The following is a 576,716-nucleotide window of genomic DNA, read 5'->3' on the forward strand; positions in this document are numbered from 1 at the left end:
AATAACAATAAGAACTTCTGAAAAGGTCATGAGGAATATTTCTATTAGCTATTTACCTTTTAAAAAGCTATAATACACTTAAGTCTGTATGTGAACATTCAGATATCGTTTGCATGAGATTTTCTTACATGGGCTGATGATGTTCCCTCTAAGAGCCATGTATCACCTAACAAAAATCCAACACCAGGCATGAGAAGCCTTCTTTTGAGTTATTGGTCAGCATTATCCAAGAGACTCCCAAAGCATACAGGCTAGTGCTGTGTGGTACCAGAGGGCACCATGCAAGCTTGCCAAGGAGGGAAGCAACCAAGAGTTCTACCCCCCTGTGACGGCCATGAAACACGACAGTGATGAACATGGTACAATAACCCTGCGAGTGCAGTAGAGGCACACATGCCTTGGCAGCAACCAACAGCTTTCTAATTGGATTTAAGACCTGCTCAACAAGAGGGAAATCATTTCTGGTACTGGCAACCTGTAGTCAGGATCGTGGAGGAAGACCTACAATAGCTTCTTTACTAAATCAGTATACTCCCTAGCAACAATCTAAAAACATTTGTCTTTATATCCACAGGTAAGTGTAATTCTCACCCCACCTCAAATAAGCTCATCTTTGTAGAAGACGGAGACCATTACAGAATATACAACAAATCATACAACTGTTGTGGAGAACTGTCCCAATGAATACATCTAAAAAAACAACTCTTGCCCCTAAGGCTCAGGGAACATTGCTGGAGAGGGAGTGGAAAGATTGTAAGAGCCAGAAGATGAGGAAGTTTGCTGTATCTGTGTCTCCTAATAATGTCAGAAGTTATGCACAGAGTCCCAACCTAATGTCAGAAGCTACACACATAGAGTCTCACCACTATGACTGCCAGAACATGAGCAGAACAAGGACAACAACAGCAGGTGTGTCAAAGTGGATAAGGAAAGGCCATAAGGCCACAGCCCTGAACAAAGGATTACAGGCGACCAAGGAATACCAAGAGCTGAGAAATAGCTTTCCCCAAGGAAGAGCACTCCAACTGGTTATCCAAGACCAAATGCTCAACCATAAAAATACACACAAATGACATTATACAGACTAAGCAGATTATATTTAGTGTGTGTGTGTGTGTGTGTGTGTGTGTGTGCTTACAAGTAGCAAAGCTAATGCAAAAATGGCCATGTATTTGAAAAGGAGCAAGGAGGAATATATGGGATAATTTGGAGGAAGAAACAAAAGGGAGAAATGATAGAAATTATATTATAATTACAAAAACAGAAAAAAATCTAAATATAGTAACAAAACCCAAAAAGACAGAAAAGATAACAGATTTTATATGAACCAAAAAAAGACACACAATTTGACTATAATTATCTTACTGACAATTTTGCATAGATTGCAAACAAGTATACATAATAATATAACCATTTGTAGTACATATTATGCATACAATTTTTCAACATTAAAAACAATTCAATTATTGCTTAGTTTTACCACAGGTGTCAGCTCATAGTAATTGAACACATTAGTTGGCGTCATCTTATTTCTATAATGTATGTATCCTGCTCTGACTGTACCACCCTCTCTCATCATATTTCTATATTAATGTATGTATCCTGCTCTGATTGTACCACCCTCTCTCATCATATTTCTATATTAATGTATGTATCCTGCTCTGACTGTACCACCCTCTCTCATCATATTTCTATATTAATGTATGTATCCTGCTCTGACTGTACCACCCTCTCTCATCATATTTCTATATTAATGTATGTATCCTGCTCTGATTGTACCACCCTCTCTCATCATATTTCTATATTAATGTATGTATACTGCTCTGACTGTACCACCCTCTCTCTTGATGCTGTCTTATCCTCTGCTTGCTCTTTCCTCCCAAGTGAAGAACACCTCATGGTGCACACTTCCTCTCATTTGCAAACACTACAAACTGACTCTTGGAATTTTATGGAAGGGGGTGGACATTAAAAGTGGGGTAGACATCCTGTACATAAACATCTTTTTCTAAAAGCATCCAAAAGGAAATGTCAAAGGAAGGCTAAGTCCTTAGAGGCAGAGTGCTCAGCTTTCGCTGTTGCTTCTCCAAGCCAGGATGTGGGACATGTTAATAAGAAATTACAAGTGACTTAGTGGTACATCTTACTATCAACTAATCTAGAACTCCTTGAAAGCCCACTTCATGGCAGCAGATAATCAGATAAATGTGATTGAAATTAAGTGCTTGCTCTTAACTTTCATTTTAAAATGCTAACTTTATATTTTTCTGTGTAAGTCATGTATCACTGTCTTAATCTCCTTCCTGTTGTTGTGACAAAACACAGTCTAAAAGCAAGCTGGGGATGAAAAGTTCTATATGTCCTAGTGGATATAGTCCATCATCCATCAAGGACAGTCAGAACAGGAACTCAACACAGAAACCTGAGGAAGGACCTGAAGCTGAAACTTTGGGGGAACTCTATTTGATGGCCTGCTCCCCAAGGATTGTTCAGGTTCCTTTCTTATACAGCTAATGACCACTTGCCCAGGGGTGGCACCACCCACAGTGGGGGTGATCTTCCACATGAATCATTAATCAAGAAACTGCCCACAGGCCAATCTGAGGGAGGCAATTCCTCAAGTAAGGTTTCTTCTTCTCAAGTAATTCTAGTTTGTGTCTATTTTAAACCCATCATTGTTTAGTCATCTCTACCCTCAACAGGCTGCTACACTCTCTCCGTTATTTTGTTTTGAATGAGCATCTCACTCTTTAGCCTAAGCTGTTCTGAAACTCACTATGCAGGTCACACTGCCCACAAACTCACAGCAACCCTCCTGCCTCAGTGGTCTGATTACTGAGATTATGAGCATGAGTCACCACACCCAACTTTATGCACTTGTTCAAAAAGAAGCATGTACCAAAATGTCTGCATGTTCACTCAGTCTCCCATATGTGGAGAGGACAGATATTCAGCTCTCCTAGGTGCCAGTGATTCAAAACTTTATTTATTAAAAATAAAAATTTCTCTCTTATTGTACCAGCTGTCTTCATTTTTCTTACCTCTATTTATTTTTCCTTCCACTGAAATTTACTTAGATTCCTTCAATCATTTGGGTCTGCTCCAGCAAATATCAGGAGTGAACCACAATCCCTGAACCCACACTGACCTCAGTTCTCTGTGCTTGATGTCTTTTTTTATTGAATCTGTATCTTTTTTTTATAACTCTAAAGTATACCATAAAAAAGTTAAGATGTATGTACTGACTGTTCTTTGTGTCTCAATTTGATACAAGCTAGAGTCATCAGAGAGGAAGTAAACTCAGCAGAGGAAATGCCTCCATGAGATCCAGCTGTAAGGCACTTAGTGATCAATAGGGTAGGGATGTGGGTGGAGCAATCCCTTGGCTGGTGACCCTGGGTTCTATAAGAAAACAGGCTGAGCAAAACGGGAAAGCAAGCCAATCAGAAACACCCCTCCATGTCCACTGCATCAGCTCCTGCTTTCAAGTTCCGGCCCTGTTTGAGTTCTTGAGCTGACATTCTTCAGTGATAAACAGCAATGTGGAAATATAAGTCAAATAAACCCTTCCCTCCCCAACTTGTTTTTTGTTCATGATGTTTCATTGCAACAAGCGAAGCCTTAGCTAAGACAACATAAAGAGTGAAATAATTACTATATTTGAGCACATTACCCATTTTCAACTTCCATAATAACTTTTATTGTGGTAATATCAAATCTCATTCCATGAATTGTGCAATATGGTATGATCTATATTCTTCATCCTAGGTATCTTTAAGTTTAATTTCTAGTGTTTTAATTCAAAATAATTATATCATATCCTTCCTTTTCTTCGTTCTTCCCCTCTCATAGCTCACTTACTCCCTGTGAAATCCATATCCTCTTCCATTATTAACTTCACATATGTGTATATAAATACATAAATATATAAACACAACCTACTAACTTAGCTTCATTTACTGTTGTTTTTATGGATATGATTTTATGTCTGACTACCCAGTATTGGATTACCATTTGCATTTTTATCAGTTAAGATGCAGTCTCTTTCCAACAAAGGAAAACGCAACTAAAATTGGCCTACATAAGAACGAAGTATGAGTTAAAGCAACCGAGATTCCTAGTGAAAGTTGATTTCAGATTTGATTTGATCAGGCAACCCACTTCTTTCCCTTCTCTTCTCTGCTATCAATTTCACTTCCTATTGTAACGTTACCTACCTCACCTTTCTGAACACGAAGATTGCCATTCGGGAGATTTTTCCCCCAGAAACCTCAAGCAAATTTCCCATCATGCCTAATTACATTTAATTAGGTCTTTGCCCCTTCCTAAACAAATCCCATCTCTCTGAAAATGCCATGTTCTGATTACAGTGGGCCTTGACTCAATTCTTACTCTAGCAGGATAGAATTACCTTCTATTACCATGCCAGCGCATCCCTGTAGCTGGGTTTGAATAGGTTTCATAGGAAACATGCCAGCGATGTGATGGGAAAATATACCAAGACCCCAATGAGAATCAAGGTGCTGTCATGAAGAGGAGTTGAGAAATAGCTTTTTGTTGATAAGGACTAATGACAGTTGTTACAGTCTCGGGTTTTTTTTTTTTCTCTCTTACCACAAATCATATTCTGTGGCTTTCTACAGTTTCATATGTGGGGTATTTCAACCTACTACCCTAAAAGTTTAACTAGCAACTATATGATGAACACTCTCAAATTTATATCTGCAGTCTCAATTACTTTTCTGCAACCTAAACTTTTATTTCTAACTGTGAGATAGTAACTTTAGCTTAGTAATGCTACACACTTAGGTTATCTAGGAGCTTAAGACCTGTTGTCAGGAGACCAAGTCAATAACTTCAGCCTGCCTACCCTTTATGCTCAATGCATGTCTCACCCACAGACTTGATAACCATCTTTGCATCCACAGCAAATGCTTGGACATCCTTTATCAATATACCTACCATATCGAGGTACCTGAGAATTTTGCCAAGGAGAAATTTAATACCAACTACTTCTTTCTAATGGTATTTTTTGTCTTAAAAGTCTATCCACTTTTACAATGTCAAATCAGCAAGGCAAGCAGATTAGCAGTGTGGGAAAGTGAACGTCATCATGCCCTGTGGTAGTTCTTCCTTGGGGCAGAGTTATTCAACTGCAAATACCATACCTCTTAAAGTCTTTCTATCACTGTTCATTATTTATGCCTGGAATATTTTCCCTTTGTGCTTGATGTGAAATCTTTATTTCCTCACCTCTAATCTGATAGTTACTGTATTTCCAACCTTAATTTTTCCATATAGAAATGATGTGTTCATGTCCAGATATACCACATCAAAATTACTCAGTTATTCGTTTTGTCTTCTTCCATAGCAGACAGTGATGCCCATGTTGAATAAGTAATGGTGCCATAAATATTTCTAAGAACAGAAGGAATGGAAGGAGGAATATGTTGTGCAATAAACATGAGTTCTATACTCTGTCTCATACAGCGTTTACCTTCAGCTTTGTGGACAGAGGCTGCATGATAGAAATGGGAATCATTCAAGAATAAAAACAAGGATCTGAAACTCAATCGTTCTGTTAATCACGGCATGTACTATAGCCCTTAGACCAGAAAAATCCCTTTCCTTTCCAGGTTCAATATCAATGATTTACAATCGTAGGTGATCTAATCAGTAAGAATTTGTAAGTTGGCCGTGGAGCACTGTGGGCGCAGTTCAATGGAAACGTCACAATTCAAACGAGGCATGCATATTACATTGGTAATACGTATCTAATTTCATGTACCACACATGGTTCTTCACAGATACTAAATTAGACAGAAAACTCACAAGAGGACAGCAGATATCTTTCTGCCCCATTTAACAAGCACAGCTTTTTCTTGTTTCTTGGAGATTGACCCTTGTTCCAGCTTCCTTGTGCCTATCAATCAGCTCGAGAAGACACTTACCGTTGTGTCCCCTTCATGAAGATGGAAACCCTGGCAGTGGTAGCCAACTCTCATCTGAAAGCTCTATTCTAAATTACCTTTGTCAGCTTATGTAGAAAGCTGAAGGCATGTTGCAATCTTATTTGATTGAATCGGAAGATACACCAGCCAGGGAAAAGAATGGAAAATCCTTTTCATTTACATGCTCCATTAACTGCACTTCACTGAAAAAAATCAATCTTGGGGTAATTCTTTACCTCTGTGCCTCTAATTGCCACTTACAAATTCTTTCCCTCAATCATGCTGGGCCTCATAAATCAGGAAGCAAAGCGTTTGTAGCTGAGTCGCGGTGTCTTATTTAACATGATATGCTTCTATTCCACTATTGTGCCAAAGACCAATGGTATACCAAGTCACCATGGAAACTGGGGCATATCAAGGTGAAAAGTCTCTCTCATACAAAAATACATGAGACCACAGAGTTCTGTGTTTCACCAATGCCAAGAGCCTGCTATTTTGGCAAAGTACTCAGACTCAGCCTATCATTGACTCCAAAGAACTATTAGAACATTCTATATACTCTGAAATTTAACTTGTGTTGTTCCCCAGACCCCTGCAAGGGAAAAATTGCAGGTTGATTATATCATTCTCGTAATAGAATATTCACTTGATATTCATCTTCGAGAAACATGGCATATTGCAAATATTAAAAGAACAACTTATTAGAGGGATCAGCTGAAGGTTGACTGCTTTCTCTGAATTGCTTTATTTAATTCCCCAAAAGTCTCACAGCTCTATAAAATGCACTTCCTAGCCCTTAGGTCTCTACAGAACACAGATCATTTCTAGACAGAACAGTGCAAAAGTGGATCAAAAGTAAAAATCAAATACTTCTATAGTCATTTTTTGTGGAATATTATTTTAAGGTGTGTTACATTTGTGTATGCTGGAGAACATTTGTTTTAGTCATGCAAAGAAGTGTCACATTTTTTATATTGCATTTGTTTAACACTGTGAAACTGTATTATTTTGCCTGTCTAAATCAACTGATTGGTCTAATAAAGATCTGAATGGCCAATAGCAAGGCAGGAGAAAGGATGGACAAGACTGGCAGAGCCAAAGAACAAATATGAGGATAAATCTGGGAAAAGAGAAAGGAGCAAAAGAACAAGGAGAGGAGGACACCAGGGGTCAGCTACCCAGACACACAGTCAGCCATGGAGTAACAGTGAAAGTAAGATATACAGAAGTAAGAAAAGTAAAAAGTTCAAAGGCAAAAGGTACATGGTATAATTTAATTATAGGAAAGCTTACTAGGAATAAGCCAAGCTAAGGTCCAGCATTTGTAAGTAATAATAAGTATTTGTGTGTGATTTATTTGGGAGCTGGATGGCAGGCCCCCAAAAGAGCAAAAAACAAAGAGCCAAAAAAGAAAAAGAGTAGGAAACAACCAACAACACCTATAAATCATAAGGAAGGCATTACTCTATTTTTAGAAAAACAACGCAAGCTAGAAAGCTTAATTTCATTGAGGACCTGTGCCTAAATTCTTTATATTCAAGGGAAGAACATCCATCTACTCTTCTATACCTCAATCATTTGTCTTATCCTTTTCTACTGAGGCTGTATTTCTTTGGTTTGGCCTAATGTTAACAGAGGAATGTCAACAAAAAGAAAAGAAATTGGGTCTAGAGATGCAGCAATGGTTAAGAGCACGTGTTACCATTCCAGAAGACCCAGGTATGTTCCAGCATTCCCATGGTGTCATACAATTGTGTCTCGAGTTCCACAGAGATCTAATACCCTTTTCTGACTTTCATGGGCACCAGGCATGTATATGGTACACAGGAATACATGTAGGAAAAACATTCATGCACACAAAAATATATAAATAAAAAATTAGACATCACATTCTGCTCTTCCAGAAGACTCAACTTCCCAACACCCACATCTGGTGGCTTACAAATCACCTGTAATTTTAGTTCCAGGGGATCAAATGCCCACTTCTGACTTCTACAGGTATCTGCATTCACATGACACACACATGCAAAGGTACACATACATATGTGTTAATAATTTTTTTAATTTTTCCAGAAAAGAAATAATTGGATATCTACCATAGAAAATATTTTTGAGAGGTAAAGAAGAAAACACAAGCAAAAGAACCATGCTAAGATACTTGAAATATAGAGCAGCCTTGTAAGAAAGGTTGTATCATCTGTATCTTCAGTTTTGAATAATAGCACTCCTTTATTTTTTCTACACAGTTTAGTTACATGACTTAAAGTGAAAATCAGTAGTCTCTTTTATCACAGTTCTACATTTTAAGTCCTAAAATCAGTGCACAAATATTATTACTACTAACCAGGAAAGCTAATCTTTGTCATGCATGTTGTTGGGTTTTTTGTTTTGTTTGTGATCCTAACTCCTGATAATAGTCTAGGTTTTACTAAATCCACAATCTGTGTAGAATATTTTGGGCCGTCTCTTTTAAAGCCATGTGCACATTAATTAAAAATTAATTCTGAAGACTGGAGAGGTGATTCAGCAGTTACAAACCCTGGTTACTCTTCTAGATGAGCCATATTTGATTCCCAGAACTCACATAGCAGCTAACAACCATCTGTAATTCCCGTTACAGAGGATACAATACCCTCTTTTGGCTTCTGTGGGTACCAGACATGTGTGTGGCTCACAGTCATACATGCACAAACAGACAAAAATCAAAACCATTCTTTTCCATGCTCTTTTACTTGGGCTACTAGCTAAAAGGTTAGCCAAAACTTATAGTGGGTGGTCTCGCCTAAAATGATCCAATCAAGGAAGTGCCTGATAGTTTGCCTAGTGGCTTGCTTGGGGTTTTGTTGATTCCAGATATAGTTCATATTTAAAAGTGTTCAGTTGACATAAAAAAAAAATCAAGCTGGTGCTGACTAGAAAGCTCCTTTTCTACTGGCTAGTTTCCATAGTACCAGAAGTTGCTATGAAGATGGCAGGGGGAGCTGTCAGCAGTCTTATGCAGCTACAAATCTGCAAGCTACAGTCATTACCATCTTAGAAAGACATGTCCATCAGTGTGATGCATATATGTCATGGGGTAGCCAATTGATCTCTGATTGGATTCAAAGTCCATTCCATGAAAGGTAATACGTGTCTGGTACCATCAATCTGGCCCAAAACACATGGCTGAAGAGTGCATTGGACCTAGGGATGAACCTAGCACTAATATTTTGCTAAACAGATAAAATATCAAACTTCCCTCTAAATTTGTATCTCGATACCCACTGGTTAGTACCGCTGTCAGACCCACCTCATCAGAGAAGATTGTGTGCAGTTGATAGCTAATGTAGAGATTCGTAACTGATTAAAATGCAGAGAATAAAAGTCACAAATGAAAACATCTATGACATACATAAACACACACACACTATCAAGGGACATTAAGGAAGAAGGGCAAGAAAAGGTTCTAGGAGCTGGAAGTTAGCAAGAACACTGAAACAAAATAGTGTCTTCTGGAGAAGATAAACCACGACACTCATGAACTCCCAGTAGCTGTTGTCTGACAAGATCCACACAAGATAGAGCCAGTCTACATTCCATCCATCGTGGAAAGGGGAGACTCAGTAGCCCAGACCTCACTTGGTCTTCAAAACAATTCTAGCGCTGGTAAGACACCTCAGCTAGGAAAGTCAATTGTTGTTGACTCTTGTTGACTGAGGTTTCTGTCCTACCAGATTGCACATCTGTTTAGTCCCAAATAAACACACAGAGGCCTGTATTAGCCACGTGGCTTGGTAACTTTTTCAGTGAGGCATTCTCATCTTGCTTCTTCTGTGTCTGGATGATGACTGCAGACCACATCTTTCCTCTTCCCACAATTCTCCTGTTCCCATTGCCCCTCCTCTACTTCCTACCTGGTCACGCCACCTATACTTCCTTCCTGGCTACTGGCCAATCAGCATTTTATTTAACAAGTACAAGAAACAAATCTTTACAGGGTAAAACCACTGTTCCACTGCAGACCGTGTGCCCATTTTCTTCATTGGCTGAGTAGCAACCTTGACAGGCCCTTTTCTCTCCTCCCAGGCCAAAGAATAGAGGCAACTTCTTGCAGAGCCCAGCCAATTTCAGTAACCATGTGAATGAGAGTGGGAAATGAACCTTTGGTGTTTGAATCTCCTAAACTTGGCGTGTGTTTATTATTACACACTAATTTTCTCCACCTCACCAGATACATACAATACCAGCCAGTATTGAAAACAATAAGATCATCACCCATGCTGCCTGGACTCAGAACCACCACCACTGATGTTAGCCCTAGTAAATTTAGTTTAAACAAAAGAAGTGTACATATGTTATTATGTACCATGAACACTCAAGGACTAATATTGAAACCCAAGTAGGCCAACTCATAATTAGATTACATTAGGGAAAACAGATTATAAAATTAATATATTTTTAAAAGCATTATTTTGTCTGATATAAAGATATTTTGTAAATTTTAAACTCTAAGTAATTTTAAAATTTTTTAGAGAGTTCATTTTGAGGATGTTTTTACCTCCCCCAATTCATGCCAGATCCTCCCCACTCTCCGACCCACCCAGCTTCATGTTTGTTCTCTTCCAACCAAAAAATAAAAACAAAACTAGAAAAATAAAACAGACAAAAACTAAAAAAGACAAAAAAAAACCAATACTCTAAATTTCTATGAGAGTAAAAAAATATATGATTTTTTATTATTAGAAATACCTTATCATCATATTTCATCCCTTTCCATAACTGGAATAACATGCAATTAAGACTCTCCTGTTTCTGATATTCTTCATACTTTGGAGTACATACTCAAAAAAAAAATGGGATGTGATTTTCCGGTATGTCACTTTGGCATAGTTGGTAATTTATTCTTTATTGCTGCGTATCATGCTTATAAGCTTTGATAGGAAAAAAGGCACATAATTTGTTCAGGTAATTACACCCTGCATGCTTTCAAAATAATTTAGATAGCTCAAGAAATTCAGGGCCAAGAAAAAATCATGGGATGACAGGAAAGAAGGATGAAGTCAGGCCTCCTGCCTGTTGGACTGAGGGCAAAACGTTGAATCCAATAAGAGGCTGCATGGCTATTAAAATTTGTTTTAAGTTTTAGCTTTGAAATTTCTGATATCCGAAGAAACGGTAGAAACATAATGGCTTATTATACATATAATGTCCAAAAAATTTTAAGGTCAATCATTCATGAGAATCATAACAGGCCACGCTTTAAAGCTTGTCAGGTGTTTCTTCTGTGAGTCCACACAAAAGGGGGACCTTGAGAGTGAACCCTGTGCAACTTTCTTATCAGCAGTCCTACAAGAACAACAGCAACATCCAGAAGACTTCCCATTCTGCGTTCGATTAAGCCTCGTATTTCATCGTATGGTTAGAGGAAATAGCCAGTCTAAGACTGTTAGCTCTCCCCAGTTATGTTGTTACATTGAACTCACATAGCCATTTAGGCAATGTCAAGTTCACAGGCAATATTTCATGTGACATTCCGAACCAAATACAAAAAAAAAAAAAGGTTAAAACTTTACTCATTGTTACAGATGTTTCCTGGTGTATGCATTGCAATTTCTTTATGTCTAGATATTAAGAAAACATTCTAGTTTATCTGTGAAAGAATTTTACGTCCCCATGATTGTATTCTTTTATTCAGTGTGACAATCTATACATCTGTTTCTGTCAACGCTTTTTTTTTCCTATTGTCATGTCCAATTCCATAGTTATTTCTGATTCCGATTCTCTGAAGCTCTTCTTCACTTTGAAAATCCATCACTAGCAAGGCAATTGATTAGATGTGACAGTTACATGGAACCAGCACAGACTGTTATGTTCCTAAATAATAATAAAGCTTATCATGGATACATCACGTTGCTGTTCATGTAGACACTCTCCAATAACATAGACATTGGACATTCCCTAGATAGTTCCTGGCTTGCTATACAATTCCCTGAATCTGCTGGTCTACCTATATAAGTATCAATTATTTTTTATAGTAAAATTGTACCTTCTATATTTTATCAATTCTTTGAGAATTTCATAAAGTAAATCTTTTGTTTGTTTGTTGTTTTTTGAAACAGGGTTTCTCTGTGTAGCTTTGGCGCCTGACCTGGAACTAGCTTTTATAGACCAGGTTGACCTCAAACTCACAGAGATCCACCTACCTCTGTCTCCCGAGTGCTGGGATCAAAGTTGTGTGCCACCTGTCTTCATAAAGGAAATCTTAATCATATTCACCCTAAATTCTTCCCAGACCTACTACCATCTCCCCATTATCCAATGTTGTGTTGTTCTTTGAACAACATTGACTCCAATATATGTTGCTCATATGCTCCTAAGTGTGGAGCCATCTACTGGAGCATAAACGACCTCTTCATAGTCACACTCTTAAAGCAAATTGATCCTCCATCCTCCATAAAACATCAACTACCCAAGTCCCTCTGATATGACGAAGATGTTCATGAACCTTTCCCCATTCTGTACTAGAATGTTAGTTAGCTTCATCTTGTGCAGGGCTTATACAAGCAGATACAGCTCCTGCAAGTTCATGAATTATGCCTAGAAGACATTGATTAGCTCTGGTCCTCCCAAACCTTTGGCTCATATAGTCTTCTCATCCCCTCCTTCTTATACAGTGGTCACTGAGCCTTGGGAAATGGTGTAATATAGATGTCCCCTTTGTGGCCAAGAACTACACTAATACTTATTCTTTGCACGTCTGAACACTTGTGAGTTTCTATGCTAACCACTGTTCACTGCACAAAGAAAGTTCTCTGATGAGGTGGTTCTGAGAGCTGCAGTAATCTACACATAGTTTTGAATTTGGAGATCAATATACAGTCTGGGAGAAGGAAAACATAAACACAAAAATAGTGAATAGATTTAAGTACTTTTTGGAGATCTCAGATTTCAGCTTGTGAACCTGATTTTTCAAAGTCACTGTAATGGGATGATATGAAAAGTCCTGTCTTACACTTGTAAGATCATCTTGGTTTGTTCTTTGTTTCATATTTCAAGTTGGAAGCTAATATTAGAGGTGCTGCCTGTAGTCCGTAGGTCTAAGAAAGTCAATTGATGCTGTGAGGGTCTTTCCTTGTCATTATGACAGAGATTATAAGAGCCCTACATGGAGTCTTACAAAAGTTAGATGCACTAAAATGTAAGCATCACTTTAAGACACACTTGGCAAATGGGGATATGACCAGGTGTCTGCTGAGATAATTGATATTGAAAAAACTCTTATCATTCTTGCAGTGCTTCTTCATAAATTGTTAAATAGTATAAAAGGCTGGAAATGTGTACCATAAAAATTAAACACAGTATTCACTTTTAGATGAATTTTAGTTTCTGTCACATTTGGAAAAAAATAAGACATATGTTTTCTTCTTTTTATACAAAATTTGAAATATTTCAACAATAAAAAAGACTTTTTATTGATAATGTCTCTTTAAAACATAATGCTTACATCATGAAAAGACCAAACTTAAGAACAATAGGGATAGAAGAAAGAGAAGAACTCTTAACTCAAAGGCACAGAAAATATATTCAACAAAATGATAGAAGAAAATTTTCCCAACTAATGGAGCCAGCCTAGATACTCATCAGCAGATGAATAAGTAGAAATAATCTCCTATATATATACAAAATGGAGTCTTATTCAGCCATAAAAGTAAATACAACATTTGGGGAAAAGAAAAGGAACTATAGAGCTATTAAGCATACAAGTCATATTCAGATAGCCAAGCATAAAGCTTAATCTTTTATGCAAAAACATATGACATGGAAGTAGAAGGGCACTGTGCATGTGAAGAAGGCATGGGGGAGGGCACCAGAAAGTACTGAAAAAGAAAAGCAATAAAACATTTGCTCTTGTTTTCAGAATTTAGATTTAGTCATAAAATTCACACATATGAATATGGTACAGATGTGGCAGGAAGGCAGCACGGGACAGGAAAGATTATCCAAAGCAGTAGGACCAAGTAAGAACAAAGTACATGATGAGTGTGTATGAAAATGACATAATGAAACTTTCACCCTTACTAAAAATTAACTTTAAAATAAGGCATATTTAAAATTAATAGTGTCTTAAAAATTCTTAGAAGACCTACAAATATATAAAATATGAATTCACATATTTAGAATAAAAATATATGTGTACTTGGCATACAATGAAATAATAAAAAATAACTTTATAATAATCACACAAAATTCATATTCTGTCTTTCTTCCCAAAAGGATATTGTCAGAAAAACTAAAGAATTTTCAACTAAGAAAATAAAACTGAGCCAGATGGTGGTGGTGCTTACCTTTAATACAAGCACATGGGAAGCAGAGGCAGGTGAAGCTCTGTGAGTTTAAGGCCAGCCTGGTCTACACAGAGGGTTCCAATACATCCAGTACTACACAGAGAAACCCTGTCTCAATGAACCAAAAATAATAAAATAGAATAAAATGGAAACAAGAAAATAACTTCAAAGCAACAGAAGGTAACTGTCTTCCAGATGATTGTGGTAAGAAAAGAAATAATACTTTTTTATATTTATAGTGATATTTCATTTGTTTTAATAAAGTTTGCCTGAAGATCAGAGTGCAGAGCTAAGCCCACTAAAGGCCAGGGAGTGCTGGCACACACCATTAATCCCAGGACTCAAGGGTACCCTGTGCTACATGAGATTGAATGTGTCTAAAAATAGAAAAAGAACACAAAGGGAGATGATCCCAGCACTTGGAAGTCACAGGCCTTTAATCCCAGCACTAGGAAGGGAGGTGGAGACAGGACTGATGTGGCTGGGAAGAGAGAGGAATATAAGGCAGGAGGAGACAAGAGCTCAATGAAGTCTAAAATTTGATGGACAGCATTGCCGTCTGCAGTCACTTTGAGGACAGGATCGCCCCTTTGTCTGAGCCTTGGTAGAGATAAGAACTCTCTAGTGGCTTGACTGCTTTGTTTTTCTGATCTTCAGTTTGAATCCCAACATCTATCTCTGGAATTTTATTACTAAGACCTATTAAAATTTGTGCTACATACATTTAATCACAAACATGCTTTCTGAGATCTCCAATTTTAAAAATATAAAGAAAATATATAAAGAACAAAACATCTTGAAAATGCTGGTCTGGGGTTTTCCAATTTATACATTGGCTTGATAGGGTCTTGAATACTAACACACATAGACAATGCTAAAGGAAGTAGGGAAAGAAAGCTTAAAACAAATGTTTGAATGTTCATTTATCATACTGGAAAGAGATTAAGGCTTTATTCAACCTTAAAGTTCTATAGAAGAAAATAATGTGTGCAAAGATCAGTAAAAAACAATAGGCATTATAAACCAGGAGCAACCTGGATAAAATCTATACAGCGGAGATCAAAGAGGCTTGACAAGGGAGGATAAAAATAAAAGCCCACTAGGCAAGAAACAAAGCAGAATAAACCCATGAGCAAATATTTTTTAAATGGTAGATATATTTCCAAATATTTCAGTTATTAAAATAAACATAACTGGTATATGTTATTAAGAGACAGTGTTGTATTGACCAAAAGGAAATTGAATATAAGTATTTATTTCATCTTTGTTCCCAGTCTGGGTAATAAAGCAGCTCAGAACCGCTGAAAGAGATGCCTCTTATATGCAAATAAGATGAGCCATGAGAAAGGTACAAGACAGTTCAGGGACTGGAGATTGCTGCCAGAAAGACCAGACAGAGTCGATTCCAAGCCTGAACTCTAGGAAAGAGAAGGATGAAGGTTGACAGAGTGGCAGTAGTCAATGATTCAACCAGTCATGCCTACCCAGGGAAACATCCATGCATGATAAGGGTTCAGGAGATGTAGTAATAGGAGCAGCGGGGCTGCGTTCCCAGCACCCCGGCCGCCTGGCTAGCTTATGCCCCGAAATAATTACACGGACACTGTATTCTTTTAATCACTGCTTGGCCCATTTCTATCTAGCCTCTTCTAGGCTAACTCTCACACCTGGACTAGCCCATTTCTAATCATCTGTGTAGCGCCCCTAAGTGCGCTTACCGGGAAGATTCTAGCCTACGTCCATCCTGGGTCGGAGCTTCATCGCGTGTGTCTGCCTGGGAGCTGGGAGCATGGCGTCTCTCTGAGGCGTCTGCTCCTGAGAGGAGAGCTGTGGAGTCTGAGCTCACTTCCTCTTCCTCCCAGCGTTCTGTTCTGTTTACTCCTCCCACCTATCTTCTAACCAATGAGGGCCAAGCAGTTTCTTTTAATTTAACCAATGACCTTCCTCCATCAAGGAGACCTTCTAAGTCAAAGAAAGCAGCAAGCAGCTGAAAGGAAAGCATCCTGGTAATTGTGCATGCTTTTCTGACTTCTATACCCCTTCTCCCAGCTGTTTGTTTATGTTCTAATAAACTGACAATAGTAAGTGAAATATTCCCTGAAGTTCTTGAGCCTTCCTATCAAGTTAACAAAACTGAGGCAGTCATCCTGAAACCCTGAAAGTCTGGCTGGTCTGAAGCTCTGCAGGTAACCAAAGCTATTAGAAGGCAGGAGATGCGCAACAGCTAGGTGCTGCCCTAAGACGTTGGTAATGAGCTCTTCCTTAACCTTTGGCTCTTACATCTCCCCACTTCAGCTATATTCCCTGAGCCTCAAGGTGAGAGACCAGGCTCACTGATCTCTCACAGAGATTTGATCATAGGGAGAGCTCACTGAATTATCAAATGAGCCCACATTTATATGAAGTCATAGAAGCAGAAGCTCTGGGAACATTTCCCGGCAGTGCCAGAGGTGTGGAGACAGATGAAGAGGCAGGGTAGAGAAGACAGAAGGATGGCCTACTGCAATTGCTTCTTTGTGCCCACAAACCACAAAAATAAATAGATAAATAAATAAATAAATAAATAAATAAATAAATAAATAAAAAATGGTGACCTGTAGAAACCGACAGCAACACCCAACTAGCAGCAAAATGGAAAATGAACATTTCCTTTCTACTACTTCTAGGACATGAACTCGTCACAGACTTCGTCAATTTACTGTGAGATTTCAATTTGTTTAACCCATGCCTTGTATTGCACTTGCTAGCCAGTTCAAATTCATAGAGGTTGGGTGAAGAAGATTACAGTACAGAGACCTCCTAGGATGATACTTAGCATCTATTAAATATCAATATATAATATATATGTATTCATCATTTGGTTCACTAGTTCATAAAGAGTAAAGGAAAACTATTCTGGTTTTACAAATAACAGCTCTTTAGAGATAGATTCAAAGTGCCACTGTGGAATAACAAAGCAGTATTTTATAATTAGATGGAATTTATAAATTAAAATAATCTTAATATATCTCATTTGACACACATCTATAGTAGTAACCACTTCATAGACTTTCAGAAAGTGGTAAATTGAAGCCTTATGGTAGTTTGAATAAGAATGGCCCCACAAGATCTATATGTTTAAATGCTTAGTCATCAGGAAGTGACATGATTTGAAAAGGATTTAAAAAATTAGGATGAAGAGCAGTCCAGATTCCCTGCTCTGCGGGAAGTCCAAGGTCCTCCCACTTCTATCCAGGTCCGGGAAGATGAGCATCCAAACAGGCTAGGCTCCAGGGGAATGGAGTGGGGGGGAGGGGGAGAGGAGAGGGGGAGGGGAGTGGGGGGGAGGAGTCGCTGTGTGGGAGGAGGGGGAGGGAAATGGGAAACGAGGAGGAGGCGGAAATTTTTTTCAACAACTAAAAAAAAATAAACAAAGAAACAAAAAATAATAAAAAAAAATTAGGACGAGTGGCCTTGTTAAAGGAAATGTATCCCTGGGATTAAGCTTTGACATTTAAAAGCTCACACCAGGTCAACTTCTATGTCTTTTCTCTATCTCTCTCTGTCTCTGTCTCTCTCTGTCTCTGTGTGTTTGTGTCTGTATGTCTCCACTTCCTCTGGGAGAGTCTAGTGGAAGTTTGCAAGTGTTAGGCAAGCTCCTGGTCATCAGCCTGACTACAGCTGATTGTCTTGACAGTAGGAACAACATAAGCAGAGCAGTACTGGTAATTCATACGTACGTTGGTCGTAGTCAGTTGGTCCAAGAAATACCTAGAATTAGTTAGTTGTGTTAGTGTAGACACTACACTGAAGAAAACCTCACCTGAAAAATTGTCCTTCCTTCTTCTACTTAAGACTATATTAAATATTAAATCATTCTATTAGAGTGTTATTTAGCATGTAAATTATATTGCTATGCATGAAATAAATTTTGGTTTAATAATTTTTAAAGAATATAGAAGAAAAAACTTTAATATTTATGTTTGACAACTTCCAAAATTTCACAAAAAAGACCAATTTTTCTGTGCAACAAGACAGGAATTTTGTTCATAGTGTAGTCAGATGTTTCTATTTATTTTCAGAATGGAGAATGTGTGACTGATGTCTGAAGTCCACCAGATATTGTCCACTAGAAATGCAACATGCAACCAGTTACAACAGACCTTTGAATAAAGATTCACATCTCACCGGCCATTAACTCAGATTTGGCAGCATTATGGACTGTTACTCTTCAAAACCAAAGCTACATTTTGCCTGTGTGAGCAGCTGTAGCTATGTAATGAAAACTCTCTAAACTATATTAGAAGTGGCAGTAATCAAATAAAAGAATAACACAGCTGAAGAAATATGTGTGCTACTCAGACCCCACCTGCAATTTAAATGGCATGAAACAAATTGATCGCCCGACTATGTGACAGCAATCTGACAGAAGCAATAGTGCCAGGAGAGGGACATGTCCAAATATATTCCTGTCACAAGCTCTTAGACTCAATACAGGCAGAGAAGAAGCCCAGCGTTTTCGTGCCTATCAAACATTTGACACATTGCTTTCATCCTGTTGCTGATCTCGGCCCTAGAGTGCTCTGCTCTTTATGTTAGGTTTATAGCGATGGTGTATCTCTAACCTGCAAAGGGAACTATCTGAGCAGGAGCAGTGCCCGATGATGCAGATGTATGGGACCTTGCCTGGCACCTTCAAAGTGTTTAGTAACTTATTGTTCAATATAGGAGTATCCAAACTAACCAATGGTTTCCAGTTATTATACACTTGAGACTTTTTTGTATACATTTCACAATATTTTAATTAGTTATTAACATACAAACACCTTGGTCAACATATGAGAGTAAAGTCATTCTTTTCTTGATCAGATCAGTTGGCTTCTACCATGACTTGAATTTAAAGCACAAGTTTCTCAGACTCTGCCTGATGTGTCTGTCATATGCCACTCTGTGTATTTGCAGAAGAGTACTGCTGAGCCACAACATCCTCCTCTGGGTGGTTTTAATATTTTAATATGATAATATTTATAGTTTTTAACAAATATGAGACTGTTTTACATCTGTCCCAGAAAATGATTTTTCATTAGAAAAGCAATAAATAAACATCATTGTGCTTACATGCTTAATAGTTTAAGCATAATTTCCTGAAAATGCATACTTAGAATGAAGTCTCTCAAGAAAAGACAGAAAACATCAATATTCTAGTGTGCCACGGTGTAGGTGTGTGCGTGCGTGTGTGTGTGTGTGTGTGTGTGTGCTGGCTCAAAACCCTGCTCCTGCACCCCTGGAAGCCAGAGGTGGACATAACTAGCTCCCTCTTCAGTTCTCTCTTTTTGTGACAAGATCTCTCTTGAACCTAAAGCTTGATATTTTGACTTGGCTGGTTGACCAACAATATCCGAGGATCCACCAATCTCTGCATACCTGATACTGAAGTTACAGGTAGGAGCCACACAAATTTGTTTTTGGGTTCTGGGATCTGAACTAGCCCACATGCTTGGAAAGCAATCATTCTACCCACTGATACAGCTACACAACCCAGTAAGTATTTTTAAACCACACAGGAAATTATATTGTTAGTTCAAAATCTAGTAAGGTAATCCAAAGCATGTGAGACTATATTCTAAACGAAGCATACTAAAACAGTGAATGTTTTGTTAAAATCCCCATAAGTGTTTATAGAGAAAGGAAGAAGAGGGAAAGTTTTTTATATTATAACCTTAATGTTAATATTAAAGTTTGAAAAGTCAGCTTTAGAACAAAATCACAAATAAAATAGAGAAATAAAAGACTAATATACATTTGGCTCCTTTCATGGTAACGAGAAAAAAATTATATAATGTTACTCATATAAGGAATCTACAAAACGTAGTCTTGTAGAATTGAGTAAAGAAGTATTTTCTAGAGGCTGGTAAAGATGAAGAAGCATCTTTGGGCTCGTGATCCTGCTGCAGCTGGGATCGGGGATAATGTCCTGGGCCCGTGATACCACAGGGGAGTCACAGAAATCATTTATGTGGAAATTTTGGGGCTGTGCTGAGACAGCCCCACCCTTCACCAGCCCTGGAATAACTGGTTCTGTCCTTCATTGGATACTGTGGCATCAAAGCTGGCCCTGCCTCTCAGGAGGAAGCTGACCCCACACATAGGCATAGGCACAACTTGGGAACAAAGGCCCCATTCCCCACCATGGGTGTGCATCTGGACTGGGTAGCACACTATAGCTGACCCTGTTTTCTGGGGACTCAGGTGAGCTGACCCTGAGGCCATGAGAGCAGGAGAGCCCACCCTGAACTCCTCGGCCATATGGTAGCACCGATGAGGGAAAGATGCCTCTGACTTGCTACCTGCAGTGGGTGAGAGAGCTGGCCCTAGGGTCAGGGGGAGGAGAGAACTAGACTTCTCCTTACCACCTGTGGGCCACTTCAGAGCGGGCCCTGCACCCCACCTGGACAGCACAGGAAAGCTGACCCTACTGTCTGGGGTGCAGGTGAACAACAGGAATGTTGACCCCAGCCCCATTTTCGTATGTCCCCTACAACAATCAGAAGAGAGTGCTCTGCACCTCGCCTAGACAAAACCTCAGAGCTGGCCTTGTTGAGGTGAGTCCGGGCGAGCTAGACCTGAGGGCCTGAGTGCAGGCGCACTGGCCCTGCTTCTTGCTTCAGGCTGCATCAGTGAGTTTGTCAAAGCAGCAGTGGAGAGCTCTCTCGGGTAGTGTAGATGATGGAGAGCTCTCCCAGGTAGTGGCCATGAGGGCAAGCTGGGGGACTGGCCAACAGAGCTACCACCCAGGTCCAGAACCAGAACTACAAGTTGGCCCACCCCAACAACCACCTTATCTATGCACTGTTGGAGCAGGCAAAGGGATCGAACCTACAGATCCAAAACTGCAGAATCTCCATAACACAGGACAACAAGAGGATATCCTAAAGGAGTCCCATTGAGAGCCCATTATCAGTAGCCTAGCAGAAGCCAAAGCCTTGAACCACACCAGTGACTCATGGCAATGAACACTTCCAAGTAAAGAGGAATGGACTAAAGGGTAAACTGTGTGACTCACTATATTACAGCTTCCACAAGGAGATTTTTCTTTTTTCCTTCCTTCGTTTGTTTGTATCTTTCTTTCTTTCTTATTGTTTTTCTTTTACATTCTGTTTGTTTGGGGGGGAGGTTGCAAGGGCAGAGGGCAGATTTGAGGGGACAAGGAGATAAGTGGAATCTGAATGCATAATATGAAATCCACAAAGAATCAATAAATTAACAAATTTGAAAAAACAAAGTGCAAAGAACACCATAAAATGACCAGACAGGCAGAGTGACAGAAAGTGAAAGAGAGAGCTGGGATGAAAGCTAAGTGATAGCTCTTATGAGACAAGTTTGAGCATTTATTTAACTGTTATACATGGCAAAGCTTCCTCTTCATTTTCTTCCTCTTTATCAAAGCCACCTTGAGACAGTTTTCAAATTCCCTCATCTCTTTTTCTCCTGGTACAGCTCTGTCGTTACATGCAAGTGAAAATGGATCCAGCTATTAAAAAACTCTTCTGCATTTAGTGTTCCCATGGTTTTTCTTACTCTTACAGAAGGCTACAATCCCATAATAGTAACTGAGCTGTGACCCTCATAAATAATCACCTAGATTGATTACAGATTGAGGACTCAAGTTTTATCACTGGACAGCCTGGAAAACATTGGTATGTGGTAGAGTCATGTAGTCTAACTCGTAATAAATAAAATGCAGCATTTAGATTTATTCTAAGACAATTGAGGTATTAATTATAAAAGCACTAGTCTATACTTGGTTCAGAGTAAGTACACAGTAAATTTTGTTTTCAATTTGTTTCTTTTTGTATATAGAGTTTCAACTCTAACTATGGACTATTATCAACTAATGAGTGATGTCTACATGAATGTTCTTGTTGGCATTAGCATCTTGCAATCAAGGCATTATGGAGTTTGCATGAATTCTGTTATTCTGATGGAATAATCAACCAGAAATGCGTATTTACTAAAGAGAGCTTAAGGTATCCCATGATAAATTGAATTCAGATTTATTTTATAATGCCTAATTTACAATAGTTTTGATGGAGTCTAAGTCAGTAAATTCCACAGGTTGTAACCTTCTACCTTTAATGTAAGACTTGAATAAAGTGAGAGAATATTTTATAGCTATGGAATGGCTTACATGTTCAGGATCCATGTTTTTAAAATGGCTTCCTTAAAACTGAGGCTCCCCTGAACGTACATGAAAATTGATGTGAGCTTGCGCTCTTCTAGCAAGTGTTCCTTAGTTCTTGCAAGATTTCAGAAAATACTAATTTAGAAGATTGAGCAAAGACAGCTTTCCTTGAACCAATTCCTATGAGCAATTGGCCACAACCTGGAGGTTCCTCTGTGGTGGTCTTAGCATTCTGTCATTTACAAGGTCCTTGAAGTCACCGAGCATTGATGCATCATCTAATTCACACACAGCACAACATCTCTTCTGTCAATCAATGTCGCTGGACACAGGCTGAAGAGAACACATCTATACTACTAAAGGTAGGATGAACTACTACTGAGAGAGTAAAATAGTCTTACTATATGACACCTAGATGTAATTATTAAAAGTATTGGTGTTGAGGTTTGAATAGTAATTGTCATGCTTGCCATAAATATGATTCAAGAATTGCTGAAGAAAAGATACACATTCCATAAGGCCTTCTCACCTTCTTAAAGGAACTCAAGAGAAGCATAGCCCTTCTTTCTAGCAGTTGAGAAAAGAGCACTGATCAATTGATATTCAGAATTCTTTCTACTGACAGAACCTAGCATTTCCATAGAGCAGACATTTAATGAGGAGGCACATGGGACCAGGTATTTGAAAGCAAGCCATTCTCTATCTATACTGTGTTTTAAGAGAAAGCAGCGGTTCTGTGACAACAATATAAATAATCACTTATCATAATAATGCCCTTTCATAAGTCAAAAGACCTGAGCTCTGAACAGAGGCAACATCTTTTAAAGTTCAGATTCCCAGAACTCCTAGTTCAGATTACCAAACTAACTTTGTGATTTCCATAAATGAAGTATCTTGTAGAAATTTCTGTAGTTAATATATGCATGTTTTAAATGGAAAGATGTTTGCTATGTTTTTCTATGTCTATCCTCAGTGCAGTAGGAATGCACAAAAATAAGAATGTAAGCAAATTTAAGTTTCCATGACAGTTAAAATGTGGCAAATAATATTTCAATGAAAACACAGCATTATTCTGAATCTAACATTAAATAAGAGCCCACACAATTGATTAAATTTTAGTGAGGTGGGACTCTTAATGTGAAACTCAACTAAACGGATAGAACCCCCAAATTTATAAACATAGTATAGCAATAAACATTGTTAGAAAGCAATGAAGATATAATGTTTTATATCCAAATTTATAATTATGGAAAAATATGCTAAGTAGGAAGATATTTTATCATGTGAAAATCTCCTCTGAGAAATCCTTTTCTTTTAGAAAGTTTCTAAGGCTTTAAGTAAATTGAATTAATGTGGATATCTGATGCCAGTCAAGGTTAGGTAAATACCACCAGAATCCACCTAATTTAGGAATAAAAGTCCTCTTGTTGAAAGGATTATATTAAAGAAAGGCATTCAACTCTATGATCTGGAAGGGGAATCACTCTAAAGCAAAAGCACCCTCGCTGCAAAAATGTCGAATGAGCCTCATCCTGCTGAAAGCGCTGGTGGGCTCACCAACGCAGATCTTCTGCAGCTTGACATGAATCAAAGTCCAGCCAGAAAAGGCCCATGGGGACACATGCCTTACTCAGAGCTCAGTCTCACCGTATGGAGGAAAACCCAACTGTGTGCCAATCTCAAATGGATGAGTGGTTTTCATTTGGCTAAAAAATGCGATTGGGCAGAACATGAGCTGGGAACACACTCTAGCCCGGTTCCCATCCAAAGCCCAAATTCAAAAGAATCCCTCTCAGAATTAACTCACCTGCTACAACAGAGGCTCGGCTAAGTTCAGAGAAAGCTGCGGCATGACAGACTAAGTCAGTTCTCCCTAGTGGTAGAGCTGGTGCCAAGAAGTTGAGATTTTTATTGCATAAAACCAGATCCTGCTTGTACTTGCAGCTGCCGCTGATACACAGCAATCCCTTCGGAAGTCTTAGGCAAAGGTTTATTTACCATTCTACTCATGAGCATGCAAGCAAGGTCGTATACAATGCCAACTCCAAGTTTGATATTTCTGGAACCTTCTCTAGTTGTCCACACTGTTGGGCAACCCTGATTTCCACTCTGCTAACAGTGGCTACTCTCTTTAGTCGGGTGCGGGTTTCGAGAGAGGACCTGCCCATGCTTTCCACCACCGGACTCTCTATCACCCCAAGCCCCTGACAGGTCAAAGCAAAAGCTACTTCTCATGCAAGCTGAGTTCACCAACTACACTGCTCCTGAAGGAGAGACAATTTAATTTCTCTCCAACTCACGCTTTCGTTTATGAAAACAACATTTGGGACTTTATTGGGGCACCTCATAGAACAAGAAATGCAACCTCATTTGCTGCTTTCTCTAACCACCTGCTTTTTTAAATTTTAGCGAAATTTACAGAAGGTTAAGACCCCAGTGGCTGCATTAGGAATGCATTTCCCCTCACGTTAGCTGATTACAGAGTGGCATCTGGCTATTAAAAGTTATCTTGAAAACAAAGGTAATTCTAAAACATTCTACAAAAAGTAGAAACAGGATTATTGATTTATAGATAGACGTGGATATTAATGAAATCAAGTAGTTAATAATTTTAAACGCTGTGAAAGTGGGTGTGAAGCACAGTATCCCCGGGCAGCGGCAGTGTTCCTTCTCATAGACTGACATTTTGGTTCATGATGTTGTAATACAAGTAGAAGCAGAGCTTTTCACAGTAGTTAACTTAGATGCCAGGTCAACTGGGCTGAGGATGCCCAGATAGTTGGTCAAATGTGCCGTTCTGGGCACATTGAGGACAGTTGTTTTCTAATAAGACTAACATTAATTCACAGGCTGTATAAATCAGACTGCCTTCTCTGATGCCAGTGGCTGCCATCCAAAACGCTGAAGGACCAACTAGAGCCGAAAGACTAACCTCTTGTGATAAAGGATGCCATCAGTTAGGCTGTGTTGAGTTGGGACGTCAGGCTTTGTCTGCCCTTCCAACGTGAAGTGAAACATAGATCCTTTGGGGGCTCAAGACAGGAACTATCAGACTGGGGCTTCCATCCTTGGCTCTCTTGCTTCCCAGGCATTCAAATTCATGACGGAACTTTGCATATATTCTCATAAGTTTGCACATCATCTACTGTTGATATTGAGACGCAACATTTGTTATTATTAAAGGAAGCTAGGCGTTTTTTGTAATGGAGATGTGTTCTTTATCTTATTTCTCTAGATATCCTTGACTATTGCACACAAGGAAAGCATCCAAAATAATGATAAAACCACCAACAGTTATAAAATTTTGACTTTGGGATACAGTTCTAATTGGACAAATCTTTTGAGTAGCTTCAAGAGCAGAGAAGAAAAACATAGCAGTCTAGTGAAAAAAAGAGGGCTTACTTTCCAGCTCAGGGAGAAGAAAACTGTTCTATAGATAAGAAAAGAAAAAGTGCTACTGAAAGGGGCAATTGTGTTTAAAAAAAAAATACAATCAAGTGCAAAACGGTGAAGAATGTAAATAATTCCTTCAGTGTGTAAAGAAGATTTAGGTTGATTAATGTTGATGTGGGCTTATAAAGTAAAATTATTTTGCATCTTCACTTCACACTTAATTCAATTTTTTATGCTCTTGAAATCTGAATATCTCTCAGTCGTGTTTGTCAGACGAGAAGAGAAAAGTCCCCTGCCTGAACAGCACACTAGTGCTGACCCTGTTGTCTGGGGCATAGGTGAGCCAGCCCTGAGGGTGCCAGAACAGGAGAGCCAATCCCGTCCTTGTCTGCCCCGAGAGTGATTAGGAGACAGAGTTCTGCACCTCACCTGGGTAAAACAGTGGAACTGGTCCTGCTGGTGTGAGTGTGGCTGAGCTAGACCCGAGGGCCTGAGAGCAGGAGCGCTGCCTGCCCCTTGCTTCAGGCTGCATTGATGAGCTAGGGCTCCTGTGGGTGGTGATGATGAGGGGAAGCTGGTGGGTTGATGAGCTCAGCTACCTCCCAGGCCCAGAACCAGGGCTCTGAGTCAGCCCAATCCAACATCCAACACATCTGTGAACTGTTGGATCAAATCTGCAGACCTAAAACAGCAGGATCTTCAAAACACAAGAAACAACAGGATATTCAAGAGGAGCCCCAGTGAAAGTCCATTATCGATAGTGTGCCAGAAGCCAAGGGCCTCAAACTAGAGAGATACTCATAGCAATGAACGCTTATAAGTAAAGATGAATGGAATAAAGGGTAAACTGTGTGACTCAATAAGGAAGATTTTCTCTGTCTTCTCCTCTCCTCTCCTCTCCTCTCTCTCCTCTCCTCTCTCTCCCCACATTTGTTTTTTTGTCTTTCCTTTAAATTTTTTTTGTTTTGGGGGGTGGTTGCATGGACATAGGGCAGAAGCAAGGGGATGGGGGATAAATAGTATCAGGATGCATCAGGATGAGAAATTCATAGAGAATCAATCAGTGAAAGTTGAATGGGTAAAAAGATAAAGTGAAAATTCAAGTTGTTAGGCCTCCTTAGCCTTATTTCCCAGGGAAAGGTGAATGGTGTACTGTCCACCCATTCCGCAGCCCCACTACGCACGACAATCAGATCTGCAGCCCCATGATGCAGGACAATCAGATGCAATAGGGAGTCAAGTCGAAGCAGGAACTCAGTTTATTACTGTAAGCGTCAGCTTATATATGTTAAGTAACATGGTGTAATGTGGGGGTACCTCCAGCCAATGAGAGACAACCAAGCCCTCCCTCTGGCTGGAGGGGCATCTACCTAGATTTTGCTGTTTCATCCTCATTAGCTCTGAGACTATCCCTCAAACTCCAGCCAGGCTTTTCTCTGTCCTACAAGCATTGAGGTACAGGCCCTGAGATAATTTTGACCCAACCCAAGTCACAGGCTCAGGGTGGGGGGAGGGATAACAAACAACAGTCTGTCAAAGTATTTATATCTTGAGAACAAAGACTTCCTATTGAAATTTTGAAATAGGGAAATTACTTGAATATATTATGAGAAAAGATCATATAATGCAGTGGTACATATCCCAGCTTGTGGAATGGGAAGGAGAATGCCGTCAGGGGTTAAAGGTTGTCCTCACTACCCAGAAAATTTAAGGGCAATTCAAGCCACATAAGATCATGACTCAAAAAATAAATAAACAAAATATCACTACTGGGCAGTATAAGCCATGATCAAGAAAATGGTGCTTAAAATCACACTGAGATACCAATGCATACTCAATAGAAGAGCTAAAATTTTTAGGCAATGATTGCTTATGGCTATCAAGATACGGTTGCTTAAGTATCCAAACAATGATGCTGGTAATTTAAAATAAATTAAAATTATAAAAAGAAAACTTTGGGAACAGTTTGACAGCTTCTTGTAAAATGAAGCGTACATTTATGTTTGAACAAACAAGACTTAGCACCTCTATATCTATAAGAGGAACAGGGCTATATGCCTTTAGGAAGCCTTGTGCTATATATGTTAGTGGAAGAAACTAGAATAAATAACCCAGATCTCCATCAATGAGTCAACATAAGCATATGCCGCTGTTTATATAAAATACTTTTTACACAGTGTGAACACGGCACAGCTACGGAAAGAGGGATTAACTGCCGAGATTCATAACTAAGGAGATATGAATCAATAACAAGCAAATCATACCGAGAAAAATAAACAGACACCTAGGAATGCATTCAGTAAGATCATTTTGACAAAACTCAAGGAAGATAAATGTAACATAGGTATAAAATAAATCAACAATTGTCTGGGACTAAGAAAAGGTCAGAATGAATTGCGATGATACAGAAGCATGGGGAGATAGCAAAGATACTTTGTATTTAGATGGTAATGGTGACAACAGTATAGAAATGGATACATATTTAAAATTACCAGTTTCACTGGGAACAGTGGCTACATTGTTTTTATTTTAATTTTGAAAATTCAACAGGTAAATTTGTTCTTTTCCCAAAATAGTCACATGAATACATTCTAATCTACACTAAGTATTTGTTTAATACTTTCTCTTTAGTGTATGTATTTGAGCATGTGTGTGTACATGTGTGTATACATGCATGCATTCATGTGTTGTGCATGTACGTGTGTGTGTGTGTGTGTGTGTGTGTGTGTGTGTGTGTGCACATAACCATGGGGAAGCTAGGTGACTCAGGTGCCATTCCTCGGGAATCATGCACCTTTGTGAGAAGGGCTCTCTCCCCAGCTTGGCACTAATTGATCAGGGGACAGTGGCTGACCAAAAAGCCCCAGAGTCCTTCTGTCTCCATCTCTTGATTACTAGGATCACAAAAGTGCATCCTTGAACCCTTTTATATGCAAAGTAAGCATGTGACCTGCTGATATAATCCTCCCAGCCCTCAAATGCCATGCTGTCATCAAGGATGGCCCTGTTACTCTGTTTAAAATGTCTTTCCTGCTTCCTGACCTTAATTATCTCTGATCCTGTATTAGCATATAGTTTCCATCTGTTGCATAGTTCATCGTTTATTATCTACTTTCTCAGATGAAATCATCATAAATGACTTCCTGCTTCTGTGTCTTGTTCATTAATGCATATTGTTCCCTGAGGTATCCAAAATTGATACACAGTGAAAAACCATCATTGAATACATGAAATGCTTGAGAAAAAAATCTTTCCAGAGTAATGTAATTTTAACAAATCAAGATATTAAAGTATTTAACCTTTGAATGCATCTTATTTTTCTGTATGGTCATCCAAGAGGTATTATTCACACACGTTCTTTGTGTTATTGGTGACTCTCAAGCCTCCTTAGACATTTCCATTACTAATCTTATAAAACGTAATGAGGCTTTACTTACACATGTATATAAAATATCTATGCTCATCAAACATTAACTAATAACATAAAGGAGTACATTTAAAATTACCCTCTTGTACACAAATAATCTTACTAATCTGTAAACGCCAAAAGGAATTTCAATTCTGTTGAGATGTATATGCTCATCTGTCTAATATAATACATTACAAAGTTGGACTGTTTTGATAATTACATACAGAGGATTGATGGTAGAAACATATTAAAACTCTTTGCTTCCCATTATGTCACTATAGGAACAGAAAGCTTTTTAGTTGAGTAAAACATACATTAACTCATAATATTCAATAGTATTAAATGCATGACCACATGCACACTATGGAGGATGCATGTCAAATGTTCAGAACCAAGAGTGCAGCGATGTCAGACAATGCAACAGGGGTCACCAGTGACAGAAGCAACTCGGATCCATCATGCATTTGTTTTTAAGTTATTTTCGGTTGTTTCTCATTAAGAAAACTTTTACTGTTGCTCATTTTTCATCACCTCCCCCCATTCAGTTGCATGATGGGTACTACCTACAGGTGGAGAAATTCTGCTGAAGAGGCAACAGATGCAAATGTCATCTGGGTATCATTGCAGATACAGCAGAGCTGAGGAAAGTGTTCTAAAGGCATAAAGGCTATCATATCATACTCGGTGGCAGCTCAAGAATGGACACAATACATCCAGCCAATTGTCATTGTAATCACATTCTGCCTTATGAATGCTTGAGAGGTTAATTTACTATCAGGCCATTTAAGTAGATTTACTTGCTTAAGTTTAAAAGAAACTTTATTTTATTTACTGTAATCAAATTATCTAACTATATTGAATTGTTTTCCCATTTGGAAGTGGAGTTTTCAGAGTAAGTAGAATTGCTGAAGTTTGGAGAAACATGTTTGGTTTCTAAACAGTGTTTTGTAAGTAAAGTTGGATTTTGGTAATTATTGCCCTTTTAATTTTTTTCCAATAGCAAATCAGAACATCACAGCATTGGAAAGAAGGTCCACTGATTCCAGGTGATCCATCAACATCCCCAATCTAAATTGTTCCACTTAACTTTTGATTATATAATTATGTAATTATATAATATTACCAATGATTTTATAATAGCCCAAGTTTCTCCTCCTTAGACTCATTCTAAGCAGTCACCCAAAATGCTTGCCACTGAGAGTTCCATCTGGTTAAGAAAACAGTCCTTAGAAGTAGGGGGTGCATGAGCTAAGTACAAATGTGTGTATATGTGTGTGAAAATATATATACATATGGCAAGTAGGATGGCAAACACTGATAATGTTTGCACTAATAATTGAGAAATTTTTAGCTATTTGAATAATCTACCCTTGATTATATTTTGAGACCCATATCATATGGTCACATAGAGTTCCAGGCTGTGTAACAGAAAATAACAGTATTTAAAAAAAAACAGGATAGCTAAAACAATTCCGTACAATAAACAAACTTCTGGAAGTATCACCATCTCTGATTTCAAGATCTACTACAGAGTTATAGTAATAAAAACAGACAGGTAGATAAATGGAATTAAATTGAAGGTGCAGACATGAATCCACACACCTATGGACACCTGATTTTTGACAAAGACAAAAATTATGCAATGGAAAACAGAAAGCATCTTCAACAAATGGTGGTGGTCTAACTGAATATCAGCATGTAGAAGAATACAAATAGATTCATATCTATCCCCATGAACAAAACTCAAGTCCAAGAGGATCAAAGACCTCAACATAAATCCAGATACACTGAACTTGATTGAAGAGAAACTGGAGGAATAACCTAGTAAGCACTAGCACAGGAGACAACTTCCTGAACAGAACTCTGATAGCTTGAGTACTGAGATCAACAGCTAATAAAAGGGACTTCATCAGACTGAAAAACTCTATCCAAAGAGCACCATCAATAAAACAAAATAACAGCTTAAAAATGGGAAAAGATCTTCACCAAGCCCAAATCTGACAGAGGGCTGATTTCCAAAATACATAAATAACTCAAGAAACTAAATATCAACAAACCAAATAATACAATTAAAAGTGGGATATATGTCAAAACAGAGAATTTTGAACAGAATGATCTCAAATGGTTTATGATAAACACTTAAGGAGACGTTCAACATCCTTAGCCATCAGGGAAATGCAAATCAAAATGACTCAGAATGCCTAAGATTAAAAACACAAGCACCAGGTCATGCTGGAGAGGATGTGGAGCAAGAGGAATAGTTCTCCATAAGTTTGATGGGAGTACAAACTTATACAGCCACTTTGGAAACCAATGTGGTGGTTTCTCAGAAAATTAGGAATTCGCCTACCTCAGTTCCCAGCTATACTGCCCTTGGGCATATACCCAATGGATGCACAATCATACCACAAGGACATTTGCCCAACTATGTTCATAGCAGCTTTATTTGTGATAACCAGAACCTGGAAACAACCTAGATGTTCCTCAACTGAAGAACGGATAAAGAAGCCAGGCGGTGGTGGCGCACGCCTTTAATCCCAGCACTTGGGAGGCAGAGGCAGGCGGATCTCTGTGAGTTCGAGACCAGCCTGGTCTACAAGAGCTAGTTCCAGGACAGGCTCCAAAACCACAGAGAAACCCTGTCTTGAAAAACCAAAAAAAAAAAAAAAAAAGAAAAAGAAAAGAAACTGTGAAACATTTACATAATGGAGTACTACTCAGCTGCTTAAAACAAGGATAGAAGGAGATGTAAAGGCAAAGGTTAGAACTAGGGAAAGAAAGCATCCTGAGTGAGGTAACCCAGACCCAGAAAGATAAACATGGTGTGTAGTCACTCAAAAGTGGATAGTAGCTGTAAAGGAGAACCGTATCACAAGTCATAGACCCACAGAGGCTAGGTAACAAGAAGGGCTCAAGGGGTGTCACTAGGATCTCCCTAAGAAGGCGAAATAGAAGAGATTTTGTGGGTGAACTGTGAGTGGATGGGGATGGGAGCATGAGGGATCAGGTAGGGAACTGGAGAGGGAGAGTACTGAAAGAGAATACTGGAAGGGGGAGGCATTTCAGGGTCAGCTAGATACCTGGTGCAGTCAACCTCCCAGGAACTGACAAGGCTCCTATCCCTAGTTAAGAATCCAAGCAACAGGGGTTACATAGCCTGAAGTGGCCATCTCTTATAACTAGGTAATCCTTTGAGTGGAAAGACTGGAACACCAACCCAGCCGCATAACCTTCAACCTACAGTCTGTCCTGCCTATGGGATGTGCTGGGATTGGGATCCATCCCAATTCAGCAACTGATGAGGGCAGATGCAGGGACGCATAGTCAAACGTTAGCCTGAACTTAGGGAATCCTGAAGAAGAGAAGGAAGAAGTATTGTAGGAGCTAGAGGGGTCAAGACCATCACAAGAAAACCCACAAATTCAACTAACCTAGCTCATAGGAGCTCACAGCAACTGACCCGATAACCAAGGAGCCTACATGTGACTGATCTAGGGCCTCTACATTTATGTGACAGTTGCATAGCTTGTCTTCTTGTGTAAATACTACAGTGGATGCAGGGGCTGCCTGTCTACTTTAAGACCATATTCTTCACACTGGGCTGCCTAGCCCAGCCTTAATACACAGGGAGGTGCTTAGTCTTACTGCGACTTGATATGCCATGTTTGTTGATATCCATAGGCCTTTCCTTTTCTGAAGAGAAATGAAGGAGGAGTGGATAGGAGGGGAAGAGAGAAGGTGAGGGAGAGACTGGGAAGAGAGCAGGGAGGAGAAACTGCAGTTGGAATATAAAATAAATAAATGAATATTTTTAAAGATAAATATATTGTCTATTCACTTCCCATTTGTATAAAATATTACAAGAGATGGATGTCTATGATTCAAGGTATTCCAGCTGAAGCAGATGAGGCAGAGTATTATAAATATTAACTAAGAGAGTGCTAGTCATTTGATATCACCAATGGCTAGAAAATTTACTAAATGACATCGAGGAGACTGGGTATCCATAAACAAAAGAATCAAGCTAGAATCTATCAACGGTATATTGAAAGAGTATCAAAGACTTAAATATAAGGTCTGAAACTTGACAGCTTCTAGACAAAAAAAGTGAAAAAAAATCAATGACATCAATCTTAGAAATGATTTTTTTCTTATAATCCAAAAAAAGAAAATGAAAAAAATCCACAAAGGAGATTACAGAAGTTTTAAAAGCTTCTGCATAGCTGAAAATCAATGAGCATCAGGAAGAGATACCCTACAAAAAGATAAAATGATTACAAACATATATCCAACAATGGCTTAAAGACTAAAATTTATAAAACATCCAAACAAATGATAAAATAACAACTGATTCTATCTGAGCAAAGAACTAAAAAGATATTTCTCAAGGACATATAAATGACTGCTATTTGCGTAAATATCCTTAAAATCACTAATTATTTGAAAATCCCCACTTATATCCACAAATAGACTAACCCATTAGAATGCATGGTAAATAAAAGTTGAGTAATAAAAAAAAAGCTTGCAAATTTTAGGTGGCCATGTAAATAGCAAAACTTTATGGAGAAAAGCATGATGACTCTTCTTCGTCAGTATCACGAATAGCACCTTCCAGCACTATGAAAGGTAGCCAATGAGAACAACTCTTCCAAGCAAATACCAGCTTGAACCTTTCTGCAGAAGACGCTTTCTAAGAAAGAAACACACTACTGGCTAGAAGACAATAGACTGTGGAATATTCAGCCATAAATGGGATCTCTGCATCAAAACCCCCTCCTAAGGCTCAATAATCATTGCAAAACAACGACAAGAAAGATTATAAAAGCCAGAGATGACAGACAACAACACAGCTAAAGCTTAAGAGAATACATAGAATCCTTATTCATTCGAGAAACTATTGAGCTGGGCAGTGGTGATACACACCTTTAACCCCAGCACTTAGGAGGCAGAGGCAGGTGGATCTCCATGAGTTTGAGGTTAACCTGGTCTGCAAAATGAGTTTCAGGACAGCCAGAGATGCTACACAGAGACACTCTATCTTGAAAAAACCAAAATTTAAAAATAAAAAGAGAAAAGGCAGAAGAAAGAAGAAAAGACTCTATTGAATAAATTCACACATAATGTATCTGACATTATTCAATTTAAACACAAGAACTATTTTAACCTTTATAAAAACCTCATCATGTTACTGTTTTTCCCAATTTGCTTAATGAGTGGAGACACTGACATTACTAACTGATCTCTATGAAGTGGTTGGAAAATAAAGGAACTTCCATTGAGCTGAGGCTGTCTGGCACCAGACAGTTCATTCACAAATTCCCATAGATATGGAATTCAGTAATTTAATAATCCTAGTTAATAGGCAAAATGACAGAAGACAGTTGTGTTATAGGAACTATATTAGTCCTGAGAGCAATAACTCTATTTTGTTGTTTGGTTTTTTTTCTCCATCTGTATAGATATTTCTTGGAACTAGGTGGATATGTGGTCTGTCCAGATTCCAGGATATATTCTCTGGTCACGACTTTCCGTGGATTTCCTTTCTGCAAGCTGACAGTTTCTCAAATTCTTCTTTTATGTTTTTGTTTTGTTTGTTTGTTTTTTGTTTGAGTTTTGTTTTTGTTTTTGTTCTTTTTCTCATAGTTACCATTGTCAATCTGGCTAAAAGTTTCTAGAAATGCCTACAACACCACCTGAATGCTTGACACTTTCCCTGCAGAATTAATCAGTCATCTTTTTTTTTTTATTGAGAAAAGGAGAAAAAAAAAAACAAGTTTCCACCTCCTCCCAGCCTCCCGTTTCCCTCCCCCTCCTCCCACCCTACGCCCCCTCCTCCCATCCCCCCTCCGTCCATATCTAGGAAGGTGAACATCCAAACTGGCTAGGCTCCCACAAAGCCAGCACATTAAGTAGGATCAAAACCCCGTGCCATTGTCCTTTGCGTCTCATCAGCCCTCATTGTTCGCCATGTTCAGAGAGTCCAGTTTTATCCCATGCTTTTTCAGTCACAGTCCAGCTGGCCTTGGTGAGCTCCCAATAGATCAGCTCCACTGTCTCAGTGGGTGGGTGCATCCCTCGTGGTCCCGACTTCTTTGCTCATGTTCTCCCTCCTTCTGCTCCTCATTGGGACCTTGGGAGCTCAGTCCAGTGCTCCAGTGTGGGTCTCTGTCTCTATCTCCATCCATCACCAGATGAAGGTTCTATGATGATATGCAAGATATTTAATCAGTCATCTTTTAATGTAGCTTCACACAAACTCCCAGGACATGGTCAAAATGTACACAAGCTTCAAATTATGACTTAAACCAAACGGTCTCTATCCCAGCTCCCAGGTGAGCTGCTAGTTCCCCTCTGCAAACTCGTGAGCACAATATTTACTGTGCACATCTCTATCTGTATCTTTCTCTTATCTCTCAGCAAATTCCCCACTGTGCTCTGCTTGCAACATTCTATGTGTTTCCTTTTTGTTGCCTACATCTTTTTTTTTTTTTTTTTTTTTTTTGGTTTTTCGAGACAGGGTTTCTCTGTGGTTTTGGAGCCTGTCCTGGAACTAGCTCTTGTAGACCAGGCTGGTCTCGAACTCACAGAGATCCGCCTGCCTCTGCCTCCTGAGTGCTGGGATTAAACAAATTCCTACCTCACATAATATCTAAGAACTTCTGAACCACATTGTCAGGCACAGCCAGAGAAAAAAGCTGACTCCTTATACCAAGGTTCTCTATTAGTAAGCTTTATGTCATATGTCAAAATACTCAAGCTTGGCAACTTGAAAGAGAGAAAGGTTATTTTAACGATTTCAGGCTTGGTCTCCTGGACCTGTTACTTCTGACATCATAGTGGAAATAGAACATCATGGTAGGAGCATGGTAGGTAAAGGGCTCACCTGTGGTGGGCAGGAAGCCACAATGCTCCATCATTTTTACATGTAAAGGAAGCCCAGAAAGAACAGCTTTAGAATCACTACTCTGTGCAAAGAAAGCAATATATGCAGAAGTTCATATCTGAAAAATGATATAACCCTAGCTTGAAAGCTGAAAGAAATTTAGTATAAAGACAAAACAGGATGAGAAGAGCTCTACAGGTAGAAAGAATTAGAGAAAACATCTCTCAGTGTGGCATGACACTCTCAGGAGTTTGGGTATCTCCTCCTCCATGAAAGCCTTGAATTTTCAAAGCTCTTTATGATGAGATGACATTACTAAAACAACAGTTAAAGAAAAATATAAATTATAATAAAGATATTTGGGGGAACCATTTGCCTCCTCTCCATCTCAATTCTTTAATAATATACAAATGTTGAGAATGCAATGGAGTCTTACTGAAAGAGGAGTGATTGAGTGGGACAGAAATGCGTGCGGTTGTTCGATAAACTGAGCATTATGACAAGAGGCAGACGTGAAGTGCATCTGCCACTTGATTCAAATTACATAAAATGATTTAAACTACTTATAAGTTAAACAACTTCTGATATTTTGACGTGGCTTAATTTGAGCAAGGACAGCTGAAATGTCAGCACCGAGCTGACATTTCTCTCTTTGCGGTACACTTAAGCAAAAGTGATGAGTGGGGACTAAATTGAGGGCTGCTTTCCTTGTAGGAAAGTAAAGATAGATCATTGTACTATAAAATAAAGGTATCTTATTCTCCTACATGCAACCTCTATAAATCTGGGCAATGAATTATAATCACAGTATATTTTAACCAGAAACTTTCTGTGGTAGTTTGAATGTAATTGGCCCCGTAAGCTCATGAGGTGTGGCTATTAGAAGGTGTGGGTTTTTTGGAGAAAATGTGTCACTGGGGTGGGGGGGGCAGGCTTTGAGGGTTCCTATGTTCAGGGTACCGCCCAGTGAGTCAGTCAACTTCCTATTACCTCTGAGTCAAGATGTAGGACTCACAACCCCAGAATTATGTCCGTACACACTACCATGCTCCCCACCATATTGACAGTTGACTGAATCTCTAAAACTGTAAGTGAGCCATCCCAATTAAAGGTCCCTTTATCAGAGTTGCCGAGGTCATGGTGTCTCTTCGCAGCAACAAAACCCTAACGAAGACACTCTACGTGACCATTTTGTTGTAAGTGCCATTTTGAAAGGATATAGTATCCATACTGACAAGCAACCAAGGACACTATGTGAAGATAACTCATATGAAAAGCAGAGCAACTCTGCGCCCTAAGGAAATTAACTCAGGAGAAAATTTAAAATGGTAGACTGAAGTACTCACATATATGAACTTTCAACATGATGAGTTTATTGAACATAGAATCCCAGACTTCCTGTTATTTAATGATAGAGAAGTATTCTATTTAATTGATTTATGGTGCTCTTATTTTCTTGTCCTTTTTAAAGTTTTCCATTCTCCAACACTGTATATGGTACTGTGCTACAAAAGGGCATGTCATAGGAGTATCTTCTGTGCACTGAACGTCTTTAACTCCCATTAGTATTTTATTCTTCTTAGTGACAAAACATACAGCAAACACACATTAAAACCAGAACCCATGACAAATAATTGCCACATCCTTGTCTAGAAAGCACAGAATTAAAACACGTCCGTGGTACCATTCTCTTGCTGAATGAGTTTGATGGTTGCCAGCTTTTCAACCAAAGCTACCTTTGTCTAATTCTCTTTACTCTTCTTAAGAGAAAGAAAGATCTCTTTATTTCCATATAGGTAATAAAGTCAAACACCTCAAAATGAATTAATTCCTCAGGAGAATTAATGGCCATAGTGGTTTCACGCATATGACACACTAAAATCACTTGAGCACTTAAAAAGAGAGAGAGCAACAGCAACAACAACAATCGTTTCATTCCTACATTTGATGTACTTAGTCTTGGAAGATAGCTGATGGAATGCTGGTACTTGCAAGCAGTGGTTCTCAGTCCCTAGGTTATTTCAGAGTCTCATAATGAGCAGTTAAGCCATGGAATGGCAAGCCTAGTGCCAAACTGACTCTGGAATGATATTCTATCCCAGCTCTTCACAAAAGTTGGCATGTGGTGGCAGGGAAGGCGGTTCAGTCAATAAAGTGCCTGTCCCCGTAAGCCTGAGGACTGGATCTTAGATTCCTAACATCTACATAAAAGCTGAGTTTGGTGACACACATCTCTTACCCCAGTGCAAGCAGAGACAGGCAGATTACTGAAGCTCACTCACCGGCCAGTCTAGCCAAACTGACCAGATACAGGTCTAGTGAAAGACTCTGTTTCCAAAGATCAAATAGAGACCAACTAAAGAAAGAACCTGGAACTGACTACTGTCCTTCATACATACATGCACACACATGTTTGTGTGTGTGTGTGTGTGTGTGTGTGTGTGTGTGTGTGTGTGTACAGCATTCATTTCTAGCTGGGAGCTGAAGTTATGAACTTCTCACAAATGATTTCCCAAAAACTTGCCTGTAGCAAAACCCCCTATGAAGAGATCAGCACTGCAGCCGTATGTTGGCAGAACATACTGTATTCTGCATATCTGTCAATAAGAACTGTACTGTGGTGAGATATATAGAACATAGTGGAGCTGTCGTTTCTGAAGGTCTGGACAAGTTAATATGCCCTAAACTCAGTGCTGGCACATGTCATGGTATACTTGAATATCATTATTTGAGAATGGAATTATAAAGACTTAGAATTCCTGAGGAAAGGCCAGAAATTAATATTACATAAAAACTAAATACAGTAATCCAAGAACTCAAAAAAAAAATGAGATGACTTCTAAGAGGGGCTGCAGTCAAAATATAGGAACATAAAATGCTGGGTCAGAGTGAAGGCTGTATGGTATACAATCTCTATTAGCGTTTGTTTCTCTGTGGTGACCATTCTTACTCAATATAGCTACAGGGAAGTTCATGTCAATATGCCATTCTGTGACCTGGCTACTCCCAGGGTGGCCCTAGGATAAACAGCATCAGCATCACATGTGGCTTGTTTAAAATGGAGAACTTCCTAACCCACACCAAAAGCAACCTCTGCTGTTGGTTCAGTCAACCAAGTGAGAAGAATTCCTATTCTCAACCCATTGAATGCCTCCTGCTGTGTGTCTATGACATTGTAGTGGAGGGGGTGACTTACACTCCATAGCCTAAGTAAAAACCTCTCCTTGGGTCGACAAAGAGCCAAGAATGCTTTCTAAAATTTTGTAGAGGAGACCAGGTAGTGGGACTGAAATATATTGATTTGAAAAATCAAGAGCCTATGGCTGAAGCTATGGGTCAAGGATGAGAAGAATTTATTGCTAATCAAGAAGACAAGAGTTTCGTTTCCAGGACTTGGGCTAAGCAGCTAACAGCTGTCTAATACTCCAGATCTGATGCCGTTTCCTGGCCTCAATGGGTGCCTACACTTACATGTGAATAAAAACAGACACACATACACATAACTAAACATAAAATAAATCATCTTAAAGTCAAGAGCCTGCTCAGAGAACAACAAATCAAAGAACTTGCAACTGTATAGGAGGGCAAAATGATGCTATAATTTAATCCGAACCTCTATCACAGATTCCCTGGGAGCCTTTTCTAAAAGTATTTCCAGCACTGAATCACAGTGATTAAGCTAAAAAATATTTTTAATTATTTTTATTTTACTATTTTTTTGTGTATGTGTGTTTTTCCGGTATGTATGTCTGTACACCACATCCATGACACGCACAAAAAGACCAGAAAAGAACATTGGATTCTTTGGAACATTCTTAAACCATTTAACAATTCTAAAGGTTAACAAAGTTTTTTTTCATGTATAGATAGGGATAAGATAACTCTGACAATCCCTACTGAGAAAAGGACATGACTTGGGAAAAAGACAACAATTATCATAATATATTAGTCTTAATAGAGATGAAGTACTTTTTTAACTTTGTCAAATCCTACTTTATGCATGCTCACATATGCCAAGAGTAAATAATAAACACTATGTGGGTATAAATATGAATGGAAATTTTCAGTTGACTTTGCTGTTCTACAAACCTGACCATGGAAAATTGAAATCTGATTACCACGAACTGGAGGAAGGGAACAAGTTCTCACTCACCAGGCTGTCAATGCAAACACAGCTAACTTCATCATGGATAAACGTTTAAAGTCCAGAAGGGAACATTTTTAAGGTTAAAAACAGGAATAAGCATGTGTCAATGACCCTATATCACAGCTCTAGGAATTAAAAATAAATAAATTAAATAAATAAACAAACAAATGGACTCTTCCTACCAGAAATGAACAGTAATGCCTTAAATGTTATGCTCAGAGGTAGTGTTGTATGCTAAGACTGCCCAGTACAAGGTTGCTTTCTCAGAACTTAATGTTTCCGTTGCTGCTTTTTCCTGTCTACTGCATACTGAAGTATGATACATTGTTCCCAACATGATAGATTTTTCTATTTCTCTTTGTGATCCCGTAATGTTATATTTGTACATATTTGGAGGCCATGTTTTACACTTCAAACTGTTCTTTATTTATTAAATCAAAGATTTTAGTCATTATGGAATTGCTATCACAAAATAACAAATTGATCTGGAGTTAAAGTTAGATCATCTTTCTTTAAATCTATTCTGGGGGCTGGAGAGATGGCTTAGTGGTTAAGAATACTGGCTGCTCTTCAAGACCCAGGTTTGATGCCACGAACCCACATGGCAGCTCTCAACCTTCCTTAATTAGTCCCAAGGGAACTAGCGCCCTCTTCTGGCCTTTGTGGGAAACAGGCACACACATGGTGCACAGACGTAAGTGCACACAAAACACCCATACTTGTAAAAACATTAAAAAATACTTTTTAGAAAGTACATTTTGCCCGACATTAGTTCAGTTATTCATTTTTAATTCATATATTTTACACTACCTTTTATTAATATTGTTTTAGCCAGATTTCCTAGAAATACTATGAAGTTGAAATTTTAATTTAGCCATAATTGTTGTATTTTAATTAAACATTACATTTATTTTATAATTTAGCTTAATTATAGTTAAGTGTTCAAACCGTTTCTACCATATTTTTCCTTTTATAGTAACAAATTTTCTGTTTCTCTTTCTCTAGTCGTCAGTTCAATGATTTGGTTACTGTGCTGGTGGGTTTTCTTCTTAACTTGACACAAATCTTGACATATCTGAGAAGAGAAATATTAATTGAGAAAATAGTTTCTTTTTCTTTTGTTTTATTTTGTTTTTTCAAGACAGGGTTTCTCTGTGTAGGCTTGACTGTCCTGGAACTCTCCCTCACAGAGATCTACCTGCTGCAAGTCTGTGCAAATTTTCTTTTCTTTTTTTCTAAAATCTTTTTTTAATTTTATTATTTACCTCTGCTTCTCTCATACATTAAATCCTGATTATAGTTTCCCATTTCTTCTAGTCCCTTCTCCCAACCTCCCCTCTCCCCTAGATTCATGCTTCTTCTATTTTCCCTTCAGAAAAGAACAGGCTTCCTAGGAATACCAACCAAACATAGTATTACAAATAACAATAAGACTAGGCACATACTTCATAAGAAGACTGGCCATGGTAACTGAGTAGGAGGAAAAGGGTATCATGAGTAGGAAAAGGAGTCAGAGGCACCCATATTCCCTCTGTTAGGAGTCCTACAAGAACACCAAGCTACACAACCATAACGTAAGCAGAGGACCTAGTTCAGATCCATTTAGGGTCCATGTTTATGGCTTCAGTCTCCGTGAGCCCTCTGAGCCCTGCTTAGTTGATCTGTGGACTATGTTCTTGGGATGTACTCAACCCTCTGGTTCCTACAATACTTCCTTGATGGGGGAGAGTCTTCTGTTTTGTGTTAATTTTATTGGTTAAATAAAGAGACTGCCTTGGCCCTTTAATAGGACAAAAAATTAGGTAGGTAGAGTAAACAGAACAAAATGTTGAGAGAAAGAAGCCGAGTCAAGGAGTCGCCATGATTCTCCCACTCCAGACAGACACAGGTTAAGATCTTCCCTGGTAAGCCACCTCATGGGCTACACAGATTATTACAAATGGGTTAGATCAATGTATAAGAACTAGCCAATAAGAGGCTGAAACTAACGGGCCAGGCAATATTTAAAAGAATACAGTTTCTATGTAATTATTTCGGGTATAAAGCTAGCCCTGCGGCCAGCCGGGCACCAAAAACGTAGCCTGCCACTCCTATTACAACACTTCCTCTCCCTCTTCCATGATTTCTCCCTACCAAAAAGTTGTCAAGGAAATGATTTCTCATGATATTCTGCTGTATTCATAGATCAGAACCTAGCCCAATAGTCATCAGAGAGGCCTCATCCAGCAATTGATGGAGCAGATGCAGACACACAGCCAAACATTAAGCAGAGCATTTTCTTGATTGACAATTGATGTGAGAGGTCCCAGCCCACTGTGGGTGGTGCCATTCTCTATGCTGCTGGCCCTAGGGTGTTTAACACAACAGGCTGAGCAAGCCAGTAAGCAGCATGACTGCATGATCTCTACTTCACTTCCTGCATCCAGGTTCCTGCCTCACGTTCCTTCCCTGACTTCCCTTCATAACAGGGGTGAACTGAGTGATGTAAGATAAAATAAATCCTTTTCTCCCCAAATTCCTTTTATGTGGTGGTGTTTTGTCACAACAGTAAAAACACTAACCAATAATATATTTTCTTTGCTTTGTTTGAATTCATTTATTCCCTCTCAATTTATAAGCTGTGCTTTTTCTTGAATGGGTTCGGCACAGAAAATCTAGACCAGTCTAATCTTACCTAGCATCTGTACTTTCTCTTATAAACTGTAACACTCTTTAGGACCTTTTTATTTCAATGGCCTACTAACTCAGGTACTATTTTCCCCACTGTCTTCTTTGATTAATATAATACAGATTCACTGGTATTGGTATTTCACTGTCCTCTTTCATAGAACGCCTTAAGAGTTATATGTTCTAACTTTTCACATAGTCAAAGAAACTTCAGATATACTCAGGTCTTTTTTCACAACAGATGTATATTTAAATCTTTATCCCATTTTTAGTGATAACTTGATTATAATAAAATCTTGACTCATCAATTATTGCATCTATTTGGACATAGTAAGTTTTGGTTTTGGTAGTCAGGACTGACTTCCCAGAAGAAGCAACTGCCACATACATAAAGATCCTCAAGAAGCTTCAGATGGTCGGACAGACAGACAGGACATACTAATGAACTGAGGGATGAAGGAAAACCGATCATGACACAGCTTCTTAAATGGTAACCAGAATTTCACAATCTGCCAAAGGACAGTGGAATTCAGAAGACGGGCAGGGAAATGCAGAAGTGCCAAAGTCCCTGCCACACATGTTTCACTGGAAGAAAACTGGGCTGGGATTACAGCATCATGAGCATGGGGATGGTGTCACCTGTGAGCCCAGGGAAAGGAAGAAGGAATGAAGAAGCAACGTCTACCCCTATGAGATACCAATAACTAGAGACTGGATGTTAAATACCAAGAAACGCAATCAACCACCTTCGATGAAGAAACGGAGTCAATGAAAAATGACGTATGGAACAAAATTTCCTTTGTAAATCTAACACTAACCATTGCTTCTTATATAAATAAGTCCATGCACACTGCCACTGGACCAGAGCTTTGCCCGCTTCGCCTCAGTTCCTGCAAGACATGGCCAAGATGGTTGCCACCTGGCAGAGAACTTTTGAATATGCTAAGATGCCAAGGACAGCAAGCAATGGCTTTAGATCTGATCTTCAAATAGAGAAACCACAAATGCAGACACCTGCGACGGGGTGAGAGACTCTGTGTGGAGCAGGGGCGGGCAGGATGGAGAGTAAAGCAGAGACAGATGTGTAGCGATGTCTGGGATTCCCCTGAATGACTGGGAAGTCAAGCAGCCTTGCGGCTGTGGGGAAGGTCATCTGTCAACTTCAGTCTGACGTGATCTGTGTTCACCTTCCTGACACTGTTCAGGCTGCTGCCCCGTGCCTCGAGCCAGATGAGGGAACACAGTGGGTGCTTCGGTTTGGAGAGAACCCAACAGAACCCGCAGTTCTTGCATGTCATCTTGGGCAGTAAATCATAACTTTATGAGCCTTAGATTTCTCATCTATGTGTATTTTACTCTGTCATTACAAGAGTTAAGGTTTCAGGGGCTGTAAATCACATAAAACCATGGGGTTGTTCAGGAGGCTCAGGGGATAGGAATTCCCTGGACTCACTTTTCTCTTAGCTCAGGTGTAGCGTGGCTTGGGAGGAGGGGATGATTTTTTTTTCTTAAATTAAATTCAAAACAATATGATTATTTTAAATACTCAACATAATTTTAAACAATACATCCAAATTTTAATGAAGTTCATTCTAACGAACCAATTTTATTACTTAAAGAAAAACATGAATCCTATTAAGGTCAGATCTCTTGTTTTTTCATAAAGTGCTGACGAGCAAAATAAAATATTTTCCATATGTAAGCCCTTGGTAGAGATTACAGATGTCCTGGCGTATGGTACATAAGAGCCACAGTCATGCCTACAGGTGGAAGAATATAAAAACAATTGATGGATGGAGTCAGAGTTTATGGTGCTTGGAAATTCAAAAATGTCCCACAGGCATGGGCAAGGTCCTTTGAGTAACCTGCAGGTACCCCAAGAATTCTTCCCTGGGGACACCGAAAGCCCTGAACACAGAGCCTTTGTCCTTGCTGTTCTCCAGGGGATATGCTCTGTTATGGGGTTCCTGTCACTGAAGAGGTTCCAAAGAGAGACATATAAAGGAGCAGGACATGTGTTCTTAAGTATCACTTCTGCAAGGCCAGTGAAGCTGAAGCTGATGCAGACATTAACAGTGCCATGTCAACACGGATGCAGAGACATCATTTTGCCAACATGAAGAAAACTGAAGAGCAGTCAAAACAGGAATTCACATTCTGAAATCTGCCTTCAGAGAACAAGAGGAAAGTAGATGAAGCAATGGGTTTTGAAACAATAAGGCTGGCCCAAATAAGACAGTTCACTAGTGTGTCCTTGAGGTGAATTTATTTTAGGCCCTCTGTGTCTGTGTGTGTGCAGGGGAAGAAGTAAAGATTTGTTTTAAACAAAAAATGTTTCCAAAATCACACTGAAGAGTAACAAATCCACCTTGCCCCCAAAGTTCTGCCACTACGATTCGCACAACTCAGGTTTAGCTCCGCTTTTGAGATAAAAATAGGAAGTTATGCTAACAAAGTATTTTGAAAAAAGGAGCCAGGTTATCAAGAAATAATAATAGTGCCACCTCACCAAGAGTCCAGTTTTAGAGCTACCTTGAATCCAGTGTCAGGCATGACTCCACTAATTGACACTAGGAGACTCTGGATACGTTTCTTTTTTTCTTTATTTCTTTTTCTATTTTAAGTTTTCATTGATTCCTTGTGGATTCCACATCCTGCATACTGAGTCCACCTATCTCCCTGGCCCTTCGCATCCACCTTCTGCCCTTGTGGATTCCAAATCCTGCATACTGATCCCACCTATCTCCCTGTCCCTTCGCATCCACCCTCTGCCCTTGTGGATTCCACATCATGCATACTGATCCCACTTATCTCCCTGTCCCTTCGCATCCACCCTCTGCCCTTGTGGATTCCACATCCTGCATACTGATCCCACCTATCTCCCTGTCCCTTCACATCCACCCTCTGCTCTTGCAACCCGCTCCCACACACCACCCCAAGGCAAAAGAACTAAAATGAAATTTAAAAGAAAACAAATATCTCATCGTGGAAGCTGTGGTGTGACACAGTGAGTCACATAGTACACCCTTTGATCCACACATTTTTACTTGCAAGTGCTCATTGCAAGAAGTCATTGGTCTGGTTCTAGGCCTCTGACTTCTGCTACACTATTGATACCGTGCTCTGGGATTTCCCTTAGATATTCTGTTGCTGCCCTGTGTCATGGTAATCCTGAAGCTTTGGGACCGCAGGACCGGCCCCTTCACTTGGGCCAGCAGATAATAGATGAGTGGATGTTGAGATGGGCCAACTCGTAGCCCTGGTTCTGAGCCTAGGTGTTGGAACGCTCATGCTCTCGGGGCTGGCTTACCTCCCACCCCACCTCGCCCCCACACAACAGGGTCAGCTCTACTGTGTTGCCCTGGTGAGGTACAGTGCCCACTCTCCTGAATGCAGCTATTAGTAGGGGGCTAGGCAGCTCTTTTGCCTACCACAGGTGGTGAGGGTAAAACAAACGGCAGACAAGGTGTGTGGAACCTGTCCTACCATCCTCACACCATCAGAGAAAACTCCTCTGAGCTGCTGGCAGCAGGGTCAGTTCTGTTGAGTGGCCCAGGCGATCCAGAGATGACCCTTGGCAGCAGCCCTGGTCCAGGTGTCACCATGGCCCTGGGTGGCAAGCAGGCCAACCATCTCATTCTGCTCCTCACAATCTTCATCTCTTCAGATCTGCCGCTCTCCATAGGACATAAACCATCCTCTCTCTGTCTCTCTCTCTCTCTCTCTCTCTCTCTCTCTCTCTCTCTCTCCTCTCCGCTCCTCTCCTCTCCCTCCCTCCCTTTCTCTCCCTCTTCCTCTGTCTCTCTCTCTCTCATACCCTGCCATATATTGGCTCACCATATTAGTGCCTGACCACATGGTTCTGCAAGCCACAGACAGGCCGGTGTTTTCTCCTTGCCTTCCAGGGCAGAGAGTCTGGGGTGAGGGTGTGGGTGGATCTTCTTCTCCTATTCAGTCTTAATGGAACTGGACACACCCATATTTTCTTCTTGCTGGCTCGGGCAGAGAGCCCCAGGTGAACTGCTTTTCTTAACAGATACCCTGAATGGGTGACTAGTTGGCCTCTCTATACATTTCTCTGCATAAGAGAGTCATGCCAGACCTGTTATTTTAGGGGTGGCAGTAGTAATAGCAGTATAGTAGTCGTAGATCTATTCCCATTCTCAAGTAGATCTTGGACTGAAATAGTACAGTTCACTCTGACTGTTTTATCTTAGTCGCTCTTCTCTTGCTGTGAAGACACACCATGACCAAGGAGCAACTCTTATCAAAAGAAATCAGTTAATTGAGGGCTTGTTTAAAGTTTCAGAATTTAGTCTATTATCATCATGACAGAAAACATGAAAGCATCCATTGTACCAAAGTGGTAACTGAGAGTTTTATATCCTTATCCACAGTCAGGCAGAGAGAGAGAGAGAGAGAGAGAGAGAGAGAGAGAGAGAGAGAGAGAGAGAGACAGAGAGAGAGAGAGACAGAGACAGAGAGACTGGGCCTGGCAAGGGCTTTTGAAACCTCAGATCCTCTCCTAGTAACACACTTCCTCCAACAAGGCCACACTTCCTAATTCATCACAAACACTTCACCAACTGGAATTCAGTTATTAGGATTTATGATCCTTCAGGGGCCCTTCCCATTCAAGCCACTACACATTATCTGTTCAGTTCTAAAATTCTATGAATGCTTATGACTTGTTCAACTTTCAAGTGTTTATACAAAGCAATATGCTTAGCAGAGAAATTACAGCTGGTGCATATTCATTTGTCTGGGGAAGAAAGAGTAACTGTTCGTTGAATGTTGGTCTTGTGTTTGAGACTAGCGTGGCTGCTTCTCTGGGAGTCGAGGATACCATTTGCCTTACAAGGTCACACTCGGGAGAATTTGATGCACTTATGTATCTGATGAAATAAACTAATGCTCGCCATCTATTTTCCTGCATATAAGCATGAGTGTGTGCCCAATGGCCTTTCATAGGCTGATGAAATAAAACGACCAACTTTACATTTCCTAAGGTGCACATCACTTCTTATTTACTTTCATGCATTTCATAAAGTTCAGAATTTTTGGATATTTATACTCATTGGAAAAATATTCATATACTACATTATGTTTTGTGTAAGATATTTAAGGTTGTATCAGGCTCAAGAAAACTCAACGTAAATATATCTAAGTAATTTTAGCATATGTGTCCCCAAGCTATAGGCTATAATGATTAGTTACATATGTTCTAATGTTTTAATGTACCAACAAAAGGCTATAATTTAAATCAGTTTGGAAAACATAAATCTCAAACTTTCCAATTAAAAAGCTATTGTAGCATAGGCTAAGCCAAACAAATCTGTTTCTCGTGCCTCTGGCCAACCGTTGATATTCCTCCATGCAAACTCAGAATTCCTCCCTTCTTTCTTCATTTCTTTGGCAGCCATTATTGCTTTCTAGGTCAACCAAACCTCTGTCCAGGTCTCCATCCTCCCTCAGCAAGTCTGTCTGGCTTTCCTTTATCTGAAGTTGCTGAGAATTTATACATGTGAAAGATGTTTTCATCAAAGCTGAACTTTAAACATTAACATGGCATGTGTTTGGGGACATCCACAGGCTGTGGTCTGCCATCAAAAAACTAATTGAGCCATAAATGAAATGAGGAGGTTTTCTTATAAACAAAAGAAAATGTTACAAGAAAGGCTGGGCTGTCTGATTAGAAACACTAAAGAATATCCTTCAGCCAGATAACAACAAAACTATAGAAAGGAAAAAAGGAAAAAAAAGTATGTGTGGTTAAAACTGTATAAGGTTTATATATAAAATATATATATATATATATATATATATAGAGAGAGAGAGAGAGAGAGAGGGTATACAATTTGGAATAACTATATATTTTACCTATATGAAGTTTCTATATAGCTATGTACATCACACGATATTTAGATCACTATATAACTTTACATGTAATATATTGCTACATAGTGTATATTACAAAATGGAATTACTTAGAGGAAAAAGAGGACTTGAGATGTGCTTTCTGACCAATCAAGATCATCTCACCTTCCTGTATATTTCTTTGCTAATTCATCTTCACTAATCACTATTACAAAAGAAGACAGAAACCCAATTCTGTTCATCATCCACATAAATAAGTCCATAAATGCCCGACTATAGTTTACTCATTGCTAGTTAAAGGGCTTCCTGTGGTGAGAATAACATCCTCCACCTGAATGCTTCAGGAGAAATTTCAAAGGATTGGTGTATGCTCTTCAAGCTGTTATTCATAGCTTTATAAGTCACATTTCGTATTCTCACATGAAGATAGTTTAGAAAGTCTTAAAATAGGGTGGAGGTGGGCGTGCTGGCACGGGCTGTAATCCCAGCACTTGGGATGCCGAGGCAGGAGGATTGCAAGCTCAAAGGCAGCCTGGGCCACATTATGAGATCTTGTCTCAAAGAGAAATGAAAAAAATGGAGAAAAGACAGAAAGATGCAACTGATGCTTTCGCGTGAGATTTAAAATAAATTGATAACAGTCATTTCAATGCTTCCTTTATAATTATTTTGCCTAACTTTAACAGTGTTACACGCCAGACCCTGGTCTAAGAATAAGCATTTTCTGACATGTGATCTTATCGCCACCACAGTTCTAGAAGCTAACAGTCTCACAGACAGGAAAACTAACTCAGAATGAATGACTCCCCGCATCTCTCACTGTGCAAGTGATGGAGATGGGAGTCCACGCCTGGACCAACTCCAGGGATGGCGTTCTTCTCCTATTACCTTCTTCAATGTAGATGAGTGGTTTCCATGCTTCTAACACCAAAATGCACACTTTGGTGATGCATGTTTAACTCCTTATTTGCCATTACATAGAGACATTAAAAAGAAAGAAAGCAATAGAGAAAGTATTTAATACATAAATATACTTTTATATTAACCTCTCCAGCCCCAGATGTGATGCACTTTTATCCCAAATACCATAAGCAATATCCATATAGGGGTGGATAATGATATCTGCCCGGATGATAAAGAGGTAAAGTTCCAAGTAAACTACAGTAGGATTGTTCTCTGCTTACCTAACGGTTGCATTCTAGAAAATCCAGTTGCTATTAAAATACAAAAAAAGTCATGTGTTTATATGCAACAACAAAATAATCTGTTATTTCTTTCAGGTGAGTGTCAGTTATTTGGGGGACATAGCCAGAATACTTTCTTCTACAAACACGCCTAACATCTGGCTCGGGTTGCAAAGAGATGGCAGTGTTTCTGGAAACTATGGCAAAGACCCTAGGTGTCTGCTGCAGACACACTGAGGGCACATGCCAGACTCATGGGGAGTTCACCCTAATCTGCTTGTGGTACTGTCACTCTGAGGTATGGAGGAACCTTGACAAAAGAAATTACGAAGACTTTGTCCCACCAGGACCCTCCTCACCTCTTCTTCCCATGTTGGGAGAGTGATGTGGAGTACATGGGCCAGACTTGCTCCTTTACATTGCAGGATACCCACATGTAAACCCTCTCCCCCACCTGGCAAAGGCATCTCCAGAAAGGAACAGCGATGTCCCAGTATTTCCTATGAGAGAAGAAGGCGGGCAGCGTGTTGCATGCATCCCAGTTGCTGCCAGGGACATAATGTACCAGCCTGTTTCCTGCTCTCTGTGCTCTGGCATTGACGAGACCACCCAAGATTGCTGGCATTTACTCCACTGGGCTGCCATGGTGTCCCCAGCCCTCTAGGAACTGTGGTAAAATGCAGCAGGAACAGCACACTCTGCATTAGGAAACCCTTGCTTGCTACACTTTGGGAATACTTTCCTACCTGAGGTCATAGGGGGAGGAGCAGGACCTTAGGGGTAAGAAAGTTCAATGAGATCTCATTTCTAAATTCAGACAGACACTTAGGGTATCAGGAAAGGCAGACTAATACTCATCCTGGAAAGTTGGAATCCGGGCGGGAGCAGGGTGTCTGCCACACAGCCCTTGAGTTTTACTTGGCATTTCCTTGAGTGCAGCTTGGATTTTGGAAGTGAGAACCTGTTACCAAGTTGTCTTGCAAGTTGAATTTTAACTGGAATTGCTTGTTTTTAAATGGCTCATTCAGCACTGAGCCAGAGGCACACAGCTGTAGACTAAGTGTTCAGGAGGCAGGAGCAAGAAGAGGGATCCCGTGGCAGTTTAAGACCAGCCAGACACAGATTGAGTTCTGCATAACAAGACCGTATCTTAAAACATCATTGAAAAGCTGATTCCTGAGGCAGGATGATGAGTCCATCTTTCCCAGACCAAATTGCTAATGTATACAGACCTTCCTGGAACCTTGGGAGAGCCCTGAGTTAGTCCTTCAATTGCCCCCGAGCAGCAGCTGTTTTGTTTGAATATTTCATAGATTTTCTTCAATTATTTAATAAGGAAAAACAAATGCATTTGCTTTTAAAAAAGGAACATAAAAGGACATTTTGACCTAGTACAAAGACAGAAAATGCCCGGGTATTTTAACCTTCTGTAGAAACATCAGAGGCAGAGCCAGGATTCCACAGAAATAATACCTAAGTCAGAAGGAAACCCAAGAGTTGAAAAAGGAGGTGTTGAGGTGAGAAAAGTTTGCTTCCAGCAGGGTATTAAATTTAAATGTTTCACGTCAAGACAGCTTGCTTTCACGGAGAAAAAAAAAAAAGCCACCAACATAGCTCCGCAAGGGGCAGGACTGAAGTGATGCCTAACACAACCAGACATTTAGAAGACTCAAGATCTCACTGGGTTATAGGTGCCATTCGAAATAAACTGGAGTTTACTCTGAGGGCACAGTACCCCCTCTAAGTATTTCCTTATGAGATTTGCAGTTGAGAATAACTATTTTGGTCCTTTGTAGAAATTAGATGAAATTCGGGTAATGCTAGAGAGGTATGGAGACCAGTAACATAAAGCATGAGGGTAACACATACACAACATCCACATACACACATGTACACACATACACGTATGTACACACATATACATACATTCATACACATACACACATGCACAATTTTAGTTACACACGCACATTCATACACACATTCACACACACATACATACACATACATGCACACTCATGCACAGGTTTACACACACACAGTACATTGGAGAAAGACTGCCCCTTTAGCAAGTAGTGCTGTGAAAACCAGATACCAGCATGTAGATGAGTGATGCTGAATCCTGTGCCTTTCCTTGTACAAAGATCAACTCCCAGTGAACTGAAGGCCTAAGGCAGAGACTTGAATCTGTGGAGGGAAAGCGTTTACAGATCTGGACACCACAAAGACCTTTCCAAAGGCCTTCCAGAGCTCAGGAAATAATATCAAGAACTGACATATGGGGTTGCATGAAATTCAAAAGTTTCTACGTTGCAGAGCAAGCAATCACCAGAGTGAGGAGAGAATATCCAAAGCCAGAGAGAATCTGCTGGCAGAGAACCGATACCTAAAATATATAAGGAGTCTATATGTATGTAAGTATATATAAATATACATATGCATACCCAAAGGACCTAATCAACCAATTGTCAATGGAATAAACAGATAGGTCTCAAAAATAAAGTACAAATATCCAATAATTATGGGAGGTGTTCAACATCCTCAGCCATCGGAGTTTTAATTGAAATGAAGACACTAAATAGGTGAGTGCTTTTTATCTTTATGTTTCTCTTGTGGAACTTTGTAGAATCAGGTACTTGGATACCTCTGCCATATATTCTTTTTAATTCAGGGTTTCTTTTTCTATTCAGGGTCTTTTGTGAATTTTAGGATTTTTAAAATCTATTTCTATCAGAATAGTTATCATTAGGAAAACACTTAACAGTCGGGTGGTGGTGGCACATGCCTTTAATCCCAGCACTCGGGAGGCAGAGGCAGGCAGAGCTCTGTGAGTTCGAGACCAGCCTGGTCTACAGAGATAGGTTCAGCAAAGGCTCCAAAGCTAGAGAGAAACCCTGTCTCAACAAAAAACAAAAACAAATTAGCCTGGCCACTACCAAACTCAGGACAGGTGAAGACCTCGGAGTCAACACACCACCTAGACACTGGTTTATTACAGCACTATTCACAAAAGCCAAGTTCTGGCATCAGCCGAGGGGCCAATCTACATATAAACAAAGATAATATTGCATATGTAGACAATAGGATTCAACTTTTAACCACAAAACAAAACTGTTATTTGCAGTTTAATGCAACTGGAGAACATCAAGTGAAATGACTAAACTCAGAAAGACAAAGATATTTTCTCTCATCTGTGAATTCTGGGCTTTTATAGATATATAAGATTACTCATCATACATGTGATGTGTGCATATGTGTATGTGTGTGTGCATGTTTCTCTGTGTGTGTGTCTAAGTGATGACATGTTAAGGAGACTGGGATAATGAGGTAAAATATTTGGAGATATGTCTTCGCTAGGATTTCTACTGCTGTGACAAAACACCATAAACAAAACAACTTTAATAGGCGTGGATTTATTTAATCTTACAACTTATAAATCCACCACTGAGGGAAATCAGAGCTAGAATTAAAGTTGGAAACCTGGCACCAGGAAGTGATGTAGAGACCATACAGGAGTATTGTTTACTGGTTTGCTCCTCAGCCCACTTTCTTATACCACCAAGAAGCATCCTGAGAAATGGGGGTCCCTACTTCAAATACCAGTCAAGAAAAAGAACACCAATGCTTGCCCACAGGCCAGTCTGTCTGGTGAGGGCATTTTCTCAGCTGGTGCTCCCTCTTCCAAAATGACTTTGGCCTGTGTCAAGAAGACCTAAGAACTAGCCAGCACAAGATGAAAGGCTAGAGAAAGCGAGCATGTGGGGGTGAATGTGGTGATTATAGCACATGACATACTTTTGTGAAGACATTATTAAATCCATCACTACGTACAATGAATGTATTCCAGTGAAATTTAAAAACTAAGAAAACCTAGAGAAAAAACAGTGCACGGGGGAGAAAGCAACTTAAATTCGTATCACTGAGACTGAGTGACATAAGGAAGAAAAACCTGGAATGAAAATCATCAGGCTTGCCTGCTGGTCATCTGTGTCCTTGCAGATGTCCTAGTGTTATGATAGTTGGATCTCGGGTACTGAAGGCAACAGAGTGTTTGACAGAGAGTGATTGCTCAAAAGTGCCTCCTGTCTCTCATGCTAGTGAACTCAGTCCTTGAGGGAAGACTTCCCTGAGTAGAAGAGCGGGGTAATGATTCTCCTAAAATTTAGTTTTCACTGCACAGGTTGAATTCTCAAATTGGGCAAAATTAGACATCAAAGTCTGATATGACAAAATATCCATTAACCAGGCAAGTTACTTGAATGTCTTAACGTTTGATATCCTAATCTGTAAATGTGGAGGTAGGACCTACCATGTCAATCAATCCAGATACTATATGAAATGACATGGGAAAAATATAAAGTGATCATTGTCGTGCAGTAGATGCTCAACAAATCCTCAAGGCAGCACTTGAGGTGGGATTTTGCTTAGAAATAAGCTCAACATGAGAGTTTCTCGTCAAGTCTGGTACACAGGCGGTAACTGCCATATCATTGAGAATCAGAAAGAAAGATGGATCAAGGATGCATCTGCTTTAAAGAAAATTGGAAGGGAGACAAAAGAAGGAAAACGGGGCCAGAAGTTAAAGTCTAGCAAGCACTGACAGTTCACAGGGGAACTAGGGGTTCATCAGACAACCCATGAGGCAGAGAATTAGGTCACGAGAGAAACCAAGGAAAGATGCTATCTGTGGAGAACAGAGCTGGCTTCTCATGAGAGTAAGCCACCGCACAGTAAAGAAGTTCATAATACACACTGAAGATGGAATATTTCTGGTTTCTGCAGATATAAATGACTGTTTGGGAGATTTTTTGAGAAGGAGTTCTTGTAGGAGGCCAATGTTTGTTCCTGCTGCCCAGACTCAAAATAACCACTCAGAAACTTTATTATTTAAATCACTGCTTGGTCAATTACTTAAGTGTATTGCTAGGTAGCTCTTATATCTTTGGTTAACCCTTTCTATTAATCTGTGCATTGTCACATGACTGTGACTTACCAGGTAAAGTTCCGTCTGGCATCTGGCATCTGTCTCCGGCAGGGCTACATGGCTTCTCCTTGACTTTGCCTACTTTCTCTCTCTCTCTCTCTCTCTATATATATATATATATATATATTTCAGCCTGGCTATATTCCGTTAATCCATTGGCCAAAAGCAGCTCCTTTATTCATTAACCAATAAAGCAACACATAGACAGAAGGACTTCCTACACCAGAGGGTGATTTTGTTTTTACTCTTCCTTGGCCAAGAAGGATTTTTTTTTTTATTTTGAAAGAATTTTTAATTAACTGCCACATACTTCTATTAAATGTAGAAGCAACGCTATGTCCATTTACATCAGTTTAAAATTTTTCATAGTTTCTCCTGTATGAATGCCAACCTCTTCATACATGTACTTATTAGGCATCTTTGCCCATAATAATTATCTTGTATTTTATTGATAATTCAAAGAAGAGAGTTTATAAAATTTGAGTGCTTTTCCAATATTTTAGAAGTCTAAATATTCAATATAGCTTCAGACACACACACACACACACACACACACACACACACACACACACACTTCCAGTCTTCAGGTTTGAATCTTCTGTAATTTTAATATCCCTTGTGTCTGTTTTCTTGTCACTAAATGGAGAACTCTATTTGGGTCAGGTGGTTTCCGTGAAGATCATCCAAGAGAACTCAGGCTCTGCTTGTCCCTTCATGTCCATGGCCATAAAAAATTTACCTAGTATCCACAGTCATTCTCCCATGACAAACGTGTACATTCCCAATGGGGAATGCAGCAGATGAGCTCATTCTCCGGGGTAGCAAAGCCCCCACTTCCTCTGTAGGAGGCACTTCCCAGAACAAGCACAGCAAATCAGTAGAAAGGTTCCCTGTGCAAATTCTAGAGCCCAACAGCCCATATTCTATTGGAAGTGTTATCATATAAAAGTTTTCTTATCTACACATCAGCTTTGTGGAAAGCCCCCTGGAGCTGTGGTAGAAAATAAATCCTATAAGCTTCAATTTCCTTGTCTATAAAACCCAAGAGGACTTTTTTACTTTTCCAGAGCTGTGGAGATAAAATGAACTATGAGATACAAGCACTTGGAACCATGCCTGAGTTGTAGTTAGTGCTCTGCTTGCTACTTTTACTAAGCATCGGATCACAAATGGATTGTATGAATTTCTGAAGGCCAGGCATTTCTTTGTGTCTCGTGTTCATGCAGGAACAGAAATCAGATGGAAGCTGAAATACAAAGACACTCAGGTAGTGAGAAGAAAATCTCAAAATGTTCACTGTCCACATCACCCTGAAGAAACTGTTGTGCAGAACAAAATCCTCTGGATGTACCATCTGAGACATCACAGTCGCATAATTTTGTAAATTTCTGGATGTATATTCATGTCTTTAAAAAGTCTCACATCAAAACACGGCCACAATGATAGACAGGGTCTTGACACCTGGCCAGCAGCGAACAATAATAATTAAAAGCAACAACCACTATTATTTGGAATTTGAGGCATCTGGTAGTCTAAAGAAGCACACACATGGGAGAAATGAGTGGGCAGGTGAAAGGTTGTCAGTCCTGCAGCAGGAAGATATGAGATGAACTGAACAGTACATAGGAAAATGCCCACCACATTTCAGAAATACAACAGAAAAAAAAAAGTAGGTTACAAAAGACATAAATACCCAAGCCCACATCTCAAAGAACATTGAAGGACAGAATGGGGGCACTGCCTGGCTCAGCACTCACATGGAGAGGTCATCTGTGTCCCAAGTGCCATGGAGGTTCCAAGTGCCCAGATATAAACAACAGCGTGAAGGGTGTTGCCCTTTGCCCATGAAAATGATTCTTTACTGAAATAAGTAAGGGTTATAGAGGTTTGTGTTGATACAGAGGGAAGGAATAAAGCGGAAGTCTGATATCCATAGTGGCCCCAAGCACAGCCTATCCTGTTCTGGTCATGCTATTTGATTCACAGGGTAAAAAGTCAAGGACAGCACAACTGTCCAACATGTTCAGCAACCTGTTCTCGGCTTGAGAAGTCCCCCTGTTGTCCCTTTATAGTCAGCACCTGTCTTTTTTTCTCATAGCTACAGAGTTTAGGAAAACTAAACAAACTACTGAATGAAATAGAACATGACCTGTTGATACTAAAGGACTGAAAGACATCCCCTTCTTTATGTCCTTTCACCTCAAGTGTGGCAATTATAAGATGCCGTTTCCTGGCCGTTTGTTTAAAATAATTTCAATAATGGGAATATTTCTGATGAGCATTCCTGTCTCATCTGAATCATCTGGGTAATAGCCTCAGTTCCTTTCCTTTTAGGGGACGCCAGTGTTCCGTCCTCCATTTCATACTTGTCCTGGCATTTATCCTCTTAGTGGAGGGTGAGGTGCAGTTCTCACAGTGTCCTCAGGGTGGCAGGCAGGGACTTACACTGCCTTTCACAGCGTTTGAGTCTCTCTAAAAGCCAACATCTCTCTCATCTAACAGTCACCAACTCTCTCTAAACGCATTTCACATGTTAAGGGTTATACTGAATTGTGAGGCTCAACACTACATAGTTAAGTGTACCTTAATGTTTTTAATGAGTTTTTTCTGGGTATTTTTTTTTTTGGTGGAGAGACTTTTTGTTGTAATTTTTTGTTGTTTGTGAGGAAAGTCAATATTTTTAATAGTATAAAATACAATTAGATAGTAATTAAGCTGTAATTAAGCACCATGGAAGGAAGGCAACATGGAAATTGAGTCAAAATATTGAGAAAATGATGCTCTCTTCTAATCGTTTAAATCCTACAAAATTACTGCACACAAAAAGCATCTGAAAAAGAGATCAAAACCAAGTGTCTTTCACTTTGAAAAAATATTTGTTTATAATAATAAATTGTCATATAAATGATAGGTACATAGATTATAAATAGCTAGATAAATAGATGATACATACACACATACATAGATGAGAGAGATGCTATAGATAGATAGATAGATAGATAGATAGATAGATAGATAGATAGATGATAGATAGATAGATAGATGATAGATAGATAGATAGACGATAGATATAGAGAACAAAGGAGTTATATTAAGAAATAAATCTCCACTGTATTGCAAAGGTAAATAGAACTACGGTTTAAAACAAATGACATTTGAAAGGTCAAGTGTTGCTAGAGATAAAAGTTTCTTTCCCAGAATCTTAAATTGTAATCTAGTAATTTTCCTTCCTCCATTCTGGTAAGATATTCAAACAGAATTAGAGTCAACTGAAAAAAAATTGTATAATGTAGACCCTTTCCCATTAATATATTTATTTAGTTCCAGCATCATCTATAATTCAAACCAATTATTAAAATTAAAGTCATGAGAGAAAATTTAAGAATCATATGCAAAGTAAAAGAAGACTGAAATAGTATGCTAAAATGTAAGACAGTATCATAGAATCAGGGTTGGAAGAGGAAGAAGCTGGCAGTTAGTGATATGAATACCTGTGGTTTTGTCAAATAAGCCCTTGCTAGTGGGTATGGGGGGCGGGGGAGGGGACTAAATTAGTGTTACAAAGGAAGATTTTATATTTACAGATAAGAAAAAAAAATGAGAGAAAAGGAGGAAACTTAGGAAAGATATTCTGTTTCTTATAAAAACTCATTTCCCAGAAGATCAATTCAGAACCCTGATACAAGCTGAGCCAACACTACTGATAGGTATCACCCCTGGCTATCACCTGACCACCCAGATAATAAATGTTACCCACAAAGGGCTCCTGGAGAGGGGAGGCTAACAAACCACCTTCCGTTTATTATACAAAAACAATGTGGTACCTTCCTGTCGGTTTCTAAGAACCGAAAAACTAGATCATTTTCTTAATCATGTTAGAGTCTTTGTAATGAAACATACTTCAGTCCCAAGAGGCATAAGATATATTAGTGGCAAAATCTGTGTCTTTTAAAATAGAGTTGACTGACCATCTAGAATTTCATAATGAATTGTATAAGCATTTGGTTAGAAATCATGTGTCATCAAAAATCCAGTTAAATAGGGTGGAAATTTTTCAAAGAAAAGTAACCAAAGAAGATACGTCAGAAGATAGAGAGTGCTAAATTTCCAGATGTGTAGGTTTATACAGATGAGGATAGAAAAGCAACAATGCAAGACTGTGGAGAGTTCATGAATTGATTGCTGAAGAGCCAAAGTTTTCCCATGAGGACCCAATCTACTCACCAGCTATCACTGAGCACTGACAGGTAAGAATAAGGATCAGAGTGTTTGACATCTTGAATGCCAGCATGTCACCATTTCCTGGGTCCTAAAGAAAGGCATCCTCTCACACTAACACAACTTGTTTCTAGAAAGAGAATGAAGTCCTTGCAAATTGGACTGGTTACAGCGGACTTTTCAATTTTATTCTTGCAGCTACACATATTACTGCGGGTTGTTGGAGATATATATATTCCAAAATGTGAAAGCATGTGAGAATAGACAGCACCAAAATGCTGTTAGCCATTGTCAGTGGAGGAAATGAAGACGTGTTAGTCAGGTAGAGAACGTCAATGAGCACAAAAGGTCATTGTTTCATTTAAAAGGGATTTTTATTGTCAAGATGTTTGAAGCAGTTAGAATATGCCAGATTCAGAATACTTCCAAGGAATGGACAACATGATCTGTAAAGCAAGACCAGCTGAGCTGTTTTAGACTCACCATACACTCATCTACATTAAGAAATAACAGCCGGGCGGTGGTGGCGCACGCCTTTAATCCCAGCACTCGGGAGGCAGAGGCAGGCGGATCTCTGTGAGTTCGAGACCAGCCTGGTCTACAAGAGCTAGTTTCAATACAGGCTCCAAAAAAAGGATATAGAGAAACCCTGTCTCAAAAGACCAGGAAAAAAAAAAAGAAACAACAAATATTCACTTCTATAATGGTGTAGATATGTATCTTTCACTTTTTCTATTTTGATATGAGGAGGACCCAATGCGTGTTTTTCAGCTGAATCTTTCTCTTAAATGAACAGGGATGGATTAAAGTTATATGAAAATAGAAGAGTCTACTTCTGGAGAGGTTTTATGCACCAGCGAATGAGTTTGTTGGGGTTTTGTTGTTGATTTTTCTTTTAGATACAGCTTCCCAAACTGTGACCCTGATTTGACCAACTCCTCCTTCCTCCTTGCCACCTCTGAGGCTGCAGCTGGATACCAATGCACCAAGTGCAGGGGAGACTCAGCCAATCACCTTGCTTGCAGGGGGCGGGGCCCCCCGAGGATATTTTTTACTTATAAAGATTACTGGCGTGCTCCCCGCCTTCCCTTCTGCTTTCCTGTTCTTCGCTGGAACTTCTGGTTCTGTAAGTCTATTTCCCAATTAAAGCTATATATATTATTACAATCTCTGACTGAGTTCATTATAAGCCGCTACAACCAAGTTTACTAGGCACATTTATAGCTCTTCATTTGCCTATGGTCCTTCTTATATCCATATGGATCAAGCACCCCTACTGTATTCAACAACTTATGGATGAGTAAACATCAGGACAGAAGCTTGCCCAGAGACCCATGTCTATGAGGCTTGAGTGGTGAGATTTGAATCAGGACACTCTGCATTCAGAGCAACGCTCATAACCTTCATACACAAGCTTCTACATAGCCATTAGGATTTTATAGGATAAAATTGGTTGCTTACAAGTTTCTGCCTTGTTGAGACAACAGTATTGAAAACAGCTTTCATGTGGGAGATGCCAAGACCAAACCAGAGTGGATCTTTTAGAGAAGATTCAATGGATTTTTTAATCTACTTGGCAAAGCAAGAAATGATTAAAGACAAGCTGAAAGCCAATTTCACTCTATTTATGTTATATTGGGAAATGCCAGAAACTACAGTAAGAAACATCTGATTCTTATTTTATCCCCATAACATTCAAAACTACTATTGGGCCATCAAGACTCACCAGGGAAAACCTTCTTGGATCACTACTGGCTGCCTCATGCACCTATGTAATGGGTAATAGAGCTGTACTAGTGTTTTCGAGGAACTTGATGTCTTAGTAATACTCTTAGATGATTTTAAAAGCATGTAATAACTTGACAGTAACTGTCTTATTTTCTTAAGAATGCCTTTCAGAATCAGGAATTCTAGGAAAGTTATTACTAGGTCTTAAACAGAAGGTTTCACGTGGAGGCCTATTATACCAAACATGAAAAGCAAGGTAATCTCATTGAATGGGCTGAAGAGTTCAAGAGCCTATGCCTACCACACAATCTCCATTTTCTCTCTCCTTCCCCAGAGCCTGTAAGGTTCTCTCTGAAACCCCTCAGCTACCAGACCACAATTTGAAAACATTGACCACAAATGGTCAGCACTTCCAAACTCCAGCAGGGATACACAATGATCTCTAAAGGCCAAAACACAAAAACACATTGAGATTACTCTGTCAAAGGTAGCCAGTAAACTGACTTCCCAGAAGGGCTTGATGAGAATAGAAGAGGAAGAAAGAGGAAAAAATCACTTACATAGACATTTTCCTAAAAGTTCAAACTGCCCAATGAAATAAGATAAGCCAGACATGAATTCATTTTATTTAGGGTATGAGGAACATCTAAATTTAAAATTACTCAGCAGAAAGAAAGAATCAAATTGAAAGAGAAAGATTATACATAAAGTCATTGCAGAATACCAGTGTATATGTGACAAAATTGTTTCAACTATTTACAGAGACAAAGAGTAAATAATTACTGATTAATGGAGTAAATAAGAGGGTGACTTCTAACAGTAAGAAGTCTGAAGAAATAATGCTACCTGGGAAAAGACTGAAAATCAACATAGGTTTCTTTGAAACTAGGAAGCATGCTAGAAATAGCAAAGCACATTTAATGGTAGTATTTTAGAACACCCAAGAGGTTTTTTTTTTTTTTTTTTTTTAGAAATTTATTTATTTATTGTGTATACCGTGTTTGGTCTACATTTTGCCTGCACACCAGAAGAGGGCATTGGGTCTCATCATAGATGGCTGTGAGCCACCATGTGGGTGCTGGGAATTGAACTCAGGACCTCTGGAAGAGCAGTCAGTGTTCTTAACCTCTGAGCCATCTCTCCAGCCCACACCCAAATGTTCTTAACAAGGGAAACTGAACATATATAGTGTAGTGTTTATCTTACACTTATACTACACTATGTGAATAAAATGAAGGAAACATGGCATAAAGATCTAAATCTAAGTTTCAAAATTATATAATTTGACTCCAGACAGGGAAGCAGGTAGGCTAATTGCAGGTCTTCACCTCTCCCTTTGCTCGACCAAATCCAATCCCTTAGTCTCAAGTCCAGCTGAAATAGAACATCTGCCACGGCCTCCCCTTCCTCTCTGCCCTCCACTCCATGAAGGACCAGCTCTTCCCCACCTAACTTCTCCCTCCACACATTGCTTTTTCTCAGCCCCACGCCCAGCAGGAACTCCCTGTGAAAACCACAGGCCCCTCCAGCCAGTGAAGCACAGTCTAAAAGCTGATCTTCATCTCTTTCCCCAGTCCTCCAAGGCCAGTCCCAAGCTTCATCTCCAGCTCTGTACCAGACCACCTGCTGTTACCTCTTTTCATTATCTGTCTCCATTCCCATGCGACTAAATAGATTCAGATAGGACATTCTGCTTTCCATCTTCCTGTGAACCCCCTCAGACACCTCCCTTCTAGACAACCCAATATCTGACTACCAGCTCCCAATGTCTAGAAATACAGTTTACCCAAGACCACCAGTAGCCACATGTATAAGTACACCAAAAGAATTTCCTACCACAAAATACGTAGTTAGTACACTCTTCTAGGAACCAGAGAGAGCAACAGAAATGAAGGAACAAAACACCCACCCAATGAAGACAAGACCAGACATTAGCACCTAGAACTATAGTCGTCTCAGACCCATATGCTTAGACACCAGAATAAAAACATAATAACAGCCAGGACAGTATGTCTCCACTAGAGTCTACCACCCCACCACGGTAGGCCCAGAGAACAGCTGAACCACCAGAAAAAGACTTTATTTTTTTTGTAAATGTGATTTCTTTTTTATTGATTTTTATTGAGTGCTACATTTTTCTCTGCTTCCCTCCCTGCTTCTCCCCTCCCCTTCAATTCTCTCCCAAGGTCCCCATGCTCCCAATTTACTCAGGAGATCTTGTCTTTTTCTACTTTCCATGTAGATTAGATTTATGTATGTCTCTCTTAGTGTCCTCTGGGATTGTGATTTGTGGGCTGGTTTTCTTTGCTTTATGTTTAAAAACCACTTATGTGCAAGTAACTTGAAGAAAGAAGAAGAGGGGCCTTGGGCATATGGTGGCCATAGTGGGCCATTGTACACCTATCATCAGAGCATGGCCCCCGAGACAAGTAGATACTTCATACATCAAGAGTCTGATGAAAAATTCCTGCTAAAATAGTCATGTATAAGTTGAAAAGCTCCAAAAGATTTACTGAGATGGTGATCTTCCATGTAAAACATGATTAAAATGAGATGATCTGGGAAGGAAAAAAAAAAACCACTTATGAGTGAGTACATGTGATACTTGTCTTTCTGTGTCTGGGTTACCTCACTCAAAATAATGTTTTCTAGCTCCATCCATTTTCCTGCAAAATTCAAGGTGTTTTTATTTTTTTCTTCTGTGTAGTACTCCATTGTGTAAATGTACCACATTTTCCTTATCCATTCTTTTTTTTTTTTCTGAAGCTGAGGACCGAACCCAGGGCCTTGCGCTTGCTAGGCAAGCACTCTACCACTGAGCTAAATCCCCAACCCCTCCTTATCCATTCTTAAGTCGAGGGGCATTTAGGTTGTTTCCAGGTTTGGCTATGACAAACAAAGCTGCTATGAACATAGTTGAGCATATGTCCTTATGGTACAATGGAGCATCCTTTGGATATATACCCAAAAGTGGTATTACTGGGTCTTGAGGAAGGTTGTTTCCTAATTTTCTGAGAAATCACCACACTGACATCCAAAGGAGTTGTACCAGCTTGCATTCCCACCAGCAATGCAGAAGTGTTCCCTTTATCCCACTGAGAGAAACAATTAATAAATGGGACCTCCTGAAAATAAAAAGAAAAAGACTTTAAAATAGACTTTACAGATATGATAGGGGTCCTTAAAGAGGAAATATATAAATCCATTAAATAAATCTCTGAGAATACAAATGATAGTGGCAGGAAATGAATAAACCTGTTCAACACCTGAAAGTGAAAATAGAATCAATAAAGAAATAAAAGCTGAGGCAAATCTGGAAATGAAAATTATAGGAACTCATTTTTATATGAACTGCATATAAATAAGAGTAAGACATATAAATAGTATGTTGTAACAAAATAATCTTAAATATGTATCAATGTACAAAAATCCTTTTAAACAAGAGTAAAGACACATAATTCAGGTAATATAAAATAACCTTAAATTTATAATAATATACAAAAATGCCTTAAACACGAGTAGAAACATATATACAGTATATTAAAACAAAAAGTAACCTCAAATTTGTATAAATATACAAAAATCCAGATCAATGTAAAATAGTTTATATTAATGATTGCTTTTAGTCTGAAACATTTTATCCCATCCTTCCTACATGTCCCTCTTTCTTTTCTCAGAAAGAAATCCTCGAATCCAACCACCCTTGTTTAGTGTCCTCCCTTACCATGATCATTAACAATTTACAATCAACCCCCCTAATTGATGACAAACATCCATAACCCACCAAACAACCAAAAACCTCTTGGGAATGTGGGCATCATATTCTTAATAATACTTCCTGTTGTCTGGTGGTTATGGCATCTTTTAGGGAACTTGAGAACATAGAGATAATGGTCAAGTTCTGGGAAAGCCAGTTATAACATTTGTTGTCCAGCCTTGAGTCATAGAGGAAGCAGAACAGGTGGCATGTGACAGAAGACAGATTAATAGGAATGAGTTTATTTAAGTTATGAGAGTCAGATGATGGTAGCACATGCCATTAACCCCAGCACTCAGGAGGCAGAGGCAGCTGGATCTCTGTGAGTTCAAGGCCAACCTGGCCTACAAGAGCTAGTTCTGGGACAGGTTCCAAAGCTACAGAGAAACCCTGCCTCAAAAAAAAATATCAACAATTAATAAATGGGCCCTCGTGAAACTGAAAAACTTCTGTGCAGTGAATAACACCATCATATAAAAAAAGCCCACAGAAAGGAAAAATATTTTTACCAAGTACACATCCAACAGAGTGTTAATATCCAAAACATAGAAAGAATTAAAAAACTAGACAACAAAAATAATCCAATTTAAAAATGGTTACAGATCTAAATAGAGAATTCTCAAGGTGAAAATTCAAACAGGTGACAAACACTTAAAGAAATAATAAACGTGCTTAGTCATCAAGAAAACGCAAATCAAAACTACTTTGAGATTTCATCTTACTCCCATCGAAATGGCTAAGATCAATGAAACAAATATCAACTCATTCTGCCAGGGATGTAGAGTAAAGGAACACTCATCCGCTGATTAGGGAACTGCAAACTTGTACACTCACTATGAAAACTCCTCAGGAAGATAGGAATCAGTCTACCTCAGGATCCAGCTATACCGCTCTTGAGCATATACCCAAAGTATGCATCATTCTACAAGACAATGTCTCAACCATGTTCATAATATCCTGAAACTGGAAACAACCTAGATGTTCCTCAACAGAAAAGGGTAAAGAAAATGTGGTATATTTACACAAAAGATATTACTCAGCTATTTTAAAAAATAAAATCGTGAAACTTGAAGGTAAGTGGATAGCACTAGAAGAAAAAGTAAAAGATCACCCTGTGTGAGGTATTCTAGACCCAGAAAGACAAAAAGTATATTTTCACTTGTATGTGGATATTAGCCATGAAGTCAATGATAACCAAGCTACAATCCATAGAACCACAGAGGGTAAGTATAAAGTAAGAGACTAGAAAGGGCAGATATGTCTCCCTAGGAAATGAAAATTGTATAGATAGTTATGAATGGAAGGGATGTCAAAAATGGGAGGATCAATTGAGTAGGGTTGTAGAGTAGGAGAGAATATAGAAAAAGACAACCAAAATTAAGGGACTATTGAGGAGTAGTATGGAAACCTAATGTAGTAGAAGCATCCTACAATGTATGTATATGAAAGTGATATAAATGAAATTGCCAAATAATTGGGGAGACAGGACCCTCAACTGTCCATCTCTTGTCACCAAATGAAGGTTGCAGTACCAGAACTGGCTTACATCTATTGAGTTAGTGGCCAAACCTTTGCTTTCAGATAACAACCCGTAGTCAAGCAGAGAAAGAGAAAAGTCCATTTTACTTTAGCTTTTTGTTTTATTTAGAAGTTATGACAGCTCAGACGGACTGAGAGTAGCATCTACCTTTTCTCAAAGCGTCTGCAATGTTCCTTGCTTCTCCCAGAACCTTTCCCTGCATTGAAACTTCTTGTTTTTTTTTCCCACTTCCTCCCCCCACCTAACCCCCATCCCCACCTACTTTGTGAGTTTTCGTCCCGGAATCTTTACTGATGTGTCCAGACAATTCACTGATAATGGCTGGTATATCGTAAGACCCTGTACTGAAGTTCTATAAGCGATATATTCATGCTAATGCCTATTGACATATGATTTTCTTCAAACCCTCGGGGCCCTGTGTAGCAGATGAACAAGAACTTCCTTCCTTACTCTGAGGGATGCTGGAAATAAATATTTGACATGGGAACTGGATGTTAAGTGCAGAAGTTTTGGCAAGAGACCTTGCTGTGCCATAATAATGGCATCTCCACCGTGGGAGCCTTGTGAAATTTGGCACAACTCGTATGACGCACTTAGCACTCTGGATGAGCTGGAGCAGCTGCTCCCTGACTGTCTGTTCATCATCGTATTTGTCATTATAGTAAAGCTATGTTCAAATTACAGAGGATTATATAACTCTGAAATAGAAAAAAAAAATCTTTAGGACACTGGATATTTGGACTTGTGAATTGTCTCTTGGTTGTGATGCCAAAGATTAATTTTCAATCAGCACGTCTTATAATATCAAATCTAAAGAAAGTGAAAAGTCACTCACAGAGCAGAAGAAAACATCTGCAGATCATATAGCTGATAAAAGTTCTTTAGTTCTTCCATACAGTAGGCCTTAAACATTGGATAATATCAAGACTCGATTTATGTACATGCTTTTAAATGAATATATATATATATATATACAGTAGGTTGTGTATATCAGTTAAGTTTGTATGCTTATATATAATCATATATAAATCAGATATATATATAGAGAGAGGGTTCCTATATATCATAAACGTATTCTAAAATTCACATATATATAAATGTATATATGAATTGAAAACACATATTATACAAATTTTAATAGTAGTCTACTGAAAGTAGCCAAAAGGTAGAAATAATCCAAAACCTCTTAATGAATAGATAAGTCAATCATTAGGATGCATATGTCCTGGAAAATTATTCACTAATAAGAGTAATGCAATAATATACATGTCGAGAATCATCAGAAAGGTACCTTGAGACCAACTGATGGAGGAAGGTCATTGGCATGGACAGGTTTTACTCAACCATAGACTGGTATGGGGTTTGTAAAGGTCCTGCAATATTTTAAATAGATGGTTAGCAGGTATGATGTCTAACCAATACCTCAATACCTGGGGGGGGGACACATTAGAATTGTACAAATAATGGTAATTCTCCTGTGCTTTTTTAAGGAAGCTAAGATTAAAGAAAGAAAAAGGAAGGAAGGGAGTGAGGGAGGAAGGAAGGGAAGGAAAGAGGGAGGAGAAAGAGAAAATGAAAGGAAAGAAAGAAAAAAAGAAATAACAAAAACACACTTCTAGTAAAACTTTTGCAAATTCCTCTTACCATAAGCAAAAAGTTGCGCAGTGATCATCTCAATAAAACAGTCTTAAATCCTTCTCCTATAATACTTTTACAGAAAAGTATGGGGAGGACAGTCTCCATAAACAATTAGTAGATTAAAAACTTAAGCCCCCTTTTTTTTTTTTTAAGCAAAAAATGTTTCTCTTGCTCCCAGGCAGTCCTGGAGCCTCCTTGGAGCTGTGGGCTGATCCCCATGTAAGAACAAAAGCCAGGGTTGCCAGCATTTCAGGGCCAAAAGTCAACTCTGCTGCCTGCAAGTCTGACACGTAAGGCATGTAGATCTATCTTTAATAAATAAAAACCACAGACAGTTGGCACATTGGGCATGCCAAGAATGCGGGCAGGAATTCTCTATTGTCCAGCCCTGGCTGACAAGCACACATGAACACCTGATGTTGAGAGACTCCTGAGGTCTACGACTCTTTACTCATCCAGTGAGTCCAAAACTGCCCTATCATAAGTCAGAAGATGGCCAACCCCATACAAAGGCCTCATTGCATAGCTCCACCTTTGCACAGCTGACTGATTCCTAAATTAAAGCTAAAACATTCCAATTCAAAGTCCAAGTAAGAACTATTTTATTTTAAAATGATCTGCACAACAACCGGTGGTCATGTGTGGCCCTTTATGCACTCCAGATCATCCCTGTACCCCTCTGGACTATCTGCTTCTCTTCTCATGGTCTTCACATTCCCTGGCTTATTGTGTCCTTGCTGGCATGAGAAGTGGTAAGTATACAACAGTAAAAGTATTCTTCCTGGCTTCAAGCTGCCACCACTGCTGCACAGACAAACAACACACTGTTTCAGGGACTAGCTTTCAAATGTGTCATTTCCCAGCCCTGTTTTAGAACTGGCAAGACTCTGTGTCAAGCACTTAACATTAGAGACACTGTTCTGTTCTAAGCAGGCTCTAGCTTTGTTTATTCAAAATAGGTGAACATTTAAGAGAAATAGATGAGGCAAAGGGGTGGTTTATACCACCAAGGTGAGTGCCAGCAGTGTTGAAATAACCAGGCTAGCTATGGATAAAACAATTATATTTTATTTATTGTAAGGAGAAAACTCATGAAACAGGAAATGAGATATCCAAGCACAGCAATGTCCCACGGGGAAACGATGCAGAGAGCACGCACACAGAGGTGCACACCTTTTACCTGGGTCCCAGCGAAGCCATGCCTTAACTAAGACCCACCTCTTAAAGATTATTGGTTAACAAGGCTTTCCCCATCACCAGCAGCATCCAGAGTTTTACAGGTCTCCCCTTTCTCTGAACATGAATGTATGCAACCTCCTGCCTAAGCAACCCAGTACCCTACCAGCTTATATAAAAAACACGGTCACTCTTCATGACCACGAGAAGGAGGTGATATTCAAAGGCAAGTATTTTCTCCTGAGCCTTCAACGGTACTATGACATCACGATCTTTAACTTCCTTTCAGCCATTCACAAGCAGGTCTCTTGGGGAAGTGTTGTAGAAACAAAACATTATGCAAAATTTGTGGACATAGGAAGTCTTGAGACATTTTACAAGGTGAACACATTCTTTCCTTTTGTGTATAATAAGTCACTGCAAAATAAATCCTATACATTTAAAATGCAGGTACAAATTATCACTCCTAATCTGATTCCTACTAACTGAGCAATGAGATAAAAATCACATGTGAGTGTCAGGAACTCTTACTGACGTTCCATAGTAAATATGACACTGGGTGTCTAGACAGACTTTTCTTTGGGCCACCAGCTCACAAAAGAAATGACATGGAGACTTATTAAAAATTATGAAATTTAGGCCTATAATTCAGGCTTCTAACTAGCTCTTATAACTTGAATTAACCCATATTTTTTAATCTACATTCTCCCATGTGCCTGTTACCTCTTCTCCATTTTGCCCATCCTGTTTTCACCATGTCTGACTGGCAACTCTGCATTTCTTTTTCTTTATTTTATATTTAAAAAACTTTTCTTTCATTTTACATACCAACCCTAGTTCCTCCTCCCTCCCCTTCTCCTGCCCTCCCCACTTCCCTATCCTACCCCTCATCTACTACTTGGAGGGGACAAGGCCTCCCTTGGGGGGGGGGGTCAATGAAGTTTGCATACCAAGTTGAGGCAGGACCAGGCTTCTCCCCCCACCCCCACCCTGTGCATCAAGGATGAGCAAGGTATCCCACCACAGGGAATGAGCTCCAAAAAGCAGTTCACAGTTCATGCACCCAGGATAAATCTGGGTCCCATTATCAACCCCACCCAACAGATCAAGCCACATAACTGTCGCTCACTTTCAGAGGGCCTATTTCAGTCCCATGCAGACTCCCCAGCTGTCAGTTCAGATTCCCTGAGCTCCCTCTAACTTGCGTCAGTTGTCTCTGTGCTTTTCCCCATCATGATCTTGACCCCGCCCCCTTGCTCATATGATCCCTCCTGCCTCTCTCCTACTGAACTCCAGGGGCTTGACTATGGGTCACTGCATCTGCTTCCATCAGTTACTGGATGTGTAGGCCCTATAAGGACAATTAGGGTAGTCTCTAATCTAATTATGGGGGCAGGCCAGTTCAGGCACCCTCTCCACTATTGCTAGGAGTCTTAGCTGGAGTCATCCTTGTGGATTCCTGGGACTCTGTCTTTCTTCTTCTCAGAGCTCTCTCTGTCCAGAAGTCCTTGCTATACCTCCTGCCTAGATGTTAGCCAGTTAGCTTTCTATTAAACAAATCACAGTAACACAGTGCAAAGGAATATTCCACAACAATGGCACTGGCCTCATAGAGAATGACTCATATGCCTTTGCTGTTTAGGATATAAGATAAATGTTCAGAGTGACCTAGAAACACCCGGAGAACATGGCCTGGAAACAGTTAGGCATGGCTATGTTCCTTCATTGCTGTTAATGAGCTCAAATGGGTATAAGAAAACCCAGTCTGTCTTTGTGGGGTTTGATCTTATTTGAAAATGAGAGAGTGAGCATAGCTTCCAAGACCCCTTTCCTCTCTAAAAACTGATTTTTATGTCTACCTGCAATGCATCGCCCACCATTGTCAGGCTTTCCTCTAAACTAATAACCCCAGGATTTTTGGACTGACGGTTATATCTAAAATCCTAAAAGCACTTATCAGTATAAGCCTTCAGCTGGGGAATTTAGCAGCCACTTCAAAAAGTTAAAGTCCTATTTCAGCAGAAAGACAACAGTTCTAGTCCCTCATCTGAGCTCCCAAAGAAAAGGGCTCACTATGTTTCACCTGGCTCACTTGGAATCTCAGTGAGTTTCTCAGCGGAACTCCTCCTCGCTGGATTTCTCAGTGGGACTATTTTCCCCCATGCCTGTTACCTCATTCCTATTTACAAAAGTGACAATTAGAATAAGCCAATACATTTTCAAGCAAGCTCATTTTACAAACTAAAATCACTCTGACATTTTGCATCAGAAGCATCACTAAATATGCCTTTCTATCAATCCAATCCACCTCCGTGTAGCTTCCATGCTGATGGAATGGAAATACATGAGATACTTAACTGGATCTGAAATTCAAACGTCAAGTTCCTGGGTTAACAAAATGCATTGTATCTAGTAACCTTGAATAAGTTTTCATTCTGACCAACACCAACACATACTCCATAGGGCTTTAATGAGAGTTCACTGCATGTTCTGCTTATCCAGCTTTCTCAAGGAGAACCCAAGGTCTAAATTTGGATGATGGTTAAAAAAAAAAAAACAAAAAAAAAAAACAAAAAAAAAAACCTTCTAGTTTTGTCTTAATTACCAATCAGGGACCCCAGAGATTTAGGCTAGAAAAAAAATAAATTACTTTTCTGTGTCTTGGCCTGTTTCATATCTATTAGTACGCAGAGCAGAACAAGGATGATTAACTAAAACCCTGGGAGCCAAAGGACTTAGAGGGCTCAATTTCGGAGAGAAACTTTCTTTGTGACACTGAGGACAAAAGAAAGCCATCACAGTGACTGAATGGTGATGCTCCTCCAGCTCTTCCTCCCTGTAAAGATACATGAAGCCTCCAGCTCTGTAGGCAAGTCCGAGTCTAGAACCTGTGGCATATTTTCTTTTGTTTTAAGCACAGGTCTTCTGGAAGAGCAGCCAATGCTCTTCACCACTGAGCCATCGCTCCAAGCCCGAACTAGTAAATCTCACACACCGTCTGGTCTCTAATTCTCTCCCAAGGAGTAAGAGGAAAATTCCATGAAAGTAGAAACTAGAAGTGCTGTGGGAAGAGAAAAGGATGGGCAGGCATATAAGCTAGGAAACAAATTCAGCTTCAAAAATAAATATTTGAGGAATGAGGAACTGGAGCAAAGAGCAACAGCACCATTGCTGTACCTCCAAAGCTAAAAGCCGTGCCATGGGGTCAAAGAGCTCTAGACAGGACGCACAACTTCCGCAAGAAATGACAAGTTCTGAGATCCAAACACACTTCGCAAAAAGGAGACACCAGGCTACCTGCTAACCACAGTGCGACTGACTCTTGGTCACATCACATAAGAGGCCACCAGGTGTCAGTGCCAGCTAGGAAAAGAAAGCATCTTCAGGGGCCTGGGAAAGTTTGTAAATTATCGTGAGGTTATACCATATGCACATTTGTGACTCAAAAAGTAAAAGAGACCCTCACAAGTAGGAGCTCACAAGCACCGAAGAGATTGTTAGGAAGCATAAGAGATGGACTCCCGTCTTCTTCATGAAATAGGAGCATACACACTGGGAGACAGAAGCAAGGATTGCAGAGGACAGTACATCGTTTTAATCAACCCGACTGTCAGGAACAGGCAGTCAGGAACAGCATGAGTATGACGTGCAGGGGCAGCTGTCTGGATACATGAACACTGAATAACTCCAAAGGATGTGAAGGCTTTCCCACATGTCCCACGCTAATGACCTTTCTTCAGGGATTTTGTGTGTCTGCTGGGCTTTGTTTTATTGCTTTATTTTGTCTGATGATTGAAATAGCACCGGTGTATTAAGAGAGTAAAAGGCATTCCAGAGGGTGGGAGTGTGATAGTGAGCGGGAGAGATGGCAGTCACTCGAAAGCCCAGCACAGGGAGTGTTCTGACTCCTTAGAGACTATTTCCATATCATTTGTGAAGGCTGTGTTAGACTTTTTCTAGGTGGGAATGGATTCCTACCCTCCTGCCAGTTAGGTTTTTTTTTTTTTTTTTTTTTTCATTTGTTTGGTTTGTTTGCTTTGATTTTGGGAGAGTCTCACTATTTAGCCCTTGCTGGCCTGGAACACAATAGTACACCAGGCTGGCGTCTAACTCTCACACGTCCTTTCAGTGCTGGGAGACGTCCTGATGTCGCCACACCCTCAGCTCCTGTGCTCAACTGCTGCTCTTCCTAGCCCCACAACGTTCCCCTTTCCCAAGAGCTGTGGTCTCGGAAAGCTGTTTCAAGAAGCTGAAAGTTGCTTCAGATTCTTAAAGAAAGTGGAGAAAAATTCAGTTTATTTAGAGCATTGCCTCTACCCTAAAGAGTCAGATAAAACAGTCCATTCCACTTCCCCATTTGGAACCTGAATTTACCATACATAGAACTGACAGACATTCCAAGAAGTAATTTCATGTGCTTCTATTTTAGAGTTCAGTGGGGTCATAGGGAAACCTCACCTGTGTTTTGGGTAGGGCTAGATTTTTCATAATCATTCACTAAAAAATAAAAACAAAACTATCTCCAAGGAAATAAAAAAAAAACCATTGGTACTATATCAGCTTACATGTATCCAGCATGTTTCCTGTTGTTCTTTTGGGAAAGCAGTTGTGTTTTGCAGTGATATCCTGCCATCCCCACAGTGGAAGTGAGGAGAATGAAGCCCACGCCACAGTGCCTTCATCTGCTAACCTCAGCTTTCCATCCATCAAAGTTGCAAAATCAAGTCTAAGAGCAAATGCAAATAAACATGCCTATGCTACTAAAAACAAACTGTTTCCAGAAACAACCACTACACAGTAGTAACAAAGTTTCCAACTGAGGCAACTGTGTCCCATTTTACCTAAGGAGAATACATCAGCTGCAAAGTTACAGTACTGTAAGCAAAATAAAACATCCGTTATTTTTTTCATATCCTTGGTAGGAGTGAAGTATGTTAAAGCCTGTTATATTTAGTTTTGATTTATAAGTATTAAATTTATATTTTCCAACTTTATTATAAGAAAATAATGTAGAGAAAGTAAAAGCTATAGATATGTGTGAAGGCATCTGGTCAGAAAAACCAGTTACACAGCTGGCTTCTGAACTGGAGCAAAGCTAGGTAGCTAGGCTGCAAACAGTTTCATCAGGGAGACTAGGGATTAAGTGAGGGGAGGCTGTGGTTGCTAAATTATGATCTCACAGTCATCCAGAACAGGATCAAGATGAGGAGAACACTGCAACAATTATAGGAATTTTTACAAGCATGAGGGTCTGAGTCTGGGAGTGATAACAAAGAGGAGAGAACCGCAGAGGCCCTGCTGTGAAATAAGGTGCTGCTTTGGGCAGCTCGCTCCTCCTCTAGCAGGAGCTTCTTAGGGAAAGCATTGAGAGTCCCCGGGAGAGAAGTCTGCATCTTGCAGGTCACTTCTGTTTGAGGCCTGCTTCTAAGAATATCAGCTTTTAGCCTCAACTCATCACTGTCCAGCTTGTTTTACGGACAGAGCAAGAAGGCTTCCATGACTAGGAGATGCCACCATCGCCACCCCAGCCTTCATCGCGCCCTGAGAAAAAGTGCAGGTGTCTGTAATAAGCAATGGTCTGGGTATAGAGATGGATACTGGGAGATGAGAAAAGATGTACTGAAACATATTGTGGCCATCAAATAGCAAGCAACATAGACTACACGGTGCCCCAGCGCAGGCACTTAGAGTGAACGTTGCCACGTGGCCAAGAGCAGATCAGACAGAAGACTTTCCTGAACCAAGGACACACTGACTGAACTGTACTTGCTTAGTTTCTCACCCAAATTCAGATCAGAAAAGATTGAGAGGGCAAAGGGAATCACAAATATACTCTTGATAGAAGTAGGGAACATAAAATTTGCCAACATGGAAAATTCTAGAAGAGAATCATTCAGGCAAGAAATGTATGTATTTGAATCTCCTAGAATGTTTACACTCACATTTGAACCTCTTGTTCTTTGCCAAAAAATAGTTACCTGAAGAAACCATATTGTCTGGTTTACCTTAAGTTTCAATAAGAAGTTAGCACATTTCCGCAGAAAATCAGCAGGTATTATTCAGGTTGTCAAGATCCAAAATATATACATTTGAGAGAGAATCAATGCATGAATTCTAGCTTCTCTAATATATGTCCTTAAAGAAGAAAAAATCATAACTCAGCTATTCAGTAGTAAAGTCAGAATAAGGCAAAGTATTTTAAAACTCCCAGAGACTATAAATCAATCGAAATGACAGAAAATGAAAAGCAAATAGGCAAAAGTAAATGCTGTCGACATAAGAAGGCCCCTGTAGAAGCTGCCAAAATGAAAAAGATTGTTGGATTCCAGCTTATTTACATAAAGTTAAATAACATCTGGATATAGCAGGTCAATGCACCATCGATGTATTTGCTACTTATTAGGAGATGGAAGTCTTTCTGACACGAGACATATTCAGTAGCCCAAGTATAGTATAGTGTGTGTTTGGATATGCATTTTTATTTATATACCATTGGCATTGAACGAAGATTACATAATAACCTTTCTAATCTATGAAAAGGTAAGATCATCAATGGACCCACAAAATCCTCCTACAAGAGCGAGTCCAAGCTATGAGACATAGTGGGTGCATTGAGGATCAGGAGAATTTATTAACTAAGCATTGACTAGACGCCTTCAAAATAGACAGAAGATTATGGAAAAGTCAGCAAAGGGATTATATTTATATCTATAGCTGTCTCACAAATTGACAGCTTAAAATAACAGGAGTCAGCTTCTTCACAGAGCTTCTGAAGGTCAGGAATCTGGCCGGGAAAATCAGATCTGCAGTGAGGTCACATTACAGGCCTGAGCCACAGCAGTCCCCATCTCCTTCCAAGATCACTCACAGGGCATCTGGCCACATCATAGTCTATTTTCGCCAGGTGGAACTTCTTCATAGGACTCCTCACAGTGGGGAGCTGCTTCTCGGGAAGTACATGAAATAAGAGACACAGCTGCCAAGAAAGCCATGGTGATGTTTAGCATCAAAGATAAAATGCCACCATTGCATTCCTCAGGTTATACAGCGACACATATCAGCCCTGGAACAGTGTGGGAAGGAACTTTCACGTGTGCTCACATTCACACTAGTAAGGAATAAATTAGATTAAAACATAAAATATGGTCATACAATAAGTCTTTACCTGAGAAATTCCCTACTGTGGCCAAAGAAGTGACTTCCTCAGTCACATCTCACTGAAGCTTCTGATCCCTGAGGCAAGATCTAAAGAGGATAGGAAAAAGCCTGATGCACTGCAGGAAGTAAGACGAGTCCCTAACAAGAAAGAAAAGAAAATGGTAAAGGAGGAACTTGGGTGGGAAAGCAATCATGGTGATTGATGGCAATCTAAGAGTTCAAGGAATATGTTCTAGAGAAAACAATCATTCTCATTTAAGACATTTTTCTATCTGCTCCTTAGAAGGAAAGAAAAGACGTCCGCAGTTTCTTTGCCTCCCAGCATAATCCTTCCCCTAATCTTTGTTTCTACAAAGTTCTGGTGGCTTCCAGCTATGATCCCCACTGGAAACCTCAGGACCCACATAGCTGGAGAGGTAGAGACCCATCAGCCACAGACCTATCAACTTGTTCCAAACAGACACAAACCCTGAAGGTCATTATTAACAATCTCCACAGCATAAGTGATGCATGAACAGTGACTCACACAATGTCACCATTGAGAACTGTATGCTGCAAACAGAACATACGCCTGAAACGGTTCTAAAGGCAAATTGTGTTTGTTCTGGTCACTGACCTAAATTGCACGTTTGACCAGGACCAAAGTATTTGGGGTTTGTCTGTACTGAGACGAAGGCTTTAAAAATGAAGTGTGACTGTGGTGGCTTTAAAAGGGATCGGCAAATTCTATGATATTTCTGCTACCGGGACTACAGTGGACTCCCTCTTGCTTGAACTATAAACCAGGCTTCCTACCTCCAAACAAGCAAAATAGAGCTAAAGTGGCATTCTGTTCAGGTTTTATGAAAGGACGTGACTTCCACTTGACCATTTTGTGAACATGTATCCAGAACCTTTGGGCCTGACTTTTGATGTCCAGCTACCCTGAAACCAAAAAGAACTCACAGAGAGGTCAACAAGGTTCAAAGGCAAAGCTTGGAACAGGTCCTGAGATGATGGCCACCTGGCCCTCAGTGAATGTGAGTGTAGAATGTTAGCTAAGACCCTGACCCCATCACTGGGACATGATGGTACCCTAAGAGACTCTGAAGAGACCATCTCCCAGCTCCTAATGTCCTCAGTATTCTCAAAGAGAGTGAGAAGTGATTATTAGTTTACATCAGCTTCTGAAACAGTCCTTGCCAAAGTGAAAACGTCATCAAACACATATTACCAGAGAAGGGATTTCAAAGAACATATTTACTTGTATCTAAAGTTCTTCCATGTGTTTTTTACTTGAATTTTGGAGTCCCTGAAACCCAATGATTAAATTTTCACTTCCTCTCTCCCTTTTATATGCAAATCTCTTCCAGAACTTTCTCATGTGCAGAAACTCAACTATGTCTAATCTTTCCATGACATGACTAATGAGCCTCCAGTCCATCTATTTTGAAATTCTAGTAGTCATCAGTTGTGTGATATTCAATCACACTGTGAAATCCAAGTTTGCATTTGTATCAGTTAAATAAAACCAACCTTGGGACAGGAGACAGAGCCAGCAACTAGTGACAAAAAGTAATTACAAGAGTCAGGGGTCAGAGAAAGTCCAGAAGGTGGATAGAGAGATCTACAGGAAGTGAGTAGTAGGGAGGGACTTTGAGTGTGCTGGTTTTTTGTTTTGTTTTGTTTTGCTTTGACAGAAGTATATATACTCCCTTTCTGAGATGCTGAAGAAGAAGGAAGGTCAGCTAGTTGCTCCTCAACTTCTCTGAGCTAGCAGGTTTTCACCCCAGCTTCTGGCTCCCAAGTCTTATTGATAGATAGAACAATAGAGATTTAGTTTAAAAACTACATTTGGAAGCAGAGGCCGGAGGTGGATCTGGTAGAACGTAAAGGACTACTGGCTGAGAAGCAGGCCCTGAACTGTGCAGCCACACTTGCTGGCTGAACCAGCAGGAGATTCAGCTGCAGCCACTGTCCTGATGGAAAAACAACATTTTCCTGACCCAAAGTTGATTTTTATTTAAATTAATTAATGCAGATGCAGGCTCAGGGTTCACAGTGTGATCGAATATTCCACAACAGTGATCACATCGGAAAATAAACATCTTGAGAAGAGAATACACTAAATAATCAAAATTATGGTATTTTCCTGGAACATGGCAATATCAAAAGGACAATTTTCAACATTGCGCTAATATAAACTTGACTAGTCTTTTCCAGCAATGTTGAAGAACCATATTAAACACACAGGTAGTCCTTTTCCAGATCCAAAGTGTTTCCCATAATGAAATATAGCCAATCCAGGAAATGATCCCAATGAGCTTGTTCCCCAAACCTAGTTTAGAAAGTGCTACACATACAGACATGGACATGGCTTCAGGATGACAAGTATTTGTCCATGTGAAGGAAGTCCCCAGCACTGTTGTCAGGATGGCCTTGAGAAGAAAGGAGTAGAAGATGGACGGTGGGCAATGAGCGAAGTCTGTGAGCCGGGATGACGTCGGACATCTGAGCTCCTAACTCAAAGGACCATCAAAGGTTTCTCCTAAACATATGTAATCCTACCAGCAATGGTGCAACCACACATGGCAATTCTGAAAGCAGTGTCCCTAGATTCTGAACTCAGTGTCCCTAGTCCTTCTCTAGTGTGTGTGAAGAGAGTCAGAAAGTTTTCCCGAATGCTGTTTTCTCTGTAGGACTGAGGAGCTATTGCATATTTCTGCCATTGTACACTGGCCTTTATTTAAAGATTATCTCTTTTGATGATGATATATGCAATATAGGAATATAGTCCTATCCTTTCAGGCTCACAGTTACGCCACAGGTAAACTTCTGGTCCTTTATATAAGTATAGAAAGATAACTTGACATGAAACTATCTTTATGTCTTAAAAACCCTACCACCGGACTTCCTTGTGTCAGGCTAAGCTGGGTAAATGACAGGAAACGATTAGAGGAAATGTATATGCTCTTTATCAATGTATCTATATGATTGGGGCCTTCATCTGCATGCTTGATGATCATCAGACCTATAAAAGTGGTCCCTGTGTCTGCAAGCCCAGTAAGATTGTTTGGAAAGCCTTTTGAATGTACTGATGCCAAGCCAGCCCAGACAAATTATATCTAAACCACTAATGAAAGGGTCCAGGCACTGGAGGTGTTAAAGGCTCCTGTAATGATTCTAAAGTGGATTCTAAACCCACTTAGCTAAGTGGATTTCTGATCTATATTATTTTCATGTCTAACCAGCTTTCCAGTATTTTCATAATAACAGCTGTCCATACCTTTTGGTACTTCATGGTTCTCTGTTTCCATAGGTCATCTTTAATACTACAGGTAATACTGGGAATGGTTCCAAATCTTCACTATAGGACATTTACTAGACAGACCTAGAACTTAGAAAACCCCTGGAAATAAAAGGGCACTGAGGAGAATTTGTCGGTCTTGAAAATGAATATTCTATAATCAATATTATCCTGAGTCTACTCATTTGACCTCAGGGATTCGGTAATGTCTTCCAAGATTCTTATGTAACCTGGTTACAACTGGGTGCCCTCTAGACTAGAATCAACATCTACTGCAACAAGAAGACAGCTAAGAAAGTCTTCCAAAATAGCTCAGATCATTAGCGTCAAATTTACATTTCTTGAAAAGTGACAGAAAAAAAATGGAAAGCAGAATAGGCTTAAATATACTATCTCCTCATAACTGTGTATCACAAATACCAGATACCTGTCCATATCTCTCCAGAAGACCCCGTCTTTAAAAATGCAGCCTCCTGAGGGTTTTCAATTTTCCCCTTTCCTTTACAAACCTAAGACGTATGCCTATATGTGTAGCTTTCTATCGCTTCATTTTGCCAGTGATTCACATCCTTTATTTTTCACATCCTGGACCTATAATTCCTTTTCTTCCAGGTTTAATGAACTTTAATTAAAAATAAAAAGTATGCATTATCTACCAATACCAGGGCTTTCTTGTGCATGCTTATATATGTATACATGATGAGATGATCAATTATACCTATTATATATCTGATCCCTCACATGCTTATCACTTTGTAGGATAACTACAAAGAAAAGGGAAAACTCAAACTTCCAGCAATTCTCAAGTGGGTATTTAGTCATTAGTCTGCACAAAACCCTACAGAACTCACTCATTCTAACTGAAATACTATAATATCTCCCAAATCTTGAGTAGCTCTAATTGTTTTTGGGGGGTAATAAAAACACTTCTAGAGTAATGCCCAATTACTTTGATAGTATCTCTGAGCAACAGACCCTGCCATCATCTTTAGTCAACAGTGAGCCCTTTAGCACTAGAACCTTCTCAGCCAGGCCATAAAGGGGACAGTGGAACATTCCAAGAAGGTTTATTCCAATAGGCAAGTCTGCATCATTTTCTTCTGAGGATACAATTTAGGAGAATATATAGATCCATAAAAAAACAAAAAGTAGAAGTTGTGGACAGAAATAAAGTGTGCTTACATGTGATAGTATCACTCAAGTTTGTTAATTTCAAGTCTTCTAAGCTGATTTTATGCAACCTAGCTGTTTTTTGACAAAAGCTATACTGTGTGACTCACAGAGAAGGCATCAAATTACTGTAATTAATATTGAATAAGTTTTCTATCATCTGAAATGGAAAACATCTAATACAGAAGCCAGGCAGTAGTGGTGGGAGACAGAGGCAGATGACTCTCTGCGAGTTCAAAGCCAGTCTGGTCTACAGAGCAAGTGCCAGGACAGGCAGGGCTGTTATGGTGAAAGTATGTTTTAATATGACAATTCTAAGAAACTCAAGTTGTCAAATGGTTTCTGATCTTCAATCTAGTGTATCTGGAAATATTATCGAATGCTCCTAACAAGATTGAAGTACTGAGAAACTTTGTAGAAATCCTCTAGAATCTGGGGCTGTGACAATTCTCCATGGGTCCCTCACTGAGGTCTAGCAAGAAAAGGAACTTGGTTTACAAAGAACACCTCTACCTCCATCAAACATGGACACACAGAGGGAAGATCATAAAGCTTCACCACACTGTAAACCTTTCTGCCTACAAGGAATAGAGAAGGTTTATCTTCTTGCTTTCAGGATTAGAGAGACACTAAAGTCTCCCTTCCAACTTAGCTAGAAGCGGGGCTAAAAGTAGAGCAGAAGATAAGATAGGCACCTTTGAGGAAGCATCAAACATTTTCTTCCCCTGACTTTTTCTAACTACTCAGAAGTGCGACCTCCGTGACCACAAAGGAGACAATGAACTCAGGGGAAGACTTGTGGTTGGCTTCAGCAAAAGTAAAATCAGACTTTTGAACTCAACTGCGATTCAGACACCGTAGAGACTGGAAAGCTACTCACTGCTCTAGCACCCATTGGCTAGACAAGACATCTGCTCTGTCTAGGACCCAATGACTAGACAAGATAATTGACTTTGTCAATTTTAAATTTGCAAGCCCACTGAGCTTTAAAGGGACTTGTGGTTTCAAAAAACTCTGAGTGCAGTCTTCCTTTCTTAGTTAGCTATGCATTTTGAGAATGGGCCTTCCAGTACATACTGGATTACTAGCTTCTGTAAGTGGTCTTTCTTTATGTAAAGTTTCTTTGGTTTATCCCTTCCACTATTGCTTACCATTGGGAACCGCATGAAGACTGATTCACTGAATATCCCTGACTATACCTTTAGTAATAGGGTTAGTTTTGTTTACCCTTTTTGCTTAAAGCACGCCTGCTACTATGAAAATAGTAACATGGCCTGATGGATGACTTTTAGAAATCAAGCAAGGACTTGTGCACTAAGGGTCCTGATGGCTCTCTTAGCACCACGAATGTTGAGTTTCTTGCCGAATCTGATGTCTCATTAAACATCCTCCCTACAGAAAACACCAAGTACCTTGAAACAGTAAATCTTGGTCCAGGGCTTTTGCAATGAGAAGGCAGACCACCAGGGCAGGGTCACACCCGGTCTCCCCTTCCTCCTGCTGGGTCTGTCAGAGCTCCACGCTCTCCTAACACGCCAGCAGCGTGTTTGCTTTTCATTTGTTTGTGGCTTATTAAAGCCACAGATGTGGGTGGGTGGCAGGAACTCAGCACTTTTCCCTCCTCGACGATAAGGCCGGCCATGAACAGTGCACACATGGCTCCTATTAGAGTAAATGGAAGGCACGTGTCTAATTTGGAGGGTAAAATTGGCAAAATTGAAACAGCTGCAGCTAGTGACCCTCCACTCTGACGCTGAGTGAGGTGAACAGTTCAGTCCCTTCTAACCTGCGTGTGTGACTTCCTTGTTGCATAACTGCCATCGCTTTCTATTTTGTTCCCAAGGCCTAGGATTTTCTCTGAGCTTTTGGAGGGTTAGTATCCATTTCTTTCTTTCCTATTATGAAAGAATTTGGGAAAGTGCACTTTGCATTAAGTCTATTAATACCAATGATAACGAACAACACTCTGGAGCCAGCATAAAGGGTGTAACCAATGAGCAAGACATTGTTAAGGGACCCAAATATGTAATTGAGGCGCCAGAGTAAAAGTAAAATTCATTTTGCTCTCAGTTATGCATGGTTGTTGTATAACTGTTAAAACAATGATAGCTGAATGAATAATCCAGTGAATGTTCTTGAACATCTCAATATGCCAATAACCAGCAGAAACAAAAAATTGTCATTCTCTAGAATTTCATATTATGGAAATACGGTCAAGACAATTGTCTCATACATAAAACCATGGAGACATAGATGTGTTACTACTTATTGTTATTCTGTCTGTGCTCAAAGTTTACTGGCTGCATGAATAAAACTATTACAATTTATGTGAAAAGGCTAACCAAAGCCAGGGGAAGCAAGCTGTAGAACTGGATTGGAAATAATAGCTCATCAGACCAGAACTTAATGTCAAAACAAGTGAGACAGACCAGGAAGGATGTGCGCCGTCTGGCTAGCGTGAAAGAGGCTGACCTCTAAGAGATAGACACAGGGCAGGGAGACATCAAGGCATTCTCAGAGATGTAAAATGAGGAGGAAGAGGAGGAGGAGGAGGAGGAGGAGGAGGAGGAGGAGGAGGAGGAGGAGGAAGAGATGTGATGGGAGAGGAGACCAAACTAGCCTGCTTAGTAAACCAGGGCCCAAACTATCTAACACTAGAGGAATATCTTCTTTTTTTTTTTTTTTTTTTTTGGTTTTTCGAGACAGGGTTTCTCTGTGGTTTTGGAGCCTGTCCTGGAACTAGCTCTTGTAGACCAGGCTGGTCTCGAACTCACAGAGATCCGCCTACCTCTGCCTCCCAAGTGCTGGGATTAAAGGCGTGCGCCACCACTGCCCGGCGAGGAATATCTTCTTGATTCATCTCTGTGGATAGAATTTTCCCTTACAATCCTCAGCAAGACCCAACAAAGAGAGTGGCAAAGTATCACCTATGCAGGCCACATGTTATTTATGCTTCATGCTTCAAGTGGGACAAAAGGCATTATGTCACTAAATAAGACACTGCTAACCGTTCCTAGTATTCAAGAAAGTTAAATAAGTTAAACATAATATGTTCTCAATTTTGTTTATCATATGCTCGAACTAGATTATAAGCATCTTTCTGTACCTGTTATCAAATGCTAGGGGAATAAAAAATCATAAACATGCCAGAAAATGTAGAAGAAGTTAATGATATTGTTTCTGTGATTGTACTTCATGTATGAAAATTGGTTTCATGTTATAAATTTAAGTTATAATCTTAGGTTGTACCAATACTTATGTTTCATGGTATTTTGAAAAGCAGCATAAAGTTTGGATTCTCTCTCTATCCTGAACAAATTTAACAACTGACCAAGCAAATTGATTGTCTCAAATTAAGGAGACTCCTAAATTGTTATTTATATACATGTCTGTTGAAGAAAAAAAAAAAGAAGAGAAAGGAACAATGGATGATGAGGTGCTGAAACTGACCAAAAAAAAAGTACTATTTATGACTTTCACTTCTTACCAGAAGTCTTACAGTGAGTTCAGTGTGGAATGTATCCTCTGATAAGAACACAGAATTCTATCTTGATCTTAAAATAAAATGTTTATTACCAAAGAGCAGAATAATCTGAAGTGGGGCATGAATCAACCAGGTGAGACTAGTGAAGCTGGAGACCAAAGAAAAGAATGTTAAAAATTTTAGTAACTATTATATATAAAAATGCACACACACATACATACACTCCACATTAATATTCTCAAAGTAGCACAAGTAACATACACGAGTTTTTCAGGATTCCCAGGGCTGTTAAACTACTATTTAAGTTGAACTGCATTGGCTTCTGGGTTCAGAGGTGTCACACCATGAATTTTAGGCTCATACAATGTTATTCACACTCACCCCACTGCCTACGTGGTCAGGGGACTTTCCTCCTGATAGATATATTCACACACATCATCCCATGTGCTCCAAATTCTGGCTTAACTCTTTAGTTTGGTACTAAGTTTTAAAATGAGACTTGGTATGTTTCAGCAACAGTCATGTGACCCATTTATTGATCATACCTAAGGGAGGCTAGATACTATGTTCCCTGGAGGTAAAGGCTCTCTAATAAGGCAGACCTATGACGAAGACACCTGAGTGCTATCATGGTGACTTATGTGAAAAAAAAAATTCTCCCTTTGGAAATGATCAACTCTTACAGTTGTTTATGTTAAACAGGGGGAAGGGTGCTGTAGAATATTAATTTAAGATGTGTTGCATTTGTTTATGCTGTGGAACATTTGTTTAATGATGCAAGATATGTTGTACTCTTCTTTGTTGCATTTGCTTAACTCTGCGAAGCTGGGTTACTTTGCCTGCCTAAAATGTGATTGGTCTAATAAAGACCTGAACGTCCAATTGCAAGGCAGGAGAAAGGATAGGAGGAGCTGGCTGGCAGAGAGAATAAATAGGAGGAGAAATCTGGGAGAAGAACTAGGAGCAAAAGAAGGACTACAGGGGCCAACCACCCAGCTATACAGTGAACCATGGAGTAAGAAATAAAGAAAGATATAAAGAAATAGAGAAAGGTAAAAGCCCAGAGGCAAAAGTAGATGGGGTAATTTAAGAAAAGCTGGGTAGAAATAAGTCAAGCTAAGGTTGGGCACTTATAAGTAGGAATAAGACTAGGTGTGTGTGGGATTTATTTGGGAGCTGGGTGGCAGGCCCCCCAAAATGCCAAAGAGTAAGACAACAAACTACAGAAGAAAGCACACACACATAAGACAACAAACTACAGAAGAAAGCACACACACATCTACATCTCAAAATAAGCAGTCTCTCAGTCTTTGGCAAAATACTGAAGGGAACAGAGTCTCCTCAGCCCCAGTGAAGAATGACTCCTTTATCACTTTCACAATCACTTTCTCTACCATCATCTACAGGAGCTAAGCAGACTTCCTACTTTTCCACCTTTGGAGAATGCATAGACACAGAATAGACTTATGAATCTGGACAACTTTTGCCACCTACACAAAAAATATTTCTCACATAGCTACTCTCAGCTGTTGCCTTTTCCTGACAGAGTATCAAAGGCTCTGGCAGACAAATGCTCCACCCCTGTGGCAGCCTAGGATGCTGGCATTTGTAGAGCTGCATAATCTGCCATCACCCGTGAGCTGAGCACAGGCGAAAGCTCGTATGTGTTGAAGGACAGGCAGCTGTTGTTGTCTGCGGGAGAAAATTCAGCTAAACCCTTTAACACACAACCTCAGCATCTCCTTTCCGAGAATAAGAGAGAGCTGGAGAGCTAAGGGGGTGGGGGCTTCTGTCGTGGGGTCTTGGACCTTGGACCACATCTGTGCTCTGACCAATAGCCTAAGCAGAAGTCTGAAAGGTCAGAGACAAATCCTATTCTGCCTCTGGAGTCCTGTCTCAGGTCGTATTCAGAAACCGCTTACTTCGACTTTGTGTAACAAGGTTTCGAGGTGAAAATAACCTCTAACATTTTTTTACACTGTGTAGACGTAGGGTGAACCTAAGGCAGCAAACAGAAACAAATGTGAAGACCACGCCTTTCCCGTGGTAGTGTGTGCTTTTAATCCCAGGACGGGAGAAGCAGGTGGATCTCTGTACATTTGAGGATTGCCGTGTCTACACAGTGAGTTCCAACACAGCCAGAAGAAAAACGTTCCCCAGGCCAGATATTCTCAGCCTTCCTGTGACTGATAACTTGAGCTGCATAATTTTTTGTTGAGGTTGGGGGTATGGGGTGTTCTCCTGTGTATTGTAGGGTTCTGTGCAATATCTCTGGCTTCTGCCTAGAAGCGACCTTTGAGATTTAATAATTAAAACATCATCTAGGCATTGGCCTGTGGCAGACTAAAAAATCAATTAAACAATAAGAGCTCTCAAAACACCTTCTCCTCTATGTTGAGGTCTACATCTCTGGACAGCACCTTGCTGCTTTGGAGGCTTGCACATCCTGGTTCTAAGAAATGTCTTGCATGGAAACTTTTAGATATAAAAATCCAGTGTTTTCAGCTGAGAAATATACACCAATAGAACCCACCAAGTCTAGGCCTTTTCACTCCAGAACATGGAACAAACAGAGTCAGAGACTTGAATACCCACGTCCAAGTGATTTAGGTATCCAGATAATCTTAGAAAGGTTCTATGAGTTTGCCTCCACATTTAATACCAAACCCCTTTGCATGAGTCAAATGTTTCTCCTGGCAAACCTAAATGAGCTTCTGAGGCTTTACTTGTAAGAGCATGGTTTGACTTATTACAATATATAACCATGCACACATGACTTCAAGTTACACAACACAAGCCCACAGACAAGGGTGGGAGGCCAACACAGAATCACTGACCAAGTAGGGGATGCGGGTCTCCACACAGCTAAATTAAATTAAAGATACTGAATGGAATTCCTTATCCACTTAGAAGTCTCAAATAGAAACAATCATATTCTTTTACTCAGTGGACAAGATGTACCATATCCTTAAATTCAGGCTGTGACATGCATAAGAAACCAAAGGTTATCTATTCTTCTCAAATACAGTAATGTTCTAAAAATAGAGAGTGATTTGGGAGCTAAACAAAGTGGCCAGCCTAGTTGTTTATATTCTGTAAATAAGTCAGCGTATGACTTCAACTGTTACCAATTTGAAAATGAAGACTTCAGGCTAGAGAAAACGTGTAACCTCTCATCATGACGAAAGTAACATAAATTAATACGGCAGGTGATCTAATCTAAGTTTCTAATATCTATAGAAAGTCAGGTGGGATTTGGGGGATGTTTCTCTCAAACTATTAATAAAATCTGTTGAGTCTGACAGACCAAAAAAAAGTCAATAAAATTATTCCTAAAGCTATTCTGCTATACTCATAGACTGGGGCCTAGCCCAATTGTCATCAGAGAGTCTTCACCCAACAACTGATAGAAACAGATGCAGAAATGCATAGCCAAACATTAGGTGGAGCTCAGGGAACCCCTCAGAAGAGGGGAGGAAGGATTATAGAATCCAAAGGGGTGGAGGACACCAGGAGAACATAGCCCACAGAACCAACTAAGCATGGCTCATAATGACTCGCAGAGACTGTGGCATCCCTCACGGGACCTGCATGGGTCTGCAATAGGTCCTTTGAATAAATGCTATGGCAGGGCATATGGTGTCACCAGAGCTGCTGATCAGGGACCATGGGCTGGACGGTGTCACCAACACAGCTGATCAGGGACCATGGGATGGATGGTGTCACCAGCACAGCTGCTCAGGGACCATGGGATGGACGGTGTCACCAACACAGCTGATCAGGGACCATGGGCTGGACGGTGTCACCAACACAGCTGATCAGGGACCATGGAATGGACGGTGTCACCAGCACAGCTGCTCAGGGACCATGGGATGGACGGTGTCACCAGCACAGCTGCTCAGGGACCATGGGATGGACGGTGTCACCAGCACAGCTGCTCAGGGACCATGGGATGGACGGTGCCACCAGCACAGCTGCTCAGGGACCATGGGCTGGATGGTGTCACCAGCACAGCTGATCAGGGACCATGGGATGGACGGTGCCACCAGCACAGCTGCTCAGGGACCATGGGCTGGATGGTGTCACCAGCACAGCTGCTAAGGGACCATGGGCTGGACGGTGTCACCAGCACAACTGATCAGGGACAGGCAGTAACTGTCCCTATGCCTTGTCTTCCATCAGACAAAAAGCTTCTGGGAGTCTCAATTCTCTTTAGAGAAGTCCCACAGATGAGGTACATTTCACAGTGTGGTCTCTCAGCCCCCTGTCAGCTCCGCAATCCTGAACCTACCCTTAGAAGCAGTCCAGTTGGGTGTGCATGCGGAATAATGACTTCAGCTGGGTGTGTTATTCTTCAGGCACTGCCTTAGCAAGAGGGAAAGCTCAGTGAGGAATGAGTTGGTAAGATAGGATGTCCCTTCCATGACGAAAGGACCTCTGTCCTTCCCTCCCCTTCCAGCAAGGATTTGAATGGAACGGACATCTGGAATGACAGATACCAATTCTATACCCTTCTGCTCTCGATTGCCAGGTTGTCTGAGGTAGGAGAGTGGGAATTGTGTGTAGCTGCCACTGTGATCAATGCCGTCTCTTTAATCCATACTTAGTGTCCTTACTCACACTGGGCATCACGCAGTTTAGTAGTGATAATAGAGGGGCTTTCTCAGACTTCACTGCTTAGCCACTACCTGTTAATTATGTTCCCAAAGGGTTTTGTGGATCTTCCAGGCCTACAGCCTCTTTTATTACTACTGTGAGCAATTTTCCTGGTGACATTGAAAATATAGCGAGAGAGATTTTTGAACTTTAGGATGGTTGAAATACTTACCCATAAAATGGTTTGTTGTTTGGGATTTATTTTAACGTCACCTGATAACTGAGGGAAGTGGGCACATATGGTAAGGTAGAGAACAGGCAGGTAAGACAAGCTTGACCACTGGCTAAAATTGCTGAGACTGGATGATGGACATCTGGAGCCCACACAAGGTATGCCATCAGCTCCATTCTCTCTGAATCTAAAAATTTTCCCTGTAAAGTCTTAAAGGGCATAAGTAGCCATAATATAAACTAATAGAAAGCTTTAAAGTATCTGACATTCTTTAAAAGCCTTTGATAAAAGGAATTCACACAATGAATAAAAGCACATGAGATTCATGGTGAATTCAGCAAACCCAAGACTGGTTTTTTTTTTTTTTTTTTTTTTTTTTTTAAGTTTTTCGAGACAGGGTTTCTCTGTGGTTTTGGAGCCTGTCCTGGAACTAGCTCTTGTAGACCAGGCTGGTCTCGAACTCACAAAGATCCGCCTGCCTCTGCCTCCCAAGTGCTGGGATTAAAGGCGTGCGCCACCACCGCCCGGCCCAAGACTGGTTTTGTATAACCTTCAGCTGAACAAGGGCAAGTGAAAGTTTTGGCTTACAAAATTGAAATTACATCATGTCCAAGGAGGTAAAAAGAGCAGAGATGGTAAGCCCTGTGCATTCTCTCTTGGAAACGATACTACTGGGTTTCCCAGCAGATAATCAGAATTGACTATAAAGGGGCACATTTGCTTATTTCCAAAGCTTTCTGAGTTCTAGTCTACTGAAGGACCGAGGTAGCTTCAAGTACCCTCAGACCTCTTAATGCCCCTGGATACCTGGGAGATAACGTAAAATCTGGGAGCCATTCTTTCTATCCTGTTGATGGCATCTTAGAACAAAAAGCAGTAAGCATCAATTTCGTTGTTGAAGGGACTAGAGATATTCAGGTTTAAACCAATGTTTCAAAGGTATGGAAGATGGAGAAAGTTGATCCCAACCATACAAACTCTGCTCATTCCTAATCCCACAATACAAGGAAAATGGTGAACCAAGAGTTTAGATAGTGCCATGACCCAGTTCCTAGGACTGTATTCAGAAAGACCACACCAGCATTTGAAAATATAAATGAAATACAAACTCTGAAGGATGCATCCCAAATTCTGCTGAGGAAATGCGTACAGGAGCGGACAGGTGTGACTGCTGCACGCATGTCCCAGCCAGTCGCACGGAGGATCAAAGTCCGAGAGCCAACCATGGAGTGTTGCTGATATCCCACTGCAGGCCTTTGAGCATCCTTCCTGCTCCCATTTTACAAATTAGGCAAAGCAACGTTCTGGATGTTATCTGAATCCACACAGGCTAACAAGGATAAGTGGCTAAGCAGGGGTTTAAAGACAGATCTTCCTGACTGCAGAACTCGTGCCCATTGGGACCAGACAAGCCTATTTTATTTAGAACATTACAGACTAATGGAATAGATCAGAGCCCATGCTCTCTCTAGCACTGACCAAGTAAGCACATGCCATCTTGTTGATTCATCAGACAGCTCTTCCAGCTATATTCTTAACCCGCTTAGTCTTAGTTCCCTGGGATGTGAGCGTCCTTTCCCCCAGGAGCACACAGGGATCCAGTGTGGGTCCAGGCTCATGACTAAGAGCTTGGCAATAAAATGACTCCACATGGCATGTTGTTATCACCATGAATGAGTATACCACTCAACCCCAAACCAACCACGGATCTATTAGCAATTGATTGTCTGGTATAATTCTGAGAATAAAGGAAGCAGGTTTAATTTAAAAATAGTTGTTCCAGTGAAGAAAAACAGAATTTCCAATACAATATAAAGAATCAAGATCTTTCCAAATATGTTTGTTCTTTAGACCCTAAGGTGGGACTAAAATGTAAGAAGTGCATGGTTTATAATTTTAAAATGTATTTTTGTTGGCTTTCATTTGTACCAGTTTTATTTAAGTCAATGTCTGGCTGCCTTAGGTGAAAAGTTCTCCCATTCAACATAATTAAAAATGACAATTTAATCAATAGTACTTGTCTCATGTTGACCTTGGATAATACCTTGACTTGTTCCTTAATACTCAGTGTACTGCTGTTTCCTTTCCATATTTCATGGACATCTTATGTTTAATCTGAGAGCCCCAAAGGCATTCAGAAACATGACTGAATTTAAGCCCTCCTCTACTGAGGTGTGGAGTCCAAGTTCTTCACACATTTAAGACACATTAGATGTACATAAAGTATTTGGTGGAGGCTCACCAAGAACACTAGCTAAGCCATCGTGCTGGATTATGTTTAAATATCAGTTAGAGGGCTGCCTCTCTGGGGTCCAGCAGAGATGCGTGCTGAGCAAAGCACCTGGTCGCTGGTAAAGTAAGCAATAACAGTCTGTCTGTTGCCATGCAGTGTGAAAAGAGGCAGCTGATAGGCAAGCCTGTCCCTAGAGTACTTTGAAGAATACAAAGGCCTTGTTATTTGGCTATATTTTTAGACTAAAGTATAGCAATTGTTCTTCAATGTCAACCCCAGTAGAGGAATTTAAAAAGCAGAAGGTGAGATCATGCTGTCTAACTGTTACCTCAAAACTCATGATGTAATTTGGGGGATCTGCTTTTGTATCAGAAAGACAAAAGCTCACCAATGCATTCACCACAGGGACCTGAGAAGGCTAATGTTCTACACAGAAAGCTTTACATATAAAATGTGGATTAGGGATATGAGAGTCAATTGGTTCTTGGTGAAGAAATATTCAAGTGACATCAGGAAGAATAAGCTTGAGAGTAAGCTGTCCACGGTAGCATTTTTGAACAGCTGGTGCTAGAGACACTGACATCTACACTTTAGTCTTCATGATGGTTTGAACAGGAATGGCCCCTATGGGCTCACATCCAAACGCTTAGTCATCAGGGCAGGGCACTATTTGAGAAGGATTAGGACTAGGAGGTGAGGCCTTCTTGCGGTAGGTGTGGCCTTGTTGAAGAAAGTGTGTCACTGGCAGTGGACTTTGAGGTTTCCTAAGCCCACACCTAGCCAATTGTGTCTCCCTCTACCTCTGCCGAGGGAGCAGGATGTAGCTCTCAACCCCAGCACCTGTCAGGATGCCATCATGCTCCCTGACATGCTGCTAATGGATGGATGAAACCCCTGACACAGGAAGCAAGCCTCCAATAAATTATTTCCTTTGCTTAGAATTGCCTTGGTCACTTGGTCACATGGTCACGGTGCTTCTTCAACGCAATAGGACAAGACCGCAACAGTCCGCAATATTCTTTTCTATTGAGGTCCATGACAGTGGAGCATTCCGACAAGATGGGAAGGAAGAGAGACGTCTCCAGCTGAAATGTGACTGCCACCCTGTCATGTCTTTGTAAGAAGGGGCAGGGAGAAGGAATCATTGACAAATGGTTTAAACATTGGTTCCTCGTCTTCTATCTGAAAAGAAAGGACTCAAGAGGGTTATCTAACTCAGTTTATAGACTATGTATACACCAGTCAAAGGCTCTTCTTTTCCCCCGTGTTTCTTAAGCCATTGTGGGACACCTAGTAAGATCTGTGGTTACAGGAGCAAATGCTTGCATTTTCGGAAAGCTGTTCTGATAATATTTCTGATCTCCTCCAATTACTGATTTAAAGCATACCTAAGTACTCTGCTTCCTGCCTAGCTCTCTCTCCTGTCTCAGCAAGAGGGTTTTTTTTTTAGCAGAGCAAATGAGGTATTCAGGTTTCCAAACCAAATAGCTCTCCAGGCTGGAAATTTACAGAGCAGAAGTAGATTAACTGATGTTTGAGTAGGCTAAAACGAAAACAGGGAAACACTTAACCGAAAATTTTCACAGAAAACACATCGTAATCCTTTGTAATACGCCCGCAGGTCACACGAGTCACCAAAGTCTCTCCAGCATCACTGTGACTTACTCAACAGCTCTATCCACTAGGACATTCAACCCTGAAGCATGAGGACAGTGTGAGCAGAGTCCCAGCTTGGCCCTGGAGGGGTTGCTATGCACTAGGTGCTAACCTTTAGCTTCTGGATCTGGGACGTCCAGATGTCCTTAAGCAGGTTAGAGTGTTGGGCATCAGTGTGGTTTACTCAAACGTAGATATTTCCTCACATTTCCTGCTGAGTCTGTGAAGCTCTCACAATTATTACAAGTTTAAGCAAGAAAACAAATATTTCAATTTTTGTACCATTGTAATATTTCTTTTATGATTTAGTTATTCTCATGGGTCTTAGTCTTTCTTATATAATATTTCCCATCCTCAGTCCAGACATCAGTGTAAAGAGTGATTATGGAAACTTTTAGAAGGAAAAACTGACAGCTAAAAGAATATTGTTTTCTAGTATTATTAATTTTAAAAATATTCTAAAATAATTTTGTCTTTTAACTTTCCTAACATAATCTATTCAAAATGCATACATATTACTTAATCTGGATTCAGATTTTTAAAATGTCATACCTTTTAATATTTTTACCAATCTTATTAGTATTGCACGTGGTTTTAGAAGTTACTATTATTGTGAAGAAATATCAATAACAAAAAGCCACTTGGGGCAGAAAAAGGCTTATTTCACTCCATATAACAGTTCGTTGTCAAAAGCAGTAAGGGCAAAAACTCAAGCAGGGCAGGAACTTGGAAGCTGGAGTTGATGCAGAGGGCATGGGTGGGTGCTGCTTACTGACTTGTTCCCACGGCTTGCTCAGTCTGCTTTCTCATAGAACCCAGGACCACCAGTCCATGGATGGCACCAACCACCAGGGGCTGGGCCCTCCCATATCAATTGCAAATCAAGAAAATGCCCTACAGGCTTGCCTACAGCCCAATCTTATAAAGGTGTTTTCCTAACTGAACCTCCTTCCTCTCTGACAACTTTAGCTTGTGTCAAATTGACAAGAAACTATCCAGCACACATACCTGGGTATTATTTAGTTTTGTTTACCCTTAATAATGTTCTAAAGGAATGCTTACATAGTACCATTTATTTTACAATCTGCAAAGCAAGTACTTTCGAAAGTGTTAAAAATAAACTCTAGAGTTGTGTTGCAGAATGATCAGTTGGTACTAGGTACCACACACTCACAGCACTTAAGAAAGAAATGAAGAAGCCAATTCCTTTCAATCAGTTTATGCTTGGCTTTTTACATTCCTTCCTTTGCCAATTAAAGGTTTAGGTTTTGTTGCTACTGTAAATGTGCTGTTCTCACCTTAACCCACTGGGGAGGTGTCAAGAGTCATGAAAGCTATAAAATTAAACCATGTATTCATGTTAATGTGATAAATTACTATCTGTCTTTGTATTTTCAGTGGTGTGGTTTTCTGTAATGCATATATTGCAAAGGAAGTTCCTTTGTTAAGGGGGTGAGAATTACATTTTTTAGTGGGGTAAAGGGGTAAATTTTTAGAATGTGGTTAGGAATCATGCTGGTTTGATGGAGGTGGGTCTTGTATCTTATCTGTTGCTTTCATTGGTTAACTAATAAAGAAAACTGCTTGGCCCTTTAATAGGACAGAAAATTAGGTAGGCGGAGTAAACAGAACAGAATGCTGGGAGAAAGAAGCCAAGTCAGTGAGTCGCCATGATTCTCCCTACGGACACAGACACAGGTTAAGATCCTCCCTGGTAAGCCACCAGCTCGTGGTGCTACACAGAACATTAGAAATGGGTTAGATCAATATGTAAGAGCTAGCCAATAAGAGGCTGGAACGAATGGGCCAGGCAGTGTTCAAAAGAATACAGTTTCCGTGTAATTATTTCGGGTAAAGCTAGCTGTGCAGGCGGCCAGATGCCAGGAATGTAGCCCGCTGCTCCTATTACTACACTGGTTTATCCACTCCTGTAAACTAAGGCTCAGGAAACGTGAAAGAGGAGGTGGAACGATTGTAAAAACCAGAGAAAAGGGATGTTTACTGTGAGATTGCATTTTCTAGAAAATGCCAGGCAAGCTACACCCATGACGTCTTACCAAATATGGCTGCCTAAATAAGACCTGAACAAGGACAACATCTGGAGGCATGTTAACAAGGAGGGGGAAATCTCATCAGGATCCTACTAGACAAAAATTATAGTCAGCAAGGAATACTGAGCACAGGAGAAAACATATCTCCCCAGAGAATAACCTTCTAATTGGTTGTCAAATACTATGCGGTCAGGCTTGAAATTTTAAGTCATATACATAAAAGTTACATGATATAGATTTATCAGATTTATTTGCATATGCAAATGTAATGACAATTAAAGAAAAGGAGACCAGAGGCCATAGGTTTGAGAGAGAGAGCAAGGGAGTGAGGGTTACATGGGAGGGGTTGGATGAAGGGCAGGAAAAAGTGTAATTGTATTGTAATTTAAAATAAAAGTAGGTATATATATTCTCTATAGATATATTGAATACTACTGCAATAAAAGTAGCTAACTGTAGTGGCCATGTAGAAGCAGAGCATATTAGAAATCGAGAGACTTGTAATACAAAAAGAATAAACAGTTGATAATACCTGTATGCAGATTCCTATACATTGCTTGAGACACATTAAATCAAGATTATCATGTTAAACTGATTAATAAGAAAATACACAGATACTCTATCATATTAACATGAATATATGGTTCAACTTTCATACCTTTCATGACTCCTGACACCTCCCCAATAGGTTAAGACGAGAACAGCACATTTACAGTAGCAACAAAACCTAAACCTTTAATTGATAAAGGAAGGAATGTAAAAAGTAAAACACGAACTGGTTGAAATAAAATCGCTTCTTCATTTCTTTCCTAAGTGCTGCAGAAAACACTTAGGGGGAAAAAGGTCATGGGGGTTTGGTTGTGTAGCAAAGGATACTTCATGAAAGTCAAGGTGACTCAAGATTGTTCAGTTGGCAGGGACCGAATGTGCATGTCCTTGGTAGAGTAAGAAAAGTCTACCTGATAGAGTCGCAGACATGACTCGGTGGGTAAGCACTCTTGTTGCTCTTCCAGAGGACCTGAGTTTGGTTTCTAGCAGCCAAATCAGGTGGCTCACAATCTCCTGTAGGAAATCTAATGCCCTCTTCCCATCTCTGTGGCTACTGCACTCCTATTTGGCCTACATTTGCACAGACACACACAGAAAAAAAAAAAAGATAAAATAAATCTTTTTTTCAAAAGCACCCCTGAAAGAACATTGAACTTTAAAACATAGAACATAGCAGCAAGGGACTTGCAAATACAAGTAACCTGAAAGAATGTTTTAACTAAACACATCTAAATAGAATCCTAAATGTGACATGCAAGCCACTCCAATATGAAGGTGATGCAGGCACTAGTAGAGGTGGCAGGATGCTCCAAAAAATAAGTGCTTGGCACTGTGTGGCATGTGACAGTTCAGGAGAAGACAAAGGCAATTGACAGAGGCAAGACTAGAGTTCATCTCATATTCTAATTTCATTGTCAGTATGGCAGCAATAGTGCCATCCAAAGGCTCAGAGAGCTGATGTTGCTTTTGATTTGTTTGTGCCTGCCGGGGAAGTTATAATCAGGACTCTTTGACCAGTTCCCAAAGTTTCTGTCACAATGAAGAACCTGGATGATTCATTGATTGGCAGTTTCAGAGAGGCAGACAGAGAAAAAAGAAGCATGAGTTGAAGTTATGGTGAGAAATGTCTGTTTCATCCAGTCTACCCTCTGCGAGCCTGTCTCACATCAAGAACTCATGGTGCAGTGAGAATCCAGGCTTGAAAACGATACTGAATCTCTAAACCACAGATACCCAGAGTCATGGCGTGGACGAACCATACCCTCATACTTTACCTACTCCACTTAAAGGCGGACATTTTCCCATTTTAAGTAGATAGATTCCTACTGGTGAATGAATGCGACACAAGAAATGGCACTGATCTAGCCCACATTATCACAGAAGCAAATTCATGAGACACACTTAGTATTCATCTCCTGGAAGATCATCTATGTAAATTCAGCATGTGTGTCCTTGACATTGATTTATGATGACTACACTGGTTCAGCTCCATAATAGAGCAGTTTTTAAATTGCAGAGAGTTATAAATCATGTGATCCATTCTACCTGGTAAATATTATAATACAACTAACTGAGCAACTACTATGTACTATGTACTACTAAGCACAATTTTAAATCCTTTATGAACATTAGTTATTAATATGCATAGTATCACCATGGTTAGTTAATATTATATTCATATCCTTTTAACTTTTAGATAAACGTAAGTTAGAGAGAAGGTAAATTGTCCTAAATGCACGAGTTTTCTGTTACTGAAACATTAACGATTTAAAACAAGACACATTAACTTACAATTTCTGTAGACCAGGAATCCAGGTCATCTTTAACTGTTGATCTCTGGAGGCTGAACTAAGGAAGAGTGTGAGCCCAGCCTTAATCAGGTCACAGACCAAAACCAACCTTTGCATCTACAGGATGAAGGGCCCTGCTTGTTGCTTGCTGCTGACTGTTGGCTACTGACTGCTCTATAAAGGGTCCTGCTTGCTGCTGGCTGCTGGCTGCTGGGTGGATCCTACCAACACACATCTTCAAAGGCTTTTCCTTCACAGGAACCATTTATTTCATCAAGCTGAAGAGTCTATCATGAAAGGTCCAGTCCCCCTTCTAAGTTCTATTTACCTGATCAAGTCATGCTGATACTAGGTGTGTGCCCTTTAATTGAAAATTGAGAAATTAAATTCATCTGCAAAGTTTCTCCACTCTTGCCATATTCTGTTGGACAGAAACAAGACCCAAGACCCACTCATAGTGAAACAGAGGATGTTACATAAAGGGAGTCACTCCCAGTCTGTCTGCTAAGTAGATCAATGCTTCTCAAATGGGAAGGTATATTAAAACCATCTGTAAACTTATTACATGCAGATTTTGGATCAGTAAGTCTGAGGCTTGAGAGTCTACACTTTCAACAAGTTCCCAGGTGAAGCCATTGTAAGGGGCTAATCTATGAGCCACTAGGGCCCCATAAAGATGGAGTTTGGATCAGCTGTTTGAGCTCTTGATTGTGTTCTCTCAACTACTTCCATACGCTTGTCAAATCTCAGGGCCGAACCTTGATGGTTGCCTACATTGGGTCTAGTTTTATATTTGTTCCTGTATTTACCTTGGAATCCTAAGGTGATCAATGTACTTGCCTCTTGATTTCTCCCTTTCACTTTTATGGAGTTTGGAGAACACACTTTACCACTATAACTTGACCTTCCAATCAAAGATTCAGACACATGTCAGGGAGTCAAAGAGCAATGGTTAATCAGGATTGTTGAGTCGATTGGATGAATGATCATCTAGTTGAAAGATAAAGCCCACCACTTGGTCTGTCTATGACTGCCTTCTCCAGAGACAAGACCATGATGGCTTTGGCCTGAAGAATGGGTCAATACTCTGATGGATTCATAATATTATGACATTATTGGAAACGGTTAAAAGTGGGAGATGAGAACTCATGGGAGGAAGCAGATCAGTGGGGCTGTGTCCTGATGGCTGTATCTCCCTCTGGACTCTCCTTCATTCTTTTTTCTCTATTTCCTGTCTACCATAATGTAAACTCTCCTGCACTGCCACACTTGCCTCTGGATAGAGTTCAGACCCTTCCTCCCAGAATCCATGAACAAAATACATCTCATTCCACCTTAAATTGTTACTTAGATACTCTATTCACAGCCGTTTATAAGAAATTAACATATCAAGTGTCCTTCAACCTGCTTCCTCAAATTATGACCTCTACCTTTGATTAAGGGTGATACTCCCTAAAAGATGATTTGCCTGAGACAATGGTGGCAAAGAACTTCTGGGAGTGTCCAACCCATGACTAATCCAACTTGACACGTAGGCCAGGAGAGGGAATCCATGCCTGACACTGAAGGGCCAGGAACCACAGGCAGGACAGCCTGGAAACCCAGAACAGAACAAGACAGAACTTCAACAGACAAGCAAATAAAGTCATTGAAATGATTCTTAATGATATTCTGTTATACTCATAGATCAGAATCTAGCCCAAGCATCATCAGAGAGCCATCATCCAGCAACTGTTGTGAGCAGATGCAGAGACCCATAGGCAAATACTAGGGGAAAGGGAGAAAGGAGGGACAATAAAGGCCTCCAGGAGAACATGGCCCACAGAAGAGCAGATCACAGAGACTGAAGCAGCAAACATATACCCAGTATGAGTCTGAACTCTGCACATGCCTTATGGTTGTGTAGCTTGATGTTCTTGTGGGACTCCTAACAGTGGGAGAAGGGGCTCTGACTCTTTTGCCTGCACTTGGGACCCTTTTCCTCCTGCTGAGTTGCCACACACCAGATGTGCTATGAGAGCTTGTGCTTAGTCTTATTGCATCATGTTCTGCCATGCCATGTCCAGTGGATATCCCTGAAAGGCCTGTTGTTTTGATTCTTTTTTTTTCCTTGAAGAAAAACAGAGGAGGAGTTGATCTGGAGGAGAGGGGAGGTATGGTGGAGGGGAAACTATGCTGGGGATGTAATGTAAGAGATGAATCAAAGTTAAAGATGTTTGTATAAAAAGATGTTTGGCTATGGATATACATTGTGAAATCCTTGTAGTCGCATACATGTGGCCATGAGAATATTCTTACTGACTTTAGAAGTCAGGCTCCTTTGGGAATCTTTATTCAGTATTTAATAGGAAAGCCTTTTGTTTACTTATGTAAAAGAAAATAGGATAAAGGTGATGGAGGAAGGTCATTGGTTAAATAAAAAGAAACTGCTTGGCCCTCATTGGTTAGAAGATAGGTGGGAGGAGTAAACAGAACAGAACGTTGGGAGGAAGAGGAAGTGAGCGCAGACTCCACAGCTCTCCTCTCGGTAGCAGACGCCTCAGAGAGATGCCATGCTCCCTGCTCCCGGGAAGACGCACGCCATGAAGCTCCGACCCAGGATGGACATAGGTTAGAATCTTCCCGGTAAGCGCACCTAGGGGCGCTACACAGATGATTAGAAATGGGCTAAATTAATATGAGAGAATTAGCCTAGAAGAGGCTAGATAGAAATGGGCCAAGCAGTGATTAAATGAATACAGTTTGTGTGTTGTTATTTCGGGCCTGAGCTAGCCGGGGTGCTGGGGACGCAGCCCCGCCGCTCTTATTACTACATAAAGGTTAAATATTCCCTGGTTTTTGAAGAGGTAAATGTTCTTTTTGAAGAAATAATTTACCAGGACATAAAACATCCTAACTGAGTACAAAAATTCCTCCCTGGACCTGGGTGGTAGGAAAGAATAGTTCTCACCAAAAAAATAAGAGTTAGTAAATCCAAGATTCAGCAATCTCTCCCAGGCAGGAAGCTGTTATCTGTCCCTTTCAACCTGTGTTTAGACCCTTAACAGCTTAAATTTAGCTCTCAGGCAGCCTCTCTTGTCCCCCATGGGTCTGAGTGGTGTTAAATGACTGGCAGATGTGAAACAAAGATACCTCCTGACCACAGCTTCCTATGACTTTTTGAGTAAGCTCTAATCTCTGCTCAAGGTGGGGAGGGCTGGCAGCAGATAAGTCAGTCAGATGGCTCGGAATTAACATAACTCAGACTTTTGTCCTGTGTCCTAAATCTTAAAATAGTGAATTTCCAATTGTTTGTCCAGGCAGCTTGCAAGTCTTTGAAGCAAGGGCTGCAGGCTAGCTAGCGTCCTATGGAGAGCTGGCCTGTAGTGCTTACTCAAGGCCAGGAGGCAGATAAAGGTGGAAAGAATAGGACACACAGTCTCCCTATATCACTGCCCATTGAAAACCTCCCTGGTGTGTCCTGTTACAGAAGCCAATTGAGACGATCTCGGCCTGTTACTGAGCTGTCCCAACATTACATTCTGTGCCTCATTTAATCTTTACAGTGATACTGTCCAAGGTGTATTCTAGGGTCTCCCATTTGGGCAGAGTGCTCAAACAGGGAGATGTTAAGTGACATACCCACGATCACAAAGCTATCGAGTAGGGCAGGCCTAACTCAACCCAAGACAGGCCTAGAAAATACAGAGTGAACATTTAAAATAAAATGCAGGGTGTTGAATCATACTTTAGTGTCTGACAGCCTTTGCTATCAGTGTCAAAATGTTATTACTATCATTATCATCATCTTCGTCATTATTATTATTATTTTACAAGGACTGATGAAATATTAGGCCTTATAGCATAAGGTGAGAATCAACTATCATTTCATATCTGTTACTTTAATTTGATATAACCTTTAATAAGGTGCTATAATCTAAGGAAATATATATATCATACTATCTCTCATATATAAGCTATCCAGTGAAATCTTGCTTCTCACAGACCATTCATTTATTAAACAAATATTTGTTTAGTGTATGTCTTATTCTTGCTTTTTGAAGGAATAAAGGAGAGACTGGTATATGCTTTCGTGGTCTTCCCATGGCCTGAGCTGAGGCATGGAGTTTAGTGCTGAGAGAAAGGCAGACTGGCATGAAGTTAGCTAATAGGTGTCTTCTGCTACAGACTCTAAGATTAGTGTTTTGTCCTACCTTCCTGAAGCCTCATGGCTTCATCTATAAAGGTGTCCCATATTCAAACATGTGTGCTTACTTTCTGTTCCTTTAGTGTAAGACACATTGTATACAGTGAGCTTTTTTCACTATGAATATCATGGTGCTTCTTAAAGTTACCCTTTCTGTACTACTGAGACTGTCGATTTGGTGACGAGGTGGTGACCGGATCAGCCTCCTATGATAAATTTAGTTTGTTCTCAGTCCTCCACCATCTGCAAAAAGACATTGTAATGTATAACTTTGTACAAACATCATTTGAAGCCCTTGGATAATTTCCCAGAAGAGGAATTTCAAGGATATATGTGTTAAGTTTGACAAACGTTGCCAGATCGCCTTTCATCATGATCTTGCTAGCATCACAGGGACAGGGCAGGAGAGTCCTGGTTTTCCCACAGGTTTCTCAGAGAGGCAGATGTCAAGGAAAACATTGTGTGGGTTTGGGTCACTCTGATTGGAAGAATGATAATTGCATGTAATTTTTAATATCACTTGCTTTCCTGAGTAATAGTGAACATTGCTCATGTGTTTAGGAGTCACACGTAATTCTTTCCCAATGAACTCATTATTCATATTTTTGTCCAATTTTCAGCTGGGAAGTTGGCCTTTTCCTCATCAGTTTCTGTTGGCTCTGTATGTCTTATGGGAGCTTGTTCTCTTTTAATTAGGTAGATGCATTCTCTCAAGTGTGTGGCCTTTTGGCTTTAATGATAGTTTTCTCTTCCCACATAGATATTTTTACATGTATAACAGAATTTACCTTTTTTTTACAGCTTCTGAATTTTGAAAGATAGTCTCACTCCATATTTATAAAGAAGTTTTCTCTTCTAGTGTGGTTATGGTTTTTATATTTTACAGATAAGTCTTTGATCTATTTATACTATATTCTGCTGTACAGTTAAAAAATAAGTCTAACTTCCAACACCTCCCAATGATTCCATAACGTTTAAATGAATATATATGTCCATATATATATATGTATAATTTCTTTTTAACTGAAACACAAAATCATAAATAAAGTGAAAAGGTGCCATGTAATGTTTCAAAACACATGCCCATGGTATACTGCAGAAGTCCAGGTAAATATATCTTTCTTTGCAACAACTTATCATCCCTTTATGGTGAACTTAGAAAACTTCTTTTAATTATTTAATATAATACTTCTCAATTTAGTCTTTCAGTCATACATGCATCCAAGGTATTTTTTTTATCATTTTTCGGCCGCTCCAGCATCTGGAAATGCATATCGTGGCTTTCTACAGCCACCTGTTTATGAGATTCCACACCAGAACTTCTTGTTCCTACCTTGAGTAGCTTAGTACCCAATGAACAACAGCCCAGCCCTCTTTCCTGACACACCTATCCCGGCATCTGAAACCATCAGCGTACACTCAACTTCTGTATGAATCCATGGGCATCCTTTGAAACTCTGTTTTCCCCTACTTATTTGAGAGGACCAACTCGAGAATATTTTCATATAGGGTGACTATTTTCTATGCATGAGGCTGTATTTGCCAATGCATGTAAATTTAGTAATGTTCAATAACTGAACATTTTCTTTTTCAAATGTTTCTCTGACCAAGCTGTTTTCTCTTGCTCTTTTTCCTTTTTGGTCACTGTGGTTGTGCTGAGTCAGGAAGGGTCTGTGCTGGGCAATTCTCTCCCTTCCATTTCCACAGGCTTGTGTTGTCAGATGTGTGCCACTGTCTCTTCCTCTCCGGCTAGTTTGGATTGTTTGATTTTTCTCATGGCTTTTGTAACCAGGGCACTTAAACTAGGAAATAGTTGACATTTTACTGGAATAGAATTAAACTTAGTGTAGAGAGGAATCCGAGGCATTAAACCCTTCCAGGTAAGAATAGCATTTCTCTTTTCTTTGTTCAGCTGTATTTATTTCTTCTGAAGCACGGGATGGTCTTAGTTTAGTTTGGGGACCTATATTGGCTAGCCTTTTTCACAGGTATTTTGTCCTCAGTACTGCTATTACAAATGTTTCCTGTCTTCCATTGTGTCTTCGGATTTTTGTCAAATGTGTACATGATATGTTTGCATATTGATTCTCTGTCTCACCATCTAACTATATTCTAGTGTTTTCCATGTGATGCAGTCAGATTGTTGTAATTCATAGTACAGTCATCTCTTTCTTCCCCACTTTTCTGCCCCCTTTCTTTTCTCCAGCTATTTTTCCTTTAATAAGCCAGCACTTTGTCATTTCTTCCATGGATTCTCATATCTGCTTCAGGCTCATCTTTCTTCTTTCATAGAGGTGTTTATATTTAATGTCACGTTGCATAGTTTCCTGAAAAGGTTTACTGCAACTTTTTGGATGACTATTTCTGATACTTTTAATGTAGTTCTCCGTGTTATTCTTAGCATCCTTAGGCCGGTATTCTACGTCTCAGAAAACATTATCTGCCATTGAATGATTTGTCTATGAGTTTAGGAAAGTTACAGGAGGGCAGAAGGTGTCCAGTTGTCCCAGCCACCTTTTGAACTCTGACACAGATCAACTGTCTCCTTCCAACAAGGTACTGCACACACCATTTGTACAATGCTGCTACCTCTTCATCCTCAGGCCTACCCAGCTCTCCCACCAAGTCTCCCCACCCACAGGAGCGAGGAAGCCATACTTTTTCCACCAGAAAATGAACAGCTTCTTTTCAAAATATGTGCGTGCTGTTGCACTCCTTCTGTAACCATCATTTCCAGAATCTCTTAGCATCCTTTTCGGCTTCCTTCTACAGGAATTCTAACAGAGCTTGGTTGATTTTCAGTGGTCATTACATATTTGTTTAAATTTACTACTTATCCATGCCCTATACTTCTGAAGATAAAGTTGGAGTTTCTTTTGTTTTGATTGTACTGATAACATTTTGAAGGTTCTAAGATATCAGGAGAATGTGGTATATAAAGCCTTATTGAGACTGGGCTTTGGTGGCTCACATCCTTAATCCCAACACTTGGGAAGCAGAGGTAGGCAGCTCTTTATGAGTTCAAGGCCAGGCTGGTCTACAGAGTAAGTTCTAGGAAAGCCAAGGCTCCACAGAGGAATCCTGTCTTTGATTAAAACAAAAAAAAAAAAAGAAATGAAAAGCTAAAGAAAGGAAAGACAGAACGAATAAAGAAAGAGAGAGAGAGAGAGAGAGAAAGAAAGAAAGAAAGAAAGAAAAGAAAAGCATTTTTTTCTCCACTCAAAATGCAGCCCTACACCCAAAGGAATACAGTCAAGCTTTCAGGAGAAATGCAACTCTGTTTGAAATGCGTGTCTCTGTAGGAGCTCCAGAGTGTGGCAACTCATGAGAGGTCATTTCTTTCTGGCCTTTCAATTGTTCCCTTTCTGGTATGATTCTGTCTCACTGAACACACATGTGCACAAACACACAGTCATATGTTCATGTACCTGTGTGCATATATGTGTGCACGTACGTACGGACACGATTATCAAATATTATAGAAGACTTAAATCAGTTGAGAATAAAAATGTTCTTTTGATTTGGGGGTGGGGCAGCCACCTGTGGGTAGAATGCCTTTGCGATGAAAGCGAGAATTTTATTGGGAAACTGAGACGTGGACAGGAGGCTTTAAGGCGTGCAGAGTGTGTTTCTAAGACACTTGGCTAGTAAGGAAAGGAAAGTTTTATAGGATCAAGTTGAAAGTCACGGCTAAGAAAGTCTATATTTAGATCTTCATAAGAAACTTGTTTAGAAAGTGGTGTCACAAGCGTGTGCAGTCCCGTCCTTCAGGGTCCGGGAGGAAAGCAAGGAGAAGGGAAGGAATTTTCTCAGGCCACAGCTGTCAACGGTTTCACTATGGAGTCGCCGTTCATGTGCTTGATCCTTTGGAACTCTTGCTTGGCTCTGAGACTTGAGTAACAGACTTTCTGGTGCTAAACAATGAACTTATGCAATACACTACCACCCTTCCCATACTACTGAACTACTTCCCCTGGATGTCCTATGGGTACTTCAAAAGCAATATATCCAAGTCATAACTCAATAACTTGTCCAGTTCCAAAGCTTGTTTCCTTTATGTTAGCAATCTTAGTGAATATATAACCATTATATATCTAGAAGCCCTAGCAAGTCATCCATCTCAGAGGCCTCCATTTCTTCTTATATTCGCCATCTAATTCTAAATGGCTCCTGCATATCTAATTTCACTTGAAGCACTCCTGTCCATTCCCACCCTAAGTACCACATTCTTGGAGTAGGCTGTGATCAAGTCTTGTTTACACTGTTGTTACCATTGACTAATTATTTTCTCATCCTCTACACATCCAAATACTATCCTTATATCACCCTCCACACCATGAAAAAAGTGAATTTTTCAAAATGTATTCTGACCATGTCATTCTGCAGGCTAGAGCTTTATTTCATACTAAGACCGTATACTTCAAGAGACTGAGTGTACCTATTTACCTCTCCTGCTTCAAACTGCACTGTATCTGGATACCTTAGTCTCCATTTCAGAGAGAATGGGTTTTAACCAGACTATGTATTTTAGAAGAAAGAATGTATTCCTGCTGAAGAGACTGTCCTGTTTAGAAGGCAATTTTATTGAATATGCAAACACAGAATCTTAAGCTTTGTGGAGATCATGAAGGCTAAAACAAAGGAACCAGGGTATGAGTCTTGAAGCAGGTTCAAGTTAAAGTCATTGTGATTGAAGCCATACTAAGACAAATGGCAGGCATTGAGGGCTCTATCTAAAGAGAAGACAGAGAATATTGCAGATCACTGTGAGGCATTTCTGTTGTTGTAGGTAAGATAAAGCCAGCAAAAGGTTTTGAACAAAAAGATATGATCTATGTTTATAAAGGATCTGGATAAAGAGTCCATTGTAGACATGAGAGGGAGCAGAGAGACCAGCTAAGTAAACTGTGTAATAATTCATGCAAGAGTTGATGTGTGTGTAGGGAGATGGCAAGTCACTCCTGCCAGTAAAGATGGTAAGAAGTGGTCAAACTCTGAATATATCACATGATAGAGCCGAAAGGATTTGCTGGATGACTGGATGTGAAGTATGTGGGAAAAAAAACAACAACAAAGTATTACTCCAAAATAGTTGATAGAATAAAGTTGACTTTAAGCTGTAAAGAGAATACTCAGTTTAGAACAATAATTTTATCATTGCTGTTTAATAATGTTGAAACTAAGGCTGAATGAGCCATTGGACAGTTGTCCGGTAAAAACTCCTAGCAAACTGTTGAGTGTAAAAGCTAGATACATATGAAAGACATCACCTTGGAGATCCTTATTTTGTAACTGTCATCATAGAGATAGCAGCTGAGCAATGAGGCCACCAGCGAAACACATGTAGCCTGAGCTCTGCTCACCCTAGTATTGAGAAGCTGAGGATAAAGGAAACAAAGAAGTAGTAGCCAGTGGTGTAGACAGAAACAGCAGAATCCCAGCAAAGGACTTGAAAGAGGAATGAGTGTTTTATTGGGTCAGAAGGTGTTGATAGGACAAGTAAATTAAGGACAAGTAACTGATCATCCTCAGATTTAGCAATGTGGAAATCACTGATGACAGGGAAGTTTTAGCAAATAGTAAAGCTAGCACCTGTTTGGATAAGGTTCAGGGAAAATAGGGGGAAATTGGAGACAGGCAGTCTATATATTAATTACTTCAAGACATTTTGCTCTAAAAGGCAGAGTGGACAGGCTCTCAAAGTATTAGAAGGAGCTATGCAAGCTGCCTACAGAGAAAAGCAATTAATAGTGCTATCTATCTGTAATACTTACAATCCCCAATAATGAACAGCATGGCAAGATTTTCCAGATGATGCAATAGTGACCTGCATGCTAGGGTAACCAATAGCTACCTAGCTGGACTTAAAGCCCACTCAGGAGGAGGAATTCCTGCCTGGAACTATACACTTAGCCAAATGTTTGTGGCTGGTCCCAAAACCCACCTTCTGGTTCTTCATTAATAATTTAGTAACAACAACTTAACATCATATTACGGCTTAGGCTCACTTAGCGATTCTCAGGTGATCACCACTAACTGCTCAGCACACTGTGATTACAACCACCAATAACATCATCTTCTTTCTTTAAAAGCATTTCTTTTTGTTCTTTGGGTGTTTACTTTTAACCCTTTTCCAAAGGTCAAAACCCAGCAATGTACACAAAGAGTCCAATTGGCATTTAAAGAATTGGAAGGGTAGACGGGGTAGCTCAAAGGGTAAGGTACTCATCACCAAGCTTGATGCCCCAAGTTCTGTTGCTTTGTCTCACAAGGTGGTGGAAGAGAACTGGCTGTCAAAAATTGACCTTTGATTTTCATGTGTGCTGTGCACTATGGCATTCATGTGAATGCATGTACAAACACACACAAATTATAAGAATTGGAAGAGTTCATATAAAATACAGATCTCTTACCTTTTTGATCTTTATTGTCTCCAATCCTATTTTATGGACCTAAATCAACTGATCTCAATGTCCCATTTCATAATGACATAAAAGATTCCTTTAACTAAAATGTGAGAGATTCTTATAAAACTATCTGTTAAACAATATTTAAAGATTAAAAACAATAAATTAAGATCTATCCTTGTTCATGGATTAGGAGAATTAATGTCACTTTAACGTCCATGCTACACAAAGACAATACAGTACAGCTCCTATCAGAATCCTAAAGGCATTCTTCACAGTAGGGAAAAGACAAATATTAATTTTGCTCTACAAAATCCAAGGTATCACACTTCCTGATCTAAATCACAAAAATAAAGCTACTGTAATCAAAGCAGACACAACCAAAACAGTATGTTAGTGACATACAACAGAAATATTGACCAATTGAACAAAAAGGTGAGCTTAGAAAGTTTCATGTATCATCAGCTAACTTTCATGAGACCACCAACAGCAACAGAGCAAAATAAAAAGGCCAGTCTCTTCAATAAAACAGACTTGGGAAAACAAACTTTCACATATAAAAAGATGAAGCTGCATACTTCCCTTAAAAATACATAAAGTTAATTAAAATGGACAAAAAGCACAAATGTAACCTCTGAAATCATAAAGTGTTCAAGGGGGACATAGGGAAATACTCCTAGATATTTGCCTCAACAGTGATGGTTGAACAGCTGACCAAAATTTCCGTTTGGGGACTACAGCACGTGAAATAGCTTCTACACAGCAAGAGAAACACAATGAATTGGCATTTCTGCCAACTATGTGTCAGGTTAGACGTCCGTAGCCACAACTTATAAACTGTTCTTAGAACTCACTAATAGTAAAACAAATAATGAAATTTAAAAAAGAATGAAGAATCTGAACAGACATTTCTTCAAAGATGTCATAAGAATGTATCATACATATATGAAAGCATTAATAACCCTCTGATAAATAAAAATTATAATGACTAGTGGTTATAATACTGCACCTGTTAAAGAACTAACCAAACACCCAGGAGGTAAATGTTGGTTAGGTTATTGATAAAGGAATCTTGTCAGCTATTGCAAGATCACGGACAGGAACCACCACTATGGAAAATACTGTGGAAGCTTCTAAGAAAATTAAAAATACAACTACTATATGACCCCAAAATCCTGGATGTACACCCAAGGCAGATAAAACAACACTCTCATTAAGATATATGAATTCTTAAAACTAAGAGACTTGGAAACCCTCAATCATAAATGAATTCTCTACCACGCCTTCCCCTCAGGGCTCAGGGATCTATGCAGAGGTGAGCATGAAGGATTGTAAGAACCAAAGGTGCTTGATGCTCTCAAGGGAACTGTGTTTTCCAGACACAACAGGGTGATGCATTCATGAACTCATTCATAGAGACTATGATTGTGCCCAGAAGTCCTGCTTAAGCTCAAGACAGACAAATTCCCAGCATGGAGGAAAAGTGGGGTGAACATGAAACTCCACCTCTATCTAGCCAAGGAGCTACTGACATTTGACTGTTGCTGAGTAAGGAACAGTCAGTTTTCTTCAATTGGGCGACAACTGATATCTTGATCACATTCCAAGGCAAGTTCCAGACCTCGGAATTGTCAGCCGATATAAACTGGATCTTACGGTTTTTGTTTGCTTGTTTTTTTAAAGATAGAAAACTTGGAATTAGGTGAGTAGGGGGTGGGAGATCAAGGAAGAACGTGGGGAGGGGAATGAGACGATAAAAAACACTTTACGTAATTCTCAAAAATAAGCAAAACAAATTCTTTAAAAAAAAAGAAAAGAAAAAGGCTATCTGGGGGCTGGAGAGATGGCTCAACAGTTCAGAGCATTGGCTGCTCTTCCAGAGCACTCAGTTCAATTCCCAGAACCCACATGGCTTACAACTGTCTGTAACTCCAGTTCCAGGGGATCCAACTTCCTCACACAAATATGTATTTGACAAAATAAAAATAAATAATCTTTTGGAAAAATAAAGCTGCTCTGTCATACTGCTTATAGTATTATTCATAAAAGTTAAGATATGGAAACAACCTTATTGTCTCCCCATGGATAAACTCATAAACATTGGCATAAAGATACAGCAAAGTATTTGTGAGCCTTAAAAAATAGGATCCTGCTATTTTATGCTATTTTGCTTCACTATACTAATCATTGTTTTGCCTGTACATATCTAATAATTTTCTATAAATCTCAAGCAAATATAAGAGTTTTTAGAAACTGTTTTATATATGCTAGACAGATAAGGATTTATAAAGCATCCTTACACTGCTGGCTGTGAGGATGCCCCAGATCTGATTCAGAAGGGAGCTGTGCACAAATATCATTTTGCCCTTTCTATGACCATTCATATAATCATATAATGACTCAATCAATATTAATTGTTTGCATGTGTTTAAGTGCCTGCATTTAAGTAAGTTCACCACAGGTATGCTTAGTGCCTGTGGACACCAGAGAAAGGCATTAGGTGTTCTGGACCTGAAGTTATAGACAGCTGTAGCCTGTTATGTGTGTGCTGACAAGTAACCAGGAATACTCCGCAAGAGCAACAATTGATCTACGCCACTGAGTCATGGCTCCAGCCCTGGCGACCAATATGTTTTTAAAGATGCACTTGTGGTAGTTTGAATATAACTGGCTGGCATAATCTTGTAAAGAGAGAGACACTATTAGGAGATATGGCTTTCTTGGAGTGGGTATGGCCTTGTGGGAGGAAGTGCGTCTCTGTGGGGGCTGGCTTTGGGGTTTCCTATGTTCAAGAAACCACCCAGAATCTCTGTCAACTTCCTGTTGCCTTCAAAATGTACACTCTCAGCTCCAACATCACATTTGCCTTCAAGCCACCAGGCTCCCTGTCATGATGATCATGGACTGAGCCTCTGAACAATTAAATGCCGTGGTCATGGTGTCTCATAGCAATAAAAAACCCTAAGACAATATGGCAAATTTCATAAGTAATAATGATTTGAAGCCCCTATCTCCACCAGCAGTTTTATTTCATAAGGATTTCATTATAAATTAGTACTTACTCAAATCTTTGTCATTTTTTATTTTTGTTCTCTTTTGAGCATGTGATTAGAGTATCTATAATTACTAAGAATTTGGACCTTGATTGAGAACATGAATCTAAAACTTTACAATAATCAAAATATTGATAGCATGCAGACCTTACTTAAGGACAGGAATGCCCAAAGTAGACAGGAAGAGGAAAAGAATTTTAAAAGCCTCTGTAAATGTCTGAAGGGCTGCAGTTGCCATCAAAGCCAAATCTCCAAGGAATGAACGGATCTCTTTAGGAGCTACTCCTGCCCCCAAGACCATCTGCTGATAGCCTCAAACCTCAGGCAGCTGCCTGTGGTGGTTGCTAACTATGAAACCCTCTTCACAATCCCCTCTACATTCCTCTTTATCAGGGGGGAACCTGAGCAATCCTCTGCAAGCTGGAAATTACCCCGACCCTGAGCGAGGCTTCTGGATGTCTCAGAGGAGCCCATTTTGTCCAGGACTGCCCAGTGGGAGGAATGGAATCCCACTGAACCCACCAGTGTGTAATGTATCGATATTCGAGGAAGGAAGGGCAGGAATGTGGGCTCAGATTTTCGTCTTTGTTTATAATAGTCCTCCACCCTTGTGATCCCATTTCCTCCTTAATTAATCAAGAGGGATTCTGTGCCAGTGTTGTCGATGCTATCACACGCTGCTGACCTCAGAGGACACTTCTGACAGATTTCCAGAGAGGTTTTTCAAACACTTCCAAAATTGTTTGACTCCTAGAGCACAAGTAACTGACATTATGAAAAACTCACATTTTTTTTTTTGAGTGATTGTGTCTATCAGAAGAAATTAACGTTGATACTTTTCATAGCGCTCACAGGCGATATTTTGCAATCAGTCTGTTGAATACATGTCAAAATTGGGGGAAGGGATAGACTTTAAAAACCTAAAGCAGTGGCGAATAAAAAAGAATTTCTATTTGTCTTACTTCAATAAATTATTCAATGCTGAGCTCTGCACCTTTTTATCTGGTCTAATGGCATGGAGCAGACAGCTACGTCTCTGTCCACACGACTGATCTTTGCAGTTCTAGAAACATTTCTTTACTTGATGTTCTGAAGGTTCAAACAAATGTCTTTGCCTGTTAACGAAGTTCATATTATTAAAAACAAGGAGAAACTCGTGTTTTCAAGGCTCATCATTTAGTATTGAATAACCATCGATGAGCAGCTCTTCCCAGGGGAAGAATATTTCTGTTCTCGCATTCCTTAGTTGCCTGTAGTTATTTGTGTAGGATTGAGGCCTCATACAAGTAACATTACATAGACTAGCGGGTTGTACTTGTTCATGTAGCAAACACACACACAAACACACACATACAAACACACACACACACACACACAAAGTGTGCATGTACCAATTAATGAGAAAAGAGACCATAAATTTGAAAGAGAGAAAGTAGGAATATATAGGAGGTTTGGGGGGGAGAAAAATGATGTAATTATATTATAATCTCAAAAATAAATAAAATAATTTGAAAATATTAATCAAACTAATAGTCAGTCATTAAAAACAACAAAAAAAGGGAGCCCAGTGTAGTGGTACATGCCTGTAAGCTTAGCACTCACTGGACAGAGGCAGGAGAATGAGGGCAACCTGTTGTACACAGCAAGTTCCAGGCCAGTTAGAGCTACGTAATGATACTTTGTATAAAAATAAAATAAAATAAGAGAGCATGCCTCAGAGTGTCCATTGATTTTGTCTTTATATGATTAGACAGTTATAGATTTAAAAAATGTAGATAAGTATATAAAAAGATACATACTAAGATGTGTAAAATATAATTTATTTTTTGTATCAGTAGACTAGTTTACTGACTTAATATACATTGTATTCTAATGTATTTTAATAGGTTTTCTCCCAGTATGGGGATAGAAAACAATAATTAGCCTTTCACCATCTGGATCATATTTCCTCTGGGTTTCAATGTTTCCATCTAGAAATGAAGAACTGATCAGACAATTTTCTCAGGGTTCTCTCTGACAGTTATAGAAGGAAAGGAGGCTCAAGCTGCCAATCTCTCGGAACATTGTTATTACCTGCAGGAAAGTAGAGATCTTGTCACTCGTCTATGAGATGTGACCAAATAGCAGCTCTATTGAGGGCTACAGATGTTTACCTGAGAGGAAGCCTAAGCCGCTCTTGGACAATTTGTGCACACACTGTATGCTCCTATAAATGGTAGGGTCATCTTTTAAGGTCAAGGAAAGCAGAAAGCTGAGCGCATGACGCAATCTAGTACTTTCCATCCTGGCACTTGGAGAAGAGAGGAAGAAACATACCGGTGTCCTCTGCCACCAGAGATGTCCCTCTGCTGTGATGAAACGGGGTCTGTCAGGGTTTAAAAACAGAACACCGTCACGGAGATGGCACCGAATCGTGGCAAGAAATGCTTTGAATAGTTTCCACCCTCACAGGCTCCTCTTCCCACTCACGCCCTGCTTCTATTTAAATCCCATGCGCCTCTCTCTCACACACATTCCCTCCTTAGCCAGGACCCAGACTGCCTGCAGAGAAGAAACAGGTAGCATGGCTCCGGGAGAAAATGAAAGGGAGGCGGGGCCCGCCAAGAGTGCCCTCCGGAAGGTACGCACAGCAACTCTGGTTATCAACTTGGCTCGCGGTTGGCAGCAGTGGGCAAATGAGAACAGCACCAGGCAGGCCCAGGAGCCTGCAGGCTGGCTGCCTGGAGCGACCAATGACCCACCGCACACTCCTAAGCCAGTGGCATGCCCCACTCCCCACCAGCATGCCCCCGAACCTCCATTTCCAAAGCCAGATGGACATGGACGTGGACAACCCTCAGAGGACGCCTCCGAGGTCTCCCACATCAAGAGGAAAGAGGTGACCAAAACAGTTGTCAGCAAGGCTTATGAGAGAGGAGGAGATATGAACTACCTGAGCCACAAGTATGAGAACGAGGGGGGTCCACCTGAAGCTGTTCAGCCGGAGAATGACATTGACAGACTTCTCAGCCATGACTCGCCAACGCGGAGAAGAAAATGCACTAATCTGGTGTCCGAGCTGACCCAAGGCTGGAAAGTGATGGAACAGGACGAGCCCACGTGGAAGAGTGACAGCATAGACACGGAGGACAGTGGCTACGGAGGGGACATGGAGGAGAGACCCGAACAGGAGGCGGTGCCAGTGACTGCTGCCAGGATCAAGCGCCCCTTGCCCTCCCAGTAAGTGATTGTATCCTCTTCTCATTGTGCCTCAATTATTAAAGAGTTCCAGCCAGCAGTAGAAATACGGAGGGAAGGATTGCTAGTTAGACTGAGTCCTTTAGGGCAGGCACACCTCTGGCCTGGAAGGAGAGTGCTAATTTAGGATGTGTCCCTTCTGATCCGTGCTGTTTACTGTCTCACCAACAAGTGCGAACAGAAGTCAGCACTATCCTCCAACTTTCTGAGTTCAATTTGTATGTTGACCCCTTTTCTGATGTGTATAGTATAGGGTCAGAAAAGAAGACACCCAGAAACTAAGACACACCAAAGTCACAGGAACAGTAAGTGGGGCAGCAGAAAAGGCTGAATCTGAGCTTTGCCTTAATGCATTCCCTTAGCATAAAGCCAGACGTCAGCTTAATTGATCTCAATGAACTCCAAAGTACAGGGTTTTAGGACAACTATATTGAAGGCTTTTAAAAGAGACAAAATAATGGCTTTTGTGTGTGTGCATGTATGTGCGTGTGTGTGTACGTGCAAGCCCGTTTGCACACAAACCCCTACACGGGGGTGTGGAGGCGGGAGAAGTATGCCAGGTGTCTTGCTCTGTGGCCCCTTTCTATACAAGACAAGGTCTCACTGAGCTGGAAGCTCGTCTGGCTGGCCAGCGAGCACCAAGAAATCTGCCTGTCTGCTTCTCAGTTCTGGGATTACAGAATTGGCCATGCCTATATGTGTTTTTATTTTTATGTGATTCAAGCTCAGGTCTTCATTTTTTTGCATAGCAAGAACTGTTACCCACTGAGCCATCTCTCCAACCTAGCTTGATGAATTTACTCCCTGCTCCCTCCACCCATTCTAGTAAAAATGCTTTCCTTGGACTTTGAATTGGTTACCAATTTGTAGGAAGAATCGGAGGCTTGTTAGGAGAACAGAGATCATAGCTGCTGACCAGCAACAAAGGCCCTGTCTTTTACATAATCCTGGCACGTGTGATCCTGATGACCCACTAATCAACTACTGATAGTCCCTGGGTAGTGCCAATGCACAGAGGAGCAAGCCTCCCCAGCATTTCCCTGTGTTGTGGGCCAGGGAGCCTAGGTTCTAAGACAGTAGGGCGCTCGCTGCCTGTCTGGTGGGGGCAGCACACCCATCTCTCTTCATAAATATCCCAACTGTATTCATAAATATTTCAAATGTGGGCTAGGAAATTCACTCTTAGGCCCCGTGTCATATTGAAGCTGGGATTCGGGTGAAGGACATTTATTAGAGAACTTTCCAGAACCATTCCATTAAAATAGATTATATATAAAACTCCTGGTCATTTTATTTTCTGTTCATTTTATTGCCATTTAATAACTTATTCAAATAGTTACTCCCCAAAGGAGAGAACCATGGTAAACTTGGCTCCCACGTTGACACTACACAACTAGTGAGCTGCATTCAGGTAGGAAAGCAGCATTCAGAGCAAGCTGCTTTTAGAGTAGACAGATTAGGAAGAATGTTTCCAAGGTACTTTGCCTATCACATCTGGTACGATTAATCATTTTGCATATTCTCAGAGAGGAAATAATTGTTGGCTATGAGAAACTGCACAGGCCGAGAACATTTGAGTGAGTTCAGTGCTGGTCTTCTAAACTATGGGTGGCATGGTAATTTCCTTGTTGTCCATTTAGACTGTATTGTCTTTGCAAAGATCAACCTAAAGCAGGGTTGTCAGCCTTCCTAATGCTGCGACCCTTTAATACAGTTCTTCCCATTGTGGTGACCCCCTAACCATAAAATGATTTTTTGTTGCTACTTCATAACTGTAATTTTGCTACTGTTATGAGTCAAAAGGTGTTTTCTGATGGTCTTAGGTGACCCTTGTGAAATGGCTGTTCAACCCTCAAAGGGGCCACAACACTCAGGTTGAGAACCACTGATCTAAACCCTTTTCACCTGAAACTTTAAAGCATACAATAGCATGATATTATTGTATTCAGTGACCTAAAATATACCTAGGACTTCAGAATTTCTAATTCCAATTTAACCCTGGCCCTTTCATACTTTTAACAGTTCAAGATACAAAACCATCCATACAAGATGTTGTTGGCATGGAAAAGATCCTATGCAGCATATGCCTTCCAAGTGTTTTACAATTTTAAAATAGACTTATTTATTTATTTAGTTTTTGAAGGCAGGTTTATCTGTGTAACAACCCTCCTGTCCTGGAACTCACTCTGTAGACCAGGCTGGCTTCGAACTCACAGAGATCTGCCTGCCTCTGCCTCCTGAGTGCTGGGATTAAAGCAGTGTGCCACCACGTATGGCTATACTTCTTTTCTAATTTTTGTTTTGTTCCATTTTCTCTTATTTCGGGGAATCACAATATGACAATGAAATGAGATTTAGAAAATGCTTCATTTAAAAGATAATGGCTTTTTCATAGATTTATTTCCAAACCAACATTAACTCTTATTCCAAAACAATATTAAGTTCCAATACTTAGGGCACCTAAGTTCCAAAATCAAAGAAGAAAACAGAAATTACATCTTAAAAACCAGAAAGTCATAAAACATGAAGTTTAAAGAAATTGCCTCCTGATGCTAGCATAAAGTTTTCTACTATACCTTTTCCCTTTATAAAAATTACAAAATAAGGATACCCACATAAGACTATTTAAGGAGGTCATGAGTTCAATTGGCCACCTGGATGTTAATGTAATATTTTTCATTTGTGCATAACATCACTGAATTCTTCAGCCTGGTGCCTCTACACTTTAGTTGCAAATGCAACTTGATGTTACATGGATTCTCTTGGCAAATGTCTTTTAGGGTGCATTTCCCATTATCCAACGGCTACCCAAAGAGCTTAGGTGGTATCATTAAGGACAGATGGAGTAGCTAAGCAGCCAGGAGTTAGCTTCCAAGTTTGTGCAAATGAGACTTTACTGCATCACACCTTCAGAAATATCTCATGCGTTGTAGCTGGATGGATCCTCATTTTCAAATACGCCAGATTTTTTTTTCTTTGAGCTAGCTATGATCATTAGATTACACCTGTCTTCACCACTGAGCTCTCAGGGATACGTTTACTGTTCCAAGATTTTGCATTCTACACTGGGAAGGCTAGCAGGCAGCTGATGGCGTAGGGGTGACAGCTCTCTTCAGTGGGGCTGAGTAAAATCTAGTCCACTTCAATGTGGTGCTACTTTTAGAACTGTTTCAAACTTAAGGGACTGCAATAAGCTTGTGTTGTATAGTATTGTTTGCTGCTTTCCCCAGTTAACCTTGCTGCATGTTCTTCTCCATATGGCTATGAAAGTGTTACATCAGAGCCTTCCCTTCCAGTCCTAAGGGACAGTGAGACCAGTCACAAGACTTTCTGAAACATCAACGTGGGAGTTAGTGAAATTTCGCCATCTAGTGGATGCTGTTTCTTTCTCTGATGACTTTATTGTACTTAAACAGATCTGGTGAGATTCATGGTGGGCTGCATCAATCTCTTCCTTATGGAAGGAGAGCAAACATTTGTCTCCTGGCACCAGGATGATGTGATGAGTGTCATCAACTCAGGGATATCCTGACATAACAGAGCTTGGGACCACAGGGGAGGGGACTGGAATACCTTAGAAACAGTTACTGTGATTCACTGGTCCATTTGCCATCTGAGCAGAATTTAGCAAGTTTGTACATTGACAGATAAACCTGGTGCACTCTCGAGTCGAGAGCAGTGAATTCTGAGTGCTCAGAGTCCTGTCAAGCCTCTGATAGAGAACTCATATCTTCAGTTCCTATGCTTCCAGACATGAGGCCACTTAGTGCTCCGCAGAATAAAGGTGGCTGCCTTAGGAAGATGGGGTAATTTTTTTTTTTTTACAAAGAAAAACAAAGTGATAAAGTCTACTAAATTGGAGATACAGAAGCAACAGAGTTTTTCAAGTACAAAATTTAGCGATTTGAAAACTGAGTCTGCATCTTTTATCACAATGCATTGTTTCAAGAACTGGGTTTGTAGTTCTAATGAAACAATGCATTCCAAAATTCAGGGGAACACACACACACACACACATATATATTCTCATCTCCACCCATGCAGACACACACACACACATGCACACACACACATATATCCTCATCTCCACCCATGCAGGTATACACACACACACACGCACACACACACACGCACACGCACACGCACACACACACACACACACACATATATATCCTCATCTCCACCTATGCAGACACACACACACACACATGCACACACACACATATATCCTCATCTCCACCCATGCAGGTACACACACACACACACACACACACACACACACACACACCCTCATCTCCACCCATGCAGGCACACACACACAGTCTTTGAAAATCAACCATCTATTACATGCTATCACTAAATGCTGGTGGCATATCACACTCATTTTTAGCTTCGGTTTTGCAGAATTCTTCCTCTGCTATACACTAAAGCAGTTTTGTTTAGTTTAGTTTCTTTTTCCTGAGACGGGGTTTCTCTGTAGCTTTGCAACTCGTCCTGGAACTCGCTCTGTAGACCAGACTGGCCTTGAACTCACAGAGATCCTTCTGCTTCTACCTGCCCAGTGCTGGGATTAAAGGCTTGTGTCACTACCGCCCAGCCTCAAGTAGTATTTCTTAAGAGTTTCATTCTGACCTCTTGTGGTGTCTTAACTTGGCTTCAAATTCCAGCTTTAGTCTTTCATCTAATAGTTTTGTCTTTAGGGCAGTCTGTAATCTTCTTGGCTTCAGTTCCCTCATCGCTACAGCTGACTGAAATATTACCCATCATTCAGTATTCTTACTGTCAGCAAGTGTTTTCTGTTTGTGCAACCTGATGTCTTAAAAAATTGTGTACATTACTAACATGCATGTAAATCGGCTCTCAAGGGGAAAATGCACACAATTCTGCAGTGCACAATGCCTATGCACTACCATGCAGTTCGCAAGCTTTGGTCGAGGGGCTGGAGGTTGAAACACACACACAGAGACAGAGATATGGACCTCTAGTCACCGGTAAGAAGCCCTTTCTTCAATAGTATCATGGAGGCTTAATATATCCAACAGTCAAGTGGGCCAACAGGTGAAAACCTTATCCTCGGATCCTCAAGGCAAGGCAACACGTGCTCGTGAAGCAGAGCTGGTAAACAACTTTGACACAGCTTTCAGTAACTCAAATCAGAAGGAAAGTAAAGATCTCTAGCAGGGAAGAGCAGCTGGAGGCCAGGCCTCCAAACGGTCCCAACACAATCCTATAAAGACTCCAGTCTGCATAGTAGTACCAAATAAATGTTTGGGAAATAACTAGTTTCAGAAGCCCAGAGAACTGGTTCCAGCTCAGGAATGTTCATAACATAAAACGTATTAGAAACATACTTTTATACTATAGGTGAGCAAGGTTTTGGGTTTTTTTTAAACATGAGTTTATCATCATTAGTGTTTAATCTATCGATGTTACAGAGAAAACAGCCTAGGATATAAAGTAAGAATGATGGAAAATTTTCCCTTTTTCTTTGTAAGTAGTAACATGCATTTTTGTTATAGCAGGAACTATAAAGACTTAACACGCACAAAGGGAACTGACCCTTGCTGTTCGTGTGTCAACCTTGCTTCTCTACCTTCTCTCCTTCAGGGCGAACAGATACACAGAGACACTCAACTGTAAGGCCCACCGGAAAAGCAGCCAAGTGGACAGCCTGAAAGGGAGGTGGCAGCAGTGGGCCGATGAACACATCCAGTCGCAGAAGCTCAATCCCTTCAGTGAGGAGTTTGACTATGACCTGGCCATGTCCACTCGGCTTCACAAGGGAGACGAGGGCTACGGCCGTCCCAAGGAGGGAAGCAAGACAGCCGAGAGGGCCAAGCGCGCCGAGGAACACATCTATCGGGAAATCATGGAGTTGTGCTTCGTTATCCGCACCATGGCTCGCCACAGACGCGATGGCAAGGTCCAGGTGACCTTCGGAGAACTCTTTGATAGATATGTTCGCATTTCAGATAAAGTGGTGGGCATCCTCATGCGTGCCAGGAAACACGGACTGGTGCACTTTGAGGGGGAGATGCTATGGCAAGGCAGAGACGACCATGTTCTGATTACTCTCCTTGAGTAAGTTCTCAGGGAAATCAACTTAGTGAAATAATGTAGTAATAGTAAGGACAAAGGCAAGCTGTGCTGGAATGTTGTTATCAATATTAAATGATTTTTTACAAATGGCTTTTGGTACTATTTCTGAGGTTACGACATAAAGATTGCAATAAAACACACTCAGAACATTTTAGAAGTATACAGACTTTAATACAAACACAGTATATTGATGTTTGAAATTTCACTTACCTTTTTAGACAAAAATATTTGGCCTTCATTAATGAAATTATTAGATTTAAAAATACAGGTTTAAAAAAGCTGACCTTTAGATACCGTAGAACAACATCATAATAGCAATCATTTTTATGGGCAAAATTCATTTAAATTGGATAAAATTTAATTGCCTTTTTTCTAAAAAAAATAAAAATAAAAAGATAATCATTGGGCTAAACTAGCATCAAACTCTCAAACTCTATTTCGCTAAGGGTGACTTCAAACTCCTGATATGTGGACCTCTCTTTAGTGCTGGGATTAAAGGCTTCTATGTGAATATTCCCACTTTATAACATGTGAGGACTCAGACCCTGAGCCTCAGACCTGCCCAGGAAGCACACTCTTACTTACCAGAATATTCCTCAGTCCTTTCAAAAGTTACAGGATCACCTTTGGTGCATAAACAAAAGTAGGCACTCACTAAGAAGTTCCTTCAGTCAGCCTTTCTCTTTCGACTTGAGCAAGTCGCATAGAAGCAGATGCCATCGGCGACCTCATGACTAACAAAGACAGCACATGACCAGGGAGTGGAGGTGGGGGGCTCAGCTTCATCAACAAGGTTGATTTTTGCCTTGATGAGTAATGCCTGCTTCCATGATGCAATAGATGCGCAACAAACAAGAAACACAGAAATTCTATGAAGTGGATGTTCACTGGAGAAAATCTTACAGAACCACTGAATTTAAAACTGATACATTTCCCCTTTCTGTACCAACAAAGAAAAGGCCACAAAACAAAAGTCTCTCTCTCTAGAAAAGGCCACAAAACATAAGTCTCTCTCTCTCTAACTCAACACACACATACACACAAACACAAAACAAAAACCAAAGAAAGCTGCTAAAATTAAGTTATACTTTGCGTTAAATACAAAAAGGTCCAATTATATCTCAAAATAACAGGAATCCATAACTGCTCCATGTTAGACAAGCTGCAGATTAAACTAGAGATTGCCAAGAATGATTGCTTCAGAGAATTCCAATATTTTAAAGGAAACGTATACCTTTTTTCTGTACTTTCTGAGTCATTAGTCATGACTAGTATTAGTGAAATTCCCCATGCACGACACACACGTGTGTTGTCAGTGGGAACCAAGTCAGAGCTGAGGAGAACACAGCGGAGTAAGAGCTGCTACATCTTTTGTTATTTTGTATGATTATTTGGATTAGATTCCAAACCATTTCTTTTGTTGGGAATAAAACAAAACCAGAGTTGAAGCTGCGATATTCCTAGAAGCAGCATCTCATCCAAGGCTTCAGCTCACGTCATCAGCTCTGCAGGTTACAGGTTGGCAGGATTCAAAGGTCTACTTGTATGAACTCAAGAATACCCTGGGAACCCTTTTCCTCGTGCGTGGCAAAGTGAGATCACATCCATACCCTGCTTGGCTTCTGTCTTTCAAAGACGTTGCTTTCCTGATTCTCAGCATTTCTCATGGTACAGGAATCACTCTAGGTGTGCTGGGATTCTGTAGGACTGAGAACTCTTACCCCTTCTGCTAAGAAAGCAAAGTCATTAATTCTTCTGAATAACGCTTAACGAGTCAGAAACTAGAATCCTTGGAGGGAAATGCTATGCGTCAGGGGCATCTGGGCAGGCAGCCTGCAAGGCTTCACCACAGTACTCTAGCAACTTATTGGGTTAACTATTTGTAGACTTTTTTCTTACCTTATTCTATTTTATTGTGCTTAATACTGAATTCTAAGACCATTAGTCCTATAATTTTTCCTGACATTAAATTAAAAAAATATTCTCTCTAAAGGACAGGGAAATTCAGACTTGAAAACTTATAAAACATTTTCACCAAAAAGAAAATATGCTAAGAAAGCTCAGCAAACAAGCAACTTATAAAGGGAAGACCTATTATAATAACAAAGTCTATAAAATAATTGTATCATATTGTATATGGTTCTAAATCCCTAGTAGCATGGACTTGATCTCTCAAACCCCAAGGATTTCCTTTCGGTTTTCAGTCCTCCCTAGTGTCTGTACCGACAGGCCCTCTATGGCCTCCACCTGAGTATCTGCAAGTTGCTGATGCCTGGTTCCCAGGCTCGTTCTCCTGCTCCCTCTGCTCATTCCCTGAGAAGGGAAGCTCCGAGCCTGGGGTCATTTCTCCTCCCATGTTTAGCAAGATGAGATCGTAGCCACACTCAGTTTGTTTTTGGTTTTTTTTATTCCCTTTGAAACACCAGCTGCTGTCCCAATTATCAGCAGAAAGAATGTAGAATTATCAGAGCCATTTCTTCATGGTAAAGTTATAATTCTCTGAAAGCTAGGATTTTGTTACAGCCCTTTCTGCTCAGTCACTTCACTGGGTCATCGTAAGATAAGCCACATAGCCCGGGCTGAAATGGACCCTCAACCCAGATGTTCCCAAATTTCTACTCCTTTCTCTTGAAGGTAAAATTTAAGTAATAGAGAAATACTTATGTGTAGTCAGAGGCCGCTCGTTCGTTTCCTGGTTGCACAGACCCAAAATAATCAGACAGAAACTATATTAATTACAATATTGTTTGGCCAATAGCTTAAGAGTATTCCTGGCTAACTCTTATATCTTAAATTAACCCATTTCTATTAATCTGTGCATCACTATGAGGTTGTGGCCTACCAGCAAAGTTCCAATAGGTTCCCACACATATCTTTTTCCTTGGATGGCTACATGGCTTCTTCTCTGACCTTGCCTATTCCCTATATATATCTTTTCCAGCCTGGCTATATTCTGTTAAGCCATTGGCCAAAAGCAGCTTCTTTATTAACCAATGGCAATAAAACATTTTCATAGCGTATGGAGAGGAATCCCACATCACATATGCAAACTAGGTTATATGTGTGTAAATGTTCATCAAGGTATTTTGGAAATAAGGGCATTAAGAAATAATAAAATCAACTTTACGCAGAAATGAGAAGACACTAATGGAGAGAGGAGCTGATCCCTTACCAGAATGTACAAGAATATACCAGCTTTTAGTTTCGACTTTTAGAAGCTTTTAAACCTCCACCACCAAAGCTTGTAAGGTTTGAACACTTTGGTCTCAGAAAGGAACCTTTTTTTCATGCTGGAGGGCTTTACCTAAGCCTGGCATTAATACTTAAACACCTAAAATTACCTACCTGGGTCTGGAAAGGAAGCTCTTGCACATTAGTTTTCAAAAAAACTTTTCTTACCAGGCTCCCAAATGATGCTTTCTGAAGTGTTCCTCTATTTCCCATATACTGCCGAGTTACCAATACAACGATATTCACAGTATCCTCTTACCTCTTGATCTCTGTTAACGCCACTTTTATTCGTTTAATAGCAATCTTTTGTTCATGTTAATTTTTCTAATAAGCAAAACTGATTATTTTCAAATTGTTTTGTATCCATTTAAAATTATATTGATTTTTTTTTGCTCATATATTTATTTTGTGTCACCTGCTCTAGGTCCAATTTGTTTTTTGGTTCTTTTTTTTTAATAACTAGAGAGGGAAGCTCATAGCCTTTTCTTGTGTTGGTTAATATTACTTTGATGAACAAAACAAACAAAAACCAAACCAAAAAAAACCTATTTCAGGAACCCTATTTTAAATCAGGTCTACAATCTCCAAGGGCTTTTCATCCACAGCAAAATCATGTTGTTTAAAAACTTAAAATTTTGGAACATCGAATGTTTCTTTAAAATTGATAATTTCTCATACTTTACTAGGGGCTAGGTTCTGTGGATGTCAACACCTACATATGAATTTTTCCTCTTTATACACTGGCAACTTGATGATATTAATACAAGAGAGTTCTTAAGTCAAACGTTAAGGATAGTCAAGAAATTTACCTATATTTTGGGGCAATATCTATCCATCCATCCATCTGTCCATCCGTCCGTCCGTCCGTCCGTCGGTAGATAGCCATAGCTATCTTTGATCGCCGACCCCAAGCTGGCAGCCAGCTCTTGTGCAGCCCGGCTCTTACACTTCTTTCAAATCTATGCTTCTTGCTCTACCGCCATTTTTGTTCTTATTGAGGCCTCACTGTCTTCCCCTCTAGAGTTTACAACACACTTGCTTCTTTTTCCCACCATCTTTAGCTTTTACCTCTATTAACTTATTTTTTCACCGAGATTTTCCCCAAAGCACACACCTCTCCATGTTATTTCTCCATGCTAATGTTCTCAAAAGCTCGGTGAGATTAAAAAATAAGAAACTGTTTGGTGCTGTGCACAGGGCTCTTCATGATACTGAGATTTATGCTATGCACTCTCTACCCTCCCCCAACACTTCAAATCCCTTGTACTACTGCTAATAAGTGACTCTCCATTCTAAATGCAGTGCTACCTCTAAATTCGAACCTCTGTCACTTCCTGTTGCCACATCAACACAGCGTGCTAGCAGGGCACTTGTCAGGAGACTGTGACATGCTTATGACCAGTTCTTAGATATGGAAATAACTTGATTATTGAATAAATCCAAACTCATTTGCATTTATGCATTTAATTTTATTTGGTATACATCTCTATGACCTTGTTGTAGCTGAAATCCATTACAGGATGTTTTAAAGAGTTACGATGAGTCACCTCCACAAAGACATTAATACTGCTGTGGATGACCAAAGGGGAAAGGATACATTTATTTCCAGTTCCCGACATTATAAACATTTACCCTAGATACTGTTACCTATTATGTAACGAGAGCTATACACAGATGAGGAAATGATGTCCTGTGTTTCTATTCATCTTCAGAAACCAGAGATTTTGATTAGCATTATGCTTTCTTTAGATAATTATCTAGACTTTTCCCAAAATAACTAGGTATATTTTTTAAGTTATATAACTAAAACTACTTAAGCCAATATACTTGGCCAGATAATTTCATTTTCAGAATAATTTAAAGTGCTATAAGCAACCTGGCAGTCAACACTTTCTATAATAACAAAACTATCTTTAAACATCAATTTACAAGATATACAACGTTGGTGTGGGACAGCTGAGTTCAGCACACGGTCACTGCCACATGTTTAACAGCAGGATTTATTCTTTGCATAACATGAAGCTCTGGAATTGAACTGACAGATGTTGCCATGATGGCTTGTTGTTGGTTTCCTACAAGAGAAGATACAGCTGCTAGTTTATTCTATCTTTTCTGTTTTTTTGAGGCCACTTGACGTAAGCTTACACATTCACCACGTCTACTGAATTACAGTATTGTCTACTACAGTCACCGCCCTTGTACAAGAGCAGGTGCTAATGGGAACTAATAACATATACCACTTTTAAAAAACAAGGTTTTATTTCAAAACATTTTTTTTCCTTTGAGGATAAAAAAAGAAAACAAAACAAAAATGTATTTGGGGAGCTGGTATGCAACAAGGTTAAAACAAGAGAACCGTGAAACAGTGTATCTGACACAATGTTGAAGAAATATGCAGGTTTTAGTTTTTGTACTTATGATAATGCCCTATTAAGCTACAAGTATGTAAATAGTATTAATTGCTTAATATATTAAATCCAATAGAATCATCAATTTCTCCTCTGTCAATTTGTAACTCTTTATCTGATAACTCAGTGATGAAAACATGAGCCCAAACCTGCATATCATGTGTGCTGTAGTCCATGCCAATCAGACTTCTCTTCAAATTTCATTGTCTTCAAACAAAATTGAGAATGGTTACATATGAGTAAAGAGAATGCTGCAGTGAATTAGAACTAGAAGAGGTCTAGGAAGCAGATATTATTTTGGCATGTGATAAGCAGGTCCCAACGTCACTTTTGTCAACTCACCAGATACAAAGTACCTTGACCCCATTTCCTCACTGCCCCAAGTGCACTGCTCTATAAAAAGAAACACTACAGATTAAAAAAAAAAAAAAGCTGAACAACAGAGCACCATTCAATTGGGAGACTGAGAGAACAGGAACCAAAAATGTGGTGGCCTCCATGATCAAAATGCTGCAATATGCTGACCAAACTCCACCCAGCTGTCAGACTACGGGAACCCAGGCCATGGTGCGAACAGAAGAGCTCTGGGACAGAAACATGATTCGAAAAATAAACTCCAAAATTATAGCTGCAGTAAATGGCAAATGACTGACTGGAAAGCACAGTGACATGTTAATTGTATTGCTTCTTGAACATTCCAAACAATGCTTTGTCAGTTCAGGTTTGGGCTGATGTCCTGCTAAGACCGAGAGCACTGCATTTATTCAAAAGCCCAGATTTCAATGTCTTGGATAAAGAAATCTTCCTTCTTAGAAAGCGTATGATTCCCAAATGTTTTACAGGAATGGCTTCTTCCATGGTAGAGATCTCCATCAAGCCAAAGGGCAAATTCTCCGCTGAAACACATCAGAACAACAACTATTAATACTTACAGCCTAGATTATAAAGTGATCAGTGTGCTTTTAAAAGTCCACCAGCTCCGGGACCGGGACCTTCTCTAGACCTCCACTATTCCTTTTCCCTATGACACACAAGCAAGAATTCTGTTCTTCGCTCCATTGTAAAACCACTCATCATACACATTAGGGAATAAATTAAGCACACTAAAATTTACTTCATATACAATTAGCTTTGGGCAATGGTATAATAAATATTTCTTTTCTATTTTATTATTGTATTTTATTTTAATTTTATATTTTCTTGGGGCAGTGTTAGGTTCTGAATTTTAGGTGAGCACTGTACCAATGAACTACATCCCGAGTCATTTCTCCTACATGGACAGTTTGAATCTGGTTCTTCTTGCAGGTGTTAAAATTTATAAAATGAGAGTTAATGTTAAAGGTATAGCAAAAACACCTCATTTATTCTAGACACTTAGAAGTATTTTAGAAGCAACAGGAGTTTCTGTTGGCTACTTCTCTAACATGATAACTGTCGGAAAACAATGCTGGTAGATTTTTCAAATGCAAGCAACAGAAGAAGACAAAATGGACAAGAGACACGAGGCTGATATCCTTTTTCAAGCACTGGGAACACGCGGAAGGCAGGTGTGCGAGGACGGTGTGAGCACTACTGAGAACACACGGAAGGCAGGTGTGCGAGGATGGTGTGAGCACTACTGAACACACGGAAGACAGGTGTGCGAGGACGGTGTGAGCACTACTGAACACGCGGAAGGCAGGTGTGTGAGGACGGTGAGAGCACTACTGAGAACACACGGAAGGCAGGTGTGCGAGGACGGTGTGAGCACTACTGAGAACACAGAGAAGGCAGGTGTGTGAGGACGGTGTGAGCACTACTGAGAACAAAGGGAAGGCAGGTGTGCGAGGACGGTGTGAGCACTACTGAACACACGGAAGGCAGGTGTGCGAGGATGGTGTGAGCACTACTGAGAACACGCGGAAGGCAGGTGTGCGAGGACGGTGTGAGCACTACTGAACACACGGAAGGCAGGTGTGCAAGGACGGTGTGAGCACTACTGAACACACGGAAGGCAGGTGTGCGAGGACGGTGTGAGCACTACTGAACACAGGGAAGGCAGGTGTGCGAGGACGATGTGAGCAATACTGAGAACACAGGGAAGGCAGGTGTGCGAGGACGGTGTGAACACTACTGAACACACGGAAGACAGGTGTGCGTGGACAGTGTGACCACTACTGAAAACACACGGAAGGCAGGTGTGCGAGGACGGTGTGAGCACTACTGAGAACACAGGGAAGGCAGGTGTGCGAGGACGGTGTGAGTACTCCTGAACACATGGAAGGCAGGTGTGCGAGGACGGTGTGAGCACTACTGAGAACACGCGGAAGGCAGGTGTGCGAGGACGGTGTGAGCACTACTGAGAACACAGGGAAGGCAGGTGTGCGAGGACGGTGTGAGCACTACTGAGAAAACAGGGAAGGCAGGTGTGCGAGGATGGTGTGAGCACTACTGAGAACACGCGGAAGGCAGGTGTGCGAGGACGGTGTGAGCACTACTGAACACACGGAAGGCAGGTGTGCGAGGACGGTGTGAGCACTACTGAGAACACAGGGAAGGCAGGTGTGCGAGGACGGTGTGAGCACTATTGAACACACGGAAGGCAGGTGTGCGAGGACGGTGTGAACACTACTGAGAACACACGGAAGGCAGGTGTGCGAGGATGGTGTGAGCACTACTGAGAACACGCGGAAGGCAGGTGTGCGAGGACGGTGTGAGCACTACTGAACACACGGAAGGCAGGTGTGCGAGGACGGTGTGAGCACTACTGAGAACACAGGGAAGGCAGGTGTGCGAGGACGGTGTGAGCACTACTGAACACAGGGAAGGCAGGTGTGCGAGGACGGTGTGAGCACTACTGAGAACACACGGAAGGCAAGTTTGTGAGGACGGTGTGAGCAATACTGAACACACGGAAGGCAGGAGTGTGAGGACGGTGTGAGCACTACTTAGAACACGCAGAAGGCAGGTGTGTGAGGACGGTGTGAGCACTATTGAATACACGGAAGGCAGGTTTGTGAGGACGGTGTGAGCACTACTGAGAACACAGGGAAGGCAGGTGTGCGAGGACGGTGTGACCACTACTGAGAACACACGGAAGGCAAGTTTGTGAGGACGGTGTGAGCACTACTGAACACACGGAAGGAAGGAGTGTGAGGACGGTGTGAGCACTACTGAGAACACAGGGAAGGCAGGTGTGTGAGGACGGTGTGAGCACTACTGAGAACACGCGGAAGGCAGGTGTGTGAGGACGGTGTGAGCACTACTGAGAACACAGGGAAGGCAGGTGTGCGAGGACGGTGTGAGCACTACTGAGAACACAGGGAAGGCAGGTGTGCGAGGACGGTGTGAGCACTACTGAGAACACGCGGAAGACAGGTGTGCGAGGACGGTGTGAGCACTACTGAGAACACGCGGAAGGCAGGTGTGCGAGGACGGTGTGAGCACTACTGAGAACACAGGGAAGGCAGGTGTGTGAGGACGGTGTGAGCACTACTGAGAACACAGGGAAGGCAGGTGTGTGAGGACGGTGTGAGCACTACTGAGAACACAGGGAAGGCAGGTGTGTGAGGACGGTGTGAGCACTACTGAGAACACGCGGAAGGCAGGTGTGCGAGGACGGTGTGAGCACTACTGAGAACACAGGGAAGGCAGGTGTGCGAGGACGGTGTGAGCACTACTGAGAACACAGGGAAGGCAGGTGTGCGAGGACGGTGTGAGCACTACTGAGAACACAGGGAAGGCAGGTGTGCGAGGACGGTGTGAGCACTACTGAGAACACAGGCAAGGCAGGTGTGCGAGGACGGTGTGAGCACTACTGAGAACACAGGCAAGGCAGGTGTGCGAGGACGGTGTGAGCACTACTGAGAACACAGGGAAGGCAGGTGTGCGAGGACGGTGTGAGCACTACTGAGAACACAGGGAAGGCAGGTGTGCGAAAACGGTGTGAGCACTACTAAGAACACAGTACAAAGGTAACAGAGGAGGCTACCTTTAAACACCATAAGACTAAACAAACTTAGGATATCAGAATATGAAGAAAAGAGGGTTTTTGTATCAGTTTTAGGCTGAAAGAGCAAAAGTAAATGGGCAGATTCTAATGAAGAAAAACAAAAACTCTGAAGATGGTGCCGCTAAACCTTATTACAGGAAAATAAAACTTTTACAACTGTGTGAAATACAGATCCAAATTATGATCTGAGCATGCAAGAAAACTGCAGCTTTCCCCATACAATGAGAGACAACAGACTGCCATGTGTACTTGAATATTTGAGACATTAGGGATTTAGAGTAGTTACATTTCAAATTTCAAAGATCCAATCTATGCACAGTAAAGCAAAAGATAGGTCCTAATGGAAATCAGCTAGCCAACATTCGAAAATAAAAAAATGCTTTACCAACTATATAAAGTATTATACTAAGTACCTTAAAAACATAATTTGCAATAATATTCAAGTGTAGATTCTAATGTCAAAATTTCCAAAGATAACTTCTTTTGTAAATAATATAAACATATTCTTTAAGGATCTCCTAGTGAAATGTTCATGAGACTTACCCTCCACCACCAAATGCTAAGGAATCCATGTCTCCTTTGATAAAAAACATATTATCTCCTGTCCACTTAAAGACCTATATAGACAAAAACAAAGATGTTGAATATATAGTGGAAAACAGTCTCCAGTCAGCTCTCCGAGACTCAAGGGAGTTTACACAACAGACACAACAGCATCAAGGGTCAGCAGGAAAGGCTCTAGTCCTCCGGGTTTCAGTGTTTCTGATTCATTTGAAGGTCCATGGGCGGCTGACTGCACCTAACTCTCTACTGCTATTCACACCAGGGCCCTTCATCCACACCTCTCTTCTGACACTAGCTTTTTTTCTAACAGTGAACACAAGTTTGAAAATCTCTATAGGGCGAAGATCTTTCTGGGGGCACAAATTTCCTGTTCATTGTTTTTAGATTAATGATATTTATGGTTTTCCAAATTAAAACACTTGAGAAATCTGAAAAGAAAACTAGACAGCAGGGGTACATGCATGTTGAGGGTAGAGCAATGTATCAGGTCTCTTCCTCTACGTCTCAGCCTTATGGCTCTGAGGCAGGGTCTTTCAGTAAATCAGAAACTTACCAATTCACAAGACTGGTTGGCCACCATGATGTCAGGAGAGGCCAAACTGTTTTAATCCTCTGCTGTTGAGGTTATAAGCACGTATAGCAAGCCCAGCTTTTAAGAATGCTGGGGGTGCAAACTCAGATCTGCAAGATTGCCGAGGACCTTAACCATTGAACTGTTTCCCAAACCCCAACAGTCTTCAGTAACTTGCCAAAATGACGAATGCAAAGGCAAAGAGGAGGCTTTGGTAGCTTTTAGGAAACATGGAGGCTTTCCTTTGTCATGTATATGCAAATCTGCAAGCAGAATATTGTAAGCTTCAGGGGAATGGGTACTGTTTGTAAGGCCAGTGAATGTTACCATCATAAAACTGGAAGACGGCAGTGTCACCCAGCAAGACATGGCACTGTCGAAAGCAACGAGCTTGAGATAAGATTCTTGAGAAGAGAATGGATGCGAGTGAGCATGTTAAGCCTTCCGAGCATTCGTCATTTTGGCAAGTTACTGAAGACTGTTGTCACAAGTCTCATGAATGCTTTGACATTTCGGCTGCATGTGATGAATAAATTATCACATCTATCAGATGCTATATGTAACCAAAATTTGAGCATAAGCACAAATGCAGATGAAATCTGTAACAATTAAGAATTTATCAGCTGATATGATCTACCAATTAGCCTGCATGAGTTTTCATAATATCTCCTTTTTATATATTTGTAATGTTGAAATAACTTTTCTTACCTCAAATTCTGGACAGAAGGTAAAAACAAAGGTTTCTCCAGTGCCATAGAAGCCATCGCTTACTTTAAATGGCTCGGAAGCTAGTGCACCAAAGACCTAAGAATAAAGGGGTACACTCAGTGTGTGAACCTCTGACTTATTTCATCTGCATAAGCCCATCACATCCCTTACAACGCAATGTACGACCTAAGTCACTAGTAGTTTCCACAACTTCTCGTTAAGGGGAAATGACAAGTTCCTGTGCATGTCACATTCCTATCGAGGACAAGGCACAGCGGCTTCCCAACAAGTCCTGGCTTAGAAGTCCAGAAAGGGTAAGTGGTTGCACTGAGGACAAAATGCACAGTCTGTGTAGAGTAAATACACGCCTCTACTGGATCACAGTGTTAAAAAAGTAGAAGTTAAAAAGGTACACAATACCCTCTGTTTCCCCTTCCTGCATCATTACATAGAACACACCTTAAGGGTACACTTTGGTCTGAAAGGCTTGACATTGAAAGTCTTCATTTCATACCATGACAAAAATCAAACGAAGATGAAACTTGAATATTTCAGTGCTCTGAGCCCAAATTTTTTCATATAAGGACAATGTAGCACTTATAACATTCATGTTAAAAGCTCACATACAAGAGGTTATTTTATTAAAAGGAATGTGCATAGAATATAAAGTGTAGTTCAATTGAAATGATCATAAAGTCCCATATAACAGACTCAGACTGAACTAGGGAGCTTCACCAGGACATGTAAGGCTCTCTGTGTGCCTCTTCCCCACTTTTGGGGGAAGCTGCTATCTGACAGCATCATAGCTTCATTCTGTTTACCCTGAGTTTTCTATGAATGGAATCAGAAGGAAGGAACCCTTTACTCACTCTCTTTCTCTCTCTTTCTCTCTCTCTCTCTCTCTCTCTCTCTCTCTCTTTGTGTATGTATGCATGTGTGTGTGTGTGTGTGTGTGTGTGTGTGTGTGAATGTGTGTGTTTCTCAAGACAGGGATTCTCTGTGTAACAATCCTGGCTATCCTGGAACTCACTTTGTAGACCAGGCTGGCCTCAAACTCACTGAGGTCCACAGGTCACTGCCTCTACCTCCCAAGTGCTGGGATTAAAGGAGTGTGCCACCACTGCCTGGTTTAATGTGTGATTTTAAACCAGTATTATGTTTTCAACACATCCATATGCTATGAGTAATAGCTGGCTCATTTTCATTGATTCTCATATGTCTTCTTGGGTTTATCAGCTGAGGAAAGTTAACTCAAGTATAAAATAGGGATGACTATTAATCTGCAGGCTTCTGAAGAATAAGCAATCGCTGGACAATTAGTTAAATATCTGATACATACCAAACACAGGTAAGGTACTAGCAGCATACTCATTATCTTTAACTGATACTTCTTTTCCATTCTCTCATTACTGTCAAATGCTTTTCTTTTCTAGCTGTGATTTTGCTTCTATTATTGTGCAATGACCTTTAACTCCTAAAACCACCTATTAACTACTGATGGGGAAGGAGTCATTTTTTTCATTGGTGTAGCCACTGATAGGTGGCCCATAACCCCCAGCTTATGCTGATGCAAACAGCCCTAATTAAGTACAATGTGACATACAACCCACGTCTCCCACAAGATGTGAAAGCAGAAGGGGACTTTTTGGAAAGAGAAAGGAGTACGTGCCATGCAGATAGCAGTGGCTGGACAGAAACAACACATTAAAAAGGTACTTTTGAATTGTCTACTCATTCTGAAGAGTCTGCCAACCTTTCTTCTTTCTGTAGGCCTCACTCTTACCTCCAGACACCAACCCCTTTTCTATGCTCCTGGCATACCTAGCATTCTGTATTCACATTTAAGGATATTGATATGATCAAATGGTCTCTACCATATTATTGTTTTCTCTCAACACAGAAACTCTTACTTATTAGGTTTACATTTAGCTTCTAGAATATTCAGTATTGCCTTGTACAATAAAACAATACTTAGAAATTATGCACTAAAATACACTTTATCCAGTAAGTACACTAAAATTATTGCTGAAGGACAAAGGATCTACACAATTAGCTGTCCATACCTGTCCATCACTGTCTTTAATCACCATCAGCACCGGAGTGTCTAAGCCTGCCATTGTTCTATAAAGGGTTTTCAAACTTGTGCCATGCTTCCCAGTACCATACACGAGTGTCCATGGATAGCCAATGGTTCTTGGTGGAAGATGCTTCGTAAGCTTAGAGAAACAAAGGTTAGTGTTTACTTGACTACAAGTAGCAACAGATGGAACTTAATCACACATATAAAATGCAGACTAAGAAAAAAACATCAGATACTGTCTTCTTACTGATTTTGTAATGTTTCAATAAAAATCACATACTTCTTATCAAGAAATATCATTGTCTACTAGAAAATGAGTCATGCCAAACCAAAATGTCAACAGAGATAAGAAGGATGGCTTACTTATCACTGGTGCTGTACTGAATTAACGGAAATACTGGATCAACTTTTAGCTTGATTATTCAAATGGAATATGGCGTCAGATTATCAAAGCTTGAAAATCTTTTATAGTTGCAGGGCACTGAACAAATTAATGTCTCTACATGAAAATTTTCTTTACCTACAAAAATATGCCCAATAATAACTTCTAATTTCTAGAACTTTGATAACAAACGCATAAGAAAACACATAGACCATGTAACTAGGCGCAGGTCAAATCTAAGATCACCAGATGTGGTGAGCATTAGCATCCTAGCACTAGGGCTAAGGCCGGGAGCCAGGAGTTTGAAGTCTAGCTCAGCCTCCACACTAAGACCCTGCCCTAAAAAGCAGAACAAGAAGCAAACACTGGCCACTCCAGTTTCTCGCCTAACTTTACTTTAGCATCCACTGCAGGATTGCAAGCATCAGCTACTCCCACGTCTCACCCACACTCTGTGTCTGCTGCAGCTGCAGGGGTTGCAGGCATCAGCTACTCCCACGTCTCACCCACACTCTGTGTCCGCTGCAGGGTTGCTGTCCTTTGCCCACTTACTCTTCATGAAGCAGAACAGCAGCAGTGGCCCTGCAGCTGGAGAGTGACTGGAGGCCGCTCCCTCTCACCGCACACACTCAGACGCAGCAGGTGACATGGCATACCTTTTCAATCTGATCAGGCAGTAAGAGTTCACTGGGGTCACTTAGGTTTGGTCGGAAAGATTCAGACTCCAGGTCTGCTTTCGCTGGAGTAGACTGCTTTGAGTTTATGTCTTCCTTTGTAGTAATCTAAAACAGCAAACAGCAGCCGTGTGTTAATACACATTGTGATACTCTGCGAATCCCAGCCTTTTGATTAAAGGAAACCTTATTAATCACAGGTGGCTAAAGATTTCAAAGGGCAAAGGACAAACAGTGTGCCCAAAGTACGAGAGTTTAGAACAAGTATGCTTCATCCGCCACACGAGGAGAGGCTGTCGAGAAGTGCTATGGCTCCTGTTTCTGGGGGACAGGGAGCTTTACATGCACAGCTGAGCTTTAAGGGACGAAAGGGAGCCAGGGAGCTTCTTAACAAAGCGCTCTTTAAAGTATGTGCTCGTATCTTTTGTCAACACAAAATACAAAAGTTGTCAAATTTATTAACAGGATTTTTTGCATTAAAAATGTAAAAATGGTAGACTAGAAATGATAACTCTTTTCATTGGGCTGTATTTTTTGCTTCATTGATGCTACCATTCTGTAAAACTGCCTTTTATTATTGACTTATTAAAACAATTACTTTCCATCTCGTGGAATCAAACAATATTAAAATGAATTTGCTCATGAATAAAGGTTAGACTAATTGGTTACATTTATTTGATAGAATAAGCTCACTGGTATTCATAAAATGACAAAAATGGTAATTAAAAACTTACTTTATAATCTATTGCTAGGTCTTACATTTTGTATTAATTTGAGGATACAAACACAGTATTCCTAACAAATAAAGACCACAGCTATTGTTGATGAAACATTTAAACCCACGGAACCCTACTGGAGCAGATGGCTAAAATGCAGCCGAGGGCAGAGACTGACAGCATTCGGGAGCGGAATCCTGGCCCCCCCAGCAGATCTCTTGCCGAGTCCGGCCGGGATGGATTTTCAGCCAATACATGTTCTACAACTGTATTGTTTCTGATGAGAAGCCAGATATGATATGAAGACTTTCACATCACCACATTTTACCTTCATTTCAATGATGTGAAAAGTTAAAACGGAACAAAACAGAAATCCAAGGCAGCATTGGGAAAATTAAAGAGAACTATTCAGTCAATCCAGGAAAGCAACAAGAGCAGAGCATACTTTCATAAAAAGGAAACGGAAACCGAAAAATGAGTTTTCAATTTCATTACTTTGTTTTTCAACAATGCAAAGATTATTTCAGAAAATTTAGCTAATGTATCTAGCTCAGAATAGGCTTTCCTATTCTACCCCAAAGTATTTCCAATACCAACCCAGGAATGCCTCAAGAACAAAACCAATTCGTCTCATTAAGATTTTATTCAGTTTCTACAGCTGAAATAGCCTTGAAGATGGAATACCTAAGCCTGATTTTCCATTAAGATTTTTATAATTTTCCTACTGTCTGGCATCTTTCAGATTCTAGTCAATAAAGGTTCATTCACAAACCAAGGGTTCTCCCAATGTCAAAATTAAATGAAAACTCATAGCTCAAAGAACTACATAGTGATGAGAATAGTTCTCAAGTGGCTGAAGATTGCTGTGAAAGCTTTTCTAGTGAAAAGAAGACAGCAAAGAGACATAATAAATAAATAAATAAATAAAGTAGCTCTCCAAGATAAAACCATCCTTTAAGACGAAAAGGAATTTTTTTCCTGGTGGCTTATTTTAGTGCTTCATTCAAGACAAACTCATCTAATGTGAGATTTGTCTTGAGGAAGGACACTAAGAGCAGGGCGTGGTCACTCTGAGGAAATTTAGACCGCAGAAGGGGCACCTGGAGACGTCTGCAGAGTGTGCGCAGCTCCTCAGTGTTTAGCGCATCGATCCTGCGGTGGTACTCGGCCACTGACACTACCTGAGTGTGGAGACAGGAAGACAGTGACTCACTGACAGCTGAGAAGGGAGTGCGCGCATAAACAGAAGACAGGAGGGAAAGACAGGGAAAGGGAGAGGCTTTAATAGAGGAGAGGATGGTAAACAAGGTATCTCTTCCTAATCCACACTGGAAGTAGAAGAAATTCATAAAGAAACCAGTTAAAATACACACAAGTGAGTTTCACCGGTACGTCCACCTGGTAGAAAATAAGTTTGCGCTCTTGACTATTTAACACAGACTGAGCTTAATTTAAACGTGCGTGTTAAAGGGTTGAAGCGATACCCTGCTTTCCTAACACAGGTGGCATTTAATCAAAACCATCTTCCAGTTGCCAAAGGGAGTGGTTAGCGGCCGTCCTGTCAAATGAGCCAATTTCAAAAGCAGCACACTAACAGCCATGGTCCTAGAACTTCTCTAGGTTCATGAGACAAGCACACCCACCTGTATCACAGAAGAAAGGAAAGAAAAGGCAAAAAACAAAAAAAAGTAAAATTCATCTATGAAAAAGAGAGAAATCCAAAAAAAGAAGAGTGCTCTCAAAAGCATGTTTAATTTAAAAGCTCTTAGATCTGATACATTAACTTGGCCACAGTAAAACGGATGCACAATACGAAAAACAAAACAGAATACAAACAATTTCCAGCCCCAAGTGCACTGAAGGTATTGCCTGCTACACTGTGACATTTCTCTTCTGCCAGGTCCGAGCACACAGCATCTGTACTTCCTACCGTGCTACCACAGCAAAGGCCTCTGCTCCGACTGTCTGTGTGAGGATCTGCAGTGTTTCAGCTGTGCACACAATGGCTTCATTATGGAAAGCATAGTTGTAATAGGCCTCGACCATCTTCTCTCAGCATAGGCATATTAAATTAGTGTATCCCTGGATTGTACTATTAGACATCTTTATCTTAAAAACTGCTGTATGAACAGCTGACAAACTTTGCACATACTTGCACACATTCACACCCTCAGTAAAGTTTTGCTAAGGATTAGGGCAGAAGTTCCAATAACTTTTGAAATGTCCCTAAACATACTTTTGTCATTTTGTATTAATATTTATGTGGTGTTTTCAGAATTGACAATTATAAAATCATTAACCGAAAAGTGCTGATATTCTATGTCCTATATTAATAAATATTCAGCAAGATTTAATTTCTTATGCAAAAACAAGCACATCTATCTCATTAACATGCAGATTGCTTTTGTTTTTGATACGTTGCCAAAAGATTATTTTAAAATAAATTTCTTTATGCTCTGTTGTTGTTAAATTGATTTTTAAACCTATTTTATATACCCATATATTGGGTGTCATGTAAAAATTCCTGGAGTGGCAGAACTACTCACACAGTACCCCGTTCAATTCACATGCTCCTCCCTCTCCACCCTGTGTATGTGGTGAATGCAGGTGTGCTCATGTGTGTGTGAACATGTAGAAGCCAGAGTCTAATCTGTCCTTCTCTCTCTCCATCTTGTTTTGTGAGACAGGGTACCTCTCTGAACCTGGAGCTTACAGCTTCAGCTAGCCTAAGACCCTGGGATGTTTGCCCCATCCTACTACATCCCCTCCCTTCTGTCTTCTGAAAGGACTGCTCCCATTCCCAGGCTTTCCTGCTTCTCTTTCACTTGTCTGTGGTTTGTTCCATAGCTGCTATTCATGACAAAACCTTTACTTTCCCACATTCTGAATTCCTATGTGATAGTCTTAATCTTCTAAATCTGTCTCTGCCACTCCTCCTACTTGGAGCTGAATTTGAAAACCATGTATTACAGGTAAAAGCTATTAGGGTAAACACACACAAAAACCTCACAAGTTTCCTTAGGTCGACACGACAATTACAGATTTTGCAGACCACAATGTAACTACAGAAACTTCCCACAGCACAGCGAGTGTAGAGACAGCACACACAGGTTGATTCCTCTGAGCGCTAACACTTCCTGTGAGTCACCTCACAGGTCACATCAGAGGCTGGGGCTACAAAATGCAGTTAAGCTAACTCACCCATAGAGGGACAAGACTTCAAAAGCTGGCTCTGAAAGGCGCTTGCTTTAGTTAACTAAAATGAGTTGGCTACCACTAAAGCTGTGCAGTGGTCGCTGAAAGCTGGGCAAGACTTGAGATTAGAAAAAGTGAAAGAAACTAGGCACATCCTAGTGCACAGTTGTTAGCATCTTGGCTTCTGCTAAGCAACAATTCACGGGCTCTGGTTGACGACTCCACTTACAGATAAAGATGCTGGCAGCGCCCAGCCTTAGACACTTAGCTACAACTGAGGTTAATGAGACTACAAACAAACAGGAGGTTTAAGAAAGCAAACGAGGACTGGCTTCTAGAGGACTGAGTAATGACCAACACTGTCTGTGAGAACTCCATTGCTGCGTTCAAATCTTACCACTTTCTGCCAGTTCCTTAAGGATTAGAGAGGTCAAATGGTCCCTTACATATTTGTGGCTTTTATTTTAGGTTTAAGATAACTATTTTATATATTTTGGATGACAGTTATGCAATTAAAAATTCATTTTCAGACTGACAACAATAAAGATCTACCAATTAAAATAATATTTTTTTTTCTTTTTTGAGACAGGGTGTCATTATGTGGTCCTGGCTGGCCTGGCAGGCACTATATAGCTCAAGCTGACCTCAAACTCACAGAGATTTGCCTACTTCTGCCTGTCAAGTGCTGGAAATCCGTGTGCCAGAATGCCAGAAACAATACAATTTTTTATGAGGATAAAAGAAAATTTAGATGCTAAAAATTAAAAATCATGGCCTTGCTATACTTTCCCACACTCTAAATTCCTGTGCTATTTTGTGACCAAATGCGTTGCTACATTTAATCATGAGTCTCCTCAACAAGAAATCTCAAATCATGAGACAAATCTACTCTGGGTTCCTTCTACCCCACTAGTTAACACTATTCTTACTGTTATTTAAAAATGTTACTCCTTTAGGTATTTGTTAAGCACACTTTCTAAGTAGTAGTAAAACTGAATTATGCTCACAAAAGGGATGGGTTTTTTAAAACCTGTTTTATAAACACTGCAGAAAGTAGGAGTCATATAATGAAGGACTGTCACTGAAAGTCTAAGCAAATCTGGTAAAGCCTATCACTTCTCATTCATACGTTATTAAAGTATGTGTGTATGTTAGAGAGAGAGAGAGAGAGAGAGAGAGAGAGCGTGCACATGTATGCAAATATAGAGGACAGCTTGCAGATGTCAGTTCTCACCTTCTACCATGTGAGTACCAGGGACTGAATTTAGGACAACATGCTTGGCTGCAAGTGACATTTTTTAACTGAGGAGCCATCTTGCTGTCCCATTCACACACACACACACACACACACACACACACTCACAGACACAAATACACACACACACAAATTTGTATTCCTTCCTTTCCAGGCCTTCATTAGTTTCTCTCTTTCTTTGAAAAGCTCTCCTACAGCTCAGGCTAGACTCAAACTTAGTACGTGGCTGAGGATGACTATAAACCCCTTATTTTCCTGCCTCCATTTTCAAGTACTGGGGTTACAGAGGCCTCACGTGGATTCATGTTTCTTTAAATACTAATATATACGTATGCTATGGGGAGAGAAGATAAACAAAGCTGTCGTCAAGTCTGTAAGGTAACAAAAAAAAAAATGAAACAGTATAGAAGTGTATTTCTTTTAAAAAATAGCTAAAGGTAAGATAAAATTTTACAACATAGATACTGAATTAAGACTTTCACTGATTTTTTTTATGGTTTTGGTAATTCGTGATCTATTCGCAGATGTTACTAGATGATTCAGAAGACCAAACCTGATAGAAATGACACTTCCATCTATTCCACATCACACTATTGGCAGTTAAAAGCACAAAAGTAAAAAGAGAGTGGAAAACAAGAATTTGCATTTAAAAGCATGCTCATTCTGGCTAGCATGCCTTGAGTAAGAAATGGTCTGGATACAAGAAGAAGGCCAATGCGAAGGAAGCATCATGTCCTCCCTACACCACAGAATGAAACACCATCCTATAGTCTCTCTGGCCTTTGAAGGGCCTTCAGGGGCAGAAAGCAGTTTCGTAAGCTTTTATTTCCATAGCTGTCAATGTAGATGCCCAATAAAACTTATACATCTCCATTTTAGATGGACAGAGAGAAACAACACTAGCCAACTAGAGAGTAGAGAAAATAAGATCCAAAGTTGCTCTCAGTCCCAGTTTCTTGAATGAGAGCACATTCATATACCTGCCAGTCTACCTAAGAGACAGAGCTAAAAGGAGTCCACTGCAGATCCGAGGTCAGAACGCCTCTAACCTAACTCCAGAACAGCCTCTACTTGGAACAGATGGGGACATAACGCGGAGGACCGCAACCACTCAAAGTGCCGAGAAAACGGCTCCAGAGTGCTTGGCTTTATCACCACTCTGCCCTTCATGGCGTAGAATCCTCAGGGAAGAGGAGGCAGGAAATGTTAAGAGCCAGAGGTGGTGGATGACTTCCTCTCAACCTTGTTCTCCAGACATGACAGGGTAGCTAACATACGAACTCAGTGAATGTTACCCCACACCACCCTACCCATATGTTGGAATTTTGCTTGGCTTGAGCTTCTTTGCAAACACTGTAACAATCACTGACTCTCCCTCTTCCGGAGCTAGCAAATGCTTCCAGCTCCTGAGGGGCAGAGTCAGCTTTCTTCAATGACATAACTTTGGCTGGATCTATTGCAGTAGAAGTCCCACTTCCAAGATTAAGTAGACAATACAAGTGAACTTGATTGGAAGAAGACACAAACAAATTAAAAACAATAAAAAATTAAAACTCAAAATCTGGTGGATTGCAAGTAAGAGTGAATATGGGAAAAGCTGAGGGAGATATATCAAAATATACTATGAAAATCTTGGAATAATAAAAATATTATTAAAAACCCAGTATCTTCTTGGCTTAGTGGTTCTTTTGGAATACTGATGTATTTTTGTCCGAGATGGCTCCCAAACTAATTCTTCCACATGTTATTTTTTACTTACTTCCTGAGTTTACAAAAAAAATGTAGTAAAATTAAAAATATTTCCTACGCATATACTTTGGTAGCTAAAATACGTTTTAAAAGAAAATATAAGTTTCAGTTTTTATAGCTAACAAAAATGAGCAATAGCAATATTTCTAAAGCCATTTAACTTGTCTTTCACTATAATCCATTATTTTAAACTGTCTTCATTACAAAGAAGCCCTGTTCTACTTTGTCTAACAAAAACTGTTGCTTTCACAATAGCACTTCATGGAATTATAATAAAGGTTATAAAAATAGCAAATAGGTAATCACAACTTAGAATACACAATCATCAGGAAGACAATGGCAAATGCAGGATAAGAAACAAACAGAATCTGTAAATACAATTCTCTCAGGGTAGCTAGGAGGCAGAGGACTGGGGAGGAATGGTTTCTCCAAGAGGCAGTTTGAAACTTTCGAATGCTAAGACTGTAGCTGGCAATTCTCAAACTACTTGTGACTACTAGTTTAAAATAAACCAAATAGACTCGTAATTAAAAATGAACCAAAAAAAAAAAAAACCCAGCTTGTAGCCTTAAAGTGGCCACAAAGACAGCTAAGGGATAAACGGGTATGAGTAAATAGAATTATTTGTCTTCCTGGTTCAAAGAGAGCAAAAGGTGAAGCAGAAACTCACAGGGATAAATTCAGTGAGCTATCTCCTACTGCATGCACACACTTTCAGCTTTGGGCCAGACAGAACAGGATGGAACTCGCTGCACAGCTAAACCAAGAGTTCAACTACTGCTTTCTTAGTTGGCCTCGGGGTAAAGCAGTTCCCATGCCCAGGCTCACCTCACCACGGAGAGAATGAAAGCCTGCACAGATGGAGCCCCAGTCAGACTACATCTCTATTCTTTCCCCACTCTGCAGGACTCGTCTCCCCTTTTCCCAGATGCTGGTTCCATTTAAAGACCCTTTAGCCTTTCTTCTGGTCCGTGTTTTTGGATGGGTGTCTTAACTGCAGGCCACTTCACCCAAAGTCAAGAAGATGCTCCTTCACCTCAGGCCACATCACCCAAGGACTGGGGGGCTTTCCAGTTCTCCTCTAACAGTTCCGTAGGAGACAGTGTCACAGCCTATGGCCCAGGCTGGTCATTCTCAATCCTCTTCCTCTCCCCTCCTCACTGCTGCTGGGATTACAAAGTAAGTAGGACCCATAGAAGTAGTGACCTGAACCAGTCTCCTACAACTCAGGAGCCAGAGGCAGATGATCTCTGAGTTTGAGGTCAGGCTGGTCTACATGGGGAGTTCCAGGACAGCCAGGGTTTCATAACGGATAGACCCTGTTCCCTCTGCCACCCTTATTCACATACACACACACACACACGTGCACATGCACACACATACACACAAAAAGATCAATTAATTAATTAAACAAAACTGACTTCTTAATCATATTTACAGATAACTCAGATTTTTTCAACAATGTAGAAAATTCCTGAAGCCTTTCAATTATAGAATATGTATGTTGTAATAGCTTTTAGGAATGTTAATGTAAAAAGCGAGTGTCATAAAAGGGGTAATTCTTATTTATACCACATTGGGAGAAAAGAACACCCATTCACATTATCTGTTGTCTCTTAACGTCTGTGTTCACAGAGCAAGAACACAGGTCTCAAGGAGTATAAATATTCAAAGTTCTGTTCTTTGGAAAATGAGTGTAGATTCACTGAAGAGTTAATAAGGTTTTGTGAAGCTTAAAATTTTTAAACACACCTTTTCAAAGGTCTTATTTTATTAGTACATGTGTGATTGTGTGCGCATATGTTATGTGCGCACACATGTGTGGGCCTTCACGCTGCGGCACATGTACTGAAACCAAGGAAAAATGCTGTGGTCAGTTCTCTCCTTCCACTTCACGGGTCCCAGGGACAGACCTCGGATTGTCAGGGTTGGTGACAAGTGCCTTGACCTGCTAAGCCTTCTTGCTAGCCCCTAACACGGTTCTTTTATCAAATATCCAATGATATTAAATTACTGATCCTTTCCACTGATAAAGTTCATCCAATCGTTGTTTCTGACTTCAGCTAGCCTTTTCAGTCGATCTGCTTATGCCATTATCATTTTAATAAATCCGTACCTGTGAAGGTCAAGGTGATTCTTCCCAAGGACTAATTCAGAACACCAGAGCTGGCCTTCTGACACTGAATTTCTAGGCATACCATATCTGAATCTCAAGAGGTAGAATCCTAAGAATATGACCATATGATTCCATTCATATAACATAGTCTGCCAAGAAGAAACTGTCTGAGAAAGACAACATGCTCAATTCAGGACCTCAGGACTCTCAGATTGAGATAAACCAAATATAAGATCATAGTAAATGAAAACCTAGCACACCAGCACGTAGCCCTAATCAAGTATACAAAAATACTGCACCAACTCTAGATATTGATTTTATCAGACAGAACTTATATGTTAATTTTTTATTTTTAAAAACAAACAAACAGGAAGAGATGATTAAAATAAGCATATCTGAAAAAATAAATAGGAATTTTATACAATAAATGTAACTTTGTAACAAACAATTATGTAAAAAAGGCAAATAATCACTAGTAACTTAGCAAACTGGGGCCCCACCTGAAACTACCCAGGGCGCACTCTTAGGAACGAAAGGCTGACACACCGCAGAGCAAAGCACACGGGTTAGACTAGCAAGAGACAACTGATTTCAATAAAGTCAGCTAAAGAGAAAACACCTGAAAGGGAGCTGCTGAGAATTTTCAAGAACTGATTAAAGACAGAGCTATAGATCTGAAAACATTCCATTCCCTAAGCAAGAAGTACATATACAACACACCTAGTAAAACACCATGATATTTGGAAGACACGGTTTATTATTACTGTTTTATTATTAACTAACCAGTGAGAAAATGCACAGATCTCCAAGTGGAGGCAAACTGTTCAAGAGCAGATGCAGACCCCTGGGAGTGAGGAGTGACAGTCCTGAGGACCGGCACATCAGCAAACCTAAGCCCAGAATAAATATTAGTAAACAAAAGACCACGACATGGCAGAAAACAAATGGCCAATCTAGAGTTGTTTATCCAAGCAAAACTATTTTGCAAGATGAAAAAAACGAGGAAAAAAGGGAAAAGAAAACCCCCAAACAAACAAACAAACCAGGGTTGTGCCTCCACTATCCATGAGGAACTGGGTCAATGTGGAATCCTGAACCCCAGGCACCTACTCAAGTCCCTGACACACATACACACCCATATGCTAGAAACCATCCAGGATGCCCTTCAAAAACCCGGCACAATGTGAATGCAAGATAATAACTACTTGTTATATTGCATTATTTTAAAATAATAACAAGAAAAAACTACATATTCAGCACAGAGTTCTCAACTTTTCATACACATTTTATTTTCAGAGAGACAAACTAAGAGTGCTAACCATCAACAAATCTTCAGAGAAGAAATTCATACAACAAATGTCAATAAGAAGGGAAGAAATAATCCCCGGAGATATGAGATATGTGCAGTGGAGGAACAACTAAGATGGCTAATGTTTCTGTATTTAAGCACTGTCTCAGTAAAATAATACACGCATGATTTGTGAGCAAAGAAGAACGAGTAACTGGGAAGAGGTGATGATAAGCAACAGAGGTATCAGGGATTCGTTTTATTACTCAGAAAGGAAAATAAATATATTAATAAGACTTTTAAAGAACAAAATTCTGGGGATTCTACAAAAAGCATAACAACATCAATAATAGAACCTTAGTACCAAACAACAATGCCCTCCTCTCAGGCTGGGGGAAAGAGAAAACTGGCAGGAGATACAGCATAGTGTAGCTTAGAAAGTGGATAAGCTAAACGATGAGTCAGAACAAATAATTTCATATCAGAAAGTGGAGGGAGAAGAAGGGATTCCTACCTTAGACTATGCCATAAAAATATACAAATAGTAGGGCAAGCACTAGAAAAAGCTAAAATGAGTATAACTGAAATGCTAACAGGTGAAAACTATGAAATCATAAGATGTTTAATTAAAATCAGAGAAGGTGGAAAAGAGTGGGAGATCAATTCCCAAAAGACATAAACCAGTAAGTGTCACACAAGAAGAAACAGATCGCCTGACTGGACCTATCCCATAGACAGAATCCAGGGTTAACCTTCCAAAACAGAAAGCAGCAGGCCCATATGGATTTACTGATAAGTAAATGCCAAACATAGAAGGAAGATATGGAACTAAATCTCCACAGTCTCTTGTAGAAAATAGAAGCAGAGGAAATACTTACTAACTCATTCTGTGAGGCCAGCATTACCCTAATAAAAAAACAAATAAAGACATTACAAGAAAAGAAAACTACAGAACATTATCTCTCATGAAAATACATGCACACATATTTAACAAAGTATCAGCCAGTGCCATCAAATACATGAAAATAAACATACATTAATAATCAAGTGAAATTTATTACAGGTATACAAGGCTGGTTCAATACTTGAAAAGCAATTGCTATACCCCAGAGGCTAAAGAAAAAAACTGTGATCACAATTATCAACAGTGAAAATCTAATATTCATTTGTGATGAAAACAATCAGCAACCTAGAAGCACAGAAGATAAAGAACATATAAAAAGAATAATCCTATAGTTATCATCATGAACAATAGGGAGATCCAAGATTTTTTTTGTATTAAGACCTGGAGAAAGGCAAGGAGATCCCCCTCATCTATTCTATTCAACAGCTTACAGGATATCCTCAAAACACAATGAGATAGGAGACATGCAGGTAAAAGAGAAAAACCTGTCTTTGCTTTTAAAAAATGCTATGGATTGTGAATAAAGAAAATCTAATAACAACTGAACACTTCTGGGGTTAATAAACAGCAGCGGTGTTTCCAGCATACCAGGACAATTTACAAAAATCAAGTCCTTGCCATTAACATCATTTATTTTAGTTCCAAGTTATGAAGTACTTAGGCCTAGACCTAACGATGAGCATGGAAGATTGAACATGAGGGACAGTGTGAGATCCCGATGAAGAAAAGGAAGGTTTAAGCAAATGGAGATGGTCTGTGTTCATGAGTAGAAAGATACAGTCAAGGTCACTAAGATACCCACCATTCCCCAGTTCAGCTACCGTTGCAACACAAGTCCAATTCTAATTAAAACCAAGTGATTCTGCAGCTACAAAGTATTCAAAAGTTGACCTGGAAGGTTCATGTGGAAAGACCCAAAACAGCTGAAAAACCAATGGCAAACACCTGGAGCATGGATTCTTCTCTCTTGGATGCTCCTCTCTTTAGAGACTTGTCATTAAATCACAGGAAGCAAGAGAATACGGCTAGCAGCCAGCAGACGCTCCATGGGAGAAACGGAAATAAACCCACACAAATATGGTGACTGATTCTGGCGACAGAGGAAGGGAGAGAATGAAATGAGGACGGTCACTACCACAGAGACCAGGCTGACAGAAGACGAGAGAAAAAAGTTCTTGCCTTTGAAAAATTCAACAGATTAGCGACCCAAATGGAAAATGCAAAAGTGTAAGACTCAAGGTAACCAAGGGTTTGAAAAGTTATTTTTAAATGGAATACCAAAAGAATAATCATGAATCAGAAATTTTAGGAGTTAGATGATTAAAAACTAAAGCTTTTATGAAGGCAAGCCACAAACAGTATCCTCTCTCCAATATATATCACTGTAAAAGACCTGTTATCAAGAATAAGGGAAGTATCCAACTTAAATAGTAGGTACCAGTATGTGTTTGTAGGGATGGACAAACCCCAACAACAGGATTTGCACTTACTGCTGGATCAGTTCCAAATGGGAGGGCTTCTCTCTCTGGTGTTTTCTCATAAAACTGAACATACTCTTGCCCCGATTCGGGCTCCCTGTGAGACTTGAAGACGTGTGTACACAGAATCTGGAGGTTGGCTGCGTTTGTGATAAGTGCTCACGGCACACAGCACACGGCAGAAGCAGTCAGCGAGTACAGAAACTCGCATATCCATACGATGGAGTATTACGGAGAGGTCTTAAATGCATATCGCTAAGAATCCCAACTATATTATTTCCACTACATGACTGAAAAATACCAACTTCCAGCAACAGTAGGAAGGTTACTGGGTGCCAGCAGTTTCGAGAGGGAATGAAGCATGAGTATCTACCTCCTCAGCAGTTTCTAGTGCAGTCAAAGTGTACTGCGGTTCTGTAACTCCTCACTTGTAAACACCCATAAAATACACAGTGCAGAAGGGAATTCTAATGACACCCATACACTTGGGCTCACCATAACACGTCAGTATTACTGCACTAACTTTTAGCTAATGTGCCCACCAATGACATGCAAATAGTGGGGGAAACTGAAAAAAAAAAAAAAAGAAGAGTGTATGAGAACTGCTTCCTGTTTTTCTATAAACCAAAAAAATCACTGCCTGCAAGATATGCTAGAGCGATGGTGGCCATGAAGCTGGCAGGAGAAGTCAATCAATATCTGACTCGACTTAAGACCCACTCCACCAGAGGAACTCATCCTTGACATCCCACAGCCTGGGAAGACAGGGTAGAACAAAATACTACTGTTTAAACAATAAAGGGCAAGAAATGACTCTTAATGACACTGTGCTGTGCTCATGGGTGAGTGCTTTGTTCAGCCGGCATCAGGGAAGTTCTCCTGCAGCAGTGGGAACAGAGACCACAGCCAGACACTCTGCAGAGTGGGAGAGCATGAATACTCAGTCCCAATGGTATGCCTCCACCAAAACCCTCTCCTTGGGGCTCAGGGAACCCTAAGGGCGAGGAAACAGAAAGAGAATCCTCTGTGCATATGTTACGGCTTTCAATATAGTGCTTTTTATGGGACTCCTGAGTGTGTGAACGAGTAGGTCTGTTTTTTGTGCCTTCTCTTGGGTTCTTTGCCTTTTATTTGTTCTGTCCAATTCTCATGTGCTAGTTTTTGTTTTATATTATTGCATTATATTTTTATTATATTTCATTTATAATTGTCCCAAAAAATAAATTTGGGGAAGATGACATGAGACACAAAAATCCCACATAAACAAATGTAATGAAAAAGTGATACTATAATTTTAATGTTGGTAGAGAATCAGATCTTTATTTTATCCTTATGCTATATAATGTATAAACCTAAGATATACTTTTCAACTACTTAGTCCAATGCAAAAGTCCAATGCTAGTATGAGTGAGTTCCTTCAATTAAGTTGTGACTGTCCATAAAGCAGAAGACGCTTTAGGGACCGTACGGTGTATGCTAAGTAGTTCCCATCATTACTGGTGGGCAGCACGACAATGCAGAAAGAATACTGGTTATTCTTTATAGCTTCTTATAGCTTTGTGAACTTGAGGAACCTCAATCTACTTCCTGGTTTCTCCAAAAGGAAATAATATTCAAAACACATCTTCCCGTCTTTCTACTCTGAAACTGTGAGCAGGAAGAGCAGACACTTCAGGGGCATGGACAGGGCACCCAGAGTGAAGGCCTCACTCTATGCTGAACCGTTGTTGTAAGATGTCCCTGATTCGTGCATAAAAGAGACGTGATAGGTTAACACTTAAAGGTGGTGCACAGATGACAAAGGGCAACTTAGGCTGGGTACTTAGAATAACACTCAAACACAGAGCTGGCTGCGATCATTATCACCATCACGACGACAATCATTCCAGTCTGCGATGACAGATTTCACACTGATGTGCGGCTACTTTGGGAGTCAGTGTGTGAGCTAAGTCTTAGATATGTCAGAAATTCATGAGCAGCTTCTGCTGTGGTTCCACATACAAAATACCAAATTTTAAAAAAAAACTGTCTTTTTCACATGAGGACAACCTAAAATAATCAAAATGGTGAAAATGCATCATTAATAAAAATAATAATACTAATATATAATGCTGAAGATGAATTAAACTAAGCCTAAATTTTTATCAAATACTTTCCAGTAAGTTAAAGTTTACTGATAGACATCAAAAAGGTAAGAATTGGCACAAGTGTCTATCAAATACATAAATAGCTCCAAGCAAATCAATGACTGGAAATTAAAGTTGAAGATGACAAGCATGAATTTTAAAAGCAGCCTTAAGGCTAAAAAAAATTAAAAGAAATGAAAGGAATAAAAATAAAAGCAAACATAATTGAATATGATTCTCATGGAAGCTAAGTCGCAAAGGGTTAATTTTATCCCATACATTTTGTCTGAGGCACCGTCTACCTACTATTTTCAATGATTATTAAGATAATGTTTATCTACCTTGCATATATATGAAGGTGCCAGGGTGCATGTGTGGAGGTCAGGGGAAAGTTTTCAGTAGTCAGCCTTCTCCTTCCACTGCATGGGTCCTGGAGACTAAAGTCAGATCACCAGGTTCTGCAGCAAGTGTCTTTACCCACCGAGCCATCCTGTCAGCCCTGGTAAAATGTGTGAGTTCCATTAGCTCATTCATAGCATCTGGTTAACTTTAAGGTCAAATTTGACAGTACATATACCAGTATTTAGAATACTGTCACTGCTGATCTAAATATATGACCACATTCTTAGCAGCTCTGTAAGACAGTTTGTCACTGAAGTCCCTCTGTTTAATATCAGATGTGGAAAAGACAGGAAGCATGCTAAGGAGCAGTGACACAGAGGGAAGAGACGTCAGCTTTCCTGTGTTCTGAAACTGTTCTCTCAGAAGAATATGTTTGTTCTGCTTTCAGTTTCGACACAGAAGTGCCTTGATAAGAAGTCAAGACTCTCGGCCACCCCTTACAAACCCAAAGCTCTTCTCCTTTCTACACTCCTAGATCCACCCGACTCAAGCAGGAAAACTGGGCACTGAGCTTGATACAAGTGAGGACACACGCTACTACCTAGAAAACTGTCCCTAGGTGAGCTGGAGAAGTGAAGCCTCGCTAGCTGCGGCTGTGTCTTGCCACCAATTTCACCTTAGTCCAGAACACTCCACGCTGGCCTCCTCAGCTCACTGGTGCATGTGTGTCCACACCACAGACACAGGGAAGCTGAGGACCAGTGAGAAACAGAGAAAACCACCTGAGTTAAAAATCCCCAAAGGTGCTTCTGCCAAGCAGAAGACTTTGTGATGTGGGGCATCATGCTGACCTAGGAAGTTCAAAACACCACGGTTTCCCTAAATTTATAACTTAAAATATTTTAAAAATTAATGGTAGGTATCATTTAGCTTAAAAATTAAATGGTAAATGAAACATTATGAATACCTTTATTGCTCTTACTTAAAAACTTAAAAGACTTAGCTAAATAGTTAATCTGATAAGTTGGATCACAAATTTAAAAATTAATATTCTGAGGTGTTTATACCATTCAGAGCTGATGTAATAGAAAATGAAAAACCTGCCGGGCGATGGTGGCACACGCCTTTAATCCCAGCACTCGGGAGGCAGAGGCAGGCGGATCTCTGTGAGTTCGAGGCCAGCCTGGTCTACAACAGCTAGTTCCAGGACAGGCTCCAAAGCCACAGAGAAACCCTGTCTCGAAAAACCAAAAAAAAAAAAAAGAAAAAAGAAAAAAAAAAGAAAATGAAAAACCTGAAATTATAATTAAAAACATCAATAAAGGGGTTTTGTCATTTCTGACATGCTTATCATTGAGGAAGTACAAAGACGCTTCCTGAGTCGCTTTACAAACCATTCTTAGACGACAGAATAGCAGCATTTTCTCAAGAGCTCCCAGTAATTTATAACAGAATCCATTAAGTAAAATTTAGTCTCACTCTCTTCTCTTAAACAAGGAAAACAATTCAGAGTCCTTTCCTACAAGATTAAGTTTAAATGAAGAAAACATTAAGGCAGTATTAAATATTTTCTATCTTGCTTTTTAAGTGAATAAAAAAATCTACTTTTAACAAAGCAAAATTCTAGCAACATATTAATCCCCTTTTGAAAGATATTTAGAATTCCTAACTATATCTTAAAAGTATTTTCGCAATCATATAGTTTTTACTCTATAAATACTGTTTATGCAGTCGAGCACTAGGTAAGTTTGTATAATGGCACTAATACAAGACTGGCAGAGAGAGAAACTGCAATGATTGATCAGCATTTACCAGGGTGTATTTATGGTTCACTGGCTGATGTCTTCTCCCCTTTTTCCCATACCAGAGACGGGACATTTCCTTCCCAGGTCACATTAAGCTTCAGCAAATCACGGAAGACCTGTTCTCAAAAGCATTCTTCCTCTGTCAAAGATACATTTTCCAGCACCAGAGCCCTGCCACAGTGACAAAACAGTTCGCTGGCAGCACAGACGTGATTGACATGGCAGAGAGCTAATCACTAAGTAGTATCCATTGAACAGATAGTCCTGAGTGGAGACTGTAAAGCTGGGGAGGGAAGACAGTGTTTCCCATGCTTAAGTTTGGTTGCACTGCACCCAAGTGTGCTAAGAAAGGGCTCAAAAGTTTAAAGACACAGAGCACATATTTCCACAGCACTAACAGATACGCTGAGTACAAGCAATGCATTGTGCACAACATCCAGACTTCCTCCCGAACCGCACATGTGACTGCAGTTAACCCTGCACTGTTCGTTCATAGAGTTCCACAATTCTTTCCTATTTCCTTTTGCTAGACTTTTGTTCTTTACAGCTAATAATCCTATAAAATTTAACTTTATGGGGTATTCATAGATAAGAAAATCATTTTAAAGTGTTTTCTAGCATATTATTTACTGAAAGATAATTGTATTTACTGTGTCTACATATGCTACCCTTCATTAATAAGTAGTATTATGGAATATAAGTAGAAGCTTATTTTTTAAAGATTAAGTACAAAGTATAACTACATTTAATTTAGATGTAAACTAAAATTACCTGGCATTCAGTTTTATCTATACTATAATGGTAATGTCCAAATATTTCTTCCATTTTAAGGCAAACTTGCTCTCCTACTAATGGCTATGTGTAATACACAATGCCATCTCCTCAAATACGCGGTACTCGAGTACACACAACGTGTGCCCCACTGAACCCAGCACACCCTGCAGTTATTACTCCCCTTCTCTGTATGCCAGCCGCGCCCTCCCTTTACTTTCCACCACACCCCTTAAACATGAAATACGCTGTGGTCACAGTCCATCCCCTAACACCACTCCCCAAAACAAAACCATCAACAAAACTGAAAAAAATCAGGGAATATTTTAAAAACCTGCCTAACTACTAGACAATCTTTCTCAAACATGAAAACAGGTGCTTCAAAATGAAGAGTGCCCTGAAAAACAAAGCCCAGCCCAGCACAGCCGGTTCTGTGGCTGTCCATTACACAGCCACGCCCAAGAATGCGATCTCCCGTGTTGACTGCAGACATAAAGACTCTCTTATTTTTTGACAGTTTCAACTGAATGTGCATTTTGATAACGAGGCTGAGAAGAGATTAGGAAACCTTTTTGCTTGTACTTTAATATACTAACTCAATTTTAATATACATGTAAGTAGTTCTTTAATAACAATAATGAGATGCATTTAGGAAAATAAAAATAATCCAGCTGTTTGGCAGATACCATGTTAAATATGCAGCTTCAGTCCTCTGCATGGTTTTTATTAGAAGCTGCAGCAGTATTAAAACAGTGTTTTTCTTTGGAATATCTAATGACTACAGTGATAACTCTACTTGATGACGGCTGTGCATACAATAGGAAAAGAATCCAGTAATGATATAATCAAGCTTAATGGTGTATAAAAAAAACATTAGGTTAAATATTTACATGTATATAATCAAACTGGAGAACACTGGAAGTTATAATCAAAATCAACATACAAATAATTTGAAAATTTAAGCCAAAAGGTAGGTAATAGACTGTTCTGAAGAATCCTTTGGGAACTTATGTCATAAGCACACAACTTATTATATTTATACTAAAATGAATGACTTGACCTTTGAGTGATTGAGAAATTCTAAGTATTATCAAACACCGGAAAAAGAGAATCAGGATCTAATAAACCAAACACAAAATGAAACAACAATTTATCAACACTTAGGCAAGGGATAAAAGTAGAGAATAAGCCAGAGCCTTTTCTTCTAACAACAGTGATTTAAAAAACGAAATCTCAGTTATGGAGATGGGACAGTTGGCAAAGGTGTTTGCAGCCTGACGACTGATTCCTGGGACCCACATGGTGGGAAAACCAACTCCTATAAATAGGATCGATGATACTTCTCAGATCCCTTTCAATAATGCAGTGATTACTCTGATGTATAGGGGATCTCACTGTCGAAATGTGGCTCAACTTTCCCCCTTTTGTTGGAGAGGTGTTCTCCTGGTCAGCTTGCCTAACTCACATATAATCTCTAACACTGCACTTTCTTCCTAACGTTCCCATACTTTTAATGCTGAAATCCCTGCCTTTTCTTGTTGAAGCTCTTTTAAGATGTCTTTAAAGTTTTCCTATCCAAACTACACATCCCAGCAACTTCGGGTGCCTTGACTTACAATCATTTAACCAACCCTAGAGTAATGCTGAAGATATCGAAAAGGTAAACAGCCAAGTTAAGGGAAATCGTTCTGTTCTGGGAGAAGATTAAAAGCAAAGACAAGTAAGTCTTTCCACAACACAGTCATATGTCCAAAATTGGGCTTTTTGTTATTAATATTCCCTACAAGAAGGAGTAAAGGTGAATAGATCAAAGCCAGTAACAAAGAACTCCTAACAGACTTACAGGCCAGCAGTTTTCTATCACTGATCTTAAACAAGAGACTGGTATAAGATGCAAAATGAGAAAAACCAGGCGGCAGCAAAGTATACTTGCTAGCTTATGATTTCATACTCAGATTTCATAAAGTTTGTGGTTGAAAAGGATAATCGTGCATACAAGTTGTCCAAGTAGTCTGAAAGAAATCTGGTAACAGGGTGAAGAATCAGCTTTCCAGTCTGAAGGCTCCTCTTCCTTAGTCACATTACCCACATTCAAGACCTCCACAGCCACAAACAAGAGGTAGCTGCTGCATTAGACCACTCTTTCCAGACGGTTTACAAATGGAACTTTTCCTGCTACTTTTTGTTTTTTGGGGGGAAAATTTTCCTAGGACAAATGAGGAGATATATAAACTTTAAACTGTAAGTTATAATTCTCAATGTCCCCCCAGAAACTGAAGCCATTTCTTTGATTCAAAACAGTCAGCAGTGAGGATGGTAAGATGTAGCCAGGTAAGGTGTTTGTTAGGTAGAAAAAAAAAAAAAAAACCTAACTAACTAAATTTGGGAGCTTGGAGCCTCAGAAGCCATATAAGGACCAGGTGACAGTGAGGACTGCCTGTAACTTCAGCTTCAAAAATTGAGATGGGGATCCCCAGAGCAAGCTAGGTGTGGACGCAAGCAGTGTCTGTGAACTCTGGGTTGCACCGAGAGGTACTGCCTTAAAGAATGAGATAGAAGAGCAGTCAGAAAATTCACATCAACCTCAGCTTCTGCATATACATATTCAAACACAGTCCACACATATGCAAACATCCACACATTCACATACAAGCACACAATACATGCTTCCACATGAAAAGAAGAAAAAAAAAGTGTCAGTAGTTTTCTATTTCTAAACTTAAGTGACCCAGCCAACATTGGGAGAAGTTCTCGATTCTTTTTCTGGATTAAAAATACTGCCACTGACCATTTTACTGCCCCGTTTAGAAACTTCGTCATGGCCTAGCTGCCATTAAATCCTCATCATTTCTTAGCATCTTTTACCAACTTATTTCCTCTGTGGTAACCTACTTTCAGCTGCTGCTACCTTAAAACTTGTACACATCTTTGGAATTCTGGACACATTTACCTTCTGAGACTAAGAACACAGCTGGAACCTGTGGTAACCATGTGAACCCACCTACTATAAGTGGAAACATGTGCCCAGCACTCTCCAGAGATTTCCTTCCTGCCTCCTCCCTATGCCTCAGTTTCCAGGAACCATGAGTCCATGGACTTCAGCTACTTCTGTTCTTCTGACATCAGACCTTCCTCTGTATTCCATCCATTAGCTATGGCATTCATCCATGCAGCTGCTTACATCACTAGGCTGTGATTGGTCTATTACTTAAAATTTGATAAATATCTGCAAATTTACCCATCTATTCTGCTGATAGTAACTCAGGCCATTACTAATTTGGAGCTAGAATTAAGATTAATACTTTTTATTTAAATATTGAAATAAATGTACACTATACTATTTTCTTTCCCTTCATCATATTGATGACATAGTAAATGAATGTTGTACATAACACACAATGTTAGACAAAAAATCAGGAACACAGCTTGAACAAAAGACACACCATGTACATTTGAACCCTTATACATGCTAAGGGCATGTATACCTTAATCATTATACATGCCAAGTGCGTGCACGGTAAATTCATATTACACAAATAGTCACAAGCTTTAACCAAATGGATAATAAAATACAACTCTATTTATTATCACATTTTAGCATCTGCTCTGTTTTCTAAAAACATCAAGAAGAGATTAAGATAAAAATACCAAAATAATAAAAACGTTATTCTATCAACGTTCCAAGATAAAGCATATAAAATCACATAATCTTAATACTTTTTAATCTATGGGAGGCTTTTTAAAGAGTTTATCAGTATTAACTTGGACACTGCTTAAAAATTCATTAAATTTAAACACATAAAAACTTTTTTTAATATAAAATTAGCACCAACTTCCTGCTGTCACCTTAGTATCACTGAATTCAGGTCAAGACAATGCTTACTTGGTGTTAAACTTGGAAATGGCAGCTAATTTTTCTAAATGCACTAAATGAGCATTCTCTCATGTATAAGAAAAAAAAGACAGATGAATCAAACAGGAAATTTTTTATGACAGTATAATAGCAATTAATGTTATTTCTATTTTAGCCATGTTGTCTTCCTTTAAATATGTTAAAATACATCTAAAAATTACTTTATCCTTAAAGATCCAATATTTTAATGTAAAAGCAGAGTGACAGAGAGCATTACGTTACCACTCAGCTTCATCAGAAAACACGTATGTGCATGGACGGTCAGCTAGGCCTTCAAAACCCTGCTTTTGTGCCATGGGTTCTGCAGTTTGTGGAGTTCCGTAAGGCCATGAGTCACACACGGCACAGGAAGCCAACAGAGCTGATGGCGTCTCACTCTTACCTCCCATTCTCTGGCTGCTGCGTCAGCTGCAGGATCTTCGTTTGCTTCAGACTCCTCAATCTTCTTGACGACTATGAACCCAGGCTCTCTGGTATATTCACCAGTATCTTCTGCATAGATTTCCGGACTCCACTGAATGAAGAAGGCATACAAGTGCTCTGTCCTGTTAGAGCGAATGGTTATTAATAGGCCTAGTATTATCTGCTACTAGCAAAAGTTAAAAGACTATATTTGTAAAATGTTTTGACAGGAGTTGAAGACTTTATTAAATAGTAAAGCCCACTATCAGGAAGACATTGTCTTTGAAAATGGATTTCGCTATCAATTGTCAAGTTCTAAACACATATCGCACTAAGACTTTCATTGGAAGGCTTGTCGCTATACCAACTGCAGTGCGATGCTTTCCTATGTAAAGACACTAGTAGTGGGAAGGAACTCACACAGCATCCAAACTGAAGCGGCAGGACACAGTAAATCCTTGCTTCAGCGGTTGATGATCTAATCTTCCCATATCTGCTTCCTCTTTCTGGTATTTTTATAACTGCAGTCAATTGTACTGGCTGCTGTACTATGCAATAAACATGTTCAAAGATCAAACGTCTATGTGCTTCCTGGCTTTAGTTAGCATGGAGAAGTAAACTACAAAACTGAGCTAACATGGACCAACCAATAGCAACGGCTCTAAGAAGGATGCATCCACCTCATGATCTAAAATGTTATGTGACACCTGACATATGAAGGGGCAGCAAGTTTTACCTTCCAGGCAATTAGTCACTATCAACAATTCTCTTACGTTTTCTGTCTATGATAATGCCCAAAATTCCAATAATAATAATATTAATAAAAGCCAAGGTACATCTTAAGTATGACTTGCAATGAAATTTCTAACCTGGGTACTAAGATGGTGATGCAGTATTCGTATTAGGAGGGCTGACAACCTTTTCCCCGTTAAGGTTACAACACTTAGGTCTGGAACCAAGAACAACACTAAAAACAAAACTACATCTAAAAATTAAGAAATAACCAAGAATAATAAAAACGAAATTTTTTATGTTAGATTTCACTAAATAGTTACATTTTTACTATAATCACTTTAATCCCACTCTCTTATTCTCTAGGATCTGTTTCTTTAAAGTAGTAAATTGTGCAAATCAAACTGTTTTAATTACTAAACTCCCATTTTAAAAAGGAAGCACACATTATCTGGTGTATCTGGCAGCTGGGAAGGAGGGGAAGTACGGACTATGGGATTTCCAAGCCGCACCATTCCTCCTGCACCTCCACTTGATTAGCTCTCCACTGGCAGGGATGCACTACAGATAACCCAACCTGTCTTCTGCTGCAGGGGTGTTTTCCCAACCAGGAAGTAAGGGAATACCCTAACACATTCAGTTTCTTTAGGAGAGCATTATTAAAGTATAAACACTCTCAGGCTTATCAACTTTGGCAATGATGCTAGGAATAATTCTACATAAAAAGTCTTTTTTGTGAAACCCTGTCTCAAAATAGGAAAAAAAAAATAACTATACATCCTTCAAGAAGGCTGTGTTGATACATTCATGAATCATCAGTCTAAGATACTATATAAGTACTTTACTGTTAAAATATTCATGTTCCAATGTTTTTCAGTAAACTAAATATGAAAATTTTAAAGGCATAAACTAAGAAGTATCAGATAGTAGCTGATTTCTATAGATTAAAACCGCCTTGCTGACTTATAGCAGAGGACGGCCATGACCGTGCAGGGACCAGGGCAAACTGTCCCGTCCCAGCCTTTCTGGGCTGGAATTAAAGGTGTACACCACCATGCCCACTTACTTTTAGTCAGGAAATGGAGGCTTTTAGGACTTTGATTCTGGTGTTGTGATCTACAAAGGAATCTTGTAGGAAAAGCAGAAGTTTCAACGTTTTTAACTTACCTTTCTTGTGGCACTGCAAACCAATATTCATGTTTCTTATCTCTCTGTGCATACTGCTGCATGGTAGCACTGGCTTGAGACACAAAGGTTTTCCTCATCGGCTTTCCAACTCGGAGACACAAGAATTTGTGTAATCGATGCCTTCTCTTATCCTTTAGAAGTGAAGACCCTGGAAGGGTTATGTAAGCAGTGTCCATTCAGTCATAAAGTATACCCAAGTGTCTCAGATGAAGTAATTTTACATTCTGGTTCCGGATTATAAGATAATGTATTTTACTGGTACTTGCACATATTCAATTAATTAACATTTACTTATTTATTTATTGGCATAGAAGATCTAGTTACTGAAATAGCAAGATTAACTGAAAGAGTCAAGTTAGTGAACTAAAATTTTGCTGAGGGCTATTAGGAAAAATGCAAAATCTCAGACTTTTCAATAAGTTGTTAACAACAGCTATGCTGAATTACATGTATCTGTAAAGCATTCTGTAGATTCTCTGTTAATCTTTTAAAATTACACCTAGGTCACTATACAGAATGTATAAATGGCTATTTTAATATGGCTTTTCAAATATAAAAATTAATGTAATTTCCAGTCTTTACATACAAAGGTGTGAGAAATCAGCACTATACTACTAGCTGCAGAGCAACATTGGACGGCTCATTATGTCTAAGTTATCTCCAACCAGAGGCGTACGTTATTTGGAGTCTGACAGTAGGATTAAGTCTGTGAACACGGACATTGATTAGCTTGTTTCAGCGCAGCGACAGCAGGAAAGTGCGCTGGAGAGACATCCCCTGCCCCGGCAGGAAAGTACAAAGTGCACAACCTGCCTGTCCCAGCTTGAGCCACTGGTTAGAAGGAGGAATGTTGGCCGCTCCTGTTCTTTCCATTACTGTATGCTACAGTTTACTATTTATCACAATGATTCCATCTTATGAAATAATAAACTTCAAAAAGCTTTAATATTTCCATATTATACACTATGGCTACTAAAAATGGCCATTTAAAACTAATGTTTTATTAAAAAGAGGAAACCAATGGTACAACTCAAAGAAAATTATATCAAAGTGCCTACTTATTTTCTTCTTTTGGCATGTGGCTATAATAATCTATTATATATTAATTCTCATAGCCTATAAAATTATATATTTAATATATTTATATATTTAATTGAACAGAAATTAGTTTCTAACCATTTTCAAAGATTTAAAAAAATACATAAACCAAATACTCTATATAAAGATCTTAATGCCAGTGTTACTTATACCAAAGGGAGTAGCCATCTGAACAGTCTGAATTGCTAAGAACAACAGGCAAATGGCTGGATAAATGATAAGACTGATAAAACCACATTTTGACAAAACTATAACGTAAATACAAAAGTGAACACCACACAATGTTAAGTGAAATGAAGCAGGAAATAGCAATACATACAGTACAATCCTGAGTTTATACTCAAATCTGTATGTACACATAGACTCAATTATCAATCAAAACCAAAATGCCTGCCAAAGACCTGTAAGGATGTTAATACTAGTTGATCATCATTGGTAATAAATTCCAGATAATTTTATAAATTGTGTTATAACTTCTTGTATTTGACAATGTTCCTAATAAGTGTTCATTGTGTTCTGAATAAAGAAAAAAATACTGTAGAAAAAAGTTCAGCCTTTAAAGAAATTGTGTTGAATAAATGCATTTCTTAAAAACTAATAACTATAATCTTAGGTTTTCAAAGTATCTCAGTGGGATGATACAAAAAAAAAATCAGTATTTTAAAAGCTGAATGTTGAGTCTGTAGCACATGTGTTGGAAGACGGAGGGAGAACCAAGTCCTTCTGGGACAGAAGAGACCTTATCTCAAAGGAATACTCCTATTTCTTAGGCTTTTGAGACATTCCCTTGCTGGGCAGACGAGGCTGGCCTCAGCACTAAGGGAGTCTTCTTGCCGCTGCCTACAAGGTGCTGGAATTACAAACAATTACCAGGGATGTGCAGCATGTCAGATCGGGCCAGACCTCCATGAACTGCGGGGAGATGAAATGACACACAGCAACTATGGAAAACAAGTGGATTCTCAGAAAAGCAAACAGTTGTGTGATCTGGCAATTCCTCTTCTGGTATATGGGAATTACTGCCCCCTCACAAAATAACCATCCAAAAACTGAAAGGAGGGGCTATAGTGATACTTTATTTATGTTTTAATAAATAAAGCTTGCCTGAAGATCTAAGCCACTAGAGGCCAGGCAGTGGTGTCACACACCTTTATAACCCACGATTTAGGAGACAGAGGCTGAGGGATTTCTGTGAGTTCAAGGCCACCCTGGGCTACACAAGAGCAAAGCAGAAACAGATTCAGGTGGTGGTGGCTCCCACCTTTAATCCCAGCACTAGGGGGAATGTAAAAAATGGGAGGAAACAGAGCCTCAGGGCTCAGTCTGCGGCTGCCCGGCCTTGGTAGAGGTAAAACTTCTCTAGTGGCTTGGTTGTTTTGCTTTTCTGATCTTTAGTTCGAACCCCAATATCGGTCTCTGGATTTTAATTATTTGTTTATTTGTGCTACAAATGCTGACCAAACATTTCGCAAGTATTTCTACATTAAAAAAAAAAAAGGATTCTAAACAGACAAGAACAAAGTCAAACATGGCTTTTTGGTAGCAGTATTTCTTGGGTGGGCTCTGTTTGCTGGTGGCAAGCAGAGGCATGGCTCCTTTAAGAGAGGCTTCCTAAGTCAGTTTTAGCAGCAAAAACCTCGCAGTTCTTTTAAGAGGCTCTGCCACCAAACGGTGTTTATGAGCAGCCACCATCAGGCTTCTTTGGACCTAGATACTCCACAGAGTTGCGGCAATAAATGTGACTTCTTCCAGTACCTCCACCATGAAGCTCGACTCTCAAAAAGCTAAGAAATGGGGTGGAGCTAGCAGCCAAAGCCACAGCTTTAATCCTAGTCATATCACTTTAGCGTTTGGTCAGAAAAAGACATATACAGTAAAGGCAAAATAAGACAAAAGAAACAAAACAAAATAAACCTCTAAACAGTTTATACTGTGTTTAAAAATATAAATAGGTTTGGGAGAGAAAGTCCTTAAAAGAGAAACAGAGGAAGAAAAAAAGCCACATAAAGATGGAAAATATACAAAGAGTCTGGATACTGTATGTTATTGTATTGTCTTTGAATTGTTTTATTGCTGAGGAAGGAGCAATAGCAGCTAAAAGACATTTGACTTCAATGCTGGTAGATTAGTCCAAACAAAATTCAAAAATTAAAAGTTCAAGTCAAAAGATATGTCACTTTGGAGAAAAGATTTTGCTTTTGTTTCCATAGAAAATGAGAGGCTGTGGATTCATTCTGGGTTAAGAAAAATAAGGTTTGGTCAAGGAAGACCCCCTGAAAAATCTCAAATGGGGATGAATGGCCCTGATGATCCAAGTTTCAGAGCATCTCTGTTGGAGTTTCCTCTGAGTTCTACAGCCAGAGCAGACTCAAGACTGCTGGCGTAGATGGTCCAGCCTCATAGAATACTAAAGTCAGGACCTGATTATAATCTTAAATTTTCTTGGACTCCCCATAGGAATATCAGCTCTCCGAATCAGCAGGAAGTAGCCTAGAAAACTATGCCCACATTCCCCAAAAATGGATTACGGATATTTGTCATTGTTTAGAGTATTAGTTACAAGTTGTTATGAATAATGATCAAGGAAAAAACTAAACAAAGGAGGTGAGATTCAGAGTTCTTGTGTTGAAAAGAAAAAAATGAGGGAATGCTGTGGAATAATCCTCTTATACATTGGAGAGATTTGTCACTTATATTAGTTTAATAAAATACTGACTGGCCAGTAGCCAGGCAGGAAGAACAGGTGGGGAAACCAGACTAGAATTGTGGGCAGAGGAAAGACAGAGAGAGAGTCAGTCACCAGCCAGACACAGAGCAAGCAAGATGAGAATGCCTCACTGAGAAAAGGTATCAAGTCATGAGGCTAAACATAGACAGGAATTATGTATTAAAATAAGTTGTATGATCTAGTTAATAATAAGCCTTAGCTAATAGGCCAAATGGTTTATAATTCATATAAACCCCTATGTTACTTTGGGTCTGAACGGCTGCAGGACCTGACAGGACAGAAACATTCACCTACAAGGGATTCCTTTTTATACAGACTTTATTCACTGCAGGATGATTTGCAATACTATCTATATGACTGGATTTTCTTAGCATTAATCAGAGACACCCTGAAACTGATGGCAAACAACATTTATATGCAGAAATGTTAATTCTTTGGACTTCCAAGAAAAGGAAATTTTTCTTACACACACACACACACACACACACACACACACACACACACACACATTCCTGAGTACATAAGTATAACCTACCCAGTCTGTATACAGCAATTAATGGGAAGAGAGGTCATGACTTTAAAAGAGAGCAAGAAGGAGCATAAGGGAAGGCTTAGAGGGACGAAGGTGAAGGGGAAAATGATGCAATTATATTATATAATCTCAATAATAATAATAAAACATAGGAGATATTCAAGCACATTTATAATAGAGATGAATGGTGAAAGCATGATGCTGAATGAGACGTAACACAGAAACTGTGTGGCTCTCTTATGTGAATGGCCTGGAGTAAGGAGAACCCTGAGCGCATATTGGTGATGACCGGGGAAGGGCAGGAGTGACAGTTCACTGCTCAGTTACAGTCGTGTTTTCATAGATGCTGAAAGCTCCCAAGATGCATGCAGTGAAGAGTGTCCAACAGTACGAATATGCTGATGGCCACAATTTGTAGAGCTCAAAATGGTTAAAATGGTTAATTTTATGATATGTCTATTTCATAATAAAAAAGTCAAAATGGTAAATTTAGCTTGTGTATTTCAGTAAATTGGTAAATTTAACTTTTGTATTGAAGTAGAATAAAAATCTGAAATTAAAGTAGTAACTAGAGTTCATATGAGAATTTATAAACAACTCTGCAACAGAACTGAGAATGTAACCAAGTTATCTGAGCCACAGTGTATGACAGATGGGCTCAGTACATTTGTAACAGAAGCTACTATGCTAATTCTCCTATCAACAAAAACCTGAGCCAAGGAAGGAAGCTGAGCACCCTGCATGCTTGTTTTTAAAAGAAACCATCTAAGCAAAGAGAGGCAGGATTTTTATGTGGACAAAGAATCCTAACGGTGTCCAATGTTGTTTTCTAAAAAATTATATATTAAAACCTTGGCAGTTATAAACTGTAATTCAACTGTCAAATATGCAATGATAAAATCATACCAAGACCTTATGAAATTAATCAATGTGTTACACAAGGCAGGTGCACATCATAAGGCAAACTACAGAGAATGCAGAGAGTTAAACAAAAGGATGTTCAGAGACTAGGCCCTGCATCAACACGCCCCCCCAGAGTGACGTCACTCAAGGACCCTCTGACAGTCATTCTGATAGAACTAATCTGCAGCCTTTGGTCAGAGAGGAAGGAAGAAAACAATGTGCAGAACACCAGACTGAATTCACACCTCCCTAACCCTTACCATCCACACGTCCGTCCATGGGTGCACCTTGATGTTTCCCTTCTTTCTGGGACGCCTGTTGGATGCTGTCTCTTTGCTGCTTGGCTCGCTGCATCGAGTGGCTTTTCCAGAGTTTACGCAGCTCCTCTACTTCCGTCTCCGAGTCCCGCTTTTGCTGTTTCCCCTGTCTCTCCTGAACAGTTTGCTTTTCCTTGAGTTCCACTGCCTCTCCAGAAGGTACGCTCCCTTCCCCTCCCTCTTGCTGTAGTGCATTTTCATGACGGAAAGAAGAATCCCGGTCACCATGACTTTTTACATCTGTGCTTTGCTCTTTGGGGCCTGAGACTTCAAGTTTTTCCGTAGCCTTATCTCCTTCCTTAGTGGCGAGTTCAAGACTACTTAAATCAGTTTCATGAGATAAAGCCTCTTGGTTTGAAGAATGTTCAGTATTGGAGTTAATGCGGTCAGGAATGTTAGGAGGCTCTGACTTGACTGCCAGCGACTCCACTTCACTCTGACTGACGGTTTGCACAGACTCTGAGGACGCGTCGGACGACTTATCCTGCCGCGGCTCGGAGAGGAGCTCCTCCCGGATGGGAGAGAGTTCTGACTCGGTGAAGACGTCCTCGGAGAGAGACTCCTCGGTGCTCCTGGGAGCCGTGCTGGCACTCTCATTCCCCGGATCGCGGGCTCGCGAGTCCGTTTCCTCAGCAGCAAGGCCTGTCATTTTCTTAGAATGGCAGAAGTCCTTTCCTGACAACTCATCTAGTTCTCTGTTATAAAATAAAATTAAAAATTACTAGACATTAAAACTGTAACATTTTACATTCCACAACCAAATAAAAAATATCACAGAAAAAGCATTTCAAAATACGCAAAGTGTAGTCCTCAACCAAAATAGAAATATCATGTTTTTCACATACACCACATACTCACATCAAGAGTTTTCATCAACTGTTTACTATTGGGGAAACATCAATGGAAGATTTCTCTATAAATAACCTCAACCAAGTTTGATAACTTAAATTCTTGATGAACTTATAATAGTGAACTAAAACTTTTATTGGTAGCACATAGAAAACTGGCTATTTCAGCCTATCCCATTCATATGCAGTGCTTATTTATAGGAAATTAAACTAAAATACAAACTATAACGCAAAGGTTAAGAGCAACCTGAGGCCCAACATTTAAAGGAAACCCTAAGCTAGTAACTCAGAATAGCTCTAAGAGAATCTGTTCAGGTAAAGAACGAAGAAGTCAGAGGTGAATGCCTTACAGCCAGGTCTCATTTTCACCATCACGAGCATCTGTCAGGTAAATACCAATGTCCACAAGTGCGAAGTTGTAGAAATAAGCATCATTGAGTAAGTCAGCAATTTAGACTGATGATTAAAGCTGCTTCATAATAACTGGAAATTATTTGAAGTCTCAGCAGCAAAGCATCAATATTTGACCATATATGGCTAGAGAACAGAAATATGCCAGATAGAAAGACAAGAAAGTAAATCAACACAGAATAAGTGGCCTTCTGTGGATATTAAAGCTGATTAAGTCTCTTATTTAACTCTTGTGGTTTTCAAGTTTTTGTAACAAAACATATATTTTTCCAAGTGAGATGTGTAAAATGTCATTATTTTAAACATTTCGTTCAAGTGCCTTCTGTCTCTACTGGATTCATCTTTTTGTTTGGTTTTTCAAGACAAGGTTTGTTGGATTCATCTTTTAAGAAATACTACATGTACTGGCTTTTTGGGATCCTAGTCTATTTGGATGCACACCTTCCTAAGCCTGAATATAGGGGGAAGGGCCTTGGACTTCCCACAGGGCAGGGTACTTTGCCCTCTCTTAGGACTGGAAGGGGGTGGGGGGAAGGGTATGTGGGGGAGCGGGAGGAAAGTGAGAGGAGGAGAGGAAGTGTAAACTTTGACTTGTATTATTTATAAAGTAATAATAATTAAAAAAAGAAAAAATATTTTTTAAATTTCAAAAAAAAAAAAAAGAAATACAGGCAGCTGACGATAATGAATGTGAAATGGTGCCATCTATTGGTGATTTGCTTAAACTGCAACCACAGGGTCAAGTAACTGGACACAAGCTTCAGGAGATCTTGTTGATACATTTAACAGAACCAAGAGACTAGCTGTTAAAAATTAAAAAAAAAAAAAGTATTGAGGTCAATTTTCTAACCTGCTATTAATATTCTGAATGGCTAAACATTAATGCTAGTGGCACTTAACAAAACACAGTTCAGAACAGCACCTTAGAAATCAATTCCCCAAACATTACAAAGAGGCAAACCATTAGCATCTTCGACTTTACTTCTGTAAACAAAATACTACCCTGCAAAACCATTCGCTGCACTCATCTTGCCTGAAGCCAAACCTTGATTTTAATTAACACATAAGCCAAGACTTAAGGGTATTTCTTCCCAGGTAATGTGTTGATTGATAAAATGGTCATTTAAAGGCAAAGAGCACTTGGTCTTCCTGCAGCGCAGCCACACCTTACCCAGAAGATCATTCAGAAACTCAGTGTCAGGACAAGATGGCACCACTGAGCGGCGTTCTTCCTTCCCTTCAGAGCTAGTCCTTTGATCTGTGTCATTTCTACACTGAACCTCAGTGACTGTGGTTTGTTGGAGGTCTTGTTTTTTTTTCCTGAAATTGGCTTTGACTGACAACTTAAAAATACAACCAGTAGTTTAGAATATTTTTTCTAGAAATTATTTGTTTCTAAAGATTATTTTACCAAGTCACAGAGCACTTGAGGCTGAAATGGACCCTTTTCCAAGACGGGGTTACCCTAACAGCGTTCACACTACCCGAGAAAAATAATTGCTCTCTTTTCCTTTATAATTCCTTTTTTAAACTGGCAATAAGACTGTAAACCATCTGCTACCAGTTAGGGTGAAGCCGTTTTCAAGTGGTTGCCAGTCACGTGCGGAGTGGGTGGGACTTCCTTTCTGTTACACATCAACCCTCTTACTCTCTGCTTTCCCTCGAATGCTCTATCTCCTTTCTCTCCAAGTCTTTTACATTTCTGCCGACTACTTGTATACACATTGCTTTTAAAGGCTTTGCCTAGAAGTGTGGTCTCACATCTATGTTATTCCATCACACTGATTCCCACATCAGGACATCCCCAGCTCAACTCTCAATTAGTGCCACCTGTAGTTGTCTCTTTCGCGGTCCGCACTCCAGAAGGACAACCGTAACCGTACCGTAACCGGCTATTGCGATGCCAGGCCTCATCCATGCCACACCCCAAACCCAATGCTATGCTTTAGGTCCCTTCATGGACATTAATAATATACACTAAGCTGGATTTTTTTTATTTTGTGCTAAATAACAGAGCTGAAAAGCATTGAGTTACATGAGTACTACAGCTTACTTGTCAAATATCTGGTTCTTTGACCAAATAAATGCAAATACAACACAAGTACTAACTATATACCAGGCACACTAAGAACTGACTAGTCATTAGTGCTTAAATGTGGCTTCATTAATGAAAAAGAGAATACCATCTATAATAAAACTAATGAAATAAGAATATTTGAGAAGGGTCAACTATCTAGATGCTAAAAAGAAGACAGAAAAGAAAAGAAAGAAAGGAAGGTAGGAAGGAAAAAGAAAAGGAAAGGAAAAGAAAGGCTCAGTGAACAGCACACCAGCACACTTACGCGGGCAAGGACTCCTTTATTTTGCTATCCAAAATTTCTTTGTACATGGCAGCTGACATCACCTCTTCCATGGGACACATGATGCCGTACTCCTCACAGCCATTCTCTTGAACCAAGGGGTCTGTTTTATGTGGATCGAACATTATATTATTTGGTGTGACTAGCAGCACGCCACTGACGGTGCCCTAAGATGGAAAAACAAAGAACTTTTCAATCTTCAAAGTTCGCAACTTCAAAACAGAGTCCAGATGCCTCTGCTATTTCTTCTCGGACTTTTGGCCATCTACTTTATACACAGTACAATCAGGGCTCCAGTTTTCCACCCACTACTGGAAGGGTTTCTAAGTTGCTTCTACTTTCTGCACTAAAGTAGGTGACACCTTCCCCACTGGATTAATTAATCTGCGTTAACTTTCTTAGAATCTCTCCTTAGGGCCTAAAAGGATGTCCAGCTAAAACTGTCAGACTTCTTTCCTCAAGGTTAATTTTATGAAAATCTCAAGAATTGACCATTTCAAATTCATCTGACTGAAAGTCTAAAATTGTACACCCTCCACAAGAAACACACCCTACAAAGACAGCCTGAGGGTACAGGAAAGGACAGACCATGTTAACACTTCCCAAAGGAGGTGGAAACGGCTATAGCAGTATCCACGACATGGACGTCAGACAGGGCACAGATCCTGAGGTCAATGTCAGCATTTCACCATCAGTCAATTCATCAGGACAGTGCAGGAATCCTAAACAGTTCTACATTCCTATAGCACACTGAAATTCACGAATTATAAACTGAAAGCAGAACACATTTGTAATGAAACAGTTCCACATCCTTGTCATTAATTTAAAGAAAAAATAAGAAATCAATAGAGATACGGAAGTATACTAGCATCACCTGACTTAATTTCATGGATATTTTAAAATATTTTTCAAAACTGAAGCAAAATGTATGTGTTTTTTAAGCATACACAAAAGATTTGTCAAGATATTCTGGGTCAGGAGATAAGCCACCCTAGAGTAAGCCTTCACATAGGATTAAGGATGTTCTCTGACCACAGGGAAACAAATCAGAAATGAGTTAACTGAAACCTACACTTGCCCCAAAGTAGGAATGTTTATTCCTGTTCTAACAGATTGAAGAACACACCTAAATACTTTTTATCATGTAGTATATAGTGAATTTCAATTTCTGTATTATACTAAATTTCAAAAGCTAGCACTCCTACTATCATCAATGCTGCTGTTTTAAAGATATGTTTAATATTCTAGGAAAAACCATGACATGTGCTTTGTCGCAGTGAATTTATGCATATCCCACGACCTTTAATATCTGCTACAGATCATCAGACTCTAACTAATGGGCAAGGTCCATTCTAACTCAAATCCTTGTACAAATACTCACGAATAGCTGACATTATTGACTTAAATGTACACGTCAAGCTTTCATAGCTTAGTAAAAACTACGATGCAGTTCATTACCTTGCCATTGGTGATATATTTGCAATTAATTTTGAGAAATTTCTCAGTAAATGCTTCTTCTTCCTCAGAAGTTGAAGACACAACCCTTGCAGGCCTAATACTGCTGGCAGTAGATGAGGGAGGTGCTTCTTTTGGATGGACAGCATCAGGAGTCTTAAACAAAGCAAAATAAAACACACACACACACACAACAATGTGCGTTAGGAAACTAAATAAAGGCATAAGTAATGGCAAATAAATAACCTTCCCAGTAAGTACTAGTCTCTTTTCTTCTTACCACATTCTTTAGATAAATTCCCCAAAGTGTAACAATAATGGCATTTTTACTTTTAATGAAGATTTTAAATACATCTTAAATTTCCATTTTAAATGCCTATAATACAAGGATGAAAATGAATTATACCTACCTGTATATGTATTATATACACACACGCACACACACACACAAAAAAAAAATGACATAAAAAGCATTAAATCTAAGTGACTTACATCCCTCCCAATCCCAGCATAAATGTGCAACCGCTTGTGAATTAAACCACTGGTTTTGATATCACCAAGGTGGCATCCATGAGATGTGTATGCCAGCGCACAGAGACGGGGAAGAGCTGGACAGTGATATCTAGATATAGCAAGCAAGAAGACAGTCATTGGAAGGATATTTTTCCACTGTGTATATGGTTGTGCGTGTGTGTTACACATGGAAGTTTGCAGGTACGTGGGCACACTCGTGTGTGCACATGTGTTACTTGTGTATATTGAGCTCTGAGGCACAGGGTTAACAAGTCATTCTCTATTGCTTTTCCACCTTATTCACGGAAGACGGATGGATGCCTCAATCAAACCCAGAGTTCACCCAGGTGTCTGGTCTTCCCTTCTCTTGTTTGTGCCTTCTGTGGTGGGAATTACATGCCGAATTAGCATCTAAGTAGGTTCTGGGGACCTAAACTCTGGTCCCTACACATGAACACTTGAGCTACACCCCTGCTCCAGAAGCATACTTTAAACTTCAAAATCAAAAGTCCATCTGTGCCCATCTGCAGCGCATCAGACCACAGTTCAGTCTGACTATGGGTTATTTCTGCAACTAATTCATGGGGCTCTTCTCAGCTGAGTGCTTAAAATACAGAATCGTGAAGAAAAGCAACTATATTGAAACACAGACATAGCAATACTTAAAATAAACTGGAAATGGGTGATAAGGATACTCTTTCATAAACACACTCGACAGTAACAAGTAGCTTTGACTCTGACGGCTATGTTCTCTAGAACCATTGTCTAATGGCTGATTCCAGTTCTAGAGATACGAAAATAGGACCTGCGCTACTGAGGACAAAGTTCAAAGTATACCCTGTATTACTTTATGGTTTGCTGCATGCGTTGTTGCTTTTTAAAAATTTTATGCTTACTTAAAATGTTTATTCAAGTTCAAAGACACTTTAAGTGCTACTCACAAGTCCACCACATAAAAGAAATAGATCCTAACAGCTAAATGGCATGTTCAATTTATCAGTTAACAAAATATTCTTAACCTTTCTATATCCTTAAACAATTTAATAACTTTATACATATATCACTGTCTTTGTTAGTTATCATATAAGATAAGTAAACAAAACAAAGCAATTTCCAATCGCTTTAACTATTGTGAGTTCAGAAAGAAAAAAGCAAACTTCTGTTTGCCTCTGCATGGTTTTAACCACCCTTCAGAATCAGCAGCCAGCAATACTGTCATCTTTATTTGGTTGATCAAAGTTTTGTACTTTTTACCACATATCTTTTTACCTCTAAGAACTTTCTAGTTCTGCAACCAGTGACAAATATTTTAATCTTAAATCACAAGTGATAGCTACACAGTAGTGGTTCTTGTTAGTCCACACAGTGGATATTATGGCAACACAAGGGGATGATGAAGTAGTTTGAGTAAGAATGGGTACCACAGGTTCAGTATTTGAATGTTTGGTTACCAGGGAATAGTGCTATTTGAAAAGATTAGAAGGATTAGCAGGTATGGCCTTGTTGGAGCAAGTGTGTCACTGGGAGTGGTTTCAGAAGCCCTTGCCAAGTCTAGTGTCTTTCTTTCTGCCTGTGGATTAGGATGTAGCTGTCAACTACCTCTCCAGCACCATATCTTCCTGCACGCTGCCATGCTTCCCACCATGATGATAATGGATTAAACCTCTGAAACCATAAGCCAGCCCCCAATTAAATGCTTTCTTTTCTAAGAGCTGCAGTGGTCACCATGTCTCCTCACAGCAACAGAACACTGACTAAGGCAGGTGGTTAAGAATCTACCCCAAGATCTAGACCTAGACAGTCAGGGTTTAATCCTCAGCTTTTTCATGCAGTCACTGTGACATTACATAAATTACTCAGTCTCTGCTCCGAGCCTTAATTTTGTTTTTAAAAGGAATGTTATAAGCACTGAAACTTAAATAAAGCTCTGAGGTTTTTGGATGACAGTGAGGAGCAAGTGGTTTTAAGAAGAAGGCAATAGGAACGATAATGGTTCTACCATTTACATGTAATAGGAATGATAGTGGTTCTACCATTTACATGTAATAGGAACAATAGTGGTTCTACCATTTACATGTAATAGGAACGATAGTGGTTCTACCATTTACATGTAATAGGAACAATAGTGGTTCTACCATTTACATGTAATAGGAACGATAGTGGTTCTACCATTTACATGTAATAGGAACAATAGTGGTTCTACCATTTACATGTAATAGGAACGATAGTGGTTCTACCATTTACATGTAATAGGAACGATAGTGGTTCTACCATTTACATGTAATAGGAACGATAGTGGTTCTACCATTTACATGTAATAGGAACGACAGTGGTTCTACCATTTACATGTAATAGGAACGATAGTGGTTCTACCATTTACATGTAATAGGAACGATAGTGGTTCTACCATTTACATGTAATAGGAACGATAGTGGTTCTACCATTTACATGTAATAGGAACGATAGTGGTTCTACCATTTACATGTAATAGGAACGACAGTGGTTCTACCATTTACATGTAAGAACACGGAATACGCTTGCACTCTGCTATCACCTCTGCTTTTTCCTTTTAAGTGCCAAGGTCTTCTCTGGGATCTCAACATCATTACAGCTATTTTTCCTTAGTTATGCAGAGCTCCTAACTCCACTGCTATTCAAGTATTCTACTCCCACCATCTCCTACACTGACTATACTATGAAGTGTTTTGTGTTAAGGAAACAGTAACTACCTGCATATTCAATCTTCAGTTGAATATACTTCAAAATTACTCCATTTCTCCATATTATTATTTAAATATTTTCTCTTTGGGTTTTGCCATATAGTTTTAATCTTCAATATTCTTATCACACTGCATAGACTTACATTACAAAAGAGAAACCAAAGGAGCACAAAACAAAACCAGGTTCTATATCTCTAAAAGAACGTGAAATGTAGAACTCTGTTCTGGTTAGTTTTTATGGTTACCTGACACAGCCTGGTATCACCTGGAAAGAGGGACCCTCAAGTAAAGAAATTGTCTCTATCAAATTAGCCTGTAGCCCAGTCAGTGAGGGATTGTCTAGATGGTGACTGATAAGCTTAGGATAAGCAAGTCCCAGGCTGCATTCCTCCATGGGATTCCTTCAGTCTCCTGCCTTGAGCTCCTGCCCTGACTCCCCTCAATGAAGGATTATTGCCTGAAGTGTTAGTCAAGTAAGCCTTTTCTTCCCCTCACTTGCCTTTGGTCAGGGTGTTTTATCACAGCAACAGACCAGTTGCAGAGATGAATGGTAGAAGGTAGCAGCTGTCTCCATACCCACTAACAATTCCAAGTATTACTTCTCTCTTTGGGTAAAATTAGTTACTAAATTGAGAGATCAATTTCCAGAATAAAGCAGTAGTTACCATTAAGGTAGAACATAGGTCTAACTTAGAACATAGAAACTGAGTCCAGATGCTGATTAGTTAGTATTTCCTCTATAATTCCTTCCTCTATGCAACAGATGTAATATGTATTGGTTATGCAGACACAGAAACCAAACCCAGTTACTGAGTGATAGCACTCAAAGTTAACAAACAAGAAACCAAGAAAAGGAGTAGGTCTACTACTACTGACTAATCCAATTGTTTACAAGAGTCAGGAGGGCATACACCAGTCTAAGGTGAACAGCAGAGGACTTTTATGAGCCTATCCCTAAAGGAGAAACAGACACCAGACTCAACTCAGGAAAAACTCTAAGGGGAGGGTTGTCTGGTGAGACCCTGAAGGATGTGGCCATTTCGTGATGACTTTCTACAGGGAGAGTTAGGAAAACACCGATTTCAGTTAGGTCTCATTTCTTCCCTCTCATTTTTGCCAGTGTTCCAGAAATACCCACACCAACAGAGGAAAAATGTGAAGGGGTTTCAAAGACGCATTCGAGACAGAGGGCCAGTGAATCTACAGGGGACAAAGATGCATGGGGCCAGTGTTTCACTCTTAAATCTGAGGTCAGCAGTGAATAACGGAAGGACACGGGACTGCTGGGAATACACTTTAACTGGACAGTGCTTACCTAGAATGCACAAAGGCTGGAGTTCAATCTCAAGCACCCACGAAACCAGGCAAAGTGACATACACCTGTGACCCCAGGACTTGGGGATGGGCCAGGTGAGAGGTGCAAACAGGGGGATCAAAGAAATTCAAGTCATCCTTGGCTGCACAGCAGTTTCAAGGATAGCCATGGCTTTAGCAGACTGTTTTAAATGACTATGAATGAGCTTATCATTTACCTAACGTAGTAAATTCTAGCTACTTCCATCACATTTACTCTATGGTTTCTTATGCTTCTTCATCCACATGTGAATAAAAAGGAATAGTTTGAATGTTTAAATTTTCAGAGATAATATTTCTATGTGAAGCAAATTATTTAAAAATATAAATAAAAACTCATATATTAACAAATCCATAAATAAAGTATTTTAGGCTTATACATAGTGTACTACACAAAACTGAACATTCAGGAAGCCAAACAATATTTATTTTAAATACTGAATGAAAATTTCTGCAATAAACATATAGTAGCTATACTAACAGACAATATTTAACATAACGCTAATATGTATCATACCTAACCAAAGGTAATACTCAAACTTAATAGTCTTTCTTCTAAGACTATATATTATCAGAAATGTAATAGTATAGAAAGCAAACAGTAGTTACAATGCAGAAATGTAATCACCTCAGATAAACAAAAGTTACATAGGAAAAATATCTCAGTTCAGTAATAAATTCAATGTTATGCAAAGAATACAGTTACAATTTATAAAAATCACTGTTCAAAATAATGTTCTAGCTGTGGAATGCAGACTCTTGGGAAGAAGGTGATGCCTGCCCTCGGCTGGAGAATGCTTCATGGCTCTTCTATTTCTTAACTAGTCGAGGAAGGGAAAGATTCTGGACCACACCTGAGACAGCTGAGTCACTCGGGTTAAGGGGTCACTCACAAAGCTTTGTTATTCCATCTTTCCCTACCTGGCAAAGGACAGATGGTGGTGACCACTCCCATTGGGAGGGTATCCGCTCAGATGACCACTCCCACTGGGAGGGGATCTGCTCAGGTGACCACTCCCACTGGGAGGGATCTACTCAGGTAATCACTCCCATTGGGAGGGGATCTGCTCAGGTGACCACTCCCACTGGGAGGGGATCTGCTCAGGTGACCACTCCCACTGGGAGGGATCTACTCAGGTAATCACTCCCATTGGGAGGGGATCTGCTCAGGTGACCACTCCCACTGGGAGGGGATCTGCGTTTTTTTCTCTCTCTCTCTTTTTTTGACTGATTTCCTTTTTTATTTCAAACATTCAAATTAGGCCAGGAGACAGACAGATGTGGTCTGAAGGGAATCCCACAGGTTTCTGGGAAAGTTCCTGCTATTTACACAATTCTACTTTAGGGCTAGAAGCCCAATCTAAATCAACCTCTGACTACATTTATTTTTTTCTTTGCTATTTCTCCTTCTGTATCAAGGTTGGCACATCCCCTGTTGATTGGTAGAAACATGTTTAAAGTTGTTGTGTTCTTGTCTCCGATACCCATCATTAAACTCTGACTTCAGCTTTCACTCATCTTATAGATTAGAATGAATGTAATGCAGACTGAGCACTCTCAATCCCCAAATCTAAAATGCTGTGAAGTCAAAAACTTTCTCAACAGTGTTGCAAAAGGTCAAGCAGCAAATTCCTGACCTTGGGTGATAGCACATGGGAAAGCAGTGTGCAAGATTATCCATCCAAAAGTGTCCACTGCTAAGGCGTGGGAAACACAATTTGTATTTAGGATTGTTTCTAGTCCCAAGTTTCCATCTCCCCCACTTTATCCATTCCTCTCTCTCCTTCCCCCCTCTTTGTAAAAACACGTACATAGACACCCACATCAGCAGTAACACACACATACACACCCTGAGATGGGGTACTTTGTATAAACACGTACATAGACACCCACATCAGCAGTAACACAGACACACACACACACCAGGACAGGAGAACTTGAACACTAAACTTAGAAAATACAAGTGGAATACTATGAGTAGCATGTATACTCCATGAATTCTACAGGAATAGCTGGAAGTAGGGTACTCACAGTGGTTTTATCAAACTCAGCCTCGGAGGATGTCGGCGACAGAGGACTTACTGGGCTCAGAGATGGAGAGCTCTCAACACTGGAGACATATTCAGGATCAGGAACATATAAAACCTGTAATAAAATATTCATATACAGATTCAGAAAAACAAATATCAATGGCCAAATAATGTTCTATAAGGAAGCATTATTTGATACTGATCTTTGGCAATAAAAAAATCAGATTATAAGAGTAGAACAGTATATCATATGTCGTAATAAGTATGAAAAAATAAAAATAGACACTTTAAAACTAATTTCACAAATTAATTTATAAATGGGCATTAAAACAAGCACATAGCACAGAAACAAAACTCTATACTACTGTATGTGGTCATTTTAAAGACAACTTGGCAATTACTAGAGAAATTAACTACACATATTTCCTTGGCCCAACGGTGCTATAGATAAGAATTTATGCTGTGGCATGTATATAAAGCGGACGCAGACAGTGTCCGCTGCAGCAGTGTTAACATGAGCAGCAGGACAGCAGCGACACTAAGGCTCACTGTGGGTGACTTACACAGGGACATACCAGTGCAGCCATCATTACAGACGAAGAAAGCTGTCAGACTGCTGTACTCACGCGGGGCATTTGCTAAGGGTCACAAACTTAAAAACAAGCAAAACCCCCTGATATACACTAGGCAGTTTCCAAAAGATTCAATTTGTTAACTTGCTTACAGAAAGCAAGTTAGACTGAAAGACAGCTTACCTTTAAACATATTGAATTCTGTCAATTTTCATGAACTGTTTTAAGTCTTTTTAAAACTTCTGAAGTCTAGCCGGGCGGTGGTGGCGCACGCCTTTAATCCCAGCACTTGGGAGGCAGAGGCAGGCGGATCTCTGTGAGTTCGAGGCCAACCTGGTCTACAAGAGCTAGTTCCAGGACAGAAACCAAAAAGCTATGGAGAAACCCTGTCTTAAAAAAAAAAAAAGAAAAGAAAAAAAAGTTCTGAAGACTATATTTGAAACACAACTTACGATTATTTTCAATTGTTTTAAGAAAGGCATTAATAGATGTGACCTGCACTTTTATCTGGCTAGCAGGATTTATTCCAGGAACACAAAATATTATGCTCATATTTTCTACATTGTTAACTACATAAAAAATGAGTAAGTTCTACCTAATAATTTCAAACATCAATACATTTAAATAATAACAATACCTGCCCAGTCACGACAGCTCGGGAGAATAACTTATTTAACTGAACAAGCTCGTTCGGTGTGGTATCAAATTTCAGGGCTATGCTATTCAAAGAATCCCTTGATTCAACCTGTTTAAAAGGAAAAACAGATTACTTTCAACTGTTAACACAGAAAAATTAAATTATAATATTAAGTGATTATGTAATAGTAATACATCTTGAAAACAATCTTATGTTTCATTCATAAATGGTAATTTCTGAGAAAAACACTAAAAATATCACATTCTACAATGATCTCGACCTACTAAGACACAGAGCATGGCAAAATGTGTGCTTTGCCGCGGTCCATATTGGCCAACAACTGATGGGGGAGTATCATATATCAATCTGTTGATTTCATTGGTTAAGCAATAAAGAAACTGCTAGGCCCATTTGATAGGCCCACCCTTAGGTGGGTGGAGTAAACAGAACGGAAGTCTGGGAGAAAGAAGCTGAGTCAGAGAGTCGCCATGATTCTCCCACTCCAGACAGACATAGGTTAAGATCATTCCTGGTAAGCCAGCTCGTGGGCTACAGCAGATTATTAGAAATGGGCTAGTCCAGGTGCGAGAGCTAGCCTAGAAGAGGCTAGATAGAAATGGGCCAAGCAGTGTTTAAAAGAATACAGTTTCCGTCTAATAATTTCGGGGCATAAACTAGAGCTAGCCATGTGGGCGGCCAGGTGCCAGGGACGCAGCCCCGCCGCTCATATTTCAACAAACAACTAGAACAGTTTCCAAATACAAACTAAAGCTTTAAAGCATGTTCCCTTTACGAAAGCAGTGAAGTAACTAGGTAGAGCTGCCTCACTGCTTAGGCGCTTGGACTGCTCATGCATAGAGCCAGAATTTGAGCTTCAGTCCCAGGTTAGACTGCTCCTAGTGATCTGTAACTCCAGCTCCACAGTCCTGAGTTAGCTTGCCTCGTGAGTACATGCTCCCATCACACACAAGTTAGAGACAGGAAATGCAGCATCATAGCATGATGGAAGAGCTGCAATTTCCCAAGCAGGAAGTCACAGCAGAAAATGCAAGCATCCGGGAAGTCAGGGACAGAAAAAAAAAGTGTGCCATAGGTCAGGAAACTAGAAATGACATGTTAAAGAGGAGATAGGGATCCTAAGGAAAAGCTGGGGAAAGAGGGTACAGAGAATGCATGGGGGTACTATTGGAAGAAGGGAGGAACTAGCCAGAAGAGGGTAAGGGGTGCTTGAGGAAGGGAAACCAATCAGAACAAAGACAATAATGACATATATGCATGACAATTGCATCATGAAGCTGATTATTTTGCAGGTCACTTGAAACTTTAATAGAAATAAAGGACAGAAAAAGTAAAAGCCAGAAGGATGAAATGATCAACAGCAGCAAAAAGAAAAAGCCAATGGATGTAATAATTGGAAAATATTTCAGTAGAAACATATGCTAAATTATTAAAAATGACAATATATAACATTCTGAATGTGTTTATAGAGTTTATAAACATACATGTATCTGTTTGTCTGTACATATGTGTATAAGAATGTGTAGAGGACAGAGGTCAATGACCAGTATCCTCTATGAATGTTTTTACCTTGTATTTTGAGACAATCTCTTGTTCATATTAGAGCTTATTAAAGTACTCTGGCTGGACACCAAGTTCCAGAGATCTGCCTGTTTCCATCTTCCCTCTGCTGACTTACAGACACATGCTCTGACACTGTCACCTGGCTTTCCATACTGTTCTAGGGATCTAAAATAAGATCCCCAAGCTCACAAGGCCAGTGTTTGACCAACTGAGCCATTCCCAGACACTTTGCCTGTAGAACATTTTTATGGCCCCACTTTAATTCCCATTGAAAGTGATTTTACAATTAAAACTGTATTGTGTGTGTTCTGATTTTAACTCTTAGGTGACTTAAAATACAATGATTAACTTTATACTATGGAAGGTAGTATTGGAAATATATTAAGCTAGATAACATTTATTTTTCAAATGGCTTGTCAAAGTTCCTAGAACTCTTGGGGTCAAGCAACTCTGCCTTGCCTCAGCCTCCAGAGGGCTGGGACCACAGTTGCGTACAACTACACCAAGTAAGGAGCGTAAGTATTGTAAAGGAAAGAGCTTGAAGAGTACATTGTGCTCTATGTGCTCTAAGAGAAATCCTTGCAAATACATTCCGCAGCCAGTACAAAGATATGCTACGTGAAGATTTGATAGATGTTATAAGTAACAAACAACAATATCTAGCTTTGAATTTTATGTTTCCTACACTTTATAATTTGACCTGTGTGATAAATAAATAAGCTCTAGTAGATGTTCTATGGTTGCTGGTCAGTATGTGAGTTTTGAAAGAGTCACTCATGAAGAAAAGAATTTTTTTTTCAGATTTTTATTACCTGCCCTCACTCCACAATAAATGGTTCTTATTTTAATTTTGCTTCAGGTGTCTTATTACAGTCCAAGAATGGCAAACTCCTAAATTCAAAATCAACAAAATCTTACAGTTCATGAACATCAAAAACAATTATTATATACATCTTTGTGGCATAATGATATACCTTATGCCTCAAGTTTTAGCTTTATAAACATTTAAGAATATACTAAATATTATTACCTAATTATTTACAATTTGAACTTATTTTCTCACCTCAACCCTATAGACACAAACATACATAACTTAGGGTTGTAATGGGCTTTAAAATCCAATTTTTTTGACAGAAGTTAATTTAATCCTACTTAATATGTTGTTTCTAGCCTTTTGAAAATACTTAATGACAAATTTTAACTACACAGTATATACTTATGCTTATATATATATATATACACCGTGTAATTAAAATTTGTCTCATATATATATATATATGCATAAGTCAAATTTTGATAATGCTCAAGAATTCACAGTAGGCCAGGCTCATGTTGGAAGGTCCGAACAATGAAGAAGTTGAAGGTTGCTACTTTCTCCTTAATACAGTCATAATGTGTTAAAAAAAAAAATACCAAGTAACAAAATTAATGTGACTTCATACATTTGCCTTACAACATGTTTAGCACCATCTAAATCAATCACGTTTACATCCAGCCAAGTAAGTAAAACACTACATTCCAAAATGAATTAGTCACTTCAGCTGTCCACAGTACCCAGAAAAGAGGAAAAACCAAAATCTCAGAGACCTGAGGTAGGTTCAAGAACAGACGAAAATCCTGCCTTGACAGCTGAGGAACTTCACCCTCGCCTTAGTTTGTGAGGGTTTCACCTGTCATCAGCCCCGCTGGGAACCCAGTCAAGCACACATCCCTAAGATGGCAAGCATCTTCCGAAAAGCCTAATTAAATAAAATGATTGCGAAAAAGGAACTCTGACTCTAAATTATCATCAATATTAAATGTGATTTGCCAGAATAACGGTCTTTGTAGAACACAGCAAGAAAAACAATTATAAAATGCAATAAAAAAATCAAAGGACTATTACTAAGGAAAGTTACACAGAAGTCTGATTTTTTAAAGGAGGCAATTAACAATACTTGTCTCATCTGCAGCCAAACAGGAAATGCCTTTAGAAAGATTGTTACAAAGATAAATTGCTTTGCTATAGTAACTTACAGTATACTCAATAGTTCCTTTAGGCTTCTGGAAAGACATCCTTCGTCCATCTTTCTTGTCTAGGTTCTTCTTTTGGCCAGTGTCTACGAAAATCAAAGCAAAATGCCTGTTAACTCATTTTCCTACAGAGTAATGCCAACAACTGCAGGAAGACGCTCACTGCCAGCCATACAATCTACTGATTCGGAGAGCCATTACGATAACTGCTATTACTATTATTAATTAATCTCTACAAAAGATACCATTAATCTGCACAGGAGAAATTCTCCATAGGTCATAGAGACAGTCAGCTCTATAATACAACATGAAAATGCTAATTTTAGATGAAATGTTAACTGTTTTTCTCATGCGGCCCTTTTACCATCAGCAAAGGTGAGCTCCTGGCCTCAGTCTGAAATCTGGGCCTGTTAGGCTTCCCTGTACCAGTGCCTACATGTCCTGAAGTGGCAAACACCACATTATCCAAATGTCTTCAATGAGTAATGTGAGAACCCCTACAGTACTAGTTCAAAGTTTCAGAATTAAACAAGCTAGTGTATGTGGGCAGGTACTACAATGAACCAAAATTAAAACCTCTCCAAAAGAGATTAGATCTGAAACTAACGTCTGTGAAAATGCAGGTTTTGTGGCTCTCCCACTAACCAAACCTACCTGGCGCAGACTAGACTGGATTGCACTTACTTATAACCAGTACATCAGCTGCCAGAGGAACAGTCTAAACATAACAGATAGCAATATCTGAATTCCCCAAAAGCCAAAGCAGAAAAGTAAAGCTGTCCTAAAGTTTGCTGATAAGCAAGGCCAACCACTGCTATTATTATAAAACTTTGCACCTTCACGTCATCTGTGACTTTAATCTCTCCCACTAAACTATAACCTCCAATATATTGGTTTCCTCACTCTACAATCTCCCTTCAGTACCTAACAGAGGGTATGGAGTATGGCCGACAACTAATTTGGACAGACTAATACCCTGACACAACAGTGTAAACGAGTGCTACTATTCCAAGTCTCATTGTGGCAAATGTTAAATAAGGAAAAGCTAGATACGGGCTCAGCAGGTACAGACACTTATCTCCAAACCTGGTGACCCCATCTCTGGGACACTGGACACAGAGGCGCACACACACATACCATGATTAAAATAAGATGTTAAGAGGTTAGATAAGAAGTTGCCAAGTATACATCACAGAGGAGCAAGGGCACGGGTGTGTGCACACACAGAAAGACATCTTCACTTCTCTATCTCGAACACCTGAAGAACTTGATGTGGGGGATATTAACACTGGCAAAAGACGAGGTCAGACAAGTCCCAAGGCAGTGCAAACAGGCCTTTATACACATTCAGAGAGGCCGAGTCCACAGACAACCAGGAAGTGCAAATTTAAATCAGTGAGATTTATTTCTCACACACCAGATTGGGTAAAAATTCAAAAGCTTAATTACATACTGTCTGCAGGAAAACTGGAAGGGGCCCCTATTTCAGCGGTGTGTAAAATACTAAAATTCTTAAAAAGTATGTTAATTTTGCCCATCAGAATATTATTTTACCCTCCCATATACATCTGAAGTACATAGCAATTGCTTGCCTGGAGGAAAAATAAATTCCCTCCACAGCATCAGAAGCAGTCAATAGAGGGAGCCAAAATGACAATGGGAAAGACATCTATAGATGTCTTACGTCACATCCCTCCCGGTGGGAAATAACAAAATAAACTTGATCATTCTTGTGTCAGACACTGACACGACTTCCTTTGGCCAACTAAACAGGGATAAAAATGTCTTCCCAGTAGATTAAGGTAGAGCTGGCATTTTAAAATGTTTATTCTATGAGTCTTTTACACCATGTATCGTGATCCCGTTCATTTCTCCATCCTTACCATCTGCCCTCTGCCCTGCACTTTATCACCCACCCCCAAATAAAACAAAATTTCAGAGAAAAAAGGACAAAAATTCAAATCTCCTAACCGCGGCTGCAGTGTAACACAGTGAGCCAGGCTGCACTCCCCTCTGTCCATACACGTTCATTGCAAGTGCTCACTGCGAACAGTCATCTGGGTTGAGGCCTCTGGCTTCTACTACTCTACTGACACTGGCCTCTCACTAGGACTCTTGGCTATCCTGTAGTTGCCCTCTGTTGAGGACACCTGCAGCTTTGGGTCTGCGGGTCAGGTCACATGCTCCAGCAGACGATAGATGGGGTGGATGGTGGGGTGGGTTGGGTCATAAGCCCCCCCTGCCCTCCCCAGTTATTTCAGTCCTGCAGCAATGAGCGAGGGGTGGGGCCAGTTTTCCTCTTTTTATACCCTCAGGATGGGCTCTCCCTCACCTGCACCACCAGGGCCAGATCTATTGTGTTGCCCTGGTGAGGTACAGAGGCACTCTCCTGAGCGCTGTAGCTGGTGAGGGATAGGGACAGCCGTCCTGCTCTTGTGACCCCAGGGCCAGCTTCTCCACCTGTCTCAGACACTGATGGGCTGGAAGCAGGGGGGGGGGGGGGGGCATCTCTCTTCAGCCCACACTACCACATGTCAGATGAGTAAAGGGGACACAGAGGTGACATTTTTTATAGCTATCTTTTTCTTGACTCTCACACAGGTTGCTCCTCCACCAACACAAATCCTGGAGAAAAGAAGTGAGTCCTAAAAGACTACTCTACACCAACTGTATGCATGCCCACAAACCTATTCCTGCTTTTGTCCCAGATTAAATCACTGTGCATGAAATATCAAAGAGTTATTCAATAATTCATGAGTGAAAGGCAAATTAAGTAGAGGAAAAAGTGAACAGTCTGGATTGCACACATATGAAACTATCATTTGATGCCACAAGACTTACATCAGAGCAGTCTTATCAAAATGAGAACCGCAGAAATAAAGAACATGCAATAAAAGAACTACTGATCCAAAATACATTATAAAAAGGGGACTAGTAAAACTAAATGTGAATGTTATAAACACACAAAGTGTAAAAATACCAATGAGTAATACCAGGTTATAAAAAAATAGAAGAAACAGCTCATCATAAAAACCATAGTTAATATGTTCCACTAAAAATTGGTAATATTCTAACAGAACCAACTTGCTGATGCTTTGAAATCAGGCAGCCCTTTCATGTAAGTATCTTTCACTAAGCTCCGCCCTTTTCTAACTAGGCACTAAGAAGAGATTCCAGCAAAATGCTTATTCCAATAATAATGTCTCTCAGGTTAAATTGATTTCCAAAGTGCAATCTTCAGAATATTACAGCGTCTCCCTAGATGGATCAGTTCCACCAGGAAAAAAAAAGTCTCATACACGCACTTCTAAATCCAGTTCCAGGACTCTGCTACGTTTGTTTAACAGCAGAACAGGATCCTCCAGCTCTGGGAAGAAAAGACAGGGATCCCCAGGATAAGATGGCTAACCAGATTAGCAGAGATTGCGAGCAAGTGGAGAGGCAATGAAGAAGACGCCAACATCAACCTTGGGCCTCCACACACTTGAGCCCACGCAGGCAAACGTGCATACTTACAGGCGCACACGTCATACTAAATAAACATGTAACAAAATAAAATAGAGCTTTCAAAGTTGAAATCTTAGAGCTATTTTTCGGTGTTTTTTGTTAATTTTTGTTATCTTACAGAGTTTCTTCTATTTATTCATAAAATAAGGAATAACTGAATTGTGTTTATCCTGGATGCCCAATCAATAGGCTGATCTTTTTCTTAGGGATACCAATTTATATCAGACCACGCCTTGCTCTTTTGAATAACTGCAAGTAAACAAAAACAAATATTTAATCTCTGACATTTATACTTGTTTTTAAAACATGTTCCCTTGCCTACAGTAGCACCAATCACGTAGTAAAAACTGTGGCGAAACTCTTAATGATAAGGCTGCTGGTGACTACACAAAAGGACCTTTTATGGGGTGCCCTCGTCCCTTATCTGAGCTCTCAATCTCTGAGGTACCAGTTCTCCTCTGCCAATCACAGTCTGAAAACGTTTAGTGAAACAACGCAAAACTTTAAAGCGGGCTACAAGTTCCAGGCCACTCTCAGTAGTGTAATGAACTCTATGTCACCGTTCTACGGAGATTCCCTGTGCCCAGGGCACCTACCCTGCAGACAGCACTCAGGCATAGTCATAGCCATGCAATCGCATCAACTGTCACTGAATCATTATTTAAGAGTGGCCAATCAGAATGCAGAACACAGGCTGGAGTTAGTAATATTTCACGGCTTGTTTCACACTGATGCAGTGAATCTGAACACGAACCAGCCATACAAACAGTTCTCTTGCAGGTCCATGATTCAGCAGACAGGATTTTAGCAGCTGAAAAGTGAAGTAGATCTTATCACAGAATTTACTGCAGCGACCTTGTGGTTCAAAGCCAAGGGAACGAAATATAACTTTTGGTTTTGTTTCTCAAATCAAGCACCCTTGACAGTTAGGGGAACCATTTCATCTTAGCTCTCTCTATATTTCCAAAGCACAGATATAAAATTCTGTAAAAACTTTAGCAAACTGAGAGACAAGTTAAATACTCAAGTCAAAACAATCAAACAAACAACTTTCTGAAACAGAAGCATTGGGGATGAATCAATTCAAAAGCTCTGGGTTATTAGTCACCCCCTTTTTTATCAGATCTTTTTTCTCTTCAGCTCTATATATACACAAAACGTTATAAATGGCTCACTGTCCAGTTCAACAGCACGCAGCTGAGGTCTGTGAACACTACTAAAGCCAAACATGACAAGAGCCATTTTAGCAAAAATGGTTACATGACTACCCCCACTTCTGCTATCCTCTACGATTCACCTTCCCAGCCAGGGGAAGTGAAGGACTAAGATGGACAAGGGAACCAGCTTCAAAGTCTTCTCCCAGGCCAGGTCAGAGTGCTGAGCTGTGAAGAGGGAGAGATTTGGGAGCCACACCCTCTTTCCATTTCAAATTCAACTGATCTAGGAAGTAGCCACGGTAGGAAGATAGGTGGAGCTCTGAAGTGAACAACCAGTACAATGTTTCTTCAGGGCTGAGCCCTGAATTCAGGCAGGCCTTGGAGTACATTAATCAAGCGCTACACTCCTGGACTGTGATTGAGCTTTTAAAATAAGGACAGCTAAATTAAACATAGTCTTTTAGGTCTAAAAGGTAAATGAAAAGAAAAATCAAATGGAGCTATTTAAAGGACACTGTCATCAACCGGGCAAACAAGACTGATGAAACAGAGTTTTGGCAAAAGTTAATGCTTATATTAACTTGTCAAGTCCACTGATCTGTATTTACTGACTACGATATGATTTACTAAATGTTGTTAACATGTACGCCAGTGGTCCTCAACCTGAGGGCTGCAACCTCTGTGAGGCTGAACGACCATTGGAAAACACAGACATTTACGTGATGATTCACAACAGTAGCAAAATTAGAGGTGTGAAATAACAATGCAATTCTATGGTTGGGGCCAGCACACCATGGGGAACTGTATTGGAGGGTCACAGCATCAGGAAGGCGGAGAACCACCCGTGTAGGCCGTTGTCCTAATCCCAACAAGAACAGTGTCTAAGGAAAGTGTGTATTAAACTATGTTGCTTCTGTAATTTTTGTTGAGAACAATGTGGCGGCGTCCTTACTGTGCCTCAACTGTGCTTAAACTGCCATCTTCCTGAGGAGATTTAACTCAAAAGCCAGAAGCTGACAAATGGGAAGGGAGCTGCCCTGAGAGGAGTCGATGCAAAAGAACTCGGCAGCCTGATACATGGGCTGTTTGCAGAAAGTGGAAAATCAAACTGCGCAACATAAGTTTTCTCTGGTCTCTCTCTAAACTGTCCATGGTAAAACCAGGCCACCATTACCCTTAGAAACCTGAAATGGTAAGAAGCAAGGTCTCCAACAACAAACAGGGCTCCTGGCTGCAGACACATATAGGAATGTCAGTGTCTGTAGGTAGAAGACAGACATGGGAAATGCTGGCTTGTAAGAAACAACAAACCTATCTCAAAGAACAGCAGAACCTAAAGGACACAAATGCAAGAATGACTCTGGCCCAAATCCAGTTGCAAAGTTAAAACTCTCACTAGAAACGAAGACTGCTCAGAAATCTTAAAAGTACAGTTTGCTGTAGACAAACTTATGCATGCTGCTTCTCAGAATCAGGAAAATGTAGGGAGCTACATGTATGCTGGTCAGGTGTTCCACCTAGAAACTGTGTCTACAGCAACCTCTCACTGTAAGGCTGAGAGTAACCAAACCTTTGGTGAGACACTTATTTCTGTCTTCAGAACTCTGTATCATAATTTCAGAGACATACCCCATTTTGAACATGCTATTTCCTAGCTTTCTCGTCCATCAATGTCACAAGTTTTGCTTCCAAATGGTAAGACTCGATAGAGCTGAGACCTGAGATTATTTAATCCAACCTCATTCACAAACAAGGAAACACAGGCCTAAAAAAGGGATCTGATAACTTGTCTATGTTCTTTGAGAAGTTATTGCTAGGATCAACCCACCCACTCACGGTGGTCACACTGCCATGGCATCTCAAAGACTCTTTACACTGTGAGATTTGGGGCAGCATAAACCTTAAAAAGAATGAACAATGAATTCAAAAGCAGTTTCAACAGAAGAGACATTTGGATAGCTTCTGACACTGTAATTATGAAGGAAAACATCAGACCCAGTGGGGCTCAATGTATGTTCAGGAACGAAGGATCTGTAAGAGTTTGTATCTCTGAGATACTAATTACATCGCTTTCTCATTTGGTAGCCCCACATATTATATCATCACCCATTCAGGGGCTGATCAATAGCAACTGTCTTCAAGTAGGAGATTGAGTTTCATTTTTAAAAACTAACTTTACTCAGACATTTCAAGTACTGTTCATTCCTGGTCTCCACTTTAAAGGGATTCTTAATCCAGCCAGTATCTTTATAAAATTACAGCCTCCACAACCTTTAAAGTTTTCTCTGATTTCAAAAACAGGAAGACAAGAGTTCTAATGAAGAGACAAAGAGGACGAAGCAAGGAAAGACGTATTTAAAGGGACATGCTGAAACTAGATTTCCAAAGTCCAGTTTCTTCAAATTCCATAGCCACAAGACAGTGAGTGATGGCCACTCCTTCCTTCAAGGTTCAAAATGCATACTCCTGCGGGGTTATGGATCAATTCTCGGTGCTTTGTGCTTTCTCTACTGTTGAAACTGAAGTGCACACCCTTTAAAGCACCTATAAACATGAAGACAAGCTGGATAAAACTATGAATGGCTGATCCTACAGAAAGCCAATAACGCTGGGGAAACAACCATATGCATTACACCAAAATACATATGCAGCAGCATTTCCCCTTCTTAAGGATGAGTAACATGCCATTATAAGGTCTTTAAAGAGTAGCCTACAGCCGCTGGCATGGTCGCAGAGAAGGAACACAAAGTTCCGTGCAAGTGAGAAAAGTTTCCAGGTTGGGCCTCAAGAAAACACACGGTGCACACAAAACTCACTTATGTTCCCAGATGAGGGAAGCGCTTTCGATTACAAAGTACCATTTGTTTTGCTTTGGTTTGGAATTTTTTTTTTTTTTTTTAAGTTAGGAAATGGGTCCTCGCAGCTGGCACGCACCAAGTAAAGGGAGTGTGGCCAAAGCCAGGGCCAAGCAGAGACAAGGCGTTCTGGAAGTCTAACTCCGTGGACGTCACAACTGGTTGGAGGAGGCAAGGGAGAGGAGGAAGGATCCCACACGGAACCGGGACAAATCGGTGGCGCCCGTCCCGCGTGGGGGGAGACCAGGAGAGGCCACCACGAAGCCGCTGCGAGTCTTCGGGCAGCTCGCACACCTGCCCGCGCCCCCTCGGCGCGGCGCCGCCTCCCGGTCCCCGTCCCCGTCCGCGCGCGGGGAGGCGAGGCACCGCAGGGACGGGGGACTCACCGGGTCCCTCGGGGCTGACCGGCGAGGGCGGCCGATGCTCGGCGGGCCCGCAGCCGGGGTCGCCCGGAGCCGGCTCCCGCAGGTAGTCCTCGAAGCGCACCTGCCGAGCTTCGCCGCCGCCTCCGCCGAGACCCCACAGGCGGCTGGCCGTGCCCCGCAGCAGCCGGCCGCTCTTGCCGGTGAACGTGGTCAGGTAGTCCATGCCGCCGCCCGTCGCCACGGTTCTCTGAGGGCCGCGGCCGCCGCGCGACAGCGCCCGCCCAGCCTGCCGAGCCGGGGGCGGCGGCTCCGCGCCTGCAGGCGAGCGGCGCGGGCCGGGCCTCCTCAGGTCCGGGGCAGACCATTGGGCCGCTCGTCGGGGGAGCCTGCGGGCTCCGAGGGACGGGAAAGTGCTGCTTCGCGTTCCCGCGCTCCGGTCCGGGCAGAGCTTCACTTCCAAAAGTTTTAGTCGTCGTCTTCGATGGATCCAAGGTTGGAAACGCCTGGACCTTTAAGTCTCCCGCGCCGGTGCTCGCCGCCCTCCCCCACCGTCCCGCCGCGGTGGAGCAGCCCGCTCCCCCCTCCTGCCCCGCCCCGCCCCGTCCCGGAGCCAGCCGGACTTTCTGGACCGCCGAGGAAGGGAGGACCCTTAGCCTCCTGCCCGAGGGCAGCGTGGGGCCCACAAGCCGCCTGGACGCTCAGCTCGGCTAGACTTCAGGGGAGTTCTAGGGACTAGCAAAGTTTTTACTAAGGTGTGTGTGTGGTGTGTGTGCGTGTGTGTGATTAAACCTAGCAAAGTTTTTGCTAGTGGTGTTGGAAACGTGTGTGTGTGTGTGTGTGTGTGTAAACCGCGTAAATCCTTACCCCTTTAAAAGAAAATTTAATGACAAAGTGATGGCTACTTTAAAAGTTAAGATCGCAGTGGCCATGTGGTAAAGTTCGCCGGGAGTTTATGAACTTTTGCTGAATTGACTTTGTAGGAATCCAGCGCAGTGATGGCTCAGAAGAGCAGATCTGCCTTTTTAGAAGGAAAACAGGGACTGGAGAAAGAACGGTTGCTTTAACACACACTTACTACTTACTTACTACCCGGTTTTGTTTCCTGTGAGATCAAGCTAGTCTTTTCATGTCTGTTAGCTTCGTTAGTTTTCCCACAAATTAAACAAGCCCTCTTTTGCCAGTATAGGGATAAATTGTGAATTGCTTAGGACATTAACCGGCTAAAGACTCTGAATAATGGAGTCCAGAAAATGGGGAACTTACTTTGCCGGGTTTTAACCCCATCTGAGGCCGCTGCCCTCTGATCGATGTTTGAAATTTGTTGACTCATCTTACTTTCCATGCCAGCACCATTATCAGTTTAAATTTCTCACTTGATTGGATAAACTTTAGGATCCCAACATCGGCATCAACTTTACACCTGGTTAAAAATATAGAACGTGTGGGCAGTGTCCCCAGAGTGCCTGATTTACAGTGCTCAGGAGGAAGAGGCCAAGGAAATTGCATTCTCAGCAGGCAGTCTTAAGTTCCAAAGTGTTGCTTGGCTTAAAAATTGCTCTAGCCTTCCTTCTGTATCTCTCTCTTTTTTTATTTAAAAGTTTTTTTTTTTTCATTTTACATACCAACCATAGTTCCCCATCCCTCCCCTCCTGTTGCTCCTCCCCAACCCCCTATCCAATGCCCCCATCCACTCCTCAGAAAGGGTAAGGCTTCACAAAGTGAGTTAGCAATGTCTGGCAGATCAAGTTGAGGCAGGACCAAGCCCCTCCCCCAGTATCAAGGTAAGTAAAATATCCCTCCATAGGGAATGGGCTCCAGAAAGCAAATTCATGCACTAAGGATAAATTCTGGTCCCATTGCCAGTGACCCTACAGACTTCTCAAGCCAGAGAACTGTCACCCACATTCAGAGGGCCTAGTGGGTTTTCCAGCTGTCAGTCCAGAGTCAGAGAGCTTCCACTAGTTCAGGTCAGCTGTCTCTGTGGGTTTGATCTTGACCCCTTTGCTTACACAATCCCTCCTCCCTCCCTTCCACTGGACTCCAGGAGCTCCGCCCAGTGTTTAGCTATAGATCTCTGCATCTGCTTTTATCCTTACTGGAATTAGGGTGGTTATTGATCCAACTGCTAGGGAAGACCAGTTCAGGCCCCCTCTCCACTACTGCTTAGAGTCTTAGCTGGGGGCATCCTTGGGAATTCCTGGGAATTTCCCTAGCACCAGGTTTCACCCTAACCCTCTAATGACTCCTTCTATCAAAACATCTCTTGCCCTCCTTTCCCTCAGTGTCCCTTCCCTAACTCAACCATCCAGCTCCCTCATTCTCCTGCCCCTCCCCTTCCGCCCTCCCTTCCTCCCAATCCACTCAGGAGATCTTCACTTATTCCCCTTCCCAGGGGCATCTATGTATGTATCTCTCTTAGGCTCCCCCTGTCACCTAGGTTCTCAGGGGTTGTGGATTGTAACCTGGTTATCCTTTTTGTCACATCTAATATTCACTTATGAGTGAGAACATGACATGTTTGTCTTTCTGGGTCTGGGTTACCCTCACTCAGGATGTTGTTTTCCAGTCTCTCCTAAGGACCTCTTGGTTAGGCCATGTAATCAACAATGTTCGTCATCCCCCACACTCAGCTGTTCAAGTCCTAATCCCCACATGTTGGTTTATGGAGGTAATTAAGTCATGAGGATGAAATCTTCTTGAAAGGGACCAGTACCCTGGTAAGATCAACCTCAGTGAGCTCTCTGATCTACTTCAATGTAAGGATCCACAGCTAAGGGAGTCTGTAACTAGAAAAAGGGACCGCCAACAAAAGCTACTCTTGCTTGGCATGCTGATTTTGGATCTCTTGACTCTATGAAATAGTTTTGTTATTCATAAGCTACCCAAGAAAGGTACTTCCTTTTAACATCCTGACGGGGAACAGAGGTTTTAGTTTGTCTCATTTATATCTGAGAATTACATTTCAATAGAAGCCATCACTAGGTTACTGCCACTGAGTTCTTTTGAGTCTCAGTATGCAAGCCAGGTTTGATGAGCACAGGCCTGCATTCTGTCTGTCCTCTGCACAGTAGAGGACAAAGAAGATGAGAAGTTCAAAGCCAACTTGGCCATTTTACCAAGACCTTGTCTGAAAATAAAATTTAGGGGAGGAGGATAGAGAAGGAGAGGAGGTGGGGAAAGAGGGTGCTTCAAAAATATTTTTAAAGAAAAATCTTGATTCTTGATAAATTGAAATTATTTTTCTAAGGTATGTCTTTTAGTGTCTTACTAAATTGATTTGCTTTGTGATTACCATGAACAAATAGTGTTTGAGTTCTTACTACCCAGGTAAACTTGTGCTTTTACATCCACACAGTAGGAATCTGCATACTACCGTTTCAAAGGCAATTTTGTATGATGTTAACGCCCACCCCCACTTTTTCTGCATCTGTATCAGAGAAGGCGAGGGCTGCTGGACAAATGGTATACCTTACTGACTGAATACAAATTTGATTTAAAGTCCATTAGACCCTCATATTTCCTGTAAGTCAACCTCCTGTTCTATGTTCTTCGTGTGTTGTCTCAGCTGTCACCGCTCCAGTGAAGTGCCAAATTTATCACTCCAAAATGTCACATTGCCTTCTACATGCCCCAGAAAACCATAGGCCATCAAATACAAGTGTTCGCTTTCCTTCTTTTCTTCCTCTTACCTTCCCAGACAAGTTCCTTTCCATACCGTGACTCAGAAAGAGGTCATTATCCTGTCCGGACCTCCCCTTAAAATCTACTTTTGATCTTGGTCTGTGTGGCCTGTGACATGCCAACCTGTGAGTCTTCCAATTACACTTTCCCTCCAGCACCTCCTTAGCTCTTACCTAGGCCAGCAGCATAAATCTCTGTTGTCAAAAAAAAAAAAAAAAAAAAAAAAAAACTTTCCTTGCATACCTTACTCATTTGTAGATTGCCTTTTACCTCATTTTTAATGTCTGCTTGCTAGTGTATAACTTACATACCATAAAATCCACCCCTTCAAAGCGTACAGATTGAGAAAATATCATGAACAACTTTTTCTTTAAACATTCCATCATGGAAAATAAGCTTAAGGTTAGACACTCCCCATTCTACCCGCTACCCTAAGCCACCACTAACACACCATCTATGGACCTGCTTTAATAAGCATCCCATGTAAAGAAATTGTGGCCGATGGACTTCAGATCCAGCTCTTTTGCCTCATGCACTAGCCCCAGGCTGTTTTCATCTGCAGGCGTATCTGTACATCCCATAATGTTTCCCTGGACAGAGACCACATTTGGACATTGGGGTTTTCCTGATTCGATGATTACTAATAATGTTGTCACCATCTGTGCATCTAAGTTTCTTTTCTGACCTATTTCACTTGACTATATTCAAAGGAAAGCTAAAATTACAGTTTTTAATCTACATGTTGAAATGTTCCATATTAAACTTCCAACTGTTTTCTTTGCAGTAACGGAACAATTTATCCTCAGGTTCATATGACAATTCAAGGTGATCCAAAGTGACAATTTAAAAAGAACGTAAAAAAGAACAAAGATCAAGGTCTTGTATTGCCCAATTTCAAAACATAAAAGTTACAAAGTATATATTGGCATAAAGTCAGACATAGATCAATAGTACAGAATCAAGATATATATATATATATATATATATATATATATATAAACTCAAGCACTAAGAAATAAAGTTTTAATGGTATTGGTTTTCAACAGGGATGCCAAGGACATTTAATTGGTGTATGTGTGTGTGTTGGGGGGTGCTGTCTGCAATAAACAGTTCCAGAACGATTGGTAGCCACATACCAAAGAAAGAGCTTAGATTCCTCCCTCATACCAAACACACGAGTTAACTCAACATGGCTCAAAGAAACAACTGTAAGAGCTAAAACCATCGAACTCTAAGGGGAACATGGGAGGTGCAGAAAGTCTCCACGGTCTCGGGTTTGACAAGACTTAGACGTGACGGCAGAAGCTTCATATATACATATACATATATATGTATGTATGTATATACGTATATATGTGTATATATATATATATATATTTGAGGAGGAAAGTAAGGTTCAGAATACCTCTGATGTATGTTTCCATTTTTGAAAATGGAACAAAGTATATGAATTCACATATAAAGTTTTGTTAGCACATGTAAGAAAATAGTAGCTAGCCCTACCCCTGGGGGTTCAAGACTGTAATCTTAGCTACTTGGGAACGCTTGGGCAGGAAGGTGCAAAGTTAAAAGTCTGTCTTACAGAATGAATTCAAAGCCAAATTGGACCATTGTTGGAACTATCACTCAATACACACACACACACACACACACACACACACACACACACGCAGGGCCAGGGAAGAAACAGACAAACAGAGATAGGGAAGGAGAGAGAGAGAGAAAAAAAGGAGAGAAAGGGAGAAACAGACACACACAGAGAGGAGGAGAGAGAGAAACAGACACACGGAGGAGAAAGAGACAAACAGAGAAAGTGAAGGAGAGAGGGAGAGACATACATGTATGTAAAGGAATGGGAATATGGCTCAATGGTACAGTGTTTGTGCAATGTAGGAGGCCCTCAGTTCAACCCCCTGTGTCTAAGTGAGAAAAAGTGGGGAGAGAAAGGAAACTTGTTGCTTTCTGACAGGAGTAACTTACGTTACATGGAAAAACTGAACTTTTATTGCTGTACAGTATGAATGCAGAGCTCATTAGAATGCTTTTGTAATTTAAAAATATTTCAAGGACTCTATTCTGTCTTCTCGGAAGTTGTGAGATGATGCAATATGAAATAAACTACTATTACTCGGCTCTGGTTAAAATAATATTTTCAGATAAAAAGCTGCATTTCTTAACCACCAGTTCTTACTGCACCGGTGCAGAACATCCTTTCTCTCCAGGGGTAATCTATCAGTTTAGGTCACTGGAACATCGTATATATGGCTTGGCTCAGCCTCATTATTAAGAACACGGGCCCCAAGGCCTGCCATAGGTTCTGTCGTTCCCACTGCTAGTGAGTGGTGTAATAGGAAGCAACTGACTGAATCTCTTAGTCCTGTGGCCTGAGAAGATTTAACAAGAAAGGAGGGGGCATGGGTGGGGAGATAGCTCCGTGGTGAAGTGTGTGCTGTGTCAGCATGAAGAACTCGGTTCAGTCGTCAACATCCATGTAAAGAGCTGGCCACAGTGACACACACATTTAATCCCAGTGCTTTCATTGACAGGTAGATCCCCAAGGGGCTTGCAAGACAGCAAGTTCAACCTAACTGAGGAGTCCAAGGTTCAAGTGAGAGACCCTGTCTTTAAATAAAAATAGTGTGCAGCTCCTAAGGAAAAACTCCCACCCTATTACACATGTGTGAACATGTGTGCGTGCGCACACACACATATGCACACACACACACGCATGCACACACACACATGTTTTCCATGTGCCTAGATGACTGCCTAAACTATATTAGTACCTTAGAATGTGAGTTCTTTTATAACTTTTATTATAACAATTATTATCTTGCTCAATGCCAGAAATAATTGTATGGGAAGCTAATACAGAGTCTGAGATGTCTCAGCAGTTAACAAAGCTTGCTTTTCTTCTAGAGGACCCAAATTTGGCTTCCAGAGCCCATACTGGTCATCTCACAACCAACCTTAACTCCAGTTCCAGTTAATTCAACGCTCCCTTCTGGCCTCCAAGGGCACCTACATACATGTGGCATATAACACACACACACACACAAACACACAAATAGAAACAAAATCTTTTTTTAAAAAAAAAGAAACGAATAAGAAGACATTATGTTGGTATTCTGTGGATCCAATTTAAAAATAATTGATACACATGTAAAATTTCCAATTAGGAAAAAGTTGTAAAAATGTAATACATGTTTTCATCAATCAGACAGTAAATTTTGCCCTCTTACCTTAAGTCTCAAACACAATCACAATGTTTTACTTTTAGAAAAGGAGTAGTTACTCGGCCTTTTCCTTAGTGATGTCTCGTCTCACTGAAATAATTATTTCACAGCTTTTTAAAAGAAAAGGGAAATACATACATATGATAAAACAAAAGTACAAGGAATATAAAAAACTATATAGTGGTAATTTTTCACCTCTTTGCAAAATAAAGGCTCCGTGGTTTCTTTTGTAGTGCACACATGTTTATGTGCACTGTTGTGAGCACGTGTGCATGTAGATACACGTATCCTTTCATTTTGAAGCACAAATGGAAGTTTATTGTATCCATTGTTGGTGTGAGAAGTCCTTCTATCTATGTGTTGCTTTTATTGGTTAATGAATAAAGAACTGCTTTGAGCCTATGACAGGGAAGAACAGAACTAGGCAGGGAAAGCTAGGCTGTATGCTGAGAGGAAGAAGGGCAGAGTCAGAAGTCATGGAGTCACTGGAAGTAGACATACTGAAACTTTGCCGGTAGGCCACAACCTCATGTTGATATACAGATTAATGGAAATGGGTTAAATTAAGATTTAACAGCCATTGAGAAACTAGAGCTAATCAGCCAAGCAGTGATTTAAATAATACAGTTTCTGTGTGATTATTTTGGGTCTCAGTTAGCTGGGCCGCCAGGAAGAGCAAGTGGCCCTCTCCGCCAACACATTGTTTTACTTAAATTTATTTATATCAAAGCCTTTTTATACTAAAACATGTTAGAGCAAGTTCATTGTTAACCTAGTTTTGGAATTGGATTTATTGTAATCTGTTGAACAAAGCTGTTTTGTGAGTTCCAAGAGTATTCAACTCCATGGCATTTATTTACCCAAAGTTATGGTGTGAAAAACTTCAGGAAAGCACTTTGCTCATTGGCTGGAACTGTGTGCGTGCATGTACTGACATTATTAGCTAATTAAAGAACAGTTCCCTTAGATCCCAGAATTTAAGGAAAGTCTCACCTGACACCCTTACTCTGAGCATGCATCATTGTTCTTTTTGATTTTGAAAACAATTGCAGTATCTATTGCTTAAAATAAGACCAGTAACTAAACTACCTTTAAACGTGAAAGTTTCAAGTAATCCTTTTTTTTTTGTTGTTTTCTACAGATGTCTGTGAATCAAATCCTGTGTCTCTAGTTCATGTTAGCAAACGCTTTACTACTGAGCCAGATCCCTTAGCCCACCAAGTAAGACAATTTTTGCTGAAAGTAGAAACTTGATTAAAAAAATAAATAAAAGACAAGAAAACTGGAAAAATCACCCTGATTTTATTATTATACCCAAAAGTGATACATTCAATCATTTAAAAACAACCAGAACTATATTTCCAAAATATATCTGTTTGTGCTTTTCAAATTGTCCTACTGGGTTATTTACATATTAAGGAGACTCTTGTCCAGTTGGAAAGCTTGCTGTGGCCGATGAAGTCCTGGTTATTATTGTCTCTGTGTGCCTTTCCCAGCTCCCACCCAGATCAGTCTGTCCCACTTTGCCAAGCTCCCCCAGTTCTTATCTTTTTGTAAATCTGCCATCACGTGACTTTTCTATTAATAACTCTTTCCTGGCATTCTTCCTGGCCCATTGCAACTGTGGAGAAAGATTCACACTGTGTGCATTACTTTTGTCAAAATACTTTCTAATGCCAGCGAAATTACTGGATCTTGGAGAGCTGGGATTTTACCTGAAAGCAGAAAATCTAGACCGTTTTCTCAAACTGAAGTACCTGAGCGGTGGGCATCTGATGGCAAATCTTTACACAAAATGGTAAAAATGCAATTCATAACCTGATTAAAAGGCTAGCCACATCAATAAACAGCGATAAACACCTGGATCCTCAAGAAGTCAGACTACGTTAGAGCATCTACCTGGTAACTATTGTGGCATAGAAATATCAGCACTCCATTTCTGATGGGAGAAGCAGAAAACAGCAAAAGACTTAGTGAACCTGACACTAAACAAAGATGTTTCAAGAGTGTTAGGAAACAGGGAATGCATCTCTTGCACAATCAGTACATCAAGATCTGACAGTTAGCCTACAGCCTAACTTGGCACAGGGCCAGACTCTGGCTACCCGGGACTTTAACTGTTCTTTCCTTGTTCTAACAACTTCCCCCCTTTTTGTGAAATTCAAAGCCTTAGTGCCTCTCTAGCCACAAAAAGGCTACACTTCCAAATCAGGAACCTTCCAGGGTATCAGAGTACCAGACAGGAAGATGATAACATATTCAGCTATGATTACAACACTAAAACCTTCATATGATCTTTCAGTAGAGGAGGGATGGACCCAACAGCATTGCCCTGCGTTTATAATCATCATCATCATCCCTACTATATATAAAGTAACTTTTCCCCTTAATTCTGAATATTAAAAGTTAGTTCCCACACTTATCAGAAAACCACTTCCATGTCAGTATAGCAAAATGGGGACCTAGCCATACCAACATTAAGAATTATAATTAAAACCCAGGTCACAATAATTCACATCAACTTAAACATAGAATTATTTTACATCCTACTGAAGGTAGTAATTACAGTTACATAATGACAGCCTTAAAGACTCCATCCCTGGAATGAGGCAGCTTCTGGGGCTTCTGGATCAATTTCACTCAACTGCTTGAGTGAATGCCAAGAGTATTATGATATCTGCTTGCAGTTGTGAGAACCCAAGAAAGGAGTTTGGGAACAGGGCTATCAGAATCTCCAGGGGGTAATCTTAGATTGTGGAGGCAATTCTAATTCTAATTAGAATGAAACATTCTAATTCTCCTTCCAGCACACGTTTCTGCCTGATTCTTTGTGGTTGCAGTAGAGAGTGTGTCTGGCAGGGGACTGAGCTCACAGTGAGCTCCCAGCCTCCGGATCCTTGAGGCCCTTTCTGCTGCTCACTGCCACAGTGCTATCCCAGTCTCTGGATCCTTGAGGCCCTTTCTGCTACTCTCGTTTCATTTCTTCTGCTCTCAACTCTATAGTAGGTCTTTACATACTACTCTGACTCACTCTATTTATTAATAAAATATCTATATTCTTAAAAGGCTTAGGAAAGCATTTGTAATATATTAAATACCTCATTTTAATGTTATTCTCAAACACTTAGACATTTTAAAGTCATATATTTATATTTAGAGATTATCTAGGTTAGAATTACTAAAAATAATTTCCCTGTCTTTGAATTTGTATTTTTTTAGATGAAGAATAGAAAACCAGAATGAGAAGTGTAAAATAAAGGGCACTTATAATTTGGGGAGACCCTAACTCTGTTGCCAATTATTACGTGTTTTTATGCAGAAATCCAAGTTTCCAGATTCCCACTGTAGGCCTGAAGCCCTTCCCTCCCTGCTTCAGGGAAAGCAGTCACGGAGATGGGTGGATTCTGAATCCCATGATCTCTCAGCCCTAGTCACACTGGAGTGTAACAAAGAAACAAGAGCCTGTCTTTAAGCCTGCCCATCTCTCTCAGGGTCAGCGCAGAGTCGCTAGATCAACGTTTTATCAACATGCCGCCCAGCCGGGCTGCACCTGCAGCAAGCTGACAGAACCGCCTCCTTTCCTAAGGGTAAGGGGCATGCCCCGCTCCCCACCACACCACTTGAGAACCGAGCTAACAGTGTCAGGTCAACGCATTGTAAATGTCAGCATCCAGGAAAAGAAACCCAAACCTGGACAGGTATCCTTCAGTGATCTAGCCGTGCCTAGAGAACTTCGATTTCACAACGAATCAGGCACTGGCCACTTTCTGCTATTCTAGACGTTGTTTTACTTCTCAGTCTCCCCAGAAGAGAGTAGACACAGCAATGTACCACATTCAAAGTCGCAGACGGTGGTACTCTAAGGCACATAAAGGTAGCCCCCACTCTTTGGCTACCCCATGAGAGAAGCAAGCAAGGCACCCACACCCATCCCATCCGTTGCCAAGGCACTCAGGTGTTAACACCCGTGGCAATTATTGATTGAACTGGACAAGGACTCGTCGGCCATCACTTTACACTTGTTTGCTTAGTTGCTTAGGGATCAGGAAGGAAGGGGTGGGGATGAGAATCTTAAAATATACAGAGAAATTAAAATATTGTTAGGACACTGCATTTGAGCTAGCCCTGCTAACATGCAGCAGGATATGTGGACACACACATGCATGCATTTTCTCACTAAACACCATATAAAGTAAACTTTGCAGCTTCTAGCTTCCTCCTCTTTAGTCCAGCCCAATACTGCAGACACAGTAATCTTAAATTCTCATTTTCTCTGCATTAAAAACACTAGCTCACAGTACTTCCTGTTGATAATGAGAATCAGCTGTGGGACATTTTAAAGAGCAAATTCCCCAGCTATCCACAGACACACCATTCCTAGGCTGATAGAGTGAGAACTCCCGAGTCTGTACTTTTTAGACTATTAGCCAAGTTTAAGACGCTACTTCGCAGTTCTTCCAAGTGATTTCACATCTTCGTTTCAATCATACACTAAATTATAAAACTAATTCTGGCAGTCACTGAGCAGAAATTACATATATGCCTTATACACATGTGTGGAAAACCATCATTTTACTCCAGAGCGGTAGCTCTTAATATTTCTAATGCTGTGACCCTTTAATACAGTTTATGTTGTGATGACCCCGCCACCATAAAATTATTCCATTGCTACTTCATAACTGCAATTTTTACTACTGTTATGAATTATAGTGTAAGTACCTGACATGCAGAATATCTGATATGAGACTCCAAGGGGGTCATGGCCCACAATTTGAGAATATTGCTGCCACTGCCTCAGTACCCAAAAGAGAACATGTGTCAGATGGTGATGCTACAGAAGCAAGGTGCTGGATCATGAGCCTAGATCCCTGAGTAGAACTAAATATATAATCAAGAAATTCATTAAGAAATTAAGACCTATTATATAGCAAGTCACTGAGGGGTAGGACTCCATTTAAATCTGTAACTGAAATCTAGCTTACCCAGAAGGGTTTTAGCAATGTTTAGTTTGCATTATTAAATCCTATGCAAGTCTGATACACCAAGGACAACATGAGTGATATTGTCAGGCTAATACATTGGTTTTTTTCAGGCACCTTCTGCCATTTCTGTATTTTGAAGAATACTCTGAGATTGCAAGACAGAAACTGGACTCTCATGTGTGCCAATGAGGATTTTCTTTATGTAACATAACCAGGAACAAAATGATGATGAAGCAAAGTAAAAAGGGTAGAATGCAGAGGCACTAAAGCTGAAGAAATGTATCAGTTATCTGTGATTTACATTTTAAAATTTTAGTTTCAAATTCTCTCAATTCTCTCAATAAATAGCTTTTCAATCAGAAAATATGAAGTTATAAAACATGTTTGCTTACAAAATTCACATTTTAGAGTTCACATATTTGTTTCATCTAAAACTATAGCAAAAAGGAAGGGTTTAAAGGAATTGCCTTTCAGAAGTATAAAGTCTCAATTCTTTTTTTTTTTTTTGTGGCAGGTAGGTTGGGTCCAGATCAGGAACCTAAGGTCTTCCCTACATTAGCGGCAGCCTTAACCTCCTGCCTGTCTGTCTAGTAGACAGGGCCCGGGAAATAAGTGCAGGGCATCTCCATTGGGATTTAAGTAGAGTATAGAATTGAGGTTGTCCCCATAGGAGTGTTCCTACATCAATTTCCATCTACATTTTACTCAGGCATTAGCTGTTCCTCTCCCAGTCCACTCAAACACTGCTGAAGTACCAGGAGGACCATGCTTATCCAACTGTGAGATCCAGCTGCAACTGTTTTTGGTGGACTGGTTGACTGGAGGTTAACTTTTATGTAAAACAAGAGCAGATAATACCTATTTGGGGTTTTATATGTGAAAACACAGACCATGATAGATATTATGGACGGGGCTAGGCACCTTATGTTTTTGGACTGAATATATTTAGATGTATTCTCTTCTGGCTTTAGCTGTTGCTCTGTACCGAGAGACAGAAAACTATGGTCTATGGATCCAGTCTGGTCTTCAATAGTTATTGTAAACTGCATAGTATTGTAACACAACAGTGTCTGATTATGTGTTGTCCTTGGCTGCTGTGGGGCTTCAGGACAGAGACAGCAAGCTGCAAAAAAACTTATTACCTCACAGACTGAAAATCTTTGCTTTTCTTCAGAAAAATTTTGTCCGAATGTGGCTGACAATGGGGGTGGACTGAGAAGCCATTAATAAAGGCACTGGGACTTGTTTCTACTGCATGTACTGGCTTTTTGGGACCCTAGTCTATTTGGATGCAAATCTTCCTAGGCCTGAATATAGTGGGGGAGGGCTTTGAACTTCCCACAGGGCAGGGTTCCCTGCCCTCTCTTAAGGAGGGAGGGGGAGGGTGGAGGGGGAGTGGGGGAGTGGGAGAGGAATGGGAGGAGGGGAGGAAGTGTAAATTTTTGAATGGGAAAATTAATTAATTAATTAATTAATTAATTAAAAAATTGTTAACTTATTCATTCTGGCTTGCTGAGATCTGTTTGAAACTACTCCACCCATAGTGCCATTTTAATGTCCCAATAGACTGAATCAGCCACAAATATGCCTCTATTGTTGTGGTAGATATTTAATCAGATGGGAGGGGAGTTATAAGAAACAAGATGAAAAAAAAAACTACTTCTGAGGTTGAGAGTGATTTCCTTGCATTGAATACTTTAAAGAAGTATTAGTCTGCTAGATGATGTGTAGCTGAGACTGCACATTCATTTGCTGGCCGCCCAGACCCAAATCAGTAATTACAACACTGATTGGCCAACGACTTAGGTGTATTTCTAGCTAGCTCTTACATCTTAAATAACCCATTTCTATTCATCATTGCATTGCCACTAGGTTGTGGCTTGCTGGTGGGTGCAAACATGGCAGTTACATGGTGACTCCTTGACTCAGCCTATTCTCTCTATCTCTTCCAGCCTGGCTATATCCTGCCCTCCCATAGGCCATAGTAGCTATATCCATTAACCAATAAGAATAACATATATACAGAAGGATATCCCAGGTGGGCTTTATTTTTGAACAGTGCTGCAGATTTGCTTAATGTCTTCCTACCATGTAGAAAAAATTAAGGTTTAGAGTGTAAATAATCACTCTTTTCCTCCCCACAGATTATTTCAAGCCTACAATGCTTCCATATCCTACCATTTCAATTCAACACCATTTTCTGAAAGTTGATGTTTTGGTTTGAATGTTCAGTATTGCCCATAAGCTAGTGTGTTGCTGGTCTCTGTTGAAATACGGAGCGGCGGGCTGTGTCCCGCCACCCGGCTAGCTTTATCCGAAATAATTACACGGAAACTGTATTCTTTTAAACACTGCCTGACCCATTAGTTTCAGTTTCTTATTGGCTAGCTTTTACATATTGATCTAACCCATTTCTATTAATCTGTGTAGCCCAAGAGCTGGCTTACCAGGAATGATCTTAACCTGCGTCTGTCTGGAGTGGGAGAATCATGGCGACTCCCTGACTCCGCTTCTTTCTCCCAGCATTACGTTCTGTTTACTCCGCCTACCTAAGGGTTGGCCTATCAAATGGGTCTAGGCAGTTTCTTTATTAATAAGAAATCACTCCCACATCATTTCCCCTTTTTCTGTTTAAACAAAAAAGAAAGGCTTTAACTTTAACATAGTAAAATTACATATAGCAAAACAGTTATCAATCAAGAATTACAGTTACAATATTTATATCTATCTTATCTTTTATCATAACTAAGGAAAACTATAACTATCTATTCATTCTTCAACTCCATCAAAGACTCCAGAAGGATACAATACTACCTAAGTAAACAAGAAATAAGAAAACTCTAGAAATGACAGAGACATCTTGCTGCCTGGACAGTCACCCAAAGTTCTTTTGTATGGTTGGGGCATCCATCTTCAGCCTTCAGGCCCATAGTATCCAGCAGACATTTCCATGAAGCAGGAAATTTCAAAGACAGTTCAGTCACTATCTGCTGTGTCCTGCAGAAAGTCTCGCAGACTCTTTCATGAGTCATGAACCCCAAAAGACCGTCTCACCTTTAGGCAAGTTCAGCAGTCCTCTCTCTGCAGGTTCTCTGTGTCCATTTTATGCAACAGTCCAGGCAAGAGCAGTTTCTTGCCCAAATGGCTATCCAACTCCATAAGGATCCTCTTCGATGCCCATCTTCCTCTCGAAGTAGATTGGTGCCACCAGGAGCAGATATGTCTCATTGTCATGAAAAGTCCTAAGTTATTAAAACATTAAATGCCATATTCTGCAGTCTTTGAAAGATATGAAGAATGTCTATCTAACTGAAATGTATCTCTATATATCTAGAAAATCTAACTAACATGACTACAAGATTGACTATTATTGATGATTAACCATTAACCTATATTTCTTAATTATACATTACATTTTTAAATGAACTACACAATCACAATACCTTAATCAAGATCAGAAATACATATACATATAACAAAATTGACTGTAAAATCCACACCAATGCAAATTACTCATACCTATATCATTTCCCCCTTTAAATGTAAAAGAACATTTACAAACAATATTTTGGGAACATGGGCGCAGTTTTTTCTCTCCAAACTGCTTCCTGCTGAATGGGGGCGTCGTTAATTAGGTCTTTCATGGTATAACCTGTGTGCTAGTTTCATCTCAGTTGGCAGTTGAGCGAAGCAATTTTCTGAAGATGTTCACAACAACCTTTCAGGAGGGCGTGGTCTATCATACCAAATTGTAATAGAAGAAATCCACAGGGTCTGGTCCTCTGTGAAAACAAAAGAAGACCCTTTCCAAAGCATCATATTCTTAAACCCAAATTTTGAAATCGTAATACCCTTATATCCATTCTGGTTTAGCTTAGCAGCCCATGTAATGAAATGTCTCTCTGTACTTAGCTCCTTTACAGTCAAAAATTTTAAAGAAAGCACAATGTACATAATCCAGACTCTCTGTGAATTTTCCATTTTTACGTGGCTTATTTTTCTTTATTTCTTTTAATCTTTTAACTATCTGTACTCTGTCTCTTTAAAGACTTTACCCTTTTTTTTAAGACATTTGCGGGAACACAAACATCCAGTCCCATAAAATCCATTGAAATGCTTTAAAGCCAGAGTTTGCAGTGGCGGCACAGTCCCAAGAAGCCGCACTTTAAAATGACGCAGCTTTTTTTTTTCTGCTGCTGTTGCCGAATCAGGAAATCTCTCTACAGCACGCCACCAAGAAACAGGAAAAATCTGTGTTAAAGTCTCTCTCCCTTATTTTTAAGCCTTCTCAGGTTTTTAAGTGGATTTAGTCCATCACGTCGGGCGCCATTCTGTTGAAATACGGAGCGGCGGGCTGTGTCCCGCCACCCGGCTAGCTTTATCCGAAATAATTACACGGAAACTGTATTCTTTTAAACACTGCCTGACCCATTAGTTTCAGTTTCTTATTGGCTAGCTTTTACATATTGATCTAACCCATTTCTATTAATCTGTGTAGCCCAAGAGCTGGCTTACCAGGAATGATCTTAACCTGCGTCTGTCTGGAGTGGGAGAATCATGGCGACTCCCTGACTCCGCTTCTTTCTCCCAACATTACGTTCTGTTTACTCCGCCTACCTAAGGGTTGGCCTATCAAATGGGTCTAGGCAGTTTCTTTATTAATAAGAAATCACTCCCACATCAGGTCTCCAGCTGGTGAAGCTGTTTTAGAAGGTTCTAGAACCTTAAGGAGGTATAGCCTCACTGCAGGAAGCAGGTCACTGGGGGGTGAGTTTGAAGGGTTACAGCACTGTCTCACTTCCTGTTTTCTCTCTGATTCCAGAGTGTGGATGCCCGTGACTAACCAGCCTTCTGCTCCAACAGCCATACCTTCCATGCCTGTCGCCATGTTTCTCCAGACTGATGGACTGTATCTCTCCCAAACTCTAAGTCAAAAGAAGCACTTTCTCCCTTGAATTCCCATTGTTAGGGTATTTCATAGTTCATCACAGCAACAGGGAAAGAAGCTAACACACTCTGATTGTTTGTCCAGCTAGGGTTGTCTCAAAGCGTTTCCATCATCCAGATGGAGACTATCAAGCACCACCAAATCTGATTTATCTTCTTAAGGACATACCAAGACTGTTTTTCAGATTCCTTTTGGTCTGAGGTTCTCAAGAGACTGATTTCTTCCTCTCAGATGGATTACAAAATAATATGTGTTGTTGCCAGGCTCATCACAGAGGAGCTCAAGTGGGTGGGCTCCCTCCTTTTTCTCAACAGCTTTTATGGATGAGCATGGTGGTATAATACGCCAGCTACTAAGCATGGCTGTGCCACATGCCACAAGTGACACGGGTCTACACGCACATGTAGTGGTACATACCTACAAAACTGTACTTGGGTGCTGAGGCAGGTGGATTGGGAGATCAGCCTTGGCGAAACCAGCCTAAATTCCATACTGAGACTTTGTCTCAAACAGGAGGAGGAGGAAGGGAAAGAGGAGAAAGAAGCTGAAACAGCAAAGGAGCCAATACGTGAACCTAGATTCCAAATGTATCCTTAGAGAACCACCCATCACTCAGCTACTCTCAGAAACTGCAAATTTAGCAAGTTGAGATTTGAATACAACAGAAACGTGTAACAATATATGTATACATATACACATATATATGTCACACACATATGTTTGTTTGTTTGTTTGTTATAAGGTACAGTATATGTTTTCCAAATATATTGCAATTCCTCCGATGTATTACCAAAAGGTTCATGGTTCTGTGGCCACATATGAAATTTCTCAGTAACTCAGTTTCCTGGACCAAGGAGTTGACATTCATATAAAGTAACTGTGGGGATCCTGGACACACATCCTCATCAGTCTTAGCCTATGCATCTCTATAGCCTAGCTCTTCTCTTCTTTATTCAGTTCCTTGTTGGGGATTAGAAGAAGAGAGTGCATGGGAATTAAACCTTGACCTTCTAACAACCTGTAAACAATGTACAGCTTCCCCAAAAGAGATTCCTCCCTGGCCTGCCTGTCCAGTGTTAGTGTGTGAATTCCCCACTAGTGAGTTTCTGCTACATGTTTACAGCCTCACAAGAGGTTGTGGTCTTGCTGACACTCACTGAGGAGTTTTCTGCCACCATTGATGAGTTATACCTGAAAATATGCCATTCCTGCTTATGTTACTTTTAAGTGCAAAGTTCAGCAAAGATCTTGTCAAATCGCATTATTTTCTTCCCATTTCCCTTTCTCATGACCTTTGGAGAGCTTGCTCAGGGCTGGCACTGACTTCTCCTAGTTTTAGACTTTCAAATTAGATTAAAATACCTCCTGTTTATTTCCTGCCTTTCTATAGGATTGTGATGAGAGCAGAGATTTCCCCTCCTATCGAGAATATGGTCTGGCACTCAGATATGTATTTGTGGAGTGAATGAAAGAAATAATTGTTTCTGCTCCCTGCATTTGGCCCAGATGCTTCTTACAGCCCCCAAGTTGGAAAGAACAAAACTAACGTCCTTATCTTCCCAGCAAACGCCCTACTATTATGTGACACATTCTTCTCTGACCACTCAGCCTCAGCTACATATTCGTGGACTCCTGACAAGTTTTGAAAATCCCCAGAGTCAGGCCACACCCAGACCCATGAAATGTGGATGTGTCTCTTGTTGGATACAGAGGGCCAGTAGGAAATGTCTCAGCTGATGTCAATGCACAGACAAGTTTTAGAGTTACTACAGGCTTCCTTCTGGGTCCATTGTAGCTTCCTAGCTTGTTCATGAAACTATACTCCAGAGAAGAGTAAATATCATGACAATATCTCCTGAAGAAGAATCACTGGATAAAGCAATGAAGATGCATGGTTTCCTATGCAAGTCTTTGCACTAAGTGTTTTTCACACGTTAATTCAAATACAACACACACTGTCTCTGTGAAGAAGGTCATAGAGCTGCCCTATGCAACCAGGAGGCTTCCTGGAAATCCCTGAAGGAGATAGCATTTGGTGGGTCAATCAAGTGTCCCCATGTGTTCTCTTTGAACTGATTGACACACATAACCCATGGGGTTTTCCGGTATAATAATTCACTCTTTACCCAAGTAGGGTTCCTGGATGGTCATGTGGCTCAGCTAACAGTATATTTCAGATAAATTGAATTTATATGGATTATATCTATGCCAAAAAATGTCACTTGCTGTTTGTCTGGGATTCAGATTTACCTAGGTGTCCCCTCATTTTACTTATTAGATCTGGCAACCCTACCCATAGGGATAAGTTGACAATGTCTGCTAAAGCAAGGGCATACTATGTGGAATACACTAGGTTGAGGCCAAGGATGATACCAACAATGTCACAATGCTCAAGATGTCCCTTTAGTGTCCAGATTCCAAGGTCAATAGAGCCCACATTGAAAATACTGGTTGAGGAGACATTGGGAAAGATTAAATCTTCTCTCAAATACATCATGTCCCTGGGGAACTTTCATAACATGTTTTAAGAAAGGCTTATTTTATCCTGCATCTGGTCACATTATCTAACATCCTTAACACTTGCACTTGATGTGCTCCACGCGTAGAGAGCCTTCTTCTGCTGGCCCTGGTACTCACTTCACAGGGATGGGGAGGGGAGCGGACTGCTGCTAGTTTAAACGTGTCTGCCTGTGCTTGCTCTTCCAGCCTCAAGTATATTTTCCCTAATAGCTTTGTGGTTCCATTTCAGACATCCCATCTCTGAAGTCCTCTTTATACCAGTTGAACTTGGCTGCAATTAGCACAGAGGAATCTGGGACTGAGAAAGGAGGTGTGATATATGCCCATATGTTAAAGGGAGAAGAGAGCTGCTTGTGAAGTAGCTTATTGCTAGCAGGGTGATGCTTCTTTAGCTAGTAACCAACGTTGCATGTGAACATTATTGATATGATAGCATGTATTTAATAGCTCTAAAGTTATATTGCTGTCCACAAACATGTTTTCTTAAAACGCAAATGAAATTTGGAATGAATTTAATCTTTGCGATTTTACAGAAAGCGAATAGTAACTTGTCATGATTAAGGCTAAGTAGATCTAGCATTGTTTTATGCATATATTTTAGTTTGATTTGGGAACTTGTAAAAGTAGGTTGGGTATTCTTGCAAATATTATGTTTAAGTATGGTGTGTATTTGGTTAACATTTTAAAAACCATTTCTTGAAGAATTTGTGTTTAAACATTTTCTCATGGTAGAATTTGAACTTCAAAAGATTAAATTTGTTTTAGCAGATGTAACCTTAATATATCCATTTTAACAAACTTCAGAAAATTGATTTGCAAAGTAATAGATGATTGTGCCATAAAATGTTACAGCTTGAATTCTTTTATCAAAGTAAAAGTTACTTGCTGTTCAGTTTCTGTGTGTGTGTGTGTGTGTGTGTGTGTGTATGAATGTATACACATGAATGTGTGTGTATGGTGTATGTGTTTGTATGTGTGAGTGTGTGTGTGTATGCTGTATGTGTGTGAGTTTGTATGTTATTTTTAGACAGAGGGTTACTGTGTTTTAAAGGTGTTACACTAATTACTTTCCCCAAAAAAGAACTAAGCATGAGTTCTGAATAAAATGAAAAAGAACCCAATACAGGTTACATCCAGAAGGAGGGTGGTTAATGGGAGAAGAAAAGAGAGCAGTAGGGGTGGGGTTGGGAACAGGGAAAGAAGTCCAGAAAAGAATCAGCAAAAATAAAGTATATATGAGGTGCCATGGAGAAAACTATTGCTATGCTTATTCTGAAAAATTAATAACAAACATAAAAGAGCTCCATCCCAAGGTCTGGCCACCCACCCTTAAGATCTCAGTTAGCATTATCTGTTTCAGCTTCCTGTTGTTGTGAAAACAAAAAATACACAAAAAAACAAAGAAAATGTTTATTTGGCTTCAATTTTCAGATTTTGGTTCCTAGTTTCTTGGATTGTTTGTGGATTGTGAGGAAGAAGGGACATTGGGATACAGGTATGTGTGGACCGAAGTCACTCATTTCATGGAAGATGATAGGAGAAGGAGGAAGATGAAATAAAGAAAGGAGACAGACAAGGGGGAGGGGAGAAAAGATGAGAGAGGAGGAGGGGAGAAGAAGAGGGAAAGAAGGAGAGAGGGAAATAAAACACAACCCAGTAACCTGCTTCCTCCAAAAACTCCGGCCTCCCAACAGACAACTCAGCGATAAGTTCATCAACAGAATATGAGGCTAGCACTTTGATGAAACCATCATCAGAACAGAAGGGAATTAGTCCATCAGCTAATTAGTATCCACACGTTTAAGACCTGAGAGGACCAAGCACACAGGGATTCAAACTATGACATGGAAACCTAAAATAGAGCTAAAGGAAATGTATGACTTCATATTTTTGTGTGCCACACCCAGTAATAACAGTAATATGATTGCCATTTCCCCACAGTTTGATGTTGCTTGTAACATACATATAAAAGTCAACGTATGGGTCCTAGGGGTATTAGTACTGTAACAGATAAAGGACACAGAGGGGTGTGCTAACCCCAGTGCCTTTTCCTTGGTGTACTAGAAGACTAAGGAAAGAGATTCACAACCATGGCATCCCTGCCTGTGAGGATGGCAGGACGGTTATTATGTGCTCAGTGCACAGTGGCTGTGGACTGCCTTGGTGATGTCTCACAATACACTGTTCTGTTCCTTGATGTACTGGTCTTTGAGAACGGGAACCACTGTAAGTGTCTACATTAATATTTCTCTACTACTTTCCTGCCTTGTGGATCATCTAGGAACATTCTGAAGGTATCAACTCTCAGGATAAAGCATCAATCAAAGAGAACTCTGGACATCTTTGAATACTACCTTAAAACCCCCATCTTATTTTAAGAGTCTTGAGTAATCACATAAACATCCTATTCAAGCCTAGACAAGTTGCCATACTTTGATACCTGCCTTAATCCATGCTGGGCATATGAAATATTCTAGTCAAGTCCCTGTTTGCCTCCCTCCACCTTCTCAAGACTTTGAAGCCCCTGTTGAGATGAAGCTCTCCTTGTAATTAACCAAAGAATGACCGTAGAAAAAGGAACTGTTCTGAATATTTAGGAAGTCAGTTTTAAACTAACCACCATTCCATCGTGGACTTGTAAATCCCATTTATGTTACCTTGAGCTTTTACATATCCTTTCTCTGTCAGCGTTTTTGACTAAGTTCCTTTAGCAAATCATCCAAAGACCAAGCAAAAGCACAGTCATAGGAATTCCATCATAAAACTCAACTAATTAGAAACATCGTATCTAATTGGGACAGGACTTCCTAGCTAGAGCTGATGAAGTACATCACAGAATCTGGAAAGAGATGACAATTTATGAATGGCTTGGGAATATGTCATTTATTTTAGCCAAATTAAGTAGGGCATGTGGGTTCTAGGCTAGACAACAGAAATGCTGGAAAAGGATTGACTGGAAAGCCTGAGGGGTCCGGACTTTGAATGTCTTCAGTAGGGAGTCTGTGTACTTAGGGATTTAGTACAGTTGGTTAAAAAGCATTTGTACTTGAAACCAGAGTGTGCTGCTGTAGGTCATAGGATTTAGATTCTGTAGGACCCAATTTATTATTCTGTTCTTTACATAGCTAATAACAATACAAAGTTATTCTGGTCTGCAAGTAAACACATTCTTACCTATGCAAACTCTGTCCAAAAACATTGGAGTGACTTTCCCCAGCAGTAGAAAAACGTGTTTCCACCTGCATGTTCACAGCAATGGTCTCCCCCTACAAATAGGCCCATTTTATGGGTAGTCCTCTGAATTGCCTGCAATGTTACTGGCTTTCCCAGTAAGAAGGGAAATCCAGTATTTAACATGTGTTCATTTTTATGCCTTAGTCTTTATCTTGTTTTGAGAAATGAGTCTTGAACCATATTGTATTATTACTTATTTCTACGTAGAACCCATCTAGTTGTACACACAAAGTGCTCACTTATATGTTGTATATATATTAAAGCTTTTTCTTTATCTGTAATGATTTTTCAAATAGAAAAAGGAAAAATGATTGCTGATATATGGTATTTATTACTTTGAATCTTTAAACTTTGAAACTATAAATGCTCCCTCTCAAATCCACCTGCAGTAGTAGAAACATGTTCAGTCTCAAAATATTGCGGTATTCTATAATAATTTTAACAGTAGCAAAGATACTCACAATGATAATTATTCTAATTATACTTTTTTTCTGTGAAAATTAGAACACTGTGCCACACAGCAGGCAACTGAGGGGCAGAAGGTTGCGAGGAACATGTTTGTAGAATGCCAAAGGAATGGTCAAACTGACTTCCAGGTTTTGCTTGTACTTAGGAATATTAGACGGGGGTTATTCTTGTCAAAGGATCAGAGAGAGGCTATGGATCAGACATTCACTGGGACAATATGTAAGAGGGAGGAATAAAACCAACTGTCTACAAAGCTGAAAAACATTCACATCTACGAATGTGCCTTCCTGCAGTAGGAAGCCGGTGGGAGTTGGCGTGCCTTCTTTTTATGAGGCAGCTCCGAGCATCAGCAATTCTGCCTCAAAGTTGGAGCCAATGCTTTCTCTCCTGGCCTGCTCATTTTCCCATTTATTTCTTCTAATCGATATTTGTCTAAATAAAAACTTAGATCTTCTAGCTTATTCCTTTAAGTCTAAACCAATGCACTCTAACATAGTCTCACACAGAGGGCTGCTTGTATTGGGGATTCTGCGAGCCAACCCATGCTGGTCTGCTGACTCACTCTGTCAAGCCAGGGTGCCTACTGACCCAGTCAGACATGAGTGGTTCACATGCACGCAGTATGGTGTCCACTTCTGGGCATGCTAGATGCATTTATTTTCTGGTCTTTGAGAACTGTTCTCACTTTCTCTGAAAGAAGCCTGTAGAACTACAAACATACTACCATAAACACAGTCACATAATACAGGGGGTTTGGTTTTTTAATAACTTGTGAATTCTTTTGGCAACTCTTTGTCGAGAAAGAAAAATATGATACACTTTATGGTGAGCAAGTACAGTGAGGGAATTATACACTGTTAAATGGCGTGTCTTTCTATATGACAAATACATGCCAGCATAAAGGTTCCCAAGTGGTCACATACTTCAAAGGCCTTAGGCTGTACTCAGAAGAATGGGATCAGTACACAACTCTCTAGTAAATTCTTGCTTTCAATGAGTAGATAACCCAGTAGGCCATCAGTGAGCCACTAAAGGAAAGTGCCAGGAAGGCGTGCCATGAGGAAAGACGCAGGCTCAGACACATCATCACAGTACTGTTGTAAATGTGCCACAAAATTCCAAACCCATAGCTCACATACAGAGTATAACACCTACCATGGAATCATCTTGAGGAAGGACGCTTGACAGATTTGTAAGTCCTTTCAACAGAAGGATGTCTAAAATTGCCCCAGACCAAATGAATTGTCCAGTATTTAAAATTTTTAAAAAAAGATTTCTGGAATTAAATGACTAGCCATGTTTACTATATGAAAAGTCTCCTTTACCTCTGTTTATAAAATTGTTTAGGCCCAAAACTTATCCTTTCAGTCTTTAAACAAGTTTATGGAAAATTCCAACACACCCAAAAATAGCAGAATAGAATAGCCAATGCTCATTAATTTTTAAAGTTTGGCCGTGTTTGCATAACGTTACCGTTATTTTCTCTGCTGAGACATCCTAAGGGAAACTCCAGACACTTGTGCTTATGTATGTGTGTCTAAATTTCAAAGATTTGGGAATTCATTTTAAAATGTCATTATAATACCTAATGAAATGTTGTTGTCCTATGGCAGAATTTAATAACTAACCCTTGGCCAAAATTCTTTATTGACTAAAATGCATTTTTGTAGTCGGTTGCTTAACTTGCCCAACAGGTCTATATTGCAAAAGCTTATATCTCTAGTTATTAAGACCAGTGTTTCCCAACCTCCTGCTGTAAATTAATCAGTTGATGATCTTAAGATTCGGTGGAGGCAGCCAGGAAGTGATGGCACATGCCTTTAATTCTAACACTTGGGAGACAGAGGTAGGCAGATCTTTTTGAGTTTGAGGCCAGCCTTGTCTACACCGTGAATTCCAAGACAGTCAGGACTGTTACACAGAGAAACCCTTTCTTGAGCCCCTCCCACTCCACCCAAAAGAAAGATTCAGTGGAGGCTGGGAAAACCAGTTATGCTACACCAGTGACAATCTTCCTGTGACCCTAAACATGCTGGGTTAAAGCGTTGAACACTTCAAAGCAATGACTAGTAAAAACCTCATTGGACTTCTTCATTGCATGCCCTTGCAATGGGCCAATTATCCCGGGCTGTGCCCCATGTCCTGTTTTTGCATGTTTTCTTCCATCTGGTATTTATTATTTAACATATTTTTCTTCATAACTGCTCTTCCTGTATAAGTGATAACGTAAAGCTCGAATTGATTCAGGCTCACTTGCTTCAAACATGGAGTTGTGTGGCTCAGTGAGCTATTCCTTCTATGGGATCCCAGTTCCTCTGCCTTTCTAGTGACTGTAGTGTTAAAGAGCAGACTTTAGCACAGATGTCTATGATTCAGTTTCTCTCTCCCTCACTTCTTACGTGTGTCACCTTAAACCAGGCATGGACAGTTCCATAATTTTGTGTCTTTACCTCGGAACAGATGAAATGATCATTCCTACTCTAGATGGTTACCATGAAGACATACACATGATAAGTGTCCAATAGACACATGTTGTTCTTATTGGTGATTCTGAAATCTTTTTCCTTCAAAAATTTCAGTTGTTACAGCACTTCTTTGAAGACTAGTGTTTCAATTCTTTGTCCATTTTAGGTTCAACTATAATTAGGTAGCGCTCTTCCTCGCTTCTGTGCAGCACATATTACAAAACTCGGAGAATCTTAAATTATAAATTCTAAGCTTTTGGATGTTCTACTTTTCATGTCTTAACACTCCTTTCACGTTATTTCAGAAGCGCACCCAAGTTTTCAGTAGTTCATCATAAAATTTAAATAATAAAAAATTACAATGCAAAGTGTTCCAGAAACAACCAGCAGAAGGAGAAAACACCAAGGGAGTTTGCTGTTTAATCACATAAATATAAGACAAATATCAACCCATAGAAAAGACATGGCCTTCCAGGTGTCAACAAAAATGCAGTTTGGATAAGAACAGAAAGCTTAGGTTTGTAACTTTGAAAGAGATTACCGAACTTCTCAGCCTCAGAATTTCCTTATACTTTTGGAATAGGCCAGTTCAATTTGGCGAGAGGCCTCCCCCCAATAATATCTTGTTATTTGAAGAAATCTAAATTGCTGTGGAAGGAGGCTGAAGATAATACTCGATAGTGCCATGCATTCTGAACTTTATGACTGACTTTGACTTTATAAACACAGCAGATGACTGACGTGAACACGAACCCTGCAATTACAAGGTGAAGCCCTGACTTGTAAATCCATCCCTTATAGTAAATTCCATCGGCGCAGAATAACTTAGGAGTCAGCCTCCGGGCCCAGATGATCAGCCCAGACACAAATTAGGCCATGAACCCAACATTACTTCACTCTTTTTTCCTTTGAATTTGATATTTTTCAGGTATTTCTTATAGATCTGTGAACATATTTGTTCTGTAGATTATTTTCTTAGTATAATATTATGGAGGGGAACATAGGAAGTTAGAATTAACAAGGACTACTGAGACCAAAGGGAAACAGTTGATGGCAGACTTCCACGTGGCAGTAGACTAGAACGCGGTCACTCAATCATTGAAGCGCTGTACGGTTTACCATCGCATAGTCTGTAGATTATAGAATTTGCATATGACATATGAATGAAGAACTTGAGATTGTAGGTAGCCTGTGTCACTACAGTGACAAAAGGAAAGAAAGTTTTAAATGAAAGGAGGGAAGCATATCCAGTGTTTTGTTTTCTTCTTTATCTGTCCATCCCTCACCACCTACCATCCTTCCATCCAATCTCGATCTCACACTGAAGCCAACATCCAGATGAATCTAGAATAAGCACTAGCCACCAAAGGAAGTACACATCTAAACCTAGGTAACAGTAGTTTCTGACAACTTGTTTTATTTTCAGACATTTGGATGCATTTCGTCTGGAATTATTGATAAAAGCCAAACATAGAAGAAACTAGATGGAATATAATTACTCAGAGACAAAATATTTTTAAAACATATTATGATCTTAGGCCAGATTTGTTTAAAAAAATTCAGCCATTTGAGACAATCAGAAAGCGTTTTAATGATTAAATGCTCAAGCAATATATGACATTGCGAAGATAAACCCACAAGACATGGAGAGTAGGGTCTGTTTGATCCTAACCTCAGAACTAATTATTTTATCTCTTCAATGTGTTTTACTAAAATCTGAAAGGTGTATCTAATTGGATGAATTTTATATCTTTTTTCCTTCTACATTTTCTAGGAAGCCGATTTTTCTAGCCTGTGATTTGGTTTGCGGATTTATCAATACTAATTTCGCAATGAATATTGATAACCTTCTTTTCTAGGACATAAACTAAAATTTCCCAGGGACTCTGGTTTTATTTTCATCTCCAGATTAAGCATTCAGCATGTCTTTGGCATTGCATCCTAACGAGGCTATCGTTGTACAGGGCACACCATAATAAACATTAGAGTTGGCAGTTTGCTCAGAAGATTGTCCCAGGGCTTCACTAATGGGATTTCTTTTTCAGTTAGTAATTAAATGACAACGTTAGCACTATATTCCGTGTGTCTGTTTGTGTTGAAAATCACTAACTGTTTATACAATCTTATTAGACACAATATTTCTTAATAGACTGATTATGATCTTTAATGACTCAATTCAGCTCATTACAAAATAATAATAGCTAATCAGTAAATACTGGTTGAATGAAGAAAATGGCAAGTATTAGCAGTGCAATGAAAACTTATTAATGTTCTTTATAAGGGCCAGAACTAAGCTCAGAACTGTGGAGTATTTAAACTTCCACAAATATCTTCTGCTACATTTTTGGTTAAAACCACTAACTAACAAATGAAAAATAGAATGCACGAGCAGTTTAAGGATGAGTATTTCTGAAGACTTTGGATTGTTTTGCAATTTGAAATCCCATTCCTATGCACTTAGTAAAGATGACTAGCATCCTCACATAAAGCTAGCAACAGTCACTTCAGGGAAATGTGAATACATGCCCTGAAGACCAGGAGAAGAAGGAACTGTTGCTAATGCCCATTGGTGAGTGCAGACTTAGTTCTGCACAGTGGCCATCAGTGGAGAACTTCCTCAAAAATTAAAAATAGTCTTATCCTGTGACCCACTGACTCCAATAAATGGTCTATATCCCTAAGGACAAGGCCAGCTTGCTTAAGTGAATCTGCACATCCGTGTTTACCACAGCACTGCTGAAAATAGGAAGTCATGACTCCAGCCTACACGGACATCGTTGTGGATGAAAGAATAAACAATGTGGTATACATATAAATTCAACTGACATTCATCCAGCCACAGAGAAGAGCTAAGTTATATCATTCCCAGGAAAATGGATGGAACTGGAGATCACTGTGCTAAGCAGAAGAAGCTCCCACCCCAAACTTGCATGATGTCTTTGCTGTCATGTAGACTCCAGGAAGAAGAAGACATGGAGGTTGAAGAAGGACTATTGGAGATATGAAACAAGGAAAGAAGAAGGGGAGAAGTGACAGTAATTGTGGGGTGAAAATAATCAAAGTATGTTATGTCAATATATAGAAATGTCATAATGAAACTTTATGCTTTGTATGGTCACTATGAATTTATTTAAAAGTTGTGACATTTTAGAAAACCAGAAGTTGCAATTATCTATTTGTGGTCACGTGGTTATGTGATATTTATGAGAAGAGATATGTTCTACTTATGCAGATGTGGAAATCAAGAAAAGAACTAAAATGTCAAAATGTTTCAGTAGCTTCCAAAGTACAGAGAACTCATTCAGCGATCCCACCAACAACCTTCAAGCACCTCCTGTCTCCATTTTACCCCTCATCTGTCCCGACACGTACTCTGCTCTCCTGATCCGTCTTCACAGAACCAGTATTAGACATATTTAATTCATCTTCAACATTTAGTTGTCTCCATTCCAACTAACAGCTCCCCGATTCCCTGCCACCCTAAACAGCCCCATGAGCTTCCTCACTTCCTGCTCTGCAACCCACTAGGGTAGGTAGGAGCACAACATAAAGCAAGGTGTGATGGCCATGGGTAAGAGATGCCTGGAATTAAAGAAGAGTCCTAGAATTAGAAGCCCATTAAAAATAAGGAACACGTATTGGTAATTCTACACACTTAACTATACAGCAGATATTTAACAGTGAGAGGTCTAGCAAATGAAAAGTTCTAGTTAATAATAAATATGCCTCCCCATGCTTCCTCTTTTCTCATCTGCCATCAAGTTGCTTCCTCTTCTGCAGGAATATCTAATGTTCTCTGTATTCTACCCTAGTGTATATCAGTCTTGTGCCTATCAAGGATAAGAACACACATGTCCCCAACTACCCAGTATCTAAACAACAGCATAATATATCCCAAAACAGAATAATAGTGGAGCCAACTTGAGAGAGACTTGGTTTAGAGACTCCTATGTGAGGCTTACAGACATAGAAGCTTTCGTTCCTGCGCCCATTTTCTTAGATGGGAGTGGGAGATGGAAGTGTTAGATTTCACCATGGGGAGGATTTTTAGTCTCATGACTCTAACAGTTATTCCATTTTTGCATGCTATTAATTGTTGCGATAACCTTGGAGGCCAAGGGCACAACATGTTCCCAGCATTGTAGATGAAGTAATGACATCCAAGGAATTGATGCCTTAATTATTTTGAAGTTTACTGCTTTGAAGTAACTTCTGTCTATAACAGGAGACAAGGCAACCGAATGAAACTTTTAGGGCTCATCTATAAATTCCTAGACAGATGCATGAAGTTCTTTGAAGACTAAGATTGTTATTTATAGACATACTATCCTGTATTTCAGTCCTGTTAACTCTTATATTACTTCACATTGTAACTATCTTCATAGTTATATCAGACCTTGCAGTACTAAATACCACCCAATAATGAATGGGGGATTCTACTACTCAATTGTTTTGTTCTCCCTAAAACAGTTTATTAAAAATGTTTGCATTCCTCCTCAGTGGGATTATGAAGAACAGTGACTATTCATGTGCTTTACAATTGATAACATACTTTTGACATATGTAAGCTCTTTAAGGGATGATATTCATCATAAAAATGCATCTGTCCTACTTGACATAGCAATATATAACTAAAAGCAAACACGTGTTTCTGAGTTTTTAAATGCTAATAGACATGAAAACTGTAATAAAGACAGTGACAATAACTGTTTGCTTTGTCAGTTGAGCACTGGCTGTTCAGGGAACAAGGATCGGGTGGATCTAGGACCCTGGAGCAGAGGACAGAAGACCAAAGCTCCAGTCCGAGAGCCTTTGCTGACTCACCGAGTGGCCTTGTGCTTATCGGTTGATTTCTCTCCTGCTTTTAGATGATAAAATTTAAGACGGTTTGTGCATCCTCTAGCCTCCTAGAAGTTCTGTGAGTGTTGATATGATTGTAAAATGTCATATAAAGGAACAATAGATGAGCAAAAGAGAAAAATAGATAAAACCAAGTATTAGTGGAGAATAAAAGGTGTGACTGCACCTTTTTTGAGATATGACTTTTACAAATTAAATCCTTCTCATTTTAATTGTTTGGATAGGAAAGTGCTATACATTTTTCCCAGTCCACAAGAACTCCTGAGTAAAATGGGGAATTGGGATTACCATTTTTTAAAGAAGGTTTTTATTTTACTTTATTGTTTTAAAGTTCGGCTTTTGCTCATCCATCTTTTCTCTCTTGGGTGAAAGAATCTCTTTGTTCGCTGGAGAGAAAAAAGGAATGATGTCGGAAGGCCACTTTGATAGTTCTCTGATAGCCCATTCACTTCTTACCTCTGGCTGTGCTCTTTCCCCGCAATCTTGCTGAGAGTTGGTTGACCTGGGAGTGAAGCCCCACACAGCACAGAAGCAGCAATTCATCACTAAAGGGAGTACCGCATACTTAAAGACATAATTAAACCTGCCTCACCCTGCAACTGTTTAGCATGTGCTGGGTGCTGTGCCCGGTGCTTAGCTCCGAGGAGGCAAAGCCAGGGGAGATAAGCATCCATACCAGCAGAACTGCCCACAGATGAGCAACGGTAAAGACACACTCATGATCACACTGTGGCATGGTGAAGGCGAGGGTGGAGGAAGAGAGAGTAGATGAAGACTAAGCATCTCCAGAGAACCAGTGAAGTGGTGGCTTACCTCACCTTGGGGGGACAAGGGGAAAAAGAAAATTTTTTTCTAAACATTGTAAGTTTTATAGTAATGTGGTTCTAGAAATGAATATTTAATAAGTGGAAGTGTACACAAGGCAGGGTGCCAGACAGCAGTAAGATCTATAAACCCATCAGCCTCAGAGTTAGAGAGATAAAATTACAATACTATTTCTAACTATAGATGTGACCTTGGGTGATTTGCCAAACTTTTCCAAATATGTTTTTTAAAATAATTTTATTTGTAAAATAGTTTATGAAAAACTTCTGTGTTTCATGGGTGTGGGATATTAATGAAAGACTACACAGAAGCAACCAGACCAGACCCTGGCACCAGGAAAAAGATAAGTTCTCAAAAGATGTTGATGATATGATTTATTCTTTGACTGATTTTCTAATTGATCCCTTACAGTAACACATAGAATACTTTTTGACTGTATCTTAGGAAGACAGATCACCAAACATAAAAATCTGCGGAAATCATGATGAAGCATGTAGACCATGTGAACAAAGGTAGTGGGAGAGCTTGAAGGAGTCTTGAGAGAGAAAAATCACTGAGCTATGTGTCCAAAGGATCAGAGGGCAGTGGGAGACAGGAGGAAGGAGTTGCCATACATACATGTACTATATGAAGCCATTCTGTGTGAGAGCAGGTGTCGGGGAGTTCTAAGTGGAATACTATACTTTGGAAAGGTCATGCAAACATCCACCTTTCCTAATGATCATCCTGGTATGGAAAACACATCAGGGCTCCTGGTAGTTAGAGTGAGAATGCCCCCCATGGGCTCCTATGTTTTAAATACTAGATCCTTGGTTGGTGAAACTATTTGGGGAGGAGGATTTGGAGGTGTGGACTAGTTGAAAGAGATGTCACTGTGTGGGCTTTGGGGTTTCAAAAGCCCAGGACATTTCTGTTTAGCTTTCTTTGCCTCGTGCTTTTGGAAAAAGATGGAAGCCTTCAGCTAATGGCTCCAGTGCCATGTCTGCCTGCTTGTCACCATGTTCCCTCTCATGGTGGTCATGAGCTCGAACCCTCTTGAACTGTGAAACCCAAATTAAGCATTTTCCTTTATAAGTTTTTTTGGTCATGGTGTCTTATCCCAAGAATATAAAAGTACCTAAGACAGGACTCATGTCCCAAATGCTTCCGTTAACCAGAACCCCCATCAGCAATGGTCCTTTTGAATTGGTTTTTACTATGACTGATTGGCACGAGGTCTGAATTGTCCCTTAAAAATCAAGACGTAAGTAAGCTAAGCTCCTCGATTGAAATAGAAGAGCTAAATATCAGTAGGCTGTTTCTTAGTTGCTGGAAAGCAACAGAAAGAAGTGTTTGGGTAGCCTGCCAACATGATCATTTTTGCCATCTTTCCACAATGGTGATACCATGGTGATTCAAGAATAGTCAATCAAACACCTGCCACGGAGGTCTACATGACAGCACAGGTTCTCATTCACACACTGATGCAGGCTTCTCTTACAGCATCAGCCGAGAGCTTTCACAGTCCCTTGCAGCTATTTCGTGGAGAGAATCAACATAAGACACGGAGTCAGCAAGGCAAAGGACACCGGAGAACCTTTAAAATGTGAAGAAGCTGGATTGTGTGGAAGGACTCTTTCCTTCTGCTAACCCAGCAGGACCTACAGAGGCACCACAGGAGAAACTAAGTTGTCTTTTGAAATCTCCACATGTCAGTCCCGAACTCTCCTCCTTCCCGACATGCCTCTGATCGTTTTGATGAAACTGCCATGATCTTTTGACTCAAGTTGTTTATGTGACATCTACCTGTAGTTTGGGCTGTACATGTGTATCTGTGTGCACTTTGTGCTTGGATGCGCATCCACACTTACTTGGTGCTGTGCATGTACATCCACTGTAAATATACTGAAAGTGATTTTCTAAATCATGAAGCATTAAATTTATCCAATGTGTTAGAAAAAAATGTGTCCCAATTTTTAGCGAAGAAAACTACAAGATCTATCTCCATGTTTAAGCTCTTACAATAGTGGTTTGAAAAAGGAACGATTACAAGGACCTATAAATATGCTATAAAATGCTAAAATAGTAGGCCAGATTGACAGATTTTTTTCAAGTGGGTGTCTCAGCAGAACAGCAGAAAGAAATTAGAATAAAATCCTCACATTTTTGTCTTAAGTCTAATAAATGTGTACTCAAAACAAAGTAAGAAAATGAGCTATTTTGAAAGCTATTTATAACAAAGATTTCATCAGCCAGGTGAAGTAAGTGGTAAGTAAGCCAGGAAAGAAATGACAGACAACAGTAGAAGTCTACCAACATAAAAACATAGAGAGGAAGGCCAGGCGATGGTGGCGCATGCCTTTAATCCCAGCACTTGGGAGGCAGAGGCAGGCGGGTCTCTGTGAGTTGAGGCCAGCCTGGTCTACAGAGTGAGTTGGGGGGAGGGGGAGGCTGTTGTACAGAGAAACCCTGTCTCAAACAAACAAACAAACAAACATGGAAAGGACTGAATTAGAAAAGCCACCACATTCCAATCAAGGCTTTGTTATACAGAGGTTGACAAAAATCAATAAAAAGCGTTGGCTGAGCCTAACTTTTGGAAATGCATGTCAAAAATTCCTTGTTTTCTTTCTCTACAAAACGAGTTTTCTGAGCTGGAGATGGCTTAGTGGGTGAGAATGTTTACTGCACAAGAGTCAGAAGTTGAGTTTGTGTCCCAGCACTCACATCAAAGGCTGGGTGTGGTCACCTGTGTGCCTGGAACTCCAGTCCCACGCGTGCTGAGATAGGAGCTCGGGCTAGGCCACCAGCCTAGCTTTAGGCCAATGGAGAGAGCCTGTCTCAGCAGCGTAGGGTGGAGGGTGACAGACCAGGATATCTGATATCCTCCTCTGGCCTCTAGGCTTGCACAGGCACGTGCCCCCCACTTCCACCATTACATAAAGGGGTTTTAGATAACGGGCTGAGACAGCCTGTAATATACTTCTTCACAATGGCTTATTTCTAGCAATTAAAATATAAAGGATGAATGTGTAGCATGGCTATATAGCTCTGACTGAGATGATTTGGTCTTCCATTCATTGTAGCAGTTTTTATTTTCTTTTTTGAACAATGGTAACTTCTTCAATATTAAAGCCACGAGTACATTTCAAATCTGGGTGAAAGGAAGGTTTCAACAATGTAGAGTGTGTACGGAGAGCCAGAGCTGCTTTGTGTAGCTGTAAGAGGAGTTCAACTCTGAGACCGTTTGAAGTGGGCCTTTGTTTATGTATGATAACAACAATGAAATATTTGTAGCCTGGTGCACATCTCAAGAACTTCATGAAACTTGAAGTAAAATGAAAGATATTTAGCTGATGTTATCCATTACGCAGCATACAGCAAATTCAAGTTGTCTACTGTTATAAATAATCATCCTATTTATAGATGAACACACCTAAGGGGCATTCAGTGCTGTGGGTATAGGTGAGGGTCAGTTCTGAGTGTTAAGAAGTGATTCTGTACTCCTCCACTAACCTCACTGGCTGTCCTTCCTGTGGTAGTTTGAATCAAAATGGATGGTTCCGTAGGTTCATAGGGAGTGGCAGCATTTGAAAGGGCTAGGCACTGTTGGCTTGTGTGGTCTTCTGGAGAAAGTGTGTCACTGGGGACGAGCTTTGAGGTTTTAGAAGCTCAAGCTTCTAAAGCCCAAGTGGCTCACTCTCTCATGCTTCTGCCTGCCTCTCCAGCAACTGCCTGCCTGCCTGCCTGCAGCCACGCTTTCCACCATGATAATCATGGACTAAACCTCCGAACTGTAAACCGGCCCCAATTAAATGTTTTCTGTTATAACAGTTGCCTCTCCACAGCAAAAGAAACCTTAACTAAGACACTTCCATTTGTTGAAAACAGCTAATTCACTTCCATCCCAAGGCCCTTCTCAACACCAGCCTTGCTCTTCTGTGAGACCCTTTCCTGTTGCCCCCTTTCTATCCTGAGCTATAGCTCTAATGACACCTTCTCAGTGATGTCCCATCATTACCCAAACTAATTACACCACTCCCCACATACTGCCTCAGGCAATCACATTACTCTATTATTTTCTTCTTAGCCTTTCTCATCTAAACATTTTATTATCTTTTTAATGGCTTGTTGATAAAGAGACCACCACTAAGCTCTCCTGACAGGACCTGAGGTGCAGCAGTTTGCCTCTGAGCGGGTTACGACTGTTAGGCTTTGGGCTATAGTGGGGAAAGTCCAGAGTGATTTGGAGTGATGGAGAAAATGACCAACTGAAACCTGACTTTCCAAAGAGAGGCACTGCCAGGAAGTGCACACAGTATGTAATTCCTACCAAACAAGCTCGGTATAAATGACCTTCCACACTGATGAGTGTTGACAGCTAAATCCTTCAGGAAAGTTGGCCTAATACTTTAGCAAAAATAAAGAAGTGGAAAATAGGATCTATTGTTCTGGTTTCCTAGTACCCTGTAGTCTAAATCCTACGAAGAAGTGGTTGAGTTAGTTTGGGAGACCTGATCTTCAAATGGTCTACATGATGCTTTTGCGGAAGACGATATTCTACCACAAGTTAAATTCAATAGCCAATCCAGTAACTGATTTGACTGGAATGTCGAGCCAAAATACTCGAAACAAAATTTAAAAATCTCTCCTAATTGGTTCTATCCTGTGGGGCAGAGTTCTGAGGGAGGAAACCTGTGTCTCGGGCATTCTTTGCTTCTTTCAAGAATGACTTCATCAGTGGGTTCTTTAGTTCCCAGTGACTGCCTCTCTCCCCAGATTCCAAACTTGGCATTACCAAGTATATAGTCCTTTTCTGCTTTATTACTGCACACAGTGGTAATTAAATAAACATTTTCGTATATTGCTTTCTTTCTTTCTTTCTTTTTTTTTTTTTTTTACCACAGTGCACATTACTTTATTTATACTATGTCACAATGTCAAGTTGGGAGCATAGGCCCCAGTCCCTCGCATGTATCCCAGCCCCCAGTCCTGGTCTGGACTCCAAATCCCAGCAAGCCATATCCTGACCCCTCCTTGGGGGTGGGGTCAGGACCACTCCCCAGGGTATTTAAGTGATTTCCCCAAAAGGGAAACACATGGTCTCCCGTTCTTCCTCCTAGGGGTCTCATTCCCATGGCTTCTAGGTTTCCCCCTCGGGGCCACCAGAGAGCACAGATCTCCCATTAAACCTGGATATTTCTTAATTTGGCTTCTTTTGATTTGGCCCGATTGGGAATTTTTGCGTCGGTGGGGAGCTAATATTAAGAAATAGTCCTAACACACAGAAGTCTTATGCCTTATTTAAAAATAACATTTTACATATGACAGTGACAAGCCTTCGCTGTGTATGAGTGTTATGTGTAAGTCAGATGACACTGGAGTTTTCTATCTAACTGCATTGAAAGCACGTGGAAGAACTCCTGGGGGTTGGGTAGTGTAGTTAGTGGTAGAGCCTGTGACTTGCATGGGCTTTTTTTCATCACCGTCAGAGGAAAAACATCTTCCTCTTTTCCTTTGGTTGCTCGAGACCTGCCACCATGGTGAACGGCAGAGTAACCATCTGGACCAGGCAGACTATGTCCAACCATCTACTCGAAGGAAACAGTCATTGGCATCTTGTACTCTTGAAGCAGTAGTACCAAAGACAGCCAAAATATATAAAACCTTCATCTTTCTGTTTGAATTCAGAACCTATTTTAGTATAGCAAGACATAGTTTTTGCATGATTTACGGTTCCTTAGAAGAAAAGGCGTGGCCTGCATGAGAAGCAAAGACCTCAGGGAAGATATACGATAGTGAAAAGTTTTTGACAGGCAGAAACAAATTTAGGAGAGAATAATCTTTCCAACTAGTGACTACGAACGTCCTCCATCCAGGCCAGTGTCCACCCACATCTGCTTTAGCACGGCACCTTCTGTTCGCGCTCTTATAAGCAGCCTATCCTCAGACACAACATATCCAGTAAACATTTGCCTCATTACAAGGTAATCTACAGGGGCACAGGACCGTAATTCCAGGATGATTAGGTGTTCAAGGCCAGGCTCAGTCATATAACAAGCGTAATATGCTTCACAGGGCCCTCATTAAAAAAAAAGGGCCTAAAATAAAACAAAACCCCAACAAATCTTGTATTTTCTCATCACTATAAAACAAACATCCTTTTTGAACACTACCATCTTAAGGACTTGAAATATTCTGTTTTAAAAACACAATACGATTATTTATTTTAGTCATGCTTTATGATTTTGAAACTGTGAGATCCAGTATAATAAAAAGTAAATATTACAGAAAACACACACTTCTACCCCAGGTTATTTTTTGTTTGCTTGCTTTGTTATATTTAAGGACCTAAGAATTTGGTTCCTAGGCAGCTGTCCGTACCTGTGTTCTTTCCTGAGGTTCATTTATAGGATGAAACCTTAAAATCTCAGTAAACAAATGGCGAAGTTTTGTGACCAACTTCATTAAGTCGTTTCTCCTTGCATCACATCCCCTCCGTGGATGCACAGAGAAGGGCAGAGGAAGGACAGCTCAGCCCTATTGTGAGTTGCAAATTTTACTCAGCATTATCTTATACCTACCTATAACTCTTCCTGTGGGGGGGAAAGCCTTTGTTAAAATATGTGTTCACATTGTTTCATTTAACATCTTTGTGGACCACAGGGTACCAAACTAATAGTCAGATAAAGTTGGATTTCTTTGACTAAGCACATGAAGAGCACTGTCACCTCCTCGACATGAGGGGTTAACAAACCTGTCACAAAGACTTCCTGGAAGCCAGAGTGACCAAGATAGGTATATGTTAATACACTATCACAGGAGCCAACACCTTGTTCTGGGAGTCTCAGTGAAGGAAAGCTCACTGCTAAAAGTACCATGTTCTTTCTTAAATAGAAGGAACAAAGATAGGGAAGGACTAGGAGAATCTGTGTCTTTTATTTTTAATCTCCAAGAGGTGCTGTGGGCTGTGGTTTGCTAACTCAATAAAGGACAGACGTTCTCAGAGGCTGCTGTATGCTCACTGCTGAGATTCAGGATAGACAGATGTGGAGGGGCTCTTGGCGGGCACACTCCACTGTTCTCAGCTTCATTTCAAATCGTTTACAGATCATATCATTATTAGCAATGATAATTGAAAAGTTGAATGTATTCTTATTAGTTTTTAATTAATTCTATAATTTCTTCTTTCCTCATGCTAACTTTTTCTAACATAGTAATACCTTAATGTTGATCCTTAAAATTTATTATTTAATATTTAATAACCATAATTTAACAGTACTTGGTGGCTTTAAATACACTCTCATGTATATCGGTTTCATCTTCAATATTTTTATCAATTATTATTGATGTGCATGCGTGTATGGTATGCTTATGAGACAGGTGCATGTGTGCATCTGGAGGTTCAAGGACAGCTTCGTTGAGTTGCTACTTCTCTTGAACTCAGGAGGCTAGATGGGCGTTGCAAGCATCTGAGCCCTCTCACAGTCTGAAAGCCAGTCAGATGCTGTTTAGGGTTTGCTTTCGTTATGTTATGTGGAGATGGAACACAGGGCCTTGCCCATCTTAGGTGAAGGAGCCACATCCCCAGCCACCATTTTTAGCATTTTTTTTTACAGTGATGAAGAAACAATACTGTTTCTGTTCTCTAGATGGGAGCGTGAAAATTAACGCTGCTTACTGTACATTAAGAAACAGAATCCTGATGCCTGCCTTGGTCTTCAGTATCAAAGTCATGGTCTCTTTTCATTTCATTACAGTTGAACATTGGCAACTAAATTTTTAATAATAATCTCTGAGTGTTTTCCAGGCTTCCCTTAAAAGCTGTGGGAAAAAAAAGAAAGAAAGAAAGAAAGAAAGAAAAAGAAATAGAATCACCATACAAATACACCAGGGAGGAGCAGAGCATTAAAGAGAGACAAAACAGGCCATGAGTGAACCACATGAGAAGAAGCAATGTGCTTACAAAATCTGAATATAAAGTATATATTATACAAGTAAAAATATATAAAACATATAAGTATTATATACAATATATATAAAGTATAAAAATATATGCATCCATATATTTGCTGCTGTATTTATCAAACCATGATGCTGTTCGTTGTGTGATAAAACACAAGGACTATTTTTTTTTTAAACGTGGTAGGTCTTAGAGTTCAACTCAGCAGTAGAATGCGTGTCATAGTTGATGCCCAACACTGTGAAATAATATTTAATAGTAAAAAATAATAATGCAAGCTTTAGAAGATGTATCCTAGACTCAAGGTAATACCTGTAGTGATTACAGGAGAGCATAAAAATTCTCAAAATCAGTCATCATACAACTTTATTTGACAATCAATAAGCATTTATTAAGTGACTATAGATAGGTACAGAGAAGCTGAATGCATAATGAAGATGCTTAAGTGCTATACATATGAACTATTCATTGCTACCCTTCAGTTTCAGAGGGATGACGACTGGGGAGGGAAGCAGACTCACTTGGACAAAAAGCCTGTGTGTGGAGCTGCCACGGGATATGAGCCACCCCCTTAGGAGGAATGGAAAGAAGGAGGCCACTGAGAAAGGGGGGCAGGCACAGGCTGCAATGGCAGCGAGATGGCAATATGGGCTCAGCTGACCCAGGCAGGACCCTTGCTAAAATTTAAATGTGGTCTGCATCCTGTTCATCTCAGATCTTCCTATCCCAGAAAATGTAAATTCTAGTTCATACATGAAATGAACGATCCATCAGTCTTGAAAAGGAGTTTCATATTGTTTTGGTAGTACCCATAGACTCATATCTAAAGTTGCCCATTTTTGTGTATTTTTTAAATTGACCATAATTTGATTACCATCAAGGTCTGTACTAAGTTTAATTGAGTTAAGCATTCGGTACTGCTTAGAAATTCAGCTTTGCTGTGTGATGATTAGCCTCCCAGTGGCTTAAAAGCTTAAAATTTATGATTAAAATTATAGTTGTTTAGCCTGGAAGCAACTGCCTAACTATTTTTCTGATGATTTTGCATGTATTAGGATTATCATCGTATCTGTGTGATGAGCTAGAAAAATAAAATTCAGTTGTTTATTTGTAATTATACTCATTCTACTTTCTGCAATGGGAATTACACAACATGTTCTATGATGTGAAATAATCATATTTTAAATTACCCAGATGAAAAAAAAGAAACATGCAACCTTTTAGCTGTTCATGATGCCCACCGATTTGTTACTAATTTGAGAGAACTAACAGCTGTTAATATCATTAAATCATATGACTTAAGTGACAAACTATCTTATATATGCTGATATTGACACACACACACACACACACACACACTTTGTGATCAACAAAATACTGAACTAGTTAATGGTAATTACTTCTTTGGAAAGGCAAAACTATAAATAAATCATAATGTCGAACAATTTCGTTTTAAAAGTCAATAATGAATTCCATCTGCTGCATGCCATTAACTATCAAAGGGGGCACTTACACGGTTTGCTTCTTTTTATATCTCTTTTCTTGCCACTTAAAAGTCCAGGTCAATCCATCAATGGTAATGTTAGTTTGGTTTGTTTGATCAAAAGTTTAAAACATGAAAAAGGAGGAAGAAATAACTCTTAAACCTTCTCTTTCTTTGAAGGTTACAGGACTTAAAGTCATAAATAAAACGCTAACGGAAAAAAAATTAAGCCAACTTTTAAGTCTCTGGAACCCGGAATACAGGGTTAATAAAAGAAAGAACGCATGGCTTGATCGCTGTCATTATGAGGCTTTTATTTAAGGAGATATGGACATTGCAGTCATCAATAACTTTTACAAATGTCACTGCACACAAGGCAGACCAAAACCATGGCCTGAATCCGTTTATTTTGGAGCACTTCCCTTTAGAAACACCATCACTACCAGCTCTTACAGCAAATCACAAAACCACACACATAAAAAAAAATCTTTTGAAAAACGTATATTCAATGTAGATTTAGTATTTTGATAGGATTTCCTCTGCCCTGGCCTCCCCACTAAGCATTCCTTTTCTCTCAGCAGCAGTAGCTATAGAACTTCCAACTGCACTGGCAGATTCACCGAGCTCACCTAAATTTTAAACATATAATAAAAGAACGGAACCCTTCAAACCTGCTTAGCATAAGTTCCCAGAGCGCCTTGGCAAGCGTTTGCACCAACCTTTCCGTGTGCAGAACATCGCTGCAGTCCTCCCTGCAGGCCCACCTCAGCTGGCAATGTGCTGCTTTCAAGAAGCCAAGCCTGGGATTTGGGTTGGTATGCTTCCCCTGTAACACAGCACTTCCTTTCTGGAGATTGGCCTCTTCTCTAGCCCAGCCCAGTCCCTGAGCGTTGGTGTCAGTGTGTAAAACTAGAGGCTCCTATTTCAGAGGCAGCCTATTACACAGGCAGCCTACGGTATCGGCCCTCTGACTGTGTACCTGCTCTTGCCTCAGTGAGCACTTTGGAAGCCATGCCAGCACGTTCTGCATGATGGGTTACTAAGTTGACCCTGTAAAGTCTGCCGGGATGAGAGATAAGAGAAGCAGTATTTAACTTCTGTGCACCTCCTTATCATAGAGCTAATGAAAGGCATGGCTGCCTTTAACAAGCTTCGGTTTTACGGTCCTAATTGTGCCAACAGGCTGAGGATTTGATAAGCTGGGTATTAACCAGGTTGGTGTTCTATAGCTTGCCACATATTTGAATACTGCTAACCGTGGTTGGAATGCAAGATTGGCACCCACCACCACCCCAGAATCTCCAGCTGCCTCATCACGACATGGTCAATCTTTTTCACATTACGCGTATTTTCTTCTCTCGCTAAAGCCACACTTACCATACTGTGAACACTTACGAATTGGGTCAACCGATAATAGTAACAACTCTTTTTCCCACCTGAACTCTTAATTCACATCGCTTGTAAGTTCTGTAGAGACAACTGGCTGTGCCCACAACCCGCCTCTTTCCTACTCCTCGTTCATTTTCTTCAGGTTTAGGATCCAGCAGGAGACTTTGGTGGATATCTCCCTCTAGTCTCTGCTGCCACTGCCTGTTTTCCAGAACTTTCTTTGGGAGTGAGTGCATGGAAGTTTCAACAAGATGCAATACTGCCTCTGGCTTGGGGGTTTCAGATCACAGTTACCAGGAACAGAACGTGGAAACTCAACCATTACAGACGCTTGTGAGTCTAAGCCCTACTGGAAGTTTGAGCCAGTGGCCTGGAGAAGAATTGCAGAGATTTACAAGTCAGTGAGAACTAAGTGCAGAGTTGGTACCTGATGAAGACACAATAATGACATAATGAAAACAGAGTCCACATTTCCAACAACTCACATCTCCAGGGCTCCGTGTCATATTTCACATGCCACACACAGATGGTGGTCTTTGGTAAGATATCGCAGCTCTGTAGCAAGCTGCTTGGCAGCTGGAAAAAGGTCAAGCACTCTGATCTTAGAGGGAGCTGGTGTTCGCTGGCAACATGGAAATGTTTGCCTTGTGTTTTTTGAGGGAGCTGCATGTGGATCCATTACAAACCTTATACTTGATTCTTTCAAGAGCTGCAGCAGTATCCCAGGCAATTGCTACTGAACAAATCAAATAACCTACAGAAAACTTCTAGGTAAATTCCTTGCACTCTGCTTGAGTAATTGTTTCATAGCTGTTAAGCTCCATTGGCTTCCTTAATGCCGTTACTGGCTTATATTATTCTGAGACACCGTTCTGTTACATTTAAATGATGCTGATAACACAGTCTTACAAATGAACAATGCTTCACCTTTCGTAAATATTCTCTTGCTGGTTATATAGTCATCCTGGGAGATGTTGCCTGTTCTCAAAATTTTTCTGTCGGATGTTGCCAGAAAACTAATATTTTAATGTTTTCTTGTAACTTAATATAGTAAACAGAATGAGAAGACAGAAGTGTTCTAAGATGCCATTGGGCTCAACTTCAAACAATTTCTCATATTCTCAGATGCCTGGGAAATCGTAGTCGCAGGTAGTAAACATGAAGGTATTGACTCCTTTTTAAAGCAAGACTCTATTCCCAAAAGCACACAAAAACAATAACTAAGCCAGTGTAAGCTTTTGACATACTTAAGTCTCACACAATAGTAGACATTCTCCAAATTCATCGTCTTCATGACTAATCAATAACATAACTATGAAACTAGCAGTATACATTCACATACTCCTGCACGACACACACACATGAATTAGTTACATTCTAGGCACCCACATAATTGAATATCTATTTATCTACATGCATGTCAAATAAATATAAGATGGGTATTTTCCAATATTTTGTCACTTGCTCTTAATTTGTTTACATTAAAATCTAAAAAATAAAACATAGTCTTCAGTTGTTGGTATCCTCAGTTTAGTCTTAGAAAATTCTACAATTGCAAATCAATCATTTAGTTTGCTTAGAGATGCTCATACTTGTAGTTTCTGGTAAAATGTTGGCTGTCCATCACTTTTGGATAAAGGCCATTAAGAAATTCTGATTTACGAACATTTTCAATGTTGTGGTCAGAAATGCTGTTGCTTATAAATCTACTCAAGTTTTTTTTTTCATTTGTTTTCACTTGGTTTATTATACTTGCATCTGTTTTAAGACTGTGAACACTAAGCACTTTTTAATAACCTGGTGTCCAGTGTCTAAGTTTGTCAATTTACTTATTTGTAGTTCTGCATACATAATTCGAGACTCCGCACATGCTGGGCAAGGGTTCTACAAATGAGCAACACCCAGTCTTCTGAGACAGGTTCTCACCACACAGCCCTCAGTGACCCCGAATCCTTGATCACTCAGTCTCTCCCCTGAGTTCTGGAAGAGTTGCTGTGCACCTTCACCTGGATTTTAGTTTATTTTTTAGAGAGATTTGTAAGTATGATTAAATACATCTGCTTGTATATCTATTTTCTGTCCCTGTTTTCTTTATTTCAAAGCCAGTCTGGATGCACCTTTCAAAGAAGAAAAATGAGAAAAAAAGTCATCTTCAGAAGATTTAGGAAGTTGGAGTTCGAAATCATCTCCTTTAACTATAGACACGCCTTACTGACGGCATAATTATAAAAACCCATTTGCTAATATCCCATTGTAACGTCAGGAAGAAAGCCTCAACCCGAGATGAGATGTGTGTTTTATGAGCAGCATGAATCCATCAAAAATGTACTCTATAGGCATCTCCCCTAGGGGCAGTCCAGAGCGAGTCAAAAGTAGGGGGAAGCGATGAGGACAAAAGCTAACAGTTAGAAAGCCAAGAGTCCAGGGCTCTTGCATACCATAAAGTAATCATTCCTGCTTCACAGAAAACAGGAATATTGTTCTGTGACAACGTTTAATTATCAAGACTGAATTTTATTTTGGGGAGCGGAGTTAGTAGTTAAGAGGGACACTTAAAATTTCTAAAGTGCCTGCAGTACCTCTCTTTTCCTGGCTTTTACAGGGCATGGATATCAAGTATGTTTGCACAGTTGAACACATAATTATCTCATAAAAGTCCTATATGGTTGCAAGAATAAAAGCTACTTATCCTGATGGTTTAACCAGACCAAGTAGCATATAATAAAAACTAGTGGTGTTCAGTAAGCGATAAATATTGGAACAACTCATCATGTGTTCTTGTGGCGACCCAGTCATCAGACAATGCAGACTCTTTATTTCCTTCTCTTCTTCCCTCTTGTGAGACTATTTTGTGACTAAGGGCAAAAAGTCCCTTAAAGTTCCGTGATTCCCCTTGGGGAAAATGTTTCTTGTGAAGCAGAGGGTATGTTTATCATTCTTTACTTCTGCTGGGCTTCGTGGTGGTGACCCCGCTCTCCCTGGGCGATACAGACCTATGCTTTTCAGAATGTACGCACTACAAATGCGCAGGGAAGGTCCTGGAGATGGTCAGTCTGGGCTCGAGACTGCAGTAGCTGACCCATTTTCTTCTCAGCTTTGTCACCCGTGAAACAAGGATTGTAATATTTTCTACCACGAAGGGTTGTAAGAATTGAATAATTTAGCATGTACAGGATAAAGTGGGATGCGTCAGGACACCAACACTCGGAAAGCGCAGGCTTTGAAATGACTCTTATGAAGAGAGACGCACGAAAGGACATACAGAGTACTCTGAGACTGTGTTCAGAAGAGCCAAAGCTAGCTTCCACTAAGGATAGCTGCAGGCCCGAGTTTGCCACGACCCTGCTCATAATCACCAAGCTGCAGGTTTATGCCATGCACTCATCAAAGGATGACAGGGTAAAGAAAATTCAATAAACACCTGGTGGAGTTTTACTCAGATAGAAACTTATTAAAATTGTGTCATTTGTAGGAAGACAGATGAAGCTGAAGACGATTGTGTGTACTGTTTAAACCAGACTCACAAGAATTCGCATCGCCCATTCTCCCTCATGTTGGATGTAAAGGGAACAGAAAGCCCGTGACTATGATGGTGACAATGAAGAATTGGAAAGGGTGAATGTTCTCTTCTGGAAAAACCTCATAGATGCACATACCTGACACTCCTAGCTCCACTCTGCTTAAACACATAAGTAAAATCAAAATTTTAAATATTAAAAAAAGAATTGGAAAGGGTTAAGACAATGCTGAGAAGATCAGAAAGGGACACAGACAGGGTGAATATGATTGAAGTCTATTTCATGCAAGTATGAAAATGTCACAAAGAGAAAATCACTTTGCACAACTATCATTACCTAATTTAAGAAAGGCTTTTAAGGTTAAAAGCACAGCTCTTCATTGACACCGCAAATTATTACAACAGGGCTAGTAATACAGACACTAAGCCAAGAAATAACCTAGCTGCAAAGAGAATTGTGTCTGATGGCATAGTCACCCTACAGAGTGGGCCAACCAGCTAACCAAGGAGAAAAGCAGACACTGAAGCGTAGCTATCCTCTCTTTGTGTGGTTAATATTGCCTGTCTTGCTCTTAAAGACAAAAGAATTGTCAGTTGTGGCAAAAAAATGGATAGGATTTAATCAAGATATTAATGGTGATGTATCATCTTATAATTCATCTAGTTATTTCTAACAAAATTTCAGGAACCTTAAAAATCATTTTTCCTCACTTTTTCCATGTGGAATATCCAGAGAACAATGGAGTTAATTTATGATAGTTACCAGTTTTTTTTATAATTAATTATAGCTAAATGTATTTAGAAATCAATTTTAAAAATTTTTTGTTTCTTTTCTTTTCTTTTCTTTTCTTTTCTTTTCTTTCTTTTTTTTTTTTTTTGAGACAGGGTTTCTCTGTAGCTTTGGGGTCTGTCCTGGAACTAGTTCTTGTTGACCAGGCTGGCCTTGAACTCACAGAGATCCTCCTGCCTTTGCCTCCTGAGTGCTGGGATTAAAGGCAAGCGCCACCACTGCCTGGCCAATTTTACAATTTTAAAAACTGGCAAAAATAATATGCATGTTCTACAGGTTAGATGGTGTTATGATTTACCTAATACGAACGTCAGAATACTGTAGTTGAGTGTTATACTAATCAGGTATAAGTCATGCACTACTATAGAAAATTACTATTTGTACTTTATTAAATCAAATTAAAATTTGTGAAACTCTTACCAAATGAACCAGAAACTCTTTCTGTTAAAAGTGGTTCTTTTAGGGGGGTACTATAGAACTGTACCCGCTTTGCTGAACTATTGTCTACTGATGGATTCTTCTGGAGGAACAGTCATCGCTCAGTTATGAGGAGCCCACCGCGCTCCAATGGAGAGTTCCTGGTCACACAGATGGTCATGGTTAAACTCAGTGCATCTCAGAAACAAACAACCCAATAAAACTAAAGGACCAGAATAACGTTAAAATGTCATGAATGTGGGAAGGGAGAAGAGAGAAGAGAGGAGAAGGGGAGGAGAGAGTTAGAAAGTGTGGGGGTGGCAACAATCGGAACACACTTTCTACCTGTGTGAGCCCCGAAAGAACAAACTCACCAAAAGTTTAAGAAGTGCCCTTTTAATACTTATTTAAATAGCTTCTGGAACAGAATTTGAGGGCACGTGGGTGGGTATTTCAAACATTGCCTGCCGTGAAGGTAAGTCTTGTTAAAACCACATTCTTAACAATGTAGAAATGTTTTAGAGTCAGGTCTTGAAAACAAAAATTTTTCTTCACGCTTGCTTTAGAAAATTCAAAATACACACCTAAAGGTAAGGGACACCCTTTGATAGCTATAAAAGAGTTTAGGGTTTGGTTAAAATATTTATATCAAGAGTGGAGAGTTTCCTAGTTTAGACTATTTCTGAGACAGGGTCTTTCTCCTTAGCCTAGGCAGGCCCTGCATTCACTGAAATGCGCCTACTGCAGGCTCCCAAATACTGGGACTGCAGGTTTAGCCCAGCACTGGGAAGACTGTTAAACACTGCATGGTTTTCACCCGCCGCCTTATAGAATTCCGCTGCACTGAGATCAGGTTCCTGGGTACATCGCTTTCACTTCATCTTGTTCTCTGTTCCAGTCTCTCTTCTATTCTGTTTGTATTTAACACAGACTCGAAATAGCATTCTGATCGCATTTGCAACAAAGAGAGGCAGCCTTTAAGATTATGGCTATCACACAAAGATGAAATACAAAACATGAAGTGAGAATCTAATGACTGGGTAATGATCAACAGGAAAAGGAAATGGACTAGAAATCATTTTGAAAAATAGTCCAAGATCTTTTAGGTGTCTTTAAATGATATAATGATTTATTTTATTTTATTGATCTGCAGCCTAGGGCCTCGTACATGCTCACTGTGTACTCTACCAGCAAGCTGTAGTCATATCTCCTATTTTTTTTTTGTTTTTACCATACAGAAAGCATATAATGTAGAATAATACCACATCAGGTCTATTTTGACCATCTGTCTGGAAATTATGAAAAACTGAACATCGTTATTTTATTTTTTTAAAACCATGTATTGTACTTCCCAACAAAAATCACTGCGGCAGTTCAAAGACAAAAAGCCTTCTCCATCAACACCTACACTGGAGAAGCGTCTGCTGTTGCCTATCTCAGTTTTGAAACAGCAGAAAGGAACAGGGTTAGGAAAGGCCAGAGGTAAGAGAGATTGCAAGACTGTCTGGCCAGTATCTCTGGTTTGAGAGTGACCAAAGTTCTGACCCACTGGCTGCTATATTCCTAACATAGCTTCGGGTATTCCAGGCACTGTTCCCTATCCTCTGGGCAATAGCTGTACTAGGGAGGCTGTTTCCACGGGCCTCACCCCTCAGTGTTCTTTCCTCCTCCACAAACAGCACAGAATATCTTTAGGACAACTGAAATCAATACTAAGACTGAGTGTAATCGCTGTTTACACTAACAGGTTCTGGCTCATAGATTTCCTTGCCATAGCCTTTTTTGCTAATCATTATGGGCCTGTTTTCTATTTCTCGAACATGCTGAGCCTGTTCCTAGCTGGATATTGCACTTGTGGTTCCTGCACTTGTTGAATGCACTTTCCACCCGGGCAATGGCCTGGCCTTGCTTCATCATTTTGTTTAAACCTCTGGCTGTAAACTGTTTCATCAGAGCGGTCTTTTGACCACTGATGCATGTTAAAAAGCACCCATATGTATCCAACAAGTGATAGGTACTAATTTATTGCTAGTTACCTTTACTAACATTTAAGGACAGAGGGTGTTCAACAGAGTTTCAATATCCAAACCAATACTGTCAGACAGCAGTAGGAGCCTGTTCAATGAGCCAAACAGAAGAAGCTAGCCATACAACAACAGATGTTCAACAAATATTTATAAGAAATTGAACTGATTGAAAGCACATATGCTATATGGGAATTTAACAGATGTATTAATAATTGTATTAATATAATATTTTAAATCTGCTTCTAAATGAATGTTACTTGGGGTGTTATGAGCTTCTAAGCTGGGGTTTAAAGTATTAATGAGCTGATTATTATAGGAGTATATACTGTTGAAAGATAAACTGTGATGGGGGGCGAAGAAAGTGCTCAAGGCAAAAACGACCAGCCTGTCATGAAGTCAATTGTGGCTTAGAAGAGGTAGGAAAGAGGAGACATCTGGCAGTCCAAGAAACAAGGAATCTTGGACTTCGTAGATCTTGCAAATTACTTTTGACAATTTTGATTTTAATCTCAGAGCCACAGGGATACAATTAGGATTTGAAGTAGAGCCCTAACAGGATCAGATTTGACCTTCAGAGATTAGCCACAGGTCATGCGATGGATCACAAAGAGATCCATCCTGAATGTAGGAGACCACCTCCGAGTTGATGATTGTCATTCGTGTGCTATGTGAAGCAGAATCACGGCAGCAGGGATGACCGGGGTGGATTAGCTCAGGACTCTTTAGAACGTGGTTTGGAGTTTTGGGTTACTTGTGGCATTGAGTCCTGAAAGGGAAACGAATGAACTAGCTTGGTAGCAGAAAAGGGTGAAGGAAGAGGTTTAAAGGGGAAATCAACTTTGGAAAGGATAATATTGATAATATTGGACTACCTCCAGGGTATCCCAAGGACATGTTTAAGAAGCTGACCTCCTTTGTAAGTAGCAAAACTTAAGACCTAGAAAGTGGTTTTCGTAATAAGACCATGCTGTTCCAGTTGGAGTGTAGTTTTCTTTTCTTTCCTTTCCTTAACTTTCCTTTCCTTCTTTCCCTTTTCCTTCCCTCCTTCCTTCTTTTTTTTTTTTTTTTTAAGATATGATGTCTTCTGTTTATCCCTGATGTCCTGGAACCCACTCTGTAGACCAGACTAGCCCTGAGGTCTAATACATCACTGCCCTCTATCTGTCTCCCTCCCCCTCCCGTCTGTCTGTCTGTCTGTCTGTCTGTCTGTCTGTCTCTCTCTCTCTCTCTCTCTCTCTCTGTCTCTCTCTCTCTCTGTTTCTCTCTCTCTCTAAGGAAAGGATGAGGTAGAGTAGTGGAAGCAGTGAAAGGAGGTACAAAGTCTACACTAGCAAACAGACTTTAAGATTCAGATTACTACTAAGGGAATGCAGAGTATAAAGCACTGGCTTAGGAAATTCACGGTTTCGCAGCAGAGAGTTTAGAGAACACCATCAACCTTGCAGCATTCCAAATTTACCAGGACCAGAGAGGCACAATGGGAGGCTTTAGTTACATGAAACCTTCTGCCCTCACTAGGGAAGTTGCTAAACTGGTTTCTGTTTCCGTTGTAGGTGTTTTGTTCAGAGAACAAAAGCATGTTTTGGCCTGCCACAGGGTCTACTAAGGGTTGATCTTTAAGGAAAAAAAAAATGGATTCATCAGGATTCTTTTCTCCTTCACTAGAACCCTAATTTATTGAGGCTCAAAAGCCACCCACACCTGAAAATTTCCTTCCTTCTTTAGCCACAGCTGCCCTTAGGAACTGTGAGAAGTGCACCTGCACTAATCTGCATGGCCACCTGCAAGGGAGATAGATGTTTGACCAGCGATCAAAACAGTACACACTGCAGTCTTTAGTTGCCCACAGAAACCATCAACAACACCAGCGAGAATGGTCCATCTGTTATTAGGTCACCAGAAGATCTTAGGCCATAGAATACATGAACTCAAGCAAGTCGTGGAGGAGAGGCATACCTTACACCCAGCACTGAACGACAGGAGCCTGAATGAAACAAAAGCAGCAGTTTTGAAATCTGAGTTTGAATTCTCCCTGCTACATTTACCCTGCTGCTTTCGCTAGACAACATGAAGTTCTCTGTGTCCCAGTTGCATCTATAGTGAAAAAGGAGAAATATTATCTACCCACGAAGGCATCAAATTAGGACTAAACGAGACAATATATGCAGAATGTCTAAACACAGGGTCTGGCATATGGTGGGCGCTTAAAAATAGTTCTGGTGCCCTTTAGCATCCTGACAGGGCTGATTCAATACAAGGCAGAAGACAGATTTAAGGTAGAATAAACGGAAAGGGGAGGACTGAGCCTTCTTGGGGTGCTGGCACAAGTTGGGGAAGGAAGGAAAGGAGACAGAAGGCTACATCTGTAGACTGAGGTGCCTGCATGCTTCCGCGTGTAGGCTAACCAGGTCAGATAGTTTCCAAACTGCTTCCATCTTGTAGACCCTTCATCCATATGACATGGACACTTTTACAAACTCTCTGAGAACAGACAAAAAGAAGCTTACGTAACAATGACGAAAAGTGAAGTAGGTCTCCCTAGCTGTTACACTGGGACTGCGACATCGAAGAAGAGGACCTCAGGGGATTCCAGAAAGTAGGGGCACTTGACTCCAAATGTTTACAGACACACACACACACACACACACACACACACACACACACACGAGAGAGAGAGAGAGAGAGAGAGAGAGAGAGAGAGAGAGAGAGAGAGAGAGAACATATTTGTGTTTCTCTCACAGTAGACAGAGATGGCTTGAGTCAAACAGATGTACCTGAGTTCTGGAGACGGAGACACGCAGGGAACCCTGGGGGTGGGGATGGGGGAGTGGCCAACCTCAGGGCTGGCCTCACAGAGCTTTAACCTTGACAGAAACGTGGTGAACACTCAACTTCCTTCGCCTTGGATCAGCTGTGTGTAAGCAAGCTGTCACCACCGTAGCAGTAAAATACCCTTAAGAAAGAAAAGGCATGTAAAGGGGAGAAAAAGGGAAGGCTTCAAACTACAGGGCTTTAGGTCAGACGTGACAACACTGTGTGAGGTAGTCTTCAGATTTCTAGGCAGAGGGCCAGAACTCGTGTTTGTACAAGGTGTTGAAACTCAGTGAGCTGGAGCTCTGTGCTCATTCGGTTTCTGGGACATTGGTCATTTGGCATCTTCTCACCTAAATATAACAAGGCTTACGGGGAAGGGCTCTTTGAGCATGGAAAAGGCCAGCATTCTTTGGGCGTTTGCAGAGTGGCAGGTATTCTGACCTTGTTGGGAGAATAATGACCTGACCTCTAAATGTGTCTCCATGCTGGTTGCTGTAACCTATGAATATCACCGTTTGCTTGGGAATGAATGTCTTTTCAGATGCAAAGGTTACTAGTAAGCTGACATTGAGGTAGGAATTATTTTTTTGAACACTTATGGGCACATTGTAATCACAAGAGTCCCATAGAGTGGAAAAGGGAAGCAGGAAGGTCAGAATCAAAGGAATGAGGTATGAGAAACTTTGAAGACAGTGTAAGACCACGAGCCAAGACATGCATGGGTGTTCTAGCAATCTAAAAAAGCAAGACAGGACATTCTCTCCTGGAGCTTCTAGAAGAGAAGATAGCCTTGCTGAAACACCATCTTTAGTCTAGAAAGACATATTTTGGACTTTGCCCTATTGAGAATTCATATTTATAATATTTAAGCTAATAACTTTTTGGTAATTTACTATAAATACAATAGTAATTAAATATAATTGTTAAAAATTTATATACCAGACACAAGGTTGTACTTATAAGTATCATCATTTTATAGAAAATAAAATGAAGGCATAGAGAAATCATATGTAGCTATACAAAAAAAAATCAATGAACTTAAAAATTTTTAAATTCATATTTTCTTTTTGTTGTGAAATATTATTTGAAGATGTGTTGTGTATGCTGTGGAACATTTGTTTAACGATGTAAAGATGTGTTGCATTCTTTTATGTTGCATTTGTTTAACTCTATGAACCTGTGTTACTTTGCCTGTCTAAAACACCTGATTGGACTAATAAAGAGCTGAACAGCCAATAGCTGGGCAGGAGAAATAAATAGACAGGGCTCCCAGGCAGAAAGAATAGGAGGAGAAAAAAGAGAGGAGAGAGAAAAGAAGAAAGAGAGGAAGATGCCAGGGCCCAGCCACCCAGCCACCCAGCCACCCAGCCACCCAGCCACCCAGCCACCCAGCCACCCAGCCAGCTATGGAGTAAGAAGGAAAGAAAGGTATATAGAATAGAGAAAGGAAAAAGCTCAGAGACAAAGGGCAGACAGGATAATTTAAGTTAAGGAAAGTTGGTTAGAAACAAGCCAGGCTAAGGCCAGACATTCATAAGTAAGACTACGTCTCCATGTATTTATTTGGGAACTGGGTGATGGACCCCCAAAGGTCCTCCTCTCCTCTCCTCTCCTCTCCTCTCCTCTCCTCTCCTCCCCTCCCCTCCCCTCCCCTTCCTTTCCCCTTCTCTCTCACTCTCACCCATCCTAGGCACCAAACCCAGGGGTCCTCATATGCTAGGCAGGTGTTATACCACTGAGCCACATCTGGAGCCTTAAACCATATTGGCATCCCTTCCAAATTCCTCCAAAGTACTTACAGAAGTACCTAAGTCATTATCTTTCATAGAAAACTATACAATGTAGTTGTTATCTAACAACATGGCATCATGCTACAGGAGTGGTATTATATTACAAGAAAAGATGATCAAAAACTAAGCGAAATGGAATGGTTGTGTGCCTACTAGCATAACTTGTCAGTTAATTAATTAATTAATTAATTTTTTTGTTGTTGTTTTTTGAGACAAGGTTCCTCTGTGTTATAGTTCTAGCTGTCTTGGAACTAGCTCTTTTAGACCAGGCTGGCCTTGAACTCACAGAGATGCAGCTGCCTCTGCCTCCTGAGTGCTGGGATTAAAGATGTTCACAACTACTACATTACTAATACAAGATGCCACATTCTATCTTAAGTTTTATCACTACAATTTGATAAGTAAATTATTGTATTTACTCTCTGGGACAAAGGCATAATTTTACCTTAGGGTAAAATTGAAAGTTCCAATACCTAGCCTCGTGGAGCTTGCAAGACTTCATAAGTTGAAAGTCATGTGATCCAAGTACTAACCACCATCTGATATGGAAGACTGACCAAGACAAATAACATCCCACCCTAACTCAAATTCTTTCTGAAAAGATACGGACAAAGCATTGTATCCGCAGATACGCAGGTCTATACAAACATACTTGCAGGCTTTTGGGCATAAAGAGCCAGCCAGCATCATTTCTGAAATGCTTCCTTCTTGGTAGAACTTTCGACCATATTATATAAGCATACTGCCAGACACTCTATAAGAGCAGAAGAGGAGGCTTATGTAACAATGATCAGAAGTTAGCATGTCTTTCATGCCATTCCAAGCAGCTGCTCCGCCATTTGTTAAGCAGCTGTGCACCAGAAAGGCGTATTCAATAGACTCTTCCTCTCTCCTTTAGGTCCCACATTTAAAGTCATGCAAGCTAACACGTTTATGAAGCAGCCGAGTCTTATGATTACATAAATTCTCTGTATCTTTCTACACGAAACAAAAGTAGTAGTTTTTAATGTTTTAAATCTTTGTATAATTGCTTCCTTTTAATTTTCTTGTTTTTGTTGTTACTTTGAGACAGGATCTCATGTAGCCAAATCTGGCCTCAAACTCACCATCCCAGGCTAACCTTTGACTCCTGATCATCCATCTCTGCCTCCAAAATTCTGGGGTTACGGGTGTACGCCATGACTCTGGGCTTTGGTTTTGCAAGTCTTTATAATTGTTTTTACAAGTATGCATCATTAGTATGTGTGGGTGCATGCATGGCGTAACATGTGTGTGGAGTTCCGCGGACAGCTGCCTCATGTAGCTGGTTCTCCCCTACCACCAAATGCATTCTAAGGATCTAATTCAGGTTGTCAGGCTTGGTGGTAAGTGTTGTAATAGGAGCGGCGGGGCTGCGTCCCCAGCACCCTGGTCGCCTGGCTAGCTTATGCCCCAAAATAACAACACACAAATTGTATTCATTTAAACACTGCTTGGCCCATTAGCTCTAGCCCTTACTGGCTAATTCTGATATCCCGATCAACCCATCTCTAATAATCTGTGTAGCAACGGTCTTACCCGGACAGATTCAGCATGTCTGACCTGGCGGCTTGCTTCATCTCATGCGTCTGCCCAGGAGAGGGGAGCATGGCCTTTCTCTAAGGCATCTGCCCCCGAGAGGAGAGTTGTCGAGTCTGAGCTCACTTCCTCTTCCTCCCAGCATTCTGTTCTGTTTACTCTTCCCACCTATGTTTTAACCTATGAGGCCAAGCAGTTTCTTTATTACTTAACCAATGACCTTCCTCCATCAGGTAAGCCCCTTCACCTGCTGAGTGGCTGGACAATCCTTCGAGCATGTTTTTTTCTTTAATAGTTCCATAAATGTATATGAAGAACTCTAGTCATCTTCTGCCTTTATTACGTGCTATCCTCTCTCTCCCCCTCCAAAACTACCCTTCCCCGATGAGTCCTTTCTTACTTTGATGTCCTTTCTTGTGACCCATTGAGTTTACTTATTTTTTTCATGAACATGAGAAGAGAATTATTGAAACATGGGTAACTTATAAGGGGATCATCACTGAAGAAGATGGCAAACTTCCCATAGCATGGTTACAGACTTAATGATAAATAGAATTTATATCATCCAATATGCTGTCTAATTAGATATCAACTGCTCTTAATCATGCTTTAGGTAGGACCACGGTTGTATCTAGTCCATCTATGATATGGATTAACTTTATAAGTCAACTTGGCTAGTTGAAGATACCCTGTTATTTAGTCAAACGTCAGTCTAGATGCTATGGAAATGTGTTTTAGATGTTATTAACAGAGGCATCAGTAGAATTTGAATAAAATTGAGTATTCCATCTAAGAATAGGCCTTACCCAATCATTGGAGACCTTAAGAGAAAAGGAAAGTTTCCAAATAAAAAATAATCAATTTGTTTTCAAGGTTATAGTGTAAAAAAAAAATACCTTTTTGCATTCTCAGTTTGCCTTGTCTTGTAGAATTTGGGCTGATTTTTAGTAGCTTGCCTTAGAAATTTCAGACTTGCTAGCTCCAATAATAACATAAACTTTAAAAATTTCTCTCTCCTGCCTTTCTTTCCCTTTCATTCAGTCTTTCTGTGTACATCTGTATATGCTCATCCACCCATAGTCCATGGATGCACACACACACACACACACACACACACACACACACACGCACACACAGTGCATCTCTATCTTTTCCTATGTCAAATATATATATGCTTCTGGTTCTGCTTCTTTGGAGAACTCAAAATGCAGGGTGGATCATGGTGTATGAAGGCTGGTATAGGGTTGACTTGGGATTTGATTGAGGAGGCACTTGAAGAATGTCAACTCCCCAGTCAGTCCTTTGAAAAAGCAAAGATGGAGAAGGTGAGCACATGGTACTTTAGCCAGCAGAATTACTAAATCACAAACAGGATCAAGTCCCTAGTGGGGTGGATATAGCTTAACAATCTTCTCGATATGAGGGAGTTTGGAGAACTGAAATGAGGAGGGGGGTATACAAACAGCCTGCAAAAACAGAGGCAGACAGTCAAGCAACCTGTCAAGAGACCCAAGGATGAGGAGGAACCACCATTGAAAGCTAGCCCTAAATTTGGAGGAAGAGCAATGTTCTATGTTCAGTTGGAACTGTGTCCTGTTCTTTGCAGCAATCACCTTTAACCACCTCCTCCTACCCTCCAGGCTCCTTACAGGATGTTGCATCAATGACAACATGACTTTGTGTTTAAGGGTTAAGGAGAAGAACAGGTTTCTTGCTTGAAGCAAAGTCAGGGAGCGAAAGAGATCCTGTTCCCTGTGTCAGCGAAGAGCAGTGTTTACACTTACAGATACATGCAGCTCCTCTCTGCTGTAACCAGAGAAACTTCTCTTCACAGCAGCATGGCCACACAAGGTACAAGGTACTGAGGATAAGTGGCTGTTTACTGCTCAGCCCTAAGCAGGACATTTACAACCCCCACTCTATGGCTCAAAGATCCAGGAAGAAGAGGAGGAGAAAAGAAATTTAAGAGGCAAAGACAGGGAGAAAGGCTGTTAAAGGCCAGCTTCTGGCTATAGCCCAGCCAGTGTGGTCAGGAGCTCAGAGCAGTGACTGCTGCTGACTGTAATGGGCTTGCACAAGCCTGGACCCTGTCACCAGTCAATCATAGCTCAGAAAGGGGTTCCACTGGTCCTATCCTTCCCTGCTAAACTGAGCTACTGATGGATTTGGGGGTTGCAAGACATTCTTTTCAGTTGTATGCCCACTGATGCTTTCTGGCCCTAGGGGTAAGGGATCTTCACTCTTAACGTGCACTAAACTGACGCTAGGTGAGGGATTACTGTCACCACCAGCAGCAACATGAGACACAAAAGACTGAGTGCGTTCCTGTCATCAGAACTGTTCAAAGAGACGCCGAGCAACTACTGGTAGGGATGTACGAGAGAAAGAAGAAAAGAAAGAGTAAAAGAGCAAAAACCCTGATGAGAAGGGAAGAAACTGTGGCCTGGGTTGGCCAGCAAGCTGGGTGCTTCCTTTGTTGTGTTGTGTATGGCTTGGGAGGCATACAGTAGGTTGACTTTAGATAGAACATGTGTTCTCATGTTCCCATGGAGTTCTGCCGCCCCTACTGTTTAGAATGATGGAGTCACTCATTTATAATAATAGCGCTGCTGTCTCCAAGAAAACACAGGGATGTCTGCCCTTGGACTCTCTAATGTTCATTCTGAAACATGGTTACAAAGGGCAAGGTCGTAATCTGAAAGAGCTGTTCTAACGAAGAGATCCAAACTTCACACCAAGAACAATCCTCACTGTGCGTCATGTAACTCTTTCCTCTAGCTCTTGAGCCTTGACATTGTAGCTCAGGGAATCTAAGTCTCATCATTTAAGCTTACAGCTTACTTTGAAGATTTTATCTTTCATCAAAATACTAACAACCTTTCCCAGTAAGTAATTTCGAGCAACCAAATATGCACATTCTGCAAAGGAAAACAAAAACAAAAACCCCAAGGTATCTCATTTTGTTCCTCCTTGAAAAATAAATATGAGCCAATTCAAACATAAAAGGGAGATCGGCACAGTAAGAAGTCTGTCTGGTGGAACACTATAGTCTCCCTTTCATTTCATTCGCTGAGTTACACCTGTATTTGTTTTTGTCTGGGTGCATTTGGAAGCAATTTGATTTGAGTGGCCTTGTGTTCTACAACCAATTTTTACCATTTGAGATGCAGAATTCATAGCTGATAAAAACTGTTACAATGTTTTCTCCTTCAGCTTGTTCACACTGTGCCTCTTTCTCACGTTTATTTGTAATTTTCTACAGAATTATAACTTGATCTTTCCAATAAGAACTTAAATAATATTAGTTTTCTCTAAAAGCCAATTTTAGCATTTCTCAAATTTATTTTAATTAAATTTATAAAATATTTGAATATATGTATATATATATATACATATATTCAAATATATATATTGACGGAGAACCTCCTTTAGATGATGACCCTTATGAGGATGGACCAGGTTGGGCTGTGACTTTTTGGGTACCTAGAGAAAACTGCGAGCCTGCCAAGCTTTCTCTCTCTCTTGTTCCCACGCTCCACACCTTGAGGTTGGACTTCCTGTTCCTGTTCTGTGAGTTTTTCCCTTACAAGAAAGAATAATGTTAGAATCTTTCGAAGTCAGCTTGGGATTCCCCTCCCCCCTTTATGCGTTCAGCTTCAATGTATAATTTGAGACAGGCTTTCGCTTGTAGCCCAGAATGGCCTCGAGTCTATAAACTTCCTGCTCAGCCCAAGTAGTGTTAATTACAGGTGTAACGCATGTGGCACCACAACACTGAAATGCTTTCTAAAAGTAAAAACAGGAGAAAAGAATTCCTTCTCAGTTTAAGAAAGATGTTCTTAAAACACTAGGCAGCTGTGAATTTCCTGCCAGCAAGCTATACAACATTTGTGAGATGGACTTTTGAAGGCTGTAGTCCACGGTGAGGGCTGTAGTCCACGGTGAAGGCTGTAGTCCACGGTGAAGGCTGTAGTCCACGGTGAAGGCTGTAGTCCACGGTGAGGGCTGTAGTCCACGGTGAGGGCTGTAGTCCACGGTGAGGGCTGTAGTCCACGGTGAGGGCTGTAGTCCACGGTGAAGGCTGTAGTCCACGGTGAAGGCTGTAGTCCACGGTGAGGGCTGTAGTCCACGGTGAGGGCTGTAGTCCACGGTGAAGGCTGTAGTCCACGGTGAAGGCTGTAGTCCATGGTGAAGGCTGTAGTCCACGGTGAAATTAACGCCAGATCTTCATTGTGAAGACTTTCCATCTGGACTACACAAATGTGAATGCCAAGCTCTTCAAAGTAGCAATAATTCTGATTATCATTTTTATTTTTACAGATTTTTTTGCTTGTTTTTTTGAGATAGGGTTTCCCTGTGGCCTTAGAGCCTATCCTGGAACTAGCTCTTGTTAGACCAGGCTGGCCTCAAACTTACAGAGATCTGTCTGCCTCTGCCTCCTGAGTGCTGGGATTAAAGGTGTGCACCACCACCACCCAGTTATTTTTACAGATGCTTTTATTTTTCCTAAAAATATTCAAGATACTAGTTAACATTATTAGGCAGTGATGTTCCGAGGAGCAGTCGTTTCATGCACATACGAAGTGTTACGGCGTAAATGAACGGCAGACAGAAATTATAATAAAATATTCAGCTTTAATAAGGAAAAGACTTACAGAACCGAGGTTCCCGCGGAGAATAGGAAAGCAGAAGGGAAGGCGGGGAGCACACCCGCAATATTTATTAGTAAAAAATAACCTTAGAGGACCCCGCCCTTCAAGCAAGGTGATTGGCTGGTCTTCCCCTACAACGAAGTCACAGACTGAGGCGGCATGCAGAGGGCTGCATGAGTCTGCACTAGATGAGGTCCTAGAGCTGAAAGGAGAAGTAGACACATGCCCCATGCCTAACCCAGGAGCAATAGCCAATTGATCACCACTCACAAATGGAAATTCAGTTTCCTTCAAGGGAATCTCAAACTGTTTGGGGAAACAAACTACTCCTAAGGGTAGGCTGCATGCCCAATAGTAGAAAATGAAAACATATGCACGCATGTATGTGTACAACATATAAGTATATATATTATATATACATACTTATATATTTGTCACACACATATTTATTTATTTATTTATTTTTACCCTACAGGTCTTTGGGTATGGATTATATCTTCCATTTTAGTGTTTGTGTTTTTATGGGATTTCTGAGTGTGAATGAGTATGTTTCTGTGTCTACATCAGTTTCTTGTGCCTTTTCTTGGGCTTTTTCCCTTCTGTTTCCTTGTTTTCTCCTATTCTGATTTGTTAGATTTTGTTTTATCTTGTTATATTATTTTTTATTTTATCACTATCCCTTAGAAGCCTGTTTATTTTCTAATGAGAGAAAGGGGACAAATTCAGATGGCAGGTGAAGTGAAGATGAACTGGGAAGAGTAGAGGGGAAGCTGTAATCAGGATATATTATGTGAGAAAAAAATCTATTTTCAATAAAAGGAAAGGAAAAAGAAAAATAGTCATCTTAAATTTTGCAATACCTGAACCATAAAATTAGACTAACAAGTTAAAATTAAAGTATAATCTCAGGTATGTCCAAGATGTTTTGCTTCAAATTTAGTATAAATGTGATTTCATGTATTGGTAATAATCATTTCTGTGATTATTATTAGTAGTATAATCATTTATATTAATCTTTTTCTTTGATATAAACTTTGTTTTGGACTGAATATTTTTACATACTGTTTGTTAAATAAAGTTCACTTTCCATTCTTTTCTTCACTATGCGCCAAAAGTTAAAACCCTATGCAGAGAAACCAAGTAATCATCGGAGTTTTTCACTTTGCGCTTTTAGGTCAACTGAGAATTCTTCTAGAGGAAAGAAATTCTCTGTCTGATAGGCTCTTGTCCACATGCAAGCCCCTACATTAAATGAGAGAAGGTTCTGGAAGAGCATGGAAAGGCATCAAACAGTGAGGCACGATAGGAAGGGAAGGAAGAAGCGCTGGCTGCTGTCCTTGTCCTATACCTTCTTTGGCATCCTAGGTAGGGAATTTTCTAAGCCCTCCAAATGTCATCTATAAAAGAGGCTCCAAGAGCTTGTGAGAAACAAATGAAACCTGTGGATGGAGGGATTGACTAAGTGTTGGGAAATCCTTATGCATTCACACTCAAGGACTGGCATTACAACACTGTGGTGACACACTTTCCTAGCATGTTCAAAGTCTTGAGATTGGCCTTGAACACTTGAGAAATGGAAATAAAAAGATGTGAATTTAAAAACTAAAACCTCGACTATCGTTTCTCCCCATCAATCTGTCATTATTGTCAATATGTCATTATCCATCATAGAGAGGATGAGTAGGAATGAGGAGTTATCTGTAGTCTATCATATTCTATTTCTTATTTCCTTCATTTTCATTTGACCTAATGATCCCTACTGTTAGTTGTTCTGCCAACAAAATCTTGATTCTCTAGATTCATGAAGATGTCTGTGAACACTTTCTATCATTATAAAGCATATGTGGTTTAGCAAAAGAAGATGAAGCGACCCCTGAAGGAAGGGACCAAAGCACCCCAAACAGCTCAGGCTTGTTTACATTGAGTGGAGGAAGGGCAGTCAAGGCAGGATAGAAACTGCCAGATGATGTGGGAGGTCCTTCTGCATATATGTTGCTTTTGTTGGTTAATGAATAAAGAAGCTGTTTTGGCCTGTGATAGGGCAGAGTAGAGCAAGGTGGAAAACCTAAGTTGAATGCTGGGAGAAAGAAGGCGGAGTCAGTGGGACACCATGTAGTCACTGTAGGAGACAGATGTACCAGAATCTTGCTGGTAAAGCACGAGCCTCATGGTAAAATATAAAATAATAGAAATGGGTTAATTTAAGATGTAAGAGCTAGGTAGATATAGGAGATATATACTTAAGCTATTGGCCAAGCAATATTGCAAATAGTACAGTATCTATGTAATTATTTTGGGTCTGAGCAGCCAGGAATGAACGAACAGCCTCCAGCAACCGCCAGACATTAGTAATGACCCAAACTGGAATAACCCTAACAGAAGAGGAAACTATCATACATTTTGTAGTGACAGAACTGTGACAAACCCAAGAAGCATCTGGCAGGAGGAAACCGAGGTGACCAAAAATTTGTCTGTAGGAGATGCCTCAGGAACCCTGACACTCGCAGAAGAGGTATGACTAAAGCCACTAAGCTGTCTTCTTCAAAGGTAAGAAAAAATTCAAAAGCAGACATGGGTGACATTTCAGTCATACTAGGGTTCCATGTCACCAAAGCAAGCTTAAAAGTTCAGTTAGAGGCTAAGGGTCATACTGTAACAGTCTGCAGGGAAACCGTGAAGACAAATTCTGCCAACCAGAACACCTATGCGATGGAAGAAAGTAGGATCCAGAAGATACTGTATGGGCAAGATTAGCACCAGAGCTTTCTAAGCAGTCTGGACAAAGAATCAGTTTGCTGATTGTTGAATCATCACAGAGGTCATATGCGGAGGAGATAAAGTGATAGACAACAGACTGGTCCTGCAGGGAGCTCACAGATGAAGAAACGAGCAAGCACCAAAGGAGAAGCCAAAGCCACGCTGAAGAACGGCACGGGGTGCTGGGGAGAAGGTGATGTGGGGTCACTAATTTCACAGTCAGTGTAACCTGGTAAGGCTCACATGAGGGAAGACATCCAAGCGGAGAGACTAAGATAACCTTTCATGGGTAGCTGGGAGCAACACAGGAGCATGTTGAAGGTCCTGATGCAAGAAAGAGAGCTTACTAACCAGGGAAGGGGATTTGCAGGCCATGGTTTCAGTGTGGACAGTGATGGGGAAGCCAATGGGAGGATACAGAGCAGTGAGCTGAGACCAATCAGGAGGGACCTTGTGGGCCATGAGAATTACAGCTTAGGCAGCCGGCGGGAAGCAGTGAGAACCACCGCAGCAGAATAATGAAAGCAAGTCTGTCAGCTTCATTTTTTTTTTTTGTAAACCATAAAGTCTTATAGGAAAAACAACTGAAAAGAATAAAAACCTTTCCTAATGTAGACTATGGGTGCCAGATTGTTCTCCTGTATTTTCAGGCTGTAATAACCAAATGCTACAAACTGGGTGAATTATAGAAAAGTAAATTTCCTTCTAACATCTCATAAGACCAAGGGGCAGTGGACTGTAAGCATTTGCTTCCTTCTTGACAGCCCTGAGCCATTGGAACCTCACAGGGTGGGAGGGATGGGGGCATCCCTGTGGTGCTGCTGATGAGAGGATGAGCCCAAGCAGGAGAGCTTTGTCCTCCTGACCTAATTCAGTCCTGTCACCTTGGAGGTTAGGGTTACACGAGTTTCAGGGGATACAAACATTCAGGTCATAGCGCTTCATGTCCTTGCTTTAAACATGTATTCTGAAGCCAGGTATGTTTGGCTCAAGGCCGTCATCAGCACTCAGAAGGCGGAGGCAAGAGGCTGCTTATGAGGTTGAGGCCGTCCAGAGCTACACAGTGAGTTGCAAGCTGTTCTGGGCTACAGAGTGAGAGACGCGGTGTCATAAAAGCTGAAGAGAAAGCGGCGAGTATATGTACTGTGTGCTCCTCCTTCACAATGTCATTTACGCTGATTTGATAAAGGAAAAGAACCACTTATTCTACTAAATAGAAAACTCGAGGGGAAACAAACGACAGAAACACCTGGCCATCCCACTGTAGTTTATTAGTTAAAAGTTCCTGACGTCCATATACTGTACATACCCTGTCTTTAGCTCTGTTAGCCTGTTTTGTTTTAATGTCTTCTAGTGTCCTTTTGACATACCAGGACATACCATGCCACGGAACCAATTCTGGAATTTAAGTCTCTCGAGGGCCGGTAGGTAGCTGCATGGTTTGTAAACTGATAGAAGCACACAAGGGACTAGAGGGTATTTAATAAACAGCTGAATTAATTGAATGAACACAGGAGTACAAAGTGTAGAACACTATGCAGAAACTTATACTTTTTTAAATGACATATGACAAGTTGAAAGGACAAAGTAGAAGTCAGGGGTAATGCTTAGAATGTGTGAGGCCCCGATTTAAATGCAAAAAATAAAAAGCAAAAAAAAAAAAAGTTACAAATCAGGAAACAGAAACATTTAGGATGCAGTTTTCCCAAGCAGAAAGCCTTCATCCCCGCTTTCTTTTACAAGGCTCCCTGTTCGCTGGTCTCCTTGAATTTGGGTCTTAAACAAGCTGTAGCTGGAACTGCCACGTATGTTCAGAAAAGCTTGTGTGTGCTGAATTCTAATCTCATCAGGTCACCCGGAGCAAGAACCCTGCTCTAGGAATTTCATTTGCCACTCTTATTGGTGATGCCTGACTCCTGTCACGCCTGTGGGCTCATTTACAAGCACGGAGGACACATCCTATTCCACCATTACTGAATGTTTTTAAAGGCGATCATAAAAACTAGACAAACGCTACCTTTGGCTTGTTTTTCGTTCCCCCGAGTTACAGCTCTGACCTGAGAAGAGATGAGGCCCCCATTTGCACGGCAAAGGCAGCAGCTCCCGAGTATTTAATGAAGGAGAAAAGCTTGTAGTGTTCACATTCCCTTTTGGGAGTCCAGACTACCTTTAATTTATGAAGATTTATTTTTGTTGTGTGAGTGTGTGTATGTGCGCACGCGCATGTGTACTTATCTATGTTTGCACCATGTGGGCCTGAAGCTGCCCCTGGAGACTAGGAGAGGGTGTCAGATTTCTTGGGACACAATTCTTAGACAATTGTGAGCCACCTGGTGTGGGTGTCGAGACCCGTGGCTCTTTCACAAGGACAGCAAGTGGGTTAATAGTTGAACTGTCTCTTAAGCCCCTAGACTAATTTCAAGCAAAAATTACAACCTGGTGGCCCACAAGCCATACCTGGCCAGCACAGAGGAGAATATATTTTGTCTACAAGCTTCAAAATGTGCTTGAACTAACGTGTTGCCAATATGTGAAGAACAAGAGGCTTTTCATCCCCAAAATATCAACTTCCACTGAAACATTTGACAACAACAGGCAGGCATTTCTACAGGGTATTGGCTCACAGGTTCTGACATGAGCTGCCTGTTTGATCAGACAGAAGGTCCCCAGTTCCAGCATCTCCATTTCCCCATTGTCCTGCATGCATCATGCCCTGGGAGGGGGAGTGTGGAAAGACTGAGTACCTTTGAATGCCCGAAAGACCAGTTCTCTTCATGGGCAACCTCTGTCGTCAGTGTCCACAGGTCAGTTCTGAGTCTCAGCAATAATATCACTGGTCAGTATTCGCCAGTCCCCAGGGCCTCTAAATTTCCTGCTTCACCAACTATTGGTGGTCATCCTTTATTATTTAGGTATCAACCATTTTTGTCATTTTCAACTAAACTTGTTCTTAGAAGAGAGGATTGGTGCATGTTCAGAGCAAAGGCAGAAAGACAAAAGCAAATATCACGGGTCTCCAGGCAGGAGTGCTGCTTCCCAACTGAACGTGAGAGTTCTTAAAGTCAATCACAGCAGCTGGTGGTAAACAGATATGGAGTAGGGAAATTCTTCCTGAGGCTCCTATGGGGGGGGAGGGGGGGTCCTACATCACCCTCCACTCTCATGCGTAACAAGGAGCGCAACTCCCAACTTTCTTGACTTCAGGACTACCTTCACAAACGGTAAGCTGAAAACTATGCTGCATTAGTTTGATCCAGAACAATTTTTTAGAAGACAAGGACCATTATGGAAGGCTCAGAGGGTGCCAAGCCCAATAGACATGGTAGAAGTCGCGAAGAGACTCCTTCAAGCTGTCCTCTAACCTTCACACACAGACCAGGGCATGCAACACAAAGTAAAGGAAGCTAAGAAGGTCCTCATATACAGAAGTATTGATGTTGGCATACCCCGGCAAGGTTCACTTCCTTGGAGAGAAAGAAGAAACCAGACTGTCTGGCAGCGAGAGCCAAATTTCCTCTAAATTGCCAGTGAGACGGTGAAAACTTTAAGACCCAAACAACCTAGCAGACAGCTGCATTTATTTCCCTTGGACATTCTGTGACCCGTTCAGAAAATGTGCCATAAGAAACTGTAACAAGGGCTGGAGAGATGGCTCAGAGGTTAAGAGCGTTGCCTGCTCTTCCAAAGGTCCTGAGTTCAATTCCCAGCAACCACATGGTGGCTCACAACCATCTATAATGGGGTCTGGTGCCCTCTGCTGGCCTGCAGGCATGCACACAGAATATTGTATACATAATAAATAAATAAATATTTTTAAAAAAAAAAAAAAAAAAAAAAAGAAACTGTAACAAAAGTTGCTAACTTGGCTTGCCTCAGTTTTCTGTATCTTAAAACAGATGCATCATTTAAGAGTTGGTTTACCTCTTCACACAAGCCATCCCGCCATCTGAGATACAGGGGCTGCGCGCTGGGGCTTGGTAAGATGCTGGTGTTGAGGTATTTCATTTGTATAAGCTAGCCTGAAAACCAGAGAGTAAAACAGCCACACTGATCAGCCACACAGACCAGGCAGTAGCCACATCAGTTTTCCACAGAAACAAGGCAGTAGTGGTGCATGCCTTTAATCCCAGCCCTAGAGAGGATTGGAAAATGGGAGGGGACAGGTTTCAGTCTCATTCTGAGGATTCCTGAAGGCAGGATCGCCATTTTTTGGGCTGAGATAGAGGCTGAGATAGTTGCTGGCTGCTTTGCTTTTCTGGTTTTCAGGCTGAACCCCAATATCTGTCTCTGGGATTTTATTAATCTTACTACAGGCTGGAATCCATTAGTTTCTGTCTGCATAGAGTCATGGTAAATGTGCAAAGAAGCAATCCACCTTGAACTTTGATTTTGCTTCTGCAAAATGGAGTTAATTCACTTATAATCAATTAAACAAAATTTATACATAATCTATTATCATTCTGAGCCCAGTACTCTATGATACCTTTTGCAAATTAAATAAAAGCAGACACTCCTCTCTGTAGATGCAATCTCTACCAGGGACCTCAGGCCGGGGAACAGAATTTAGGCTGAGTTTCTTTCACAAACAGACTTGGCTTAGTAGCTTTGTAAAGTGTCAACATAAATACTCATTCACGGAAACTCCGAGGGTGCAAATAATTCTCAAAACGTCCACTGCAATGGAAAGAAGGGGATAATAGAAAACTTCTAAATAGAAGCTAACATTGAAAGGAAGAAACAAGGCAGATAAACATAGGGTCTGTCTAGGCAATGTCACAGGCTCAGTACTGCTCAGGTTTATGTCATATTAACACAAATGGAAGAAATACATGGTAAGTCTTTCACTGCAGAATAAGGCCATGATGTGGAAGCCACTGCCGGCCAAGACAAAAATTCTGCTTTTAATTCAGTGGTCCTCTTTCAAGCAGCAGATTACTTTCAAGCTAATTCCAGGAAGCAGCTCAAAATCAGTAAGCACTCTGTGTGTATTTTGCTAAGCATGTTATCTCATGCGAGGCCCACAAAGGATGCACTGATGCTGCCTTCCGTTTTGCAAACTGGAAACTGAAGTTTGAGGAGTCAGAGTCTCCATGGCTAACTAGGTCACTAATTGAAGTGTAGGAGTCGAGTCTCCGGTGACTCCAGAGTCCTTAGCTCAAATGTACTCACTTGAGAATTCAGGGCTATGCTTGAAGCTGGTAAAAGTTAAGGAAAACGAAAAAAACAGAGAGACAAGCAAAGCAGGGGCATTTTATTTTGAGAGGTGATCATGGCTGAAGAGGAAGATGTGACTGATGTTTCAGAGGAAGAATGAGTCACCATGAGAAACAGATCAGCTAATCAGGAGAGTGAAGTGTTGGATAAAGAAGGTCTTAATATGGGGCGCTCTCCTGCAAATGGATTTAATTATATTAAACCAAGTTGCTCTATAACCCACTGTCAGTCTGAGCCCAATACTCTATGATACCTTTATTCCTATTAACCAAAAGTAGACACTCCCCTTGGTGGACCAGCTACTCATACGAACATGACCTGCTTCAGTTAGAGGGCCTGATCTTTCGCTTCTGCATAAATGGGAATTCAATGAACACTTTGATTTTGAATTTAATAGGGTCAGGGTAAAATGCTGATAAGGTAAACCGAAGAGACTTTCGGAATTCTAATCCTAACTCTCCCTCCACCCAGGGCTATTTGTTCCTCTTTAGTGACACTGCTAACAGCATTAGGGATGTGAGAAGGAAAAACTGTGTCTCCAGCAGCAGGGGGCAGCAGGGCATGGAACAAAGAAGGCTGCAGTCCTAAGGCCCAGTGCCCTCTTGTTTCCCACTAAATTAGTAACAGCGTTTACATTTTGCATTGTCATTAGTGAGATAAACAAAGAAACAATGTCTTCAGAAAGGTGTAAACTAGCTTTGCTTTCTGTGTAAGTGGAAACTTTTAGTTCAGGGATCAAGGAAAACCCATTCTTGTCTTCTGCCTTTATCCAAGGGCAGAGCAGTCACATGTCCCGAAATAATTGGGCTGCGGAGGTAGCTACATTCTTGTTTCTGGCTTGTGCTCTTTTCCACAAGCGGGAAGCAAGCAGGAAATGGGACCTGATTGACGATTATACTATGTAACTCACAGCAATTCCGAGTTAGAGATCACAAATGAAACTGTGCGAAGAGATTAAGTAATCTGCCTAAAATCATGCAGAGACAATAGGGAACTCTTAGATGGAGCTTTAAGCTACTACACGGCATTATAAGCAGCTGCTTGTTTTAAAAGCAAATGAGGGATTACATGATACAGTGATAACAAGTGGCTTCAACATCCCACTCTCACCAACAGACAGGTCATCCCAGACAAAAACTACACAGGGAAAAGTGGAGTTGAATAATGTCAGGAATCCAGTGGATCTAGCGAACATCTACAGAACATCCCTCTCAAACACACAAAAAGTAAACACCAAAAGTATACTTTATTCTTGACAGCTCATTTCTCTAAAATTGACCACATACTGGACACAAAGTGAATCTCAACAGATACAGGAAAACTGAAGCAACACCCTACACCCTACCTGACCACCATGAATTAAAGCTCAATATCAACAGGAACAGAAGCTAAGAAACCCATGGGAAATGACCAACTAACCACTGGATGAAAAATGGGTAAGGCAGAAATTAACAAGGAAGGTAGAAACTTTTTACAATTGAATGGAAATGAAACATAACATACCCAAACCTATGGGACACAGGGAAAACAGTTCTAAGAGGCAAGTTCATAGCACTAAGTGCCTACATCAAATAATTAAAGAGATCTTATGTTAGCAATTTCTTGGCATACCTGAAAGCTCTAGAACAAGGAGAAATAATATTCAAAAAGAGTATTAAGGCAAGAAATAACCAACTCTGGGCCGAAATCAATGAAATAGAAACACACACACACACACACTATAAAGAATCAATGGGGAGTTGGTTCTTTGAGAAAACCAATAGTATTGACAAACTCTTAACCAAATTAACTAAAAGATATAGTGACTAGATTTATATTAACAAATTAAAGAGGGACATCACAAGAGACACCAAAGAAATCCAGAGACTCTTAAGGGCATACTTTAAAAATCTATACTATACCAAATTGAAAAACCTAAAAGAAATATTTATATATCTAGTTATCCATCATACATTATTTTATATCTGTCATTATATATTAGCATACACACACACACACACACACACACACACACACACACACACGTAGGAACCAGCCATGATAAGCTAAACATGAACAGACTACCCAAAGGAAGTTCTTTACTTCCAACCATTATCACCTGCCAGAGTAGGACTCAGCCATTGATAACTTTAATGGAGGTCTGATTCTCAGTAAGTTACCCTGAAGCAATATCTGGTTGCAGGAAGAACCATAAACTGAGATTACCCGACCTCCACCCAAGAACAGACCATCCAAAGGAAATGCCTAACATTCCAACCACTATAGATAGGATCACCTGCCAGCACACACTCACCAGGACACCCCTAGACAAATGTCAGTCAAGCAGGGGTTCTGAACCTCAGAAATCCCTCACACCCACCTTTACTATTATAAAACCCAACTCTAACTGAGCTCAGGGCTCTCCGTTTATTCCAATGTGTTGGACATGTGGGGAGACTGAGTTTGCAAACTTGCATAAAATAAAGGCTCTTTGCTTTTACATATGAGACTCAGATTCTTTACTGGCTTTTGGGGGATTTCATGGATTTGGGCATAACAATATATATACACATACCTGCCAAAGTTAAATTAAGATCAGAGAAGCCATTATAACAGACCAATAACTCCTACAGTTCATAACCATAGCTGTCTTTGGTACCATTTGTGCCTTTTATTCCTCTGTTATTCCAAGCATGGAATTAACTTTATGAAGGTGATCCACTTAGGCATTAAGCTCCTCTACGGCAATGGGAATGTGATTATGTCCTCACATACTTAGTTGGAAAAACAAAGTATGCCCTTTTATTCAAATCAATCAATGAACTCATGAACTCATGTAATCAAGCCATTATGCATGGACACTAACACACATACACACACTCCATAAAAGTTTGTTCACTTTAATACAACCACATATATTTGTGAACTTTAATATTTCATTCACTGCAGTTAAAAATGAATCTACAGGGAAGGGTTACTTTTAAAAATCACTGTTGGTATAAATCTAGTTTCTTATTATACTGAAATGTTGCATTTGTCTTTTTGCCATGAATACTTGCATACATTTCTAGCAGGAGCCATAGTAATTTAATGAGACCTTGAAAAGAATGGTGATTGTTTTGACTGGTTGCTGTATCCAATTTTAAAAAAACAAAATATCAACTTTAATCATTACAGAATAAAACAAATAGCCAGCAAAAAAAAAAAAAGAAGCAGCAATTACATTCTACCAGACCTTCAGAGAAGAATTAATGACAATGCTTCTAAAATTCTTCTGCAAAATAGAAACTGAAGGAATATTTCCTAATTCTTTTTACAAGAACATCATTACCTCAATACCACACAGAGACCCACAAGAAAAAGAAAACTGTAGACCAATATCCCTTATGAACATAGATGCAAAAATTCTAAGTCACAAATCTGTTTCCTCCTTTAGTGAATTTATCCATATTTTCTTATCACCTGCATGTTAAAGCCTCAAAAACTATTGTTTCTACACTAGACCTTTTACTGAATTCTAGGTTCAAAGTTCCAGCAACCTTATCCTATTTCAAGAGCTTGCTTCCACATGATACTTAACATAAATATTAGGAAATAAACTACTGTATTTTCAACAAGCCTGCTCTATTCTCATTGATCTCAATTTGGGAGCAGACTGAAGACTTCATGGTTAAAATAGTCCCTTTTCTGTTTTTCTTCCTCTTTCTACTTTATCACTTGTTCACTCTGCTTTTAAAACATACACAAAATGTGTACACCTGTCACATTTTCTGAAGTCCAGTGATCAGTGAGTCACAGCAAACTTCTAACCATGGCCTATTCTGACTTTGGTTTAACAGTCTATTCTACACATCCCAGCTAGGACCAAGATTTCAGTGTGGGAAGCTGATTATATCAGTTCCTTGCTGAGATACATTAATAACCACTCGTTTCCCTTAGAGTGAGGGCTGTATCATGAAATTCAAAGGATCAGCTTGCAATATGCATACAGTCAGGCCCCTATTATCTAGCTGCAATCGCCCCAAGTTGTTCCCTCCATGACCCCTTCATTCTGAGTCGTACTTGCCTAGTTGCAAACTCTAGCTCAGTGCACTGCTCTCCATCTTCATTGGACTCCATTTTCCTAGCATCTGCTAACTCCCCCTCTCTCTAAATCTCTGCTTACCTTTGCCATCTTCTCAACAGGGCTTTCTCTTACCCTATTGAGGAAAACTGGGGTGTATTCCTGGCCCCAGCATTCTAGTCTCCTTTACCTGCCTTGAGACTTCCTTACTTTATGGCATTAATCACTGAATGTATTGATGTGTCTGTGTGATTATTCTTTCTTTCTCTCTTCTATCTCCAATTATTCTTTTCTACCTTCTGCTGATATATTTGCTCTATTAAAAATTTACTTGGTTTTCTAAACAGTGGGTGAAATGGTGGATTATAAAATTTTAAATAGAATACCACATTGCAAATTTGATCAGAGTAGCATACATATAGCTTATAAAACATATTAGATAAAATGTTTTAAGTTTATAGCAAGAGAAAATTAGGGAACATGCAATACACTAGGTTATAGAAAGATAAGTGGGTTTAAATCGTTCATTGAAATTTGGGACCTGCCTTACTCACTTGTAATTTCAGTAGAATTTTCTAAATGTGATATTGAGAAACCCTATTTGAGAATGACCACTGACGAGTCCAAGCCTTGACTCCAGCTCCTACACATTACTAGAAATGTTGACAACAATCTCCTCGGCTGAATGAGTAACTATTTTATTTATTCATACATTTTTATTGATTAATCTTGTCATTTGACAATCTCCTACATGAGTTTAATGTATTCTGATGGTTGCTCCTTCTGCCCTTCCATATTTCCCTCCCTGTCTGGCCAATACCACTCCCACTGGTCCTTTCTGCAGATTAATGATTTTGGTTTTGTTTTGTATCTTATTCCATTCAAGCAGAGCCATTTCTGTGAAAACTCAACTGAAAAGACCATGAAATAATTTAAACTCAAGAAAATCAACTATGTAAGTGCAGAAATGATGAAAATATTAGTGCTGTTCAGGTGTGGCTTGGGGCACAAAAGGGCTTGCTTTCTTTTTCATCTTAAGGATATACTGATTATACATAGTAAGGGTTTTATTTCATTATATACTCCCAAAGTCACATGATGCACCGAGATCACATTTATTCTATTAATCTGTGTTCTCTTCTCCCCTCTCCCTTTTATTCCATGCCATGCAAAAATATGGCTTTATTTCTTTGTCAGCTTAGCATCATGTTTAGTTCTTTTATGTTTATGTTATTTTATCTAGCATTATGTTTATTCCTTTGTTTATTTCTTTGTGAGCTTAGCTTTATGGTTAGTTTCTTTAAGAACTAAAGAAAATCGCCAGTTATTATAAACATGCTAGTTACCAGCTTTTTATTCTTAGTTTTTGCTTTTTAAGACTGTGTAATCTTGGCTGTCCTGGAACACACTTTGTAGACCAGGCTGGTCCTGAACTCACAGATTTCTGCCTGGTTCTGCCTCCTGAGCGCTGGAATTAAAGGTGTGTGCACCACCGCAGTCTGGCTCCTGCTTCCTTTTTCACAGCAGTCATAGGCCACCTCTTTGACCTCTTCGTGATGCTCAGATGTGGATAGCTGCTATCTGGGGTTATTAGAATGGTCCTGTGGATGAAGCCCTTCACTTCTAGCAGAGCCCTTGTTCCCTAAATTCCTTGCTTTTTCTCTCTTGTTTTATTATATTGGTGGAACACCCAAGATATTATGCCCAAGAGGGAGTCTTTTTAAATTACATATCTGAAACTGGTTAGGTTCTTCTTGACATTTGATTCACAGTGTTAGTGGCATGCTTGCTAAAAGATAATTTTCATTCCAATTCAAAGACATGCTCTATTATTCCAAGCTTCTAGCACTGCTATAAAAAAGCATTGCTGTTATGATTATCCATCCATTAAAAATATGCCTTTATAAAAACTGAAGGTCTGGTCTTTAGCATCAATATTCTGATGCTTCATAACAATATGCCTAGGTGAGTCTGCTTTAGCCATGATTCTTGATGCTGGACTATTAGAATTTGGAATCACATGTCCTTGAGTCCTGCACAGCTTCTCTTGCTTTATTTCTTTGATGTTTCAGTGTTCCCTCTTCTAGTATTTCTTTAGAAAGCTATTCTGTGAATGATGACCTTTGGTAACTGGTCCTTGCATTTCCTCATTTTTCTCTCTTGCTTTCAATGCTTCTATCATTTTGTCCAAGCTTCAAAAACAAAATTCTATGAGCATCCAAACAGTGTTTGCTGTGTTTTTAATTTCTGCAATTACAGACTTAATGTCTTAGAGGATTTTTTTTCTGTTATTGAACATGACTTTGTGCCTCACCCTATTCTGGTTTTACGCCTACAATGTAGTTCAATTCTTTTGAGGCTGTTAAGAAATTTAAAAAAAAAAACAAATTTTCTTGCCTTTTGCATATTTCTGTTACTTCAAGGCTTTTTATTATGTTCTTGGCTTTGTTAGTATTCTCATAACCAGATGCCTCCTTTCCTGAGTGGTTGTCCTATTCAGGAGGAAACCAAATGAGTATCATCACATGGGCCATACTCATACTTAGTACCAGTATAAAGGTATTTTTTCAGACACTAAAATTCAAGATAATGGATCTCTCTGTATTGGGAGGTGAGCAGGTGCCGAAAGGAGAAAGATTAATGAGAGGTACTAGGGACCATTAATTATTTTTGCTAAGCTTAAGTTTTTAAGCTGGTGAAGGGTATTATTTTTTATATGCTCTGACATTAATTAACTAATCCATTACAATGGCACAAAAATGAGGGAGTAGGCCAATAACATAGCTGCTGACTGTTGTATTTACAGTGAATGTTCTGGTCACTTGCTGCGTAGGAGATTTGTACATATCAATAACCTTTTTTAAGAAAGATTTTTAAGGTCCATTGAGATTTTTGGAAGTCTCAAAAAGAACTTTTTTTTAGTTCTCCACCATGAAGTTAATCTTTCTCAATTTTTCCTATCAGCCTTAGATTTCTTGGTTTTGCTGTTCAACTTCATTATTTCGTTTGCTGGGGTCTGCTTCTAAGTTGAATCTTTCTGGCCTCTGTATGCTATGTTGACAAACACTTTCACTGTCTGCTACAGAAAAAAGAGGACTCTCTCTTCTCTCAGAGCAGAAAGAACGGTGGCCCATTGATTCTTGTTGTCCGCAAGGGTCTTCCTAGCCTCACTTCACTCAGGAGGTTGTGTGAATATTAAACAGAGCCTCCCCCTTTTTTAAGTGACCCAGAAATTGGTTGTCATTGCTGACAGACCAATGCCCTGAGCATCCCCTCAGATTCTCATAGAGAGGACTCTTACTGGTGGCATTTGATTTTCCTGCTTTTCCTGAAAATCTTCCCAATTTTGACCTTAAGATGCTCGAAATATTTTGGAGAATCTAATTTGTGCTCCTTGTACATTGATCTATTAGTTCTCGAGGGGTAAGTGCTTAGGGTTGGTTCTTGTCTATTTTATGTTTACTCAATCGGACATCTAACGTGCTTATTTTTTTAAGTTCTTAAATTTCAAGAGAAAATTGTACTTTTAATTAGTTTTATGTTTATAGAAATTATACATTTCAACACAATTAACTTGAAGTTGTCTTTTTTTTGGGGGGGAAAAGACACACCCTTCCAAATAAAAAAGCTAATTAAGGGTTGTTGGAACATAGTCCACAAACGCAGTTGTGCGAGAATTCTGAGAGCTTGTGAGAAAACTCCAAGAAAACAAGTGCCTTGTGACCTCGGTTTCTCCCAAACACAGAACTGTTCTCAGAATGCGTGTGTGTGCCTCTCTTCTCGGAATGTGTTTTCATGCCCCCCACCAGGTGTAGGATAGGAATGACTTCACTTCAGCTGTTGCTATTCGTGTGCCTCCACGGAAAAACATGGTTTTGCCACATGTGACTTGTCCTTGTGATAGAAGGCCTTACTCATGTGATTCTTCTTAACCCCCTTAAATTATCTGATGCTCTGAATAAAGCTGGCCATTGCAGAAGACTTTAGGCCACCTCACTTTTAGGCCCTGCTCTTCCAGGTTTACCTGCCAACTAGAGCGGTAAATGAACGGTAAACCTTTTAAATAGCCTAACTACATTGTCACAGAAGCAGGGAAATAGCTCGTTGTTCTTGTTTTGAACAGAAACTGTACACTGAACGACAAACTTAACTGCATCTTAAATGTGATGTTAAGAGACTTCATGTGATCTGATGTTGCTGCCCATACCCTTCAAATATTTAAACTCATTGATGGGGAAGACGCTGGTATAGAATTTCTTTGGAGAATATGGTCAGTGTTTTTGTGCTTCTGTATGGGTTCGGTCTAAATCAAGTACTCTCATGAAAGGGAGTGAACCTTCTTCAGGTGACTAACCAGAGGGTTTGCCCACCAGCTGGCCAAGGTCTAGACTGAGCTTTGAGCTACTCCTCCACAGGGCAGTTGGGATGCAATATTCTGGAATTCAGATGCATGGTAGATGACTATAAGGAAACTATTTATGATTTTGCTTCGTCTTGTTTTAAACAGGGACATCATAACTAGAGGTTCAGGTGGTTGTAAGTCACCTTGTGAGTTCTGGGCATCAAACTGGGCATTTTTAACAACGAGCCATGTCCCCATGCCCATGTCACTGTGTTTCTGAACACTGGAACCACAACACTGCTGTGCATACCACGTTTGGTTTGCTCTGCATCAACTGTGGCATTCCCTCTAAGTTTGTTATTAACCACCACACGTCCTTGCAGTAAGGAATTTGCCTCTAACACCAGCCAAGGCTGGCTTAAAACACTTTAAAATGGAGACAGGTGAAAAGGGCGGAGGTGCTTTTCTCTAAGCCTAAAGACCTGAGTTCATCCTCCAGGAGGGAGAAGGAGTGAACTGACCCCATACAGCTGTTGGGTGACCAATATTCATGCATTTACATGTGCACAGATACACAAGCACAAAAAATAAATGGAAGGGAGGACGTCTGCTTTTCTTTTGTGATCTCCACTGCTGAGTAACACCATCCAGCAGAAAAGTAGGAAGTTGGACAACGGTGAAGACATAGACATGTTCTTGATGTGCCTGCTCACTGGAGCACTTTTGTGGGAAGAAATACTACTACTTTACTACTGCAGAACAAGGACATTATTAATAACTTATTATTAACTAGGACTTACTTCCATGCATATTATCTTATTAAACCAAAAGGTTTTTATGTTTTCAAGTGAGCTCTAAATTTGATCATAACTGGTCTCTTTCTATATGTATGCCAATTAAAAACTATCTATGGGCCCTTTTTCTTGGCTTAATTTTTTTGAGACAGGAACTCATATGGCTGAAGATGACTTTGAACTTTGATTGTTTTGCCTCCACCTTCCAAATCCATGTCTCATTTTTGTGGAGCGAGAGATCCAACCTAGGGTTTCTGGCAAGTTAGACAAACACTCTATAGGGAGCTAAATCACCAACCCAAATCTCGTCATCTTGATGTGCTTTTGAAATTATCTGAGAGCTTTAGAAAATCTCATAGTCACTGGCAATAGAGTGCTAAAACTTATGACATTTTAATAGAATAAATTCTCACTACCATATCAGTGTTCACAAAATAAATAAGGATGTTAATAAATGCAGTATAATTTTAAAATTATTCACTTGGATATTTAGAATGGAAGAAAGTATTCAATCATTTAGGTTTATACTCATAAAATGGGAGAAGAAATAAAAACAAATAATATGAATATAAATTAGAGGTTTTAAAGATTTTTTTAAAATTCATATCACAGAATCAAAATATCAGATAATACTGATATGAAACTTTTTCTTTAGAGGCAAGCAATTTCTGATTTTCTGAGAAGAACATAGGATATACAAATATATATGGAAATATCCAATTCTGTTGTTTGCATAATATCCTACTATCTGATTAATAGTTGGGATTCATTATTAGGTCTTAACTTTCTCTAACAAATGATTTTCAATCAAATGAAAAGATTTTTTTTAAAAGATAGGACAAGGTTTTAGAAACTCACTTTGCGGCTTCATGGCTGTTGGCCATATTTCCTTCAACTCCAGCCTTCTGTGACTGTAGCTCTGCCTTGTAGTTCAGATCATCTTGATATTGCACTGAGTTCATTTCCTTCCTGAAATCTAAACCTCCAAGTCCAGGGCATCTTCGGAATACCCAGTTTTCTCTCCATCATTAGAAGACGGTTAAAGTAAGAAGTTTGTGCCCTTCCAGTACCCCTCTGCCTAACATCAAGAAGCTCTTGATTCTGAGTAAGACAGTAATGGCCCAAAGCCCAAGGACACAATAAGTGTTTTAGGTTCAAAAGGACAAGTTATTCATTTACTTAAGGAATGTCCAAGGGTAATATTTAGCTTTTATAGTTAAACACATTGGTGGGGCTGGAATCCTGTGCCTGTTTGACATCCATCATTCCTTGTGAAATACTAGTTTAAGTTGTACTGTGATTTCTATCATCCAAATATATTGTTACATCAAAGTGATATTAAATAAAAAGATAAAGTGTTTCACAGATAATAATAAGTACCACTGAAGATGTAGAGCCATGGAAGGCTATTAGTGAAATGTAAGCTGTGTCAGAGGGGACTGTGATGTGGAAGCTTATGGGATTTCTCAGATCAAGAGCTGAATGGCTATAGAATCTGTCAGTCCTACGAGTGGGAGTATATTCAGGGATTTGAGAGCAGAATCTCAAGCAGACTCCGCATAGCTACATAGCAAGCAGCATTGCCTAGGGTGGCCAAGAGGTCTAATCCATCCAAGCATTCACAGTGACCAGATGAACAAATACATTGTAGAACAGACACAGGAAACATGGGCATATTACTATCACTAAACAGGAAGGAAGCCTTGTTTTTTTTTTATGTTTATTGATGTTTTGACCATATGTATGTCTGGGTGAGGGTGTTAGATCTCTGGAACAGGCATTATAGACAGTTGTGAGCTGCCATGTGGCTGCTGGGGATTGAACCCAGGTCCTCTGGAAGAACAGTCAGTGCTCTTAACCTCAGAGCCATCTCTCCTTTCCAGCCCCTGGGATGAAGCCTTATTACACGCAAAAGAATTCATAAGCTATTGTCCTAAGTCAGTGGTTCTCAAGCTTCCTAAAATGTGGGGTCACAACACACAGGTTGAGAACTACAGTTCTAAGTGAAATGAGGAAGGTAGTCACAGAAAGAAAAATATTATAAAATCCTACATTATAAAGTATATACAGTACTCAGATTCACAGAAACAAAAGTAGACTAGTGGCTGCCAGGGTTTGAGAACAGGAGAGAGAGAGAGAGAGAGAGAGAGAGAGAGAGAGAGAGAGAGAGAAAGAGAGAGAGAGAGAGAGAGAGAGAGAGAGAGAGAGATTTAATGGCAATTAAATGAAAATGAATTTTGGGCAACTATTTCATCACAGTGAGAATATATTTAACAGAAGACATAAAATGACTAAGGGGATGGAAAGCAAAAATATGATTTTAAAGAATATTTATTTTAATATCTATTTTATTATTTAAAATATTGTTTGGTAAGCCAAGAGGCATATACTTATGTCAGTGGCTGGTTATAGGTTAAGTCTCCCAGACTAAATTATGACTAAAGATTGGATGTTGTTAGCTACAGGTAGAGACCCATTGGAATACCTGTGAGCCCCGGGTGGTGTCAGCATCCTCGTGGCTGCCCTGAGAGCAGTGAGAATTTTGTGAGTTTGTTTGGGAATTTCTACTGCTCTGTGCTTCACTGAACGACAGGGCTGATCCGATCATGAAAGATCAATTATATAAAGTAAAGCAGATGCAGTTTTGTGATTTTGAATGTGGGACTGGACCCCAACCTGAGAATAATCCTTGTGCCTTCCTCCCCACTAAAACTGTAACTCTGGGCAAGTGACTGAACCATTCAAAGCCTTGGCTTTCTTTCTCACTTCTGCCTGGAGGATGAGTTACTACCCAGAGCATTCTCGGGAACAGTGTGTCAAGAAGCCGTGTAATGTTTACCACAGTCTCGGCACGGACACACAGTGAGTCTTTGTTACCCTTAACAATAGCTTGTTTTTCAAAAGGGATGACTGAGGCTAAGAGATTTCTGACTGGGAAAACAAAATTACCGTGCTTCTGTAGTCCATCAAGCCACGCTTTATGATTACGTCGATTGTGTGCCTTATTTGGGTCCTTCAACTATTTGATTTTTACGGCTGTCCTCTTTAAGCCTGTGACACACTGATTAGGAACTGAAGCCTTGCTGACTTCGTGTGACATTGCAATGAACCAGAGATCCTGAGGAAAGGCATGAAGTGGCCCAAGGCAGTTAATTATGCTTTTATGTGGCATTGGGCACACTGTGTGAGCCTTATGTTTTTATCTTTAGGTCAGTTTATTCATATGGAGAATTCAACTAATATTTGTTAAACCACAGAATGGGAACTTTCTGGTGACTTTTATTTATTCCTCTCTTTACTTATTTAGTTTTGGGTTCAGATTTCCAAAGTGCAATATCAGTAAGATTGTATCTTCCAGCAACTTGGCATTGGGCATGCTGTTCTAATACTTCCACTAACTGTATCTTTGGGTTCCCACAATCTTTGGGTCTGTCGAATAGAACCTGAGTTAGGTTCTGAGCTATCTTGTTAATGGTGATGCCCTTCCACCCATTCTTCTGCTTAAGGAAGTAGGTCCAGAAAAAAATGGAGCCGCCGTAGCTGTGTGACGGAGACTATAGGTCTACTGCACAGTGTTCTCTCTGACAGAGAAGCCAGAGAGTGACCACTGGGACAGGCCACCCAGCAGATAGAGTTAAGCAGAATTTTCAAATGCTCCCATCAAGAGTTATCTTTTTTTTTTTTTACATTCCTCTCCTTCGAGAGATATCTTTATTTTTGTAATCAATTCGCCTCCACTCTGCATTCCATAGCACATCAATTTAAACATGGTTATACAATCTGACATAGGCACACACATGTCCTCAATCCCAGCACTCAGGAGGATATGGCGTTCCAGCCAGCTTCCACTACACAGCAAAGAATACCCTAGCTAAAAAAAAAAAAAAAAAAAAAAAAAAAAACAAAAAACTGCAGAGTTATCTTTTTAAAACAGCAAACATTTAAGTTCTTTGATGTGATGGCTATTTCTTAAGAAATTTACACAAATTATTTAACACTATAGAATATGCTGGAAGCCTATATGTTTTCTTTATGTTGCAGTGACTAAAGAATGGCAGGGAGGTTAAACAACGTTGCTGAGGGATGGCACAGCTAGGCTAGTAAGCACAGCTGACATTTAAGCTCAGGTCATTGGAGTGCACAAACAGCAAGTTTAGTAAGGAGGCTTTCCCACATCCTTCCCCCCAGATGACAAGGCATGCAGAAATGGCACTATTTTTCTCTCTCTGTGTCAAGACTTTCCTGTCAGTTTACTTAGTCAAAGCCACAAGCTCTTTTTACTTTGGCAAGCCTGGGAAGCAACAGACCATGCCTAGCCCAAGACCTCAGGTAAGAAGAAAAGACAGAGGGACGAGACAGACGTTGGAATAAATCCAAGAAGGAGCTCCATATCAAGGAATGGCAATTAGAAGCAGTGAGCTTCATGTGGTCAGTGTGTGACCAAGGAGGGCTATAAATACAGCGGTGTGGCCAAAGTCTCACAGTGGACCAGCAATAAGTCCCGGGGGAGGTCAGCCAATTTAAAGACCCCACAATCAACACAGACATGGTGACAGACCATTCACTGCCCCTCTACGGATCTCGGTATTTCTGCTCTAGGGACAAATATAGGTTCAGTCAGTGTAGGCAGCACGCAGAACAGAATGAAGTACGGCTTAGGTCTAAATTGATAGCCTGAGCGATCACGGCAGCAACTGATGGAGGAAGGTCATTGGTTAAAAAAAATAAAGAAACTGCTTGGCTGGCCCTCATAGGTTAGAACACAGGTGGGTGGAGAAAACAGAACAGAATGCTGGGAGGAAGAGGAAGTGAGCTCAGACTCGACAGCTCTCCTCTCGGGAGCAGACGCCTCAGAAGAGACGCCATGCCCCGCTCCCAGGCAGACACACGTGATGAAGCTCCGACCCAGGATGGACGTAGGCTAGAATCTTCCTGGTAAGCCACCTCGTGGGCTACACTAGATAGAAATGGGCTAGTCTAGGTGTGAGAATTAGCCTAGAAGAGGCTAAATAGAAATGGGCCAAGCAGTTTCTTTATTTTTTTAACCAATGACCTTCCTCCATCAAGCAACTGCAGATTTTTTTCCTCTGGAGCCCCCTGTTGGCAGAAGCTAGCATAGAAAGAACAGAGAAAAAGAAAACATTGGTTCAGTTCTGAAAGAGTAATTTAAAACCAGAGCATGTGCAACCATGTTTAATACACTTTATTTAAATATCAAAGTAAAGTGATGCACACGTATAAAAACATTTTATTGAACCTCATTTTTTTGTGTGCTAGCTGAAAAAAGTTAATGAAAGAAATTTTGAAATAATAATAATAATAATGAAAGTTAACTGGAAAATCTGGAGATCAATTGAAAGTTTTATTAAAGGATATTATTTATAAATATAATAATTTTCTAAAAATCTCTGCGAAGTTTTCTACATAAATATATTCAAAATTACTTTTCCAAAATGCAAAGAAAAAGAAATCAAGTAAAGACATACTACAAAAATAATTTGTATACATTCGTCTCTCTTACATGTAGAATAGCTACACAGAAAAAAATGGAGGAGCTTCATGCCTAAAATTACTGAAGTTATTATATTAGGCTGAAGTGTATGGGTTTTATTTTATTTCTGTTTGTTTTGTTTCTCTGTGCAGCCTTGACTGTCCTGGAACTCACTCTGTGGACCAGGCTGGCCTTGAACTCAGAGATCCGCTTGCCCCCGCCTCGGAAGTGCTGGGATTAAAGGTTTCCATCATCACTGCCTGTTTTGTTTTTCCTTCAGGATAGGACCTGAGGTTGCTGTCCGGGACTCTGAAGTCACTCAGGTTGCAGGAGGGTGCCACCAAGTCTGGCCAGAAGTATAGTTTTCCTTGCAAAGTATTGCCAGTGTTATTTACATGGCAAGAACACTCTTTTTATATATGTAATTTATGATGTAGGAAATTAAAATTTCCCCCTTTGAGATGTCATTGTGGTTGATCAATCACCAAGATCATTACTTTCAAATCAAATAAGTTAAAAATCAGCCAGCAGACAGTCCCTGAAGGCTAATGCTTAAATTATCATTTTTAATATCACCACTAACTACACATTTTGTATCTCTGCTGCTTTCACATGTTATTTACAATAGATATTAAGTTTGCTATTTGGAAGAAAAATATTTAAGAAGAGATTATATCTTCCCAAGAATATTTACATGAAATGTGTGATATCAAGTTGGATATTGTCCTGATTAACTTGACTGACCTCATTACCATATAATTTTATGTTATTAACACATACTAGAATAATGATCTAATTTCTGAAAACTTCTGGAATGTTCTTTGTAAATAATATATTTAATTATTTTAGTTAGAATAACACACACACACACACACACACAGACATATATATATATATTAGAAAGTTCTGGCTATTAAAAAAGTAAAAGAACAAATTACTATCCCAAAGAAAAATAATAGCTAATATTCAATGCAGTTACTTGCAGTGAGTCTTTTCAAAATATTTGTTATCAAATTTTATTTACAAAGATATAGCTAGCATTTTTCTTTAAAAACTCCTTGTAAAATAATACATAAATTTTTCTTAATATATTTTATTAACTGAATCATAATTATATTATTACAATAAAACATAATTTTGAGAAAACAATTTTACATATTTGTGAATAAGCACCCCATCTACCATTTGTCAATTTCTTCATTATCACTATTCATTTTTAAAGAATCGGCTGCTCTTTTCCAGTTTGTCATTTCTACTCTTAAACGAGTTTGAAAATTATATAATGGAATGAGTTGTGATCCTATCTAAATTTGGAGTCAATGTGATCTGAAACAAAAGGCTAACCTCTAAAACTACATTGGCTTTGGCACATACGTGTTCTCTCAAGTAAATCAGTGTACTTTCTCCCTGTGTCTCTGTCTCGTCTACGGACACACACACACACAAGCACGCGTGCATGCATGCACCAGCAAGATGGCACAGTGGGTAGGGTAAAAGTGCTTAGGGTAAAAGTGCTTGCCACCAAGCCTGAGAACTTGACTTCAATCCTTGGAGCCTAAATGACAGAAGGAGGGGATTGACTCTTACAAATTGTCCTCTGACCTCAAAATAGAGGTATACCAAAATAAACAAATATGAAAAATTATATATGTATATATCACACTCTCTTTTTGATTTTTCCAACCATATCCATCATCCAATTAAAAGATAAAAGAAGATATCTTCAAGATATCAGTGTCTGATTTGTGCTTCTCCAGTTCCTCAGCAGCAAGACTGAGCAGGGGATTCTGTTGGTAATTTGTAGGCCATGCAGCGTCTGGTAATTCTTGCTTATATTTACTTTATGAAAGTATGAGATAAATGTCAAGTTTCCCTTTCTTCTAAGTGTGTATTAAATAAAAAAAAGTGTGTGTGTTAAATAACTGAACTCTCTCTGGCATTCTCTCTCTCTCTCTCTCTCTCTCTCTCTCTCTCTCTCTCTGTGTGTGTGTGTGTGTGTGTGTGTGTGTGCGCGCGCGTGCATGCGTATGTATCTTAATGAGATTAACATATCTGCTACTTTGGGTAAAGCAGATTTCCCTTCCTGATTCAGGTGGGACTTGTCCGTCCACTGAAGACCTTAGGTGAACAAAAGAGCTGAGGAAGAGAGAGTCCAGCCTGACTGCTCCGCCACTTTCTCCAGCATTGACACCTGGACCGAAATGTCTGCTTCCCTGGCTCCCAAGCTCCAACAAGATTTGTGGATTAGAACTGACATCATCTGTTTCTGGTTCTCAGACCCTTCTTACTCGAATTGGAACCATGTATTGGCTCTTTTTATTTTCCAGCTTGCGGTCTACAGATCTTAGGATTTTGCAGCTCCCATTCCTGCACGTGTCTCTCCCCTCTATTAAATGGTCTCCACACCCACGAACATGCCAGTATGTATGTACGTTTTGATCCGTGTTTCTGATGTAGTGTGCTCTTAACACACAAAGGAATGCTGTCAGACTGAGCAGGGGCTGGATACTCAGAGAGCTTTGACGTTTACACTGGAAATAATAAAAAAGAAGGTCAATTTTGGTGATTCCTCAGATAAAGAGGGGTACTTTACTGGAAACAAGAGGAAAAAAGCCGTCCTTGTTACAAAGCAGCGAAAATCAGAAGGGTTTACGTACTTAGTATTTTGTGGATAGTAGAGTAGGCAAGCAACCATACTTAGCAGAAGTGATTTCAAAGCAAAATATTCAAGGTGTGGTTCAGAATCTTATTACTGCTTGTTGTAAAGAAATGAACAAGAACTTGGACGCTTGGAAACCTCATCTTATCTACATTGCAAAACCTACATCTACTCGTTCTAAAGGCAACATCAAGTGTGTAGTCTAACCAGCCTGTGATAAGGAGATTATGGATCTAAAATTTGGCTCCAAGCACCTGTCCTAGCAGCAGCCAAGAGAGCAGATAAGAATGAACGACAGACATCCTGCTCATTGGCAATGGAGGGATGGAGATTAAATGACACGGAGATAGGCCATTATATTTGTATTCTAGAGAACAGGCCGTAGAGCTATTTGGCTACAACTTGCAGTCTTCTTTATAAACAAAAGAGTCACCTAGGAAATTATTCAAAAGTCATTGGGGTTGCACACAGGTCTAAGCAAACAGGCTGTTTCCTACTGACTACAGAGAGGGAATTCAGCATAGAGAGATACAGGGGTGCAAACAGGCAGAGCTTTGGGATGACATTCCCATTTGCAGGGCCTAGAGGGCCGAACATCAACCCCAAGGGTTGTTCTAGTGCTTTAAGGTCTGATGGTATTTGTCCTACTAAGCCGAAGCTGCCTGGGACTTCTTCCCTCTTTTGTATCTCTCCCTTTTCAGAAGGAGATGTCTATGTATCCTAGCCCAGCCCACTACATTTTGGAAGTATGTGAGTTCTCTGTTTGCACAGGCTTATAGTTGTAGAACAATTCAGTCTTAGTGCACAGTTATTAGTCAGATATTGGCAAACTTGGAGTTTATTAAAGACGGACCATCCCTGCATAACTGGTTCTGTAAAACCATGAAGAAAACTACAGGATGTTTTTAAGTTGTTATTTTAAATTATGCTTATACAGGGCATGGGTATATACACATGGGTGCAGTGCCTCCAGAGGGCAGAAAAGGGTATCATATCCATGGAGCTGGAGCTACAGGCAGTTGTGAATCGCCTGACGTGGGTGTTGGGGACAAATTCTGGTCCTTTGCAAGAGCAACACAAACTCTTAACCACCAAGCCATCTGTCTGTCCTTGCAACAAAATACTTATATCACCTACTCCTGATATAGATAGTATTTAGAAAAGAATTTGGACATTCGACTAGGATTTATTTCTGAATGGCTTCCAACTGCTGAGATGAAACAAACGTAGGTTACAAATGAGAAGGGGAAGAATGCTATGAATTCAATCACATTTTCTCAAATCCACATGCTAAGTAAAGCCAAAGCCCCCTCCCCTTATGGAATGGTACCCGAGAAAGAAGATGCTGAGGAACAATTAGATTTAGATGAGCTTACAAGTTTGAAGCTCTTATGATGGTTACTTATTCACAAAAAAGATGAAATCTCTTTTTCCCTCTCATTGCTTCCTTCCCTCCTTTCTCATGAGAACGTAGTGAGAAGGCAGCTGTCTACAAGCCAGAAAGAGTCCTCTCCAGATCTTGGTCATAAATTTCTGTAGATTAATCATTCTTGTCTGAGATGAATAAAAAAAAAGACCTCAGCGATTCTCTCTTAGTGAACCTATACTGGTGTATGATCTGTCGCTTTGGCTACCTGCCATACTCCCTCTTATGCTTGGCAACAGCACCCAATTGTTTAGTAATTCCACTTCTTTATAACATATCTTATGTTCTTCAAGAAGAGTTGGTGTAACTCTAAATTAAAAATAGGATCCAAGACACAAGCCTAAGCTATTTGGTATAATTTGAAACACAGCTACCATATTGGCGTAGGGTGGGGGTAATAATCTTTGCTAATTTATTTGAGACAAACAAGATGTTTACTTCAGAGTCTAACATCTGTACTCTACTTTGCTGAATGTGTGTGAGACAGCATGGATGAGATTTGTAGTCTTAACTGTTCCCAGAAGAAGGCTGGCTACCTAGGATTGGACATTTTAATCATGAAGAGTCTGGAATGTGAACAAAAGAGCCATCTTGGGACCATGAAATAGGAAAACAGAAAAGAATGATCACCATGGAAATAGAGTTAAAAAACAGAAAGTACATGGAAATATTTGTTTGCTTGTTGCTTTTATCGTTTCTGAAAACAAGTCCAGCCTCATTTCACCTCACCTGTGAACTTCAGGCAGTTCATTTTTGAATGTTGTATTTGTTTAAATAAGCTTAATCATGATTTTCTGCTATTTGCCCTCAAAAACAGTCTTGGAAAAGAGGAGAAGTATCCACTTGTGGTTACCCTGCCCATCTTCCAAGGGTTGGCCCTGCCTCTCAAGTTAAGAGGATAGTGGCCACTACACAGCCAACATCACAGAGGCAGCTTTAATAGTAGCTTTCAGATGTTCTCCTGAAGTGTCTGGCTTGCAGATGCCCTTTTTGTTTAAATTGTGAGTTTCCATGACTTACAGGGGCACACAAAAGGCCCTCACCTACCAGCCAGCCTCTCATGCTGACCTTGCGAACTCAGTTACTGAGTTTGGTTTTGGGTAAGATGACTGGATTATTCCACTCTGGTTAATGAGGCTAGTGGATTTGAAGAATAGTTGCTGTCTGTCTGAATGTTGACATGCCAATAGATGTAAATGCCTCATTTTGCCTTTCACCTTCCTTTGGATGGTGTTATGATGGAAATTAAGCCTTTTGGTTTTGATTGACAGTTGAACAAGCTGGCATTATAGAAAATACTATAGACATTACAATACCAAGACTTAATATATTATCTGTCTCTATGACACCTCAGTGTATTGAATAACATCGTGCGTCTCCATGGTCAAAGTGATATTATAAACAGTTAACCCTGACACTTATCCACAGCCATGTGCTTAAAACACAGTCCAGTGAGCTCAAAGTCTCTATATCTGTTAGGAGAAACTTGTCACATTGGTTTGGACTCTTTGATTCCCGCTCCCCACCTTGACTATGAATTGTACTTGGGCTGTTGACCACGAGAATTTTTTCAAGTTGGAATAGCTTTCCTTACATGTCTGTATTTGTAGATAATGATCTTATGATAACACGGTTGTTCATTATTTTAAAAAGGTACCCTGATAGGCTGAAGAAGAAACTGAGGTATAGTAAGGCTTTAAATCCAATGCTAATTTCACCCCGCATTTCCGGTAACACAAATCCCTTCTTCGAAGGTGGCCTTTATCTTCTCCTTTCCCTTATTTCTCATTTTCTTTAAATTATTTATTCAAGTTTACATTATGTTTTTAATTTCATAAACTTCTGAAGATCTTTCTTATATAGATTGTGACGGCAAAGAAATCCCTCTTATCTATCTATCTATCTATCTATCTATTCATTTATTTATTTTTGTTTAGCACACATTGGCTTCTATTTCATTTGATTCACAAAACCTAGACACAGGTTTTCCATTCAAGACACGGGAAGTAAGCCTCATGAAGACTCCCAAAGCCCTGCAGTAGTTAATGGCTCCTGGGATGCACATTTGACCAGCACAGGCTCTTCCCTGTAGCAGACTGTGTGAGATGCCCAGTCAACTTCAGACAAATAAGGCAGGACCAAGGGAGGTAGCACTGAACACCCAAAGTCTTGAAACTGGGTCGTAGCCATCTTACCAATTGTATAAAACCTGTTAATAGCAATAGCTGAATTTGAGGAGAAAAAGAGAAATTTCTTGATCATTTTGAGATAACTTTAATGTCTTCCAAATTAGGTACATTTTGTTAAATCTCAAGAAAAAAACCCATGACTATGCTAATTTGGGGCAGGCTGGCAACCAGTAACTAAGTTGCCTGGCTCTTTACTCTGGTGGTTACCACCTGTTGCACACAGGGCTTTCTCAAGGGGCTCTTTTTAGGTTTCTCCAGATGACTCTAGGCTTGTCTGAACACTGCAGTTCAAATCTACCTCCTCTCTCTGTATGCTTACTAATTAAAACTTTATCATAAGGAACTTTCAAATAAGGAAGATCACACAGTAAAATATCCAGAGCAAAGGTCTACAACTCAAAAAGCACCTATGCAGTTAGAACAACCGTTCTGAAGGCGTGAAGCTCTGGGGCTTAGTTTTGTTTCCCTATTGGAACGTTGCCTTTGATGTTTTTGGCTCCTTTTTTTTTTTCTATAGTAATCCCAGTCCTGACAGATGGAAGCTGTTCTCTTTGCTTAGCTGTTACCATTTCTTGGTATAACAGACACCAAAGGGCAAGTTTCTGGGTTTTTCCTCTTAACATCCTTTTAACCACTTTCTTTTGAAATTCTCTTCTCTCTCCTTTCTTAGTTTTTATACTGTAAGTTATCTTTCTTCTTAAGTTCTCATGCCAGCTACTTCAGAAATGGAAAAAAAATTATGCCTTGGTTATCATTAATTGATAATATCAAGTTGAACTTGATGTGATATGAAAGTAGAAAATAATTGTCTCTGGATGTTCAGGTAGCCTTGAGCTCTTCAAGGGAGGGAAAAAAAGGATCACATGTCCAGAAATAGAGAGGCAGCATGAATGACTGTCTTGAATCCCAAATCAGAGAACACAGGAAGTATAACTAAGGATTATTGTGTTTGTTGTTCCCATAAAAGCGCATATTAAAATTACAGGCATGAATCAAAGGCCGGGTCAATCCCAGACCAAACCACCCGAGCTGTACCTTGACAGCTAGCTGACAAGGATGCAGTTAACTGTCAAAATTATGTAAGTCCATAGTCAGCTGCTGCTATGTGTGCTCATTATTTCAAAGGAGTTGCACCCGAAGATATAAATAATAATGCATTTACTTTGTCGAAACAGCTCCCACACAGATATTTAACATCTGATTCTATGAGGGGAAATATGTATAACACAAACATTTCACTAGGTTTTACAGTGTTCTGGTTTCACAATAGTTTAGGATAGATTTCAATGGGCAATGTCAAACTACTCAAATGTGAAATACGGTTTACCGAAAGCGATTTTATTGTACAAGGTAGGCATGTTATAGTGACTGTACTGGTGTGAATACCAATGAAAAATATTTATGTAATTTGTTAACATCTCTTCTAAATTAACCAAATTAATCAAACTAAATAGCATTTATTTTATACAAGTTCAGTAAGACCTCTCTGTGGGGTTCAAATAATCTCATTAAAATTGATTAGAAGAATATTCAACATTTTTTTTTGCTATTCAACATTTGGTATAAAATGATCTTGTAAAAATGATTTAAATTTTTTTTAAAAAATACAATATCTATTGAAGTACAGGGAAATGAATAGCTACTCTGTTGACTGAAATGTAAATTAACATAAACTTTCGGGAGACTACTTGGCAAGATGTAGTACTTGCCTAAATGGTAAGACTACTTAAATTTAACAATTCTTTCAGGAATTAATTCAACAAAATAGTCACTGGTCAGGAAAGTCCAAGAGACTCGCAAAACAATATAGGCTACTGCCAGTCCTTTTGGTTGGCTCCCAGAAATAAGAGCCTACTATGGAAAACTCCACACATTTCAGAGAGTGCACTTGAAAGCATTGGCTGGAATACCTCCCTGAGAACCTGAACACCTCTAGAAGGAGCTGCACAAGCTGCTGAGGGACAAAACCAATCAATGATCCCACCCAGTCAAATGTGTATTAACAACCATAATGACAAGAATGTCAAGACCCTCTCAAAGGTGCAAGAGTGTCACTTACGCTCTGGGGAGTAACCAATAGTTAATTGAGCCCGAGGCCTCTGTAGGAGGGAGTTCATGACTGATTCTAGAAATCTAGTTTACTATTGGGGACTGGTGAAGTTCAAAGACTCTAGGAAAACACCGAATATTGCCACTTACCTCAACCAGTGTTATTTTAAATGCATTCTAAATGCTTAGGCTTACATAAGTAATATGTAATAAGAGATGAGGGTAGCTCTACTATCTCATCCAAGAAGCGCCTTTTTGCAGAGATAGAAACCATTACAGAAAGTTACAACTGGAGCCCACAGAATCCCGACAACACGTGACTGTGGGATGCCCATCCCCAGATCATACGACTGCAATGTGATCTCCACACCTAGATCTCAGGGAACATTGCAGAAAAGGAGGGCAAAAAGCTTATAGTGCCAGAGGACCAGGAAGCCTGCTGTAAGATTGTGAGAAATGACAGGGAGGCTGTGCTCATGCTTTCTCAACAATACTGTTGCCTGTAAAATTCCTGAAACACCAGTTGACATGCCAGTGTGGATGGAGAAATCTCATAAGGCCTCACCCCTGGATAAAGAACTCCAGGCTATCAATGGCTGCTGAGGGGAGAATCAGTCTTCTCTAGGGATGGGTCCCAGACACGTCCAGTTCTCAGTGGACAGCCCTAAATGCATACACATGCAAGAAGACAGAGTGGACTCATCAGGATATGTTTGTAAATGTATATGTAAGTGTATATATATGTATGTAAAGTAATAATTAAAGAATGAGGAGGCATGAATTTGAGAAGAAATGGGGAAAGAGTTGCCAGGAACAGAGGGATGGTAGACAATGTAAATATAGTATTCATAAATGAAATTCTCAATAAATAAATAATAAATAAATACATAAACAAACAAACACAATTACTTAAAATAGTTATTGAGAAAAAAAAAGATGTAGGGAATAAATTGGTCTCCAAGCTGTAGATTAAAACTCTTACTGACAAAAATCAGTAACAAAATAAAATACAATTCCAACAAAAAAGATCAAGAAGTTGGGATTATATTTGTATTACAGAACACTGTATGACCATTGATTGTGATGATGTTGGGTTATAATTACTGACACAAAAATATATAGTACAATATATACTAATATATTAATATACTTATATAATATACTAGCTTTAAAAGAATAGACTTTGTAAACAGTATGTTTTCAATACTAGCACTGAATGAAAAATGGAATTTATGCCCTGGCATGCATGGACAGCCGGTATATGGCGGTTCTGTTAGCTTGTCCATATTAGGGTTCATGGTCTAAGTTGTTGAGGACGATTGACCAGGTCTCTTTCTCAAGGGGGCACCAGATCTCATTACAGATGGTTGTGAGTCACCATGTGGTTTCTAGGACCTTTGGAAGAGCAAACAGTGCTCTTAACCCCTGAGCCATCTCTCCAGCAAGCCTAAACAATGAAGCAGGTAGACTTTCTCCAGGCCATTGAGGAGTTTGTTTTATGGTACTTGTCTTACGGCTAGGCTAGGTAGTAGTAGCCAATTTTTGTAAACATGTTACATGCGTTTCTGTAAAGTTAGAAAATATGACATAGTATACAAAGCAGTACTTGTTGTTCTTTTGCGGAACTACAGTTCCCAGCGTTCTCCTGGATACGGACATATTCCCAGAAGCCTTTGTATTCCTCGTTAAAAAGCGGGGGCCGCCACGAGCGCCCCCCCTCTTCCTCTTTTTTTCCCCGCCTTTCCTACCGTGTCTGCACGCCCCCTACCTGTTTGTTACCCCTCCCCCATTAAAGTGCACCCACGTGGGACCGCCGCTTGTCTGTGTCTTCTTCCTCGCGTAATGCCTCTACCGTCTAACCCGCAGAATTAAGAACAACAGTACTGGAAAACATGTTTATCCTAAACTTCACATGGTTTACTTTTTAATGACTTACGTAATTCACAAAGCCATTTTATTTTTAGGTTCAAAAATTGAGAGACATAATAGCCAGCCATAGTATGAAATATCAGTGAAAAAGAGGAAGGAAAGGTTTCAGATTCCACTGGAAGCAAGTGATCTCTTTTTTAAGACTTGGATGTAGTTCTTCTATGAAAGAATGACTGATGCTAGGCCGGAATGACAAAAAGATAACGATATATTGAAGAGGATAACTGTTATCCACAGATGTCATCGTTCTTCCTACCAAGGAAAACCAAAAGGAAGAAAAAGAGAAGACAGAAAAGAGCTGTATCAGCTGTGGTGCTCATCTATCTACCTGGTATAATCTATAGTTCGCCATCTACCTCGTATATTCTCACACACTGTGCTCCTACCTATTGGCACACAGGCCAGGAGATGGCCATAGAAAAGGCAGATCCAAGACTTCTAAAACAGTGCAATGTAAGAAAAGAGACTGTTACTCATTGAGGACCTGACCAGTGAAGTCTTCTATTCTTGGTACTTTGGAAATTTTTCAGTGGATCGTGATCTCAGGAGGATAGCGGTCTCTACTTTTCACACACGAAGAAGCTCAGAAAAGGGAATTTTGTTCATGCTCACCCAGCTCGGAAGTAAAGAAACAACTTATAAATTCATATCTGGGCCCAGACTCGGTCTTCATTACATGGTTGACAGAACAGAAGAAAACAAGATATAATAAAACCGATGGCCCAGAACATAATGAAGCTTAGATTAGTAAAGGATCCTGTAGCTCATGGGCCGTACTTTCCTCATACTGTGGGGGCGGAGGCTGCGAGGGGCTAAGAAACTTGCCCAGGCTCGGAAGCACATAGCACTGCAGAGAAACAATCTCAAAATATTATAATGTGAATTATGAAGCAATAATTCTACTTTCTGCCAGTCATTCTTCAGTTTCTGTTGGTAAATTATTCAGTGAGGGAATGTGGCAAACACTGATAACTTCATACAAGAAATCTCATTTACATTCTCAGTGAAGACAGCCTGTATTTATTCTTAAACTTGAATGGAGAGCTACAGAAATTTTTTTTTTAAAGAAATTATTTAGTTTGCATTACTTTTCTTTAGCTCCTATTATCTTTACCAAGTGTGTTTTGTGACTTTTTTGTTTGTTTGTTTTGTTTTGTTTTGTTTTGAGACAGGGTTTGTCTGTAGCTTTGGAGCCTCTCCGGGAACTCACAGAGATCCGCCTGCCTCTGCCTCCCGAGTGCCAGGGTTAAAGGCAGTCACCACCACCACCCAGCTGTTTTGTGTTCTTAAGGGAAGCATCAAAGATTTGGTTTTCAAATTTAAGTATTTGCCATTTTGACATACCAATGTAAGCTTCCAAAACGTTCATACGAATAGCATTTGTATTAGGTATTACAATGAATTTTCACAAGCTAAATCAAAAGGGATGCAAGGATAAGTGGATGTAAGCAAATCCTGTTGTGACAATGCAGGGAACACACATGCTAATTGAAAAGTGAGGTATGTTAACAAAAGATACCAAGAAACTTGGGGGGAGGGTTAGAAAAGAGGGGGCTAGTGCATATATGTGCCTGCTAACACCCAACAAAGAAAGAAGGAGATTAGTGCATAGATGATCCTGCTAACACCCAACAGAAAAGAAGGGGATTCGTGTATATATGGGCCTACTAACACTCAAAAGCTTGTATGAAAAATACTTTCCTACTGCACTACGAATAGATTCTGGTGGGATTAGCTGGGGTCCTTGCTCTCCAGTCTGTTCCATAGGGCCCCACCTCCATCCCTGAAGATCCTCAAATGACAATATTTATAACCTAGCAGAGGACAGATTACATTTGACTGGCTCAAGTCTTTGCCAAACTGACTAATGTTCGATATTTTGGACTTCACTGAGTAGGGGAGTGACACAAATACTCATTTAAAAAAAAAACTCATTCTTTCAAATGGGCCCTCTTGACAAACCTGATAAACAGGAAGAAGCCTAGATTAGAGCCAATGAACAACCATGCATGAAGAACCTGAGCTGCCAACGTAAAGAACTGGGAGTCTGATCCATGGCTCTTCTAGGCTGCTTGCAAAGAGCTATCCGCATGTAGCTCCCAGAGCGGTCACTTAAAGAATGGACTAGAAATTACATATAACATACCCATGTGCATATGGGTAGCAACAATTGGACCCAGTGGGTTAAACATAAAACAAATAAGGACATGAAGTTGGGAGAGACATATAATAAGTGTTGGAATCCCTGGGGAAGTTTCAAGGTGAGTGGGTCAAGATACATTGTACAAATTGATGGCAATAATAAAAATAGCATTGTAAAGTTATATGTAAATATTTTACACGAATTTTTGAGCAATTCCATAAATTGATGGGCATCTCTACTGTCCACATGAGCAAAATGAAGTACAAAATGATGAAAAGATTTCTTTTGAGTAAAAACAAAAACAAAATAAACAAACAAAAACAAAACAACAACAACGAAACCCGGATTTATCCAGTGGTAAGCCCAATTAGATCTGATGGCAAGCCATGGTGGGCATGTTCACACAAGTGTGGGAGGCTGAGGCAGGAGGATCCGAGTTTCAGTATCATCCTCACATACCTAGTGAATTTGAGGCCAGCCAAAGCTACATGAACCCTTTCTAATAAAAATAAATAAAAACAAGAACCATAGAATTAATAAGTAAACAAATACAAGTGAATTAAAAATAAATGTCATTAAGGCTATTAACCATAGTAATAGGCAAGAGACATTAGTTCGCTGTTGTATGTTCAATTTTTATTCCAACCTATTAATTAAGTACCATTAAGTCATTCCTTAGTGATTTTTTTCTTTATTAACATGTATTTATGCTTCTCAAATAACAGAATGAAGGTTCTACCTCCGAATAGATGTTCTGACAGTAGCATGAATGGGACCTGACCACCACCCTGGCCAGAAGCCCTCACTTGTGACTCTAAAAACTTGTTCTCACTGGACAGAAAGTTCTTCCCCCAGGTGGCTGGAGATGGGGAGTCAATACTGAGCCACAATATTCCTTTTGTGCCAAATGATCCAGGTGACACACTCATCATGAAGGACCTAGGGAAAGGTTTGCTCTTTTCCTCTGAGGCTCTGCTTTGCAAAAAGTTGTTCCCCCAAAGAAGGCAGAATCCTGTAGGATGCTCTCAGATAAACATGTCTAGGAGGTGCTGCTTGCTTGAGCTGGCAATTTGGTCCTTTAGTAGCAACTTAAGTGAGACCCACAGTCTTAGTGGACAACAGAACCCTTAATACTGTGGTTTATATAATTAAAATCTCATTTTAAATAAGCATTCATTTACATCCATGCAGGGCATTCTTTTTAAAGCTTCAGTTATCCTCAAAGGACGGAAACAAATCAAAGTGGTGGCATTTCGTATCACCAAGAGGAGAGGTTGCTTTAAATTCTACTGATCTGTTTTTCAGGCAATGGGTCATGACTCCATTATTAGAAAAAGAAGGAAAATTTAACTAATTGGAAAAGCTCAATATAGAAAATGTCTCATTAACTACAATTAGAGAAGATGCCAAGGGGAAGAAGGGAATTTGAGTTTGTGCAGTAAGTGTGAAAAGAAGAGGAAGAATGGCATCCGGGGAAGAGTTCACAAGGAAAAATCTGCAGGTACGTATTTGCTCAGACTGCTCAAATACCTTCAAGGTTACAAAATTGATGAGGGAAGGGAATTGCTCAGCCTCTGCCGACTAGAATAAGCTTTGGCCCGGGGCTATGGAAGGAAAGATCAGCCTGGCTGTTAGGAAACAGTAAGCTAGAAGGAGCCTTTAGTGGAGGAGCGGGGAGCAGGAGAGCAAGGGGCAGCACAGGCAGGGCCCTTACATAAGCAGGCTGGGCAGGTTATGTAAAAGGCAGGCGTGGCTTTGCATGGTCAGCTTTGCATAACCATGGGCTTCTCTCTGCTTTTGCTAAACTGTATTTTGATTTTTCTTGTATCCATTGTGTTTTAAGAACATCTGATTCCCTGGTATGTTTAGATAGCTTTGTACGATCTCCTTTAATTATAAAAACTTATAAATTAGGTTTATCCATCTTGCTTTAGAGTTGAAGTAATGTAGCCATGCAATTTTAAATGTTTTTCCCAGCTCACATAGCTAACACACGCAAATGCAGGGTTCAAACACATGCTTAATGCCAATATTCTGCACTTCTCACGGTAGTCCTCTGAAGTTCTCTCCTTCCTTCCTTCCTTCCTTCCTTCCTTCCTTCCTTTCTTCCTTCTCCCCCTCTTTCTTTCTTCCTATTTTATTTTTTATGTGCATGAGTGTTTTGTCTGCAAGTAGGTTTGTGCCCCACAGGCATGCAATACCCACAGAGACCAGAAGAGGGCATCATATTCACTGGCATTATTGACAGTAGTTTAGCCAAGAGGTAAAAGCTGGGAATTGAACCCTGGTCCTCTGGAAAAGCAGCCAGTGCTTTTGACCAAGCCATCTCTTCAGTGCCCTCTCCACAGTCTTAAACAGAAAGCATTTTTTTTCACGGCTATTAGGAATTATTAGTTTTTAATTCTGAAACTATCAAAATAGTTTTTAATAAAAGAACCATATAAACAAAAATAGCTGGGGAGGCTTTCTTATTACTGAGCAGCCTTCCCCATTGCACCCACATGCAAATGATGTGGCCCGTCTGTTTTTTTCTCATTCTTCTTTTTGTTTCACAGTGTTTACCGTTATGCTAGTTGGTGGCAGGTCCTAACAAAAAGTCATGTTTAATGCTTTGTTTGGTGTTGTTCTCAGATATTGCTGGTGTCATTGCTATCCACAGGGACAACAGAATTAGCAGAGAAACAGGAACATGCAGATTTTCTGCCATGCTAAGAGGTTCCCATATTTGGAGCTCTCCTGCCACATCAGTCAATAGCCTTATTACAATCTTTAACCATACACACACACACACACACACACACACACACACACACACAGACACACGATACATGATAATTAGGATGAACCTAGAGCCAGGAGATCACCATACTATGTCAGCATCCCAGTCTTGTTAAATGAGCCATTCCAACACTCAGGTATATTGTTAGTCTTCAGCATGGATGGCATCTATGCCCCTAACCTCCAACTTCACTGGTGTATCCAAAGTCAACTCACACTCTGCAGAAAAACCTTACTGCAAAACAAGAATGTGCAGTTGATAAGCACCTGTCAGAAAGCCTTCAGCTCACATGAAATGGAACATTTGGAACAGGGTTACTTTACAAACGTTGTGATAAACACGCTGACCACAAGACTCACCAAAACACCTGCTTAAGTCAAATGCCTTCTTGAAGCAAAACACTCACCTTCTTGATTCCTCATTCCTTCGGTTTAGAATGCCAGATACCCTCCGGCGAAATTCTAATTCCTGAGCATTGTATGACAAACTGCTCTAGTGGGAAGGGAAAGTTTTCCAGGCTATTTGGGCCTCAGGATTTATTTAACCCACATCTATCATTATTAGACAGACCAATGATGGGTCTCAGTTATTTCATAAGCCAAAGGCATATTAAACAATACATATTTATTAATGTATTATTATTAATAACACATACACATATTTATTAATAGAGATACAGGTATTAATAAAATGAAGAATGGAATATATGCAGAAATTTAGTAATTTAGTACGATATAAATAGTTCATATAAGCAGAATTAATTTTTGCACAGATGGTGGTAAAGGAACGCTTAGACAACTTCATGACACCAATAAGCATTATTTTATATTTATTATCATGCTGTTTTAAAAAGAAAATGATTTTATTGGATGTGGAAAACTTGAATGCCTTTGATATAAGAAGAAAAAATATTCTTAGGAATTTTTCATTTTAAATGACAATACTGAGAACAAATATATTAATAAGGATGGAGGTGTCAAGATTATCGTTTGGAAATATCTCTAATCAGATCTGTTGTGGCTATAAAATGACATCTTAGAGAAGCATAAGTATAACTGTGTTACTCAGTAAACGCCTACAGTAAGGTTAATTTTCAGGAGACTTCCACAGAGGGGGAACACTACAGCACAAGTTCCTCTGGGAAGAATAGATTCTGAAAAAAACAGGGTGGAGGCCACATGACCTTTGTCCACAGCCAGTGCAATCAAGGGATACTGCCAAGATCTCTCTCTCTCTCTCTCTCTCTCTCTCTCTCTCTCTCTCCCCTGAAGATCAGAAGACCATCAGTCACTGAAGATCAGAGACAAGCAGGAGCAGACAGGGTCGCAGTTCAAGGAAGGAGCCAGCACTGCCTCTGCAGGGGTGTTGCCTAATGAGCTCTTAATGAAGAAGCAGTCGTATACAGGCCAGACACCCTCAGGATCTGCAAGAGCAGCAATGGTCCCATAGGTTTGTCCCTAATGATGTCTACAGAAAGTCACTAATATTTGACTACATTATTATTTGTAAACTACCTCCGAGCATTCTTGCATGAGAAATTAAACAATAAAGAATCTCTGTTTTAACCATTCACCTTCACTACAAATCCTGTTACATGCCTGCAGTTATAGGAGTAAGTCAAAATGCAAAGCAAACTAAGTAACACCATGTAGGTCAGGGACACACTCATCTCTCCAAGGTGGAATAAAGTCCGTTAACTAATACCAAGGTGTTCAAACAATTAATTAAAAGTTTCTAAGATACACTTGATGTAGATCATCAAGATAAGACACAATCCTCACTAGTGTTTTATAGAAAAAAAAGAACTGCCAAGGTTACCACCAGCTGTGCTCTGGAAACAGAAAGACAAGTTAAAAAGACACAAAATTTCAAAACCCAACTAGAGTTAAATAGAGCTTTAGACTTCTAGGTCAGCTCTTCCAAGGATCATCATTGCAGACAGGGCAGAAAGAATATACAAGTTGGAGGAAGGGGTAGAGTATTGTATGGTTGTCTCCTTCAAGGTTAAAATCTTCCAGCTTGGAGGGAAGATCACTGAGACAAGGTATTTATGGGGAAGTAAAGCGACAGGATGCTCCCAAGGAGGCAAAGGTATCTAGCCTGCAGAGAAGTTCAGTAAGACAGTGTTGTAGGAGGGCCCACTTGTTCGTCCCGGCTGCCCCGCTAGCTTACACCCGAAATAACCACACAGAAACTGTATTAATGAAAACACTGCTTGGTCCTTAGCTCTAACTTCTTATTGGCTAACTCTTACATCTTAATTTAACCCATCTCCATTAATCCGTGTATTGCCACGTGGCAGTGGCTTACCGGAGATTCTAACCAGCATCCATCTCAGGTAGAGGATCCATGGCTCCTCTGATTCTGCACTTCTTCCTCCCAGCATTCAGTTCTGTTCTCTCCACCTACCTAAGTTCCGCCTATCAATTAGGCCAAGGCAGTTTCTTTATTCATTAACCAGTAAAAGCAACATACAAACAGAAGGAATTCCTACACCAAGACAGGAAGCAAACAACTCAAATAGCTTTAGGAAGTTACTGGAACTGACAGAGTTCATTTCGCCCTTACTCCCCAAGAGTATATAAACAGTAAAGAATGTTAGGGATGACATTTGAACAAGCTGCGTTGCTTAAAAGAGGCTTGGACCCCAAAACTACCTGGAAAAAGCAGAAACCAGACTAACAGGCCAAAGGAGATTAACACAAACCAAGTATCCTGAGAGAATCAGAGACTAGCTAAAATGCCCAAAGGAGGAGCGGTCTGACTGAGCCACTAGGAAAGGACACTTTCTCCTTGGTAAGCTGCCTCCAGGTTGTTCAGTGTGCTCCAGATTTCCAGTTAGGTGAGCTGTCACCCATGCTGGGATGGGCCTTGGTGATGCAACTGACTTTCAGTCATTTCTCCTCCTCTCAGTAGTCCTGATAAAACTCACCAGTTCATCAAGCTGGTTCATAATTTTGTTCTTACTCAGGACAATAGAAATTGGGGATTGAAGTAAATCAAGAGTTTATCCATTCTGACTAACAATTAAGAGGAAGCTGAAAACAAATCCAGACAGACTTCTGGTCACACCTGTGTCCTGGAAGAGCTGTCTGTTCTATCTTTTGCAGATGCAAAGATCACTGAATCCTTCCTCAGGAAGAAACAGGCAGCAAATGGAGTCTCAGTACACATTGTTTTGTAGTTGTCCAGCAATGTATCTAGCTAATTAGTAGCCAAGTGTTCACAATGCTCTACTTTTTGGAGGAGAGCTTAATATTTAATGTTTTGAAGTCCTTGTGGACTTGCAGGAGGCTTGAATATATTTAATTCAACTTTGATTTCTAAATGTTCTAAGAGTGAGACTGAGATTCACATATTTCTGCCTAAAAATAGAACACACATCTGTCAACAAAGAACACTCATAGAAATTGAGGGACAAGAACAAAATGTACTCTCTTATTCATAGAATCTGAGCTACTTAGAATAAATCCCTTTTTAAGAAATACCAACTGGTTTTGATCTCAGGTGCAATGCTTCCTATGCATTTCAGCCATGGAGTTGGTAGAGGCAAGCACAATGAAAAACAGTTACCATTGCCAAGCAAGATCAAGAGACTCTTACACTAATCCAAATGGTAAGGATCAAAAACATTGATGACAGCCTATACTGGAGAGGATGTGGAGTAAGGGGAGTGAAAACTTGTACAGCTGCTGTGGAAATTGGTATGGCAATTTCTCAGAAAATTAGGAATCAAGCAACTCAAGACCTAGCAATATCACTTTTGGGCATACACCCAAAGGAGGCACACTCCCACCCTTAAGAGCACTTGCTCAACTGTTTTCATAGCAGCAATATTCGTAATAGCCTGAAACTGGAACGAAACTAGATGCCCCTCAACCAAAGAATGGATAAGGAAAAAATGTGGTACATTTACACAATGGAGTACTACTCAGTGGTAAAAACAATGACACCTTGAAATTCGCAGGCAAATGGATGGAACTAGAAAAAAAAATCTTGAGTGAGATAACCCAGATTCAGAAAAGCAATATAGTATTTACTCATTCATAATTGAATATCAGACATAAAGCAAAGGATAACCAGCCTAGAGTCCACAACCCAAGAGAATCTAGAACACTCATCCAGAAACAGATTGAAGCAGATGCAGAGGTCAACAACTAACCACTGGACTGAGCTCCCGGAGTACAATCAAAGGGAGAGAGGAGTGATAATAGGAATAAAGGGGTCAAGGCCATGATGGGGAAACCCACAGAATCAGCTGACCCAAGCTAGTGGGAGCTCACTGAGTTTGCACTGACAACTGGGGACCCTGCATAGAACCGAACTAGGCCTCCTGACAATGATGTGTCTTGGGCAGGATGTGGGACCACTGGCAGTGGAACCAGGATCTGACCCTAATGCATCAACTGACTTTGTGTAGCCCCTTCTTTATGTAGAGATACCTTGCTCAGCCTAGGCACAGTGGGGAGGGCCTTGGTTCTGCCTCAACTAGGCAATGGGACAGACTTACTTAACTTCCCAGGGGAGGCCTTACACTCTCTGAGGGGTGGATAGGAGGTTGGGTGGGGATAAGGTGGGGGGAGCAGGAGGAGAGGAGGGAGGGGAAACTAGGATGTAAATATATTGGTATGAGACTCTTAGAGATAGATGAATCCTCCCTGTCTCCTAGTACAGTATTTGTCTATTAGGAGAAATTCCTTTAGTTATCCTGAAAATAAGAACATCATCCTAGACCAAATATATGTAATAGAGTTTAACAAATTAAAATCACAGGAACCTCACCCAGAGTTTAACAAGTTAAAATAATAGGAGCCAGAAGTTCCTCTCCCATCTTTTATTAATACTGAACTTGGGTTTGGCCTCAGCATTCTAAATCATGTAGTTGATATGCTATATTGATTACACATAGCTGATATGGTATATTGATTACACATAGCTGATATGCTATAATGATTACACGTAGTTGATATGCTATATTGATTACACATAGTTGATATGCTATACTGATTACACGTAGTTGATATGCTATATTGATTACACGTAGTTGATGTGTTATATTGATTTCTCATAGTTGATATGCTATATTGATTATACTAGTTGATATGTTATATTGATTACATGTAGTTTATATGCTAATATTGATTACACATATCTGATATGCTATAGTGATTACATAAGGTTGATATGTTATATTGATTACACATAGTTGATATGCTATATTGATTATACATAGTTGATATGCTATATTGATTACATGTAGCTGATATGCTTTAGTGATTACATGTAGCTGATATGCTATATAGATTACACATAGCTGGTATGCTATATTGATTACACATAGTTGATATGCTATTTTGATTACATATAGTTGATATGTTATATTGATTACATAAATGAGATAATGTCATCAAATGATGTTCTTTCGCAAACAAGAGCTACACCACAGAGGGCCAGGGCTTGTGCTACCATCTCCAGAGAGATCATACTCAGGGCTATGAAGGTGAAGCTACTGGGTGGTAACTGGATGACTGAAGACTGCTTTAGAATTAAAACTGTATTTATAACCAAAGAATTTTCCAGGGCTCCTCCCACTCTTCCACATAGAAGGATATAAAGAGAAAATGAGTTGAGAAGCAAATTTCAATAAAAAACCTGGCCAGCTCCTTGATCTTGATCTTCTTAGCTCACATCCACAGACAAGAAGCTATACCCTAAGGCTGGTACCCCAAAGGCTATTGGCAGAATGAATTCCACAACAGTTTAACAAAGCAAAAACTGGCCTGCCCCTTGATCTTGGTCTTCTCAGCCTCTAGACATCTAGTGATAGATGTTTGATGTTTATAAGGAACCAGTCTATGGTGTTTTAACCTAACAGGTAGAATGGAATTGAACAGTGATGAGATCATTTTAAAAACAGGGATGATGGGTCCTTGTAAGAAGAATTCAAGGTGCCCAGTGCAGAAATAAAACTCCAGAGGTTATAAAACTTAGAACTATGGCAACTGTGCTCACACACATTTGCTCACATACAGTGTCCACCAGTCGTAGATTCACCAGACGCTTACTGTGTGTACCCGTGTATCTGCAACTGAGCAAATCCCTGCAGAAATGATTATCAAGAAACAAAGATTCTGGCCTCCTTGAAGTTTACAGTCTAGATACAGATGGGAATAAAGGGAAAAGGGAGTTTTCTAAAGGGAGAAAGATGGGGGATTTTGCAGTGAGATGTGTGACATTATTAGAATTTCCTTTGTTTCATGAAGAATTTCTTTTGTTTCTGTGTAGGTTGTCCCAATTCCTGTGAGGCGATGATAGCCCGTGGCTTAGATTTACATTGCTGTTGCTGTGTTGCTGCTGTTTCCCAGTGGTCATGTCTTTGAGGTTTTGAGGCTGTTGTAATCATGCCCGACAACAGAATAACTGCTTTGTTCTGCTTTAAGACATTCACAGATGTGCTGTGACTATTTTTGTATTATGATCAATTGCAGCAAGGGGTGGGATCCTGTGACTGAGTGTTTAGACAAGTAACTCTTTTTCTGCTGCTGGTTTTTGGCACATTTTCAAATACTTATAGATGACATTACCTCCAATTCCCCAAATATTTTGAGAACTCTAAAAATCAAGTCCAAGAATCTCTTCATATGAATAGAAAATGACACAGCAATAGTCAATACTCATTCCTCTAATAAATCTAGCATTTTCACACAAGTAGCTTCCCCCAAAATAATGCTCACTCAACATTAGCATATCTTCACTATTGCACACTCAACATTAGCAGATCTCTACTATTGCACACTCAACCTTAGCATATCTTCACTATTGCACACTCAACATTAGCAGATCTCTACTATTGCACACTCAACATTAGCATATCTTCACTATTGCACACTCAACATTAGCATATCTTCACTATTGCACACTCAACATTAGCAGATCTTCACTACTGCACACTCAACATTAGCATATCTTCACTATTGCACACTCAGTATTAGCAGATCTCTACTATTGCACACTCAACATTAGCAGATCTTCACTATTGCACACTCAGTATTAGCAGACATTTACTATTGCATAGTCAACATTAGCAGGTGTTCATTATTGCTCACTCAACATTAGCAAATCTTCACTATTGTACACTCAACATTAGCAGATTGTCACTATTACACACTCAACATTAACATGTCTTCATTATTGCACACTCAGTATTAGCAGATATTCACTATTGCACACTCAACATTTGCAGAACTTCCATTGTTTATCCATCATTGAGTCAGAGAAACTCAACTGGTTTTAGTAGACTTTGCTGCACCGTTGTGAAAAAGCAATTGCTCATTTTCCATTATTGAACCGTTTCACTCTCCACTGAACCCTTTTGTAATGCCATGTCTTACAGGTCATATTTCTCTTGCTCTTTATCTATTTCTGTGCATTGAGAGGTTGCAAATATTTATCCATAAGCAAAAGAAACTGAGAGATGAAGTAAAGAGGAAAGTTTTTGGCTTGCCTATCTTGCATGGCTTCTAGAACATTCTGATTTTATGAGAGGAAGACTAGAGTACTAGTCAGGAGTGGCATTAATTCTCTGACGTGGAGTTTGTTTATGGAATGAGTGAGTTTAACTAGATCATAGCTGTTGGGAGCTGGGGTATGAACTGACACCCAGCTGGGGGCCCTGTTCTGAAAGCATATGGAATCTTCCGGGAGCATTGCTAGAGAAAACTGAGACACCTGATGGCTCACTGAGAAAAGATTCTTGCTGCTAAGCATAACCTGAATTTGGTCCCTGGAACCCAGATGATAGGAGAGAACTGACTCCTGCAAGTCACCCTATGACTTCCACACATGCTTCAAGGCACACACATGTGCACACACACACAAACAAATAAATGCAATAAAATCATCTTAAAAAGAAATTGTTCTCTCCATGGAAATATCCAATAAAAAATAACAGATCTACTAAATTTTAGATTTGCTTTTTAAAAGAATAATATTTCATTGATAATTTTTGTGCAGAAATGTTGAATTAATAATAGTTTGCACATTGTATGATAAGTAGAATGTGTTGTTAACTAAAAACCTTCAGACAGACTTTCTATTATGATGAATTTTAGACTTACAATTGGTTTTATTATTTTTATCTATAGAGGAAAGCAAAATAGATTTACATAGCTGTATGTCAATCAAAAGCAATCTGACATCCTGAGGCGGCAGTGCTTCTCTGCTGGTAGTATGTCCATGTTTAATTGATTTCCAATAGAAATTATTCAGATACATCTTAAGGAATATTTCAATAATAAGGATTAATCTTTTATCTTCTAAAACTATAATAATGGAAAATCTTGAAATCTTCTTGTCTACTTCACCTTTTGACAGGATGGTAGTTGCTAACAGAATGCCCACACAGGCAGAAGACGGCTGAAGGCTGCACACGTGGGTGGTTGCTAGGAAACTTGCTTTCCACTCGGGTGATGCACAGCTCTCTTTCCCCTTGGATTTTTTTTACGTCTTGTTAAGAATATCATCCTGTAAATCACTCAGAGAGGGTTTTCCTTTCTGCACGTAAAAAGCAGGATAGGAATGAACATGTAGACATTTAGAATGTTAATTCTTCCACCACTGCTCAAGCCAGTGCCATTGAGAAAATGAACAACAACACATAGAACACAGAAGTTATCCCGTGTGCTCTTTGTAGCATGCCGGTGGGTGCAAGTGCGTCACTCAATGTATAGAAAATGACCTAAAAGGCTTAGAAACACAAACTCCAAATTTTTCTCTTCTTCTATCAGTAAAGCTTGCCTGTAGATTCCACCAAGAACAGGTATCCTAAAGGCACATGAAAGGAGACCCCGGGGAACCACCGCCTTCCTCTTTTAATGGCAAAGTCTGAGCAGGTGCTGAGAGCAAATCTTTGGAGGGTTCCCTGAAGTCTGTGCCAGTCTTGCTCATCAGTGCCACGGCTGCTGAGAACCCCGCCTGCAGCTCTGCCCATCCTGGCTCTTCTTGGTCTTTTGAAATCTACAACAGTTCTCCCTGCCCTCCACTACCAGCCCTTCTGTGGGCATCTCATTCCCTGCCTGCAGTTATTTCTCCCTTAAATCTTTAAAGGACTTTTTGTTTTCTTAAGGGAATCGCGGCCAAGGTAGCTTCCATCAGTAAGCAGCCATCAGAAGAAATTCACATTCTGCTGTCAACAATGTCATCTCAGCTGTGCAAAAGACGACAGTGGCTGTTCATATCAACTGTAAACATAATTACATCATTTCTACAGAATCCCTCCCTGTTCGTGGGTGTAGGTATAACATTTGCTATATCCTGTCATGGGACTCTTAACCCCATGACAATGAAGTGACCCATCAGCATAAAACTCAGAAAATGATACACAACGTTCATATGTTCATATTTTCCTCATTGCCTTGGCCTCAAGCCAAATAATGAAAAATACAGCTATTTTGCTGTTTGTTATCTGCATAACAGATTTCAAACATTTAAGCTGAATCTGATGATATGCAGCAATTCATGACCATTTTATTGAGGAGAATGGGAATTAAAAAAGAATAAAAAAAATCAGAGCTTATAAACCATACAGGAAGTTTCCTAAAACCAATAAATTTATGATGGTATTATGCAAATATATGCATGTGTAATTTTTTAAAAATTCCTTGGCAGAAAAACATCTTTTTATGAATTTTAAAGTTCTTTATAATAATTCATGTCTAAGAAGTTCTTCCCCCATAATTTCTCGGGGTTCTTGAGTTCTGTGTCTTCCATCCGTAGATGTGCCATCAGCAAACAGACACTTATTTCAGGACACTTGATTATTGTTTTCTTTTGTAAACTTGTTTCACTTTAGAATTTTGAAGTGTAACTCAAGCTTTGAAACAGACTGTGTATATCTGAAGCCTTCGCTCTAAGGACCTTGGGAAGACAATGAATTCAGCGTGTGAAATGATGAGCTCTGTTGACAAAGACTGAACACAGGACAGAACACTGCTCTCACACAGAAGACAGACTTCAGTCCGTTAATCCATCTGTCCGTGACTGGAGTCTCAGACAAGCTGTTTCTCATAAGCCTTCACCTTGTATGTTTGCTAAGAAAAGGTTTGTACACTCATCGAGATGAACTGGGGTGATGTGCACTTCCAGAGGTCATACAAGCTGTATCACTGGTTTAGCCAGAGTGCTGGCATCTTATCCCCATTTCCTGCTCTGGTAGAGCAGCAATATTAACTACTCACCCACCTTTCCAGGCCTCCAAAATTATTATATTATAGTAGACTGTTATTCATGTCTTATCAATTAAGCATGTAACATATTTTAAAGGATATAATTATTAAAAGATATGCTTTTCACATTCAGTTTTTGGAGTGACAAAGAATCATCTGTTTAATAACAGGGAGACTAAAGTTCACAGAAATAAAATTCCTAACAACGTGTTATAGGGAAAAGATACCTTGTATTTCACGCTTAAAATTGAAAATTTAAGTTAATATCATTGCAGTGGGAAAAGTATATGTTTTGTGTGGAGGTCAGGGGCAGCTTACTTACAGCAATGGGTTCTCACCTGCTATGGGTGTTTCTGCCAACCATCTCACTAGCCCACACCTGGAGTATAGACCAGGCACTATTTGACTGAATAGCCAAGATAGGTGCCTCTTCTACACTGCTTCTTACCAATGCACAGGCCTAACTGAGACCGGTAACACAGAAGGACGAGAAGGAAAAGGAAATGATCTTGGGAGCCTGGGGGACACACCCCATCTGACCACTCATTTTAACTGCTCGCCAACTAGGTATCTTGTTTTATGTGCATTTCTTGCTTTTTTTTTAAACTAAAAGTCCTAAAGGAATTTGTGAAAAAAATTCTGCTGAAATCAAGATATATATATATTTCCTAATCCTAAAGTCCTTGTTTAAAACAAACAAACAAAAACAGCAAAAGTATTTGTCATGACTCATACTTACTCTTAAGGACCTTGTTCAAGACTCCTTGGGAGAGTAGTTTTAGTGATCTTAATTCTGATTTTCAAAGCAAATATTACTAATATTTTATAGATCTGGGATTTAGGAGGGTGTAAAATATAGAAACTGTAGAAGTCCTCGTTAGTTTTCGTTAGAGAATATGCATATACACACTTCCCAAGGCCAACCCTACAGAGAGTTTGCAAATACCAATGGTACTGACTTAGTTTAAAGTACAGAAATGGCATGATTAATGCTTCAATGGGAGCAATATATTAGTTACAAAAAGATATTTCAAATATGCATTTGAGAAGTTAAATTACATGCAAACAAGATTAGGTACATAACTGTGTTCATTGGTTGTTTATTGATTGTTCCTTAGGAACCATAAATGACTTCCCACTTCTATCAACTATAGCAACAGTAACAGAATTGATACAGGCAGTATCACACATAATGAATTGCTAATAGGAGATTGGACATGTACTATGGAGAAAAAAGAAATTTAATGGGGAAAATGTAGGGTCTGAAGTCAAATTTAAGTTTAGATCCTTGCTTTAACACTTACAAGCAAGGTGACATTGGACAAACCAGATGATCCTTCAGAACCTTAGTTGTAAAATGAAGATCAGAAATCGTGCCAACACCAGAGTTTACTGTGTGTGCAATACTAGTTGGCTCCAACTATATGCAATTTCTCTCCTGGTGTGGGAGAACCTTTTGTATATGTGTTGCTTTTATTGATTAATGAATAAAGAATCTACCTTGGCCTGTGATAGGGTAGAAAAGAGCTAGGTGGGGAAAGCTAAATTGAATGCTGGGAGAAAGAAGGTGGAGTCAGGAGAAGCCATGGAGTCCCACCAGAGACAGACTCTGGATGGAACCTTGCTGGAAAACCACAGCCATGTAGCGATACACAGATTAATAAAAATGGGTTAAACTAAGATGTAACAGCTAGCCAATAAAAATCTAGAGTTAATAGGCCAAGAAATGATTTAATTAATACAGTTTCTGTGTGGTTATTTCAGGGCTAAATAGCTGGGAATGAACAAGCAGCCTCCAACAACACCCTCCCTCACCACTTAATGCCTTTGAAGAATGCTGGTCCCCAGGCATCCACGAGGAACCTTAGCTTTGTCTTACTGCACACGAAGTGCCTCATTATGAGCCATCCATGTCACCGAGCTTGTCAAATGGTCTGGGATCCTGAAACTAAAACACAAGATTTTTCCCATTTTGGCCAGAGAGCCTACCTTAGTGTAGAAGAGCAGGATAAATTGAAACAGTAACAAACACGGCAGGGTGGGGTGGCATAAACAGCTGAACATGTTTTTCAAAAACAAGATGCTATTTTGAACTTTGTTTGAAGAAATAAATGTTGTGCTAAAAAAAACCTCAATGCTCAGTGAAAATTCAATAATTTCACTTGGATCCAAAAACATACAACCTTGGTTACAAACAGTCAAACCAAGTCATGAGGATCAGGGAGGGGGTTCAAAATGACCCAATTTGGCTGGAGCATGTATTAGAATCCAATCATGCCCAGGACCACAAGCAATTAGAGAAGGTGGGAATGGATTTACAATAGTTTGATTTGGGGTCCTGTCTTTCCACTATTAAGAATTAATAGTGGTGACCAGGCCATCTGGCACCTCTCAGAGTATCCCACAGGCCCATGCAGACTATTTCTTCACAATTTCTAACACACAGCTCTTACATTCTCATAGGAAATCTACTCATGGGTAAAATGTTTGCACTGGCATACGCCTTGATAGAATCACAGATGTCACAGATGAAAAGGAAGGAAGTACTATCCCACCCATTTCTTTCTTTCTCCCCCTACCCAGCTCTGTCCATCCTTGGTTCTTACCTTCTCAGTCCTGCTCGGAGATCCTCCTCCATTCTGGATGCAGAGGACATCCCCATCACCCTCAGTCCTAAACCAATGTGAAGTCTCTTGAGAAGTTCCTTGTTTTCACTGCGGAGATCTATGCTTGACTTCCCATTAGAGTCACCGCAATGCTTAACTATTATAATACTACTGTCCTTCCCAACGTTAAAGACCCACCTCAAAGATAATATACCCTTCTGTTGTAAAGCCACCTCATTCTTTTGTTGTTATAAAGCTAAGTGAGATCTCCCTTCTTGTCAGCTCCCAGGGTATTTGTGCCCACCTGGATTATGTAGGAATCACTGTACATTCACTGACTTTGATCATCTGTGCTAGCAGCCAGCTCCTAAAGCTCCGTTACTGTACGACTAGCTTCCACACCATCTAGTACACAGCTACGATGAACTAGACATGTTTGCCTTCCACAAACTCATCACAGCCTACTTCTCAATATAATGGTACTCAACAGCAGGTTCTTCGGGATACAATCAGGTCGTGAGGGTGAGAGCCTTTAAAAATTCGCTTAGTGTCCTTATAAAATTGAGAGGAGAGAAGAACATTCTTTCTCTCTCTGATTTCATGCCATGCAGAGGGACAATGAGAAGACGGTTGACTGAAACAGGCCAGCATCTTAGGCTTGGACTTGCCAGTCTCCAGAATGAATGGTTGCTGTTTAACTCCACTCTACGGCCATTTGTCGTAGTCATCCAAATTGACATAGACAACTGCTTTTTAGGTAACAGATAAAGTGTCCATTTGAATTTTTAAGGGAGTTGGGTATTTCTACTTATGATAGGGCCCTTTGTAACTTTGGCCTGAAAAAAAAACCACACAAAAACTGGATGATCTGTGAATTTGAGTGACAAAGTTTTGGTCACTTTTGAGTGTTATTAAAATCATCTGCAGGAATTCAGGCCTGGAGACATCCTTAGCTGATGGGTAAATACTGATGGGTAAAAACTGTGATTGTTGACTAACAAAGGAAATGCTAATGTTTTCTAAAAGCCTGGCACCTGCAGGTCTCACTAAGCTAATGTCCTAGGTCTGGAACTTGCCTGCAAAGATGAATATCTTACTTGTGAACTAAAGATGGCTGTAAACAAAATGCAGATCTCAAAATACAGGTCTTTGCTTCCGGCATCACATAGCAGGAGGAAAATAAGAAAGATGGTCTCCACGTGGGATCATTCCCAGCTTCATTTCATCCTGTTGACTTTCTGTTCCCATCAAGTAAGAACCCCAGAAATCCACAGAGACAACCAAGAACTCAACCCCAGTAGAACAGCGAGGACTCACAAGACAGCTTGAGTTGCATGTGCACAATCAGATGTCAATCCTATGGTTAAGTAAGGCAGGTACTGCTTTGTGGGTCTTGAATTCTTCTGGGCCCAATGAAGAAAAGGGAACAAACAGAAGGGCAATTATAACAACTCTTTAAGGTCTTTATAACTTGGACAGCAAAAAAATTTTCTGTGTTTTATTAAATTGAATTGAACTCTATACATACCTGATAAGTTTAAAATAAAAGATACCATGAACTTTCCGAGTCAAGGAGAAAATAGAATAACTGGAAACTAAATGCAGCCTGGGATCTGGATATGACCCTGGAACCCCAGAGGACACTGGGTAACAAGTATGGAAATTGTGGTAAAATAATGTTTTGTCATTAATCTTTCTAGCTCTGACCCTATTAAGCTATCCTCCATGTACTTGCTCTTTAATTTTGCTAATATTCATAACAAATGGGGAGCTTATAAATTCAACATATGTTATTTCCAAAGTCCCAGTCCTTCCATACTAATTTATATATTTTTACCCTTTCTGTGTAGACAGAGATACTCATTAATTTTATTAAAGAAGGCATATATTTTTGATTGAAGAATTTAGTTGTCATTGTTTACAGCATTTGAAGCCAAAAATCTCAGCTGTAACGAGAACATCTCCCCTCTACATCTCTAGCTCGTCATCAAGCTCTTGGGGATTTATGATCTTCATCTCTCTCACTCAAGGTGCTCATCACTCTTCATTAGAATGATTTTGGCACATGGCCTTTCAGTTAATACCTGCTGCATGCTTTCTGTGTGTCAGGTACTAGTGATTAATTTAATTCATTATATTATCCAAACCCTCTTACATACCTGAGTGGCAAAGGAGAATATCTTCTAGTTTCTTAAGGACATTAGATGTCAGGAAGGTTACATGATTTCTCCAGTGTCACAGAAAAACTACAAACCAAGCCTAAGTATATATTATTCTATAATCAAATCCCATAAACAATATGTTACTCAACATCTTTTATCCCTTACTCTATGAGCCAGCAATATTCTTTTCTACATAAGCACAGACATACCCATTCACCCTTCAGGTGATGCTGGAAACAGCTCTTTATAAAGCAAATTTATCAAGACACTTTCCTAAGCAAAACCCCTTCCCAAGCTCCCAAAGTGCCAAAGTTAATCTGAAGTCTAAAGTAGCTCACACAAGTCCTCACCGGACTGCTCCTCTCTTTGGAGCCACCACTGCAACAATTGATAATGATAGGTAATCCGCCATTTTTAAAAACCACTGCTGATCCTAATTTTCTCCCCGGCAATTGGGTCTACTTCCCTTAGCCAAGAGGATAACTATATGTTTTTCCTTGGGTTCACCTTCTTACTTAGCTTCTTTAGGTTCACCTATTGTAGACTCCGTGGCCCTAATTTATGGCTAGAAACCAATTATGAGCGAGTACATCCCATGTTCATCTTTTTGGGTCTGGGACACCTCACTCAGGATAGTGTTTTCTATTTCCATCCATTTGCCTGCAAAATTCGAGAAGTCATTATTTTTTACCGCAGCGTAGTACTCTAGCGTGTATATATTCCATACTTTCTTCATCCATTCTTCCATTGAAGGGCATCTAGGTTGTTTCCAGGTTCTGGCTATTACAAATAATACTGCTATGAACATAGTTGAACAAATGCTTTTGTCATATGATTGAGCATCTCTTGGGTATATTCCCAGGAGTGGTATTGCTGGGTCCAGGGGTAAGTTGATCCCGAATTTCCTGAGAAACCGAAACACTGACTTCCACAGTGGTTGCACAAGATGGCATTCCCACCAGCAATGGATGAGGGTACCTGTTCCTCCACAGCCTCTCCAGCAAAGGTTATCCTTGGTGTTTTTGACTTTAGCCATTCTGACAGGTGTAAGATGATATCTCAAAGTTGTTTTGATTTGCATTTCCCTGATTGCTAAGGAAGTTGAGCACGACTTTAAGTGTCTTTTGGCCATTTGAACTTCCTCTGCTGAGAATTCTCTGTTCAGTTCAGTGCCCCATTTTTTAATTGGGTTAATTAGCATTTTAAAGTCTAGTTTCTTGAGTTCTTTATATATTTTGGAGATCAGACCTTTGTCTGTTGTGGGGTTGGTGAAGATCTTCTCCCAATCAGTAGGTTGCCTTTGTGCCAAGGTCCCAATGAGGAGCAGAAGGAGGGAGAACATGAGCAAAGAAGTCGGGACCACGAGGCGTGCACCCACCCACTGAGACAGTGGAGCTGATCTACTGGGAGCTCACCAAGGCCAGCTGGACTGTGACCAAAAAAGCATGGGATAAAACCGGACTCTCTGAACATGGCGAACAATGAGGGCTGATGAGACGCCAAGGACAATGGCACGGGGTTTTGATCCTACTTAATGTGCTGGCTTTGTGGAAGCCTAGCCAGTTTGGATGTTTACCTTCCTAGATATGGACGGAGGGGGGAGGACCTAGGACTTACCACAGGGCAGGGAACCTGGACTGCTCTGTGGACTGGAGAGGGAGGGGGAGAGGAGTGGGGGGAGGGGTAGAAGGGTGGGAGGAGGGGGAGAAGGGTGGGAGGAGGGGGAGGGAAATGGGAGGCTGGGAGGAGGTGGAAACTTGTTTTTTGTTTATGTTTTTTTTCTTCTTTTCTTAATAAAAAAAATTATTAAAAAGAAAAAAAAAAGAAAAAAAAAACCACTGCTGAATTGAGGCTTGAATATGTTTATGTTGAGGCAAAGTCAAAAATAAACATGAGAATTTAGAGATGGGGCATCATTGTCTATGCTCCTCTCTATCTTATGTAAAGCATCTAGTAGTCTAACCCAATCTTAGTCCCCATGACACACTGTTTTCAAGAGTGTTTCTCAAATAAAAAAGATCACAAATTTGAGGGCTTTTTAGGGTGTTTTGTTTTTTGACAGTGCTTGCTACGTTTCCAAGACTAGCCTTGAACTCACAATCCTAAGGTCTCAGCCTTGGAAGTACAGGATCACAAGGGTATGTCACCATACCCAACTTGAAGAGTTGTTAAAACAGGTTGTTACGTGTCCAGGTAGCATACCTGGAACTTTGCTCTTACAGCACATGTTACAGTGTGCTCTTGACTCTACTGAAATAACACTTGAAAAGACCTTGAGATGCAAACGACCTATTTGTAGAGGAACCTGTTTTGAACTCATTTGTAAGATGATCTAAAAATATAGCTACAAAGTTCAACTCTGAGAGCACTTAAGATATTTTATCTCCAATACAGTAACAGCGATGTGTTTTGCTCCTTATAGATCAAGGAACCATGAGAGGAAATCAATGGTTTCTCTACCAATATGTATTAAAATTTAAGCAACAAAATAAATTCCCCAAGTCTGTGTAGCAAGCAGGAATGCTAAAGTGCAGCAAGCCAGAGATCCTACATATTCTTACTCCCATACTGATGCAGTGCTATCCGTATACACAACACACTGTGTTTTTAATATTTTTAGGAAGATACTTATAAACTAGATGCATCGTATATGTAATATTTTTATGGTCAGTTAAAAGTAAATTTAAATTAAATTAAAGTAGAAGGAACTTAAAAAAGAATCAGAATTTTAGGAATTCTAGGGACTCAAATGGCCACAGCATCATTTTTAAATTTCTCACTGGAGAACTGGTTGCAAACCATCCTCCCTGCTTGCTCGACGATGACTTCTTATTGAAGAAACTCACGCTGTGACCAGATTCTCAACATGCCAGATATCCTGTTTCCTTTCTTCCTATTCATCTTGTTCATCCAAGATTGTCTATGAGCACAAATAAAAGCCATACAAAGCAATAAAATACAGACATATGTGGAATTTGCAGGAAAGGCTTCCCAGATGAACGGCCAAAGAGAACTGAGAGAACAGGAAGCCAAGGCTTTGACTATGGCTTGGCCATTGTCATTTTGGCTGGACTCTGAAGAAATTAGAGCATTAGTCACTCAAGGAACACTCATAGAAATGCCTGAAGATCTACCCACCCAATAGGTAAACAATATTTCATTTTCAAACATATATGAGAACAGATCAATAGAGAATATGACGTTAAACTCAACAGATTAAATTTTTGTTAGGTATTTTTACTATAAAGCTGTTCTTTATATCTTCAGATGAATAATGCAAAGTTATTAATTGTAGTAAAATTAGGTTCAAAACCTTGGAGAGGACTGGGCATATGGCTCAGCAAGTGAAAGTAATTGTCTTCCAAACCTGAAAACCCGAGTTCAGTTCTCAGAACCCATGGTAGAGAGAAAACAGGATCTCAAAAGCTGTCTTCTGACCCCACATTACATACACATACTAATAATAATTAATAAAATAAAACATTTTAAAAAATGTTGGAGAGCCATGCCATACATTTTTAATCCCAGCTCCTGTGAAGCAGAAGCAGCCAGATTTCTGTGAGTTCAAGGGTAGCCTGGTCTACATAGCAAGCTTCACATTAGCCCAGTCTACATAATGAGACTCTGTCTCAAAGACAAATAAATACTAACACAGGTCATTTTTATTGTGAAAACAGATAAAAAGTTTTCAGGTGGACTGGAAGAGTCATCAGAACCTAATATTTTTATTTCTTATTGTTTTTATTGAGCTATGTATTTTTCTCTGCTCTCCTCCCCCCCACCCCCCACCGCCTTCTACCCTCTACCATGATCCCCATGCTCCCAATTTACTCAGGAGATCTTGTCTTTTTCGGTCAGGTGTGCAGCTCCACCTAGCAAAGATGCAATAGATACAACCATGATAACAGCAATAACATCATAGCTGCATGGCCTTCCCGGTACATCACCTCATTTTTTATGTGTGATGTGTGGGAACACCCATGCAATATGTCTTCATGACTCCGGGAAGCCATGTTATTTATGAATGCTCAGAGTTTGATGCTGTGTGTGCCAATGTTCCAGTGAGGCTAACTCAGATTAATAAATTTCTTCTTAGTCACTATAAAAAAATATTGGAGGGAACAATAGTAGAACATTTTTCTCCCAAATGTCCTAGGTTTTCTATTTTCCTAGGTTATATTATGGATTATAATTATGAACACGACAAAAATTTCATGGAAGAACATAAATACTAAATTATTTTATATGTAATGAAATATTTTTAGAAATGATTTAGAACTTTTTTTTTTAAGGAAACTGTAGCAGTTTGAGTGAGAATGACCCCCATAGGCTCATATAGTTGAATGTCTGGTTCCCATTTAGTGGAACTGTTTGAGAAGGACTAGGAGGTGTGGCCTTGATGAAGTGGGTGTGGCACTGTGGAAGAAAGTACATTGTGGTGGGGTATAGGGTGTGGCCTCTGAGGTTTCAAGAGCTTACACCATGCCCAGTGTCTATTTCTTTCTCTGCCTGCTGCCCACACATCAGAATGGAAAGCTCTAGTATTATGACTGTCTAGTTCCTGCCATGCTGACCATGGATGCCATGATGACCATGGACTCACCATCTGAAACTGTAAGCAAGCTCCCAATTAAGTGCTTTCTTTAATAAGAGTTGCCTTGGTCATGGTGTCTCTTGATAGTAACAGAAAGTAAGACATAGTTTTCTTTTCTTTTCTTTTTAAAGATTTAGTATACTACATTCTGCCTCCAGGTATGCCCACGCAAGAAGAGGGCACCAGATCTCATTACAGATGGTTGTGAGCCACCATGTGGTTACTGGGAATTGAACTCACAACCTCTGGAAGAGCAGCCAGTGCTCTTAACCACTGAGCCATCTCTCCAGCACCAGACATAGTTTTCTTTTTGGAACATAAATATAATACCTTGAAGTTTCTTAAAACCTATACTCTTTAAAAACTAGTGTGCTAATTTTGATTCCTGTTATTATAATAAAATATCCCAATGTAAAGAACCTCGGGAGAGAAAGGCATTATTTGGGTCACTGTGGTGATACTTTGTGCTTTAACAAATAAAGCTTGCCTGAAGATCAGGGTGCAGAGCCAGCCACACACTAGTTAGCCATAGAAGCCAGGCAGTGGTAGCAAACACTTTAATCCCAGCACTCGGGATGTGGAGCGTGGAAGGGATATGGCTGAGTGGAGAAAGGAATATGAAGTGGGAGGAGACAGGGGCTCAGGATTCGGTCTGAGGTTTTGTAGAGATGGCATTCAGTCTGAAGACTTGTAGAGACAGGATTGCTCATTTGGTCTAAGGATTTCATAGAAGTAAGAACTAGTGACTGGTTGATCTGCTTCTTTCAGCTTTTATCCCCAATATCTGACTCCAGGTTTTTATTATTAAGACCAATTAGAAATTGTGCTACATCAGAACTCCAGGTTAAAGCGCATTATTGCATGGAAGTCAAGGCAGGAACTTGAAACTGTTAGTCACATCATATCCATGGTCAAGAAAAGAGAGAAACGAATGAATGTATGTGGGCATCTTGTGCTCCGTCCCCTCACTACACATATACCATCCAGGACTCAACCTCAGAACACGGTATTATTCAAAACAGCAGATTCATCTCATCTCAATGAATGCAATTAAGACAATCCCCGAAGACATGCCAGCAGGTCAGCCTGATCTAGATAATTCTTCATTCAAAGTCTGTATCAAGTTGATATTTTAAACTAACCATGACAAACAGAAATACTGGGAAAAATACTTCACTGCCCCAAACTGCCATAAATTTTATTCTCAAGTGTTGAGAATAATACGCTTTTCTTATGAGTTCATCATTTCTTCTGTAGCCAGAGTTCAGTGAAAAAGGGCGTTCATGGAAGTGCTGTGGGTAGAGAGGACACATTCCGATTGCTGATGGTGCTGAAACACTTACTTCAATAGGGACTTGGCAAATTTCAAACATAATCATGATTATTTTTCAACCATGAACAATGCCTTTTTAATTATTCTACAATTTAAACCAACATAGGCTTAATTAGGCAGTTAGAAATCATTACATAAGTTGACAGGTATAATTTGTTTTTAATAAGTGATAAGACTATTATGCTCCAAATCGCACACAAAGCCACTACAATTTGCTGACAGAAACCTCAGGGTTATTGGCATTCTTTAATCCACTTATCACAGCTATGATTAAGCTGTTTCCTGATCTTAACTTGATTGCTTCTGACAGAGTACAATAACAGAACCCAGGCAAAAAATGAAAAAAGCAAATGGAGAGAACCCACGTGATGGTGGCCACACGAAAACAGGGTTGACAGGCGACATAGTGAGCCATAGGTGCTGCCAGTCTGCAGACGGCAAACCAACTTTTTCCATTCTTTGTAGTACTTTCTGCTACTCAGTGAATTTTGGCTATTAAACTTACATAAGTGGTTAGATTTTTTTTTAAAAAAATCTGATTTACTTTGAAAGAAGTAAAGGTTTCATGTTTATTCTAGAATTTAAAGGTGTCCTGGAGATTTTTCTTTGAGTTCAGGACTTAAAGTAAATTTTAAATAGGCTAAATAAAAATTACTTAAAAGGCCAATCAAGAGCTCCCCCTGTTACCAGGGAAATCAAGGTCCCCTCTTTGGGTTTGTAATCACATTAATAATAGAGTTTAGACATGGCTGGAGAAGGAAGCTTAAGGACAGTTTTATTAGAGATTCAGAGATCAGTACGTAATGGAAGTCAGCAAGTGGCTGTACGGCACACAAGTGGCCATAGAGCACACATGCGGCCGTGAGGCACACACACATGTGGCTGTAGGGCACACAAGCAGCTGTAGGGCACACACACATGTGGCTGTAGGGCACACAAGCAGCTGTAGGGCACACACACACATGGCTGTAGGGCACACACGCAGCTGTAGGGCACACACACACGTGGCTGTAGGGCACACACGCAGCTGTAGGGCACACACACACGTGGCTGTAGGGCACACACGCAGCTGTAGGGCACACACACACGTGGCTGTAGGGCACACACGCAGCTGTAGGGCACACATGCGGCTGTAGGGCACACATGCGGCTGTAGGGCACACATGCGGCTGTAGGGCACACATGCAGGTGTAGGGCACACAAGCGGCTGTAGGGCACACACGCGGCTGTAGGGCACACACGCGGCTGTAGGGCACACACGCGGCTGTAGGGCACACACGCGGCTGTAGGGCACACACGCGGCTGTAGGGCACACACGCGGCTGTAGGGCACACACGCGGCTGTAGGGCACACACGCGGCTGTAGGGCACACACGCGGCTGTAGGGCACACAAGCGGCTGTAGGGCACACAAGCGGCTGTAGGGCACACACGCGGCTGTAGGGCACACACGCGGCTGTAGGGTACACAAGCGGCTGTAGGGCACACACGCGGCTGTAGGGCACACACGCGGCTGTAGGGCACACACGCGGCTGTAGGGCACACACGCGGCTGTAGGGCACACAAGTGGCTGTACTGCACACAAGCAGCTGTAGGGCACACACACACGTGGCTGTAGGGCACACACGCAGCTGTAGGGCACACACGCAGCTGTAGGGCACACACGCAGCTGTAGGGCACACATGCAGGTGTAGGGCACACAAGCGGCTGTAGGGCACACATGCGGCTGTAGGGCACACACGCAGCTGTAGGGCACACATGCAGGTGTAGGGCACACAAGCGGCTGTAGGGCATACATGCAGCTGTAGGGCACACAAGCGGCTGTAGGGCATACATGCAGCTGTAGGGCACACAAGCGACCTTAGGACACACAAGCGGCCATAGGGCACACAAGCAGTTGCATGATGGAAGGGAGTTCGCTTTAGCGAAACACTGAGAGAAAGCCTGGAGTGTCCATAGCAGGCTTGGGCAATAGCAAAAGAAGAGGAGATAGAGGAAAAAAGGAAAAGTTATAATTTTTGAATAATTCAGAAAAGCAAGCAGGCCATGGTGGTCCAGGGTTAAAGTTCTGCCAGGGGCTGGACTTTGGGTAGTGTTGTTGGGAAGGGAAGAGCATTACTTCATTCGGGAAATAGCTACTCCTCCCCCTTCCTTGATATAGCTTTAGGTGAATCTGTCTTCCCTAGAGATGGTCTCTTGGCCAGGTGATCGACAACTCTTAGGGAGCAAACATGAGTGCAGAATGTTCTAATCTTCAGAGCAGATAGGAATACCCTAACTTTATCCAAGGCAGGGGTAGAGTCTATTCTAACCAGAAGGAAAACTTTTCCTTAAGATCCCCATAGAGCCCTGATACCCTTTCTCAATGTCCTCCAAGGCTACTTTACTGCCTCAGGACAGACACACTGACTTAAGGGCTCCTACACCTGTATTGATCCTAGCGTCTATGTATAAATGAACAAGAACACCAACACAGCTTGGAGCCTCTACAACACGGATTTCCAACATCTTACAAACCTGACCTGCCAACTTTTACATATGTATACTCTGAAATTTGTGAAAAATTTCGGTCCTTTCAGGGAATTCTGACTTCTATGGATGAGAAATAACTTCAGTCATGAAATAATTTCCTCTAACTTTCCTGTGACCCATAAAACACAAGAAGTCATCAAACTGTCAGAACCAACTTCAGCTCAAAACAAAGTCATTTTTCTCAGCAACATAATTTAATTGGAACCCTCAGAGCAGCTATCCTTTCCCGTTTCTGTGCTCCGAGATAGTGACCTGTCTGCCAAGATGCTTCTGATAACTAAATCACAGGGACTTTGAGCCTTACATGAAGAATCTTCCAGCCTGGAGACAAAGTTCCAGTTCACTGGTGACCTAATTTTAGTCTGCAGTATATGTCACCTACAGCGATAGAATTTTTTTTTTTAAAAAAATCATGTTATAGTATTTTCTTAATAGAGTTGATTTTTTTGTTCTTATAATTAAAATGTCTGGCTTTAAAATCAGAAGCATCCCCAAAATGGGATGTTATGTTTAAATATCTGCTATATTGTAATTAAAAGGCAGATACATATGCGCCTTGATATTCCCCTTTTAGGATTGCAAAACTAGTTATTACTGCTTTAATTTTTCCAGCTTCCAAGAACTCCCAGCAGCCCCTGATTCTGCAGAGCCTCTTTTTAGAGTATGAGCAGATTAGAGAGAGTGAAATACACACTTGCATTCAACTGGTCTTCATTGTGCTGGGATTATTGAAGGTATTCTAACCTGAAGGCAGGGGAAAGAACAAGATTGGAGACTTTACACTTTCACAGATTGGTAAAATTTAAAAAAGGATAGGGCAGGGATTTTGTTCCTGGTTTAATATTTGACAAATAAGGAAGACTTAAAGAAATAAGTCTTATAAAATATCATCTATTCAGTGAATATACTAAGTCATGACTATATAAATGCCATCTTATTTTAACATGAATAGTGAAGGAAAGGAAAGAAGAAAGAATAGAAGAAAAGAAAATCAGAAGGAGTGAGATAGAGAAGGAGACACAGAGATGGGAGGCAATAAGAGAAGAAATAATGGAGAAAAAAAGGCACTTCAATTAAAGAAGTGTGGTTTCATTAATTACCAGCTCTCTCTCTCTCTCTCTCTCTCTCTCTCTCTCTCTCTCTCTCTCTGTCTCTGTCTCTCTCTCACTGTACGTGTGATGTGTGTTTGAGTATATGCTGGTATATAAATATTTGTGGGTATATAGGCACATAAGTGTGGGGGCAGGAAATTAACCTCAGATACCATTCCTAAGATGCCATTTGCCTTGTTTTTGTTTTGCTTTGGTTTTTTTTTGTTGTTGTTGTTGTTGTTTTTTTTTTTTTTTTTTTTTTGAGAGAGAGTCGTTTCATGACAATTTGGATAGATTGGCTAAGACGTACCCCCAAGGATCCTGTGTCTTTGCTTTCCCAGCACTAGAATTACAAACACATAACACCTTGCCTTGCTTTTTACATGGGTAATGGAAAGCTGGGGTCCTTCGATTTGTAACCACATTACAGAGTCACCTCCCTAGCCTGCAAGTGTCCTTGCTTTAGTATCTGTTTTAGCATCAGCAGTGAGGATAAGCACTTGAGAAACTACCCAATGAAATCTGTCGATTACACAATTTTATTTTTAGTTTTGAGACAGGAGCCTGATCTGAAAACACATCAAAAGTGAGCTGTTTACCACTGGACAGTCTACCCAGATTCTTCCCTTATGCTTCTTATACTCTATGAGCATGAATAAGTACTCAACTCTTAAGGATGGAACCCTAGAGAATGGCATGGAATAGAGTGGAGATGGTATAGTTTGTTTCCTTTTAGAAGGATCATAGTTATTTAGTGCATCAAAAGAATAGTTGTTAGATGCTTCCCATACTGACAGCGTCTGTCAAATCCTTTAAAACCTGCTTGTGTTAATCAGCCTTGCAGAAAGAATAGCCAGGTACATGGAAAGTTTAGACTAAATCCTCAAAGCTGTCCGGAAGCTAAATGAGAAGATAGCAACATGCTAACTGGAGGAAGTTAAACAGCAGGCCCACAATACACATAACATGGTGGCATTTGGGAGATGATATACTATAAAGTACTTGCCATGCCTGGATTTCAGGGCTGGGATCGTTAAGGAACGTGCAAAGTAGGTAGAGCCAGGACATAAAAGTTCTATAGAACTTTTATTATCAGCTTCATCTTGTTAGGAATGAGAGACACTGCATGATTTTCAGCAGGGTAAAAAGGAACAAACCCTGCATAGATCAAGTTAGGAATCTTGTTTTAAGAGAGAAGGGCCATGGCACCTCCATTAGGCTACACCCTTAATGCTTGCAAGAAATGCACTAGCATTTATTGAGAATGTATAAGTTCTCAACAATTTTATAAGCATATCATACAGAATATTTTATACCACAAAACAACCCTTTCAGTAGTATCTAATTTATTTCCTTTTCTAATAGAAGACATTGAGTTTGAAGACCCTAATTGCCCTATGTATTGTCATTTAGACAGGATGAGTGAGGTCGTCAAACTTAAATATGGATTTGGGAGTGATGTGTGATTCACCTCTGTATGCTATGACTATGTTTTATTACCATTGGTTATTATAGACTGTTTTGGCCACTGACTTAGTAGAGTAAAGCCAGGTGGGAAATCCTAACAGAGATATAGAGAGAAAGTAGCCAGAGTCAGAGAGATACCACATAGCTGCTGAAGGAGACTGATGCCCTGGGAACTTACTAGTAAACCACAAGCCTAGTGGTAAAGTATAAAATAATAGTAAGGGGTTAATTTAAGATGTAAGAGTTAGTTAATAAGAAGCCTTAACTAATAGGCCAAGCAGTGTTAATATAGTTTCTGTGTAATTTTTGGGTCTGGTCAGCTGGGAAACAAATGAGTAGTCTCAGTCTACATGGAAGGTCAAGTTCCTCTTCACGAATTTGACTACTTTTGTGAGGAGAAAAAAATCAAAGAAACAAACAAAAACCACTGAAGAGCCACACATCAGCAGTCAACTGAGAAGATCGTATTGAATGTTTGTTAAGTTTGTTTCCTTTCTACAGACGCAAGGTGATATCTATACTACTCTAACCAGACAAAAGCTATACTTGAAAAAAATCCCTATAGCACATTCTGGAATTTGTTATATTATCTCGGATATTTAATTTCATTAGTCTCCAACTGAACCCACGTGCCTTGGTCTTTCATTGGTAGAAATGAAGAGGAGCCTAGTGTCTTTCCCTGAAAACAATACTGGAAGCTTGTAGGTCCTTCAATTGACATTCATTCTTTTCTTTTCATGCTGCAAGTATTAATCCCATTAACCTTTTTATAAATTAATTTTATTGAAAAGAAAATAAAAGACCAACTGTGGAAAATATCCATTATTAATACATCCAGTACCCAGTAATTGAAACAAGTCTAATTGATTCCTCAATAAGAACTGAGATAATGTATCTGCTAGATTGTTCATAACAATTACACAATATTTAAACACATTTTTATGAATGACCTATACCTTTCTTCATTAGTCTGCTTCATTGTTTTTTTTAAAGCTATCACCCCTTGACTATGTGCTAAGATCTGATCCTATTTTCATTGCCCATCTGCCTTGCTGAAATAAGGGCATATGGCAGTGAATTAGACCTTGTTTACTTGTATATTGCCAGCACCTGGATAAGGCTTGGAGTATACCAGACATTCAGTATATTATTAATGAATTAATAAATTAATGGATTCATAAGCAAATAGACATAAATAGAAAGGTTTGAGTTTTATATGCATTCTCCAGATAAAACCAAAATTAATTTCTCTTAGTGTAACTGGAAAGGCTGAGCCCACAGAACATTGAATGATTGCTAAAAATGCAGAGACCCTCCTTTTGCTGAACTTGGATGAAACAGTCAAATCATAGGTTCAGGATTACCCTGGGTGACAAAGGCCGAAAGAAAAAGCTCTTATCTGAGACACTGTACTGAGATAGTGACTTCTTTCTACCTTTTACAAGTTCAAATGAAGATTCAGGTGTTTCGTATAGACAGAGGGTAGCTTTCCCTCTGCCTATTTTAAGTAAGTGAATTTTAATTATACCTATTCAAATACTGGTTATTCCATAAAAGTAAGTTTATGTGGTACTAATTTTTGATACAATGTTACTTTTAGCAAACATGGTTTATTAGGACTAATTAAGGGCATAAAGCAGGCAGGTGCACAAAGAGGACACATTGTATTTCTTGAGGTTTTCTCTCCAGGAAAACTTGTGAAAGGAAACTGAGACCAAAAATCAAGTTCTAGGGGAGTTACTTCCACGCCTAGTTAACCTAAAGCAGGATTTCAAATAGTTTCAGCTCTTGTTGAAATGACAGTCTTTCTTGACTTAAATAGAGTGACAGAACGTTCTGCAGACAGATCAGAGATCAGCCTAGTTGTAGTACTGTACTGTGCCACCAGAGGGATCCCTGGGATTTCAGCTGTGTAAATCTTGACTTGAGACACTGAAGGACACCTTTCTAAGGGCAGATCGGTGGTGTACAGATTGATTAGTGTGCACTAATTATTTAGGACACCTTCTACAATATCACTGCAGTATGTCATCCCTAGCACCACCTCTGGCCCACCCCTGTGAAGACTGGCTGGCAGCCTGTCCGGTGACAAAATATTAAGTGAATTTTGTTTGCAGCGTCTGTCATCTATGGCTCAGAGCTTCTTCTTTTACTTCCTTTAGACACTATTCGTCATCTGTAAAGACGGAGTTTTGCTGAGGATCACGTGAGATAGGATGTAGGAGCTTCATTTATTCAGGAATATGAAATGACTAATACATGACATGACAGCTATTTACAGTTGTCTACCTGATTACATCTACAATCAACCAAAACCCAAGTGGCTGGTACACCTGCGAGGGACTTTTCTTGAATGAATCTTTAGAGATGGGAGGATGTGTCTTAAATCCTGGTCTTTTGAGGTAGACAGATCCACCTTAAATCTGGGCTACAGCTTCCGGTGGCAGCCTCTAAGAAGGGAACGGAAGAAAGAAACTTTTGATATATGCCTGCTTGCCCTTTCTCGAGCTGGCAAGTCCATTCCTTCAGTGGCTTTACAGCCTACTTCTTTGGGATTCTGGAGCCTACTTACTGAAGACCAGCCGAGACATCCAGCCTTGTAGACTGAGGAACTTCTGAATTCCTGGGTTTTCTTACAGTAAGACAATGATTATTGAACTAGTGGGGCCATAGCCTTTAAACCACTAAATAAATCCCCTCTAATTATATATTCATGCTCTCTATTCTGTTCCCCAAGAGAATCACAGTACACATGGAACTTTAAAATGCGGTTGTTTTGTGTTAGCACTATTTTTAGCAAGGGATACTGAAAGAGATTTGTTTTATGAAAAGACCACTCAGTTACATAATCGATATATTTTTAGCATTAAAAATAATACTTTGAGGGCCAAATGAGAAAAGGTTATACAAACACGGTAAGTTCGAGGGTTCAAATAAACCCTTTAATGCAACAAGCACATGTCTTTAATATGGATGATAAATCAAACTGTTGCAAATTCATTTATTAAAAATTGCTATGAGGCTGGGGAGATGGCTGGGGTGCATGACATGCTTGCAGTGCAGGCATGAGAGTTCAGATCCCAGCACCTACAGAAAACCACATGTGCAGCACAAGCCTGGAACACCAGTGCTTAGGGGACTGGAATAAGCAGGTCCTGGGGACATGCTGAGCTGTCAGTCTTGCTGAGACTCCGTTTCAAAAGGTAGCAAGAAAGGAAGATACTTGAAGTCAGCCTCTGGATTGCCATATACACACACAGGTAAGTGCACCTAATACACACATGTACACAAGCAGGTAAGTGCACCCAATAAACACATGCACAAGCATGTGCACATGCATGTAAACATGCGCATAAGAACACACAATACACACATGCATGTACACACAGATAAGTGTACCCAATACACACATGCACAAGCATGTACACACAGGGAAGTGCATAAATGCACAACATGTACACATGCAGGTAAGCATACCAGATAAATACATGCACAAGCATGTACACACACAAGTAAGCTCACCCAATACACACGTGTACACACGTAGGTAATTACACCTAATGCACACATGTACACACGCAAGGAAGAGCACCCAATGCACACATGCACAAGCATGTACACATATAGCATGTATACACACAGATATATACACCCAGTAAACGTGCACAAACATCCATGTACACAATAAATAAATAAATAATCTACAGTTTGTTTTCTGTGTTTATACTCAAATTTTTAGACTTGTGTTTGCCATAGTCTAAACTTTTTATTCACTATGGTCAAATTTTTTAGTATCTCTCCCTTGTTTTATTTAGAAGGAATATTGGGTTTGTAAGATGAATTTTATTTCCTGAGGGCAAAACATTCTCTCATCCTAACCAGTTCATAAATCAGAAAAGTACAGCGGTTGCACAGGTGATGAAGAGCAGGGGTAAGGATCTTGGCAAACAGGCAGTGACATAAGCCTTATGGGCTTTTTGGGTTGATTGATTTTTGGAACTATGCAGACACAAGTTTGAAAGTGGAAATACACACCTGTCTGTACTGTCTTACGTCAATCAAAAGTATTTGATGATAGATACCCACAAGAACACCATGTTTGCTCCCTGTTAAGAAACAGCCTTGGAAACCTTGATCAGAACAGAGTGAGGAGACAGAGGAGGATGACTTGAAGAGGAAGCAAGAGGACGCCGTCTCACCTGGCGAGTTCTAAAACAGCACCCAGCATTTCAAGCCTACCCAAGGCACATCAAGCTTGAAGGAAGCTATAATTCAAAAGAAACCAGAACATGCCCTGGATTTTAGAACTAGAAACCTACTTCCCTGGTTGTAAAGTATAGATATGAAGTCTAAATACCTGAGAAAAAACATCGTTGTCTCCAGGCAAACACCTCATACTAAGGTTGTGGGGTTGCAGATACCAGAAATATTCAACTTCTTTAACAGAATTTTATGAACTAAAGGCCCGATTCCTGCTATACAGCTCAGTATGACCAAATTCTTCTGAATGAAGGACCATGCAGGACCAAGCAGTCACTTCCTACTTTATCTCCCTGACTTATCATCACCTGCCATGACGCACTATCTCAAATATACCTGAAGTGCTGGCAACTGCTACTGTTGAAAGACGCTCTGGAAATACAGGTATACAGAAGTTTTCAGCTCAGCTCACCTAGTCCCATCATGGGACACTCTCCAGAAAAGCTGAAAATGCCTGAATACTATTCTGTCGGGGACATAGAAGCGATACCAACAAGGCCCTGTTCACAGCCCACTACTTCCCGATAGGATTATGCCTGAACTCCCTCTCTCCAAAGTTTGCAATGTGAGAAGTCCAAATGGTCCTCCAGTATAGCTTGTTCTTCCCCAGAGTACAATAACTTTCTCTCTTCTTAGTGGCTAAGCTATAGGCTGACTTCAGCCACCAATTTTACAACCTGACAGAACCAGGTCAGAGATTGAGAAGCCCAAAAATGAAATGAGCAAAAGCAAACTCAGGAACAGTGTGGGCTGAGGATGGCTCAAATAAAACCAGTAACACGTAAGGTAAAAGGTTGACATGTAATGTTTTTCTTGTGTTCAGATCTAGAGGACCACTGGGCCCATTTTCTTACCAAACTGGGCTAAAGGTTTTAGTAGTTTTCCATCTTCCATATTTTTATTTAGATCATGTAAGAAAATATCCACATAAGCCATCAGAAAGACACACAATTATGCAACAAGGCATCATTTAACTATGCAGATCCTGCATCCGCAAAAGCTGCCCCAGTGGTGCTGGCTCACTTACGGGACAACTGTACTCACCGATGGTGTAGAATCGCTTCAGCTCAGTCTTCCTGGAAGGGTGCTTCTGGGTGTTCGCCGAATTGTTCTGCTCTTCCTCAATGATGGGAGTCTTGGGTGCAGGAGCCTTGCTGGCTTGTGGTGCTTGCTTCCCTGCTCCTCCCAAAGGGTTGAACCCTGGTGCGGTAATATCCACGGACTGGGACTTTTTCTTCAACCTGCAGAAGAAGAACACCAGGCACTGTGAGTATGGACTTAGAGGCAGCTGCATGATTATTTCCATCTTGACCCTTTATTTTTAGCCACAGAGTTACATTTGGTCTTAAACTAGAACCTGGTCTATTTGGAAGTTGGAAACCTTCTAACATTTTAAAATAATTTAAATAGGCTTTCAACTAATTAGGAAAAAACTTCTGTCCAATCATTTAGAAAGGCTTATTAGATGTATTAAAATGTAATGTAACGAAGGGATTCTATTATTTTAGAAATAGCCAACTAACACGTGACGGTCAGATGAAAGTGATGCATTGGATCTGGTACTGATGGCCATGCTCATAATTGGAACTTCAGAAGCTAAAACAGAAGGATCCTGAGATCATCCAAAGGCCAGCTTGGAATAAGTAGCAAGAGACTGTCTCAACCCTGCATTTGATCAATTGCATTTATATCTAAAAGGAGTACTCTAGTAACATTTAGTTAAAGTAAGTAATTGCAGCTCAGCAAAATACAATAAGATGACTTTATTTTAGCTATTATATTAATCCCTTTTTTTTTGTTCTTTATGTGTCTGGGGTGTGTTTGTATGTGTGTTGTGTGTGTGTATGTGTGTGTGTGTGTGTATTTGTGCAGGTACGCACTAGCATATGTGCACCCATGCACAACTGTAAGGCAGGTTGACATGACCATCTTCCTTGGTTGTTCTATGCTGCGTGTTCTAAGACAGGATTCTTGCTGAACACAGAGCCCATTGGCTCAGCCATTCTCATTTCCCAGCTTGCCTCAGGGTTGCCCTAGGCCTGCCTTTCATGTTGCAGAATTATAGATGAGTCTCCATCCCCATTTGGATTTTCGGAGGGTTTGGAGAACTCTACTCTGGTCCTTACACTTGCATGGTGAGGGCACTATCCATAGACCCATCCCCTCAACTCTAACTAGTAGTGACTTTTAGCTTAATCTGCTACATTACATTAATGATAATTATAGCATTCATGCCATTTCTTCACACGTGCCCAGTAACTATCAACGTTTGCCTCACGTCTACGTTTTCAAGAGGAGACAAGGCTCAATGTGAAAAGTCAAAGACGATCACAATTTTCTTTCACTCATGTACAGTTTGGGGTTGTACAGGTTACTGGCAAATGAATGAAATCCAGTCATATATTTTAAGCCACACAGCTGATATGATCAGGTCTGAAGCCCAGGTTATGATTGGCGCTTGGTACTTCTGAATGCAAACGTGCCATTTAAAAAATATTTAGTACCCTATGGAGAGTCCCACCATTGTCCTCACTATAATTATCACACCTATAATCTTGTAATTCACCCCCCTCCCATCCATCATTTATTTCGGGTTTTCCAGATCCCTGCGTTCTAGTTAATGCCCTACTGTGAGACCTGCTCAGTGCCGGGGATCTAGTTTAAAGATGGCCTCCAATGACACAGGCCAGGGTAGCTTCCTGCAATATAGCAAAAGGGTCCAGTCATAATTTGCCTTCAGTAAGCATCGACTGAAGTAAATGTACTAGAACAAAAACCCTTGAAGAGGAACGTGTTCCTTCAGTACAATTTCACTAATGAAAGCTGCATAATAAACTTTGGTCGGTTATTTATCACTGAAATGATTATTATTCCATTTTCATACCACCTTTGCTATTTTAATACCCACGAAAATACTTTACCCAAATCACGGACAAATATACTTGCTCAGCAACGTTATTCCTGAGACGCACAGAATGAAATCACAGTGCATTCAGAACACATTCAGACACTGGCTAAATTGCAAAACACTTGCAACCATGGAGATGAGATGTTACTGAAGTCCCATGCCTCAGTGGGAGGACACCCTGTCAAGATCACATTGGAAAAATGTCTCTCCACGTCTCCTAGGGCCCGGAGGTAAGCGCCTTTATAAGTTAACTAGAAGTCAAGTCTAAGAATATTCACACCAGCACGCTTTAAAATACAGAGAAACTGAAGGTGCCATTGAAGCATGTCAATGATGAAATGGAATTTTACATAGCAATGAAAACAGGGATGTGCGGCTATTGTAAGATTCCATTTATATAAGATTCAAAAAGAGGCGAAATGCGCGCAGGCCCAGGAAGCAGGCAGGCTGACTTCAGGTCTTCCCTCTCCTGGTCCTCCATATCCAGCAACCCGTCCCTCCCCCCCAGTCGCTTAATAACCCACTCTGCAACAGAAGACCTGTTGCAGTCTCTCTCCCTCCCCACACTCCTATCTCCTGGGATTCTAAAGATCTTCCCCTCCCCCTCAGTGTTTTAGCTCACCCCCCCCTCCCCCAGTAGGCATTCCCAGCTAAACTCAGGTCATTCTGAGAAGGGAAGCAGGTAGGCTAACTGCAGGGCTTCACAACCATTCCTCAGCCCTCAGTTTTATCTCTAGCTCTATAGAGACCTTCTGCTGTGACCTCATTCTCTGGCCCCAAGCCCCAGGGGACTAATTAAGCAGACCCTGGTGGAACATTCAGCTTTCCTTCCTCCTGTGAACTCCCTCAGCCACGTCTCCATCCTGACCATTGACTCCTAACGTTAAGCCCAAATCCGCGAAATCCCACAAAAGCCAACATGGAGACGGAGTCCCGTATGTAAAAGCAAAAAGCCTTTATTTTAATCAAGCTTGCAAACTCAGTCTCTGTGCATGTCCGATGTATTGGAATAAACAGAGAGCCCCTGAGCTCAGTTAGAGTTGGGTTTTATAGTAGTGAAGGTGGGGGTGCAGGGTTTCTGAGGTTCAGGACCCCTGATCGGCTGACATTTGCCTAGGGTGAGTGTGTGCTGGCAGGTGGTCCTATCTACAGTGGTTGGAACGTTAGGCATTTCCTTTGGATGGTCTGTTCTTGGGTGGAGGTCCGGTAATCTCAGTTTATGGTTCTTCCTGCAACCAGATATTGCTTCAGGGTAACTTACTGAGAATCAGGCATCTTATTACATTTATGGATGGGTGAGTTCTACTCTGGCAGGTGATAATGGCTGGAAGTTTTTTGGGTGACCTGCCCATACTTAGCTTATCATGCCTAGCTCCCACACTAATACCCAGAAAGAGTTTACCGGGAACACAGAGTGACCACACCTATCAGGACCACAGCAAAATGTTCAACTAGGCAGCTCACAGCCACCACACTAGAGAGGAAACAGAAACCAAAGAACAAAACAAACACAAGACCAGACATTAGCATCTAGAATTACAATCTTCCCCACCCCAGATCCCTGGATGCCAGGGAGCGGGCACACAATCAAAAGAGCCAGGACACTATGTCTCCACTAGAGTCCAGCAGCCCCTCTACAGCAGGCCCTGAAAATGCCAACACAGTTGAAGCACAAAAGAGGCCTTAAAACAGCCTTTATGAATATGACAGAAATCCTTAAAAAGAAAATGAAGAAATCCTTTAAAGAAGTCTATGAAAACACAGAGTGAAAGGCAATGAACAAAACACTTCAAGATCTCAAAGTGAAAACAAGAGCAATAAAGAAAACACAAACTGAAGCAAACTTGGAAATGAATAATTGAAGAACTCAAACAGGAACCACAGGGATAAACTTCACCAACAGAATACGAGAAATGGAAGAGAGACTCTCAGGCATTGAAGACATACTAAGAGAAATAAGGAAATTAAAGACTTTGGGAGCATGAATGAAAATAAATAGCCAACATACCCAGACTTAGGGGACACAATGAAGGTAGTTCTAGAAGGTGGTAGCACCAAGTGTCTACATGGAAAAATTAAAGAAATCTCATATCAGTAACTTAACAACACACCTGAAAGCTCTAGAAGACAGGAAAATATCTCACCCACACCTGGAATTACCGCAATTGTATCCAGCATGAAGCTCCCAAAGGAATATAGATTTTATTGATAAGCAAACAAAAAACAGCAAAACCAGGAAAACTATATACAATATATAAAGTGTGAACAGGGTCACCATTGAATTATTACATTGATGTGAACTAGATCTTTTAGAAATGTTTTCCTTTGTGATCTAAGTACTGGGTATATTTTCTATTTGAAAACTTAATATTGTCTGATTTTTGTCTCTTCTGAGTATAATTTATAATCCATTAAATCAAATCCACACGAAGTTGAATGACTTTTATCCTCCTCATTGTCTAAGTGGCTAATACCACAAAAGAAGTCAGGGTAAAATTGAGTAGAATGAAATTCTTGGTCTCTCTGATTCTCCCTCACTGAGAAAGCACAGTGGAATTGGCAAGGAGGCAGGTTCTCTGTAGGGAAGATGGCTATGCTCCATCAGCTGGATGGGTTGTTCATTCCTTCCTTAAAGGGCTGCTCTAGCAAGCACTTACTATATGGGCACCAGGGACACTCGCTGAACAGAAAACACCCAACACCACAGTGCATTTATTTATTCCTATGAAGGGAGACCAGTAACAAGTAAGTGAACAAACCAATTTATAACCATTGTGTGGTGGCATATCCTTTATAAAGTGCATAGTTGTTGAGGTTCTGTTTTACTGAGTGGCCCGTCCTCACCCTTCTAAAGCTCCTGGGAATGGGCAGAGATAAAATGCTAGAGTCTGAAAGGCCAAGGGAAGAAGACAACAACCTAGCATTTTCCTGCTTTCTCTGCCCCCTTAGTTAACATCTGCCCCAGCTGGGACTAGAAGGCTGATGCATTTTGCTACTATGTTGATATCTAGAGCATGTAGTCTTTCTGGCTTGCTTAAAACATGCATTTGCACATTCTTAGAAAGCAGAACTGTGTGGGTAATTCAATATCTCCCCAAGAGTTCTAAAATCCACTATTATCGTTGACAGGGAAACTTGCTAAATGCTACCTTCAATTTCCAAATTCCACAAGAGGAGAAGTCTATCTAAAATTTAAACAATGTTCTTAATTAAATGTGTTAAATAATTGTAAATATAGCATAATGGAATATGTAGGTGTGTGTGAGAGACAAAATACCCCATGGTTAGCAAAACGCTACACAAGATACAAAAATAATCTCTTAATAGGCACCAAAAAGATTTTTGTTTAATGAAATTTGCATTTCAAAAAAATAAAAAATAGTGTCATTTACTTGAGTGGAGGACAGCAATGAGGCAAGAACCCATCCTGGTTAGATTGTTTCCTCCAAATAGAAGGCCCTGTATTTCACAGTTCTTGCTTTCTCTTGTTCTTCCACTTGTGAGCAGAGAAGACCTAAGCTTCTCCTTTCCTCGGGCACTCTGATATACCTGTTTAACGTGGCAATAAAGTCCAACACTTCTCTGAGACTTTTCTCTTCACAAACTGAAGGAAATCACATCATGATCTTCTAGGATACTAGAACTTAGGACTTAGCCTAGTACTCATACAGGAAGCACCCGCTCTTGGAAATTCCAGTCTCTTTACAATCATGTAGAAGAATGATACCATTTTTTCCTCCAAAATTCCCAGGATGCTTTATGTTACATAATTTTAGGTCAGCAGTAAACCTATAGGAGGCACATTGCATTTAGAAGGTGGATTCTGGAAGGCAGACTCTGCAGAAGAAGTAGAGAACAGTAGGAAGGAGTCCCTTGCTTGGTGTGCAAGGTGACACTTCTATGATAGTCTCACAAATGGGCCTGTGTGTACAAGCTATGTACATGAGGACCTGTCTGTACCCAGATAGCCGTGGACTCACACGCGGACCTGTGTGCACCCGGATAGCCGTGTATTCCAAGGGCTCAACCCTTGCAGACCTTCCAGCAGTTTTCAGCAGGCCATCTGGGGCTTGCACATCTCATTACTGCTGGAGATGCTGTCTCCTAGCTTCCTAAAAGAGCGAATGCAAGGGTATTATTTAAAGTAGCGAAGCTGCTGAGAATGCAAGTTTTCCAAGTTGGAGAGTGTGGTTTCTGCAAGATTCTCAGCTCACTAAAAATGAGCTTTCGGGAGCAAATGCCTGAAAAAAAAAATTCTCATTGCAAAATTAAGGGCTTTTGTTACCCCTGCTATACAGCCTAACTAAAGTCAGCAGCTATAAACAAACCCAGCAGAGGAAACAAAGTAAACAGGCATACTCGGTTCATCTCCAGAAGAAAAAGCAGATTGGGAACTTATGCACCAAAGCAAGGCAACTACTACTTCTTGGGGTAAAGAACACACCAATCCCAGCTGACTCGATGGCTGCGATAGCCATGTTATCCTTTCAGTTGAATAGGAAATGATAAATGATCATTTTCATTGACACTTCCAAACCAACGCAAAACACTTGAGTAAGAGAATTCTTTGGGAATGCAAATTAGAACTGGAATACTTAACAGGGCATCAGAACTATCAGCTTGTTAGCAGATAGCAGCCGTCTGACCCTGTATTCATTCCAAGAAACTCAAGCTTTGTCACATAGCCGTCAATTTAACAACTAAACCACAGGTGAAAATATACTTAGGAATGAATGGTCTGCTAGAAATTCCAGCATACTTAAGAAAATTCCTGGTAAAATATGATCAACTTCAACTTGGGGGTCACTATAAATATGGGAGTATTATAGGAAGATACCTGATCCACTGCAGTTATGGCTAATGTTATAGCAATACTAGGAATTAAGTTCTTAATCAATTCTCCCTCCCGTGTGTTCAATAAACCCTAACATAAAGTATTCCCAATTCTTATTGAACTTCCATGAAAAAGACAGCAAGCTCTCTAAGTTCAGCAGCTGGTGTGTTCCTACATCAACCCTGGCAACAGCTCAGAGTAGGGAGGTGAACGTAAGGTCTCGTCAGCAGCTCCATTTGATGACTATGTACAGAGAGAGTCTGCATGTGACACAGAATGGGCCTCTTCCTCATCTCATTCCTGGGACACCCATAGTGCATTCCTGGGACCCAGCGTAGTACGTAGCACACAGTAGGTGCTTAGTCAATAAATAGCTGGATGGGTTTCACCACAGAAAGATTAAGCAATGGATCACTCAAGAAGGTAAGCACGATTATAAGATGTACAAATCAATTCAAAGTAGGACTTTGGATTATTTTTAGCTGATCTCATGATTAATTTAATGAAACTATCTAACTAAGCCTTCTTCCCAACCTTTTTGGGGAGGGGAAGTTATTCCCCCTCCCTACTATTATTATAAACTCAGCCAACATCATCTCAACTCTGTATCGCGGAGCCCACAGCCACTTTACAGGCTAACAGAAATGCATAGGAAGTTTCAGAGACAGAAGAGTTCAGTACGAAGAGCAAGAACTCTGGAAACAAAGAGATGGGTTCAAATTCTCGATGTACTTCTCTTTATAGCTGAGTAATAAATGTTTTCATTGTACTATTAGAAAAATATATATTCTTGGGATAGCCATTAAGAATTTCAAACATCAAACTTTTGATATAAATTTTGAAACATTAAATTTTTATGAGTGTCCCCTTTCATGTATTTTCTAGTTATGCCATTATATTGAATGCATTTACTTTTAAATTACACAAATATCCAATTTATTCTGGCTTTTGCCGTGGAACTTCAGAGCCTTTCATCTGGAGAAGCTTGAAAGTGGAAAGACATTATGTAAATCCAAAGATTAGGGCTTGAGGGATTTTGAAGTCAAATTCTTAAAGTCTTCTATAATAACTCTCAGAGCTGAAATTTAATTTTATTACCTTTGATGAAATGATTTGTAACATATGATTGCTGCATCGACTGCATTCTGTTTACTAATTTAAGGAAGAAGAAATCAGAACGCGCGAGACTATTTTAAGACTTTAGGCTCCTACCCAACACGGCTGATTTAAGGCATGTAATTTAACAGGGCCTATGACAAAGATTCTGGAGAACACACGGACTAGCAGAGTGAAAGGAAGTTTTGCTCCTGCAGAGCGTAAGGCAATCTAAGCTTAATCAAGATAGGTTGCTGGGTAGTGATAATCTTGGCCAACCGTGGGGGTTCACAGAAAATTAACTACAAAAATGAAAAGTTCTCTCTTTTGATTTCTTACAGGCACAAGAAACAGGAACCAGAAAGAAGAAATGTAAAGGTTTCACTTCTACACTATACATTAATTTAGGACTTGAAAAGAAAACATGCTTCTGTAGCATCTCATGACCCCTTTTAAACTAAATCGTTCTATTGATGGGTACAGAACAGCCTTAAATCATCTTCAATGTTTTAAAATGAAATGATATTTTTATTATTATTCTCTATAAATATTAGATTTTATTTTGAGTTACCTTATGGAATGAAATGATTTGTTTTTAAACTGGTGGGGGTGTAGCTCAATGCCAGATCATTTGACCAGGATGCGCGGGGTTCTAGACGCAATCTCCAGAAGTGGCAGAAGATGGAGAGAGAAACTTGTTTAGAAAATAGTCAAGCTGGAGTTCAGTAGACAGTTGTTCTGGTAATGGACAAGAACTTGAGTTTGATGGCCAGGACTCACGTAAAAAAAAAAAAAAGTCAGGCATGCATACTTACAATACCAGACTGGGGAAACAAAGGCAAGCAGATCCCTGGAGCTCTCTGGCCAGAAGCCTTGCTGGGCAGAGGACCCAAATCTTTGACCAGCAAGAGACTGTTTAGCAAGATGGCTCAGGGCAAAGTGCTTACTGAGATTGATTCCTAGGACCTAGAGAGAAGGACCAGATATGGTGATTCCTGTCTGTAATCCTAAGTCCATCACTCCTACAGTAAGATATGAGGTAGAGACAGGATGATAAACTGGATTTCACCTTATAGGGCAAAGGGGCAGGAACTAGGGAGACCCTGCCTCAAAAACAAGATAGAAGGGATGAACAGATTTCTGAATTTCCACATGTATGACATTATTCACATATGCCTGCATTTATATGCACATACAAACAAACAAACACACACACACACGGACATATATACAAAAGACAAATGCATAAATAAAAATAAATCTGGTTATTGTAGATCAGAGGCTTTTGAACCTGTAAATTGCATTGGCTCAGCTATTACTACTGCAGGGTCAGGGACAGAACTCGTATTTACTGGAGTGGTGTTATTTGACATCTATGTTAGTGGATGTAAGATGATTGACTAAATCCACATGCTAGAAGTTATCAGATGCCAAGGATTATTATCCCATCCACATTTGAACCTCCAGAACCCTGCACCCTGCCTGTCATGTCGTAACTACTCCTAAAAGCTCGACTTCACCGAAAACTAAAGAGATTCACTGGGAAAATACAAACAGCACAGGAAGCAAAGCCTTGGAGGCCTCTCAGGACCACTCGCTCACTCTGTCCTCAAGCAGTGGCACTACAGCTTCAAGGGTGCTCTTCTGTGCTCACCCCACTGTGAATGCAGTAAGATAAAAGTCTAGCTTTGCAGACGAGACACAGGCTTGAAGTAGGACACTTAGCCGGCAGCTCTGGGATCTTCCGTTTGTGGGATACTTGCTGATAGACATTCCCGTGGTGTTTGCTTAGCAAGGCCATATGTCTTTGTATCTGCTGAGTCATCTCCACTGCTCAAGTGACCCAGCAGGGGTCTCCCTTGCAGGCCTCAGCTCTAGCTTTTCACTGGGTAAGTAAAAGTGATTCCTTGGTTGGGTGAGCGATTTTATGAGCTCACTGAAGTAGTTTTTTTTCAGCCCTGAAGTCTCCAGTTTGTGAGTGACCACTACTTAGCTAAGAGATCCGATGCTCCACAGATGGGGGAGTGTAGAACCTCTCTATGACTTCCGGTAGCTTTACTTCTTTCCCCTTAGGAAGGTCTCCAGGGCACTTTCTGAGAGAGCATTCCTTCAGTCATGTTCTCTCTCTCTCACAGGGTCACATCTTGCCAATGAGAAACAAACAAGCATCCTTTTCCTTGTTAACTTCAGAACACACAGCACACAGTAGCTCTTTGTAGTTTGCTATCAAATTTCCCAGGCAACTATCATAGCTTTTTCTTTTCACTTCCTAGGTTTGACTTAAAGCTTCTGGTTTGCTCTGAGCTCTCTGGCTTGCCCCAGTGAAGTTTTTCCTTATCTGGTGCACGGTGAAAGCATCAGTCCCTCACTCTGAGGGATGGCTAGGACAGGGTCCCTGAAACAATAGCAGCCTTCAGAATCCTGTTGCTTTCTACACCTTTACACTGCCTTGGAGACAGTTAGCTATGGCTCATGGGATCCATTTCAGAATACCAGCTTTAGTTTGGTGGGCTTCTGCCTCAGCTGTGGAAATTTGGGCAACAAATGCTTTCCCATTTCAGATGAAAGAGAGGAGATACCTAATTTTACCTTTTAAAAATAATTAATTAATTAATTTATTTTTGGGGCACAGATGCAATGCCTTTATTAGCCTATCTTATGGAGCTCATTCCTTTACTAAGAAAAGGTTGAAGGAGCCAAGGAAGTGGTGAAAGTAGGGTCAGACCCTTTCAATTTAGTGCTATTTTATGTTGATTGATTATTGATTGATTGATTGATTGATTGTGTGTATGTGCAAACACACATGCACAAAGGTCAGAGGTTGATACCAAGCATCTTTTACACTTGATTTCACCTTACTTTTTGGAGACAGGGTCTCTCACTGAACCTAGAACTCTGATCGAGAGATCTGGTGACTCTGGTTGGCTGGTGAACTCCAGGCATCTGCCTCTGTCTGCCCACTGCCACCACTGGGGGTTATAGATGCATGCTCTCTTACCCAGATTTTTGTGGGTACTGGGAACCTCAGTCACCCCTACTTGCACAGTAAGCACTTCACAAACTAAGCCACCTCTTCAGGCCTCTAGATTGCAATTCTTTGGTTAATCATTTCTTTTCTGAATTTTCTTTCACGTCACTAGGCCCAGTGCCTTCTGCGAAGACCTGGAGTAAGCACTCAGAAAGCAAATGGTTGTTCTATCCCTAGAGCAGAAAAGGGGATGGACTTATCAGACAGAACCAGAGAAAGGTCCGTGCTTGTAGCGTCTTTCCCAGATTTGGAATTTGCCTTAAAAGATTCTTTAAAGCCCACGGTCTTTTTCAGATACCTCTTACACAGCGGAAAGAAATTAGGCGCAGGTATTTGGGAGTAGTGAGCTGTTGCTCTTGGGAATACTAGAGTAAGAGAAAAGTGATGTTGGGGTTAATAAAAACAAACAAATCCAAGTAAGCAGGGCACGTGAGAGCGAAAGCACTGGGCAGAGATGAAAAGCCACTCACTGTTAAAAAGGGGCTTGATCAAGGGAAAGCAGCTACCTGGTACAACATGAAACAAAACAAAAGGTATGTCAGATGAAAACGGTGAGGTGTACCAACTACCAGAATAAAGAAAGGATGTGAACTGAATAAGCTACCTGACAAAACTACCCTGGGGGCACTGCCACTGAGGTTGTCATGAACTGGTAAAATCAGATGGGCGCAGAGTGCACACAGGTACTCCAGGAGGCCCTGGAGAAATAGTTCTGAAATTCCATGGGAGACTCCCTGTTAGAAAGACCCTTTGTTTGGATCTGTTCCTCTCGTCTGTTTGTCTCTATGACTCACAGCAGAGCGAGAGATCTTTGGAGGCTTCTGAGCCCTAGGCTAAGGACAGGCTCTATCATTTGGGACGCTCCGCATGATGCACAGATAAAAGGGCCCTAGTTAAAAGAACGAAGAAACAGAAACAGTGGCTGCAGCGCACGGAGCTCAGTGTGGCGTCCCTTCAAGCCCATGCAGCTGACAGTGTCACCCTCCATGAAGTCAGCCCTGAAGGTACTGCTTGGCAAGATCCCTTCAGTCACTCCCCAAAGCACTGCTTTTTGCTTTTTATTAGAATATATTTCTTGGGAAAAAATCATGGCTTCGATGTGAGTTTTATACACAAATATAATCCTCTGTTCATCCGTCCTCGCCGTGACCTCTGCTCCTCCCACCCATTGGCCATCTTTCTATTCCCTCACTTCCTTTTTTCATGCTCTCAGCTTATATGAGAGACAGCGATATTTGCCCTGTTGAGTCTGAAAACGTAGCTTTAAAAACATACTGTCTGTGTGCAAGAATACTGTATAAAGAACTTTCTAGAATACCTTTCCAGATAGGTGGAGTTTTCATCAATGGCCAGTGGAAAAGTCATAATTCAACCCCAAAGTACTGAAGATGATGAATTCAAACACCTTGGTAACCTTCTTGGAGTTACGATCCCATTACTGAGTTGAAGTTCTAGCTCCGTCTATACGGTTCTTCCCAGGGTTGACGGACAATGGTCTAAGCATATCCAATTGATTTTAATCACCTGGAGATTTCAGAGTAATTTTTATGTAGAAAAATAAAAGGATTGTTCCTAAGTCTTGGAGTAGGAAACAGCTGGGCAGTAAGTACGCCACTCCCCTCCCTTTCCACTAGGGTAGAAGGGTTTGTTGGTACCAGTGTTGCACTCTGCAGACACAGTAAAAATTTCAGAAAATAGGTAATTTGCAGAATCCTCAGAAAAGCTCTCTGGCTACCGAATTAGACTAACCTACTGTCATCTCTTCTTCAAATCCACTGTGGACAATGTCGACTATTCTCTTCCTCTTCAAACTCATTCTGTATACAGAGAACATATTTTTTTAAAAGATGTAATTGAGATTGTGTGAGTGAGTCCCTTCAAAGGCTGATTGAACCTCACTGTGGGCAGATTCCAGGGCAGTCATCACGGCCCGCCAGATCCCACATGACCCATCTCTAAGCGCCTCCTCACACTGTCTGCTCTGCTGATTGATTCTCCTTTCTGCATACCAGCCTTGAATGAGCCCAGCGCACCAGTAATGGAAAGCTGCTTCTGCCTGAACTGCATCTTCCATAAGATTCACAGGTCTGGCTTTTTGTTATCGAGGCCTCAACCCAGAAAGACAGTTCCTGTCTCTCAACCACAAGGGGTCAGCTCCTCTTCACTTTAATTTATTTGTGTTTGGCTCAGGTCACTCATCATGGGTGTGTTTCCTCGGGAGATATTTATGACCTTTAGCTCCTTTAGTTAATGGTGTGGAAGTGATGGGATGGCCTGACTTTTTCAACTAAAAGATTGCTAGTGCTAAGGACAGGGTTTTGGATGATACCGCAATACTGTTACACATTCAGGCCCTTCATTCTGCATTGAGTAGGGTCGTCTGTTATTCATAAATGATAGTTTCCCTACAGAGTATGTTTTACATACACCAGAGGAATGGACTTGTCTAACTATAGTATATTCTGTATTTTTCCTTAATAATTAAACTCATTGATCCCTAGAGTAATTCCTCAGGGCCTGATTTGAGGACTCTACAAGGTTTGATGACAATATGCATGACAAAAAAAATCCAAAATTCTGGATTCTATAGCCAGAAGGTAGACACCAGTCCTAATTTACGGTCCCTGTTTCGTTGACTTTTGTCATTGTTAGTAAATGAAAACTCCTTAACTATACAAGTAGCATTCACTTTTCAATGTCACAGGATACAGAAGTTCTGCTTTATTATTCAGAGGACGCTACACCGTTACACATCACTGTGCAGAGCATGATGAGCGAGCCAGGGCCTCAAAAAGTGTAGTTCTCTTCGCTACTACATACACCCCCATCTAAGCTAAGCTCCAGGGTATTCCAAACACCAGAACAAGGAGACTGCTTCATCTCCCTCTGCATGTCAACTGCTTCTGTTTGCATCCTTTCCTGTCCAATGGGGACTACTAAACAAGAGTCGGCATGTTATGGAAAAATTTAAGAAGAATGAGCAGAAGCTGTTGTTAATTCTTGTCATGCACTCATCGGATTAAGGGCAGCCACGGCAAGGCAGCAGTGGCCTGTGGAGGTTTTCATCTTTTCAAAAAAGTCGAAGCAGACTATTATATAAGTTTTGGGGAAAAGAAATCTCTGTTGATATTTAAGGAAGAGTCCATTTTGTTGCTTTTACTGGCAAAGCTGTGGAAAAAGAAAAAGAAGCCTTCTTACACTGAAGTAAAGAAATTGAAAAGAAGACTGTTGTCTGAGGGGTTTCTGTCTTGCCGGTTCCAGCAATCATTAAGTCCCAAAGAAATCACACAGAGGTCTACATTAGTTGTAAACTGATTGGCCCATCAGCTCAGGCTTCTTATTAACTCTTATAATATAGTCCATTATTAGCCATTATTTTTATCATATGAGAAAATGAGAGAAATCAATGCTACATGACATTGTCTTGGAGAGAAACGTCAGTGTTAGGTAGAAGTGACCTATTGCTATATGGCCTAGAAGGATCATTTACACACACACACACACACACACACACACACACACACACACTTTAGAAAATAAGTAGAACAGAAAAAGATACAATCATAATTTTAAGTATCAATATTGAGTTAAATAGGAATCTACATTCCCAAGGCTTATACTGTAGTTTAAATGGTAGACCCTGGGTTCTCTATGAAAGTTAACTAGATTGACAGCTGGGGAGCCTCTAAGACTGAACTAGGCCCTCTGCATGTGGGCAACAGTTGTGTAGCTTGGTGTTTGAGGGGCCCCTGGCAGTGGGACCAGGATCTATCACTGGTGCATGAGCTAGCTTTTTGGAGCCCATTTGCTATGGTGGGACACCTTGCTCAGTCTTGATGTGTGTGGGGGGGGTGGCTTGGTCCTGCCTCAACTTAATATGCCATTCCTTGTTGACTCCATATGGGAGGCCTTACCCTCTGGGAGGATGGATGGAAGGTGTGTTGAAGTGGGAAGTCGGGGTGGGGGGGAGGAAGGAGCAGAGGGTGGGGAAACTGTGGTTGGTATGTAAAATTTAAAATAAAAAAGTTAGACTTAAGTTACAACTAATATATATGCTCTAAATTGTGCCATGAAACTTATTCACTAACAGCCAAAATTTCTATTATTTCTGCATAAAGAATATTTATTTTTAAATATTTTCATTGTATTTGAATTGCTCTTTTATTTGGTTTATTTTTAAAACAATTATGGAAAGATATTCCATGTGTACATTCATTATTTAGACAGTAAATATCAGAGACACTTGAGGAAATCATAAGTGTAGATACCAGATGTTCAAGCAATATATCATTTTTTACAAACTATATTGTAGCCCAATATTTCACAGTGGAACTCACAGCCAAGAGTATGTGTAAAACTCCAGTAGTCTCCAGAAGAACTTTCAGTGTCTCCTGCTTAGAAACAACAATAATAAAATTCCTAGGATAAAATCACAATGAGAATCAAAAAGTCACACGTGTTAAATCAGAGATGAAAGACCAGCAGATGCGAACCAAGTCAAAAGTGCAAGAATCAAGTCTATAAATCAGCTTTCTTATGGAATGTGGTTACATACTTAAGAAAGATAGGACCACAAGTGAGCAGAAATTAAAAAGTCTTTATTGTGTAGTAGGAAAATACAAAATTCTCTGTCAAGTTATATCTGACCATGCAATGAACACACACAGTCACACACATTAACTTTTGGAGGCTGTGAGAGTCACAGCAGGTGACAAGTAGTGTTCAGATGTCAACCCACCAAAGGAATGATTCTCTAAGGGAGGCTAATCCTTTCCAGGCAAGATCTGAAGGACCATTGACTCTGGAAACTCACATTTGCTAAAGCAGCTTGGTGTCTCCCCAATACCTGCACTGTAGTGTGTAATCTCATGTAATGTGTATATGTAATCTCATGATGACATCTCAATCTTATGGGAACATATATCTGTGGGTCATCAGGAAGATGACTTTTCATTTATCTGTATAGTTTTGATACATAGAAAATATACTAGGACATGTTTCCCCGCTAGATCCATTGTCCCACAAGAACTGCAGACACTTAAGAGCTTGTTTTGTTCCTTTTGCTCAGACTAACTGCATACAATAAGCTCACTTTTGCTTCAGAGCAAGTTTAAACTAGACTAAAGGCTTTCGGTAAATAGATCATAAGTTTAAAACCTTACAGCTATGCACAAGGTCACAGTCGCAGGTGTCTAATCAAGGTTGGTACACAAAGCGCCCTAAGAGAAGCATGCCAATTCTTTGCTTGCCAGTCTGCTGACAATAGTGTAACCTATATCTCACAGTTTGTCAGTGGGCACTGCTGCCCACCTCTGGGCACAGTGTTACTCCTGTAACCTTGGAACTCTGTGCTGTCATGGTAAATGGCTTGGCTCCTTATCACTTACCCTAGGAATGTGCTTTTGACCAATGAGAGCTATATAATACAACAACTCTTGAAATGTTTTCATTCCTTTAATGGGGAAGAGTTTTTAGGCTAGAGGAGAAGAAGCTAAGGAGGAATCAGAGTTAAGACAAGAGAATTAGAACAGAGGCAGAAGAATAAAAAGACTTGTATGAAACAGCATAGTGAGAGAGTTCGTTTACCCTCAGATACCCTAAGTGCCTTTTGCTTCCTGTAGCATCTGATCTGAACCCTAAAGAGGACCTTGGGGATGGACCTCAAAGGCTCTCGTTAATGAACATTCACACATACACACAGGTGCACACACATCCACATCCACATGTATACACATACTAATACACACACACACACAACCTTCTGTAGAAGCTCCCCTTCTCTACCACCAATAGGATAGCTTCAGTTAATCACTCACTGGCATGTTAGAACACAACTGAGAGAAATAACAGGTTCAGTAAACAGAGTGCAATTTTTAAATAATAGATCAGGCAGCAACAAATACACATTTATCGTGGCACATTGGCTAAGACTCCAGTGGATAATTCTAAGAGTATTACCTAAAAAAAACATCAATATATGACTTTTTAAAAATCACTGTATTGTTCAACTTTTACTATGACTGTTTTTGAGTTTGTGTGACTAATACCTTCACCTTACTTTAAGATAAGAGCAGCAAGTAAAATATTACAGAGGAATGCCAACTGAATGAGTATAAAATCGTCTAGTTGATGAAAAAGAATTACCTGTCACAACCACAAGGAAATCATTAAGTCTGCTGACTCAAATTACTCCCCTAAGTGAGTCCCCATGCCAGCTTAGGAAGATGAGAGGTGTCGGGCTTTTCTACGTCAATGTATTAATTTAGCCAACATCCAGGTATCCAGAGCCTATTGTATAATCATTGAAAGGATTTATGAAATGTCTCTCAAAGTTCCTGTGATAAATGATGCATTAGTGCAATTCACACACATAGTGGTTCCGATGGACATGACATTCACTCACATGCTGGAGTGTGTTAGAAACCAAGCTTGTCTGTGATCTGTGTCTCTGAGGCAGGGAATACATTCCTGGGACCATGCGTGACCACAGAGATATAAGCAGAACCCTTAAATTTATCATGAACAGAAAGCAGAGATACTTTTATTTCAGCTAAAAACCGTGCACATTATCCTATCAAAGTTAGTAATAAGACGTGGCATATCTTATTATAAGAATCACAGAAGTCTAAATACACCAACTGAACTTATTTTGATAAAATGAACGTCAACACAATGGCTTCCTTTGCAGTCCCCACCAAAGGCCTGATAAGGAACATCACTAGAGAAGAGGAATAGTGTTATCATTTCATCCTCTCACTTTAGATGGAATTCTCCCATTTCAGGAAAACTTTTTTCTCCACTAGATGTTCTCAAAAGAACTGTTCTTACTCAAAGAGTAAATTAAGGTCAAACAGGCCAAGATGAGCTAATCCTTCTTGTGTGCTGACATTAGACAGCATATAGGCCTTCCTCTGAAAGCAGGCCAGAGCCCTGGGACAATGCTTGCTCACACTGAGCCTGGAGTTCCTAATAACCCTTCGGAGCTAAAATGTGACACTGTCTTCCTTCCACACCCCTCTGGCTTTAAGATACGCTTTTTGTAGCTGCTGCAGCTCCTTAGAATTGACATCTGCCCAACACTGACCACAATCCTGTGTTCTAACCCCACTGAAAGTTTTCAGATATTTAAACAGGAAATGTGTATATGTGTGTGTGTTTTAGAAATAAACAGAAAACATCAATATGAATCATTTCCTTTGTAGTAAAAGAAATAGGGAAGGAAAACACATTTCATTTATATATTTTTGGTTCAATAAGATGTCTTGAAATGATACTACTCAAAGACTGTTTGTTCTATTTAATAAAAACAGGCCTTATAGCTGGAGTGTTCATATGCCTCAATTTTTCCAGAATAATCTCACTTGAACAATATCTTTATTATCTCTCAAGAGTTTCTATTGGGGAAAAATATGATTAGTTTACTTATAGGATGAAAATTATATGGATGGTAGGAAAATGATATTCTGGAATAATCAAAGAATTCTTAAAAGTCAGCAAGCAGACAAGAGTGAAGAACTTTCTGCTGGCGGAAGCACAAGATCCCGAGCCAACGAAAGGTGAGAACCTTCCAGAAAACTAAGCTTTGTAAGTACAGAGGAAAGTTTGTTGAGATTTTCATCATTAATAATGAAAATATTGGCAAACTATTCTACTTCTAATTTTAAAATCAGTATCTTGCATTGCTTCAATTGTCTCTGGTTCACTTGCTGTTCTAAATGTATCAACATTCAACCTCAAAAGTTAAAAATCAAGCAATGAATACATTTTTTGCTTGTGTCTATTTACATAAGACATAAAACATGTTAGATACACTGTGATAAAGTATCCTTTTTTTGTGATGTGAATACTGAGTTATGGAAGGAACTCTATGTCCCAGAAATTCTGGCAAAGATAAGAACTTTCTTGGAGCTGCTCAGACTTACCCTAGGGATACTGCTCCAGGGCAGTGCCCTCTTCAAGGCTTAGCATAACTTCTGAAAACTCACTAACTCTCTAGACAAAGCAGAGCTGAGGACATGAATAAGAAATGATTTTGCTCAAGTGATCCATGCCTGAAATAATTCCACAGTTTATTGTCATTCAATACCCAGTGAGATAAGGAAATCACTCAAATTGGACAATAGCAGTAACATTTAGAGGAAAAGAACATCATTATAGCTATTGCAATTTCGACTTTTTCAAAAGCCCAATGAAAGCAAAATCCACTCACATGATATCTCTAAAAAAGAAAAGGAAAAGAACGTAGGATGTGAAATAGCTGTAATAGCTGGGGATTCTGAAGAAAGATAATCAGAGAAAGCTGGGGAGGAGCAAGCAACTGAGTTGGGTCTGCATGGCAGGGGTGGTGTTAAATCAGTGATTCAGTGATCCTTCCCTTTCCCTTCATTATCTGTCCATCCCATCACAACCGCTTGTCATGGGTGACTTAACGCCAATTACCAGTTCTTCAGGAACTCCTGTCTCAGAATGGAGCATCCCCGGATGTGAGGCTTTGGCACTTCAGCTGTTAAAATGTCTCTATAGGTCCAAGAATGGCGAAAGGTGATCACAGAGAGATCCTCATAACCTCCTACAGTCTCTGCCTACAGAACCAAACAACGTCACAGCTGAGAACTGCACCACAAACACAGGACTGTTGGCATTTCAGCAGTGTCTCATAATTGGTTACCAAAATTAGGTAAAAATTCTAATCTTCTGGTCAAGATTAAAATAATCTGAAAGATTTACTTTCCAAAATGCCACATCGGTTCAGACAGGTATGAGCACTGATTGGATTTACAACATCAGAATCATTTTATACAATAGGATAGCTTATGGAAATTCTGTGCTAATTGATTAGACATCTCTAAATTTTAAACATAAATACCACAACTTGTATTCCTTTATATTTAAAAACAGTGATCAAGTTAGTTCGGTTGGTGTGGCACACCCCTTTAATCTCAGCACTCAGCAGAGGCAGGTGGATCTCTAAGTTTAAGGTCAGATTGGTCTACAGAGTGAGTTGATGGCAGCAAGAGCTACACAAAGAAATCCTATCTCAAAAAAAAAAACCCCAAAAAACAACAGCTGTATAATATAGAACATGTGGAGATTGGTGTGGGGGCAATAATGCACTCATATCTTCCAGAATAATGTAAGACAACAGATTTGTAAATAAATTTAGTGGAGGAAATTGTTTCCTGTGAATAGTGGAGAAACTGGGTGAGAAGAGCTGAAGAGATACTGTGGAAAGCAATAAACACTGATTAGATGTTAGATGAGGCAGCCCACAAAATACGTCTGTGGCAGCTGGATATGTCATGTATAATAATTTACAGCATACATAGCAGCAGTGTATAAAATTGGGACAAAGTACAAAAGTAACTTGAATACATGTCATACTATGTATAGATTCATCTGTGTTTAAATCTATATGCATGTTTATATCTAGATGTGTATTTAAATCAACATCTGTATATATATCTGCTGTGAAAAAGTCCTCTTGTATGTTGCAAAGATTTTTCACTCATATTGGTTTAATAAAGCTCTGATTGGCCAGAAGCCAGGCAGGAAGTATAGGCAGGGCAACCAAACTAAGTATGATGGGAAGAAGAAGAGAAGAGTCAGGTGATGCTGTCCAGGTGTGGAAAGAGCAAGCAGGACACACCATACTGAGAAAAGGTACCACCACATGGCAGAGCATAAATAAGGAATATTGGTTAACTTTAAATGTAAGAGCTCGTTAATAATAAGCCTGAGCTATGGGCAAGTATTTGTAAGTAAGATTAAGCCCCCATGTGGTAATTCTGGAAATGGCTGCCGGGTATTTGGGACTGAGTGGCTCCAAGACAGGAAACTTTTGCCAACATATATCTATATTACATGAGATACAAATACAGTGTGGTTCACTGGCATTAATAAAATATTCACACCAACATGCTCATTATTGATATTATATACCAGTTAATATAAAATTAAATTAAGATAAAGTTGTAAAAAGATCCCTGTACTGAAAACTCACGTGTTCATGTAATCATCTGGGAAGGGGATTGATCGATTGCTATAGTGTTCAGTGAGGAACAGATAGACACTTTGAAAAGTAGTGATGCTGATGCAGAACAGAATTGTTGAAAGGAACATAAACTGCCATAGGTGCATACAAATATATGTATATATACATATATACACATACATATATATAGTCTCCGTTAAAATAAAATATACACGTTCAAACTCACATATACACAATACAGATTCTATACTATTTTCTTAAAATATTTTAATTTTTAAATAATTTCAGTAAAGTTTTCTCACTGCTGAGTTATAATGGATTTATAATAAAAAATAGAAAAGTGGAAGAAATTATATGACATTTCTTTCATATGATTCAATAATTCTTAGAATTATTAGTGTGAGTGTGTTAAATTTAAGCACCACTTCCCAAAGGGCAAAGGTTTTACCACAAAAGTATGATTCTAATTTATCTAGTTCTCACAATGAAAATATTCTTTTCTGGGTGTGGCCAAGTCCAGTGAAACAAACCAGAAAATTCCTTCTACCCAGTTGCTGCATATCATAACCCTTCTGACAAGCAACTTTTCATCCAATTTCCAGACATAAATGAATTCAACTACGTGATTGTTTTTGCCCTTTTATTCTGCTTTTCCACATGAATCAAAATACTACCTTGCCAAATGTCAGGATTTAAGAAACAGTACATAATTTTGAATCCATTGCAGTTTGACTAGAAATGTCTCACTAAAAAAAATTAAAAAGTGGTGTGCTTTGTGAAATAATAGTAAGCAAAGAATTAAAGTCTCTTTCAACCACATTCAGGCTTTGTAGATTTGTCACTTACAGAAAACATGTTAAGGGCAAAATCTTTCCTAAATAACCCCACCACTTAAGGTCATTCATTAGTCTGAGTTAATAATTATTTTGAGGCTGGTGTTATCATTAATTTTTGGTGCGTGCCATCATATATGTGTCTGTCTTAATTAGGGTTTCCACGGCTGCAGTGAATCACCATGACCAAAAAACAAATTGGGGAGAAAAGAGTTTATTTGGTTTACATTTTTGGACCATTGTCTATCATTGTAGGAAGTCAGGGAAGGAACCCAGGCAGGGCTGGAGCCTGGAGGCAGAAGCTGGTGCATGGAGGAGGGTTGCTCGCTAGTTTACTTCTCCTGGCTTGCTCATCCTGCTTTCTTATAGAACCCATGACCAGCAGCCCAGGGATGGCACCACCCACCATGGGCTGGGCCCTGGGCCCTCCCCCAGCAATCGTTAGTTGAGAAAATACCTTATAGATGTATCTCATGGAGGCACTTCCTTAACTGAGGCTCCTTCCTTTCTGAAGACTCTAGCTTATGTCAAACTGACACACAAAACCAGCTAGTATAATGTTATTCTCAAATTCCTTACATTTTATTCCTTTCTATTCTGACAGCCTTCTGCCCCGTGGCCAACATCACACAGAGCATAGCCACAGTAACTCCCCATATTTAATAGTAGCAGCTAACATCTATGGAAATGCCTTAAGCCTCACTTCCAGTTTCCAATTTAATTCTTATAAAAGTCCATTTGCACAACTATTTTCTTAGCAGCATTATTTGTAATAGCCAGCACCTGGAAACAACCTAGATGCTCCTCAACTGAAGAATGCCTAAAGAAAATGTGGTACATTTACACAGTGGAGTACTACTCAGCTGTGAAAAATGATGACATCATGAAATTTGCAGGCAAATGGATGGAACTAGAAAAAAAATCCCCTGAGTGAGGTAACCCAGACTCAGAAATATAAACACAGTATGTACTCACTCATAAGTGGATACTAGAAATAAAGCATGGGATAAGCAGACTACAGTCCACAGCTCCTGAGAAGCTAGGTAACAAAGATGACACTAGAGGGACACATGGATTGTACCATGAAAAGGAAATAGATTAGATCTCCTGGGTAAAATGGGGAGAGAGGAGGTGGTAGTACAAGGGAGGGGATGGGGGATGAGAACATGTAGGAATGGGATGGCTGAGCTGGGGGAGAGACAGAATGGGAGAGTAATGAAAGAGATATCTTGAGTGGGACATTATGAGGTTAGGGAAAACCTGGGGCTAGGAAAATTCCCAGGAATCCACAAGGACCGATTTCAGCTAAGACTCCTAGCAATAGTGGAGAGGGTGCCTGAACTGGCCTTCCCCTGTAATCTGATTGGTGAATACCCTGTCATCATAGAGCCTTCCATCCAGTAACTGATGGAACCAGTTGTAAAGATCCATAGGCAAGCACCAGGCTGAACTCCAGGAGTCCAGTCAAAGAGAGGGTGAAAGGGATTTATATGAGCAAGGGAGGTCAAGATCATGATGAGGAAATCTATAGAGACAGCTGAACCAAGTTCATGGGAACTCACAAACTCTAGACTGAGAGCTGTGGAGCCTGCATAGAACTAAATGACTTCCCTCCCTCCATGTGGGAGACAGCTGTATAGCTTGGTCTATCTGAGGGATCCCTGGCAGTGGGACCATGATCTATTTCTTGGTGCATGATCTAACTTTTTCGAACCCATTCCCTATGGTGGGATGCCTTGCTCAGCCTTGATGCAGGGGCAAGGGCCTTGGCCCTGCCTCAACTTACTCTGCCAGGCTTTGTTGACCCCCCCCCATAGGAGGCGTTAGCCTTTAGGGGCTGGCCTAGGGAGAAGGGGGGATAGGAGGAGGGGTGGGAGGGAGGACTGTGGTTGGAATGTAAAATGAATAATAAAAATGACTTGTGTTCTAATGCTCCAGGATTCTTCTTTGAAAGTGCTGATATTAAAGTCATATCACACCTGGTATGGATTTATAATTGAGGCATACATTAAATGAAATGATTTTTTAATATTGGAAATTAAAAGACTTATGTATTTATGACAAAATGTTCCGAGTAGACACAAACAACCACAATGCTGTCACGAGCAATCATAAACTTACACCAGCAAAGCCAGACAACATTCTCCATCTTGTACACACTTCACTTGGTTGAGACTAGAATTTATATATATATTTTTTCATCTTAAACAGAGAAAATGGGGCAACAGAGAAGCCATCACACTGTGGCATCCCATGCTGCTCTCCATGGTGACATGCTGAGAAGGGGGCTGAGAGTAACACCGTGCATCCTGCCACACAGGATTCAGGTTCTCCCTCACGTGCCTGTGGGGGCATCTTATACCATCCTTACGTTTTAGTTCTCAGGAGACACAAGACTAGAACTCACATGAAGCCTAAAACTCATATTCTTTCTAGAGTCATGATCACATGTACAACTAAGCAATCTGTCTTTAGCTTGGACATTGGAAGCCTTCCTGCCTCCCACCACGTGTTTTAGGGCTCATGCCAGAAGCAAAGAAAGTCACAGGTAGAAAGCCGAAGAAAATGAGGGCTTCTCATTGGATTGGTCCTGATGATACTGAACAAGTCAGGCTGAAATTTCTCTGATTGAACTCTATGCATCAAAAGCATGGGGATGATTCGATAGGCAACTGTATTAAAAGCACTGAAAAATTTTTTGGACCATTTTTAGCATCACTCCCAATAGTTCTGTTTAGAAATCTCTGCCCTTTGCAATAGAACTTTCACACGGTCCCATTCCACTTCATCAGAGTGATTCCCCCCTTTTAAAATACACATTTCAGGACAGCTCACATGATGCCTCCCAGAAACCTTCTAGAAAGTAGAAAGACGTGCACTTTGTGTTAAAAGAAAGCCTTTCTGGTTATCGTAAGAGTTTATTATTTTACATAACAAAAGGTTACATTTAGTTTTCCTTTAAACCTACAATCGAGTACTCAGAACCCTAGCATTTGGTTTTATTTTTCTGAAGAAATCCTGAGATGCTTAATGAGAACATTCACTGCCTAAACAAAGCCCATTTCTTTTAGTCTTTTCAAAGGCAGCCGGAGAAAGGCCGGGGCTGTGATGACTACCATTAGGGCTCAGTGATATTCTTTGACCTTTATTTAATCACCATCATCAGAAGTCTTACCAGGTGTCCGGTGGTGGCAGCAGCTTATTTGTGCTCTGGCATCTCATTCCATCCTGCCTTATGGCTGGGAGGAAGCTGGCATGGTCAGCGTGAGCTCCCAAACAGGAATCTACTTAACACACAAAGGGAATTTTCTGTTTCCTGATAGTATAATCAAACTTCCTTGTCAAGCATTTGAAACTCCACAGAAAATTATTTAAAAAAAAATCAATATGAAGGATAGAGCTGTAATGTGTACTTTATAAAACGACAGTGAAATAAAATTTTCCAGGCAGTTTACTACATGGATTTCATAGAAAATAAATGAACAAATATACCTCACAGTCTAAGATGGACAAGGAAAGTTGCAAAACCTTAGCTACGTGTAGCGTGGATAGACCAGAAGACCATATGAATTGAGACTACTGACTTTTCTGGGTGAATAGGAATGAATTCAAAATAACAATAACAACAAAACACATACACACACACACACAAAAATCAGATATACACTTAGATGGAGAATATGAGATTACCTCTAAGCTGAAGTGTTATTGAAGCAACAAAAGAATCAATGAAGTCAATTAAACTGTATAAGTGTCTTCCATGACTTAATGATTACACCACATATTTTACTATATTTCCAAGAAGAGTGAACTGTACAATGCTTTGTTTAGTTTACTGACTCACCTTTTGTGAATAGAAAATCTCAGTAAATTATGTTGAGAAAATGGCAACTCTATATTGCTCAGAATGTATTTAAAATGTCTGTATATCTATGTATCTAAAATTTATATAACTATATATACCTATGGAATATTACTACTTTTTGAACAAAGAGTACTAGTTGATGTATTATTGACTTTTTTAATCCAATCATACAGAAACATTCAAAAGTCTGCAAAATTACTAAGCACAGCTCACTAACACTAGCAAAGGCATTGAAAATATAGTGGAAAATGACAAGAGCTGAGTGATTACTAAGCAAGCAAAAGAAATGAAATGTAGGATTCTTAACTGGATCATGAAATAGAGGAAAGGGAAACCATAAAATGCTGAAATTCCAATAGGGCTCATGACTTAATTAACAGAATCCCATTTACAGAGATTCCCATGTTTCAATAATCTAACTATAGTAACATAGGATATTAACATTAGGAGAAACTGGGTCATTTACCAGAGTCCTGAATTTTCTTGAGTGCAAAGTTTAGCACAAAATAATCTCTTTTTATATAAAAATCAGAATCATTAACATGTTATTCTACTGGAGGTTTTTTTTTTCTCTGTCTTTGGGGGTCTGCCACCCAGCTCCAAATAAATACATGGCAACTTATTTTTACTTATGTATACCTGGCCTTAGTTTGGTTTGTTTCCAGCCAACTTTTCTAACTTAAATTATCACCCTGTCTCTCTTTAACCTTGTTTGCCTCTGGGCTTTTACCTTTCTTTATTATATGTATTCTGTATTTCTTTCTTTCTTTCTTACTCCACGGCTGGCTGTGTGGCTGTCCTCTGGCGTCTTCTTCTCCTTCTCCTTTTTTTGTTCTTTGTTCTTCTCTTTTTTGAGCCTAGATTTCTCCTCCTATTTATTCTGCCTGTCTGGCAGCCCCACCTATCCCCCTCTTGCCTAGCAATTGGCTGCTCAGCTCTTTATTAGTTTAATCAGATGCTTTAGACAGGCAGAGTAACACAGATTCACAGAGTCAAACAAATTCAACATAAAAGAATGCAACACATCTTTGCATCTAAACGAATATTCCACAGCATAAATGAATGTAATATATCGGAATTGTTCGGGGGAGGGGGAGGGAAATGGGAAGCGGTTGTGGGGACGAAGCAGAAATCCTTAATAAATAAATAAATTTAAAAAAAAAAAAAAAAAAAAAGAAGGGTAATGGTAAAAAAAAAAAAAATATATCTTAAACTAATATTCCACAACATTTTATCTTGTATTACGCCTATCCAAGAATGTATTATGCCGATTCAAGAATTCTTATATTATGCCTATTCCAGAAAGAATAATCTTCAGCACTGAAAAAAAATCTATGCTGTGATCCTTGAAACCTATATTGTCCCTTCATTACAGGTACATAGTTAGTGAGTGACCTTGAACACTGCATGGGATTTCTTTCTTCTACAAGCAGATATCCTTGGTTTTGTTTGTTTGTTCTTTAGCTGAAGAACACACTATTTTTCCATGTATGTTTTTGAACTCTTTGCTGAAAAGAATGTGCCTAAAGTTCTGTAGGATTACTCCCAGGCTCTACAATTCTGGTTTTGTGCCATACCCGGCTGTTTTTGTTACTACGGCTTTGTAGTGTGGTTTCAGATGAAGTATCATTTCTACCACCGAGTCTGTACTTCACTTTGTCAGCGTAGATATCTTTGCAATGTTGATCTGGCCCTGTACAGGAACATGAAAGGTTTTTGCTTTTCCTTATCTTTTCTTTAATTTCTTTCTTCAGTGCTTTTCTGTTTTGTTTGTAAAGTCTTTCACCTCCTAGGTTTATTCTTAAGTATTCTTTGATACTATAATGGATGTGGGCTTTTAAAAAAATGACATCTTTGTGGATTCTTATTTGGGTGATATTAGGACTGCTAATTTGTTAATTTAGTAACTCACTACTTTGCTGAAAGTAAAGTAGTCAAATGTAAGAGTTTTTAGCTGGGGCGTCTAGGGTCTTCTCAGTAAAGAGTCATGTAGTCTGCAAATGGGGATAGTTTCGCTTTGCCTTTTCATATCTGTGTCATCTCATCTCCTTTTTCTGTCTTGTCTCACTGCTCCAGGCAAGTCTTCTACCACTGTCTTGAATAAGACTGGACAGAGTGGGAACCTTCTACCACTGTCCTGAATAAGACTGGACAGAGTGGGAACCTTTGTCTCTTTTCTATTGACGCCCATGTTGTGGCCAACTCCTGGCTTTAAGGACTATTTACATGTGGCCAACCATCCAACTTATATCTCTAAACCAGGCCTTCCCCAAAGCCTCAAACACTGACATTTCTGTTTAACTGCTTAATGGTCACCACAAACAGAATGTGCCCAGAATAAGTTTCCTTTCCTTCAAGTTCTTCTACCTCCAACCTTTCCCATCTCAGCGGATGGCAACTCCATCCTTGCAGCTGCTGAGGCAAACATACTTGGACTCATCCTTGATTCCTCCTTTTCACTCACACCCACACCCAATCTGCCACACAGACTTAGCTTTATGTCCGAAAGGACAGAGAGAGCTTCAAGAGCATTTTCTACTGCACCATGATTGGTTTGCAGTGCTGGAAACAAACAGGCCTAGAAGGTCCTCTTAGTTCTAAAGTGTACATGGTTATTGAGCTTGGCGTGGAGGCTCATGCCCATTATCCTATCATTCAGGAGAAAAATCAGCACAAGATTAAGTCCATGCTAGACTATACATGGAGTTCCAGACCAGCCTGGGCTCTACAACAAAACTCTGTTTCCAAGGGAAAAGTTATTGAGAAATAGAAACTTTAATATGTGGCTGAGTTTAAGGCAGAAAAACCAAATACTGACTGTGTGGATTAAGTTGAAAATTGGTTCAGTAATCCCCTTTCCTGCTAAATCCCTTTCCTATCCCACTTGGGGGCGGTTGTATTTAGAAGTCATATGGGAGAGTCATTTAAGTAAGGAGGGCACACAACCCATTTAAAGTTGGCATTCTGCTTCTCGCCATCCACTTCCCTTACTGCTGATTTTGTTTCTCTGGTTAGATAAAATACTGCCATAAAGAAACAAGTAATTTGACGAGTGGAGATGTCTCCTTCCACTACATTCTCCTATCATCTTCAACCATCTAAAGCAAAGATCTCTTAGCCAGAAAATGGAAATGATAAACAACAGGAAAAAGGTAAACAACAAATAACTAGAAAAATACCAGGTACTGATTGTAACTAATTGTTGCTGAACTGTGGTAAACATGAACGTTGTTAGACTATCATTTTGATCCGTGGGATGTGAATTACTGGGTCTAAAGCATCATTCAAGGTCACAGAATAGCAGGAGTCAGAATTTAGTCACCTAACTCCTGATGCAGTGCTCTTTGTGGCCAAGGTGCCCGTGCCTGGTACCGAACAGGGTACGTGTTTGCTGGCTTCTTAATATATCCAATGTTTTAGAATAACATAGGGGATACTGCTGATAACGCCGAGAAACAGTCTCACGAGGATGATGATTTTGCTGGCAGAGATGTACACATGGACCCTCAGTATATGAACAGAGGCCATATCCAGAGCACTGTCTTTGTTATCCACTTGGTTCCAGAATCAACTGTGTTTTCCCAGGGCTCACCATAGGCATTGAAGAGTATAGGCATGGACAGCGGGTCAAGTGTAGGTTGTAGGACAAACTAGAATAGTTAGTGCAGAGCAAACAAATATGAAGAACAACGCTGTCTCTTATTTGGACCTTTGCATGTTGCTTAAAGCATATCAATCAGGAAACCTCCTGACCGTAGCTACCTACCAAGGCCAGTCTATGAGTGCAGGGTGGATCTTGTTTTCTTCGTTAAGTTTTTCAAGATAGTGTTTTTCTGTAGCTTTGGAGTCTATCCTGGAACTAGTTCTTGTAGACCATGATGGCCTTGAACTCACAGAGGTCCTCCTGTTCTGCTCTCCCCAGGGTTAGGTTTAAAAGCACGCATCACCACCACCTGGCAAGTGTAGGGAGGGTCTTATATGAAGTAACATATAGTCACAAACCTAAAATGTTGAATAAATCAATATAAAGGAAAACCAATTCATCAGTAAATCCATCTTCTATAAGTGAGTCAGTGCTCTTTTCTATAAACAAAAGGCCCTGCAATATCCGTATGTGTTTTAATTTGGATGTTCCTTATAGACGCTAATGAATAATGGTGGCATTAGTCAGGTCTTATTCACTCACATTAATTAGTAACTTCCTTTGGTGCGGCAGAAATACTCGTTCTCTATATTTTGGGGGACAATTAGTGTGCATCGTCTATTCTGCCGTGCATAATGATCCGTGCGATGTGAGACAGGCACTATTATTGCCAAAGTACAAAGAAAGTCACACTCAATGTGAATCAGGTCTAGAATATCTTCTAAAGGTTATCTCCCTAAACTGCATGCTCAATCTTGACTCTCCTTCAAACTCCCCATATTTAAGACACCTAAAAAAAATATCATTTCCCAAGACACTTTCTCTGTCCTCACCTGACCTTGAAAAAGCATTTTCTCATGGTTATTTGAAACCCATCCATAAACTGCAAAGGAATGGTACTAATTTAATTTTAGGCAACATGGGGTGAATTTGACCATCCTCAGACAAAACAGACTCTAAAGTACCCATGTTCGTCTTTATGTCCCCTTAGGTTTCTTTCCTTGGGGTGAATAATGCCTTGTGTCTTATACCTATGAGCATAGGATATATAATTAATACATAGGCATTTGCATATTAGTTTATTCTGTCAGTTATATACATGGAATAGATAATTTAAAATAGGTTACACTCTTACAAATGTTTGTATTTAAATATACGAAGCAGCTCTCTTAGAATCATCATGGTTTTGTTTCACCTGCCAGTCCTTCTCTTAGTGAACACACAGCTGGCACTTTCTGAGCAAAGGGAAGAACTGCCTTTCAGCAACACTTTTCCTTAAATGGACAAATAAAGGACAGCGTGGCTGCAAAATCCATGCTTTTGTGGCACTTTATAAAATTAACTTGTTTTTATAAAATGGTAATAACTACAGAAATTGTTTCATTGGCAATAGTCCTGATGTTGCACGGACACAAAGAAGAGGTGCTGGCCACGTTTACGTTCTGCTTTCTGAATCATTAGCTGTCATCAGCGCTGCTCTGAAAACGGAGCTTCAGGGGGCCCTGTAACTTTGCTTGGCAAGCATGTTTCTGGAATGCCTGGCAACGGCAACTGAGAAACCAAACCCAGGTCTTCCCATCTTACTAGAATCCACAGATTGTTCTTCACCAGTGCCTCAGCCAACTGGAAGCAGAATATAATGTATTGTGAGCCCTGTGTCTTCCTTGGGGGAACTGTCCATGGCATCATTTGAAGGAATAGGCAATTTCAGCAAGTAACGAAAGTCTGTAGGTACCTAGGTGTAGAAAGATTCTCTGAGGCCTGTTGCTTGAGTCATTCTTAATGTTAGGCACTGATGGAAGGAAAGGCGTTGAAAGTTATTCTACGTTGGACAGCAAGTAGTAAGCTGGAAACCAAAAGGTGAATGCCATGTCTGCTTTATCAACCATGCCCTGCACACACAGTCCAGTGCTCACACAGTGCAGGACTACACATGCACTTGTTTAGGAAAACAACAGACGGATAATGAAGGAATGAGTGTACCAGTCAATCAATGGTCCATATAGTACTCTGTTGCTGAAGGAAAACAGAACTCGTGTGAAGGAATCTTGCCTGGTTATAGCTTGTTCGTGACCCTTGTGGAAAGTTAGTCCTACTGGTATAATTTTGACAGACTCTGTGTCAAAAGGATAACAAAATATTACAACATCACAAGAAATATATTTATTATATTAGTGAAGAGAGAAATTAACAAAAGAGTAACTGGTGCAGTAAGAAACATCTGGTATGTACAAGAGGGGCAAAGTCATGGCCTAAACATTAAGGGAAATATGTATCGTAGACAGACATTATGTCTGTGATTTTCAAAACCTGGCATTATCTTTTCTCTGGTGAAAGACTCCTACATAGGAAGCAGAAGATCTTTCACCTCTTTAGACAGACACAGAAAGAGAGAAGATGGCTCTTACAGAAGTTTTTGGAAGCAGGGAAGAAAGAAGTAATTGCTTTGCTCAGCAGTGAGCCCCACCACTGGGCACAGTCATTGGTATATTGCAAGTACTTAGTAAATTAATGGGTAACTTAATCTTGAGTAAATCCTAGCTTACCAAGTGGGGCATGACGAAAATACTCGATGAAAGTTGTTGGAAAGTTCTGCTGGTTAAGATGTCGGAGGCATTTAGTTTGTTATCTGATAATATGAAGCTGCAGTTTATATGACACATGTTCACACATGCGCAATTGAATGAAGCTGCAGTTTATAGGGTACATTGTTGTGTGAATTCTAATTGGTCTTAATAATAAAAACCCCAGAGTCATATATCAGGGTAAATGCTGAAAGATCAGAGAAGTAAAGGAGCCAGCCACTGGAGAGACTTTTTACCTCTACCGCGTCCTCAGAAGGAAGGGAGCAAGATACTGTCTACACAAATCCTCAGAATGAATCCACAGACTGAATGTGGTGAGCTCCTGTCTCTTCCTACCTTATATTCCTCTCTCTGCCCAGCCATATCCCTTTCTGTCTCCACCTCCTTAGCGCTGGGATTAAAGGCATGGAACTCCCAAGTATTGGGATTAAAGGTGTGAGTCACCACTGCCTGGCTCTGATTCTCTTTTAGACTGGATCCATCTTGTGTAGCCCAGGGTGGTCTTGAACTTACAGAGATCCATCTGCCTCTGCCTCCTGAATGTTGGGATGAAAGGTGTATGCCACTACTGCTTGACCTCTATGGCTAACTAGTGCCTAGCTCTGCACTCCGATCTTCAGGCAAGCTTTATTTGTTAGATCACAAACAAAACATTACCACAGTACATGTTCACACATGCATATGTGAAGTTTTAGCATTTATTTGTTCTGTAGGATTTATTTTTATTCTGTTTTTGTTTGTTTTGGTTTCTGGATTTTTTTTTCTGAGAAAAGGTTTCTCTGTGTATCTCTGGCTGTTCTGTAGCTCACTCTGTAGATCAGGCTGGTCTCAAACTCACAGAGATCCACTCACCTCTGCCTTTGCCTCCTCCATGCTAGGATAAAAGGTGCATGCCACCACTGTCTGGATATTCTGTAGTGCTATGAAACAATGGTTTTACCCTGTAAAGATCTGTTTCTTGTACTTGTTTAATAAAATGCTGATTGGCCAGTAGCCACATAGGAAGTATAGGTGGGGCAACCAGGCAGAAAGTAGAGGAGGACAATGAGAACAGGAGAATTCTGGGAAGAGGAAAGCTCAGTCTGTAGTAGTCACCCAGATGCAGATGAGAATGCCTCGCTGATGAAAGGTACCAAGCCATGTGGCTAACATAGACAAGGGTTAAGATGTAAGAATTAATTAATAAGAAGCCTGAGCTAATAGGCCAACCAGTTTATGATTAATGTAGAACTCTGTGTATTCCTTTGGGACTGAATGACCAGGAGGGACAGAAACCTCAGTCAACACTGTTGGATTTCTGACCCCTTTTTGATCTGCCATTCTTCCAAAGATGAGTCTCTAGAAAGAGTCACATTAGGGTCTTGGGAGAGAAACTAACTATGATCAGATGTAGTCACAGCTGTTTAACATATTGTTTGCATTGTTTATTATGTGTGGATGTTCTAGACGCTACAGAACCCACACAGATGAAATCATGGTACAGAGAAGAATACCTCATCCTTGGACGAGAGCAGCTTTTTCTCTTTCTTGCAAATGACATTCGTGACACTAAATCATTTCTAACTGAACTGTTTCGTCAGTGAGAGCAACACCAGACAATGGTGCTATACACAGGTGAATTAAATTGTTGTATTTCTTAATCTCCTTTTGATACATAAAAAAACCCAGTGCCTCTTTAGTAAGTAACGTTTCTGCTTCTGCTGAGTAAAAAAGAACAGGCTAAAAATTCCTGAACAGAAAGCTGTTCAGGAAACAGCTGCACCACGTTATGGTCTTGTGACTCAACAGATCGATGCGAGTCGTCAGAGGAAGTGGGTGGGGAGTAAGAGCTGAGGTCTGTGTTCTATTTGCAGCTGAGCCCCAGCCTCTGGGTGACCTGCGATGAGTCACAGCAGGCTCTCGCTGAGAGCCTGCAGTGACTCAGGATTGCTTTAAGAAGTTCTTGTTCCGTTCCAAGTTATAGATCACTTCCTTCCCGAAGCTTCACAGCACAAAAACGATCTTTCCCATTCTCTGCTCTGTTATGCAAAGTAGCTGGCAAGTCCTTCTGTGAAGTGAAGTGACATTTATATCACCTGACAGCAATGACAATGCCAGAAAGTATTCCTCAAAGTTTCTAATTATGGGGCGGAACAGCACTAACTTCCCATATAGAAGGCAAAGCTCTGTTAGAATTTGGGAGTCAGTCTAAGTTACCAGGAAACACTAAGAATATGTTCCGTGATACCAGAAGTAATGACTGGTAACCTCAGAATTCTCCCCCAAATCTGAATTCTCTGTGAAGTACCCGAATGCACACACTGAGAACAAAACAAAGTGTAGATGCAGGTAGCACATTTTATCCAAGTGTGCCAGGTGGCTGCATCTGTGCAGACAGAGATGTCAATAGCACTCTTCCTGAGAGTCTCCACCTGATGGTCACTATCACAATTCTATAAGTAGACAGCCTTATGGTTAACAGGAGGCACACAGATATACTTGATTCTAAAGCTTTAAAAAAAAGCCCAAGAAACATTTCCAAAGGACCTACATTTACTTTGATATTTTCATTAGCAGAAAACCTGTGAATTAAAACTTCAAACTTGCTCTATGAAGCTTTCCTCGTATTTGTTCCTACTAACCGTTTTTAGGTTATGATGTCAGGTTGGCTTAAAACGTTTAAACATCAAATCATTTACTGTCAAATAAATTGTATAGCACTGATGAAAGGTATACAAATATTGGTTTAGTGCATTTTGTTATTTGTTTGGTACATCTTTGGTCTTATCCAAATAATGCAGAACTTAAAGAGATTCTGATTAAACCAAAACGACAAGACTTTACAGGAATAGCTTGAGCAAGGGCACTAATCATATATAAACATCCAGCAGAAGGCCTGCCAAGACACGTTGGGAACAGGGCTTTCTCATTCCTTACCATTCCATAGCCAACTGAAGGAAGACAATCTATTAAACTACAGTCAGTCAAGTTTCCTGGATAATGGCTATGTACAAGCAGCAAGCACACAGAGCAAAGCACTGCTAGGTGGTTAGTAGCTCTTGCTGAATGCTGTGGGAAGGGCAGATGGGGATGAAGAGAGAGAGCACAGGTATGCACTTGGAAGAGAGAATGCTTTACAGTATGACAGCATGATCATAGTTGATAACAATTAATTACATGCTCAAAAATAGCTAATAGAGGGCATGTTGGATGTTCCTAACAGGAAAAGTGAAACTAATAGCTATCCCAATTGCCCAGATTTGATCATTAAATGTGTGCATCAAATTATCACACCATGTTGCATAAATCAGTGCAAGTCGTGGGAATCAATTACAAATAACAATACTTTGCAAAGTAAATACCCAGAATGGAAGAGGGCAGGTCTGAAAATACATCTGCTTTCATTCACAAGAATCTATAGTTTCAAGTAAATCTGGATGTTTTTCAATGATGGGGAGATAATATTGGAATGAAAAAGATGGAGATACATTAATAACACATTATATTCATATTCTTAGTGTGCAAAGGCATTTTGTTGGCTCTTAGATATTCTCTGTCTCCCTTTTCCTTTCTCATTTATCTATTTATCATCTATCTATCTATCTATCTATCTATCTATCTATCTATCATCTATCTATCTACCTATCATCTATCTATCATCTATCTATCCTCTATCTATTTATCTATCTATCTATCATCTATCTATCTATCTATCTATCTATCTATCATCTATCTATCTATCATCTATCTATCCTCTATCTATTTATCATCTATCATCTATTATCTATCTATCTATCTATCTATCTATCTATCTATCTATACCTAATAGGTAATTTGACATCATTTCATAAACTGTCATTTTAACAGACTAGATAAAAAGACTTAGAGTTCAGATGTACATTGATTTTACAGATTTCAGAAATATGGAATGAAAAACAGCTGTTCATCTTGTCTTTTGTGTATTTGTGAGGTTGAGCACCCATTTTGTATCATCTTTAAATTATCATTTGAGAATAAACAACCTCATTCTTTGCTCTGAGTAAGCAATTACCCACATGATCTTACTATACAGAACTTCAATGCCACTGTCAGGAGTCAAACCGTGGTCCATGTATCCTATATACAAAAAGTTTTCTGGATGCTGGAGATCTGAACCTAGCAGACAGTGGGCATTTAATCAAGGATGCCCTTGTCCCTGACTCTATGCCACATTCATAGGTGCATCTGACACCCACTCGGAGCAGGTGGCAGCTCTCCTGATCTTACATCACATTTATTATTTAAAGGTGTAGCTCTTGGCTTTACCCACAAACCTGTAAAACCACAGGGCATGAGCTGTTTTACTCATCTTGAGTTTTCTTATAATGCCAACTTAAGAAACTTGCAGGAGCCAAAACCTTAAGGAATGTATATAAACGAAATTATAGATACATAAACAATAAAGTAGTATTGTTAGTCCCAAAAGTACTTTTTGAAAAATCCCATTAAAATATTATAGCATTAAAGCTATGCAATATCATTGCTCCTGTTCTATTTTGAAATAATTAAACTTCCTATTAACATACTTTAAAATTAACATTTGAAAAGAAACCAATAATTTTTTGCTATTTGCATTAAAAGCAATCATCATAATATTCTGCAATTTAAGCTGGCTTTGAAGTAAATGTGCACATAAGATTTATTAAAATGCGAAAGTTTAGCATCAATGTAAACACATGGCTATTTCTAATCACAGTGAAAATAAGGCTGTTTGGAAGTACTGTGTACTCATAAACATTGCCCTGTACTGCCGATAATGCAGAATACAGTGCCTAAATACGAATGGCAGCCTCTTAGGCTCAGGCGGGTACCTTTACATTGTCACCTCTATAACAAAGTATGTTACCCTGAGGCTTTGAAAAATGACTGTGCTATTTCTTTTAGATATTAGAGTCGTGAAAGGAATTCATCTCAGTGGGTGCATCGTGAGCAAATTTTCTTTAGCTCTAGAACATTGGCTATCATCCTGTGGGGTTGGGACCCCTTTGGGGTCGAATGACCCATTCACAGGGGTTACACTTCAGATATCCTGCAGATCAGGTATTTACACTATCATTCATAACAGTAGCAAAATGAAGTGGCCATGAAAGAATTTTATGATTGGGCTAATCACAACGTGAGGAACAGTATTAAAGGGTCACAGAATTAAAAATGTTGAGAAACACTACTCTAGAAGTCGAAAAGTCGGGATAATGACAGGCTGATGAGCTGCCCCTTATGAAGAAATAAGGAATGGGGAATGGAGAGATGATTCAGGGGTTCAGAGCACTTACTGCTAATACAGAGGACCTGTGTTTGGTTCCCAGCACTCAGCCGGCACAACTCACAATCACCTGTAACTCTAGCTCCATGGGCTTCAACACTTTTGCTCTCCATGAATAGCCCACAGAAACATGTAGATACACAGAGACATGCAGCTGTGTCGTGGGCTTCGCATTCTTGGGGAGGATAAACATGGTGACATGTTCATGGCCTCACCATCTATCTCTTTTCATTTGTTTGTTTTGATTGTGTGTGGTTTTCCATTCTGGCCCAAGTTCTGAACATCAATTATTTAGTAACTTTCTCCTTCTGTCAGAAGTTTCACATTGTGTGTGGGGTTCTAAAATTTCATTTGCTGAGTACCTTTTGTGTGCTTCAAACTGAAGAAAATACAGAGAGAAAGATACAAACCTGGATCCTTAGAGGAGTTAGGGAACTATTTAAGAAACAGGCCCTTAACATGCCAGGATGTATTCCAGGCATGATTTTGATTAAAAGATCAGAAGAACAATGCACTGTGACAAGGAATCACTTCATAATCAGGCCACAGCTTTGGTAAGACTCCTGGCTCATTTTGGTCAGGTGTCTATTTCAAACACCGAGGCAACTGATCGTCCACGTGTCTGAGCATCCACCATCCCATGAATAAATCATGGCCCATTCATCACGTGAAACACACACCAAGGCAAAGCTGAGCTGAACTTCCACCGCCCACGAAGTAAGAGCCTTCATGTGCGACTCGGTGTAATACAGACTTGCAAAATTTGTACCCTTTTCATTTTTGTTTAAAAATATGAACCAACAAATACATGGTTGTAATTTAAGAACAAAGAAAATTGTGTGAGGACATTCTACACTACCAAAGAGAGAGCAAAGAAATGAATCTTGCCCTTGTAGTGTCGGTAACCAGAACAATACACAAGATACACGTGGCCTATATTAAACAGTGGCAGCTCTCCATGGTCAGCGGACTCCCCTCTGAAGCTAATTCTACAACATAATTTGATAAGGTTTCTCAGTAAGTGATACAACTTTTAAAAACTGACTTGTACTCTGCATAACCACCTGCTTTTGGCTCAGTGTTTTGGGTGGCTTTCAGCCTTTTAATATACATGGGAGGAAGGCAAAAAGAAATACACACTTTTATCTTATTATACAGAGCCAGAAGTGAGCAAGGGGGTGTCATGAGCTGCATGAGCTCAGGCTAGCTCTCCATGGGACATCTTCAAACCCTGGATAATCTCCATCCTTCAAGGTAAAAAAAAAATCTGTATTTTAAAAAATCGTTTCCAAATAATTGTGGTTTTCTGGCTTCAAAATGCAAATTCTCTGTCAAGTGTAAATGTCAAGACAGGCAGCATCATGCTAATTAAGTAATCTGGTTAAACACTCAAGTTTCAAGAATTGTGTTTTTGCCACCTTCCCACGTATAAACTTCGTATCAGAAGGGAAGAACAGCATTAATTGTGTTGGGCAATATAAAAAGTGATTCCCTCAGGGTTCAGGGAATCCTGCAGAAGACAAGGTGGAATGGTGATGGGATGAGGGGACAAGGGGATGAGAGGGTGAGGGGATGAGGGGATTAGGGGGTAAGGGGACTAGGGGATGAGGGGATGAGGGGGTAAGGGGGTGAGGGGATGAGGGGATGATGGGATGAGGGGGTGAGGAGGTGAGGGGTGAGGGGGTGAGGGAATGAGGGGGTGAGGGGGTGAGGGGGTGAGGAGGTGAGAGGGTGAGGGGGTGAGGGGATGAGGGGGTGAGGAGGTGAGGGGGTGAGGGAGTGAAGAGGTGAGAGGGTGAGGGGGTAAGGGGATGAGGGGGTGAGGGGGTGAGGGGATGAGGGGATGAGGGGGTGAAGGAAACCGAGGACACAGCAGGACCTATGCACACACCTGAGCTCACAGAGACGACTGTGAGAGCATGCTCAGGGCCTGCACAGGTTTGGGCCTGATGGGAGCCCAATGTTGAGAGGAGAAGTGGACACAAGCCCCATCCCTAAGCCAGAAGCTTTCTCTAATTAATAACCACTCAAAAATGGAAAGCAGATTACTCTCAAAGCCAGGCCTCATGCCCTAGCAGTAAATGGCCAAAACATGACAAACTCAATGGTCTTTTTTGAAGGTTTCTGTCTTATAATACTTTGTCATGGCTTTTTTTAACCTTACATTTCGTGTGTGTGTGTGTGTGTGTGTGTGTGTGTGTGTGTGTTATGGTTTCTGATTTTGTGTTTTTATAGGATTTCTGTGTGTATGAATGTGTGTGCCTCTGTGTTTATGTGTTTTTTGAGTTTTTCTTCAGTTTGTTTATTTTGTCCTATTCTGATTTTTGTTTCTATCTAATTCGATCATCACCATTTTATTATTATTATTATCATTATTATTTAGATACAGATTATTATCCTAATGAGAGGAAGAAAGTAAGTGTACAGATTTGGGTGGGTGGGGAAGAAGAGAGGATCTAGGAGGAGTTGGAGAAGGGAAAATCATAATCATAACCAGAATATATTATATTAAAATTGTCTCCTTTTTTTCCGAGACAAGGTTTCTCTGTAGCATTGGAGCCTGTCCATTGGAACTCACTCTGTGAACCAGGCTGGCCTTGAACTCACAGAGATCTGCCTACCTCTGCCTCCCAAGTGCCAGGATTAAAGGCGTGCGCCACCACTGCCCAGATAAAAAAACTATTTTCAATAAAGGAATTTATAGGGCTAGAGAGATGGCTCAGAGGTTAAGAGCATTGCCTGCTCTTCCAAAGGTCCTGAGTTCAATCCCCAGCAACCACATGGTGGCTCACAGCCATCTGTAATGGGATCTGGTGCCCTCTTCTGGCCTGCGGGCATATACACAGACAGAACATTGTATACATAATAAATAAATAAATAATAAAGGAATTTATAAGCAACAATATTAAGACAGAATTTCTGTCTGCTAGGGGTGTTAGAAGCTACATCCATACAGTCTCACCAATATAGCTGCCTATGAGGGTTTGAATGACAATAGACCCTGAAGACTCATTTATTTGAATAATAAATTGGTCACTGGTTGTTAGAATTCTTTAGTAAGGATTAGGAGATGTGGTCTTGTTGGAAGAGGTGTGTCACTGGAGGTAGGATTTGAGGTTTCAAAAGCCTGTGCCATTTTCTCTCTCTCTCTCTGTCTATCTCTCTCTTTGTCTCTTTCTCTTTCTCTGTCCCTCACTCCCTCCCTCCTTCCCTCCCTTGTGGTTGTTCTCTCAATGCATAAGCTCCCAGCTACTGTCCCAGCACCATGTCTGCCTGCTTCCATACTCTTGACAGTAATGAATTCCCTCTCTGAAACTGTAAACCCAGTATACGTTTTTCTGTAAGTTGCCTGGTAATGGTGTCTCAGGACAGCGATAGAAAAGTAATTAAGAGGCTGGCCGATCATGAGCTGAACAAGGACAACAACAGAGACATGCTAACACGGGCAGGGAAAAGTCCAGAAGGCCACAGCACTGCACAGAGAAGTCCGGACAACTACCGAGTGCTGAGAACTGGAGACAGAATTCTCCTCAGAGAGCACATCAGCTGAGTAATCACCACTACGTGCTCAGCCTTGAAAACACACGGAACACTACAGAGACTGGGCAGGTTGTACTTAACGTACTTAGGAATACTGTGAAAACTATCACGGAAAAAAAGAGGCCATGAATTTGAAAAAGAGTGAGGAGGGGTATATGGGAGGGTTTGGAGAGAGGGTAGAGAAAGGGGAAATGAAACTAAAAGGGTTTTTTTTGTTGTTGTTGTTGTTGTTATTTTTAAAGAAGTTAGAAAGCACTATCATCTTGAAAGGGATCAGCATCAATAAACACAGGAAGTCAAACATATCAGAAGGATCAAGCCAAAAACATTTCTTTAGTACCCATTCCTATGACATGGTCTCATTCTGCAGCAACAAAATGGCAATTTAAAAAAACAAAAGAAAACATCTGTTTGGTCCTGTAACCACAAAGATTTGATTTCCCATTTACACAGCAATTAGAGATCCATGTCATAACCAGAGACATTTTCTCCCTAACCTAGGAAATGAGAACAGATGGAGACTGGCAGGTGCCACCTACCCGGAGCTGCTTTTGTCCCTGGTCATTGCTGCGCAGGTGGCAGGCAACCTTACAGCCTCCTGAAAGCTCAGTTGGATCTGCATCAGCTGAGCAAGAGTTACCTGTGAGCTCTGATGTCTGGCAAGCTCCGCCCCTCCCTCCGGGAGCCAGTTATTCAGGTAAACACCCAGTGCAGGAGGCGATCCCACGCTCCACACCGCAACCTCCTCTCCTGCCAGGAAACACGGCTTTCACCGAGTTCAAGCAGAGGGACTGGGACTACAGCTGGATTGCTGATATTCATATGAGAAATCTGCTTCAAGAAGTATCATTTTTATTTTGCAGAGAAAACGCAGGAGTCATTTAGAGATAGAGCTCATTTTATCAACAAGATTCCAAGACACTGCTACTGTCATAAGTCATTGTATTCTTACATGTGCTGGGTCCTGTGGTAAGCATGTTAAAGCATGGTGGCCTAGACGACAGGTGCTTTTTACATTTCTATTGACCAAAAAACCCTCCAGAAAATTCACTAAGGCTAAGGTTGTGGAACTTGCTCTATGTCATGTGACCTGCCACTGTAAGACATTGCAAGGTGAACTCTTTGGAGAACTGACTTCTTGAACACTTTCTTTTCTTTCCCCTGTTTGATTGCACTGATCTCATTGGAGTCCTGTGTAGCATCAGAAAGAACATGCTCCCTACGTGTTAGCAGAAATTACATAGATGAGGCACATTTAGTGATTGGGGTTGGAGGGACTGAGGCCATATTTGGCTCTATAGCCCAATCCGACTGTGAATTCACAACCCTCTGGGTTCTTAGCCCCTTGAACACTGGGAGTAAAGGCATTACCACCACCCTCAACCAAGTCATTACAATTATAGCACTGTACAGGAAAATAGCTCTCAAACTCCAATCAATATCCTCAAGAAGTTTTAGACTTCTATTCCCCACAATGTCTTTTAATTGTTAATGGAAATTTTCAAAATGATGGATATGGAAGATGAAAAATATTAAAAGTCAACAGCCAGGCCATTTAACCAGAAATCACAAGTGTCCTAACACACAGACGTGGCTTAAAAAGGAAAGCGTGGTTTTAAAGGACGGGCGAGGGAGGCCCGATACAGTTCTTAGGTTTTGCTTGCCCTCTGGAGATCCCTGTAAACCCCCGTGCATAAACAGAAACACTCACTGTGGCCCTGGAACACCATCAGGCCGGATGGTACCAAGAGATAACCACACTGGACTGATGAAGGAAGGATAGAGTCTGAGCAGCTTCTGCAGGTCACAAGCCAACTAGCCTAAGAACCAATCATGTTCCAATACAAGGCTGTACGGTCCTCTCTTCTAATCTCAGGAGAGGGTCTTTGTCCGGGACATCAGCCACCTCTCACAACTGTTCTCCTCCCCTCTGTGTCTCTGGAATGGAGAAAATCTCCCACAAATTCAACCTCCATAGCACAACCTGAGAAGGGTCCTGTTTGTTTCTTTCGGCCCTCAGATTGAAAAAGACGGCAAGTCTCTGGACTTGCCAATGCTTCTGTTAGCCAACACTCCCACATTGGACGAAGTTGAGGCTGACATGCTTGTCACCTAGGACCTCACTTTTCTCAGCCAATAAATTCATTTTTGCAACATTTGTCCGGAGGAACTTCTTGAGATTTAAGAAAACTAGAAAGATATGCCTTGCCATGGCAAGTAATTCTTCCTAAAGAATTCCTAAGCTGGAATCATTGCTAAAATGGAAGCCAATCAGCATGCATATCCGTTTATTTCTTTACGTATCATTTAATTTAAATCGAACTAAGTGGACCCTTCCGAGGACATTTAAAAGTGGAACAAAGTCTCTAGGAGGTGACAGGGGGTACAGGGCCTCAGGAGGGGCCCTAGATTTCTGTTAGCTAGAAGTGGTGCCATCTGGGTGTGGGGATGCCCTGAAACACAAGCCCCTTAACGACAAGCTGTTTCCAACTGTGGATGCCAGACTACTTCCCTGGGTATCTGCCCTTGTCATATGCCCCTGGCAGCTGTTCCCCAGTGTCTGTCTTAGGTGTCGTGCAGATGGCCCACCTGGCGCTGACCATGCAGAGGAAGGAAATGACTAAGTGTGATATTTCCACCTCCGGCATGGCACTTTGTTTGGGGTTCAGAGTTCACAGTTGATGGGCATTCTGCACCCGAAGAAGAAGCCTCTTAAGTCACTGCCAACTTTCCACCAGTCTACAGGCATCAGCGGGAAATAAACGAGGTGAGAAGCATGTGTTTGGTGAGTACCACTTTTCAGGTCTCCTAAATTGCAGGAAGCAGTTGGAGCCAATCAGGGCCTGATTGAGCAGCCTCCGTTTGATGTCCTGTACACAAATGGCTCTGTGATTAGGCTCCTTAGACGACAAATTTAGAAATGTCAGAAAAGGTCTCCCTGCATACCCAATGCTCTTGCTTGATCATACCCGAAGTATTTCTATTTGATCTTAAATACAGAAATGCGCATTACATTCTCCTAAGGCTAACATCAGCACCGTGTGTGTATGTTATGTATATTTCTGTGTGTGTCTATACACACATACATTTCTACAAGAATTTTGGAATTACAAAAATTTAGAGAAGAGCAGAGTATAATAATATGTACATATGACTTCATCATTAAATCCATTATTTTGTAAACAAATATATAATATAAGACAGAATAAAATGAAACAATGGCTAAAAGTTATGCTTGGGGTAAGAAATCGCTAATATTTTAATCTCAGAATCACCAAATCGGAAAAAACCAAACAAATCCATGTTCATCTGGGTTAACAAGTTGTTTTAGTATTTTAACTGCAATCTGGTAATGCTACTTATTTATTTTAGTACTCAAAAATTCCGGCTTTTAAGCTGTCTCTTCAATATTATCTTAATCATTTATTTCCAAAGACTTGCAGCTAAAAACCAAATCCCATTTTTCTTTGAAAAGTGGACAACAAGAGTAGAGACTTGGCAGTATTGATTCATGATGGCTTGACAATTTTAGATGCATAAATCAGCTTACGCTATAAACTTTAAGTGAAGATGTAATGATGAAATGTTAGTGAATATGAAGTTATTCTGCCACTTAGAGCTAAACAAAGGAATGGAAAAGAAAGGTTCCTTTTCCTACCATCAGTATATCTGATAGCTCACCATAAAACATATCCTCACTGCAAGATTCTCCCACTATGGAGTACAGTAGGGCCTTGGGTGTGAACACGGAAAACATGATACTCTCATACAGCTATTATGAAGATTACCCTAAGACATTTATTAGGATTGAGGACAAAATGTTTATGGGTCCACATGGCATGTTTGATTTCAATTGTCCAGGAAATCCTGTTATCCACTCTTCAAAGACAATCTGTTCTACCATAGTTTTTTGGTAACATGTGGGCCTAAGAATAAGCCAATTTTAAGACCATAATATCTACATAACACCAGATTTTCTAAAATTGATGTCTACTGTAAGCACTATTAATGAAGTCACACCTACAAGGTACAACACTATCAATCCCCTCAAGGACAAACAAAATAATATCAGTTGAATAAAATTATGTTCACGTTTTTCGGGTATGACTAATTCCTGTAAAAGCTCTTTTACCCTGTAATTTCATCTCTGCAGAGCACGATGAGTTGAAAGTTAGCAAGTACTTTGAGATTTTATTCACAGGGAAGGATAATATGCAGGAATTTACTACATGTGTATATAAAATGTCATTAGCATTGAACATGACTACCTTCTTTGGCACTTACTCAACAATTTTATTGGCAAGCTTCTATGAGGTCATACTACAAAAGCAGTACAGATAAGTTTAGAATCCAGGTCTAAGTGTGTGACTATAAAGCTCTTGTTTTTTGCTCCTCCCACTCTGTGTGTGTGTGTTTAGTGATGTACTAGTGGCTCCAAACACTCCAGGATTAAAGCAGTACTGTATCAGTAGCACCGTTGTACAAATATGGTACAGTATATAGATAAGTATTGTTTTGGTACCAGGATGCTGGGTTTTTTTCCATTCTTTAATTTATCCTTTATTGACGAAGCACATGTTACTTATTCTCAAGAGGAAAATCATAAAATCTACTTCGTATGGCAGTCTAGAAAACATGGGTTTATCTCATTCAATTGTGACTGAAAACACTTTGAAATGAATGAACATGGTTTAGAAATAAAAATAATCAGAACATTCTTGTTCTGGATATGGTGTTCTGAAATCCTAGCTTTGAGAAGGCAGAGGCAGGAGAATCAATGAAGCCAGACTGAGCTGTGCTGTAAGTTCCAGACTAGTGTGGAGTGTATCTGCAGACCCTGCCTCCAAACAACCAAAAGCAATGTTGGTTGAGAAACTACAGCTTCCACAAAACATAGTCTATATGATATAAGTGGTATGCTATTTGAAAAAAATACATTTGCTCTATTTCTTTATTTAAATTAAATTTTAGGATCTCCTTTATGTCAGCCATTATTGTAGACACAAAAAGTGTATATTAATATTTTTTGAAAAGAGAGAAATAACATGAAATTGAGTGGGTAAGAATGTAGGGAAGATCTAGGAGAAGTTGAAGGAGAAGAAAGAATATGATCAAAATAAGCTGAATGAAATGCTCAAACTAAATTCTAAAGAGTATTCACTAACAGAAGGTCTTACCTAAGGAAGACTTTGCTCTCACAAGGGAACACACAGTAAGCAGAAATGTGTACACACCTCTTATACCAACGCAAATTCTGCCAGGAGTGCAAAGTTGTATGTTGAATCTCTAAAAGAACGTTTTTATTGTTGGAGTACATTTTATTAGCAACCACATTTATTAGAAACAGTGAATGAAAAACTTCAATTTTGTATAAGAAATATAAAACGATATTCAGAAAAAGATTACGGCAAGAAGAAGGAAGAGGCGTTAGGATGTATTCTGGCATCATAGAGTGTTTCAAGGCCTCCTCTCACTCCTTCATGGCCCCTTTGTCATTTCCGGGTCTGTAAATTTATTCCATTTGATTCAAATCAAGAACTAGAAGCTGTGAAGCACTGACAAAGACAAGCAGGCAGTGTCTGCATTTCCAGGCCCACGTTAACTCACTCAGTGTAACTATTTTCCAGTTCCGTCATCTTTCTGCTAATTTCATAATTTAAGCTCTTTTTAGAGCTGAATAAATTCCATTGTGTGTATACCATATTTTCTTTACTCATTTCTCAGTTAATGCATACCACATGGGATCTGGTTCCATTTTCTAGCTCTGTGAAAACAGCAGCCATGAACATGGATGGGCATAAAGAGCCCTTTGGATACATTCCCAGGAGTGGTGTATCTGGGTCTTATGGTAGATCTATTTCTAGGACTCAGAGAAACTTCCAGACTGATTTCTGCAGTGGGTGTCCTACGTATATTTCGCCAACAATGTGTAAGGATTCCCTCTTCTCTAGATCAGAGCATTTGTTCTCCTTTATCGTCTTGATGATGGCCATTTTGATTGGGGTGAGGTAGAATCCTATAGCAGCTATCATCAGCATTACGCTGATAGTTAAGGATGTTGAACACTTAAAATAATATTTTCTCATTTTATTTATATTGTTAGGATTTTATAGAATGTATTTTAATCATATTCATTACTGTAGTGCATTTGTGGTACCTCTAAGATACCTTAAAATTAATTTTTCCTTTCGGACTTGGTATGTGCTCAATCATAACTGGATACTAGATGTAAAGCAAAGGATAATCAGACTACAATCCACAGTTCCAGAGAAGCTAGGTGACAAGGAGGACTCTGAGAGGATCACCCTGGGAAAGGGAAGTAGATGAGATCTCCTAGGTAAACTGGGGGTAAGGTGAGGGTCGGTAGAGGGGAAGGGATGGGGGAAGATCGAATTGGGGGAGAGACGGAGTAGAGTGGGAGAGAAAGAAATATCTTGATTAGAGGGAGCCATTATAGGGTTAGAGAGGAATCTGGTACTGGGAAATTCCCAGGAATCCGTAAGGATGACCCCAGCTAAGACTTGTAGCAACAGTGGAGAGGAGGCCTGGCCCTGAACTGGCCTTTCCCTGTAATCAGACTGAGAAATAACCCAACTGTCATCATAGAGTTTTCATTCAGTAACTGATAGAACCAGAAGCAGAGATCCAGAGTCAAGTGCCAGGCTGAGCTACAGGAGTCCAGTCAAAGAGAAGGAGGACAGATTATATGAAGGTCTTACCCTTTGGGAGGAGTGGTTGGGAAGTGGGCTGGGATGGGGGGGGGAGTGAAGGAGGGATAGAAGGGGTTGGAGAGAGAACTGTTGTTGGAATTTCAATTGAATAAAGTTGAAATAAAAGACGCTAAAACCATTTTCCCTTGAAAGGTGGGCTCAGTATATCTTTGACAACAATTGGCAGTTGGCTATGTTATTCATAAGACTTCATTTTCTCTATGCTAGGAAGAGAGATCGAAAGATCAGCTCGAAGACACTCTGAGCTGCTCTGCCTCTGCCTTACTCCCCAAAGTCTTCTCAACCTGTAAAACATGTACCAATTTTGTTTCTATAGAGACAGGGTATCATTTTACAAACTTCAGTTGCTAGGAAGTAGGGAAAGATAAAAGAAGTGTGACTCCTAGTGCTACAAAAAGATCAATAAGCTTTTCTCCCAAAAGCAGCTCTTAAAAGCAAGACACTTAAAAACAACACTACATCCCCCTCCCCCATTAGCTCTGAGATAAATAATAAAAAGAGTCTACATGGAAGAGGGTATGTGGTAAGCAGAACCCTCATTCTGGGTAAGCAGAACCCTCATTCTGGGTAAGCAGAACCCTCATTCTGGGTAAGCAGACCCTTCATTTGGGGTCAGTAGAACCCTCCTTCTCTTCTGGGCTAGGTGCTACCATATTTTTTAGATGCTAGCTACTTTCATCACATCGTTTCCTTCCAAAGATTAAGCAAACTGAACGAGTCCATTAGTTTACATAACATATAAAATTCCTTCAACGCTTTGCAAATGTCCTTTGATGTTTGAAAAATCTCTTCATTCTGCAAGAAATTACAGCTTCAGGAAAAAGAGCTTACAGAGAACAAAAGGACACTGACTCATTATGTAAATAAAGGCACTAAAATTCCATCCACATGCATTCACATAGAATGACTACAAAAATCTTTCTATTCTTACTTCCACCTTTATAGGGACATAAATTTCCATGGCCATCTATTCAAAGAAATAAACTATTGCAGAGATTACTGGAAAATGTTTGTATTGAACACCCATAGACTTTAAACATAATGAAGAAATAACAGAAGACATAAATGAATTCTAACAGAATTTCAGTCATATTTCATCGCAAAAATGAGAAATCCAAAAGCAGACTGGTTAAAAGCTTAGCCACACCCTTTGGAAGTTGCAGGAAATAACCATAACACACATACACACACACACACACACACACACACACACACACAGACACACGCATACAAACATACACGCGTGCACACACACTGTTATTATTAGAGTGAAATGTCCCATAAGTCCTGTGTTTGAACACTCAGTTTGCAGCTGAGAGCTCTGGCTGGAGGGCATTGGCAAGGCTTCGTAATGTGGAGCCTAACTGATGGCTGGAGACCTCTGCTGTGGATCTTTGAAAGTTATGTTCTCCTCCACTTCTGGCCTTATGCATCTGCTGTTCAGTCACATGAGAAGCTGCCACCACATAGTCTTCCACTACAGACTGAGCCACTCCTATGCTGCCTTCCTAACTAAAAGGAACTAAAATTCCCTGATAGAAAGTGCTCTGTTCCACTTCAGTTGCTTCTCTGTCAGATACTTCTCCAAGCAAAGAGAAATAGAATTAATCAATCTGTGTTTGTTTGTATATATTCACATTGTATTATTCTTCCAAAAATGATATTTACAATATTTATGTCATAAATCATTCAACAAAGTGATAATTTGTTAGGAATGTTAGATTCCTTACTGATATCTAAAAACTGTTATTAGGCACCATGAACTCCTGAGGGGTATAAGGTTCTGACTGGGCATCCTCTTCTCTGTGGGGGCAGACACTGAGGACTAAGATGCTTGGACTCTTGCTAGCAGTGGAGGCACTGGTTACAAACTTCTTGTAGCAAAACAAATGTGAGCACAAGGAAGATCACACTGGACAAGAATGCTGCTATGAACATAGTTGAGCATATACTTTTGTTGTATGATAGGGCCTCTCTTGGGTATATTCCCAAGAGTGGTATTGCTGGATCCAGGGGTAGGTTGATCCCGAATTTCCTGAGAAACCGAAACACTGCTTTCCAGAGTGGTTGCACAAGTTTGCATTCCCACCAGCAATGGGTGAGTGTACCCCTTTCTCCACAACCTCTCCAGCAAAGGCTATCCTTGGTGTTTTTGATTTTAGCCATTCTGACAGGTGTAAGATGGTATCTCAAAGTTGTCTTGATTTGCATTTCCCTGATGGCTAAGGAGGTTGAGCATGACCTTAAGTGTCTTTTGGCCATTTGAATTTCGTCTGTTGAGAATTCTCTGTTCAGCTCAGTGCCCCATTTTATAATTGGGCTGAAGGGATGAGAATGACTCGATACAACAGAAAAAGCTAGAATGTGAGCCACGACTGAACAACTAAAGCCCTGCTGTCTTACTCGCTAGGCCAGCTTGATAAGTGATGTTGGACTCAGCGGCAAAGTGATTATGAAGTTTTAGGAAATTAACTTACTATATTTTTACTACAATCATCTGGATCCTATTATGTTTAAGGAATCTTTAAATACATATTCAAGATAGTTAGGCTAAGCATTAATATTGATGGTTCTTCCAAGGCAACCAATGGGCACATGCTCATACCAACTTCACGCCTTCCAAATATCTCATGTACAAGACATGTATTTACATGTGTGCATCTTGGTTTTAATATAAACAATATGCTTTTACTGCATATTGTTTTTGAGACTCAGAATCTATTTGTATTGTTGCTATAGTCTGGACATGGGTTCCATATACTTTCCAAATGTCTAGATGCTAGAAACTAGTTTCCAGAACAGCAGAGTTGCGGTAGGGGAACATTTAGAAGGCGGGGCCAGGGCTGGAGAGATAGATGGCCCAGTTGATAAAAAGCAAGTATGTGTAGATCTCTGACCTCTACACATACATATGTTCACATGTTTTCACAATGGGAACACATGGGCAAATAAATGCACCATGCATAAACACACACACACACACACACACAATGAATGATTCAGTGGCTAGTGGAAAGTAAACTGGTTTAGTTTCAACACTGTAAAAGAAGTTCACATTACTGTTTTTGTGTTTGTCTAAGACTCAGTTGCCTTCCTTCTGAATAAATGCTTATATGTAAAGTCTAATTTACACTTTAGTATCCAAGGTGATTTGAGATATAGCCATAAGATGGAATAAATGTATACATTCACACCATTGCAGTTAGATAGAAAAAAATAAAGCACAGATTCCTGAAAAAAAATATCACTGAACTGGTACACAAGAAAGAGGAGTGAGAACAGGAGGTCTGTTCTCTAGCAATCCAGAGAGAAGAAGGTTAAGGGAGGATAGGAAACATTCCCGTACGGAGGGGTCCCCTGCTGCCCCAGCAGGCATAAACATGGTCCCTCTGGCTCCATGGCATTTCAGCTCCCCATGCCTCCAACCATGTAATCAGTTCATCTATCACTTGCTAGTTTTTGAGCCAACAGGCTATTGACTCGTTCCAGACTCCAGGGACTAAGATGTTCTTTCCAGAGCTGCCGACAGACCCATGCTGTGACCTTGAACAAACCTACACACAAGCCAGCGCCTCAGGCCCTCTAGGTAAGCAGAGGAGAAGAAATAGCCCGCCACACATCTGCTTCAGAAGCTCGTTAGGAGGCAGAGAGAGCTGTCCTTTCAGGTCAATGTGAGCTCATGGGAAGATGCTTGCTCCGGATAAGGAATTTTCTCAACAACGGTGATTAAAGGGACTGAAGAGACTACTTTTCTCTCCTTGCAAAGCCCCTACTATTTCATTTCCCAAAATGACACCTGCAAATTCATCATCAATACATAAATGTGAACATTTCCGAACATAACATGGATGGAATCGGAGCTTTCTATATTAACTGAGATTCACCCTATAAAATTGGTTTATTGATTTGTTTTACTTTTACTTCGAGATATTCTCAGTTCTGTAGTCCAGGCTGGCTTCAAACACCAAATTAACCTGTCCTCAGAATTTCAAGTGTACACCAAAATCATCCTATATTTTCAGAGCTCGTGTGCTTTGGTTCTGAGCATGTGTCCAAACCTAGAAAGAATGTATCCTCTGAGGACTAATACGGCATGCCCTGGCTATGAAAAAGCTAACCATCGACAACGTTCCAGTGACTTCATACCTCTGTGGATGCAGATTCACATATATGTTATATATATGGAGCTTGAAATCCACAGCTTCCTACCACTGCATCTCCCTGTCAAAGTACATGTGATTTTATGTCTTCTAAACCTCTTTCTTGCTGGCATCATACGTTTAAACTGGCTAGGAAGTCTGAAACATTTTCTGTGCATGGCAATAATTTTGTATGTATTCTATATGATAAGAACAGAAATTATTATATATGAGCTAAAAAGACACAATAAGTAATGACTTAAACTGTTACTTTCTTAGTCATGCTTGAAATAAATGAATTCCTTTAGGTTTGAAGTCTGTAATGATAGGTAATTGATTTTGGAAAACACGTTTCATAAACCCTAAATGTTTTGGAGTGATAACTTGGAGAAAATTGCATTTTCTCCTATTCGCATGATTATGTCATCTTTGCATTGCCCTGGCACTCCAACAGCTGTGACCAACACTGAGCCAATTGCAGCCACCGTGTTAGGCATATTATACTAATTATCCTTTAATCCCCTTATGCTCTTATAACATAGGTAATGCTGTCATCTTTCCAGATAAGGTCACACAGCTGGTATAAGGCATCTGAAACACAGGTGTTAGATTTAGAATATTAAAAAGATTCGTGGCAAAGGCAGAAGTCCTTCTGATGTGTAATCTTCCTAAGTCTTTTTATATCCCCCTTCCTTCATAGGTTTCCTTCCTGCTTCTTTGCAACATTAGCTGCAACGTTGACTGTTAACGTTAATCCTAAGAGAAAACTCGCTGATCTGTGTGTCAAAGCTTCACAAAGTCTTTCTAGCCACACAAGGCTGAGTCACTCAATGAAATCAGATCTGAAAGCTGACTCTCTAGGTTTATGTTCAGAAACAACAAATGGTCAAGGAAGATCTGAAGTGGCAAGCGTGCCTTCCATCGGCTAGGTCTCCCATCTGCAGGGGATCCCCACAGCCATGTGGGGGCAACACTAGTGGACTAGGTGGGTTATAGGAAACAAAAGTGGGGGACCATGAAAATGAGAAAAGGATGTTGGGTGTGCATGGGGGAAACTGCTGGGGAGCAAAGTGGGTAAAATTAAAATGCTTTATATGCATGTATTAAATTTTCAAACAATAAATTATATGTTAAAGAACATGGACTGGGATAGATGTTAACAGACTACTGGCCAGATCTGGGCATGGCTCAGACCATCACACCTACTAGACTCTTCCTCCGATTGTGGGATGCGGATTCTATCACACAGCAGTAACACATGGAGCTTTTCCTGTTTGCTGTGTGCTTTGTTAATCATTTTGTTTTGTTGATCTCATTGAATCTCACAGGTTTTAATTTGAGACTATTATTATCCTTCTTGGCATAAATAAAAGAACCTTACCTGATGCCTGAAGCATTTTAAATGTGCTGTTTTTAGTCAAAGGCTTTGTTTTCCTTCAAAGAAATATCAATGGGTAATCACGGTGATTGATAGCGCTATCAGAAATTCAGAGTAATTACTTTAAACTGCAATAGAGAAAGCTTAATTACCCCTGGTTTTATGTTTTAAGAGAACCAACTTGGGTCCTGTTAATTGAATGTGGTTCCTGTTGGCAATCTCATGTCTAGGGAGGTGGGAGTAAGAGACATGGTGGCCAAGGCCAGGCTAGGTTACACAGTGAGCTTTCTGTCTCAAAGCAATGCAATAAAACACCATGAGGATGTGAGTCTAGCTCTGCTCTGGTGCCTCTGCTTCCTTCAGCCATTCTTGTTCTCCTACACTGGTATCTGTTTCTGGCTGCCTCTCTTTCCCATCCTCCCAACTTCTTTAAATGATATTAGTGCAGGGGCTGGAGAAATGGAGAAATCACACGCAGCCACACAGTGCTCTTGGGGATGACCTGAGCCTGGTTCCGTGCACTCACTTTGAGATGCTCATAGCTTCCTGAAGCACCAGCTTCTGGGGATCCAGTGCTCTTGTCCGGCACTCACATGTGCAAACCCACTTATTTGAGAGATACATAAATAAATTAAAACATTAAAGTTTTCTAATTCCAAAAGCATAGAGGAGGGATTTACTGGTTCTTACATACCCGTTCCTTCACTAAGAAGAAAACATTTAAATATATCCACTATTTATCTAGTCTAACATTTGAAATATGAGGGGGAGGCTGGCTGAAATTTCATTATCATCTTGTCGTCAACATTAGCTGTTAGATCAAACTGCGGATAAAACGATGACATCTTCCTATTTGGCAAATATCTTAATACCAATAAAAGATGTCACACCATTGCAAGTATTAAGACAGATGATGATAGACTTTAGGCCTGAGGAAACTCACAAAGAACATTGAATATTTACGGGGAAGAAGAGGTCTGTAAAATGGTGCAAAGGAAATGGTGGCGCTGCTCAAACCATTTCTACTGGGCGTCCCTGCAGGGAAGTGGGCTCTGGAAAGACATGTCACCTGTCACTGCAGGGATTTGTTTGCGTCTCCAGGAGCTTCTACTCCAGGACAAAGGCTGACTGGGATTAAATCCATCCATCAACCCTCACAGTAATCAGTTTGCTAAGTTTGTAGCACAGCCTTTGGCTTTGGCTCAGCGGTTGGCCTAGGGTTATAAACTGTGCTATTTATTAAGTCTTATTAAGATTGTTGTCAGCTGTGATCATATTGCTTCTCCACACAAAACCCTGAGTGGCTCCCTGCTGCCTCCCTAATTAGGACTTGACTCCTTCTCTGGTGCTCAAAAGTCCTTCACAACTGTGGCTCGCCCCTCCTTCACAGTCTGTATCCTGACCACTCTTCCAAAGCTGGTTCTGGCTGACTCAAAACCTCACTGCTAAGTTTATTACAAAGACCCTTTCTGATGCCTGTCCTCTACCGTCGTGGGTCCCTTCACGTATTCTGTGCTCCTCTGCCGCCAGTCTATGGCCAACCTTCTGTCTACATGAGCAAAGATTTCCAGACTTTCCAGATGGGTCTCAAAAGTGTGTTGCATACTTCAGAATTTAAGTGGTATTGTTGGGAGAGATAACTGGTTTCAGGTAAGAGAGTTCTCATCTTCCCCTTGCTAGGTGACCAGGGATGTGTTATAGAAGACCCTATATCTAGCCCTTCTGCCGCAAAGTCTAGGGAAGGGTAACATAACAAATATAGCTGGTCTCCTTTCCACAATCTCTCCAGCTCAACATGCTGTCTTCCCTCTTGATACTACCTGTGATGGAAGCCGCCCTTGCTCTGCCACCTGGTCTCTCTATCCTGAGCATACTGGAAATGTAAACCTTCCTGTCAGTGACACATTATCAATGATGACTTTGCAAGTCAAACAGGAACAAACCAAGAATCCCATAAAGCAAAATCCCAAGTATAACAATATCATATTACATTCCCAAATTTAATACCTCCTTAGTCTGACTAAAATATTACTATTGGTGGAGAAAAGTAAGCACAGTACAACAGTAACAACAAATTATAGGAGACTCCACAAATGTAAAGCAGATAAGCCACTTTTGCCATGGTAAACGTACTGCAAACTTTTGAAAACCAGAAAGGACACAATTATGAATATCTTCTAGACTATACGAAGCTAAAAGAATTTAATTATTAGCTTTCACCCAATCTACTTAATCTTTCCAATGCTGCTGAAAATTTCCTTTATTGGCTTTTATACAATTGAACATATTCAGTGATTACTACGTGTATCTAGACTATTTTACATCATTAAGGATTTTTGGAGTCTTAACAAGAAGTTTGAAAGACAGAGCACTGAATACTTTTTTAAAAATCCCAGTGAGTCCTCAGAGGTGCTGTACAGGGAGAGGGGCCCATGGGAGCACAGCAGAACACCAAGGCTCAGGGGTCTCAACTTGCACCCAATACATGCGTTAGCCTAATATCAAATGATTGTGTGCTTGGGAGCACCAGTAGGTCAAAACCAAACTCGCAAATTAGCACAAAACGAAATAACTACAAACAGGAGTCAATCACGATGAATGCAACATATCACTAAAGTTCTAGAATCAAAAGCATATATTTAAAATTATGTGAAGATAAAAATGATAGAAACTCATCTCCTTTTCAGTTATTTGCAAGTACATACTTGTCAGTCACATTCAACCAAATAGATAATTTACTGTGTCATCAAAATGCAGGAACATGTTCAAGAGATTTATGGAAAATCACAGCTACTCACCCGTGTCTATAACATACTGGGTTCCAGCATGTTCTTCACACGGCAGTAAATATAAATAGGACCATGAAAATAATATACACACATGACTTTATGCTACAATGTTATTTAATCACATGGAAGCTAAATGTGAAATTATTTCTCTTATTTAAACAATACAGATCTACTTTGCTTCTTTCGAGAAAATCAACAGAGCCAGGAAGTGGTGGCGCACACCTTTAATCCCAGCACTCTGGAGGCAAAGGCAGGCAGATCTCTGTGAGTTCAAGGTCAGCCTGGTCTACAAGAGCTAGTTTCATAACAGGCCCTTAGGCTATACAGAGAAACCCTGTCTCGAAAAACCAAAATAAAAAAAGAAAAGAGAGGAAAATCAACAAACAGGAAGATAACCACTACAAATACTCATAGGAACTGAAGTTCAGAAGTTCAGTTAGTTCATTTAAACCAACAGCAATGATGGCTCAGTTTACCTGGCACAATATGATGTCTTTTCGTGGCAGAGTGCTGGATCTAAAACCTCTTGCTACCCTGCGTACTTCACCTTGAAAAACGATAATGATTGTCCAGGAAGGCTCTGTGTCAAAGGAAATCAGTTTATGGAAAATGATAAGAATGCTATTGGGGTCTACTTGATTTTAATTCTAGAATCGGTAGTTGTATTTGCTGACAAATTTGAAAGATTTCTGGAAACTGTTTCCAAGAATGGGTCTTAAACAGCCTCCATGGAGAGATCAATGCATTTCACAACCAATCCCATGAACACATTTCTCCAGGCACTATCTGACGTTCAGAAGGTGAGTTAGGATTGCTGAGCCTGAGCTGTACATTGTCACTGAGCTGAACAGGGCCAAGAAAGAGACATCTAAAAGCCCCAAGAGAGCTTGGTTGGGAGAGTGAAAGGTTTCAGAGATAAAGAGAAATTAGATCCGTATGAAAAATTCACTGCTACTTCCTAAGTACTGTGTGAATTGATAACAGTATTTAGAATATAAATCATAATTCATTATTTTTAGTATTTAGTGCTACTATACATTGGGCATGTGTATAAACATTTTCAATCCTCTCTCTAATCCTGCAAGGTTTATTCTGATTTTCTTTTCCATTTGTTTGTTGAGAAATTGAGAAAATTAAAATTAAAACGTCATAGTAATACTTTCTTATGCTGATAAACTGCCCGTATTTTTTGAGTACATCCTTGATTACCTAGCTCAGCCACACCTTAGGTTTTTAACTCCCAGAATTTCCTCTCTCTCTCTCTCTCTCTCTCTCTCTCTCTCTCTCTCTTTCTCTCTCTTATGTTTATTAACACTTCCTTCTCCACCTGGACCAGCATCCAATGGTGAGAAGCACCTGAGAGTCAATTCAAGTTTGGTCTTTACTGATGAATTGAACCAACTCTTTCAATGGCTAACTCATTAGCGACCAACATCGACCATTATACGCCATGGCAAAGATACTGATTATCACTGTAGTTAATTAGGTAATCAAAATATAGCAGTCTTCTCCTCCATTGTATCAACCATATTCTTGCCATTTCTTTGACAAATCCTTCCTGCTGAAATGGATTGTCACAACTAGTGTGGTCACAGAGATACCAAGCCTGTTATTCAGTCTACAGAACAGGCACAGACTCTCTTTTTTCTTATTGGAAAGAATAAAGCTAAATGAAGTAGAAAAGCAAAATAAATGTTTTCATCCTCGAATCCTCAGTTTCTTATTGAAGCAACTGGAAACTACAGAGTCAGCTCTCAATCCAGAACTGTCATTGTACTAGACACCTTTGAAAAGTTCCTGCCAGGGTATGTATTCAGGTGTGTGTGTGCTATCTCTTGTATACTAGACTCTATCAGAGGCTAAGCAAAGACTTCATAACTGAACTATATCCTTGTCTATCTAGTAGACATTTAAAAATCAGGGGGAGAGGCTGGGGGTAAATATAATCAAATTGTATTATATAAAATTCTCAAAGAATCAAAATATTTTACAATCAATTTACACTATCAAAGAGGAAATTCTCATCTTGTCCTTTATTGGTAGAAGACCCTTGTCATATATATTTAAAGGTCATTTCCAAGATGACTCTCTGAAAAGAGAGAAAAAATTCTATGAAAAATAAATAATTCACTGAGCTCATTTTAAAGACCATATGTTGTTATTTTATGTAGTCCAAGAAAAGAAAGTCAATCTAATTTTTTTCTATAATTATGCCAAGGCTTATCATGAGCAAGACTTTCCCACTTCTCAATTATATCATTCTCTTATATAAAGTTACTAGACATATCTCAATACCACTGAAGCACCATCTAGACCAAGGGTTCTCAACCTTTCTAATGCTGTGGTTCTTTAATTCATTTCCTCATGACGTGGTGACACCCTACCATAAAAATTATTTTGGTTACTACTTTCTAACTGTAATTTTGCTGCTGTTATGAATTATAATGTAAATATCTATCTTTTCTGGTGGTCTTAGGTGACCCCCGTGAAAGGGTCTTCTGAATCCCAAAGGTTTAGAAACATTGATCTATTGCTTCAATGTTTCAAACTCTAAGTACATTCCTTTCACAATGCCATAGGTTTTGTATGCTGAGTACATTTAAACGTTTGGTGTTTCCAATATAAAAATGAAATGATTTGACATCATTGGAAAGAAAACATTTTCTCAATTTTAATTAACCTTTCAAGGCAAAACTGCAAGATCACCTCAAAGACTTAGATAGCAGTCCTCTAGTAAGACTACCTGTGCCAAAAAAAGATTTTTATTGTGTTTGATAGTAATTTTTCTTTTATTTGATTGAAATCTGGTCATGATCTTAATTTTCTCTACTTTTTCAGAATGAGTGACCGTGAATGGTTCTAGAAAAGATTTTGTTTGTAGATGAAAGTGGTGTGTGGTGGCTTTACTCCACATGCCAAGACAAGAAGCAGCACCTAGACCTAACAGGTACCAGGCTATGGGAGAAGCCTGAGAGGGCCAAAGTATAAGGGAGGAAAGAAATCTCACAATGGCTCCTTTCAAGGTGAAAGAGCTTTGCCTGGGGGCTCACTTGCTAAGTCTCTTCTTATTGGCCAAGCATGCTTCTGACTACCCCTCTCTGACATTCTCAAGCACTGTGTCTTAGCATGGATGGCCTCTAGTGATGGCTGAAAGCTAAGATTATGTAATCTTGACTGATGGTTCCCTCAGCTACAGCTAAAGCTAATTTAAAATTTCTATGAGAGAAGAGGGCTGCCTTCCCTCTGACCTGACCATGAGCCTGACATTAGTTTCTCTTAACAAAAGAACAAAAGAATTTTCTTTGGAAGAAAAATAGTTTAAGAAGCCTTTATTACCTTTCCTTAAAACAATGAGTTAAATACTGTATGTCCAAATCTTGTAAAAATAGGCCCAGAAATGAAAAAAGAGGGAAAGGAGAAAGAAAAGTCTCACCACCAATAACGTCTGCGGTGGTATGTGATTCAAATCTGAATACCCAGAAACTGCTTTTTAAAAAGTGGAACAGCAATAAATAAAAATGTATAATTGCTGTATATTTCTTAGTGTCCTGAAATATTTACAAACTATTTGAAATAACAGTAAACAGGGTCATCCCTTTTCTCAGCAAGGACTTTCAGGGCAATGCTGTTTTCAGTCTTCCTTCCTCATCATTCTTGATCCTTCTGTCTGGAGAAATCCTTACTGGGTGGATGGGATTGGGGAACTATGTACTATAAGGTGTTCTGCAGCATGCCTGGCTTCTGACTCGCATTTACCAGCAACATTTTCAAGTCATGATACTTAAACTATCTTTTGAGGCATGACTGGTGTTTCCCAGGGAGTCAAACCTCTGCCTGGTTCAATTACAGGCATAATAGAGCGGTCAGCTAAAGTAAGGTGGGAATTCTGGGATTCGTGCCTGGGGAAGAGAGTGGAGATTCCCCAAACATAGTGGGTTTTTAGTTAAGTTTTCAGGAATGAACAAAACATGAACTGCAAAGCCAATCTCTGTCCTTTCCTTATGAATGCATTTCATGGGAAAACTCACAAATAAACTTGATATCAACACTAGAGCTTCAGAGCCAAACAAATTTCCACTTATAAAGGGAGAGTCCAGCTGCCCTCTGTACTTCTGCCATGACACATTCCAGACAATTGATTGCTGAAAGACACTATCGTGTCCTGCCTAGTTTGGTTATCAACTAGCTGGGTAACCATGGGAAAGTTGGCTCACTTTTTAGGATTTCCCTGTCTTCGTCTATAAAATGAAGGTGTTCTGTAAAGAGATGGCCTCCAGTGCCCGTGAAGATTGGGAAGTTCTTTGATCAATCTTCCTTGTCTCTTATAGCAGTCTCCCTGCTCATTAAGATGGGCACCTTCATGTTCTATTGATTTGTAGCGAGTCCTAATCAAACAGCAGTTCTAACAAGTTGGGTAGTGCAAGCTGATTAGACATGCAATCTTGGTTTGCAAGGCCCTCGGGGGGAAATTACTCAGATTCAAAGGAGAAACTGCTCACCCTTTAGACAAATCCCAGCATTATTACATTGGCAGTGATTTAAATTGCTCCGGATTGCATCCATTTCAAAGAGTTACAACCTTGTCATTGCTAGTCTGTCACAGATATACACATGCAATACATTAAAGCACTTCAAAAATCCCGAAATGTTCCACAAAGGTAGAGAGAAACCTAACTCTATCAATATTACAGACAGCTTTCACACTCTTACAATCTTTCCCACTACCACCATCCCCCTGCTTGGAAGAGTTACTATAAATTTCAATGTGTAAGTTTTAATACAGAGGTAGATATTTAAAGTGTGTATGTGTGTGTGCATACATATATATGTGTTTGTATACATACCATCTGAGATGGATATGACTTCTCATATTCCTGACTCAAATATAAATCAGTTTATAATTAAGTAACCACTTAATGTAGAGGTTTCTTTTTGTTGTTTGTGTTCTGTTTTTGTTCTGTTTTCTGAGGCAAAATATCATGTAGCCACACTGGCCACGAACTTCGTCCTGTTCCTGCTGCCACTACCTCCCACCTTCCTAGTGCTGGGATTACATGTATGAGCTCATCACATGTTATGTATTCCTCACAGGTTTCTGAAGACATGCAGCAATTGTACTAAAGACCTGGAAGCAACATCGTTCTTGTGTTTAATGAGATCAGGCTGTTCTCCTGCTGCACACACACACAGAAGCAGTGAGTTAAACTGCCCAATGATAAAATCAGGTCAATGGAACAAACAGAGAGGGGTATCCTAAGTATATCCTTTTAGTCATAAATGCTTCAGGGCTGATAAATCTCTTAGGAGATTCAAATGAGTTCAGAATACTCTAAGTGTATTTTAGATTTAATTATATATGTGTATACAGGATATAATAATGCTATGCAAGGTTAGTTAGCTTTTGTCTTGTAAAGAACTCTTTAGAAAGATCCAAAGTCATCCTTAGCTACATGGTCAGTTCAAAACCAACCTGATTGACACACTTTCGTGTATCAGTTACCTTCCACTGTGTAACAAAGTCACTCTGAAACTTAGAGGTCTAAAGTACTAACTACTTACTGAAACAGCTAACCACCAAAGATCAAATCCTGCTTTTCCACACACTAGCTAAGTAGTACTTACTGTCTAAATTTTAATTGCTTCATTTGCAGATAAGGACAGGAGTAGTAATTACCCTTTGGTATGGCTATATATGGTTCACACTTCCTGGTATGTAAAATAATTCACTATTTTTCTCTTTTTTTTTGTAGTTTTTTGAGACAGGGTTTCTCTGTATAGAACTGAATCCTCACCTGGAACCTACTCTGTAGACCAGGCTGACCTCAAACTCACAGAGATCCATCTACCTTTGCCTCCCAAGTGCTGGGATTAAAGGAATGCACCACCAACATCTGGGATAATTCACTATTTTTATTGTTATTTTTCTTTCGTTACTGTTACAGGGTAAATTTGCCATGCTGTAAGAACCAAATGATGTGGTTCTTCAAATCATCTATAACTCATTCCAAATACATTGCAAGAGCAGATAAACTGTCTTGATTAGCTGTTATTTTGATAATAATTAAAAAATTTGAGTGTTGTATGTGAACCTAGGGCTTCTTGAGTGCCACTCAATCACTCTGGTCCTAAGCTATTCCCTACTGGTTACCTTTAAATGTTTTTAACGAATGACAAGAACAGAACAAGTCTGAGTACCTTATGATGCTATAGCAGATGTGGCCTCCTTATTTGAGAAAGTGAACACATTGCCTGATATCTGGTAGGCAGCTTCTAATCTAGCACATATGCATTTTCCCATTTCTGTCATTAATCCACGCAGAACAAGAAGAAGCACTTTATTGGTTGTGGAAAGGACAATAACCTGCTGTATCCCGAGGGTATATTAACTTCCCAATCCAGAATTAGTGATTATTCTAATTTTCTGTCATTTTGATAAAGCACCATTACCAAGACAACTGATAGAAGGAAACTTTATTTTGGCCCATGGTTCCAGAGGGATGAGGGTCCATGTTAGTTGGAATGTAGTGGAAACATCTTGTCCTAGCTGTTTTGATTGTGTTTTCACACTGATATCTTGGCATCTGGGTGTGGGATGATTATAGGTCTGATTTCTGGGTTTGTCTTTGTTAGGTTGGTGTTTTGCTCCTGGTTTCTGTCTCCTCTCTATATTTTTAATACGTGATGGCTGTGTGTTGCCTGTTTTACTAACCTGCTTGGCTGGTGTGTTCACAGGGAATGCCTGCTGATGTTGGCGGCTGGGATGCTAGGGTGAGTGGGAGGTTGGAAGGAGTGGTCCATAGGATCCACTGGAGTCCCAGGCAGGGGTGAAGTGACACCGCAGCTGGTGGTCTGCTGTAGAACAAGGGAAGAGGCTGAAGGGTTGGCTCTAGGGGAGCAGAGAGAATGGAGAATTTTCTGTGGGCAGCCCACTTGGTGTTCTTTCAGGTGTGACCAGCCTTGGTCAGGGGCCTCAGCTTGAGTTGGGGCCTCGAATATAGCAATGAGTCAGGGAAGAGAGGTTCAAAGAGGATGGTCTGTGGGGACTACAGGAAACATGGACAGGGAAAGGAAGCTGTGTCTGGTGTTCTTCTACAACACTAGGGATGACCCTGTGGATTCCGTCTGATGACGAGAGTGAAGGTGGTATGTGGAGAGCCTTGTAAACTTAAACATTTGTAATACCATGACTCCATTATGAGGCCCCACTCAGAATCACACTTGGAGACAGTGTGTAGCTGTGATATGTAGATCACGTATGCTTGAAGATACTGCAATTCTGTTGAATGGGCTGTTCTAGATAGATAAGAGCAAATACGTCTTTGGATGGATTAAGTGATCATTGCGTGCCTTTAATTTACTTCATTTAGTGGTTGCTACTCAGCACAAGCCATGATAAATAGTAGACTAAAGGAAACGGGAAAACTAGGAAAGATGGGAAATGAAATGTGTTCGATAGATTTTGAAATTACCTAATTAATTGTCCTGAGTTTTCTTAATCCTAACTTTCTAGTCCTGTTCCTTTCAAGTCCTTGACCTTCCACCCAAACTCTTAAATTCAGACACATACTTGCATATCTGATCAGTTTCTTTTCTGAGCAGAGTATACAGCCTCATCCATTGCTCGAGGCTCTCCCCACAGGAAGTGCTCCTGTTCTTGCTGCTTTATGCTGGGTCATAGAGAGGAGCCTGTGTTGTTGAAGCTGCCCTTTCCCTGTAGGGTTTAAGTTGCAGGCTTGTATCTGCCTGTCATGCAGAACTGCCTGAAAATTATGCCAAAGTCTTCGCACCTATGCCAGTTCATTCTAGAAAACTTTCTGAGGCCGTAGGTGAAAGCTCCGAGAGAGATGGCTGTAAGCAGGCCCCGCAAGAAGCCACCAAACACATTCTCTGTAGAAAGACTAATTAAATAAAAAAAAACTGTCCAACTGCCTCTGAGCATGTAGGGCAGCAACAGCTTCAAGTTTTTTGGGTGTTATATGATTGGGTGACACAGGGAAGCAACACGTCATCTTATACTACTTTTCATAAACCCCATTTTCATGGGGTCTCAATGCTATTGATCTGACTAAAAATCATGACTGTCTTAAGGACAACTCTCAACGGCCCATAATGTGCACATTTGAAGATTAAGTTTCTAATACAAAACTAGTACATCATCTTCTGATTTGAAAGGTGATAAATATCACTGAAAACTGAATTATCACATAGAGTGGCTTGCGTGAGAAGTATCACCCACTGTCTTGGGCATTTTAATTCTTAGTGCATCGTTAGCGACATTGTTGGGGAGGTTTAGGAGGGACAGCCTTGCTGGAGGAAGTGCGCCACTGGATGTCGGCTTAGAGAGTGTATTACCTCTCCTTACTTCCAGTTTGCTCTCTCGGCTTCCTGCTCTTGCTGTTGTGCCTGCCTTTACAACAATCCAGGAATACACAAAAAATACATAACACAAATAAGGGTTAAAAACATTGTGGACATTTTGAAAATGTAGTTTACAATAAGGTAAAACTGATGGAGGAAATATATTTTGCTAGTGTTAGAAACGCCGAGGTTCTTCTAATTCGAAAATATTCTGTATTTTGCCTCTTTAGGGACAGTTTTAGAGCACAACCATAAATTCATCATAACAAAGCAGGATGGCTTTCAAACTGATTGTCTTAAAACATATACATGCATCTATATGTAAGTAATGTTGTCCAATGTGACCATGACCTCCTGTCTTTTAAGTGGAATTGACTTTATTTACCATGAAAAACCCTTGAGCATGAACACTGCACCCTGGGGGAGGGCGAAGCAGCATAAGTGCACAGTGATCCCGCTTGAAGGATGCTGCAGTGTGAGGAATATGGAGCGTGCGAGACGACAGTGACGAGGGACAACATCCAAAGGGCATTAACGTGAATGCTGATCAAAACGGGCAATGAATCATGCTATAACCACTCAGGGATGAGTTTTCTTCCATTAACTAGAAACAAGGAAACTTAAAGCAAGAATAGAATTCACTGAGGATTTTTAAAGTAAGAATTGAAAGTTGTGACGCTTTTATAGATGTGCACAATGTGACACCTTCATAGATGTACAGGATGTGACGCCTTCATAGATGCACAGGATGTGACATCTTCATAGCAATACGTGATGTGACGTCTGCATAGATGCAAACGATGTGACATCTTCATAGATTTGCACCATGAGACACCTGCATGGATGTACACCATGACATCTTCATACATGTACACGATGTGATGCCTACATAGATGTACACGATGTACTGTGACCCTATTCATGCACACCCCTTTTCACCCCGCTCCCACCCACGTTACCACACTTACATTACAAACACAGAGAAGTACCAGAGGCCATAGCTTTGGGCCTGTCTTCAAGTCACTGTGAATGCATTTGTTTTTTCATTTTTGATAATCAGATTCCCAAAGGAGCCCAAGCTGTCCCTGACCTCTCCAGCCTCCTGCCTCAGCTTCCCAAGTTCTAGGACTACAAGCAGGTACTAGCAGGACCAGAATCAAAGGTATTCACTCGATTCAAAGGCCAGTTTGTCCCTAAGTAGCTGAAGGTCCTTTCTAACTTGTCTCCTTCCGAACCCATTTGGAGAACACAGATAAGAAGAATGCCTGCCTATGTCACCATAGTGAGCAACTGCATTTCCCAGAACTCCCTTCCCTCTCCAGCTCTTGATTACCTTTGTATAAAGATGGCTCTCATTACAGGCTTGTACTTTCAAAAAAGCTTCCCTGGGACAATAAAACCTATTTCAATAATATGCATTAATCACCACGTCTGGCACTGCAACACCCCACTGTATCCATTCTTTAAAAGATACATAGCAGAGGTCAATGCCATTGAGTTATAAATTGATCCATAATGACTCAATTTTACTTCATGTGTTCCCAGCCAGGTTAACCAACAGCTGGGAGCCAGATGAAATAATGACGAAAAGCTAGAGTAGCTGGCAGCTGCAGCTGTATCACTAAGTGTAATGCAAATGACTGGGAAAATATAATGTGAGATTTTATATTTTCCAGGTCTGTTTGCAGATTGTATATTCATTTTTATTCATCTAATCTTGACAACAACAAAATAAAGCACACCAGGACAATGATGAAATCACTGTATCTCTGTCACAGATGATTTAAGAGGTTTTCATGGGCACATGGTCTAACTGATCATCCGTTTCCGCATCGACTTCCCTTTCAGTATTTTCTATTGGCCTCCGAGGTACCAAAATCACAGCCAGGGCAAGTCAAGGAAGACAGGCAAAAGACTGGGTCGTTGAAATTTGGATGGGATGATTTAGCAAAGGACAGGAGGGAACCAAAAATTAGGAGGAGGGTAAGCAAAATATCCCCAGAGGGGGATGTGAAAGGAATACGTACGCTTGAGAATTTTAGCAGTTAGTGAGTCAGGGATTGGGAAGGAGGAGAAAGCGTGGTGGTTCCTCACACGTACATGATAGTTGCCCGTAGGACATCACGGGTGAGTTCTGAGATGGTAGCCTGATGAAAGAATGTGAAATGATTCTTGTGAGGAGAGGTGGGCAGCACCTGCACATAGTTGGCTCTCCACCTCTGCCTGCTGCATGTTCCCATAGACAAGAGGGGTTCGCAAAGACATCTGGCTGAAGGAGCTATCGTGACAACTGAATTTGAACAGTCATTTTACTTTAGCTTAAATGTCCTGATGCTGTATTAGTAAGGAATCAAACTTTAAAACAGTTATCACCATAGACTCATTGTCTACCCCTTGCTTAAAGGCAGAGGACACCTTCACTCCTCATCCCAGGGTGACTCTATCTTGCTGCTTGAGAGATCATTGGGAGAAATGCTTTCTGAGATACTCATGCCCAGGCTGCACTCTCTAACATCAAAATCGAAGTCTTTTGGGAATGAGAATTATGTGCCTGCCTTTTCTTCGAGGTCCAAGGAAACTGTGTCATGCATCCAGCTAAAGCTGAGTCTGGTGGCATTTGCCTGTAATGCCAGCATTGGGGAGACTAAGGCCAGAGGCTCATGAGTTCTAGGCTGGCCTAGGCAAGATAGAGAAATCTTGTCTCCAAAACACCAAAATAAATAAATAAATAAACATTAACAATAATATTAGTAACAATAACACATTTTTAAAAGCATATGACAAATAAAGGATAATCTAACTAACACCAGAGAAAATGTGGTTATTGTTAAACTGGACAGTTCAACCAGAAGCCCAGTATTTCTCTAAATGAAGGGAAATTGGATAATTGGCTTTATTTGGAAATAGAAATCTTCACAATGGCCAATAATTGGCAATAAAATCATTAAGATGGATCCTAATCCTAGAGCTGGTGTCCTGGCAGATATATGAACAGGTTACCATGCAAGGAGGACAGTGTGTGAGAAAGAACGAGAACAGGGTGAATGATTCACAAGCCACAGCGTACTAGAGCGCCAGCAAATCCCTAGATGCTAGGAAACAGGATAGAAGCAGAGCCTTCCCCCACCATTGCAGGATGAAAGTCTACCGACATCTTTACTCTTGCCTTCTTCCTCCAGGCCACATGACAGTAAATTTCTATTGTTTAAGTCACCACCTTGCTGGGCCACTGTCACAGCAGTCTTAGGGAAAAAGTGCAAGACTCAAACAGATATCTAATTTATAAAGTCATGTAAACGTATTGAAGATGTTTTTCCTAACGGGTGACACTGACCACTAAAAAGTAAATGGTGGAAAGTTATGGCAAAAACGTCCTCAAACATTTCCCGTCAATGCTAGAAAGGAAAGGACAGCTCTGCATTAAAGGCATTCTTCCCACATAATTCTAAAAAGATTCTCATGTAGATCAAAATTTGCGACCATGTAGAAGATAAGACAACAATAAAAATGTCTTCAAAGACCCACGACAAATGTATGTAGCACCCAAAATTAGTTTTTACTTTCTTTCTTTTCTTGGCTTATCTGCAGTACTAGACCAGGGCAAAGGCTGGACGTCTTTGAAAGGCAGGCCCTAGTGGACAGGCACGGATGGGGTATCACTGTCCGAATACTTGCCAAAAGTTAGTCAAATGTTTTACCTACAACTAGGCCTTTAAATAACTTCCCTCAAGAATACAGAAATCAGTATCATACTTACATTCATTCACTCTTAAAGCAGTGGCAGTCCTGGGTTTAACTTCCTGATGTGGTCTTATTTTCTGCTGTCCCCCTTTCCTCCCCCCAGCAACTTGTTGCTTCAAGTTTGCTAAGATCTGAGAAGCCACAATATAAACTTTCTAATATTAGACTGACAATAAAAGTAATTGACTGCCCATTGGCTAATCCCCTAAGCACTTATGCTTCAGATGACAGGTACTAGTATGTCTATTTTGGGATGTAAGGGAATTTTAACCTTGATTTCTGACCCTTAGTGTGTCCCGAGATGGATAATGTTGCAGAATAAGCTACCGGGAGATAGATAAGGTGGCGTTTTAAGTGGACTCAGAACTCCATAAGCCACCAGTTAAGTACTGATCAGATCTAACTACTCGAGTGTGGGAGAATAATGAAAACCTAAGCAACCTCATTACTTGGGAAATTGCATTGCACTTGTAGATGCACTTTTAGGCCTGGTCTGCGGCATGTGTCCTTCAATAAGCTACTTGAAATTAAATCCTAGTAGACACAATCCTAGTCTTAAATTGAATTTTTTCACCCTTATAATTTTCCATGTGGGAAAAATGGAAGTTATTTTGGACTCTGCTTATGACATTTGGGAATGCCATTGCTCACTAAGAATCCCAATGCCTTCAAAGTGTCACTTTTATGAGGATTTATAAGTCAAAAGATAGAGCTGAAAATTAGATTCATACTCTTAGAGAAATGGGTAATATTTTCAAAGAATAACTTCTTCTTTTATTGAAAATAGGTTTTTCTCTCATACAATACATCCCTACCAGTTTCCCCTCCCTCCAGTATTCTCAATTGCCCTCACTTCTCCTCTCCTCCAGATCCACTCCCCCTTTGTTTAATCTTCAGAAAAGAGCAAGCAACCGAGAGAAGACAGCCAAACAGACAAAACAAAGATATACCAAACCAAGATAAAAGACCTCATATCAAGGCAACCCAACAGAAGGACAAGAATTTCAAGATCAGGCAAAAGAGTCAGAGTCACACACACTCCTATTGTTAGGAGTCCCAGAAAACCACTAAGCTAACAGCCATAACATAATATATAAACAGAGGGCCTGGTTTATTACTAAGACATCTTTTTTACAACTAACTCTTATTAAATAAAATAGATGAACTTTGCCAGTTATCAAAGAAAGATTGCTGCCAGCTTACTTTTACAATACCATTATTAAAAAACCAAAAGAAACTTGTCATTAGTTTGCCTCAAATTAGAAACTAGTCACAGACTGTAACTGCCACTAGGGACAGTATCACAAGGATTAAACACCTGACCTCTTTGAAAGATATGTGTAGCGTTGGCCTGGGAGGTTTACTCAGAGTCTTCAAACAAAACCTATTTCTTTTCATCTCTAATATAATATATGAGTGTGGCCTAGAACTAATAGTAGGAAATAATAAAATGTTCTATAACATTGAATAAAAAATGTGTGTGTGTTGTGTATGTGTGTTTGCGTATCTGTGTGCTTATGTATGTATGTGTGATATCTGTGTGTGTATGTTGTGCATGTGTGTATGTATGCATGTGTGATGTCTGTGTGTATGTTGTGCATGTGTGTATGTGTGTATGTATGCATGTGTGATGTCTTGTATATGTGTGTATGCATGTGTTATGTCTGTGTGTGTATGCATGTGTGTGTATGCATGTGTGTGTGTTTATATTCAGGTGAGGACACACATCTACAGCAGATGCATAGTGGTCAACAGAGGTTAAAGGGCACCTATTGATGTTGATCTTTACTTTCTCCCTTGTTTGACCAGGGCTCACAGCAAATTTGACAAAACTAGCCCTCTGTGATCTTCAGAACCTTCTCCTGTCTCTGTACTTACATTTCCCTGGGAGCGAAAGGAAAACAAATCCTCATGCTATGTGCCCAGATTTCATGGATGTTCTAGGGAGTTGATTTCTGGTTCTCATACTTCATGACCAACTATTTTACCCATTGACCTCTACTAAGTCTTAAGTAAAAAAACTTAAGGACGATGAGTCAACAAAAGCTCTTGACAACCCTTAATACCCAGACAACTGTAAAATTTTCATTTTACATTAAAGTGAAAGGAAGAGACCAGAGTAAAGGTTTCACCTGGATTAGAATAGACCATGGACAGAACCTCCTGCTGGTTTCTGAACTGACCAGGAAATTATTTCCCATATGCCTTGGCACAGTCTGCAGAATTTACCCCAGTTGTTGATCTGCATCCTGATTCTCTCTGACATTACTCTCTGTCCATTTACAAAGTGCAGTGGCCTAGGACAGAGCTGTCAAGGACTTTATCACTGATGAAAGGGCTTGATCTCTTCATCTTCCTGATGACGTCACCTCAGGAGTGCAGTAATCTCTATGTGCCTATTTTAACATCAATAACTTGGAAGCTAAGTGTTCTTGTTTCACTGTGCTGAGAGATCATTGACATGATGTCATATATCTTCAGTATTATTAGTGATAGCACTTATATTCATAGTACTCACATTTCATAATTAAAACATACCCTTGGGTTGTAATTCTACTTAAATGCACTTCTTATAGACAGTGTTCATTTAATCATTTTCTTCAATAATGTTACCATAAAACTAGATGCAAGTGTCGTCTTGTCAATATGGGTTCACGATGGCAGCTGGCAGGTGACATCTCCCTGCTTTTGTTTGTAAGCTACACTTCCAATAGCACCCTTTACCAGGTATGAGAGCTGTGTGCACTTCATATTTACATCTACTTTAAGAACAAATGAAATCTTAAGGCCTTTTCTAGAGCCGCTGCAATTCTTCCCGGTCTCTCATTTTGTAGTTTTAAGGATGATAGCAACATTATCCTAAATGCCTCATGATAAAAGAGTTCTTCTGCTTAGAGCCAACGTAACTTCACATTTGTGATTTAAGTGTGTAGCCCCTTTAGGTAGAACCCCTAAACAAAATATAATTCTTACGCCATGCTATCGAAAATCCAATTACATTACTGTCTCCCTTGCAAACTGTGGGACTGAGTTTCAGTCCTGACCACTGTTTATCTTTCAGGCCAAAGTGTATACTCGATAAATACGAACATTCTAGTCTTCATGCAGGGAAGTAGTGGCTTGTTCCTTTGGTTTTATAAAATGCACATAAGAAAATCCTAGTCGATCTATCAGTGTTGCATCAATTTCTTCATAGTGCAGTGCTTCAAATGGTGCTATGGCAGAGGCACACATCTGGCTTATAAGCCATGCTTCTTCTTAATGCAATTTTGTAGCTGCCTAGAGGACATAACACATATCATCAATAACGCGTTTCCAGCTTAATACACCATGACTTATTAAAAGTGCCGAATACAAATTTAGGTGTACAGAAATGAATGGTGTTGACCATGTAAAATGCATGGAAATTTTACACAGAAAAATTTGAGAATACTTTCCATGCTCTAACCTAATCATAGTACCGATCAACAGTGCTCTTGTCTCATTACACAAGCAGCTCAAGAGATGGCAACTGCCCTTATAACCGGTAACCTGGAACAACAGGAAAACCTGATTTCCATTAAAGCCGATACCTTGAAATGAAATGAATAAGCTCTCAAAAATTACGATAATCAGTTTTTCTCCATAGTCTTCACATTTTAAAGACAGGATTACATTCTTCTCCAATGTAAATCTAGTACTTTTTCTCCCAACAACTGTCATAGATGAACACACGAACAAAAGGAGGGCATTAGCTGTCAGAGGTTCAGTGTTGAAATAGGAGCGGCGGGGCTGCGTCCCCAGCACCCCGCTGCCCACAAGGCTAGCTTTACCCGAAATAATTACACGGACACTATATTCTTTTAATCACTGCTTGGCCCATTTCTATCTAGCCTCTTCTAGGCTAACTCTCGCACCTGGACTAGCCAATGTCTAATATTCTATGTAGCATAGCTAGGTGCGCTTACCAAGAAGATTCTAGCCTATGTCCATCCTGGGTTGGAGCTTCATCGCGTGTGTCTGCCTGGGAGTGGGGCGTGGCATCTCTCTGAGGCGTCTGCTCCCGAGAGGAGAGCTGTCTACTCTGAGCTCACTTCCTCTTCCTCCCAGCATTCTGTTCTGTTTACTCCACCCACCTAAGGGTGGGCCTATCAAATGGGCCTAGCAGTTTCTTTATTACCTAACCAATGAAATCAACAGATTGATATATGACACTCCCACATCAGTTCAGACTATTTTCTGCCATAGATTTTATTATTTATCATGTGTTACCCTACGTTTTCTCTTTTCTCTCACACAAAACAGTGATGATCCGACTTCCATGGTAGCTATAGTATACCTAACACAGTACACAGTACTGAAAACACTTTCCCAGTCTATAGAAACCCAAAAAGAAAACCCTCAAAGCACAGATAATAAAAAAAAAACCCACCATAATGTCACAGTTCTGAACAGGGCAATTTAGAAGATACTGGATGCCTGTGACCCTCTGGTAGAGGTAGGTGATGAGGTCATAGTGTAATACTCATGATGGCTCATGGGGAAACTGAGGCTAAGGCCAAGCTCTTAGAGAAAGAAAGAAGAGTGTTCATGAGATATGGGGCTGGAGTGGGAGAGCCCACCCTGCAGTTCTGGATTGGGGGTACAGTTACACATGAGGACTCCATGATTCAGAAGAAAAATGTTTGGAAATTCTGTTTGAAGGATTTATTCATGATTGAGGAAAACAACAGTGAGAAACTATGACATTACAGTACTTAGACAGTTCAGAAATCAGAATGCTACAACCATGTTTAAAACTGTGTGGGCATGATAAGAAAGCAAAGGAATTCATCTTCAGGCTAACCTAAACTTCCTTAAACTAAGAAAGTTGGAAGGAGCCTTATGCCCATTTCCACTTGTAGTTTTACAATAAAAAGAAAGTATTTAAAATAAGTGACTTGACCAAGAACACAGCCAGCTACCAACAAAGTCAGACTCGTTAAGGGGCCTATGGATTCATTGTGTGGATAAAACACATGATTTTCACTCATATTTCGAAACCATCTCAAAAGCCAAGCATCATGCGTGAGGTGTAGAAGTAATGAGGGAATCATCTGAAGGAAGCCCATCATTTAGAAAGAAGTAATTGTACTGTTTATTAATTTTGCTTCTTCTGGAAGATGGAAACCTGTCATCTACTTCGCATATCTCCATGCCATGTGGTATTATAGTAGGAATGCAGGCATATGCACTAGAGATCCTGGATTATAAGTGGTATTTGGTGAAAACTCATTAAAGCTTGCCTCAAACTGTAGAATGCCTTTTAAACATACAATGATAAAGAATATTATACATTATGGAAGATTTTTTTGATCAATAGAGTCTGTCTGCTTTTGATAGAAACATCAGGCAAGCAAGCATATTATGAGAAGTGATTTAAAAGATCAGAAACCTCCCTCACACCAACAGGTCCATGTGAGCAATGAGGTCACAGTCTTTGATCCATACATCCAATGAAGGGTGAGGGACATCAATGGGTGGTCTGCTGTCCTTTGTAGGGCTGTGCCTCTGAATTTCTCTTTCGTCCCGGGATAGCCTATATTGACCTGATCCTCATTGCCCGTCACACTCAGTTTGCTTTCCCCTCTTTACATACTTCGCCTCTACTGCCCCAAACATGTTACTTTTCCTTGAGTCTGATTCCAGCCCATGTCAGTCTTCCCTCCTGCTCATTCCAACGAAGGAGGCTAGGCTATAGAGTCTCTCATTGCTAATGTCCTCACTGTAATTCTAGAACAAGCATTCTCTTTTGCCATCAGGAACTGGTTCTGAACTTAGAGGCTTAATCAGGAATATTTAGTTCTCAGTCCGTTTGGGTTCACATTGGTATTTTACCACTCTTTTGCTGTAGGAAATCCTTCAGCCAGTAGTCTTTAGGTTACCTGCCCATTTGGGTGTGGCCTCTTATACTATAAACGCCCATGTAAAGTACATGCTCCCTCTCTCTTCGGGCTGCTGGATTCGGTTGCTGTTCCCTTTTGGATCAGAGGACTGTGATCTATGAGTCTACCCCTAAATAAATCACCCTTTATTATACTCAATTCTGAGCTAGTGTGGGATTTATCAATAATAAAAAATTATCCATTTGAAACAACCAATATGATAAGTATACATTGGCATTCACCACTATGCAAAGAGAAAAAGATACTGAACACCATTAAAGACTGGGGTGTTTAAACAAACATCAAAGTAAAAAACTACTCAGACCCTCTGGGATTTACTTTGTGAAGATAAACAAAGGCCCTACGTCAATCCAAAAGAAGAAAATAAATCCATATTACAAGAGCTACTAGTGATGATAAACAAACACTAACGGATCCAGGTAAGAACTGAAAATGATATGGTTATTTTGAAAAAAAGTCTAGCAATTACTAAAAAACTAAACACAGAGTTACTGCACTACTTAGGAATTCCCATTATAAGTCTTTGCCCAAGAGAAAATGCAATCTGAATTGAATGAAACCTAGTCAATGGAAGGTTGCACCACATATTTTGTGACTTGATTTAATGTGAAGTGTCCAGAATGGGAAACTCAGAGACGTAAATTGGATGAAAGGATCAGATTAGTTACATAGGACTCTTGGAAGAGAAGAAAAATGTATTGTGGCTGACGCTGGAGATAAACCTCAGGAGTTAAGAGTGCTGACTGCTCTTACAGAAGACCTGGATTCCAGAATCTGGGTTCCATTCTCAGCACCCACATGGCTGCCCAAAACTATCCTTAACTCCAGCTCCAGGGGATCTTATGACCTCTTATGGCTTCCTGTCAGCACCAAAGATACATGGGACACCCAAATACGCACGCAGGGAAAACATTCAAACACATAAAATAATAAATATTATTTAGAAGAAAAATGCCTAATAAAGGGAAGGGAATTTCTTTTGGAAATAACAAATATTCTACCTCTGATTTTGATCATGGATGGAAAATGTGAGTATATTGGAAGCCATAAGCTCACATAGTTAAAATGATTGTGATTCATTGTCTGTGAATTACATTTCAATTGAACTCGTATATTAAAATTTACATGAGAACAAGAGTGTATATAAATGTCCTTTAGTGGAACACATTTTCCAGTGAGCACTTTAAATACCAAAAAATAAAAAAAAGAAAGAAAAAACTACACTCAGCTTTTAAAATTTTACTGAAAAAGATGGTCCAATGTTTTTACCAATTAGGTGCCAAAACTAACAGGAGAAGAGAACTTGATATTCTATGCCAACAGCACTCTCTTCCTGTCAGAAACTTAGAAAATCAGCCGAAACTGTTAGTTAATATTATTGCAAGGATCTTCTGCATATCAATTATGCCCGAAGTAATTATTTTTGGCAGTCATGCTATAAATCCTGACTCAAGAGAGATAATTTGGTACCATCTGCTCTCAAACTTGAACATTCATCAGAATCACCTGGAGGCTTGACAGAATACAGATTGCTGGACGCCCTCTCTCAGAATCCCTGATGCAGGCAGGATTACACAGCTGACACGGATTCTGCTTGCCCCAGGACGCAACTTCCCAGAACTTCTTATGGTTGTTTATTAATCGACTTAGGTTTCCCATGGTCATATTTATGTCAGTCTTCCCTGGTTGGTTCAAGCCCAATTGTAACAAATGACCCTATGGCACTTAGAATTTCTAAGTAGGTAAGTAACTGTTGATGGGAGAGGGGACTACTGTAAAAGACAGAATGAGTAATGTATGGTGTATACCAGCTCTTGTTCGAAAGATTCAGCAAAGCTTAGGTCCTTGTAGAAGTAGACTTGGAAGGTCACAAAAAAAGTAGGGAATTGGTGAGTTAGAACTAGAAGAGATCAATGAAGTCCAGGTTCTTGACTGCAGAGGAGGGCAATGATGTGAAAATCCCCGGGACATCATCGCTTCCTAATTACCACCTTGAACTACATTCTGCTCTGTGCATCACAGTGACGAGGCAGCTCAGGATACATGTGCCCTGGCAGGTGTCTGCACTGTGGTTTCCAAAGTCCCAAGAGCTTCACTGTGTGGACAAGACAGCCTTGTTTCCCACTGCTACCTCTTGTAACTTTCTTTGAGACAGCTTCATGCTGTCAGTTTCAAGTCTGACTGACAACTTTATCAAACAATCTGTACACGATAGAAGGATGCTCAGCTCTAAACAAGACAATTCTTTATGGAGATGGAAGTTTACTGTGAATTTCTAGCTGAGGATTCATAGCTAGATGCTGTAGGTGGAAGGAAGTGGGAACCAATGAGTTAGTATAGCAGTCAGCCCATGCTTGGTTTCACTTATCACTGTGTTTTGTAGCAATAAGTAAATAAATAAATAAATAAATAAATAAATGCTAAAAATGCTTGTTGGAAGAGTAAGTAGGGACATTTAAAAGCATATAACTGAAAAATAATTGAAGGAAATAAATAACAAAGGAGAAAACATAGAAGAGATTTTGGTCTAATAAGTTAAGCTATCAAATTAACACTGATAAAAAAGAGAATATATATAATTTGGAAACAAGATCACTATATCTTTGTCAAATATTTATAATTAAGATTAATAAATGTGTAGTAGCCACTTGATAAATATTTTGCACATGAATTGTGCCAGGCTGTTTGAAGTTAGTACGTTAGGTAATCCATTGTTTAAGTGACTGATTCCCAAATTTGTGACAGCACTAGCCCTTTCTTTAATATATTTCACAAAATTAGTGTTCAAGTCGAAGTAATTGGGGATGCATTTCCTTGGACATAGCACACACAATTATAGGTCATGTTAAAAATAAGTAATTACAGTTGCTGCTATGGAGATACTGCAGGGGTGAACACACGGTGATGAGAAACACTCAGAAGCAGAAAGAACAGCCCACACAGTCGTAAGTTCAAAGACAGGCTTTTCAGAAAAGGTTGAGTTTCCATCATGTGGTTTGTGATGATGAGGTATATGACTTGAGTAATTCGTTCAACTATATCAGTCGTTCCTGCTGACCACTAAGGTTTATGGAAACATAATATTGGAGGAGACTATTAACTTTCCCCTTTATAGACATAAATAATAATAATAATAATCCCATTTCATAAAATGATTCTTGTAACACCAAAAACGCAGAAAGGACATCACTGTAGATAAAGGAGAATTAAAAACATGCACCTACTATTATCTTTATTTTCCAATTCTGGATTAGGTTTTGTCAACGACTTGTTCATGAGTTCAGACTTGGTAACTAACGTCACACCTGACCTCTGGAAATGGAGAAAATTCACATCCTCAAGATGTTCCACAATCTTAGGTAAAGGCCCCATCAACACCAAGTAATAATTTATGCACACATTTGCTTCATTTTATTAACTATCTCAAGTAAGCCACAGCTTTTGCACATCCTGGGAAAATATATCCATAAATTCCCTCTGTGAGCAGTGTCTAATGCCTGGTCCAGTACACAGACTGAGCTTCTAGGAGCCAAACCGCTTCACCTCCTGCTAGATTTTTTTCTTTCATGCCAAGAATCTCCAACCCATGCTGTATAGACACGCTGGGTTCCAGTGCCTGCATGGGAAACAGACTGAAGGCCCTGACCATTTGTTAATGCAAAGCACTTGTTGAACCTGTTGGCGAGGATTCAGTAAGATGATGCCATCTCTCTAACATCTAGTGTGGACTTTAAATGAGAAAGTAGGTGCCCTGTGTCTCTTTAAGTACCTGATGGTAGTAGCTTCTGCTCAGTGCTGGACTTGACCTGGTAATCTTTATAACTTGCCGAATATAGTAAGCATTTCATATGCTTGCTTTATTTTTCAAGCGTTTAAATTCCGTATTGGAGCAAGTACAGAAAGATCTACTTCCTTTAGAAAAATTGCTTCCTGCCGGTCATTACGTGAGGACTGGTAAGGAATAAACATAATGCGTGCTTTTACAAAGCAACAAATTAATTGATGCATTTTAAAGTTTACATAGTAAACTGAGTCTATAACTAGTTTTACAAAATCATTAAAAGAAATATTATGAGTTGGAAAAGATCACCACAATTCCTATGAACCTGATTCTATACAAATTCTGTTTCTGGATATAACTTTAGGATATTATAAAAACCTCAGGGAAAAATGTCTAAGTGAAAATATACTCAGGGAGATCACTTAATTTGAATTTCAATTTCTTTTGTCTGTTCATGAAACCGCTTTGCATCTATCATCTAAAACCGGATGGGAGTTAACCTAATCTATTTTTTTTTTTTAAGCCGTGCTTCAGTAGAACTGATTTTTGATTACAGCACGTATCTACTAAGGGAGAAATCATAAGGGTGAGGACTCATCCGGAACAGTGGTCTCCATCCTCCATGAAATACGTCCATCAAAAGATGGTGGATGTGTCAGGATCTCAGCTTTCAGCTCCCAGCAGAAACAGGAAAGCCTGGTGGAGCTGGTCCGTGGCAGCTCAGGTCCCGGTGGAGCTGATCCCATCCCTATTCAGCTGCTCCATTGTTCTGAGCAACTTCTGAGCGAGCATCAGCACTGAGGTAGCTAAGTCATACATATTATTTAAAAGACCTATAATTAGGGGGAAATGTGGTCTTGATAATTGTTTCAACTCATCAAGCAAAATTTATGCAATCTAAGTATGGGCGTCAGCATTTAACTTTCCAAATTCCGGAAAATTAAGACACATTCGATGCTTCAAACCAAGTTTTGAAAAATGTACTCCTTGATACATGGAACCGGCATTGGCAAATTGAGGGGCATGACACTATGAATTCATGTCAACTCTAATGACACTGAGTCTGTCCAAACTACTATTAGAACTGTAATGTTTTGTAGTAAAGGAAATGCAATTATTTAAAATAAAAAGAATTGATAAATGTTAATTATCACTACAAAGCAGGCAGGACCAGGCAAGAAACAGTTGTGACTATCTGGAAATGCTCAATAGACATTAAATGATAAAAGAACAGAAAACTGGACCAAGTAGCCATCCCTATTTGTTTAGGCAGTAGCTGATATCTGCCAGACAGAAGAGGACTCAGGGAGGGTGGATGCATCTGCAGTCATGCAGTCACTTGATTCTATTAGGTTGTGTTGAAGATTTTCTTAATATGCTGACTCTAGCGAACCCCTGGCCCAGAACTTGTTGCAGGTACCATGAGACGTTTCCTCTGTAATCAGAATCATAAAACACTAACATTATTAATGTTATATAAATGTAACCTTATTTGAACTGGAGCTAATTTGAACTAATTTTCAGTACAACAGAAATTCCAGACCTTTTGATTTTATGTCCAAAGTGAAATAAACATACACACATACAGAAATCCAAGATGGGGGAGGGGTACAGGTCAAGACTGAGTTTCCAGCTTTTGTTTGGCTAAATAAGGACACTAAGAAATCCCAACTTCCATCTTTAAGTAACAAAAGCGAATCATATTTAACACAGAAGTGTAGAATGGTTATAATCTTAAAACAAAGATGATTCTCCCCCTAAGAAAAGGCACCTAATAATTTTATACCATCATTCTCTGCAACATACATTAGCCCCTGACTGTATATTATATTATATATTTTCCATAACCATCCCCACATTAAGCAACCAGTGTACAGAACACAATAAATCATTTCACCATATCTGCCTTATATATTAAAATTAACTTTAGATTTTATTGGAGAGAAAGGAAAATAATAAGTTTCAAATGCAAACTGAACAACAAAAACAGTCATAACTTTTCATAATTTACATTTATTTCTTCACTATAAAAATCTTTAATGCAAGATAATATATTTTTATAGATGAAATTTCCTTTATATGATGCCTCTAATTATTCAGATGGGCAGAGATGTATTGTTAAGCGTTTTTAAATTGACAATAATGAAAAACAGACTGTATCCTTACAAGGGATTTTTCATTACTTCATTATTTTTCCCTCATTGTTATATCTCATTAGGAATATTCTTTGCGTGTTTATGTTGAAAGCACACTATAATTAGCTTCATAAACTGCAGGTGTCAGATAAGTCCTTCAGACTTGCAAGGCGCATGACACCAAGGCTGCTCTCAGCACTGGATGGCTACCATCACTGCCTGTCCCTGAATCTATATTCTATGTGATATTTCACCAGGCCTAATGAGTGACAGCAATATCCCATCGCAGGGAGACTCTCCAGTCCCCTTGTCTCTGCACACGCTTGATTCCATGCCACTTAGCCGAGCTCGCCTCCCAGCACTGCTCTCTCTTCTGGTTGCCACCCTCCATATCCACCTTGATGATCACACCAGGGACTGGCCATCATCAGGGCCTTTCCAAGTCATCATATAAAGACGTTTTCTGTTTATCCTGAAAGTAGCCTTAGATTCTGTGAGGGGAACGTCTAGTAGTAAACTTAAAATGCAGCTTGGACACCTGCAACGCAGTCTGTGCCTGGAATGCCTCTTCTCTAACGATGCGCAGCCTTGAAGCTTTCTACACCACCTCCTCCAAAAGGCCAGTCCTTACAAGGCCCATCCATCCTCTAGGGCTGACTCTATACTGCCCAATCTGTCTGCCTGATCATCCTCGGAGTGTGCATAGAGTCCTAGTCACCCTCAGCACTGACTGAAAGCAAGCTTCATGAGATTAGAGATTTCTGTTTCATTCACCATTCTAACCACAGCATTCAAAATTACATGTTGATGACATGTAGGAAAACATGTTGAAATAAATAAGTAGTAGTTATAAGACATAATATATTACTTACCTTAAAATGCTATAGTTTTAGTCTATATATTATTAAGTTCTATTAGTCTACCCCTTAAATTGTGTAAAAATCATTTTTAAATTCCTATTCATTCATGAATTAAATTATCCTCAAAACTCCTAACAATGAACTTAAAACTGGAACATAAAGCAAAGGGTAAATTAATGACCGGGGTAAATGTTCTTAGTGAATATCCAATATTGTTAGAAAGTATTCGTTTCATGTCTTCTGTTGATTAAGTTGAAATTGATATAAAATCAAAGTGAAATCTCTTTACAATAAAATAAAAATGGCTCAAACACAAAACCCAGTAAATGACAAAAAAGATGGAAATATATTTCCTATATTAATACATGATAACTTCACATACTAATTTGATAATGTTTAAAAGAACATACCTCAGACTACATAACTATTTTAATGACTGAAAATATAGTATAAACCATTTGTTACTTTCAAAATTACAGTTTCCATGGCTCAAGGCCCCAAAGAAACTTTTCTGCTTGGAGTATTGGGATGATCTACCTGAACTGACGGGAAAGAGTCCACAGTCTAAGAAATATTGGTGCTATTAGCCAGTAAGATTTTTTACAAGAGGATGGGATGGGGGTAAGGGGAAATGGGGAGAGACCATTACAAAATAAAGAGAAAAATGTAGTTCAATCCACAGTGACACATTCTTTCACCTAGACAATATTCAAAGGGGAGATGATCCTTGAGACCTATTACCAATCTATGGCGTGTACCTGGCATGAGTGCCTACGTATTTCCTCCGTATTAGTTGTGGATTGATGATGATTAATGACCTGCTCAGAGTGACAGTGATTAATTGCATGTGTGTGAAGGAAGGCTCATCAAGCCCGCAGGACTAGGCTCTGGATGTAAAAGAGAGAAGACCTAATTAGTACCTGTGGGAATTGAACATCCAGCCTCAGACTCATTATCCCAAGAAAGTAAACCCCTCTCGGCATATCATGACTTGCAAGTATTTCTCCACCTTGAGATGTTTCACCTCTAGCTGGAATGGATGTCACTGATAAAGTGCTGGCCCTTCCTGGGTGGTGGATGTCAGGAGCCATAAACTTACCTGGAAGGTAAGAGGCCCTGCATTTGCTCCACAGGATCAAAGAACATATTCTTTTTTTTTTTTCTATTTACCATTTGTTTTTCTTTTCTTAAAAAATTAGATTAGGGCAGAAGTTTATTCATGGGAAATTCATGTGGGGACCAGAGTATAAATAGACTTAAATCTAGTTTGGGAGATAGCCTAGAATTCATGAGAAAGAATGGCATAGAGTAAAATAAAAAGTATTTTTTAGCAAATTAACTTTACAAGTAAGGTGATTTGAGAGCAAAGAAAAGTAATTAGGGAAATTCATATCAGTTCTGACAGGCATCAGGATTCTACATGAGGGTGATAACAAGGAAATGTAGGGACTATTCTGAGAAGAAATAGAATTAACTAGCTCTATAAAAGAATCTTTAGTATAATGGAGGGCATGACCCATAGCTGCCATTTTTTTAATCACCACTGTCTTTTTTAGGGCTTTGCTTGATACCCAACATGCATAGTAAAAATAGTGGAGTACGGAGTGTTGGCAATGACTTCAAAGATAACCTTTGTGTCACACTATCATGATAATAATTACAGACACCCAGTGAATAGTTTAAGTTTGCCTTTGCTGCCCCTTTGGATATTAGTGTGGCAATTCCTCAGAAAATTAGGAAACAACCTTCCTCAAGACCCAGTGATACCACTTTTGGGTATATATCCATAGGGTGATCAACCAGGACATGTGCTCAACTATGTTCACAGCAGCATTGTTTGTCACAGCCAGCACCTGGAAACAACCTAAATGCCCCTCAACTGAAGAATGGATAAGAAAAACGTGGTACATTTACACAATGGAGTACTACACAGCAGAAAAAAATGATGACATCTTGAAATTTGTGGGCAAATGGATGGAGCTAGAAAACATCATTTTTGAGAGAGGTAACCCAGACCCAGGAAAACAATTATCATTTAGACATAAAGCAAAGAAAACCAGCCTACAATTCACAATCCCAAAGAACCTAGACAACAATGAGGACCCTAAGAGAGACATACATGGATCGAATCTACATGGGAAGAAGAAATAGACAAAATTTCTTGAGTAAATTGGGAGCATGGGGATCATGGGAGAGGGTTGAAGGGGCGGGGGAGAGGAAGTGAGGGGAGCAGAGAAAAAATGTAGAACTCAATAAAAACCAATAAAAAAAGTTTGGCTGTGTTGAGGGTAGGATAAGAAAACATTCAAGTAAGCAAACACCACCAATGATGGAAAATGCAGTCTACGTCACAGGAGAAAGGCCAACCCATGAGAGAGATGTTTGGAAGTTACTAAGAGGATAATATTCCAGCCCTGAGTTGTTCTTAAGTTGCTTGGTAAACTACATGTTGTATTGTTATAAAAAACTACCCAATGTGGGCTCTTTGTCAAAGAGATTTATTTACAGTTTGAGAGGTTCAAATTCCAAGATTGGGTAGTCATATTTGGCTCACCTCTGGTAAAGACTGAACTGGCTGGGTTACAATTTGGCCAAAATCCCAGAAGGAAATAGCCAGGTGCAAAGGGGCCTAGCAAACATTTGGAGTGGTCTCGCTTTATACCAGCCTCCTCTCGAGAAAGAAAATCATTTGTGGTAAATAGGAAAAATATTCAAGAGGCTTCCTATAAATGTTAAAGTTTCAAAAGCTATTTCTAAAGGCGTGTCATTGAAGCACAAAACAGTCAAGAATTCTAAAAATATAATGTATTCATCTGAAGAGTCAATTCTGAACCAAATTGGTATTAATCATTTTAATAATGGAGAGATTTCAGCTTGAAAAGGCATGCTGTGAATGGAAAAGCATACTGAAATTTTACAGAATTCAAGATCTTGACTTTACTAGAAGTCATCAGACTTTGCCTTAAAGTGTTCCACAATCGGGGGAGGGAGAAAGCTTTTCTTTTCCTTGAGCTCTTGATTTTTGATTTTTTTTTTTATTGAGAAAAGGAGAAAAAAAAAAAAAACAAGTTTCCACCTCCTCCCAGCCTCCCATTTCCCTCCCCCTCCTCCCACCTTTCTCCCCCTCCCCCCACTCCTTTCCCCCTCCCTCTCCAGTCCAAAGAGCAGTCAGGGTTTACTGCCCTGTGGTAAGACCTAGGACCTCCCACCTCCGTCCATATCTAGGAAGGTGAACATCGAAACTGGCTAGGCTCCCACAAAGCCATCACATTACGTAGGATCAAACCCCGTGCCATTGTCCTTTGCGTCTCATCAGCCCTCATTGTTCGCCATATTCAGAGTCCAGTTTTATCAGTTTGGTTTCCTCTTTTCTTCTTGTACGATGGTTTCTTCTAGTTGAGTTTCCATTAAACCCAACACACTCTTGTAGTCTGTTTGTTTGCAAGACTTACGGCCTTCGAGTTTTCATTGTCACTGCCTTCAGAAGGAGGGCCTCTGACTTTAGACTAAAGGTACACTCACTCCTCCCCATGTCTTAACCACCCAGTGAGATACTGGGAAAGACTCAAATTACCGTTACCTCACCGGGAAAGTTTTCTTCAACACAGAAGCCTCATTTTGTTCATGGGAATAATGGCTTTATGTTTATGTAAAGCTTTCCTTCTCTTTGTCTTCTACAAATGAATGTAGCCAATTCTGATTATATTTTTATCATAAATCTGGGGTTAAAAAATGATTCCTGAAATCTCAAATAGCTGTATTTTCTACCTTCTGCTCTAAACTTTCTTTCTGAGCACACAATTCAAGCTTCAACTTTCTTGCCACTCTAAATGTGAACATTACTTCTGCAAGGCTGTAACTTAACAGCATAAATAAAGAAAACGGATACAAACACAGCACCTAACGTAAAATAAATATTATGTGTAATATTTACACCAAAGATATATCATTCATATCACACATGTTATATAATACAAATTAATTAAAAGTACTTTTCTGATCTTATTAGAATGACATTGAATTTTTCAACATGAGTAATAGAATTTTAAACTATAAGCCTACTTTGGAAATATAATTCAGTTCTTGTAAATGTAGTCAATACATTAATTACTTCAACAATTCAAGCTTTAATTTGTCTTCAGACACACATAAAAGAAATTTTATTAACTTCTGATAAAATTACATTAGCCAGGTAGGAATAAACAGCATCTCAGACAATTAACAGCATAATGCTAAGTGTTTATAGGAATTAAATCAGGAGGAAGCATTAGTGCACACAAGAAAGCAAAACATACCAAATGGTGTGTGAACGCCTGGTGAGGTAATGATATTTGAAGAATAGTCTCTCATAGCAGCAGAATCATTTACAGTAGTAGAAAACTGCTAAAAAGGAAGATCAGCAGACAACTGCAGAGCCAGACTACTTGGGTGACGAATAGAAATGATGCTACTGATATACGGTATGCATGCATTTCCCCGATGATGTTGCTTCATACCCATCCAATACAGCAGCAGGTATAAACCATTCATGAAAGCAGGAGATGTCAAAGTTCCATGTACAATAGGGGTATTTTTGCAAGAAAACCATATAAATGTATTATACCTCAGCATTCTTAAAACTGGTTTTCTGTCACTGAAGCCATTTCTAATTTCTGCTTTATCACTGCCTATCTTATTCAGTTCTTTGCATTCAGCATGCATTTTATATTTTGGGGAAAATGCAAGAGCTATGCTAGTGTTCCTGAAAAGTGAGGTCTTTCATCTCAAGTGGGAAAGACAAGTGGCTGTTTTGTTTTACAAAAACATTCTGGGTGTTTCTGTTTAGAGAACTCATCCCCCTAAGTCAGGGGTACTTGATCAATTTTCAGTCCTCTGGCTAATAAACTGTTCTGTTAAGACAAGTCTGTTTCTATCAACACATCACCACTGTGCTTAGCACAGGACTCTGACCATAAAGGATGTCCATGGATCTGGATATTTGGCTTCTTAACTTGAATCCAGTGATATCGTTATCCCTCTCTGACTGCCAGATACCAAACAAACATTAATTATTCTTTTTTTTCAAGGTCTCACTATATAGATTAGACTTGTTTCAAGCATGGTATCTTCCTGCCTCAGTCTTCTGAATGCAAAGATGGCAAGTGTGCACTGTCATTCACAGAAGAAAAAAATGAAGATTAAAAAAAAACCAATAATTAAGTGTATGTAGGCATCATAGTACAAAATAGCCTAGGAACTGTCATTTTGCAAAAACTATTAATTTGGCAAAATCAGTTAATGCTATGCTAGGGCTTTCCATAGAAACACTAATCAATGAAGTTACTGGAATGGAAACAGGAGGCTATGGAGTTCTAAGCTAGCAGAGCCTGTGGGAGGCTCCATTATAAGAATTATTGGAGGGTCTTCAAGAGGCAGAGACCTAACAGCCATTCCAGCGAAATCAGAGCAAGCTCTACCTATATTTGTGCTCTGCTTCTGACTATATGATGACAACACCCTTTTAGTAACAACTCAAAGTCAATGAATTGACCTAGGGTGATGGTGCACGCCATCATGTAATCATGGCACTGAGGGAGGGGCAGAAAGGCAGGGAGTTCAAGGTCACCCTCAGCAGCATAGCAAATATTAAATCAGACTGGGTTATCTGAGACCCTGTCTTTTAAAGAGTAATAATAACCAAGTCTCACTCTCTAGAAATCTTGTCATTTAAGGAGCTCACTTTACACCTTTTAAAATTCAACTAAATCTGTGGTATTACCAATTGTGCTGTTTACCCTAGGAAATCGGTGGTTATCCCCAGCCTCCTCACTTCCAACAGTATTCTCATACCTGATGGTGTTCTTTGAAAGATGTAGTTAGTATGTATGTAGATGGAAAAAAATTAAGAGGAATAATCTGAATTGAAATGGAAGCTATAGAATCTTCGGGGCACACATATATAGAAGGGATATATTTTGTGTGAAGAAAAATAGTTTCTGAGTGGGTGCTAATTGGAACCAGGTAATTAGCACTTACGTCATCCTTTACTTAGTGGTTTTGCCATGTTGAGCATGTTACTTAGGGTCCTGCACCTCAGTGTTCTCATTCACAAAAATGCAAACAACATACTCTCCTCTGTGCTACAAATTTCCTTCTTGCTTGTTTAGGGCTTCTGGTGTTTCCTGCTAATTATATCTGCTACCAAAGACATTTCTTTTTCACAGATGGTAACCTGGAAGTTGCCACCTGTTTGTGGATATCTGCAATTGATACTGGCTTTCCTCTTGGTTTGATCCTGGGCAGCATCACCTCAGCCATTATCTCCATCTTGCAATTACTCGATAAACTAGACTCATGTCTAAAGTAGACTCATGGCTAACCGAGACTCATGGCTAAACTAGACTCATGAAGCATCTCCTTCATCTTTATGGAACTCTACAGTCAGTTCCTGCTGCTCCCCTTTCTGACTGAGACCACAGCTTCCTAGAAATCTGGAAGCATTATAAAGCCACTGTTTTTTTGTTTTTTTGTTTTTTTTTTTTGGTTTTTTTTTTTTGGTTTTTCAAGACAGGGTTTCTCTGTGGCTTTGGAGCCTGTCCTGGAACTAGCTCTGTAGACCAGGCTGGTCTCGAACTCACAGAGATCCACCTGCCTCTGCCTCCCAAGTGCTGGGATTAAAGGCGTGTGCCACCATCGCCCGGCAAAGCCACTGTTTTTAGAGGTGTGTGTGTGTGTGTGTAAAACAATTGTCATGCATGCACATAACTACTAGAGCAAGAAACAATTTTTAAATTTATGTAAATAAGAATTTCTTTTAGACCAGCTATTTAAAAGTTAAGATTATCAGTCCTCATTGTTCGCCATGCTCAGAGAGTCCAGTTTTATCCCATGCTTTTTTCAGTCACAGTCCAGCTGGCCTTGGTGAGCTCCCAATAGATCAGCTCCACTGTCTCAGTGGGTGGGTGCTCCCCTCGTGGTCCCGACTTCTTTGCTCATGTTCTCCCTCCTTCTGCTCCTCATTGGGACCTTGGGAGCTCAGTCCAGTGCTCCAGTGTGGGTCTCTGTCTCTGTCTCCATCCATCACCAGATATGAAAGAACCCAAGGACAATGGCACGGGGTTTTGAACCTACGTAATGTGCTGGCTTTGTGGGAGCCTAGCCAGTTTGGATGTTCACCTTCCTAGAAATGGACGGAGGGGGGAGGACCTAGGACTTACCACAGGGCAGGGAACCCTGACTGCTCTTTAGGCTGGAGAGGGAGGGGGAGAGGAGTGGGGGGAGGGGGAGAAGGGTGGGAGGAGGGGGAGAAGTGTGGGAGGAGGGGGAGGGAAATGGGAGGCTGGGAGGAGGAGGAAATTTGTTTTTTTTTTCTCCTTTTCTCAATAAAAAAAAAGTTAAAAAAAAGTTAAGATTATCGGTTGGATAACTGTATAAGGGAATGTAAGAATCTTAACTTACAGGATAGCTATACAAAGGAATATAAGTATCTTAACTTACATTTTCTTAATTCTTATGTTACATGTGGGAATCAGAGTTGATGTGAGACATGTAAACACTTATGTTTATGTTGCATTATGTTGAGTGTTTACTTTTAAAAATCAACACATTTTTATTAAAGTTGAATAGGATACAATGTTATGCTAGGCAAGCCAAAGTGCCCACAGCATGACATGAGCTTTTGAAATGTTTTGTTTATTTATTTATTTTGTGTGTATGGGATACGTTAATATACACATGCTACAGAATATATGTGGAGGTCCCAGGACAAGGTGCAGAGTAGATTCTTTCCTCCCACCGTATCTGTTCTGGACATCAAACTTAGATCAGCAGACTCAGCAGCAGGTACCTTTCCCCCCTGTGCCATCTCACCAGCCCTGATGTGAGTTTTCTCAAGTCGATTAGACGGACAAACAGAAGCGAGTTAAGCTAAAGCACAGTTCCAAAGAACCAAAAGAACACGACCGAATTGCTTCTCACTTCCAGGCAGACACTGTTCCGAGAAACCCTCCTGGAGGGGCCCTCTCCTTGTGGCTTTGAATCTTCCTTCGAGGCACAGGTCTCCTGACTCTCATCAACACACACAGACTTAGTTTCCCCTGTGGTTTTCTCTTCCACAGTAGAGTACACACTCCTTCAAACAAATCGGGTATCTAGGCACTCATGTGTTACATGCCAGTTAAAAACCTGACAATACCATTTATTTCCAGTGTGAGGCAGTACAGTCAAGTCTTTGTTTCTAAACTTCAAAATGCAGCCATATCATGGACAATAGCAATTTCATTAAATTCCTGTAATTTTCTGAAGAGGTTCCACTGAGAACTGGTAGATTGGTAGGCTGCTATACGTTGCTAAATACATGCAAGGTAATCTCTCCTCAAAGCACAGACTAGAAGTGTTAGGAGATATGAAAAATGACAGAGATTAATATGGAAAAGATTCGTCCCTTCTTACAAGAGAAAGGAGCATGAGTTGTGGCTTGACTTGAGTCCCTCAGACTCCTTTCCTACTCTTCTGTACTAGAAAGAAGCAGCTCAGATGCCGAGAGGGAGGATGATTGACAGAACGGATGAAGATCTCCCTGCATAGGAGCCTAATGTACACACTGGTGAATTAGAGCACCATGGCCTCACTTCCAAGACCGTTGAGCTGCCAACGCGAAGACAATTATTTTTGTTTTTGTTTTTTTTTTTCAGACATGTTAGATTCTATGCATGGCTTCTGAATTTAAATTTTTCTTTTAGGATGAAGGTATGCATTCTCATTAAATTGCCTGCTTAGCATTTTTTCCCTCATTTCCACAGCATCTATTTGCAGAACACCTGCCAACATGTGGGAGCCTGGACAGACAATTAAGCTGGGATGATTCTCTCTCTCTTTCTTTCTCTCTCTCTCTCTCTCTCTCTCTCTCTCTCTCTCTCTCTCTCCACACACACACACACACACACACACGTTTTCTTGTTTCAGGTGGCCTTAAATCAAATCATCCATCACAGCAGGGTGTTGTGAGGCTCCCAAAGCCAGACCCCTGTGTCAGCCCTGTGTGGCCGCTGTGATCTGGCTCAGACTCACAGGGTTGTGAGATTGGACAACAGCATCTGCTTTAATCATCTCTTCCTCCTCCTGCCCACATCTGCTTTAATCTCTTCCTCTGCCTGCTTCCCCCGCCCCCTTTCTTCCCATCTCCTCCTCCTTTTCCTCTATTCCTCTTCTGCTTCCTTTCCACTCTCCTTCTCCTGGCCACTCTCCCTCTTTGCTATGTTGTTTGCGTCTCATTATTTATTTCTTTATACTTGTGTTCCTATGATTACACGTTCATGGGCATATGTACACACGCATGTGGAAGCCAGGAGTTAACACCAGTTGTTTTCCTCAGTTGCTCTCCACCTTTGGTGTGGTGGAGCTCATTTTGTCAGGTCGACTTGGTAGTCACCCTCCACCCCCAATGCATTTTCAAATCTCCATCTCTTAGGCACGGGGGTTACAGGAATGCAGAGCCATGCCCAGTATTCAGCACTGAGGTGCTGAGGATCTGAACTGAGGTCTCCATGTTTGAGTGACAAGTACTCTACTATCTCTCAAGCATGTTTTGGGGCCTTTGAAGACTCATTTCTCACACACTGGCCAAGGTAAAATTCTATTTTAAAAAATTGGTCAGCATTTTTCACAGGTTTTCAGAGTCACAATATTTAGAGAAATTAAGGTTAAAATGTGACGATAATTTTATATTAATAAAAATAAAAAAGTAAATTACATTCTGTAGCAATAATTCACTATTTATTTCATTAATGTTTTACAGAATTTATTTTAAATATTTTAATTCTCTTTATTTTTTTTTATTTTTAAAATGAGACCCTCAACACCAAGGCCTAAGGATCCAAGGACACATACTATGGAAGCCATTCAGAATTAGGTCCTTCAGAAATACTACTCTAAATTTGAACAAATAATTATATGCTTTGCCCTAAATAAATTGCTTACTTATCTAGAAATGAGTTCAGGGAGTTGCAACAAGTCAGCAAGCAAACCCTGACTCCGATGCTATTTCTGTTTGCAGAAGAAAATGAAATGTGCTCTTAAAGAAACGGAAGGTTACCAGGCTTCTCTTCACGGTCCTGTACTAAAGACTGCCATTTCACGTTAGCATCATTAATTCCTCTTTTTACATCTATAGAATATTCCAAGTTCCGCGAATGGCTTCAGACTCATCAGATACTGCTACTGGCATAGAGAAGCTGCTGATCGAACAATGGAATTTTGTGTTCTGTTTAGTTTAATTTAGGTAGTTTATTTTTATTTATTTGTTTTTTGAGATATGGAACTAGAAGAAAAGCCACACTGATGAGCAAATATCTATTCTGTGCACAAAGCTACACTTTTGGTTTCTCAGACCTAAATCAGAGAGTATACACATGAGGAAAAGGGCACTGGAAAAACAGTCTTCCAACCTCTCATTCCCCTGGTGTGTACGGGAAAGGTAAACATGCCTCTGGACCCCTTTCTAGAGTCCCCATATGTCACCGCACTGATGATGCTGAATGTGGATGCTGTAAATCTCACAGGACCACACCCTGAGCTGAAGAGCGACAGGCAATCAATGGCTACCGAGACAGAGAAAGATTCCATCTTTTCCAAAGGTGAGACCCCGAATAGGTTCTCCAATCCCATGCAGTCAGCACTACACATGTACATATGAGCAACACAAAATAACTCAGCCGGTGCTACCAATGTATGTATGTTACAATAATAACTATTGAACAAGCAGTCATGAATTTGATAAGGGAGGAACGCAGGGAGTTGAGGAGAGGAGAAGGAAGGAGAAAATGATGTAAATAAGGCAATTATGTACAAAATTATCAAACAAGAAAAGAAACATCTCTTCTCCCTCGAATATAGGACAATCTGAAAATCCAATTTTTCAAGTTCTCTTCACAGGTTCTGATAGCAGATCTCTCACAAAATCCTGCTACTGTAAACATTTCTGTGTCCTTGAGATCAGAAAGCAATTCACTCACCATGATAGATTGGATACAGACATTGCCGCAACCGGTGAGGGAGTCGTCTCTCGATGTCACAATAAGGAATCAGTAGAGCCTCGTCACAGGACCACTGCAGGCTTCTGCTCTGCTGTTGGAACAGGCACAGCCCACTTACTTGCTCAGGGCTTGAGCAGACCTGTGAAGAAAATGAAAACGGTTATGTCTCTAGGACATCATCTTATGGACTTCGGTCAGTTTCTTTCACCCAGGCCAAAACGCCATGCTCAAAGACAAATATCTCTGCATACAATTCTTTAGGTGTCTGTTTCATATATTGTCCTATAATCTTGAAACAAAATTTTCTCTGAGCAAAATTTAAGTCCATTAATACTGTTATCATTAATAGCTCAGGCTATTTTCTATTATTCTAATAAAAATACTTATTATGTATAAGCATATGTGTTAATAACATGAATGTGGGTTGTGAATAAATATTAATGACATTCATATAATATACTGACCCTATTTTCAAGAAATATTTTATTCCAAAAGGTCACTAAAGCATAATAGAGGAGATTTTCTGCAGAAGCCACCACAGGATACACATAGACCTAGAAGAGAGTCTTAGAAGAGACTCATCAGTTATCAAAACACTTAGTTAAACATTTTTTAAAAAATCTAATGTGCAAGAGTTTTAGAAGGTCAGCTTATTGTCTCTTACATAAGTAAGTTTGAAGCAAAGAAGTTTACAGAAATAGAGGCATTCCAGTGGGTAACAACAGATCTTTCTTTCGTGTCTCAACATGTGTTCTCTTCCTGACCTTAATTTGGGCTGCTGAGAGCCAGTGAGAGTCTGCACACCAGCCAACAGAGAGGGAAAAAAATAAAAAAAAGAATATGTGTCCTAAAATTTACAGAAAACATTTATGCTTGAATTTTATTGATTAGAGCCTGGTAATTTGGACACCTTTATTCAGAGGAAGATGAAAAATAGACTTGTTTCTCTGGGTATTTTTTTATATCGAAATATTTACTAATGTGTCTACCTCTAGGGAAGGGTAAAGCAGATTGGGAGGAAAACTAGCAGAATCTGCCCCCACACTCAACACACAATAAGTTTGACTCTGAAGTATTTTATCAATTTGGTATCTTTCACAGAAAATGAACCTTCAATGGTAAAAATGTGGAATCAGCCTATAGGTTACTAATAACTTTATATGCATGATTTATAGAAATAAACATCACATGTCATCTTGCCTAGATCAGTCAATGGTCAACGTATATGTATTGTGTCCGAGTACTCACCAGATTAAAAATAATTACTGAGGATAGTGTGATGGATAATCTTTAATGCCAGCTGACTGGACCATGAAACACTGACCAAATCAGCCAAGCACATGTCTAGATGTGATCCATGAGGGTATCATGTGTGCGCTGTCCTAGTCCATGGATGGATTAATAGCTTGAACAGGTACCTGGGAGACTAAGAGACTGTAAGAGGTGAAGATAAACTGGAAGAAGTTGGTCATTTGGGGTTTCTCCTTAAAAGCTGTACCTTGTTCTAGTTCCCTCCCACTACTGAATCGCTGTACTTGTTTCCTGTTTGCCATGAGATAGGGAGCCTCAGATACATCCACTGGTAACCATAGTAACCTGCCTCACCTGGGGTCCAGATGCAATGGAGCCAGGGAATATGTAATTGCTGTGGGACAATAGTCTTGTACCCTGTAAAGATTGTTTCTTGTACTTGTTTAATAAAATGCTGATTGGCCAGTAGCCAGGCAGGAAGTAGAGGCAGAGCAACCAGAACAGCAATTCTGGGAAGAGGAAAGGCTCAGTCTGCAGTCGTTATCCAGATGCAGAGGAAGCAAGATGAGAATGCCTCACTAATAAAAGGTACCAAGCCATGTGGCTAACACAGAGAAGAATTATGGGTTACTGTAAGATATAAGAGGTAATAAGAAAGCCTGAGCTAATAGGCCAACCATTTTATAATGAATGTAGGCTTTTGTGTATTTCTTTGGGACTGAACCACTGCAGGACTGGGTGGGACAGAAACCTCTGTCAACATGTATTAAAATTCAGAAGTGGTGGTTAGCTAAAACAAATCCTTCTACATTTAAGTTTCGCTTGGCCACAGCCATTTAAAACTTATAAAAAGAAATACAAGATTAATAAAATATATAAAGAACTCACATAGATGCATCCAACAAATAGACAAAATTATACATGCAATAAAAATCAGTGATTTTTGTGCTAGTGTATTTGGGTCACCGTGGCAGAACAGAGAACTAAACTTAATTCTAATTATTCCAAATCTGACCAGAAACTGACTGGAAGAAAAAAATTTGACCCTCTCATACAATGAGCAGGTATGAAGGTCCACATGCTAAATTGACTGAGTCCATTCCAAAAGAAACGGTCAAGTGTATCCCTCTTTGGTTAACTGTTAAATCACGTAGATGGACCTTGCTAAGAACACAGAAACTCCATGTTTTGTCACCCTGACCCTTCTCAACTTTTCTTACGTACTGCTTGACACTGACTAAGGACTCAGTTACTGCGAACAACATGTGCGGAACATTTTCCAATGCAATACATTCTTCTGGATATACTTAATTCTTTCTTTAGAGAGCTGTGTATCTGGATATTATTATTTTAATACACAGTCAAATTGCCTTGACTGAATTATACTTTGCATTTTTACCAAGAGTTTCCATTGAAGGATATAATTACAGGAAATAATAAGCAAACACAGGACCTATAAAATGAGCTACTGGGTTTGTTAGAATATTCACCAACACAAAAATACTGTCTTTGTGAACATTCACAGGAAGAAAGCTCTGTCAAATTTCAATACCAGGAAAAGTACTGTTCTCAATTTAAGTATAAATTTATAACTTTCAGCCAAAATGTACTATAACGAAAAACAACTATCTGTCATTTCATTGTGGTGCAATACAGAGTATTTTCATGTTGGAGGAAACCTTTCAAAGCATATGAAATGAAATGACATCACCGAGTGCCCAGGTGGGCTGGAAACTGTACGTGCAGATACAGTTGCTCCTGTGTGGTCGCTCTTAGCGCAAGGTTAAGGAAAACAGCTTGTGAACCTAATGAAATACCCTCTAATTAATAAAGATATTAGACACAAGTAGCTCTTAAACATAATAATGCATCACTGGGATGGTGCTTTAATAAGATGTTTAAACATCTATTATTCATGAATAAGATTTTATGTTTCTAATGCAGCTGAAGGGATACTATATTTTGTTAAGCTCACCAAGTTGCAATGACTTTGTGATTCCGTAACACAATATACAAAGTAACTTTGGAGATAATGAAGCTATAAAATATTACTTGGAAAAATAATCACAGTGTTCAAAAGTTTGGGCCATAAAAACTCATGTACTAATTATAGAAATGAAAATTGCATTAAAAATGTACTACCTGCATTTCATGAATTGCAGTGTTTTGCTCAAAGAAAAAAAGATCTTGGACCTGAAAGATGATACCGAGTACAATATTCTGATGTCTAACGGATGACCTATTCTGCTCTAAGTGGCATGCTGTATTGGTGGTGATGTAGAACATTCATTCAAATTCTACTCTAACTACTGCAAGAGACAATGGACACAAGTGAATAAAATACACCAGTTATATTATATTACATCGGGAAGAATACTTTTATGCTGATGATTCAAAGCAGATGTCAGGGAGACAAATTACCATGAGAATATTAAACTCTTGATTTGTATATAATTTAGATATCTTTAAATATCACATGACATCAGTGATCTCCTTCCTTTTCAGTTTACTTAAAAACGAACTCTATGGGTCCATATTTTAAATTCTAGGCTCTCATGGTGGTTGCTTGTTGATTATTCTCAATCACCCAACAGATTAATTTGCCTCTACTCTCTCTTATCCACATGCTTTGGGGGATATGTACAAGATCCACAAGTCCTGTGAATCCTTACCTCAATGCTTCATACCCTTTTGAATTAAGCGCTATCAAATTTAGCAATTAAAATGCATACTGTGTGTCATTTCCCAGAGCTGCTCTCAGTTTAGAAAGAAAAGGACCGTGTCTTTTGTTAGCTACATTCTTGAGTTTCCAGAGCTCTCCAGGTATTAATAAACCTGGAGACAGGCTTGAGAGTGCACCACGCCACAACACAGAGAGACCTGACCTAACTTATTGGACAATAATAAGTTTGCAAGCTATATCAGTTTCACCGAATAAAATTTACTGAGTAATCTTGATCTCACTTCACAGTGCTTCCACTGGCAACCACGGCTTCTTCTATTCCATTCTTAACCACAGATACTGGCTCAAAGATCACACATTTCATTCACAAGACATGAACCTTACATAACAGCCACAGTAGAGTTAAAGGGGCAGGGTTCAAAGAAATCTCTGAAGACAGGACAGACAGTTGACCCAGACACAGTGGGTCACTGTGGGTGGCTGAATACGATTTTCACAAGCACAGTGTGAGATCTGTTGTTGTCACAGAGAACTTTGCAACTTCAAAGTAGTGTTGGTTCAGGGCAGCGTGGGCTCAGGGCAAGGAGAAGATAGATGTAGGACCAGGAAGAGACTCTGCCATTCAACGGGGTCATCTCAAGCAGCAGGGAGAAAGAATGCTAAGCAGACGCAAAGGGGACAGTCAAGAGTTCATCTCCTCTCCATTCCGTGATGTATACACAACATGGCCAGGGGTTACTGCTGTGTGTTCTTGTTTTAGATGTCCTTCCTTTTATTATCCAGATGAGGCGGTGATAGCCTTGAGTGATCTGTGTATTTGAAAAGTTCACAGGCCTGGTTTTAAGACACCCATATGCCTTTACCATCCCGTTTTACTGTAAGTTAATAGACTGTCCTTTCTTACCTGCAGGACAAACTTTCCTTATCATCCATGCCATTCTAAACAGAAGGTGATTTCTTGCTACCACAAACAAGGAGCAGAGCCATTCTGCCTCACGGTTGTGATCAGCATAGATACAACTGCTGCTTCGCAAAAATAATTACCTGGAGCAAGGAAGAGCCTGAAGTCCACCATCTCACAAGAAATGAATACTTAGAAAGAGGTGATGGTCGGAAACAGGGCACAGCCTGATCTCCCGAAGTCAGAACAGTTCTCCCAGCCCATGAACTCAGAGAGCACCTGCCCAGCCACACAGTCTGTGCTGCCAAAACACATCTCACAGACTATCCTTCACCCTAAATGCTCGTCCAGTCATCCTCAGCTGCAGGGTAACAAATTCTGACTATACAGGAAACCAGTGGGAAAATGAGTCAGTCCTGCAAGTCACTTCGTTCCTATAAGGGCTCTGGAAACAACCCTGCCGTCCAGTTAGAGTTCCTCTCAACAACAGTCCCCCAGCAGGCTTTTCTGTTCAGTGACTTTCTAGGAGACATTACCTTCTATGACTGCACACACAGGCCTGAAGACCCAAGTCTCAGATGGAGACCCTGAAAGCACCTGTCATTGTTAGTACCCAACTGAAGAAAGGGACAGCCCAGCTTTCCTAGAACCTTCCATGGTGACTCAGCCACAGACCTAAAGTCTAGCACCATGTCAGGAAAAGCTGAAAAATGAAGAATGAACTTCTTTCACTACAAGAATAAATTTCCATCATCATTACCACTGCCAATATATTTTTTTTTGGAATTGGTATAATGAGGCAGGCAATATAAAATTATTTCATGAATTAAAAACAATTCTTTCCATATAAGTATTAGTAATAGAATGACAATTTTTCAGGGTGTTTACTAAGAGAATTGCCTCTTTTCTTTTCAACTATAAAATTTTAGTCTTTATTTTTGATTTTGGGGACATAGTTAAGGCTTGGGACTTGTTTACATTTTCCTTTTAAAATGTATGCATATTTATTTGTCTGCTTATTTATTTATTCTTTTCAGACTGGGCCTCATGTAGCCCAGGTTAGCCTGAAACTCACTATGTTGCAGAGGATGACTTTGAACTTGTGCAGAGGTGAAGCTCTCTGCTCTCACATTCTGAGTCCCGCATTACAGGCAGGCATTCACAATGCCTGGTTTTATGTGGGAAGTGGGGATCAAACCCAGAGTTGCATGCATGCTAGGCAAGCACTCTTCAAACTCAGCTACATGTTTAGCTGAAACTATTTATGCTTTTAAGCTATTTTATCCTGACTTAGATTTGCTTACCAACTATAAAATATGAAACGTGTTAATTCCAGAGAATCAGTCACGTTTCCAAAACCGTTTTGTCTCTCGATTCTATTGAGAACATTGGCTAGTGGTATGAAAATTAGTATCTTTTGGTTTGCAAAGTAGGGTTAACTAAAAATGAGATTCTATCAATTTCTATAATCTTGACATTTTTAGCAGAATGCAGAAATATATCCCTCTCTAACACCTGAGTGATTAAGGTCGGCATGGATACAACCTCTACAAAGGTTCGAGAACCTTCCAAGCTGTTTTTGTGCCCACTGGTATCTACCCTGAAAATACTATCTTGGCACAGGTTGAAAAATTCCCACATCGAAACTTCAGATCAGCACAGATGGTAACCTTGGAGACAAGCTAATGCAAAGCTTCATGTGTCTTTTCTCTGCAGTGCAGCTGTCATTTTGGTTGTGTTGAAGTCACTTCATGGGCAGTATTAGTATTCAGTTGGGTGTGTCAGCAATGGGTCTAAAGCTTTTGTTGAAGGGACCTGGTTATACACACTTCAGTCTGAAGCAAGCTCCTACCTCCAGATTACAAGGCGTCTTTGATATATTCAGAGAAATAATCCATAATGACCTTGCAGCCATTTTAAAATATGTCACTAAAACAGAGATCCCTCCAAAACTGAAGTTTGTGATATTTTCATTCATCTCGATAAATGATTACATAATATGCTGTTATAAGTTCATGAGACAAATTTGTGTTATTTTTACCTGAACTACAAAGACAACTTTCTGGCTGCCCTTGGAATCCTTCTTTTCTGATCATGTTTCTCTACTGCCTGTAGAATCTTTTGATTCCACATCTTATTGGTTCTTTCCTTTCTGTGACCCTGATTCTGCAGTCTTTGCCTAAACTGTGAATTCAAAGGATACCTCAGTTCTCATTTGCTTCCCTTGACAAAGTCTAGAAAGTTCTACTCTAGACATACTGCATTCCTTTTCACCAACCATGGATGTTTCCTGGTATTCACCTCAACAGTTTCATCAGCTGCCAACCAGCCTAGATTTAACCAAGGAAGCCCTTGGTCAGAATCCACTCCTTCTATGTGGCTTCTGTTCCCTGGAGATGAGCACTTCCAGCTTGTACTAAACTCCAAGAAGGAATCACCATGTCCTATGTCTATGTGCTTCAAGGCTCATCTAGTGGCATGTTCTGCACTTGTGCACTGAGAGCGGCTGCATTTGGCTTTTGTGGTGCTGTTTTCCCTTCCGCCATGGTTATCACGTGAACATACCTATCTCTGCACAAGGTCAAGTCCACTTTATTTTTAGTCTTGGCCCATTTTTTTTCCACGTTCATTAACCAGGAACCAAATATAATTGTTTTAAATGGACCAACCCAACCAGTGAAATGAAATTCTCTAAAGAGTTCCTTTGTGCAGTCTTCAACCCTTAGCCTCTAAGGGGATCAGCCTTGTCTGATGAGAACCTGAGGGCCTTCCCCAAGCACCAGTGCTTTCTGCTGCACTTTGCACTTTATCAACAGCTGGAACTCGTTATATTTGCCATGGAAACGTCCCTTTAACACTGCAAATAATATCTTAAAACAATTTTAAGAAGACACAGATACATTCAAACTCCCTGTTTTGAAGTGAATCCCCGTCATCTAAACATTATGGTCAGGATCCTCTTCACACTGAATATCCCATCGATCCTCTTTTTCCACTCACATTAATTACCCACTCTGCAGGGAAATGATGCTCACCCCTCTCTGAAGGCTGAGTATAGCAATCTGCACTTTGGAACGAGTTAGAAGTCAAGCTCAGTCCTCAGCCCCAAGCTCACATCTTCCAGGTGCACACCATTCTACTCAAGAGCAACAATGAACTAGCAAGCGTTTGAAAGAGTACAATCTGTCTCAACCAGCCCGTGCTTTCAGATTTTACAATGCACTTTGATGAGTCACTAAAGGTTCAATCCCGTGTGGATGAGCCAGTCAAAAAGACTGCCAAAAAGCGAGCTTCATTAAAGACAGAAAGAAACAAAGCAGCAGATTGAATTTAAAAAAATATATTTCAAGTAGAAAAAAAAAATACTTAGACACATTAAATAAATCTTTGTGTACTCTCAGAACATATGCATTGCAACACTCCGAAGTGATTTTGGAGGAGAATGGAAAACTTCCGGTAAACAATGCATTTAAGAATGCAAGGCAGTATATATAAACAGATGGATTCTTATCTCCCCCACCCTGTTAACCTTGAAAATTGCTTTAAAGTCCATCACTGAACGGCCCAGATTGATGTGCCAACATTCATCTTAAAATGCCTCCACCCCTCCAGCCCTCTAAGTCCTGTCAACACGAGTCTGGTTTCTCTCAGAATAAACGAATGAACTCCACACCCATATGTTCCAGAACAGACGGAAAAGATCATTGTGTTCTTGCTTCCAGGAATCTCCCTCTCTCCTTGACTAAAAAATTTATACATCCCTGCTTAAGTATCAGTAATTCAAAACTCTGAAAAATTTAACCTCATTGCGTAGTGTACATAATGTTACCATAATGTTTCTCAGATTTTTTTTTCATATTATGGTTTTCTCCTCTGTGAAAGAGGAGCATTGTTAGTAGCAATGTATTGTTTGACTACACAAGCAAGAAATATCTGTTTAAAAAATTTGCACTTTGAAGCTTCTGGCTATGGGGGTAGAGGATATTTCCTATAACAAAAATAAGGATAATAAAAAAACAAAGTATAGTAATACTTATTTAAAATATAATGACTTGTAGATATTTTAGAACATTCAAAAGAGCAAGAAAAAATCAATAATTATTGATTCACTTATTTTATCTGAATCCAAATAAATCTTCAAAGTTATTGACATTTCTTTGTTTGACAGCAAAGGCTTCTACATAAAATATTCAGTTTCCAAAAAGTAAGACAGACAGATAGACAAACAGACAGAAATTTTTTCAGAAAGAAATTTGTTCATTGCCAAATGGTCAGCCCTGAAAACATACACAGAGGTAACATTATATGAACTGAGCAGATTATGTTTAGCAATACATATGTATATAGAAACATACATACACATAGAATAACAATAAAAACAGGCTACGGATTTGAAGAAGACTGGATAAAGTTATATGAAAGGGTTTGGAGAGAGAAAAGTGGGGGAACAAATGTAATTTTATTATAATGTAAAGAAAAATATTTTTTAAAGGAAAGAAAAGAAAACATAAGAAAGAAAGAAACCTCTCTTCCAAGAGAAGAAATGACCATAGCAGCTGGGCAGCCCTACAGGTAGAGAGCATGCGGAGAGCGCCAGTTTCTCGAGGATATGGTGGTTCCTGGTGAGGTGTTTCCCACAGACACGGACTCCAAGAAAAGCGCTTGCACATAATTCTTTTGAGTCAGCAAATTTTTTTTTTTTTTAGGACATTATAACATGATCAAAATTGGTCCTTATCTCTTTCCCTCCCTGAACATGGAAAAGAACAGACTTCTCAAAGTGCCTCTGACCTATATTCCTCCACATATATACTTTAAAGAAGTTGCTTATGTGTGTGTATGCATGTTTGTATGTATACATATATGTTTATGTGCGAGTGCACATGCTTATATGTGTACACATGTTTGTGTATATATGTATGTTTATATGTGTATGTATATTCATGTCTGTGCATATGTTTATGTGTGTACATTTGTTTATGTGTGTACATTTATGCACATGTATGTATGTTTATGTGTGTATGTTTATGTGTGTATGTATTATTATGTGACACATCTACACCTTGTGAAGTTGTCACCTCCTGCTATACTGAAGTTCCCCTAGAAGGGTGGGAGCTTTTTATTTAACATTTCCTCTTACACTCTAGCATGTTTAACTATGTTAATTTTACTACTAACAGATATGAGTCTAGGTAGACTGTCTAATAAATGAGGTAATTCTATATTATTATTTATAAAGAGATCAATATACTATTTTAAGTATCTTTTCTATTCCTTAATCTTTAGTTCCTTAATTCAAGACTCCTCCACCTAAATTTATATCCTATACCTGTTGAATATGTTCTTCACGACATACTAGAGTATTTATATGTTATATAGTGGTCTTATTGCAATACAAATTAATTAATGGTGGTAATTGTAAAGGAAATTATTTACATACATGACATAGAAAAATATTGGCATGCAACCCCTCTGAGGTATAATATATAAAAAGATAAGGTTAATAATAACCATTAAGATGTTTTCTATCCTCTTGCGTCAAAAAAGATGTCAAAGTCTGGGTTCACTCAATGCTTCCGCTGTTTCTATTTGCTAACCTGTGCACTAAGAATGATGCAAGTTTGTCTAATGTGGCTTTGGGATTTGCAAGATTGGCTGCAAAGGTTTTGCAAATATCTATAAATGTCAAATGATACAGAAGCTCAAGAGAGAAAGTTCAAGATGCTAACTCTGTAGAAGGCAACATAGATTCAAGTCACGCTTCTCTAGGATTCCTGGTGCTTTTACAGTTATTCCTTTGTCTAACACACAATCAAAAAGCAGGAAGAGTGACTAGGAGAATGCTAGGAGAGGAAAGAAACTCCCTTGTCACTGAAGGATTTAGGTCCTATTAAAGAAAAATGGACACAAAATATTAAAGGGATATTAAGTCAAGAAATAATAAATGTTGTGACTAAAAACAAGTCACAGAGACCAGCAGTGCTCAGACTATGATTTCATATGTGATCAGAGAAGGCTCAGCTCAAAAGAGGTGAGGCTTAGGAAGAAAATTCACAATGAGACAACTTAACATATCTCTAAGTATTTGTGAACATTGAAGGGTTGAAAATGAATCAAAAATAAAAATAGGACGTCTGGGATCTCAGGTAACTGCTTTGAAGCCCATCATTAGGCACACGTGTGCTGTCTCCAAGAGGCTGGCCCAGAGACAATTTCAGGGTTTCCCAGTGAGCCCCTTGGCAGGTCCCTATAATGACCTCCTTGAATCTGAGGAAACTTTCTCTCTGGTTTGTTGTTGACAGCTGCTCCAACGACAGGTTATCTGTGTAGTCACCTCAGCAGGAACATCAGGGCCATGGTGAAGGGGTTTAAAGAATATAGGTTCTTTATAAAAGTTGGAATGAATGATGAGTCTAAGTCTTCCTTTCAGGAGTGCTTTGGGGGCTGGAGAGATGGCTCAGCGGTTAAGAGCATTGCCTACTCTTCCAAAGGTCCGGAGTTCAATTCCCAGCAACCACATGGTGGCTCACAACCATCTGTAATGAGGTCTGGTGCCCTCTTCTGGCCTGCAGACAGAATATCGTATACATAATAAATAAATATTACAAAAAAAAAAGAAATGTACAGAAGTGCTTTGGACTATAAATTTGTCAAACATTTTTTTTATCGTCTTAGAAAACCGTGTACTGTAAAAGAAATATCCAAATGCAAAGGATATTGCTTTCACATTAGACAATAAAACCTAGTATTTATTGGGCTTTATTTCTATTCATATTTTTATAATCACCTCACATTTATATACCATAATGTCTGAAGTGCTTATCGTATCTCCAAATCGGTTGGTAGTACTTGTACTTTATTTCATCTAATCCTTCAGGCTTCAAATTCTGTCTTCACTTGATAAAGTTTCATCAACTTAATAGTGGGGAAAAGAGTAACACTTTCTTGAAGTTTTATAATAAATATCTGATAGTAAATGCCGTACTCTTTGAGACTTCAGGCAGAAGGCAGAAGAGCGCATAGATATTTTGGCACTCGCACTGAAATGGTGTTGGTAAGGTCTACTCACAGCTGTGAGGGCAGCAGGACAGGCCAACTGTGTTCCTCTAGATAGCTGTGCACAGTCACTGTCCAGAATGGTCTGTGTGTATATGCTCCACCTCTACTTGGTAAATCTATCAACACTCACGTGAAAATGCATTAGTGAGGCAACAACCACCAAAGTGCACTTTCAAACCACGTCCTCACTGAAGAAACAGAAGAACAGAATGTCACTGTGAAGAGGAAAAATGAAATCCGAAATATGGGTTCTCTTAAGAGCCAGGGAAGTAACAGTAAATGGAAGACGGTACCAAGATAAACATTTTGTTTCCTCTGTCTCATATGCCAATGCCAGAGCCAGTCTCCATCTAGAATCTAGCTTGCAGACAGCCAGGGAACCAGGGAGGCCATTTTTAGCTGTTCTTCCTGTCTTCGAACTCTAGCTCTCAGTCTTATTCCCAGCTTGGAGCAGCCCACCTGCTGTGGTTGTGGCCACACCTTTCTCTGTGCCCATGGCCACTCCTTTCTCTGTGCTCCCACTCCAAAAGGACCAAGCAAATTTCTCCAACAGTCTTTCTTCCTCGCCCAATTATTTGGTCTCACCCACGAATGCCAGAGACAGTCTCTCTCTAGAATCCCGCTCACCATGGTTTCCAAAGAATCAGATCGGATCCTCATGGTGGTTGAAGCTCATCCTCCTGTAGGCCTCTTTCCCCTTTCCTTCTACAAAAATCCCCATCTCTGCCTGTCAGCTCCCCTTACCTAGAAACAAGATCTACCAAGAGGACCCTTTTTAGATCCTTGGTAGTTCCACCTAGCAGAGACTCAGGGGGAACTCTATCAAGCAACACACAGGCACCACCCACCCCGGAGAGGGCAACAGAAACCAAGGAAGATAAGACCTGATATCAACACCTAGGTTTACAGTCATCTGAAACTCAGATGCATAGTCACCAGAATGAAAACACAAGCAATAACAGGATATAGAACACACTAGACTTCAACTCAAAATTAATTAAGAGATAGGGAAGAACACTTCAGACTCATTAAAGGGAAAAAATCCACTAATATGATGTTCTAATTCTTAACATCTATGCCCCAAATACAAGAGCACCCATGCTTTAAAAAACCATTACTAACGTTTAAATCACACATTGACCCTCATACATTGATAATGGGGGACTTGCCAATAGACAGACCATCCAGAAAAAACTTAACAGATAAATGCTGGAGCTAACTGATGTCATAAACTAAATGGACTTAACAGATACTTACATTACATTTCACCCAAACACAAAGCAATATACCACCTTATCAGGAGCTCGTGGAATATTCTTGGAAATTGATCACTGACTTGAACACAAGGTAAATCTCAACAGGTACAAGAGAACTGTGGTAACACCCTGCATCCTATTGAACTATGCAGTTAGTTTTATGTCAGCGGCATAGAGGCTAGAGTCAGTAGAGGCAACTAATTTGAGAAAATGTCTCTGTAAGACCAAACTGTAGGCAAGCTTGTAAGATGTTTACATTTTTAAATTAACGATAGTCTATTGTGGGTGGTGCCATCCATGGGCTGGTCGTCCTGGGTTCTATAAGCAAGCAGGCAGAATGAAACATGAGGAGGGACCCAGTAAGCAGTAATTCCCCCTGTCCTCTGCATTAGCTACTTCCTCCAAGTTTCTGCCCAGTTGCAGTTGCTGTCCTGACTTCCTCTAATGATGAACAATACTATGGAAATAAGTACCTTCCTTCCCAAGTATGGTATTTCAACACAATAACAGTAACCCTAACCAAGACGGTGACCACCACTGGCTAAAGCTGGATATCAACAGCAGAAAGCTTGCAAACTCATGGATACTTAACAACTCACTACTGAATGAAAAATGGATCAAGAAAGAAATTAAAAACTTTTAATTTTATTTTCTACAGGTCTTTTGCTCATACATCATGGTTTCTGATGTTGTATTTTTATGGGATTTGTGTGTTTGCCAACATTGTGTCTCTGTATATATTTGTGTTACTTTTGCTCTTTCTTTGCCTCTTTGTTTTTTCCATTTGTTTAGTCTTATTCAGTTTCATTTGTTTTTATTTTATATTACTTTATTATTCTTTTCTTTTTCTTTTTTAGATGGCTGTTAGTTTCCTAATTACAAAGAGCAAGAAAGAATGTGAATTTGGGGGTGTGGGGAGGATCTGGAACAACCTGGGGGAGACAAAACCATAATTGGAATACACTGTATGAAAATCTATTTTTATAAAGAGTAAAACATAAAATAAAATAATTTTGTTCATATAGATTATATATTTAAATTTCCTCTTTTGATAAGAGAAATATAGAGTGTTCACAAATTTACTTGTTTCCTAATTAGATTGATGAGAGAGAAGATAGAAAGGAAAAAAGAAAAAAAGAAAGGAAGAAGGAAGGAAGACACGAAAAATGTGGCAACATAAATTCATATTTTCCTAAAGTAGTAAACTTTCTATAGATCTCAATGAATACATTTCAGAGAATAGAAGGTATAAAACACAAATAATTTACGAGATAATGACAGTCTAAGAGTTGTAAGAACTGGGTAGATAGAGCAATTAGTGAAGTGCTTGATCTAGAAGCATTAGAACCTGGACTCCATCTCTGAAAGCTCCATTAAAGAGCTCATCTCTATGACACGATTTACAATAGCAGTGCTGAGAATGTGGAGATGGGAGGATACTGGGACTCACTGGCCAGCAGCCTATCCTACGCGGTGAGCTCCAGATCATTAGGAAATCCTGTGTCAGCACAGACAGGTGCTCACCAGTTAAGAGCACGGGCTGCTCTCACAGAGGACTGTGTTCAGCTGTAGCACCTACATCAGGTGACTCCTAACCATCTCCAACTCCAGATCCAGGGTCTGCTGATGTCTTTTGGCCTCCACAGGCATGTGAATTCATGGGGTGTATATACAGACCAGCAGGTGCATGGGTGCAACACACACACACAACACACAACACACACACACACACACGAGACAGACGGACAGACACTAATCATACTTGTGCCTTACTTCAAGTAAAACCAAACTTAATTTTGAGATTTTTGACTATTTTTATTTGTTTACCTCAACTGTAAAATCCCATGTTGCTGTAGTTTTTAGAAAACCTTTTATAATTTTATGTTTTTCTTATGTATGATTTTAAATAATGAAGTAAAATTCTTTTGAGAATGGAACTCTGAGTACATTTCCACATAAGTAAAAGCGACTGTCTAAGTTTCCAGTGGAAACTTTGGCGTCCACTTCTTCCTTAGGGAGTATATTTCATTTTTTTCCCTTCAAATCTCTAGTGTTTGGAACGTCAATATATTTAAGAATTTAAACAACAACAAACCTGACAGTGTTTAAACCTCTCTGGATCTAGGCACTGATGGGCTGTTCTGTAACGAGCAGAATGATATAACAAAGTTGATGGCTGGCCTACATCCCAGGACACTGCTTATCACGCAGAAGGTTCTGGGCTATACAACCAATGATGCCAAACTTGTGCTCTGCGGAACAAGGAAGCTAAACGAGGTCACCCGGTGTGTGGACTCAGGAAAAATTCTTCTTTTTAGCATCCCAAAGATGTTTCGACTTCTCTTCCTCTTTCAAGCAATTTGTTTGGGCTTCCCATGTTAGGGCAGCTCTACTTTTAGTTGATTTGTATTGGTCCTAACGCCAGGAGTGCAGAATATATTTAGGCTATAGTCATCTACATAATATCTTACCCTTTTTAATTAATTAATGTAGCATATATTAGAGATATTTGACTTTCAAAAACCACAATTAAAATCCCATCTGGAAAAAATCATATTCATGGATCATATTTGTACTGTCATGTTAATTACAAATCTAAACATTTTCATTCACGGTTTGTAATTAACGGATCATTCCCCAATTAGAAAACGGAGTAAGCATAACTGCTTAAATTTACAGCCACAAAATTTAAAGAAGTTGGAATTACTAAAGGCATATTATACCCTACCATCATGACATAGTCATTTGTTCAACAAAATATGAATCAGCTTCAGTGACTGTTATTAAAGGCATTGGTTAATGCAAACATTCCCAAGCCACTAAGAAGCTGTTATGACCCTGCAGCCATGATAAGAAATATTGAAAAGTTTTTCAATCTACCACAGTAGCAAATATTCTCCTATGTGGTATTTTTCTCCAGAGGAAGGCACAGCTCTTCCCCCCAAGGCACACAAGTTCGGGAGAGAAAGTTGAAGGCAGTGTCTTGAGGCTTGTCATTAAGCCCTTCCTCACAGGAATGAATTGTGGGAAGAAAAGGAAAGGCAGTAAACTGTACCCCAAAATTAAAATCCAGCGTTACATTTAGATTGTAACGCATTCGTTTGAGTTTATGCACCAACCTACACTGGAAAGGTGAATGGGAGGCGGTAATGCACTACTAAGGAACTGGTCATTTAGGTCTACGCATGCCAGTTTGTGAATGACTACATTCCAACCCACAGCCTTCATGGGAAGTGACTCATATGACCCACACCCGCAGCACACTGAAGAAAGATACCCAGTCTCAGAACTGTTATTAGCACTGCCTAATCCCTACCAGCAAACTGCCATTCTTCCCTCCACTGCCCACTAGAGGAATCCTGGGAGAGCCAAGTGATACCCTCTTCTACTCTATCTCATCACTGCACCTTATGCGGCTTGGAGAAACAGATCTCCTTTGTCCCCAAAACTTCTGCTTTATCACCAAAGAGTCTAAAAAAAAGCAATACGGCCACTGAAGTTCCCTTTCAACTTTTACCTTTATTGTCTAGATAGCCAGTTAAAAATTTATTTAGAGGCCAAATGGAGCTCTTAATGGGAAGAATTACCACTTAGAATAGGAATCAGATAATCTAGAAACCTCTTGGGTTAGTGTGTCCTCTGCTTTAATCGTGTGAAATAGTCATTGTAACGACAGTGTCATGCTTACACAATGGACAAAGGCACAAGAGAAGGGAAGGTACAGAGAGTCATGGCCTCCCATGAAGAGCAGTGTGAGTAAGGCTTAGCCTTCAGTTCTGGACTTCCAGGAGGGCCATATGAAGATGAGTCTTATAGGATACATTCACTCAATTTTTTTAAAGCATTTACCACATAGTAATGCTCATCCTGGGATAGTCAGAGTCTAAAAACAGAGTTATACCATGAATGAATCTTGAAAACAAGCTGAACAGAGGATCTAGACACAAAGACCACATACTGCAGCATCTCATTTCCATCTAATGTTCAGAATACAGACATCCATACAAAGGGATAACAGACCATGAGCACTAAGGACTGGGGAAAGATGTATAAAGTGACTGCCAATGGCAAGAGACTTCAATAGGGTTACTAGAGTGCTCTAGGACTAGATGGTGGTGGTGATTTGAATATACCAAAAAGGATCACCAAATTACATAGAGAAAAAAAGGTGAATTTGTTTATATATTATTAATGATGGGCATGATCCCCAAAGAAGATCAAGTATGGGCACACATAGCAGGAGTACCAATTACAAAAAGTATATCTACAAACTCAATTTTCCCTCTCATAGCTTTCCCTCCAGTTAGCAAGTTTTTGCCTAAACAATTGCAGCATCCTGACAGCAAATTTCTTGGGCTTCACCAAAACACAGGTTCATAGGCATAAAGCAGGATCAGCCATCAGCAACTTCTAGGGAGCGGTGCCAGGGTCTTAACTACCTACACTCATACAATCAAACTTGCCAGTTGTCTCACAGAGTGGAGAGAGACTGGAAAAAGTCCATCACAAAGACAAAATGTAGAGAACACTGATTCTTAAGATGCTGAAGCCCTGGCTCTAATCTCTAAGCTGCTAATTTTATTAATCTACTAAATTACCCTTGGCCGTTTCTCATATTTGCTTCCCAGTTCCTGAACACAAGACTCGATTATAAATTCTAACCCCCCCTCAAAAGATTACGTATCTTATGGGAAAAAAACTCATGGATAAGAAGGACACTATAATATGCTCTACAAAATACATTACGAGGAATGTGAAGAAACACCCCCTTAAAGAGCCTCCACTCAGTATTACAAAATAAAAATGACAAGATGGTGTGACATTCCTCTCTGTGATCCAAATCAGATAACTTGGAAGCTGGAGCGTATTATAGATGTGTTATCAAACTAATATAGAACTCATTTAAAATAATTGTATAATTCATTTTACAGGTACATCTGAAGCACTGTGGTCGCAACAAGTTGTAAATAAGCTAAACGCAGCCAGACAAGTATTTCAGCAGCAAATTAATCGACAGTAACAGTGACTTCACCTAACACTTAAAGCAGTTTTTCAGACATTTGATTTTAATTAACTAATGCAATGTATCCAATATCACTTGAGTAAAGTTAATTTTAAGAGTTTAGTTGATACTGTACAACCAGAATACATCAGAAGGGTCTTTTTCTGTCATTGGATGAAATGTTGACTTATCGGGCGAGGTTATAAAGGGAAACTAATTATTTACATAATAGGTAAAATAATATTGAAGAAATAGTTAATACACATCCAAGAGCCAAGTGAGTCTTGAGCATGACTTGTTCACGGTCGTGCCGTGAATTATGGGCAGTGTGCCACACCAAGTCACTGCAATATGCTCAGAGCAACTCTGTCATCTCAGCTCTGAGTTGTGAGCTACAATTCCTTCCAACTTTTCATCTTTCAAAAAGCCATTTCTAAGAAGCCATTTGATCCTTATTTAAAAAAAAAACTGCCTTGTGGAGCTTACAAAATATTTACTGTTTCTGAGTTCTTAGAAGCTTTCCAGAAGCAACCACACATTTTTTTTATTTTATTTTATTTATTTATTTATTTATTTTTTGTAGAAGAAAAACCCCTGGTGGTTCTATAAGGGTCAGGCCACTGACTAACCTTTCCATTACTGATCAAGAGAGGACCAGATATTCACCCAGGGATGGTAGAGCTGGTCACCCCAGCACCAGAGACCTACAATTAGTATTGTTCTTTCCAGTGTAAAGTAGGGTCTTAGGAACACAACCCACAATCTATGAGTTCTTGATACCCATTTGCCATAAACATTTAAGCAGAAAACAGCATGCCAAGGTCATTCCTGGGGAAATTACTGCAGAAATAAAGTTTTAATTTCACAAAAAATTATTTTAAAGCATTCAGTTTGGGGAAGTTAGATAAAACTCAGTCCAAATAACAGCCTCAGCAGCACATGGCTGCCTATCCCCCTATGGTCACATGGCTGCCTGTGCCCCTATGGTGAAATGCTCTATACCATGTAGCCTCTGCGCTGCCCCACTGAGAGATGGAACTGAAGAAAGTACATGAAGCCAGTTCTACTGAAGCATGTACAGTTGTCTGAAATAAACAACTCCTCCATTGGCATCATACTTCAACCTAAGTAAATATAACCATGAATTTTCAGTTCTTTATTGTAGTGAGAGAAACAGATGAATGTGGACAGGCTTTTCAGAAACTAAGTCATTTGCTGTCGCTAAAACATGGGCTTGAACTGAAAGATGTCTAGGAGATTGGCCATGGGATGGAGCATCCAAGCTTTAGGCCTAATATCACAATGAGTAACACGTGGATATTTTCTTCATTGATTTCTCATGAGACAAATCTATAAGACTGATATTATTTCAATTATTTCAACTTCTCCATTACTAATGAAGAAACTAAGATATAGGAAGTCCACTTTTATGGCTGTACTCAGGGAGAAGAACTTCTGCCTATTGTCAAGGTCTAACGCAAGGCACCAGGGAAGGTCTACATTCTTTCCAATAGCTGAGGATGTCACTGATGAGTACCAAACAGAGAACTAGCAAGTAAAGCTTTATGTTTCAGAAAGGTGAGCCTGAATGCAGTGTGGGCTGGAGAGGACACACCTCACAGCAGGCAAAATGGCAATCAAAGCTGGAGGGGAGGAGCCATTACCTTCAGAATCAGCAAAGGACAACCCAGTTGATTCAAGTGAAGATGTTCAGATTTAAATAATGACAAAATGATAAGAAATTTGCTCTCGACACCCTCCAAAGCATTCAGGTTTTCTGATCTAAAACAGCAGGTGCTAAGGAATCCTCATCTGGTGTTATTCATGCACATGAAAGTCTTTCTCACCACACTTTCTTGTCCCTTTTTATCATTTTGTTCTTGATTCTAATGGAAAAATGTCATTTCCATAATACATAAATATAGGATTGACATTGCTGTTCACGTGGTCCAGCATAGCAAGATTCAGGCAGAGCTGAGCGATGTGTTTCACACAAGATTTACAGAGATGCCCTAGAGTATACTTGCATATCTTTGGCTTAGCAAATTTTGTCCTGTCTTTCAAAGTAGACGATTTTATTTGAAAGGAGACTTTACATAAAAAGCAAGAAAGAATGAACACAGCTTTATGCTCTTTTTTAAATTGTGGAACAAATGTAACTAAAACATTTTTACTTTACCAAACACCTTCAAAGGGGTAAAAGGAGTCTCGCGATACTACTAAGAGACATGCCTAATGGTTAATGGAATAGCCAAAATTCACTCTCTTAGATACAAATAGGTTCCTGACTCTTCTATTTTAACACTTCAAAGAATGTTGCTTGACTGAACAAAAATACACTTTACACTTCCTCCAGTATAGGTCCCTAGGAGGTATAAGTAGGCTGCATGATCAGCAGAGGTGATTGCCCTTCGAGAGGTCCTGCTTCTTGACTATGGGTGTGGCTGAGCTCTCTCTGTGGTTCAAGGAAGCTTTAACATGCCGCCTTGAAAGAAGTTCTGTTGATAAAATGTAACTGTCACCTGGCATCAGGAATGGCTGACTTTTTGGCAATTGCTCTTGCCTCTCAGAGAGATGCAAACTCACATCCATGATTCACACCATCTCACTTTGCCTGCCTCATTTGGGTACTCTACCGGTGTTCCCTTCTCACCTGTCTGCATGAGGATTATTCTCCAAGTGATATCTCCAAGTCCATATCATGACTAAGAATGGCCCAGCATAGGAAACTGTGGACACTACAGGGGAAAGCATCATAGCCTCCTCTCGAAGATTCTTAGCCAAAAGGCCATGTTCTCTGGGGCTGACAGTTGGCCGATTTGCTGACATTTATTGCCTAAAATATGATGCTGAAATAAAAAGTTATTTATGTGAGAGAGACATTTGGACATCTAGAATCCAAGTTATACTGTTTCAACCCCCCAGAACTTCTGGGTTTGGATCAACCTTACTCCTTTCCCATGCTTTTTTTTTTTTTCAAAAAGATGATTTGAATTGGGTTCCTGCCACAAGCTCTGGGAAAATCTTGTGGATCAATCAATCCAAAGACAGCAAATTTTCCATTCATTTGAAACCCAAAATAATGCAACACTGGATTTTGAAAGGTCCATTATGTAGGAAAGCAAATTTATATTTTTCTAGTCAATAGATTAACTTCAATTATAACTGTTACTCAAAATCCCTTTGGCATAGTGCAAGCAACAATTAGAGAACCTGGAGACACAAAATCAAGTGGGTATGTGGAAGAGTAAATATTTATAAAGAAAGCAAATCACCAAACAACTAAACTATTTTCTGGAAAGCATAAGAACACTAGGAAGCTGAACATTTCACCATCTCTAGCAAAGTAGAACCTCCAGCAAGGCACACACATCTCAATTAGGGATGATGGAACAGAAGAGCAAATACATTCCATGAATTATACATTGCATCAGAATCTCATCTAATAAGCACTCTGACCTCTGCTATTTCTGGGCTGGTGTCTGCTATACTCACAATTAATCAGAACAGAAATTAGCCTGGGAGATAATAGATAACCCTGGATTGAAAGTTGAAAACTCTTATAGTAATTTAACATTTAAAAGCGTGAAATTAGTTTTGAAATTAAAATGAAATCAGAGAGCTAGAGCAAGAAGTCACCTCTTTCAGATTCAAACTGGAGTTTTGGGGAGGACATGAAATTGCTCACCACACTTTGATTTTTCACAAAGTCATTCAGTTGCTTTTGAACTATCTCCTGGAGAATACTGAGAAAGAGAGCAATAGGCTGACCAGTGCAGACACATTCACCCCAAATGCAGCACAAGAAAAAAGGAATCCAGAGGTCAGAGAGTGAAAAATATTTTCCATGTTACATTTCATAACTGACACTATAAGCCAAAAATTTATCATAGGCGGAAATTAATTATATAAGTGTGTATGTGGGGCTTTTCTTAAAATGTAAAATAATCAAACTACTTTTCTCACAAAATGTTAATAGGTATTGAGCACATTTTTGTTTTTATAATATGTGTTATTTTTAAAACAGAACATTCTTAGCATAAAGATTAATAAAAGAAGCACCTCCACCCCCACAGGGTTTCATGGTGCTTCTCTGCATCTCTCAGGGTCCCGCTATTTTGATTTCATGCTCACTTCCTTTGCTCCAGCAACACCATCCTCCTAGACTCTTCCATATTCTCAGAATGCACTCTAACCTCATAGTCCTCTCCACCTGAACTGTTCTTCCAGCTGTCATCTGACTCGCTCCCTTGTCCCCTCCAGGCTCTGTTCACAAGCCATTTTCTCAAGAATACACACCATGATTAGCATAGTTAATGATACCCCACATGGCTTCTCAGTTCTTCTCAGCAAATTCCACTTCTTTCAGCACTTGGTAACAAGCTACATACTTTAATTTTACAACGTTGCCATAAAATTGCTCCATGTCCTACTCATTAGGGTTTTTAAATTTTTTATTTATTACAGCATTCCTGCTTTACAAAAGTAAGTAGGAATTCCTGTCTGGGGCATTCACCGATATGTTCCAGGCACTTAGAGAAGTCAGGGTCCAGGCATCCAATGGCATTGGTCAGATGACTGGTGGAGGAATGGGTGTGAGAGTGTTGGGAGAAAGCAAATGGTATGCAGATCTCTATCTGCAGTCATCAGACAGCGGTCCACATGGCGAAACCTTCTCACTGAATGAGAGAAACGTTTACAAGTGCTGAAATTTGAGTCCAGATAATGTATGTATGTCAAAGAATAACAGACATACACAGTAGTGTTTCTTATTTTGAAGTAATCATAAGAAGGATAAAGGTAAAGGAACAAATGTAGAAGAGAAGGGGAGAAAGCAGAAGAGTAGGAGGAAGCAGAAGAGGAAGAGGAGGAAAAAGAAGCGGTAGAGGGGGAAGTGGAAGGAGTAGAGAAGAAACAGAGGAGAAAAAAGGAGGAGACACCTACTTACTATGTAGACAAGACTCTGAAGCCCTTCCTGTGGCACAATGACCTGTCTTATAATTTGCTAATATAAAAAAAGAAACAAAAAATTAAACTTTATATAGCCAATGACGAATTTATACAGAAAAAAACCAGCTCATAATGAAAACCGCCATCCCAACATCATTCTTAAGGATAGCAATACAACTGTAAAAATGCTAGGACAAGAGATGCCAGAAGGTAAGGCTCTTCTGGAAAAGTTGAAGTAAATAAGCAGAAGGTGAACTGCCTCTGGCTCTGATAAACAGGAGCTTGCTAGCCACAGGCAAGAGTCAGCAGTTACTTGTTTCTGTCCTTAACAGTCAACACGACTTGTCAAAGGGAGAATACACATTAGAAAATAAGACTGGTTTCGCTCAACATTTCCTTCCTACCTTTTCTTCTTAACTATTGAACTTCCAACTCAAGTGATGCTAACATCCAAGTCAACAGAGGAAAAGAGTACCTAGCCAGCATTCCCAACCCCTCTGAGACACAACAAAGATCGCTCTTGTATTAGTATAGCACATGTACCTTGGGAGATTCTTTTGATGAGCAAAAGATTAAAAGATATGTATAAAGAAAATAAACTTTGACATATGTCAGAGACAATACTATATCGCCATCAAATGTTATCCTGCCAGCTATCAGTCAAAATTTCTTATGCAAAATTATTATAAATATGAAAATGTCAATTCAAGTTACTTTAGATATATTCCCTAGACCAGAGTCTAAGGAACAATTGATTAAGGTTGATGCCTATAAGTATACCTGTTATATACTATTATAAGTCATAAAATGAATTTTAGATAGATAATATCATCCAAATTTATTCCTTTACAATTTCTTATATACAATGTTTTCACTTTTAGAGGAAGTTTTATCTTCTAGCAAACCTTAATTAAAATGTATTATTCACTTTTGCAAAGTAGATGAAACCAAAATAATTTGTGTATATTTGCATAGAAATATAAATGTAAAACATATTCTACAGCTTTCTTTTTTCACATCTCATTAGCACATTTGGATATAAATAAATATTTTGATTGAGTAAAAAAATGTTACTGTCAAATTCCAGGTTAATTCAAGAACGAGCATGCATGAGAATCCCCACCATGTGCAGTGGGAACGCTCATGTATGAGAATCCCCATCACATGCAATGGGAACGCTCATGTATGAGAATCCCCACCACATGCAATGGGAATGCTCATGTATGAGAATCCCCATCACATGCAATGGGAATGCTCATGTATGAGAATTCCCACTACATGCAATGGGAACACTCATGTATGAGAATCCCCACCACATACAATGGGAATGTTCATGCATGAGAATCTCCACTACATGCAGTGGGAACACTCATGCATGAGAATCTCCACCATGTGCAATGAGAACACTCATGCTTGAAAATCCTCACACAGGCAGTGGGAATGCTCATGTATGAGAATCCCCACCATGTGCAATGGGGATGCTCATGCATGAGAATCCCCACCATAGGCAGTGAGAACACTCATATGTTCACTGGTGTGATCTTCACAACAACTCTAGGCCATAGATGACACTACTCTTCAGGTGAAGAGAGGAGGCAAAGGAGTGATCTTGAAAGGAGCATATCAGCACCTGGTGTCACACTCAAGAAGTTTATTGCTGTCCTTAGCTCTTACCATATCTCCAATGTGGTCAGGGAGGTTCTCTGTAAGAACAGCCACAAATAAACACAGGAGAGCATGCACAGATTAAATGTAAAGAGAAACTTCATAGGCTCGGGGAGTATTAACAAAGACCAAGTTTCTTTTGAAGAATATTTTTTTTTACTGTGTACCGATGTGTGCCTGTGTGCTTGCATGTGTGTGTGAGAATGTGTGTGTGTAAAATGCACCTACCTACAGAAGTCACAAAAGGGTGTTATCCTTGGGAGGTGGAGTTGAGTTACAAGCTTATTGTGATGTGTGATTCCCCTTTGTATACTATGAATATGTTTTATTGCCATAGGTTAATAAAGAAGCTTCTTTGGCCTATGGCAAAGCAGAATATAGCCAGACTGGAAGGGATGTATAGAGAGAGTAGGCAGAGTCAGAGGAGACACCATGTAGTTGCTGAAGGAGACACATGCCCTGAAGCCTTACAGGTAGGCCACAGACTCTTTGTGATATACTGATGAATAGACATGGTTTAATTTAAGATGTAAGATGTTAATAAGAAGCCTGAGCTAATGGGCCCAACAGTGTTGTAATTAATACAGTTTCTGTGTGATATTCAGGTCTGGACAGCTGGGAAATGAATGAGCAGCCTCTGACTACAGTTGTGAGCTAAACAATGTGGGTGATGAGAACCTAACTTGGGTTCTCTACATAAGTGCTCTGCCATGTCTAAAATCCCAAAGGCTAAGTATCTTTACAATATTAGCAGAAGATGGTTCTTCTGAGAGCTAAGTGAATGGGCTAGAGATGTACATGGCTCCATGGTAAGATGTTTGCAGGTCAGAAATAAGGTGTTGGGTTCTGTCTTCGGTACTAAATATTTCCAACATGTTCTTCCTCTTGTCTTTATAATACTTGAGTACATGGTGAGTGCTGCACAGATGTGTGGCTGTTGTCTACATAGGACACTTATCAAGGCAGGGTGAGCTAAGAGCAGGTTCTATCAGTGCCCTCTTTGGTATACAACCTTCTTATCTAATAAAAAAAATAGATTGAAATGCAAGTGTCAAACCAATGAAAGCAAAGCTTCCCTTTTTGGTGATATAGATATTAAGACATTTTGTTCTTTGCGTCATTCATTATTCCTCTGTATAATGTGTTGTTACTGCTCAGTACTTATATAACTGAGTAAATAAATACATACAAAGGGCTATGTACAGAGTCATTACAATATATCTGCCTTCAAAGTAAGAAAAGCGCCCTCTGATCAATGTCAAGACTTTTCACCACCAAACAATAAATGCTTGGTAGTTTCCAGCTAAAGAGGTCATCATTTCAAAGCATTTGCATAAAACACCGTTCCAGAAAATAAGCCCGTGGGAGTAGAAATAAAATGTGTGTGTGTGTGTGTGTGTGTGTGTTATCATGAATTAAGATACAGTTTGGGGAGAATCTGGGGCTTCGCCTTTAGTTGGCAGAGCACCTAGTTTTCTCTTCTGTCCTCATTCTTGCCTCTCTCACTTCATCCAGTAGCTTCTCAAAATAGTCTAACGCTTTAAAAATGAGTGAGAAGTGTATTCTTTGTGCTGAGATATGTGGTGCCTCCCAACACCGCTGCTGTCAATCCGTACTTCCTTCCACCTCAGACTTTGGCTTCTTCCATTTCTACTGCACACTAGGGCATTTGCTACTGTCAGCCTCAGGCCCATACTCAAAAGACTCGCCTCACTGAAAAGTCTGCTTTGTAAGCTGGAGAAAAAACAAATGCATACCCCAAACGAAACTATAAACATGTTTTTTTTTCTTTGAAACGTGTGACAAAGGAAATTTACTTGTCATTTGTCGTATCAGCAGATAAAATGTTCATAAAGCTCTGTTTTGTAAGTTGTGATTTCAAATTCATTTTATATACGATCAATTGCTTTCAACATAGGATTTGCAGAGTTAAAATGGATTCTAAACTTGAAAAATTTCATTGTTGCCACAAGAATTTGGCATTGTATAGGCATCTATAGGCTTATATTATTACATCTTTTGCATGTTAATCAATATCTTCTGTTGTCAAATGCTGAGCACAATCAATAATGCAATAACTCATCAAGAATGAAAGGAAATGGTATGATAAGAAAAAGGTAGATGCAGAAGGGAGAAAAAATGAGAATTACAAAGACAGTGATTTCATACTCGTCATTAAGGAATTACTGGTAGAAAGGAATTATACTCAGGAAACCCTTAGTTTCTAAAGTACATGCATTTGTCTTCTCAACTGAAGGTGAAAGCTAACATGCAATTAAGCACTGTTATAGGCAGAGTGAAGGAATGTGGGCTCCCATATAAGCTGCTAAAATGGTAAAATATAACTGTTCATAATCTTCCTCCATCATTATAAGATTGTTTCCACCATTCTTTAATATACCCAGAACAATAACTTCGGGAAATATAAAATCATAACAAGGAGATGCCAAGGCAGGGATAGGCAGTGACAGAGAAGAAGAGATCCACAAGGCAGTGAGAGAAAGTGACCACTAAGGACAATCCGGAGCACCCACCCATAAACATCTTCGGAGGGCATTCAGGAGGTCTCACCAGGTGATGTGTGATGTGACCGCCATCATTGAATGTCTATACTACCTACTTTTGTTCCAATACCCACGGGCACCAGTGTTCAAAGGAAAAGGTACACTCCAAAATATCAACTGATCCAGTTTCTCAGATTTCTGTCAGACTATAAAAGGTCACCTAGCGAATGCTATCCAATGCAGAAGCAGAAAAAATAAGCTATAACCACTCACTCATGATCCCACTGCTAACTTAAACTGAAAACAAAAAACAACAGCAACTAAACATACTGCCAATCTGAAGCCTTTGTCAGGCCTCACCAAATAGCTCTGCTGAGTTCTCACTTGGGCTAGCTTGCCAGGTCACAGAAATGTCCACAGGACAACAAATAAAGGAGAGCCTTCTTTCTCCTGTGTACAGGAGGATTCCCAGGAAACCACTTGTCTTCAGGGAGTGGTCCTCTCAAATAGTCCCCTACAACGTGGCCTGAGGGGAAATGGCTATAGCTGCTGTTAATACAATTTTTGTCAGGAAGATAAGTTTCCTCATTGAAAAGGTAAACAGAAGCAGAAACAGCTTCGGCAGACTGTCATATTTCACCAGGAAAAGGCCTCTCAACACTCCCTTGGAGTTTCATTTTCCTTCTCTAGACAGAGAGAGCTTTAATTGCTCTCCTTGCGGAGGCCAAGGTGTGCTTTGTGTCTTCCATCCCAACCAAGACAAGAAGTTTAATTCTCTGAAAGCACTCTCCTTTTCCACACAATTGCTTTCCCTCTGAATACAAAATAGGCTAAAGATTCTAAACACGAGCTGCTTTAGTGGATGTGATTTTCTGTAGTCAAAGAAAGACTCTTTACAACCTGACCTTCTTGCCCCTTGAGGAGGGAGGTCAATATTTTGCCTTCTTTTCCTCTGGGCACAGCTCCATTTCAACATCCCTGGCTCCATTTCAACACCATCCACTGCACAGAAGGCTTTTGGATAGAAACCAACCCTAAATTACTTCTGCTGGAGAGTCTCAAAGCAAGAAGAGTCTGCAAAGCAATTGGATTCAAGAAAATGGTATGATACAGCTAAGCTCATTTAATTAACTGTATAAAGCATCATTATGAAGCCCCCAGGTTCTGACAAAGACTGTTGGTAGCATACAGAAGCAGTGTATGACCTTGGCACTATAGAAGCTACTAGAAGAATGAACTCTCTAAATAACCCACCGACTTAAGCAATAAGATTAATATGCTGACTCCAAAGGAAGAGCATTTTGGATCCCTTTTCTCCCTCATTTTATAAATGAGGGAGACCTCCTGAATTGTTAAATGACAGCTGCAGATAGATTTACCACTTGATTTATTTGTTTATCTCTTTACCATTTAAGGCTTTAGTGGTGGAAAATTTGTTTTCAAAAGTTGTCCTTACTGTCGAACAACCAGGAATGGGAGAAAATGTACATGTAACCTTTCTGTATGAATAAAGGAGTGGGGTAAGAAAGAGGAGAAGGCTTGGATTCAGAAAAAGAAGATGCTAGAAGCCTTCTTCAGAGAGGAAACTCAAGCTGTCTGTTGTAAGAATGGGAAACTGCCAGGCAGGGATATGGCTGCAATTCCAAGAACACTGAGCAGGGATAGGAAGTCAGAGAGCTTGACCAGTACAGGACAAAGGGCTCACAGTGTGAAGCATCCCACACTCAAATTTAAAACTTTCTCTTAGGCCACAAGAGGCCGACAAAGGTATCTAAGCAAGGAAGGAACTTCAAATAAAAATGCCACTCACCAATCAGAGAGATGGCATGACTCTGCGAGCTGGTTAAAGTTGAAGCAGAAATCATAAGTCACAAAAAGTACCACAAAACATAGCATTTAATATTTAGAAACAATTCAGTGGTGAAACACTAACTTGGCATCCCAAGGTCCTGCTTCTAGAATTTCATGTATATACTTAATAAGGTCATAGAATCTTTTTTAATTAGTTGGGTTGACTCCGCTAAACTTAAGGCAGAACTCTTTGTAGGCATAAAAGCAGTGTGTGTGTGTGTGTGTGTGTGTGTGTGTGTGTGTGTGTGTAGTAATATGGGCGCGGCGGCGGGGCTGCATCCCCAACACCCCAGCCGCCTGCTCGGCTAGCTTTTGCCCCGAAATAATTACACGGACACTGTATTCATTTAATCACTGCTTGGCTCATTTCTACCTGGCCTCTTCTAGGCTCACTCTCGTACCTGGACTAGCCCATTTCTTATCATCTGTGTAGCACCGGTCTTACCGGGAAGATTCTAGCCTCTGTCCATCCTGGGTCGGAGCTTCATCGCGTGTGTCTGCCTGGGAGCGGGGCATGGCGTCTCTCTGCAGAGGCGTCTGCTCCCGAGAGCAGAGCTGTCAGTCTGACCTCACTTCCTCTTCCTCACAGAGGTTTGTTCTGTTTACTCCTCCCACCTATCTCCTAACCAATGAGAGCCAAGCAGTTTCTTTTTATTTAACCAATGACCTTCCTCCATCATGTGTGTGTGTGTGTGTGTGTGTGTGTGTGTGTGTGTGTATATATATATATATATATATATATATATATATATATATATTACATACTTTATGAAAACTTTATTCAAGAGGGACTGCCATGGAGTAATGCAGTCATGGTTATCTCCCATGACCTTTTGGCATATATTAACCTATTGCTCCCCATTTAATTTTATTATATTTGTAACCAGTTCACTCTCTTTTTTCTGGTGTCCTCATTTACAAGTGAAAGACTGGAATTTTGATCTAAATGAAAAAAAATATTTTCTAAGTTTTAATGTTTAAGCAACAACAGAAACTGTTGCGCTTTTAGAAGTTTTTGTTGGAATAGAGGGAAAGAATGTGCAATAAGAGACAGTGATGTTGAGGCAGCCTGCTCCAGCAGTGAACCCCACAGCTGCTCGAAATAGGGCATATCAGGAAGCACTGTGGTGGGGACGGGAGGATCATTTTCCTCTCCCTCCCCCAATTCCGATCCCTGCCCTGCCCCTCTCTGTTTGCTCAGATGGTGTCCTAGCTAGAAAGTCACCTAGGGCATGAATCAATGGGAAATACACAACTAAGCTTGTTTGTAATTTATGTAAAATTTATTCATTATAACTGATCAATACTTAAAAATCAGATCTTAAACTCAGAATGTCTGTCCACTTGCACCAAAATGAAGTATTGAGTCTGTATTATTGATCATACTTGGATTATCTTTCACTTAAAAAAAAAGAAAGAAAAACCTGTCCACAGTCATGTTTAAAATTGAAGTCATTCATTTTAGTCTGTTTTGAAAGAGAAAACTAATCACTGTTTCTTAAGCTTTTACTGAAGAAGCTCAACATTGAACCATTATAGGGATGCAAATGAAACCAAGAAAGAAGACTATGATTTAATACTGGGAGTTTAGTTATCCTCCTTCACTTAAAACACCACTGCAAGTAAATGGTTATATTCTCCAGCAACCAAGAGAGAAAAGATGGCAGAATATGAAGTGCTGTAATGAGCCAGGATTGGCCAAACAGCCCTGCGTGTCTTTGGTGAATATTCTTTTCAATAAAGATTGAGTGCAGCCTTCAAAGTACGACGCATGTCATTATTTTGCAGACATTTCAGCCTGAAAAACTGAACTCTCTGAATATTTTTATTAGCCCGTGTTTGACTATATCCAACAGAGAAAGAAAAAAGCTTTGGTTTCTTGTCTGTCTGCTTGTTTGAATTGTTGTTTCCTGTAAACCAAAATGGCCTCAATCTTCTGCAATCAAGGACTACCTCAAACACCTGATATTCCTGCCTATCTCCCAACTACCTTAATTACAGGCACAGACAACCATGCCTCACTTAGGAGTGTTGGGAATCAAACCCAGAGTGTCTCAGCTATTTTTCTATTATATGATAAAAGATGAGGACCATGCCAACGCAGTTCCATCCAATCAGATGTCTACATGTCTCTAGTGGTCAGTTTTTTTTTTGTTATTGTTGTTTTTTTTTTTTAACATTATATCACCAGTGTTGAGAGCCATGAGTGAAGTAAATGTATGACTTTGCTGTTTTATTTTATCATACTGGGGGGTTAGACCTGGAGTCTCAGACATGCTTTATGTAAACACTCTGCCAACAACCTACATCCTTAACCTCTGTCTTTGCTTTTATTTTGAGACATGGTCTCAGTAAACTGCCCCGACAGCTTGGGTTCACTCTGTAGCCTAGGCAGGCCTTGATTTTTTTACTCTACTGCTTTAGTTTTCTGAGTAGCTGGGATTACCAATTCATACTACCAGGTACAGCACAATTCTTTTTAAAAAATCATGCCACAGTTTTAAAGTAGTTGCACACATTACAGTCTTTGAACACCTACGTGGAAGTAGAGCAATGTTCAGTGTAGGTGAAGATGATGCTCTCTGTTATAGATGTGATCTACTGACACACAGGAGCTGGGTTAGAAGGCGGGTCTCACATAGGCAAAGCAAGGACTCTCACTGAGTTATAACTGTAGGCTCAACTTCATTATTCTGGGATTCCACTACATCTGTTTGATTCTAAGGGGACTATTTATTATGTCTCAGTTGTGAAGTAATTATAGTATTTATAAATACTTATAAACTATTAGGTAGGAGTTCGAATCTAGTATTAAAAAATAATTTGATGCAAAATGTTAACAGAGCCTTCAGATCTTCAATGAACTTAGGAGAACACTGTGCAACTGAAGAAATCCTCAGACATTTTTCTTGGTGTTGAAAATATACTACATCAACTTAAATTTAGTAACAAATAGAAATTGAACATAGAACTAAAATAGCAAAAGAGGGGAGATAAAATTGATTTGACTTGTCCCAGAATATGAGCTTTCCATAAGCCCTTCTTACTGGAATGCCTTCCTAGTAAAGCCAACTGGAGAATCTGCAATGCGAACCAAACACAAAAAGAACCCACAGCACTGACAAGATACATTTTTATATAATTGAAAAGTCTTCCCAGGGCCTATAGAAATGGCTCAGTGGTTAATAGCATTGGCCTCTTTTACAGAAAACCTGGGTTTGATTCTTAGCATCCACGTGGTGGTTCAGAATCATTTATAACCTTCAGTTCCAGTGAGCCTTCTACTGACATTCTGTGGTCACCTGGAACTCATGTGGTGCCCAAACGTACATTCAGACAAAACACTCATCATTTAAAAATAAAATAAAAATAAATTTTAATTGCTCATGTGTATACATGCTGTGTCATTCACATCAACCCAGTCCTTCAAGTGGATCAGACTCTGAGTATTTACATCAAAGTTAAAGCCATCACAGAGACAAGTGTAAGATGCTACATTGTTATGCCCTGACTAACATCATTATCTGTTAAAAATCCAGGCAAGGTCTCAGTATTTTCATCTAAATCAGAGGTCTTTCTCTGGTGAGTGCTTGGCCTACAACAGGTTGTTAGCATCCTACCTCTGTATTTACCAGGCAGAAGAGCTAATGTGAAGCCAAAGTCAGGCCAGTTCTGAGCTCCTCCCTAGGTGTAGCACTGACTATGGAATCTCAGAGTGCTCACTTGAGTCTCTGTATGCACCCACGGTCAGCATTTATAGGTTCAGTCTACAAAGCTCTTAGCCTGCTGCCCAACAGCAAGGAAGCTCAAATGGTTCATTCACTCTATGTGTGCTATGAAGAAGTTCATGCCATAGAATTAAAATTCTCTATGCATTTAACTTCAGCTCTGGCAGTGAGCAAACCGTGCTCAGTTTCTTCTATATAGCAGTAATTAAACCTAATTTTAAACTGGCACATATTATATTCAGTTCCATCACTAATTAACATATCAAATATTGCCTTCTCTTTAGAATTAGACTGCCTGTGGTCTACGATATTCATTTGAGAGGCCGTTCTTTACCAAGAACATCAACCAGAAAGGTGTAATTTATAGACACTGGCCTCACAGCCACTTCCTAAATAAACAAAAATTGGCCCTCTGAAATATTGAACTATTATAAAATAGTCCATTTGGTGACATATGATGCTCACATGGTCTGTGATAATCTGAGGAATTCTGTTTCTTTATATCTTCAACATTTCCAAAAGCTGATAATCGAGTTTTGTTTCCTGTATAAGACCTCTTAAAACTGATTCTAAGGACACTGTTGGATGCAACTATCCTCTTGGGAGTCTCGAAGGACGACAAAAACGAAACAATAACAAAAGCCCCAGACACTCTATTTTTAATTTCTAGTAGAAAACAATGCCATGACTGATTGTTCCAGTGTTCGGAAGAATCCTATTGCAGGGGTGTAAAGGTAGAAGCTGAAATCTCAGCTCCTGCAGTGCTGGGGGCTGCAGCATATGGGAGGGAGTCTTACACTTCCTACCTACAGCCACTTTTTTAGATCCAGAAAAATATTCATAACATTTTTTTTTTGGCCATGGACTCCTGCCATAGAAATAATATATTTCTGTGCTGTGATATAGTTGGAACGACTCATTTTGTTTTAACAGTAGTTAAAAAAAATCTATATTGGATTAGGGTGGCTCCTTGTCATGACAAAACATCATTATGTACCCCACAATTGATAACCAGGATTGTTATCAAACCCTTCCACAGCAAAATGCAGCATCAACCCCTGGACACCAAATTAGGAAAATCTCATTAAATTCAAAGCAACCAAATGAAAATCAAATGACCACGGAGAATAGTGTGCCTCGTTTGCATGTTTCTAAAATTTACTGCAAGACAGAATATGCTGTACCCTAATTATATTGGCTTCTAGTGGACTTAAAATTGAAATGACAATTTTCTCCAAAAAAATAATAATGTATACAGTTCCAAGATTTAAGAAGCTACAAGTTAGATCCTTGACTCCACAGCATGAAGGAATGGCAACTATTTCTCAGCAAGAGGAGGCCAGGATTCTCCCATCACAAAAGGATCTCATCTAGTACTGTGACTACCTCAATACTGAATGAAAATGCAGAAGTACATACTGAAATTAAAAGAAGCAAAATTGCCCACCGCTTTCCCTAAATTTTATATCACTAAGAGATCTCTGATTGTCTTTTTGCCCATAGGTTTCCAGTAACCAAATTTTCTTAATAAGAAAATTCTTCCAAAATATTATCTATACAGGCCAGAGGGTTGACCCGTCAGATGGAAACCCCTGTGTGGCTGTAATATGTCATTCATTGAGAAGAGCAGCACATGTATAATGTGAGGACCTGTTCTCCACTGAAAAATAGCTTTAAATTGGGCCCATATAAGATGCCTGGGTCAGCTGACAAGTGACCTCATCATATATCATGAAACATATAGGTTAATGGGTTGACTAATTTTATGACTTTCAAAACTATGGTAATTGATGTCCCCGCTGTGCTTCCTCTCCCACAATGAATAGAGCTAACTATTCTCAGACAAAATAAAGAATGAGACATCATAAGCCAGGTTATAGATGACATTCAGCTCTGCCCTCTTTTATTGGATGAATCACACTTGTGAGAGCCAAGCTGAAACACGGAGAGCAGCAGATGGGAAAGAACTAAGGCCCTTGGCCACCCACCAGCACCGTGCAAATAAAGCATCCTAGAAGACATCCCGCCACCAGTGCCGGTACAACTGCAGTCCTGACTGGCAAATGAACTACATCTTGCGAGGAACTTTGCGTTAAAAGCATCCAAATCAAGCTACTTCTAGTATTCTGACCTACAGAAACCATGTGAGAGGCCATCTTCAACTATCTGGACTCTGCCTCTTACACAACACCATCAAAAAACCCAGTAGTTTATAAAAACAGAAATTTCTTTCTCTCAGTCTTGAAACTACAGATGTCCAAGATGAAGGCCCTAGCAGATCTGATGTCTGATGAAGGTGCACTTGCTGGCTGATAGAAAAGCACTTTCCTGTGTCCTCACCTATGGAACGGACATGTCTCCATCCAACTTCTTTCACAAGGGCATTAATCCTGACATGTAAAGTCCTTGTGATGTAATAACTTCCAAAATCCCCACATCCTATTGTCATCACTGTGGGGTTTCCATCAGATGTACTGGGAGGGGAGGACACAAACATAGTAGATTGTAGCACAGGAGAAACAGGTATCGTTCTTTTAAGGTGTTACACTGTCTAAATGTATTACATAGTAATGGATAGCTAATACATCTTCAACCTATAAGGCTCTGTAGATCTTGATTTCTCGGGATGTGTTTTAAATGAGGAAGGGATATGCTGTAGTGATGAACAAAAATGAAGGTAGATTTTTCAAAGAATTATTATTTTTCTTAAATGTGAAGATTCACTGTACAAAGAACTGCGGCTGACTAATAACAGCTGAGAGAGAATCTGTCTCTGGCAGGGGCGAGGCCTTAACTGATCATCATCCAATAAAAAGTGGGCAGCCCTGAAATCATATAAATACAAGCAAGAAAAACAGATTCAAGGTATCATGTTTATATTTGTGCATATATATATATATATATATGTATGTATGTATGTATAAATGAGGGCACTAATTTGCAAAAGAGTAGGGGAAATAATAGAAAGAGTTCAAGGGAAGAAAAAGAACAAAGGATGTGATGTAATAATATTTTAATTAAAACAATAATGTTAAAGAGAGTTCACTGTAGTATTAAAAGTAATGCACAAATGTAAGTCTCACAAAGGCAAGGGCCTTTGTGGGTTTTTCCTATGCTGGGATAATACCATGTGATTAAAAGAACTAGATATATGAATGTGTGCATAGTTGGCAGGGAATTTCCATGTGACATAGGAAGCAATCGTGGATAGGAAAAGCAATACTTGTTCGGCTGGGTCTGCCTGGAAGACATCCCTGGCACTACACCAACTGTTCTCCTATGCTCGCTCCTATTCCTCCTACAATAATCCTCTACTGAAAGATAAGCTGCTCCAAACTGAGCTAGGACTGGGTTCAGCTGTTTATCTTGATTTAGTAGGGATGATGTTTCATAACATTATCATTCTGATTTATGCACAGGGAGTAAGAAAACTACATCAAAAAGCTGGCTGTCAGGCTAGATTTAGTTTATAAATATGCGGAAGTTACATGAAATCCACTCTTTCTTGCTTGTTATTTATTTCACTCAACTAATTTCTTCCCCTGTCCCCTTCTACCCTTTCCTGTGACCCTCACACTTCCAGTTTACTCAGGAGATCTTGTCTTTTTCACCTTCCTATGTAGACCATGTATGTCTCTCTTAGGGTCCTCTTTGTTGTCTAGTTTCTCTGGGGTTGTGACCTGTAGACTGGTTTTTCTTTGCTTTATGTCTAAAACCTATTTATGAGTGAACTCATATTATATTTGTCTTTCTGAGTCTGAGATACCATAAAATCCACCCTTTAAGACATTAGTAACAAGGATTTATCTCTACTGTTTGTCATGTTTTTTGGGAACCTATTCTTTTTGGATGGATACCTTGCTCAGCCTAGATATAGTAGGGAGGGCCTTAGGCCTTTCCCAAAGCAATGTGCCTTACCCTCTCTGAGGAGTGGATGGGGGTGGAGTGGGGGCAGGTGGAGGGGAGGGAGTAGGAACTGGGATTGGTATATAAATGAAAAAAGACAATTTGTTTTCTTTTTTAAAATGAAATAAAACATCAGTACCCCCACACAAAGCAAGACAGTCTCTCTTCCCTCTTGTAAGTCAACCAGTGACCTTTAAACAAGTGGACTTATACTTTCTTCTGGAGGTGATGGCAATGAGTCAATGTTGATTGCTCTCCCGTAAACATGACCCTCATAGCACTCACTCTAGGGCTCAGGAGACATCAATAAAGAATATGCAGGATCCAGAGACATGGAGAGAGGCTGCAAGATGCTACCTTCTGGGAACAATACAGTCATTACACCCATGCATCACAGCTGCAGTTGACTGTGGGTCTACTCAAAACTCCATCTGTCGACAGTCAGTCAGGGATGGTGTGAGGACTCATGGGGTCCTCACCCTGCTGAATTCATGAATATATATATGAATATAAACATATATATTTGGAGATGAGGAGCCATTGTGTACCTACTGGCAAGTACACCAGCTTCCAATGGATAGTTTCAAACCTACAGTCACATAGACACAAGATCACAAAACAAAAGGACATGAATGTGGGAAAGGGACTTGTAAGAAGGAGGGTGGGCAGAGAAGGAGGCTAAAAGAGTGTAATTAGGATGTATTGAAACCACGATGGGTTTGTCAGAGGACAAACTGGGTTACTGTTTAAAATGGGCATTAGAAAGGATAACTCAGAGTAATAACAGTACCAAGAGGACAAACAGAAGGTGCAGAGGGTGGTGGAGGTAGAATGGACAGAACAACAAGGGAGAACCGATTAGGCAGATAGAAAAGGCTGATCATTATATGGCACAAGGGCGATGGAGAAACAATACTCAATTCACTTGACAATCACAGAAAGATAGGGAGAGGGCAGACGTTCATGGAGGCAGTGGACTGGCTGGGGCTATGTCTGCAAGTTGATCATCTAAGTACAGCGGCCTTAGATCCAACCCATACAGAGCTAAGGACACCCGCGATTGTGCCAGGCAAGAGAATGACAGATTAGTCTCACAAAAAGTTAAACTCAAGTATGAGGCTCCCAAACAGGTAAAGATCAGGTTTCATAAATACAATGAAAGATAGGAAAATGCTACAAAATCCTATAACAGAGAATGATCAGTTTGTACCCACCTACACGTACGGTCCCACCCTCTTGATTCTAAGAACACAATCAGCCTAATGGGAAGGAGTTCAGGATATACTTTTCTGAAAAAAAAATGAGAAGCACAAGGAAAAATACCAATGGTTACTCACTTATTTACTCACCAAATAAACCAAATAAAGAGAATAAATCAAATAAAGGCAGTAAATCAAATGAACAGATAGTAAAGCATTCTCCTCAGTCAGTTTACTGTGGCATTGCTACAGTTTAGTTGAGAAACAGCTTCTAGAATCTAATTAACTATATTATCTATGTACATATAGTGTATGTTATATATACAAATATATATGTATTAGTTATATGTGTATTCATATACCATATGTACTTATGTACATAAGAAAATACATATACACATATGCCTTGCAACATATATGCCTCTCTCTCACACACACACAGATACAGTTAAAGGTTTGTATATAGGCTCTTCAGTGGTGGTTTGCTATGGTTGTTGCAGATTTGATTGTCTTTTTCTGCAAATGTTTTGTTTGGTATAAAATTTAAATTTCACTCATGGATGTGAAGTGAAGAAAAGACATTTCTGCAAATACTTTTCTGAATGAGGTCCATAGCCAAATATTTTTATTAAATATATTCTTCTTGAACAGCACACTTGCTCTAAGTTTTCAAAATTTACTTCCCTAGAAAACTCATCATTTATTTTTCAATTAAGTAGATTGAATTTCTTGCTGACAGCGACAGTGGGTTTCAGGAAGGAATCTAATAGAGAATGTCTTTGGATCACATGAGTGCACTTACATGAATTTAATGAGCAAAGCAAACTTATTGACAGAAGACAGAGATTTTCATGGGAAATACAAATTGCATCTGTTAATAAGTGATTTGAATAACTTTTTCTTGTTAAGAGCCCACGTCAACATATATCATTCACTTCCTACAGTCAGCTTAGTTCAATGCAAGTCATATTTCAAGTCAAGCTAAGAAAAATTTGTCTTTTACTGCCAACAATTTATATATAATAAGCAAATAAGTAATTAAATATTGGATACTTATTTTTCCTATCTATAGGTACCCATTTAAGTGACCTTCAATTTTCTTTTATAGGTCTTTTGTGCTGAGTAGTTTTTATAAGAGAGTGAATTATGGCTTTAAAATAAAAACAATAAGCTTGAGGCATTATTCAACAGAGAAGCATGCAAAAGCTTTTTGGTAAATAGATATCCATGTATAGTTCCCTTCGTGGAGTTTTCATCTAAACAGAAAACAGTCAACAAGGGAGGGGTCTGCCAAAACACAAAGAAGGAAGAGATTCTTAGCCCTTGGTTTCTTGGGTTTGCCAAGCTAGTACTTGCTTTTTAGAGGGAGTATATGTGAACAGGCTCAGAGTGCAAAGAGAAAGAGACAGTCTGCAAACCAGAAAATGATGGCAGCTGTGGTGGAGAAGAAAAAGCTGGCAAAGGATGAGTTAGCATGCTAAAAAATAGTGGTGTTTTTTTACTTTATTTTATTTCACTGTGTGTGTGTGTGTGTGTGTGTGTGTGTGCATGTGCATGCATTGTGCATGTTATGTTATCTGAAAAGTTATGAGAAAAAGTTTTAATCAAAATATTATGTGTCCCTAACAGAATACTCATCAGTGGACAAGGTCTACAGAAAAGCATGACTGAGCATGTTCATGCTTTCCTGCAAACAATTCTCCTTGTTTCTTAAGGCACATCACAGATGGTTCTCGAATCGGAAAACTATGCTGAGATTTAAAGTAAAGCTTAGACAGAGCAAGGAAGAGAAAGGCATGAAAGACAAACAGGAAAGGAGAACGCTAAATGATCCCAGCTTGTAGATGATAGAACATTATAGACAGAAAAACCAAGATTTAATTAGAAGACTAAAAAATAATTAGAGTTAATAAAAAATAATAACGTGTAGGTTACTATATCAGCATAAAATAAGTAAAATTTCCATACAAGAATAATGAGAATACACATAAAAACTTACGAGAGGTTATATTCACAATAATTATAAAATCGCTTAAGAATAAATTTGAAAAAAAAAGATGTAAGACTTTTACAAATAACCAAACTTACAAATCTTTGATAAAAACATTGAAGACCCATAAATTGGAAATCATCTCAATGTTTATAATTAGGAAGAACTGATATTAAAATGTATACATTACTCAAAGCGATTTATAACACCAACCACAATACCAATGATATTCCAAAGAGCTCCAGGAATCCCGAAGAGAGGGAACAACACTGATACATTTTACAGAGCTAGAGTAAGCATACTTCATGCACACCTTCTAACCAGACATGTACCTCAACTACCAGAGAACACAGCAACACATCTGTAGCTGGTTGCTTCTTGACTGTAACACCACCAATACATGTTAAAGAAAGGGCAGTCTCTTTAAAATGAATGCTATGAAAGATGAATATTCATCTACAGTACTTAAACTTGACCATGATCACTCATCTTGTACAAAAATACATCAATACAAACCAATCACATACACAAAGATCTGAGATTCTGCTTCTAAAAGGAACGACAGACAGAGAAACACTTCAAGACGCTGACACAGGAACAAGAATTAAAGGCAACATTAGACAAATGGATGATATAAAACTAAGAGGCTTCACAATTAAGAAATCATTAAACAGAATGAAGAGATAGCCCTTTGGAATAGGAGAAAATGCTTTCTAGATATTCTTCTAAAAAACAGAGATACTCATAGTTTAAAAAAAAATCCAGAAATTAACAGAAAAAGTAATCCAATCTTTTACAGATTTATTTATTGTATTTTTAGTGTATAGATTAATTTGTCTGCTTGTATGTATGAGCACAGAATGCATGCATTGCCCACAGACAACAGAAGAGGTTGTTGCAACCCCAGAAACTGGAGTTGCAGATGGTTGTGAATCACCATGCCAGTGATAAGAACAACCTGGGTCCTCTGCCTGAACAAAAACCGTTCTTGATCACTGAGGAATCTCTCTAGCCCAAGCCAAAAAAAAAAAAAAAAAAAAAAAAAAAAAAAAAAAAAAAAAAAAAAATCTTAAAAAAGGAATGCAAATGATCAACAACATGAAAAATCTCAATATCATTATCGATCATAAAAAAACCAAAACTGCCATGAGAAATCAAGTAAATACAGTTATAATAACTAGTACAGAACATGTTGCATAGACAATACATAATGGCTAATTCTTTCAGGATGTGGAAAAGAAGAAACCCTTATATACACATCCTAGTGAGAAGATAATATATTAATACAAATAGTATCAGGAACAATGTGGGCAGTCCTCCAACTTTTGCTCAATCAAATGACTTATCCACATATCTGACTTTGCATTTATGCAAAATAAAATGAAATTAGCATACAAAAATTATACCAGAATTTTCATTTCTATATGACAGTATTCACAATAGTGAAGATATGGAATCAACCAGGCCAAGTGAAGAATGGGCAAAGGAAATATGGTGTATATATAATAATACTACATCATGTATTATTTATCAATATACAGTGAAATCTTGCTACTGACCATAAGATGGATGGGTCTAGAGAACGCTATGAAAAATAAAGCAGACAGAGAAATGCATGCTGTGTCGCATACATGCAAGATGAAATATAAACAAAACTTAGCTAAATGGCATGGTTGGAGGATAAATGATGAGAGGGTAGATTTGGTCTGCATACTTTATGAAAATAGTGAAATTTTGGACTGAAAACCATTTATATGTATAATGAAATGTGTGTCAATTAAAACCAAAAAGATCAAATGCAGATTTTCTTAATTTTTTAATTAATTTTATTGAGCTATATATTTATCTCTGATCCCCCCATCTTCTCCCCTCCCCTTCTACTTTCTCCCATGGTCCCCATGCTACCAATTTACTCAGGAGATTTTGTCTACTTCCCAGAAGATTAGATCCATGTATGTCTTTCTTAGGGTCCTCTTTGTTGTCTAGGTTTTCTGGGATTGTGAATTGTGGACTGGTTTTTCTTTGCTTTATGTCTAAAAGTCACTTACGAGTGAGTACATATTATATTTGTCTTTTTGGGTCTGGGTCACCTCACTCAATACGATGTTTTCTACCATCAATTTGCCCACAAATCACTATTTTTTCCTCTGTGTAGTACTCCATTATGTAAATGTACCACATTTTCCTTATCCATGCTTTGGTCAAAGGGCATTTTAGGTTATTTTCAGGTTCTGACTATGACAAGCAAAGTTGCTATGAACATAGTTGAGCACATGTCCTTGTTCTATGATTGAGCACCCTTTGGATATGTACCCAAAAGTGGTATTGCTGGGTCTTGAGGAAGGTTGTTTTCTAATTTTCTAAGAAATTGCCACACTGATATCCAAAGGGGCTGTACTCAGCAGAAATGGAGGAGTGTTCCCTTTACCCCACATCCTCTCCAGCATAAGTTGTATCAGTGTTTTTGATTTTGGCAATTCTTACAGGTGTAAAATGGAATCTCAGAGTTGTTCAGAGTTCTCTGATGGCTAAGGACGCTGAGTATTTCCTTAAGTGTCTTTCAGCCATCAAATGCAGATTTATCATGGAAGCATTGCTTCTTCTTAGCCCCAGTTGTTGCTGATGATAGACAAAGCATCAGTATCCCTTCACTCTTCTACATAAGATGAAGCTACAAAACACTTTAAATTCATCCATTTTTGCAGTGCTTTTTATCTTTCCCCATTTGTCTTACTAATGGTGTCATTTGTTATGGAATTCTTGAAAATATCTACCTTCTATTCTATTCTGAAAATACATATAAAATGAATATTAATGTCTACATTGCATTCTCAAGATACACAGAACACAATGAAGATACAAAGTGAAAAAAACTGGACTATGGTTACTTAATTATAAACTCACAATCAACACTTACATTAAGGTACAGATCAAGTCTCTTGTTCCATGAAGTTCCTCCATTTCTCTTACAATAAATTTCTCAACCTGATAGGTGATCTCTAGTATTATTTCTATGAGTTATATTAGTTAGATATAGTCTAAAAATTCCTAAAATAGAATTTTGCAATATGCTGTTCATTTATCAAAAATATAGACATAAATACCTATGGTTAGTATCAACGTATCATTTTCTCTATATTATAAAGTAATGTCCTATTATTTTGTTATAAAATCTAAATTATCTATTCTTATTGGTAGATACTTGTATTTTTCTAACTTTTTAGTTAATATTAATAATAACTATTCTCACTATGCATCTGGCTGAATATTTTTAATTTGGTTTATTGAGCCTTAGTTTCTCTACTGAAAACGAAATTGTAATGGTTTTTAAAACCTAATTCTAAGTTAATTTCTAGCCTTAATGATGTGGGATTTCACTCTATATGCTATAAATGTGTTTTACTACCACTGTTTAATAAAGAAGCTCTTAAAGCCTATAGCAGGGCAGAATATAGCCAAGCTGGAAGAGACATATTGAGAGAGACTAGGCGGAGTCAGAGAGATGCCATGTAGCTGCTGAAGGAGACAGATACTGGAGGGACCTTACCAGTAGGCCACAGCCTTGTGCCATACATAGATAATAGAAATGGGTTAATCCAAGATGTAAGAGCTAGCTAGGAATACGCTTAAGCTATTGGCCAAATAGTATTGTAGTTAATATAGTTTCTGTGTGATTATTTGGGTCTGGGCAGCCAGGAAGCAAACAAGCAATCTCCACCTACATTCTAACATCTGTATCAGGGAATCTACACACAGGTGATGTGAGAGCAAAGTTTCCTGTGTGAGTTGAATAAATACATTAATTAATCATAGGTCCCCAAATGCCTAATGCAACCAACTTACAATATATTCCTTCAGACTTAAAATGTCTTTTAACGTGGATAAGAAAAGAATAAAATTATTAGTTTTAAGGATTTATATATCAGTGCTTTTTTAATATAAAAATTATTGAATAGTTCCTTCACTATAATAAAAATTGCATTTGATATGTTTCACACTTACTTGAAAAACATTAGGTTAAAATATTATTTAATCCTTTATATAGCTATGGAAGATTGTTAATTTTCTGCATTCATTTTTTTTTCAACCTTCAGGCTTTCCCCAAACTTTCCAGCATTATTCTCTCCTATTATTCTTTCCTGTGGATATTAAATCTACCTCTTACATCCAAAACTGCAATTTAGGAGTCACTCAGAAACAACATTCCTTTAATGTTCTGAAATTCAAGACTTCTGGGTGATGGAAAGTTTCAGGGGTTAATCTATATAATGGTACCAGAGAATGAAATTTGTGCATTGTAGTAAAAAATGTCTGAGGAGAGGGAACATCCTCAAGGACGGTGGCATCAGAATGGGGAAACCAGCAGCAGTTTGCCAAAGCCCAAGGGGTATGGATGCTCTCCTGTCCTCTCCTGAGATGTGGAGGGAAGATGAAGCATGCTTAGTTTTCACAGTAGAGTTATCCGTTGAGTCTTGGGATTAGAACAAGCAAAGAAAACCCTCTCTGTACCAGTTGCAACCTAGGAGCCCCAATTGTGACTGACAACGTGTGATGAAGCAAAATTACAGAAAACAAACTGAATCTTTGACAGGCGCTGTTCACCAAAGATACTCTGTCCTAGAGAAATCCACAGCTGTAATGAAAAACCAAAACAACCAAGCATAAAGAAAGGCATACAAAAGAATAAGGCAGACATGTTTAGGGGATGCCTGAAGGTTCAAAAAATAAACAATATAGGAAATTATCATCTTTCCATGGCTAAACAAAGCATTAAATAATGTTTTAATGTAATGTTTCTCATGTTAGTATAAAACATATCCAATGTGATTTTCATTATAGTGAAAGAACTGTACAAGGTCTCAGATTAATTCCTAGGTCTACCCCTAGGCTAGTTTAGATTCATATAATTAGAAGGGTTGGCTTTTCCTGAGCTATTAACATACAAAAGTATTTTACTAAATCTTCCTCACTGAAGTAGAGCTCCAAAATGCGTTGAGACTGTGGAGATGGCTCAGAGGGTGAAGAGGCATGAAGCCCAGTGTTTGGATTACCCCCTCACACACACACACACACACACACACACACACACACACACACACAGAGTCAGCACACAGCTGTGTACCCAGTACCAGGGAGGCAGAGCCAGGGGTACCCAGGGAGGATGGTGGCCAGCCAGGGCAGTCCATCAGTGAGCTGCAGTTTCTTTGAGCTACCCTGTCTCAACACACAAGGTAGAGAGTGACAGGGAGTATAGATGTCTACCTCCTCTGCATCAACATGTGTGTTCCCATACTCACTTGTGGACACACATACAAGAACCACATACAAACAAACACACACACACACACACACACACACACACACTCACGGATGTGATGTCCAGCCATGTTACATTTTAAGCTATAAACACAGAATTTTATGGATATCTTTTATATTAAGAGAAAGTATTGAAATAGGATAGATTTTGGAAATAAAAGAAGTGAATAAATCATAGGCCTAAATTATTAAAGTGTAATTAATTAATGGAGGTAGCAGTAGGGAAAATAAAGTATCATAACATATTCCACCTCAATGAATATAACTATTTTATGCAATAATTTTAGCTATACCTAACTGGTAATTTCTGCTTAGTTGGAAGACAAAAAGCATGAAATTTCTGAGTTTAGCTTTCATTGTTTTCTTTTTAAAACATTATACCATTTAAATTGGGAAGTAACAGATGAAAGGTAATTCTTAATATAGATTATTGCATTCTATCTAAAAATAATTAATATGAACTGAACATGGAGCTTTTATCTGGATATTAATTGAAGTATGAGACATCATCAATCATGTTATGATGACTTCTGAACACCAACTCCAGCCACAGAATGGAAATTCTCTCTGATCAAAGGTAGAACCGCAAGGGAACTTCCTCCAAACAATTATTGTTCAGAACTTGGCTGCCATATTGGTGTCTCCTGAACACATAGAAAGGGCAGCACAATGGAGGAGCTAGATTATAATTTAGCTGAGATATGTTTTAAGTGGAATGTATGTATTCATTTTTGGAGCTAATAAAAAGCAGTAAATATTACAGCAATGTTTTTTCAATATTGCTTATAAATTGGAATGATGTTTATTACTTTGGGTCAAAAAGGGTAATATTCAAAATAATTTTGCCTACCTGTTCTTTGGTGTTGCAAACAGAATTTTTTTTTATTTTCTATTTTTTTTATTAAATTCATTCATTTCCACGGAGGCATGGCTCATGTTCCACAACACATATGTGGAGCTCAGAGGACAACATAGGAACATGGACACTGGTTCTACCCTTTGACGACGCGGGTTCTAGGAATTGAAGTCATCTGGCATGGTGGTGTCTTTCCTCTCTGAGTCATCACTGTGATAGCCCTACATGAAAACTTTAAACAACATGTATAGCCCACACCACGTTTCTATTACATAGCCTTGGATTTAGACATTTTAAAGTGAAACATAGAATCCTGTTTCATAGTTTTTTTTAAGCTATGTACTCCTGACTTTAAAATAAATTGTATGATTATGCCCAACATTTTATTATTACTTTATTTTTGCAATTATAATATAATCACACTTGCCCCTTTGTTTCCTCCCACACAACTGTCCTTGCTCTCTTTCAAATTCATGGTCTCTTTTTCCATTAATTGTTGTTTTATTTTTCTAAATAATTAGTCGTGAAATTTTACTCATTTGGAATAATTCCTAGCTTAGACTTTTGCAGCATACAAGGACAAAATTCAAAACACTTATCCAAGAAAAGATGCCTGGAAGCACAAGATAAAGAATGTGAACTTGGCTAATGACAGTTGATTATATTTTACTTCTTAAGTTGAGATTTTATTGTTAATTTTTGTGTGTGGGTGTGTGTGTTGCTAGACACTGAAATGAGAGCCTTGTGCATGCTAGCATTTGCTGTACTCCTGAGCTCCATCCTCAGCCTGATTGACTTTTAAAGTGGATCCAAGAAATATCTAGAATGTGGGTAACAAAGTCAAGATTGCTGTTCCGCACAGGAAGCCACTTATTATTTAGAGACTGAACACAGATTAAATCTTGATAAAGTAACGGATTAAATTAGAGAGGATTTAATTTAAAACTGTCCAGATTTAATCATGATTCCAGACTGTAGTCAGAAAGACTTGATTGAATCGATTTCCCTGAAAAAGTATCTAAAAGAAATACATGCACAGCCAAAATAATTTTAGTGAAACATGAAAGACTATTTAAATTAGTGATTTTACTATAAACACAATAATTTCTAAATAATTTACACAGCTTAAGAGCAGGGGTGCTATTTTATTGTGTCTTTTTCTCAAAACATAGATAACTGAAATATAAACTTACTTAATCACAAGGATACATTTCACGTTTGTCAAACAAATTACATATTCAACTGTAGTCACCTGAAGAATTTGGAAAGAAAACTACATTAATTTTATATATTCATTTAAAATTTTCATTAAAATAAGTTTATAGCCAGGTCTGGAGTCATATACCTTTAATCTCAACACTTCAGAGGCAGAAGCAGGTAGATAGAGCTCTGTGAGCCTGAAGCCAGTTTGGTGTGCAGGACAGTCATGCTCTGTAGAGAATAGCTTAAAATAAACTATATATTGGTATCTATTTTCTTCCAAATTATGTGAACTACTTCATTGAATAGAAATCTGTTTTTCTAATCAATCTAAAGCATCGATGTTCTACTAACAGTGACTCAGAATCCTGGCTTTTCATCTCATGGGTTTACTTGAATGAACAAATGAGGGGAGATACAAAAATTTCCAAGTTCCTGGCAGAGAGAACCTCCAATGTTGACTCTTTCTCTCTAAGTGTAAAATATGTAGATTTTAAAATCTGTAGAAAAATGCATGAATGTTCATGTGAAAATTAAAATATTAAGCTAATTTATTCAAGTCATCCCTTTCATATTTGCAATTCAGAAAAGACAGACAGGTTTTACCCTTTTCCTCTGTTTTCCTTAAATACTCACTTTCGAGCTGTTTCCTTATCGTACTATCACCAGCATACTGAGGGCATAGTTTCCCAATGATTCCCAAATTTCTAATATTTAATATCTTAAGATCCATCCTAGACTGTGAAATTTACTTCATCAAAAGTTAGGGTAAAGCAAACTGCTAAATTAAAACACAGTAGGAAGTTCTTTCAGTGGAAGAATGACTCTAGAAAGTTATTTAATGCAAGAGCGATTCCCAGAACTTCACTCAGAGAGGTGGGAGATGGCCATCAACTGGTGTGGGAAGTCCTTCTGTATGTGTTGCTTTTATTGGTTAATGAATAAAGAATTTGTCTTGAGCCTGCACAGGGCAGAATAGAGGTAGGTGGTGAAAACTAAACTGAATGCTGGGAGAAAGAAGGGGAGTCAGGAGAAGCCATGTAGTCCCACCAGAGACAGATGTCAGACAGAATCTTGCTGGTAAACCACAGCCATGTGGCGATACAAAGAATACTAAAAATGGGCTAAATTAAGATGTCAGAGAGAGCCAATAAAAAGATAGAGCTAACAGGCCAAGCAGTGATTTAATTAATTCAGCTTCTGTGTGATTATTTCAAGTTTGGGCAGCTGGGAATGAACAAGCAGGCTCCTACAACAATGAACTCTCACAAAAATCAAGATGCCAACATTCCCAAGCAAAAAAAGATGAGGTAGGTCTTCTTCTCATCATTCAGAATACCTCTGTCTGGCTATTTACTTCTTTCCCATATAATCAATCACTGTACAAGACTGTTTTTAATATCTTCTACTTTTGAAGACTTCTGTTTTCACTTAGGAAGAATGGCAAAGACTGTGGTGGAATATTTAACTATGTAAAGACCAGCTACATTTATTTCTGCTGAGGAATATTACCTTAACTGTGTAAAGGTGTGTTGCATTGTTGCATTTCTTTATGCTGCACTTTTAATGAAGTAAGGATGTGTATTTAATTATGTAATGAAATGATGTCTTACATTTGTTTCACCTTGCCTGCCTAAGGCACCTAATTGGTCTAATAAAAAGCTGAATGCCCAATAGCTAGGCAAGAGAAGGATAAGCAGGGCTGCCGGGCAGAGAGAATAAGTAGGGGGAGAAATCTAGCCTGGAAAAGAAGGAAGAAGGTGAGAGATGAGAAGAAAGGAGACAAAGAGGAATGCAGCTGTGGCAGGAAGCCAGGCAGATGCCAGCCAGCCAGAAAATAAGATATACAAGAGGAAAAAAAGCAAAAAGCTCCAAGACGAATAGTAGACAAAGAGAAACAAGTTAATTTAAGTTAAAATTAAAAGAGCTAGCCAGAAACAAGCCTAAGTTAGGCTAAGTCATGAGAAGTAACAACTAATAAGTAGACTCTGTCATGATTTGGGAACTGGTTGGTAGCTTCCCCCACCCCCAAAAAAAATTCTGGCACACAAGACCACATTTTTATTTCTGATTCCTGAAAGTAAGTATATTTATATGAATTATAAACTAGCTATCTGAAAAAAAGCAATTTTATGTTTAAAATAAGGCTCAGCATTTTTCCACGTTCTGCCATATAGCTCTCAAATATCCCTATAAATCTTTGAAACTTTCCAGGGAAGACTCTATCAGTTTATTTACCTTTTAAATCAATAAGGAAATTGAGGTTTGTGGAGGTTAATACTCCAAACCAAACAGGTACTATATATCTTAGCTTCTACTTGTTTTTGGTGAGGACTCCCCACTCTGATGTCCATCCTTGCTGATTTGCATACCGACCTCCAGTATCAGGGTTCTTTTCTGCCCTAACATCAGACATCATCACTATCATTGGTCACTGTTCTTTTATTAACGTTAAGTGACTGAGCTGGGGTGAGATGGAATCGCAGGTCATGTCTAATTCGCATTTCCATTATGACCAAGGATGTTGAGAATTTTTTCACCTACTTATTGATTTTTTGTACTTCTTTGGAGACCTCTTTGTTTAATTCACATGTACCTTGATTGGTTAGATTTTTTATTATTCTGTGTCTAATCCTTTGTGCTCTTTATGTGATCTGAATATTACTTCCTGGTCAACAACTTGCTGGAGAGCACTTCATTCATTTTGTAGTCTGTCTCTTCACTGTGGTGACCACTATCTCTGCCAAAAAGAAACTTATTAATTTGATTCAATCCAGTTGCTCAATTCTTGTTATTATGTTCTGAGTTACTGGAGCTGGTCAGGAGGTAGCTGCTGATATTGATGTCAGAAATGGCTGCCTCATGTTTGCTTCAAGTGGATTCCAAGTTCCAGGTCTTATACTGAGTGTCTAGTGGATCTTGAGATGGCTCTTGTTGAGGGTGAGAAGGACTTTGCTTCATTTTTCTATGTGTTATCATGGGGTTTTCCCATCACCCTTTGTTAAAGACGGTGTCCTTTTTCCAACCCATGTTTTGGCACACATTGACGTCGGAGAGCTGTTGAACCAGTTTCACTTCTAGATCCACCTGTGGTGCTTGTGTCTAGCTGGAAGCCAGTGCCAGGATGTGCAGTGTGATTTGGAATTGGGTATTTTACCACCTAAAGGTATTGCTCTCTCTTCACAATCACTTTGGTTAATTAGTATATTTTGTGCTTCCATTTGAATATTAAGACTTTATGAATCTATTTGTGAGGGCTGCCACTGGCATATTGATGAACTTAACACCCACCAATATTGTCCTTGCAGATACAAAAGTCAAACTTTGTGCATCTGTGAAACATGCTGTATACAGCACAGTACATTATTATTGATATGTATTCTGTGCTAATGTTGACCTATGATGATGATATGGAAAGAATTGGTGCAGGTGGAAAGAAGTTCTTCAACGTACTATGAGGCTTGTTATAATCACGTTTGTGATAAAATAGGTGATACTCCCAATGAAGGTTACGCTGCCAGCCTAGAAACTGTGATGGACATATGCTGTACATAAGAGGTACACGTTAGTACTTTGTCACAGTGACTCTGGGATTAACTTCACACACATCATAATCTAGTTTACCCAAAACTTATTGCATGTGTTTATTCAGGTAGAAAAAATAAACTTATTGTATGAATTTATTCATGTAGAAAAAATAATCAGTGTTGTTTTACATAAATTCAGATATACATACAGCATGTCTATAGACTGATATATGTGTACATATACATGCAGACATACATACAGTATGTCCATAGACTGATATGTGTGTACGTATACATGCAGACATATATACAGCACGTCTGTAGACTGATACGTGTGTATGCATAAACGCAGACATACATAAGCATGTCCATAGACTGATATATGTGTATGTGTAAACACAGACATACATACAGCCCATCTGTAGACTGATATGTGTGTATATATAAACACAGACATACATAAGCATGTCCATAGACTGATATGTGTGTATGTGTAAACACAGACATACATACAGCCAATCTGTAGACTGATATGTGTGTATGTATAAATGCAGACATACATAAGCATGTCCATAGACTGATATATGTGTATGTGTAAACACAGACATACATACAGCCCATCTGTAGACTGACATGTGTGTATGTATAAGCACAGACATACATAAGCATGTCCATAGATTGATATGTGTGTATGTGTAAACACAGACATACGTACAGCACGTCCATTGACTGATATGTGTGTATGTATAAGCACAGACATACATAAGCATGTCCATAGACTGATATATGTGTATGTGTAAACACAGACATACATACAGCCCATCTGTAGACTGATATGTGTGTATGTATAAACACAGACATACATAAGCATGTCCATAGACTGATATGTGTGTACGTATACAAGCATTGAGCTCAATGTCACTGCAAGCGAAAGATAATTGAGTTGGCCAGTCTGGGCACAGTAGCAGAGGCTGTCAAAACAAGCACAGAATGGTTTCTGATGTGTTCAGTGTTTGCTATTATTGTTTTCTCAGAAACCCTTCCTTTCAGTTAAAGACAATAAACTCTATTTGTTGTTCCAGAACTAAGCGTCCACGTGCAGACTCCATCTCTGAAGACTCTTGGCTTTGTATTAGCTTTTGCGTCATTTTGGTTCCACTCCACTTACTTCTTAAAACAGGGAGAAAGCAGAAGCCATAGGTAGTTCAGGGACAGAAGCTGTATTGATCATGACTGATTCCTTCTTTCAGGACTCATTTCCCCCAACCCCTGTTTGAAACACGTTAGTAAACAACAGCAAATCTGATAGAGGCAGAGAAGCAAATCCTGCTTGTTATAGGAAAATATTTTATTGCTTACTAATCATATAAACAGCAAGATTTGTTTGCAAGGTCTATAAGTGGTCCATTTCTGGATCATTGCCTTTGACAATGATCGATTTCTATCCTGGCCAAGGCAATAGCTTGTTAAGGCCCATCTCCATGTTAACCTCTGTATTCATTTGATGTCTCCTTATAACTTGTTTTTATTTCTTTCATCTTATAACACTGCTCCACATTCTCTTCCCAAGGTATTTTAGGCAAAGAATTGGGCACCTGTGAAAAAGCATCCTAGACAATGTTCACAGTGAATCATATGATTGATAAAAATAAGAATCTACATGAAGTAGCTCGTGGCAGGTAATTACTAAGTGGCGATGCCCTTCCATTAAGAAAATTATCCAACCTAAATCATAGCATATTATATTTTATCAAAGAAAATATAAAATTAAAACATCAAAGTCCATTTATCTCACATGTTCCCCATCAAGAGACTTGATTTACATTTCAATAGTGAAGATATTAGTTTCAAAGATTACACAAGTTGCTGCATGGGTAACAACAGTAGAATCAACCTCATTAGGTCTTTAGAAGGAACAAATGAAATCCTGCAGAAGCGGCCCGTGGCAAATTCAAGTGTTGCTGTTTCTGAATCCCAGGGAAGAAACCGACCGGAGTCATTGCTTACCATCTTTTCATAGGCACTGAATATTTTTTTCCAAGAAAAATAATGCCAACACTGTGCCTGTTACCAGCTCAGGTCCAAATAAGAACACAGAAAGTAAGCCACTATTTCAGAACAGTTTTACCAGAGTGGGTGAGAAGCTAAACCTGAACTTGTCTTCCTCCTGTCTCAGTGTTATCCTTCCCTCTTTTAACTGGCCTCAGCCTTTAACCTTCAACCCAGTGCCAATAAAACACATCCACTGCTAGTCCAAGGACAGCACACTATGCAGAGAGTGTGTTTTGTCCGAAATATGGATGGTGGTTTCCAGTCATCTGGACAACTCAGGTCATCAATATGTTTAGTCCATCATAGGATGCTAAATGGACAAGCACCTTTCTATTTGGGGTTGGCTTTATAGTCCTTCCCTATTAGAAGACAGAAACTAAAAATGTTGAGAGGTAAGATTTCTTTCTTGGCTTACTCATCTGTAAAATGGGATAGTAATGATATCCCTTTTCTGTAGTTGATAGAGGAAAGCCAATAGGGCAGAGGGTCATTCGTCACTAGGCAATATCAGTGATGGCATCCATACCTTTATTCCCATTATCAACATCACTGTTGTCTGGAGAAGCTTGGAGAAACCATTAAGTCCTTATTTCTGCTAGCAATAGGACTTATTTAGGACCAGCAATAGGATAGGTATCTTCAAAGAACCAATCTCAGTTAGGTGGAATTTGGCTGAGGCATTGGCCACGTCAAGGCAAAAAGAAAAAGGAAAAGAAAAGGAAATAGAAGCGGGACTGGGAGAACAATGCCAAGCAGCTGGGTATACTCGTATGGGATGCCCACTGAAACATCCTGCAGGAGACTACAGTCGCAGCTACGCTTTGAAGCTGTCACTGTTTGGAACCTTCCCTGCCAGCTGGTATACCTATGGGAACAAGAACTAAGAGGACAGATGAAAGCAGCACCTCTGGGGACTGTCACTAGAAACAGCAGCCATGACAGGGCCATGTGAGAGGACCTTTAGGCTATGAGGTTTCCAGCTAGGTGCTGTGATTCACTCCTCAGAGAAGAAGGTCAGCTTTGCATTCTGCTCTAACCTGTGGGAGTATGTGCAACATGAAATTGGCCATATTTCACTTTACCCTTGCCTAAGGGCAAGACCAATGTCTCCCCCATCACTCTGCTTTTACATATATCGTGGGTTATGGCACCAGGTACTTTTAATGTTATAGATGCTGTGAATGAAAATGCCCCCCCCCCATAAGCTAATAGGGATTGGTGATATAAGGAAGCATGGCCTTATTGGACTAAGCATGTCACTAGGGTCAGGCTTTGAAATTTCAAAGGCTCAAGCTAGGCCCAGTATGGCTCGCTCTCTCTCTCTCTCTCTCTCTCTCTCTCTCTCTCTCTCTCTCTCTCGATTTAAATGCAGAACTCTCAGCTTCTTAGTTCCTCTCCAGCACCATGTCTGCATGTGTGCCACCATGCTCTCCACCATGATGACAATGGACTAAACCTCTGAACTGTAAGACAGTCCCAATTAAATGTTTATTCTTTCAAAATAAGAGCTGCTGTGGTCATTGTGTCTCTTTCTGACAATAAAACCCTAAGACACATGCTCAGAGAAAACAAAACAAAATCTAAAAACATATACATACACACAAACAAACAAAGAAAGAGAAACAAACCCTTAAGGACACTTTAAGTACTCTAAGTGGGAAACCTAGAATTTTCTGATCTGTGGTCAGCTGCTAAAACATAGTCAAGTCTTCAGAGTTCCAGGAGTCTTGCCAAATGTCAGATGATGCTAAACAAGCAAGTAGAAGAAATCACTAGATCTACCTTAAATCATATGAAAACATTGTTCTATAGTGAGTCAGGCACTGAAATGTCCCTCAGCTTCTACCATTTAATACACATGGCTAAGAAACACAGTATCATAATTATTTAAAAATTAAAAAAGACCAGGATGTCTGCTACAAGACAGTGAAATATATATATATATATATACACATATATATATGTAGATATATAACATATGCACACACACACACACATATATATATATATATATATATGATGCACCTATTAAATACCAACAATCTGGTTGCCTAAATAATACCTGAACAATAACAATACCAGTTGATATGACCACATAGATGGGGAAATTTCACAAGAATATAGAGAGAGGGAGAATAATCCTTTCCAGGGCTGAGCTCCCTAAATGCTTATCCAATACCAAGTGGTCAGTCTTAAAAAACATATATGTAAGAGCAACACTAAATGCATTTACATATTTATTTGCCTATGTATACATACATATATATGTATGTATATGATAAACAAATGAATTTTACAGTTAATGGATGGGATAACAGGAAGAGGTGGAGGACAGGATCGTATAAATATGGGAAAAATAGAAATCCTATAGAGCACAAAGATCAAAATGAAGAACACAAATATTAAAAAGTTCATCTGAAGTTGCAGCTGCATCGTTTACCTAAATTTCAGGAAGATTCCTAAAGGCTTGGCCCTGGTAGCTCTCCCAGACTTGAATACTAACACACCAGTAGTCTACCCTAAAGCACTCACCGCCCAGGAACCCCATCTGCCTGCATGGCCCACCCTCAGGAACCCCATCTGCCTGCATGGTCCACCCTCAGGAACCCCATCTGCCTGCATGGCCCACCCTCAGGAACCCCATCTGCCTGCATGGCCCACCCTCAGGAACCCCATCTGCCTGCATGGCCCACCCTCAAAGGTTCCATCCAGCCGCACAGGTGTTCTACACGTCCATGAAAATGACAACACAGTGCTACAACTTTCTGTTGGTGGAAGAACTTACGGAAAAGTCAGGCCTAAATGTGCAAGGCACACTACTGTATGCAAGTAGAGCTCCCAGCCGCTTCCCATGTAACACTAGGAAGCCCTCCATCTGGCTGGAACAGCTGAGGGGGCTCTGTTCTGTGAGCTACACAGACTTAAGATAGCGACTGATATCAGCCCTAACACTAGAGAGAGCCTCCCAAGCATGAATACGAGCGCTGATATTGTCCATTCAACAGCCTCCTAAGGATACAAGGCCAGCCTGCTTTGCTGGCTTGTCTCCTTCTTTCCTTACAGCTTTGCTTCCCTAAATGCTGTTGAATACCACAGTATGCACATGGCATCACTCATGATGTCCTTCGTGGGTACTATTTAAATGGAATGCTTTTCCCACTAATTCACCTGAGAAAGAGAAACCAGTTTTCCTTTATGGTGGTGTTTTCAGATCTTATGGAAAACGGGGGTTAACGTCATTTTTCCCTCCAGGCTTGGACACTGTCCATAACACATCTTGAAAGACCAGGTTACATGGTCACTGAAAGACAACATGCAGCTCGCATCTTATTACGGCTTAGTAACCAGCATCTATTTTTAGGTAAGTTATTATCTTACAACACTTCTTAGGAGAAATTGTCCATAAGAACAAGTGTTAGTCTAAGATAAAATTACTCTTAATCATAGACTACACACCCCAGACTGCTTTTAGCCACAAAGAGTCCCAACTTATGCGAATTTTCATTCTTTCTTGCAGAAGAAATAGTTAAAAGAAGCCACTAGTTATAAATTTGTGCCAGAAATATCTTGAGAGCACACACCTATATTCTCAATTTCCTTTCTATGCTTTTGTCAACAGTTAGCCAATGGTCTGGAAGTAGAATATAGAACAATTCTTTAAGACTCCCTTCACTTTCATTACAGTTTACAATCATAATTGATATATTTTCTTGTTACTATTTTCAGTCTTTTACTGTGTCAATTTATAAAGTGAACTTTTTCAGACCTATACGTATATATTGAAGTGCTGGGCCGTGTTTAGTAGAGTATGCCTGTGATCTCGGCACTCAGAGGTTGAGGCAGGAGAGTCATGAAGTGGAAGAATGCTTAGACAAAATAATTCAACTCTACCTTAATGGAGAGCAGGAGGGGTATCAGTCGGAGGAGGAGAAGAAGGAAGGGGAGAAGAGGATGAAAAGGAAATGGAATGGAGAGGGATGGGAACCGAGGAGAAGAAGAAAGAAAACAATACAGTCTGTATAATGTTCCAGTCTCAAGCACCCACTCGGGGGTCTTTGAACAGTTCACAGGCATATGAGGAAGACAACATTGTGTAATTCCTCCATTTTCTCACACAGGATACTTGAAACACTACTTTCTATGATCATACAGTGTATCTTCCCTTCCCTCCTGTCAGAAGCTGAGACTTAGGGTACCAAACGGAATGAAGCTATGGCAGGATTTTGCATCTGAAAGGAATGACTCATATTTTTTTCTATGCAGTGTCCGAATGAGAGCATAAATGGCTTTTTTATTGCTGAGTAACCAGAAATATAGGGTCGACAAAAATAATCTGCCTCTTATTATTTTACTGCCTTTCCTTCTAATCTTTTTATTCAAGTTAGGAGCCATTATCAGGGTTATAATATCTTATTTGTTGAACAAAAGACCTAGAATGCCTCATGATAAAACCAAATACAGAACAAAGGAGCCAAGTGTATCCATGGATTTCAAACAGCAAGGCTGTAGCTAGGATGCAGCTAGTGATCACTTGTGTTTGTTTCTGGAATGCATGGCAACAGTGTCTCCTTTCCTTATCTGAGGCAACCTAGGATCTGCACCTGGGAAGGTAGATTGCTTTTGCTAAAGCTTCTTAGACAGACTTAAAGAAACTGTAGCAGAACACATGCTCTTAACCTTTGATCTCTCCTTCAAAACTCTTCCTGATTCAAAACAAGCGAAATTTCCCCACCTTCCACCACTAGGCCAGATGACATCCCCAGACCTTTCTCCTTCCTGCTGCCCTCTCAGCACAGGACAGTTTGTTTAAGGACAGCATTCATGGTTCCTTTCAGCGACAGGAACAAAACACAACTCAAGTTTGCTTAAAGAGAAATGGAAAATATCATGTCTATGCATCCACAATATCCAGGAGTCACAGTGGCTTCAGGTAAGGTGGTCCATGCAGGGAAGGTGTGCCTTTGCATGTCCCAGTTATCCTGATCAGCTTTCTGCCGATGACCAAAGATGACCAAGGCCTCTAGAAAGACTCCTGACCACGCTGAAAATCCCATGATGAAGAGAGCATCTTTAGTGTCCGACCACTCTCAGGGGATTGTTCTCTCATCATCTTTCCAATTAGGTCAATAGACACCTTTGGACCAGCCACATAGAACTAGAAGTGAAAAAACAGTGGCTTGTTAGATAGCATGTGCAGCCCTTCGTAACAGATACCAAGGGCTCAGGTCACCTCACATCAACCAGAGGACTGATCAGGTTTATATGGACCAAAGCCATCCACAAAAGAAGGTTTCATAGATTAAAGATACATTCACATAAAGGTGCATTATCAGAAAAGGATCCTCTGAAGAACAAAACTTCCATACTATGGCAGGATCTTGGTGACATTCTGTTGGTAAAGATGCCAAGAACACAGACAACTACCTCTCTATAAATGCTCCAGTCACCCACTCAACATCTTTGTCTGGAGTACCTTCCAAAGCACCCACTGTACAAAATTAATTGCACTTCTATATATCTGCTATTTGTTAGAGAGGAAGCACGCAAATAAGAAAAGACTGCAAGCCATGCTAACTTCATGAACTTCCCAAACTGTGTATGTGGGAACCTGCAGGCTCATGGTTAGCAGAATTAGAGAGCAGGACCCTCAGTAACGACCAGTACCTCAGAATGCCTAGAAATAAAAATCGACCCCCTGTAAGAATAATATAACAAGATTGGAGTGATTTTTAAATTTTGGTATTTAGTACTACAAATGAAGCAGAGATGGCATTACTTTGAAAACAATATTTTGTTTCTCTCTCTCATACACATACACACAGGCACACACACACACACACACGCATACACACAGAGACACATTAAATACAGACTGCAGTTTATATTCTTACTTCAATTATCTAAAAGTTTCAAAGACTTTTCTTTGTACTGACTGAGGATGCCCTGAAACAAACCGGTGCTTGGCCAGGTCTTGGTCAAATGTTTAGATGTTTAGATACACAAATGGGTTATTCAAATTTTATAAATTCAAATATGCATGATATTAGCAACCCTAATAATGGCTTGTGTGAAAGTCATTTTCACTCTATTACATATTCTATTACAATAGTTCCACCAGCCTTTGAGAGTAAAATCCACCTAAATAGATAAACGACAGCAACTAAAATTATCAAGGAATACATGAACAATTTTAGAAGCCCTTTTAAAAATATGAAATAGATATCAGTAAATTTTTATAATAGAAACTCAAGAAAGACAAAGGACAAAGACAAGTGGTTAGGATTCACTCAGATCAGAATCTCTAAGGAAGGAAGGAGGGAGGGAGGGACGGAGGGAGGGACGGAGGGAGGGACGGAGGGAGGGAGGGACGGAGGGAGGGACGGAGGGAGGGACGGAGGGACGGAGGGACGGAGGGAGGAGGGACGGAGGGACGGAGGGAGGGACGGAGGGAGGGACGGAGGGACGGAGGGAGGGAGGGAGGGAGGGACGGAGGGAGGGAGGGAGGGACGGAGGGAGGGAGGGACGGAGGGAGGGAGGGACGGACGGAGGGAGGGACGGACGGAGGGAGGGACGGAGGGAGGGACGGAGGGAGGGACGGAGGGAGGGAGGGAGGGACGGAGGGAGGGACGGAGGGAGGGACGGAGGGAGGGACGGAGGGAAGAGAACGTACTGCCAGTGCTGACGTCAGTTTTGCTCTACCCAGAAGTCAGTGCATGCCTGTAATAACACACATGCGTGGTGGGATGTGTACCCTGTCTGCAATGTTTAAAGATAACGCCTTTGACATCAAACACTTATTAGACAGCCTGGACTTTATAATGCTAGTTATTCTCCTAGGAAGTAAATATAATAACTTGCGCGGCAATAGACAGAGTTAATCAGGCTGCTTTCTACTCTAAAACCCAAATTCCCTCCCTCACCTAGAAGATTCTATGCTATCTGGAATTGGCTTACCCACTGCCATTCGGTCTCAATCTCATGTCTGTCCCAGCCACTCAGACCACTTCTCATTTTCTTGCTATACAATTCTATTTTCTTTGCCAGGAACATCCTTCTCCATTTCTTAATCCAAGCAGCTTTGGATCTACAGGGGCCTTCATTTCCACAGCACAATCATCAGCCCCTCATACTAGAACATTACATTAGTCAAGAAGGACAACTAATGCCTCCCCCACATGCTACTTACACAAGGTTAGGGGTCATGAACGTGACTTTTCATATCTCAAAAGCACCTACTAAGTGCCTAGCTCATAACTGAATCCTAGATAATTGTGAGAAAGATGCTATGTGCATTTGGAGATGCTGGATAAAGGTCTAAAAAAAAATTCCCAAGTAGCATAAAACTTCTGTCTTCTGTGGTAAATAAATATATCTCTGCCAAAATGTATTTTGGTTTGGCAGATTTCTCTATGACCTGCATTTCTGGTACAGAACAAGACGGCCGCAATAAGAGCATATTCTAGCACTTGAGGAAATTCCTAGATAATTCTGAGGTTTAAAGGCCAGACCAAATCAATAATAAAAGTTACATAAAAACAGATTTCACTCAAAAAGAGGCAACCCTTCTTAAAGACTCCAAATATAAAGAAACTAACTGGTGATGCTTAGAAAGTTTATCATTAGAATAGACAGGGATATGACTGTGGATTTCAACCCATGGGAGAAACACACTTCCCATTGCTCAGGGGCCTGGACCCCCAGGGCCGACTATCTCTGCTGGCATTAAGGTCAGTCGGGTGATTCTTTCGGACATGTTAGCCCTTAGAAACACTAAATTTAAAAGTGAACACAGGAAAAAATAATAGAAATTGCAGCAAGTGGATATGTATTCACTAAGATCCAACCTAACGTTTAGGATGTATAAATTTTATCCAAATACAGATTTTATCCAAAACTGTGGGGAGGATATCCTTGATCTATGCGATTCAACATCCACATCAGTCTTACAGAGAGCCCCAGACACCTGAGAGACTAAACCTACTAGAAAGACCTTTGTAACCCCTGTCTCTCTCTGCAGCATGGATTCCAGAATCTAGAGTCATCAATGTGGGATGGCAGGAAATCCTCACCCCAGATAGAGAAGATGGTAAGCAGCTCCTATATGTGAGCCCCATCCTTAGCTGTGTTGATCCTACTGAAGGACAATCTATAGAGAATCCATATATAAGCTGTGATTGCCCAGAACATGACCCTCTGCTTGAAAGTGTTGTGTGCCTTCTAGGAGTACTGCTTCCTACAGAATGGCACAGGAGAGCAGCAGATCATGCATGTGTGTGACCAGTTAAAACACTCAGTAGGTCTGGTTTTCTGCCCCAAGCCATCTATATCAAAAGGAATTTACCAGGAGCCAAGGAGATTAGATTCTGTATCTTTTATTTTTTGAGGTTATAATATAATAATGTATTTCCACCTTTTTTTCCCCTCTCTCCATACTCTCCTATAAAACCCTCCTGGATTTCCTTAAAATGCATGACCCCCTTTTTCCTTAGTTGTTTTTACACACATATGTATATATGTATGTATTCCTAAATATAACCTGTTCAGTCTGTATAATGTTTCTTGTATGCACATTCTCAAGCAAGTATTTGGTATTGAATAACAAATTTCTGCCCTTCCCTGAGGAGGACAATTTTCCCTAGTCTTAGCATTCTTTAGTTCCCCATAGTTCTTTGAGTAGGGTTGAGGCCATATGGTCTTTCTTCCATTCACTCTGGCATGTCTCTAGGAATTTATTAGAGCTTATAGTTTCTACACAGAATGTTTTATACAGAACTTGAACAGAAATTAATTTAAAAGAACAAATTTGTTGTACAATATACATATCCCTCTGATACCTGAAATAAAAGGGTTTAAGAGTAGTGTGACAATGGGATGATTGGGATAAAGGAAGGTTGGATAGGGGAGCAGGGAAGCACATATCTTAATTAAGGGAGCCATCTTAGGGTTGGGAAGAGACTTGGACCTAGAGGGGCTTCCAGGTGCCCAAGGCGAGGTCCCCAGTTAGTTCCTGGGGCAGCTGAAGATAGGGAACCTGAAATGATCCTATCCTATAGCCATACTGATGAATATTTTGCATATCACCATAGAACCTTCATCTGGCGATGGATGGAGATAGAGACAGAGACCCACAATGGAGCACTGGACTGAGCTCCCAAAGTCCCAATGAGGAACAGAAGGAGGGAGAAGATGAGCAAGGAAGTCAGGACCAAGAGGGGTGCACCCACCGACGGAGACAATGGGCTGATCTATTGGGAGCTCACCAAGGCCAGCTGGACTGTGACTGAAAAAGCAGGGGATAAAACCGGACTCTCTCAATAGGGCAGACAATGAGGGCTGCTGAGAAGCCAAGGACAATGGCACTGGGTTTTGATCCTACTACTTGTTCTGGCTTTGTGGGAGCCTAGCCAGTTTGGATGTTCACCTTCCTAGACCAGGACGGAGGGGGGGGGGGGGGCTTTGGACTTTCCACAGGGCAGGGAACCCTGACTGCTCTTCAGACCTGAGAGGGAGGGGGAGAGGAGTGGGGGGACAGGGAGAGGAGTGGGGGGAGGGGAGGAGGAGTGGGAGGCTGGGAGGAGGCGGAAATTTTTTTTTCTCAATATAAAAAAAAGAAAAAAAAAGAATATAATGATCTAAAAAACCACTTAAAAAAAAGAGTAGTGTGACATAAAAAATAATTTCAACACTATGATGAGCATAAATGATTGTTGAGAATATCTGCAGACTACTGCATATGACATTCATTGGTAACAAAGTCATGCATATGCTAATACTGCTGTGTTTTATAAACCAGGATCCACATAGTGAAATGCTCAATTCTGTAAAGAGCTTTGTAAATAGTGAGAAAAACAGCATGTTCTCTACCCATGTCTACTTACTAACAGAATTCTACTTGTGCCTGGCAACTACAATGCAAAAGCTTCAGTCTGAGATGGATGTTTGCTTTATCTTAAGGGACCTCTTACTTCAAATGATGTCCAATAAGATTTATGTAAGTTCAGAGTAGGTAAAGAGTTGCATACATGTTTACAGAAGCATTGAGCTTCTAAAATAGAAATTGCTAACATACAAGTACTTGGTATTTAACATATAACAGTAATAAGTCAGACCATATCCAGATATTTTCCTTAGAACTATGGTTTCTCAGTACTGGCTTTGTATCCTGCCCTGATAATCCACCCTAAGCCAGTCCAGTTTTCACATAATGATCTGTTATACGTCCAAGCCTTTCTATTTTCTGAAAGTCATGTCTCTGGACCCTGTGGTTCTACTCAGTGGCCACTGGTACAGAGATAAGCCCAGTAATATTCCTACATTCCTTTCCATTCCCAACTAACATTCTAGTGGAACACCACTGAAACATGCTTATTCATTGTCGAAACAATAAATGTCTGGGTTTCTCCTAGCAAGGGGCAGTAATGAACACATCTGGCACAGACTCTGGGGCTGGGTGTCTCTGGATCCAGCCTCAGTCTGAGGCCCTATGGTCCTAAGTCTTTCATTAGCTCTTGCTCATTCTTTCTATCCCCTCTTCCTCAGATAGCACACACATAAATTCTGAATTTGATTCATACCTTCACTCTGCACAGTCCAATAATCCAAAACTCAACCTTAGATTCCTCTTCCCAGGAATACATTGTATTGGCAAGTTGAGATAAAATATAAGGATGTATATTTGCTTAATGAATGTTCTTTGTTAAGAAGCTCACTAGGTCTAGACTGTAAGATGCAGAGGAGGGCACGGGGAACCAATATGGCTGAAATCTTTGTCTTCTAGACATCTAGTGAGATAACACACTCAACGTTTGCTTGGGAGGTTTTATTTGGTGGTAGTCGTGTCTTTGATTTTCCCTTCATATAAATTTACCATTGAAACAAGGTTCTGGATCCAGAATCTCCTTGGCCCACCTCCTCTCTTTGGATTCCATCTTGAAGGTAGAGACTCAAAGATGGTAAACAGTTAGAACTCATTTATCTCTGCCATGGGGTCCTACCCTTGCCAAGAGTTTATTCATCTTTTCTTTCAATTCCATGAACTCCACCATAAGGATCTTATGAATGCTTTTCTGCTTAAACTAACCATAATCTGTTTTCTATTTGGTTCACTTAAGTAATTTACAGATTATAATATTTCCTTTCTTTCCTCCCCCAAATAACATAAATGAGTGCCTCAAAATTTGTCCCTGTAGAGACTCAATAATGTATCCATTGTCATCTTAGCAAAGCTATGTGTTTTGATCCAAGGATTCTAAACCCAAAGGAAATTAATGCATAATTTCACATTAAGCATGCCAAACTCCTTTAATTCTTGCCTCCATCAAGGATAACAAAAATAATTTATGGACTCCATTACCAAAGAAAAATTCTCACAATATTCCATGACAAGCATGATGTGTACCCAGTGCTGATGTGGGATTCCCCTCTGTATGTTGTGAATATGACTACTTAATAAAGAAAACTGGCTTTGCATGATAGAATAGAGTAGAGCTAGGCAGGGAAAGCTTAACTGAATGCTGGGAGAAAGGAGGAAGAGTCAACGAGAAGCTGTGGAGCTGTTGCTGGAGACAGACACACTGAAACTTTGCTGGTAGGCCAGGACCTTGTGGTGATGCACAGATTAATGGAGAGGGGTTAAATTAATATGTAAGAGTTAGAAAATAAGAAGTTAGAGCTAATGGGCCAAGCAGAGATTTAAATAATATAGTTTCTGTATGATTATTTCGGGATTCTGGGAATCAGGGAAATGAACAAGCAGCCTTCTTACAACATAATGCTGGAATGTAAGACCCAATGTATAATGTAATGAATAATGTCATCCAAGTGATTTCTTGTCTGATTTCCCTAGAAATCAATGACTGTCACTATTCAACTTTTATATTTTCCATTGGCATCTTCTTGACTTAAGTTCTAGATTTTCAAAAATAAAAATAGAATGCACTACAATTAGCTCAGAATAGATAAGCTTTGAGATCATCATTCAGTGATACAGATTCTTTCCCTGTTAGAGAGTCACTTCTCATTTCAGGTAACTAAAAACTAGATCCTCATCATTTAAATGGCTTCCTGCTTTCTCTGTTGAACAGTTCCCAATAGTATTTCTAATTTAAAAAATATGAAAGAACATGCTGGAAAGAGCATCACATTAAAATCTCACTTTAATTATATATTAGTTAATCCATTCTTTGGTTGAGGGGCAACTAGGTTGCTTTCAGGTTCACGCTATACAAATTAATGCTGCTATGAACATAGTTGAGCAATTGTCTTTGTGGTATGGGTCTGTATCCTTTAGATATATGCCCAAGTGTGGGATTGCTGTGTCTTGGTGTAGATTGATTGCCATTTTTTTTTTGAGAAACTGCCATACTCAAACCAATGGAAGCTCACTGACCCCATAACTGACAGCTGAGGAGCCAGCATAAGATGGATCTAGGTCCTTTGAACAATGGTGACAGTTGGGTGGCATAGGTAGTTGGTGGGATCACTAGCAGTGGAACCAGTATCAACCCATAGTGCATTGGAGCCCATTGACTATGGAGGGATACCTTGCTCACCTTAGATATAGGGGGTGATCTTAGTCTTGCCTCAAGAAATGCAATAGACTTTGTTGACTCCCCATGGGAGGCCTCACCTTCTCTGAGGAGTGGATAGGGGGTGGTGAGAAGGTGTAAGGAGTGGGAGGACAGGAGAGAGAGGGAACTGGGATTGGTATGTAAAATAAGTTTGTTTTAAAAATAAAACAAAAACAAAAACAAACAAAAAATACAATAGTTATACAAAAATATTGCCAGGTAGTGGTGGCGTATACCTCTAATTCCAGAACTCGGGAAGCAGAGGCAGGTGGATCTCTATGAGTTTGAGGTCAGCCTAGTCTACAGAGAGAGTTCCAGGACAGCCAGAGAATACAAAGAAACCCTATCTCAATAAATAAATAAATAAATAAATAAATAGATGAATGAATGAATCAATAAATAAATAGCTGCCTTGAGCTTCATAAGAATTTAAGATTCCAAAATGATTTCACCAGGTAATAAATGCATTGTTGATTTCTGTAGTTTTCCAAATAAGAAATATGTATTTGTTTATTTACTTTTGTAGTGCTGGAGAGTGGAAATGATGCCTTATATAGGTGAGAGACACACATGCTAACACTGAGCTACATGCCTAGCCTAAGCAGTCTGTTACATATCTTTACATATCTCACCCCTCATTGTTGTAACCTCTGCTGGAAAAATCCAATGGGTACAATGACATACCCCAAGTAGGCCACCTTTGCAGCGGTCTAGTGGCCTCATCACTAACTTTAAAAATGCAAAGAAATGTTATTTTACTATCTCATTTGGAAACACTTCAAAATAAGGCTACTATATATGACTAAATCATTTGGACAAATGAAAACAGAAGAACATATTTTTTATTTTACTAGGAGTCATTTATGATGGTCAGCCTTCTGCTGAATGTGTGACATGTACTCGTGACATCCTGTCAATGTGATCGATGCAAAGGGTTAAAAATAGATGAGAGGAAGATGCTTGAGTCCATTAATATATTAATTCAAAATGTTATACCATGATTTATCTTAGAAAACAGCAGCAACTGACAAGCTTTTTTCTCTTCTTTACATACATAACAGACCCATTGGGAGGTGAGATTTTTAAATGTATAAAGAAGACCTAACAGATTAACCTCAAGGGACATTAGTTAAGTGTACATACTTGTGCATACTCAGAAGTATTTAGTTCATGCATTGTGGTAACCTTATGTCTACTGCAATTTGGTGCACAGAAACAATGCTGAAGGCCAGGTGGGCCCAGGGTCAAGGGGGAGATTATTGTGCTGGCTCATAGTTTACATAATGACTTCATCTTCTGACTCTTATCAAGAAACGGTGAAGTGAAGCTAGCAAGTGTCTCATGAAAGAAAGGTACTAGCCTATTTGCTTAATACGTCTATATTTAGTGTTGTGCCTAACCACACAGTCTACTGCTGTCTACTCAGGGAAGAGAAATGATGGCTCTCATTCTATTTATATCTTGAAACTCCAGAACAACACTAGAAATATACCATCATTAATGACGTGGGACTTGCTTTATTTCAATTGATGTGGGATGTCCTTCTGTATATGTTGCTTTTATTGATTGATAGATAAAGCTGTTTTGACCAATGGCTTAGCAGAGTAAAGCCAGGTGGGAAATCCAAACAGAAATAGATACATAGAGAGAGTAGGAGGAATCAAGGACACTCCATGTAGCTGTCAAAGGAGAGAGATGCCAGTACCTAGCCTGGTAAGTCACAGCCTCCTAGTGATAACACAGATTAATAGAAATGGGCTGATTTAGGATGTAAGAGCTAGATAGAAAGACACCTAACCTATTGGTCAAACAGTGTCTAATTAATCAAGTTTTGTGTGATTAATTGGGTCTGGGTGACTGGAAAAGTTAAGCACGGTCTCCGCCTATAAAATGGTGCCCAGTGTGGGGCTAACCCACATGGCCAGTCCAGTCTGTATGGTGAAGATGAATTCCCCAATGTTACAGAAGAACTTTGGGTGACTGTCCAGGCAGCAATATGTCTCTATCAATTCTAGAACTTTGGAAGTTGCTTATAATGCACTTCCTGTTTACTTAGGTAATATCATATATTTCTGGGGTCTTTGAAGAGTTGACGACAGATAGTTATAGCTATAGTTTTCCTTAGTTATGATAAAAGATAAATTAGATATGAAACCTTCCAAATACAAACAGATTAAATACTGTAAGTATAATTCTTGTTTATACTTGCTTTGTTATATGTATTTTTTAAAGTTAAAGTTAAAACCTTACTTTTTATTTAGACAGAAAAGGGAAGATGATGTGGGATGTCATTCTATATATGTGTTGCTTTTATTGGTTGATGAATAAAGCTGTTTAAGTCAATGGCTTAGCAGAGTAAAAACAGGTGAGAAATCTGAACAGACATATAGAGAGTAGGCAAAACAGGGAGATGCTATGTAGCTATAGAAGGAGACAGACACCAGAACCTTACTAATAGGCCACAGCCTCATGGTGATAACACAGATTAATATAAATGGGTTAATTTAAGATGTAAGAGCTAGCTAGAAAGGCACCTAAGCTATTGGCTAAACAATGCTACAATTAATAAAGTTTTTGTGTAATTATCTGTGTTTGGGCAGTCGGAAAAGCAAGCTCAGTCTTCGCCTACATTTAATATAGCTAAATCCACTAAAATATAGTAGAACTTGCTATATTTTAATCATGACCAAGGAAGTGAATACACAATTCCAACAGGATAGCTCTAACAAATCTGCATCTTTAAAACCTGCACAATGCACGGACACTGAACAAGTTCTTTTATTTTATTATTATTAGTAGTAATAGACGGACACTGAACAAGTTCTTTTATTTTATTATTATTAGTAGCAATAGTAGTAGTTGTTGGTGCAGTTTTTGCTGTGACAGGGTTTCTCTGTGTAGCCCAGGCTGTCCTGGAACTCACTCTGTAAACCAGGCTAGTCTCAAACTCAGAGATCCACCTGCCTCTGCCTCTGCTGGGATTAAAGCCCTGTGCCATCACTGCCTGGTGCCACTGAATCAATTTTTAAAGCACTATAACCACAATCAACTATAGTTAGTCTTTACTCTTCAAATAAAAATACCCTAACTAAATATTATCCACAGTTGCACATTTGTTTTGAAGTATCATTACCTAAAGCACCTTATTCATCGCAAAGAAGATAAAACAAGAAGGCCCTTCCTTGCTCATTTTGATCATCAACTCTAACACTGTTACCAAGTCCACAGAGTGAAAAATATAACCATTTCTCACTAAAAGATGAGGAGGCTGAAGTTCCATGAAGAATAACACTTACCCCAAGTCAAACTGATAAAGACTTCCAGGTTTTAATTTGCAAGGAGGCCCTAGACCAACCTCAGCCCTGTACTTCTGTCCCTGGAAATGGGTAGGTAATATTCTTGTTCATCCATTATTCTGATCACAACACAGTTGTTCACATCAAAATTGCTGAAATCGGGCTTCACAGCCCAGGAGGCAGAGTTCTGTGGATTTTTTAGCAAGTGATGGTTTAGACAAATGTCAAGGGCATACACGTCCTTGCATAAAAGAGGCTGCTGTCAACAACATCCACTGTGCTCTCAGTGATAAATAGGGCAGGCTTTTTACCTCTTTAAAAGGCCAGAGGAACTCTAAGTCCCAAACTTAGAAGGCAGTTTGAGAGCACACAAAATCACACTCTGGATATTCTGAAGATAGTAAAGACACAGCCCAATGAAGGGTGAAGGCCTAGGAAGGTGGGTCAGCCTTCTAGCTCCTTGTAATGAATAAGCACTTACAAGGGTAAAAGTCTTCCACAACTAAAGGTTCATTTTCCATAAGTTGTTACCCATCAGTCTTAGCAATGGTAAACTCAAGTGGAATTAAAAACAGAAACTCTCTTCCCCTTTGCTACAGCACTAACTTCAAAATCTGGTTGGTGATGTTCTTCTATTTACCAAGGGCAACACGCACTGCTTGAAAACCTCCCCACCTCTCATGCTACCCCCCTTGCAGCTGGGGCAATGATTGACAGGCCAGTAGGCCCCATGTTTGCTTCCACAGGCAAAGGGGTTGCCCTCCTATCTCATTGCCTCTTGAAAACTACATCCAACCTATTGTGAGGATTTTGAATGCAACATTATCTGTGGGTTAGTCCCAAAATAGAAGAAAAGAGTGCCTGGTTTCCAGTCATTTGGTCATTCCAAAGACCAAATGCCGCGTACTTTAAAATATATGATTCAAAACTTGTACGACAAGCGTCACAGGACAGAATTGACTTGAAATTCTGCTTTCTTTTTAACAAGTATTACCTGCTGTGTTCTGGTTGTACAAACTCTACACAGACAGGCATGATCGAGTCAACAAGTGTCTGTGCGAGAAAGACATCTCTCCTCACTCAGATGTCAAACAAAATCAATAACTATTTCCCACAGAAAGGAAGAGCAGACGAGGACTGACCCCTCTCACCTCAAATTTCACTCTCTCCTACTGACTCTTCAACCAACGAAAATCCATAGCTTCTCCTTAACAGTTTCTTTAGCTTTCTATGTCTTACAGACTCTTCTGAAGCCTCTTTAAAAAAAATCATTATGTATCTCTACAACTGATCCATATTTAAAAATGAGTTAGTTTTGTGTTTCTTTTCATAAATACATTTTGTGACATGCATAAACATAGTATCCTGAACAGCCTTGCTTTTATAAACTGGAAATAGTGCACAAGGCACAGGCCATTGCAAATCCAAAGACCTCAAGTCATAGACAAAATCTACTGTTGTCAAATCTCAAAAGCTTTGAGTTCTATTAATACATATGATTCTCTTTGGTTCATACTGTAGCTCCCACCATTTCATACCATAGGTTCCTGGATGAGCCTGGGGTGGATCTCACTGGTTGCATTTTCCTCAGCTGTTTCTCTTGGGAAAGAACTATCCTTTACAATACCAAGATTGTGCAATTCATCCAATTAACCCAGTAGCAACACCAGCAAGGAAATGAAGGTTAGCTTTGTGGAAAACAAAACAGGGCTTTCCCAAAAACTGTTTTCCAAGAGACAAAACTGTGTTCCACAAGGGGAGAGGTAAGAGCTTTCAGTTTGTACACACAGGAGAAAGGGAGCGGCTACCAAGGACTCCAAGGGCTTGGTAGGTGCCTGGAGTCTCTGCTCTGCAGAAATCCCTCAGGGATGTTAAAGGTTGAGCATGCAAGGCTATTAGAACCAGAGAGGAAGGCAGCAGCTCTAATGATGACTCCCTCATCTAAATGAAACCAACAAATGATAAATAGAGGTGAGAGAGTGAAGCCAGGAAGGCAGCTGGAACCTTGGGCAAACCTGTACATTCTCTGGTATTTTCCTCCGCAAGATAGCAATGAAGCTCTTACCTACTAAACATTCTCGGGTCCTGCATGCAGGCTATGAGGAAACAGCACCAGATCTCATTTCACTAATGGGCACCAGCTATTGTTCTGCTTTTCTGGGGAACACACTGTGCTAGTGACTAGAGAAGCTTGTAGTCCCATTCTGTTGATTTCATATGGAAACTAAATACAGGAAAAGTATCTGCATCTCCTACCTTTCTGTGTAGATAGCAGAATGCTAAGATGCTAAAGTTTCTCCTTGAAACAGTTCATAGGCCTTCACTTAACATTCTTTCCTCTGATTCTGTTTACTTACTCACTAAAGGAAAAATGTACTGATTGTTATTTTAAGTGAACTTCAATTTACAAATGAACATTTTCTTTGTTAAAAGGCAACATAGTGAACATAGGGAACATGGTGACTAAGCACAAGCAGTGCAGTGAATCACACTGCACAAGAGTTCTGTAATCATAAAAACTGTTTGCTCAATTCACATTGCAAATGCTTTAAGGAATCCCGAGTTTACATTTTTTATTATTTTTTTAATATTCATTTTATGTGTTTTCATGTTTAGCTGCCGGTATATGCACCACATGTATGCTTGGTGCCCAAGGTGGCCACAGGAGGGCAGCAGATCCTTGGGAAGTGGAGTTCTATGTGGTCATGGGCCTCCTGTGAGAGCAGAGAACCAAACCCATCTCCTCTGTGAGAGTGATGATGCTCTTAACCTCTGAGCCATCTCCTCGACCCTATAAGACTTTTCCTAAAAGCCGAGATGAACTTCTGCTAATATGTAGACTTCATTTCTTTAAAACAAATGTTTGGGACTATGGGACCATTTTGCAATGACATCTCTGCAAATTAATGTTTGTTATTGAAATGCACTTCTGATCTCAAGACCTAAATCCATTTCCTTACTTATTTGTGTGTATTCCAGGCATGCCATGTGGTCATTTTTAAAGGGACCATTCGTAATCCAAGGAATGCCTAAAACCATAGTTTCTAAGCTACTGGCATCCAGGATCATACAACCGTGGGGACTGTCTACTTCATCATCCAATCTGACTAGCAGTTCCTATGGTCACCTGTGAAATGCCCATCACACTCTCTCCCAAGGTTGATAAATGCCAAGACTGTCTCCACATTGCTAGGTTGCCCCGGGGGAAGGCCCGCAGCTGAGGAAAACTGTTCTAAGCACCTATCAATCACATCCATCCTTGGGTGAGACAAAGTGATTTCTCTTCTGCTTTGACTGACATTTGTTTTATTCTCAGGGAGACATCACACCTTTTTCTTTTTTTAATGCCTTTAACTTAGGGCAGCAGACCTCACTGTTTGCTGAAGCTTAGCTAGGCTTAAGGGCAGATCCTCCAGGAGAATTGTCAAGTAAGGCTTTGACTTCAGAACTCTGGAAATGAGAAAGCAGCCAGAGGGTACATACCTTCTTTGGATTCAAAGTGCAAGGTGTGGGAAGGAGGGGTCTTCTCATTTCATGCTAAATTTAGAGTTAAATAAACAAATCCTTCACCTCTCTTCACCTTCACACTCAGGAGATCTTTGGACTCCTGTCTTTACCTCTATTGAACACCCACATCCAACCTTCCCTCCCTCCTCCTTGATGCCCCCTGCAAACCACCACCAAGTCAACGCAGGCAAACATACAGTTGTGTTTTGTTAGAACTACATTCTGAAGGGAAAGAAAAAGGAGCCGGCTGCTGAAGAATCTCTTATGGTACCTTCCCATGCTCTATGCAATCAGTTAGAAGACTAAGCAACAGAAGCAAATGATGATGGCATTTGCTTTCTGATTCAAATTTCCCACCTCGCAGGTCTCTAGAAAAATAGACATGTCTTCACACAGTGACCCCACGTCCAGGCCAGCCAATTAAGTAACATGGCACACCCTGGCCACTAGGCGAGACCTGTCTTCTGGATTCTGTCACTCTATACATGGGGCAAAACTGGGCAAAAAAAAACCCGCAAAAAAAAACAAAACTCATTCCATTCCTCAACACCCTGAGCTCTTGCTTCTCTTTATCTGAACACTCCCCCCAACACACACACACACACACACACACACACACACCATTTAATCTGCTGAAAATATGGGTCATGACACACAATCTCCGAGACCCAGTCTGGGAAGCAGCAGCCTGAGACCAAAGCTGGGAGCCCCTCTCCCTCCACAGATGGCCCAGGCTTCCAGCATCATCTTCAGCTTTATTTCCGGTTCTAGCACTGCAGTTTTCAAACGTACCCACCTGCAAACATGGGTAGCTGGGCAGCACTTGAGAAGACAAGACATGGTTGTGGTGACACATCTCTTCATCCCCATTTCAGGAAGATCCTTCTTGATTCATTTAGCTTTGCTGATCAAATGGGCATTTTTTTTTATTTTTTTATTTTTGGCAGCAGAATTTTGGATTGTCTATTGAACTAACCTAGTCTTCTCCTTCTTAAGTAATCTATTTACATGCCTGGAACTGAGAGGAGGTTCCCCCTTCAGAAATAGGTAAGTCATGCTCACTGCTCTCACCCCCCCCCATGCCCCTCCCAGTCTGTTAGAAGCTACACGCTTGCTTACTGTATCCACAGATGTCATCATCATCCTGTTACCTGCAAGGGACGCAGGGAGAACCATGGACCCCAAATCCTCTAGGAAGGCCCGGTGGTTCCAGAGCCTCTCTGACATCACACACTGCTAGGATTCCTTCCCTGAGTAGGTGATGGAAGCAGCCCTGGCTGAGATGCATCCTCCAAGCATAGAAATAGGGAACATGAGCAGCATCAGGTTTCGAATAAAAGGTGACCAGGAAAAGGCTATGGAAGTGCATCCCTGGTCCAAGAAGGAAAGGAAGCAGAAGAGACTCCGGGAAGGGAAGCACGTTTCCCTGAATCCTGTCCTGAGCCACCTCAGGGAGTCCTGGATCTCACTGTCGTGGAAACAGACTATAGCAACACTGACGACCCCTGACCGGCAACATGCACCTACAAATAAATGCATGCATGTATACACCCTGCTGCGTGTTGCATGCTGCAGACTTCTGCCTGACTTCCCAGCCCCAAACACATTCCCCCCAAACCCTTATGAGACTAGGGATTCCCATGGCCTAGAACACCACTCCCCCTCTTTGTGATGCACAAATTCAGACCCACATTGCTTAAAATGAACCCGGATTTCAGGTGAGGGAAGCACTGGTGGCCCCCCTAAAGTGACTACCTTCCCCACTGCTTCATCTCTGTCCACATCCACCAGGGAGCCCAGGCACCTCCAAACCTGGAGGGCTGCAAGGGAACCTCTGAGAGCCGCTTCTAAACACTATCAAGGGGACTTGACTTAAGGGGTAGTCTCCAATCCTTTTTCCCGGTTTGCAGACCTATCAGCAGCCCCCAGCTTCGGCATGATCCCTGCCTCGCTCCCTCCTCAAGTCCCCCCAAATCCCTCATCACCTTTCCAGTCCCCCCCCCCCCCCTTTCCAGGCCACTTTCTGCACTCGCCGGTTCTCAACATGTTGCCTCACACACTCCCTTGGGAGGCTTGAATCAAACCTGCCTCTCCCCATCATCTCTATCTAAGATTGCTCTGGCTCTCCAAATCAACCAAGTCCATCCTCCCATCAAGTGCCCACTGAGCCCTTCCACTGGTGTCCTTTGCTCTCGTACAAATTCGCTTTTCACACGCCCCACTTTTCATCTATCTTCCCTTCTGTCATCCTAGTTCAGGACACACTGGCCTTCTATTCAGCTCTCTGACCCTCTCCCCATTCCGGGGACACCCACTTTTCCTTTTAGACTGTTCCCCGGCAGGTTCCTGCGCCCCAAATCTTCCCTTCCTCATCCAGCACTGGTCGGCTCCTGGCCTGTGGGTCCCTTCCCTCACCTGCGGTCCTTCCTTCCTTCCCGAATGCCCCCCACCTGACACCTGAGCCACTCAGCCCTCCGGGTCTGCTCACCGTCACCTCTGCTAGAGCATCCATGTAACCCAGAGCTCACAACCTGCCCAGCGACTGGGAGAAGCGCCGGGCACCGGAGGCAGAAGGCTGCCTGTTCTCGCTCTCCAGGTGTCCAGGCTCTCCTCAGGCTCGCCAGCCCGGGCTGCTCCCGGCGCCCAGCCCTCACCCCGGCGCCCAGCAGCCGCACAAACTTACTTGCGGGTCGGCGGGAGGGGGCTTGCAGCGAGCGGTGCGAGCCCCGCAGCGGCGAGTGCGCCCCTCTCGGCAGGGCCGGGCGGCGCTGGCACTGCGCTCCCGCGGCCGCGCGCGGACTGCGCTCAGCCTGACGCAGCCGGGCTCTGCCCCCGCCGTCGCCACCGGGGCCGCCGAGCGCTTGCAGACATGCTCAGTTTCCGGACCTGCCCGCGTGGAAGCTACCAAGAACCAGCCGCGGCGGGGGAGGCGGCGCCGAGCTGCAGAGCGGCGGCCGCGAGCTGGAGGCGACCACGCCGGCGGCCCCGGGAAGAGGGGGGCGAGGCGCTGCTAAAAATAGCTCCTGCGGAAGGAAGCCACCCGCTGCCAGCGCACCCCCTCGCCGCGCGTCCCCGCCGCGAGCTCTCGGGCTCCGGGAGCTGGCGTCCTACTGTGTCCCGAGAACAGACACCTGCCGGTGTAGCCAGAGCCCAGTCTCAGCCCCAAGCTGCCGGGTATGGCACCCCCCAACCTAGAGCAGCCCAGCAGCCAGAGACACTGAGGGAAAATGCTCTATAATCCTGAAGAGGCTCCTTGGCTGCTGACTTGCCAAGAGGAGGAAAAAGTTTTTATGATGATTTTTATTGCAATTAGAAGGAAAAATGAGGGAAGGCGGATAAAATACAAAGACCTGAACAAGGGTTGACATTGGGATAGCGGGTTGAAAGGGGGTCTGGGAAGATCAACTAAAACGCCAGAGTCGGCTGAGCTTTTCCCTGACTTCTATTTCCGCAAGATTTTACATAATTGGTTGACACTCACTCTGACCTTGAAGGTACTGTTCCCGTTGCTTGAACTGTTATTTACTTTCCCTGCCTTCTGGCTTCTACTTCCATGGCTCCCACCCTTCCAACTCTGCATATCCTGAGAAAGGGGTGGGGTGGAGGGCAAAGTAAAACTGGGGAGACTGGAATCCGACCTTTGTATCAAGTCTGTCCCTTTGCCAGGATGTGCCCCCTGTTTTCTAGGCATCAAACCGGTAGGCAAATCAGCCCAAGGGCCTCTCTAAACCACCTTACCTGCAAGGGAGCTACTTCCCACTATTAATCTCCACTCTACCCCTCCTCAGTTCCTGACAATTGTTATCTCTTCCTTTTAAAGTGAAATGTCTTTCTCTCTGTAAAACGAAAGCCGAACAGGGAGGGACTGTTTGTGGAGCGATAGGGGCCAGTAGGAAAGGAGATGAATTGGGCAAAATACAGTGGTACAAGCATGCCATAATAAAACCCATCATTTTATACACAAAAATTAATATAATTTTTTAAAAAAAATTAAGAATGAAATGTTCAAATGTTTCCTGGGCCAAGTTACAGTTTCATGTTTTTTCTCTCACAAACGGCAAGTTATATTCATTACTTAGGAATTCATTGCTTATGCTTGACAGGGGAAGACATTGAAGCCCAGAGGCAACTCTTGCCCAAAACAATACCCAGTTTAAGCTAGAATCTGCGGGACAAGAAATTACCCAAATTTAAATATCACCTATTATTTCCTGAAATCAATAGCTGCACTGGGATTAAGGGATCAGGAAATTTATGAGCCGTTTTCAGTGCAGCTGATTATGAATTTTGAAATATCGTTTGCGCTAGATCTTGTGTTCTCTTGAAAGTGACTGTTTCATCCCTGTCCACCCAGAAAGAGGTACGAAAAGACTTCTGGGATCATGCATTGTCGAGGGCTGTGCTCCACTGAGCGATCACAGTGGGCTGAATTTGCCACTGTCAGACATTAGTGAAGTCAGCTAGCAGCAACGTCAGACAGATAAGCTTTTCCACACCAGCCTACCAGTGTATGTCTGTGAGGGCCAAGGCACGCTCCTGAATTGGACCCTTGCATCTCCAGTCACAATCCAGTTTTATCTTTAACTTTCTTTCCCCTGAAGCTGCCAACAAAACTGACCTAGCCTGTTCTGTCGTGAGTGAAATAGGATGAGGACCGATGTGTACATGGCTGGCATCCTGCTTCTGCTTTTCACCAGTCACTTTTGGGGTGATGGGATCTTGGCATTTTTATGGCACTGTGTGCATATTATGGTTAGTGACTAAAGAGGGCAGCCCTCCACTTTAAAATCCTTTCAGTTGCTACATAAATGTATAGTTCCGATGACACTGCACTCAAGACTTGCAGAGCCAAGTGACCACAACTTAATGGTCACTAGCATAGGTCAATTAAGAAAATGTACGCATTGGTTCACAAAGCTCGGAGGCACGGAGATGGGAGAGCTTCCCTCCTGCCTGACTATGTCAGAGAAAGCACAATTCTTTTGCACCAAACATTGTTTTTGTGTGCTGGTGTTAGTATTCCTTAGCTTTTTTCCATGCTGCATTTCCATCCATGCACATGAAACAGCATTGGAAATCTTAGTTTCTTTGTCAAAACACATCAAACCTTTCACTCTCCTGAGCAGACCAATCTTACGAAAGAACCCTGCTTGGCTGTCTGGGCTCACCCAAATGACTCTGTCCTCCTAGAGAGAGACAGATTCTCAAAAGGAGCATCCCTAAAATCCGAAGGGATGGATGATACTTACAAGATAGCAACAGTTTCCACTGCCTTCCCCGAGTCTTGCTTCCCTGCAGTCAGAACAAGACAGAAGTTCTGCCGGAACATCCATTGGTCTGGGTTAGTCAAAAGGAGCAAAAGAATAATAATACTTTGAAGAATTTTTTTTTCTATCTTTTTTCAAGTGTGGACTCTTTGATTTTGTCTGCCTCAGGGGGACAGTTAGTCCCCTCTTTGCTGCCTTTTCATCTTGATTTCAGGGCCTGGGTTGCTTCCAAAGTAGAGCCACTCATTAAAGCCATCTAACGAGCCTTGTAGACAGCTGGGGCCTCCAGTCCACAGTCTTCCTAGCATTATTTTCCTTTCTTTTGTGGTTCAGTATACTTGGTTACATTGCAGACTATGTTGTAAGAAAAAAATAGATTCTTTCTCTTTGCCCTCCATCCAGATGTTCATACAACAGCTATCCTGTTTCTTTTAGAAACATTATTAGAACTATTAGTTATTATTAATATTTTTGAGACCGTCTTATGTATCCTGGGCTGGCCTTGAACTCAACAGTGTAGCCTCGGTTGATAAATGCAAGGATTCCAGGCCTTGTTTATAGTCTTCATTCATGCTGAGCAAGACTTCTGCAAACCAAACTACTCTTCCATGCCTACACTTATTTAAGTTATTAGCTATTTTGATTATTTTCTTGAAGTTCCATAAAATTATTAACTTCTACAGAACTCATATTTATACCCTTTAATCTTTCCTTTATAAATAAATGAATGAGGCATGGTGGTGTGCACATTTAATCCCAGCACTCAGAAGGCAGAGGCAAGCAGATCTCTGGGAATTCAAGGCCAGCCTGGTCTACAGAGTGAGTTCCAGAACAGCAAGGGCTGTCACACAGAGGAACCCTGTCTCAAAACAAACAAACAAATAAACAAAACAGTAGTTAATTAATACAATGGAAGGCTTAGTTATGCTAAAATCTTCAACTATACACGCTGATAACTACCTAAAACTCCTGAACTGAAGAGGCTGACAGAACGGTTAAAGGTTTGGTATCTGAGTAACCTACATAGCAAAATCCACTATTAAAATCAAAAACAAAATCACTAAATCTAGAATATCTTCTTAAATTTCATATAAGGTCCTCTGTGAACTCTCTTGGCTTCTGTCACACCGCGTCCCCTCTCCCGCTCAGAGGGTCACTCCTGTCCAGTCCATTGCTTTGATCGCTTCTCTGCAGCCCTTCGCTCTTCCCTTCCTCTAAGCTCTCTTTTATTTAGCTTATAGGCACATTTGCTTTTTCCTTCTCTGCTGACCTCAAGCTATTGGAGAAGTGACACCAGGACAAATGTCTGCATCTATGTTGATCTTCTGTGCTCGATAGATGCCTACTGAGGCAGTTGTGCACTGTTAGAAGAAGGTGTTGCTGGGTAACCACTCCCTCACTTGGTTTCTGAGAGTGGAGGGAAGGTCTAGAGACACAATGGCACACAATACAGACTTTGCCTGCTTTGCTCGTTGTCTAGGATAGCCTGTGCCACGCTGTCAAACACCTCTTCTGCCTCCAGATATTGTCACAGCTCCCTAAGCTTATTCTACTCCAGCTGCGTAAGGCAAGCCCATTCAGGACCCATAGACATTGGGTTTCTCTCTGCTGCGTGTGTTTCACAGTAAATTTGCCTTCAGAAAATCAGAACTAACAGGGAAAGTGAAAATATTTTTAAATTAGTCCTTTAAGAGAAAAGGAAAATACCAGGACAGCTTCATTAAAGATCTATTAAAAGTTCATCTTCTTGATCGTTATTTCTCTGCTGTGAGAAGACAGAATAGGAAGCTTTGGATGAGCTGATTCAGAGCCACTTTTGCCCCAGTTCTTCCTGCACTTATAACTACACATAAGTGTCATAACAGATCAATTCACGATAAGCACTGAAGATAAAAATGCCCCCCCTACATGTTAAGGCTAAAAGTGCCCCAGGTAAAAGCCATGGGACATTAAGGAGGCTCATGGTATGTGACTCAAAGATGCTTGAAGCCTAAAAGACTTGGCTCTGACATTCCTTTCCTCGGGGAAGAAGGGTGTGCATAATTATGTACTTCAAATATCAGGCTGCTCTTTTTGTGTGTCTAACACAAACATGACTTAGGCATTGAGCAAGCAGCAATGCCTTGACAGAGCTACAGCTCTTTCTCCTTTTCTTCCTGTAGTATCCAGGGCCAGAGTGACAAATCTGAAATTATCAAGCACCATCGAGAGTTTCATAATGGAATAGTTTTCCACAACACTTTCAAATATAGTTGACTCAAAGTTAAGGTTCTGATAGCATGAGCTGTAGCATGTCATTTGGTAGGTGTCCTCTCTTGGCATTCTGGTTATGTTAATTCACAGAATAAGCCAATGAAACAGTAGGTTAATAACCCTATTTTTGGCTGTATGTATAGAAATCTACCCTGGTTTAGATGGAAAGAGAGTTGATTTCTCTGATGCAACATAATATGAAATACAGCCTCAAAAAGACAGGAGTTTCCTATGAGCATCAGGAGCAAAAGGATGAATCCAACCATTTCCAGTTAGCATCTCTCCTTTCCGGCTTAATTTTTCAACCTTGTATACCAGCTTCCTCCACAGCCTCCAAGGCCCTAGGATCATCCAATAATGAAGTACTAGATCAGTTCTATTAGCTTTAGCTTGACTATCTCACAGGAGTTGATTACTTGCTTCCGAACAGTATAATGTACAGTAAACAAAATGTGGCAAACCTTAGTGGAGCCTATGGGCAGACAGGATCTTAACCCTATAACGTGGGTTACACCCCCAGTGATGTCACATGAATGCTGCTCAAGACATCCTGTTAGCATGTGAGTGCAAAGGGCATTTTATTTGGGTAGAATTTTTTTTTTCCAAATGTGACAACTCCAGTTTATTGAAGGAGAAAAAAAATTCAGACAATTTTAAGTTAAGCAAAAGTACCTGATCAGCACTGTTCAAAGCCCATAGTCATAAAAAAGCAGGGGGGTGAAGACTAAGAAATTGCCTTTCCTTCAAGGTGGCCAAAGAGTCACAAAGGGTACATACAGTGGGTGTTTCATTTTCGAACCTAAATCAGAAAGAAACAAATCATCACCAAAACAAAATGGTAGAATCGTTAGTTTACCAATATTAATGATACCAATAGTTTAGTTAATAGCACCGTGCTACTTTAATTCCTTAATTTTGTTAAACGGGAGATATCAAAGCACAAAATGAGCAAAGGATCAACAGGGGCTCACTTGCTAATATTACAGGATTTATTATAAATATAGAATTATTTATTTTTAATTTAAAATACATTTTAACTATATATCTTTATATTTAACTATGTAAAATATATTTAAACTATGGAAGGTGGATTCCAAGGCAAAAGCCATACTCCAAGTAGTTGGAAGTAGATTACTATCCAAGACTTCTTGCCTGGGGGCAGTGGGTAGTCATTCATCAGAACTGGACCCTGAGAGTCACACTTGACTTTCAGCCATTCACAGAGAAGGAAAACAGACAAAAAGAAAACAGATAACTGTGAGCCCAAGGAGACTGGCTAACAAGCAACCCGGAAGAAGAAGCAGAGAGCAAAGGACCAACTACTGCGGTTTATTAACTTCAAGATAAAAGAGTTCACATGTTAATATTCTTGAAGTTTATGAACTCATATGTATCTATGTTCCTGGGGATTTTTCCCATGCTGTTTCAAACTTGATGGAATATGACAATTTATTAATAAGAATAGAAAATGATGAGACCCAGGAGTTCAACTTAGGTATTAACCTCTCTGATGCCAAGGAAGGAAGGCAACAACTTGACTGCTGTTCTTTCTAGGATCCCTTCGATATTAACTACACTGCTATGATAACCAAACGCATTGACACCATCCAAACTACAAAGTCGGGACGAGAACAAAAACTGCAACAACTGTGACCAAAGAGTTTGCCATCTCACTTAAACCATCAATCCATGAATTACAAATAGAGGCATGAGAAAAAAGTATTTTCTGTAAAGTTATCAGATCTCATATTAACCTTCACATTTGAATGTATAACTTTAAAATAACCTTGCTTAACCATGTACCTCATTCCTTTAACACAGTACTTTTGAAACCAGATAGAATGGCATTTATGTTCACCCCTTTGAGTTACAATCACATGTTTTGGGGTACAGAGCTTAAGAAAGTAAGGCAGAGCTTCTATCAATTCTACCTTGTGATTTAAAAACATTTCATGTGCATCTGTTTCTAAGCAACAGCTTTATGATGCTGTATTTTTTTTAAAAAAATAGAACTTATTTTCTGTTTTTCTGGATCCTTTGTTCAACATGGAACAAAAAGACATTTTATAGAGTTATTACACGTGTGGCCACACTTTTTTAAAAAAACAAATATATCTAGCAGATTTAATCTGATTTGGACAGGCAAAAATAACCCAAGGGATGGTGTTTAATCTGAGCCTACAGACACAAGACCCTTAATGATTGCTTGTGTTCCAGGCAGCACAAATCCAGACAGACACTGATCCGACTCAGTCTATGTACAGACTACTATAGTGGTATATTATTTGTGTTTTAATAAATATAGCTTGCCTGAAGATCAGAGTGCAAAGCAGCCACACTAGTCAGTTTTACAGGCCAGGCAGTGGTGGCAGACACATTTAATCCCAGCAGCCACACTAGTTAGTCATAGAGGCTGGGCAGTGGTGGTGCCTCTAATCCCAGCCCTTCAGAGGAATATATGATGGGAGGAGACAGGCCTCAGACACAGTCTCAGACTGAGGATTTGTCCAGGCAAGATTGCCCATTTCGGTCTGAGGTAGAGGTAAGAGCTAGTGTCTGACTGCTTTGCTCTTCTGATCTTCAACTTGAACCCCAATATCTGTCTCTGGGTTTTTATTATTCATAGTACAGACTACTTTTTGGGAGGTTAGAAGAAGCCAAGCTATGGAAAAATACCACCCTTTCAACATCGGTATAGCTGGAGTCTCAGGTTTGATTTGAGAATTTAAATTGGAACTGAATATCGAAAGAGAAACACAGTGAGCTTGAGACTTCTTGGTACAGTACATACAGGTTTATCCACCCCATGTCTTCTCATCCTCTAGTTATAGCTGAGATAATGTACCAGCAATACCACAATGCCAGTTATAAGAGATCCTCTGACAGTTTCCACAAAGCCCGTAAGTGGTAAAGATCCTTTGTTGGCCATTTGGTGAGGTTGTTCTACAGGTTGTCCTTGGAGGCACAGGATGGCGTGTTCCACTAACATTTTTGGCTGCTTATGTGAGCTTTAACCATGTGGATAATTTCTTCTCCATGAGATAATATGGGCTGCTTTTCTTCTATCTGATTCTATACCGTGGCTCATGCCTTAGATGCCAAAAGTAGTTTCAAGTTGTTTGGGCCTCCTTAATGACCCAATGACCTGAGAAGACTGAGAGTAGATAAAGTTCAACAATGGCCTTTAAAGAAGATCCCTGCACTATAACCTACATTGACTCATCAACACACACATGGGTAACGGAAATGAAATGTTCTGTAACAGTGATCTAGATCTCTGATGAGTTCCGACTCCCTTGGTGAAGACTTGGAATAGGTAAACTCAGCAACTGGTATTAGCTCCCAGCTCATGAATGTTGTATCAAAGCAGGGCAGAACATTTAACAAAAAGCAACTCCCTCTAACAAAAACAAGCCCACCAATCATCTAGATGACAACCTCCCCAGCAACATAGCAAAATAAATAAATAAATAAATAAACAAACAATAAATATCACATCCGCAGGGCAATCACAAGGATAGTTACCACCAAATACTTGGGAGCAACAAGGTAATGATCACAATCTCACCCTGTACAGAGCTCACACATTCATTTGCCACCCAAGCCCTGAAGATCTAGAACAAAGTCAGGATTCTCAAAGGCTGAACTGGGAAATTCCTTTGTTCGTTTATACAGATGACCTCGTGACTAGATAACTCAGTGGAGCCCCTGATACTCCACATGAAGCTCTTCGTAGACCTGTCTTTCACTGTATCACAAACAGGGGCCCCGGCAGTGTATGACTGACTCCTGCTTTATTGTCAGGGCAGCATCAACTTCATCTCTTCATCTCAGGACAAGACCAGTTCATTCCAGGCAGCGTAATGTAGATTCCAGAGCAACTTGGCTGTGTCACCAACCCTGGTTCTCAATCTGGACAACAACAATGATTAAATTGTGCAAATAGGACCTTGGGATGAAAAGCTATATACTTATTGTCCTGGTAAGAAGTTACAAGCTGGGGATAGATAGAAAAGAAAATGTCGGTGTGCTTTTCTAATCATTTATCTGATACTATTCCTTTCATCTTCTATGCCGTGTAAGAGCCAATCATGCCACCAGTATTCTCAGCACAAAGCTGGCACCGAAAATAAACAAGTGCTGTGCGAATGTTTTCTTAAGCCCCTGGTAGACAGTGTGAGGTTTTAAGGGTATCTTCTCCAGGTAGGGATGACGCTATTACTCCAGAGCATTATAATTCAGGACAGTTTTGAGTTCCCGTAAAACAAGATTGGGTTTGAAATCACTTGGAAGAAGTGTGGGCTGGAATAGGTAATGAGCATTATACATTTCCTCAATTCTCCATCACTGGTGTTTGAAATGACTTACACTTATGAAAAAGGGGACAGGGTTGTTACTTCGAGACATGCTGGGAAGATACCGGAGCAATTATAATGCATTACTGTGTGTTTGTTGTTTGCCTTTACCATTTACTATAATGCAAACAATTAATGAAACGTCTAAACAAAGCAAGTCTAATAAGACAAGAGGTCAAGAAAATAAAAGAAAGGAGTATACAAAACCAAAACAACTGTAAGACTTCATTTCATAACTGACTTTGTTAAAAGGAGGTATTAATAGGAAAAAGATGTAATGGTTTGTCTTTTTAAAATTAAGTGAAGAAATTTTCTTTTTCATAATAATTAAATCACCCCTCTCTCTCTCTCTCTCTCTCTCTCTCTCTCTCTCTCTTTGCTCTCTCTCTCTCCCTCTACATGTGTGTGTGAGATATTGAGGTGGGCCCTAAAACCTTATGACCATTGAAATATATGCTCAGCCCTAATTTGTATTTTTAAATAAAACATCCAAAGAAAGATACCAGATTGAGTAGAAATTCTTTCATAAAATTATTGTTTTTATGCAACAGGAAAAATCCATACAGGAAACCATAAGTGATCCATGTGCATGCTACATTTGGGTGGTTAGTGCAAGGCAGGTACATTTTCTTCACTTACTGCAGATTAGCTATTGATTCCTAGGCACTGCCATAAAGATACTCCATTTTAAGCTGATCTCTCTATCTCTTCTTGGCATTTTTAGTACTTAGACATCTCTGAATTCACTGGTACCCACAGCAAGAAGGAGTTATCTTTGACCAGGTCTGAGCGTAGGCCACGGCCACAATCAGATCCAGACTTCTTCGGCTGAGCTTCAGGATAATCTTCCATTTTCTAATTCTAGTTTTCTTTCAAAGAAGGTTTTACACATATTTTATTCTTTTAGATAGATTTAGAAGACATGAAGAGTTAATAAGCAAGGATGGCCCAAGTAGTGCTTGCTGGATGTATTGGTAATACTATGTTTATTAATTTTGTTGTTCACAGAATTCATGATTCTTCCCCACCTCCTGCATCAGTTCTGCCTTCATCTCCACCACTCACCTCACCAGCCTCAAAACTGTGGCTTCACTTCACATTCTCGGTGGGATGCTCCTCTTTTTAGCTACATCTTTCACAAAACAGAAATATTTATCTTCGCACATTTTTTTTCAAATATCGATTTTGTTCTTTATGACGTATAGACAGCCAAGGAATTTTTGGCACTTAAACTTTCAACTAGGTGCTGGAGTTGAAAGCAAGTTGCCACCCAGCTGGGGAGGTAAGTCATCCTTATGGATAGATACTCAGCCAGACGGGGAAATGTGCAAATGTCAAGGATGAGTTGGTGGAGCTGATTTTATTGTCAGCCCTTCCCAAGGTCTTTAAATGGTTTCCTCATCTCTTGACTTCCTTTTCTTCTATTTATGCTCTCTCCCTTCCTATGTCCTAAGTCAGTATCCTTCGCTCTTTCCTGCAAGCAGAAGACAGATTTGTTCCTTCCCACACACTTTGCTCAGTCAATATGTTAGAAGATTTTTCTTGTTTTTCTCAGAAAGCAAATTAGACATTTGAAATGTCAGGTAGACAGATGTGCTAGAAAGTTCTTGTCAGGTAGAAGAGAAGGGATGATTCAATTTCTATACCTACAGAAAACTTAACAGGATCCAGATTCACTGTATTTTGGAGACTATAAACTTCACAAGTTAGAGTTTTGAAGTATTTCAGAGAAATATTTTGTCTTTTAATGGTTTCTCACGATATGCCACCCTGTTTAAGAGCCAGTGAAGTAATGTCACAGCGCAATTTCCTTAGTTCCCTCTTTTCGTGGCCAAAGTTGCCAGTTTTTGAAAGTGTGAGTGATTGTTTCTTCTTTGGAAAATGTCTGTTGAGGTTTCTCCATGCCTAGATTGGAAGATGCTGTACAGCCTTGTTGAGTGTGCCTGGTTAACAGGTGACTCCTATTCCATCCCTGAGAAAGAAAAAAGGAGACTACGCAAAACAAGGCAAGGATGTTAAGTTTTCTTGTTTTCAGAAATCAGCTTGACAGTAAAGTCTTCCAGGGTTCAAGATTGTGCTCCTTGAAGGAGCAGAGGGGGTGATGTAAAAGCTACCACAGAGAGAAGAAGCCAAGGGAGGTGATTAGTAAGAATATCAGCAGCCCACAGTTCATAGCCCAGTTTCATTTCATTTTGAATCCATTTAGTTCTTTTCCTAGGAAGAAAACAAATCTCTGAAACTTCATCCCCTTTGAAATAAGACAGAAATGTTATTTACAATTTAAAAAGACAAAGACACCTTAGAGGTTGTGCAGTTAGTCATTTTTAGCTAAGCCCATTTGTTTGTTTGTTTGTTTGTTTTACTAATTTTAGTAATGAAAGAAATGCCCATAAGTTCCAATGATACAGCGTATACTGTATTGAAAATCAATAATGGCTAATAAAAATTTTAAAATATAGAACAATATTTTAGAAAGAGAAAAACCAAAATTTGAACCAGGTATCATGCCACATATCTGCAGTCAAGTGTTTAGGAAAGTTAAAGAAGGAAAATCACGATTTTGAGGTCATTCTGGACTACTTAGTGGAAACCCTAATTTCAAATATAGCAAGGAAATGACACCACCAACAAAAAGTGGTGTGCATTTTTTTCAGTGCAATTTCCAATAGCTAAATTATGGAACCAAACTAGATGACCAACCAGAGGCATGAAAAAAAAGTGTGCTTTTCTTCTGGTTTTTTTTTTAATCCCTTTTTATATCTCACCCAGGCTGTCCTGGAACAGGCTCACCTTAAGTCCATAAACTGCCTTTACTTTCCAGCTGCTAGAATTAAAGGCATGTACCTCCACACCTGGTTCACATGGACCCTTTGCAGCCATGAAGAAGAGTGGTATTGAAGTGTTGAGGAAAAAGGGATGCACTGAAGACTACCATAGAAAAAAATTAAACTAGTTTCAGAAAGATAAATGCTGTATGTGTTTTCTCTCATTTGTGGTTCCTAGGTTATTTATTAGAGAAACAGAAAATCAAATATATATGGCATGAAAGCAGAAGCAACGCTGTCTAGAAAATGAAGAGGCAATGGAGTCATTAGAGGGGAGCAAAGAAAAGTAGACATGTTATCTATATATAGTACAAAACTGTATAAAACTGAGAAAAATTAAATGGAAATAAAAAACTTGATGGCCTGCCTAGTGGGGTAAAATCTGATGCAAATCATGAGAAAAGAAGTTTTATTTCTAGCATAGAAATAATAAGTCCTCAAACTCATGTTGAAGTCATTTTTTTCTGTTTTTTTCTTCATGGTGTATTAGTGTTTTGTTGTACAAAAATACAAAAATTGTTTCAGGCAAAGAAAAATTAATACAGGTTGAAAGACAACCACAAGGAACTATGAAGATAAATGCTATAAAATAATTCCACACTAGCTGATAATTGAGTATAATAAAGTGTTATTTATTTAGGGGTAGACTCACAGATCACAGTCCTCTGCATGAACAGGGAACAGCAACCAAATCCAGAAGGAGGGAGAGAGAGAGAGAGAGAGAGAGAGAGAGAGAGACCTGCTTTACATCGGCATTTATGATATAAGAGGCCACACCCAAGTGCTCTGGCACCTTAATGGTTACTGGCTGAAGAAGTTCCCACATCACCTCCACCTTTTGTTTAAATAAAAGCATTCTAAGTCTAATACAAACATATATACAATAAAAACAAATATCAAGTATAAAAATTAAAATTACAACCAGACTAAACAATATCAAGCAAGAAACATATGCTAGATGTTTTAATAATTATCCTATTATAAGGAGTCTAAGTCTTGCATTAGAAATGGCTTGGTCAAGTCAGGAGAGGAAAGCACCTACAACTATTTAGTCTTCAACCCCATCGAAGACCTGAGAAGGAAAATAATATTACTTGAGTAGAGATGAAGTACAATCAAGCAACTTCCAAAATGTGTAATAAATGACAGTGACAACTGGCTACCTGGGCAATCACCTAAAGTCTCATTTTGTAACATTGGAACAACCAACTCTGGCTAAGGCCTAGATACCTTTAAAGTATGTATATTGGTTTAGCTTAGCAGCCTGTACAATGAAATGTCTCTCTGTACTTAGCTTATTTAAAGTCAAAAAATTCAAAGAAAACACAATAATATACATAATCCGGACTTTCTGTGTATTTTCCATCTTTACATGGCTTATTTTTCTTTACTCCTTTAATCTATGACTGTCTATACTCTGTCTCTTTAAAGACTTTTTTTTATTCTTTAAAACTATTTATTTGTATAACTATACTCTTTTCTCTCTCTCAAGCCAACGTACATTTTTTAAACACACTGTGACCTGTTCAGAGGTTTATTTTTGTCTGAATCTGTCTATTTTGCATATTTGTAATTATTTTCTGAGCAGGAGCACTTTAAAATAGTAAACAGTGAGGTATGCAGCAGCTCTGGCTGCTGGCTCCACCTCTCTCCTGCCAGCTCTAGGACCGCTGGGTGGGGACTGTCCTCACTACCTCAACTCTGGTAGGCAGTTAACCCATGCTGCCACCAATAACTTACAGCACGCTGCCCTCAAACCCCATTCAAATGCTGTGCCTCCTGAGAGAGCCAGAGTGGTTCCTGCAACTAGAATGAACCAGGAAGCCTTCTTAAAGGAGCCACGTAGCTTTTGCTGCTACCGCTGAGTCAGGAAGCCTTCTCTTAGAGGAGCCGTCCCTCTATTGACTGCCGGCAAACAGAGCCTATCTGAAAAACAAAAAAGCAGCTACCAAGAAGCTGCACTTGGCTCCTGTTTTTGTGTGTCTAGAAGCCCTCTTTTTAAGCTTTCTTAGGCTTTATATGGATGTACATTGTGGAATGTTTGGGCACCAGAAGAAGATGTACGCTATAAAATATCCCACAGTTGCTCAGAATTGAGTATAATAAAGGGCTATTTATTTAGGGGTAGACTCACAGATCACAGTCCTCTGTACGAATGGGGAACAGCAACCAAATCCAGAAGCAGGAGGACAAAGTGAGTATGCACTTTATGTGGGCTTATGGTATAAGAGGCCATGTCCAAGTGGCCTGGTATCTCAAAGGCTACTGGCTAAACGAGTTCCCAAAGCAGAACAATATTTAAAGAATTAAAACATTTCCATCCCCAGCTGTGAATCAGAGGCATTGCTGGACTGTGGCAAGTGTCAGAGACACTCAGCTTGAACCTAAGGAAGTGCATACATTGGACTATCTAGTTGGAATTCTCAGAAAAATTCTGCTCTGGTGGTAACACTAGGTCCAAGTGCTCACATAATGTCACCAGTCTTGTAGATAATCTTTGTTCATCCTAATGGCTGTGCTTTCTTTAGTAACAGCATTTTAGTCAGAGAAGTTCTCTGCATTGTGGCTGGAATAGCTATTACTTGGAATGACTATGGCCTAGAAATTGAATGTGCATCTAAGAGGCACTGGAGCTGATTTTTGGTTATTTTTGGCAAAGCTTGGATTTTGTATTCCTTAAGCAAATGACTGTAGTCAGCTCAGTTCACCATGTTCCTTTGATTGGCAACACCTGAATCACATGCAAATTCTTAGTGCCAGAGAAGGGTACCAACCTGCAGGTCCCTTGGGCATGTCAGAAAACAGAGAGGGATGATTTGCTATGCAAAACCAGGTGTCAATCACAGAAGAATGACTGTAAACAAATATACCATTACCATTGCAAAATGGCAAGGCAGGTTGTAGGAAAAGCAACTGAGTAAGCGGTCTTAGTGCTCCTTAGATGCTGCTGCAGCTTTCTGGGACTGCTCTGCTTTGAGAAAGCCCCACTGTAGGATTCCTTTAGGCCATCTGGGAAGAGAAGGTCTTTAAGAGACTAAAGGATTATAAACATTGGTATCACAAAATACGGATTTCATCTTTAAAAATCTTAAAGTAGGAGGAAGCATTGGTTGCCAGCGTATTTCCCCGCTTCTTTCTTTCCCTGATCGTGCCCATGTGTTTTGTCATGAACACTCATGTCTCTAGTCAGTTGTAAGGAAGTCAGAAGTCTCCCTCAACTTCATGGGCACTGATAGAAATATCATTGCCCTAAAATGTGACCAAATTAAACAAAATAAGGAGTGAGGAAAAGTTCCCTGGCATTTTAAGAATTCCCCACAGAGTGGTGGGGTGGCCTCGAGGGTCTGAGAGCACTGATTATGTAGATCCACATTGGGGAAGAAGAAGGCTGTCCTCTGGGCTCCACATGTCCACCATGATACCTGCAAACTAATGCACATCACACACACACACACACACACACACACACTAGTGTACATAACACACACACTCACACATGCACACTAGTGTACATAACACCACATATGCTCTCTCACACACACTCACACACATACACTCCCACACACATACTCATACACACATACTCACACTTACAAACACACACACATACTCACACTCACACACATACTAACACACTCACAATACTCACAGTCATACACACTCACACACATTCTCTCTCTCACACACACACAAACACACACATACACACAGTGAATAACTTTTAAAAACATAAGCCTGCAGAGGAGAAACTATTTCTTTACAGTGCATCCTGTGTGGGCATGGACTTGCCACTGTAATCTTCTACCAGATGGAAAATTTCTTCCTCCTCCTTCTCTGTGTGGCAGGGAACCCTGACTGCTCTTCGGGCTGATGAGAGAGGGGGAGTTGATTGGGGGAGGGGGGGGATGGGAGGCTGTGGTGGGGAGGAGACAGAAATCTTTAATAAATAAATAAATAATAATAATAAAAATAAAAAAATAATAAAAAACAGAAACAAACCAACAGGAGAAGATTTTCTAAACAGTTGCAGGTTTTCAGAGGATCATCTAACTGGAGTGACGTCTTCAAAGGGAACCGTATGAAGACACACACCAGCCTCACAAAAACAACATTGATTTTGCTTGTTTGCCACCTGCACCATCACTTGTCTGAATCCTTCATTATGGAAAGATCTGATCGCTTCATGACCAATTAGCAGTGAACCCTTCATTCAAAGACATCTTTATCTCTCACAGACACATTGATTTTTGTGTTTTTTCTCTTCGCCTATGTTATTATTTAATTATACGAATTGAAATAAAATAAGTGGTTGACCTTTCCATGGCTATTTTAGGCAATCTTCAGAGCGATGGCCATAAAGGTGTTCTCTCGCACTCCACTGGACTTGAATTTTGTCAGCGTCACTGTTGGGAGCAGCATGTTGTCTCCTTTGTCTGTTAGTAAGCACAGAGCCTGGCTGATGGCTCTGGAGCTGAGAGGGTGACCGGATGTGAAGGACCAGGTCAGAATTGATTTTGCTTTAACATGATGAAGCTCTGAGAAAAGCTGGGGTTCTTATTTGCTCATCCCACTCGGATGATGCTGCCAGTGAGGCTCTCACACTGTCTGTGAACATTTATCTACAACTTGAGAATAAGTATGACCTAACAATACTGACACTTCGAAAGGACATGCTCCTCCACACTATGGCTCATACTCTGAATCTGTGAGAGTCATGAAAGATGAAATCCATTTATGTGTATGTTGAAACAAATCCAGCGTGCCCTTTCCATAGTCCATACCAGTAAAGCCATTTTTAATCATGAACCAAATGAAAACAAAAGCAAAAAAGCAAATTAGAATATTTTTTAACTTTGCACATTTTAAAGGCATATTTTCCTTCCAAAAGAGTAAAAGAGTACGAATTGATGCAGGAAACCATGGACAGGATGCAGTATAAACCCGTAAAGGCCCCATGCTTATTGCTTCAGTCTCTGAGGTTATATGTACGTTGGTTAGCTGAATTAGAACCCCATATTCCCCTAGTGTTTGTCCTCCATCCCCTTGACTCTTACAATCTTTTTACCCCCTCTTCCTTACGATTCCTTATTTTCATCCACTTTCCTGCAAATTTCATGATGTCATTTTTAAACAGTTGAATAAGACTCCATTATTTAAATGTACCACATTTTGTTTATCCATTCTTTGGTTGAGGGGTATCTAGGTTGTTTCCAGTTTTTGGCTATTATAAATAAATCTGCTATAAACATAATTGAGCAAGTGGCCCTGTGGTAGGATAGAGCATCCTTTGGTTATATTTCCATGAATGGTTTAGCCAAGTCTTGAGATTGTTTCCCAATCATGTAAGGAAATGCCACTATTTTCCACAGTGGCTGTACAAGTTTGTACTCTCAAGAGCAGAGGAGGAGTGTTCCCCTTGCTCCATCTATGTCTTCCCCATCATGGGTTGTCACTTGTGTTATTGATCTTAGCCATTTGACAGGTTTAAGATGGAATCTCAAAGAAATTTTGATTTTCATTTCCCTGATAGGTCAGGATGTTGAACATTTATTTAAGTGTTTCTCAGCTACTTGAGATTTCTTTGTTGAGGATCCTCTGTTTACATCTGCTTTCCACTAGGGAAAAATCTTTATTTCTGACTTGATCCATTTTTTTTTCATTTATTAGAGAGTTGTTCAGTATCCATGATTTTGTAATCTTTCTATTGTTTCTCTTGTTGATGATATTTAGGTTTAATTCATGGTGGTCAGAAAGGGTTTATTTCAATTTTCTTATATTTGTTGAGACTTGCTTTGTTTCTATGTATGTGGTCAATTTTGGAGAAAGTTCTATGAGGTGCAGAGAAGAAGGCACATTGTGGTTTCTTTTTTTCATGTTTGTACTCAAGATTTTCAAGAGGTTTTCTCCAATCAAATCAATCCTTCATTAATTTTGAAGAGAATCATAATTTTTATTTTCCTTCAAAACAATGCAACAACCTCTCTGCCAACACAAAATACTTCCCAACTTCTATTTTGAAGCCATGATATCAATAAAGTGCAAAGGCTGGGTTTATTAGCAGACCCATTTTTAATCCAACGTCTCTCAGAAGCTGCTGTTTGCTCGTCAGCATTAAAACAATTTCAAAGTCAGTAAAGTACCATACAGGACCCAATTGTCCTGTGTATTTCTCATCCTTATGTGGATTATTTTTTATATTACTTACTCTCTCTTACTTTATTATTTTTAGACTGTTTGTTTTTCTATGAGTATCTATATGCATTTCCTTTCTTTTCTTCAGCATCTAATTGCATTTCAAAGCACTATCGTATCTGTTCAGAGGTTTTCTCACTCTGGACCTGATTTTCTGCTGTCTGCAGCCTCCTCTGACCATGTGAGCCCAATCTTAACCTACTAGGCTGCCATCACATGGCTCCACTTAACATAAGGCAGCTGACTTCGGGCTCCACCCCTCTTGATTCTGTGTGTGCCTAGCCTCATGGCAGTGGGCACTGGGCCCTAAGCTTATTAACCCAACCCAGATCTGGGAATGTTGTGCCCACCTACAGCAGATGTTTGTACCCAGTGTTGGCTGCTCAAGGTTTGTTTGTCTTTGCTGGGTGGGCATTTTGCAGCTATATTTTTTGAGAACCATACTGTATATTTTATTTCTTTAGATGTATTTTTAGGGCCTTTTCTGTGAATTCGAAGACAGTTATTGTGGTTTATTTTGCAGAATTTTCTTTTATTTTTCTGGAGTACTGAATAAGGACTTTGAATCATGTGATCTTAATGCAAATTATTAAATTCTCAAAGATAATTAAGGATATAACCATATTTCTGGCAACATCATTCTCGATGTAATAGAACAGGAAAAATAATTGATAACCTGGAACTTAATATTTCTAGAACTTCTGAAGTAAAACACGATAGAGAACAAGAACACAAATCACAGAATGAGAGGAGACAAATCTGAAGACATATTTGAAAAATAACTTCTCCAATATTTATAAAAGATGAGTAAAAGTCATTAACAAAGAAATAGCTAGGTTAATAAATGAGAAAAAGACTATGGCATACATTTTGTCAAAAAAAGATACAACAACATATAAGGCAATGAATAGAAGTTTGACAATGTATCTTATTGTGGAACAGAAAAATAACATAAGATATTTATCCTATAAACTTGCTCACACATTTAAAATCAAAATACTAACAATGCCAAATTCAAGCCAGGAGATGAAACAACAGAAATCTCACTCATAAACTATGGGAAAGCAAGATGCTATAGTTATTTAGTAAACAATTTGGATTTCTTTATAAAACTAAATGTATAAGAGCACAGTGATCTAGCACTTGGTCTTCATTAGATTAACCTCAATGGGTTAGAGACACATGATCAAACAAAAATGTCCACATGCATGTTCATGGCAGCAACATTCACATATCACCCCGGAAGGTAACCAAGGTATGCTTCAGAAAATGAGTGGGAAAATTAACTGTGGGATAGTCCTCAAATGCAATGGTTCTCAACCCGTGGGTTGTGACTCCTTTAAGGGTCAAACAACCTCTTCACAGAGGTCCCCAAGACCATCAGCAAACACAGATATCTACATTATGATTCATAACAGTTGCAAAATTGCAGTGATGAAGTAGCAAAGAAAACAATTTTGTTGTTGGGGGTCAGCAGAGCATGAGGACCATATTAAAGGGTCATAGCCATTGCTCTGAGATAACATTAATTTGTGATAAAAAAAAAAACAAACCAAAATGGGCTGCAAAACCACGAAAAATCTTAGAGAAAAGCAGCAGATACTGCTAATCAAAAACAAATTAACAAACAAACAAACAGCAACAACCAACTGCAAAGACCCCCGTGCGTTCTAGAAAAGGTGTAACTACATGGCTTCCAGCTGTGACAAGAGAGATGCGCACACAAGTGAGTCACAGAGAAACTTTAGGGTGATGGAAATCTGTGTGGCATCTTCATAGTCTGTCCATCACATTGCACGCTTGTGGAGACCGACAGAAGAGTGAACTCTAAAGAGGCAGTGCTGTGCCGAGGTTGGTTATCAGTGGCGCATTGTGCAATATTCGGCTATAAATTTTGTTGACGAGAGAGTGCTATGGAAAAGATATGGCAAACTGCACTGAATTTGAATTTTCCTCTGAGCATAAAAGCTCTAATTTTTTAAAAAAATCTAGCTTTGTTTTTCTTTAACTGCAGAATAATAACAACAGCCCTAATCAAAGGAGCCTGTCAGGAGTACGAAATGAGATAAGCAGTTATTAAAATTCTGGTGCATAATTGGTGTTAAACAAATATCATGTCCCCCTGGAAATTTCTGTCTGTCGCTGGCACACTGTGCAAATTCCATCAAGATTTCTGCGTCCATTTATCATTCTCAGTGAAAGCAAGAGGGTCAGAACAATTTGCTGGAATTTTTTTTTTTACCTTTTTTATTCACTAAAGGAGCTAGTAATTGGTTTATTTAGCAAGAATTAGCTATGCATTTCATGACTTCTGTGCTTGACTAAGGATAATGTAAAAAACAAAAACAGCACTAAATCCTAGAAGCAACATTCATCTATTTGTGAAGATAAGAAATTAAATAGCAGAGTAACAATTTATGGTTACAGATAATGAGGAGCAAAATGCTATAAATATGATGTATATATTTTTCTTTTTAAATAATATTTTATCTAGTCTTTGAAAATTCCAAACCTATATACAATATATACTGGTCATATCCACCCCAACTCCCTCCCTCCTGCTATCCCTAACTCTTCAATCTCTGCCAACCACTGTCTCAACTTGCTATCATCTCCTTTTATCAAATGACTCACCAAGTTCAATTAAGGGCTGCCCATATGCACGTCAGCACCCGACCAGTAACCACCTCTAAAGAAAAGTGACTCTCCCTTCTCCAGCAGCCAGCACTTGCTCATAGTTCCTAGGCTTGAAGAGGGCTCTCCGACCAAGGCTGAGAGCAGATAAATCTGCACATATAAGCATAAATACTTAGAACAGTTTGACAACATGACTGTTTCGCCAAGCAATATCAGTAGCCCTCAAGCCTCTGGCTTTCCAGCCATGGGTTTTTGACTATTCTTACAATAGCAGGCACAAATTTCCTCCTGCATAGTAGGTCTCACATCCAATCAAGAGAGTCGTTGGTTACTCCCACGAGCAGTCTGGCCACTACTGCACCAGTGGACACATCCTTCCTGGAATGCTGGCATGGTAACAAGCAGGATCCAGTACAAGGCTGAAGTTTCTTTAGCTGGAGATGTTAGGTAGGAAGGTTTCCCAGCTGAAGTATGGAACCAGTTATCAATCGATAAAGTTACTTATTAATGAACTTGGGAAAGCATTGACCCTTTTACAAAATAACTGGGGTTTTAAAGTGTTCCATGTTTGATTATGCATATGCGGTCTTCACTTTCTTCGGTGACAATATGAAAGGCTTGCTACTTAGAAGTCAGGCATCTTAGAATTCTATCAGAAAAGCATTAACATTGTGACTACAACAGGACGGATTCTTTTAAAACAATGTTTGCCTAATACATAAGAGGATGAGAGGCTATTGTAGTTAGAAACCTGTTCTCTTTCTAAAGTCAATATTGGATAACTGTTTTTTAATGACTCAATTAAAGATTATAGCTTTAGATGCACTACACTTCTTACAATTTTCATTCCTATTTTATCAAAACTAAATCTCTCCAGTCAGCAAACACCAAGTGCCTTTCAGAAACTCAGGAACACGTTCCTCTGCTTCTGGAGCTTTGACTAGGTGAGAGAGGGAGGCTTTTCTTTTCTTTTCTTTTTTTGGTTTTTCGAGACAGGGTTTCTCTGTGGCTTTGGAGCCTGTCCTGGAACTAGCTCTGTAGACCAGGCTGGTCTCGAACTCACAGAGATCCGCCTGCCTCTGCCTCCCAAGTGCTGGGATTAAGGCGTGCGCCATCATCGCCCGGCAAGAGGGAGGCTTTCAACACAAGTAAATACCATATAAATAATTAAAGATCTTAAACAGAGTTAATGGAGGGCATACGTGGGTACTGTGTGAGAAAGAAAGGGACAGAATGCCCATCTGGGAAGGAGGTGGGCAAGGACACCCTCGTGAAAAGGTGAGGGAAGAAAGAGCCGAAGGGTGAGCACAAATCACTAATGAAGATGAGAAAAGGATCACAGTTCCAGGGATGGAGGGGGCACAGCAGCTAAGAGCACAGAATGCACATAACTAAGAATTTTAAAGAAGGCCTATGTCCAGCGTGTGCAGAGATTTCACTTAGCAAAGGTCCACGTAATGCTTGGAAACATATAACAAGGACATCCAGCTAAAGCAGAAAAAAGAAGGCTGGGTGGTGATAAAGGAGATGAATGAGAATAGAGGGGGGATCATCGTACAGAGTTTGGGTTACTTTCTCATCAAAGGGAACGGCACTGGAAGCCACTGTTACATAGAGGTTATGCTATTCTAGCACATTATAGTAAATGTTAAGGCTGTGTCTGCTTCCAAACAAATGGCAAAGAATAAGGAAATACAATAGTAAATATAACACTTAGAGCACGGATCATCAAAAGGTTTCAGTCTTAATAAATTTCTTGAAAAATTCTATTGCTGTTCTTGAAAGACCTCAATTGCACACAGTAATATGACAGCTAAGAACTAGTAAACCATCACCTTTTGGAGATTATGCATCTTGAAGTCTCACTGCCAGTAAGGAGAAGGACCTCTTATCAACATGCCCAAATTTCTTCCTGAATCAGCAGACTCATTTATTGTTTTTATTGTATTTTATTTTTCATTGTTTAAAAATATACTCAATTTTTAAGTTTGAATATATTTTTATCATATTCTTCCTCTCCCACAAATCCTCTCAGATCCTTTCCTGCTCCCTACCCACTCAACTTAAAGTTCTTTCTCAAAACCAAACAAATATTCAGTACACAACAAAACCTCCTAAGAAAACAAAATAAGACCGTGGCCCAAAAGAATTCATGTTTGGTGTTGATAAGGAATTCCTGAGTGGTTGAATGAGTGGGTCTCTGTTTCTTGTGCTTTTTCTAGGGCTCTTTTTGTTGGCTTGTCTTTTCTTTATTTCATCTTATATCTTATTTTTTTCATCTTATATATTATTTTTTAAGATTAATGAATGAATTTTTTAAGATTAATTAATGAATGAATTATAACCTAGCCACTAGGGTAAAGGTTAAAAACAAAACCTTCAGGGAGAGGGAGAATTAGTTTTTTTCGATGGAGCAACACTGGGCATATTAACCACTGCAGGACCACTTTCCTGTTCAGGAGTGGCTGAGCAACACATAAATGAATGCCATGGTCTTTTTTGTATGCTTTTATTTGGTTACAGACTCATTTCTTTAAGTAGCTACATCACTTTATAAATACTTTGGAAACATAATTTCACCGAGTTAAAAAAATAAGGAAACTGTCATCCTCAAGCACATGTATTTATTAAACACACACTGAGATAGGCACTTGAGTGCAAATGGGTCTTAAAAGTGGCCCTGGAGGAGCTTACAATCTGAAGCACCATGCCGAAACTGCACATGAAGAGAGAAAGGAGAAAGGCAGATGCACATGCTGCGGGAATGCAGACAGAGGGGTTCAGAAAGAAGGGCAATTGTGGGAAAATCCTTCCCAGTGACAATCAGGTTTGAAGCATGAGGCATAAGTATCAGTGATCTCTGCAATATGTTCTGAATGCCCCATGTGTACAAAATGATTTTTGACTTTAATATTACCATATTTGTGCCACATTCTTTACTCAGTGAAGCAAGAGCCTTCTGTCTTGACTTCTCATCAGTAAGAAATCCACACATAAATTCACCATAAACAGGTGAATACAAAATTTCCACCCTTTTATTAGAAGCAGGCATTCATGGGGGGGGGTCTATCTTTGCTCTAATTTTGATAATAAAGATGGAGTCTTCCAAGCTACGGATTTTAAAAAGTGGACAGTTATAATAATAATAATAATAATAATATCATGCAGCGTCTGTGTGCCATGTCTATGGCTACAGAACAGGTGTGATCACTTCTATGCACTAGTTTCAACTTCAAAAGAGATTTAGTCCTAGTCTCCTAAACAGGAGATTCCTGAACTTACTCTGGAATATTAGTTGTCGCATAAATTGTTAGTTTGTGCCCCCTGAAGAAGTAGAAAGGTGTTTCCACTGTTCTAAGGTTGCTTTTTCATATTTCATTGATAACCTTCTCACCCAGACCTGGCCCAAAATGACGTTCTGTACAGACTTAATGAGACCAGTCGGGAACAAGTGTAAGATGAACTATGGGAAACACTTGACATTTTCAAGAGACCGTCCCACACTTTAAAGAACAAACCTATTTTCTCTCCATTTATAAGACTTACTAGACTTTGTTTTTTCAAGATATTTTCAGCTTCACAGGAAATTTGAGAGAGAAAAAAAAGCTGTTTGGGTTTGAGAAATGTCTCAGTCGATCAAACGTTTGTTACCCAAGTGTAAGGGCAGCGGCTGGATCTGCAGAATCCACAGGAAAAGCTGAGCAGTTGTGGCAGCTGCTTGGAATTCCAGAACTCAGAAGTCAGGGAAGAAGATGCCCTGGCAAGCTGGCAAGCTGGATAACCAGGATCTGCAAGATCTGCATCCAATGAGGGATCTTGGCTCAACAAATAGAGCAGGGAATAATGGAGACGTGTGAGGTCAATTTCGGACCTCCACACACACAGGCACAGGCAATATGTATGAGCCCAACACTGCTAATATGCATATTAATACACACTTGCAAAAAGTTTTCTGCATAGCTGTCACCCCAGCCACCCTCTATCCCCCACCCTTTAAGCTTTTTTTCTTTTCAGTAATATTTGCATAAATGCAGCATAGTCATTACAGTTAGTGAACCCACATTCTTACGTAATGCTTAATGAATGCCCACGGAAGTCTACATGAAGGCTTACTCTTCTTTTGTGAACCATGAGTTTTAACAAAAGTATCTGCCCTCTTAATACAATGAAGAATGGCTTCACTATTTCCGGCGTTCTCTGCGCTCCACCAGTTCATCTTTATATCCTTCCGATTCAGACCCCAATTAGCACTGACACTTTCATGGTCCCTTAGCTTTGCCTTTCCTGGCATGTCGCATAGCTATCATTACACAGTACGGAGCATTTGCAAACTGGCTTATTTCACTTATCAATAAGTACTTAAGGCTTCTTACCACCCAATAATATTCGGCTGGGACGTGCATCGCACTCTGTGTTCTAACTGTACATCTTGATGGCTCCCGAGAGTTTGAAATGCTATGCGCGTTCACCTGCAGACTTTTGAGTGGATACGAGTTTCCAACTCATTTGGTAACTACAAAGGGTGCCAATTCTAGGCCAGTTCTTCTGCAGAAGTTTAGTGCTGTCTTTCCAAGGGGCTCCACACTGTATTCTCCTCAGTAGTGAGGGGGTGTCCCTGTTGTTCCAGCTCCTGCTCAGCTTGTAATGTCTTCGCTTTGAACCAGCGGAAGTGGTGGAGTAGCAACTCATTATTTAAAAGATGCAGCTGCCTGATGGTACGTGATGATGATAATTCACTGTAGTCGTCATCTGTATGTATTCTCTGCTGAAGTGTTGACTCAGATTCTGCACTCAGGTTTGGATTGAGATGGTGGTTTTCTTACTGGTGAGCTAGTCACCCTTCCCCATGCATTCAACTCTCTTACCTTTTTTTTTTTTTAATTTATTTATTTATTAAGGATTTCTGCCTCGTCCCCACAACCGCTTCCCATTTCCCTCCCCCTCCCCCGATCAAGTCCCCCCCCCTCCCCCCCCCCCCCCCCCCCCCCCCGCCCGCCATCTGCTCGAAGAGCAATCAGGGTTCCCTGACCTGTGGGAAGCCCAAGGACTGCCCACCTCTATCCAGGTCTCGTAAGGTGAGCATTCAAACTGCCTAGGCTCCCACAAAGCCAGTACGTGCAGTAGGATCAAAAACCCACTGCAATTGTTCTTGAGTTCTCAGTATTCCTCATTGTCCGCTATGTTCAGCTAGTCCGGATTTATCCCATGCTTTTTCAGACCTAGGCCAGCTGGCCTTGGTGAGATCCCAATAGAACATCCCCATTGTCTTAGTGTGTGGGTGCACCCGTCGTGGTCCTGAGTTCCTTGCTCGTGCTCCGTCTCCTTCTGCTCCTGATTTGGACCTTGAGATTTCTGTCCGGTGCTCCCGTGTGGGTCTCTGTCTCTGTCTCCTTTCATCGCCTGATGAAGGTTAATATTCCTGAGGATGCCTATGTGTTTGTCTTTGGATTCACCTTATTTAGCTTCTCTAGGAACATGAATTATAGGCTCAATGTCCTTTATTTATGGCTAGAAAACAAATATGAGTGAGTACATCCCATGTTCCTCTTTTTGGGTCTGGCTTACCTCACTCAGGATAGTGTTTTCTATTTCCATCCATTTGTATGCAAAAAAATAACAAATATAATGGCACCATGCTTATATTTTATGAGGTTTTCGCTTAGGATAAATTTTATACAAAAGATGCCATGACAGATTATGAGAACATTTTTACTATTTTTGACCTATACTTTCCAAGCTAATTTACTAAAAATGTTCTTTCCTAATGACTACAGAGGGCTACGTGAGTTATCAATAAGGATTCACAGATACTTGTCTTCCATCAAGACACAATTTCCAAGTGAGTGAAATAAATTGATTCTGTGGTAATAACCATGAAATGGAAGACCCTTCTTCAGCGTTGTCCCAACGATAGACTCTCATCCAGCTCAGCACCCACAGTGTTCAAACTCTACAAGTGCACGCTGAGAGAGCAAATGAAGGCGAGAGTACACCAGGCCCTGCCAGTTTTATATCATTTCAGTGAGTTAACTCCTCTAATGTCTTTTCGTGGGTGAGTCAGACACTGGTCAGGCAAATGGAGTTGGGTCACTTGTGAAAGTGAGTCTGCCACATCAGTCCAGAGCCAGCAGAAACAGAAAATTGCTTTTGAGATAAAGAACTTTTTAAAAAATGCTGTAATTTTTATAAGACCCAGAAAAATCTAACCAATGTGGTTGCCTATACATGGCCCGAGCAAGGGTAGCAACACTGTCCTAATGTGGACCAGAGAAGCTCAGAAAACCTCAAACCTAGACAAGGTACTACAGGCAACTAAAAAATCCTGAGAACAGGAGAAATCGTTTTTTCCAGGGGAGAGAACACTAATTACTAATCAAATTCCAAACAGCCCTAAAAACGTACACACAAGTGACATTGTACAGACTGAGCAGGCTGTGTGTGTGTGGTAAGGCCCATGTTTGGAAGAGGGACAAAGGGATCTTGTCCCTCAGCAACTCAGTGTTATTTCTCCCACCAGCTGCAAAGCACCTGCAGAAGTTTGCCCTACAGGTGCTTTAAAATAAAATGTTCTCAAACACTTAGTCCTTTAAATTGCCTTTGTCCTGAAAAGAAAATATATATATATATATATATATATATATATATATATATATACTTAGATAAACACACACACACACACACACACACACACGTACTTAATAATGCTTAAAGAAAAAGAGACTGGCCAGGTGGTAGTGGTGCACGCCTTTAATCCCAGCACTTGGGAGGCAGAGGCAGATAAATCTCTGTGAGTTCCAGGCCAGCCTGGTTTACAAGGGCTAGTTCCAGGCCAGCTAGGACTGTTACACAAAGAAAGCCTGTCTTGAGAAACAAAAACAAACAAACAAGCAAAAAGAGGGTGAAAGTGCATGGGAGAAGTCGGGAAGAGGAAATATGCAGGATAAATTATGTAATTACATTATAATCTCAAAAACTAATATATATATATATATATATATATATATATATATATATATATGGAGTCAAGATAGAAGGCCAGCACCAAATACACTGTTGAAAGGCTAAGGTTTTTGTGTTGGACACCTGTGTTTGTTAACTGAGTTGCTTGCATTTTACATGTTTTCTCATAGGAGACTGCTATATGCTTTTATGCTGTCAGCCTTCCCTCCATCCCTAGACTAGTTGACTGATCCATTAAAGGACTCATGGATCATACTAGACTTGTGAGTCATATTCCAGGAAATTGAGAGGACAATATAGATACATGGGAAAAATATAAAAATATCCTACTAAAGGTCATCCTATACTTTGGTTTGATCTCACCTATTATTAGTTATGCTAATCATCTCCCAAGAAAAAAGTGGAGTAAGTGCTGCTATAAAATCGCTGTACACTGACAATTTTAAAATTCCGTTATTCAAAAATGAAGGGGATGAAATCACATGACACATGCTTCAAACCTTTCCCAGTCTAATAGACAGGAGTGGCCAAGAGATCATGGCATATTCCTCATCTTGATTTTTCCCTATTATGAACAGATGGGAGCTCCGCTATTTAAAGAATAGTAGATTCTGGTATTTGGCCATTATCCAAAGCTAAACGAAAGAAGGAGCAGCGTTCTTTCTGGCTCAGTAGCAGAAGACAACTAAATATAGACACCCAGCCAGCCACAGCAAGGGGTGCACGCTGCTGTGCAGGAGGACTTCTTCGTGGTAGCTAAGGGCTTTCTTCCTCCACTTGCTAACTGGCTACTACATCATTCTGATACACTTAATTCATTATTTATATTTCATGGTCACCTATATTACCTCTCATTATTATTATTTATTATTATGGTTGTTAATATTATTATTATGCTTTTGTTGTTGCTGGGTTTTTTTTTGTAGTTGTTGTTGTTGTGTCCAGGATCAAACTTGGGGTCTTGTGTGTGTGGAGGTCCCATCAAGCCACAGCCCCAGGCCACAGTTCTGTTTAGTAAATGCCATGATTCACAAGCTGAAGCTGGTCTAGGTCTTTTGAATCCAGTGAATCAAATGCAATATTATACTTTTAAAAAGTTTTATTCCAAAGGTTATGGACAAAAACAATCTCCTTTTATGAGAGATACTGTCCCCTTAAAGGTGTGGTCTCCTGAGATTTTCTGATGTAGAGTCAAGTACTTTTACTAAGTTGCCACTCATGTCTTGAGCAACTGTGGGAGCTGCATTTCCTGTATACAGAGGAGTAGTGGAACGTGCACCTGCAGTCTCTAGAGCAATGCTGGGGTCTTCCCGGTGCCCTGCAGTGTCCGTGATTTTAGATTCCTGCGGAGAGAAGTAAGGAAACACTCTGTGGAGTGGGCACTATAGAAGCACAGAACTGGTGGTTTATTGATTAGAAGAACAGAAAATGAAAGGACACTTCTGAGACAGCAGCTTTGGAGATGCTACTGATAAAATTTACACCTCCACGGAGACAGGAAGCAAGCAGAAACAGAAGACAGATGGTGGGAAACTCACTGTCAAGCAGAACAAAAGGAGGCTGCCACAAGGGGATGTGAGGTTTAAGCTTCAAAACCGGGTAAGATCTCTACCGTTAGCCGTCAGGTTGTTGTTGCAGGGTAGAAAACACTGAAGCCTGGGAGTGCTTATGAGGGATGGTAACCGCATCCTAGTTCTTCATTTGAACATTGATTACATGGCTGTGTTGAATCATTCATTGTAATATATCTATAAGTTTTCAATTTTAAGATATACCAATTTTAATAAAAAAGAATAAGTACTACAATCCAGAACCAAATCGCTACAACAATCCCTGCCAAGATGGCAACATCTTTTAAACTGTAGATTACTATGTTTTTAAATGATAAAATATTAAAACTTGCAAATCTAACTATGAAACTATTAAAATTATGAATTATAAATGGCTATTTGTTTTTAAAGACTGTTGGCCTCCTGCACATTTGTTAAATTAAGTTTGATTCTTTTGCTAGCTATCCCTAACCAATTCACCACATTTGTCTTTTAAACATGGACAAAAATCTAACCTAACATTTTATGTGGCTTGACTTACACATTGCAAACCATACTGCATCATTTCTCATTGATTTCTGTAATCTCATTGCTTCTGAAGCTGAGCTGACTGAATTATACAGGCTTTGGTCATTGGCAACATTTCATCCTGATCGCATTCTTTATTCTATGCGACTTTTAAAGGTTGGGTGTTTCTACAAAACACAGGTAGAATGCAGCTTCATAAGAATTTCTTAAAATAGCCCATTTTGCTGCCTGCATACCTTCAGGATTTGATTCATAACATTTGTGTGTACTTTACCCTTCATTATTTTAATTTTACTATATCGATTATTTACCTAATTCTAGATTTTTAAGGAACAAAATTTACATTTAGTTCACCCTTCAGAAAATATCAACAAGTACCTGCAAGCATAAATATAAGCGTTTAGGCAGGTTTTAAAGCAAGGTTCAGTGTAGTTTGTAATTCTGTCTTTATATAAAGCACCTTAGACTGAGTTACGTCCTAGGCACGACAATTTTCATTAAACATTTCTCCTGTGCATTTTCTTAGCCTGTAACAATGACTGAACAGTACCATCTTTTCATAAAGCTCTGTTTATACCTCCACATTCCATTCAGGTATGTGATTAATTAATAAACATGATTGATTAATGTTTAAAGAAATACATGGTTCTAGTATGGAGTTGAGTTTTCTTGGTATAGATCATCATAAGAAGGTTCCTGATGCTTTAAAGGAGAATCATGATCACAGAGCATATCATCACAAGGAACAAGACTGAAGACCCACTGCAATTAAAATTGATCCAGGAAAATTTCTTAATATTCAGTAATTTGGCAGTCAAAAATTATGTTTTTCTAAGAATCGCAAATGCTACCTCTTTTTGTATAATTAACACATAGTTTGTCTCTGTATGGTTCAAAGAAAGCATAATTTTATTAGATAGTTGATATGGGAGGTGATGTATGCTGTGAATGTTTTATTGCTGTTGGTTAATAAAGAAACTACTTTTGGCCAATGGCTTAACAGAGTAAAATCAGGCTGAAGGAGATTATATAGTGAGAGTAGGTGGAGTCAGTGAGAAGCCATGGCCAGAGACAGATACACCAGAACCTTGCAGGTAAACCACAGCCACGTGGCAATACACAGATTAATAGAAATCGGTTAATTTAAGATATAAGAGTTAGCCAGAAATACACTTAAGCTATTGGCCAAAAGTATTGCAATTAATACAGATTTCTGTGTGATTATTTTGGTTCTGGGCAGCTGGGAACAAACAAGCAGCCTCCGTCAACAAATTGGCATCTACAAAGTCGTGCCCCACATTGGGCACCAAATGAAGCACGATTAATAAAAACTCAGAGTCAGAAATTGGGCTTCAACCTGAAGATCCAAAAAGCAAAACAGCCAGCCACTGGCTCTTACCTTGACCTCAATCTGAAATGGCAATCCTGCCTCCAGGAATCTCAGAATGAGACTGTCTGTCTGAGAGCTGTTTATAATCCTCTCTAGGGCTTGGATTAAAGGCATGAACCACTGTCGTTAAGGGCACTCACCACCCAGTTTCTATGGAAACTAGAACTAGTGTGGCTACTGGGATTAAAGGTGTGTGTTACCATAATCTGGTCTGTAAGGCTAAGCAGTGGGACTGTTTTACTCTCAGATCTTCAGGGAGTATTTATTTATTAAAATGCAATTGAAATGCTACTACAGATAGTTTTGGTAAATCGTGAAGCCACGTGTCCTTGGTCTTACTTTATTAACAGCACAATTCATGTGTTCAGTGACTGTTTCTCCACATTTGGCTTGTTATCAATGGATCCTACTTTTGTACTAATTCACTGCACATGTTGGCTTCAGTTTTACTTCTGTTTGGACTTCAACAAAGATACATTCTAGTTTTTTTTATTTTTTAAAGGGTGGTAATATTTATTTTAGCACAATTTCAGAGGTTATAATCCATAGTCATGCAGGAGAAGAGATGGGCAGGATATGGTTAATGACAATATATATCTATTCAAGTATGTTCCCTATGATGTTTCCTCCAACTAGATACATCACCTACTTTATTTTTTATTTTTATTTTTTTAATTTATTTATTAAGGATTTCTGCCTCCTCCCCACCACCGCCTCCCATTTCCCTCCCCCTCCCCCGATCAAGTCCCCCTCCCTCATCAGCTCGAAGAGCAATCAGGGTTCCCTGACCTGTGGGAAGTCCAAGGACCGCCCACCTCCATTCAGGTTTAGTAAGGTGAGCATCCAAACTGCCTAGGCTCCCCCAAAGCCTGTACGTTCAGTAGGATCAAAAACCCATTGCCATTGTTCTTGAGTTCTCAGTAGACCTCATTGTCTGCTATGTTCAGCAAGTCCGGTTTTATCCCATGCTTTTTCAGGCCAGCTGGCCTTGGTGAGTTCCTGATAGAACATCCCCTATAATTCGCGATCCTAGAGAAGCTAAATAAGAAGGTGAATCCAAAGACAAACATATAGGCATCCTCCTGAATATTAACCTGCATCAGGCGATGAAAGGAGACAGAGACAGAGACCCACATTGGAGCACCGGACATAAATCTCAAGGTCCAAATCAGGAGCAGAAGGAGAGGGAGCACGAGCAAGGAACATAGGACGGCGAGGGGTGCACCCACACACTGAGAAAATGGGGATGTTCTATCGGGTACATTCTAGTTTTTAATTGCATTTAAATGAAATCTTATTGTAGTACTTTCGTGGGTACTTAGAGTATAGGTAGAAGGTAACTGGATTTACAGATAATTTTTTTAAATCTCTTTTTTTCTTTAAACTTTCATGTCCCCTGCTAGGAAAAAGGGGGACAGGGAGAGAGAATCCTGCAGGGAGGTACCATAAGGCGTGCTCCAAAATTATTTCTCTTTACCGAATCCTATCTGTTGGAGCTACAAAATGACAGAGTTTTTAAACTCTTGATTGTTGTTTTGTTTTCAGGACACGTTTTCTCTGTGGCTTTAGAGCCTATCCTAGAACTCACTCTGTAGACCAGGCTGGCCTCAAACTCACAGAGATCCACCTGCCTATGCCCCTGAGTGCTGGGATTAAAACCACCATCGCCTGGTGAATGGCAGGATTTTTAACATGGGATCTCATTAGCAATTCTACTACATCCACTGTTTGAAGGTAAGAGAAAAACAAAAGCTTCATTCTGTATGTGGTAACCTTAGAACTCACTCATAAGCAATGTTAGTTGTAAAGCATGAATTTGGAGATCTTGGCTATGTAAACAAGATTCTTCCAAAAAATCACAAATGGCTGATGTTGCCTCTCTACACTGATCAGCGATGACCATAACTTGCATGCTCATCATTAAAGTCTGCTTCTTATGTGGGGAGGATACAATGCCATGGTGGACATGTAACTATCCTTACACCTATGAATCATTCTCAGCTTTACTCTCAGCAAGAGAAATGCACATTACAACAAACACGGCAGCCCATGTTTTCCTATTCAGAGCAATATCAAAAGTGTAAGGACTTTATGTAAATAATGTACAGTATGAATTGTCTCAATTTCTATGGGGTGTAATTTGGCAATGGTTATCAAAATCATAAGTCTGTTTTTACTATGACTTTACATACCCTTTTTGCAAATTTATTTAACAGGGCACTTGCATCATGGAATGAGTATTCAATGGAAAACAATTGTTGAGGCATTATACTTGCAACAGCAAAAAGCTGAAAATAACTTAAGTATCAGTCAAGATGAGAGAGATTAAGTGAAAAACAGCATAATCATACAATGGGGCAAATTTCAGTCACTTAAAAATAACAGAAGATTTTAATGTACTGAATTAGTATGACATTCTTTTTTCAAGATACACCAGGAAGTGGGTGTACTACAATGCTATTTGTGCAAAAGAAATGAAAGACTGACAAGAACTTCCTCACACCAGGACATCTCACCAAGCAAGTAAATGGTTGATTGAAGGTCGGTGGCTGAAGCCAATTCTCACTGTATATGATTTTATGTGCCATGAATTATAAAACCAGTAAACAAATTATCTACTCAAGAAAGAAAATATAGTAAGAAAAGTACCTATTCCCAACCAATGATCTTATTCAATTAAACTTTAAAATGTCATCCTAATTTTAGAAGCAGTACCATACCCTGGACAGCTGTAGTTGGCCACAAGCTTGTTTTAAGCACAGTGAAGCTGCAGGACCTATTCATCTTCATAGTAAATAAATGGACAACTTAAAGGGCAAGTCAGATGGATGGATTGCCTAGTCCTTCTCCCTCTCAGATGGCACTTGTTATTTCTACATTCCTCCCGGGGCCTGGTACAGTTTCCTGCCTACAGTTGTGGTGGGAAAAGAGTCACCAGGGGTGTTTGTTTCAGGCCCTTGATCCAATTTGTTTGTATTGTGCTTTCCATTAAAGCTCTTCTTCTCTTTCACGGAAGAGCCTCTCCAGGGCATATCACCAGTCTTCTGTGTTCACAGAGTGGGAGGAGAGAGAGAGAGAGAGAGAGAGACAGAGAGAGAGACAGAGAGAGAGGTGCACAGACAGAATGAAAAGCAGAGAACAGACTACTACAAAATTCTCTAAATTTTCATTCCTCTGATTTGATCTGAGAATTCCCTCTTGGTATTATGAATTTCAGGATCCCATAACCTTGACTCAGAATGCCTCTGAAGTGATTGTGTATTTATTATTAATGATTTAAGTATTTTCTCCAAATTATTACCTGACTCACCGTTGATATGGTGTATGAAAAAGGCAGTAGACTATTTATCCTCCACTTTGTACTGACTAGGCTCAACGTAACAAACTGAAATTCATTTCTCTTAGCATCCTGCCCTATAAAATTGAGAGTGCTAGTACAATCAGTGATCGAATCCCTTCTGTGTGGCTAGTTAACGCACAGTGAAGTCTATAAGAGGATCAGGTGTGCATCTCTAACTCAGTCCGAGAAACATATTCCTAGCACACACGAGCTGCATCAGAATTCGTGGCTTCACTGAACTGGGTAAGGCTGATGTGGGGCAGGAAACCAGACTGTCCCAGAAGTTACCAGTTCTCTAGACTTCCTGGATCTTCGAGTAGAGGCAGACCGTATCTCTTCAAACTCTGATTCTCTTTCCTTCTGATAATCCTTCATTTCTCTTCCTAGGTTAGGACAGGCACCATTGACTCGTGAGCAAATTGTCTGTGTCATCAATCTCTGTGGAGACACAGAACTGGCTTAGAGTGCAGGCTCCTCCTGGGACAGATGAGACGACGTTGGGAAACGGTTGCTTGGCAAACCAAGCATAGATGAAAGCAACTTCCTCTGCGCGTTTCTCAATGTTCCATCGGAATCTGTACGCTTGGTAAGGAAGCGGCCTTTGAGCTCAGTTCTTCAGGCTCTACCAGATATAGGTTAAGGAAGTGCTTTGCTTCTGGATACTTTTTGCTTTGTTTCTATGTACTACTTTTTATATTTATTACCGCTTTTTATTGAGGCATTGTTTCTTGCAAGGTGAGGTAAGAGTCTTTCATGATCATGTACATGGGTAAAGGGGTTTCAGTGTTGAGGTAATGCTTTTTAGTCTGTATAAAAAGCCATGAAAAATAAAGCTTGTTAGGCAGTTGTTCATACTCTGCATCCCCTGTGTTCTGATTTGCACGAGACCCTTTCCCCCGGACCCCAACGCACCAGATGTTGAAAAATCCCCAGCCCTGATGGCTGGAATTTCTCACTGGAAGCTAAGGCACTCCTGTTAATTTTCTCCTTAGATGACACAGATTGCTATATATTGCTGCTGTTTTTAGTAGATGTTAAAACTTGAAGAAGGGGATATTTCCTTTGCCTTACTGATTTTTTGGGAAAAAGAAGTAGTCAAATTTAGTTATAATTTAGAATTCTACTTTTTAAAATAAACTTAGCCAGATCTTATTAGCTTTGGTTACCTTGACTTCTGCCCATTTATGTTTTGTTTTGGAAAAAAAACTCTCATCATTGCTAGTTTTTCCTAATCTCTGCTCTTTACTTAAAATGAATAATTAAAATCATGCAACTAAAGCATCAGAAACCCTGCAGTCAAAGTAATTTATTTTAATTAAAATTTGATTCACAGGATTCAAATTTGTCCCATAAGGCAAAAAACATGCAGCCAAATTCGGAAGATGTCTTGGGAGCCTGGAAAAGGTCTGTCAGCATTTCTAAGTACCAGTATAAGCTTGAGATCATTAAAATGACTCTGGGGAAATAAATAGCAATGATGAGAGAGATGCAGCTATTAATGTATATTTCAATGTTTGATCTGGAGAGACTATGGACACTGGTAGGCTCCTAAGTTTGTTGACATTGACAATTCTGGAAAAGAAATCTAATAATATCTAAATTCTGTGTTTAAGTACAAATTTTAAGGTTCATAATAGCAAACTAAGGTTAATATAAAGATAGGTCATCAAGAGCAGGGATCGAATATATGCCTTACCTGAAAAATAAATTCCTTATTTTACAACTGGAATTCAAGTTTTAAAGAAGCATACTTGTGAAGCTGGACATAGTATTACAAGCTTTTATTCTCAGTACCCAGGACGCAAAGGCAGTCTGAGTTCAAGGCCAGACTGGTCTGCATAGTGAGTTCCAGATAGCCAGGAATATACAGTGAGACTCTGTCTCAGGACAAATAATCAAATCAAAAACCATGAAACAAATGAACCTTGTTGTGGAATATTACTTTAACTAGGTAAAGATGATGTGTTACATTTGTTTGTGTTGCAAAATAATTGTTTAGTTATGTAAAGTATCTTACATTTGTTTACGCTGCATTTGTTTAACTATATCAAGATGTGCTGCTGTTTCACCTTGCCTGCCTACAGCGCCTGATTGGTCTAATAGAAAGCTGAATGTTTGGGCCTGGTGGTGGCGCACGCCTTTAATCCCAGCATTGGAACGGAGAGGCAGGCGGATCTCCGTGAGTTGAAGGCCAGCCTGGTCTACAAGAGCTAGTTCTAGGGCAGCTAGGGCTGTTATACAGAATAAACCCTGTCTCAAAAAACCAAAAAGAAAAAAAGAAAGGAAGGAAAGAAGCGGAATGGCCAATAGCTAGGAGTAGAGAGATAGGTGGGGGTGGAGGGCAGAGCGATTAAAGGAGGTGGACTCTGGGCTAGGGAGAGAATGAGAGAGAGACTGAGGGAGAAAGAGTAGGAAACTCCAGTGGCCAGACAGGCAGGCAGCCGCCAGCCAGCCAGACATGGAAGAAGCAGGAAAAGTAGGATATACAACATGAAAAAATGTAAAAGCCCTGAGGCAAAACATATATGAAGAGAAATAGGTTAAATTAAATTAGCAGAGCTAGTGGGACGAGCATAAGATAAGGTCAGGCATTCATAACTAATACGTTTCCATGTCATGATCTGGGGACTGGCGGTCCGAGTAAACCTGCACAGAACCATGTTTGCAGTGATTGAATATTATATCGCACTATCAATTGCAGTTACTAGGACTATCTTCTTATAGTCTTTATTTTTCTTTCTGTTTCATTCTAATATTTATAGTTATGTTATCCCAACCCTTTCTCCTGGTATTGGGCTTGAACCAAGTTTTATACTTTCTCTCTCCCTCTCCCCGTGTGTGTTGTATACGTGTGTGTGTGTGTGTGTGTGTGTGTGTGTGTGTGTGTGTGCATGTATGTGTGAATTGTATAGCTGGAATTCTAAAATATAATGAATAAATACCTACTTTCACTTTATATTACCAAGCCAATTTCTGGCTCTGTCTGTGGACTCTGGCTGTGCTGAGGCAAGCCCAGGCTGACTCACGTTGGCTCTACATCACCTGGCATCTTTTCTCTAGACCACTGGTTTCCTTTCACACCTGACATTTGTTCTGCAATTTTTCCCTTGAGGACATCTGTCAGATAGTATCCAAGGTACTAGGATCCAGAAGTGAACAAACCTAGACTAGCCTGGAACTTTTTTTCTGTTTGTTTGTTTTGTGTTTTTGAGACAGGGTTTCTCTGTAGCTTTGGAACCTGTCCTGGAACTAGCTCTTGTAGACCAGGCTGACCTCGAACTCACAGAGATCCATCTACTTCTGCCTTCCGAGTGCTAGGATTAAAGGCATCCACCACCAATACTACCCAGCCTAGCCTAAAGCATTAAGGAGGTGGATATTCATGAATGAATATTAAATATAGTATGAGAAATAGTCCAATGGAAGAGAAGATGTACCAGTAAGTATAACTGAGAATCATAACTTAATTCTGATGGTACTTTATCCACTTGTTAGACAAAAGATAACAATGAGGATTAAGATTTTGTTTGAGAAGAATATGCAGTTTCATCTAAAATCATAATTGAAGTTGTTAGCCCTTATGTTGGTTCCCAGTGCTAAAATACTTTGAGTGTTATATGTAAAAATGTATATCATTAAAACACTTTAATGCACTAAGCATAGTGTTGTACCCTTTTATCCCATACCGATATCTGTGCACTTAAGACCAACCTGGTCTACATATCAAGTACGAGACACCTCAGTTATACACAGAGAGACCCTGTCGTGAGAACTGAAACAAATTGCATAGTATCCAAATCATTGTGTCGGATGCCCCTCTCTTTCTACTTCTCTCTTCCCTTCTTCAACACCCTCTTCCTAATTCTCCCGCTCCCCTCCCTCACACACAGAGAGAGACACACATACACCATAGTGGATTCCCAAATAGTAGATTAAAGAAATTCTCAGATCTTCACAGGTTTTTTTTATTATTATTATTATTTCAAGATACACAGGAAATGTAAAAATTCCAACCCCTTAAAAATCTCCACAAATTCATCCAGTGGCAAAGGTCACACTAGTATTGCAGGTGAATTCTCTTAGCCGACAGTATTTGTGAACTCTGACGGCGGCTGGTTGGCGGAAACACAAGAGCTTTTCCTGCTTCTCCGTTTGCGAGCACAGCAAGCAGGTAACGTAGGGCAGCTTCCTTCAACGGGACAACTCCCTGAGAGTCCACTCAGGCCTGAGCTCTCAGAGACAAATGCGTTCTCACTTCTCGTGCATGACGTTTTCCCAACTGACTCCGCTAATGGAGTTACCGCTTCTCACTTACTGACCTTGTTTGACTTCTATCACCCTTCTCCTTAGAATTCTTTCTTAGGAATGTGGTTGGCGCAATCATTGATGTAACAATACCCGCCATGCCAGAAAGAGGTGCTACCCATGAGGAGAGAGCAAGGACAGAACACTAGTGATAGATGCTTTCTGCTCCACACCTTGCCTGCCCACCTTGTCGCATGCCCATCAAGTTGCCTCTGGCCATGTCCCTTTAATGTTCCATGTGCTCCCCCCCACCCTTAGTAGTTTTCTATTGTCCACTTGCTACGTGTGGTTTGACTCTCCGAGCCTATTTACCTTCCTATTCAGTTTTAACAGGTTTGACCTTGAGTACAATTGAATGAAAGACTAGTACACAGGATGCCATCTTCTGAGGCCACCTTCTATGAGGCAAAGCTGTGGTGGGAGACACAAAAAGCAAGTGCTGAAACAGCCACTGATTTTTAAATATTGTTACATAAATTTGATTTCTATAGATATTGAGTTGGTATACATGAGTTTGGGAGCATTTTCAGATGTATTTTCCCCAGGGAATCTTTGTACCAAACACCAAACAGGGCCCCCGCTGCTGTTTGGAATATAAGGTTTTACCTCTCTTATTCTCAGTAAATTCACTGGGCCAGCAGGACATCCTCTTAGATTAGGAATTTTAATGTGGGCATTAATCCATCACTTACCAATGCCACTTAACCTCAGTGACCAGTCTTCTAGGGGAATCTTCTGAGGCTCAAGGTGACACTGGAAATCTGTCTTTTTTTTTTTTATTCCAACATTATACTTCTAAAGAAAGAGTTTTGCATTTTGGCTAACAATTCAATGGTTTCATCTCTGGGTTAATTTAAAAGTTCAGGTAGCTACCATCTGGTCTCACAGATTTAACTACATTTGTTAGTGTTCATGATTTCCAGAATATCCTGGACTGTTTCCAATGTTTTTTTTTTCAAGTACACTCAACCTGCTTACTTCAAAAAGCAATTTGTGAAAAAAAATTGTAATAACTTCCTTCTTAAAAGTGTTGACAAATAATTTATTTTACTCTCTACTGTCTGTCCTTTCCATTTAACACACCACTCGCATTGAAGAGGGGGAAGAGAGTGTACATTGTTTGTGCTTAAAGACACAGCTTTCAAACTGGGAGCCATGGAATAAAGGGATCTTACAGTCATTTTGTATTTCAATGTGTTAAAGTTTCCTTGATGAGATTTCTACTTTTGTAGAAAAGAAAAGAAAATGTTTACGAGCTAGTTCCTTTTTATTTTCATAGCTGAAAATAGCAGATCTTTCTGAAGGAAATATGTAATAATATTGACAGCGGGATTAAGTCTCAAGATTTTAATTGGCTTTCTTGGAGAACTTTCAAGAATTCTAGTATATAAATGTACTTCTATAGTCTCATTAAAAATTCCAAAAATTGCTTCTCAAAATCCTGGTTCACAGAGGAGACATATTAATATGTAATACTGGGCTTGAACAAGACATGGCAAGATGTTTTCGGAGATACAGATAGAGCATTGTCAGGCAAGCACAGTGACCACTCCACGGCACAAACACCGAAATGGATGTGAGGCTGTGGTAGATGATGATAGCAGCCGAGAACTGTGTGGTGGTTTGAATGTAAGTGCCCTCTGTTGCTTTATATACGAAGTTCCTATTTAGTGGAAGTGTTTGGGAAGGATTAGAATGTAAGACCTTGTTTGAAGAGGTGAACTTTGAGGTTTCAAAATCCCATGCTGTTTTCAGTTCTCTCTCTCTCTCTCTCTCTCTCTCTCTCTCTCTCTCTCTCGTGAGATGTGAGCTCATAGCTCTGGCTTCAGTGGCAAGACATTATACTCATGGACTCGCCCTCTGGATCTTTAAGCTGCCTATAAACTCTTCTGTAAGTTGTCTTGGTCATGGTGTCTCTTCACAGCAACAGAAAGTAACCATAGAAGGGCAAAAGATGGTTGGAAAAAATGTTCTTTGGTGGTGACAAAAAATAACACACAGAGAATAATTTCGGGGTTGGTTCAACCTCAAGGAAGATGTTTAGAATGAAGTCACAGGCTCTGCACATAAATATACAAAAATTACCCAGTTCATGTGAGGAACAAATGTAAACTCTGACTTTTAAGGGGGTATTGTAAAGGGAAGAATCAAAGCATGGCTTTTTGTTTAATTAAAAATAGATTCTTCTTTCATATAATACATCCTGACTACAGTTTCCTCTCTTTCCACCCTTTCTAGCTCCTCTTACCTCCTCTCTACCCCAGACCTACTCCCCCTCTGTTTCCTCTTCACAAAAGAGCAGGCCTCCAAGAGACAGCAGCCAAACAGGACATGATACAATGAGACAGCCCTTATTGCAAGACCGGACAAGGCAACCCAACAGGAGGAAAAAAGTCTCAAGAGCAGGCCTTTAAAAATACTTTGTTAATCTTTGAGAGTTTCCTACAGTTTATTTTGATCATGTTAACACCCCTTCAGCAGCTCCTCCAAGATCTTCCCTCCCTATCCACTCAGCCTAATTTTCTCCCTTTGTTTGTTGGTTTATTTATTTATTTTGGTTTTTCGAGACAGGGTTTCTCTGTGGCTTTGGAGCCTGTCCTGGAACTAGCTCTGTAGACCAGGCTGGTCTCGAACTCACAGAGATCTGCCTGTCTCCTGAGTGCTGGGATTAAAGGCGTGCGCCACCATTGCCCGGCTCCTTTGTTTATTTATTAAAAACCCATATAATCCAGTGTGTGTTCTCCAAATACTCTTGGGCGTGATACTGTTTCCTTGAACATGGTCCACTTATCAGGAATCATGTCCTTAAGAAAAGGGACTTCTCTTCCAGAAGCAATTGATTGCCATTAGTTCCTCACTTAGGGGTAGGATTAGTGCCTGCCTCACCCCTCCATGCTGGGATTTTTTTTGGCTTGAATTTGCACCGGCCTTAATGTATGCTTTCTCAAGCACTGTGAGTTGGGATACACCACGGCCTTGTTGTGTTCAGAATACAGTTTACTTCCAGCCATCCATAGCCTCTTGCTCCTCCTGTCTTTTGGCCTCCTCTTTTGCAATGCTCTCTGAGCCTTGGGGAAGGGCTGTGATATATATGTCCTATTTGGGGCTGAACCTTTCACGGTCACTTACTCTTTGCACATTGACCAGTCGGGGTTTCTATGTTGGCGGTTGCTGCGTGAGGAAGCTTTTCTGATGAGAGCTGAGAAAAGAACTGTTGTATGGATATATCACTAAGTCTACAGAGTCTGTCTAGTGCTGTGTCCATTTAGCAGGGTCACAGTAATCCATTTCTCCCCAGGCAGACCATGCTCCTTATCACAACTGCAGGGCTCTCTTCCCGGTTATGTGTCTAGAGTACCATTTCTTCTAAATCCCAGTGCAAGTTTTTAAAAGAGCCTGTCAAATAGTATATAGAAGATAACTTTTACTAAAGGAAAAGTAGTTTGGAAAGAAGACACAGTGGTCAAACTGAAAACATGCAAACACTCTTAAAGACTGACGTGGTAGGAGAAAGGAATTAAAAATATAACTCCAGAAGACCTTTGTAGGGCTAGTACTTAGAACCTAAGAGGCTTCTAGCCCATTGACTATTCAAGGTGTTTACAGCTGTTACAACAGAGCGACCACCTATGCTTGGGAAGTAACGAGTGCTTTTACATCAGAACCGGTAAGAAGGTGCTAAATAAAATTCAGACTTCCAGAGATCCTTTCAAACTGGAAATTAAATTAACATCCTAACCCTCCCCTTTATTTCAGTTATGGCTTTATTATTGTGGTTGCCTCCATTTGTATTGTTCTCATAACTTGTTCGCATAAACACTTCCCTCGGGAACTAATCACTTCTCAATGGCATTGCCTCCTAAGATCATCAATGCACAGGTTAGGATTTCAGCCTACACATTTCGAGAGCACACAATTGGGTCTTAGAAAATCATCATGCATCCATTCGGTAACAAGCAACACACTTGCTGAATGCTTGTGAGGTTTGAATGTCCTCATTAATGGATCACAGTCATCTTTAAGCAACTCTGATTGACCAGAAATTTACTCCTTATGCACTACAATGTCTTGATTTTTATAAAGTATACTGTATAAACATTCTATTTGGTCCAGAATATATTGTGAAAACTGAAATAGTTATTAAAACAATTTACTGGGAAATAATTAGTCACAACGGAAGCCATGTGCTCTTTAGAGCAGAGAGAACAGCAGACAGACTGTTGGCACCGCCCTTCGCTGTCTGCTTGAATCTGGGCAAGGCATTTAGACCGGTGATTCTGTCTGTCCCCTCCCGGATGTTGACTTTTTACCATTAATTACAGGCTCTCTTGCCTCTGCCATTGGATGGGCTGATTAAGCAGATACATCTCCAGGAAACTGGAAGGTAGAAAGAACAAGATCAAAGTATGTTTTTCTTTGAGCGGATATCCTCTTCCCATCCAGTCCTCACCTCATTTAAAAGTTCCCTTATCATGACCTATCTTTCAACATATCTTCATGGAGTTTCAGCAGCGACCTTCTCTCTGTCGCTTTTTCCTTTCTTTTCTGAGCTAGGTATGGTAATGACTCCTTGAGATGCTCATTTCTATTGCAAATATCACATGTCCTTCCCATAGACATCTCTGTGCCTTGTGGGCTCCCTACACATCCTCACCCTTGGAAAACCACCCTTTTGCAAGATGCCACCTGCTGGTTACTGAGTTTTCATTTACTACATTAGGCTGACCACGACCAGTATTTGACCCCACACCCATGTGTGTAAGGACAGCACTAACCAGACTCAGTCGGTTAAAAAAATATAAAAAAACAAAACAAGGACATGAAGTTGAGAGGGATATGTGTTAGGTAGGATTCTGAGGAGTGTGAAGGTAGGTAGATATAACCAAGATATATTACATACATGTAGGAAGTTTTCAAAACATAAATATGAATATTATAAAAAATATAAAAATAACCCTGAGCCTTAGTTTGTGTGTGTACTGGTGTATACCTTTAATCCCAGAACTTCGGGGCAGAGGCAGGTGGATCTCTGTGAGTTCGAGGCCAGCATGTTCTACAGAGCGAATTCCAGGACAGGCTCCAAAGCTACACAAAGAAACCCTGTCTCAAAAAGCCAAAAACAAACAAAAACAAAAGACAAAACAAAACAAAAAAACCTGTGTCAATGAATTCCTGTGAATGATTAAATGAAATTCTTTTGCACTTATCCAACATCTGGCATAGAAATATAAAATATGTCTATATCCATCTCTATACGTGTATATCACAGCTGGAAACACACTTTACATAGTAAAGTGTTCATCAAGCGTTCTCTACCCATCTTGCTTCTTGACAGGTATATTTTAATTGATACAAATATAGCCTAACACATGGGAGTGAAAAGAACAAGCAGGGACGTGGTGGCACATACAAAAGGGAGCACCCCTTTAAGATTCTCTCCCCTGCTGAGCCCATCTAGACTTTATTTCTGGATTAGCTTACTCACTGAAAGGTAAGAAATGGGTAGAGGCAAGCATCACATGGTGGAAACAGTGTCACCTGCATTCATGATGCCTAGGATAAGCACTGACGACTGCTATTCCAAATATCACAACACTACTAATGCTATATACACATGTGTGCACACAAATGTGTGTAAATATGGAATGAAAAATAATTTTTAGTCTCTCTTGGTAGCTGAAAAGCTGAATGAAATACTGAGTACATGTTTTAGCATGAAGAAAATTTTTGTATACTCTTCCCAGCAAAGTTTTCCCTCAGAAGAAATTCTTTCTCACCACACCTTGTCGATCCTTCCTCACATAGTTGATGCCTAGTGATGTTTGTTGACTGAATGGAACATATAATAACTTAGTTCTTTTTAGGGATCAGGATAAGAAAGACACAGATGGCTGGACAGATGGCACATAAGGGCAGGCAAGGCCTTCCCAGGGAGTCTGAAATGATTCACAGAAAACCATTGCATCACCACTGTGACCAGCTTGAGACTCCTGTGAACCTGGGAAGACACAGTAGTTAGCAACAGAATGATTAATAAGCGAAGGTTCAACATCCTGCCCCCTGCTGCAAGCAGACAATATACAGAAGGAAGAGAAGCAATGACTTCAGGACACTGGCATAGGTCAAGCAAAGACATAGCAGAAATTGAACCACAACCAGGGTCAAACCCACAGATCTTTCTCATCTGACATTTTCTGGGATCAAGGGTGATCATGTTTAAGTAATGGATAAACAATGTTATATCAGAAACATACCAGCCAATTAATTGAAGGTCTACTCAGAATTCTGAATTCTGGTTGTATTGTTTGATCACTCAATGTCCTGCAGCGACTTAGGTTGCATTTGTAACTTGTAACTTTCACACCTTTATTTCCGACATAAAAGCAAAACAAAAACTAACAGAAAATGCCCTTCAGATGGAAAGGCCTTGCGGTGTACTGAGCGCAACCTGTCTCTCTGTGTTTTGCTGTTGTCAAAGTTCCCTCACAGCCACAGATGTTTTCAATGAAGACCAGATTAACTGCCCCCGAAATGTGTTTCCCGATTGCCAATACTGTCGTACAGCAGAATTAGTCAATACTCTGAATAAAATAATATATGCAAACACATAGTATTATGACCTTTCTCCAGTTCGATATATCATTCTAAGATTCATGTGTTTGAACACGTGGTCCCCAGTTGGTCACATTATTTTGGGAGGTTATGGGACCTTTAGGGGCGGGAAGCATGGCTTTCAGAGGTGGGCCTTTGGGACAATAGCCATAACTTTCCTAAGCTCTCTGCTTCCAGGTTGGTACCTCTGATTCCTAAAACCATAAGCCACGCCTACGACCATTCCAACACTGGCACGGTAGATAAATCCCTTGGACAATGAGACAAAATAAACTTTTCCCTTTTAAGTTATACCTGTCAAGCACTCTATCATCCTCACAAAAGGGTAATGAGCACATGTACAACTAGATAAAAATTATTTTGAAATATATTCAAAAATAAGATGTAGATCAATTGAACAAGACAACGGACATTGAGCTTTCACAGATATGTAAACATATGAACAAATTCACATACATACATGCATACATAAACACAAACATACATTAACATAGATGCATACACACATACATATATACACACACATTAAAACAACAATAAAAGAATAAGCAATTAAAGCCTTTGTTCTAGTTATCACGGCACAGTGTCATATATGTTAAACTTTTCCAGAAATACATTCAGAATTTGTGGTTATATACTTGCTATTCTTGAATATGATTTCTTCCAGGCTAAACTTTAAGCATTTTATATAGAATGACAAAGAAAAAAAGAGAGAAGAAATTGCATTTTTTTCGTGTAGCTAAATTTGTACAAGGTGAATGCTAAGTTAAAGCAAAAACACATTTGTTTTCAGTTTGAGAGCAATTCAGGTTTCATTACTGAAAGTCCGAGATCAGCTCTAGGAACTTGGAAATTGGCAAACTATACATGGAAATGAACTGTGAAATACGTGTACCAGAGCCATGAGAAATGAAGTTAGCAAATTCAAATCAGTAAAACTGAATGCATATTTTGAAGATATTAGAATCTGAACTTAAGGTGTTGCATAAAGGACTGAGTCATTATTTCCAGAAACTATTTCATATTTTCTGAGAGAGCGTCAAATGAGCTACTTAAGTGTAATTGGTTCATGGCCTCCTTTTCACACAAGTCATTTAAACGTGAAGGCATGAAAAAAAATACGATATCCATGATATCATTTAGTTTCTTAGAAATAACAGTCTCTGAGATTATCATTCTAATGCCTGCACAAATGACTTCAGCAAATCACTCATCTGTGTGTTCTGTGTGTTTGATAGTTCACCTGATAGCTATGCTTATAAGATAGCCTCTCTTCTTCTTTTTCTCTGTCTATATCTCTGTTTCCCCACCTTTCCCCTCCATATCTTCTCCTTACCTTTCCCTTCTCTTCCCTTTCCCTGCCCTTCCTTTCCCTTCTTTTCTCTCCCCTTCCCTTCCGTTTTGTGGGTTTCTCTGCAAATACAATGACCAGCAGGCAAAAAGGAAACACAGTTCAACATCATTCAGTCACTAGTGTTGGCTCAAACTTCGGGATCTGACACTGAGAAGTTTATTTTAGGCATGTTTAAGCACAGCACAATTGTGGAAAAACGGTTTCTGATAATAATCAACTCAATCCTGTGTGTACAACAAAGCTTAATTCATGATTATAGTGAAACTCTTCAAAGTCTATGTGACCCTTACCACAGAGATGGTTTCTATCTTCTGAGAAAAAAAAATATTCAAGATAAGGGTCTAGGGAGAATAGCTGAGATAAATATAAAGTCTAAGGAAGTCAGCCATGATCTGGCCCTACAGATGGCACAAATCACCCAGCTATTGATTATACCCACCCCCAGGCTACTGGGAGGAAAATAGATTGTACATCCCTTCAGTTAAAAAGATAAGCCTGCATGTTTAACATTCCTAGTTTCCCTAGTGCTTATCTTTGAGCACAAGGACCTTATGCCCTCTACACCTCTTCTCTTCTCTCCTCTCCTCTCCCCTTCCTTCCCCTTCCCTCCACTCTCTTTCCTCCTACTCTTTCCTGTCCCCTCCTTTCATCTCCCCTCTTTTCTCCTTTCCTTTCCCCTTCTCTTCTCCTCTCCTCTCCCCTTCCTTCCCTTTTCCCCTCTCTCTCCTCCTATTCCCTCCTATCACCTCATTTCCTCTCCCCTTTCTTCCCTTCCTCCTCTCCTTTCCTCCCTTTCCCTTTCTTCTCCTCCTCTTGAAAAATCCATCTACTAACGGGAAAAGACAATTTAATGTAACTTTAAAACCTCACTTCCCATTTCAAATAATATGCCTTATTTTGGGACAAATTGCTAGGTACTGCATCTGCAAATATTTTAGAAAATCTATGAAAGTTAATAACCTCTTTCAAAATGTGGCTATAGCATTATTAACATAAATAAAATGGAAACTATTTCCAAGTTCCCTTGCAATTGGTCTCTTTTCCTCCTCCATCGCACAAGTTAGCTGCTGGAGAAACCAGGTCACCTGTCCTGTTGAGTTTCCCGCAGCTTGGAGCTGTGAAGTTCTAAGGACAAAAAATAGTAATATATGAAGTGTGAGCATTCGCAGCTTTGCCCACCTGGGCCCTGAAAGAAACCCAAGTTTTCCATTTCTCCCTTGGAATGTTGCCCCCCCCCCATTCTAGACAACAACACGGAGAAACAGGCCTGAGGAAAGCCAGGATGAAGAACTTGCCTTTAAAAGTGATGATGTCTTTGTTCTAATGCAGAAAGAAGAGAAATGGAGGTGAGAAACAAGAGGAGGGAGTGAAAGACAGGGACTTCAAAGGCTTGGTGTATTGCTGTGAGAACCTGCAGAGTAAGAGCTGGTGGAGAGAGGAGATATGGGGATGGCTGACTCTCTGTGGTAACAATGAAGCACAGGGCTGGTTTCACAGGGACCACTTTGTGTACATAGGAATGTACTGACTTTTTAGGTAAGTCAAGGGACGACAGGACTTATTTGCTTCATGATTTTTAAAAATTCAGACAAGCACTTATTTTTTTTTAATGTCTCTGAAATGAAATTGAATCGTAGGTTGGTTATTCTATACTTTACCCCTAATATCCACTTATGAGTGATATGTTACCTACCATAGGTAACAAGGAGGGCCCAAAGAGAGTCTCATGGATTTCCCTGGGAAGGGGAAATAGATGATATTTTCTGGTTAGACTGGGGACAGGAACGGCGAGGGAATGAGGGGAGAGTAGGGGATCAGGTTGAGTGGACTGGGTGACTGAGGTGGTTTGAGAGCAGGACAGAGGGGAAGAACAGCAAAAGAGATGTCTCTATGGAAAGGAGGGGCATTTCAGGGTTAGGGAGAAATCTGGTGCCAGGGAATTTCCCAGGAATACATATGGATGACCCTAGCTAAGACTCTTAGCAATATGGAGAGGGTGCCTGTGTAGCAAGGAGATGCTTGTTCATCCCAGCCGCCCAGAACTGAAATAATCACACAGAAACTGTATTAATTAAATCACTGTTTGGCCCATTAGCTCTAGCATCTTATTGGCTAACTCTTACATCTTAATTTATCCCATTTCTATTAATCTGTATATCACCACGAGGTCATGGCCTATCAGCAAAGTTTCAGCACGTTTTATCTCCAGCAGCAGACCCATGGCATCCTCCTAACCCTGCCCTTGTTTACCCCAGCATTCAGTCCAATCCTCCCCCCACACACCTAAGTTGTGCCCTAACAACAGGCCAAGGCAGTTTCTTTATTAACTAATGGTAATCACAACACACAAAGGGGTCTCCCACATCATGCCGGAACTGGTCTTCTCCTGTAATCAGATTGGTGACTGTCCTAATTGTCATCAGGGAGTCTTTATCCAGTAACTGATGGAAACAGTTGCAGAGATCCATATCCAAGAACTGGGCTGAGCTCCCTGAGACCTACTGAAGAAAGGGAGGAGGAAGTGTAAGAACCAGAGCTGTCAAGGTCAGGATGCAGGAGCCCACAGAGACAGCTGACCTGAGCTAATGGGAGCTCATCATAGACTCTGAAACAACAGTTAGGGAGCCTGCCAGGGATCCACTTGGGTCCTCTGCAAGGATGTGACAGTTGTGTAGCTTAGTCTGTTTTGGGATCTCCTGACAGTGAGATCAGGACCTGTCCCTGGCACTAGAGCTGGCTTTTGGGAACCTATTCCACATCTGGATTTCCTTGCCCAGCCTTGATGCAGGGAGAGGAGCTTGGTCCTGTCTCAATTTGAGATTCCATGATTTGTTTAGGCCCATGGGAGGCCTGCCCTTTTTTAAATGGAGACTGGGGAGGAGTGGATGGGGAAGGAGCAATGGGGGATCAGGATGAGAGGAGGGAGGGGTATGTAGTTGGTAGTAAAAAAATAAAAATAAATATTTTGAAAATAAAAAAAATAGGATTACTTGAGGTATCAATGATCTTTTGATCCATTTTTGTCAAGATCTCTCAAATTTGATAGAGCCCCAGAACCATCATTCTTCTTTATTTTCTGTACTTAAGGGAGGCTATGCCTAAGGCTCCATGTGGCTGGTTTGAACTTTAACCTTTCCTTCTCACTCCATTCCTGTAGAGCCTTGTGGCAGAGCTATAGATTGGTTGCAAATAATGTAATTGAACTCAGAGTTATTAAAATGACAACTCCTCCCCTCATATAACCATACCTGAGACAAGACAAGTTATTTAAATGTGCATTCGAACCAATTTAGCTTCAGGAGCCTGGGTCTGTTCTCATCTGGCACCTCTCATTTCCAAATGTCTACAGCATTGCTAACCAACCAACTTTCACCAAACAAAATCCCAAAGATCAAAACCTTTTTTTTTTCTTCTTCCATTTCTCTTTGGGAACAAAATGTGCACTTTAGAAAGCATGGCTCATTTATTAGCTTCTATTCCTGTCTCCTTAGTGAGAGGTGGATAGCAAGACTCTCCCCAAGACAGTACCTGACAGAGATATGGATCCTATGGCCTCATTGTCTTGGATTTATCAGGACTCATCCTGTGGAGACTGGAAAGCCTGACATTTTTTCTGGAGTACAATATCATGTACAGGAGAAGCTATAAGCAGGTTTCTTCAATGAGGAAATGATGACATGAAGGCTCTAGTCAGCTGTGTATCCAAAAGGGCATTTTACGAGTCTTAGCGGAGACCAGCAGTAAAACACACTATTCTGAAAATAAAGGATATCTCCCTTTCCCCCAAACTCCTGCCGTAGACATCCCTATACTTTCACAAAGTATCTTAAAGCTGTAATATTTAACATGCGTCATTAATGGGAAAGAAGGTTTAAAGCCAGGTTTCAGATGTGGGATGCCCTTCTGTTTGCTGTGAATATGCCTTATTATGTCTTATTACCATTTGTTAATAAAGAAGCTGTTTTGGCCTATGGCAGGGCAGAATATAGGTAGGTGGGAAATCCAAACAAAAATACAGGAAGAAAGAAGGAGTAGTCTGGGAGACACCAGCAGCCACCTGAGAAGCAGGATGTGAAGTAACAAGCCATGCGCCTCTTGGTAAAATGTAGAATAATAGAAACAGGTTAATTTAAGTTGTAAGAGCTAGATAATAAGAAGCTTGAGCTAATAGGCCAAACTGTTTGAAATTAATATTAGGTCTCAGAGTGGTTATTCGGTAACTGGAAGGTGGGAGAGAAACCTCCAGTTACAGATTTCTTTCTTTCTTTTTTCCATGGTAGGGACTGAATACAGGGGTCTCATCCATACTGGCCAAGTGCTCTACCTCTGACACAATGTCCCTTTCGCTTATTGGAGCAGGGCACTGGGAGATAAGAGTAGGAAAGACATGTTTCAAGCTGGAAGGTGTAAGGTTTCTGATTTAACAATTGAGTTTCTGCTCACTCCAGGAGCACAAAGGGCTAAAGGTGAGTTAAGAGTGGAAGAAATAGCACTCATTGTGGAGATTTCTGACTACTGGCACTCCACACAACGGGGATCTGGGCTAAAAAACATGGTGAGAAATACAGCAGCTACATTTGGAAGGAATATGTATTTTATTGCATTTCTTTGAGTCTTGACAGGGTGGCTAGCAACGGGGAAGTTTAGAAAACTAAAATAGAAAGAGGATGAACTCATTTTCCACCTTAGTCGCCCAGAGGCCTTGTGGGGGGAGGGGGGGGAGAAGACAAACAGGCATGGCGGGTTCCAGAGAGGAGCTTTGTGTTTTCTCATTGCTTTGGCAAACAGTCATAAATTGAGAACTCACTCCTTTTTCTCTAGCTGAGCTCCCATTTTAATTTTTGAGGAGCACGGGCTATTTCTGGATTAGTCATGAATACACTTCATGGACCTACTACTCCTGGGTAGATCATATGCATTGAGGTCTAGCTCTAGTTAGTAATCCTTGATAAAATACCGAAACTCTTTTATCTCTGCTTTCTGTTTTCTCACGCTTCAGGTTTCCCTGCCTATTTTCACTCACTCTCAGTCATTCAGATATGATTCACCCTTGGTGGATTTCATACTTAAATATTCAGTCAAGTTGCTCTTTATATTCAAGCCTTAAGCCAACTGTGAACAGAACTGGCTTCTCACATGCGTTATCTACAGAACAAGTACCATCCTGACCTCTCCCCAACCTTTCTCATACTATTAGTATATCATAAACACAGTGGCTCACGGATTTCATCAAAGGTGGTGGCTAAAGGATACATACTCCTTTGAGTGACTAAATGATGCATATTCTATAATTCTTCAGATCTTACTTTGTTTTCTTTTCTTTTTAGAAGAAGAAGAAGAAGAAGAGGAGGGTGGAGAAAAGAGGTCAAAGAAACCATGAATAAATCCTTCTTGTCTAAATTGTTGTATTTTTGCTGCATATTTAAGAGTTTTTGCAATAGTTGGTGTAGTTACAAAAGTGGTCTTCATTTCCCTTAGTGTTGGCTTTACTAAAGAGCCAGCATGTTGCCAAGCAGATAAATTAAAGGATTTAAATGAAAACGAATCATGAGGAAGCAGTTCTGCTTTCCCAAGATGAAAAGCCAGTTGGTGGTGACTTTGAAGACTTTCATGAAGGTTTTAATGTGGACCTGAACTAGGAACACAGACAGAGGCTGCAGTAGCTCCTCAGTATGAAATAGGAAAGTGTCTTGACACACGGAGAATTCAAGCAGGCAAAAGACAGATTCAGAGAGAAAAATGGGATTGTATAATTGCCGCTAAGGGACTCAGTCTAGTTTCTCATCTGACAGAAATCTTTGATGATAGCAGGTAAAGGCCAGCATTGTAATACTTCTAAGTATAAAATGTTCCCACAGTTTAGTTTCTCAGTGTAGATATTTTGAGAAAGAGCGTCTAACTTGTGATTTCTGGTAACTGATTTCATAGGCATGGATTAATGGTAATTATTTTGCAAATAAAAATGAAATTTGCTAACTGATGAACACTGGAGGAAGATGTTTGAAGCTAGCCTTTCAAGAGCACACAATTTGTCCTTGAAGCTTAGAGATCAAATGGTTAAATGCAATTAATCACAAGCTCTTCTACAAAGGTAAATTTGAGAAGTTTTAGCAGATACAACAACAGAGATATGGGAGTTAAAATGTAAGAGAGGTCTCTTTATAGGAGCAACAGAAGAGTCCTCACAGAAATGGAATGACGGAGCAGGTCTGCAAACGGAGCTGAGCAGTTAGATATCTAGCAACTGGGATTGAGTCTCTTCCCTAGGTGCATATAGACATGACCACTGAGACTGGGGGAATGACAGCCAATAATCCGGGTTCTATTCAGAGATCCTGGGAGAATCCTATGTAAGAGGAGGAGAAAGACAAAAACAAAACAAAAAACAATCAAGCAGTTACTAGAATAATTACTAAGTATTTCAGACAGAACAGTGAATACAGACACTTGGGAAATGACCCAACAAATCTTCACAAGAAAACAGTGAACTTCACAGTGAGATCCTGCTAACTGGGGATGTCTTTCAGCACGATAACAGACTATGACCCTAGCTGTTACCACCTGAGTCATTATTTTATTAATCTTCTTATTGGCACTGTTAAAAATACAGAATCATTTTGACTACTTACTAAATCTATTTTTTTCTAATGATATTTGCTTAAATAATTTAGTAATTTTTTAAAAAAAAATTTAGCAATGAAGGACATGAATGAGAACAATGTAGAACAACATATATATATTAGAATGTCACAATAAAACCAATTGCTTTGTGCACACTCATACCTTCCTTCTGCAAAAAAAAAAGTCACAATGTAAAGATGTATCTGTCTCTGTGGATCTTAGTTCTATGGGAATCAAACAGAATTATGCAGAAATACAAAAACTGTGGAGTGGGAAAGTCACAATGGTAGAACCAGAAGCTCTAAAAAAAGATGAAAAGATCCAGGTCCATGACTGCAGATAGAGCCTTAGTTATCTATTGGGATATAGCAGCTGCCTCTTAACTTAATGATTTAAAGCAACTATTCATGCCTTTTCTGAGCTTGAGGAATACTCAGAATACTTGAGTATTCCTCAAGCTCAGAAATTCATGAATGTACATGAAATCTCCTTGGGCAGACATTATGAGATGCCCAAACCAAATTTGGTTGGGAAAGGAAAGCAAGATCCACCCAAAAGAATCATCTCATTAAAGCCAAAAACCAGGCAGGAAAAAAAAGAAGTAATAAACAAAAGTCACTACCACTAGAGGGAGAATATCCCTAGAACAGGCTCTCAGGAGAAGTAATGCATTCATTACATTGGGCAGAGCTGGGAGTCATTTAGAATTTGTCAAAATGGCTTTTGTTGAGAAGTGAAAGGATATTTACTGGGGTTCTTATGTGTGTTTTACATTTTTAAAATGTGGGCTAGTAGTTTCTATCTTAAAGCATGGTGTTGGTATGGCAAAAGCAAAGAATGTCATTCAGATGAACTAAATCATGAACAGAATGTTCCCGGTGGGAGTAGAAATGATTATTCACTAATTATGTCACCTTTTATCTTTGGTGTTTCACTATTAAAATCATTTCTAAGATCAGAAGTCAGATCCGATGTGATTGTTTCAATTGGAAAGGTCTAAAATAATTGTTCATTGGAAAATATCTTAGCTTAACTAGCTCAGACCACATTATAAGTGGCCCTCCTCAGAATCCTCCATCTGCCCTCTGGTAGAGACATCGCTGATGATCCTGGTCTACGGCCGGTTATAGAGACACTAGTACACACTCTCTGGGGTGAAGGTACATGGGTGATTTCCCAGAGCATCTATATCCTTTGTCATCTTTCCTCTTTACCCTTTCTACAGATTGAGGGTGAAGACTTCCTTCATTTGTCTTCTTAAGAGCCCAGAAATCTTGGCCAAATCATGATTTGTAAGATTAGAAATTACATTTATTACCACATTATTTCTATGTTTTAGCAACCTGTAGTTGCTCATCAATAGATAGATCATTATATGACAGAACATACAAAAACATTCACCATTTGGTATTATGTAGCAGTTTATCCTCCATAGGTATTCATAAAATACATGTATGAAAATCTGATGGAGTTTGTAGCACATTTTATGCCTAGTATACCTAATCCTCGACTTCCAGCTCCAACACCACACACACACACACACATGTGAAAATAACCTTTAAAATGTGTGTATAATGTGCCCAATATTGTTAACCTGTCCAGAGAGATGAAAATGCTGACATAAAATCCAGGAAATGACTGGGGAAAATTGATTCATTTCACAATGTCTGTCTTAATTCTAAAAATTACAGAAAAACAGCACATAAATTTGAATCATATCTTGACATGAATAATTTTTTAAAGTTCTTATTTTTGTAGGGGAATCATATAGGTATCCTTATAAGGGAAATGAAAAGAATATTCATTCCATTAGGAATATTGACCAGTATGATTCCAGAAATCCTAAACATTGCCAGCAATTTTGCCAGTTCTTGGATGCCCTTCAGAACTTGATGGCAAGACTCTACTGCCAATGCCATTATATATTTGAGCTGTAGAACATGGAGAAATCAAGCTGGTAGGACCTAAGATCATCATCCCTACCAGGAATAATCATAGATCCAGAAGGTACTACGGACAATACTGGAGAAGAAAACCTGTAATTAATCTCACCCAGCTGTGATCACGGTGAGCTGCTATGAAGAGCAGCATGGAAAGACACATCAACTGGGGCATGAATGTAGTGGCAGAAACCAACCACTTTCTGAGTGGATTTAAGGCACCTATACCTAACACTATTATTGGGCGAAGAACCGATACAGATCATAGACCTGAGAAAGTGTCTATTGCTATTATTCTGCTAAATGAACATAGGACAAAACCAATTCCTAATGGCTTATATCCTTATACCTGTAGACTAAGGAGTCTCTCAGTCCTTATTAGAGGAGCTTCTTTTGCTGATTAATAGTTAGATGGCGATCAACACAGGGAGCCACAGCTAGTCAAGGTGCAGAGGAAAAAAGACTGCAGAATGTAAAGTCTTAAATGGAACCCATATGCCATACTGACTGCTTCACATGTCTAGAAACCACTGTGATACAGGGGACAGAAAGATTGTAAGAGCCAGAGATGATAGACAATGAGAAAAAAAATGGTGTTTTCTGGACACGGCAGGGTAGCTATACATAAGAATTGACAACAGTTTTGATAGCATGCACAGGACCTATATAAACTCAAAGAAGACTATATCCCATCATGGAAAGAGAAGATGGGCATGATGGTCCACCCCTAGATGAGGAGCTGTTAGGAACTGTTAGCTGGTGGGATAGAGAGGGTCAATTTTCTCTAAGAATGTAGCCCTGATAGATTGACCTCTGCCTAGTAGAAGACTACACATCCAAGAATATTTGGGCACCACAAAATGAGGCAACAGCAAAAGGACATAAAGATGGGTGAGGGAAGAAGTAGATCGGGGAAGAGTTAGTGGAGGGAGAGTAAAAACAATTAAACATTATAAAAAAGTCTCAAAGGGCTAATAGAAATTTTAAATTAACAAAAAATTGCCTATGCCCCAAAGAATATTCACTATTTTCTGTGACTTACTTCCTATAATTGAATAACCCTGTCTCTTCTACTCATGAGTGAGGAGCTACTGATAGGGTTAAATGAAAGCCACAGCTGCTTTTGTTGAATTGAAAGGTGCAGGTGGAAGACTCCATTACATCAATCATCGGTGACAGATTTAATTTCTCTCTTAACAAGATGCTGCAGAAATCTTTGATACCATCTAATTAAACCACTTTATTTTGCCACAGTAATGAAAACAGAAAATGAGAAAACGAGAGTTTAACAACTTAATTACCCATGTAGATGTATATGAGGGGCATATGACGAATCTCAGCCCGACCGTGGGCCATGAAGGAGCAGAGTGCACCAGCTGTGTTCATTGCTCTATCTTTAACCAGTCATGTGGACTAGCACAGGGATAATATATAAGAAATGTATATTGGATGAATGAAATACTACAGAGTAGACTATTTTAATACATTTTTTTGATATTTTCCAAAATTGCAAAAGTCTAAGAAATCCCTTCAATCTCAGATATGTTTTTTTTTGTCTTGGTTATTTATTTCTAAATATAATTAAAACTGTTGTCTTCGGGTTTATATTGCAGTGAAGAGACACCACGATCATGGCAACTCTTATAAGGGAAAATATTTAATTGGGGCTGGCTTACAGTTTCAGAGGTTTAGTCCATTATCGTCACAGCAGGATATGGCAGACAGGGCAGTAGGCAGGCAGGCATGGTGCTGGAGAAGGAGTTAAGAGTTCTACAACTTGATCTACAGGCAGCAGGAGTCTGTGTCCCACCAATCAGACTCGAGATTATAAAACCTCAAAGCACGCCTCCACCGTAACACACTTCTCCCAGCAAGGCCACAGTTACTACAACAAAACCACACCTCCTAATAATTCCATTCCCTGTGGGAGTCATTTTCTTTCAAACCACCACAGCTGTGTATTAGAAAAATGTGGCCCAAAGAAGGCGTGGCTAGGACAATTTTTCTGACTCCATTTGATTCTATCAGATTGTTAAAGTTAGGTGAAAAAAATATTACCTGTCAATCAAAGAAGGAAACCATTCGATCTGCATCTCCATACAGAACAAGAACAGAGCCCTTAGAATGTATTAGAAAATGTTTTACTTGGCAATATGGAGAAAATGGTATCCAACCACTGAAAAGCAAACTGAAGCTGGGCAGCCATGGACACAAGATTCAGATAGTTATTTGACTGCCTGGGTGTTGGTCTAAGATTTAGGACTGAAACTATAATCTCCCCCAAACAAGGAAGACCCTGTGAATGTCACAGAGAAAAGAAAATTGAAATTCTAGCTAACCTAATCAGAGCTAAGAATTGTATGTGACCTAAAGGAACTGAACAAATGAAAACACAATGAGGTAATTGTTCCCCAAGAAACTGCCTGTGAACAACTCAAATTATAAGTAGGTTAAATTTTTGCATAAACTTTGGGTTCCTCTAGGACTTTATTCTTTTTTGGTAGCACTTTGGGCAGAGCATGTTCACAGGAAGAAGCTGAAGTGCTACCCTCAGCATAATGTACGAGTCGGTAAGTAGGGACAAATACAGAAGTGTGGGAGATTGATGAACCCCACCACTGCCGCCAGTCTTTTCATTCTTCCAATTTATAGTTCAGGTTCATACTCAGACCCCAAAATTCAAAATGTTCTTATTTCTGCTAAGCATAAATTTCCAAGACAAGTTTTAAATTAGAATTTTACAAGGAACTGTTGTAGAAGACAAAATTAGTGGCTCTATCTAGAGGAATTTTTATAGACATATTGTAAAATTTAGTGATTTAAAAAAATGTATTTAAAACTGTAATGGATCATTGCATAATCCAGAAAACAACAGAAATTGGAACACAGATCTTTATTAATCCTAACATGGAAATAGGCATGGGCACATAAATCAAGGGCTCCGTTGAGGAACAGCAGCACATGAATGGTCTAACAGCTTTTCCATTTCATTCTGTTAGGAATGATGGCCAATCTTCTGGACAGCCACTCTGTCTTCCAAAGGGCTTCAAGCAGAGCCGATACAATGAGGGACTAAGACATGTTGATTATTGATGAGGCAGACGGCTGCAGCAGGCGGGTAATGATCTGATAAGGTGTACCTGAAAATAGTGAGCACTGCCACAGAAATTTAAGATAATTTAAAAGGGAAACCTGGTGCCGTTGTTTTACCATTGTCTCACTATTTGGAGCTGATCCTTTATGTAACTGAAATCCTGGATCTATCTACTCATTTTTGCTCTTTCCGTAGCTGTGGGACAGCCAGGGCAAAATTTTCAGGCTGGCATCTAGAAAGAAGTAGAACATGGAGATTTGCTCCACACCTTAAACTATCTGACTTTGAAGAGACTCCTGGTCTGGGCGCTATGATTTAAGGAATCTAACTTGGTGTTTTAGAGGACAAGCATCAGCCCAGCTTGACAGTGAGTGCGGCTCTACATGACTCCCTTTGGCAGCCCTAGCTTCTCCTCACAGCTGTGTGAAAAAGCCCTGACTTGCTCTTCGGTTCTAGAGAGAGTGGCATATGTCTACGCGCATGCCTGAAAGAGGTTTGGAATCAATGCCCAGAGTAGAAATGTTACAGTATTAACTGAGATACAGGCTGGAAAGAGAGACTTGAAGAGAAAGGTAGATGGAGTTCATAGAGCAGGATGGAACACCTGTCTGAGCAGACTTGCCTTCATATCTTCCTCACTGTTGCATACTGGAGTATGGACAGGGATCATTCTTAGAGCCTGTTTGTTGTCTGAGGACTATAGCTGGATGAAACAATCAAGCTAGCTCAGTGGGAAGGATAGAAAACCGGCTAACGGAGAGCTAAACACACATTGGTCTATTTAAAGTAAAGCATATTTTCAATTCTTTTTGAGCTGGAAAAGTATCTTTCCAAAACACGGAAAACATATTTGTATTTTAACACTAGGCTCCATTAAGTTAGTGAAAAATCAGCAAGGATTAAATATGAAGTGAACTTGAATAGTGTGTGTATGTAGTGTGTGTATGTATGTGTGTTTTTGTGGGTATGCAGAAGCTTGTGGACTGGTGTACATCCGCCTGTAGTATAAGAAGCCCAAGGACAACTTCAGGTGTTTTGCTTCAGAAGGTGCTATCTATCTTTATTTTTCTTTCTTTATTTATTTAATTAGTTTATTTATATGTGTAGAGGTGTTTTGCCTGTCTGTGTCTGTACTTCTGGGCATCATGCGAATGCCTGGTACCCACAGAGGCTAGAAGAAAGCATCAAAGAATTGTGGGTTCTGGGAATTGAACCTATATCCTCTGGAAAAACAACAAGTCCTCTTAACTGCTGAGCCATCTCTCCAGTCCCACTTATCCTTCCCAGTGAAGGACTTGTACGTGTATGCTACCTTGCTTGGGCATCACACTTAGGTTCCCATTCCTACACAGAACTATTGTGTGTGACTATGCGTGGGTATGTGCAAGTGGGTACAAATGTCCACAGAGACCGGAAGTGTTAGATCTCCTAGAGCTGGAACTACAGACAATTATGGGATACCAAACATGGGTGCTGGGAACTGAACTCGGGTTCTTGGAAAGAGCAGTGTATGCTCTTTACCACTGAGCCAACTCTTTATCCCCATATAATCTTTTGAAAAGGGTGTTCAGATAAGTGTCATAAGGGGCATAGTTATGAGAGAGCACTCCCACTGTGATTTATTGTCCAGTTTATTTATTTACTCATGTATATTAGTGTGCTTCTGATTTTTTAGAGAGATATTTTGCCTAGAATGACTCAGAATTTTGGAACATCACCTGAATTTTTTGTTTCTTTGATCTTTGTTACCCTACCAAATTCTGTGCAACAGATTTCTGACTTGATTACATTGGGGGTCTTCGTTTTTTTCTTTCCTGTTTATTCTTCATGTATGATGTTTCAGTAATAGAGACCCATAAAATATGTTGAGAGTCAATGCTAAACAATGCAGGCATTCTGCAGCCAAATGTATTCCTGAAGTTCTACAAAGAGAGAAGAGGAGAGTTTTCTTTACTATAGGGTCTTTCAGAACTTTAAAATGTTAAACATTGCTTAACCCTCTAGGAAGAAAGGCCACATTGGATAGTCTTTGAAGCTGGGATCTTTCCCTCTTCATCCACCAAAGAAGAACCATAGCATTGTTTGTGTTGGAATACATATAAATTTTTAAAAATATTTTTAAGTTGATTCTACTTTTATCACCTAAAAAACCCCACCAAGAGTAAAGAAGAAGTAATCCTTGTAACACACATTTCATGAGCTAAGCAGAGAGAGAAGCTTCTACAGACTGCTCACTTTGCATTCCTGTAACATCCTGTTCTGGTGTCTGGCCCTGACTCCTTGCCTTGACTTATGCTGTCCTCAAACAGAAGGTTGCTGCACTCACTGAACACAATGATGGCTCTGAAAGGTCCATTTATAGATAGGATTTGCAGCATCAGCGTGACAGTTATATGCCAAAACTCACTGGAGGCATCTTTATAAAAAAAAAGTATCGAGACAAGTCACTGCTACTGAATATTTGACATATTGATTTTCCATAGGAGGAGTACATAAAGTACTGTAAAAAATATAGAAAAGGTTAATGATTATATTAACTGTAATTAATAACAACTAAACTTCATAGTTAAGAAGGATTTGACCAAATAGAACAGACAGAATAGAACCAGCATTTATTCTATTTATCATATGATAACTAGTGACCATTTAATGTTGATTTGCATGTTTTAAAAATCTAGTTAGTTTTTTAGTTTGATCTCTTCTTTCCTTCCATTCTCATCCCTTCACCCTCCTCTCCTGTCGTATGTCGACAGGGTATCTATCAGTACTTCAGTCTCTAGGGTGCTGAATGTGGTCTTCACAATTTTATGTCACTATACTAGGTACTAATTAACATCTGCTTACATTTATGAGATAAGATGGAGTCAGTTTATATGTTTCTAAAATCTCTGTGAATTATGCATGATGATTGATTTCTACCAGAGATGAAAAGAATAAATGAGTTACTGAGTTGTAAGCAATGGTTGATGTCTTACAACCAAGGTGCAGATTCACTTCTCATAGTTCAGCTCCAAATGTCCCAGTGCCAGCCTCTGTGACACTGAAATATTCTCTAATTGAAGATGTGTGTTTAGTGCGCATGCGGTACCCTTGGCACACTGGGTCTTCATCTAAGTCTAAGGCGAGCAAAGCATCCAGCTGATGAGCAACCATCGCATTGCAGCTGGATCCATGGTAAACCTCGTTAGATTCTGATGATTTTTACATTCCTTCTTCTCATTGCTCTTGTGTTATTTTTTTCTGTTTCTTTCTCTTAGAGCAAGGAGAGTGAGTATTCCTTCTGACAATAGAGAAGCTACTTATCTCCATTTCTTGTAAAATCTGCTGTATAATTTTGCAACATACCGCTCCAACATACTGATCGGGTTGTTTGACTCTCTGGAGACAACCTGAAAGTATCGGAAAATCTTCAGGTCTGCAGTGGTTCCATCCACTCATCTGGTATGTAAAGCATTTTGTCATGAATGTGACCTACAGTGTTTTTTCTTTTTTCTTTTCTTCTCAAAGTGTCAGCCCTGTATAACTTTGCAAACACGTAGTGGAACCCTGCTCAATCCAGCAGGAGCCCTGCAGACTTCCTCCCCATTTCTTGTTATTCTGAATCTCCTACTTCTTCTAGATTTTTTTAAATTTTACCTTTGGTTAGCTCTTCTGACTCTATGCCCCATTAGGACAAAATCTTCATTTTCTTCCCTGCAGTAACAGTTTCTACCAAACACTTCCTCGGTAACTATAGCTTTACTGAATTTATTTTATGTTTTTTTTTTGTTTGTTTGTTTTGTTTTCCAGCTCCTTCCACTCTTGTCTCCATGGCAAGGAAAAAACATGTAATAAGTGTAGGATATTATTTGAAATTACAAGAGTGTCACCTAAGCTTGAGAAACTGGGAAATTTGCTATTAACCATGCATGTTTAAAAAGAAAAAATCTCTTCAGACATTAATTCTTATGTTAATCATGTTATATGTCATGTATGTGTCTAGTTATAAATAAGTCAGGTTTGATATAATCTTTTTTGGAATTCCCACTGAATGTGTGTCTGGACTGTTCCCAAGGCTATAAAAAGTTATAAAAACAGAAAATTCCCACAAGAAGAAAGAAAAATGGCTAAGAGACATTTTAGAAAATGTTAAACATGCTTAGCTATCAGAGAAATGCAAATTAAAGCTACTTTGAGACTCCATCTCACCCCTGTCAGAATGGCTATCATCACAGATGACAGTCAAGGTTGTGGAGGATGTGAGGAAAGGGGAATTCTTATTCATGCTGGGTGGGAGTGCAAGATGATGCCACATCCATGGCAATCAGTACAGACTTCGCGACACACAAAAAAGAGATACCCAGCTGTATCACTCCTGGACACGTACACAGAGGACTCTGCTTCTTACCGTGGAGATCCTTGGCCACCACGTTTACTGCCGCTCTGTTTACCACAGTAAGGAAATGGAAACAACTTAGAGATGCAGGTTAATGGGTAGTAAAAATGTGGTAATACAAAAAAAATTAGACTGTCATTCAGCCATAAAGAAAAATTAAATAATGCAATTACAGCAAAATAGGTGCAACAGGGAAGTATCGAATTGAGTTGAATGCAAAATTAAAATTTTGAATATTGAATTCAGGTTCAACAATCCAAAAGTGCCATGCTTTTTCTTATATGAAGCTTATATATGTACACACACACACACACACACACACACACACACCTATGAGAGAGATACCAGGAGGCCCCTATTTGTAGGATAGGCCCACGAGAGAGGAGAAGCGGCGCTTTAAAGCAGATGGGATGGGTACCTGAACATGTGATAGCGAAGCGAAAGGGGAACTGCTGGGAGTGGAAGGGTTTAAACAGGGAAGGGGGCAAAAAGATGATGAAAAGGAAAGGGCAAGGGGTGGGACAACCCAACACAAGTATGCATGGAAATGCCATAGAAAATCTGCAACTTTGCATGAAAAGAAATTGAGGAACAACGTTTAATAAGTGCCAAAATGTAAAGGAGAGAATGTAAGAGAAAATAAACAGTTATTGTGTAATATTAAGTTAAAAACATAAACTATAAAATGTTTCATTATTCCATAACCGTCATAAGATAAAGATGAGTCATATTGATTGAGGTGAGAGAACAGGAAAAATTATATGCTTGTACAAACAAATATGAATTGCTACAATTGACTGTTAACACACACACACACACACACACACACACACACACAGCAGGTGGTCCTATTCTTACCAAAGGATGGACCACTTTAATTTCTTCTTGGTTTTACCTAGTGAAGATGAACATAATTAAAATATGTGATTTATGCTATGTTTGATATCACAACAAAACAATTTAGTTTAACACACACCATTAAAATGGCCCTAGTACAAATAAAAAGAGACCTTTCTTAGTCAAGCTCTACTTTGTTGATAGCAATCAATAGCTGTCATTAGATCATAAGTCAGCCATTTGTTCTGATTGATTTCAAATGGGCCCATCTCTATCAGATACACCTACCAATCATGCCATATTCTTTTAGAGACTTTATGTAATTTCATGTCGTCAATAAATGTGTTTTCAATGTGCCACACAGACTCCCAGCAAAAATAAATAAATAGGACTAACAGATATTAGAGTCTTCCTAAGATTTTTTGCTTTCTTCCCATTAGCTGTACTCTGACTCTGTGTAAGCCAAAAGCCATTGTGCAGTAGTTTAAGTCCATGGTTATCCCTAAGCATGATTTCATAAATTTAAAAGAAATAGCTCCATTAAGTGGCAAATAATTTATGAACAGAAAAAGCTTTGGCATAGCGGAATCAAGGACAGTTTAAAATCAGAACCTTGACAGGGGCAGGTAGTCATCAAATATTCTTATCTCCCTTCTGTTTTGAATGCTTGACAGTCAATGAAAAACATGGCAGAAAAAATAAGTACTGGACTTAGATTTAGGATTCACAGGCTTAAACCCCAGCGTTACTGTTTATTGATTAATTAATTATGATAAGGTGTATGTTAATCTCTAGCTTGACCATCTCTTTGCTAAAGACAAACTCACTTAGAGAGTGGTTAGTAGGGTGGGTGACTTTGCATAGATAGATATACCTACTATTGTAGGTGCTTGCTTGGTGCTAAGTAGTACTTGAAGGTTTGTAGTAAATAGTTTCTCTGGGGGAAATGACACTATCTGACTCTTTGTACATCTGTCATTGGGGTAAGTGTTTATTGTGGGACATAGATCTTAAGATAACTTACATGTATGAATCAAATTAATGATCTACTTCAGAATCCCAGTGTTTATAAAGGGAGTATAAATATGTTGAACAGTGTGAAAAAGAAAATATTTAATTAAGTAAGGTAACCTAGGTGCAGAAGTACAAACACTACGTGTTCTTATATGCAGACCTCAGCTTCTAATATAAATATATTAGAATATATATATATATATCTTTGAGGGTTAGGAAGTATAGATGCCAAACCATTATTAACAGAATGAAGCTCAAACTAACATAGGACAAATTGTCTGGAAGACACATCCAAGGAATGGGGCTAATGAATTGAGCATTTCAATCATATTACTGAAGAAGAAAGAAAGAAATTAAGAACCAGGAAAATTCTCAAAACCTGAAAGAGAAGGGATACATTTTTTTTTTATGAAGTGGAAATGTAGTCATGAAAGTAGAATTCAGAATAGGTCAGTATACTCCCAAAGGAGTGAACACAAAAGGAAAAGTCCTAAGGCGATAGTATCAGAACAAGCTCTACTATCAGAACAGAACAGACTCCGAAGGGCTCCACTGTCTACATTGGAACCCGTGGTGAGCTGCTGGCCAGCACCTGCTCCTGCTGTTAGCATCCTCATTACAAAGAAAGAGTCTTGGCTCCAGGGCTGGATGGTGAAATTTTACTAAAAGTACTGTGAAAATGCATAGAGATAGAACTGGAAAATCAGGCTGGAATCACAGTGAGGTTCTACAGCTAGAACAGAGAATAATCAAGAATGCAGTTAGATAATTCATACTCTAATCATTCAGCAGAATGCCATCTTCTCAAAATTTAGTCATGAGAAACATCTAATTTTCTTTACCTGATTGAATGTAACCTACTGAAATTGTGCTTTGGTTGTCAACCCTGCTACATTTTCACGTAGCAACATGGTTCTCATAGTCTGAATAAAGGATGTGTTGACTGTGATAGTTCTTCAAATACATCAGAATACACGAATAATGATTGAATACCAATTAAAAACCAATGAGAAGCCAGCTTCTCATCACTGAGGCATAATGTTTCGCTATTTTAGAGGAAAAGATACATACTGTATCGCACAGGTGGTGTTTTAAGGTGTAAATCTAAACAATCAGTAAATAATAATAGAAGCATCGTGAAGCCTCCTTTTCCTTCTTTATATTTGAATCCAAACTTAAATTATGAAGTTGGAGAAACAACAATTCTATTTTCTGAAATAATTTTGATTGGAAGCAAGGCATCCCAGTCATACACCGTGATCGACAATTGATATAACCCACATATGAGTCACCAAAGGAAGCAGGCACTGCTGACCTAAATGCTTCTGATGTGTAACACAGTTTTGCAATCCAGTAATGGAAAGTTTCTGAAACCCCACATCAGTGTCTCCTGCTTCGGGAGAACTCTGTGCTGGATTCTGGATCTTCCCTGATATACTGGTCTGCATAAATTAAGGTCATAAAACAATGGAGCTGAACAAAGATTAAAATCTATGAAACTTGTCTAAAATTAAAGAATTCCTTCTTGTAAATTATCTCAGATACTTTTTATAGCAATAAAAATTTAACACAGCTATAAAGAGAATAAAGAAGAAAAATGGTTAGAACATCTCAATGGATGCAAAAAAAAACTTATTCAACAAAATTGGGCATCCATTCATCCATATTAGAAAGTACTGGAAACTAAGAATATAAATTATATTTTCAATCTGAGGAGCAGAAGGAGGGAGAACATGAGCAGAGAAGTCGGGACCGCGAGGGGTGCACCCACCCACTGAGACAGTGGAGCTGATCTATTGGGAGCTCACCAAGGCCAGCTGGACTGTGACTGAAAAAGCTTGGGATAAAACCGGATTCTCTGAACATGGCGAACAATGAGGGCTGATGAGACGCAAAGGACAATGGCACGGGGTTTTGATCCTACTTAATGTGCTGGCTTTGTGGGAGCCTAGTCAGTTTGGATGTTCACCTTCCTAGATATGGACAGAGGGGGGAGGATCTAGGACTTACCACAGGGCAGGGAACCCTGACTGCTCTTTGGACTGGAGAGGGAGGGGGAGAGGAGTGGGGGGAGGGGGAGAAGGGTGGGAGGGCGGGGAGAAGGGTGGGAGAAGCGGGAGGGAAATGGGAGGCTGGGAGGAGGCGGAAACTTGTTTTTTTTTTCCTTTTCTCAATTAAAAAAAAAGAATTTTGACTAAAAATCTGCAACTAATTTAATAACTGATAACAATGTGACACTTTACCTCTATAGTCAGAATAAATAATGCCTACTACTACTAGATCTCTTTCTCTAAAAAACATGCTATTGTATTAGTTACTCTCTTTGCAGTGATGAGACACCATGACTAAGGCAACTTATAGAAAAAAGACGATTTTTTAAATTTACCTTTTCACAAGTTGAGCCCCTGACTGTCACAGCAGGGAGAATGGCAAAGGGCAGGCATGGTGCTGGAGTAGTACCAGAAAGCTTACTTTTTTAAAAAATAATTCTTCCCTCATATATGATGTCCAAACTATAGTTTCTCCTCCCTCCACTCATCCAATTCCCCCCCCCCCAGATCTGCTCCCCCTCTATTTCCCTTAAGAAAAGAGAAGACTTCCTAGGGATATCAACCAAACAAAGCATAAAACGTTGCAATACAACTAGGCACATATTCTTTTATCAAGGTTATACAAGGCAACCCAGTAGAAGGAAAAAGGTCCCAAGAGCAGGAAAAAGAATTAGAAGAAGCTGATATCTTAAGGTACAATCACAATCAGAGAGAGAGAGAGAGAGAGAGAGAGAGAGAGAGAGAGAGAGAGAGATTGAGAATGACATGGGCTTTTCAAACCTCAAAGCCCACCCCTGGAGACACACCTCCTCCCACAAGGCCATACCTCCTAATCCTTCCTAAAAATTTCTACCTACTGGGAACCAAAGCATATAAGCCTATGGGAGCCATTTTCTTTCAAATAATTACAGTCACCAAATATACTATTGTTTTATACACCATGCTGACAGACTACTGAGTGAGCACACAGTGCATGAGATTTTCATGGAGATTATTTTATTTGATATACATTGATAGATACGTAGAGTATTACTTATTTGATTGTTCATGCCATTCCACACCAAAACACACCTACCACTTAATGACCCCTTTAAGGTAAATATTGAGGACAATCAAAACAGCCATGGGTACAAGCTAATATAAAATCATAAGCTTCCTAAAATATGAGGAGATGAATGGTTTCAAAATTATTTTCTATATCTTCATTAAGGGATTCTCAAGTGTGAACTTTAAGGATGGCAACGCGCCATGGCAATGTCAAAAAATTGAACACATTTGGTCGATTACCAGAAAGTCATGTGATTCCAGAGAAAGGCAGCTGTGTGCAAGGACTGCATAAGTCTGACTTTTTTCATTTTTTCTTCCTTTTTTTGAAAATAAATTATTTCCTCATACAATATATTCCAATTACAGCTTCCCCTCCCTCTACTCCTCCCAGTTCCTCCCCTTTCCTATCATGGACCCACTCCCTTTCTGTCTCTCATTAGAAAATCAAAACAGGCTTCTAAGTGATAACAACAAAATAGAAAAAACAAATATAAGACAAAACAAAAACCATCACATCAAAGTTGGACAAAACAAAGTAACAGAAGGAAAAGAGCCCAAGAGAAGACACAAGAATCAGAGACCCACTCATTCACATACTCAGGAGTATCATAAAGTCACCAAACTAGAAGCCATAGTATAAACACAGAGGCCCTGGTGCAGATCTGGGCAGGCCCTGGGCATGCTGCTCCTGTCTCTGAGAGTTCATATGAGCTTTGCTCAGTGGATTTAGAGGACCTTGTTCTGCTAGTGTGCTCTATCCCCTCTGGCTGGCACACTCCTGCCTTCTTTTCTGCTTGTTTGCCTGACCTCTGAAGGGTAGGAGTTTCATGGAGACATCCCATTTAGAGCAGTGCATTCCAAGGTCGGTTTCTCTGTATAACATCCCTGCACTTGTTCCCATCTACTGCAGAAGGAAGCTTCTCTGACTATAGCTGACCAAGGAACTGATCTATGAGTATAACAAAATATCATCGAGTCAATTTATCGCTACTTTTTTTTTTTTTAAGACCAGTAGTATTTGGTTTTACCCTAGGTCACATAACTTGTTGAATATGGAGAGGCGGAACCAGTACCTACATAAAACCTTCACCTCTCTGTTAAGAGTCTTTGGTTTATCCCGGCAGTGGTGGCACATGCCTTTAATCCCAGCACTTGGGAGGTAGAGGCAGGTGGATCTCTGTGAGTTTGAGGCCAGCCTGGTCTACAGAGTGAGTTGCAGGATAGGCTCCAAAGCAACAGAGAAACTCTGCCAAAAAAAAAAAAAAAAACAAAAACCCACAAAACCAAACAAACAAAAAGTCTTTGGTATGGGGAAGGTACTCTAAAAGCTACCAAAAGAGAAATGTAAACACCAGCCCAGCCACAAAACCATTTCTGTACAATTCTGTCCTTCCTAAAATATATACGAGAGCAATGGTTCCACAAAGCTTGTAGTGGTAAACAACCAATATCTGGTTTGACTCAAGGCCCACTCACTAGAAAAAAACCTATACCTAGAACTGCCTGGGTGACCATGAACTAGAGAGGCCAATGGTTGATTAGCATTAAGTTAATTTTGTTTCTATGCTGACAGTAGAATAATGCTATTTCAGAAAAAGCAGGAAAGTATTGCAACTTTCCAGGTACAGAACGTACCTTATTTTAAAAAGGCATATTTTAGCCACATTGTGTTTATCTACCTGCCTACATCAAATATGTTACAAATAGATAATTATAATGCAATCCCTGACTTCATTTCTATTTTAAAAGTGAATCATGCCTCATTAAACAATGACAACGGACGGCCATAAACCATCAAACGGCGAGACAGGTGTTACATCCAAATGTTTCTCTTTTGGGGGGGGGGGCATTCTGTATTTACCAGGTCTAAGATTGGATGATAAAAATATAAGGATTTTTAAAGTAGCTCTTTTGGAAACGCTGTGTAGGAGGCACCTGTGAGCAGTCAAACACTATTTCCAGGTGAAGGCTGTGTTGTTAAATAAAGAGCAATGTGTTTGTCCTTTTGTCTCCACCCGTATGATCTGACAACAGATCTGGTTCTGGTTCTGAAGTGGTCTGGTAGATCCTTCTTTCCCTACAACATGTTGGTATTAAAATAGCCTGATTTTTTTCCACTAAAACTGTCTCAAGTGAGTGCTCTTGGATATTTTAATGGGCTCCTTGCTAAGCTCAATGCTCTGAAAGAAAGCTCAAAAAAAGAAAAACAAAAACAAAAAAGAAAACTAAGAACAGTTACTAGTATCTGTCTAGAGGAGCATCCTCCTCTGTATTCTGTGGTCCATCCTTGGAACTTTGCTTCTGCAACTTTACTTTCCTAATTTGTGGGACTTGGGGAAGAAGCATCACACGGTAAACAGGACTTGGTTCATCTCTTCTGTTACTCCTCTAGTTATAACGGAATCCAGATAGCAAAGAGAAAAAAGTAGTTTGAGGAAGGGGGCCACACATTCTAAAATGAAGCTCACTATATATCCATTCCTAACAGCTAATTCAGAAACTCAATGAATATTTTAGTTAGACTGTAGATCCTATGTAATGTTTATTTGCTAAATACGATATTGATTGAAAAAAATAGAGATTCTCATAAATACTATGAAAGTTTTTGTTTGATTTTGGAGAAAAATGAGCATTCCTTTAAAACTAATTTGTTTTAGAGTAAAAAAGAAGGCAAACTAGTGACTCATGGCTCTAAAACAACATAAAAATACATTAGAATTTGAAATGATGATAAAGAGAAGGATAAAATAAAGTAAGTTTGATCAGAAATTAATTATTTTATATTCTCTTGACTTTTTGTACAGTAAATTTCAGGTTAAGGAACATCAAAATCAAAACACTCCACAGACAGCTGAGATTCCAGGTATAGACCACAGTCCATAGCCCTGTAAGAAAGATTTACCCTGGGGGTGGGAGTGATGAGAGAATTGTTTATTTTATTGCATAAAAGGATCTTTTATAACATCTAGTAACATACTGTCAATCTATAGATTATTAAATTGGGCTTCAGGCACTTAAATGATAAGCACAGAGTCACAAAGAAATTTAGTGTGTGAATTAGAATCAGCTTCCACCTTAGACTTTGACTAGTTCAATCCTTCTTGCTACCAGGTTACTGTCAGGAGAGCAATGACTTTCAAAGCTATGAAAGACACGAATTTAAGGGTAAATGTTTGTAAACAAAAATTAACGCAGAAACACATGAAAGAACCCACAAGCCTCCTCCAGAGGACCAGAGACAATGTATAATAATGTTGTATACACAAGACAAGCAACAGATACCATGGATTAGCAATTAGAAAAGTGGAAACGAAGCAGCAATATTTCCTGCTGGATGTTTATCTTGAAATCTTTTTATGTTTTTATAGATTCCATTGAGTTAGAACTATCAATGGTCTGGCAATTGTGAGCATTTGGGCAATAAGACTCAAAGGACAGACACTATTTCTGAGGATTTTATTCGCTTTTATTTCCCAGACACATAGTCTTTCTTCAATGAATGACTAAATCAAAGTTTTTTATATAAAATACACTTGACGTGCTTTAAATGATTTTTATTAATAAAGATTTTAAGGTATGGGTCGGGATGTAGCTCAGTCGGTGTCCAAATTCAAGGTCATCTTTGGCTTCCTAACTAGTTTCCCCAGGCCAGCCTAGGATACCCAAGACCCTGTTTCAAAACAAAATGATAGCAACAATAACAACAAATGAATTTAAAATAAATCAACATTCTGTAAAATATTCCTTTTATTATAAAAATAAAATATCTCTACTTAGTGCAGCTTATAGTGTGGCCAAACAAATTTTTATAAAGTTAAAACTGGACCACTTTTTAAAACAGTGGGTTTTTTTTTGCTAATTGATTAGATTTTAGTTAATTGATAATCTATTTCAGGGATTATTCCAAATTAAACTAGAATAGAACAAAATAGTTCACTATTATATAATATATAAAAGCTGTATGCCATAAAAATATGTTTTATACTTTGTAGCTCTTAAAATATAAATTAAAGTAATACAAAATTGATATAAGTATAGTAATGTCACTAAGATCCAATTTTAAGTAATAAATATTTTATGGCAATATTTTGCATAAAGCATATTCTTTGGGATAGCAATTCAATGTCAATAACACTAGCAACATGAAAATATGGAATTGTCATTATGTTTTAATGTAAAACACACCCTGTTTTGTCAAATTTTAGGATATGGGAGCAGAAACATATAAGTAAACATATAGAAGGCAAATTCAACTAGTCATAGTGGTACAAAGCTTATTCCCAGTACTTGGAATAGGCAGGCCGATATTGCTGTAGTTTGAGGTTAGCCTGGTCTCCATAGCAAGTTTCAGGTCAGCCAATGCTGCATAGAGAAACCCCGCTTCAAAGAAACACGTTCAATTTTATATAATTCAAGTCTCTCTATCATATTTTTATCCTATTTATTTCTATTTTTTTTCAATTCTGTCATTCCAAGTTTCTTATTTTATCTAACATTGACTGTAAGTAATTAGGTTATGTAAGGGTTTGCCCTAAATTCTTTTCAGAGATTAACATGTGTAATCTGCATAATAATCTTTTGCATAGTTTCTGATATTGTCAATACACTGAATTAGAGAGGAAATGACTTACCTCTATTTATACAACTACCAAATGAAATGGGTGACATTTAAATGGCAATGGGGGGAACTTATCTCTAAAAGACCTGATTCTCAGCCATTACTTAAGAGAGTTCATGATTGTTTTCACGTATTTCTGCTACTGTAATTTTTTATTTCCACTAAAGGCTGTTTTCCACTTAGCTTTCTCCATTTGAGTTTACCCTATGTGGAGTTTGTTAGCATGCTTACATCTGTGTATTTACAGCTTTATCAAATATGGTAGATATAGGAACACTATCTCTTGTGTTTTAACCACGTACCTCTTACTCTTCCTTAACCAGTACTCCAATTGCACATATATTTTAAAGGTCTCTACCAAAAGTCACTCCTTGTCGGTATCTTTCCTCTCTTACTGCTCATTCTGCTTTCTTTTTATATTTCATCTTGAATTGTTTCTATGTGGATGGTGCATATTTCATTCTTTTCAAGTTAGTTGACCACTATTCCTCCTTGTCTTGCTATTTTCTTGTGGTATATCAAATATATGATCTGGTGTACGAGAGTCAGGCCTCTACTAGAGAGCCACTAAGCCACATCTTTTTGTTTTCTTCTTTTTGGTGTGTGTGTGTGTGTGTGTGTGTGTGGTATAAATGTGCATATGCACTTGTGTGTGTATGTGGTATAGATGTGCATATGCACCTCTGTGTGTGTGTGGTATAGATGTGCAATTGCACCTCTGTGTGTGTGTGTGGTATGGATGTGCACATGCATCTGTTAGATATAGATGTATATGTAATTCTCTCTTTGTGTGTCTGCATCTCTATGCATGTAGAGGCCAATTGTTAATTATCCTATTCTGTTACTCCCACCCCAGCTCATTGCCATGAGACAGGATGTCTCACTGAACCATAAGTTTGAGCTTTTGGCTAAACTAGCTGCAGTGGGCTTTGGAATCGGCCTGGGATTATGGATTATGATCCATTTCTCCCCTGAGGTCCAATTTGTTTTTCAGGAAACTTAGTGATTTTTTTTTCTTCAATCCAGAGATTTTAGCTCTCACAGTTCCTTCTTGATAGTGTGATTCCCCATGTGAAATACATCTGTCTTTCACTTTAAGCACATCGAGAATACTGCTGTTGTCTTTTCTGACCCCAACATATTTGTCATCACATGGTCTGGGAGAAAAGACAGAAGTAATGGCTTCAATGAAAGCAAAGATTTTGGATGTCACTGGGTTCGATAAAACAAGTTGATTAAATAATCAATTTGCATAGTGGATTTTCACATGAGAATAAATGATTTACATATAAACACATCAACCTGGATGATTTCCATAGCTTCATATTAAATGAAAAGCAAGTCATTGGGAACTCATGTCTTCTTTGCACACAGTAAACCACAGATTCTAAGTTCATTTGAATTGTTGTCTCTATTCCTTCTAATGAGGAAAGCTAATTTTCAAAAAGGCGTCTACCTGTCTAGCTCAGGATGTTGGAGGTGAAAATGATAGACATTTCTATTTACTAATTACTTGACACATCTGATAATTAGAAATCTGAAATCCCCAGCTCTCTGGGTGACTCTTTACATACTAGTCTGTTTCAGCTGTCTCTAGACACACATAGACACAGACAGACACACAGACACACCGATAGAGGCAGACAGATACACATACAAATCTGGGTAGCTACAGTTCACAGTTATAAGTACTTGATTGGCAGTTATATATGATTGGTTTCTTTTGCCAATGTTTCAGAATTCGTTGGTCCCTTGTGAGTCTGGATCTATACCTGGGCCAGGAGTTCTACCACCTTCTATTTTTCATGGCCATCTGTGATTTCAAAGGTGAGTCGTATGTTCATATGGAGCACAAACTTCCTGCCTTGGGACTAAGGTACTGCCATTGCTTGAATCTCCTGTTTCAAGTGGGATGCCATCTTAACATTGTTGTCCATAAATGACCTCATTCTCTCAACTCAACTCCGTCCACACCCCTTCTGAGAGCTGTTTGATTGGCACACCCCATTCCCTTGCTATTTTAGAATAGATCATTGTTGCCAAGAAGTCCCTTGGTAAATTTTCTAATAATTTTAAGATACAATGTTTTTAATAAGTGAGTATTCAAAAAATGTCTTCTTTCCATTTTTCAACTGAATAGGAATTCGTTCTGCGGCAGATACTACTCTTGCAATTATTATTATCATTATTACTATTATTATTTGTAGAACAAAAGATGGTATGTCAGAACTAGCAAGGGTACAGAAAAGAATCAATTCCTATATTTGCTTTTATGTTGCAGAATAGAAGAGATGGATTAAAAGAACACAGTACAAAACGAAACCCCTGAAACCTGAAGCCAGTAAGAAAAACTGAAATGCTTCTTGGGTACACTGGGGAAGAATTTGAAGGAGTTAGCAGATAATAAAGTCTACATTTCTAGAGAAAGTGGAATTTTAGTGGGCAAGGGAGGAAAATATATTTTATGGAGTGTTACAGTAGGATATAAATTGAATTTCTGGTAATATTTTGTAAGAATAACTTGTGAAGATTGGAATTACTTTTGAGTCACAATTTTGAGCTTGACTTTATGTTTCTTATTTTTACTCCATAATGGCCCTAGATTTGGGGGTTATTGTATTTAATATTGTTTGTGATCGCACAATGTTCAATCTAGACTTCATAAGGGTAGGAACTGTGAACTCCATTGTCCAGACTGTATCTAGGTAACTGTGTACTCACCAATTTTCACTGAGAAGACAAAATATATTGTGCTGAGATTCATGCTTAAGGCAGAAATACGGATTCTCTTTGAGTGCAGTGAACTTTATTTTTTAATAGATAAATAACTGGATTAAGTTTCTTCAGAAACGGATGTCTCCAGAAACAAGATGGAAGGAGGTTTAAGCTGGGAGGATACTGAGACTGAGCTATGATGATGGACAAATGAACATGTATTTGGAGCACAGGGTCTATCAGAATGAAGACAAGCACACAACCCAGGAGCTACTGTGTGTGCTGAGTGGTATAGCACCTGCTCTTCCATGTCCCTGGAAAGACTCTCCTTGACTTTGCAACTGCTTCAATATCTGAGAGAGTTCCTTGTCCTTGACTTTGAAGTAAGTCAGTAGCTATGAGGGCTGAGACAAGCTCATGAGTTAGGGAAATAGATAATAACATCCATATTCTGTATGCTAGAAATGAAAATGATTCCATAGTCATTAATTGAGGCAGACACACAGACTGAAAGCAGAGGGACAGTTAAGATGCAAACACTGTGTTTGTTTTCATGTTTTATATCACAGCCGTACAATACAAGCAGAACACATCTGATTTAACTCATAAAGGGAATTTCAGAACTTGAGCCATTTTGAAGGTTATTTGCATAGAACTGATCGTGAGAAACATAGTGATAATATTTCTGGGAAGTCAGCACACAAATCACCTGAGGAGCATGATGTGTGGAGGTGTAAACTTCAAGCAACATTAATATTTCAAACCGAACAGATTAGAGCATTGAGAAAATTCACAACACTAGGAAAAGAGAACAGATTTGTATCTTGATCCTGAAGAATCAGCAGAAACTTAACGTTCCCACAGTTAGGTAGCAGTATCCCTGTACAAATCCTTCTTGAGTGTTGAAGGGCAGACAACACTCAAATAAGTGGGATTTGTGTCTAATATCTGAAATCAATCTTGGGAAGCAGGCACTCAAGCAACCTGTCAGAAGGAATCTGTGCCAGGCTTAGAAGACCACAGTGAGCAGAAATAAATTACATATATTATTTTTATATATTTCTAGAGCATTAGGAGTCGTTGACATCTTCAAAGCTCTCTGGAGAATACATATCACCTAATGATAAAACATTGCACTTAATTTAATCTCCTCTCAAATGGGTTTATAGGCCCCTTTGATCGTCTTGGAGCCTGGGAAATTATTACCTTGAATATTTGTGTTAGGGAATAGCCATTGCCATTGGGGTTTTCTCCAAGTGATAATCAGTCTTTCATTCATTTCTTCTTGGCTATGACATTTTACAGAGAGATTTCTGTTGCAGTCGTGGGTGAGTGAGTATTCAGGCAGAAGCAGGAGTTGCTCCAGGCCAGGATGTCTGCAAACTGTTTCTTCCCAAAATGTCAAAGCATCTCACAGTGAGATTCATCATGCATCATTTTACAAGGACAATTCCCTGTGGGTCACATCAAAGTCAGATAACATTATCCCAGACAAACAACCTGGATTAAAATTGCCATTTACCCCCAGGGACATTCTATATCTAAGCAAACTGTATTTGTGTTTTTCCTGATTGAGTCCTCTAGCTAAGAAAATATTTTCCATAAAACATCCCTTTATTTCACTCCATGTAGAAAACAAATTTCAAATTGAACCTGATATTTAAATAACAGACATGAGCATCATCAATATACTGGTCAAAATCTGAAAGAGATCTGATTTAATATACATATTCTACCTTGTATGGGTGGATGTGTTAGATTTTTGTTTAGGTGTGAGTTTTTCAACAACAAACATACCACCACCACCAAGAACAATAAAAATAACAAAAACTCCAAAATACTCCACAAAACCCATGAAGAACAGCACTTTAAAGAGGAGAGAAGTAGTCTTATTGAGATATGTACTCTGGTGTGTGTGCTTCTTGAGTTCCTCTGGGGCCCAGCCTCTGCCAAGGTCTACTGAATCCTGCCCGTAATTTAATATGGCAGAGGTCATATTCTAAGTAGTATGAGGGATGGATCAACAAAGAAGAAAAGTAGAGAGCAAAGTATTGCGGAAAGCACTTCAGATCTCCTCCAATTGTGTGTGTGTGTGTGTGTGTGTGTGTGTGTGTGTGTGTGTGTGTGGAGAGAGAGAGAGAGAAAGAGAGAGAGAGAGAGAGAGAGAGAGAGAGAGAGAGATATTTAGGAATGTGCCCAGAATTTTATTACATGGGCACTCTCAGGTATAAAGAAGGATAAGAGACACTGCCCTAATGTTCATATGTTGAAGTAAAATATGGAGATTTTAGCATCCCCTTGTGGTAGAAAAATTTGCTACCCTATCATGTGTTTTCCTGTAACTTCTCTGGAAGGGGATATTTGCAGGTGTCCATTGTAGAACGACAACCTAATGGAGTAAGAGAAGGATTTTTTGACCAGGAGGCAAACCATTCATAAAGACCAGCCCCTAAGCTTGCCATTCATGGTTATGTAAGCAGGATTTAACCCTTTCTAGTTAAATCCAACACACGTTCTTTGTCAGCTTTCAATTTTTAGAAACTACGTCAGATACTGTGGGAGTAACAGATTCTGAGGATAATCTGTGGCATATGTGATTTCACAGTAGAGAAATTAGATACGAAATTATATATATATATATATAATTCTCATATATATATATATATAATTTCTCATATATATATGAGAAAACCGGATATAGTCATCAATAATGTCCAGAAGAATCAGATTAGAAATGACTGATCCTGTAGGAATGTGTTTAAAGAAGGGAATGTCCGACCTTGGATTTGAAAGATTACAGAAACAGTGCTAACAATGCACAGACATGATGTATGTGTTGACTTTGCTTTCAATTTCACTGCTAACTTGCTCTACTGACTTCGTGAGCACATTCTTAAGCTGAGCCTCCATTTTCTTATCTCCAAAACGAATCATTTAAACTTCACGGTCTTCAACAGTCGAAGAGAAACAGAAAAATGTGTGGAATAACCAATGAACATTAGGGGAAACAATGAATGAGACGACACTTTTCCTTAAGAGCCTTTCAATCAATTAGAGTTCAGGTGACAAGAAGATAAACAAGACTTGGAGTTGCTCCACGCAGAACCTGACTAGCAGTACTGCCTAGACCCATGGCATTGAGCTCAGGTCAGAATGGGGAGGAAGAGGAGGAGAGGCTGGTGTTTTGCTTGAGTAGTGCTGTTTGCTAGCACTACATGAATCATTCAAAGTACGTCATACTCTGTCCCTATTTTATGGAAGACACTAAAGCCAAAACAGGTTAGGTGAGATGTTCAACTTATAAGGTAGTTAGTGCTAAAGTTAACCCAGAGCCCTTCCTCATTGTACTCAGTGACACAATCCACAGCTATCGTTCTGATGAGTACTCAGGGCTTTGACCCGAGGAAGAGAGGAGGAGAGCAGGGGAAACATTGTCTTCCACTGTGATACTGACAGCAACTAGGGCACATCCACAGGCAATGTGGCTGGAAGGCAGGGCAGTCACTCTTCCATTAACTAAAGAAGTTTGGGGAGCAGGCATAGACATGAGATAAACATGCAGGCTTTGCTAAAGAAACCAGCAGTCTACCTACTAAAACTGGACAAGAGTTAAATTCTAGGAACAGAAAGTACAAGCCTTGATGGAATATTCGAGACAAAAGAGAAAGCATTAGGAGTTCTGGTGAGGCAGTGATGATGTTTTTGGTAGATTTTCAAACAATGAATTTCTGACTGAGTCCAAAGCCTGGAGACCAGGCTGGGTGGGAGACATTGTGGTATGGTGGTTGAAAAGTGAGTGGCCAAGGTCTACAGACCTGTTCTGGAATGACACTTACTTACCAGCTGTGAGCAATTAAACAACTCCCCAGCCCTTAGTTTTGTCTGTGGAATAGGCTCATGGACACTGGCCCTTTAATACTGTTGAGTATGTCAAATCCACGTGTGACATTGCTAGTGGAATGCTGGCACAATGTGCTCGTGTTGATGAGAATCCCTTCTGCAGTAACAGAGCCCATGATAGGACAGGTTCCATGTGGTAGAAATGTTTTCTTTCACGTAAATTAGCTCAACTGCAGCCTAAGAGTTGTGGTAATGGTATCTCTTCACAGCAATAGAAACCCTAAATAGGTATCTATCTATCTATCTATCTATCTATCTATCTATCTATCATCTATCTATCCATCCATCATCTATCAATAGTCTATCATCTATCAATCTATCCATGATCTATCCATTTCCCTATTTATTCATCTATCCAGTCACCTGGTACACTTAACTTATAATATATCTTTGATATTATCTTCATTTAAAAATCATTTCTTACTAACAAGCACTTTTTGTTCTTATTCAGTCTTCCAGCACTAAATATATTGTAAGCATTCACTAAGTATCTATGAGAGGTCCAGCCACAGCCTCTTTCCCAACCGAAACTTCCTCAGTGTCAGTTTTAATAGAGTTTTCTTCTGCAGCATGAGAATTAGGTATCGATTTTATTGTGAGACTAAAGAGAATGAACTCATTTGCATGTTGTGTGTTATATGGGTTTAATAAGTGACATGGATGCTACAATATAGAGTGCATATGCATGTAACACATATGACATACAGAAATATATATATTTATATATATATAAATATATGTACATCCACATGCACACACATACACACACAGACACACACACACATATATTCTATATGTTTTATCTTCTCAGTAGTGGGCTCTTAAGTTTAAGCATGCAAATTTGTCACCATAGGGTATTTTCAAACTGTAGATTTTAACATGGCAATTTTGAGATGTTACCTTGGATTTGGCTTTTTCAAGATTCCAAGGCATGTACTGGGTAGATGTGTCAGTGAGTAAACATCTTGTAGCACAAACATGAGGACCCTGGTTCACATTCCTAGTACCCACATAAGAAGCCTGGCAGGGAGCTGTGCTGTTGTAGACTCCGTACTGGGGACAGAGATGGGACTCTTGGAGCCCACTGTCCATCTGCCCAGCAGAATCAGTGAGCACCACTCTCCTCCAAACTAAAAAAGAGAACAATTAAAAAAAATACCCAGTGTCAACGTCTAACTTACACAGTGTGCCTTACAACCATTTGCATACATAGACACAGACAGACGCATGTACACTCATGCACACATGTGCACAAAGTTACCAAGTCATGAATATGATACCAACTTCATTCAATCATTTGAGTGGCAAGCAACTGGTAATATTTTGTGCTCAAGCAGTTATACCATGGAACCATTAGGAAACTTTAAGATTAGGTATTCTAGATTTATGTTCAGATATTTTGGGCTCATTAGTGTAAGGTATGGCCTGGAAATCGTTTTTTTTTTTTTTTTTAACCTTCCATGGTGTGAGTGCTGCTTCCATTGCAGGGAGACCGCAGTTGACAGGAGACGAGCGTAGGATAGAAGGAAGAGATGTTTATGAGAGTCTTTGACGTATGTGGAAAGCTACCAGTAAAAATAGCCCAGAATATACTGTCATTTCACCTTTGGATATATCCGTTATGACGCAGAATAGTTATCCTCTGAAGACAGCTGTGCCTCCTGCTCACTGGATGAGTCCCTGCTTCTACCTGCGGGGGCACTTAATATTCCCCTGCTCTCTCGGGGAAAACGGCAGAGAGAAAATTCCACCTTAGGCTTTTGCATCATCTTGTGAACATCATGGTTGCATGTTGCTCATCTAATTCCAACCATGTGGCTTCCTGTGGGCAGTCTAGTTTCTCAGGGACACTGAACTAAGTATGCTCCTGAGGAAAGATAAGCATGTCCGTTCTAAGGGGAAAAGGAGCCTGGAGAACAAGGATGCTGCAGCTCCTCTCCCATAGACCCAAGGAAAGTCAGTGAGTCATCAGGATGAGGAACGTTCTTTCCAGGCTGACTGGGGGAGGCAGGCGAGTTACAGAGAAGCGATGTATAATGTATATTAAGTATCTGATCTGGACGTTTCTTCCTGGCATAAATTCAGTGCAAAGAAGGAAAGGAAGGAGAGTTCCGGCTATTAACTTGGAAGAGATTCCAGGTGATCCGTATCACATTCACTCAGCCTGTAGCATTTGATGAAAGCCTCATTTAATTTGTCACAGGAATGGTGGAAATAAGTGAAGCTGACATAGCTGATGACTGAACATTTACAGGAATACCTCAGAAAATGTTTGGGAACGGTCTTCTGGGTGAAAAATGACCCCCAGATACTTTCTTCCTGTCTCCAAGTTCCTACATGATAAATTTAGGTAATTTAGCTTTATAGATACAGTCAGTTACATTATCCAATAAACAGATGAGAACAACTGATACAATCCATTTTTCTGATGAAAATGATATTGGGATATCTTTTTTATTTAGAAGCCAGCTGAATGAAAACCTGAGAGTCTCAGTGGGGGATCTGAGAGTCTCGGTGGGGGATCTGAGAGTAGCCAGCCCCAGTAAGAACTCGTCCTTCTGAGAAGTGGGTAAGGAAGACTTTCAACCCTAGACAGATTTGCCTTTTCCATTAATGCATGAGGCAAGTGGGGACTGAAGGAAAGGCTTGAGTTCCCTCAAGGCTGAGACAACAACAGAAAGAGCAGAGGATCTTCCTGCCTGCAAGCAGCCAGTGTAAATGGCAGGACAGATAACTCCCATCCACACATGAATGAACCACCACTTTCAAGACTTTAAAGTTGGCAGAGCTCTAAGGAAACAATAGGTAAAAGCATCTAGCCATCTCTGTGGTCCAAACGCCTAAGTAAGTAAGATCAATTAGAACAAATAGAACTCATTTCATTGAATAAAGTAGAGCTTCTGGAGGGGACAAAGGATGGAGAGAAAAATGAGGACAGATTTTAGAGGTGAGCATGCCTTGTATAACTAAGAAATTAAGAGTATAAAAGGAGAGAATAATTTCTATTTAAATTTGAGTTATAAACCTTAAGACCAAGTTGAAGAAATATGCAAAAGAAAAGAGGGAAATAGATATTGGAGAACTTATCATTGAAAATATGAAGGAGCTAGTAAATGCACCCAAACTAATTAAAAAGTGGAAGACCACAAAATGAGATTTGAACACGTATGAGAACGTGATTGTATAAAGATTGTTTGATTTGAAGATTCAAGATGTTAATTGACAACTAACATTTAGACAGTGTTGATGGGTTCTTATCTATACCCTGTGTATGACTGCCTAGGCATATTCTGGAAAACTCCCAAGTTGGTAAGCATTCACCCAATGGACATCCAGTCTATAGAAGAAGAGAAAAGGAAACTGATAGCTGATAATTCATTTATAGATGAATTCAAAGACAGGAAAGCTATGTCAACAGTTGACTAGGAGAAAATAATCCCTCAAAATTCAAATCCAGCCAAGTGATGGTGGTGCATGCCTTTAATTCCAACACTCAAGAGGCAGAGGCAGGAGGATCTCTGTGAGTTCGAGGCCTTGCAAGTCTACAGAGCTAGTTCCAGGACAGCCAGAGCTGTTCCACAGAAGAAACTCTGTCTCCAAATAAAAGCAAAAAATTCAAACCGAGCTAATCATTATTCATCAGGGGAAAAGATTGAGAGACTAGGAGTGTTCAGCATGGTAAAAGACAATGTAAATTGTGAGTTCTTTTATAATTTCATTTATAATCTCAATGATTCATAATTTGTTAGAATATTAATTAATTTGTATTTCACAAAATTATGCCTGACAGTTGTGATAAAAATAGAGAAACTTGAACAAAATGACATTAAGAATTTAATACCAAACTATAGTCAACTAAATAAACTAGAAAAATAATATGAATTTTGTTTATTATTAAATGTAAAAATACTAAAAATAATGAATTTGTGACCATATCAGAATATAACATTGTCATAGAATATGCAAATTATGGAACATTTTATTATGAACTAGTTAATATTATGGCTTACTTTTTGAACCTCACTTAAAATCAATATCGGCAGACATATTTTTCTAGTTTGTTACTCACAGGTCAGCAAGCAAAATAATACTCCTATATGTGTATCTTTTACTTGTCATTGGACGGTTTTTTACAGAGATAATTCTTATGCTGAGAATCATAGAGATAGGGAAACCAAACAAAAAAATACTAAGTAGGACACCTAGGAGAGAGATACAGGAGTTATTTATGTATATGCATATATACATATATATGAATATTTATGAGTACATTTAAGTTTTACAGTATTTATAAGCATTTTATCTTTAAATATTTATGCCAATAATAAGATAGTAGCTGGACAACCATGCTGAAGACACTTAGCTAACCCCTTGCTTCTCTGCAAATACTGTAATCAGTTTCATTTTGTGTGTGAATCCCATAAGCGATTGGATGACCTTCGCTTTTGCGAAGATTAAATGGTTCCCTTGTTTACACTCCTGGAACTTAGCAATTTAAAACAATATTATCTAGGAAGATAAATTGAAGCTCAACCTGTTCAAACTACTTCGTATCCCAAAATAATAGAGTCAGAAAATAATGAGATTTTGTTGAATTATGTATTAGCTGTTTATACTGCAATGAGTTGTGAACGGGGTATGTGATTCAGTTCACTGTGTGGATTTGCAGCAATCGCCTGTGAGATACAGTCAGGCAAAAGTGGGGAATTATGAAAACAAGCTCCCTGCTTGTTTCAAGTTGAGAGGTGTCATGTCGCCTCTAAGGCTAGTGGTTAAAAGATTTAAAATCAGACTTACGTGTTGATGACTTGAAATATTTTGAAAAATGTGGTCTGATGTGAGTTTTTAAATTTAAATTTTTCCAGGATTGAAAGGGCTCACATTCATTCTGTAACGTTGCCTTAACCCTTTAAAACCTAAACTATCTTAGCCGTGCCTGGTGTTGCCGTGTATATGGAGCCACAGAAACACAACAGGAGGAAAGAAAACAGCAACAGGAAAGGCCTTGGGAAGTTGCCTGGAAAATATGTCTGGCTCTGAAGAAAGTTGAAGACAGATTTTTCTTAGGAAAAGAAAAAAAAAATACTCTATCAGGCTGGCCTCCAGCCAAAGGTGCTAAAAAAAATTCTAAATGTTTTTGCTTTATTCTCATTTTGGTTGATAATGGAAAACAAGTCCCACTGGAAGAATTCAAAGCCAGGATTTTAAGCAGGAACAAACAAAATGTTATATAGGCTTTGGTTTTCACTTAAAAGAGAACTGAAGGAGGGAGGAAAGAGAAGGGTGCATATACCCACATTTTATTGCCTGCATGAGATGCCCAAGAACCTAAGGAAACAGAGCAAAACTGACGTCCATGCACGGGCTACTGACATTTCTCACACGACAGAGTTGTATTTATCATCATGAGTGCCATGTCCAGAGCACATAAGCACGGAGACTGAATTTGAATCAGTTTGTACATTTCCTAGTTTTATTTGCCTACTCTTGAAAAATCAGTTTGTTTCCTTTACAGAAAGGCATATTGGCAATGAGGATTCCCACCACGTGAAGAGCGATGTACTGAATTTTTAGGCGATTTTTAATAGTTTATTTCAACAATTAAACATTTATCTTTACATTTGTTTAAAAAAAGTAGCACTTCAAAATGTCAGTTGATTGACATCACCTATAAGGTTGATATGTATCCAGATTAAGTAAATTTAACTGTATGCCAAATTCAAATGATATAACAAAAAAATCACAATATAATAATATACAGCAGAAATACAGGGCCAACATGTGATGTTTATCTTTCTAAATCTGAGTTACTTACTCAATATGATATTTTCTGGTTCCATGAATTTACCTGCAAAGTTCATTATTCAATTTTTCCTTTACAATTGAATAGTGTTCCATAATGTATATGTAGCACAATTTTATTATTCCTTTGTCAGTTGTAGGACATTTAGGTTGTTTCCATTCCCTGTCTATTGAGAACAGAACAGCAATGAGCAAGGCTGAGGAAGCCCCTGTGGAATGGATTATGCGAAAGTTATCTCACCTGTATTTAATTTTATTTATCACAGTGGTTCTCACCCTTCCTAATGCTGCGACCCTTAAATACAGTTCCTCTTGTTGTGACCCTCAACCATAAAATCATTTCGTTACTACTTCATAACTGTAATTTTGGTGCTGTTATGAATCATGAAGTAAATATTTTGAGAGGTAGAGATTCCTCAAAGGGATCATGATCCACAGGATAAGAAGCACTGAATTAACACATCCATTAGTGGTTAGAGACAGGTATTGGGTCAAGCCAAAAAGGATTTTTCCCTCCTACTTTCTACGTTCTTGTTTTAAGAAACATATCTGAGAATGTCACATTTTTGGTTTAAACCCCTGGGCTTGTCCTGTGACTTGAAGGGCAATAGTCAGTGAAGACGGACTCCGTATCCACGCCTTCACAGCTCTTTCCTCTGCAACTACGGTTTAGTTGTGGTGGATTTCTCATCCAGGATCTTTAACTTACCCATCTGCAGAGTCCCTTCTGCTGTTTGAGAGGAAGAATGTCTCATCAATGTCATGGACATCTTTGGCATGGGAGAAGGTTTTCTGCTGCAATGTCACACCAAATTCATGTTCAGAGTCTCATCAGCATCTTTCCCTGGCACACAGAAGATCCTTTGAGTCTACTAATTACAAACAAATGTATCCAGTGTGTTTGAGAACATCACGAGGGCTGTCACCCCACTGCTGGCCATGAGCAACAACTTTGGCATGAGGGTTATTAGGGTTTCATATATCATTTGAAATTTATCAGAACAACTTTATTTAGATTTTAAATAGTAGCTAAGTGTGTGGGCATTGGTCCTAGCCTACCTGGGTCAGATTGTCAGCTTTGAGATTCATTACCTATGAAACTGACCACAATTAAAATAAAATAAAAAAAACAAACAACTTTTGACACTTGCCCAAGTTCGGACTTGGATAGCTAACATCCTTGACATCATGGGAATGCGGTAAAGATTAAAGGGACTCATTATGTCAAACTCATCCTGCTGAAGGGAATGCCAGCTGCCATGATGATCATTAACAAATCATTACTGAGTGATAACTACAGTTCAAACATACATTCTGTGGAAATCTCATCTAGAGTTTACTGTTATATAGTCTATCATGATTTCATGGTACAGAACTTCATTCCTTGGTTTCTAATTTAATAGTAGATTTAAGGAATTTGACAACTGTACATTAAACCTTGGATCATGACTATTTAGTGTTGACAATTTAATGTTCCATAATGAGACTTTTTTCCTCCATACTTGAGATAGAGAGAAAATGAGCATGAGAGAGAAAGACAGACAGAGACAGAGACAGAGAGAGACAAAGACAGAGAGATCAACCGACTTGTGGTCAAACATTTGCTATTTCTAAAGACAATTAGCTTTATTCTGTGAAAACGTCATCTAGCCTTGGCAACTTGATTGAATTTAACCTTTGCAATAAACATCTAGGCATTTCAGGCATGAAGCAGAATTTAGTGGAGAGGTTGAGAGGAGCATCCCTTTGACACAGAGAACAAATCTTTCATTATGATCTGTCTTGCAGAGACTAAAGTAAGAACTTCCTCTGTGTGCTGTCCCCAGGTGAAGGCTTCTCAGAACCATGTACTAAGTGGCAATACTACACTTCTACTTGTAGGTAAGTCATATTTTCCCTTCTCTTGAAAATAGATTATTTTCTCAAAAAAAGGCATGTTGATTATGGTTTCCCCTCCATTTCTCTCAGTTCCTCATTGCAATCCCTACTACCCAGCTCCATCCCGTTTCTGTTTCTATCTCCCAGAAACAACAGGCTTTTGGGAGATAGTAATAAAATGTATTAAGACAGGAAAACTAACATATCAGAATAAGAAAGAGCAAACAAAAAACTAAAAGAGCAGGAGAAAGAGGAAAAGAAAGCTAGAGATGCAGAGACCCACTCATTTGCATGCACACTCAGGAATCCCATAAAGTCCTAATGTACATGAAAAGGACCTGTAGAGTACAAAATACAATACAATATATAAAGTGCAAGAAAAGTAAAAATAGGGTTAAACTTAAAAAACACAACAAAAACAAGACCTACAAAGTTGCCGCTGAGTTCATTTTTTGTTGTCCTCTACTTGAGGAACACGCAGCCTATGCCCTTAAGAGTAGTTTGTTTACCCACAGAGACTTCTTGGAGAAAAACTAAATTGTCATTTGCAACTTGGGATAGATTCTGGGTAAGGTACGAGAGCTTCTGTCCACTTCTCTTTGAGCTCTTGGATGCTGGCTCTGGTGCAAACTTGTGCAGGCACTGTGCACGCTGCCTACGGGTTTGTGAGTTCAAACATGCTTAGAGGCCTTATTTACTTGGTGTTCTCCACTCCTACTGATTTTACCATAACTCTTTAGCCCTCTCCTACCAGGTTTCCTGAGCTGTGAAGGGAGGGATTTGATGGACACAGGCCATTTAGGGCTGAAGATTCCAAGGTGGCTCTGTACATTGTGAGGGTCTCTGCATTTGTTCCCATCTGCTGAAGGAGGAAGCTTCGTTGTTGATGACTGAACCAAATACTTACATATGAGTATAGAAAAATATCATTGGGGTCATTTTATTGCTACGTTCTTTTAGTAGAGCAGTAGCATTTGTTCTTGTATCAGGTTCTTGGTCACCCACGCAGTTTTGGGACTAGGTCTCACCTTGTAGGGTAAATCTTAACAGGTATCCATTAGCCATTCCCACAAACTTTGTGCCGACTGCAGTAGCATGGCTTGCAGCAGGACACCACTGTAGGTCACGAGATTTGTAGCTGGTTCTTACTTATATTTCTCCTTTGAGTACTTTTCTGTACCAAGGGCACAAACACACCGGGGTGGAGGCACGTTGTAGGCAGTCAACTTCACCATGTTCTATGAGGTGTGTTGTCTTCAGCAATGGCGGCTTGCTGTCAATTTCTGGAGAGCCACCAATAACCATGGCAATAGCCTGTGTTTTCGAGGATTCCCATGAGCTCCTCCTGGGCAGCAGCTCAATTACATGCACATGTTAACTGCACTGGAAACATCATTCGATGACAAGAAATGTCCAGCTGGGGCTCTGTCACTCCCCTTCTCTGGTAATTTTATTTAGATCACTTCTACATATGTCTATATTTTAGGAAGATCCTACTATATTAGGTTCCCATACTATCCCTAAAATGGCCATGAAATATAGTTGTCTCTATATCCCCTTCTTCACCACCTTTACTTCTCTTCCCCACTTGATCCTCCTGTTTCAGTTTCCCTCCTTCTGATGATCTATTTATAATAATCTATTATATTTCACTCTCTTTGGATGATATATCTCTCCACCCTCAGAACCTTACTCTATACCTACCCTCTGTGGTTCTATGTATTATAGCTTGACTATCGTTGACTTGAAAGTTAATATATACATCTAAGGGAATGCATACCATATTTGTTTTTCTGGGTTAGGGATATCTCTCTCTGGATGATTCTTTTCTAGTTCCATCTATTTACCTGCAGTTTTCATAATTTCATTTTTTTAATGACTGAATAACATTACATTGTCGAAATGTACCACACACACAAATATGTGTATGTATGTATGTGTATATATATACATCTGTTGAGGGACATATAGATTGTTTCCAAATTCTAGCTGTTATGAATAGAGCAGCAATGAAGATGGCTGCAAAAGTGTCTCTGTGCTTGGAAGAAGCATTCTTTGGGTTTGTGCCCAAGAGTATTATAACTAGGTCTTGAGGTAGAGAGATTATCATCTTCCTGAATAACTGCCACGCTGATTTTTATTGTGGCTGTAATGAGTTTGCACTCCCACCAGCAAGGGATGAGTGCTCCCCTTACTCCACATCCTCATCAGCATGCACTGCCATTAGTTTGATTTATTTCAGCCATTCTGATGGGTGTAAGATGCAATCTCACGGTAGTTTTATTTTCATTTGCTTGATGCCTAAGGATATTGAACATTGTTTTATGTCCTTCTCAGCCATTTGAGCTTCCTTCTTTGAGAATTCTCTGTTTAGATATGTACCCATTTTTAATTAGGTAATCTGTTTTCTTGATATTGAGCTTTTTAAATTTTTTTCATGTATTTTGGATATTAGCCCTCTATTGGATATGCTGCTGGAAAAAAACTTTTCCCATTTTGCTGGCTGTTGCATTGAGCAAATGTGTCCTTTGATGTGCAGAAGCTTTTTATTTTCATGAGGTCCCCAGTATTCATTGTTGATCTTAGGACTTGCCCTAATGGTGTTCTATTCAGAAAGTCTTTTCTTATGTCAATGGGTTCAAGACTACTCACTAACTCTTTCTTCTAACACGTTCAATGTATCTTTATTTGGTTTAGTGTTAAGACTTTTGGTCTATTTGCAATTAAATTTCATGCAGGATTATGGGGTTTTTTTTTGTATTCTTCTACACAGAGACATGCAGTTTGACCAGTGCCATTTGTTAAAGATGCTGCCTTTTTTTTTCCAGTGTGTATTTTTGGCTTCTTTATCAAAAATCAGGTGTCCATAGATAGGTGTGTGGATTTACATATGGATCTTCTAACCCTAATGGTCGACTGGTCTGTTGTTGGACAAATATCATGCTGTTTTTATTACTATTGCTCTGTAGTAAAAATTGACATTAGGGATATCGATACCGTTAGTGGTTCTTTTATTATTCAGAATTAGTTTTGTTTGTTTTTAGCAATCTTGACTTTCTAGTATTTCTCTATGAAGCTGAAAATTGTCCTTCCAAGATCTGTGAAGAATTGTTTTGGAATTTTGACAGTGATTGTTGTAAATCTATTTATTGCATTAGGAGGGATGGTCATTTTTAATATATTAAACCTATGGGCATGTACAGCCTTTCCATTTCCTGCTACCTTCAATTCTTTTCTTCAGTGTCTTAATACTTTTATCATGCAAGTCTTTTGCTTGTATTGTTAAAATTACTCCAAGATATTTTTTATTCAAGATTATGGCAAAAGGTGATGTTTCCCAGATTTGCTTCTCAGTTCATGTCCCACTTCTCAGTATGTAAGAAGGTTACCAATTATTAGTGAATTAATTTTATATCCTACTACTTTGGTGAAAATGTTTATCAGATGTTAGAGCTTTCAGGTAGATTTTTTTTTTTACGGTAACTTCCATATACTATATATAACATCTGCAAATAAAGATACTCCAACTTCTTCCTGTCCAGTGTATGTCCTCTTGATCCCCTTCAGTCGTCTTCTTTTTTTTTTGCCTTCTTTTTTTTAAATTTATTTATTTATTAAAGATTTCTGTCTCTTCCCCGCCACTGCCTCCCATTTCCTTCCCCCTCCCCCAATCAAGTCCCCCTCCCTCCTCAGTCCAAAGAGCAATCAGGGTTCCCTGCCCTGTGGAAAGTCCAAGGAACCCCCACCTCCATCCAGTTCTAGTAAGGTGAGCATCCAAACTGCCTAGGCTTCTACAAAGCCAGTACGTGCAGTAGGATCAGAAATCCATTGCCATTGTTCTTGAGTTCTCAGTAGTCCTCATTGTCTGCTATGTTCAGTGAGTCCGGTTTTATCCCAGGCTTTTTCAGACCCAGGCCAGCTGGCTTTTTTGCTAAGATTTTAAATGCTATATTGAATAGGTATGGAGAGAACCTCATAGAACTTCCTCATCAAACCATTTGCCCCTGGGCTATTTGTTGTTGGGAGACTTTTAATGGCTGCTTCTTTTTCACTAGGGTTTATAGAGCTGCTTAAATTGCTTATCTAATCTTAAGTTAACTCTTTTCCAACATAATGTTTTTATTGATTATTTGGGAATTTCACATCATGCTTCCAATCACACTCACTTTCCAGTCCTCCCAGGTCTGCCTCCCACCCTTGTGACCCGCCGACCCCCGATACCCCAAAAGAAGAAAAAGAAACAAGTCCAATTTGTGTTGCCCATATGCTCACTGGAGCATGGACAAACACCCAGTGACCATCCCCTTAAAGAAAATCGAGTCTTTCTCCACTCCCACCAGAAGCCATCAATTTTGGCAAACTACACTTCAGCATCTTTATCACAATTTTAAGAGGTCTCTTCAATGGCTTCCTTCTAGGCTGTTACTTTTAGGGAGCATGGGGATGGGTTGGGGTAAGATCGTAGAAGCCATCCATATCACTCTTTCTCAACTGTGAATCTGCAGACATTGATACCACTGCAAAAGTAGCTTCCTCGCCTTTTATGGTCAGCAGGAACATGGATCCTGGGCTTTCTCATGTTTTCTGGAGACAGCACAACCATGGACATCTACATGGTCTCTGGTGTCAGCAAGTGCCACAGACCTAAGAATGAATTACAGTGGCAGCATAGGCCAAGGACATCAATATGTCCCCCCAGGGCAACACCAACCATGGTGTCCCACATCTGCTGGATGTTTTGTGCCAGGAGTGTTTTAGATTTAACATGTTCTTTGACTGAGGTATCCATTTCTTCTATAATGTCTTTACTGCCTGAGATTATCTCTTCTCACTCTCATATTCTGTCAGTTAGACTTGTCTCTGAGGTTCTTGTTATAGCTCCTAAATTTTTCATTTCCAGATTTCCCCTATTTTGGATTTTTTTTTATTGATTCTATTTCCACTTTCAGGTCTTGAAATGTTTTACTTATTTATTTCTACTTTCTGTTTGATATTAATAGATTTCTTTAAGGAATTTATCCATTTACTTTTTAAGAATCTCTATCATGTCCATAAAAGCTATCTCAAGGTCTTTCTTCAACTATGATACAATACCCAGGGTCTACTGTGATAGGGTTGCTGGGATCTATTGTCCTGGCTGTTATTGATTATGTTTTTACGCTGGTATGTAGGCATCTGGGTTTGGCATAAGTATAATTCTACGTGCTGATATCTGGCCTTGTTTTTGTGAGTGAATGCTTGGTTCCTTGTTTTTTGTTTTCCTTTTTATTTATTAAGAAGATGTGATACGGTGGGTGGGTGTCACCTGGAGGGGAATTCTTCTGAGATCCTGCTAGTTGTGGCTACTGGGGATTCTGGGTAAAATGTGTTTCTAGGTATGGGAGGTTTACACTTAGGAATGGGGACTATGCTGGTGCAGCTGAGGGGCTCCCAGGTGGCAAGAAAGCAGAGTGTTCGGCCAGGATCTGCTTAGTCACCTGGAACTTGGGGCAGAGAGTGTGAAGAGGCCAAACTATTTAATCTGGTACAGAGCTGGGCATGAGACTGGGGGACTTCATTTGGAGGAGAAGAGGGCAAGTGAAGATCTGAAACTCACCTCCCTGCTCTGCTGGCACACTTACCTCTCTGGCAGGCTTGGGCAGTGGCTTCTCAGGTAACGCCTGCTGGAGTTGGGGTCTGGGATGATAGACTGAGTCAGAATGAAGGTTGGAGGAGAAGATCTGTGTCAGCCTCTGGAGATGGGAGAAGGGGACAGGGAGAGGAGCTGGTGGTCAGCTACAGAGCTGGGGCTGGGTGAGACCGTGGGACTGGCTCTGGAGCAGGAGGAGGTGAAGATCTGCAGTTAGCCTACCTGCTTCCCTGGCTTAGTTTGATCTGATGGGTTCCACTTTACCGTGGACTCTTTCCAAGATCGATGACTAGGTGCATGGTCTATTATTCAGCTTTCTGTCGGGTTTCATAATCTCACAGTCTTGGGAATGTCAGCAGATGGTGACTCCTTCGGGAGGTTAGATGAGCAATTAAAAGTGCTGTCTGCTTGCTTTGTGTCGGTGCATATGCTATCCACATTTCATGCTAAGTGTGAACAAACCA

At 39.9% G+C, this 576,716-nt stretch overlaps 2 protein-coding genes across 13 annotated transcripts; one reads left to right on the forward strand and one right to left on the reverse strand.

Annotated features, from left to right (window-relative positions):
- The first annotated feature begins 113,386 nt into the window (after positions 1–113,386).
- On the forward strand, positions 113,387–120,314 carry Abra (actin binding Rho activating protein). Its single transcript, XM_041637649.1, has 2 exons — positions 113,387–114,107; positions 119,733–120,314. The coding sequence occupies exons 1-2, from the start codon at positions 113,452–113,454 to the stop codon at positions 120,208–120,210; spliced, it is 1,134 nt and encodes a 377-aa protein (XP_041493583.1). The 5' UTR covers positions 113,387–113,451; the 3' UTR covers positions 120,211–120,314.
- A 4,589-nt stretch (positions 120,315–124,903) lies between these two features.
- Positions 124,904–483,979, reverse strand: Oxr1 (oxidation resistance 1). 12 transcript variants are annotated; one of them, XM_041637773.1, is made up of 17 exons: positions 483,847–483,979; positions 408,875–409,034; positions 317,489–317,685; positions 180,888–180,970; positions 177,291–177,398; positions 176,083–176,196; positions 169,469–169,621; positions 167,993–168,177; positions 164,335–165,086; positions 158,793–158,961; positions 156,874–157,036; positions 136,650–136,730; positions 134,816–134,941; positions 133,761–133,913; positions 131,698–131,793; positions 130,398–130,471; positions 124,904–126,759 (listed from the first exon to the last, which is right to left on the reverse strand). In XM_041637773.1, the coding sequence occupies exons 2-17, from the start codon at positions 408,895–408,897 to the stop codon at positions 126,624–126,626; spliced, it is 2,613 nt and encodes an 870-aa protein (XP_041493707.1). In that variant the 5' UTR covers positions 408,898–409,034; positions 483,847–483,979; the 3' UTR covers positions 124,904–126,623. The 12 variants fall into 12 exon arrangements, with proteins under 12 accessions (XP_041493707.1, XP_041493709.1, XP_041493710.1 ...); XM_041637775.1 differs by lacking the exon at positions 483,847–483,979 and adding an exon at positions 483,652–483,804; XM_041637776.1 differs by lacking the exon at positions 483,847–483,979 and adding an exon at positions 481,960–481,975.
- Between the last annotated feature and the right edge of the window lie 92,737 nt (positions 483,980–576,716).

Source organism: Microtus oregoni, unplaced genomic scaffold (genome assembly GCF_018167655.1).
Source record: "Microtus oregoni isolate MIOR12 unplaced genomic scaffold, Mior012 000053F_ref0000044, whole genome shotgun sequence".
NCBI lineage: Eukaryota > Metazoa > Chordata > Mammalia > Rodentia > Cricetidae > Microtus > Microtus oregoni.

Coding starts and splice junctions, on each gene's coding strand:
- Abra (XM_041637649.1), top strand. CDS start 113,452: ATGGCTCCGGGAGAAAATGAAAGGGAGGCGGGGCCCGCCAAGAGTGCC. Junction 114,108..119,732: donor AAGCGCCCCTTGCCCTCCCA/GTAAGTGATTGT, acceptor TCTCTCCTTCAG/GGCGAACAGATACACAGAGA.
- Oxr1 (XM_041637773.1), bottom strand. CDS start 408,897: ATGTCTGTATCCAATCTATCATG. Junction 136,731..156,873: donor CAGCAGCCAGAGAATGGGAG/GTAAGAGTGAGA, acceptor CTCCACACTCAG/GTAGTGTCAGTGGCCGAGTA. Junction 131,794..133,760: donor TTAAAGACAGTGATGGACAG/GTATGGACAGCT, acceptor CTTTATTCTTAG/GTCTTTGGTGCACTAGCTTC.